The following is a 576716-nucleotide window of genomic DNA, read 5'->3' as shown; positions in this document are numbered from 1 at the left end:
ACGAAGATATAGTCTCTGGAGAATTTTCATCTTAACAGTGCTCAGTCCTGCCTCATTCTCCAGGATACTATATATTGATAGATGTAGATATATCTATAGGCATATATCATGTATGTGTGTAAACATACATGTTTACACATATGTATATATACAGTGAGAGAGAGAGGGAGAGGGAGAGGGAGAGTGGCAGATGCACAGAGAAACAGACAAAGAAAGACAGACAGAGGGACAGGGAAAGGGAGATTTGAGGAAAGATAGAATATTACCAATTCAGAGAATCAAAAGAAGCTTCCTAAGGAAGAAGGCGTCTAAGTTGAGCCTTCAAAGAAGCTTAGGATTCTGGTAGTTAGAGGTGAAAAAAAGAATGGGTTCAGCCATGGGAGACATTCTATGTCAAATTGTAATGATGAAAGATGAAATGCCTAGATCTAGGAACAGTTACAAGGGTAAATCTGGCTCGAATTTAGGGCAATATGAAGTAAATCTAGAAGGGTGGTTTTGGGCCAGATTGTGGAAGATTCTAAATCCTAGAGAGGTTTATATGTTATCTTAGAGGCAGTAATGATCCAGTAAAGATTTCTGAACTGGAGCATGATGTGATCAGACAGATGCCTCGAGGGAATTATTTTGTCAGCTGTGACTCTAGTCTCTGTCTGGTTCCCTTTTTCCTGAACCATGTTGCTTTTGTTGGATGGGTTCATCATGAAAGAGGGAACCCGCTTCAGCTTGGTACTTCGGAGGGGCACTGGAACAGGGAATCTGAAGATCTGGGTCCTTGTCCCACTTCTGTTACTGACTAGCTGTGTAAACCTCAGTGAGTCACTTGTTTCCTATAGATAGCAAATGAAAGTTAGAAGCAATGACTTCTAAGGTCCTCTACATTCTAAGTGAAGCAAAGAAATTGGATCCTAGGTAGGCATGGCAAACAAGAGCTGTTCTCATCAATGCTATTTTAAATGGCTTTTGTATGAGTGAATTTTAGACCTTTCATAATAATAGCTGTTGTCATGTATTTGATGCATCTTTTTTCAAAATATACCCTGCAATATGTTGCCATTGCCGCTTCACCTAATTACCATATTAAAGAGTAGAATGTCATTTGGTTTTCTTTTTCAATTTTGTAATGGAAAACAGGAACATAGGATAACTCTGCTTCTATAGCAGTTAAATTCCATTACATCCCCCCCCAAACCTGTGAGATAAGTAATATTTGCCTTCTTCATTATAAATGGGGAAACAGATTCAGAAAGGTTGAATGATTTATCTGTGAGGTAAAAGCTTGCTTTCAAATCCACATCTTTTGATTCTAAGCTTGTCCCATTACACAACACTGTCTCTTTGTATACAAAAACAAAAGAACAAAGATCATAACTTTGTATGCCTCCCATAGCCCATCATCCTCTTAAAGCTTGTCAAAAATATTATACAATAGTTTTGTCAGACAAATGTGGACAATGGGCACCAGGATTATTGCCAATGTGTTTTAGAAGAATAAATAACAAGGCAGTTGGGTGGCTCAGTAGATTGAGAGCTAGACCTAGAGATGGGAGGTCCTAGGTTCAAATATGATCTCAGATACTTTCTAGCTGTGTGACCCTGGGCAAGTCACTTAACCCCCATTGCCTCGCCCTTACCACTCTTCTCCCTTAGAACCAATATTGATTCTAAGACTGAAGGTAAGGGTTTTTTTTTTTTTAAGAAGAGTAAATAACAATATTGTGCCCATCACAGATTTCTGATCAGCATTCATGCTATTTCCTTCAGAAAGTGACAGACTTCTTGGTAGTTCTCTATCATGGCCAAGGAAATCCTTAGCTTAACCTATCAGAGTAAAGATGAGATCTTTTGCTACAAGATGAGAAGAGAATAGACTTAACCTTTTCCAAAAAAGGTAAGCCAAAGAGAATGTGTTAGGTATTGTAGCTGTTGTTCAGTCATATTTCAGTCACGTCTGACTCTTTGTGACCCCATTTGGGGTTTTCTTAGCAAAGATACTGCACTGATTTGCCATTTCCTTCTCCAGCTCATATATCACAGATTAGGAAACTGAGACAGAGTTAAGTGACTTGCCCAAGATCACCCATATAATAAGCATCTGAGGCCAGATTTGAACTCAAGAAGATGATTCTCCCTGACTCAAGGTCTGGTACTCTATCCACTCTATCACCTAGCTGCCCCAGGTTATTATAGTTAGTCATTCTCAAAGAGGCTTATTCTTCCCCTTCCTTCTTTACCTCCCACTTGTCAGTGACACAGCATCCTCGATGTGCACCCTGACATCTCTCCAGGATGATTCCTGCAAGCATGCTGCCAAGTTAGTCACTGTAAATAGCATTCTGAGGCTGCTCCTGGGAGAACATCTTTCTGGGTTGGGAAGGGCAGCTACCAGACCTACTGCAGGTCTCTACTGTTAGTAGTACCAGGCAGAATAAAGTCTTGTATATAGATAACTATCCCTAGCAATCCTCTTCCCTTTCCATATTTCCTCCCCCATAATGTTTGGCCTCTGCTGCGAGGCACTTCTAAACCTTGACTGTGTCTGAAACCTGTGGTTTCCTAGTCTAATTAGCCTTAGGATGGTTATGGCTGCAATCCAAAGGAAAATATTATGGGAACACGCTCAATAGGACAAATTCTTAGCATAGCCAAGGCTGGCTCCCCTCTGTCACTGATCCTTTCATTTATTTCTCACATAGCCCCCATGCATCTAAAACAGGCACACCATTTTCCCAGCTATTGAATTTACATGTATTCTAATTTCAACAGGAACTAATTTAAAGTGGCTCCCCTCAGGTAAATTATCCTGAGCCCATTGGCTCCACATTGCACATATTCACAAGTAAAACAGATCTCTGAAGAGTATCAAAATTAAAAATTCTAAAATATTTTAAGTCTGGCTATGAAAATAACTATAAAATCAGCATGTAAATAAGATGTTCTAACAAGTTTCTCCAGGTACTATTGCAAATCAGCTTTAATCAGAGGGCTTGGATAACTCATTTGGGACTAAAAATTAGTTGATGTTTAAAACAATTGGCATATGAAGAAATATGCTTTTATGGGAACACAAATGATGACTAGAGCGATTCGCTGGTACTATGTATACTGGAATTTCAATATAACATATTAGATAAAAATAAGAATGCTTTATATTTCCAGAGAGCTATGTTGTTTACAAAGTATTTTCACCTCTACAGACTTCTGAAGTAAGTAGTACAAGGTCAGTTTTTCAATTTCCATTTTATTGAAGAGGAAACTGAGTCAGAGAGTTTAAACAACTTGCCAAGTGCTAAAGCCAAGATTTGAGTTCAGCTCTTCAGACTCTAAGACTATTATCCTTATCAGAATACCATGATGCCTTTCTAGAATAGAATTTGGTATAAGGCAGATTTTCTTTGAAAAGGAGCAAAGGAACAGTAGATTCACCCAGACTATGGTCTCTGTGTTGAATTAAAAATCTAAGGAATAGTCTGTTACCATAATTTGACACATTTCCTTAGCACAGCTTAGCAGGGCAAAACACAACCAAAAAAGTAACTTTTAACCAATTGTGAGATGTCCTATTTTCAACCAAGTTCTCTGTGCCCCCAAAAGGGGAGGAAAACATTAGGATTATTTAACAATTTCCACTGTCGTTTTTAGATCTCTCTTCTGCCCATCTCCCTATTAGACTTGGAGATAAACATGTTATTTCATCTGCGTGGCCAAACCTGTTCTTCCAGAAACTGCTTCCAGAAAAAAAGGAATTCCACTTCAAAGTAATTGTGTAAATAAACTCTTTAGAGCTTTAGCATGGGGTGATTTCAAGTAGAAAAAAAAACACATTTAAATATTCAGTCATTTCAGGTGGTCACTTTTTGTGACTCCATTTGGGGTTTCCTTGGCAGAGATACTGGTATGGTTTTCCATTTCCTTCTCCAGTTCATTTTCTAGATCAGGAAACTGAGGCAAACAGGGTTCAATGGCTTGTCTTGGTTTACAGAGCTAATAAGTGTCTGAGGCCAAATTTGAACTCAGGAAGAAGAGACATTCTGACACCAGACCTGGTGCTCTGTCCACTTTGGCACCTAGCTGCTCCACATTGAAATAGGGGATATATGTTTATAATACCCTTTTTGTTAGATGCTTAAAGAGCATTTTTAAATTTTTACAAAACCCCCTGTTTGGAAGAGTTCTAGGTATATAAGATAAGGCAAATCCTAACGGGAGGGTTCTAGAATCTTTAGTTTATGGATAGATAACAAAGAGGTTTGATTCAGACCTCAGGCCAAGACCATGGCATTACAAAGGCCAAGTATTCATGTGTACCCCCAAGTCTAGGCACCCTGTACTTAGCCAATCATTTCTCAAACCCCTAAGGTATAGATCTTGAAGTTAAAGAATTATTAGCAAGTGTCAGAGACATGTTCAAAGTATATCCTAGAGAGAGAAACCAAAAGCTCCTCTTTTTAGTCTCTTGTCACCTCATGGACTGGTCAATGGACATTGGTATCCATATTGTAACAGTTGGTGTGGGATCGTGTCATTCTGAGCAGGAACATGCTTTGCATCTGGAAGTACCTGAGAAAAATGTAGTGGCTATGTTCATTTTCACTAATCACTCAAGACCTAGCTAGCCTTACTTTTCTCTTTCAATACATTGTTACCATAATGTATGAGTCGGGGACATTGGATTCTCTCTTTTACTTCCCTAGATTTGCTTCTAATTTACCATATAACGCTCTATTTAGAAAGCACTTACTATTAGATGGTGGGGAATAGACAGAGGAGATCTGTCACCACTCCAGCCTCCAAAATTTGGCCCTTCAAATTCAGAACAAATTTCTTAAGGCCAGTCTGATGAAATTCTGGGCGTAAGTCAAATAAATACCTGCTGAAAAAGAATGTGGCCATTCAGGGAAAGCACCCAAAAGTAAGAATGAGCAATGATGTATGTTTTCTAGAATGTAGCCTTTTCCAAACCTTTTCCAGTCAGAAAAATCAGGTTAAAGATTCATTTTCCCTGAACCAAGGGCAAACCCAAAAGAAACACATCCACTTACAATGTAGTATTGAATAGTGCAACTGGTCATTGAAAAGTTCTTTACATATATAACTATATCATATTACCTGTCATCTTGGGGAGGAGGGAGGAAAGAGAAGGAGGAAAAGAACATGAGTTGAAAAGTGTCAGAAAAAATACTAAAAATTGTATCTACATGTAAAAAACAGTTTAAAGGTCTTTAACACAATGGAATCAGTTTAAATTCATTAGCACTCTTATTTATTGTTGTGCAAATCAAGCATCAGCAAAACTGAGAGGCAGTCAGGTCAAAAAAAAATCAATGTGGATAGAAATCACTGTGGCGAATTTTGGAATTTGGGCTCTCAGGATTCATCAAACTATATCTGCGAATTAGAGTTAAAAGGATCAGAAAGAGAAAAAGATTTGCTGGATTAAGGGGATCTAAAGGACCAGAAAGGAGTCTGGGTTAGATTGATTAAAGGAGCACTCAGAAAGTGGTGGGTTTATGATGAGAATGAAATATCTAAAAAAGCAAATAAGTACAAGTAAGCTGGGGTTCAGGGTTATCAGTCAAAATGCCACTCTGAAGTGCTTTGTTTGGCCTCAAACGTATAATTCTTTCAGTGCCACCCTTTATGCTTCTTTAAAGGGCAAAGCTATCAGAATGTGGGCTTAGTAGCATTCTTTCCAAAGCAGTTGCAGCTGCTGCAGGTGGGCAAGTATCCAAAAGCTCTAAGACTTTGAGGTACAAAGTCTCCATAAATTAAACAAATGATCCAGCAATGGCTATGGCTGTTCTGAGTTGCTCCCAGGGACTGAGTTGACTAAGACAATCCTCAATACTCCAAGTATTTCATCAGTTACATCTCTTATCCTTCCTAGAGGCAGTATGGGACAGGCTAGACCTGGAGCTGTGAAGATTTGAGCTCAAATCTGACCTCAGACACTTACTAGTTATATGACTCTAGACAAGAAACTTAACTGCTGTCTGCCTCAATTTCCTCAACTATAAAATGGGGATAATAATAGTATGTAATTCCTAAGATTATTGTGAGAATAAATGAGAAGATATTGGTAAAGCAATTAGGATAGCTCCTGGAACATGGTGCTTAATAAATGTTTGTTTTTTCCTATTCATCCATGAATCCTACCAATCATTTAAAAATTGTTCTTGTGGTATTAATTTAATTACTACTATAAAAACTAGAAATGAAAAAGAGGGGTGAGGTACAAATAAAAGTGTTATGTGAAGTCTGATAGAATAAGTCATTACCAACCAGGTGGATCAAGGCAAGCTTCCTGGAGGTAAAAGCATTATAGTAGGGCTTTAAAAAGATGGACAGGAATTCAAGAAGTGAAAAGATTCAGATAGAATGTTGTAAGTATAGAGGACAGGATAAGCAAAGGTATAAAGAAAGGAGATCCTAGGATTTGGATGAGGGCAGGAGCCATTGCATGGAAGGGACTAATAGAAAATAAGGAAAAGATACTCCTTTCTTGTTTGAACATTTTTATTTATTGAAAGAAGCAGCAGGGGGCATGGGGAAGAGGCAGCTGGGTAGTTCAGTAGATTGAGAACCAGGCCTAAAGATGGAAGTCCCTAGGTTCAATTCTGGCCTCAGACACTTCCTAGCTGTGTGACCCTGGGCAAGTCACTTACCTCCCATTGCCTAGCCCTTACCACTCTCCTGCCTTGGAACCAATACAGAGTATTAATTCTAAGATGGAAGGTAGGGTTTAAAAAAAAAAAGAAAGGAGCAAGGGGAAAGAACTTTTCTATTTTTAAGAAAAGCAGTTGAGAAACAAAGACTCACAGAGAAAAGTACATGGGCGAAATGTAGATAGTTCTGAGAGGATGTGAAATAAAGCCTCTCAGATGAAAAGTACTAACATGACTTAAGAGAAATCAAAACATCAGAGAAAAAGAACTTACTGAAAGCAAAGATGACTGATATATCTTGTTTCTCAGAAGCTCACTTACATATGACTATTTTGTGAACTTTGAGGGGGATAAATGGGAAGCCCTAGCAATTAGACTTTGGGGGCAATTTTATGTGACATTTATAGATTTGCCTATTTGTGGCACATAAGACAGAACCGTGGATCTTGATTTCCCACAATAAAGGATAGAGAGTCCTTTCACATGAGGAGACCTTGCTTTGAAATAAAAGTCAACTAGCACCTGAAATCATCAAGCAAAGAAGCCAAGTCAGTGACCAGAGATAGAATCCAAATGCAGGAAAGAGAAAACAGAGCAAGGAAGAAACAGAAGTGGAGCATCTTTAAACAAAGCAGAGAAAGAAGAAGCAAAGAGCTTTGTTCCAAGCCATCCAAGACCAGTTAAAAAAAGGGAGACAGGTTTTGTTCCTACTGGTGGGAGCTGATCTGAATGGAGGAAAGCTCTGCTTTTTGAAAGAGATGATTGGAGAGAAAAACAGAATATTGTCCTGTTTGGAGAGTTGGCTGGGGAAAGGAAAGTTAAGGCTTCTTTGTTCATTATTTATACTCATGATTTGAAAGAAGGAAATTTCCCACAGCCGACCTGAAGCCAACCTGGAGAACTGTATGGATTCCAGGCTTATGGGAACTATTTTGTTAAGAGAACCAGCACTTGCTTCAGAGCACAGGCAAAGGATCACTGTATTGCATATGTAAGGCTTAAGTTTTCTGTTTTCAACAAGAGCTTAATACTACTTCAATGACTTAAGAGCAACATTCAGAAGAGAAGCTATTTCATCCAGTAGGAGAGCAAAGAGGATGATAAGAGGCATGGCTTCCCCCCACAGGTGATCTGTAGTATAGACTAGTTCCTAAAGAGAGCTAGGACATCAAAGTCTGAAGCTCAGAGTTGTGAGTTGTCCCTGAGTACATGGGTTTGCCTACTAATTTTCCTCTCTGCTGGATTTTATGCACAGGACCTTAGATATCATCCAGTTTAACCCCCTTCATTTTACAGCGGTGGAAATGAAGATTCAGGGAGGGAAAGTAATTTGCCCAAAATCACCCAACTTTTAAGACCCCAAATGTAGCACAGACCTGAATTAAATCTTACCAGGTGGATGTTCTTCAGAACATCTGGAAAACCTTTAATGACGCTGGGTGAGAGATTCTATAGCCTCCCATGACATCTTCCACTGTTTCACAACTCTTGTCTCTAAGGGAGTTGTTTCTTACATCTACACATTCCATCCCTTTTGCTATAACTCAAACCAATTTCATTCTTGTCTTCTCATCAGCAGAGAAGGAAAAAACAGCTGATTATCCTTCTCTGTGTTTTTCCATAGAAATATTTGAAGTAAAAAAATGGGTTTCACATTTATTATTTTTGAACAGGTTAAAGATAATGGAACCAATATATTGGAAAGAGATAGGATTTGGGCTCAGAAGACCAGGTTTGACCTGCCTTGGAATCCCAACTCTATAACTTACAACTCAAGTGATTTTTGGAGAGTCATTTAATTTCTCTGAACTTTACATTCCTCATTAGTAAAAGATTACTGTACTAGATGTCAGTCAACAAACATTTATAAAGTGCTTTGGGTAACTTGCAGATCTAAATCCTGGGTTGATTTAGCTCATAGGACCCTGGAACATTTATTCAGTGAGGATGCATATGCCTCTTTTTTTAAACTGTCTCAGACAGGAAGAGTTGGGCAAGCTCTCACTGTCTCTAAATACTCTACCTTGTGGTCTGGTATTATGGAAATTTTCCCAGTCTGCTCTATGAAGGACATCTCAGCATCTTGGCATTGGAAGGAAACTCAGAGGTATGTAGTCCAACCCAAATCTGAACAAGAATCTGGTCTGTGAGTGGTAAAAAATCAAGCGAACGTACAATAGGAGAAAATCCAGAGAACCTAAGACTCCAGAGAGTATCTACAGAGGAAGAAGGAAGACAAATTAGGGTAACAGGATACATCTCACCAGAGCATCCCCAACTTGCAAAAGTAGCTGGGTAGTGGTAGAGGTTCAGCAGAGCAAACATTAACCCCATTAACTTGATGCTTATTTTCTATTGTTTTTTGTTGCATTCCATTTGGACTTTCAAAGAAAACCAATGCATAACAGTGAATTAGTACAAAAGGTAATTCTTCCAAAGTCAAGATATTTCCCTCCCAATCTCCCATGCCTCCTATAACTCCATATATAAATAAATAGATGACATTTCACCCATCAACAAATAGTAAACAGTGACAGGTATGCTATAGACTCTGAAATTGATACAAAGATATGTAAAATATGTTTTGTGCCTTCAAAAAGCTAATATTTCTCATTAGATAAGATATATACATAAATTTATAGGAGCTAGAGATGGGAAGTATCTTAATGATCATTTAGTCTAACCTCTCATTTTACAAACAAGAAAACTGAAGTCAAGAACAGAGAATGGAAGTGATTCTAACAAAAGACACATAGAATGGGTAGCAGATCCAAGATATGGACACTGGTCTTTCTAGGAGAAGCAGTATGATATAGTATAAAAAACACTAAGAGCAGAACATTCCGGGCACAGGGAACAGTCAGTGGAAAGACATAGGGATAGAATATGAAGTACTGTTTGCAAGTGGACCAGCAAGTATGAATCATAAAGTATATAGAAGGGAGTAAGAGTAGAAAGGGTCCAGGTTATGAAGAGATTTAAGTGCCAGATAGAAGGATTTATAATGATCCTTGGCATACAAAGGAACTACTGGAGTATTTTGAGTAAGAGAGTGACATGATTAATTTTCTATTTTAAGAAAAATCACTTTGGCAGCTTAGTGAATGACAGATTGGAGTGGGGAGACAGAGGTAGACCAATTAGGAAGCTGTTACAATAACTTGGGCAAGGATTGATGAGGGCCAGAACTATGTTGATGGTTATGTGAGTGGAGAGAAGGGGACATAGAGAAAAGATATTATGAAAGCATAAAAAGCAACATTAGCAGCAAATTTGATATTTGGGGTAAGTGAGGTCAGGTTGCTGAATGGGGAGCACATTGAATTTAGGTACCTGGGAAGATGGTGGCACCCTCAACAGTAATAGGAAAGCTTGGAAGAGAAAATTATTAGAGGGGAAAGATTCTTAATTCTGTTTTGGACCTGTTAAGTTGGAGATGTTTTATGATTTTATATAGGTTTAAAGTGATCCTTGCAGAACTAGCTCTTTTCTTTGATACTGAAAAGTCTTATCTTACTCAAGATAAATTTATTTCAGTGTTATTAGAACCTTATTTCTCAGCAACTGCAACTCATTAATATGAAAATTTTGACATATTCTTAGAACATCACTACCATTTCTTGATATAACATTCCCTTTTGATCCTTTCTTGTAATAAGTATTATTCCTGAGATGTTCTACATAGAGCAGAATAGTCACATTAGCAAGCCTTCTCAGCAGGCTGGAGTACTTCCTTTCACATACAGACTCCCAGAAAAGTTCATGATACTTCATAGGTCAGCAGCCATTCAACATCATATCTCATGAGCCATCACTGACATTTATTTAAAAATTTTATTATGTGTTTTGCATGATAATACATGTATAACCCATATCAAATTGCTTACCATCTCTGAGAGGGGGAGGAAAGGGAGGGAGGGAGACAGTTTGGATCTTATAATTTTGGAAAACTTATGTTAAAAATTGTTATTACGTGTAATTGGGAAAATAACATCTTCGAATAAAGAAAAACAAAACAAAACAAAATTTACAACACTCATCTCTTTTTACAACCTTTAATTTTCAAATATTTGTTCTCTCTCACACACTTAGCAAAAACTCCCTAATAATAAATAATAAAAAGAGAGAAAGAGTAGTTCAACAAACTCAACCAATGTAATGGGGTTACTGTTAACAACCATCTAGAGAACACCTTAATTTAAAGAGAAGACATCCAATCAAACAATGTAGCAAATAAAGTGTCAAGCGGAGATTTATCCCATAAGCACATGAACTATGATTTCCCACAAGTAATTGTCCCACTGTGAATGGGTGAGTATAAAAATGTGGAAAATACAATCATGGGTTATTTATAGAAGGCATACATTTTGATCAGGACATATGCATGGCCAGGGTAACTTATACATTTGATGCTGTAGTGCTGCCAATGTCTTCTAGTAGCCATCATTCTGGATATATCCATTGGTTTTGTGGTTGCCACATTTCTCTGTGCTACCAGTTTCATGATTGATTTCTTTGGGACCATCTGCTGGCCATATCAAATTTTGTCTGCTAAGTGATTATGACAAGAAAGCCTCTCTTTTATAAGGACAAGACTTATAGCTCTTTAGTTCATAGACAAAGAAATAAACCACCACAACTGGCTAAAGGCAGCTGAATAAAAGTCAGGCTAAAATTATTTATGTTATTTGGATTGATTGTGCTTGGTGTTGAATTGAAGTCTATTAACTCAGATCCCTATTTGACTTAAGGTTAGAAATTCCTTATTAAATCTTGTTTAGATCTTTGTGAGGTGCCTATGATCCCCAAACTGATGTCAGGGATGTTTCTGCCAAAAATATGTCACTGAAGCTGTATGGAGGATAGCAGTACAAAGCCCATTTCATTTTTTTGGTCAAATAAGTACCTTGTTCTCTTGTTTATTTATTTAAGCATTCATTTGCCTTCTCGTCTACTTCTTCCTAGAGTAAACAATAACAAAAGCAAGAGCAACAAAAATAATGAAAAACAAAACCCTTATAATCAGTACATGTAGTTCAGTGTAAAAATGAAAATTCAATATCAACAATAAAAATTATATATTTTAATGGATTTATTAATGATAATAAAAAATAAAGGAATAAAGAGGATACAAAATAAAGACCACATGCCCATAACTGATTAGTCATTTCAAAATTCCCACTCACTACTATCACACTTGACGACAGGGCCATAAAAAAGCGAGAACAGGACTGCCCATTCACTAATATCCTCTGTCTACAGGAAGTACATATCGACAGGAAGTCATTGGGCTCCCAGAAAATGTAGTCCTTTTTTTAGGGTAACAGATTTTCAATTACACATCCCCCATCCCCGCCAAGATTTGGTGGAAGACTGGTCTTTCCAATGGATCTTCTAAATATAACCAACTTTTAAATTACAATGATTTGGGGGATAAAAGGAAAAAGAACAAACCCATGATTGCTAGGTGCATGACAAAAATTCAGTTGGGGACAGTCCCCTTTGGCATAAGAGTATACATATATAACAAATGCATTCAATCCCACACTGTTCAGATCACCACATCCCAAAGTTCACTCTAGATCTTCTGGTGCAGTGTATGGTCTGTGGAGGCATCTTCATGGTGCCTTCTCCAAACAGTTCACTTTCTGGATTTGGAGAGGTATCATGTTTCTTAACCTAAAATTACTCTCAAAAGAACTTAAACTTTGCATTTTAGAATAATAATACTCCCCCCCCCCCAAAGAGGATGTTGAAAAATACAGGGATCGCTTAGGAATGCATGACTGAGTTATGAGGTATTTAAATGAATTGGCAAGAGAAAATCATAAACATCAAAAATCCAAATAAGAGAAAAGATAACTTCTGGATGAAATATAGACTATCAAAGTTGTATGTATAAAAATTCTAAGCAAAAAAAAAATTAAAACAGGTCCTTGAATCAGGGCCCAATTAAAGTGATTTCTGTCCCACAAGTCTATAGGACAAAATGCAGTAATATTTCACTTACTCATTTGCAGCCAAGACTACAAGAAGTTACCATACTATAAGAGAGAAAAAAGGACTGATAGGGAAGTGTCATTCCCTGGTCTGATTTTACCTTCACTCTCAGGGATAGAGAGAGCCAGGATGATAGCCATACTTTGGTACTTGTCTGTGAATATTTCACGAAGATTGTGGATACAAGGCATCCTGTGACTTAACATATGTCAAGCACCACAACCTTGAGTCTCATATTAGGTAAAAGTTCTTTCTTATGGCTTGGAAGTTCATCAATCCTACCTTGATTGGTTTGGTACTTTTTGACCTTGTGCTCCTTGTCACTATGTAGTTTAGTTTTGTGCTTCTTTGGCACTGTGCAATGTCTCTTTTTTTAAATTCCCTTCTTCTTGAATCAAACAAGTTATTAAGCAAAGTCCCATAATTTTTTAAACAATCATTGGCATCATTTTTATAGTCTAAAGCTTTATGGGTATTTTAACAATTAAAATAGTGTTTGGTATAAACCGTTGCAGATAAAAGAGTGGTTGGCTTAAATTGTGACCATAGAAAATATGGTTTCAAGACAGTGTCTTGTTTTAAATCAAATATAAGGTGGTCGCCAGGGAAAAATTCCCAAATATTAAATATACCCAAGTCAGATGGGTTTTATAGAGATTTTAATTAATACAATTGAGGAATTAATGAAAGGGAGAGAGAGAGAGAAAGGAAATAATGAGAAAAAGGCTAGACCAGCCTAGGCCAGCATGAGCCAGCCTAGGCTGAAAACCCTAAGAGAGAGATCAGTCAGTCTTTTATCAACTCACCACAAGATTTGTCTAAACAAGATTCTAGTGTTTAGAGAGACACCAGTTCAGCTTTGGCCAGCTCAATCTCCAGAGAGAGTTCTCTGAGAGGGAGAACCGAGAGAGTCCTTTGCTCTCAGCTTATCATCTCCTTTTAAAGAGAATTTTCTCCTATGTCACCTCCCCTAAGTTCTCACATCTCCAATCACAGTAGACATTTTCCAAAGGACAGACCATTCTTAATTCACACCTGATTAGACTAAACTTTTGAGTAATTCACACTTGAGTAGACTAAAAGCCTCTGAGTAAGTTCTCACCTCTTTGCCCTTTGCAAGTTCACAAGTTGTCTGACCTTTAAAGGTACTTAGCACCCTTTTGTATTAGATTTAAAAATAGGCACAGCTTAAGGGCTTTTGCCTTACTATAAGTATGGGTTTAAGTACTTTTCATTGTTCAGCAAGGAGTTTACAACTTTATCTTCCCCTAAAATATGCTTAAGTAGGGGTGGAGTAGAGGTCTCACATTCCTGATCTAAGTCCCTTCATTGTTTAAAATGGGGAATGGTCTTAACCAAGTGTTCTGAAGTAGGATCTGAGAATTTTTAAGGTTCACAGTATGCATTGATATTATAGCAAATGTATCTTAAACTTATATTACTGCAAAATCAAAAAAGTTAAAGAAAATCTTCTTAATATTGGTGACGTGCTTCAAATACAAAAAGGAGAGAAAAATAAAACTGAAATAGTATATTTCACATGGAAGCAAAACAATAAAAAATTTAAAAATCAAAAATATATATCTTAAGATCATTGATACACTATGTCAGCTAAGAAAAAGTGGAATACAAAGGTTTCTCATCAAAAATGGGATCCATTTCCTTTTCAAACTTGGCCATGATCCACTGTGTGAGAGCAAATGATTTTCACAAAGTAACAGTTTTTTTATAAAGAACAATAGTACCACAGGTAATGCACATTCAAGAAGTATCAAAATCCCCAAAGTTATAATAGCCCATTTAATGACAATAGCAAACAAACCCACTATCATTAAGATTCACATGAATCTGCTGTATGACATTTAAAGCAAATGGATACTTGTCACAAGTTTTTCAGGTGTAGCAATCTTTCAACCTTGGTTGAGATATTTTTTTCTTAAAAATCCATTACTGCCACCATTATAAATGTGGTAGGGGAGTCTAGGAAAAAAACCAAACCTCTGTACTATTGATGTTGGGTCTAAAAAACATCATCAAGAATCTAGATCATTCTGGTGAAAGGGGATTAGAGTAAGCTGAAGAGTTACAAATGAGAGATGCTCCCTCTTAGGAATCATCCAAGGGTACCATGCTCTAGGAACAACTTACTAGCTCCTCTGGTTTGAGACTGTTATGTCCCATCCATTTGCATTTTTATAAATGCAGAGGTGGGGATATAATTGCTCTTCACTTCAGCTACTAAAATGGACCTTTTACCTCTTGTTACAAATAACTCAGAGGCAGGCAAAATGATCAGTCAGAGTTGTTGAAAAAAATCTAAAAGACATGTCTAAAGACCCTTAAAATCAATTTGAGATATTTAGCTCATTAAATTTTCCAAAGGTTTTTAGCAAGGTTGATGGAGTCCATCCATCATCTATGTGACAATTAACAAAGTCAAAATGGAAGAAAAAGCTGTTTGGGGGCTTTTGCAATATTTTACAATATTTTGTTCAGTGTAGTTATAGGGGAAAGGTAACAGAATATATCTAAAATCTAAAACTTAGTAGATTAAAATGATTCAGTGTAAAAGAATAGTATTGATCAGATTAATATATGAACTTAAAACATCAAAATTAAATTGTAAACAAAACAATCAGCAAAATACAATAAAATACAGAGACGTTCATAAAACAATGAAAAGATCTTTAAAGATCCCAAACTGTACGAATCTTAGAGACTGGGCAGGCCCAAATGGCAAAGGGTTGGAGGGATATTAATTTCTCCACTGAATCTCAGGCAAGATAATTGAAAGGACCAGTACACCCAGGAATGGTAGAAAGAAAAACATCCTAAAACTGGAAGATGTTTGAAATAGGCAAGGTATTGCTCTTTCATAGAGTGAGCCATGCTTGTAATTTTACTTCCTGTTTTGAAGAGTAACCTTCCTTCCCCTTCCTCTCTGGAATAAAATGCTAGGGAGCAGTTTGCTTCCCCTGCTACATGGACAGGGAGTTTGGAGGCTAATTGTTGCCCAAGGAAAACATACTCTGGTTTTTACCAGCTGCCCAGAGAGGGATCCAAGGACTCCCAGTTTGTGAGTTCCAAAGATACAGCAGGATCAGCAATATTAGTCAAGACCAGAGCTATGGCTAGGGCTAGAGCAGGAGGATGAGTGATTGGTATCAAGAAGATCATATGGCTAGGACAACCCAGGTGATTGGTATCAAGAAGATCATATGGCTAGGACAACCCAGGAGCGAGGAACCAGGAACAGAGACTCAAGCAGATGAGTGAGAGAAGTGGCTTATTTCTTCTCTGCCAAGAGTCCCCAGCTAAATCCCTCAAACTAAAGCAGCCAGGCCAGTAGCAAGTTCGGAAAAAAGTGGGGAAATAAAAAACAAACAAACAAACAAACTGGTGCTGCCCAGCAGGTGTGGTAGGAAAAACATGTCTTAAAAAAATTTATCTAGGCTACCTTAAAAAAAGTGAGAAGTCCTTCTCCAACTAGTGGTTGCCATCAATATAAAAATTAAAATTAAATCTCAATAACAAAATGTTATATTTTAGGAAATTTATGAATGGTCATTAGAAATAGAGGAATAAAAGGGATACAAAAATAAAAACCACATGCCCATGGCTAATCAGCCGGTTCAAACCCCCATGCTTACTATCCTTGCCAGGAAGTCAAAGAGTCTGAGGCCAGCCAACCCCCTGGTTAATATCCCCTGTCTGCAGGAAGTACATAATGATAGGAAGTCAGTGGGATCCCAGGAAATGTAGTTCTTTTTTAGGGTAACAGGTTTTTCAAATACACAGTACCTCACTATACTATGTGACTTTGGACAAATCACTTAACATTCTCTGTGTCTTAGTTTATTTGTGAAATGGGGTAATAATACATGTGCTACCCAGGCCACAGAGTTGTTGGGAGAATGAAATTAATTCAAGAAAGAAAATGAATCTAAGAATTATTAAAAATCAAGATTATTCACTTACAAAAATGAACGATATTAAAATATGTTTTGTGTAATAAAACACATGTAACCCAGAATAAATTGCTTGTCAGCTCTGACAAGGGGAAGGGAAAAAGGGAGGGAGACAATTTGGATCATATAACTTCAGAAAATGTATATGTATATTTGTTATTACATGCAATTGGTAAAAATAAAATAATAAATTAAAAAAATAAAATTATTACAAATGTAAATTGTATTAAGTGAATGTCATCTATTGTTATCCCTATCAGACAATCTCCTTTTTCTCACCATATTTACCACCGGTTCTCTAACCTATTTTCCATCAACCTTGTCCAAAAAGAAAGAGGCCTAGAAAAGTGCATTGTGATTTCATTTAGACTGACAAAGGAACCTTAGATGCATAAACTTTCACAGGTATAATTTCTTTGGGAAATGGTAAGATTCAGGTCTCACAACTCTGGAGTTTGTATAATTTTCATAAAATCCAAGATTTAAATTTTTTTCTTAAGAGAAATTTCAGGAAAAGAAGCTCGCTAACTCCCCAAATCAAGAAAGGGAACTGTTTGGAGAAAGTGCCATAAAGAAGCCTGAAGAAACCACACACTGCATCAAAGATCCAGAAAGGACTTTGGATATAATTAATTGAACTAAAGGGTACTAAACATATTTACTTTGAATGTAAACTCTTATGCCAAAGCGGACTGCCCCCAAATGACTTTTTTGTCAATGCATCTACCAATCATTGGTTTTGCTCTCTCTTTTATTTCCCTCTTATCTCCAATTATTGTAATTTTCTCTTTGAAAGTACAATATTGTATGCACTTTTAGCTAGAACGTCTTTGGAGATATAAGCTAGTTATGGGAAATAATTCATTGGGGAGACTAAGCATATAAATCTGGGAGATTTCAACATGCTTGTCTTCCAGTAGAATCACAGGGGGGGTGGTGAAGATAGAATTCGCTCTCCCTTTGTCTATTTTTAGCTAATTAAATCAAGAATTTAAAGTGCTCCTACTTAGCACTGATAGGTCACTAGGTAGGAGAATTCATAAATCACTTACTAGGTCACACCACCAATGGCCACAACCACTACCCTGCCCTGGGCAGTGCTAAGCAAATTGGGAGGCTATGATTGCTTCCTGAGGAGGTGAGACAGAAAGTGACATCAAGAAAACTCTTTTTAAAAGGCCAGACCAGGCATTCAGGCTCTCTCTTCTTCAGGAGAGCAGGGTTGGAGGAACTCTCTTTCCTTCCTTGGTTCCTTGGAAAGATTCATCCTTTGGATTCTGTGTTGGTGAGTGGAGCTGAAGACACTACCAAGACTTCTGGTTGAGGACTACCAGGAAATCCATGTGGAGATTGGGACTTGGGGAAGCCCCTATTGGGGACTGAGTCAGACTTCATTGGAGCAGCACTTAGGCCTAATAGGCTAGACCAGACTTTGTCTCCTTCCTATATTTCCCACTTTCAATATCTCTAACTTGTTATAAATAACAGCTGCTAACAGTCTTTGATTTAGAGGGTAATATTTGATAAACTTCGACCACTTTTATAACTCTCATACTGAGTCAAAACCTAAATTTAATTTTTATAAGCTAACAACAGTCATTTCACTCAAAAGAGTTTCTAGGATGCTAGACTATTGTTACTACCTTCCACTATCATCTGAAAGTCCAAAAAAAACCTGCCCCTGCTGCCTGTTTCCTCTCTGATGAGAGGCAGAAGGAAGTCTGGTGAAGCATCCAGGCATGTGTCAGCAATGGAGGAAGAATTGGAGAACTGTTTGATAGGGACAGGGGAAAGAATGGCTGCTTGGAAGATTTCACCTGGACTTCTGTACTTGTAGAGGCATAATTAATCATCTTTTTTTCAGAAAAGAAGGAACTGAAGGGCTTGGATTTTTTTTTTAATTTTGTTTTTCTGAAACTGGTTGCACCATTCTGTGAGGTGAGATAAAATATGGAGTAAAAGAAGTAAGAAGAATGGGAGAGATTCTCCACTGCAGCAAGTCATTGTGATCATGATGATTCTGATATCTTACCTTCTACATCTGTTTCTTCATTCTACTTGGACATTTCTCAACAAAAAGAGGAACCAAAGGACAGTGCACATGTTCAGTAGGTCATATCCTCCTTGTCTGTAGCCATAAAGGCAAGATTCTTGGGAATTCACACATGCAAATCCCAAAGGGAGAAATATAGTGGAAAAGCAATGTGGTGCAGCAAGTAGATTACTAGCCTTGAAGTCACCAAGAGTGACAATTCTTCCTGGCACTTACCAATGGTGTTGTTGTGGGAGAGCTTTACAGTAAAAACCCAAGGTATGGACTTCCAGGTAAACATGGTGGCAGTCTAGTCACAAGACTTGTCCTCTACTCAGCACCCACCAATATAGACTACCTCAAAAGACCAAAAAAACCCAAATTCATATGAACGAAGGGACTCTACAGGAGGGCTCAGTATTGAAGATATGTGGGATTTGGGCATTTCCACACTATAAGGGGATGAAAAGGTTCCCACCAAAACTGCAAGCTAATCTACCCTCCTCCACCCCACCTACAGAACCAGAGTCAGAGACGGTGCATGCCAGAATCAGCGAGTGAGCAAGGGGCACTTTTAGAGTGAGTAAGGGGCACCTCTAGGTCCTTGGGAGCTAATTAAGACCACCAAAGACCTACCCCAGAGAGCAGATACACCTGAAAGTGCAGGAGGCTGAAGAGCGTAGACCCTGGGCACTCACAGGAAGATATCACAGAGAAGGGCTGCAAACAGCAGAAGCCACGGAGATTTGAGAGCTTGCCTCAGACAAAATCTTTTCTCCTTAACTCCATACACAGAGAACCTGCCCATCTCACTCAGATTTATTACTAAAAGGGGAAGGAAAAACCTCCACAGTGATGGCAAATAATGCCCAGGAGCAACAACCTCCCTCCAAGAAAAACAAAAAGAAGGCATTGACCCTGGAAAATTTTTATAGAGGAAAAATCCAGGCTACCGAGGAAATACAGGAGGAAGTTCAAATAAACTTAAAATCTTCCCCCCCAAAATGGAAAATTTCCAAAAGCTCTTGAGGATTAAAACTGGAGCTTATGAAAAAGATGAAAGCCTTCTGGCAAGAAAAGTGGGAAATAATTCAAAGAAAAAATAAGTCTGAAGGACAAGAACTTCAAATTGGAGAAACAGCTGGTAGCCAAGACAAGCAGGACAGACCAAACCGAAAAGGAAAATCAAAAGATTATAGCTGAAAATCAGTCCTTAAAGGCCAGAATTAGGCAACTGGAAGACAATGATCTTGCAAAACAGCAAGAATTAATAAAGCAAAGTCAAAAGACTGACAAAATAGAAGAAAACATAAAACATCTCACTGACAAGGTGACAGATCAGGAAAACAGGTCATGATGAGACAATTTGGGAATCATTGGTCTACCTGAAAAGCCAGAAATAAACAGAAATCTTGACATCATATTACAAGAAATCATCCAAGAAAACTGCCCTGATGTTCTTGAATAAGGAGGGGAAATAGACATTGAAAGAGTTCACAGAACACTCTCTACACTAAATCCTCAAAGACAACTCCCAGGAATGTAATTGCCAAATTCAAGAGCTTTCAAGCTAAGGAGAAAATTCTACAAGAAGCCAAAAAGAGACAATTAAGATACCAAGGAGCGCCAATCAGGATCACACTAGACCTTGCAGCTTCCACACTAATGGACCACAAGGATTGGAACATGATATTCAGAAAGGCAAGAAAATTGGGTCTTCAACCAAGGATCACCTATCCATAAAAACTGATTAAATACTTCCAGGGGAAAGTATGGGCATTCAACAAAGTAGAAGATTTCCAAGTATTTGTAAAGAAAAGACCAGAACTAAGTGGAAAGTTTGATATCCAAACACAAAGGTCAAGAGAAACAAGGAAAGGTACATAAGACAGGGGAAAGGGGAAAAAGGTTTTTTTTTTTTTTTTAATTCAAACTTTCTTCTTTAAGGGCTACAATTACATCAAATTATATACATTGATATATGGGGAAATTGTTATTTGTAACTCTCAAAAATTATATTCACTATTATAATAATTAGAAGGATCATTCACAGGAAAAGACTGAGGTAATAAGTGCTATAAGATGACATACAAAAAAGGAAAAGAGAGGGGGGAATCAAAGATGGCACCAAGAGATACTTGAAAACATAAAATAAATAGGATAATCTTTATCACACAAAGATACACAAGGGAAGGAGAGGGAAAGAATACTCTTATAAGAAGGGGAGGAAGAGAGTGCTAATAGGTAATACTTAAAACTTACTCTCAGTGAAATCAATTCTGAGAGGGAAGAGCATCTAGACCCATTGGGGTCTTGAATTCTATCTTATCCTACAGGGAAAGTGAGAAGGGAAAAACTAAAGGGGATAGGGGTGAGGGAATACAAAAAGGGAGGGAAAGAGAGGGGGGAGGGAACTTAACAAAACCTAAAAAAACAAGAAGGGAACAAAAAGGGAGGGGCCAGAAAGGGAAGAATATTAAGGGAGGGAATTAGGGGGATTGATTAGAAGTAATCCCCTGGTTTAAAAGAATATAGCAAAAGAAGAAAGGACAGAATTAGGAGAGGATATCAAAATGCTGGTGAATATACAAGTGACAATCATAACTTCGAATGTGAATGGGATGAACCCACCCATAAAATGAAAACAAAGAGGAGAGTGGATTAGAATCCAAAATGCTACCTTATGTTGTCTATAAGCAATACACCTGAGGCAGGTAGATACTCACAAGGTTAGAATCAAAGGTTGGATCAAAACCTATTGGTCCTCAACTGATAGCAAGAAAGAGTTGCAATCATGATATCTGACAAAGCCAAAGTAAAAATAGATATGATTAAAAGGTATAGGGAATGTAAATACAGCCTGATTAAAGGGAGTATAGACAATGAAGAAATATCAATAATCAACATGTATGCACCAAATGGTATAGCATCAAAATTTCTAAAGGGGAAACTAGTGGAATTGAAGGAGGAAATAGATAGTAAAACTATACTAGTGGGAGACCTGAATCTACCACTATCAAATTTAGATAAATCAAATCAAAAAATAAATAAGAAAGGGGTAAAATATGTGAATGAAATCTTAGAAAAAATTAGAATTAATAGATAGATGGAGAAAAATAAATAGGGACAAAAAGGAATACACCTTCTTTTCAGCAGCACACAGTACATTAAAAAAGATTGACCATGTACTAGGTCATAGAAACATGGCAAACAAATGCAGAAAAGCATAAATAATAAATGTAATCTTTTCAGATCATAAAGCAATAAAAATAATGATCAGTAAGGGTACATGGAGAGCCAAATCAAATATTAATTGGAAATTAAATAATGTGATTCTACAAAATCGTTTAGTTAGAGAACAAATCATAGAAACAATTAATAATTTCATTGAAGAAAATGACAATGATGAGACATCCTTTCAAAACCTATGGGATACAGCCAAAGCAGTACACAGGGGAAAATTTATATCTTTAAGTTCATATATTAACAAATTAGGGAGGGCAGAGGTTCTTTGAGTTCATATATTAACAAATTAGGGAGGGCAGAGGTCAATGATTTGGACATGCAAATCAAAAAACTTGAAAGCAAACAAATTAAAAATCACCAGAAGAAAACTAGAGATCCTAAAAATTAATAAAATTGAAAGTGAAAGAACTATTTAACTATTAAATAAGACTAGAAACTGGTATTTTGAAAAACAAACAAAATAGACAAAGAACTGATCGATTTAATTAAAAAAAAAAAGAAAGAAGTAAACCAAATTAACAGTATCATAGATGAAAAGGGAGACCTCACCTCCAATGAAGAGGAAATTAAGGCAATCATTAAAAACTATTTTGCCCAATTATATGGCAATAAATATGCCAATCTAGGTGATATGGATGAATATTTACAAAAAATATAAATTGCCTAGACTAATAGAAGAAGAATTAGAATTCTTAAATAATCCCATATCAGAAAAAGAAATTGAACAAGCCATCAAAGAACTCCCTAAGAAAAAAATCCTCATGGCCTGATGGATTCATGAGTGAATTCTATCAAACATTCAAGGAATAGATAATCCCAATACTATACAAACTATTTGACATAATTAGCAAAGAGGGAGTTCTACCAAATTCCTTTTATGACACAAATATGGTACTGATTCTAAAGCTAGGCAGGTCAAAAACAGAGAAAGAAAACTATAGACCAATCTCCTTAATGAACACAGATGCAAAAAAACAAACAAAAAAAAAAACTCCTATAAGTGATCACTAGGGTTTATTATGATCAAGTAGGATTTATACCAGGAATGCAAGGATGGTTCAATATTAGGAAAACCATCCACATAATAGACCATATCAACAAGCAAACCAACAAAAGTCACATGATTATCTCAATAGACACAGAAAAAGCCTTTGACAAAAGAACACCCATTCCTATTGAAAACACTAGAAATTATAGGAATACAAGGGTCTTCCTTAAAAATAATAACCAGTATTTATCTAAAACCATCAGCCAACATCATCTGCAATGGGGATAAACTAGATGAATTCCCAATAAAATCAGGAATGAAACAAGGATACCCATTATCGCCACTATTATTTAACATTGTACTAGAAACACTAGCAAAAGCAATTAGAGACGAAAAAGAAATTGAAGGCATCAAAATAGGCAAGGAGGAGACCAAGTTATTGCTCTTTGCAGATGACATGATGGTCTACTTAAAGAATCTTAGAGAATCAACCAAAAAGCTAGTGGAAATAATCAACAACTTTAGCAAAGTTGCAGGATACAAAATAAACCCTCATAAGTCATCAGCATTTCTATATACCTCTAACCCATTTCAGCAGCAAGAATTAGAAAGAGAAATTCCATTTAAAATCACCCTAGACAATATAAAATACTAAGGAATCTATCAGCCGAGACAAACACAGGAACTATATGAACACAACTACAAAACACTTTCCACACAATTAAAACTAGATCTAAACAATTGGAAAAACATTATGCTCATGGGTAAAACGAGCAAACATAATAAAAATGACCATCCTACCCACACTTACTTACTTATTTTGTGCCATACCAATCGAACTACCAAAAAACTTTTTTACTGAATTAGAAAAAATCATAACAAAGTTCATTTGGAAGAACAAAAGATCAAGGATATCCAGGGAAATAATAAAGAAAAAAATGCGAAGGAAGGTATCTTGCAGTACCAGATCTCAAACTATACTATAAAGCAGTTGTACTGCTTAAGAGATAGAAAGGAGGATCAGTGGAATTGACTTGGGGTAAGTGACCTCAGCAAGACAGTCTATGACAAGCCCAAAGATCAAAGGGCCAACATTTAAAGCTTGGAAAGGGCTTTTTCCCAGACCCCTCTATAAGGGTGGGGGAGAATGAGGGCTATGAGCCAGAGCAGGAAAAAGTACCTCAGTGTGTATCCAGGCCCCTCCTATCAAGAAGAAGCCTCTGTCCCAAGGGATGTATTTTGGGAGTTTATTAGGGATTTGATTGTCAAGCAGAGGCCTTCTGCATTTAGTGACCAAGCTGAAATAGCACCCCTTGCAAAAACTAAGGCAAGCATGAGCCTAACTAAGGAGCATTCTCCTTTTGTTTATTCTGTGTGTGGAAGATTGAAGAACAGTAGTAACTATTCAATTATTAAAGTGTTGCTACACAAGCCCGCATGTAGATCATCACAAAGCACTGTTTGGTTTGGGGGGAACAACTATGAACTGTGATGAGAGATAGTTAGGTGGTCTTGTGGACAGAATATTAGACTTGTATCACCTAGCTATCCTTGCCTGGTCCATATTAGATACTAAAATAATCACTTACTAAATATTTACTAATTGAATTGACAAACAATTGATACCTGAGATCCACTTTTCAGCACAATGGTACATGCTACGATTTAAATCTTTACCGTTATCACTACCCATGAGCCTTAATCTTGGTGAAATAGCCCCAGTGAACTTTATTAAAGCAAGCATTAATTTTTTATGGGTCCAAGGTGGCCCTGGCTCTAGTTCCATCACTGCATCCTAACTATGACATTGTAGGTTCCAGTTTTTTATTTGCCAGTGACATGTTCTCCTCTCAGGTACATGCATCACATGTATCCATCTTGCCCACAGTTAAACAAAAAGTGGAATCAACTCCTCATGTGTATGAGCTTTTTGTATCATTACTGGAACTTGAAACCTGTACATGAACTTCCTTAATTTTCTAAAAATTAATTTTTTTTAATGATCCTTACCTTCCATCTTAGAATCAATAATGTGTATTGGTTCCAAGTCAGAAGAGCAATAAGAGCTAAGTAATGGGAGTTAAGTGACTTGTCCAGGGTCACACAGCTGGGAAGTGTTTGAGGCCAGATTTGAATCTAGGACCTCCTGACTCTATGTCTGGCTCTCAATCCACTGAGCCATCCAGCTGCCCCCAACTTCCTTAATTTTCAAGGAAAGAGGAAATAGAATTACAATTTAAAAAGCAACTGACTTAAATGACCATCCTATCCAAACTTACTTACTTATTTAGTGCCATACCCATTGAACTACCAACAAACTTTTTTACTGAATTAGAAAAAACCATAACAAAGTTCATTTGGAAGAACAAAATATCAAAGATATCCAGGGAAATAATGAAAAAATGCAAAGGAAGTGGCCTTGCCATACCAGATCTCAAACTATACTATAAAGCAGTGGTACTGGCTAAGAGACAGAAAGGAGGATCAGTGCAATAGACTTGGGGTAAATGACCTCAGCAAGACAGTCTATGACAAGCCCAAACATCCCAGCTTTTGGGACAAAAATCCATTATTTGATAAAAACTGCTGGGAAAATTGGAAGACAGTGTGGGAAAGATTAGGTTTGGATGAACACCTCACACCCTGTACCAAGATAAACTCAGAATGGGTGAATGACTTGAACATAAAGAAGGAAACTATAAGTAAATTAGGTGAACACAGAATATTATACATGTCAGACCTTTGGGAAAGGAAAGATTTTAAAACCAAGCAAGACTTAGAAAAAGTCACAAAATGTAAAATAAATAATTTTGATTAAATCAAATTAAAAAGGTTTTGTACAAACAAAGCCAATATAACCAAAATCAGAAGGGAAGTAACAAATTGGGAAACAATTTTCTTAACAAAAACCTCTGACAAAGGTCTAATACTCAAATTTATAAAGAGGCAAATCAGTTGTACAAAAAATCAAGCCATTCTCCAATTGATAAATGGGTAAGGGACATGAATAGGCAGTTTTCAGGCAAAGAAATCAAAACTATTGATAAGCACATGAAAAAGTGCTCTACATCTCTTATAATCAGAGAGATGCAAATCAAAACAACTCTGAGGTATCACCTCACACCTAGAAGATTGGCTAACATGACAGCAACGGAAAGTAATAAATGCTGGAGGGGACTGGGCAAAGTCGGGACATTACTTCATTGCTGGTGGAGTTGTGAATTGATCCAACCATTCTGGAGGGCAATTTGGAACTATGCCCAAAGGGCAATAAAAGAATGTCTACCCTTTGATCCAGCCATAGCACTGCTGGGTTTGTACCCCAAAGAGATAAGGAAAAATACATGAACAAGAATATTCATAGCTGCGTTCTTTGTTGTAGCAAAAAAATTGGAAAATGAGGGGATGCCCTTCAATTGGGGAATGGCTGAACAAATTGTGGTATATGTTGGTGATGGAATACTATTGTGCTAAAAGGAATAATAAAGTGGAGGATTTCCTTGTGAACTGGAACAACCTACAGGAATTGATGCAGAGCGAAAGGAGCAGAACCAGAACATTGTACACAGAGATTGATACACTGTGGCACAATCAAATGTAATGGACTTCTCCATTACTGGCAATGCAGTGATCATGAACAACCTGAAAGGCTCTATGAGAAAGAACACTATCCACATTCAGAGGGAAAACTGTGGGAGTAGAGACACAGAAGAAAAACAACTGCTTGATTATATGGGTCGAGGGGGATATGATTGGGGATGTAGACTCTAAAGGAACATCCTAGTGCAAACACCAACAACATGGAAATAGGTTTTAATCATGTACACATGTAATACCCAGTGGAAATACACATCGGCTATGGGAAAGGCGGGGGGCAGGAATAGAATATGATTTTTGTAACCAAGGAATAATGTTTGAAATTGACCAAATAAAATTAAAAATTAAAGATAAAAAATTGATTAGCTTTTCCTTTCAAGATTTATACTCTATGCAATTTAGTCTACATGTATTTAATAAAGATATTCCATTCTCTATGCTTCTTTTAAGCAATTAAAAAAAATCCCAAGGTTCACGACAGGTACCCTTTTCAAGAATGCAAGACCCCAAAACTATAAATAAAAAGAGAAATTTATTCATTTGGAATTTATGTTGAAATGGCTGGAAAGATAGCATGGAGGTAGAACATTGCTTTCTATAGGAGATGTGTTCTGGGCTTTATATACCCTTTTGTCAACAGGGCCTGTGTAACTAGAGAAAGGATGATTATGGCACATTACTAGGTCTCTGGAGCCTGAAGTGGGTCATATGGTTATATCTTATGCCTCAAAGTCAAAAGGGGGTGATCTGCCCATTTTAGAGGATAATCAGATAACTGGAATATAAAATAGATGTTTAACAGGAGTAAGCTGAGAGGTGTCTATCTGTGCTCATCAATAAAGAAAGGAGGGGGGGGCAGCTGAATGGCTCAGTGGATTGAGAGCCAAGCCTAAAGATGGGGGGTCCTAGGTGCAAATATAGACTCAGATACTTCCTAGCTGTGTGACCCTGGGCAAGTCACTTGACCCCCATTGTGTAGACCTTACTGCTCTTCTGTCTTGGAACTAATTGGTTCCAAGACAGAAGGTAAGGGTTTAAAAAAAAAAAAGAATGAAGGCCAGAGGGCCTCAAATTCACCTTCCTGAATGCAAGGAAAAATTGAATCTTTTATATACTCTAACAATCTGGAATGTTACGGTGTCTAAGGAAGCCTGTTCCTCTATATCAGTTTGACTTTGGGAAGTTACTTACTCCCTGTTCTAGTCATCCATAAAATGAAAAGGTTAGATGAGGTAGCCTCTGGGGTACTTTTCAGCTCTTAATTTGTGATCCTGAGAAGACAACTGGACACACAAGAGAATAGCAAGAACTGCTAATTACTGCTTGCCTGATACTTCCTGCTTAAACCATTTTCCTTTCCCTAGTGGGCTACAAGCTTCATGGATTATAGGCTCTGACAACATGAGCATTGAAGGGAAGTAGCAGAGTGAAAAAAAAGTCCTGCACTTGGGAGCTAAAGAATTAGGCTGCTCTCCCAACTCTACAACTAACTCAATGAGTAAATGATTTGTCCTAGTTTACAATCTCTGGGACCAAGTTTCTTTGCCTATAAAGGGACTGAACTATCTGGTCTCCAGGATCTCTTCTGGTGCCAACTCTCTAAAGATGTGAGGAATTTAATTGTATGGAACGGAATATAACATTCCTTCTCCAGTGTATCCAGGTGGTCAGATAATGGGCAGTTTATTGAACCAGGCTCCTGGTTCAGAGGGAAAATGGATCTAATATGAGCCCTATGCCACATTGTTTGTGCATGCTTACTCTGAGAAAGCTAAGTCTGATTAGATTTCCTCTTTGCACTGTCAGTAAGAGTTTATAATAGCAGTGTCCTGGTTGTTGTCTAGTAAATTGCTGCTGTGTTTTCCATTGCTGTAAGACTGAGATTTCTCTTATAAAAGAGACTCTGGGAAAACAATGGCTCCTTCCAAGCCAATGCCTCAGAAGTCCTTAAAATTCTTGGCATTGATGAAAAATGGCTCATTTATCCCATTGGTGTTTTCAGGGAATCTGAAGGAGGTGATCATCATTAACGCCCTCTGGGGTTTCCACTGCCAAAATAAATCCAGTTCATTTTATTCAGTGTTTTTTATATTGATAACTACTTTAATATTTATTATTTCAAAAACTACCTTATATTTTTTCCAGGGACTTTGGTTTGTGGACTTGGCTGTGGCTCTTGCTTAGATTCTTGTTCTCCATAGCTGCATTACAGAGACTCTCCTTTGTCAGTTTCTGACCAGAGGGTTCAAGTGTGAGTGGTAGTGGTACAGTGCTATATGGCCCCTAAAAATAAACACACATAAAAAGCATCTATAATTTGTATTAATTTTTTCAGTGTAAGGAGATCTTGGTGTGGGGTAGAGAAGTATTAGGAAGGCCAAGAAGTTAAATGACTTTCCCAGATCATGTAGCTGGTAAAGGGCTGAATTCAGATTTAAACTCAGATCTTCCTAACTCTAAACCCAGCACTCTTCTCCTTCCTTCACAAAGCTTCCAGCAAGAAAATTATGGTCGATTTAAATTCATTTTATATTAAGACTTTCATAACATCCCTTGAGATGATAACATATAATAGGATTGCAAAGCCAGAAGAGGGAATGACTTCTTAACATGAACATTTACCTGACTTATTTGATAATAGTTATCTAATCCTGCCTCGAATGCCTATAAACATATCATTAGCAAATAACTAACTGGATTTTCTGAGTTCTCAAATCTGTTCTATAAACTTTGATTTGAGAAGACAAGAACACATGCAATAAGCCTGGTTTTATTTTATTGTCACAGCTGTCACCCCTGAATCAAAACAAGTCATCTCTAAGCAGGAAATAAACATTTATTTGGTACTTTAAATCCAAATAACTCCATCTAATGATCCCTTTTAAAACGATCCTACTCTTCTCCCATAACTTATATTTTAGGCAGTGCCTTAACAGTTTAACAATGTATTCTCATATGTATTCTGCTATTTACTCCTCAGAGCATCCCTATGAGGTAGGCAGGGAAACCATTACCATATGAGAGGTGACGTGTTTTACTCTCAGGTACAAACTGGTAAGTGGAAATACCATAATGTGCCTGGTGTGGACAGGGTGGGGTTGGGAGTCTTTTGACTTCAGTACCTATTTCCTTATAAGATTTGCAGGGGAATATCTCCTCTCTGAGTCATCTGGTAGATAACCATTACCAAAATATATTTTCCACAATGCAGAAGGTGTAGAGGTAAAAGTCTGTATTTTAATATATTATGCACAAGCATACATTCAAGTCTCAGAGAAAACCTGAATTATCATTAGGACTCTAAAATTCCCTCTTCTAGGCAAAATTGCATTATAGTGGCAGGGAAATAATTCTTTTGTATAATGCAGTCTTGTATATTCCTCTTAGGCCATAAAAGTTAAAAATAAGAAAGATTATTAATCCCATACTTAACAAACTTAGTTAAACATAATCATGCTCTTATAACTAAATATTCTTGGTGGTGGTGGTGGTCCTTCATTTTGGAAGAGGACAAAAGGCATCACTGGATCATTTCTTGACTTATATATGAATTGAACTTAAGTAAGATTGAGTTGTGCAAAGTCATCAGCCTTAGCCTCACTCTCTCTTCCAGAATCATTAAAGTCCAGGGGTAAGACAAAAGTCAAGATTCCTAGTGATGGATGGACATATATCTCAGCAAGCTCTAAGCACTCAACTAAGCCTGCTTCAGCTGCCTTCATGAACACTGGAACAAATTGTTCTTATCTGTCCATTCCACCAGGGACATGCTTGGGGTAGACATTTTCCTAACATGCTTATGGATTTGTAGTCCATTGGTTCCCTTCAGCCTGGTTTAGTTCATCTGCCAAGATTATTTACTGTGGTGTGGTCACTGTGAATGCTACCGCTTCTTGGAGTCACAGGTGAGAGTTGGGTGAAAGGTGAACATCAAAGGTGGATGAGCTGATCATTGTACAATATTGCCATTACTGTGTACAAATGTTGTATGCTAGTTCTTCTTATTTAACTTTGCATCACTTCATTTAAGTCTTCCCAGATTTTTCTGAAAGGATCCTACTCATTATTTTTAAAGTAGTGATTAAAGACCTTTTGAGCTTGATGTGTCAAAATTTGCCAAAAAAAAAAAAAGAGCATAACTCAAGTGGTATGTCACTTTGAGAAAAAAAACCATAATTTTGTGATATTTATAGTTTAAATAACAAAAATGTATAATTGTAATATATAATTGTATTTAATAAACCAAAAACTAATATTTAACTTACCTGCTTAGTGGCTTCTTTGTTCATCTGTCAGTTGGTATCTTTTTTTGGTCTTGATATTATTTATTGTGTGGGGTCCAGTAAACTAAGATAAGTGAGGGGGAGGGGGAAATTATTTAACTAACCTGGCTACTAGTGGCTTTTTTGTTGCTGAATTTCATTGACTAAATCTTCAGTTGAAGGTTGGTATTTTGTACACTTCAAGCCCAAGCAAGCACTACTAACTTCATCTGTCAATCTGTTTTCTTTTGTTGGTTTTGATATTATTTAATGCTGAAAATAAGGTCTCACAAAAGTTTGTAGAGGGGAAAATTGTGAGTAAAGCCATTGCTATATTGTTCAGGGTGCTAAAAGTATCTGGTAATTGGTTCCTGGCACTCCTCTGTTGCACATGGGCCAGAGCCCCACCCAGTCTTCTGCTATTTAAAAAAGCAGTCTTCTGCCCCACCCTACCCCACCCCTCCCCAGATGGCTGGCTTGACCTGCCTGCCCTTATGTGTTCCTTCTCTGCCTATGCGCCTCCTCCCTGCCCCCAGGGGAGTCCCTCATGCCTCAGCTTCCCCCCATGCCCGCCCACTGCTCTCCCCGTCTCTGTGGCCAGTGGGTGGAGCAGCCCTCCCACCTACCCACACCCTGAGCAGGCAGGGGAAACCCAGGGGGGCCCCAAGGCACACTGAGCCCGCATGAGGCCATGTGTCATTGAAAATGGCTATGTGTGTCAGTATTGACACACGTGTCATAGGTTCACCATCATGGTCTTAAAGCATAATAGTATTCTATCACAATCATATACCACAACTTGCTAAGCCATTCCTCAATTGATGGGCAGCCCCTCAATTTTCAATTCTTTGCCACCATAAAAAGAGCTTCCCCTGATCTCACAGTTATGATTCAAAAATTTGTTTTCTTTTCCCTATTCATGAAATGTAAAACATATACATATATATATATATAATGTATATAAAATTCCTTTTCCTTTTTATTTGATCTTTTTGGGGAAAAACCTAGTAGAGATATTGGTGGGTTAAAGGGTCTACACAGTTTTATAGCCCTTTGGGCAGGGTTCTAATTGCTCTCCAGAATGGTTGGATTAATTCACAGCTCTACCAACAGTAATGTTCAGGGATTTCAAAGCACATTTTTAAAAAATGACACAATATACTAGAATCAGAAACACTGACTTTTCAATTTTGTTTCTGCTTTTTTCTTGATGAAGTCCTATTACCTCTGCCTCCTATTACCTACTTCAATGCCTCCATGATTTCATTGGTGTAATTGCACTAATAATGGAGAGTAAAACCTGTTTATACCTCATCCCAGCACCTAGCAGGGTAGGTATTTGATAATAAATGTTTGTTTGTTTACTGATCCATTAGTAGATAGCTTAATCAGTTTTGTTGTGACTAAAGCAATTAAGACCCTGATGACTCACCTTCTGATAGTTTGTGGCTTCAAACCTTATCTAGAATGGTCTTCAGATAACTGGGAGTCCATCACCATGCTTATATTTGAAGTCTTTTCTTTATAGATGAACTTGCAAGAGTTTGTGTTCTTTAGGTTTGGCCTTCAACAACCCAGTATCAAGAATGTTAACTTTATCTCCCAACAAGACATCTGTCTGAGGGTCTGAGCGGCCATTCTGCTTTCGTATTTTCCTCTATAGAGTCAAACACAGGGATCATATAAAGAGTAACCAATTAATGAACTCAGGACATTTTGAAACTAGAATCAATGCAAAGTGCTATTAGTATATTAGGGAAGTGCTTGTGATTTAAATGTCCAGAATCAACTATGGAGAGTGCAATCTTGGCCCATTCCCAAGGCCTAATAAATCCATTTTCAAAAGTTAAACTACTCATAGCAGTGCCTTGTTTGAATTAACTGCTTAAGTGTCAAAGATTTGTCTTCCTAATTTACCTGGTCAGCTTGTTATTTTAAGAAATTTATTGTTTCATGTTTCTCAAAGGAGAATGGCCTTACAGTAACCCTTTTTGTCAAGACAAATCAAGGGCTACTCTAAAGGTAAGGACTTCCCCTGTTCTTATAGAGATGCATTCAAAATAATTATCTAATCCAGTGCTTTCCAAACTCTTAATCTACATAATACTGACAATTATGCTATTACTTTATAATGGTAGGATGAAGTAAATGGCCCATTATTTTCTAAAATATCCCCTGGAAATATTTATATTGTCACCCCACCCCACCAAGCCTTGAAAGAATTGACTTAAGCAAGTGAAGAAGAAGCTAATTTGCTCAAATCCAGGAAAACCCCATTAATCTAAGTCAGGGGTGCTTAACCTTTTCTTGAATCATGCACCCCTTGGCAGTCTGTTAAAGCCTATGGACTTCTCAGAATAATAATGTTGTCTTTAAAAATTCATATTGAAAGGAAATGCTAAATTTCAGTAAAAGGTTAGTGAAAATAAAGATGTCATTTTTTTCCTATCTAAATTCACAGAACCCTCTCACTTTGAAATTTATTCTCAGGCCTTTTTAGAGTCCCAGATAAAGAACCTCTAGTGTAAGTAAAATTTGAAAGACGATTACTTGGTTACAGTAGAACAAACTTTAAAGAAACAACGCATTTTCTTCCTAGGGAAGAATTCTTTAAAGGTCAATATTTTATTTCTTGTTTATTTTTAATATTACAGTACTCCATGAAAAGTAGTATGGATAGAGGACCAGTCTTAGGTTAAGTGACTAGCCTAGGATCTCACTGATAGTAAGTCCCTGAGACTGGATTTGAACTCAAATCTTCCTAGTTCCAGATCTAACATTCTATTTGCTACCTACCTGCCTCTGCTTAATCCCTGACAAATCATTTAAAACTCTCAGTGTCTCCAAGCAAATCTCTAAGAAAGAAAATTGCTGATCTGCATTAACAGAGGACATTTTCACAATTAGAGACTCCTCCACTGACTGGGACAGCTAGATGGCTCAATGGATAGAGTGCTGAGCTTAGAGTCTGGAAGTCCTGAATTCAGATCTGACCTCAGACACTTACTAACTGTGTAATCCTGGGCAAGTCACTTAACCTTTGTTTGCCTTAATTCACTGGAAAAGGATATGGCAAACCACTCTAGGATCTTTGTAAACACACAGACACAAAACATGGACAGTAAGGTCCATGCTTATCAGGAAGAATTGGACAGGACTGAACAGCAATAACACTGATTAAATCCCAGATTAGGAAGACAAAATAAACTAATAGTCAAGAGTGTCTAAGTATGGAGATACAATATTCCTTCCTTGAGCAAAATATAAATGCAATGTGTAAGATGATATGGGTGGTGGTATCCTCAGGGATGCAGGATCCAAGACTCGGCAAACAAAGTGAGGTGGCCCACTTTGTTTGCTCTGTTCCTGATTTAGGTCTACAGCAGTATGACTGAGGCCAAGGAAGTCAGATATCTTCCTCCCTAGTTTTCCCAGGCTATTCAGCTTCACTCCCAATTCCTATCTGGTTTCTGTCACTTTTAGCTCTGATTCTGTGGAGTGATTTTGTTTTTTTATGGGTAGTATTAAGAGGACAAGAAAGTTTCATGTTCTTCTGCTATCTTCCCACCTAATGGGCTTAAAAAAAAATAAAACTGATTGAAGATTTACAGAAGAAAAATAAACAAATCCTAAAGTTATCACATAAATTTATTTCTAATGAGCCCTGAAAAGGGTAAACTTCAGTCTTAACCACACAGATGTTACTGAAATGTTTATAATCTAAATAGCTTATAAATTTTTGCTTCAAAATAAATTGTACAGGAATGAATTTTCCTTATCTTCAACATGGTATTTAATCAATATGGAAAAGTGCTGGAAGGCCTGTCCACAAATGTTTTTCAATTCCTCCTTAAATGTTTAAAGCAGCTTTAGTAGTAGATAAAATGGAATTACAGTTTGAGTGGATCAGGGCTAAGTAGTTTGGGGAATTACATTGTGGAAGAGTGGAAACAGTACTAGATTTAACATCCCCAAATCCAAATTTAAGTCCTTACTCTGATGTTGGTGTTGAGTTTCAGTACATAACATAACAAAATGTTAGAGATGGAAGGAATCATAGGAATTATCTAGTGTGATCCTCTCATTTTCAGTAAGCTGTGTGACAATGGAAAGTCATTTATTTATTCTTCCTAAGCCTCAATTTTCTCATTTGTAATGCAAGAATCATAATATTTAACACCGTCTTCTTTGTTGTAGGTATAGCACTCTGTAAACTATAAAGTATTATGTTAATGTGAGATATTAAAAATCATCTAATCCAGCCCTCCCATTATACAGGTGAGGAAACTGAGGCACCAAGAGAGTAAATGATTTCTCTAGAGTATATAATGACATAGCCATGACTAGGATTTCTGATTCCATATCTGTACTGTGTTAAATTTATTTGAGTCATTTATTGTTCATTAAAATCTCTAGATTAGGATGGGAAAAGACAAGTCAATCAGTAAGAGCCTTTCCTAAAATAGCCAACTCTCAGGTATTCATAACTCTCAGTTTTCAGTAGAAAAATTCTGCTCCTATTTCTTTCACTCCACCCCCCCCCCACACCTATATTTCAGAAAAGGCCACTAAGGAAATCAGATTTAGCTAAAGGGACTATAATTCCTACCACGATCCATGGTATGAAACACAGGGTATCCCCATCTCCACCAAGATTCTGGGCTTGAGTTTTGATCCTGGGAACTAATTGCCCAAGAAGGTCTTTCTCTCTTTCAGGTTCACATCCACCCTCAGAATTTCATTTTGATGAAAATTTCAAAACTAAAGTTTATTTTAAAAAAAGTTTATCTGAGGTCTAGGTATCCCCACGTATGAGGAATGGAGTCTCCAACTCCCATACAGATATACATTGTACAATGTAACAGTAATTGTCTGGATCCCACTAAGTACGGAGGAGATACAATAATCCTTCCTTGAGCAAAATATAAATGCAATATGTAAGATGTTATGGGCAATAGAATCTATCCTCAGGGATGCAGGATCTAAAACTCAGCAAACAAAGTGAGGTGGCCAATACTACCCCCCAGGGCTTACACTGTTGACCATAGATATTACATTTCCTCCCTCACCCAGATTTTTCTGTACTCTTAGGAGATTGGGGGTGTCTCTTGTCTCTACCTGTGGCTCAATTCATCTCCCCCCATTTTATACCCCCAATTCTAGGAATCCAAGCACCCAAATTCCATTTAACTACCTTTGAGTCATAATAATTTTTTACAAAGGAATATTTATTTCAAAGGGATAGGGAGAACAAACATATGGATATTTTCCTACAAATTTCAGAGATATAATTCCCTTTATACAATCTTGGATTCTGGGGAAGGAAGGAGGATTCTGTTCACAGCTGATCTTGATTCCTACATAACATTGGTCCCACCAATTACAAGTCCAAAGTAACTCCCTTCTTTCACTCTGCCCCTTGACTTCATGTCCTAGGACTTTGGCTTCTCAGGGCTCCTTTCCTTGGCCAGTTTCAATGTAGTCTGAAATCTTAGGTCTGACATCCCCGAGGTAGGGAACTTCTCCCTGTGCCTCATGAAATGAAAATGAAAGAAACTGACCAAAACACCAACCCTATTTGTCTTACATTTTCTCCAAGTACATGACCTAGAAGAAGAGGAAAGTGGCTCTCAAGGCCTTCTTCAGTTTATTGCATGCCATCTCTGTAGAAAGTAAATGAGAACTTTATCTCTGGCAAAGCATTTATTAAATCCCTACGATATGACAAACCCCGTACCTGGTGACACAAATACAAAAAGGTCACTACAATCCCTTTCCTCCAGAAAAGACTTCTCAAGAACTTTAATCTCTGACCTGTATTCTGCAAAGAAAACTGAAAAACAGAAGACTGTGGGTAATTTGGGGTCTATTAATTCACCCTGTGTTTCTCCTAGTTACAGTTAATGATCCTAGGGTGGGGGTTAGGAGGAGGGGCAGAAATCACCTCATTTTACAGAGGAGAAATCTAGGACTCTGAGGGGAAGGTCACATAATGAATTTGAGACTAGAACTCAGGTTGACTAATTCTTTGCCCATTGGTTTTTCTACCACAGAAGGCTACCCTGTGGCTTAACTTTTAGCTATTAAAGCACAACAATAAATCAAACCCTAGTACACATTCCTGGTAGAAATGAAAAAGTGTCTCAATATAACTATCTTCCCTTATATCTACATGCAAATAACCATGACAACTTCTGACAAATAACATTTACATTTTGAATCCAGCTGTCAAAAGGAAGCAGCTGCCTTGAGGTGTTCAAAGGCATCTCTAAGGTGAATTCTTTCAGATTTCAAAAAAAAAAATCATGTGATTACAAACTATTTATATTGTATTCCTATGGAAGCTTCAAACTGAAGTCTCTTTGTTTCTAGAGGATGACTCATATGTGCCCTTTAAAAAGAAAAAAAATAGAAATCAACAGATGTGCTTAGATGGGGAGCACACAAAGAATGTGGTGCATTTTTCTAGCTATCAGGAATTCTAATTTAGCTACCACAAGGGTAAAGTAGCAAATAAATAAATAAATAAATAAATAAATAAATAAATAAATAAATAAATAAATAAATAAATAAATAAATAAATAAATAAATGGAAAGGAAAGAAAGAAAGAAAGAAAGGCAGCCTGACCTCATTGAGTGAATGCCTTCTCCTTCACAGGGCATGGGGGCTGGGGAGCATATATCCAAGATCTTTTTTTAAAAGGGTAAAGAGTCGTTGTGGCAAACAAGCTTTTCTAGATTGTATTTTAACTTTAAAGTTTTACTAGAAATGGAATTCCCTAGATAGGTAATAGCTGTGTTTCTGTGGATAGCTCTCTTAACCTCAATGCTCAAGATGTATGATTGCAGAGGATTTAGGGCTCTATAATGGTGGAGGGAGTTTCAATACTAAGAATACTCTCTATTGGTGAAATCATGAGTCTGGTCCCCTCCCTACAAAAAAAATGTTTTAAGAGAAATTGGATTCAAGTCCTTCTCATCCTGAGTTTATGTTCAATTTATCTTTATAAGGAATATTATATGTCTTCCAGAAGTTTTTTCTCATGATCAGAAAATCTCAGGGTTGGAAGTTATATCAAAAGTTATCAACTGTAGCGGGTTTTTTTTGTTTTTGTTTTTTTTTTAACCTAATCAGAATTCCTTCTGTGGTCCTGGAAAGTGGTTATCTAGCCTCTGTTTGATGATTCCAATAATAAGGACATCCATTATATACTGATGACCCCACCACCACTACCATTCTACTTTTGGTTAGTCCTGATTTTCAAAAAGTGTTTCCTTATATAACCATTGTGTCAAAAGTTTCCTCTTTTTAAGATTTATTTTCTAAAATTTTGAATTCCAAATTCCCTTTTTTTTCTCTCTCCTCTTCCTCCTTCTCCCTCCCTCCCTCCATCCTGACCCCACCTCTCTCTCTCCTAACTGAAATAGCAAGCAAATTGATATATATTATACATGTGCAGTCATGCAAAACATTTCCATATTAGTTATGTTGTGAAAGAAAACACAGGCCAAAAAAGGAAAAAAAGTAAAAATAGTATTCTTCAATCTGCATTCAGGTTCTATCAGTTCTTTCTCTGGAGGTGGATAGCATTTTTCCTTAATAAGTCCTTCAGAATCATCTTGGGTCTTTGCATTGCTGAGAATAGCTAAGTCATGAACAGTTGATAATCACATGATATTGCTATTACTGTATGGAACAGAATCACTTTATTTTGGATCAGTTTATATAAGTCTTTCTAAGTTTTTCTAAAAGCATCCTGCTCATCATTTCTTTAAACACAATATTATTACATTATAATCATATACCGCAACTTCTTCACCCATTTCCCAGTTAATGGGTATCCCCTCAATTTCCACTTCTTTGTCATCAAAAAGAACTGCTATGAAAATTTTTACAATATAGGTTCTTTTCTCCTTTTTTATTTTTTTAAAGATTTGTTTAGAATTTAGACCTAGTAGTGGTACTATCAAAGGGTACTGGGCAGAGTTTTATAGCCCTTTGAGCATAATTCCAAATTGCTCTCCAGAATGGTTGGTCCAGTTCCCAACTCCACCAATGGTGTATTCATATCCCCTCCAATGTTTGTCATTTTCCTTTTCTGTCATATTGGTCAATCTGAGAGGTGAGAGGTGGTGCCTCAGAGTCGTTTTAATTTGCACTTCTCTAATCAACAGTGATTCAGAACATTGAGGCTTCCTCTTTAAGGAAATGCACAAGTATATTTTGGGTAACTTCTCCCTCTCTAGAACATAGCCTCTACTCTGATCCCACATTCACAAGCACACTGTGTTTTTAAGGCATAAAACATGAATAGGCTTATTTGGAAGTTAAGAGAAACAAGATTCATATCAGAAATGATAGAAACTAATAGTACTCACCCATAAATAACCCATCCTCCAGAAGATGATAGCTAGTCTCCATCATTTACAGTCTTCTGGTTATGGCACACTTAGAGTATAATGGGGGTTTTTTTTAACTGGTTTGCCATGTTGGCTATCTCCATCAGCTCTTACAGTCACCAGTTACTATTCCATATTGAGGTTCCTTTTGCCATTCTCCTCTACCTGCAGCCTAAGCTTCCTACAATTCTCAGCTCAAAGGAGATGATGGTTGTTATTTCAGAACTTCCCTTCTGCCCTCCTATTTATAAATTCCTTCTAACCAGCTATCCATGGGTTTGAAATAATCAAAGGACTTTATAATGAAAGGAGGATTTTTGATTCTCACAAAAATCTATTAGTTACCACAAACTTTAGAAGTGTCTTCCATTTAAAATATTTTTTTAAGTTGGGTGATACCTTTTATTTCATCCCACAGAAAATTATACAATCACAAAGGATTCAGAGGAACCTATGAACAGATAGCATAAAGTACTCACAAATCAACATCATTTTATTTCCTTGATATAATGGGTCCCACATGCCTACCCCAGGCTCCTAGAGTCCTTCCATTTAGCACCACACACTGGTCTTGGTTTCTCTCAGAAGGAAACTGAATTTGACATTGCCAGTAGAGCAACATTCATAAGAGCCCTGTGAATATTATTAGGTAAACTGGTGCTTCTGTCTCACTCCTTGTTGAGATGTTTTGTGACTCACATATTTGACAGATGCTCAGCAAAACTGACACTTGTCAGGAAACAGCTTCGAGATAGTAGCCTTTAGTCGATCCAACATCATCATGTCTCTCACTTCTCCCTTCCAGAGTCTTCTCTTCAAGCAAAATGAGGCCATCCTCATTGCTTAGGGATTACTTAGAGGTGTCAGTCTATCACCTACTACTTTTCCTGGTAGGTCATTAATAAGTGACAGTTGCCCTCAGAAGTCAATTGTAGCATACACTAATATTGGTAAAATTCTGCTTGGATGAAGGTCATCTCCTCATCTTCCTCTGCCACTGTCATCAGCTAGCATGCAGGTCTAACACAGAACTGCTGATAGCTGAGCAGACAATCAACACAAGGCAATAAGAATTTAAATGCTTACTACGTGCCAGGCACTAAGGTCTAGGGATGCATATACAATCAAAATGAGAGGCTCTACCCTCCAGGAGCTTACAATCTAATAGAGGAAAACAATAGTTACAGGGAAACTAGAAAGGGATTGGGAGGGAGGGAGTAGAAGAAAAGGGGACTGTGAAGGTACCAGCTTGGGGCCATGGTGTTTGAAGTTCCTCAAGTCACAAGAAGAGTCAGAAGGGGAATGAAATTCGATTAGCTCCATCACTCTCTACAATGGAGGCCCCAGGAAAAGTTTACCAGTAGGAGAAAGGGGCTAGTATAGGAAGAAAAGTCCAAAGGAAGTGTTGGATATTCCAGGGTGAGACCCCAGATGAAGTGAAGTGTTAAACAATCTGGGACAAACTGACTTCATAGCATTTTATAAGGACCTACCTTAGTCCTTTCATTTACCTCATAGGCATGTTCTGCATCCCACTCTTGCACTAGAAACACTCCAAATCTAGTGCTTCATTTTTTTCATTCCTTGGGTACCAGGGATTCTCCAAAATCATACCTCTAGGGAAGCATACCTCCTTGAGGCAAAGGAGTCTGAAGCATTGGGTTGTAAAGATTTCCTACGCTTTTTATCAACCTTGCATTCTTTTTCCTATAAAGCTTCCAGATAAGAGATATAGAGGGTCAGGGTTAGTACTGTAAAGAGCCTGGAATCTAATCCCAAAGTGGAAACTTCAGAAATGTTTTTTAGTAGGAACATGCCTAAGCCATGGTATCCATCTCCTCATTAACTTCTATAGTCATGATTGTAGATTTGTTGTCACTGTTGTACTATGAGACATGAATGTCATAGATATACATAGAATAATAATAATACCAATAATCCATTTTGCTAAAGTCACTAAGGCATATTCCTCCTAAAAATCATAAAGATGTACATGTCTCATGTTTTGTCAGCAAATGACAAAATGGTCACTCATTGATTAGTGAATGATTATGGTATAAAAACAAAAGACAACAACAAAACTTGTAAGAAAAATATCAAAATGGCCAAGATAAGGTTGAAGTACAGTAATCAAAAGGGGGGAATTGTTTTGGGTCAGAGTCTTGTCAATAGAGAAGAATTTGTTGCTGGATTGGAAATGATGGAAACCTTTGGAAATGGTGTCCACTCCATTTTAAACTTTGTGATATAGAAGTATGTATTAGATTCTTAACTAGTCTTTCTACTTCTAGTCTCTTCTCTCTTCAACCCATCCTCCACATAGCTACCAAACTGGTTTTCCTAAAAGACAAATTCCTCTCTCCACTCAAAATCTTTAATAGACTTTTATTATTTCCTCACTGAACAAATTTGAATTAAGTCCGTTGCTTTTTAAATTGTAATTCTATTTCCTCTTTCCTTGAAAATTAAGGAAGTTGGGGGCAGATGGATGGCTTAGTGGATTGAGAGCCAGACCTAGAGTTGGGAGGTCCTAGATTCAAATCTGGCCTCAAACACTTCCCAGCTGTGTGACCCTGGGCAAGTCACTTAACCCCCATTATTTAGCTCTTATTGTTCTTCTGACTTGGAACCAATACACAGTATTGATTCAAAGATGGAATGTAAGGATCATTAAAAAAATTTTTTTAAGAAAATTAAGGAAGTTCATGTTCAGGTTTTAAGGTCTAGTAATGATACAAAAAGCTCATACACATGAGGAGCTGATTCCACTTTTTGTTTAACTGTGGGCAAGATGGATACATGTGATGGATGTACCTGAGAGAAGAACATGTCACTGGCATATCAAAAACTGGAATCTACAATGTCATAGTTGGGATGCAGTGATGGAACTAGAGCCAGGGCCACCTTGGACCCATAAAAAATTAATGCTTGCTTTAATAAAGTTCACTGGGGCTATTTCACCAAGATTAAGGCTCATGGGTAGTGGTAATGGTAAAGATTTAAATCATAGCATGTACCATTGTGCTGAAAAGTGGATCCCAGTTATCAATTGTTTGTCTATTCAATTAGTAAATATTTAGTAAGTGATTATTTTAGTATCTAATATGGACCAGGCAAGGATAGCTAGGTGATACAAGTCTAATATTCTGTCCACAAGACCACCTAACTATCTCTCATCACAGTTCATAGTTGTTCCCCCCAAACCAAACAGTGCTTTGTGATGATCTACATGCGGGCTTGTGTAGCAACACTTTAATAATTGAATAGTTACTACTGTTCTTCAATCTTCCACACACAGAATAAACAAAAGGAGAATGCTCCTTAGTTAGTCTCATGCTTGCCTTAGTTTTTGCAAGGGGTGCTATTTCAGCTTGGTCACTAAATGCAGAAGGCCTCTGCTTGACAATCAAATCCCTAATAAACTCCCAAAATACATCCCTTGGGACAGAGGCTTCTTCTTGATAGGAGGGGCCTGGATACACACTGAGGTACTTTTTCCTGCTCTTGCTCATAGCCCTCATTCTCCCCCACCCTTATAGAGGGGTCTGGGAAAAAGCCCTTTCCAAGCTTTAAATGTTGGCCCTGTACCTGCAATAAAGGAACAGAAAGCAGGTAAGAGGGCAATGACCTTGATTCTTGGGCTTGGCTTTTATCTGTAATTTTTTCCCTTACCTACTTGTCTAAATGGGAGAATAGAAAAGACTTAAGTTTAAAAAACTGAGAAATCTCCAACCCCCAGAACAATTTCATAATTATTGAGAAAATAACTACTACTGGGCTATATTAGCCTTCAGAGACAAAACTTATAAAGCTTAGAATATTCACTATAATTGAGGTTTCAGAATAGAGGCCCAAGCCCTGGACTAGGAAAAGCAACAGATAAACAAATAAATGAGCAAACAAATGAATGAATGAATAAATATATGAATAAATAAATAAAGGTAGACCTAAATTTATGAGCTAGTCAGGACTCTCTAGCCCTTTTTTATAAAGCAGTTGGCCCCTAGACTAAGGACAATTTCCCCCTAGGTAAGTGCAAGCCTTCATAAGAAGGGATATTTTTTTCTTCTGGGCCCAAGGCAAGGGTTTTTCTCCCTTTTCTAAAAGAGATGATAGCCGCACCCTGGGTCAAGAATTCAGCTGATTTAGAAACTGGAGGTCATGGAGGTTACAGCCAGTGACTGCCAAGATGATGGCTCAGTGAACTAGCATCTGATGCAATCTGGTGGCCAAATCCTTTCCATGCTGGTGCCTGATGGAGCAAATCTTCTAGAGACCAGAAAAAGCTCCTCTGGCACAAACTATAAGATAATAGTTAGTAGGAGGAACATGATGATGATTTTTTAACCTTATTTTTAAAAAGCATCAGTGATACCAGGGACTTTGCAGCATCAGATGCATAGATTGATGCTATAAATTCCTTCACTTCCCTTGACTATATATATTCTCTATGCATGTCCTATATATGTGTTTCCTACACATATACCTCTCTATGACTATTGTCTATGCATGTTCCCTCTTACCAGTAATGTTATATGTATTTGTGGTAGAGGATATCTCAAGCTTGGGGAGAAAATACTTTGCTGCTTTTTTATTACTATTCCATTTTATTAAATGACTCTGTTATAAACTAATTATGTCCCCTGGCTGATTAATAAAGATAACACAAAAGTGGGGGCTCATGGATTGTGGAGCCATAGAATAGCTTGAATCTGAGGTAGTCTGCTTTGAAGGTTGGTGCATGTCTTCCATTACCTTTCTACTTCTCCATGAATTCAGAGAATACTGTCAAGTTATCCAATATCATATGAAGTCCTAGATAGTGTAATAGATTATATTGAAGGGGGTATATTTGATGAATAAATGATAACTAATGGATCAGGTAGTTATCTTCTTTTGCCTACCCTCCTCCCTCTATATCTCCCTTCCTTCCCTCTTCTTCCCTTCAGTTTCCCCTTCCCCCTTCTTTAGCCTCCTTCTAAGTCACGCAGGGTGAGCTATGATGTTTCAAAGAAAATACTCTTTTCTCTTCTTTATCTCAAGTAAGGGTTTATTGGGGAAAACAGGAATAGATGGAGGATGGAGGTAAGAGGGTTGGAAGTTTCCCTATTATCTACAGTGAATCTTAAGTTGGAGGATATTGAGAGAAATGGCAATTCAGTCACTAGCATGAAACAGAGACAGTCAGAGAGAGATATATATGGACTATTGTCCTTCTTCTGCCTTCAAATCAGCCAGGTCACCTCCTGCTTCTTCGTTCAAAGTCACCACCATCAGCCAAGAAGCCCAGAAATCCAGTCAGCAGTTGGCTCTTGCCTTCAACTGTTTCCCGGTCACATTCCAAATGGAATTTTCCTTTGATTGACAGCTGATCAATCTCCAGCTTCTTGTCTTTCATGTCTAAAGCTTCATGCTTTATAATTTCTCTTTCTCCACAATAGCCATGGCCAGTGGTGGTTTCCTAGAATGGGATAATTTCTAATAGGTTGTCTAATGTATCATAGAACAAAATACATTTTGAACCAATTGATCAAGGGGATGGCAGGGAAATGTTACTGCCCTAAAACATAGCTCTTTCCCATGTAGGAAATTCTGTTAATAAGAAGTTGTCTATAAATGAAGTTCACAGAAAAGAGGTAGGTGTTGTGATCAATCTCAAACCATAGCCTAAAAATTTTCACTGGAATAGCCACTGCCTTGGTGAGTAAAATTGGAAGTGTACATATTTGTAAGTTCAAATCTATTTGGGACATCTGGTTTCTCAAACTCTTCTCTGACATTCAACCATGTTTGTTCTGCCTTCAGATTCTGACTCTACTGCCATTTGGATGCCTCTGGGTATGGGGTCAGTGGTAGAGCAGGTTCCTTTTTGTAATTATTTTTATATTTTAATCTTTATTTTATTCCAGTAACAAATTTACACTTAAGTTTTCCAAGGTTATATGGTTCATGTTGTCTCTCTCTCTTCTTCCCTCCCTCCTCCCAGAGCTGACAAGCAATTCCATTCAATTAAACATGTATTATCACTCAAAACCCATTTCCATATTGTTGATTTTCTCAAACCCTAAAACATATATCCATATAAACAAGTAATAAATCATATGTTTTTCTTCTGCGTTTCTACTCCCATAGTTCTTTTTCTAGAGCTGGATAGCATTCTTTGTCATAAGTCCCTCAGAATTGTCCTGAATCATTGCATTGCTATCAGTAGCAAAGTCTGTCACATTTGATCGTTCCACAATGTTTCAGTTACTGTGTATAATGTTCTCCCGAAAACCTGGTACTTTAGATAAACCCTAAGACAATCTGAGTGGACAGCAGCTGGGATGGGGAGGGAGAGAAGGATGCATGGGGACCATAGGAAAATGAAAATAGAGCAAATCTATGAATGAAGATTAAAACATAGATAGTAACCAAGTCTTAAGAAAATAAACCAAATTAAAAGATAGAGGAGAGGGTAAATGAGCAAAGAGGTAGAATCTTAGTCTTCAAAAACAAAGGTTTTTGGAGGAACTTGCATTTAGCTCAGTTGTCAGCATCTATTTGTACCAGGGGCTCATGACCATTTCCCCTGCTGCTCCAGAGTCTGTTTAATTTGCTACTGATATGGTTTAAGCTAGCTCTGACAGCTGCTTTGCTGACCTCTGATTCCAAATCTTTGCATGCCCCGTGACTCTGGCCCCTGACTGTTGATTATCTTTCCTGGGATAATAGATGCCATTTCCTTGCACAAGCTACGTCTTGATTCTGTTCTAAGTCATAACTAAGGCAGGGTGATGAGGATTTTGCCCAAGTGTATCGAGACTTAGAGGGTACCAAAATTTCAAACATACATGCAGCCTTTAGAAACAACTGAGCTTAGCATATAGTTAACAATACTAATTAATTAAAATAAGATACCAGATTGCGAGCATTGTTAATAAGATCCATCTGTGAACCATCAAAATTATCACTAACGGAATCTGTCTTGATAATTTCTTGTGTTATTTTTATAACAAGAATTATAAAGTTTATTTGAGAGCCCATTTCATCCTGCTTACACTGTGTGCCAAGATCACTAGTGATGGCTCTCTTTCTGACCCTCTACCTCACTAATGTAGCTAGCATTGTGGTAATTGTTGACAGGTTTTTGTCGATGGCATCTCTTGCAGTATAAGAATAGTTCATTAGTCCCAAAAACAGATCAGTTATTCAAAAGTCCACCATAGTCCAGTCAAACTGGATTTATGTGTTCCTCACATACAGTACTCCATCTCTTGTCTCTTTGCCTTTGTCCAGACTGTATCTCATACCTGGTATGTATTCTCTCCTCATCTGTGCTTCTTAAAATCCCTTCCTGCAAGGTTCAGACCAGTGCAACTTTCTACATGAAGCCTTCCCTGATCCCTTCAGGTGCCAGGAATTTCTTCTTCCCAAAAAGGAAGGCAAGCAGAGATCAGTCAATCAACTAAACCTAGCAGTGAGCTCAGTGATGGGATACAAATAGAAAAGTGAAATAGTCCCTACTCTCAAAGAGCTTACATTCTACTAGAGGGATTCACATATAAGTAAATACTGGATATATTAAAAAGTATATATGGTGATGGGGAAACCCTAATGTCGAGGGCAGCCAGGAAAGACTTCCTGAAGGAGACATCATTTAAACTGAACCCAGAACGGAGCCAGGGATTCCAGACACTAAGGTCAGGAGGGATAACATTCAGGCATGGAGAGAGGAAATGGAATGTTGTACCTGAGGAACAGAATTTGACTAGAGAATAGTGTGAATCTTAAAACTGCTCAGACTCTACTTCAGAAGATTTGATTAAGCTATTCCCCATTTTTAACAATGGAGGTACTTGGTCAGGAATGTATTGAGAACTTTTACAATTACTCCACCCTACTCAGACAGTGCCTTAGGGGAAGATAAAGTTGCAATCTCCTGACTGAACAATGAAAAGACTCTAACTCATATCTTATAGTAAAGCTAGAACCTTATTTTTAGATCTATTTTTAGGTCTATTTTTATATCTAATACAAAAAGGTGCTAAATACCTATAAAGGTTAAATTAATCACTAAAAGGTCAAGCAACTTACAAAGGGCAAGCTTAACAAAAGAGGTGTGAAGTACTCAGAGGATTTAATCTAACCAGAGAAGGTGAGAACAAAAGAAGATGTGAACTAAGAATGGACAGTCCTGGGGAAAAGTGTCTACTGTGATTGGTAGATGTGAAAATTTAGGGGAGGTGACACGAGAAAATTTCTTTAAAAGGAAGGGGAGTTCGAAATTGAGTTTAGTTGGAGTGTGTAGTTTGGGGATTGGAAGTTAGTTGGAGTTGGAGTTCGGAGGTTTGGAGCTTGCTTGAAGACAATCTTATGAGTGATAAAGACCGACTCGCTCTCCCGTAGGCTCAGACCTAGGCCATTTGACCTAGGCCCTTTCTACTATTTTCTCTTTCTCTCTCTCTCTCTCTCTCTCTCTCTTTCTCTCTCTCTCTCTCTCTCTCTCTCTCTCTCTCTCTCTCTCTCTCTCTCTCTCTCTCTCTCTCTCTCTCTCTCTTTCTCTCTCTCTCTCGCCTTCCCTTAATTCCTTCATTTGTATTAATTAAAATCTCCATAAAACCCAGCTGACTTGGGTAGTTTCATATTTGGGAATTTTCCCATGGTGAGCACTTAATTTTAGATTTTAAATCAAGACACTAAAAATTATCTTTACAGTTTGGCTGAAACCGTTACAGTTTTGGCAATTCACAGTCTTGGCAAACCACATTTTAGCTCATAGATGGGATACAAATAGAAAAGTGAAATAGTCCCTACTCTCAAAGAGCTTACATTCTACTAGAGGGATTCACATATAAGTAAATACTGGATATATTAAAAAAAATATGGTGACGGGGAAACCCTAATGTCGAGGGCAGCCAGGAAAGACTTCCTGAAGGAGGCATCATTTAAGCTGAACCCAGAACGGAGCCAGGGATTCCAGGCACTAAGGTCAGGAGGGATAACATTCAGGCATGGAGAGAGGAAATGGAATGTTATACCTGAGGAACAGAATTTGACTAGAGAATAGTGACCTAGAAAAATCAGCCCAAGAAGATATGTTGAAATATGATTGTGAAGTCTTTCAATACTAGATAGTTTAGGAGTTTAGATTTTGCCTTAAAGACAGCAGGGAGCCACTGAAGTTTCTTGAGAGGTTTAGTGATATGGTCAGCAATGGTCAGGTTAGGCAGTTGGATAGTATGGATTATAGAGAATGACTGCCAGAAAACCAAATAGGAGACAGTTGTCATAGTCCAGATGAGATGAGGAAACAGTGTATTCTTTGTCATAGAGGGCAGGCTGCATGAAGGCACACAGGTAAGAAAGAGCAATAATGACTTTGGGCAACAGTTAGTTATCTAGTGTAAAATTGAGATTTGAACTCTGGACTCCATTCCCCAGGAGTCCTTGCTAGTTCCCAGAATGCCCTCTAATCTCACTGAATTCTCACCTGGGACGAGAACAAAATTTTATTTAAAGGGTCTTCCCCATAGGCAGGTGTCTTTTGGACTTCCATTTTGGAGCAGACATGGCTCTTTCCATAATGTAGGTGAGGTCTTGTCTAGGCCTCTGGCCTAGGCATGTGTTTCTTATTCTGTATTTTCTTTAATTCTTAATCTTTAATAAACCTCATAAAAATATAATACTCATTGCAGAGAGAAACTAATTTCTACCTGCCTCAGTCTCCCCTAAATTTTAATCTTTACACTAGTTGACTCAGAACACAGAGTATATTAAAGGGAATGATATGAAATAAGACTAAAAAGGGAGATTAGAGTTAGATTGTAGAGAACCTTAAGAGCCAGGCTAAAGAGGCAAAAGAGTGCCATTGAAGGTTTTTTTTAGTAGAAGAGTGGCCTGGACAAATATGTGCATGTAGTAAATTATTTTATAGCTTTGTAAAGAATGGATTGGGGTCAACTAGGTGGTTCAGTGAGTACAGACCCAGGTCTGGAGACAAGAGGTCCTGGGTTCATATCTGGGCTCAAACACTTCCTCCTTTCCCCTTTCCTTAATATTTACCTTTTCAGGTATTCCTTGCTCTTTGTTTTTTGGTATCAAACTTTCCACAGAGCTCTGGTCTTTTCTTTGCAAAAAGTTGGAAGTCTTCTATTTTGTTCAATGCCCATACTTTCCCTTGGAAGTATATAGTCAGTTTTGCTGGGTAGCTGATTCTTGGTTGAAGACCCAGCTCTCTTGCCTTTCTGAAAATCATGTTCCATGCCTTACGATCATTCAGAGTAGAACTTGCAAGGTCTTGTGTGACCCTGATTGGCATTCCTTTATATCTAAATTGTCTTTTTCTGGCTTCCTGTAGCATTTTTTTTTTTGTTTAAGAGCTTTGGAATTTGGCAATTACATTCCTGGGAGTTGTCTTTTGGGGGTTTAGTGTAGAAGGTGTTCTGTGAGCTCTGTCAGTGGCTGTATTACCCCCTTGTTCTAGAATCTCTGGGCAATTTTCTTTGATTATATCTTGTATCACGATGTCGAGTTTGGTGTTTATTTCTGGCTTTTCTGGAAGTCCAATTATTCTTAAATTATCTCTTCTCCCTCTATTTTCCAGATCTGTCACCTTGTTGGTGAGATATTTTATGTTCTCTTCTAATTTCTTGGTATTTTGGCTTTGCTTTATTAATTCTTGCTCTTTTACAGGATCGTTGTCTTCCAGCTGCCTGATTCTGGCCTTTAAAGCCTGGTTTTCCTTTTCAGTTTGGTCATACCGGTTTTGTAGATGCGTGAATTTCTTTTGCATTATTTCCCACTTTTCCTCCCAGAAGGCTTCCATCTTTTTGGCCATTTCTGATTCAAATTCTTCATGTGTTTGTATAGAGTTTCCATTTCCTTTGGAAGGTTTCGGAGCATTTTCTTGTGTATCGTCTTCTATCTCTTCTGTATTTTGTATTTTGGCTCCATAGAATGTGTCCAAAGTCACCCCTTTCTTCTTATTTTTCTTGGAATTTTGGGGCTTCTGTGCTTCTGTGGAGTTTGCCATCTCTGAATGGGGAAGATTAGCTTTTCTTATCTCTGTCTGGTGTTCAGAGGCTTTAGTCCTGGGCAGATTGTCGGTTCTATGAGCTTTCCCTGGGTTAAACTGAGTATGCCTTAAGGCAATGACTTTCACTGGAACTGGAATGGAAGGGTTGGACCAGGGGGCCACACTCTCCCCCAGTTCTCTCTGTTTCCCTGCTGCTAAGGTGCCCCCTCGACTGGAGTGGGCGGGGTTGCTTTCCGGAAGTTGCCTTCAGAATAGCTGGCCGTGAGGCTGTTTTGTCGGCCCTGAGGGTTGCTGTTGTTTCAAAGGACCCTGCTCTCTGCGGGGGAAGGGGCCCGCAGCTTCCCAGAGCTCCGAGGGCAGTGACTTTCACTGAGACTTGGATAGCAGGATCCAGCTGGTGAGGCTGTCTTGCCCGCCCTGAGGGTTGCTGTTGTTTCAGAAGACCCCGCTCTCTGAGGGGGAAGGGGCCGCAGCTTCCCGGAGCCTTGGACTCTGCGCTCCTACCCCTTAGGTCCGAGTGATCTCGGGTTCTGTCTTTTGAGGGGGGCCGTACCTTTTGATCCAGGTCCAGGTCCAGGAGGAGGATTCCCAGGGTCTGTGCTGTTGATTGTTTTGAATTTCAGTGCCTTAGGAGCTTATAGTTTGAGATCAGGCAGGAAGGGTTTTCCAGAGATCTGAACTTTAGCTTTCTCTAAGCCGCCATCTTGACCGGAAGTCGCTCAAACACTTCCAGTGTGCCTTTAGGCAAGAGTCACATTTAATCCCAATTGCCTAGCCCTTACTACTCTTTTGTCTTGGAATCAATACTTAATACTGATTCTAAGACAGAAGGTAAGGTTTGAAAAAATGGATTAGACAAGTTAGGAAACTATTACAATAATTTGAGTGTCAATGTAGACCCAAACTAGAATAATTTTTTAGTCATTTAAGCATTTTTATCTTTTAAAATGCACAGAAGAAAACAGAAGGAAGGCTGGAAAGAATCATAGATGAATAGCATAGCTTTGAAAATGACACATTAGAATTATTTTTATATGATATGGTTTAAAAGAAAAGCAAGCTGCACATAAAAGATTAACAGTCTGATGTAAAACTTTTTCTGTCCTATTATGTATATGGGAATGCCCATTTTATTTGGTGTTTCAAAATTAAATAGGAATTCAAAAATAAATATTTAATTATCAAGACTATTTTGACCTGGACATTTTAAATTTTAGGTATCAATGGGACACCAGGTCAAAATAGTAGAACAGAAAAGCTGTTCTATTCATCTATCAAAAACGAACCAATACAAGATCACTGATAACCTTTTAGAGAACAATTTTAGTAGATTGGTAAAGCAGAAGCCAGTTTGCTAGGGCTGAAAAGGGAGAGGCCAAGAGGTGGAGTCAGAAAACATAAATGACTCATTCCAAGACTTTGACCCTACAAGTGAAGAGAAATATAGCTAGATAATTCAAAAGGATGTCAGAGTCAGAAGAAAGGGATTTTTGTTTTGTTTTTTAAGGCAGGTAAGAACTGACTATATGGGTACAGAAGGAACTAAGAGATAGAATGAGATTAAACATTAAAGAGGAGAAGGAATGATGGATGAAAAGGCTCCCAAAGGATACAGGAGGATTGATATACCTGAGCAGAAATCAATCTTGATAAGTGATCTAGCCTCTACTTGAAGATCTCATGTACCAAATCAACCCATTCCCATTTTAGAGATGACATAGTCCAAACCCTTCTTTGTCCAAGAATTGCAAATTGCCTACCACAATTAATTACATTGTTATCTGGGAAAGTCTATAGGCTTAAGAGAGAATGCAGGGCTAGTGTTGCTCACCTGGTGAGCTACTGCTGTTTCAGGAATGGGCAGGTGAGGATTGGGGAGAAGATGCCAACCTACCTTCTTATTCTCCTGAACAGAACACAGCTCTGTTCATTCTTTTAATGCCCAGGATTGCAAGTGTCTAGGCCTGCACATCTGAACAACTTTAAAAGGCTAGGATCTCTCTTCCTGTAGACTAGCCTATCTTCTGCTTCGATTCTCTGGTACCATACTTGTTCCACTTTCTCCAGTCTAAACATAATTCTCCCTGGTAGGAAAGATAGAAGCAAAAGAGGAGTTAGGTAGCTCTCTGCTGCATCTCTCTGATCTATTAACATTACACCATATGCCCCCAAGCATTTGGCTTCTCCTTTCTTTGTTCTGAACTGAATTTAAAGAGCTCTTTTTATTGTCCTTGGCTTTTTCTGCCAGCTTCAGCTCATTCTAGGCTTTAGCTTCCGGATACTCTTCTCACAGATCTGTATCTCTCTACTGTATTCTTTGATCAGATGCCCCACCTTCCATGTATGTAGAGATTTGAATTCCTGCCAGAGTTCCCTATGGAGTCATGTTTGTTTTTTTTAGCTTCCTCCCCCTTTCCTTCATCAATTGCACTGTCTTCTCTTTTAAAATCATTTCGCGAGAGTGTACTTAGCACATTTATGAGTTTTAAAAATTTTTGATTTCTTAGTTTTAAATGTGTATCTATATTTTTTCTCCTCCTCTTTCTCCTTCTTTGCAGAAGGAAACCTAAAACAGTTGATGGGGAAATGATTTCATTGTGTAGGAAATTCCCTCTATCTATGAGGTTGTGTGGTAAAATGAAAAGAAAAAAAAAACTATTATCTGGAATCAAAAGAGTAGAGTTCAAGTCCCACTTCTGAGCCATATTCTTTATGTGACCTAGGTAGGGCAAGTCACTCAACTTCCTTAGGTCTCAGTTTCTTCAACTAAAAGATGAAAGGGTTGGGCTAGAGGGTTTCTAAGGTCCCTTCTAGCCTTAGGTTCCTCACCTGTAAAATGGAAACAATAATATCATCTATTTTACAGTATTGCTGTGTGGGTCAGATAGCATAATATGTGAAAAACACCTGGCAACCTTAAAGTACTATTTAAATGTTCCTTATCATCATCAACAAACATATATTAAGTTGCCTTTGTGCTGGGTGCTAAGAGATACAAAGACATAAATAGAAAATAGTCCCTAACTACCTCTCTCTCTCTCTCTCTCTCTCTCTCTCTCTCTCTCTCTCTCTCTCTCTCTCTCTCTCCTCTGTGTGTGTGTGTGTGTACACACACATATAAATACATATAAACATAGAGAGACAAAGACAGAGTGACAGAGAGACAGAGAAAAAGAGAGAGAAAAGAGGACAGATACAGAGAGATGGAGACAGAAAGAGAGACAGAGACAGAAAAAGAACATGCATACACAAGTAAAATCCAATGCAGTTCCAACTGAGTCTATGGCTTACAGTATTGGAGAGTTGGCCCAGGGCACTGACATTCTCAGAGTCAAGTCTTTGGGACAGAAGCAGCTCACTAGCCTCTGTGCCTGTCATTGCTTTCCCTTCCTTCTCTCTTAAAAAATTAAAAGACAACTCAGTCATTTTCTCTGAAGGTTTATAAGATTTAGAGCTGGAAGAACCTCAGAGATGACATAGTTGAAAACCCTTGTTTTAAAGAAAAGAGAACTGAGGCCCAGAGGGGTTGGATGCTATCTGAGGTCATACAGATGTCTGCTGACTGACTCCAGAATTCAGTGCCATCTCCCCTTCACTACACTTAACCCATCCTATGAATCCATAGCAGCAGTTCTCTTCATTGCGTCCTCTCACTTCAAAGAGATTATGTTCAGTTTGAAAGAAGAATAACTCTATTAATCGAAAGCAACTAATCTTAGAGCAGGAAGGGACCTCAAGAAACATCGAGAATTATGGCTTCAGGTAGATGCATATCTAAGCCATACAAAATTGATTCTTGAGAATGTCCACAGCTTCCCTCTCTAACTCATTTCAGCATTTTAATAATTTCATATCCAAGAAATTGATATAAAATGGAGTGAGCAGAACCAGGAGAACAATTTACATAATAACCACAATATTTTAAAGATGATAACATTTGAAACTTAGAAACTGATCAGTACAATGACCCATCACAATTACAAGTGATGTTTACTTGATGAAGCATGTTGACTATCTCCATATAGAGAGCTGATGGACTCAGAATAAAGACTAAAGTAAATTTCTTTCCTTCCTTCTATTTATTCTTCCTTCCATTCTTCCTTCCTTCCATTCTTTCTTCCTTCTGTCCTTCCTTCTTTTCTTCCATCCTTCCTTCCTTCTTTCTTTCTTTCAATTCTCCTTTCCTTTTTTCCTTCCTCCCATCCTTTCTTTCTTCATTCCTCCCTTCCTTCATTATTTCTTTCTTCCTTCCTTCCTCTCCTTTTTCTTTATTAGACATAGCTTAAGGGGGAATTTGTTTTGTTTGGCTAGACATATTTGTAATGGGGTTGGTTTTTCTTATCTTCTTGATGGATGAGAGGGGAGGTAAGGAAAGAATTCAGAACTAAAAATAAAATAAAAGATGAATTAAAAAATAAAAGTCTTCACAGTATAATTTTCACATCTCTGTTAACAGACTTATTGAATTTAGTCTCCTCACCTCAAGGCAATTGTCAATGAAGTTCTACCCTGAAACCTCATCAAATTCTGAAAGTGATTGTGGGCTCCTAAGACTGTCAACTCAATCCAAAAAGTATTTATCAAGTGTAATGTGCAAAGTACTGTTTAAATTGATACAAAGACAAATATGAAAAATTGTCCTTGCCCTGAGGGAATGTCAGTCTCTTGTGGTATAAAAATGTAATGTGATATAAGATAGTATATAAGATAAATATGTATAAGATAATATTCAAAATAAATCTGGGCCTGGGAAGGAGATAACAAGAAGAAAGGTTGTGGAATCTGAGTTGAATCCTGAAGGAAATCAGGGATTCTAAGAATCAGAGGTAAGGAAGGAGTACATTCCAGGCTTGAGACACAGCCTGGACAAAGGTACAGCAACAAGAGATGGGTGCTATGTATGAAAACAGTAAGAAGGTTTGTTTAGCTGGGCTATGGTGGACTCTGTATTAACTGATCTATTTCTGATACTGTTGTCCTTTTTTCTCCCTCCAAGGAAGGCTATGGACAAGAGCCTGTCACAGGGTAGTCTTCAATGCTAAGAGACTGTCCTGGTTTAAGCAGTAATGGCCAATACTATCGGTGAGGCAGATACAGAGTCTTAACTAGTGATTTTGGTGCCCACAGCAAGAAGGATGAAATAAATTCAAAATCTCAAATTAACTTTGTATTCATGAAGTGAAAATATTACTAGAAGTAACTAAGACAAATTAAGTTGGGAGTTATGATGGCTCACTCACAGATGGGCGCTTCTGGTCCTAAGCAATTAGTCTTACTAACCAGGTGCTAAACTCAGTAGTTTCTGAAGAAATTCATGTTTTAAATTTTGGTGCCCACTAATCTTCAGAGATGGAATGTTGAGTTAAAAGAAGAGTGAGCATGCCAGTTTGGTTGGAGCATAAAATGCATGAAGGAGGGTATTGCAAAAGAAGCCTGAAAAAGAAGGATTGTGCCAGATTGTGAAGGGAAAGGATTTAAAAACTGTGCTAGGGAGTTTATATTCTAACTTAGAGGCAAGGGAAATCATTGAAAATTCTTGAGCAGAGGAGTCTATCTTAAAGAGCCATGCTCTTTAAGGGCATTTTTTCTTGCAGATCTGTGGAAGATGGATTAGAAAGGGAATGTTAGAAATAAGGAGACCATTTAGGAAGCCAGTGTACTCAAAGTCCCAAAATATATAACAGGGAGAGATATGGACCTCTCACTTTTGTTGTGCTCCCCTATGGGTTAGACTTTCTTCAAAAGACAAATAAACTTGAAACTACTGGAGATTCCACCCCTCACTTCTAAGAAGCTCTGCTTTCTCCTCCAGGAACTGATGCTGACCTCAGCATTATTGTATTTTCCTGAGGGTCTGTACACTCTCCAGAAAGACTTGGGAAACTCCCTTTTCCATAGGACCTACATCTTCCAAATTACTCAAAATAATAGTAGCAGAGGGCAACATCCAGGCTTTGTTCCTCTTCATCACAGGCTTGGTCATTTCCTTCTCTTCTAGCTCTGATGCCATGAGTTTAGTCTTCCATCCAAGAGCTGTTTCTAAGGACTGAGGTTCAAGAAAGCTTTTATTATTGCCTCTCCTTAGCCATCATCTATGGCAGCAGTGCCAAACTCAAATAGAAATAAAGCAACTAATCCATATATAAGGATACCTATGGGCTACATTATTTTTCAAATGTAATTTTTGTTTTATTCTGTTTTTATTAATTTTGTTAAATAGAAACTGGTTCCTGGCTCTCAAGATCACCAGCCACATGACCCTCACCTATATGTTTGACACATCTGATTTATTACATGCATGGGAGATGATGTTTCCTATATGAAACCCATGACCAAAATACTTAACCCAATTTTTACAATAAGGTACTCTAAATACCCCATAACAGAAAAAAGAAAAAGAAAGTTCAGACTTCTTCTCTGATACAAAAAGAGGGCCAAAACATTTTATACAGATTTTTTTTTTTCAAATTGTAGAGGCACCACAATGCAGAAAGGATATCTGAATAGAAAAGAGAGCTAAAGAGTAGAGAAGGTGAGAGGATCAGGAGTAGAGATGAAGGTTCCCTGGAAGGAAGGAATTGTAGAGAAAGTCCAAGAGGTTCAGAAGTATAGCCTGTAAATTAATGAAGCTGTGCAGAACAGGCTTCCTGCTGCTTCCCTGTTGAAAACATCCAGGTCACCTTGATATGATAATGACGCCTTGGATTAAGGGTTTGTGTCATCTGTTTATCTGATAAACCTTTGTCAATAGATTTCATATTCAACTGAGGAAAGGGAGAGAAAGTGCAGTGGATTTGTAGTCAGAAGAATACTTATAGCTCATGTTTATATGGTATTTTAAGGTTTACAAATTACAATAAATGTATTTATCTCATTTGATCCTCACAACAATCTTGTGAGGGTGGTACTATTATTATCTCCAATTTATAGATGTGGAAACTGAGGCTGAAAAGGTTAAAAATGACTTGTTTATAGGGTCACATACCTGAAAAGTGTCTGCCCCAAGATTTAAACCCAGATCTTCCTATCAATACTTTTAGTATGTCAACTGCTAAACTCTCTAGTCAAAATTCTGGCTAAATCACTCTAACACTTACTATTTGGGTGAACTTTGGAGAGTCACTTTATTTCTCAGGATTTGTTTCCCCCACTGTAAAATGAGGGAGTTGGAACTTGACGATGCCTTCATATCCATTCCATTTCTAGAGCCATCCGCAATATCTTGAGGAGCCACAAGCAGCTTGATCTGGGTTGGGGTTTTGGAAGGAAGGAAAGGGAGGATAAGGAATTTTTGGTGGCAAAGAAGACAAAAGTCTTTTACGTTGTTTGTATTTACAAGCGAAGTGGAATTCAGAATTGGTAAGAAATATCAAACCTCGTTAGCACTCTTACTTGCTTGCATCCTACGAAGATATTCTCCAAGGAGAGTCAGCCTATGAAACAGATTCCTTCCTCTAAGGAAGGAGCCATATTCCTCACCCAGAAAGTGTTCTCTTGACTTCATTGCTTGAATGTTGCTTCACTGAGGTGAGGCCTTCTCCCTCTCTTTTAGTCAGTACTTGCCTTCCACTCAGAAATTGCCTCTCAAGAAAATGGAGTACAGAATTAAATAAAAGGAAGTGCCAACTTATGATTAGGTTATGTACAAGGCTGTGCTGGAGCCATTTGGGGCATTTACACCGTTGAAATTCACAAGCTACAAATCAGGGTTTGATTGATTGTTTTGTTGATTGTCTATAGACTTAAGAAAGTGATGGGAAAAATGTTAATACGGCAGATTAAATTTAAAAGTGTGTCATTTTTTTCCCCTAGAGCACTGGTTGTTAAACATTTCCGAGCATGCCCCAGATTGTGTTCCACATGTTCATAGGTAAGACAGTTGTTTGGAACTCATTCTATAAATGTTGGTCTAGTTCCCAGCCTAGGCCCCCAAGGGCCTTAACTTAGAAAGTGTTATGCCAAGAGCATTTGCTTGTGTTCTGGGTCCTGGGAACAGGAGATCAGGAAAGGAAAGAAGAGTTGTTGTTGGTTTTTTTTTCCTCATTTCCTAGACACAGGACCTTTTCTAGGTAAGATATTACAGTAGGTAAACCATCTTTAGTATTGCCTTTACTATAATCCTTCCCCTCCTGCCAGTGCTCCTTTCCCCGGGAGCCACTTAAAAAACTGCATTAAGTTGGATAAGTCAGTTGCCTACTCTGGGTGTCAGTTTCTTCTCTGTAAAATTAAAAAATGTATTTCAAAGATTCTTTGTAATTCTGACATTCAGTCAGTATAAAGCTCTCCCACCCCTCTCTTCCTTTCCCTGTCACCCCACACAGACACTTAAAACTGAAATTCAGATTCACCTTCAGTCAACTATTAGACACCAAAGAAAGTAGAGACTTGAAGCATTTTTCTAAATAATTCAAGAGAGAGATATACTTTTTCTTTAATAATTTAAACAACCAAACCCAGTATCATTTTGCTAAGTAAACATATTGAGCATTTACTATGTTTTAGGCATTATTGTAGGCTACCTCTGGATTACAAAGATAAACAAAAAATGATACCTGATCTAATTGTCTACTGATGCAGGAGTTCACAGAATGGAGGGAACACTTGCTCCTGGTTAGGATCAGGGTGTGATTTTTCTCCATCCATCATTTTTAAAGACTGGCGACATCATAGATTGATGACTTGACTTTTGCATGAATTGTAGCAAGATAGAGTTGTACAAAGTCATCAGCCTCTACCTCATCCTCTCTTCCAAAGTCATCAAAGTCCAGTGGCAAGAAAGAAGTCAGGAGAACTGGTGATGGCCTGGGATGCAGAGGATGACCTCAGCATCACTGATGTCTGACCAAGCTCTAAGCATTCCACAGTGCCTGCTTCAGCCACCTTCATAATCGTTGGGACAAATTGTTCTAATCTGCCCATCCCATCAGAAGAAGCCTACACATGCTTGGGGTAGGCATCCCCCTATGGGTTCAAGGCCTTTTGGTTGCCCTCAATCTAGTTCAGCCCATCTGCCAAGATGGTTTTTCTGAGATGTGACCACTGTGCATGCTACAACTTCTTGAAGCCACAAGTAAGAGTAGGTGACATGGATCCAAATGGATGGACACCAAAAGGGGATAAAGCATCCTGAAAAGGGCTCGGTAAACCCTCACACCAGAGGTTTTGGTCTTCCCTAAATGAAACTTCAGGGAAAAGATGGCATTTAATTAATCTAGTTTACTTAAAAAATTCTAGAAAGCCAACTAAAAAAATGAATTGAAGCAGTAATTTTATTAAAAATAAATGCACATAAATCATATAAAAGGAAAAAAAAGAAAAAGTGGCATTTGAGCTAGGTATATATTGTCACCTAGTTGGAAATATGCTGGACCTCAAAGGGTATATCCTCCTGAGAAAAAAGGGGAAAAAGGGAAAGACATTCCTCAAGAAAGGAATAACATAATTAAAGATGTGAGGGCAGGAGAGTTCAGAGTGTGTTTGAGCAATAGGGAGTAGTTCAGTTTGCTGAGAGTATAGGCTACACCTAGAGGATTAATGGGAGATAAAACGGGAAAGACAGGTTGGGTCAGATTGAGGAGGCCTTTAAATGCCATGTCTTTAAGGAATTTGGACTGCATTCAGTTGGCAATAGGAAATGACTGCAGATTTTTAATAGAGAAGTGACCTAATGAAAATAATGCTTCCCAAATACTAATTTCATCAAGGATTGGAGGGAAAAACCAGAAGTGAGGAAGCCTCTTGGGAAGGGAGATCTGCGTGCTATCGCCATAGTTCAGACCGCATTTGGATTCAGGAGTGTGATGGCAGGCAATCAGCAAAGGTAAGGCAGACCATCCTTTGGCATAAACTTCATCTGGCAAAAAGTAGCAAGGGTTCTGGATCCAGCCATTAGGAAAGAAACGTAAAGAAGGAGCCCCAGTTCCGAGAAGGACAAGCTTTGGGACAAGCACTGGATGTGAAGATTACGCTGATGTTTTAAGGCTCGGTGCCTAGGAGAATGTAGCAACATTAATAAAAAATAAATAAATAAAAATTCGGAGCAGGAACTGGTTTCAGGAAGATCATAAGTTCCCTTTTAGATGTCTTAAGTTTGAAGATTTGGAAAGAGATTTAGATGACGGGTGGAAACATCAACTATTCAATTTTGCCCAGAACCCAAAACTAGGAAAGTTACCAGAGCTTTGCCGCCCAGGAATTTAAAGGCAGCTAGAAACAACTTTTAGTACCTAGTTAAATAAAAATGGTTAGAATTAGATGCTAATACAGGCCTACTTCCTTAGTGCCCCCTCAGTCCATCCCTGCCCCATTGCCCTGTCCAGTCCTTCTCCTCATCTTCCCCTTGTCTCCCAAGCCATGACTTGGTGATGTTCTCTCCAAGAGGCCAGTGTCCTTGGATCTCTGTTTCCCCCCACTGTGGCTGGTGTCTTGGGTATTTCCCAAACAACTAAATTTGTCTTAAAAGGTTAGTCAAAAAGGATGTTTATGCTACTTGCTCTAGGAGGGCTTCGTGAAGCTCATCACCAGGTTCTGAGACTGCTAGATAAGTCTCTGTTCTCAAGCTGTTCGTTCTTCTGGTAAGATTTAATCTTTTAGCAAGCATTTATTAAGTGCCTTCTATATATATATATATCAGGAACTGATTCAAAGATTAAAAAAAGAAAAAAAGAATCCCATCTCTCACGGAGCTCCCTTTGGCTTCATCCACATTACCCAGCCATGACTGAGGCCAAAGTTAAATCTTTTCTTTGCCCAAATTATCTAGATAATTATCACAATTGTCTATTTGACTCCTGCATTGGAGCCAAGGCCCAAGTGCAGAATGGTCCCTCTAAGACACTAAACTACTCTCTAAAGGCAGATCAATTCTCAAATGAAAGGCGCTGGCACTGATGCAGGCTTTTAAAAACTTTATCTGACATAAGGTGTTTAAGTAAATTATCCAGCCACAAAAGGAATTTCTTTGAATGACAGATGGAAGCTTTTAAATGGTCCTTGGCAAAGACTTTGGCTCAGCTATTCTCCTGAAGGAGACTTTAATCAGCATTCCTTTGCAGTACCAGGCACGGCTCACCATCCCCACCAAACTGAATCAGAGATGCCAGTGGTTGCATGAATTCTGATCATTGTTCCAGCCAAGCAGTGCTCTCCGCTTCCCAGTTCATAGCTATTTTCTCCTGTTCAGTATCTTACTCTGGATCCTTGGATTTAGAGTCAGGTAGTTGGATGCAAGTCCACTTTTTAATCCCTCTGACTCTGAGGTTCCTCATCTATAAAATGGGGACAATCACGGCCAGCACTATTTACTTCACAGGCTTATAGGGAGCCTCAAATGAGACACTGAACGTAAAATGTTATGGAAATGGTAAAATATTATCTATCAACACACATATATATTTGTTCTGCTATAATGATAAAAACATATAAATAATTTCTTTCTTGAGAACCATGGCCAAAAATATCATAACCTGATAACCGATCTTCAGGTGAGTTAGTCTCTCTCTATTGAGCTAGGCAGGTTTCAGGGCCTCAAACAATCTTTTGCCAGAATAAGTTACCATTTAAGATGGCCTGACTGCTGAGAGTTCAGCAAGTCCCTGTCTAACCTATAACTATGTAATCATAATAGCAAAGATAAAACAATAAAACTCAGAACTTCAGTTACAAGGAGAAAAAAAGAGGCACCTTAACTCCCTCTCCCTTGCAATGAAAGATATTTTCAGCATGAAGTCCCTGTGCCAATGAATAAGCATTCACATTTAAGTCCTCTGAAAACAGAGATTTTATTTAGGATTCCATGCAGTTCTCTGTGATTTAAGCCCTAGTTAAAATCAGGCACCTTCTAAAACAAGTCAGAAAAACTGCAGTTTGGTTTTTGGAATCAGTACACTTGACCTTAAGCTCTGTGTCAGTATATTTTCTCGTGTATTTTATGGCAAATGGAGCTAAAGGTAGAGCCTCCTCCTCTTCCTCTACTCCCCCCACCCTAGCCCTTTGCTTAGAGAATTAATGTGAAGGTGACACAACCATCATTTCTGGGCTCTTGGGATCATAAATGAATGACAAATTGCACATTAGTCAGTCAGCTCAGTGTAGCTCTTAAATGTGCTTATTCCTTCTTAGTTTGTCCTTAGAAGAAAGGGAACACTATTCACCATCACCTACACAGTATATACCTCTCTCTCTCTCTCTCTCTCTCTCTCTCTCTCTCTCTCTCTCTCTCTCTCTCTCTCTCTCTCTCTCTCTGTGTGTGTGTGTGTGTGTGTGTGTGTGTGTGTGTCTCTATCTGTCTCTCTTTGTCTCTCTCTGACTCTCTGTCTCTCTCTGTCTCTATCTCTCTGTCTCTGTCTCTCTCTCTCTCTCTTTCTCTGTCTCACTTAGCTTCATCTGCAATTTCCTCAATTGCAAAATGAGGTTAGTAGCTTAAAAGACCCCTGAAATTCCTTCTTGAAACAATTTGTGGAATCAATTTTTAATAATGGGATTTGAAGAGTGATTTATTAAATAATACTATAATAGTCTGGAAGAGTCTGACTAGGGGCTCGGCACATAGCACTGACAATGGAACAAATGATTTTAAATATCCTATAAAAGATCCTTTTTTTTAATGAGCCAGAAGTGACTTGAAGATAGTGATAGTATCTTTTTCAACTGGGACACCCAATACATTCTCAGGCATTTCATTCATTCAACAATGTATTGAACCCCGACTACAGTCTATGCATGGTAATATATAAGTATACACAGATAAGGCAAGGAGCACATAGTGTAGAGCATCTCTCTCTGACATGAGGAGCTCCCTATGGGAAGTCTCATAAAAATCTGCCAGCCTTATACCTAGAAACCCTGTGAACTTCAATATCTGGTTTGTTTTATTCCCCAAAGTGTTCTCAGATCCTTTGTAAGTATTCAGATTAATAAAACATTAAATATAGGAGAAAAACTATTTATAGAGCAAAAATCCAGGGAGGACTCATATCCAAACTTGGAGACAATCTATAGGTTGCTATCATTTCCCACAGAGATCTAGAGAGTCCTTATGACTTGCAGTACTACCCTATGTGGCTAGGTTCACTAAAGACCCCCTCCTTCCTTCTCCCTCTGCTGGACCTGCACAGCTCACATGACATAAGTTATTTGTAAAGGATAAAACCCAAATTTGCTTCTCTTTTTTATGACTCCACATGTTTCTCAGTTCTAGATTCCCCTTTCAGTCCTTGGATCCATGCTTCCCCGTACTCTGATCTTTTTTTCCACTGGCGCTCTATCACTGTTGGTTCAGCATTACGAACCATCACTATTTCCCTTGAGGCACCACATGGATATACCACCTTCAGCACAGATCTCTAGCCAATTGTCATTCAGTCATTTTTCAGTCATGTCTAATTCCATTTGGTGTTTTCTTGGCAAAGAGACTAGAGTGGTTTGTTATTTCCTTTTCTAGCTCAATTTACAGATAAATAAACTGAAGCAAACATGTTGAAGTGGTTTGTCCAGGATCACACAGCCAGTAAATGTCTATGGCTAGATTTGAATTCAAGAAGATAAGTAAGTCTTCCTGACTTTCTCCAGGTTCATTCATATATGTCAGTGTCTCCATTAAGCACAAGCTTCTCTAATTTATTTTGATTTAATTCAACTCGACCATTTATTAAGCTTCTATTTCTAGTCACAGAGATAGATAATGCAAATAAAATAAAATAAAATAAAACCAGTCCAAGTGCCTAATCCAAAGGAGCTTCCCTCCAAGGCCATATGGATCAGTGAAGACCCTTCTCCAGAACACACCAACTCCTTGCTGCCGCTCATTGCCTTCAGATTCAGTAATCTTGACTGGTCCTTCTTATTCTCTCTTCTTGCACTATCATCCTAGGAATTCAGAGCACATGATTGGGAATATGATTACTGTCACTCACAGTCAATGTTTACTACATTCTTATTCCCATTTCCTGCACTTTTAGATTTGAAAATTACTTTCTTTACAATGATCTTGTGAAGTAAAGACTTTAATACCATCACTTCCATTTTGTAGATCAGGAGACTTGCCCATAGTGACTTAGCTAGTAAATATTAAAAACATATTAGAATTTGAACCAATGTCTATCTCCAACTTTGTTATTCTACATTTTCTCCTCATCTAGGAGAACACAAAGCATATATAAACAACTATAATATAAGGTAGAATATTATTCTTTCAAAGTCTTGGGAATGATAAAAACTAAAGCTCTAGAACAGCATGTAGGAAGTCTATGGAAATGTCAGCCTTGGCTTTGATGTCTAGCTCCAGAGCTGCCGTGGAAATAAGATTCTCCAGTGCCAATGCTACTGTCTATCCAGGTCATATACTTCTACTTGCCAGCTTGATTTTTCTAGACTATTGCAGTATTGTTTAACAAATCACTGTGTAAATTCTGAGGGAGGAAAAAATTATTTTTTGGATTGCACAGTGTTTAAGGTACTAGGGAATCCAAGACAACAGGCCAGTCAGTAGTTGAAGATAAGTGAGTTTGTCCAATATAACTGAAAAAAAAACGTTCTTTAATTCAACTTGGTTCGTGTTATTTCATTTAGGATGCTATTGACAGGATTTCCTTTTCCATATTCAATAAAGTAAGGCATTTGGGATAAATTGAATGAATGAATGAATGAATGAATAGAAAAATATTTCTCATGTCATTATTATGTGCCAAGCCTTGTGCTAAGGGCTGGCTATACAAACACAAAAGATAAAAAAGCTTTGCCCTCAAGGAGCATATTTTCCACTAGGAGGAAATGGCTCAAAAGAGAAGTGGTGACCTAGACCAGGTGAGGTGATTTAGACAATTATAGGAATGGCGAATGGTGCTGTGGGAGAGATTGATGCACCTTTTTAATAGCAATGGTTCTATTGATTTGATTGTTGTTCCAGAACTAGAAGGGGAGATATTTGTTTTGTTTTAATGCTGCTTTTAGTGTTGGTGGGCAAGATCTTACTAGACTGAACAGAGGGATGTTTAAAAAGATGATCGTGTTTAGACATTGGGCAGCCTCACAGGGGAGGGAGTATTCTTAACTGCTAATACTTTAGAAAATTCTGCTAAAGACAAGATGGAGTTTTATTTCCCTTCCTAGGGAGGGGGTTGGAGTTACATAGCCAGCCCCGAAAAATAGTTGTATTCTTTCTGAAAACAGGAAAAAAAATCTTTTCTCTTAGTCACAGTTTCACCCTCCCCAAGGTAGTTAGGAGGAAACAACAAACTTACAGCTTTTTCAAGCTGTTTGCCTGCAACAGTCTTACTGGGGTATTTCAAAATAAACCAAGTCTCTTCCCTTAGTATCTAGCTGTTTGCCCTGTATCTATGGATACATGCACACTCATGAGGGAGCAGAAGAGAAAATGGATGGGGAATAAAGGGAAGTGAATGATTAAATGAAGTATATACCATATATGGTACTCACCAGTAAGAACAGTGAAGTACTGGGACAATAGTTCTGGACATGATAAAGTTAAGAAGAGACCAATATATGTCTCAATAGCCCCCAGTTTCTTCTTTTAGAAGGAATTGAATTAAATGATATCTGAAGTTTTTTCCACCTTCTGGATTTGGATAATTTTATTTGTGGAAAGAAGCAGAAAAGCAGAAGATTTTGGAAAGGCCTGAGAAAATGCAGTCCCTAGACAAAAGTAATAATGCCTAACATTTATATTGTGCTCATTATGTGCCAGACACTTTACAATAATTATCTCACTTGACATTCATAACAACCCTAGGAGGTAGATGTTATTATTATCTCCATTTTATAGATATGGAAACTGAGGCAATTAGAGGTTAAGTGACTTCCCAGTGTCACACAGCTAGTAAGATACTGAGATCACACTTGAACTCAGATCTTCTGACTCCAGGTCCAGTGCTCTATTCACTACACCACATAATTGCCCACAGAGCACTTAATGAAGGCAAAAAATAGCCAAATTACCCTGTTTCTCAACAGGTAACAACTAAATATTTAACTTGATATAAAACTAAAAAATTGGGGGGTGCCTGAGAAAAATAAATATTGCCAATTCATTCATATGTAACCAGAAAATGTGTCCCCTAAGACAGAATCAAATGGCTTCCCACTAGGAACCTCTGTTTTGTGGCACTAGATTAGGAAGGACAGAGAAAGAAGGCAGAAGCTGAGGAAGGGGAAGACAAAAGCAGAGCAGAGAAGGAATAGAGACTGAATCCTACTGCTTGCAAAGAGCTGAGCTAATCTAAGGTCAGCTGAAGAGAGAGATAGCTCCTTGATCCCTGAAAGGATACAAGCCCAATTGTACTCAGCTGAGTGGATGGCTCCTAGAAAATCAGCCAAACTGAGAAATGAAAGAGCTAAGAGGCATTAGCCCCTTGCTGGGCTGCCTGGAAGAAGAAAGGCTTTGCACCTGCTGCTGGAAGCTGAGCTGATTGGGAGAAAAGAATCACTGCTAGGAGTTTATTGGAGGAAAAAGAATCCTCTCTAGTATAATAGAGCTGGCTGGGGAAAGGAGAAACTTGTCTGCCATGGTACCTACACCTTGATAAAGGGGAAAGTCCCTCTGAAGCTTGCCTACTTTGCCCTTCACTCACTTGATAGCAGGAAAGGGGGAAACCTCTTGGAATCCATCTAAAAAAGCAGACCTAAAGAGCTCTGAAGAACTCAGGATTAGGGGAATTTCTTTGGTAAGAAGTATAACCTTTCCTTAGAGCCTTCCCTAGGAATGGTTCACGTGAAGAGCTGCTTGATGCCATCTAGAAAACAAAACAAGAGAGAACCACCTAGAAGTTTATCTCCTTTCTTTGCTGATGTAGTCCTCCATGTCCCTGCTACTTACTGACCTAACAGGTTTTGCCCTGTTATAATTAAAATGTGACCCAAAGTGCCAAACTGTCATAACTGGAGCAGAAACAAGAACCAAAGTTCCCATATGGTTGACCAAAATAGGGAAGGGCAACTCTGAGCAAATGCAATGAAGTGGTCCTTGTTACACTAGTCAAGTATATTTTAAAATAAATCTCTCATATAAGTTTGTTTATTTGCCATTTATCCATATCTTACAAAATCTGAAGGCAAAAAAGCTAGCCATTTTAGCTTTCCATATGTTTGCAATCTGGATAAGTTTCATACCAAAAACCTGAATAAAAGAATGTACTTGCTGTAAAATGATTTGTTTTCTGTCTTCATCTCTAGAAGGAGCAGGATACTCTTGAAGCCTTTTGAATTCTTCCTATGGTCTTCACTCGAGTGGCAAACAACCAGCAGAGAACATAAAACCAGACAAAAAGCAAATAGTTTATGCCCCTCCATCCATTATTAGTCTTCAGTGACTTCTGATGTAGAGATGCCAGAGATCATAGTGTGGGTTCAGAAGGTATGGTAAATGGCAAAGCTGTCACTGTGACATAGTCTGGGGCTTGTCCAAATTCTGTGCCTAAGAGTTCATTTACTTGACCCAGCAAGACCACTACTAGGTCTATATCCCAAAGAGATCAAACGTGATGGAAAGGATCTTCTTGTATAAACATATTTATAGAAGCTCTTCTTGTGGTGGCAAAGAATGAAACTGAAGGGACAGCCATCAATTGGGGAATGGCTGAACAAGTTGTGGTAGGTGATTGTAATGGAATACAATTGTGCCATAATGTGCTATAATAACATGATCAAAAAAAAAAAACCCAACAACTGGAAAGACTTATAGGAAGTAATGCAAAGTGAAGTGAACAGAATTTGGACAAGTCCCAGAAATCATGTTGAGTCATAAAATCAGTTTGAACTTTGCCCCTTACCATACCTTCTGAATTCACACCATAATCTTTAGCATAGTCATCAAACACTGATATCCTGCTTCTAACTTCTCTATTATTGTAGAGGGCAACACCATCATTGTAGTTTCTCAGGGTCACAAACTAGGTGATGTCTTGGATTCTTCACTTTCTCTCACCCCTTATATCCAATCTGTTGCCATAGCCTATTGATTGTCCCCTTCTCTCCTCTGACACAGCTACCACTCTAAAAGCCATCATCTCATGCCTCGATTATTATAACTGCCTGTAGTGGGTCTACCTATTTCCAGGTCCATCCTCACCCCCACCAAAACCTATCCTTCGTTCAGCCACCAAAGTAATTTTCCTCAAGTGAAGGTCTGACTGTTACTCACTCCCCTACTTAATAAATGCCAGAGACTCCCTATTGCCTCCAGGATCAAATATAAAACCTTCTGTTTAGCATTCAAAATCCTTCATTATCTAATCTCCTAGCCTTTAAATTCACAAAAAAAAAGAGAAATGCTCAGAGGCTTAAGAGTTTTCTACTTTTTAAGAGTATTCTCTCCTTTTTTCCTCTCTCTCTCTCTCTCTCTCTCTCTCTCTCTCTCTCTCTCTCTCTCTCTCTCTCTCTCTCTCTCTCCACATTCAGGATGCTGCCTGCTTAGACCTAAAGAAACTACATAACTCATAACCCTGCCTTGGTTGATATATCAGAGTTAATCTGTATTTACCATCCCTGACACAAATGACTTCTCTAGATTTGTCTCTTGACCTGCCTAAAATTACAATGTCTACCTGATTTTTCTGTCTTTGGCTGATTCCTCTGGAGTTTGACTTTTATCTTCCTGACTGATAATACTTGTCATACCTTTTCTGCCTGGACAAATTCCCAGGACTATTCCCCCTGGCTGTCCTGTCCTGTCGTGTTACTGCCTACATTCAAATGTGACACATTGGCTTGGCTCCATTGTTTCTTCTGCTGGTAAGAGTGATGCTCAATCTTACTCAATGATTTTCTCTTACTCTATATTTCTTGCTCACTAGAATAATAATAATAATAATAATAACCAATTAACACATACATAGCACTTACTATATGCCAGGCACTGTTCTGAAGACTTTATAATTACTATCTATTATTTACAATTTTTTCTGTTATTCTCTATTATTATGTGGGTATCCACAAAGATCACTATTTAACCAGTAAATGGAGCTGATCCCTGGTCATCTAAAACTAAAATGGAATAAACCATCATTGTTTTTCCTCAGAAGCCCTTGATTTCTAGCTATACTTGAATCCCTCAATAAAGACTGCCCCTCCTTCTGTTGCTTCCTGCTTCCCACACATAGAACTATAACTAGGAATGCTGGCACCCAGAGCTAATCCAGCTAGGGATGTGAGCCAATGACTCTAACTCCCCATGCTAAGCTTTGAGGAGAGGCAAAGGAACAGGAAGCGACAGCAGCTAGGCATGATATTGATGTGGGAGATATACAAAGAGAGAAAGGGACACAACGTGTGGTAGGTCTCTAAAAGAGAAAGCCCAGGGTTGGACTTCAGAGACCCATCAGACTTTAGAAAGAGTGGCCAGAGAATCTCTATCCTGAACCTAAGTATCAGTGCCCTAGAGAAAAGTCCCAGACTCCCTGACTAAGTAATCTTTCTGTTTCTAGAGGTAAAAAGGCTAGTGTCTCATCCTCAATCAATCCTTGATCTTTGTATTTCCTAGTCATTACTTTTTTTAAATGAGTTCATTCATTACTCCTGGGTTCATAGATGGAGAGATAAAGTCCAGAGATGCAAAAAAAAAAAACCAAAACAATAACAACTCATATTTCTGTCATCTATTAAAGTTTCCAAAGCACTTCCCTAGAGGTGGCACAATGGAGAGTTTGTTTAGTCTGGAGTAAGGAAGATCTGAGTTCAAATTCAACCTCAGACACTAGCTCTTGGAGCAAGTCATTTAACCTTGTGTAGCCTCAGTTTCCTCATCTGTGAAATGGGGACAATATACTTATCTCCCAAAATTGTTGTAAGGATCAAATGAAATCATAATTGTGCTTAGCACAGTGTCTGGCACACAGAAAGTGCTACAGAAGTATTAGATATTATTATTACTTTCCTCACAATGATCCTATGAGGTAGGATTCTAAGCATTATTCTGTGACATGCCTGTGGTCACAGAGTCATCTATACTCTACAAAGTTACATATGACTTCTTAATTGTTAAATCTAATGTTTTCACAATTCTTATTTTTTGGGGGGCTCTCTGCAGCCTTTGATAAGCTCCTCCTGATAATTCTCTCCATTCTGGATTTTCCTGACACTACTTTTTCCTGAGTCCCCTGTTTATGAACATTCCCTCCTAGTTTTCTTGCCTGGTTCTTCACCTAACTCAAGACTATTAACTGTAGGTGTCTGTCCTGGGTTCTCATCTCTTCTCTCCACATTATCTAACTCAGTGATTTCATCAGCTCCCATGGCTTCAAATACCATCTCCATGCGGTGCCATCAATGGCTTCCCAGCATCTAGGTGGCACAGTGGACAGGGTTCTGGGCCTTGAGCTGAGCTCAAATCTATTTTCTGAGAGTTACTAGTCATATGATCCTGGGCAAGTCACTTACTCTCAATTTGCCTTACTTTCTCCAGCTGTAAAATGTGATGATGATAATAATAATACCTACCTCTCAGGGTTATCATGAGGATCAAATGAGATAATATACATGTAATATATGTAAAACATACACACATATATGTGTAATATACACATACATATATATGTATATATATATATATACATACTCTATGCAGATGATTCCCATATCTATATAGCCAACTCATCTCTCTTCCCTGAACTCTAATCCCACATCACGGGCTACTTTTTGCATATTTCAACTTCATGTCTCATAGGCACCTCAAACCCAACAAGTCTAAAACATAACTCCTACTATTTCCCCAAACACTCTCCTATTCCCAACTTTTCTATCATTGTTGAAGACACAACAATCCAAGTTACTCAGGTTCACAATTTTGGTGTCACCCTTGATTCATTCTCCCACATCATATGTACAATGTGTTGCCAAATATTGCCCTTTTTCTTTTTTTTTAAACAATATTTTATTTGATCATTTCCAAGCATTATTCATTAAAGACAAAGATCATTTTCTTTTCCTCCCCTCCCCCACCCCCCATAGCTGATGCGTGATTCCACTGGGTATCACATGTGTTCTTGATTCGAACTCATTGTCATGTTGTTAGTATTTGCATTAGAGTGTTCGTTTACAGTCTCTCCTCTGTCATATCCCCTCAACCACTGTAGTTGGGCAGTTGCTTTTCCTCGGTGTTTCTACTCCCACAGTTTGTCCTCTGCTTATGAATAGTGTTTTTTCTCCTAGATCCCTGCAGATTGTTCAGGGACTTTACGCCGCTACTAATGGAGAAGTCCATTACGTTCGATTATACCACAGTGTATTAGTCTCTGTGTACAATGTTCTCCTGGTTCTGCTCCTCTCGCTCTGCATCACTTCCTGGAGGTTGTTCCAGTCTCCATGGAATTCCTCCACTTTATTATTCCTTTTTGCACAATAGTATTCCATCACCAACATATACCACAGTTTGCTCAGCCATTCCCCAATTGATGGGCATCCCCTCGTTTTCCAATTTTTGGCCACCACAAAGAGCGCAGATATGAATATTTTTGTACAAGTCTTTTTGTCCATTATCTCTTTGGGGTACAAATCCAGCAGTGCTATGGCTGCATGAAAGGGTAGACATTCTTTTATCACCCTTTGGGCATAGTTCCAAATTGCCATCCAGAATGGTTGGATCAGTTCACAACTCCACCAGAAATGAATTAATGTCCCAACTTTGCCACATCCCCTCCAGCATTCATTACTTTCCTTTGCTATCATGTTAGCCAATCTGCTAGGTGTGAGGTGATACCTCAGAGTTGTTTTGATTTGCATCTCTCTGATTATAAGAGATTTAGAGCACTTCTTCATGTGCTTATTAATAGTTTTGATTTCTTTATCTGAAAACTGCCTATCCATGTCCCTTGCCCATTTATCAATTGGAGAATGGCTTGGATTTTTGTATAATAGATTTAGCTCTTTATAAATTTGAGTAATTAAACCTTTGTCAGAGGTTTTTATGAAGATTTTTTCCCAATTTGTTGTTTCCCTTCTGATTTTAGTTACATTGGTTTTGTTTGTACAAAAGCTTTTTAATTTGATGTAGTCAAAATTATTTATTTTACATTTTGTGACTCTTTCTATGTCTTGCTTGGTTTTAAAGTCTTTCCCCTCCCAAAGGTCTGACATGTATACTATTCTGTGTTTACCCAATTTACTTATGGTTTCCTTCTTTATGTTTAAGTCATTCGCCCATTTTGAATTTATCTTAGTGTAGGGTGTGAGGTGTTGATCTATTCCTAGTCTCTCCCACACTGTCTTCCAATTTTCCCAGCAGTTTTTATCGAATAGTGGATTTTTGTCCCAAAAGCTGGGATCTTTGGGTTTATCGTATACTGTCTTGCTGAGGTCTCTTGCTCCCAGCTTATTCCACTGATCCTCCTTTCTGTCTCTTATCCAGTACCAAATTGTTTTGATGACTGCTGCTTTGTAATATAGTTTAAGGTCTGGGACTTCAAGGCCCCCATCATTTGTGTTTTTTTTCCATTATTTCCCTGGATATCCTTGATCTTTTGTTCTTCCAAATGAACTTTGTTATGGTTTTTTCTAAATCAGTAAAGAAACATTTTGGGAGTTCCATGGGTATGGCACTAAATAGATAAATAAGTTTGGGTAGGATGGTCATTTTTATTATATTGACTCTTCCTATCTATGAGCAGTTAATGTTTTTCCAATTGCTCAAGTCTAGTTTTAGTTGTGTGGAGAGTGTTTTGTAGTTGTGTTCATATAGTTCCTGTGTTTGTCTTGGGAGATAGATTCCTAGGTATTTTATTTTGTCTAAGGTGATTTTGAATGGGATTGCTCTTTCTAGTTCTTGCTGCTGAGCTGTGTTGGAGATATATAGAAAAGCTGATGATTTATGTGGGTTTATTTTGTATCCTGCAACTTTGCTAAAGTTGTTGATTATTTCAATTAGCTTTTTGGTTGAATCTCTAGGATTCTTTAAGTAGACCATCATGTCATCTGCAAAGAGTGATAACTTGGTCTCCACCTTGCCTATTTTGATGCCTTCAATTTCTTTTTCTTCTCTAATTGCTACTGCTAGTGTTTCTAGAACAATGTCAAACAGTAAAGGCAATAATGGGCATCCTTGTTTCACTCCTGATCTTATTGGGAATGCATCTAGTTTATCCCCATTGCAGATGATATTAGCTGATGGTTTTAGATATATACTGTTTATTATTTTTAGGAATGACCCTTCTATTCCTACTATGCTTTCTAGTGTTTTTAATAGGAATGGGTGTTGTATTTTATCAAAGGCTTTTTCTGCGTCTATTGAGATAATCATGTGATTCTTGTCGGTTTGCTTGTTGATGTGGTCGATTATGTGGATGGTTTTCCTAATGTTGAACCAGCCCTGCATCCCTGGTATGAATCCTACTTGATCATGGTGGATGACCCTTCTGATCACTTGCTGGAGTCTTTTTGCTAGTATCCTATTTAAGATTTTTGCATCTATATTAATTAGGGAGATTGGTCTATAGTTTTCTTTCTCTGTTTTTGACCTGCCTGGTTTTGGAATCAGTACCATGTTTGTGTCGTAAAAGGAGTTTGGTAGAACTCCCTCTTTGCTTATTGTGTCAAATAGTTTGTATAGTATTGGGATTAACTGTTCTCTGAATGTTTGATAGAATTCACTGGTGAATCAATCAGGCCCTGGGGATTTTTTTTTAGGAAGTTCTTTGATGGCTTGTTGGATTTCATTTTCTGATATGGGATTATTTAAGAATTCTATTTCTTCTTCTGTTAGTCTAGGCAGTTTGTATTTTTGTATATATTCATCCATATCACCTAAATTGGTGTATTTATTGCCATATAATTGGGCAAAGTAATTTTTAATGATTGCCTTAATTTCTTCTTCATTGAAGGTGATGTCCCCCTTTTTGTCTTTGATGCTGTTAATTTGCTTTTCTTCTTTCCTTTTTTAAATTCGATTGACCAGTACTTTGTCAATTTTGTTTGTTTTTTCAAAGTACCAGCTTCTTGTCTTATTTATTAAATCAATAGTTCTATCACTTTCAATTTTATTAATTTCTCCCTTAATTTTTAGGATTTCTAGTTTGGTTTTCTGCTGGGGGGTTTTAATTTGATCGCTTTTGAGTTTTTTTATTTGCATTTCCAATTGATCAATCTCTGCTCTCCCTAGTTTGTTAATATATGCACTCAGGGATATGAATTTTCCTCTGATTACCGTTTTGGCTGCATCCCAAAAGGTTTGAAAGGATGTCTCGCCATTGTCATTTTCCTTGGTGAAATTAATTGTTTCTATGATTTCTTCTCTAACTAAATGATTTTGGAGTATCATATTGTTTAATTTCCAATTAGTTTTTGATTTGGTTTTCCATGTACCATTACTGATCATTATTTTTATTGCCTTGTGATCTGAAAAGGCTGCATTTATTATTTCTGCTTTTCTGCATTTGTGTGCTATGTTTCTGTGACCTAATGTATGGTCAATTTTTGTGAATGTACCATGTGGTGCTGAGAAGAAGATGTATTCCTTTTTATCCCTATTTATTTTTCTCCATATGTCTATTAATTCTAATTTTTCTAAGATTTCATTCACTTCTTTTACCTCTTTCTTATTTATTTTTTTATTTGATTTATCTAAATTTGATAATTGTTGGTTTAAGTCTCCCACTAATATGGTTTTACTGTCTATTTCTTCCTTCAATTCTCCTAGTTTCTCCATTAGAAATTTGGGTACTATATTATTTGGTGCATACATGTTGTTTAGTGATATTTCCTCATTATCTAAAGTCCCTTTTAACAAAATATAATTACCTTCCCTATCCCTTTTGATCAGGTCTATTTTTTCTTTGGCTTTATCAGATATCATGATTGCCACTCCTGCCTTCTTTCTGTCAGTTGAGGCCCAGAAGGTCTTACTCCATCCTTTAATTCTGACCTTGTGGGTGTCTACCCACCTCATGTGTGTTTCTTGAAGACAACATATGGTAGGGTTTTGGATTCTGATCCATTCTGCTATTTGTATACATTTTATGGGTGAGTTCATCCCATTCACGTTCAAAGTTATGACTGTCACTTGTGGACTCCCTGGCATTTTGATATCCTTCCCTAATTCTAACCTTTCTTCTTCAGCTCTACCTTTTAGTCCAGTGATTTACTTTAAATAAGTCCCCCTTGTCCCCTCCCTTGATATGTTTCCCTTTCTAGTCCCTCCCTTTTTGTTCCCTCCCCCTCCCCCCTCTTCTTCCCTCCCTTTTTTGTGTTCCCTCCCCCTACCCCCTTGGTTTTCCCTTCTCCCTTCCCTTGTTGGGTAAGATAGAATTCAAGATCCCAATGGATCTGGATGTTCTTCCCTCTCAGAGTTGATTTCCCTGAGAGTAAGGTTTAAGTAAAAACTCTCTTCCTCTCCTTCTTATAGGAGTTTTCTTCCCCTCCCCTTCCTGTGTGAATCTTTGTGTGAGAAAGATTATTCTATTTGGTCTTTCTTTTCCCCCTATTTACACATTACATTTTCCCCACATGTTAGTATACATAGATTGATATAAATGTAGTCCTTATAGAAGAGAGTTTGGATAAAAGAAAAAGATAACATTTTTCTCCTTTTCCCTTTCCTTCATATTTACCTTTTCAGGTATTCCATGCTCTTTTTTTTATATCAAACTTTCCACAGAGCTCTGGTCTTTTCTTTGCAAAAACTTGGAAATCTTCTATTTTGTTGAATGCCCATACTTTCCCTTGGAAGTATATGGTCAGTTTTGCTGGATAGCTGATTCTTGGTTGAATACCCAGCTCTCTTGCCTTTCTGAAAATCATGTTCCATGCCTTACGATCATTCAGAGTGGAACTTGCAAGGTCTTATGTGACCCTGATTGGCATTCCTTTATATCTAAATTGTCTTTTTCTGGCTTCCTGTAGGATTTTTGTTTGTTTGTTTGAAAGCTTTGAAATTTGGCAATTACATTCCTGTGAGTTGTCTTTTGGGGATTTAGTGTAGAGGGTGTTCTGTGAGCTCTGTCAGTGTCTGTATTGCCCCCTTGTTCTAGAATCTCTGGGCAATTTTCTTTGATTATATCTTGTATTACGATGTTGAGTTTGCTGTTTATTTCTGGCTTTTCTGGAAGTCCAATTATTCTTAAATTATCTCTTCTCCCTCTATTTTCCAAGTCTGTCACCTTGTCAGTGAGATATTTTATCTTCTCTTCTAATTTCTTGATCTTTTGGCTTTGCTTTATTGATTCTTGCTCTTTTACCTGCTCGTTGTCTTCGAGTTGCCTAATTCTGACCTTTAAAGCCTGGTTTTCCTTTTCAGTTTGGTCAAACTGGTTTTGTAGATGCGTGAATTTCTTTTGCATTATTTCCCACTTTTCCTCCCAGAAGGCTTCCATCTTTTTGATCCTTTCTGATTCAAATTCTTCATGGGTTTGTGGAGAGTTTCCATTTCCTTTGGAAGGTTTCGGAGTATTTGCTTGTGTTTCCTCTTCTATCTCCTTTGTATTTTGTATTTTTGCTCCATAAAATGTGTCCAAAGTCGCCCCCTTCTTCTTGTTTTTCTTGGAATTTGGGGGCTTTTGTGCTTCTGTGGAGTTTGCCATCTCTATCTGAGTGGGGAGGACTAGCTTTTCTTATCTCTGTCTGGTGTTCAGAGGTTTTAGCCCTAGGCAGATTGTCCGTTCTGTGCAGTTGTTGTTCTGTCTTCCTGCGGAAGCCGGGAATTGTTGGTGTTTCCCTGTTTCTGCCCTCCTCAGTTCCCTCCCGATGCTTCTCTGTTGCCTTACTTCCACGCTCTGAGCCTGGCTGGGCCCTTTCCTCGGGTGTTTGTTTCTGTGCCTTAGCTGGCCAGGAGAGCCAGCACTCTGAGGGGGGAGGGGCCGCAGCTTCCCGGAGTTCTGAGGGCTCCTGATAAGATTAACTTTCTCTGGGTTGAACTGAGTATGCTTTGAGGCAGGGACCTTGAGACTCAGATGGAAGGATCCAGCCAGGGGGCTGCAGGCTCCCCCGTCTCTCTCTGTTTCCCTACTGTCTGGGTGCCCCCGAGACTGGGTCAGGTTGTTTTCAGGATGCAGCTTTCAGCTCTGAGGCCCTTTTGCCAGCCCTGAAGGTTACTGTTGTTTCAGAGGACCCTGCTCTCTGAAGGGGGAGGGGCCGTGGCTTCCTGGAGCTCTGAGGGCTGGTGATAGGATTAACCTTGGACTGAGTATGCCCTGAGGCAGGGACCTTCAGTGAGACTCAGATGGAAGGATCTGGTCAGGGGGTTACAGGCTCCCCTGTCTCTCTCTGTTTCCCTGCTGTCTGGGTGCCCCCTCGACTGGGTCAGGTTGTTTTCAGGAAGTGGCCTTCAGGATAGCTGGCCTTGAGGCTCTGAGGTTCCCTCTGCTGCCTCAGACTCAGTGCTCTGGGTTGGGGGGATGGGTCCTAGGACCTTCCTTCTGCCTACCCCTTAGGTCCGAGTGATCTCATGTTCTGGCTTTTGGGGGGGTTGTACCTTTTGATCCAGGTCCAGGTCCAAGAGGAGGATTCCTGGGGTCTCTGCTGTTGTTTGTTTTGAATTTCGGTGTCTTAGAAACATATAATTTGAGTTTGGTAGGGAAGGGTTTCCGGAGATCTGAACTTTAGCTTTCTCTAAGCCGCCATCTTGACCGGAAGTCCTGCCCTTTTTATTTTCACAACTCTTGATACATTCTCTTCTTTTCACTCACACAACCATGACCCTAGTTCAGCCCTCATCACTTCTTGACTAGAATATTACAATGGTCTTTTAATTGGTTTTCTTGCCTGAAGTCTAACTCCATTCCAATTCATCTTTCACTTAGCTACCAAAGTGATTTCCTAAAGTGTAGTCTGCCCATGGCACCTCTGCTAGACTCAGTAAACTCCAGTGACAACCCATTACCTCCAAAATTTAATACTAACACTTTTGTTCAGATTTTAAAGCTCTTTACAATCGGACCCCTTCCTACGAAGAAAGGAAGGAAAGAAGGAAGGAAGGAAGGAAGGAAGGAAGGAAGGAAGGAAGGAAGGAAGGAAGGAAGGAAGGAAGGAAGGAAGGAAGGAAGGAAGGAAGGAAGGAAGGAAGGAAGGAAGGAAGGAAGGAAGGAAAGAAGGAAGGAAGGAAGGAAGGAAGGAAGGAAGGAAGGAAGGAAGGAAGGAAGGAAGGAAGGAAGGAAGGAAGGAAGGAAGGAAGGAAGGAAGGAAGGAAGGAAGGAAGGAAGGAAGGGAAAGAGAAATGGGAAGGGAGAAGAAGGAAATTTTTAGTCAAATCATAAAACTAGACCAAACAGAGATACCAATGAACATACCGCATATACCACAATAATGATACAGGAAAAAGAGACCCAAGGCAAAACATTGTGTCTAAACCTCTCAGCTTTTTCCAGTCTCTACCCTGAAAGCAACCCTCACCATTGAAACAGTATCTATGGCTTCTTACCAAATGCTTTGTCATCATTATACTTTCTGAAAACCAAACTTTGTCCTGTAAAAAAAAAAAAAGTTGATATCTGTCTTCACTATTGCTCTTATTCCAGCTTTCTTCTTATTCTGTAATATACCTCCTCGATACTGAGGAAATACCAGTGCCTTCAATGACTTCTCAGCAACTAGGCAGCATAATGGATAGGACTCTGAGTCTTAAGATGAGTTCACATCTATTTTCTGACACTAGCTGTATGACCCAGGGCAAGTTATTTAACCTCAGTTTGCCTCAGTTTCCTCAACTGTAAAATGGGCTAATAACAATAACACCTACATCCCAGTGCTATCATGAAGATCAAATGAGATAATAACTGTAAGGAGCTTAGCATGATACCTGGCATATATTAGGCAGTTAATAAATGCTTGTTTCCTTCCCTCTTCAATAGTGGCAAAAGCTATGATTGCTATAAGGCAATCACCTCCCATTCTGAAAAGATGACAATCTCTTGGCCTTTTGATTCTTTGAATTTCTACATCTCTTATTTGATGTCTATCATCATCTGTTTTACCCATCTCTGTATTCCTTATATGATTTGACAAAATTGACCATTCAGTCCCATTAAAAAGTCACTTTTAAAGGACCTATTATGCATTAAGCACTGTGCTTGGCTCATTAAGTGTTTAACGTCAAGTGAAAAGGAAATATCTGACAAAATTTAGAAGATAATTTGAACCAGTCTATGACAAAAGATGATAAATTTCAGAAAATTTCGATAATGCAGTTTGTCTTGTTCAAAGACATCAGATCACTAAGAAGGAAAATAGGGTAATATATACTCAGAAATGACTATTAGGTAAAAACAATAGCCATCAATGACAACAAATTTTTTTAAGAGCAAAGAATTACAAATTTCACAAATGTAAAAAAGAAATTCTAGAAAGTTTGTTTAAACTAAAGCGTATCTCTGATGACTTTTTATCTTATCTATTAACCCTTGATTGAATAATTGACTGTAGGGTAATAACATTTTATGAGATCCTGGAAGGCAAGTAATCTTGAAAGCATAATAAATTTGAATTGCAGCTAACTAATCTCATGGAAAGAAACACTGTGGCCCATGCAAAAACAGCCCTCGTGACAATATCACTTCAACATTAGAAGCGTTTCCATAATTGGTTTCATGTAAAACAGATACCTAAAGACACTAATTCATTCCCCAAGAGAGTGCTGGGCTATCCAGCCAGAGATGAGTTCCTTAATTGAATGTATCTTAGCTGGGGTATCACAGCATGAGCCCTAGGTGCTGTGTCACAAACCCTAATGCCATGTCAATGTTTCATTTGACACATGATCCTCTTTGTTTTCTTTCTCACTCCCTTCTTCCCCTTCTCCACCACCTACCCCAAGGGTTAAAGTATTGTGTTTGAACAGCAGTTGCTAACATCCAATAAATATAGTGGAAGAATTAGGAAGAGTGAGGAGACAGAATTTTCAATTTTGACTGAGGAATGAATTTTACTTTTTATTGTCTGTGAAGATATAATCAAACCTTGTTTTCAATGCCAATTGGGGTTCTGTTCATTTGATTCCTTCCTCCTCTGTGCTACTGTGGGCCACTCAGGATGTGAACCCAATTTGTTTCTCTCTAGAGATTATCAGCCACAAGGGATGGGGCTGTAACATTTTATGTGGTGGCCTCATTGCTGAGAAGTGCTAAGGCTGCATTAAGTGTTGGTGTAAACACGGTCAATTAAATCTTCTCTGCCATTCTCTTGGACTGTTCAAGTTTGCAACTTCCTCACTCTGAGGAAAGCTCAAAGGCAGGTTTTAGGATTACAACCATAGAATTAAGGATCTGAAAGGGACCTTAATACAACCCCCGCTTTTTTTTTTCCACTGAGAGAAGAAAATTAGTCCCACAATAGAGAAGTAACTTGCTCAAGATCACATGGATAGTTATGTTTAAAAGGAAATAAGACACATTTCTTCAAACCATGTGGCTTCTACAGTTCCTCACACAGGACATTCCATATCATATCTGATTTGACTTGAGGAAAGTTCTGATAGTGGGAACTGATTGGAATAAGCAGAATCCTCTCCTGTTTGAAGAGTTGACTGCTTTACTTTTTAGCACCATCTAGAACTCTCTTTTTTTTGATGTTGTTCAGTAATTTTTCGATGTGTTCAACTCTTTGTGACATTTTGTGACCAAAGATTTTGGAGTGGTTTGCCATTTCATTTTCTAGCTCATTTTACAGATGAGGAATTGAGACAAATACGGTTAAATGGCTTGCCCAGGGTCATACATCCAGTAAATGTCTGAGTTCCATGACATTAACCCCAATTAACTTTTTTCACTCTATTTCTGACTTCCACTCTAATATCCACATGGCCTTAGGACTTCATTTACTCAATATATCATCAAATAAGATTGAAAACACTAACACACCTTACTAACTTCTGTCCTCCTACAAAGCTATCCACTAATGTCACTTTCTACCTAAGATCTTTCTTGATGCCCCTAGGGGTTAGTGCTTCCCTCAGCACCTCAAGTGACCTTTGTGGACAGATGGAGTATTGGCCAGCTGCTATGGAGCAGAGTGGTTATTTGAACAACAAATATCATTGCTTCTATCTCTTTTCTTCTCTTCTAAACTTGTTGAGCAAGTGATCTACAGATGGTCCCTCTTCCTCTACTTTCACTCTTTTCTAAAACCTCTGCATTCTGGTTTCCCATCTCATCATTCAGCTGAAACTACTTTCTTCAAACTTACCAGTGATCTCTCATTTGCCAGTTTTAGTAGTCTTTTCTCAATCTTTACCCATCTTGGCCTCTCTACAACCTATATGACACTGTCAATCATCTCTTGGATATTCTTCCTTCTCTGGGTTTTCCTGGTACTCCTCCCTCCTGAATCTCCTCTTACCTATCTGACCAGTTTTCAGTCTCTCTTGCTGTATATTCATCTAAGTCATATTAGCTAACACATTAGATGTCTCCCAGTGCTCTGTTCAGAGTCCTGTTTTCTTCTTCCTTGATACTATTTAATTTGATGTTCTCATCTGCTTCCAAAGATTCAGTTGTCATCTGTGCAAATCATTCCCAAATCTGTCTTTCCAGAACTAATCTCTCTTTTGACCTCTAGTCTTGTATCTCCAGCTGTCTATTGGACATCTCATAATGGATGTCATATATGTGTGTATAAAATCTCAAACCTGACATGTCCAAAAACTAAATTCATTATTTCCCCCCTACAACTACTGTCAGGGGTACCATCATTTTCCCAATCACCCAGGCTCCTAATCTGGATATCATCTTCAACTCTTCATTCACACTCAAGGGAAGAAGAAACATATCATTCCATTTCACTTCCTCTACTAGTCCCCTCTCTGGGCCTCAGTATCTCCCTTTTCCTTCCCCTTCCTGCTTTCTAGCTACATGCTTTTGCCTAAAACCCCTACTTGAGAAGTCTTCATCCTGAGGCTAAACCCCTAGGTATATTAATAACTTACCTGAACTCATTGCTCAGGTATTAATAAGTTCCCACTCCATCATAACCTCCCCATCCCAGTGATTATGAACCCCTAGTTGTCTTATCTAAACCCTCTTTTCTGTTCCCCATTGACTAGTTTCTTATTCCCATCCACTTCATCCAAATACCACTCCATCCTAAGCTACCCATCCCTTCCACTGTGCTCTCTGGAATGCCTTCTCCATAGACACCAAACTTGCTTTCATCTTAAATCTTTTGCTTTCCCACTTCTTCAATCTTCTGGGTCTCACTGAGACCTGGCTCCCTTTTGTTGACAGCCTCCCTGGATGATCTCTCCAGTACTGGTTGTACTTTTATACATTTCCTGACTCACTAGTTAGGGTAGTGGAGTAGACATTCCCCATTGCCACTTCCAGGCTTTCTCTTTCCTCCTATCATCATTATTCAGTAACCTCTCCTCTTTTTGAGATTCACTTAAAATGTAGTTATCACCCAATGAAAGATTATGGTAAGTTTTGTCTTCTAACCTCCAGAATACTCCTTTCTTCAATCAGTTCAGTGTTTGGTTCAAGTGTTTTCTCCTCAACTCCTGACCTCATACTATGGGACTTCACTATGTTTTGAAACTACTTTCAATAGCCTGACCTCCCAGTTCCTAAACTTACATGTTTCCCACGACCTCCAGCATACCTTAGCTACACAAAAACAATCACACTTGATCTTACTATTACTCATAAATCCACCACTTCCATGTTCTTGAACTCTGGAGTTTCTTTATCTGATCACAACCTTTTTTTTCCTCTTTTTCCCTCTATGTTGAAACCCCAGAATCTACTCTTCCTCCTTACCATGATATCCAATTCCTCCACTCCTCAATTCTTTCTCAAGTAGTCAACTTGGTACTTGCCTCACTCTCCTCCCTTTCTTATCTGACCCCTTGGTGAACCAGTTCAACTCTTTACTGTCCTCTCAAAACCCTTGCCACCTTATCCTATTATCAATCTTGTCCTGCCATGACTCAGCCTTGGGTTATTCCCATCATCTACTACCTTGGTTTCTGCTCACATGTTGCTGATTGAAGCCAGAGAAAATCACAAAATTATGCTCCCTAGATCCACTGAAAATTTATGTCACATAGCATTAACTGGATCCTCATAGCAGCAAGGCAATTTTATTACACACCCCAAGTCAACTCATTCTCCCATTTACCACAATGCCTTTTCAAAATGCTTTTTATACCTCTTCAATGTCTCTGCCTCCCTAGATTCTCTCAACTGAGAATTTCACTTCACTGACAAAATTGAGGTCATTCATCATTCAAAAACTTTCCTCCACTATTTCTTCTAAACTGTCTTGATGTCCCTCTTCATTGCTAAGGCTAGTTCCTCTATATTCACAAGTGATCACATTAAATCCTGTCTTCTCTAGAAGATTGCTCCCATTATCATCCCTAATTTTCACCAATCTTCAATTTCTTGTCTACTGGCTGTTTCTCTACTTCATGCAAACATGCCCATGCCTCTTCTTCATTTGATCTGTCCATCCCATTTCATCAAATCTCTCCTTCCTTTTATGGATAAATTCCTTGTAAAGTCATCTATTATTAGAGTGCCTCCTCTTCCTTTTCTCTTACTCTGTTCTTAACTGTGTGCTTCTGATCTCATTTTTCAATTGAAACTACTCTCCAAAGTTACAAATGATCTCTTAACTGACAAATCGAATGGCATTTTCTAATTCTCATCTTTCCTTACCTCTCTCTAGCCTTTGAAATGGTTACACTCTTTTCCTTAGTACTCTTCTCTCCAGATTGTGACAGTATTCTCTTCTGGTTCCCCTCTTACTTTTTGTCCACGAATTCTCAGTTTCTTTTGCTGGATCTTCATCTAGGTCATATCTCATATATATATATATATATATATATATATATACATATATATATATACATATATATACACATATATTTATCCCCCAGGGCATTATCATGAGCAATCTTCTCTTATCCTGCTATATTATTTCACTTGGTGATCTTATCAGCTTCTATGGATTCAGTTATTATTTCTATGCTTCATGATTTCTTGATCCATATATCCAGGCCTAGACTCTGTCCTGTATGCCAGTCTCACATTCCTGAACATCTAAAGTGGATGTACTGTAGATATCTTAAATTCAGAATTTCCAAAACTAAACTCATTATCTTTACCACCCAGCAAACTCTCCCTTCTTCCTTATTTTCCTATTGCTATCAAGGGTATGACCATCTTTCCAGTCACCCAGACTCAAAACCTAGGTATACATAATTGTTTGTATGTTGTCTCCCCTCAAATGTTAAGGACTTAATAAATGTTTGTTGGTGGGGAAGATAAATCTCTGAATTCAAAATCAGTCTAGGATGTGGATATTTAGGGATGATTAAATTGCAGAACACACACACACATACATACATACATGCATGTACACACACTGCTCATCAAACCTGAGAAAATCTATCCCTTTTGGGTTAATGTCCCTTTTATATTCCACTATATAATTAAATTCCATTTTATACTGTTATATAATATTCCCTTTTATGTTGTCTTGAAATTAAATCATTGTCAATTATCATATGCTTTAATAGCATATATTATATCACCTTGGCCTGTCCTAATTTTCATTCACATATGTGAGCTATATTCCTAGAAAACAGCTATTACTTCAGGTTCTAGGGTCATTTGTTAGTATAAATTCTTACTATTATGGAGAATAAACCCCAACCAGTGCTCCTTGCATTAATAATCATTCAATAGATGCAATCAGTATTTAAGAAAAGCATTTACTGAAATGTCTCATGGAAAGAATAGTAGCAAATAAACATTCTGCCCATAAACCTGGAATGTTGTCTCCCCTAAATACATACAATCATGAGAAGAAAATGAGGCAAAGAGTACAAAAGCAATGTGACATGTTTAAGAAAGTCTTATGGTTTAAGAAAGACTTAAGAAAGTCAAAGCTATTTATTCCTCTGATACTATTGGGCCCTAAAGTCCTTTCTTTCCTGTATGCTGGTCATAAAGCTCCCTGAACTGTGAGGGCTATTATCAGGGAACCCAGAGTCTGTTCCTGACTGCCAGGACTAGTTTCCTTTTAAATCCATAGCTAGCTTGCTTGCTGCCAGAGGTCTATATCATTCTGTATCTATATCTTTCTGTACCATGTCTCTATTTTCCAACTACACCTTGAACTCTCTAGAATTGATTCACCAAGTGCTGATTGGATTGTCTTCTTCTGGGGGTGTTACTCCTTTGATTGATATCATGAGCAATGACAGGAGGGAAGAGGAAAATTTTTTATCCCCATAATAGGTAAAGAACTGAGCTTTTCTTAAATGCTGACTCCTGCCTCAGCTTCCTTGAAGTAACTGAACTAAAAGTACAGTTAGTCATTGTTTGTCCAATAAAACTTCCCTTCTGATTTTCTAAAAGGAGTTGTTGGCACCTAATAAAGGAATTATCTTGAACCACCTCATTTTTATAGTTAATTTAACTCCATGTTGTTGGCTCCCTTGCTGTGATAAGGTCTGGGGCTTTCATGTTCTTTACACAAAGAAATGCACATAAACATTTATAAGAACATGCTTCAACTTGCAGGCCATATTAGCTATGGTCAGGGAGTTAAACCTCCTCCCAACCCAGATTTCACCAATCACAGAGAAAAAAAGGAAGTGAAATGGTTGGACTGGTAACTTAATCTCCCAAATCCTTTCTACACACCAGAGGAGAAGAGAGAAGAAAACAATTGTGAACTGAATCCCAGCATTCACATGCCTTCCCAATGGCTGGTCTAATATCTGTTGTCTACCCCATCACATCTCTCCCCACTTTCACATATGCTCCACTATTCCACAAAGCCTTGGCTCTTGCTTTTCCTGTTTTCTATCATAGGAGTAGCATCCAATACCCCCATTCCCTATTGACTCAGTGGGAGAAGCATGGGAAACTAGCACGACAGAGCATTTCTTCTCTTCCGTCTCTTCACATAGTTTCTCTGTTTTTTGGCCACTTGATAGAAGAAAATTTCTTCTAAGGTGAAAAGTACTAGAAACTTGAGTAACTCTTGGTGGGTGATAAATATCAGCACAAACATTTCTACTCCACCAAATTACCCTGATAATCTCCCCAGGGGTGACTGTTACATCTTGTGTTTGTCTTCTGTGTTTTATATTTACTTATATGGGCACTCATTGACTCCCCACTAGAATATAAGTTCCTAGAAGTCAAAGATTGTTTCATTTTGGATATTGCATCCCTAGGACCTAGCACAGTGCCCAGCATATAAATAGAGTGTTTAGTTAATGCACACTGATTAACTGATTTCTCCTTAATAGTGAAGTGTGCTCCTAAACAACACCCTGGAGTGTTCATTTCAAACTTAAATCTTAGAAATGCAAAGTGTCAGGAAATATGACACTGTGGGGCTGGGAGGTGAGAGAGGCAGATGCAGACTATTTCCGAGATTACCTCCCAGCTTCTCTCACTGTTGCAGGGGCAGCTGGAAAAGGGAATGATGTAAGAGAGGTTCTACAGATGATGCTCAGAAGTGTCAGAGGACAGGCAGGGGGTGTGTACGTGGCATCTGAAGAGATTTTCTAATCTCTTAGTCAGCTCTGAGTGCTATGAATGTGGGAGCATAGAAGGAAATCAAATCTTACCAACAAGCATCCACTTCACATGTGTGTTTGAGCAGAAAGCTAGGAGAGGAAGAGGCCAGGATGGAGGTTAATATACATTTAGCATAAGTGGTTGCAAGACAGTGTGACAGACATAGCCTGAATCCTCTTCCTCTGTATCATTGTCATCATGTGTGTTACAAAGTTGGCAGGTTCTGGGGAGACTTGTACGTGGGAATAAGGATTGTAGACTAGCTGGTAATTCCTTACACAGCACAGAATGATATAGTACAAAGAATGGTGGCTCTAAATCAGAAGACCTAAATTCAAATCCTGAATTTCTCAGGTCTCTCTGTGTAACCTCAGGCAAGTGACTTAAATTCTCTGGGCCTCAGTTTTCTCATCTGTGAAAAGGGGAGACTTTACTAGATGACTTTTTAAATCCCTTCTAGCTCTAAATTTATGATCCTGCAGTATGATGCTATGATACAACAAATAAAACAGCAATGATAAAATATATTAAATTAAACACTATCTAGTATACATATTTGGATTTTGAGTAGCAAAAGTAGCTTCCAGGTTTCTATATCTGATGTAGAGAATCTGGGGAGGAGGCTATCACTGGACAACTTAACATAAGATCCAAAGACCATTTGAAATTTCGTTGAATTGACCCATTGCAAACCCATGACAGAATGTTTTCTTTATAGCATCCTTGGAAGAGTTAGCATAGTAGCAGACCTTCATACAAGAGGTACCATTTTCAGGGCTTTTCATTCATCTTTAGTGTGCACCTGACACACAGCTTTTACCTGTGACTCCAAGAAGCTACAGCATACACAGGGTCCACATCTTGGTAAACCATCTTGGCAGATGGGCTAAACTAGGATGAGGGTAACCAAAGGTCCTCAAAACTGTAGATGAGTTAGTGAGGTGTCTCCCCAAGGCATATGAAGGCTTCCTCTGGGGGAATGGGTGAGTAAGAACAGTTTGTTCCAATAGCCATAAAGGTGACTGAAGATGGTGCCATGGAGTGCTTAGAGCTAGGTCAGTCATCAAAGATATCAAGGTAAGCCCCTGCATCTTAGGCTATCACCAGCAATTCTGCCTTTTTTTTTTGCCCCTGGACTTCAAAATGACTCTGGAAGGGAAAGAAAGGCTAATGACTCTGTGCAACTCTGCCTCACTTTACCCAATTCCTCTCCTAAAACAAAGGGAAAACAATAATAAAGCAGAGTAGCATAATATTTTGCACATAGTAGAACCTCAGTCAATGTCATTGAATAAATGACAGATGGTCACACAAGTTCCTCTTAACAATTCCAGAAATGCAAAGATCCAAGATAATGCTGAAGGGCTAAGGATGAAAAATGCTCTCCACTTCCAGAGAAAGAACTGATGGATTCTGAATGTAGATTGAAGCATACCATTTAAATTTTTTTTCCTTTTTTTCCCTGTGTTTTCTTTCACATGACTAATATGGAAACGTGTTTTGCATGCTGCACATGTATAAGCTATATTAAATTGCTTGCTCTCTCAGGGATAGTTGGGGGTAAGGAAGGAAAATTTGGAACTTGAAACTTTTAAAAATGAATGTTAAAAATTGTTTTTACATATAATTGAAAAAAAATAATATATTGTTTAATTAATTCCAATAATAGAGAAATCACCTACTTCTAAAGAACCCCATTCTAATGTGAATACCTTTAATGATTAGAAAATTCTTCTTCTCAAGCATCCAAAATCTTCCTTCCTATAGTTTCCAGTTACTGGTCTTGTTCTTGCCTTTGGGAGCTATATAGGCTAAGATGAATCCCTTTTATATATCCTTAAAATATTTTAAGACAGCTATGATGCCTCCCTGATATTATGCTCTAGAATTGACCCATGTCATTAAATAGCTAAGTATTTTAGAGTCATATAAATTGAGATGAGGATGATATTAAGATAAAGTTTTCAGTCACAGAAGACAGTTTCCATCTATGTTTCTGTATATATAGACAAGTATTAACTGCTCTACCAAAGAAACCTTCTCTCTTACCTCAGAATTTGACAAGAATGAAGGTATAGGATATATTTCATGTGTCGAATAATGAAATTGATTAAAAGATTGCTTATGAAAGAGCTAGATCCCATTCAACTCTCTTTCCTTTATTCAACAAATACTGTACTATTCTTTGGGATAGAGAGATAGGACACAGTCCCCACCCACCTGGAGATTACAATGTAGTAAAGGATGACACAAGCACAGATAAAAAGTAATGGATAATATTATGAATTAATATTATATAAGATTTTCAGGCAAGGCTTCATGAAGAAGATGGTATTTGAGTTATTCTTTAAAAGATGGGTAGAAACTTACCAAGCAAAAAAGATAAGAAAAGTATTCTAAATCAAAGGAATGGCATGTGCAAAGGATAAAGAATCCAAGGCATTTTCTATTTTCTTTTTTGTTTATTTGGCCATAGGATTAAAAAATAAATTTGCATTGATATCTTTTGATTTTACACTACTGGTATTTCCCAATATTTCCTTCCCTACTCCCAGAGCCATCCCATGTAACAAAGAATAAAAAAGGGAGGGAAGCTTCAGCAAAACTAACCCATATATTGGGGGGGGAGGGGAGATATAAAGCTATACAGAGCTTTTTATACTTTCCCAAAGCAGTAGGAGAAGGTACCTTCTTATATCTCCTCTTTGGATGGAAACTTGATCATGAAAGGTTCAGAGCAATGAGTTTCCATTGTTTTATTATTTTTCTTTCCATGTAAATCATTGTCATCATTGTAAATGTTTTTTTCCCCAAGACTGTTTACTTAACTTTATATCACTTCATATAAGTCCTCCCGTATTTCTCTGTATATAGCACATTCATCAATTCCTATAATATGAAAGTATTATATTTTTATTCACATTAAGATGACTTTTGGGGGGCCAATCCAACAATTATTATGTGTTAGGCATTGTGTTAAAAGTTAGGAATACAATGAAAGGCAAAAAAAAAAGTCCTTACTCTCAAGGAGCTCATTATCTAACAGTAGAGGAGAAAATATGCAAACAAGTAACTACAAACAAAAACTATACAATATAGATTAAAGATAATCAACAGAGAGAAGGCACTAAAACTAAGGAGTATTGGGAAAGTCTTCTTACAGAAGAACTTGTTAGAGATTTCCTAAATGATGGGTACCTACTTTGTTTCTAGTTCTTTACTATTCCAAAAAGTGATACTAGAGGCAGTCAGATGATTCAGTAAATAGATCAGGAGTCTGGAAGACCTGAGTATAAGTAAAGCCTCAGCCATTTTCTAGCTATGAGATCCTAGGTAAATCATTTAACATCTGTTTGCTTTGGTTTCTTCTTCAACTGTAAAATGTAGATAATAATAGCACTTATGTGCTAGGGTTATTGTGAGGATCAAATGACACAGTGTTTTTAAATGACTTAGAACAGTGCCTGGCACAAATGATTATTCTTTCCCTATATATAGGCAAATATATATATGAGACCTTCCTTTTTGTCAATGACTCTCTAAAAGTGGGATCTCTTGGTCAATGGGTTCAAACATTTTAGCTACTTTCTCTAAATTTTTTTTCAGTTACATGTAGAAACAATTTTTGACAATTGTTTTCTGACATTTTAGGATTCAGATTTTGTCCCTCCTTCATTCCTACCCCTAAACCCCCACTACCCAAAGTAGTCTGATATAGATTATATTAGTACTTTCATGCAATGCATATTTCCACAAAAATTCCACTTCTGCTCATGTTGGAATAGAAAATATATATCATATATACAACAGAAATCTCATGAAGGAAATAAAGTAGAAAGTGGCATATTTTTGATCTGCACTCAGATTGCAAGAATTTCTTCTTTGGCTGTGGATAGTATTTCATCATGATTCCCTTGCGGTTATCTTAGAAACTTACTTTGCTGATAATGGTTTAGTCTTTCATAGTTGATAATTGTACAATATTTCTATTACTGCATATATTGTTCTCCTGGTTCTGCTCACTTCATTTTGCATCAATTCATATGTCTTCCCAGTTTTTTTTAAATCATCCTGTTAGTTACTTTCTTTGTATAATTCCAAATTGCTTTCCATAATTGTTGGACCAATTAAAAACTCCACCAATAGTGTATTAGTAGTATTCTGGTCTTTCCACAATCCTTCCAATACTAAATATATCCATCTTCTGTCAGCTTTGCCAACTGGTTGTGATATGAAACTCCAGAGTTGTTTTGATTTGCATTTCTCTTCTTATTAATGTAAGAATTTTCAGCAGGCATACAATGGTCCATTTTGACTGTAGTTTAGAGTATAGAGAGAGAAATAACAGAATGAGGCTAGAAAAGTAGAGAGGACTTTGAATGTCTGGTAAAAGAGTTTGAAATATAGGTAGGAAGTCCATGAGGAACAACATGAAGGTGTTTAGGCAGAGGAGAAGTGTGACCATATCAACTCATGAAAAAGATCATTTTGGCAATATTATGAAGGATGAATTGGAGAGGAGAGAAAGTAGACATGGAAAAAAACAGTTAGAATAATAGTCTAAGCAGAGTTAATATAGGCCTATATTAGGATGGAGGCAGTGCAAATAGAAAAGAGTATGAATGTGAGAATTATTATGCAGGTAGAATTGAGAAGACTAGGTTGGATGATTGGAAATAAGGGGAGGAGTTAAGAAAATTAAAAGAATCAATGACAATATCCAAGTTTCCAAAATGGGAATATTGAATGAATAGTGTTACCATGTACAGAAATAGTAAGCAGATTTGGGGAAAAGATATTAATATGATTTGGACATATTGACTTTGAGGTGCCAGCAACCATCTTCATGGGGATATCTTATTAGCAGAATCTCAGAATTGGACTGGATCTCAGAGGCATCAAGTCCTACCCTATTCTGAAAAGGTAATCCATTCCACTTGGAACTTCCAGTGATAGGGACCTGCTATCTTCAGAGCCACCCCATACCATTGCACTACAAAATGCTAGAAAGTTTGCAGCACATCACTCCAGGTTGCAAAATATATCACTTAGTGAGTACCTAGCAAAACCTAGGAACTAGAATTATACATCAGAAGCTTCATGAACACATGAGAAGTTCTTATTCTTCAAATAAAGATCTCAAAATATCTGGAGTATTAAACCAATAAACTGTGCTGGAATTAGGGTATTATCACAAGTCAAACTGTTGACTACAAAAACCTGGTGGTTTTTCAAGTTTTCTATAAATCATAAGGACACTATTTTTAATACCAAACCAAATATTCCTAGTCTCCAAGCTATGTAAAACAAAATGCTCTCGAAATTTAGAAATCTAGCAGAAGAAATCCAAACTATGAGGAAAACAGGAATAAGCCTGTAGAATCCCTGTTGTCCAGCCTGCTACAAGAATTGTATAGAAGATAATTTCTCTCTTTATTTTTAAACTCTTGCCTTCTGTCCTGGTATTAATTCAAAGACAAAGGAGAAGCTGAGACTAGGTAAACAAGGTTATTTGACTTGCCAAATAGGAAGTGGCTGAGGTCAGATATGAACCCTGGTTCTCTTGACTCCAGGCCGAGCATTCTATCCACTGTGATACCCAGATGCCCCTAGACAATATTTCAATGAGCTTCCATAGTCCAATACTTTTTTCAACTACCAAAAAAAAGTTATCTTATCAAACTGTATAATAATTTATAGAAATGTGAATATAGAACAATTACAGATAACCACTTGGCCCCAGATCTGTTTTCTCTGAACTCCCTTAAATAAGATAAGAAGAAAGCTTTTTAATTTATTGTTGATAACAATAATCACTGACATTATATATATGTTAAAATTTGCAAAGATTTTTCCTATATTATCTCACTGGATCCTCAGAACTATCTATAAGTGCTTATAGACATTCTTAGCCCCATTTAACAGCCTAGGAAAGATTAAGTGACTTTCTGAAGATTGCAAAACTCATAAGTGTCTAGAATGCTAACCCAGTTGTTCTAGTTTCAGTCCTAATGCTTCTCTATCACAGTTTACAGATGAAAAAATCCAACTGAGAGGTCCAAGTTCTTCTGAAATTACACAAACCTAATAATGGAGTGAGTGGTCTTCCCTGATGCTCATTGCTTCCCTCGCTGAGAATAGATACAACTACATGTGAAATGTTCTGTTATGAACCAATGAAATGAATTTATCCAGGAAGAGGCTGGATTCAGAGAGTCAGTCAGGAGACCTTTAAAATAAATTCAGGCGAGGGTGGGGAGGTCTATGCTAGGATCATGGGGCAATAGATTGTCAAAGAACTGAGGATGACAAGGGACTCATGATAAAAAAAATACCATACACAGCCAAAAAAGAACTATTGGAAACTGATTGTAGATCAAAGCGTGCCATCTTTCACTTTATTTCCTTTGTGAGTTTTTAATTGTATGTATTGTGATATGTCTTCTGTCACAGTATGGGGAAGGTAGAAATGTGTATTGCATGGAATACTGGGATAACCTCTATCAAACTATTTACTGACTGGCTTTAGCGAGAGAGAGAGAAAAAAAGCTGAATCATAAAATGTCAGAAAACAATTGTCAAAAATTGTTTCTATATGTAATTTTTAAAAATCAAATAAAGTTTTAAAAAAGACGTAGTGATGAGAGACATTTCAGAGGCAGAATTACTAGATCATTCTTGTGCTCAGACTCTCTTTCATGGGCCAATACTAAATCAGGAGAATGAGTGGAAGCTCAAGCCCAGAGATGTTATTCTCTGAACTACATGGAATCTCTTACTGGATCCCAAATTAGTCAAAGATCTCATTCTGTGGCACAAACATGAAGAACACACACACAAATAAGACCTAGCCTATGAGGTCACTCTGGGTCTGGAAATGTATGGTCAAAGAAAGAGTGAGGGTGTAAGAGAGGAAAAAATAGCATTTGGACTAGATGTGACATGGGTGTGGTCTTTTCTTTGGAAGAAGAAATGAGGAACTTTCACTGAAAAGAATACCACAGCCTTCCAGATCTGTCTTAGCCTTGCTTATCTGAGCATTGACTGGCCGACTGACCCCAAAGAAGAGTCCAGTCAATAATGGCATTCTTAAGCTCAAAATGAAGATGCTTAGAAAATGATTAGTAAATGCCAATAAAAAAATTAGTAAATGCCAGTAAAAGAGAGTTCAGGATGTTGCTTCAGATGGAATTTGGGAATTCCATAAAACCAAGAACTTTTAGTTCTTTGTCTGAAGGGCTAACTAGTATTCTTATAGGACTAAAGAATTAGTATTTCTGTTCCAGATACTATGGGTGAATAAACTATTCCCAGGGTAAAAGCTAAACAAATACTTCCAGAATGATTATTTGGTGCCCTCACACTCCTAAGGAACCATCTGTTGTTCTCAGACAGTAATTTTCTAAATAGTTCCCTGGAGGCCTGAAAGAGTTAATGTTCTTCTGAAAAGACCTAGCTTTATTTAAGGAATGGAACAGTCATCCCTAAACTTGCCCGCCCCAAGCTAGTCAGTCAGTCAGTCAGCCAGTTAGCAGGCATTTATTAATCACCTACTATGTGTCAGGCACTATGTTAAGAGTTAGAAATACAAAGAGAGGCAAAAAAAATTTTTTTTAAGTCTCTGCTCTCAAGGAGTTCACAGTCTGGTCTTACCCAGATTGGGTTTGTTCCTGGTGATTGACCCACAATAAGTCCATTTTATCTCTTTGACTTATTGTCCCCATCTTTAATCCAGGAAATCTCTAAAACATAGATGACATAGTGTATAGAGTACTGGAGTGGAAACCAAGAAGACCTGAGCTCAAAACCAGCCTCAGATGGTTGTAAGCTATATAACTCTGGGCATTTCATTTAACTTATCTATGCCTCAATTTCTTCATCTGTAAAATAGGGATAATAAAAGTATCCCCCAATCTTGTCTTCTCTGATACTGACATCACCCTTGTAGAGGACCTCATCACTTTATGTCTGGACTATTGCAATAACCTTCTTGTTGGTCTGCTTTCCACAAGCCTCCCCCCATTCCAATCTATCTCTGCTCAGTTGTCGAAGGTGACAGCTGAGAAAAGTACCATTTTACCACCCCCCCATTGTCCTACTCAGTAAACTCTAGTGGCTTCCTATCTATTCCAAAATCAAATTAAAAAAAAAAACACATATATTTGGCATTAGAAGTCCCTCATAAGTTCTCCCCACACAAACTTTTCCAGTTTTCTCATACTTTACATCCTTCCACTTAACACTGGGCTCCTTGCTGCTCCTCTAGACTTCAAGCATTTTTACTCACTGCCCCATACCTGCAATGTTCTCCCTTCTCATCTCCATCTTGAGGTTTCCTTCAAATCCCAGTTAAAATTTCACCTTCTACAGAAAGCTTTTCTAATCCCCCATAATTCTAGTGCCTTCCCTCTGTTGTTTTTTTAATTCATTATTTATATAGATTGTTTACATGTAGTTTTTTGCATGTAGTCTCTTATAAGACTGTGAGCTCCTTGAAAGAAGAGTTTATCTTTTAATTTCTTTATATTCCCAGCATTTGACATAATTCTTGACACATAGTAGGCACTTACAAATATTTATTGGATGACCAGCTGATCTCCCTTTGCTGTTGTGAGGATCAAATGAGGTAGACTATGTAAAGTGCTCTGTGAGCCTTAAAGAGATATATAAATACTAGCTATCTTCATTATCATCATTATAATTATTATTATAAATTATGTTTAGCTAGTGTCTAAATTTCCCTAAATTTGGATAAAAGGGTTCTTGTTTCTATATACGTATGGGTAGGTTAGCCTTTATTTCATCCCATAGGCAATGCAGAAGACACAATGGACTCAAAGGTATGACCCCATTTGGTGTTTTCTTGGCAAAGATACTGGAATGGTTTGTCATTTCCTTCTCCAAGACATTTTATGAATGAAGAAACTGAGGCAAAAAGCTTTAAGTGATATGCCCAGGGGTCACCCAGCTAGTGTCTGAAGCTACATTTGAACTAGGGTCTTCCTGACTCCAGTTCCAATGTTCTAGCACCATGCCACCTAGCTGTCCCTATAACTGTCTAATTACAGACACTCAAAGTTCATCAGGAACAAAGAAGGGGACTAAACTTGGGGTCACCACTGAGACAAACTTTTACATTCATATTTTACATTCACCTTTTCCATAGGGTCCCAAACAATCTTGTTCAGAAGCACAACATCACTCTCTGGTTTGAATTCTCCCCAGAAAACAAACTCACCTTAGGGATGTTAACCAAGACCAAGCACTCTCCATATCGAAGTATCCTTTGAAGGCATTCATAAGCTCACAATCTATAATTTCATCAAATTGCTTAGAGAACCTATCAAACTGATCAGGAACAACTGTGATCAACCTCTCCTCAAGCCAAAAACACACACCCACATGCATACCCAAAGACCCCTAAATCTTTCCTCCAAATAATCAAAAATACCTTAATATAAGATGGTATAGTGTCTAGAATACCTAATATAAGCACCAAAAATATGCTTGCATTGCCATGGCAGGTAGGACTCTATTCTACCAAGTGAATTCAGGATACATCCCAAAATTCCCTTGATGTTTGAGCAAATGCCATGTTATAGAGGAAAAGATGCTGGCTGAGCTGTTCAAAGAAACCTGATAACAAGGCAAGAATATTCTAGGCATGAAAGAGGGAGCAAATTACCCCAGTAGGCCAGAAATAGCTATTTCTGTTTGATTTCTAAACTTGTTCTCAAAGGGAACTCTCTGTCTTCTACAGTCCTGTCTGCTACCTGGGCCTTGAAGGAAGTCAAGATTTCCTAACTAGATGCCCTTGACCAGAATCAATTCTGTCTCTGCAAGATCTCTTAAATCATTGGTTAGAAATCATCCAGTCTAACCTGTCACTTGCAGAAATTCATAATTCTACAATAGTGTTCAACTCTTGAATCTGTCTCTCTCAATGTTACCACTTTGATGCTATCCTCCATTCTCTTAGTTCTGATTATTTATGTATCAGTGAACATTTCAGTGTAAGATTTTATGACTGCTAATTGCTTCCTAGAAGTTGCCCTTATCTCCATGATAGAATCATAGATTTAGAACTGGAAGAGATCTTAAAGACTCCTCATTTTATTGATGAGGACACTGAGGCAAGGGGGAGATTAAGTGACTTATACAGGGTTACACACTTAGTAATTGTCAGAAATGGGATTTGAACCAATTTTTCCTTCCCTCCAAATCTAGTGCCCTCCCCACTTCTCTTGTAGGCTTCATACTACTCCCTTTCACAGACTCTATGACCCCAGGCACTGGGTTACTAGCTGTTCTCAGAACATTTCCCATTGTTTTTCACCTATATCTTTTATCAAGCCAAAAAAAATTATCTAAGCATATAGGATATCCAAGGAATCTTTTGTTCATCTTAAAGTCTTTCCTTTCCCTTCCCTTCCCTTCCCTTCCCTTTTCCCTTCCCTTTTCCCTTCCCTTTTCCCTTCCCTTCCCTTCCCTTCCTTTCCCTTCCCTTCCCTTCCCTTCCCTTCCCTTCCCTTCCCTTCCCTTCCCTTCCCTTCCCTTCCCTTCCCTTCCCTTCCCTTCCCTTCCCTTCCCTTCCCTTCCCTTCCCTTCCCTTCCCTTCCCTTCCCTTCCCTTCCCTTCCCTTCCCTTCCCTTCCCTTCCCTTCCCTTCCCTTCCCTTCCCATCTTAGAATAAATACTCTGCAGGCAGAAGAGTGGTAAAGGCTAGGCAATGGGGTTTAAGTGACTTGCCCAGGGCCACATAGCTAGGAAAGATCTGAGGTCAGATTTGAATCTAGGATCTCCTGTCTCTGTCTCAATCCACTGAGACACTTAGCTGCCCCCTCAAACAGTAATTGCTTGGCAAAAATACTGGAGTGATTTGCCATTTCCTTCTCTAGTGAATTAAAACAAACAGGGATTAAACAACTTGTCAGAGGTCACACAGCTAATGAGTGTCTGAGACCAGATTTGAACTCTGGAGGATGGCTTCCTGACCCCAAGTCCAGTACTTTATCCACTGTACCACCTGTTTGTCCCCCTTAAACCTTTTAGTACAATGAAATGTCAGTTATTACTGCATACTATTTTATAGCATTATAGTTAGTCATGGAAAGCTTGTAAACTCAAGGAGCTAAGGAGATATAAGTTATTACATCATACTTTGTGTTATAATTATTTGTGGACATGCTACATCCCTACAACTAGTCTGTTAGCTCTTTGATGCAAGGAGAGTATCTCATTTCTCTTTAGAGATCTTCCTGACTCTAGTACAAGCATTTTGCGTACAGTAGGTTATCAATAAATTTTAAATGACTCAAATTGTGTAAGAAAGGTAAACACACCACAGAAACCAGCCTGAGAGATGGGGGAGTTTGGCAACTCTCCTGCTCTCTAAAAAAAGACCATCCCCGAATAACATGTGCTAAATAAGTCTAGTGCTCAGAGATCCTGAGTCATGGTGATAGGACTCATTGGGACAGAGATAGTTCAGTGTTTTGGTGACAATGTGAATTGAATTGTGCAGCCTGGCATGTTCAAGGAGGAAGTCTACACATAAGGAACCCTAGAGTGGCACCTTGATCATGAGGTTATTACCATATCAAATAAATCCAAGGCACCTGGAGCTAATGAAAAGAACTCTAGATTTAGAATCAAAAGACACTGGAGTGATAGAGCTGATAATGAACCTTGATCCCTTCTAGTGAGCCCCAAGTGGCACTTCCAGAAGGGGCAAGACCCAGGCTCAGCTCCTTCACCCCTGCTATACTTCAGATCTGCGTATGGTACCTAGAGCATGACCCTTCCTTTCTCTGGGATCAGTTTCCTCATCTGAGAAATGAGGCTAATAGCATCTACAGCATGCATTTCATAGTATGGCTGGGAATGTCAGGTAAACGTAGAGACAGCACTTCATAAAGGACTCAAGCACTTCCTAGCTATGTGACCCTGGGAAAATCACTTAACTCCAATTTCCTAGCCCTTGTCTCTTTTCTACCTTAGAGTTGATACGAAGAGGAAAGATAAGGGGAATGAAAGAAAAAGAAAGAAAGAAAAAAAAAGAAAGAAAGAAAGAAAGAAAGAAAGAAAGAGAGAGAGAGAGAGAGAGAGAGAAAGCAAGAAAGAGAGAGAGAGAGAGAGAGAGAGAAAATGTAGAAAGAGAAAGGAAGGAAGGAAGAGAGGGAGGGAGGGAAGGAGGAAAGAAGGAAGGAAAACTTCATAAACTATAAAGTGTTTGTGAATGCCAATCAGCTGGAAAGAAGGAGGGAGGGGGCAAAATAAGCACTTATATAGTGCCTATTTAGGTGCTAAGCACTAGGAATATTATCACATTTGATCCTCACAATGACCCTGGGAGGTCTGTGCTATTATTATGCCCATTTTAGCTGAGGAAACTGAGGTTAAGTGACTTTCCCTGAAGTATCTGAAATAGTATTTGAACTAAAGTCTCCTTGAATCTGGATTAGCTAGATGGTATAATAGATAGAGCAGCAGGTCTGAAGTTAGGAAGACTTGTCTTCCTGAATTCAAATCTAGCCTCAGGCACTTACTAGCTATATGGACAAGTTATTTAACCCTATTAGCCTCAGTTTCCTCATCTGTAAAATGAGCCAGAGAAGGAAATGGCAAACTATTCCAGCATCTTTGCCAAGAAAAACCCCAAATGGGGTCATGCCTGATGCAACTGAAAAATGACTGAACAGCACTAACTCCTTGATTCCAGGCACAGCACTTTATCCGCTGTACTAACCAACTGCCTCTCTAATTGCCCAAAAGAATCAGTTTCATCAGTTGCAAGAATCATCTTGTATTATCACACACACACACACACACACACACACACACACACAACTCATCTGCGTGGCACTGTGACCAGGGAATATCTTGTTAGACTCTTCTAATATTCTCTATCTCCACCAGAACAAGAAGCTCTCTCTTGATTTTTTTTTTCTTTAAAGCTTCCAGAAACACTTAGATCTGCTGTGGGAATTCCTGTCTATCCAACTTGACTGAGGTCATTTGTTCTCAAGTATCTTTCTTTGCTCCATTCTTCAGAAGCCTGCTGAGATGGAAAGATCACTTCAAATGGTGAGTTCCAGATGCTTCTGACAGGAATTTAATGACCAGAAGCCCCTGAAGCATAAATGGACACCACTCCTCCATTCAAAGCTCAGGCTATTTTTTCTCCGATATCCTTACCCTTTCAGAGTAAGTAGCACTCTGGGTAATCCTCCACAGCATTTTTGCCCTTTTAGATGAAACAGCATTCTGGGGAGTCCCAGAAGGAATCTGGAAGTGAAATGCTGAACTGCATGTGCTTTCTTTAGTTAGCTTCAATTACCAGTTCAGAAAATGAAAGTCAAAGCCAGAAAAAAAGAGTCAGAGGTAAGAAAAGCAAGGCAAATCTAGGCCCCACCTTGCCAAAAATAATGTAAAGGAACATGTTTTTTACTTACATCATGTTTAAGTTCAAGGTATGACGGTGCCTGGAGTTCCCGTGATGTTTTCTGAGAGATGTTAAGAAGCCCTTATTGAATCTGCTACAAGAGGCTAGGTGGTTCAGTGGAGAGAGCTCTGGACCTGGAGAAAGCAAGACCTCTGTTCAAAACCTATCTCCAATATTTATTAGCTGTGTGGCCCTGAGTGATTCATTTAACCTCAGTTTCCTCGTCTGTAAAATGTGGGTAAGCAAAGTTCCTTCCTAAAAATGTTCTATTAATGTTAGTTATTATTATTCTCCTAGAGTCACAATGACTGTAAGGAAGATCTGTAGACTTTTCAATAAAGACTATTCTTTAAAGAGAGCAACCCAGAAAGGATGAGGTGATATTCCTAGTTATAATAAAGAGCAAACATTTCTCTCTATATACCAGGTCTATGCTCAGTACTGTACAGATATTATCTCAATTGATCCTCCTGACAACTCTAAGAGGTAGATGCTATTATGACTTCCATTTTCGGATAGAGAAACTGAGGTTAAATGACTTGCACAGTGTCACATAGCTAGGAAGTATCTGTGGCTGAATTTGAACTCAAGTCTTCCTGACTCCATACCAACCAGTATCCCACCTAGCTCGCAAGGAAGATGAACCTCCTCATCAATTACCAATTATAGATTTTGTATACACTTACCTGTGTTCATTCCCAGGAGAATTTAAGCTCTTTCAGAGGAAAGAACTCTAGTTTATGTTTTTGTATTGTAAACCTTAAAATTTCACAGATTTATGAATGTTAAAAATTTTACTCCACATTGAGGAATCCTCCAATTCCCTACTTGAAATAATTCCCTACCAGATAGTGAGAACTCTACTTGAATGTGAAAACTCCTTGCTATGGGAGGATCTCTACCCCATCCCTACCCTATATCCCTCCCCAAGTAGGGGAGAAAACTCCTTGCTATGGGAGGACCTCTATTCTACCCATACTTAAGAATGCTTTAGGGCAGAAAACTCCTTGCTAAACAATGAAAGTACTTGAAAACCATACTTATAAAGGAAAGGAGTTCTTTGAGCCATGAATTGATACAATGGGATGCTAAGTGCCTATAAAGGTGGGGCAACTTATAAACTACTTAGACCTAAAAGGTGAAAACTTACTCAGAGGTTTTCTCTTAATGAAATTAGTAGACACAGTAGCATTTCTTTTCTGACTTACTGAAGAGATTAATCTACTCAGCTGTGAATTCAAAATGGGCTGTCTTTTGGAAAACATCTACAGTGATTGGTAGATGGAAGAACTTAGGGGAGGTGACATAGGAGATTTTGCCCCTAAAAATGAGAGCTCAGAGAAGAGCTGAGGTCATTCTGAAACATTCAGATTGAGGAAGGACTGATTCTGAAACATTCAGATGGAGGAGGGAGCTGGTGAAAGCAGCTGAGATGATGCTGGCCTGGTGTCACTAGAATCCTTGCTTAGACAGATCTTGTGGTGAGTGAAAAAAAAAACTGACTGATTTCTCTCTTAAGACTCAGGTCTAGGCCATTTTGGCTTAAGGCCCTTCATACTTATTTCCTTTTTCTCTCTTTCTCTCTTTTCTTTAATTCCACATTTGTATTAATTAAAATCTCTATAAAACCCAGTTGACTTGGGTATTTGAATAATTGGGAATATTTCCCTGGCGACCACCTTATATTTGATTTAAAACCAAGACACTGTAGTGAAACATATTTTCTGCGGTCAAATTTACTCACCCTCTCTTATATCTATCACAATTTATATCTTCCACCATTTTAACTCACTACAGTTTATGGGCTTCACTATTTTAAATCTCACAGTATTTCCTGCACAGTGCCTGGGACATTTGTTGTTCAGTCATTTCAGTTGTGTCTGGCTCTCCATGACCCCCTTTGGAGTTTTCTTGGCAAAGATTCTGGAGTGGTTTGCCATTTTCTTCTCTGGTTTATTTTACAGATGAGGAAACTGAGGCAAGCAGTGTTATGTGACTCAGCCAGGGACACAGAGCTAGTGCTTGAGGTCAGATTTGAACTTACAAAGATAAGTCTTCCTGACTCCAGGTCCAGCTCTCTATTCACTGTGCCACCCAGCTGCCCTGCCCAGGACTAAGTAAGTTTTTAATAAATAAATAAATACTTGAATGACTGACTGATATGTTTTATGTTGCTTAGTATAAGATTTTTTCATACACATGTGCATATATGTATATATATTCATTTCTGTGACCCTATCATTATGGCCTTTTTTATAATTGATGGCCATTAGTGTAGCACTCAAATGGCATAGTGGACAGAGCACTGGGTTTGGAGTCAGAAAAACCTGAGTTCAAATCCTGTCTTGGACTCTTACCTCCTTTTGTCATCATACATTTCATGAATGATTTCTCATATCAGCATAGATAGAGAGCTGACCTTGGAATCAGGGAGTTCTGAGTTCAAGTATTGCCTCTGCAAGGCTGTGTGACAACAGACAAGAAAACAACCTCTCAGTGTCCCAGAGAACTCCTTTGCAATAAGTTGTAAAGGGAATTTCTCGCTAAGAACTCCCTAGGCAGATGAAATGAAATAAAAAGGATGAAATGATTAGAAAAATCTTTCATGGCCCTTCTTGGGCTTATCTCATTGTTAGTGATAGGCTGCAGTGACTCACACTCATCATACTTTTCTTCAGTGGCCTTTGGCTCAGCCATAAATTTGATTCTTTGGAGATGGTGCCCCCTGATTTATAGTCACCTAGCATCCACAGAGAATATTGGTGTTAAAATGGCACAGTGGGCTTCTGGGTTGGGAAGAAGCTGGAGGTCACTGGAAATACTGCAGTTTCCCAAATGCAACCCCATCTTGTCTTTTCTTCCTATCCAATGGTGAAGCCAGATCATTATCCATCTGCAAAGTCTCTTCCCTAGAATGTTGTGGGGAGGTTCTATTGAGGACTTCTGAGAAGATGGGGCCAAGAGCTGTACAGAAGAAAAAGGCAAGGATGGGGTGCAATCTGCACTGTTGCAAGTCATGGCTCCACTGACGAGATGTCTGATTCACCATAGACTTGAAGTAATCACTGTGAGTCATGCAGTGCTATGGAGTGGAAAGGCAGGAGGGGATTTGGCTGAGATCAGAAAAACTGAGATCAACCTCTGACATATAACTGTGACAACAGGCAAGTCATTTAGTTGCTCTAAGCCTCAATTTTCTTATCTATACAATGGAAATGATAGTATTTGTACTATCTAACCCATAGGGTGGTGAAGATAATACTTTATAAAACTAAGTATATAGTGTCTCTTACATTAGTACATTATTACTATCTACCTCATATGCTTGGGGCAAAAAGAATGCTTTGGAAATCTTAAGGTATTATAGAAATATGAATTATAATCATTATTGTTAATGACAGCTAGCATTTGTATAGTGCTTTAAAGTTTGCAAAATATTTTACTCATAGCAACTCATTTGACCCTCACAACAACCCTGGAATTTAGATGCTATTTTTATCCCCATTTTACAGATGGGGAAACTGAGATACAGAGAAGATCTGTGTCTGAGTCAGCATTTGAATGCAGGTCTTCCAGACTCCAAGTAGGGTGTTCGATCTACCTCAACACTTAGCTCCTTTGTTATTGTTTTCTACTTCAAAGAATTGAAAATAAAACACATTATAAATTCAAATATCATCACTTTGAATTATTACTGTTATTATTACTAATAATAATGTCACTCAGAAACACAGAGAAGGTCTTTTTTGCTTTTTCATACTAGCATATACATTCAAGCATATACTAGTAATACCACAATTAGTTCACTGACACTGAAGAGCTGAAATTAGTTCTGTATTAACCACTAAAAAAAAAAGACAAAAGTTTTCCTAAGTCAATAGATCAAGAATGAGAAGATATTTAACTTACTGAAGAGGATAAAACATTTTATAAGCCCCCTCTCAAACCTCTTTCTATATTCCAAATAACAATAAGTTTTACAATATAAATGAGTTTTAGCTGTTTATCGAATAGGCCCCATAGAACCTCAAATGGACAACATTAGCTATTAATTCGTGTTGCTAGAATTTCTTAAAAGTAATATAACTAAGGGACAGCTGGGTGGCTCAGTGGATTGAGAGCCAGGCATAGAGACAGGAGGTCCTGAGTTCACGTCTGACCAGCTGTGTGACCCTAGGCAAGTCACTTAACCCCCATTGCTTACCTTGGAACCAATACACAGTATTGATTCTAAGACAGAAGGTAAGGATTAAAAAAAAGTAATATAACTACATTACGATAGTAAATGCACCATAATTTATATTATTTTTCACTAACTTATACTGGCTTGCCTCTCATTATCCAAATAGTGAAAAAATTATATACAAGTTCATTGAAGCACAAATTTTTGGAGCTTTAAGAAATCATTTTGCCTAACCCTGCTGTGTGAAGAACAAATCAATTATTAAGACAATAATTACTTGAATAAGTATCACCATTATTTTTATAGCATTGACAAAGCACTTTTTGTGTACCGTTTTAGTTTTCACTCACTCAACAATCTAGGCAGACAGTATAATGATCATTATCCCTATTTTAGCAAAGAGAAAGCTGAAGCACAGTCTGTGAAATACAGTCTGTGAATGAAAAAGTCTGGATTCGAATTCATACCTGCTGATTCAACACCAATCACTCAGCAACCAGTGCATTCCATGCACCATGTTGCCTCTGTGTATAAAGGCAACACCTTGCTATACTTAGAGGTTATATACTTGGCAACTTCTATACCTCGTGTTCATAACCCCACAATTTTTCCACTCAGTAAGCCCAGCTCTTAACTCTCTCCTTCAAGTTCTAAGTTTCTATCTCCCTGGCTTCACAACTCTTACATCCCCATTATTCTCCAGCAGATTATTCACTCTATCATCCCAATTCTCTCTTATCTTCATTCTCTCTCCATTTACTGGTTCCTTTCTTGCTGCCTACAAACACTTCCATGTCTCCCTCATCTTTAAAAAACTGTCACTTGATCCTACCATCCCTGGTAGCTATAGTCCTATACCTCTTCTCTCTTTTTGGGCTAAGCTTCTTGGGAAAGCCATCTATGATCAATGCTTCTAGTCTCTATCTTTTCACCTAAATCTAAGACTTCTACAGTCTAGATTCTCACTCCATCATTCTGCTGTCTCCAAAGTTATCAATAATCTCTTAATTGCTGAATCTAATGGACTTTTCTAAATCCTTCTTGACTTCTTTGCAGCCTGTGATACTATTAATCATTCTCTTCCCCTTGATATGTTCCTTCTAGGTTTTCATGGCACTACTCTCTCCTGACTTTTACTCTCTCTGATTGTACAACATTTTTGGAAAGTCCTCCTTCCTCATCTCTCCCTAGTTGTTTCCCTGGCTTCCTTTTAAGATTCAACTAAAATCCTCTGCAGTATGCCTTTCCCTATTTTCCTTTTCCCTGTACTTCCTCCCCTTCCTCCATTGCTAATGTCTTCCATCCTGAAATTACCATCCACTTGTTTTGTGTTTATCTAAAATGTACACTTTTCTTTGCAGGGTGTCTCACCTATCCTGAATTTTAAAGCCCATTGGTGTGAGACGCTTTCCTCACTGGTGAAGATCAGTGCCCTGGGTCTGCATGAGCAGTGGAGTAGACTTGGCAAGAGAAGAGAGATTTTCTCTTTCTGTTGTTCAGAAGTTTCTTTGGGCTTTTCAGATCTGGTTTTGAGGTGGAAGATAGAAGATGCCAATATCACTTTAGACTATTAAAGTAAAAGAATCTGGGAAGAAGCCAACATGAGAGGAGTTGTCAATCTGTCATGTCCCCATTCTCATTCTCCTACATTAGAAATGTTAGGGAACTTCCCCTTGGGCAAAATCTAGAAATCTCTCTTGGTTGAGCTGAACTACCTCTCTCCCAATGGGAGAACTCCTTCATTCTGTATTTTCTGGTATACATCCTCATATGCAATGATGGCAAACCTTTTAGAAATTGAGTACTGGGCCCCGCCCCAATGACACACCCCTAGACCCAGTGTTGTGCTGCCCCCCCCCAGACCATGTGCCATGTCCAGCCCCTTACCCCACTCAGGGAGGAAGTACTCCCATTGGGCTGCTGGGCAGAGGGGTGGGTGATATGAAAAAATATCATCAGGCACAGTGGAGAGAGGGAAGGGAGCAACTCTGCCCAAGTCCTTCTGCCTTTCTAGTAATGAATTCTGCATGCCACCTTTGGCACCTGTACCATATGTTCACTATCACTGCTTGCATGTATTCCTTCTCGAATTTCTACTTTGCTCTGATTTGAATAAATAGATTTGTTTCCCATCTGTTTTATGTACTGTATTTGTTGTAGAATTGGTATTTTATGGGGAAAGAGTCAAGCTTGGGATCCTGCTCTCTCCAATTAATGAAACACAGATCAGAAGTTAGATGGAACCTGAAAACCACATTCCCAAGGAAGCAGAGAAATATAATTCTATCTATTACATTATCCTATCTCTCTGAGGAGAGCACTGGCCCAATCTCCTGCCTCCCTTCCTGGGAGGAATTAAAGTCTCCCTTGAAGAAAGGTGAGAGAAGGAGAGGGTAGAGGTGTCTATTCTGCCTCCCTTGGAGCCACACAAACACATCCCCATACTACATGAAGGTGGGAAATGGGGGTAGGGAGTGGCAGTCTTTGCCACACACATACAGGAATGTGAGTCCTAGGAGAATGGAAACAATGTTTTTGCCTCTCCTCATATCCCTGGCACTTAGCACAGTGCTTGGCACATAGTAAATGTCCAATAAATGCTTAGCAATTGACAGACTTATTCTTGTTCTGGATATCTCTTCCCAACTCCCAATGTTCCTGAATGAGAAGTCTGGTGTCTCAGACAGAAGATGAGATGGGGAACAACTCTTTGTGTCGGTTCATCTTCCTGAAGCTCAGCCATTGCTAGTAATACTGTATCAGCACCCTCAGTCCTTAAAGGCTATTTACTTACTATTAAAGAACTACAAAAGAATATAGATTGTATATGTGAGAAGAGAGTTTTGAGAAAACTAAGATTCAGAAAAGTAAAATCATATGCCTAAATCACATAGCTAGTAAATGCCAGAGCAGGGATTTAAACTCATGTATTCAGATTCATTAAAAGGCTCTGTTGTGGGCAGCTGGGTGACTCAGTGGACTGAGAGTCAAGCTTAGAGATGGGAGGTCCAGTTTTATATCTGGCATCAGACACTTTCTAGCTATGTGATCCTGGGCAAGTCACTTAACTTCCATTGCCTAGCCCTTACCACTCTTTTCTGCCTTGGGACTAATACACAGTATTGATTCTAAGATGAAAGATAAGGGTTTTCAAATGTGCTTGGAGAACTGGTCACAAAGCTAGAAATCCCTAAATTCAAGCTCTTCGACTATGACATACTGGTCATGTGATCCTGGACAAGCAACTAAAACTCAGTGCTTTCAGCAGCTAGCTCTCTGAGAGTATAAATTTCAGAGACGATAACAATCTCTATTAATTGATAGTGAGAATTTCCTAATCCAAGGAGTTCCCTATAGCAATGAAACCCCAGTTAGATCCGATCATATTCAGAATCTGAATATTGCACCTTTCACACACATGCACGCACACACACACTCACATACATATGCACATGTCCACACACATATACATATCCATGTAATTATTAGAGAGCTAAAATCTGAATAATTGAAAAACCAGTGATAATTGAGGAGACTAGATGATGGAATGCATCCTTTCTAATAGCAAAGAGATGAGGAACTACAATGAGACTATCGTAGACATTATCAGATGTTTTACTTAATTGTTTTTCTTTGTTATAAAGAAAAGTTTGGCCTAGAGTGGGTGCTGTGATTTGCTTTTTTCCTAAAATGACTGTGATGTAACAATAAAAGCTACTAATAAAACACATATGTGTGTATGTATGGGTAATAATAATAACTATTATTATTACAACAATGACTAACATTTTGGAGGAAGGATATATCAACCTTATGGAAAGAAAAGTGCAGTGAAATTACTCCAAAATTTGGATGACACTTGAGGGAATTTAGACACCTCCCCTCAAGGGTAGGACTAAGTACAGGATTCTTTCTGGAAGTCCGCCACTCTATCCACTGGTATACACAAACACACACATACACACGCATACACACTTACCTATCTTCTAGTTGCTTTCTGGTAAAGAGCAACCACTGCTGATGGGGGGATGCCTTCTTTGTCTTGGATCTTTGCTTTGACATTCACAATGGTTTTACTTCAAGGATGATGGTCTTGCCAGTCCACGTCTTCAGAAAGCTTGCAGCCTACTCATGAGGCAAAGGACCTTGAAGTGCAGGATGGATTCATTCTGGATATTGTGGTCAGATAAAGTTTGCCCATTTTCTAGCTGCTTCCCAGCAAAGATCAATCTCTGTTTGTCTGGGGGAATGCCTTCCTGGTCTTGGATTTCAGAATTGACTTTCTCATTGTATTACTGGCTCCATTCCAAGGGTGATGCTCTTACCAGTTAAATCTTCACAAAGATCTGCATTGTTGGGGGCAGCTGGAGGCAGCAGGTGGCTCAGTGGATTGAGAGTCAGGCCTGGAGATGGGAAGTCCTGGGTTCAAATCTGACCCCAGATGTTTCCTAGCTGTGTGACCCTGGTCAAATCATTTAAACTCCATTGCCTAGCCTTTATCACTTTTCTACCTTGGAACCAGTACACAGTATTGATTCTAAGACGGAAGGTGATGGTTAAAAAAAAAAAGATCTACACTCTCCAGCAGTGGTGACAGCAACATACATACTGAATAACAGAATTAACTCTTGTCCTCAGTGGGACTATAAATTACATTTATATAGCAACTACTATGATCCAGGCACTCTGCTAAGGGTTTTAGAAATATTATCTCATGTGATCCTCACAACAACCCTGGAAGACAGATGCTATTATTATCTCCATTTTACATTTGAGGAAATTGAAGACAAGCAGATTAAATGACTTGAGTTGTCCAAGGTCACATAGGTAGTAGGTATTTGAGGCAGGATTTGAATTCAGGTTTTCCAGACTTTGAGCCTAGCCCTCTATCCACTGAGCCATGTAGGTACACACATACACACATATATACATACATACATATATATACAACTATGTGTGCATAAACAAATATAGATATATGTGTATGTTCATATATTTACATTTTCTATATTTTTTTATTTAAGAGTTGGAAGAATGTATAATAGGAAGAGACTAAGTATAGTGTAGCTATGATACTTCTAGAGTTTAAACCTGGTTCTGTCATGGTATATGAGTATCAATCCAGAGTTGGGTTGGTCTAGATACTCCAAAATCCATAATGACATGCCCCAAGAGGGGATATTTGAGTAATGATAGACGAGTCTAGATTCAGTCCAAAACCACCAACCTAAATGGTATTAGCTGAGTTGGCTCCCTATCTCACATCTAGCAGAGGTGTGAATAAAGAGGGACAGAGTAAAGGAGAGAAAAGTTTTCATTGGCCCTTTCCCTTACAGAAAGGAAAAGAGGCAGAGATCGAGGCATATGGACCATTAGTGAACATTTATGGTTGATGGGGATTGAAAAGAACTACTAGAACAGCTAAGGCCTTAACCCTTCCCCATTTCTGTTACTTTGGACAGATTAGTAGGGACAATGGAACAAGCCTGAAGGAACAATTACAGCTATTGCTAGGAATCATAACTCATCTGCATTACCCTTTGAGGGTTATCCAAATAGCCCTTGCCATGCTTTCCATGATGGCTGTTCCACTGCTGTTATTATAATCTCCACCCATTTCAGGAAACAGTAGGAAGAAATATTAGGTATTCTTAAATGTTTCCACTTAGTCTTTTAGATTCAGTTCCACACTTTTTAATTATATCATTAACAAAAGGTATTTATTATTGGAAAACGTGGAGTACTGAACGTAACTAGACCCACGTCTTGACTGGAAAAGGGCAGTAGTAGGGACCTATCAACAATTTGAGGTAAGTTTCTAAAGCTGGTTTAGGTTCATAAATAAATCAGGAGATGGTTCCATTTTGATGCTATATATTAGGCAGTATTTACAATCTATGCTAAAGTTCACTAATGAAAAAAAATTTTTAAATAATGTGCTAATGAGTTTTGCCCACTTTAACTGAGAGACTTTTATGGACTAGAAGGAGGATCACTAAAGAAATGATTGGTGAACATCAAAAAAGGGAAGCAAAGAACCATGGAATTGCTTCATTAAGAATGGGTCATGCTGAAGAACTAGAAACTAAGAGAATGACAATTGAGTAATGGCTAAACAAATTATAGCATATGAAAATGTTGTAATACTATTGTGCTGCCTGAGATGATATTTATAAAATTTTGCTCCATAAAATAATATTTGGAAAAAGTGCACAGTACCTGGCTAATACTAAGCACCATATAAATGCTTATTCCTTCTTCCTCCCTCTCTCAATTTCCCCTAAGAAATTAAAAACAAGACACAGAGAAATCTGAAAAGAATTATATGATCTGATGCAGAGTAAAATGCCTGGAACCTGGAGAAAAATGTATACCATAACATTAATATCATAAAAAAAGAATCACTTTTAAAGACTTAAGATTTACCATGATCCCAAAGGACTAATGATATCATGTGACAGAAAAATAGTGGATTAATATGCAGAATGAGACATAAATTTTGGGACATAGTCAATATGAGAATTTGTTTCTGCTAGACTATGTTAATTTGTTCCAAGGGTTGGGGTGTTTGTTTTGGCTTTTGTTTTTTTCTTTTTCCATGGGGGAGGAGAAGGTGAGATGCAGAAAAAAATAAGTCATTGATAATTTTTAAAAATAATGAGTCATTAAATCTAACTGTTATTTCCTTTTTTGATATTACCAAATGAGTAGATAAGAGGAAAGCTAGATTTTAATGAAACTTTTGAAGAAGTGTCTCATACTACTTACTCTCAAAGAGAAGATAGAGAAATATGTAGTAGATAAAAATACAATCATAGGCTCAGAAATAGTTGGATAGCTAGATTTGAAGTTATTAAAAATTCCATGTCCCTATGGCAGAAGTACTTCTGGGGGAATACTCCAGGTATATGTGCTTAGCCCTATGCTTTTTAAGATTTTTAGCAGCGATTTAGATATAGACGCAGATGGCAAACTCTTCAAATCTGCAGATGATACAAAGCCAAGGTAGGTTGCTAACATGGTGGGTGACAGTCAGAATTCAAAAGGATCTTGACAGGATAGAGCACTGGGCCAAAACTAATAACAAGATGAGCTTCAAAAGCAATAAATGTAAGGTCTTGCACCTGAGTACAAAAAAATCATCTTCACAAGTATGAGATGGGGAGGAATCGATAGACAGCAGCTATTCTGAAAAAAATATCTGGAGGTTTTGTTGGACTGTAAGTTCCATGTGTCAACAGTGTGATTCAGCAGCCCCCCAAAAAAATCTAATTTAATTCTAGGCTGCATTAAGAGGGGTATAACATCCAGAAAGTGATAGCCACATTGAACTCTGTCCTCACTGGGCCTCCTCTGAGTGTTGTACTCAATTCTGAGTGCAGTAGCTTTAGAAGGAAATTGAAAAGTGGGAGATGGTCAAGAGACAGATAATCATGATAGCAAAGGGTCAGACTCTGAGATCATGACATATGAAGATCATTTGGATAACTGAGCAGATTTAGCCTAAAGAAGAAAAAAGCCAATGAGGAGGGAATATGATAGCAATCTTTGTGTGGCTAAAGGGCTGTCATATAAAGGAGGAGTTGAGACTTATTCTATTTGACCCCAGTAAACAAAAACAAGATTAATGGAAAGAAATTGCAAAGAGACCACCAATTTAGACTGAAGGTCAAGAAAAATTTTCTATCCAATAGAGCTTTACAAAAGTTAGATGACTAATTTGAGAGGTTCTAGGATCTCTTTTCATGAAGAGCTGCAAATGCCTTTGGGTGAGTCTATATATAGCAAGGAATCATTTCATAGAAGGGTTGAACTAGAGGATCAATGACATCACTTCCAACTCTCAAATTCTTCTAAGATCCTCACTTAGAACTTGTGTGTCTTAAAGTATTCTAGTATATTTTATAATTAAAGTGCTGTCCATTATGAATTTTGGAGGTGCTAACTGTTATTCTATTGATTTGTTTCCATTTGTCCTGTTTGATTTGTTTTTGTTTCTTTATTACTTGTTGGTCAGGGGCAGCAGAAAGGAATGGAGTCAATATCTAATTGTCAAACGATTGTAGAGGAAATACCATGAGAGAAGCACTACAATATACCTATGCCATTACAGTGACATTGGCTGAGAATGACCTTGGGAGTAAAAAAATTAATCAACAACTTTGGTCCTGGATCCCAGGCATACAAATTACAAATTTGGGTTAAATAAACCTGAAGGGAAGGTGACTCATCTGGAGCCAGGAAGGGAACAGACATCATAGCAAGGGGGGAAGTATGGTGACCAGACTAGGGCTAGAATAACATTAGAATAGCTTGAGGATTGGTCCTAAATTGTGGACAATTTAGGACCAAATACAGAGAGGTATCCCTTTCACATCATGACTTTCCCCATTGTGATTTCAATGTATCTTGAGTCAGCATAAGAAATTTAATGGGAATTTGGGGGGAAATTTGTGGAAGCCACAGACTACACATGAAGGCCAGCAGATGAAATTTTTAAAAAGTTTAGAAACTCATTTTTATTTAACATTGACTTATATGTAGTCTAAGACCAAATACTCAACCCAGATTTTATAATAAGGTACTATAAACACCCCATAGAAGAAAAAGAAAAAAATTCAAACTTCTTCTCTGTACAGAGGGTCAAAAAATTTTATGTGAATACTGCATCCCTAACCCCAGCAATGTAAAAGGGATACTTGTACTTTGTGATTAGATAGGCTTCTCTTATATAAACACGTCTAAATACCTTGACCTTTTATGTTGTTACTGAATTTGCAAATATTGCTTCCTCTTTTTAAAAAAACCTAAAAATTGTACTCTTGTGGTCTGGAGTGTGTGAAAACAGAGGTTGAAGGGAAAGAAAGGGGTGATGCCAGATCAGGGCCTTAGAAAGATGGTGCTTAGGGAGTAGAAGGAAGGGAAAGAGAAAATCATTCAAATTCTTTTGTAACATATCTGAACTCAGAGAACAGGGTCAGGAAGGCACAGGAGTCTGGTGTTGGGAAGGGCTGATGATAGAGTTCAAGAATATGGAAAGTTAAATAAGAACTGCAAAATAAAATTGCTGGCAGGAACTGGTATCCCAGATGGTTCACCAATCAATCAATTAATAAGTATTTATTAAGCCCCAAATATGTTCTAGTTGTTGGGGATACAAGTACAAAGAATAAAATAATTCCCTTTCATAATATAAAAATATAATAAAACATAAACAAAAATCATCAGAAGTATAAATGCAAGTGAAAATAAAATAAATAAATGCAAATATGTACAAAGCAGTTGAATACAAAATAATTTAAGAAGGGTGGTATTATCAGAGAAATGGGGGGGATCAGGAAAAGCTAGAACAGAAGATTACACTTGAGCTTCATCCTAAAGGAAGAGGAGGCTGAGGTAGAGGCAAGGAGAGAGTACCTTCCAGGCATGGAGAACAGCTAGGGAGAGGTGGTGTGTTCTGTGTGACGAATAGAGAGAAGACCAATTTGGCTGGATCACAGAGTAGAGGAACTGAAAAACTATCCAAGATTAGTAAAATAGTTAGTTTGGATCCAGGATCTGAAAGAGCTTTAGTTGGAGTAGATATTAACTGGCTGGAGAGAGTAATAAGAAATGACCATTTATATAGACTGACCACAAGAGAAGAGACAGAAGAACCATAGAAGTACAACAACCCAGATCATTTAACACAGGGATAAACAACCCTCTGTAACTCAAGAGCCCATTGAAAGTATCTCTGTATTAAAGCAGAGTACTGTCACTGATGTTCATAGACATTTAGAGGCAGGGCAATTTTATCTAACAACTTGTCTAGATTTATAGATGAAGAAACTGAGACAACTAGAGGTTGAATAATTTGCTCCAGGTCACAGAAGCTGTAAAATCATAGTCAAGATTTGAACACTGAGTTAACACCAATCCTTTGATTCAAAAGTTAATGCTTTTCCCATTGCATTAATTTCCTTCTTTTAAAAAAGCAATCCAACTTCCTCATTTCATTGATAAAGAAACTGCAACAAAGAAATGAATTGGCTTTCCCAATGTAATATAACCTTGTGTTGTCTCTTGTGCCCAATTCTTCATGCTTCCAGTTAGGGTTTTCCTGACAAAGATACTGGAGTGGCTTGCCATTTCCTTCTTCAATTCATTTTACAGATGAGGCAACTGAGGCAAGCAGGATTAAATAACTTGCCTAGGGTCACACAAACTAGTAAATGTCTGAGGTCATTGAGACTTTGAGGTAAGAACTCAGGCCCAGTGCTTTATACTGTGCCACCAAGCTGCCTTGTAATACAAATGGTAAGTACTTAAGTTAGCATCCAAACCAAGATCCTCTGACACCAGATCCAATGTGCTTTATTTACATTATACTACTTCACTTGGAGGTATCACAATGAGGAATATTTAGCCAATATTCAGTTGTCTCTGTTTTAGAAAGATTAGAAGGGAAATAACAAACTGGGGGGAAAAAAACTTACAGAAAATTTTTCTGATAAAGGTCTCATTTCTCAGATAAGAGAACTAAGTCCGATTTATAAGAATAAAAATCCTACCCCAATTGACAAATGATCAAGGGATATGAACAAGTGGTTTTCAGATGACATCAAAGCTATCAATAATCATATGGAAAAATGTCCCATATCATTCTTGATTAGAGAAATGTAAATTAAGGTAATTCTAAGGTACCACCTCATACCTATCAGATTGGTCAATATGACAGTAAAGGAAAGTGATAAATGTTAGAGGGAATGTGGCAAAATTAAGACACTAATGCATTGTTGACAAGGTTGTGTACCCATCCAATCATTCTGGAGGACAATTTGGAACTATGCCCAAAGGACTATAAAACAGTGCTTGATCATATAATGCCACTACCAGGTCTATGTCCCAAATAGCTTTTATAAATGGATTGGGGAAATGGGGAGGATCTATGTGTACAAAAATATTTAGAGCAGTTCTTTTTGTGGTAGCAAAGAATTAGAAATTGAGAGGATGCCCAGTAATTGGGGAATGTCTAAATAAATTATGTAATATGATGGTGATGAAATACTATTGGGCTATAAGAAATGATGGACAAGATGACTTCAGAAAAAGCTGGAAAAACCTACATGAACTGATGCAGGGTGAAAAAAGAACCAGAAGAACACAGAACACAGTAAGAGCAATACTATATATTGATAAACTGTGAAAGACTTAGTTACTCTCAGTAATACAATGACCCAGGACAATTCTGAAGGACATAATGCAAAGAATGCTATCCTCCTCCAGAGGAAAAACTGTTGGAGTCAGAATTCAGAACAAAGTTTACTATTTTTCACTTTACTTTATTCGAGTTTCTATTTGAGGGTTTTGGTTTTATATAAGTATTCTCTTATAACAATGAACCATAAGGAAGTAGGTTTTGCATAATAATATATTTATAACCCAGATCAAATTGCATACCACCTGTAGGAGCAGGGTGAGAAGGGAAGAAAAGAGACAATTTGGATCTTACAATTTTGGAAAATGCAAGTTGAAAATTATTATTAATATATAATTTGGAAATTAAAATATCTTTTAAAAAAAAGAACAATCCTGGAAATGTTCCCAGAAGATTCAGAGATGTAAAACATTGGTTCAGGGAGCACAATGATCATTGGCCCATTGTAACTGGACATCACGGACAAGAAGATAAGATCTCACCATTTGCAGGTTTGGGAGTCAACTTGATCCCCAATTCTTATTACTTCTTCATTCTGGTCAGCAAAGAAATCTCAAGATTCTGTAAAGTACTTAAACTATCAAATGAATCCTATAATAAATCCTTTGGAATATACCTTCCAATATTAACAGGATTCTTCAAGTATATGAACGTGAGTCACATGATACCAGTCTCCAAAGAATTACAGTTGAGGGTTGCCATATGGACAACAAAGAGATTCATGATAGGTATGGTTAGGCTGTAGCAGCCAACCAAAAATTTATTCAAGAGAAGTGACATGAAAGACTTCATCAGAAATCTTTGGCCTAAAAAGGTGGGTCATTCATATGACAAGTAACCATATAAAGGAGTTCTTACTGAGTTTTTATCCCCCATTTTACAAGCAAGGAGAATAAAATTCAGAATATTTTAGTAGTTTGTTCAAGGACACATGCCAAGATGATGGCAGAATTTGGGTAGGAGGGAAGATGAGAGCCCAAGTCTCCTTCTTAGCATAGACCTCTCATTAGGCTATGTTGCCTTTCATACTCATATCATACCAATCCATATGAAGCATATTGTCTAGCCCAACACCCTCAATTTTTCTGGGGAGGAAACCTGAGACCCAGAGGATGGAAATGATGTGCTCCAAGATCTCAAAGATAGTAAAACTCAGATTGAACTCTGACTTCAAATACACAGCTTTTTGCATTACCAAATCATCATATACTATGGTAGATGTTGGACATAGTCTGTTTCAATTTACATACATTTAATTTGAGCATAAATTTTCCAGAAAATATATCACTTAAAGTGACCCATGCCTGTATTACTGACAGATAACAAGACCTCCAGTAATATAACTATCCAAGCAGCTCTCTTCAGAGGAACAAGACATGAAACCTGGATACTCACTAAAAGAAATTATAAAACTATGGAATCTTACTGTTAAGAAGAAGCTCAGAAATTATTAGCCCTACACCCTCATTTTATAGATGTGGGAATCAGAATTATACGTGGAAATCTTTGCTCCTGAATCAAGATGGAAATGGTAGAATTAACTTATCTGGGGTACAGATATTGAGCAGAAATATGACCCTAGGACACCAGGAGGTTTCAATGCTGCTAAATAATTGGTTGCCGCTGAAGGACTGGGGGAAGAGGGACCAAAGTTGCAGCTGCTAGGCAAGAAAGCATGTCCTAAGATGGTCTCAGCACCTAAATTTTGGTACCTTGGACAAAACCTAATTGCCACAACCTATCCATGACTCCAGTAAAAATATCATGTAGACAAAATGATGGTAATAATTTGAGGACACCTCAGATAGTAATATATATGTAATATATAACAAATTGATATCTTGCTATCATTCTTTTATATTTAATATGCTTTATTGGCATAACCTTTATCTGACTATTTACTGCCCCGGGGAGGGGGGGGGGGGAGGTAAGAGAAAAAAAATCCCAATCCTAAAATGTCAGAAGACAATTATCAAAAATTGTTTCTACAAGTAACTGAGAAATTGGCTAATTGAAAAATTTTAAATATATTTAATATGCTTTGCACATAGTAAACACTTAGAGAGAAGTAATTTGTCCATGATCTACACACAAAGCCAGGACTCCAGAGCCCCACTTTAGTCATTGTCCTTTCCATTATGACACACTGGAAACTCCAGAATTTTTCCTTTAGCTCTCTGACCTTATCGGCCTGCCCTCCATAGAACAGTAAATTACTGTTATGGCCGCACATTCTTTATAGGTCACGGTTGTTAGTAACACCAGGCCACTTTCTCATAGGTAGCCCCAAAGAACCAGAAGAACAGCAGAACACCAGAGACTCATCTAAAGTAAATGCCTCTGTTAAAATATAAATGAATAGACCTCAATTATCTTTCTGTAGAATCAGCCCTTGGGAAATTAGCTATGAATAAATTAGCTTGTCATCTAAATCTGTCACCTATGAGAAATGGCCACTTTCTTGAAAATGTTATCATCTAAAATGTGTTCATTTGGACTTTTAGGAATAACTTAGTAGTTTTATAGAATCATTATGGTCTTTTCATTAATGGTTTTGTAGACATTTAGGTATTATTATTGTTGTTGATGATAAAAACAAACATAAATAATGACTACAATTTTATATAGCATTTTAAGATCTAGAAAGATGAATGCTCAATGAATTGAATTGAACCATCCTTTGAAGTAGATGGTACAGCCTCACAACTTCAAGTGACTCAGAGCTGTGACTTGAATTGAGGTCTTCTGACAGGTCTAAGTGCTCTCTCCATTATATTCTTTTTTTTAAAACCCTTATCATCTGCCTTAGAATCAATACTGTGTATTGGTTCCAAGGCAGAAGAGTGGTAAGGGCTAGGCAATGGGGGTTAAGTGACTTGCCCAGGGTCACACAGCTGGGAAGTGTTTGAGGCCAAATTTGAACCCAGGACCTCCCATCTCTGGGCCTGGCTCTCAATCCACTGAGCCACCCAGCTGCCCCTCTCCGTTATATTCTGATGCCCAAATCAGACATTTTGGTAACAAGTATTATTTAAAAGACTTATTTTTGCAATTAATCTGAGCATAGAACTTAAAAAGTCATTACTGAAATGGGAGTCAGGATTACCTTTATTATTCACTGACTAAATGACCACATAATCAAAGTAGTTTCCTCTTTTTTAAAATGAGAATAATAAATGCCCATAGTAGCTACCTCTTAAGGTTGTTGTATATAAAATGCATTGTAAGCTTGAAAGTGTTATAGAAATCTTCACTGTTGTTGAAATCCTTTTGTTCTCATTTTTTAAGGTGTTCAGATTATAATTATTTGAGGACAAGTTGATGTCCTGGTACCATTCTTTTATATATACTATGCTTTGCCCATAGTAAGTACTTAATAAAGGTCATATTCATTCATTCATTTAATGTTCTATGAGCTATTATGCAAATGGGTAAAACAAATTGTTTAAATTGCCTTGGGATGGAGGTGGGGAGTCCTGAGTTCAAATTTGACCTCAGACATTTCCTAGCTTTGTGACCCTGGGCAAGTCATTGCCAATTGCTTAGTACTTATCACTCTTCTGCCTTAGAACTGCTATTTAGTATTGATTCAAAGACAGAAATTAAGGTCTTTTTTTTTTTCAATAATCACAGACCCACTGAAGACATATTCAAGATAACTCCAATAGGTTACAGGATGACGGGAAGATGTAGCTCATCCTGTTTCCACATGGATATGATTTCTTCTATTTGGGATCTCTTTTTTAAAACTCTTATCTTCTGTCTTAGAATCATTATTAAGGTTTTCTGTCACAGCATGCGGAATATAGAAATATGTATAGAAAGAAAGCACTGGTATAACCTATAATATACCATTTACCTCCTTAGAGAGGTGGGGGGAAAGGAGGGAGGAAGAGAGAGAATCTGAATTGCAAAATGTAGGAAAATAATTATAAAAATTGTTTCTACATCTAATTTTAAAAAGAAAGTAAAAAAAAACAATAATAAGTATCACTTTCAAGGCAGAACAGTAAGGGCTAGGCAACTGGGGTTAAGTGACTTGCCTAGGGTCACACAGCTAGGAAATATTTGAATCCAAATTTGAACCCAAAACCTTCCATCTCCAGTCATGGCTCTCTATTCACTGAGCCACCTAGATGCCCCTGGTTTCTATATTTTGGAATTTTTTCATTCCATGCAGTTTTGAGATTATAACTATTTGGTGTGATGACTGATGTTAGTTAAGAAGCATTTATGAAACACCTACTTTGTGCTAGGTAGGGTGTTGAGCACTGGAAATACAAATAAAGATAAAGGCAGTCCCTGCTCTCAAGAAGCTTAAGCCTTAAGTATTTATGGATTAATAGCATGTCCAGAAAATTGTGAACAGTAGTTTTTTATAATATGTTCTAGTTTCAGTAGATTTTGTTTATTAAATCTTAATAATATTTTGAAGTTTGTATTTCTAGAATAAAGATTTATTGTCTGTAAATTTGCAAAGGATAGAAGGCTTTTGTTGTGTATAATTCCCGCCAATTGATAGGTAGTACAATGAATTGGATGCTAGGCCTAGAGTCAGAAAGATAAATCAAGCTTTGGACCTTTACTAGCAGTGTAAACCTGGGCAAATTATTTCATTACCATCTGCCTTAGTTTCCTCATCTGTAAAACGGGGATAATTGACTTCTACAGTCAAATTGTCAAACAAGATAATATATGTAAATTATTAGTATGGTGTTTGGCACATAGTAAGTGTTACATAAATGTCTCTTCCCTTTCTAAGATATTTGATAGATGCTGAATTTTTGAAACTTATAATGCTATATGTTGCACAGCTTCTATGTTTTAAGTGCAAAATTGGATTACCAGCTATGTAACCCTAGATAAGTTGTTAATCACTGTCAGCCTCAGTTTCTCAATTTCCTTATGTGTAAAATGGACATTATGATACCCTCTACTTTGTAGGGTTGCTGTAAGGATAAAATTAGATCATATTTATAAAACTCTTTGCATCCTGCAAAAAATCATATAAATACTAGTTGTCATCATCATCATCATTAGGAGATGTGATATTGTGGAAAAAACAAAAACAAAAGATTCAGAATTAGAGGACTTCTTTCCCCCAACTTTGCCACTTATTAGTTGGATGATTTTGAGGTTTCAGGAAGTAGGAGGACTATAGGGAATTCAGCTTCCTCGTCTGTAGAATGAGCTTCATAATAATAATAATAATCGCACCTGCCTAGTAGGTTTGTCAAGAGAATAAAATGAGATCATATTTGTAAAACTTTTTGCAAACCTCAAAATGTCAACTAATCATCATCATCATTCTTCGGAGATGTGATATTGTGGAAAGAAACAAAAGACCTGGAATGAAGAGGGGGGCCTGATTCAAGTTTGCTCCTTACTAGCTGAGTGATCTTGGGACCCCATAAAATGAGATGTGATTGGAGGCTGGGATCCTGAGGAGCCTTGCTCCAAATACCAGTCCAGCCGTGGTAAGTGAAATGCTTTGTTCTTCATTGCAGAGAGGCAGGCTTTGTTTGTGTCCCACTTCCTATGGCCTTTTGGTAGTAGAAATTACATCTTTTAAAGAGAGATGAGAAGACCAAGTCAGAAACCATCCCAGCAGGAGCACATGTAGCCAGGAAAGTCAGGATGGAATGGGGACTGGGAAAAGCCTTCATTGAAGGAATCGGGAATGTTTAGTTTAGACTTTAGGTGAACATGATGGCTCTTTTCTGGTAATTCAGGGGTGGTCACATGAAAAGGGGATTGTTCTAGTCCATCCTTGAGAACAAAACAAAAAACTACGGGGGAAATTTTAGTTCCGTATGAGTGGGACGCTAGGTGTCACTGTGGAGCAAGAGGGTCTGTGCTCTCCTCACTTTCCCATCTCAGCCAGAGAGGGATAGGGTAGACTTTCTCCCAATACCACACTTACTGGGCCAATGGGGAAATAGAACTTTCTCCTGTAGTCCCAAATAGGTCCCCTTCAGTAAAAGGGGTGGAATTTTGTCTGTCCAAAGGACTACGGCTCTAATCAGTTCTGTTAAGGAAACACAAGTGAATCTCAAGATTTAGGGTTCTGCAAATTGGGGTATCTGATGGGGATGGAATACTATTGTGCTATTATAAGGAATGATGAACTGCTTGATTTCTATAAGAGCTGGAAAGACCTACCTGAACTGATGTAGAGTGAAATAAGCAGAATCAGAAGAACGTTGTACACACTAACAGCAATATTGTGGAATGATCAACTAGGATAGACTTAGCTATTATTAGCAATACAATAATTCAGAACAATTCTGAGGGACTTAGGACAAAGAATGCTATCCCCCACACACACACACACACACACATACACACAGAGAAAGAACTGTTGGAGTTGGAATGCAGATACCATCTATCACTTGTTTATATGAGTATATGTTTGGGGGTTTGAGTTTTGTAAGATTATTCACTTATAAAATAAACAATATGAAAATATGTTTTGTATGATAATACATGTATAACCTAGATTGATTTACTTGCCAACTCTGGGAGGGGTGAGGGAAGAAAGGAGGTAGACAATTTAGGTCATAGAACTTTGGGAAACCTAGGTGGAAATTTGTTATTAAAATAAGAATAATAAAAAATAAAGATCTAGGGTTCTACTTAGGAGATTTATAGGCTTAAAGGCCTATAAGCTTGTATACTCATTCATAAAACAAAACTGCGACTTGATAGTCTGTGTGATGTATTTTTATTTTCCAAGGCAGAGTTCTAATCTAGATAATAGGTAAAATACAAAACCCTTATAACAATCTGTTATCAAGTAACAGCATGCCAGCAGGCAATGGGAACAAACTCATTTACAAAAGAGAATAAGCTCATAAACTACAACTAGCCATTCCTGTAGTTAGCTAGGTGGTGCAGTAGATAAAGATTGGGTCTAGAATCAGGAAAATCAGGAGTTCAAATGCTGCCTCAAGCACTTGCTTGCAGTGTGATCCTGAGTGATTTAACATCTGCTTCAGTTTCTTCATCTGTAAAATGGGGATAATAGTAACACCCAACCAGTGTTGTAAGGACAAAATGAGAGTATTTGCAAAGCATTTTGAAAGGGAAAGAACAGAACACATTTCAGCTCTGCCTAAAGTGACTGGAAGAAGAGAGAGGGAGGAGAAAGGAAATGCCCCTCCACAGTTCAGGTTAGCATTTAATGGGTAAGAAGTAGAGAACGCGGTAAATTTACTAGTTTTTACCAAATCTCCAAGGAAGTCACATTCTGGAAAACAGCAAGTTCTGTTCAAGCAATTTACAGAGCCAGCAGACCAGCAAGGCAGAGATCATGCTCCAACTGCCTATGGTTATTGTGGCTTCTGGGCAAGTCATTTAACTGTTTGCCTCAGTTTCTCATCTGTAAAATGAGCTGGAAAAGGAAATGGCAAACAATTCCAACATCTTTGCCAAGAAAACCCCAAATTGGGGCATGGCTGATACAACTGAACAACAGTCAATCTGCAGTAGCAGTGTGCTAATCAGCTCTGACCCTGTCATGTCTATACCCCCACCTACTGCACACCCCTTATCTACTGAAATTCCAAAGTTCTTAGCTCTGGTAATCCTTTAGTCTTTCCTTCCAGCTTGGAAAACTATAGCTCCCAGCAGGTCCCCGCTTCTGAAGTGAGACTATATAAAAAACTTTGTAACAATTGGAGCTGTCCAAAAGTGGCTACCTTAGGAGACAATGAAAGGTCTTAAGGTAATTCTGGATGACTATTTGTCAAGTATATATTCCAGGGGAGATTCATTGCCTGGTAAAGGTTGATCTAAAAGGTTTGGGGGCCCCCCTCTAGCTCTAAGATTCTATAATTTTATAACCGCACAAAAGATCTGGTCATCAGGACCTTTGTGACCCCATTGGGGGTTTTCTGGGCAAAGTTATTAAAGTGGTTTGCCATTTCCTTCTTCAGCTCATTTTTACAGAAGAAGAAACTAAGGCAAACAGGATTAAGTAGCTTGTCCAGGGTCACACAGGGTCATATTTGAACTCAGATCTTCTTGGATCCAAATTCTGCACTCCATCCACTGTGCCATCAGGCTACCTCCTAATGATAAATCATATTTTAAAGTTTTATAAAGTGCTTTCATCACCCCAGACTTACTTAATCATAAAGTCTTAGGTGAGGAATAGAGGGACTTCTAAATTTCTCCTAAGATTATGGGAAATCTTGAAATAAGGAATAGAGGTAGCAGTTGCCCTGAGGCAGTAAGGGAAATAGCAATTGTTTTATCTCTCTCAGACTATTGACTCTTCTATAAAAGGAGGATTTAAGCATTGGCCCTGCCTTCTTTACTCTCTATAAGGTTGGCAATGTTGGCAACCACCTAGAACATAGCATGAACAATGGGAAATTAGGGATGATTGTTAATAAGCTATATTAATAATAAGTTAGCAGTTAATAATTATTAATATGGGTATTAATAATAATGTATAAGTTCATGGATTTTAGCACTAAAGGGACCTTAGAGGCCATCTAAGTCAACTTTCTCATTTTATACATGAGAAAAATGAGTCCCCAAAAGGCTAGTAGATGGCAGTCTACTGACTCTAGGTACCCATTCACCATTTCTAATGCCCCATGTAGACAATCTAAAACAACTTTATGGAATTGTGGGATGAGTGGAAACCACATGATTCAGCAGTCTCTAAAGATCTAAAAATGAGTATCATTCCAGGAACAACTGAGAATAAATATTCTTGAAAGATGTCTTCATAGAAACCTATCATCCACCCTAAGTCAAGAGTAACTAATAGACAACCAATATAGTTCACTAGTATCATTGACTTCTTAAGAGAAATCTTGGGAGGCTCCTATTTGCCACCTGTGGCAAATAAAAGGAAGAGCATAGATAAAGTTCCACAAGATGGGCAAGCATTGATGAGTTGTGACTTATATTCACTGGAGATCCAGGAATTCAGGGGTCCATTAGAGTAGCTGAGTAAATATTTTAGTGTCAGAATATTCTTTCCTTGGAATTTTATTTTATCACATTTATTTTTAATAATATTTCATTTTTCAATTAACAATATTTCCATGCAACAATTCAATCCAACAAATATTTCAATTACGTGTAAAAACAATTTTTAACTTTTTTTTTTAATTTTGAGCTCCAAATTTTCTCCCTCTTGCCCTCTTTTCTCTGGGAGATAGTAAACAATGTGATATAGATTTAATAAGTGCAGTCATACACCTTTATTTTATAAATGACCAGGTGACTGGCCACCATCACCCATAGAAAGGCAAATAAAGCATAGGATTCAGGATCTGGCTTTGACATACACTAGCTATAAATCACTCAACCTCAGTGATTCAGACAGTAGCATAAAGCAGAGGGTATAATTTTCATATCCTACCTAAGGCTAACCTACAAATGCTTTGACTGAATGTGGCAAATTAGATAATTAATTTATTAGTACTGTACTCCTTCCTCAGAGTCATTGAAAAGTATTCTATATAAATGTGAATAATTATTCGTACTTAAGTTGTTTCTTCCACCTCTTTCCCTAATTGCTAATGTGAGATTTTTATAGTAAAATATGTCCTCTCTCAGTTTGGAGATTTTTTAAAAAGATCCTCCAGGGTGGTACTATTCTTCTGTTGGGAATTACCAGGTAGGCAAAATTTCTGTTCATGCCTAAATGCTCTGAGCTGTAGGTGTTTTGTTTCTATTTTATTACAAGGCTTGTTAGAGTCTTCTAAGTGCATAGATTCATTCCAAGAGTAATCATTTACAAGTTAATAACAAAGGAACTGGATAAGCCCAGCCATTACAGCAACTACCCTTCAGGGCAAATTTCTGCATTAAGAACAAGGCATTCCTTTTACATTTTGACCAGAAGAACTCTATCTACCCAACCAACAGAAGCAGAACATTCCAGGCCACTGGGCTTCCTTGCCAATAGTCACATAGTCTCCCTAAGCTAAAAACTTCTAAAAATTAACAGTAAAACAGAGTCACCTTTAAAAGACAAGTGCCTTTCACTAAACACCTATTGTTAAGGAGACAATTTGAAAATATGCTTATTTTATTCATTTCTCATGGCCAGTTCAGCCAATATTTACTACATAAAGCCACTACTTATAAGGTGAAAGAATGCAGCATGATATAAAGGATTATAAAAGGGTTAACTTTCTTATCATGAACACTTGGGTTCAGGTTCTGCCTCTGATTTACACTAGTTTTGACAAGGAATAAATTGTTTAACCTCTCAGAATAGAAAGGAAATGAAGAAGCATTTATTAAGAATCTACTATGTGCCAGGCACTACGCTAAGTACTTTACAAATATAACCTCACTTAATCCTCAAAGCAACCATGGGAAGTGGGTGCTATTCTTATTCCTATTCCAATTTCTGAGTTACCGAAACTGAGTCAGAGAGGTTAATTGACTTGCCCACTTCAGGCCCAGGGTGAAGGTCGTTTTCAGGCCTCCCACCTTAGGTAGTTTTAAGGTTGATTTAGACAATTCTCAACAATTATAATTATAAATGAGTTCTTCAAGAGTTGCATTAATGGAGGGAGTTTCCAGAGTGGGAGTTTATAGTAATAAAATTATGAAGTCCAGACTTTTTAAAAAGGCACAAAATACTACCCTGGAAGTTGGGCATCCTAATAAGAAAAAAGGGATATATGTAGTCTTTGCCCTGAAGAATTTTACCACCTTATTGTTTGGAGAATGACCTATGTTTGCTCACCTCTAGAGAAAGAACTGAAAAATAGAAAGAAGTAAGACATAACTTTTTATATACATATACTTTTCTGTCAAATGATGCCTTCTCTAAGGGGAGAGGGAAGGGAGAAAATTAACTGGGTGTTTTAATAAAATAAATAAATAAATTTCAATAAATAGATACAAACACAAGTCAAGAATAAAAAAGAACCTTACAACCAAACAGGGGAGTAAAAGTGTGAGGGAAGACTTAAGGGAAAGGTGAAAATAAAATGTGTATACAGAGAGCTGGACAAAGAGTCACGGGGTAAACAAAGGAAATCACAAGCCACAGGAAGAAAAAGGGAAGACTTCACAAACAGATGAGGTGGTGCAAAAGCTAGATATTGAAGGAAGAGGTTTTCAACAACCAAGATTTAGAGGGAATGTATCCTAAAATGTGTTAAGAACTGAAAATATCTAGTATTCTAGTTCAGCTGGAATGTTGGGTTTGTTATAGGACAGAGTTTTGTGAAGTTCCAGAAAAGTAGGTTGGAGCCAGTTTTTGGTAGGACAGAAATGCCAATTATTTAATCTTGTAGGCAATTAGAAGACATTGAAGAGTTTCAAGGAAGGGAGTGGCACCACCACAATTGTTCTTTTGGAAGATTCAATAGAAACATGAAAAATGGTTTGGAAATGGTAGAGATTAAAGGCAGGGAATTCACTTAGAAAACCAGAGGTAATAATGGCCTACATTAAAGTGGTAACAGTGTGAGTAAAGAAGAAAGGATGGATTTGAGGAATATTACAAGGGAACACATAGCAGCACTTGGCAACTGGCTAGCTGATAGAGAAGTGTATGAGGGAAAGGGAGGCATTATCCTTGTATTTTAGGTAATTTTGCTGTTTAATCTACTCTTTGTGACCCCATTATGGAGTTCTCCTGGCAAAGATATTGGAGTGGTTTGCCATTTCCTTCTCTAGCAAATTAAAGGAAACAGAGATTAAGTGATTTGCCTAGGATCACACAGTCAGTATCTGAGGTCAAACTTTCTGATTTTAGGCTCAGTACTCTATCCACTGAGTCATCTAGTTGCTTGACATTTGGTCATAGGACCATAAAATATTAAGTTGGGAAAAGATCTTTGAGTTTGTTAGGTAAATCTCCTTCCTGGTACATGAATTTCCTATACAGTATTCCCAAATAGTCCATTAATCTTTGCTGAACACTTCCAGTGCATAATTTAATGAGGCATCCAATTACATTTTAGATTCAACTTAAATCCAACAAACTTTTATTAAATATCTAAATTATGCAGAATACTATGTTTGTTTTAGAGGAGGTGCAAACTTTAAGATCTAATTTACAGTCCAATAGGGATATGGTACACAAAGACAGATAGGTAGACAGGTAGGTAGGTTGGTAGATAGAGTGCTAATCTTGACCTCAGTTCAAATCCTGCCTCAGACACTCACAGGCTCTGTGACCCTGGGCAAGTCACTTGACCCCTCTAAAGTTTGTTCATCTGGAAAATAAGGATAATAACAATATTGCCTTATAGGATTGTTGTGAAGATCAATTGTGGTAACATATGTAAAGTACTTTGCAACCTCAAAGGTGATATATAAATGCTACTTATTGCCATTATAGCTATCTCATGAAAGAACCAAATAGCAGAGGTAGGATTCATTACTCATGGCTCATTCTCTTCTGCCCTTGTCAGATGGACCACCAGTGTCTTTTTCTTTTCCTGTGAGAAGCAGAATAAAACAAACAAGCAAACAAACACAGAAATATTAGTTTCTTAATCTAAGGCCAAGTGTGACTTGGGGATTCTTGGGTAACTACTCACTTTTTACCCTATCTGCCTCAGACAGGTATCAGTTTTCAGTTCAGATACTTATAATTTGCTTGACATTTCCCTCTACCCTATCTTGGCATAATTGATTCCTTCCTATTTTACTCTAGGTTTATCCTGAATCTAGGCTTTGGCACTGATTACAAGGTTACCCAGTAACCTTTTTGCTAATTTATTTTTATTTTTTTACATTTCATTATTTTTATTTTTAATAATACATTTCCACATAAATAATCTGGAATTATGTGACTCAAATTGTCTCCCTCTCTTCTTCCCTCCCCCATCTAAGAGCTGTCAATTAACTAAATTTTTCTTCTTAAAACCTTTACCTTCCATGTTAGAATCAATACTGTGTATTGGTTCTGGCTCTATGGCAGAAGAGTAGTTAGGGATAGGCAATAGGGGTTAAGTGATTTGCCCACAGTCACACAGTCAGGAAACATCTAAGATCAGATTTGAAGGTAGGACCTCCCATCTTTAGGCCTGGTTTTCAATCCATTGAGCCACCTAGCTGTCCCATTTTGCTGATAAGGGATTCTGGAGGAACTCACTCCTAGCTTTCAGTAGGCATCTTCTTTGAACAATATAGTGATGGAAGGAAAAACACCGGAATTGGAAATAAACTGTATTCTGTTGGGATTCAGGAGACAGTTGGGGAAACCACAGAGGTGTGTGTTAACTCTGTTTCCTCCATTATTGTCCTTTAGTTCTCACATCAACCTACTTCTATTGGAAGCAAGGAAATTGTGGTGCAGATCTGAGACAGGTAGGATTAACTCTGCCCCAGGTAGGTTGAATTGGCAGCCAGCTGTGGACTCTTTGGGCAAAAAGAATAAAATGCAGTTTTTAGAATTTTTTTGGTAACTTTGGTAGGGAACTCCTGGGACCCCTTAAGGCCTGGATGGCTATGCCATGGCACTCCCGCACAGCCAGCACTCACTCTCCTTCTTCCCAAAGGCCAAGGACATTTTTTTGCATGCCCCACCCCTCAGTCCAGCTGCCCAAAGCAAGCACTTTCTCCCAGGCTGAGCCGAACAGTCAGCTTGAATTTGCCCTCTGGGCACTCAAACTGGGAAAAGATTTACCAACACTACCTTAAGGGAACATTCTTGAAGATTGCCTTTAACCTTTTTAAAAATTTTATTTTTATTGTCACCCAAAACACACTTTCAGGTTAAGAATATACTCATATGAACCAAACCCCCCAAATAAAACCATAAATACAGTGATATGAAAATGACTAACAGTTCTTTCTCTAGAGATGGATAGCATTCCCTGTCACAAGTCCTTCCGGATGGTCCCAGATCATAGCATTGCTGAGAGTAGCCAAGTTTTCACAAATAATCATCATCCAACATTGCTGTTGTTGTGTACAATGTCCTCCCAGCTTTTAGCCTTCTTGCTGGCAGTTTTTAATCTTCCTGAGCTACTTTGAACCACCATTAAAACTGCTTCAGCCAGAGGTATTGGGAAAAGGTTTTGTTCTTTTTAGCAAGAGGGCTGTTTGGACTCCTGCTGATACATTATATTAGATGTGGAAGCAACACAGGGACAATTCCAATCTTGGTGTCCTATCTGTATGATTTTCTGTAAATTACTTAAATTCCTCTGGCCTCAGTTTCCTCATTTTATAGAAAAGGAAGTTGGAGTACATGGCATAGCTGGAGGAACAATGTACTTGGAGTCAGAGGTTTCAGAGTAGATTAGGGATGCCTCTGCCTCTGGGACTTTGTTTCCCTGGGCCTGTTTCCTCACTATATAATAATGGCATTTGTCTAAATCAACAATGGTGAACCTTTTAGAGGGGTAGGTGATGTGAGAAATGTCCTCAGGTGCCTGTGGAGAGGGTGAGGAGAGCACCTGGTGCCTGTAATCCCTCTGACTTTCTACTAATGAACTCTGATGAACTCTATGCTGGGGAGAAGGTGCTTGTGCCCACATAGAGGGCTTTGGGTGCCCCCTCTGGCACTCATGCCATAGGTTCACCATGATGGGTCTGTATCATCTCTAAGGTCCCTAGCAAATATAATGAGCCTAGTCTAGAGCTCTACCAAGTGAACTTGGAAATGACTTTATTTATATGTATGCATGCACACATATCTGTATATTATACAAATATGTGTATACATATAAGTATTACGGGTATATGTGTGTATATGTGTGTGTGTGTATATATATATATCTCCCCTGTGGGTGTATATTATATCATGTTTGCCTGTTTCCTTACTGACATTGGATTTCAAATCAATAACCATCTTAAAGACATTGCCCCTTTGGGGGTCCAACTTAATTTGCAGCACTAATTGATCTGTAGCTTAGGGATAGTAAATGAAAAACCACTTTGGCCAGTATAACTCAAAGACTGTATACACTCATAGCACATTTAAAAGGAAGAAACACATACAATCCACTTTTAAATGAATCCTTTCTCTTTTAGTGTTTAGCACTAGAGAGTCTTCAGTTTCATCGACTTTTTGCTGAATGCTCAACATATTTATTGTCACTTATATTACTATTTGAAACATTTATGTGAAAGAAGATCAACCACACCACTATATTTTGGCTACTCTCCCTCCTACTATTTTTTGGGAATATCTGTCTCAAGGACTCTGGACTCTGTGATAGGCCCACTTTTGCCTTGTTCAGAACCAGGCAGAGGTTTGCTGGTAAATGTCTAACTGGTTTGGGGGTGGGAAAGTGGAGGGGGGTGATGGGGGAGAGTGTGCTGACAGACAAGTATAAGCTGTATGAATAGCATTTTTTCCATCATTTTCTTTAAGTCTAGATAATTAAGCAAGCACTAAATCAAGTCTTGATTTGTAGCATTTGCTCATTCCCAAGGTCTAAATTCTCACCTTGAAAATTTAACATTTGGGTCTCCCAGCATTTGTTTGAGCTGCCTTCCAACATACTCCTTGAAACTAGGCCTTCATGTCACTTCCTGATCATTTCTAAACTATGCCTCTGCATGAGGCAGTTGATGGAGCTTTAGAGAGAGCCCTAGGTCTAGAATCAGGAAGATTCAAGTTCAGACTCTTGCTAGCTGTATAACTATAGATATATATAGATATAGATAACTATGTATAACTATTAGCCGCTGCCTCAGTTTCCTCAACTGTAAAATGGGAATAATAATACCATCTCCCTCAGAGGGTTGTTGTGAAGAACTAATGAGGTAATATTTGTAAAAGCACTTAGCACAGTGTCTGGTACATGAGTACTCTACAAATGCTTATTCTCTTCTTTCCCCATCAGTAGGGCAACCCCCCTTCAAATATTTGATTCTAGTTCTCTTTTAGGTGTTGGTCTTATTTGCTTGTATTTGTATCTCCAACCTTTATAGTAGTGCCAGGCACTATTTTACATATTGTTACAGAGAATGAATATTCACTGTAACAATAACTGATATTTCTATAGCACTTTAAGGTTCCCAAAGTTGTTCTCAAAACTATGACTAATGCAATGTAAATATTATTTCCATTTTACAGATGACTAAACCTGAGGATCTGAAAGGTTTTGATTTCCCTAGATTGCATAGCTATTATGGGGGCAATAAAGAGCCAGAGTAGATAGAGTGCCATGCCTGGAGTCAGGAAGACCTGAGCTACTTACCAGCTTGGCAAATGATCTAACCCAGTTTGCCTCATTTCTTTCATTTATAAAATGAGCTGGAGTAGCCGCTCTGGTGTCTTTGCCAAGAAAACCCCAAAAGGGGTCCCCAGTGCCTTAGGGGTCACCAACTACTTTGATTCTTTGGAGCTTGTCATGTTATAAGATTGGAAAGTACACAGAATCAGTAAAATACTTCAATACATTAATGGTTGGGAAGAGGGGAAGGAAAAAGGAATATTATATATAATTAAATGGTAACTACCATGTGCCAGGCACTGTGCTAAATGCATTACAATTATTATCTCATTTAATCCTCACAACAGCCCTGTCAGGGAGGGCTTATTATTATTATCATCCCTGTTTTACAACTTAGAAAACTGAGGCATTCAAAGGTTAAGTGACTTGTCTAGAGTCATACAACTAGTAAATGTCTAAGGTCAAATTTTAACTCAGGTATTCCTGATTCTAGGCTTAGCATACCATCTACTATGCCAACTAGTTTATGATATTCATAAGGATATTCCCTCCAACAATGCAGATTAAAAGCTCTCCATATTGGTATATGACCCCTACCCATATTTTCCCATAAATTTTCACAGAGGGCATTCACAACATGCCAGGAGCCTTCCCCAAGTATTATAAGGATATCAGTGAAGCACATGGATTGTCTCCTGGTTATTTCCTGCTCTTGTCAGAAAATAAATTCATTTTTCTGGCCTATATTTCTTTGATGACATTATTTATTCCACTTCCCCTGCATAATTTCTTGTTTGTAATATGTTACAGGCTGCTCACACCCACTACCATGCACTTTCCCATTGCCCTTTGGAGGATATTCAACTTCAATTATTCAGATTGTAGCATTTCATGAAATGCTCCAGAAGGAAATGAATAGTAGCAATCTTGATATTCTTACAGTAAATAAAAGTATAAAACAAGAGGAAGTCACATCTAAACAAAAGGATGGCTCACTATGTCTCCTCAAAGAGGCAAATAAAGGAATTGGCAGCTGTAATAACAACATGTATCATTCATTATTATACATTTAAAGAAACATTTTATGTAAAATTTGTTCATCTTTTATTTTAGTGCTCAGGATAAATATTTACAAAAAGATTCCAAATCTCTCCTGAGTGTTGTGAGTTTGCCATACCCATAACCAGTACAATGTACTCTGGTTGTCTTCATGCTTTACTGATATAAACTTTCTCTTCCCCTCCCTGCCTAACTAGTAATCAAGGTAACACTATCCTTCCTGAAAAGGAGGTATCATTCCATTTCCTTATGACTCACTCCATTCACCATCCCTCCAACTTCCCAGACCAATCTCTGGGTGCCACTTCTCTATATACAGTTCTCTTACTCCCAGTGGTTAGTTAGTCCTTTCTCCTTTCTCAAAGGACTTTGAATTCACTTTGCTACACATAATGCCTCACTTCTCCCCTATTATTAAAGTCAGCTCCACAAAAATAGGGGCTATTTTGTTTACTTTTCTATGCTCAGGAACTTCTATTGGCCTGGTAGGTAGTAGGTACATATATATTCTGGCCAGTACAATTTGTGGAGAGTCATTTTTAAATGCTAATGAGTTTATATTTTATGCTTTAGGATATGAGGAATTCCTAAAGGTTTTAAATTTTCCCCCAGGTTACATGCCAATTATTTACATTATAATTTTTAATATTTGTTTTCTGTCTTTTCACAATTCATGCCCCCCTCTTTTTTAAAAAAGGATTTTTGTTGTTTTTATTTACTTGTTTGTTACATTAAAATTCTCTCCCTCCTTCCCCTTCAAATACTAGAGAAGGCATCTTTTGACAAATATATATATATATATTTATATATATATATGTGTGTGTGTGTGTGTGTGTGTGTGCGTGCGCGTGCGCATATATATAAGTATATGTATATATTTATATATATAACTAAGTCTTACTTGTTTCTATTTATCAGTTCTTTAACTGATTTTTTCTGTTTTTTCTGTTTTTCTGAGTTTTTCAGGAGAGGAATAATGTGGTCATATTTGTGCCTTAGGAAGATTATTTCAGCAGCCCTGTAGAGAAGGGAGAGACTGGAAGCAAAGTAAAAAATTAGATAATTATTAGAAGGGGCGATGATGACCTGGTCAAGGAGATTGACCATGTAACATCTTTGATTACCTCCCATTTATACTTTATAAATATTTTAAAAACTCTTACCTTCTATCTTAAAATTGATACTAAGTATTATTTTAGTATCAAAGCAGAAGAGTTGTAAGGGCTAGGCAATTGGGGTTAATGACTTGTCTAGGGTCACACAGCTAGGAAGTATCTGAAGCCAGATTTTAAACCAGAACCTAATTCTAGCCACACCTTGCCACCTAGCTGCCCATAGATCTTATGGGTACAATGATGTTTCTGCCTAAAGAATGAGTTCCTTGAAGGTAGTCATTATGTTTTTGTCTTTCTTCATATCTCTCTTGCTTAAGAACACAGTAACTTGCACATAGTAAGTGCTTACCATGCTCATTGACTAATGGAGAAGTTGTTGGGGCAGAATTGACAAGATCTGGCAACTAATTGAATGTGGGAAGGAGGACTGAAAGAGAAGAAAGAGGCAAGAATAAATCAAAGGTTGAACTAGGAAGTCACTAGGAAGATAGTAATGCCCTTGACAGAAACAGGTAAATTTGAATGAGGGATGTATTTGGGGAGAAGGAGGAAGATAATGAGTTCTAGCAGGGAAATGATTGGCAATGCCCTGAATTAGGTAGTGCACTGGACTTAAAAATCAAGAATACCTGGTTTTGAATATCACCTTGGAGACTTAATAGCTATATGACCCTAGACAATTCACTTAACTTCCTCTGTTTCCTAGCTTTCCAGACCTATTTTATAGTTCTCCCTTGCATGAACTCTAGATTCTAGTCAAACTGGATCATTAGCTATTTTATTTTAGGCTCTGGATACTTCAACTTCCGCCTACGTCTTTATACCTGTTCAGATAAAATTTGCAACATTGTTCCCTATCTTCCTATAGACATGAATTTAAAAAATAAAACTCTGTAACATAAGGTTTCCATACCTGGTTACAATCTATTAACTTAGCAAGGGGAGAATGAATTATATATAAAGTATTTATTTTGGGCAAAGCAGGGATACAAATAGAAAAGTAAGACAGTTTCTAATGGGGGAGAGGACACACAGATTTCAGCTACAAGTCAGAGGGAAAAGCCACAATATCTTTAAGGTGCCCCAGCAAACCAGATGGTAATGCTTCTTCTTCATTGGCATTTGCATTGATAAAATCATATCCTTTTCTGAAGTTAAACTATTTAATGGTCCCAAGGATTTTGGTAGCAGGAACTTGTTTTTCCTAGCCAGGCTGCATTTTGGGAGGGTGTTGAGGTTCCTGGACTGATAGATCAAGCTATCACTGGGATAGCATTGGTTTGGGAGGTGAAACTACTCCAGGGGTTCTTGGGCATACTTACCAATTGGTGGCAATTAGTAGGTGGTACTGGTGAGGAAAACAATACCCTATTAGCCACTGAATGTATATTTTTCTAGTGGGGCTGCTAGATCGTATATTGGATAGAGCTCTGGGCTTGGAGTCAAGAAGACCAGAGTTAAAAATCTGTCCCCAGAAAATGAATAGCTGTGTGATCTTGGGCAAGTCTTTAAATGTTCTCTGCTTCAGTTTCTTTAACGGGAAAATGGGAAAATAATTGCACTTATTCCCAGGGTTGTTGTTGGGTAGATAAAATGAAATAATATTTATAAAGTACTTACCTCAGAGCCTGGCATACAGAAGGGACTATATCGCTATTATTATTATTATTATTATTATTATAACTGGGGGTAGCAAATCTGGAGTTTAACCAGCATAGATGTAGCCTCTCTTTCCTACCTCTCAAAATTCAGGTATCATCTGCTATATGAAGCCTTTCCTTGTGCTCATGACTGTTAGAACTCTCCTTTCTCAAGTTACTTTGAATTTACTGAACTATAGATATTGTATTCTCCATCACCAAATAGAATGTGAACTCTTCAAGGGCAACTAGTTTGGTTTCATTGGTATCTCTAGGAACTGTTGTTGCTTGTCCTTTGTTTTTGAAGAGGACCAATGAAGCATGGGATGATATTTTGACTTCTCCATGAAATAGATTTAAGTGAGGCAGAGTTACAGAAAGTTGGCAGCCTCACTCTCTCTTCCAGTCATCAAGATCCAGGGGCAAGACAAAAATCAAGATGACTGGCTAACACAAAGCTGCCTTTGATATGATTGTAAGGAAGGAAACCTCTTGACTTTTTAAAAAAGAAATAAAACATTTTCTTTTTTAATTAAAAACAGTACAATGTTTTTGTAAAGATTTGAAATGTGAAATTATATAATTATGTGGTGTTAGCAGAAACCAAAATGAAACATATTTATGTTATCTTAGTTGTTTTATACTTCATATATAAGAAAAGTAAAGTCATTAATGTTTTTGTCCAAATTTAAAAGTTGTTTTCAGCATCAAAATTCCTGTCATCTCTCTACACTTGATGTTTGTATTCTAAACTGGTATCCTTGGCTTGCAAGTCTTTTCTGCTTGGCTAAGAATTCGAGTATCTGCTGGCTGAGGTATTTCTGGACTATTTGGATCTACTTATTATTGCAGCTATTTTTTTTAGCAGTTAAATTTCTGCTGGATATGCTGATGATTGAGGTCTATGTATTTTTCAGTTTCTGTTTGAGAGTATCAATGTCTTTCTTGAATAAGTGCTGGTGAAACTATTGTGGCATCTTATCTATACTGTTCTAACTTGATATTGAGTTTGACCTTTGTTATAGCTAGTATCATCTGACTATATGAAAACATATCTTTCTTTCCTTTTTGAGAGGAAGGCTTTATTTTATTGTTTCACATTCATGAAATCATCATTGGATCATCATAAAGAATCTACTGGCAAGGCAGTGATTCAGTGGATGGGGAGCCAGGCTTGGAGTAGAGAGGTCCTGGGTTTAAATCTGGCCTCAGACACTTCCTACTTATATGATCCTGAGCAAGTCATTTAACCCCAATTGCCTAGCCCTTTATGCTTTTCTGCCTTGATACTGATACTATACTTAGAATTGATTCTAAGACAGAAGGTAAGGATTTATTAATTTTTTTTAAGTCAACAGACTTGCGTTTCCATGAGTGTCCTATTCTTCACATGATCATGCCATGGATAAAATGTCCCTAATACAATGGCAGAACCCCAGGGACTGATATTTTTGGGTGGCTTCTATTCAATAGATGAGCCTGATCACTATTTAAGAATATACTATGGCAAGAAGGTGGAAATTACTATCATTTAAATTAAGAAAAACTCCCTCTAGCCACCTATCTTCACCCCAAATCACAGGAAAACCTTAGCTCCCTCTTCCAGAACATTTGTGTCCCTGACCCTATTCCTGACATGAGGCCCTCCTTATCCCAGACATTGCCAGAAAGCCCTAGTCTTCCCTTTCAATGGTAAGAATTCCATCCATGGAGTTCTAACTATGGTTGAATAGGGAAAGGGCCTCATGTATTCCTCTGTGTTTGTCTCTCCATCTGTCCATTAATGGTCTTCCAAAAGCCTGGAGGGCAGCAGCAATAGCTCAAACCACACTATTAGGATAAAGATTCAGGACCATATCCCTTGTACTCCAGCACCCCAGCCATAGTCACCAGGGACTTGGCCTTGAGAATGCAGGTAGTCATCCTCTCTAATACTCCCTAGCAATGCCAGGTAGTATGGGTGGGAGAGAGAAGGTAGAAACTATATGAAGCAGATATCACAGGGATGGTAGTGATCTGGTGAGGGCAGCAGACAGAAGAAAGTCTGTGAATTTTAGTTTTAAGACCTGCTTAGTCTTTAGAAATTCCAGCAACTAGGAATGTGTACAGCCCTACTTAAGGATTAAGTGTTGAGGAGGATGGCCTATGACTGACATGTGCTAGCACGTGACAAATCAGGAACAACTGACAGACCTCCTGGGTTGTCCTAAGTCAAGCTTAAGCCACCATTGGTACATGTGAGATGCAGAAAGTGATGTAAAGAATGGTCTATATATTTCGTGTCACTTCCTCTCTCTTTGCTCTCTCTTTGAGACGTTGGGCTCTTTCAGCATTGGGAGCTTGTGGCAGCGTTCTTAGTATGCTTGGTGAATGGTTTAGGCTGATTCCTTTTTTCCTTTACCTCCTAAAATGCTATCCTCATAGGAGGCCCCTCATCTCAGAGGAGACCTCGTGGCTGGAAGCCAAGCTAGATTGAGAAGGCCCCTTGGCCTAGGCCTCTGAACTCCTATCTGGTTTACCAGAGCAGTTCAATTCCTTTTCTCTCTTTTCTTCTTAATTTCTTCCTCCTATTGTAATTAAACCACCATAAAAATCTCAAACTGATGAGTTTTTTATTGGGATTGAATTTTAATCCCTGGCAACCACTAGTATAATATATTCAGTCAATAACCCCTCATTTTACCCTTAACAAGTCCTAGGTCATGGTCTCTATTTGGTACTCAACAGGGCTGAGGAGATTGGTTAAATGTGACCCCGTTCTCATCTTCAGAATCCCCAGCAGTCAGTTCCTAGTCCTTAGCCACGAAAGAGGATGTGAAACAAATCAGATACCTTTTACTTTAAAGAAGACATCGTGGAGGTCATAGTGATCAGATTTGTTGTTGATGTTCAGTATTGTCTGACCTTCTGTGATTCTGTGGACTATACTGCCCATGGTGTTTTTTTGAAAAGATACTGGAGGGGTTTATAATTTCCTTCTCCAATAGATTAAGATAAACAGAAATTAAGTGGCTTGCCTAAGGTGTAGCTAGTTAGTGTGTCAGATCAGATTTGAATTTAGGTCTTCCTGACTCCAGGTCCAACACTCTATCTACTGAGCCATTTAGCTGCCTCTAGTGTCTAGGTTGACAATAGTCAATTCTCTAGGGGCCTCCAAGAGTTATTGCAAAAAATCTGCTCACACTGAGGTCTTGGGAGTCTTTTAGATCCAGATTATGATTTCCTTCTCCTTCTACTTCTGCTGCTGCTGGTTATTCCAGAGTTACTGTGTCCTGAAATTGTCCTTCCTCATCCTCCCAGATTGCTGCTGCTTCTAAATAGTCAGGAACACTTTATTTTCTTGGGCATTTACATAAAATCTTCATGAGACATTCATCAAAAGAATTCCACAGGCATCTGCATGCTTCCTTAGCTGTCTCTTATTATAAATAAACTTCCAAACCTGGGGAAGAATCGAACTCTCCACATTTCATAACAGCTTCTCATACTTGGAATAAAGATGGAGAGCCATTTGTCCTTTGGCCAAGGCCAAAGTAAATGGGGAGTTAGGGAGGTGGTGGTGGTCCAGAAACAACCTCCAGGGAAGTAGATATAGTCATAATAAAAGGAGGGATACATCAATAAAAGGAGGGATACATCGTGAGAAGCAGGTAGGGGTAGCTGAAGGGAGGATGGTGGGCCAACCCCAGGTCCCTGGCTCCCTTAGTCAATTAGTGGTCCTTGGTTCTACCAGAGAAGAGAGGGAAAACTAGCCTCAGGGGTTACAATGGGTTTAGCCTACCTCCAGGTTACTGGCTAGGTCAGGGTTCTCTGAGGTTCTAATGGAGACAGTGAAGGAGTGACTGCCCTTCCCTCCCTTTATCTCTGGGAAGTGGGGCAGGGACCAGTCAGCCCTGGGCTGGTCCCCATCCCTGCTCACCAGGCTGAATTCCCTATCTATGACAGAATTGTCACTTTTAAAAAAATGATTGTTATGATTTTCATACCAGGAACCAGTGACTTTTTTTCCTGATGTTCAGTACTGACCATATCTAGTGCCTCCCAAAATGTTTTTATGAAGAAATTATCAGCGATAGATAGCCATGAGGCTTCTGTCCTCTTTGTTTCTTAAACTTCTTTAAACATCTAGCATTTTTTTTCATCTTCCTTCTGGGGAGCTGAATTAATTAAGTAGCTAACATAACATAGATATTGACTTGTTTTGGAGGCCATTGTTAAATTTGTTGTAGTATATCTCTATTTCATCCTGTGAGATAGACATTGGCACATGCATGAAGTCTTTTTGTTTGTTCTCATCCTAGTCAAGATGAGATAATCATTCCATGACATTTTCTTATAGAAGAACCTATAAACTTCTCTTTTATCTACAACTTCCATTTGCCTTTTTGGCTCATTTATCAGTCAGTCAATTAACATTTATTAAGTGTCTGCTCTGTGCCAGGCACTACACTAAACATTGAGGTTACAAAGTAAGAGAAAAAGACCGTCCTTGCCCTGTTAATATTGATTGTGGTTCATTTCTTCCTGTGATGTCATATTGTTCAATGGACAAAGATCTGATATTTAGACTAATTATTAGATGGTCTATATTCTGCTTAAACTTCATAATCCCTTTTTCTGGTATTCTACCTCTATCACCAAGGATGTAGAAGTGTGTTACATGGAATATGAAAAAAAAAATTTGTTTCAAGAGTTGCCATGGACAAAGAATTCCTCTCCATCCTGAAGCATGAAACATGAGCCTCTCTCTATACTTAGCCAGGATGGTACTCAGTAACAGATTTAGTCTGTTGTTCAAGCCTTTCCAAATTAGTAGACCCTACCAGAATATATACTCTGCTAGAATAGCTGTCCAGTTAGGGTCACCTCTGCTCTGTGATGCAGAAGTGAGAGTAGATTTTGATAGAATACTTCTCCCTATCTGGTCCCATCACTGTGACTAAAAAAAGACAAGAGATGGAAAATTGGATAGTCTATTTGGAGTGTCAGGAAATGAATTAGAAGATAATATGTTAGAGGGCTTGAGTTGTAAAAAACTGGAGGAAAACATGCATATATGTATAAAAGGAGAAAACAGGAGTCTGGAACAGGGAGACATTTACTATAGTTTACAGTTTGCTGCCAAATGTAAGGATAAGTCAGCATTAAAACTTTTACACCAAAATTATAGCTAATGAAGAATCCTGATAAACTGTCAGCAAGGATAATGTCATCACTACCAACCAGAGCTCTGCCTCACATAGCACATAGATGGATGGGTACTTAATGAATGCTGCTGGAGTTGTCTGTCCTCTCTGCCTGAGGTTTATAAGTCTGTCAGACTACATTACTAGTCTCTCTCACACATCCTCCTTTTTCAGATGCAAAAAAGTATTTCTGTAAAGATGGTTTTGGTTTTATTGCTAGTAGCAACACAAACCATTCGGCAGGCCTAGTAAAAACTTAAAAGATGTGACTTTGAAGTAAGTTATAAAACAAAACCAGGCATATATTTCTCCAGTATGAAATGTCTTTAGAGCTTTGGGATTTTTTTTGGTAAGGGTGGGAATTTCTGCAAAAGTTATCAAGCACACACACACAAAGTCTCTTTTTCTGGATTTTGTTTTCTTTTGCTAATCTGGTTTTGTTATGAAATTTTCCTGCTGTTGCAAATGAATTCTGGTCCTTTACTTAATGGCCCTGCCATACCTGAAGAGAAAAACCACCTTCTTCAGTCATCCACAACACTCCTCCCCCACTTTCCTCCACTTCCTCCTGGAATACCCACTGCAGTATTTTATTACAGGGTCTTCCGAGTGAGATTTCACATTCAAACTTAAGTAAATATGATATTTCATAAAACAATTTCAAGAGCTCAGACTCTGGAGTTAGAAGACATAGGTTCGAATCTTGACCATGACACTTGAGACCTCATGACCTAGGACAATTTGACCTCTATGCACCTTCTTCTGTAAAATGCCGAGATTAGACTAGATGACCTCAAAAGTCCTTCCTGCTCTAAATCTGTCATCTTACGTAATCGTTCGTCTGTCTTATTACCGAACGGCCATTCATAACTTCAAGACAACTAACTAGCAACAGGCACCATTTTGAGAATAGCTCGGGATTTAGTGCATACTACTGGGACGTGAGGCACCAGAACTAGGATCCCTCTACCTCTAAGGACAAGGTGAATTTTGGACAATGAGGAAGGGTAGGAGGAAAAGAATCGGAGAGACGTTTGGATGCTGTACTGAGTGGGAGTAGCTCATTCTCATTCAGGGGACTCAATCTTCAAACTATTAATCTAAGGCAAAGGGATTTGTCCTCTTTGTGATGGGAGAACACAGGCATAAGCGAGGTTCCTCCAAAGGGGTGGGGTTAGGGTGAAATAGGGGTGGACTCTGGCTTGGACTCTAGGGTTTGTTAACGCATGTGCACGTAAAACAGAAACATACACACCCCTCCCATACTTTAGAGCACCAGGGAAGAGACTTAGAAATGTACTTAGACCTTGGAGAAGGGAGGAGACGGTAACTCACTGGAGAGGGAATCGAAGTTCCCTGGAGATCGCGGCCACCACTTGGGGATGGGGGAAGGAAAGCTTCCCGAACTCTCAGACCCAGCTTAGGGGTGGGAGTAGGGGGCGGGGAAGAGTCCGAAGGGCCGCACGCTCTCGGGGAGGGGGACCCGGGACACTCAAACAACGAGGGGGAGGGGAGGAGCATTGAACGCTTAGGCACAGCTGGCGGGGCAAGGGGCGGAGTACTAACCCTCAGATACAGCCTGAAAGCCCGGCCCCAAACGCTCTGACTGTGCTCTAGGATTTGCACTGCTGGGGTGGGGGTGGGGGAAGGAGTAGAACACCGAAAGTATCCATAGACTATGCTGGGGCTCGGGGATCGAGTCTGGACGCCTCCATCGTGCCCACCCTGAGTTCCCCCTCCCATCCCTATTTTTTTTTTCCAGGTGGATTAGATTTCCAGCGGCTCGGAGAGGTCGGTGATTGGCAGTTCTCTTCGGAGCTGCCGTCCCCGCCCCTCCCCAGCCCTGCCTCCGGCCCTCGAACTCCGGCCCCTCCCACCTCCATCCTCCTCCTCCGCGGTGGAGTAGGTGCTCGAGTCTGGGTGGCGGGTAGTTCCCGCTCTGGCTCTATGCGCCTGCTTCGGGGTCTCATTCAGAAAAAGAAGAAAAAAAAAGACGAGCGGGTAGGAGGGAAGTGCTGCTGGCTAGGGGAGCCAGAGAGGTGGCGGCGGCGACAACCACGGCCCCAAAGCGTACACGAGGGAGGAGGCGAGAGTCGCCGAGGCGCTTCCAGGGCTGCAGCTTCCCGAGGCTCCGGGGCTAAGCTGGAAGTGAGGACGAGTTGCTTTGAGCCCGCTCTCTCGGGCTAGCAGCCCCGGGCCCTCTCCGGGCAGGGCGGGCTCCGCGGCGGCCGGCGCTGGGGTTTCCCTTTGTCCGGGCGTCGCTGGGGCGAGGGAAACCGCAGGCTCGGGCGGCTGCAGGGGGCGGCGGCCGGGTCCCCGAGGTCGCGGTCGGCTGGGCTCTTCCTTTCCATCCTCCTTCAGGGGTCGCCAGTGGAGGCGGCTCACCCCAGCCTGTGCCCCCTGCTCGAGTCCCGGCCGAGGCGATGCCGGACCAGATCTCCGTGTCGGAATTCGTGGCTGAAACCCATGAGGATTACAAAGCTCCCACCGCCTCCAGCTTCACCACCCGCACCACCCAGTGCCGGAACACGGTGGCGGCCATCGAGGAGGTAAGGCGTCTAGCTCCCCCAGAGTGGGCCGGGGTCCACCCTTGGGGATGCCTGCGGCACGACCTCGGGCCGACCTGGGCGGCGGCGGCGGCGGCGGTGCGGAAGCCCCTGGGGAGCCGTCTTCCTCCTCTTCCCCTGTCTCCTTACCTCCCTCCCGCGGGCTCCATTGGCGCGGCTTGGATGCGCTCGGGGGACCACGGCCCGCAGCCCCCTCTCCCTCCCCTGCTTCCCACCATCAGTGAATCTTGCCTCGCCTTACTCGCCCTTGAGCTCGGCTTTCCTCCGTGAATCACCTTCCCGCGCTCTCTTCCAGCGACCGAGAGAGTCCTGGATCTGGAGAACTGTATTCGAATCCTGATTTGCCGCTATTTGGTCTAGGACTCTATCTCCTCATCCCCCCCCCCTTTTTTTTTTTACCTCACCCTTAGTTTCCTCTTCTGTAAGACGATGTAGATTAGATGGTCTTTGAGCCCCCTTCCAGCGCTAAAGATCTTTGGACTCCCAGAGCTATACTAGAACTGCCTCCCCTATACTCCCTTGCCCCCTCTTCATCTGAGGGAAAAGTTTCTTTCTCTTCCTAATCCAGAAGCAGCAGGGTTAATCCTGTAGGAAACAGAGAAGCTCTTTGTTCCCACTGTAGGTTGGTCTTGGGAAATCTGTTATTGATTGTTGGCCTTTTGGTCTTAAAAAAATTTTTTTTTAAAAATCCCACTCCTCACAACCCTTTGCTTTGTTGCCCCTTGGACCAACCCAACTTCCCCTCCCCCTCCCCAATGAAATTGATGTTGGGCTGTAAGGAACCTGTCTTCCTGAGCAGCTGCTTTTCCACCTTCTTGATTTTCGAGACTTGTCTGGAGCTTCTCTGTCCGGAAGCTTTGGTTTTTCCAGTGCCACCTTTTAGAAAAAAGGAACGATTTCCTAACTTCCTTTTATAACCTGCCTTTAGTTTGTCATTTGTTTACGTGGGTACCATCAAGAGTTAACAGCCTTATTCTGGAGGACCCAGTTTGGGTTTGTCATCTACTTTCAGGGCTGTGAATCCCCTCCCCCATGACTCCTGAACTTTCCTTGGCTTTTATAGATCTGGTTAGACAGGGATTGAGTGAGCCTTGATTGTAAACTCAGGAGATTAGTATTAGACCGTGGGCTCCTTAAGATCATGGACTATTGGTTATCTTTTTTTATATTCCCAGCGCTGGCTGGCAGATGGTAGAAGGTGCTTAATAAATGCTAGTTGTCTGACTATCCGTTTTTTAGAGGAGGGCATAAACACTACTTGTCTCAGAAAATGTAGATGCACTATTAGATAATTATTTACCTTTATGTACATTATAAGATTGTGTGTGTATATGTGTATGTGTGTGTACAGGGCAGTACTTTAAGGAAATATATTCTCAGATACAACATTTAGAGTCAGAGACTGAGAGCTGTAAAAAGACTTGAGATCATCAGCTAGATTAACCATCTCATTCTGCAGGTGAGTGAAGTAAACACTTTGAAAGGGGGGGGGGGGTTTGGAAAGGACTTGCCAAGGTCACCCAGGAAGTTAAGTTGAATTAATGGTACTGATCCTTTGATTCTAGAGCCAGTGATCTGTAATAACTTTTTGCATCTTCAGTCACCAGTAAAATGTATTTTACCTACCAAGAATCCCCCAGAGGCTATACTGTCTTTTCACTGAGTAAGTACAAAATGAATGCTGTCAAGTTAGAGATGTGATGTTATGGTTAATTGTCCTTAAAGAGCTTTGAAGAGGGAGATATGAAGTTCCTGACCTAATAACAAAACATAAAAAGTGAAGAAAGTTTTAGACCTGGCTGATGCAAACTGGTCAAGGGTTAGATTGTAACTGGTTAAGATTAGATGATAACTAAGAATAGTAGCTACTTTTGCCTTTTTTGTTTATTTACTCAACCAGCTTACCCTACAAGATGTCCCAAAAATCTTAGTGCAGGAGGGATGCCTGCAAACTCAAACACTAAAGCTAGACCAACATAGCAATAAGTGGAATTTATTTGTTAAAACTACACTAAAACTTTTGAGACCCCCTGTTTAAAAATATTAAATCAGCTTAGAAACTCTATTTCTTGGCATATTGCTATAGCTTTAATGCTTGGGCTTATAGATATTTTAGTAAAATTTAGTTGGGTAATAGTAGTTGTCAAATGGGCCTTAAGTATCCTCATTAATTTCCCTTCCTTCTTGGGTAAACTATCTGTAGCTGGTGACTAAGTGAAGATGCCCAATAATAATTTACTTAAATGGAGTGGGGCATTTTTCTTTGTTTAAACTGAGGCAATTTGGGCCTGTTTAAATAAAAAACAAAAACCACCAAAGGCATTTGGCATTCTTTTAGAAAGCATATTTAGGTGAACTTTTTGTATAGTACTATATATTTGATTTTAAAAGATCATTCAATATTTCTATCCAAGGTGTCCTAGAAGTCTTACTGCAATTTAAAATGATTAAAACGTAAAACTGTACTAAGAGTTTTTTTGAGGGGAACATCCTGGATAGGAATATTGAAGCCATGTCTTGGAAACTCTTTATTGGTATGTTGCTATAACTTTATTATTTAGGTTTGCATGTATTTTAGAAATGTTAGTAGTCCTTAAGTACCCTTATTAATGTTTCCAGTTTTTTGGGCAAATCATCTATAGCTAGTGACTAAGTGAAGAAATCCAGCAATGATTTACCTAAATTGAGTGGAAGGAACATTTTTGTTTTTTCTAAACTGAGGTAATTTTTGCCTATTTAAATAAAAAACAAAATCCATGAAAGATACTATATTCTAAAAGGAAGCATATTTAAATGAACTTTTTGTATAGAACTGCATATTTGACTTTACAAGGTCATCAGAACCTCAAAGTTAGTCTAGTTCAGACCCATTCTTCTCTCTACTCCAATTATTTTATAGATTAGGAAACTGAGGCCCAGATGAATCAAGAAACTTCTTTCAAAATCATATGGTCAACTAGTATCAAAGCCTCCACTAGGGAATGTTCATTTGTCCAAACTTAAAATGTTCATCAACATATGAATTTAGTGTGGTAATTTCCTTTACTTTTATTTAACCCATATCTTCTGTCTTAGAATTATAGGAAGGCCTAGGCAATTGAAATTTAGCAACTTGCCTATAAAAAAGCTAGCAAGTATCTGAGGCCAGATTTGAAACCAGGACCTCCTGTCTCCAGGCCTGGCTCTATCCACTGAGCCACCTAGCTGTCCCTCCTTTTACTTTTAATTTTTACTATTAGAGAGAATTGTGTCATCATTGGGAGGTTAAGTGACTTCCCCAAAGAAGATGGTATGTCAGAAGTAGGCTTTGAACCCAGGTTCTCTGGACTCCAAGACCAGCCTTCAGTCCCCTATACATTGATGCCTCTCCTTCAAAAGATCCTAGGATCTCTGAAGCTATCTACTCAAAACTTTTCTCATTCACCAAATAAGGAAACTGTGCCTCAGAGATGTTGAGTTGTTCAAAGTTAAATAGGTAATAAGTGTTAGCTGAGATTTGAACCAAGGCCCTGTGAAAGATCTGGGGTTCCTTCCATTGTATCAGACTACTACCATCTTTCCCCCTAAACCTTTCTCTCTTTCCTACCTTCCCTATTGCTATAGAGGGCAACACCATCTTCCAGTTGCTTAGACTCCCAGCCTAGGAGTCATCCTGGACTCACCATTTCTCACTTCCTATATCCTATCAGTTGCCAAGGACTGCCCATTTCACCTTTGCAACATAGCATATCTCAAATATGTTCCCTTCTCTCTTCTGACACTGCTACCACTCTATTACAGGCCCTTATTACCTCACACCTGGACTATTGTAATAACCTGCTAGTGCTGATGCCTGCCTTAAGTCTCTCCCCACTGCAATCTATCATCTAGTCAGTTACTAAAGTAATTTTCTTAAAGCACAGGTTCAATCATGTCACCTTCCTGTACAAGAAACAAACTTCAGGGGCTCCCTGTTGCTTCCAGGATCAAATGTAAAATGATCTGTTTGGCATTCAAAGCTCTTCATAACCTAGTCCCCTCTAACTTTTCAGTTTTCTTACACCTTACTCTTTGTCACCTACCCCTCCAGCCAGTGACACTGACCCTTTAGTTGTTCCATTCTCTGGCCACCCCACAGAACTGGAATGCTTTTCCTTCCTCTGGCTCCACCTACTGACCTCCCTGGCTTCCTTTAAGTCCCAACTAAACCTTACTGGAAACCTTCATCAATCCCTCTTAATTTTAGTATCTTTCAAAACACTATATTTTCTTATTTGTATATACAACATAGCTTTTGTTGTATGTATTTGTTTGCTTGTTATCTCCACCTTTAGATTGTAAACACCATAAGGACAGGAACTGTCTTTGGCCTCTTTCTGTAACCCAACTCTTAACACAGTGCTTGGCACATAGTAAGCACCTAATAAATGTTTAGCGATTGATCATTTCCCTTTCCTCAAGCTTTTGTAAAATGTATTTTTAAATCTATAACTCTTCCTTTCTCCTCCCTCCTCCCTCATAACTGGTAGACTTTGGAAAGTCAGTGAAGTAATAATCACTGCCATTAAATTTGGCATGTCTGATTAATTTTGGTTCAGCAGTTAAAACATCTTAAAATCCAGGGCTCTCTTAGAGCCATGGGTAGGAGATTACCTCTAATCTCAGCAATCAGCTGATTACAAAGCTACAGGATTTTAACAAAAAATTATTAAACTAAAGACTTGCTCTAGATTTTTTGCTTTGTGTCAGATAAACATAATAATTGCTTATGCCTATTGGTACAAAGGTGGGGGGAGCCCTCCTTCCAAAACTTAATCAGTCTTAGCTCTTTCATATGTGAAGGTCTGAATTTACAAAACACAATTGCAAAAGGACCCTCATTATAGATTTCCTTAACATGCCTAGTTCCTTTTTTTCTTTTTTTCAAATAATCTTTACTGTCTGAGTTCATATGAATTCTAAGACAGAAGAGTGGCAAGAGCTGGACAATTGGGGTTAAGCAACTTGCCCAAGGTCACAGTAAGTGTCTAAAATTAGATTTAAACCTAGATCCTCCCAACTCCAGGCCCAGAATTCTATTCATTGTGTTACCTAGCTACCCCAAATGGCTAGTTTCTTACTAAACTAAGTTCGAGTCCTTGTTCTTTTACTTACTAATTGTGTGACTATGGGCAAGTCACCTGCCCTCTCTGAAGCTCTATTTCCTCATTGGTAAAACAGGAACGTTGCTTCCAAGGTTGTTGTGAGGATTAAATAGCATATCCAAATCATTTTTTTAAACCATGAAGCATATATAAAGGCAAAGTTATTTAAGAAATGTCATTTGCCTAGAAAATATCTTTCTTGAGTTCATCTAAAATATGGTCACATGTAAAAATCTGATTCACAAACTATGGTGTAGTGATGGGATTGCTAAGTTTGTAGTCATAGGACCTCAGTTCTAATCTGCCACTATGTATATGACATTGTGCAAGTCTTCAATCTTATTAGATGTGAATTTTCTCCTCTGTAAAAAGAGCGGCTTTGTCTAGACCTCAAAAGTTCCTTTTACAATCTATGATTGTATAATTTTCTTTGAGTGCATCTTTTGCAAAAAGAGGCACACCTTTCTGCCTGTTACAAATTGAATAAGTTTTTATGTTGGGAAAAGGGCAAGTGCGTTATCATGTTCAGTTAGTCTTTCAGTAGGAATCAAGTCTTATTTAAATAGTGCCTCTCCGCTCTTGGTTCAATATTTAAAGAAATGACTCACAAAATCAGTAATCTTGTTAAAAACAGATTAATTTTTGTGAGTCATTTATTTCTAGTACAGGTTCTAGAAGCTCAAATCATATTAGAGCTGAAAGTGTGCCATTTCTGTTTTTGAATCTGTACCCTGAAGAACACTGAATTCATTAAGCTCCTGATGCAATTGCTTGGCACTAGAAGGCTATGTGTGCTCCAGGGACTGTAGATCTAAAAAATAAATAAATAAACCCAACCAGATAATATATAATTACTTCACAGTTTGCAAATAAAAAATTTAAAAGAGATCTAGATAGGTATAGTTGATGATTCATACTTGCATATAGCTACTGAAAATTTACTGGCCTGAAGACTGATCTGTTTTAACCATCTCATTACTATTGCTGGAGAGATCTAGGTAGTCAATAAACACACACACACACACACACACACACACACACACACACACACACATACACATTCTTCAGATTTCATTTGGCTTGAAACATCTCTTCCTGGGTGGAACATTCTCTGTATGATTTTAAGGAGCTGAGGAGAGACTGATGAAAAATTAGTTATCAACAACATGCTTTTTTAGAATAGTAGAAATAAGCAGATTGTAGAGTTAAATAGTTAACTTTTTTGGTATATTATGTCATATCATGAGTAATCATTTGTAGAATTCTCATTTCTTCTGTTTCAGTCACTTTTAAATATTAGTGAGAGGTTTTTTTCCTTTTTAAAGTGATAAGGAAATCTTTAACATATAGGTAATTGAAATATTTTGAAAAATTAATGTTTCGCTTAAAATAATTTCTAGTTTACTCTGCCTTAAGGATATTTTATTCCTAGATATGTAGCTTTTTATAAAAATAATGATGACTCTCAAGTATTAAAATTTAATCCACTTCCTTCCAGAGCCATAATTCTCTAATATGTTGCCCTTGGTTGCCCTGGAAATCATGTTGCTCACATAAACAGAGGGTTATAACTGTAGGGAAGGAACCAGCAGCTGCGGTTCCTAAACTCCCAAGGGCTAAATTGTCCTTGGGGTTTGGTTCATCTCCTATATATTTTAGTGGGAACCACATACACATGCTTAGTAGGGCAGAGTGTGACTCTTAAAACTGACCATTTGAACTGCTTAAAAAATGTCACGTACATCCAAAAACACTAAATAGACCCTACTTTGAAACTCTACTCTATTTACCACACCAATTCCTGAGTAATCTTCCTAGTTCACTGCTGTGATCATATCATTCCTCTACTCAGAAACCATCAGTGGCTCCTCTTTGCTTATGAAATAAAATTTGAACTCTTCTGTTCCTTTTATTCAAGGCTCTCTTCAGTCTGGCATCCAATCTGTATAATTTTATCTTAGTACCATTCCTTTTCTATTCTAGGCAAACTTAATTACTTTTTATCTTCCATTGATGTTTGGGTCTATTCCTCCTTTATTATGCCCTCTTTCATAATATCTTCTTTGCTTGAAGTTAAGTTTATGCTAGGCTCTCCTTTCCATCTTTCAGCTGCCAACTGCCATTTTCTCCATGAAGTTTTCCCTGACCCTTTTAAATAAAAGTTCTATTCCTCTGGACATTTTTCATCAATTTTTGCCTGACCTTTATTTCTTTGTATTCTTTGCTCATTCATCATCCATATCCCCATTTCCATGTGTGGGTATATCTCTAGGAGTCTGTCCTGGGATCCGTTCTCTTTATACATATACTCTCTCATGATGACTTCATCAGTTTCCATTGTTCAAGCTGCATTTCTTTTCAGTTGTCTCCCATATCTACAGCCCTCATCACTCTTGAGCTCCAGTCCTATTCTTCTAGCTGCTTGACAGTTCTACCAATAAGTTTTTTCAGCATCTCAAATTCCATGTACCCCTGAACAGAACTCATCTTTATCTTTTAACTCATCCCTTTCCTAATTTACCTATTTTTGTCAAGAACACTACCATTTTTTAACTCACCTAAGTTCATAGCCCAACAGTTACCCTTCTATTTTTTACTCCCATTCCACCCCCTGCCAGGTTGGCAAATCCCCTTGATGCTATGTTCTCAACAATTCTTATAGCTATTGTAACAGGGCAATGATTCTAGTCCCAGTGCTCATCACTTTCCCTCTGAACCAGTGGTGTCCTTATCTGTCTACACAGTGGCTGCAATGATATTCCTAAACCATAGCTAAGATGATGTTACTCTTCTGGTCAAGAAGGTTAATGGCTTCTGTGAGAGTAATAATGAATAAAAACCAAGTATTTTAAATATGTAGGATCTAATAACCAACAAAAAATGAGAGAGAAAGGGCTTAATTCAGCCAAGTGAGCAGAGGACAAGTCTAAAGACCCACACCTGCTGTGCTTTACCAAAGCACAAACTCAAAACATCAGGATGTAACTTAAAAGGATTCTGGGTAAATGTAGTTCAGGTGTATCAGATTTTCTATTTGCACACTTAACCATTTCTTTTTAGTTGAACTCAAATTCCTTCATTTGATAAATTAAAATTAAACTTATAATATAGTTCTTACTTATCTCTCTAGGCTGATGAAATGTTATTATCCTTTCTCACATACACTGTCCTCCTGCAGAACTGACCAACTTGACATTCCATCTTCCACTATCTGTCTTTGTATAGACTTTCTTTGCCTTCCCCCCCCCCAATAAAGTATGTATAACCATCTGCCTCTTTGAACTCCTGCTTCCCATTTGGGTTCAGCTCATCAGCTTGATGTCAACTCCTACAAGATTCCAAAACTTTAGTTTTTTTCCCATCCTATTGAGCATTTTTCTTTGTTTATAGTCTCCTTATTTATCTATGATTATGGCATTTACTTCAGTAGAATACTGGTTCCTTGAGAGAAGAGACTATCAATTTGGTATTTTTTATTTATAGTGCCTGGCACATGGGCATAATCAGTGTGTGTTAGTTATTCCATTGTCTCCCTCACACTATACACTTTTCCATATTGTTCATTTTTGTAAGTAATATTTTAAAACCAAAACACCAAAACATAAACCCAAACAAACACCTAAAAAATCATGTTTTCATCTACATTATGATGCCAACAGTTCTTTTTTCTGGAGGTGAGTATTCTTTGTCATAAGTCCCTCAGAATTGTCCTGGATCATTGTATTGCCAAGAATGTGAAGTCTATCACAATTTATCATTCCAGAATATTGCTGTTACTGTGTACAGTATTTTCCTGGTTCTCCTTATTTAATTCTGCATCAGTTCATGTATGTTTTTCTAGCTCTTCCTGAGTTCATCCTGTTCCTCATTCCTTACTGCACAATAGTATTCTGTCACTGTCATATATCACAATTTGTTCAGCCATTCCCCAATTGAGGGACATCCCTTTAATTTCCAATTCTTTGCCACCACAAAAAGAGCAGCTATAAATATTTTTGTACAAGTAGGTTCTTTCCCCCATTTTTTGATCATGAGAATCTTTTTGGAAGAATCTCCAGCTAGTGATCAAAGGTCTCTCCAAGCTTCCCTTACAGACTTCTGGTGAAGAAAAACATCTTATTCTCAAGGCATCCCATTCTGCTTTTGGGCAAGTCTTATTTCCTTGCATCAAGCTTGCATCTGCCTTTTCAAAGCTTTTACTTATTGACCCTAATTGGGCCCTCTGAGACAAAGTAGATCAAGTGTAATCCCTCTTCACATGACAGTCCTTCAGATAGAGAGGGGAAGAAAGCTTTTGTGTAAAAGTCTTCCCTAAGTAAACATCCTTAGTTCCTTCAACAGATGCTTTCTTTTATGGTATAGTTTTTCATTCTCTTATCATTCTAGTTGCTCAAGACAAACTCTAGTTTGTCAGTGTCTTTCCTAAATTATGTTGCTTAGAGCCGAACATGGTTTCTCAAACGTTTTCATAGGACAGATCACAGGGATGATTACCTTCTTTGTTTAGACATTGCTTCTTATAATGCATCCCATTAGATTTCATTGGATTTTTTAGCTATTTTTGTCACTGTCTGATTTCATTTTGAATTTACAGTTCAGTAGAACCCCAGATTATTTTCATGTGCAATTTCTATCCATGCCTCCCTCATTCTAAATTTATTTTGTAAGTTTCTAATCCAAATGTTTAATTTTATTCTTGTTCCTATTAAAATATCTTATTCTGTTATTCTAACTTCTCAAAATCTTTTTGAGTTATGACATTATCCTTTAGTGATTATATATTCTTTTTAGCTTCATGTGATTGAAAATTTGGCATATTGTCCATGTTAGCCAAATCAGTAATTAAAAAGTTGAACAGCATTAAATTCCAGGAAAGATCCCTGGGACCCTCAGAGAGACATCTTCCAAGTTGATATTGACTTGGTCCAATAACATGTCTTTAGATGGTATATTTCTTGAGGACAGAGCATATGCCATTCTTTTATCTTTAGGATCCTAGGATTTAGAGCTAGAAGAGTTCTTAGAGAATATCTAGTTAATTTTTACCAGATAAAGAAGGGACTCAGATGGGACCATAGGAAAATAGATTCAGAGCTGGAAAAAAGCTCCTTTCTCCATCTGAACAATTGAAGAATCTGAGCCGCAAAGAAGTTTACTGATTTTCTCAATGTCACAAAAGTAGTAAATAATAGTTCAGATTTTAAACAGAAAGCAGACTTTCTGCTATATTGTAGTGCCTTCTGATGAGAGGCTTTGGGGCTTAGTGGCTATAGAGCTGGCCTCAGTATCTGGAAGATATGGTTCAAGTCCCACCTCTGACCCACAAGTCACCACTTTTTTGTGCTTTAGGCTACTCTTTACAAAGACTCTGAATCAGTGGGGGTAGTTTACTCATCTGGGAATTTCTTATACTAGTGAACTCTCTATCCCTATATCACAGAGGTAGCAAATAACAGAGTTAAGATTTTAACATAGGGTATTTGATATCAAAGCCAATGTTCTTTCCACATTTCCTGGTATCCTCAGAACCTAGCAGTGTTACAGACAATATAGGCAGTAAACACTTATGTTGAATTTTCAAATCTTCTCCCCAGCGCATCAGTGTTCTGAGTAAGTCTGAAAACAAAAAAACAAGTAACCTCTTCTGGACAAGGTCACCTCTTGTTTGTTTCATCTGAAAGGCTAGTCTGCCTTCCCTTGTTTAATCCTGATTTTACAGAGAGAAATCTTTAGAATTTTTTACTCTGTGCTTCTCCCTTTGTAAATTTTTATTCTCTTTTTTTGTTATATTCCCATCAGATACCAGAAGTATGAGTCACGTTTGATGCTATATAACAGCATTAAAAAGCACCAGACTATGTTCTTTAACCATCCTTCTCTGGGTCCCAGTGAAGCATCCTGGACAATGTGGAGACGCCCATCATTTAAGGCTTCAGTTGCTTCAGAATTGATTAATGGGACCAGGAGAATGACTCTTCAAAAAACTGAGACCATTTCTGCCTTCTGCCTGTTAATAGAAATGACTATTCTAACTTGATGCTGGACTTTGTCCCATAGTAGTTGGGGGAATTTGACAAGTGTTGTCAAATGCTGAATGGGGCAGCACAAGTGATAGATGTGAGCTTTGTTTGAAACAGCAGTCAGAGTTGGCCTGTACATGCACTACACCTGGTAGTTCTCACTATTTAAGATGTCTAAACCCATTTCATTAAAACATCTGCTAGACTCCCAACTTTTATAAAGTTATGCCTTATTTTTAAAAAAAGGAATCAAATTCATCTATCCACTGTTCCACAACATGGACTTTCTCTCTTTTCTTGTGTATTTTATATGATATATTCCCTTAAAATGAACTACAAGTATCTATTCAGATTATTTTGTGGTATTGGAATTTTACTGTATCAAAACTTATTGGGAATAAATAATCAATAGACCTGAGATTTTACTGAGATGTTTATTACAGTGGTATTTACTACAAAACAAGAGGTTCCAAACCTTTTTTGTGCCATTGAATCCTTTTGAAAATCTGGTGGTGCTATATATATGTTATATATATATATACACACATATATATAACATATGTTATATATAGTTTTGTTTATTTTGTTAGGCATTTATTTATGTTGTTTATATTTATATATAACTTAATTCTGTTAGATATTTCCTAATTCCATTTTAATATAGTTCCAGTTGGTGTTTGACACCTGCGTTAGACTATTGAGTTGACTATTATCTCATTTTATTTCCTTCTCCTATGATGTGTTATTTTTTTGTTTTCTGTTTTCCTATGTTGCTAGCCTCAAATTTGGAGAGTATCCTTTATTGCAAGCATTTCCAAATTTACTTGTACCTTTTCATTCAAAAGTATAATAAAAATATTTATTTAGTATCAGCTGTGGTTGCAGAGCACTGTGCTAGGTGGGGTGTGTATGTGTATATATGTGGATGGGTATAGGGTGGGCATTAAGAGCTGGTTTAAGATATAGCCCTTGTCCTCAAGAAGGTATATAAAGGTGTGATGGATTTTAAAGAATGCTGGATTTGGAATCAGAAGAGACCAGATTTTTTAATTCTGCCTCTGATACTAGCTATATGACCTTGGGAAAGTCATATAACCTCTCATCCTCAATTTCCTCTTCTGTACACTTTGGGTAATACTTCTAGTTACCACTTAACTTCATAGGGTTGAGTTATTATGAGGATAAAATGAGATTGTATGTAGTACTATAAAAATCAACTCTGATGTTGATTATGTTTCTATATTCCATGTATATGTTGGTGAACCTTTATGTTTTGGATGATGCTTTTTAATGTCGATCATATGAGCTGGCAAATATGTGAACACTAGATTCTTTTCATAATTGATAATAAGCTCATATGATTTGCTCTTACTCTTGGAGCCAATATATTGCCTCCTTCTAGAGTCAAAATGACACTGAATTGGAGGTTGTTAACATGCCAGCATGATTTTTCTGCCATATTTGCTTCCTGATAAGCTTATCTATCTTGGGATCTGGTGTTGCAGGCCATACTTGTTTGTACTGTGTTTTCTTTAACCATGGCTATTTGTTTTTGGGGGGGGGATTGTTTTTTTCCCTCTGGGCTATAAAGATGACTTTCCTTAATCTATTTTCACTATTCCCTTTCATGGATGCAGATAGTCATTGAATTTTACTAAAATCTTGGCCAGCTGCCTGATGTCCAACTATATAATAAAGGCGTCTTTCCATTGAGTGTTGAGTATAGCTTTTCTAAAGATGAATTTGTAAATAAAAACTAGATTATGAACATTCATTACTGTTTTTGTAATGGCTCCCATTGTTCTTTATATCCTGGGATGTCTGTACCAAATGCAACTCTGCCAAACTTCTACAGCATCTAAAAAGAAAGGAGAAGCAGCAGAGTGGAATTTAAAAAAAATGCTTGGACTTGGTCAGCTGGACTTGAGTTCAGGAAAACAGGTTACAAGGATCTTTCAATTTTGAGCTGGAAGGGACTTTGAGATCATCTAGAACCAGGGTTCTTGATCTATTTTGTGTCATAGACCCCTCTGGCAGCTTGGTAAGTGAACCCTCTTGTCTCAGAATGATGTTCTTAAAGGCAGAAAATAAAATACTCAGGATTATAAAGGAAATCAATTATATTGAAAAGCTGTTATCAAAATAATTTTTATAAAGTTCATGAACCCCAGGTTAAGAACTCCTGAAACTCTTTGCAGATAAGAAACCCAAGCTCCAGTGTGGAGAAGTGATATTTGCTAAGATCACACAGGTAGGAAATTGCAGAACTGGGATTCAAACCAAAATTTTTTTTTACTCCAAATTCATAAGACTTTATGTTATATCACATGGTTTCTCAGTCTTCTGCAACTTTATACCTTTGTGATCTTTAATCTTGTGAGCCTTAGTTTTCTCACTATTAATTGCTGAGACTCCCTGCCCTGTCTACTTTACAGGGTTGCTGTGAGAATGAAATCAGAAAAAGTATGTTAAGGGCTTTGTGAAATATAAAGTACTACACAGGTGATAAGAGGTTATCATTAAGCCATTTCTTGATATAGTGTTTTCTTTTTTCCAAAATAAGATAATTACATTTATTGGCTTGTTAAATGTTAATCATTTAAAAAAAAAGTCTTTCTTGTTATTGTTTGTCCTTCACCATGAAGGTGGCTGAAATAGGTGCTGTGAAGAGCTTAGAGCTTGATCAGACATAGAACATGCCAAGGTCATCACTCCCTCCTGGGCCATCACTAGTCATCTTGACATCTTTAACATATGTTTAACTCACAATATATCCTACTATTTCTGCAGTCATTTTTAAATACTGTTTATCATGAGTTCACAAGTGTTTGAAAAAGATTATTTCTTTCTCCACCATGAAACCAGTTTTGATACAAGTTTTAGGTGGCTTGTTCTTGGAGTTTCTCTGTTGCTCTGGTTAAATATTGAAGTGTTATGATTGGGTGAGTTTTCTTGGTGTCTATACTTGGCCTTAAGTGCTTCCTGGCTATATACCTTTTAGCATTGTGCTCACCTGGAAAAGTGATAATATGATCTTTTACATGTATTTTAGTGTCAGTTTTTTCAGGCCAAAGTCATCAAACACTCATCCTGGAATAGTCTCTAGCATTTCAGGAGACATTTAGTGTCTTTCTGTCTTTTGGATGGTAAACAGTTTTGTCCTTGCTATCTCAGAATCTTCAGTGAGACAGATGTCATAGGACTTAACATGTAAAAGGCACAAGAGCAACAATACAAGTACAGAAAGTGTTTACACTGTGTCATAGCTCATGGAGCATGAATCACACATATTATGCTTATTACATGTTTATTTAGGTAATTTGGGTATAAGGGAAAATTGATTTGGACAGTTGGTCTCCCCTATCCAAAATCCCTCCCTATTACTTTATGGTATGAAGATAACTTTGGAATTTCAAAGGTTGTGCCAGTGGAGTGTAAGCTTTGAACAATCCTGCCAGGATAGAAAGACTTTGAGAGTGGTTCATCAGCCTGCCTTCATGTCTATTTTCAATTTAATACAGTAATAATGTATTAACAATCTTTTATATGGTAGACACTGTGCTAGGGCTGGGAATTTTTGTTGTTGTCTGACTTGTGATCCCATTGGTGGTTTCCTGGCAAAGATGCTAGAGTAGTTTGTTATTTCTTTCTCCAGCTCATATTATAGATGAGGATACTGAGGCAAACAGGTTGAAATGACTTGCCCAGGGTCATGCAGCTAGTGCTTGAGACCAGATTTGAACCTAGGAAGATGAAACTTCCTGATTCTAGGCCCAGAACCCTTTCCACAGTGCTACCTAGTTGTCCAGGGCTGGGGATACAAAGTTAAAAATGAAACATTCCCAGCATTCCAGGCACTTACATTCCACTGGGGAAATTGTGCTTAAATAAGTAAAGGCAATGTGAGGAAGCAAAAAAAGCAGTACCAGGGGGCAGCTGGGTAGCTCAGTGGATTGAGAGTCAGACCTAGAGACTGGAGGTCCTAGGTTCAAATTTGGCCTCAGACACTTCCCAGCTGTGTGACCCTGGGCAAGTCACTTGACCCCCATTGCCTAGCCCTTACTGCTCTTCTGCCTTGGCTCCAAGACAGAAGGTAAGGGTTTAAAAAAAAAAAGCAGTACCAAATGGGAGGGTTAGAGAAACTTATTGGAATTGGTGGCACCTGAACCTTGAAGGAAGATAACCATTCCAAAGAAAAAGATATGCAATTGAGTTCCCTATGGGGAAATTTTATGCAAATATATGGGGGCTGAAGATGGAATGTGAGGTTTGCCTAGGGCATTGTTTGAAGGGCCCCCAAGTAATGTGAGATAAGCCTGGGAAAGTAGTTTGGAGCTATATTTTAGAAGTCATTAAAAGCCAGGCTTAGAAGTTTATATTTTGTTCTAGAGGTAGTACGCAATGGAAATCCATGAAAATATTGACCAGTAGAATAATGTAGTCAGGTCTGGACTTTAGGAATATTGTTATGGTAGCTCCTTGGAGAATAAATTGGAAAGAGAAGAGATTGGAAGCCGGGAAACCAATTGGGAAACTATAAGATTAGTGGGAGATGAAGAATAATAATCCACATGGGAGATGATGAAGAGTAGCAGTCATATAAACATAAAGAAAAAGATAGTTTTGAGAAATGATGTTATGGTAGAATATACTAGACTAATCAACTAATTGGTTATAGGACCTAAGGGAAGAATAACAAGGGAGGAAGACAAAAAGTTAAGTTTTGCTAGTAATTTGAGATAGTAATGAAACTTCTAGGTAATGTGCAATGTGGGACTATAGTTAAGCAAAATTAAGCAAAAATGTGGGAATATAGGTAAGCAATATTAAAGATATATAGATTTGGGAGGCATCTGCATAGTGGTCATTGAATCTATGAAGACTCATTAAATCACTTAGGAGAGAGGTTGGAATGAGCAGAAAGAGAAGACAGAGGAAGATAGATGAAAATGAGGAAAGTTCAGGCATATTGGAAGGTGACCAGAGAAGAGCATTGTTAACAGAAGTCAAGGGAGGAAAGAGAAGGATTAAAATTTGCAGTGATTAAGGAGAATGAAGTCTGAGGAAAGACAGTTGAATTTAGTAGTAAGAGATCTTTAATAAGTTTGAAGAGAACAATTTAAATTGAATTCTTAGGTCAAAAGCTTGATTCCAAAATGTTGAGAAGTAAGTTGGGGTAGCCTGGGTAGATAGTGTTTTATATATATATATATATATATATATATATATATATATATATATATATATATATATATGCTGTCTTGAGTGGATAGCAGGGTGAAGGCTACTCGTTTTGTAAGGATGGGGAAGACCATAATATTTGTAAAAAGTAGGAAAGGTGCTAGTAGATGAGGAGGGAAAAGAGATATGAAAAGTCAGGAGCAAACGCCTGGAAAACATATGAGTGACTTGGACTTGTCAAAGGGAATTGTGGCCTTTACTCTTCCATAGTGGGAGCAAAAGAGAAGAGAAAGAGTAAATGGAGAGAGGGTTTTTGAGATATATTAGGGAAATTTGAGGTATAAAGATTGAAGATTGGCAGGTTATAAACAGTAATAGGGAAAAGGGTTGAAGAATAGAGAATGGTACATAGTCAATTTTAGGTTGTCAAAGGGAGAACTTGTCAGTTTTATGGTTTTGAAGGGTAAGACTGGAGCAAGGGTGATGTACTTTAGAGAACAGAGAACTAAGGTTACAGTGAAGATTAAAATAGATTTAGGAAGAATGAAACAAAGGGAGAGATGGAAGGACAGGAAATTATCATACAGAGGAACCCTCAATTAACTAGACTCCTACTTTCCTAAGTGCTGTGATGACAGAGGTTATAGTTATTGAGATAGCAGGGACATAGCATGTATTTTTCTAAACACAAATCCTATGGGGAGGAGTAGGGAGAGGTGAAGATAGGGGAATGGGAGATCAGTCAGTCTCTGAGGCCTGGGGTCAAGGATGACTCAGGGCATATACACTCTGAAGATATTTCATATATGTAATATGACCTGGATACTAGCCAGAATGTGGCTCTAGGCTTGTTGACCTTGAGTTGAGCAGAGGAATTCAGTTCATTTATGGTTAGTTATATGGGGATGAGAATGGAGCAACAATTTTTGCTTGTTCATATAAGGCTACATGGCAGATTATAAAGGACCCCAAGTCTCTTACATTTATACTATCAATGATCTCAACTGAGCAACAGATTGAATAATGCCCAAAAATGTAAAAAAAACAGTATTAGTAAATTCTTTAATCCACACTAGAACTCCAGGAAAAGGAATCTAGAAGCTGTGAGATTCAACCCCAGGAAAAAGCCAGCACCAGTGCAGGTTCTTGGCATTGCCCTAATTGGGAAAGTTCGGAGGCTGTCAAACTTCCTGATGAAATAAATCCCACACAGTACAAAAACTATCCAGTCCCCTGATCAAGGTCAGTGGGAAGGGAGATGGAAGTATCAGTGACCTATCTAGGGAAATCCTAGGGGAGAATGAAAGATCACCTAACACCCTAATTTTAGTTTAGCTTCAGTTAGTGAAGAGATCATCTGGCATCCTAATGAAGGAAACCCCAGGGGGTAGGGCCTATCCAGTGCCTTGGTCAAGGAAACATCAGGGAGGGATAGCAAATTATCCAGTGTGCTGAATTAGGGACAACCAATTACAGAATTCTGGCTGGGACACTAAAGTCTATCATTCTCTGAGCACTGGCTTTTTGGAACACCTTGTGTTAAACAAAATGAAAAGACTGAAAAAAAGAAGAAAATAAAAGGTATTTTGTCTACAAAAAAATATTGACAATTGACCTGGAAAATAAACCAAGAATCTTAGAATCATTGAACTACCTCAGAACCATGACCAAAAGAAGAACTTATATATAATATTTCAAGAAACTACAAGTGAAAACTGCCAAAATCTCTAAGAACTAGAAGGCAAAGGGAAAATAGAACCCACCAGTCACTTCCTGAAATAATTCTTCCACTTTAAAACTAATACTAATTTCATAGCCAATGCTTATAGCTTCCTGGTTAAAGGGAAAAAGTATTACAAGTAGGCAGAAAAAGGAATTTTAAGTACCAAAGTGCCACAGTCAGAATCACATACAACACAAAGGAGAAGGAATCAAGGAGTTTAACTTATCAAAAAGGTAAAAGCTTACAACCAAGAACAACTTAGTTTACAAAGCTTTGGGGGAGGGGAAGTGGGGGGGGGGACCTGTAATGAAAGAGGACTTTGAGACAAGGATTCTTCATGAAAAGACCAGAGCTGAGTAGAAACTTTGTAATTCTGATAGAGTCATGAGAAAAATAAAAGGGCAAAAATATTTGATTAACCTGTTGAATTTCTTCAAGGTTCATAGAGGGAGTTATATGAGGCAAATAGAGAATGTGAGGATAACTATTCTTTTTGGTTGTTATAATAGAGGAAAGAAGAATGAGAGGAAAGGAATGAACTAGGGAAGAAGGAGGGGAAATTTACTGTTTCTCGTAATCAGGTACATGCGAAGATGATTATACAAACATGAGAAAGGGGTGAGGGAATAAGCATCATATGAACCTTACCCATATCTGACCTGGGCAAAGGAAGGTTGAATACATATACATGCTTAAACACATACAAAGAATGTGGTATATAATGCATTACACTTAAAAAATAAGAGGTAGAAGCAGCAAGAGGTGAGGATTCAAAAGAAAGGGTAGTGTTGAAGAAGAATAGCCACAAGTAAAGCACATTTCCAACTTTGGAAATTTGGTTTTGAGGGGCCAGAATTAAAAAGTGGAAAATGGGTAAGAAACAAAGAGGCCCAGAGTCTGGTCAAGAGGAACTGAAGAGGAACAGTGATAATGAAGCAAATGGCTCCAATTATAAATTACTAGCATCAGTCATACTCCTCTTTCACCATTGTTCTCTTTATAAAGGGTACATGGGAGGTAGGTGATAAACATGAGTCAAAGAGAAGAAAAAGTACAAGAGGATAAGATCAAAGGAAATACATTTAACAATTATAACTATGAATGTGAGTAGAGAGAACTTTTCCATAAAATGGAGACAAGTAGACTTGTTTGGAAAGTAGAACTCAATGATATTACAAGAAATACACTTGAAACACAGAATTAAAATAAAGGGCTGAAGTAGGATTTATTATATTTCAAATGATCTAAAAAAGTAGAAGGTAACAATCATGATCTTACAAGGTAGCATAAAAATACACATGCTTAAAGAAAATGAACAGGAAAACTACAAAGTGCTTCAAGGCATCATTGACAATGGGCATGATGCCATAATATATAATACATAATGGTATCTGTACTAAATGACATTGTATTCAAGTACTTCTTGGAAACATTAATTGAATTACAGAGACAGATAGCAAAACTGAAATAGTTGGGGATATTTATTATATATCATCCATTGTGTCAGTTGGCTCTGTTCTGGACATTTCTTTCAGACCTAGTCATATTATAAAAAGAAAGAAAGAAAGTTTAAGGACTTCACTAGAATTTTTAAAAAGTTTGATATGCTAGGTCTCTGGAGATTATTAAATAGGAATTGAAAAGAATATACTTCTTAGCCATATGTGGACCCTTTACAAAAAATGACCATGTGTTTGGATATAAAAATCTCAGAAAGGCATGGAAGTAGAAATTTTAACTATTTCCTCTATTGATCACAACCCAATAAAAATTATAATCATTCAAGGATCTTTGAAGAAAAGATTCAAAATGAAATCAAGACTAAGTAATTTAATCCTAAGGATCTAATGGGTCAAAGAATGAATCATAAAAGCAATAGATAATTTCATCACAGAAAATAACAACAGTGAGCCAATATACCAAAACTCTTGGAATACAACCAAAGCAGTCCTTAGGTGAAAATTTATATCACTACATACTTTTACACAAAAGAGAGAAAGACCAGTTCAACAAACTGTTCAAGCAACTAAAAAATGGAAAAACCAAGTCAGAAGACCCCAACTAAGTATAAAAACAGAAACTCTGAAGATCAAGGAAGAGATTGATAACACTGAAAATGGTTAAAGTTTAAATGATAAGAACAACTTTTAAAAAATCTAATAAATAAGCCAGTAGCTATATGTGATTAAGAAAAAATGAGAAGAAAACCAAATTGCCAATATAAAAAATGAAAAACAATAAATGCAGAAAAATTCCTAAAACATATTTTACACATGCCTTCAGAATACATAATAAGTGAAATGTATGTCTTTTCAGAAATACAAATTCCTTAAATTAATAGAACAAGAAATAGATAATTCAAATAACCTAGTCCTAGAAAAAGAAATCAAATAAGGCATACATGAATTCCCAAAGGATAAAAACCTCAGGAACAAATTAATTTACAAATGAATTCTATTAAATATAAAACAATGTTGTTACTATATAAACCATTTACATAAAATAAAAAGAATTCCTACAAAATTCCTTCTTTGACACTGATATGATCATGATCAGGGTGAGAAAAAAACAGAAAAGTATAGATCTATAGTTCCAATCAAGTTATCACAAAAATGTTAGTTAAATATTAGCCAAAGCAATAATATTTAAAAGATTCAACTTATATCTGCTATATTTGCTTGACTTAATATTAAGACAATTATAATAGACCATATCAACAAATAAAAATAAGAAAGATTGCACAGTTATGTCAGTAGATGCAAAAGAAGTTTTGACAAAATTACAACAGATTTTTGTTAAAAATAAAGAGCATGAGAACAAATGAGTTACTTGTTAATATAGAAATAATATCTAACTAAAACCCAGAACCAGCATTATATGTAATGGAAAAAAGCTAGTTTATATTAAGACCCAGGAATAAGGCAAAGGTGTTCATTATCAACACATTATTTGACATGAGAAAGGAATTGTGTAACTAAATATAGGAAAAGAAGAAAACAAAATTAATGCTTTTTTGCAGATGATATGGTGGTCTACTTAATGTAGAAATTAAACTAAAATTAATTGAAGAATAAATTAGGAAAATATAATGAAATTAAACAAATACACATAAATCATTACCTTTGAAGTACATTATTCACAAAACCCAACAAGAAGAAATAGAAGTTCAATTCAAATAGCTACAGAATGTATAAAATGTTTGAGAAAAAAATTTCCCTACCAAGATACTCAAGTGAATCTATTTTCATAGATTCACACATATTTATACAAATCCAACTACAAAATACTCTCAATAGACATTTAGACATACTTTAATAATTTATGAGATATTCTTGTTTATTGTTGCATTGTACCAGTATAATAAAAGTGACAATGCTACTACCTATATTAATTTACTTAATGGAGAGACAAAAAAAAGGCAAAATTCTTTAGTATCTGATCTCAAACTATACTACAAAGCAGTAATCATGAAAATCATTTGATTACTAGCCAGAAAATAGAAAAATTGTTCAGTGGAACAGATTCATTATATAACAATAAGAAGCAAATGAAGTATGTTATAAACCCAGAAATTTCAGTTAACAAGTGCTCACTTTTTAGATAAAACTGCTAGGAAAACTGGAAAGCAGTCTAGGGGAAAGTTGGTTTAGACTTAGTGCTCATTCAACTTACCAAGGTATCATTCAATTGAATACATGACCTAGATATAAAAGATCACATCATAGATAATTGGAGAAGCAGAGAATAATGCTTTTTGCAACTATGTATACAGAAAGAGTTCATGACCAGACAAGAAATAGAGATCATAGAAGGAAAAAAAAAGATAATATTGATTATATTGAAATATTTTTACATTTGAATTCATTTTGACCATTGAAATATTTTTGTACATACAAAATGAATGTAGTCTAAATTAGAAGAGAAAATATTAATTAAGGAAAAAATCTTTGCAGCAAATTTCTATGATAGGGGTCTGATATTCAATCTATTTAAAGGAAGCAATTCACCTTCACTCATTCCTATATATATTGTCAAAGGATATGTATAGATCTCAAAAGACTAAATTTGGGAAGGGGAAATATTTTGGAGAGAGAGGGTTACTAGTGATGGTGTTGTTCCCCCTCCAAAAAAAACACCCCCAAACCCTCACAAACAAAAGGAGAATTGAGGCATTTTTAAGCGCCCAGAAGAGAATAGAAGAAAAGTTCAAAGGGAAACAGAAAATACCTTTGAAAGTTAATGTATTAGGACAGGTAGACAATTCAGTGAATTGAGAGCCAAGCCTGGCACTGGGATGACCTGGGTTCAGATTTGACCTAACGCCAGTTGCTTAGCTCTTATTGCTCTTCTGCCTTGAACCAATACTGACAGAAGATAAGGATTAAAAAAAAAGTTAACATGTTGCTTTTATTATTTAAAGAAACAAGCTGTACAGATAGAGATTTGTGGTTTTACACATAATCCTCTTTCTAGTCTTCCAACTTTAGGGTATGTATTCTTTCCCCTGCAGAAGAAGGATGATAATACCTGTATTATCCACCTCAGAGGGCTATTATGAAGATCAAATTATATATATATATGTGTGTGTGTGTGTGTAGAGAGAGAGAGAGAAGGACTTTTGTTGACTTTAAAGTGCTATAAAAATGCTAGTTATTTTTCTAATTGTTACTCTTACCCTTGAGGATAAATTCATGACCACAGGGTAAAAATGAGATTGAAGAATTCCATTCAAAATAATATCTTCAAATATAGTGACTAGATCTGTTTTATCATCACTGAAAAAAGTCGTACCTTCTTTGGTATCAATTGTGAGACATTAGGAGACACTGGCACTGAGCTACTGAGTATGTTGTGCTCACATCAGAGAAGGAGCCCTGTTCTGTGAGCAAAGCAGAATTGCAGTAGCATAAAGGAAATATCAGGTATGGAAATTTAGAGACACCTCCTTCCCAAATGTTCAAATGGACTATTTGTGCATGACTTTTGGTAGCTCATATTGGACTGATCAGCCATAAACACACTGTACCTTGACCCCAACATAATTATGTCATTGGTTCTCTAAGTACAGAGGATGAACAATAAAGATCTTCTTTGAAACTTCCAGTCTTAAGAGAGTTTCTCAGAGTACTAAGAAGTTAAATGATTTGCTCAACATCACAACCAGTATGTGTCAGAGTGGGGACTTGAACTTAGTTCTTTCTGGCTTTGTCACCAGCACTATCCACTACTACATCAGGCCTGTCCTTAGACAAACTGAAAATATGAGCAAAATGATTAATTCCCCAAGGACCTAAAAACTAAAAATGGATATGTTAAGTGCTTCCTTCATGCAATCCCTACCAAGTTTCCATGACACCCAAAGGTTCTACATTCACATATTTGGAGAAATCTTTGTCCTGCACTTGTATCCATCAGCAATAAGAACCAGACTTTAATGTAATTGCAGATTTGTTGGTTTCCTGATTGGCTAAGAAGTCATCTTTTATTTCAAGTGGAAATGTCTCCTGGTTTAATTTAAACCAATCTCCTCTTCTTAGATTTTCTTCCAGTATTGAGCATTACTTGGATTTGCCTACTCAGTCCTTACTTACAGTATAAGAATGAGAGGAAATGATGGTCACAATGGTAATCAGAATGCTGAGATTTTGCATGGCAAGCTTGCTCTGGCTAAGGCTGTTCAAGATTGTGGTTGTCACATGGGAGACTTTTAGCCAATCAGTCACCATCCCTTTTCTTTTCTCTTTAACAATAGAAATCATAAGAAAACATTGTCTGCTAGTTAAAGCGCCTGTCTTTATGTCTGCTGCGTCTGCGTCTTCTATAACCATCACTCCGATTCTGTTGCTGTAGGAGACCATTCTACTTTTGACAATAGCTAATCCCCATGTCTTAGTGTTAGGTACCTAGTCTTTTCCTTTTATTTCAAATACTCCTGTTTGTTTCTCTTATCCAGATGTTGGTTTGATAGTTATAAAAGTGTACTATGATCCCCCAGATATAGCTTTTATTTGTCTTAAAAGTTTTTCACCATGTGGTGAGCTGAGATTTCTTAAGAATTCTTATTTGATAGCCATCAGCCCATGGGGAAAAAACTGAATTTAGAAGTACTCCTTTATCACCTCCCCTTCTCTGCTTAAACTGTCACTCTTTTGCCTCCCTTTTATGAGGAAGAGGAACCTGTCTTCTGAAATTCTCTCTCCTGATTAATTTTCTCAGTGTTAAGAGCTTAATCTGTCATCATTGATCACACTGAAGTATGAGCCATTGATAGCATCTCCAGGTGTTAACCTTCCCATTGAAATATGCAGTATGCAAGACTGATGAGGGAGGGATGATTTTTACAATTCATTTTTACAAGGTAAGGAGAGGGTCATATACTCATCAAAATTAGAGTTGGATCATAAGCAACCATCTATTCAGCTTCATACAAATAAGTTTGGCATTTTTGTCACCATGTTTCTTCCTTCCTCAGTTGTTTACACAGGAGTTCTGTTTTCCATTGGTCATAGGTTGCCTTTACAAAGTTATTTTAAAAAACAATAAGCTCATTACTGTTTTTAGCAGATTGTTATTTTTATTATCCTTCCCCTAATATCAGTGGTGTCATAGTGCTCCTGTACCATTGGTGACACATCATAGCAAAGGCATACAGGCCAGATGTCTTTTGGGAAGCAGCCAGTTTCAGTTCATTCTGATACTTCTGTGACTACCACAGTATCACAAGGATGAGGTTCCCTCATTCCACAGTGGAGAAGCTGAGATATATGTGTGTGTGCACATGCATGCATGTGTATGTGTGCATGCATGCATGAACTTGGGTGATGTTTAAAGGCAATGAGAAATTTAGATTGGAGATTGAGCACTGGGTAATAATTGACTCACTGAGGAACTTGTGGAGCCAAGGTGTTACTTTACCACCAAAGAAAGAGCCAAGGGCGATTGATAGTGACTAAACCACAGTAGTGACAACTGTATTGCTTACAGAATTCATTGGTTTCCCTAGTCTCTTTTTGCCTCTTTTCAGGTAGAGTAAGGGATCTCAGGTTGCTCTACCTCAGGTGACATTCTTTTGAGTCAAGGTACATTATAGTTTGCCAGTCTGCCAGTGGTTGGCACGTTCCTTACTACCCAGATAACTGCAATCCACAACTGATAGCATGATATCCCACTCAGCAGACTTATATTGTGCAAGAGACCTAATAGGACCCAAGGACCCATGCCTCTGGACAGAGTATACTTGCAGGAGAGGAGGAGGAACATGTCACCTCTGGGGGTCCTATCATATTCAAATGCTATCTAAGCTTAGTGCCAGTATATTTGATAACTACAGAGAGTTGAAGAATTCAGGAACATATAGGAGCTACATGAATGACAATGTGTGGAACCCAAGTACTGAGTCTGATGTATAGCTTTTCCCTTTAAGGTAATAGATAAGCACTGCTCTGCTTCTCTAAGCTGTTAACTTGCTGGACAAGGACAGCAGCCAATATCCTGGGATTACTCTTCCCTGGAAAATAGTGATTACTGTCATAGAGATATATTAGAATTGTAGAACCTCAAGTAGGACCTGAAGTATGAATCCCTATAAAATAGGAATGTCAAATTGAAATTGAAATGGGGAGGGGGGTCACCAATCTACCTGTAAATAATGTAACATTATCTATATTTTATCTTTATTTTGTTAAATATTACCAAATTACACATTTTATATGTAGTGACAATTTTTAACAATCATTTTCTGACATTTTGTAAACCATATTCCTCCCTCCCTCCTCCTCAAGATGGCAAGCAATATAATATAGGCTTTACATGTGGTATCATTTTTTTCCAGTTTACATGTAGATACAACTCTTCCAGATATTTTGCAATCCATGTTCTGTCCCTCACTACCACTGCTCCTCATCCATGAAATGACAAGTAATATGATATAGGTTATACATGTGCTATCATGTAGTACTTTCCATACTTGTCATGTTGTAAAAGAAGACATATCACTTATATTAGAAAAACATTTGTGAGGGAAATGAAGTGAAAAATGGTGTGTTTCATTCTCATTCAGACTCCCCATTAGTTCTTTCTATGGTGGTGGATAAGCTCATTGTGAGTCCCTGGGTGTTTTCTTGGATCCTTGCATTGCTGATAATAGTTAAATCATTCATTGTACATTATTATTGTGACTCTTTACAAGATTCTCCTGGTTCTGCTCATTTCACTTTGTATCACTTCATATAAGTGTGTGTGTGTGTGTGTGTGGGCAAACAGATGGACAGATTGTCCCATTTGTGACAATTACATTTTAATCCAATTTGGTTCTCACTTGGGAGTATTATAGGCTACATGCATATTTCATTCCTTCTATGTGTATATGGATTTTAAGAAGTGCATGAGCTTGGGATGTGGAAAAAATACATATATTTTTACCAACCTCTAACTGAAATTGATCATGTTCTTCAAATATAAACTTTTAAAAAATTATTATTTTGAGAAGGGGTCCATGACCTCTCTAGACTGCCAAAGGTGGTTCTATGACATAAAGAAAGGTTAGTATTTCTGGATTCTGGTCACTGGATTTTGTGTTTGAAGAAATTTAATGATAGGAACTTAACACTTCCTGAGGGAACCTACTCCTAATTGTTAGGAATTAATTCATTTTGTGAAACCCAAATTGATATCTCTGCAGCTCTACTCATTGTGCCAAGTTCTGTTCTCAGGAACCAAGAACAAGTCTAGTCCCTTTTCCTCAAGTGAACTCTGTAGATATTTGAAGACAGCTATGACTCCTTCTCCATAGTTCTCTTCTATTTAGATAGCCCCACATCCCTCAACTGGTCTTTCCATGTATAGTTTCTAGTCCTTTTTCATTCAGATAACCCTTCTCTTTATACACTCTTCTGAATTGTTGGCTTGTGTAAAATGTAGTTTCCAAACTGAACATAATATTCCAAATGTAGTTGGACCACTTCATTAGGAGCCCAAAATGGCAGCTTTGGGCTAAAAATTCTTACTCATGAACACATGTTTCTGGTTTGACTTAATTTCTTCATGACCTTAGAGCTGACTTACAGGTATGGGCTTTTATCCCCCACCCCCACCCCCACCATTCATCTGAGAGGTTCCTAAAATGCTAATGTCTTCAGGAAATTGTCCCTTGTCATTTTAAGAGGCCCTTAATAATCTCCTTATATTCTGAACTTCTTATATAAAATTCTTATCATTTAACAGTGTAGAGCCAAAAAATACTTAAAAACAAACAAGAAATGTTTTTCTCCATGTTCCTTTCCAAATCCTTCTTGAGTCCTACTTTTAGTCTTGTTTTCTTTTGTCATTTGTAGCCACGTGTAGTTGTAATCATTACAGGTACTGTTCTTATTATGCTAATCACATTTTACATCCCTTCACAGAGCCTTTTGGTATTTTCCTACATTCATTTTTCAAAGCTTTGCCATTTTATGGCAAGTATATCATAACTTGTTCAGCTATTCTCTGTATTTTCAGAATATATGTACTGTTTTCAGTTGTTATCAAATAACTACTATAGTTGTTACTACTATATTACATGGGGTCTGCTAGCAGATCAACCCTACCATAATTTCTATTATCTCTTACCTTCAGCCTTTTCCTATCAATTCTAGCTTCTCCGATACCAACAAACAAACATAGTTCTCTTCCATCCTTTAATAAATAACAACAATAAACAACTACTACCCATACTTGATCCTACCATACTCCTTGCTACCATCCTAAATCTTCCTTCCTTTTTTGTAGTTAAGTTTTTGGAGAAAGCTATCAGTATGTGTTGTTCCCATTTTCTTTCCTCTTTATATCTTCAAAATCCTGAATTATTGGCTTCGGATCTCATCATAATAAGTACATTGTAAGTGCTATATAAATGTTAGCTCTATATATCTTTTAATATATCATCCAACTGAAACTGCCTCCTCAGAACTTAACTGCCAGATCTAATGATCTTTTCTAAATCCTCATTCTTCTTGACCCCTTTATAGCATTTGACATCCCTTTTCTTATTATTTTTTCTTTTTGGATTTTCATTATACTGCTTTCTCTTGGTTCTGTCTACATGTCTGATCCCTCCTTAGTCTCTTTTACCTCCTTCTCTTTTACATCATACCCACTAATCAAGGATATCACCCAAAACTATAGTGGTCTAGAATTCTGTTTTAGACATGATTAATTTGAGAAAACAATTGGGAAATGCCCATTAAGGAAATAGTGATATGTGGGACTGGAGATTAGGTGAGAAACTAAAACTGAATATATTAATCTAGAAATGATTTATAGAGATAATGATTGAATCCATGATAGTACCCAAGTGAATAACATAGAAAGGAGGAGGGGAAAGAGGAGGGCTGTAGATAGCCTTGGAGGATATCTACATTTAGTGGGTATGACAAGATTGAAAATCCAACAAAGGAGATTGAAAAATGGTCAAACAGATAGGACCAAGAAAGAGCAGTGTGAAAAACCAGGCAGAAGAGAATGTCCAAGAGATAGTGACAGTGTCAGATACTTCTGGAGAGGTCAAGAAGAACCAATAGATATGAAATTAAGAGCTCATTGGTAAGTTGGAGGAATGTGGTGAGCAAGCATTTATTAAGCACCAGAAAGTACCCTAAAGTATTTTACAAATACTGTCTCTTTTGATCATCATAATAACCCTTGAAGAAGGTACTTTTATTTTTATAGTTGAGGAAACTGAGGCAGACAGAGGTTTAGTAACTTGTCCAGATCACAAAGCTAATAAGTGTCTGAGATTTGGAGATTCGAACTCAGATCTTCCTGACCTAAAAATCTAGTGCTCCATCTACTGTGCCACTTACCTGCCTAGGTGTGAGCACTTTGAATTGAGTAATGAAGTCTGAAGCCAGATGACAAAGTATTATAGGAAGAGAGAAGAAGGGATCACAATGAATAACTGTTTTCTAGAAATAAGTCTGAAAAAGGGAGAAGCAATATAGGATATTAGCTTGAGAGCATGGTAGAGTCTAGTTAAAGGTTTTTTTTTTTTTTTTAAAGGATGGAGAAGACAAGCATATTTGAAGGTAGGGTGAAGGAATGGTAGGTAAAGAAGAAAGATAGGAGGAATGATTAAAAAGATAATTTACTGAAGAAAAGAAGTCAAGGCATGTAGGTTCTTTTGTTGCTGTTATTTAATGCCGTCTTTAGGGTTTAGCCCCAGTAAAGGAATCTTACTGGGTAAAAAAAAATATGAAAAATTTCCCAACTTTTATTTCATCTTGTCATATTTGTTCTCTAGAATGCTGATACCAATCTACTGCTCACTGGCAACATATTAAAATGCCTCCTTCCCACATAGATCTGCCAACATGAAATTTTATCATTTCCTTGTTAATTTTGCTTTTCTAGTGGGTGTATAATTCTTAATTAGCATTTCTTTGATTATTAGGGAATTTGAGCACATTTTCATATGATTATTAACATTTTGTAATTTCTCCTTTAAAAAATTACCTGTTTTGAACTTTACTTTTACCATTGTTTCTTTGAGGTATGTATATTAGTCTTATGGATATATATTTTTTAAATAGGTCTTGTGTGAAAACCTTTATCTGATGTATTTACTGCTAACATTTTCCCTCTATCCTGTTTTATTTTCCTTAATTTTCAGAAGTATTGCTTTTTGTTGGAGAAAATCCTTTCATTTTTATATAAAGAGGTCTATTTTGTTATAAGACCCTAATGTACTTTGATGATATTCTAATATTTGTATGATGTTTTACATTTTTGAAAGTGCTGTGTTTAACACAAATTTATTCTTTTGACCCTCACAGAAGTTGGGCAAGTATTTTCATGACTTTATATGGAAAGTTGTGACTTGCCCACAGTCAGATAACTAGCTAGTGGTAAAGTTAGCTGGCATTTTTATAGTGCTTTAAAGTTTGCAAAGTGCTTTACACATATTTTATTTGATCATCACAACATCTCTGGGAAGTAAGTATTATTATTATTATCCTTTTTTTCACAGAGGAGAAAATAAACAGAGGTTTATTGACTCATCTAAGGCCATAGTGGTAACAATTAATGTCTGAGGTAGGATTTGACCTCAGGTCTTCCTGATTTTAAGTCTAATATATCAATCTGTGCCACCTAGCTGCCTCAGAAAGTAGTGGCTTCAGGGTACCTGGGTAGCTCAGTAGATAGAGAGCCAGGCCTGAAAATGTGAGGTGTTAGGTTCAAATATAGCCTCAGACAACTTCCTAGCAAGTCAATTAACACTAATTGCTTCTCTCTTTTCACTCTTCTGCCTTGAAATGGACACACTTATTGATTCTAAGACACAAGGTAAGAGTTAAAAAAAAGTAGTGACTTGAACTCAGATCTTTTGTACCATTTTTAGAGTAAAACCACAATAAAGTAATCTTTTGCTGGATCAAAAAAGGTATGAAAAATTTCCCGAGTCATTTCTTATTCCTATATTGCTCTCTAGAATATTGGCATGCCCAGTCTGTTAGGATTTATGCTACTCATTATGATACAGTAGTTACTTAAAAATCATGATTGATTTTCGATATTTATACAAATATATATATATATATATATATATATACACACACATGTGCACAAAATCCTCCTGAGTAGAAATGTTTTTAAAATGCAGTCTTTTTAAAAATAGAGACTCTAGAAAAAGCTCATTTTAATTGTAAATATTTTTGTCACTCCAAAGAGTATTGCTGTCTCTGAAAAAGATTGGAGAGTTGCAAACAATTTAGAAATTTTGGCAGGTTATATCACATTTGTTACTATTAATACTAGTGGTATTAACTGTTCCCAGAAAATGTACAGTCTATTCAGAATAGCCAGATTAAAACATCAAGATGATAGTTCAAACCCTAAATATACAGTTATAAGTATTAAGTGAATGAAAGTTTATACAGGGTAAACCTAAGAAAGATCTTTTACTGAATCCTGAAGATTTTAAAGTCATATTTATGCTAGTATTATTAAAGCTATCTCTAGAGCAGTGGTGTCAAACTCAAATAGAAATGGTAGTCACTAAACCATACATAAGAATCCTTGAGGGCTACATATTGACTTAGAAAATGACACGTTTACATATTTCTTTTTTTACTAATACGCCACCACATTAAAATCAGATAGGAGCCACATTTCAGTCTGGTTCAGGTGGCCAGTTGTGGACCACATGTGAGCCCTGCAGGCTGTAGGTTCGACACTTTTGCTGTAGATTATCCACCTTGGGGAGAAGCCATTCATGTTGAACTGTTACTCTTTGGAACCATGTATTCCACTGTTGAGAGACTATCTTCTCTGTATTGGCAATCTTGGCATCATATTTGTATCTCATCTTTAGTACAGAGGTAGCCAAGTACAGAGCAAAGACAATTTAGACTTAAATCCCACTTCTTAAGTCATTGAATCATCCCAGCTCTCATTAACTTTAATGGTAAAATGAGGGGTTCAGCTTAGATGGCCTCTTTGTGATTTTTGATCATGAATGTTTTCTTGGCTCATCACTTTCATTTTTATTTTTTGTTTTTGCATGATATTCATTTCTGAATAAATCCCTCCCATTCAATGAGCTTTTTCTCGTAATAAAGATTGAATATATGTGGGTATACATACACATAATAGAGTTCTTGATTTTTTTAAGTGGAGAGTTCTATAAACCTCTATGTGATGTGAATTTCCCTGAGGAAGTGGGGAAGGAGGAAGGAAAGGGGGCTTCAGCTTATGGGTGGATGGGCACAGCACAGGGTTCAAAGATATGTTGGGGTCCAAGGACACTGGGGACTGGGGTAGGGGTGATGATAGAGTTGAGCAAAAGGCTTCTTTTGGCATGGGAGGTCTCAAACTGAGCTGCTGTTTTGATTTGGAAGGGGTTTTTTGTTTTCTTTTTCTTTCTTTGGTGTGGAAGTAGGAGGCCCCAGAGCACCAAGGGGGAAGGGGCAGGAGCAGGAGGGGTGAGAGAGGGCCCAGTACTGTTCAGTAAAAGTTAACATAAGAGGGTTTTTTTGGAATGAGGATTCCTTTCAGAGTTCTTTACCTAAAGTTGAATTTGCATAATGAAAATTTATTTAAAATGAGAACTATCTATATACATATAGAGTTCAGTAAAACCAATTAATAGACATATCAGCCACATCTGATAGCATCTGCAATATTCCACAACCAAAGCCCTCAGATGTACAATGAAGGGAAGTGGATATATTTTCTCAGTTTCTCATAACTTACTAACAACTCCTTTGGGTCTCCAATTATTTGTGACAGGTTTCAGTTCAAAAATCTTTTTTTTTTTTTAATTGAGAGGATAGTTGGAAAAAATTGGGCCAAAACTTTTGATTTTGGATACTGCTGAGATACATATACTTATACATACATCCTTTGGCTTTAAAAGATAATTTTTCTTTGACCTTTCCATTTGGACATTTTGATCAATGGCATACTTTTTAATGGTAGTTCATCATTTGTCTTTCAGAGCATCTTGCAGTGTTCTGTTTAATCCTAGGTGTGAAAGTATATGTAGACAATCCAAATATAAACTTAGATATTGAGATTTCTATAAACCAGTCCACAAGAATTTCTAAAGTCCTTCATAGTAAATAGTTTTTAAAAATCATTCATTTCATTAAATCAATTCATTATTTTAAGTACCTGGATATAACCTCAAGATAGGGACTCTCTGCTGACCCCAATCATCCTCCCCACCCTGACAATGATTTAGTAGACAGCTTTCTTTAAGAGTTGCTCTGCCTGAAAAATGAATTACTCTGTAGCTGACTAGGTTGTGTTAATCTATGTATTAATCCAGGCTGGTTCTTAGGTAACAAAAGCATAGCCCATAAATCTGGAAGCCTTTCCAACTTGCTAAGACTCACTGGAGTTTGTGTTTCCCTAACATAGCCTCAGTCTTATGCAGTGGGAGGTGGACTTGAGGCTTATCAACAAAATGATAAATTGTCTAAGTCCAGTATATAGCCTTTGTGAAAGTGGAAAATTTGCCACACCTGAGCTACTTTCCCAGCATCCTTTTAAGTTATGTCCTCATTTTATATAAGGGGATTGGGAGATAAATTTGGCTGAGACCCACGCTGTGGGGATCTTTTTTGAGAGCTTGCGCTTTTGGTAAAGTGCTGCAGGTGTGAGTCTCTCACTCTCTTTGCTCACTTGACTGAAAGAACCCTTTTTCTTTTCCTTCTCTTTTGATTTATTATTAAAAGCCTACACTTCACTAATTCTCAAAGGCTACCAACCAGCAATTAGAACATTGAAGCTATCTCCTAGGATCAGAATAACTTAAGGAGTAAACTAGTAGGATGGGGAGGGAGCCTGTCCTGGGGTCAAATTTGACCTCAGAAACTTCCTAGCTGTGTGACCCTGGGCAAGTCACTTAACTCTATTTGCTTAGTCCTTTACACTCTTCTGCCATAGAACCAATAATTTTGATTATAAGACATAAGGTAAGGGTTTAAAAAAAAGAGTAAACCCTAGGCTCTAAACTCCCTTAGTCATTCAGTCAATAAGCATTTATTAAATACCTAGTATGTGACAGGTATTGTGCTGTTCTAGATATTCCAAAAGAATATTGATCTGCCCTTCTTTTGAAAGGAAGTAGTTACTCAAGGGAATGGAGGTAGGAAATATATCAGAGGTTGGCACAGACTTTTTAGAAGTCATTTGGTCTTAAGTTCTATCTGAATCATGAGAGCCTTTCCAAAATTAAATTATTTTCATTTCTCCTTAGCCTGAGGATCTTCAGTGATTCTATGTCACAATAATAGACATAGGTCTGCTCAGAACAAAGGACAATAGGATTATCACCTCACTTGCTCTGGTCTCTGTATGATGCCTCCATGACTATGGCATAAGATCTCATTTGCTTTTTTGTTGTCATATCAGATTCTTATTAAATTTTTAGCCCTATGATGTACTAGAGAGACATTGTAGGAGACAGAAAAGATGTAGTGTGGGCTGTCCACAACAACTCACATTTATGTGGCACTTAAAAGTCTACAAAGTGTCTTACCATAAGCCATTGAAGTAGATATTATAGCTTTTTAATTATCGTCATTTTATAACTGAGGAAATTGAGGCTTAGAAAAGTTATAACTTGCTTGTGGCCACCTAAGTGAGGTTAGTCAGGACTTAACCCTAATTCCCCTTATTAAAAATCCGGTGCTCTTTCCAGTTTTACCATACTGCTCCTTAGGGAACCTATATTGTTGTTGTAGAGACACAACTAATTCAATTCATCAGATAAATCAAAGTCTTGTCCCTGGGCACAGGGGACATGAAGGTTAAAAACAATAGACCCTATATATTTATTGAACTAGAAAAAATAATGACAAAATTTCATTTGGAAAAGCAGAAGGTTAAAAATATCAAAGGGAATAATGAAAAAAAAATGCTAAAAAAAAGAGGTCCATCAGTACCAGATTTCAAACTATATTATAAAGGAGTAGTTATCAAAATTATCTGCTACTGGCTAAGAAATAGAAAAGTAGGTTAGTGGAACAGAATAAAAGCAGTAAAAGATTATAGTACCCTTGTGTTTGACAAAAACAAAGATCTAAGTTTTGGGAATAAGAATTTAGAGTTTGGTAAAAAATCGTTGGAAAAATTGGAAAGCAGTTGGGCAGAAACTATATGTAGAACAATAACTTACACCATTTACCAAGATAGTATCAAAATGAATACATAAGTTAGGTATAAAGGAAGATATAAACAAGTTTAAAAACAGGGAACATATTCCCTATCAGATTTATGGATAGGAGAAGAATTTATCAATAAATAATGTAAAATGAATAACTTTGAATATGTTAAATTGAAAAGTTTTGCACAAATAAAACTATTATAGCCAGGATGAAAAGAAAAGCAATAAATTGGGGAACACTTTTATACACAGGTCTCAGAGATATCATATCTAAAATACAAAAAGAATTTTGTCAAATATATAAGAACATGAGCTATTCCCCAGTTGATAAATGTTCAAAATATATGAACAGACAATTTTGGATGAAGAAATTAAAGCTATACATAACTATAAAAATGTTCTAAATCATTATTAATTTTGTAAAGGTGATATAAACAATTGGCTGGGATTTTACTTGACCTGAGGGCTCCCCCTGCACCTGCTAGTTCTCTGTATTCTGTTCAACTCTACATGTTCACTGTTACTTTCTTTCCTTTCCCAAATTTCCCTTAATAATTAGAGAAATGCTAGTCAAAACAATTTTGAGATATCTCACACCTATTAAATTTGCTAAAATGATAAAAAAGACAAAGTGATAAATATTAGAGGGGATGTGGAAAAATGGGGACAGCAATATATTATTGATGGATCTGTGAACTAATCCAAGCATTTTAGAGAGCAATCTGAAATTATATAAGAAGTATAAAATTGTGTTTACCTTTTGACCCAGTAATGCCACTATTGGGTTTATTTTCTGAGGTGATCAAGGAAAAAGGAAAAGAAACTATATGTCCTAAAAATGTATATACCCTCTTTTTGTGGTGGCAAAGAACTGGAAATGGAAGGGGTGTCCATCATTTGGGGAATGGCTGAACAAGTTGTGGTATATGATTGTAATAGAATACATTGATACCATAAGAAATGACAAACAAGCCGATCACAAAAAGAGCCTGGAAAGACTTGGCTAGAATGATATAAAGTGAAGTGAGAGAATCTGGAGCACACTGAACATAGTAACAGCAATAATGGATGATGATTAAATGACTTAACCATTATCAACAAGGCAATGATCCAGGACAATTCCAAGGGACTCATGATGAAAAAGGCTATCCACTGCCATAAAAGGAACAGAGGGAATCTGAATGCAGATCGAAACATACTTTTCTTCATTTTATTTCCTCCATGAATTTTTCTCTAACCTAAACAATATGTGTCTTGTTTCACAACATGATGAACAGGGATGTTTTATATGATAATATATGTATAACCTATATCATATTATCTGCCTTTTGGGAGGGGGAAGAGGAAAAAGGGGGGAAAGGAATGAAAAATTTTTGGACATAGCTAATGTGAGAATTTATTTCTCTTGGATAGACATATTATAATTTGTTATATATTTAGAACAAATCATATTTTATATGATCATTATCTTACATATGATGTTATAGATAAAAACAAATGACAAAGAGGAAGAAAAATACTATAGCATTATGAAATAAAAATATGAATAGAATTTTAAGATAAAACATTTTAAAAATCATTTTATTTTAAATACAAAACTTTTTCTCATTAGAATTTAAAGAGTTTTGTTAACAATAAAAAAAATAGACCTTGAGCTCAAAGAGTTTTATGTCTAATGAATTGAACCATTTATTAGGTACAGTGCTAGGCACTAGGGGTAGAGGTATGAACGTCAAAGAAAATCTCTGTCCTCAAGGAAATGAGTTTCTATTTGGGGGAGTTATGTCCAGGTGAAGGGCCATTGTGTACTGATGTAAAATAAAACATGGTTTGATTGATTTAGGCCCGCTATCAGACATTGCAGACCATAGGAGTTTGCCAGTCTCCCAGGGAATAGGACCATTTTTTTCTGTCAGGGCAAAATCACACCATCAAATATGACTCAAAGGAAAATGAGATCATTGTTGTTTGTCCTTTGTTTTCAAAGTGGACTAATGACATCATGATTCGGGGGTCAGAGTACAGTATGTTTAATTGTGGTTGATTAGAGCAATAGAATGCGCCAAATAGCAGTTTGGAAGACTCTATTCACAGGTTGGGCACAAATAGACTATAGAGTATTTGGGATGGAAATGTCTCTAGGTCCGCACATTTCACATTTCCTTTGTACTCTTAGGATTCTGCTTTGCTCATAGAGCACAGCACCTTCTTTGATGTGGGCATACCATTCTGGATGGTCCTGTGCCAGCATCTCCCATGTTTCATAATTGAGTTCTTCAGAGAAACTTTGAGAGTGTCCTGGACTAATCAATTATAGCCTCTTGGAAAAGAGAATTAAAGTGGGCTTTGAAGGCTGGATGGTATTTGGCTAAGTAAAGCGGAGGTTCATTATAGATGGTACATAGAGTTGGGGAGAGGGGAAAGAGGCTAAAGTCTAGGCAGCTGGTGCAGTAATTCCTCTTTTTCCTTTGTTTCTTAGACAGTTAAGACTTTCTTGGGTTTCCTGGATATGCTCAGTGGTTTAATATGGATTTTGTCCAACTGCTTGTATCTCAGGGGAATTTGGGATAGATGGATGGAAATTTTTGCAAACTTTTTATTTATCTGAAACAGTGTGGTGTCCTAAAATGGCACTGGACTCAGAGCTCAAGGACCTGGGCTTGATTTCCAGGTAACCTATTTACTATGGTACACAAATCACTTAATCTCTGTGGAGCTTTAATTTCTTTATCTATAAAATGAGAGATTTGGGTTTAAGATCCCTTGCAGATCTAAATCTATGGTTGTCGCATCAGGTGTGGAATGTATTGGTTTTGAGTGTTTTCCCTATTTTTTTTTAGTTGTTCAGACAACAGGAAGAGGTTGGGGTGCTATATTTAAAACTGCTAGTTATTTTGTTTTTTATCAAAGAAGTCATAAAGAATGATATTGGACACCTTATATCTCTTCTTTGGACCTTATTTTACTTATCTATGAAATGAGAACTTGACTAGATCCTGTGTTTCCAGGGTTTCCTTCTAGACTGAGATCCCTGTGGTGGTGCATACATCAGTCTCTGGAACTATCAAAGAAAACTGCTTTGCAGCTTCTTTCCTAGAGGAATTCCTCAGATCCTAGGAATTGCTCACAAAAAAAAAAACAAAAACCCACAAAAGAACAAACAAACAAAAAAAACTTTGTCTTAATAGATCTCAGTGGATACAGAGGACAAATCACCCTCAACACATATGCCCTTGGTTCTGCCAAGAAGGAAAAGCCTAAAACTTGTCAGTTCTGTCCTGAGTGACTTGGTGATTTCTTCTAGGAAGTGCAGAGCGAGACACTAACTGAGCATGAAAGTAGAGGTGGGGAGGGGAAGGAAAATCATTTTCTATTTCCAGCATCTTCATTTTTAAATCATGAAAAAATCCCTTTCAATCAGAAAGGATTTACCAAGGTTCTGATGAGAACAAAGATAGAAGAATAGCAATCTTTTAAGCAGCAGGGCCCATATAGGTAGTGCTTGGTAGGGCTCTGGATAACCTGGGAGTGCTATGTGAATGCTTTGTTGGTAGAGGGAAGGCTCTAATCTTTTTATACCAATAGTCTATCCTCAGTGATTTTCTGGAGGAAAGATCAGTGAAATGTCTTTTATTTGTTGGTGGTAGTTATTAGCCATTCTTTCCTCCTTGGTTTGTCCTTTTTATACCAGTCTAGGCAAGGGGAAAGGGCAGCTAGATGGTGAATAGGATAGAGTGCTGGTCCTGGAGTAAGGAAGACCTACCTTCCTGAGTTCAAATCTGACCTGCAACATTTACTAGCTGTGTGACCCTGGGGAGTCACTTCACTTGGTTTGCCTCAGTTTCCTCATCTGTAAAAGAAAACGGAGAAGGAAATGGCAAACTACTCTAGTTTCTTTGCCGAGAAAAACCTAAGTGGGGTCACAAAAAGTCAGACACAACTGGAAGAGCTAAACAATAAAAAAGCAAGAGAGTCCCATTCTTTCTGCCAGAAAGTGAGAATATCAAAGAAGAAATGGGATTACAATTAGACAGTCTTGTTTATCTGAAGAACTTCCTCTGGGTAAATCCCTCTATCCTAATTATAATAATAACCTCCATTTCAATAATGCTTTTAGATTTACAAAGCACCTTTCCTCAGAGGAAAAGCAAATCTCTTGAGTAACAGGAACCAGATAAGCTAGGAAATCATTAATTATATATTAAACTCCTACTATTTGCCAAGCACTATGCTAGGCCTTGAGGATACAAATACGAAAGTTAAACAAGGCAGTTCCTGCCCTGAAGAACCTTACATTCTACTGGAATAAGTATTATTGACCCTGTTTTTTTACAGATAATGCTTCAATTTTCCTGTCCAACCTTATCTCATATTGCTTTTTTTTTTCTGCTAAACTCAGATCAGTCTCTATCTCCCACCCACCCCTTCATGTGAGAACATTTTACCTTGCATTCTTCTTAATGTGGGATACCTGTCATATACTTCCATTTGTTTATGAGCTCTTAGAGGACAAGGACTATATCTTTTTTATCCTTGTATTCTCAGCACTTAGTATGTATATAGTACTATGCATATTGTAGATTCTAGATAGATGTAATATTGTTGAATGGGGAAGTTGCTATAAAAAGATAGACTTAAAAAATTTAAGACGAGAAATAGATCAATGGAATGGACTACAGAACCTGTAATTAGAACCAAATCATGTAAAAGGTTAGTATTTGATAAGCCTATGCTTAGGTACTAGCAAAAAAAAAAATCACTTATTAATTAAAAGTTCCTGAAAAAAAATCAGATAATTTTATGACAAAAATGAGTTTGGATCCATTCTTTATGACAATAAACTCTTAACTGAATGAATGGCCTTCATGCATTTTTTTTAAACTGGAAAAAGTAATAATATTTATTTCAGTGATAGAGGAGGGACCTTTTTAATTCAAACAAATAGATGTTATTGAAGACAAAATTTGTTCTGTTATATAAAGATAAAAGGGGGAGATTTTTTAGTATAATGAAGCAGTATCAATAAGAAGAAAAGAAAGACTTGGAAAAATATTTATAGTAAGTATATTAGCTAACCACATCATATACCATCTCATAAGAAGCCTTTACTCATTCTCCCCAGCTTTCAGGCTCCCTCACTAACTTTGTATTTATTTTGTCCATACCTACATATGTACATGTTGTATCCCCAAAAAGAATTGTTTTGTTCATTCTTTCAGTCATCTTTCATTTTATTGGATTGTTTGATCCATTCACATATAAAGTTATGAGTACTTAGTTTATGCATTCTTCCATTCATGTTCACCAATAGAATGTCAGTTTCTTGAGGAAAGAAACCATTTCACTGTACTTTTCGTGTCCTCATCACCCAACACTATGACTGTCACACAATAGGTGCTTAATAAATGTTGTTTGCTGGCTTAACTTCTCTTTCTATGTATAATGTTGATTCTCTTAAGTAGATATAAACTCCTTGAAGGCAATATTTGTTTCATTTTTCACTTTTGTGTTCCTATTGCACAGCACAGTGCCTGGCACTTGGGTGCTTAATGAAGCTGATTGATGGATTTTTGAGTCTAATACTCCCCAATGAAATGACAATTAGAGCCCAAGGAGATCCAGAAAAGGGGGGGAGGATCTAATTATATAAAAATATTTACAGTTGCTCTTTTTGTGGTGGCAAAGAATTAGAAATTGAAGGGATGTCCCTCAATTGGGGAATGGCTAAACAAATTTGGTATATGGTGGTGATGGAATACTATTATTGTGTTATAAGTAATATGATGAGCATGATGATTTCAGAAAGAACTGGAAAGACCTACATGAACTGATGCAGAGTGAAATAAGCAGAACCAAGAGAACATTGTACAACACAATAATAGCAGTATCGTGGAATGATTAGCTGTGATAGCTACTCTCAGCAGTACAATGATTCAGGATAATTCTAAGGGATTTATGACAAGGAATGCTATCTACCTCCAGAGAAAGAACTATTGGAGCCAGAATGCAGATCAAAGCATACAGTCTTTCACTTGTTAATTTGGGTTTCTGTTTGAGGGTTTTGGTTTTATATGATTATTCACTTATAAGCATGAATAATATGGGAATATGTTTTGTATGATAATACATGTATAATCCAGATCAAATTGCTTGCCAGCTTGGGGGGGGAGGGATATAGAGGAAGGGAGACAATTTGGATCATTTAACTTCAGAAAACATGTAGAAATTTATTACATATAATTAGCAAAAGAATTAATTAAAAAATAAAGAAATGATGATCAAAGGGTATGAAGGAATAATTTTAGGAAAATAAAATAGAAACTATTAACCACCTAAAAAGGTATTCATATTCCACAATACTAAGATAAATGCAAATCAAGAAAGTCTTAAGAAACTCTTTTACCCTCAAGAATGGCAAAATAATAAAACAATAACTTCAAATATTGTGACCCTAGAAAAATGAGAGATTGTAATACATTGTTAGTGGAATGTACAAACATACTGGAAAGAAATATGACCATCTATAATAAGTCTCAGAACTGATCATACATATATTTTGACCCAACAGTTCCATTGCTAGGAATTTTATCAAAATTTAAGAATGACTTATCTCTTCACAATATTATAGTTGCTTTATTAATAACAGAAAATTGGAAATAGCTTATATATCTATTGGAAAATATATTCTGGAATGAAAATGTAAAAGACTATTGTGATGCCACAAAATGAATAATTTTGAATATAAGAAAAAATAGACCCATATGAAGCTGTGTAGAGTAAGGGTAGCAAAGCCAGGACTGTACACACATCAATCATAATGAAACAAAAAGGGGGTAATATGATCAAAGTATAGGAAGTCACTGGATCCCAGAATAATTAGAGAATGCCTTCCATTTGAAGCTAGCCAGGTAAACTCCCTACAAATATGTAGTCAATTTATGGAGCTCATATTAGTTTGTAAACTCTCTAAAAGGGGGAAATTGTGTCTTAACTTGGAATATTTTGAATAATGCTTAATAGATACTCAAATATTTGTTGAATCAGTTACTTTCAAGAGGTGGTACATGCTGAAAAGTACAAGTTTAAAAAAATTAAACTAAACTAAAGTTTATGAATGATAGATCCATAATGGGGATTTAGGGCTTTTACTTGAACTCCTTGAATTTGATCTGAATACTCTCTCTTCAGTCTGCTCTTGAGAGTCTAGGTAGAGAGAGAACATGGGACTTTCTTAAAATCCTATCTTACTGGAAACCTTCCCCAATTCCTCTTATTTTTAATATCTTCCCTCTGTTAATCATCTCCTATTTATCCTACATATAGTTTGCTTTGTAGATACTTGGTTGCACATTGGTTTCCCCATTAAATTGGAAACTTCTTGAGGTCAGGCTCTTTTCAAATACACTGGCACCCAGTAGATGCGTAATAAATGTTTATTGATTGATTGGTTGGATGGGTCGCTTATGGTCGCTTATGCTCTTAAGCACTATAGAATATGGGAAGAAGTGGAAGGAAACTTATCAGAGAATGTGACTTCAAATCCTGCTGCTTAATACATATGTGACTATGAACAAGATATTTACCTCTTTGGGCCTCAGTTTACTCACTCATTAAATAAGGGGATTGAATTAGATATTCTTTAATGTCCTTTACTGTAATGTCTAGGCAATTACCCCTCACCCACCACTCACAGATGCAAGGAAGAGTTGCCTGCTTGCTTCATTGTATCTGGATGCCCTTTTTGGAAACCTTTATCTAAGTTTGTATTATATAGTGGTGCTTTGCCTGCTCAATATTGTGGTTAGAAATAGTTGTTTCTCCTCAGGGTCTGTGAAGCAGAGATGGAGAAGAGATGGGCTGCTTGGAACCTGAGTATTGTTGCTATCTGTTGGTTAACTAGAGCTTTGTTTCTCTAGTTCTGAAAAAGAGTTAATACTTAGAGGGTGGTTGTTTTAAATGACTAATTAATGGTTGTATAGTATTACAAAAATATGAAGTGCTGTTTAAATGCTTAATAATCATGTTAGCTTGCAGAATTGTAATTTCAAGAGGTATGGTTTAGTTGCTGAGATTATGATGCCCTTTGGAGGGAAGGATAACAAAATTAAAGCTATTTCCAACTACTTTTTTGGCGGTTATTCTGCATTTGTTCCTGCTTGCCTCTGAAAATTACCTTTATTTTTCTAAATTGCTACTTATTAGGGATGACCAGTTCACTAATTTATAACTGCTGGTAGTTTGAGAAGCCCAAGGTCTAAGACCCTGTTGTAACTCAGATATACTGATTTTGAAGCTGTATGATTCAACTAATTATTGCTCAAGTGGGATACAAAGTTAAGTAGGGCAAGTGGCTTTTGATCAATTGATGTCTGTGTGGGTGCAGGTAGGGATTATGTTGGAACTTTGAAGTGTCTATCAGATAGTGACAGGATCAAGGGATGGTTAATCACCTGCCATGTAACTTCTGACTTTAATTTGTTATATATTTTTGTTGGCATTTATTTCTATGTAAATATTAAGGTAATATTAATTAGACAATATATCATATATAATAATGAAATTATGATTTTAGAGACCTAGAAGAAATATAGAAGGAAAAAAGGGTCCTTCCTTTTTGTGAGAAGCCTTTGGATAACAGCAACAACTGACATTAGTATGTATTATAGGTTTTAGACCCTTTTTTATTTATACACTTTACAATTTGAGAATATACTATCACATTTGCATGTCACAACAAATAGCGTGAAGTACGTAGTACAGATGGTATCTATTTACTAGACAAGAAATTTGATGCTTAGAAATGCTAAATGACTTGTTTATGACCATTTAGCAAAAGGTATCAGAGGCATAATTTGAACCCAGGTTTTCTTTACTCCAAGTCCAGTAATCCAGTTGCTATGGAACTACTCAAATGTGGTCAAGACAGTGTTCTTGGTATCACGAGATTTGTATACTAAGGAAACTTTATGGTATAATTGATAGTGCAGGACTTGGAGTCAGAAGAAAGATCTGAGTTCAAATACTGCCTCTGACAATCATTCGCTTAGTTACTCTGGGCTCTCTACTTTAGCTTTCTCTTCTATAAAATTTAGATGATCTTATTGGGAGACTTTAATGATATAATATGCATAAAGTATTTTGCAAACCTTCAGGTGCTCTACCAATGTCCATTTTTATTATGCTTAGCTAATTTTAAATTCTATTCCAATAATTACTTTTGTTCTGTTTCCCCATCCCTTCCCACTTCTTCCTATCAGTGGATTCTTTCCTTTCTCTGTACAATTGTTATACAATGAATAAAAATTTTAACTAGATATTAAGAGCATGGTTTACCCTTAAAAAAATAATACTTACCTTCTGTCATAAAATCAGTACTAAGTATCAGTTCCAAGATGGAAGAGTAAGTACTAGACAATTGGGTTAAGTGACTTGCCTATATAGGGCACATATGGCACTCACATAGCTAGGATATATGAGGCCATATTTGAACCCCAGACCTCACATCTCTAGTTCCGGCTCTCTATTCACTGAACCACTTAAGCTGCCCCCATGGTTTACTCCCATTTCTCAGAAGGGTTTCTATGTGAACCTGTATATTGCTATCTTGATGGCATAAATCAAATTAGCTGTGAACTCTGGTTTTGCGAATTTGATAAAAATTATTTGACTTTTTGAACTAGGCAAGCCAGTATTCTTTTCATCTCTAGTGCTACAATGATGGGGTGTGTGCCCTGACTCTCCTTTGTACACCATCTTATTCAGAAAGTTATTTATAATAACAAGAAAATTTATATGATCATTTCTGAAGGACAAAGTACAACCTGTTGTGTTGAATATTGGCACTTGTACTGGAGGTTTTCAATCAAACATATGCTATCATTTAGATTCTTATTACAGACCGTGCTCAAACACTACTCTGAAAAACGGAGGCAGGATATTTTTAAATTGTGACCCTGTAAGCTGCTTTGTAAAGCTTAAAACCCTTTGGCACACCTGGACCATTGCAATAGTTTGTCTCCCAGCCTCAACTCACCCACTCCAATCTAGCCTTCATTCATACTCAGCTGTCTAATTGGTCTTCCTAAAGTGCAGGGCTGTCTATATCACCCTCTTATTCAGTAAATTCCCTGTTACTTCCAGGATCAAGTATAATATGTTCTCTTTGGCTTTTAAAGCCCTTCATAACCTTGCCCTTTCCTATTTTTGCACTCTTCTTCTTTTAAACCCCTTCCTTTGGTCTTAGAATCAATATTATGTATTGGTCCCAAGGCAGAAGAGCTATAAGGTCTTGGCAATTGGGGTTAAGTGACTTGCCCAGGGTCACTGTGGGAAGCCCAGTCTGAGGTCAGATTTGACTCCAGAACCTCCTGTCTCCAGGTCTGGTCTTCTATTTTGTGAGCCACCTATCTGCCCCTTTTCCACTCACCTTTCACATTACTTTCAAACATATATACGTCAGTGTAGTGACAATAGCCCTGCCCATCCTTGAACACACTACTCAGCTTCTCATCCTAATTGTTTTTATTGAATCTCCATTATGCTTGAAATTCTTTCACTCTTCATCCCTCTTCCTGGATTCCCTCACTTCAGGTCCCTGCTAAAACCTCACCATCTATGAAGGTGTTCCTGATTCTCCATGACATGCTGGTGCCTTCCTCTGAAATTGTCTTGTTTGTATCTAGCAGTTTGCATATTGTCCTCTCCCATTGGAATGTGAGCTTTTTGAGAGCATGGAGGAAAGAGAAAGGAAATGAGCATTTATTAAGCACCTGCTTTGTGCTGGGCACTGGGCCAAGTGCTTTCCAGATAGTCTCTCATTTGAACCTCACAATGCTGTAAAGTAGGTCTATTTTACCGCTGAGGAAACCATAAAAATAAGCAAAAAAATAATAATAATTTGTAAGGGGATAGCTAGGGCTACCCTGAGAGAGAAACAGGAATGTGAGGCCCCGGGTTCAAATTTGGCCTTAGCCACTTCTTAGCTGTTTAATCATAGGCAAGTCACTTAATCCTCATTACCCAGCCCTTTCCACTCCTTTGCCTTAGAACCCAAATGGTAAGGATTTTTTTAAACCAGTAAAACAAAAGTAGAGACTTATTTTGCTTTTCTTTGTAACACCAATGCTCAGCATAGTTCCTTGCTCATGATAGATGCTTGATAAATGCTTGTGGACTTGACTGAAAACTCACAAGTTAGAGTTGTAGACATTGATGAATAAATGGAATGAAAGCAAAATAGATGAAACAGAACTTGTGTCTGTGCAACTGGGGAAAACGGGGTGGCGAGGTGATGCAGTGGATGGCATGCAGAGCTTACAGTCAAGAAGACCTGAGTACAAATCCAGCCTCAGACATTTACTGACTATATGATCCTGAGCATGTCACAACCTTGTTTGCTCAGTTTCTTGATCTATAAAATGAGCTAGAGAAGGAAATGGTAAACCACTTCAGTATCTTTGCCAAGAAAACCCCAAATAGGACTATGAAGGGTCAGACATGACTGAAAACAACTTAATAACAGCAGCCACCACAAAGCTGTTTTTATATCTAGAGAATATAAATGAGAGGTTTGGCGGTTTGAGAGGAGGAAACAAGCCTCTGTAGTAAAAATAGAAATACAATTGACTATTTAGTGTGAATTTGAAATCAAAAGAGTAGCTTCACTGTTCACAGCTAAGGAATTTAATTTAGAAAGATTTTGAAGGTGGAAGACAGCAGTGCTAAGGATATAGAGAGAGAGCGCTAGTACAAATGAGTACTGGATTTGGAGTTGTAAGACATAAGTTCATATCCTACTTCTGCTTTTAGTACCTTGGACAAGTCATTTGATCTCTGGGTCTTTTCTTCATCTCTAACATGAAGGTTTGGTTCTTATATCTGAGCCTGTGAGGGAGGTGATTGTTTTGAAAGGATAGGGAAGTTTATCATCTGACCTCAAATAACAAGCAGATTCTAACTGAATTGCAAGGGCTGGAATGTGATGGAAATAAAGAGAGAGTGAACAATATGAACCAAGGGCAGAACAACATTATTTGGGGATCCCCACTTCCTTTAGCTTGACTTTGGTATAAAGCTAGTAAGGATCTTAGTTGAGAAGAGTACTCTTTGCGTTCATCTCGCACAGTCTATTTTTCTGAGGCTTATTGAATGATTACAATTTAGAAATCTTAACAAACTGAAGCTTCTAAACTATTTAAGTGCTATAAGAAATAAAGATGTTGATCCTTCCAGGGCTCTCTGGTATATATTAAGTCAATTGAGAATTTAGAAACTTTAGATTTAAAGTGCTGATCCTCTTTGAATCATATTTAGTTATATCGTTTGGCTCTACCCTTTAATTTATTGGTCTTAATAGCACATGAACTCCATTTCAAGGGTATGTGATTTTTGATGCCTTATTCTTAGAAGCATTTATGAAAAATGAATAAATTCATTAAAGCATACAGTACCTCTCTTACTAATATAGATCTGAATTTAAATTACCTTTAAAAATTACTTCTGTAATCCTTCTGAGGGAAAAATGGAGATTCAATGAAACTTCTTTCACACATTCCTGATGAAAAGACCAGAGCTGATTGGAAAATTTGACTCTCAAATACAAAACCATAAAATGGTAAACAGGAAAGAGAAATCATAAGACACTAAGGTTATGTACATCCCTACATTGGGAGAGGATTCTTTTAACTCACAGTGGAAGGAAAGTTGGGGGAGTTGGGGAGGAGAGAATGTGAACCGTCTCTTGTCAGAATTGGCTCAATGAGGGAACATACACAGTCTATTGGTATAGAAAGCTATCTTACCCTATATGAAAATAGGAGGGGAAGGGGATATAAGAAAGAAGATAGGGCTGATAGAAAAGAGGGAAAATTGGGGGAGATGGAAGTCAGAAGCTAAACAAGAGGTAAATAGGATGGAAAGTAATACACAATAATCATAATGGCGTAAAATTTTTTTACAAGTCTAATAAAGGTCTCATTTCTCAAATACTTAGAGAAATGAGTTGACTATGTAAGAATACAAGTCATTCCCCAGTTGATAAATGGTCAACAGATAAGAATTGGCAGTTCTTGGACAAAGTAAAGTTCTCTATGGTCATGCAAAGAATGCTATAAATTACCGTTATTTAGGGAAATGCAAATTAAAACAACATCTGACAGTTATCAGATTGGTTATTATGACAGAAAAGGAAAATGAGAAAACTTGGAGGAGATATGGGAAATTTGGGACATGAATGCATTTTTAGGGGAGTTGAAAACTGATTAATCATTCAAGAGAGTAATTCGAAGCTATGCCCAAAGGGATATAAAATAGTACATACCCTTTGACCAAGCAGTACCATTACTGGGTTTGTATCTCAAATAGATAAAAAGCAAAAGCAAAAAGGGGAAGGACTTATACATACAAAAATATTTAAAGCAGTTCTTTTTAGGGGAAGCAAAGATGTGGAAAGTGAGGGACTACTGATCATTTGGAGAATGGCTGAGTGAGTTATAGTATATGATTGTAATGGAATACTATTGTTCTGTAAGAAATGAGCAGGAGGAGCTCAGAAAAACCTGGAAAGACTTACCCAAACTGAAGCAGAGAGAAATAAGCAGAACCAGGAGACCATTGTAGAGTGACCAGAATACTTTATAGTGAACAACTGTGAATAACAGCTATTCTCAGCAATACAATGATCCAAAAGTATCTCAAAGGATTCAAATAAAAAATGACCTCAACTTCCAGGGGGGACGACTGAGTCTGAATCTAAATTAAAAATTTTTCACTGTCTAAATTTTTTTTCTATTTGAGTTTCTTTCCACATATGGGAAAATCTTTTACATGATTGCACATGTAAAATCTGTATGAGATTATTTACTATCTCAAGGGAGCTGGGAGGTTGAGGAGGGAGAGAGGGAGACAGTTTGAAACTCAATATTCTTTGAAAAATGTTGGAAACTGTTTTTACATGTAATTGGAGGAGAAAATTAAAAAAAATTTAAATTACCTAAAAATAATCTTTAGTTAACATTCATCTAAATTTAACAATATTTTCTTTCCATTGGATTACTAACAGGACACTATGCATTCCAGATAAATGGGCATCCCATTTCTGCCTGAGCACTACCAGTGACAGGAATTCACTATCTAATGAAATAGCCCACTTTATTTTCCCACTTCAACTTCTTAGGTCTTAATGTCTTTAGTAAAATGAGTCAGTCACCAACTTGCTTTCCTGGTCTACAAGTCCATGACTAAACTTGAGGGCATTTCTCCTAATTCAGTTTTTTTTTTTGTTTGTTTTAGGATTTGATGACAAAAATGTCTGAGCTTAATCCACATCCTTGATTATCATAGAACCACAATGAAAGGTTCTAATTTTTTTGGGTTTTCTCTTATATGTAAACTGTTCCATCCTCTTGGCTATTTAGATGTTTTCTCCAAGACCATTTCCAGCTTCATTAGAGTTTTTTTAAAAAATCAAACTTAAGCAAAGTATGTCTAGCAGTTTCTTTTTAGGATAAATTCTGTTTATAGCATTCCAAAATACCTTTATATTGTGGATACAGATAAGGACTGGAACTGTAATTTCACTGGCATTGGAGTCTCATTCTACTATGCAAGTTAGTATGTTTGTTGCCATTTATAGGCTTATGGAGTTGCCTAGAGCATTGAAAGATTAAATTGCTTCTCAAGAGTCACCCAGCTAGTATGTAGTAGAGATGAAACTTGAACTCAGGGTTAAGTCCAAGGCCAGCTTTCTCCCTGGTGTACCATAGGTGCCTCTCCCTCTTTTCTTAAATACATATATGTAAATTTATGCAAATATAATATAGAATAATTATATATATTGTATGTGTATATATTTAAAGTATTATTATCAATGCATAATATACATATATTTCTGTATATCCACATATTTTATATACATGTCAATTTTAATAACTTTTAAATTCTATCCTGGTTACAAAGTCAATCTATTATGATTGGATATCTGCCATTATATCTTAATTGAAATGTGTTCATCCAGAACTTCATACTCCAAGGGGTAAATTCTATATCTTGCAATATCTTAGCCACCATTTTTTTTTAGTAAAAATCAAAGCTTTTTATCCTATAGTGTCAGTAATGAAGTTGTGTTCTTCATGCATGATCATCTCTAGATTCATAGGATCATAGATTTAGGTGGAAGAGACTTAGGAGGTTGTCAAGGCCAAAGTCTTCATTTTACAGATGAGAAAACAGCCCAAGAGAGGTAAAATGCCAGGATTATATAACTGGTAAATGTATATGACAGGATTTGAATCCAGGTCTTCCGGAATCTAGTTTAAACACTCTCCATTCTGTTATCTTAACTGAATTCTTTTGAGATTATCAGTTGTAGTTTAAATAAAAATTCTAGAGAGGGAGCCTGGCCAGTGGTTTAATTGTTGAAGGGAGCTACTGGTAGGAAACTACTTCTATCTAGTGCAGATCAATTATTCAATAACTGACAGTTTTAGTTACCTGAGGCATTGAGAGGTTAAGTGACTTGTCCACACTTGATCATATAGCCAATATGTGTCAGAAATGAAATGGAACCTAGCTTTTCCTGACTCAAGAGGCTACAGTTCCATCTTCTAGGCCATGATACATTTCTTTTATAATTTTTTATAATTTATATCTGTGACAAATATGATATTCGATTCTATTGACTGGCCACTCATTTATTCAGCTTAATTTGTGTTTGACATAGTTCTGACTTCAAGGAAGCTCTTGTTCTATGGAAGGAGTTAGCTATTGCCTTCTTAGAATCTCTACAATAACCAGCATAATTATATAGATTTTTTTGATGTTTCTATTTTTCTTTATATGTTTTTTTAAAATCCAAACATTATCTATCTCCCTACTCTAGGAAAGATGAGCATGAAACCCAAGGGTTCAGGCAGAGGGAGATCCCTCTACTGGAGTGGTTTTGGGGAAAGGAATTAAGCTAGAGCAGAAGAATAGGGAAGACTTCCTCATTCCACATGGCTCACATTTTCACAGTGTGACCTCACAGAATTTTCAGAATGTTAGATATACCCACATGTAAGAAAGAGTAAGTAAAAAACAAAACACCCACACCCACACACATTTTAGAGTCTAAATATTATTAGCTTAGCATACTTATATATTTGCTCAACATTCCTTCTCCATCCTATATATATTTTGCTGTTGTACATGTCTTGAATTCTGGAAGATATTTTATTGATATATCAGTGTAGCAGAATTTATGGTTGCCATGGGAACCATTGTGCACATAAAATATTAACTCTTCCCTGGCCTAACGGTTTTTTGACAGATTTTCTTAATGAGAGTTCTAGTGAAGGAAACAGTGAGACTGCTTTGTACTGCACCAACCTAGGCATATGATCAAAGTGATCAAAGTACACATATAAATACTTTTGTCCTCAGAATTGTTATATTGAGGACAAGAGAAGATTCCTCTTGGATGTTTGAGCCCAAAACATTTCCTTAGTGGGAGTAAACTGAGAAGTTTGTGTTCTGGAGCAGGGTTCCTCATGAAGTAAGGAGTTGTTTGGGGTGTTCATGATAGATTTTGCATTTATAATAGACAAATCCAATTATCCTTGGGGCCATGTTTTTTAAAATTCTTGCCTTTCTGGGTGAGCTCTCCTATAGCAAATGGGTTAACAATGACAGTGGGTACAAAGTGCTTGCTTTATCTACATTATCCCATCAGATCTTAATGACCATGTGAAGTAGGTTCTAAAAAAGGAGGCTGATGCTCTATGTTGTGGTAGTTTAGATGCAAGACAGGATTTCAGGTTTGTGATCATCAAGTTTCAACCATAGCATTTTTGAGGGCACTGACTAGTTTGATCATGATCATAACTCTTTGCCAACCAGAGGTAGTCTCTTGATATCTTCAGTTGAACCTGGTGGTTAATGTCTACTCTTGGAAGAGAATTTGGGGATGGTTCTGACAGGTATCCTTCTCTGAGAGCTCTCACTTCTTAGTAGAAACATGATTGAATGGTATCCTCCCATGGGGGGAAAAACTAGATCTGAAAACATAAAGGCTAACTAGATGGTGAACAGCCAGCCAGTATTGAATTCAAATCCTGCCTTAGACACACATTAGCAATGTGACCTCTGGGCAAGTTATTTTAACTCTGGGTGTCAGTTTCCTCATCTGTAAAATGCTTTATATTTGATAGATTCTAAAGTCATTTCCAAATCTAACTTTATAAGTCTATGAAACCATTAGTATGGGGTCCAGCCCATGTCTTCAAAGATGGGGATTGAGGCAGGAGAATTAAATTTTGGCCCATTTTTGTGTTTTTTATCAACCTCTTTCTCCTTTCTGTCTTTTTTTTTTGTAGGCAAGTCTCTCACCACTTAAGGCTTGCAAGGTGAAATGTGTAGAAAGCACATTTGCATTGCATTATCTATTCAAACTATTACTAGTATGGAACAAAAGCAGGAACAATGACTTTAGAACTTAAAGAGGACCCAAGCTTAAATGTCACTCCTGTTTATAGTCTGCCTGACATTAGGCAAATCACTTACCTTTTCTATGAGATCACAGGTTCAATCCAGTTTACTAGCTTAAAACTACAGTAAGCCTTTTGGAACATCCAGTATAAATGTCACCTATTGTTATGATTAAAATTGTTTGAATATTTTTGAGTCTTTCAAATATATTAATAGTGCACTTAAAGATGTAGATCAATTAGATTAACAATGAAAATACTTGGCTTTCTTTTTAAGTTGGAAACATGAGAACTTAAAGACCCAGTTTTGTACTAGTTTTGGTAAGTTAATGATTAAATACTGTTGCAGTGTTCTATGTTCCTAACAAGGGAGCAACATAGAGAAGCTTGGGTAATTTTGTAATTTTTGATCTTCTTAACCTGAGTTTTACTTTTAAATTGCAGTGGTAGTATTTAATTGGTTAAGAATTGCAAATGTGTGTATATGGAGCCCTCTCTTTATTCTTTAATAATATAAATTCCATGTAGGTTTTAATATGTTCACTAAATTGTAAAAACTAATTACCCCCCAAAACTTGGATTAAACGTTTGGTCATTTTGTTTGAGTTTTAACAACCTCACATAATAAATTCTATTGTTTTTGTAAACATTCTATGAAGTTATATCCATATACATAATAATATACAACTTATTTGAGCTGAACTCAACATAAAACTAAAGACTATCAAAACAAATAGGTTTACAGGATTTAAAGCTGAAAGGAACCATGGGGTCATTTAATAGAACCAATATCTTTATTTTATAGTTCAAGACACAGGTGTTAAAATAGCCATCAGGAATGAAGTCTGAACTAGATTAAAATGTAATTGGGAAATACTGAACAAAGTAAATAAAAATACAAGAGAATACAAATAATGTTGATATGTGGTTTTCTAAGTCAATATGCAACCTGCAAAGATTCCAATTTAGTGATTCATTTTCTTTATGAGTTTGATCCTATTGGTTTAGAAAATGAAAACTCAAAGTAAGTTATTTTCCCAGTGTCACAGGTCTTATATATGTGTATATATAAACCCTGGCTCTCTGAATCTAAATCCCATACATTTCCTCACCACTGAGAGGTTGGTTCAAATTCTAAAATATTTTTTCCTTTTAATTTACTAACTGCTCTGTTTGTTTGTGTTTATTCTCTTTCCATTTCTTCTGTATATACATCTGTCTCCCATTATATTAAATTATTATATGATAAAATATAGGTAAAATATATTAAGTAGTGTATAATTATCCTAAAATCTAAGGTTTAAGATCTTTTAAAGTAATTTTAGGAAAAGAAAATTGCCAACACTCCAAATCAAGAAGGCAGATCTTTTAGAGAAGATGCCATAAGGATGCCTACAGAAACATCAAGAGATCCAGAGAGAACTTTGAGATATAAAATGAACTGAATTGAAGGGAGTTGAACATATCATTTATTCTGAATATAAACTTATGCCAAAGAGGGGAGTGCCCTCAACTGGATTTTTGTCAATGCAGCCATAAATCATTTTTGTTTTCTTTTCTTTACCTCTTATCCCCAAATTTTTGTAATTCTCTCTATGTAAAATGCAGTATTTTATGCATCTCTAGTAAGAGAATCTTTAGATGTATAAGCTGGTTATGTGAAATGATTCATTGAGGAGACTAGGCATGTTAATCTCCCAAAGATCCCAAGAGAGATTTTAGCAAGCTTATCTCCCAATAGAATTACAGGGGGGATTGTCAGACCCAAATTTCTCTCTCTGGTATGGCCTTTTTTTACATCATCTTCCAGTGACCTGGAAATAAATTCAGGTATAGATAAGCCTCAGATAAAGGAAGTTAAAGACCCAGTGAACTAATAAAAACTAATAAGATGAGAACTAATAAGAACTAATAAGATGAGAACCAAAAATTCCACAGGCACTGCCACCCTGGGTGGCCCAGGCAAATGAAGAAAGTATTATTGGTTCCTGAGATGTAACATGTGAAAGTTAGTGGGTAGAGAAAAGACCTTATAAGCTAAAACCAACAGAAGGTTGAGGTCTTTGACTGTGCATGAAGGAACAGAGTGGACCCTTACTGGGTTGTAGCTACAAGCCCATTATGGCAGCCAATAGATTAGAAAGCTAAGTATCTCTCTACCTCTCTCCTACTTTTTCCTCTCTTTACTACTACTACTACTACTACTACTACTACTACTACTACTACTACTACTACTACTTTTGATTTAGTAAAGTTATTAAGCCAGAAATAGCTTCATAATTTAAAATATTACAGTATTGTATTAAAATATAAGCACTTGGAGAGTAGCCACTGTTTTTTGTACTCAGCCTACATCTGTGTGCCTGACACATAGTTGATGCTTGCTAAATGTTCACTGAGTCATTAATTTGACCAAAAGAGCCAACCTGGGGATTCTTTAAATATCGAGTCCTTTTCGCATTCATAATAAAATTAATCTACCTAAATTCCATTTGTGCATAACTTTTCAGTGACCACAATCAGTAAATCACAAGCTTTAGAGACTGAAGTAGTCATAAGGAGAAATACATCAATTGCTTTAAAATGATGCAGACCTATGTGTAATTATTCATTGTAAACCTGGAGTAAAAAGTAGGCCTGTAAGAGATCCCACTCAGCAGGTCAGTGAGACAAACTGGAGAGGTTTTCCAAACTGCTTGTCCTTTGAACACAGTAGCATTTCCTTTGTGTCCTTCCTTAGTGCTCTTAGTCCTTATCTACCCATTGTAATGGAGCAACTCATAATGGCTCCTCTGTGTGAAGTAGAGGTGTATCATCAGGAAGTTAATGGATTGTGCACAGTGGGGAAGAAGCCCATGTGTCAGCTGGTGCTAATAAATCATCTAGTAAATTTTGTTCAAGGGTTTTCCTGCCTGATATTAGCCTATTCATGAGTTTCCATGGCACAGAGGACTAACGATGTTGGTAGGCAAGGAGAGGAGCATCTGGAAAGCTTGATGAGAGTGAACTCTTTGCTCTCAATTAAGGAAACTCATTTGCCCTTTGCCAAAGTGGACCTAGGAATGGCTCTGAATTACCAGATGCCTGGTGAGTCTCAGATGGTCAACTTTTTTCATCCATACTTTGTTTATAAAAGTTGAACAATTTGCCTGCTAAATAGGATGTTGTTCTCAGGGAATATATTACCTTGTTCCTTTCTGGCTGCTCTCAATTTCTTTTTGCCTTAGAAAGACACTGAATGGAGTAATTTTCCTTTAGCTTTTGAGTTTGAAGAGTTTCTCCTCTCCTGTCTTGTACATTTTCCCTTTTTTTTTTCCTCTGGGATTCAGCTGATTCATATAATTCTCTTTCCTGAAAACATTACTTCTACACTTATCCCCATGAACTCTTCTTTGATGGAGACATAAAATATGAAGGTAGAAAGGGACCTGAAGAGTCATATAGATATGCAAATGGGACCAGAGAGATTTGAGTGACATAGGTTTCACAGAATCATTGAATCTCAGCATTATCTTATCTCTATGTACAGTCCCCATCTGAACACACTTTCCTTCTTCAGCATTCCTGATAAGTGTTATCAGTGGGAACCCACTACCTCTAGAGGTAGACAGCACATTCCATATTGGGTTACCCCTAATTATGCATTTTTTGTGTCTAGTAAGCCTAAATCCACCTCTTTTTGGTTTCTTCTTTTGGTCATGATTTTGCCTTCTAGAGCTAAGCTAGTTGTTGCTCAGTCATCTCCAATTCTTTTCAGTCCCATGAGCTATGCTGGCTGTAGGGTTGTCTTAGGGAAGATACTGGAGTGGTTTGCCATTTCCTTCTTTAGTGGATTAAGGCAAATAGATTAAGTGATATGCCCAGGGTCACATAGCTAGTAAGTGTATGAGACTGGATTTGAACTTGGGTCTTCCTGACTCCAGGCTCAGTGTTCTGCCTATTGACCCACCTCGCACCTTTCCTTGGGCTAAGAAGTTATCAAATCCCTCATTCTTATGAAAGCCCTTCAAAACATAGAGGCAGAACTCCTGAACTCTTGTATTCTCTTCTGCTGAAAACATCCATAATTCCTTTAATTTCATATGGCATAAACTAGAGGAGTTATATGATGCTCCTGAATGCTCCCTATCTTATCTGTGTTCTTCCTTGGAACACAATAAATATATCAGATAAGACCTAAAGAGACAAAATATATTGGTACTTACTGGACAGCTTGGTGGTATAGTGGACAGATAGAGCACTGGGCTTGGAATCAAGAAAATTCAACTTTCTAATTTCAAATCTGTCCTTAGACACTTTTGATGGTTATGTGATCTTAGGCAAGTCATTTAACTCTGTTTGCCTCAGTTCCTTATGTATAAAGTCAATTAGAGATGGAAATGGAAAATGATTCTAGTATCTTTGCCAAGAAAACCTCAAATAGGGTCACAAAGAACAGGACAACTAAAAGGACCAAACAACAACAATAAATAGTAGTACTATCTTCTCCCTAGTTTAATTCACCGTCTCACTGATAGAACTTACAGTTCACTAAACTACCCCTACCTCTTTTTCAGACAAATTGCTATCTAATTATATTTCCCTATAAGTTAATTTTTTGAACCTTAGTACAAGAATTTGCATTTGCCTCTATTAAATTTTGTCTTATTACATTTGGCTTGGTATCCAAACTAACCAAAATTTGACTTTGTTATCCACAGTCCCTCTTAGCTCTCACTCCAAAATTTGTGTCATGGACTGGTTTGATATGCATGCTTTCTATTCTTTTATCCAAGTCAGTGATAAAATTGTGAAATAACACATGGCCAAGCCAAGGTCCCAGAAAACACAATTGCAGCCTATTCTGGGAAGTTGACACTGAATCATTTTGACTGCTCCCTTGATCCAGTCATTGGGCTAGTTCTGTATCAAAACAAATGGATTATTGTTCACCCTACATTTTCCTCTATTTTTCATGTGAGAGACTATTAGCTGCTTTGCTACATGTAATTCTAGCATAAAACATATACCACATCTAGCATTTCCCTGAACTTCTAGTTGACCTTACTAATAAAAGCATAAAGCTAGTCTGTTTTGCCCTTTTTTTGATAGTCATTCTGGTATTTTTGTAATTACCTTTCCTTAATGTTACAGAATTTCTCTAGAAATTTAAGTCAAGCTTGCTGGATTATAATTTACATATTTTGTTTTCTTTAAAAATTGAATTATTTGCCATTTTCCAGCCTTATACCTTTCATATTATTCTGAAATTTCCACAAACAGTTGCTCAGGAATCACAACTAGTTCTTTCAGGTCCAAGCACTAGCTATCATCTTGGCCTGTTGACTTATTCTCTTTAAGAACAACTTGATCTTGTCTTAAGGTTTCCCTACTTATCTTGGGTATCAACTCTCCATTATTGATTTTTTGTTCTGACCTCTAGTCCAAAGAAAACAGATGCAGAATAAGACCTAAGTAGTTCTGTCCCATTTTTGTTACCTATCATCACTGTCTCGTCTACCCCGACTAGTAGTCTTACCCCTTCTTTGATCCTCTTCCCCCAGGATAGCTTTTAAAAATCTTTTTTATCATACTCAGCTTTCCTTTCTAGCCTCAACTTGTTCTAAACTTTAGCACTCCAAACCTAGTTTTCTATAAGACAGTACAACTCTTTTACCTCTTATAAAAATTAAAATTGGTTGATGAGTTCATAGTGCATCCATACTGGTATCTTCAAACCACTCTCTTCTTTGGTATCATAATTATTTGTGTCTTAAATTTTTTGTTTTCAAGATTTTTCATTTCTATTCCTCTTCATTTGACTTCCCACATACTTTCTCTGAATCTTTTGAAATCTAGGGTGCACAGAAAACTATTCCTGGCCTTCTTTTTCTCTATTACTGATTCTAAAATGGAATAATTATTTCTCTTAAAAGAGAGAATCCATTCCTTCTTGTTTGATTCATAGGTTCCGAATAGATTTTTCCAAAAGTTTTTCTCCCCAACTTCTTGAAAGAGCAGTTGAGAGTAAAACATAGGTGCTTTTGTCTCAAAATTCAAAATTTCTTCCTTTATAACATGCTGCCATAAAATATCATTCCCATTCTTTTATAGTTTCTTCTCAGTATTTATGTAGTGATCTCTTTCTTATAGATACCAGACTTTTAATAAACCTAAACATCCAGAACCCAGCTGTGAATCTGAGCTGTGAATGTAAGTTTAAAAAAGGGGGAGAAGCAGGAACTAATGGTTGTCCTAAACCTATATACTTTAATTCATAGGAAAAAGAGCAGGACTAAGTTTGTGCCACATAAAGCAGAAGATTAGGATCAGAGATGCACTGATGGACAAACCGCTAAGACAAAGGTATAATTGTCTGGGGGCACAAGTAGCCATGTATGCACTTCAATGACCTTTAAGGGTATTTTTGCATGTTTGTCTCAGAATGACCATATCTATCAAACAGAAATGCTAATGCTATCCACATGCTAGTTTGCCCGTCTAGAATGATATACAGAATGGAAACATTTTGAGAGGAATGATTGTTTTCTTTTGCTTCTTAGTATTACAGCGCCTTGCTTATAGTAGACACTTATTAAATACTGATTGATTGATTATGATTCATATTTGAGTGAATGATGGATTTTATCCCCAGCCACATAGAATTACAGTCTCTTCCCTCCTCTGGTCCTTTGGAATACTTTTCTGGTGTCACATTCTGTCAGATTGGAAGAATAAGGTACAGAACTATGCCTAAAAGGTACTTTTGAACAGTAAGTAGAGGAAGTGTTTACCAGAACTCATGGGTAAGAGCCAAGTCAAAAGTTGGATATGAAATTACTTGTGAGGATATTTTAGAAATTGGGATTACGTCTTAGAATCTTTGACATTTTCTTTTCCACATATTTTTTTCTCATTGTTATCAGTTCAGGGAATACCTTGGTCAGATTTCTTCATATCCCACAATATCCTCAAGACTTACTGATACATTGATATTGAAGTTAGACTAGTAGACTAAAGAATATCATCCATCTGGGAAATGTTGTAAGCAGAAGTAGGAGAGAATTGAAGATACCAAAATATATAAAGTTGCTAGAAAGAAATCATTGGAACTGGATGGTCAGAGAGATTGTTTTGTGGAAATGATCATTGTATTTAAAGTTTAAAATTTTGAGACTTGGACCTCTAGGAAAGGGAATTGTAACTAAAGAAGCTAATAAATGAGGTTAATATAAAAGGATAGATGAGAAAATTCTAGATTTTTTAGAGCAAATTTTGAAAAATTGATTTGATCTCCACCCCATTATTAAAAAGTAAACAAATCTGCAATTTAGAATAACTCATCTTTGTGCTCAAGAGACATCTATGTTTTTTGCAACCTTAAACCATCTTAGTATGAAATTGTAGAAATGGATAGTATTTGAAGGGAAAGAGGAAGGAGTTGATAACATGTGAATGTAGGAGCTGAGGAATCATACAGGTTATGATTAAAATCATACAGGGTACGTTAAAAAAACAGTAAATACATAAAGAATCACTTGGAGTTGTGACAGAAAAAAGGAATGAAAATTTTTTTAAAAGATATTGTGATTTACTTGCTCACAGGAGTAAATCAAGAGTAAAGACTCAGGTAGTGAATGCTTTTCATCAGAGGACATTGAAGAGAAATGAAATACAAATAAAAAGGGACTAGGAGATAAGACACTAGAAGTTAGTCTCTTTGAGATCGTAGTGCAGGCATTACTGGGGATAGAATAGATCATCATTGCAGAAAAATTTAAAGAGAATTTGCAGACCTATAAATTTATCCTTTTTTTTAATGTTCTGGCCATAATTTTGATATCACTATTCTTCTGGTGATACAGCTGTGAATCTTAGAACACCATGATTTCAGAAAAAGTCCAATTTCAAATGCCCCAAAAGACAAACTGAGGTATGAGCCTACAGCATATTATTATTAATAGTGCTATGTACAGGAAGTAGCAAAAAAAGAAATAAGGGTCAGGTAGGATAGGGAAAAGAGGAGTTCCAGTTATGAAGTTTGAGCAAGGATTCTTAATCTACTTTGTGTCATATTCCCTGTTGGCAATCTGTTGAAGGCTATGGAACATTTTTTTTTTCAGAATAATGTTTTAAAATTTGTAAAATAAAGTACCTAGAATTGCAAGGGAAACTAATTATATTGAAATAAAAATTAAAATATAAACCTATTTTTAAAAAATCTTGGAGCCTAGGGTTTTAAAAATCCCAGGACCTCTGAGATAGAGCAAGAAATAGAATAGTTGGAAAATCTCAGTACAACTTTGGTTTCAATCCATAAAATATTAAAATAACTATGAGGGCCTCCATCTAATTTGGTAGGTCCTTTATGGTATATTGATATAAAAATCTGGGAAAGAATTGTACAGGATTGGAAAGTGTGACTGGGTTTTTATTTGTATTCATAAAGAATATAGTCTTATAGATGAAATTATAGAGAAGTCAAAATCTCACATTGGCCACCAGTTTTCAACAGGGTTTTTTCAGACTGATCAGTTAGTTTCAAAGAATTGGAACATATACTATGAGTATATATATGGTGCTTTATTCAATTTGTATTCTAGTTTAATTCACATAGCCCTATTCTGATGCCTCATCATTGTATGGTGGTCATATTAGATTTTAAATATTATATCAGCAAGGCATTTCTAAGCTGAAAAGCCTTTGAATACAGGTCTGATGATGGATTATATCTGCCATCCCCAGAGAGACATCGCCAAAGTAGCTGGTAAGGATTTTTTGTCTTTAGTCTTTTGTCTTTTTTTTTAAGCATTGGGAATTCTTGAAATCCCTTAACTTGTAGAGAAGTATTAGGATATTGTTTTTTTTTTTAATTCTGAATTTAACAAAAATAAAAGACAAGAGAGAATATTTTCATCTACAAAGCAGAACAGAAAAAGGATTATAAGTGAAAATATTAATCTACTGCCCATAGCTTATTTTTTAAAGTATATAATGATCACAATTTGATAAAAACTGCTGGGTAAATTGGAAAACAATATGGTAAAAATTAGGCATAGATCAATATCTCACACTCTATAACAACATAAGGTCAAAATGGATATGTGATTTAGATGTAAAGGATGATGTAAGTAAATTAGGGAAACATAGAAGAGTTTACTAGTCAGATCTATGGAGAAGGGAAGAATTTATCACCAAACAAGAGAAAACATTACAAGATACAAAATAAATTATTCTGATTACATTCAATTTAAAAGGTTTTAGTATAAACAAAACCAATGCAACCAAAATTATAAGGAAACAACAAACTGAGGGGGAGGGTAGTTTATGATATATTTCTCTGATAAAGGTCTCATTTCTCAAGGAACTAAATCAAATTTAAAATAATATAAGTCAGTCCCCAATTGAGAAATGGTTAAAGGATAGGAATAAGCAGTTTTCAATTGAAGAAATCAAAGCTATCAATAATCATGAGAAAATCTTCTAAATCCCTCTTGATTATAGAAATGCAAATTAAAACAACTCTGAGGTACCAACTCACACTTATCAGATTGACCAATATGACAGCAAAGGAAAATGATAAATGTTAGAGGGGATTTGGCAGAATTGGGACACTAATACATTGTTGGTGGAGCTGTGAACTGATGTAGCCATGCTGGAGGGTTACATGGAATTATACCCAAAGTGCTATAAAATAATGCATAACTCTTGATCCACTGTCTGTAGGTCTGTATCCAGGAGAAATAAAAAAGGGGGTGGGGAAAAGGACCTACTTATACAAAATATTTATAGCTGCTCTTTTTGTTGTTGCAAAGAATTGGAAACTAAAGGGATGTTCATCAATTGGGAAATGGCTGAACAAGTTGTTCTATATGATGTTGATGGAATACTATTATGCTATAAGAAATGATGAACAAGATGATTTCAGAAAGAGCAGGAAAGAACTACATGGATTGATGCAGAATGAAATAAGTGGAACCAGGAAAATGTGGTAACAGTAACAGCAATATTGTGGAATGAGCAACTGTGATAGACTTAGCTATTCTCTACAATACCATTATCCCGGACAATTCTGAGGGACTTATGACAAAAAATGCTATCTACCTCCGGAGAAAGAACTGTTGGAGTCAGAATGCAGATAAAAGCATACAATTTTTTAATTGCTTATTTGGATTTGTGTTTTGGTGTTTTGGTTTTATAAGATTATTCACTTACAAAAATGAACAATATGAAAAAATATGTTTTGCATGATAATACATGAATAACGCAGATTGAATTGCCTGCCAGCACCAGGAGGGAAAGGAAGGGAGAGGGGAGATATGTTTGGTCATATAACTTGGGAAAACTTATGTGGAAATTTGTTAATACTTGTAATATTGATAAAGAAAAAAGGAAAAAAAAACATATGAGTGGCAGCTAACCGGTATATAATGAATTCAAAGTTCTTCTCTTTGTGTTTTTCTCTGAACTTCCCTCTGTTGTCTTCTTCATTCATGTTGTTGGACAGGGAGTCCATGCTGATGGAAAACAGATTCTTGATGTTTTAAAGATGTTATTGAAGTTGAATTTTTAGTCGAATAATCTGTCTTTGCATGATTGGACTAGTGACCAAATGAATCTTTTGTGCTTAGAAAACATCTAGAGGGTAGTGTGGTCAAGATGATAAATAATAATGTAGAAATACCTTGTCTACCAAGAGTTCACTTGTCTTTTAATTTTGCCTAGAAGGTTTGAGAACCAGGATATAAGCAAAATAGACTTTAAATAACCACGAAGCAACCTATATTAAGCTCTTAGTATGTGCCAGGCATTGTGTTAAGCACTAGAGCATAACCCACCCAAAAAAAAGAACAAAAAAAGAAACCATTTCTGAATTCAAGGAGTTCATTTTTCGAATGGGGGAAGACAACGTGCAAAAAAAATTATACATACAAGATGTCTACAAGGTTAAATTGAAGATAATCTCACAAAGAAGACCTTAAGAGTGGGGAGAGGAATGGGCCAGCAAAGACTTTCTGCAGAATGTGGGATTTGAGCTGAGACTTGTAGGAAGCCAGGGAAGGTGAGAAGGGAGAGTCTTCTAGGGCATGTGGGGAGAGCCAGTGAAAAGGCAAAAGTGGAGAGACAGACCACGTGTGAGAAGAACAGCAAGAAGGCCAGTGTGGCTGGATTGTGGAGAATGTAGGAGAATAAAGAGTAAGAAAACTGGAAAGGTTGTGAAGAACTTTAAAGGCCAGAAGATTTTGTATTTGGTCTTGGAGGAAAATCTGTATCACAAAGTCCATGCTTTATTTGCTCCTAAATGAGCCTATCACACTCTCAAAGTTGATTTATTCTTTCTTTAGATCTAATTTTATCATGACCAAATATCTGATACCCTAATCTTCAGCTGATTCAAAAGATATATTTCAGAAGATGTATCAAGTTGGGTAACACATGGGAGAGGAGATGCTGATAGAGGCATTTATATTGACAGTAACATCAAGGAATATAATAATTTAATGGCAAGGATGGAAATAGGAAAAAAAACAAAAAGAAGACATAAAAACTCAAAGTTGGCCAAGGATCTGTGAATTGCTAAATTAAGTGGCTTTATTTCATTCCTCCTTCTTAACTTCTGTGGAGTTGTTTATCACTCTTTCAGGATATGCTCTTCTTGGATTTCCATAACATCACTCTGTCTTGGTTTCCCTTCCTTCTGACAGACTAGATCTTCTAAATCACTTATAGAACACTTTTATTAAATCAACAAGCAAATATTAAGTGGCTGTCATGTATCAGATGCTGGGGTTACATATATAAAGAATGAAATGAACTCCAGCCAATTCTTTTGGGCAAGAGAACATGTAAGTATAGGCAGTAATTTGTAAATAAGTACAGAATTGAGAACAAGGTAATTAGGGAGGAATGGCACTAGCAGTTTGGGAAAACAAGAAAGACTTTATAGAAAAGGTGGTGCTTGAGCTGTCTTTAAGAAAGAGAGGAATTCTTTGAGGCAAAAGTGAAAAAGGAGTGTAGTCCAGGTGAGGGAGAAAGCTTCTATAAAGAAAGGCTCAGAGATGAGAAAGAGTTGGAGTGCTGTGTGTGAGGAACAGAGAAAAAACCAAGTAGACTAGATTGTAGAATATGGGAAAGGGAGTAATGCATAATGAAACTAAAAAGATTTCTTGGGTCTAGGATACAAAGGCCTCTGAAAATTAAACTGAAGAATTTATCTTTTTTCCTAGAGATAGGGGGAGTTTGAGTAGGGGAAAGACATGGCTAGATGCCTGTTTTAGGAAAATTACTTTAGCAGCTCTGTGATAAATAGATTGCAATGAAAAAGAATTGTGGCTGAGACACCAGTTCAGAGGTTATAGAAGCACTTTAGCCAGAAGTGAGGCCCAGGAGGTAGAAATGACAATATTTATATTATCATCCATATTTTTGCTTTATGTGCATATGCCCCAGGGCTCTGTCCTGGGTCTTGTCCTCTCTCTACTCATACTTTTGTTGATCTTACCTCCTTTTAGAGATTCACCTCTCATCTCTATGTAGATAACTCCCCAAACTATTTATCTATTCCTTTGCTCTCTTGGGAACTCCATTCTCTTATTTCAAATTGCTTGCTAGACATCTCCTTGCATATGTCATATAGACATCTTAAACTTAACATGACCAGAAGAGAATTTATCCTTCTTATATTCACTTCCCTTCTTAACTACCTCTGTCTAGGGCAGCTTTTTTTGTAGAAACTCAGATTCTGGCAGTCGAAGACTTCACTCAACTCTTCACTGTCACTCACCCAACTCATCTCTTATTTCATAAAAATTTCTGTCACTTCTTCCTCCTCAACATCTCTTTAATCCTTCCTCTTTTCTCCATAATTCAGCATCTCATTGCTATTGTAATAGCCTCCTTAATTGGTCTCCCTGAATCTAATCTCTCTCTCTCTAATCCACTCTCCACAAAATGATCAAATTGCTGTTCCACTAGTACCAGTCTTATTGCATCACTCCCCTGTTTGAGAAGCTTTAGTTATTCTCTAATGCTTCCAGAAGACAAAAATTCCTCAGCCTGGGGGCAGCTGGGTAGCTCAGTGAATTGAGAGTCAGACCTAGAGACTGGGGAGGTCCTAGGTTCAAATCTGGCCTCAGACACTTCCCAGCTGTGTGACCCTGGGCAAGTCACTTGACCCCCATTGCCTAGCCCTTACCACTCTTCTGCCTTGGAGCCAATACAAAGTATTGACTCCAAGACGGAAGGTAAGGGTTCTTAAAAAAAAAAAATTCCTCAGCCTAACACTTAATGCCTTTTTACCTGTCTGGCTCTAACCTATCTTTTCAGGATGATTACACACCACTCCCCCTCACATTTGCTATGTTTTGACTTAACTAGGCTATTGTTATTTATACACAGTATTCCATCTGTCACCTATGTTCCTTTGCATAGGTTATCTTTCCCCTTATGTTCCTGGGACCCCTTCCTACCTCTGGTTGGCGATTGGATATTGGAGAGCTCCTTCATTTGATGGATTGTCCACAATTAACTGCATTCTCCCCATTTCCAATGGAAGATTTAAGGACTTGGTTCTGCTGCTAGCTGACATACTCAGTCTAGATTGGTTCATATTTTTCAAGCAACACCAAACTTAAAATCTCACTTTTCTATCTCTTCTTCCATGAGTGAAATTCCTTGGGTGGGACATACCTCAAAGTTCCTGGGAACAAAGGAGGTCCAAGGAACTGATTTAAGCCTCTAATGTAAAACCTAGAAACAAATAATTTAATACGTTAGAAATAAGTCCTCTCAAGTTTATAAAGAAGATATTTTAGGGAAAGAGAACTGACAAACAATTTAGGGGATTCAAGAAAGGCTTATTTTGGCACTGATACCTGAGTTGATTTTGAAGCAAGTGAGAGTTTTAAGAGGTACTACATTCCTGGCATGTGAGACAGCCCATGCAAAGACATAGAGGTAGATGGTAGAGGGATGTCAGGTTCAAGGAACAACCAATAAACAAGTTCAGCTGAAATTTAGATTGGATGAAGGGGAGTAAATGTAGAATAAATTTGGAAATGGAAATGGAGGTTGGAGCTGGGTTATGAAGAATACTTTAAGTACCAAGGAGGTCTCTTATAATTAATTATCTATGGTGGTCTAGCTATTAGGTTTGTAAAGAGGGAATTCAAACCCAAGTCTCTCTCAATTCAAAGTCCCACACATTTTTCTTTTGCTGTGCTCTCTCTCATTACGGAGGAAGGCAATTAGTTTGTTTCCCTCCCCCCCCCCCCCATTGTACATAAATATGTTGTTTGAGTCTTGTCACAAAGGACAAAGGTCTACTAATCTAACTCCTTGCATGTTACTCAAAGGAACTTTCTGTAGAATTGCAAGATGGAGCCTTTCTGTTTCCCAGTGGGAGAATGTGCCTGTATCTTAGCAGCCCAATGTCTAACCATTGTCTGCAGGTAGAGGTGTTTCATTAGTAAATAGCAGAAGCTTTCTCAGGATAGCAAGCATAGGGAATAATCCACCCTAGGCAGTCTTCCAGCATGCGAATGGATTTAGCTGTCTATCTACTCCTTAGTTCTGGTGACCTAATAAACATTTTCCCATCTTACCAGCCCATAACATTTTGCTAAGTTTTTTTTTTCCCTTAATGAAAACAAACAAAATAAGAAAGTAAATTCCTAAGGTCTTCTGAAACTTTTTCCTTTGGGACAGCCAGTCTTGTTCGCAAATGCTGAAAATAAACAACTATTAATGACCCTTGTAGTTCTAAGTTGAATCTGCACTGGGCTTTTCTTTGCCTCTGTCCTTATCACTCCCTGCCTTCTTACAGCTGCTTTTACTCTGTAATATATGCTCTATTCCCTTCTCCTGTCATTTGTTCCCCATTCCTCCCTACTCCCTCCCATCTCAGTCCATGTCCTATTTCTCCCACCTCTCCTTGCTGTCTTATGGAGGCGGCTTCCTGTCTGTTCCCAATATGACTGCATGACGGGACAGGACTTTTCCTGCCAAAGGGAAGGGATTAGGACTAAGCTGGTTATGCCAGCTAGAGATGAGGCTAGGTTTCCACTGTGAGAGGGTGAGTCAGGAGTTGATCTTTTCTGGAACCTTACCTCCAAGCAGTTTTTACATGTTCTCTGCCCTCTGAAAAATGTCATTTCCTCTCCATGTTAATAACTCTTTCTCCCTTCCTGCTCCATAGTAACCTAATCTCCCTCTCTTTTTCTGCTCTTGAAAATTAGCCCATTTACTCTTTCTTGAATGAGTACATATTTACTAAGCGTTAAGTAGTCTTTATCCTCAGTGTTTAGAACAGTGCCTGGTACATTTGTTGTTCCATTGTTTCAGCTGTGTCCCACTCTTTGTGACTGTTTTTGGAGGTTTTCTTGGCAAAGATACTAGAGTGGTTTGCCATTTCCTTCTTCAGCTCATTTTACAGATAAGGAAACTGAGGCAAACAAGGTGAAGTGACTTGCCTAGAGTCACACATCTAGACAGTGTCTGAGACTAGATTTGATTTTAGGTCTTCTCGACTCCAGGATCCATCCACTGTACCAGCTAGCTGCCCTTTTTGTTGTTTAGTTCCAGTATATTGTAATAATTCAATAAATGTTTGTTGACTTTTTTAGCTTTTGTGAGGTGGGTAAGGTCATATTTTTGAAGAACAGATGTCAAACCAACTGCTTTTTAATTTTCCTGTTAATGCCTTTTTAAGGTTTTAAATTCTTAAATTCATTTCAACAAACACATTAAATCAAGCATCTACTCTATTCATTCTGCTAAGCAGTGAATGATAGAAAGATAAAAGGGCATAGTATCTCCAGTCCCAAGAAGCTTAGATTCTTGCTTTTTACTTTCTGACATTTTTTTAGGGTGCAGGGTACAGGTTTGCAAAAGGTTTCTCTAATGACAACACTTGAGATAGATAGGACAAATATCATTGTCCTCATTTAACAGATCAGGAAACTAAAGTTCAGAGTACTTAAATGACTTGTTTGGTCTCACTGAATTAATAAATATTGGAATTGAGATTTTTTACTCATGTCCCTCTTAGTTCCCGCTGCCTGACATTAATAAAATGAGGCTATGAACAAATGAATGAAAAGCATTTATTAAACATTTACTATGCTCCTAACACTGTGCTGTATCTGGAGATACAGATAAAAAATCAAAATAATGCTTGTCCTTAAGGAGATGTCATCTGAGCAGAAAGAGACAACATATATAGGGAAATGGTCTCAAGGGAGTGTTTTGGTCTGGAAATCTTCACTGATTCCTAAGGGAGCTGATGATGGACAGACCTTTTCCAGTAGCAATTGGGAGTATTGATTTAATTACATTTCCCAAGGAAGAGATATAAAGTTGGGCAGGGGAAGAATTCTACTGGAAAATATGAAGTATGATTAGAACCAAGCTTTTTCACTGAGTGAGTTTTGATTCACATTGTCACCAGTCAAGACAGTGTAACCCCCAGCTCAGGAGTTCCAGTCAAATGGGTAGTAATTCCAGGGCATGGTCTCTAGAGGTACTGGATTCAGAGCAGATGTTTGTAAGAATGAATGTATATATGTATAGAAAATGTTGTGTAATTGTGAAATACTACATACACATTAACTAGTATAATGAATAATTGTAATTTCTGCCAGTATTTATGTTCCTTTAGTGCCTAGTAGGTGAGTAATATCTTTCAAAAGTGGGATAGGTACTACTAGATTGCTTAGAAGAATTCTTTAGAGAAATGCAAGAACAGTTCAGAGGACTCAAAAAAGTATTCTTTGCTTTACCCACTACTAAATATGTACCCATATTTATCGCCTTTTGTTCAGTCAATGAGAATTTCCAATGAGTTAATGAGATTCTCTCCTAAAATGCAAAGCCTGTGAGGATTTCCATAATTACTTTTATCAGATTTCCTTCTAAATATAGCTAAGTTTTAGTTTTGGGGACTGAAAAAGGAATAAATTTGGAGCATTTCTAATGAGCAGAGTTGGGCAGAGCAGGTATGATGGCATTTTCAGTGGAGGTTTTACATAGAGGATAGGACAGAGGAAGGATATTGGACTGATTTGCCCTGCTGAAATCTCGCCCTCCCACCATTGAAACTTGTAGCCTACATACATCTTTATGTTGCTGATGCCTACAGTTGAGTAGTGTTCTCTAAATTCACAGGTCTTTTGGAGGATTTTGGAGGCAGAAAAAGGGGCCTGATATTATAACAGGAAGCTGTTTAACACTTTCTCTTTGCTTGAATGTCTCCCTCTTTTCCCATCCTATTTCTGAAGTCAAGGAATGAGGTCAGTTGTGGTGATTATAGAATAAGAATAGAGCCGAGGAAGATCAAGAAATCATAAGACTAAGGATAGCAATGATTTAATTTTTCCCTTGAAGTTTTCTTTGGAATAAATTTGCATAGTCTAAGCATATGTAAGCTTATATATAAATCATTGCAAATATACTTTTGCCCTTCATTTTTCATATACTTGAATATGGCCCTTAGGAAACAAATCCTAAGAAAAAAAGGCAAATTAAATACACAAAAAAGCTGGATTTTCTTTACCTGTTATGAGAATGATGTGCATTTCAGTTTAATTTGCTTGTATCCCTATGCTAGGATACAACTCAGAAAGCTGTTGAAGAGAAAATTTAGAGTAGCTTTCTTAAGTAATATAGATGAATCAAACTTGTAGAATAATCACACCAGAAAGCAGAGATTTTGTAACAGTTCAGGCTAGAGAAAGAGAGCATACCAAGAAAAAAGATTTTTCCCTAAACATCAGAAAAGAGTAGATGAGTTCTGCATTAAGCAAGATCCTTCCCCACCTTGCCCCCAACAACAAAATATATTTTAGTTGAAAAAGGCAATTAAGACCATAACCCACCATGTCTTAGTGTCCAATTTTCATATGTTTCTATTTATGAGACTAGAGTGTGTGTGTGTGTGTGGGGGGTATGTTTGGGTCATATTTGTCATTGATATCAATGGAATTCAAAGATATTAGTGACAATCAAGAGTTAAAATTTAATAAACTTAAAGCCTTCTGATATTCTAAAACTATATTTATTTGGAATCATGGAATTTTTTAGAGCTGTTTGGGTCCTTGGATCTCAGCAAGCCCAACTTCTCTATTTTATAAATGGGGGGAACTGAGACCCAGAGAGGTGAAATGACTTGGCCAGAGTCAGATAACTTAATTAGTGGAAAATCTGGGACTGTGCTCCAGATTTCTTCAGTCTGGTGTACTTTCCTTTATACTAGACTGCCATCACCACTACCATGTTGGCACATCTCTGTTTGTATAACTTCTCTGGGGAATCAGAAAGAGAAACAAAAACCAAAGGCTTGAAGTATGGGTGTTGAAAAAATGTATTAGTAGTAATAAAAGGGATAATATGTAGAAGAAATAATTTCACATCAACAACTTATTTTCTCACCAAGAATCATTGCTATTGTCTACTGCGAATACTCCAAGGAATTATAATTTCCTCAGAAGGCTACTTCCTTCACTGATGCTAATCATGATCAATCAGTTAATCAACAAGCATTTTTTAATAGCTCTTCTTGTTTATATAAAATATAAAAGCCCAAGAATTATTCTAAGTGCTGGGGATAAAAAGAAAAACAAAAATGGGATACCTGTCTTCTAACAAACGACTATGTGCATATTAGATATTTATTTTATAACTGAGAGGGAATCACAGAGGGAAAGTGCTTCTAGTAAGCGTGGGAGTTCTGGATGAGACAGGGAAAGGGGTTCTTGCAGAAAGTGGAATATCAGCCAAGTCTTGAAGGAAATCAGGAAACCTGGAGATGGAGAAGAGGGAAGGAGAGCATTACAGGCATAGATACAGTCATTCAATAGGCAATGGACTAGGGATATGAATGTGTGAGAGGAAATACAAGAAGAACAGTGTTGCTGAATTAGACAGAATGTGAATGAAGAGTAAAGTGTGAGAAAACTGGGGAGATAAGGAAAAAGCCAGATTGTAAAAGACTTGAAATGCCAGTCTTAGGGATGATGGGTGGAGAGAGGGAACATGCAAATAAAAATGTGAGAAATTAAGTTTTGTAAAGATTAAAATTAGGGAATATGGGGAGACTGAGGCAGGTAGAAATTAGTTTCTCTCTGCAAGGAGTATTATATTTTTTAGAAGTTTATTAAGGATTAAAGAAAATACAGAATAAGAAAAAACACGTGCCTAGGCCAGAGGCCCAGGCCAGAAAACCTCACATCACAGAAGAGATGCATCTGCTCCAAAACGGAAGTCCAAAAGACAAAAAAAAAAAGCTTTTGCAATCAGGTTAAATACCTTCTCAATCTCGGCCTAGGTGAGATTACAAAGCATTCTGGGGAAGTGAAGCAAGGAATTGTGGGGATTGAAGTCCAGAGTTCAAGTCCAATTTTACAGTTCTACCCTGTTGAATTGCAGCTGTCTTAAATCTCTTTGTTCAAGCTGAGTTCAGGGAGCATGTTAATACTCTATATTTGTATTTTGCTTTTTTGCAGAGCACTTTCACATCCACTATTTCATTTGATCTATTCCATAATCTAGTGCAGTAAATTAGGACAAATATTATTATTCCCACTTCACAGATAGAATCTGAGACTCAAAAGTGAAGTTATTTATTTAGTCAGTCATATATATGGCTATGAAGAATAAACCCAGAATCTAAACTTAGTCCTTTCTACTATACCTTTAAGAACATTGGAATATAGGAGACCTCTAGGTGGTTCAGTGGATTGAGAGCTAGGTCTAGGGATGGGAAGTCCTGGATTCAAGTTTGACTTTAAATACTTCCTAGCTGGGTGACCCTGGGCAGGTCACTTGACCCTCCATTGCCTCGTCCTTAATACTCTTCTGCCTTGGAAACAATACGTAATATTGATTCTAAGGCAGAAGATAAGTTTTTAAAGATAATTATATAACCATGTAATACCATTCATAGTATTTTCTCTACCCACCCCTTAACCTTTTTTCTTCTTATCCCAATAATATTATAGGAACATTTTATATAAAGATTTTCATGTATTTGCATAATCTACCTAATTATCATTTTTTTTACAACTGCAAATAGTACCATCATCATAGCAATATGCTGTAGTTTTAGCCATTTCCCTGTTATAGTACATCTGAATTGTTTCCAAGTTTTCACTATTACAAATAATGTTGCATTGCCATTGTTAATACAGTTTAGTTCTGATGTTCTCTTAGGGTATTTCCTTGGGATTATGTTTCCAGGAAGGGAATTACTGGATCAAAGGGTATGAACAGCTTGTAATTCTTGTTATTGTCAGATTGTTCTCCAGAAAAAAAAAAAAAACTGGACCAGTTTACAGCATCTTCAGAAACTCTAGTATTCCTTTTTTTGCCTGGTGTCTCAGCCAACATTGGTTTTATTTTGATTTATTTTTACCAATTTAATATAATAAGACTGCCTATTTGCTTCCATTTGAATTCCTTTAATATTTGTGAGGATGTGGTTGGACTTCTCCCCTTGATCTACTCACTAGTATTTTTGTTCCCTGACATTTATATGGGGTAAGGTTTTTTATTTATCTGATCTTCCCAATAACCCTGTTCTTACAGATATTGTTAGGTATTATTATCTGTTTTACAAGTGAAGAGTCTCCCAGCTAAGTTAGAGAAAAGAGGTGAAGTCAGGTCTCTCCTGATGCTAAGTATGTTCTCTTTCCATTACCTCACACCATATTGTTTCACTTAATTGTTAAATCAACAAGGACTTATTAAGTAAGTGCTGTGTGTCAGGCCCTGCACTTACATTCTAGGGATACAAAAAGACCAAATTGTTTCTGCCCTCAAGGAGCCTATAATTCTCATAGAGGAGACATGTAACAACTATGGGCTATATGCAGGATAAATTAGAGGTAATCTCAAAGGAAGGCACTATCCTCATTAAGTGGAACTAGGAAAGACTTCTTGGAGAAAGTGGCATTTAAGTCATTACTTGGAGAAACTCAGGAGGTGGAGAAAAGGAAGGAGAGCTTGGGAGAAAGCCAATGAAAAGGTTCAGAGAGGCATGATGGGAGTTGTTTTGCATGAGGAAAAGCAAGGTTGATAATCTGAATGACAAGAGTATGGAGTGGAGAGTAAGGTATCAAAATACTGGAAATGTGAGAAAAGGTCAGGTGATAAGGGCTTAGAAGCCATACAAAAGTTTTTGCATTTGATCCTTCATTTTTCCTATGACTTATTGCTGTTCTGACCCTCAAGTTTTTTTTTTCTTCTCTTTTACCTTACTTGTCTGCTTCTGTGCATTATTGTGTGTGTATGTGTGCATGTATGTTTATGCGCGCGCACACATGTGCATGCCAGCATGCTCTTACTTTTCCATTAGAATCTATATTCTCAGGGGGCAGCTGGGTAGCTCAGTGGATTGAGAGCCAGGCCTAGAGAAGGGAGGTCCTAGGTTCAAATGTGATCTCAGACACTTCCCAGCTGTGTGACCCAGGGCAAGTCACTTGACCCCCATTGCCTAGCCTTTACTGCTCTTCTGCCTTGGAGCCAATACACAGTATTGATGTATTGGAAGACCAAGACAGAAGGTGAGGGTTTAAAAAAAAAAAGAACCTATATTCTCTACCACTAATTATTTGATTCTTTCAGTACTGAACTACTTTTGTGTGCTTAAAGGTAAAGTTAATCCTAAAAAATAGCTCAGTAAATAAAAATAAGATAGAATAAGGCACATGAATTTTAAAAAGTTTTAGATTTAGTGTCATGCATGAATCTTTGTCTTCTATGCCGCAGATATCATTATTACAATCTCTTTCTAACAATAACTCAATTCTTTATTTGATGTTCTCATCATTCCTTTAAGATGACAATTTCTTTATCTTCCCTCTCATTTGCCAGGGTAGAGTTCCCTTTACTCTTATTGAATTAAGCTGTTTAAAAAAATAAATTCTAGAAGGAGCTATTATGGGCATAGGTTGCTGTAGAAAATAGGTAGAGGGTATTTCCAGCAGGGATATGATACAGCAGGAAATAGCCCATTGCCTGTTTTGTGTTTTTTTGTTTTGTTTTGTTTTTGTCAAATCCTTGAGAGAAAATAAATTGTGTTGTTGTTTGCCTGAGAAATTATAACCTGCTATGAGTCTTCAAGGTTCTTTAGGACTTAACTACATCAGAAATTCATGATGATTCATGCTTGGAAGAAAATAATTTTTGACACTTTGAAACTCATTTTGAGATAGAGCGCTGATAAGGATCAGGAGACAAAGATTCTAGTCTTGGTTCTATCACTAACTAATTTTGTGACTTTGGGTCACCTCAAAGATTCTGATGAGTTCAAAAGTTATTTTCATCATTTTATATTTTTTAGCTGTAATTGCATTAGCTCAGGATGGTAGGTATAAAATCCCTGATCCTAGAGTCATATTTAGAACAGGAAGAGAACTACGAGGTTATTATATCAAATCCCCTTATTTTACAGCACTTAGCCCAGTGCCTGGCACATTTGTTGTTTAGCCATTTCAATCATGTCCAATGCTTCATGACCCCATTTGGGGTTTTCTTGGCAAAGATACTGAAGTGGTTTGCCATTTCCTTTTATAGATGAGAGAAATGAGGCAAATGGGATTAAGTGACTTTCCCAGGATCACATAGCTAATAAGTGTCTGAAGCTGGATTTGAACTAAAGAAGATGACTGACTCCAGGCTCATGCTCTTATCTACTTTGCCTCCTAGTTGCCCCACCTGGCATGTAATTGGCACCTACTAAATATTTATTGAGGTGACTAGTGGTGCAGTGGATAGAGAACTGCATCTGGAATCAGAAAGACCTAAAATCAAATTAGACTTCAGACACTTACTGGCTATATGACTCTGGGGTATGGCAAGGTTATTGTGAGATTCAAGTGAGGTAATATTTGTAAAATGCAAATCCTGGCACATAGTAGGTACTCCATAAATGCTTATATCTCCCCCACTCTTTTTATTTCCTGACAAATAAGTAAATGAAACTCCAGTTAAATAACCTCTCCATAGTCTCTCAGGTATTATATATCAGAGCTAGAATTTAGTTTTAGTTTTGTGATGTGAATATCTGAGAGAGGTTTATATTTAACATATCATCTTAAACCATTTAGTACCCCACCTCTACCTATGAATAATTATTCTATCTACTATGATAGTGAAAACAATTTTTGAGAGTTTCAAATATCATTTTTCCATATAGGAATATAAACAATTTGACCTTATTGAAGACCTTGAATTTTTTTTCCTCTTCTTTCTTATTTACCTTTTCATGTTTCTCTTGAATTTTTCATTTGAACATCAAATTTACCATTTAGTTCTGGTCTTTTCTTTAGGAATACTTGGGGAAAATAAAAATAAATAAAAATAAAAAAGGAATACTTGGAAATTTTCTATTTTGTTAAATGCCCATACTTTCCCCTGGAAGTATATAGTCAATTTTGATGGGTAGGTGATCCTTGGTTGTAGACCCAATTCTCTTGCCTTTCTGAATATCATATTCTAAGTCTTTCGGTCCCTTAGTGTGGAGGCTGCCAGATCCTGTATAATCCTGGCTGGGGCTCTTTGATATCTGAATTTCCTCTTTCTGGCTTCTTCCAATATTTTCTCATTGGCTTGGAAGTGCTTGAATTTGGTAATTACATTCTTGGGGGTTGCCTTTTGAGGATGTACTATAGAGGGTAATTGATGGACTCTTTCAATGTCTATTTTGCTCTCTTGTTCAAGAATATCAGAGCAGTTTTCTTGGATAATTTCTCATAATATGATGTCAAGGCTTCTGTTTTTTTCTAGGTTTTCAGGTAGATCCATGATTCTCAAATTGTCTCTCCTGGACCTGTTTTTCAGGTCAGTTGTTTTTTCAATGAGATATTTCATGTTTCCTTCTAGTTTTTCATTCTTTTGATTTTTCTTTATTAATTCTTGCTGTCTTGTGAGATCATTAGTTTCTACTTGCCAAATACTAGTCTTTAAAGACTGGTTTTTAGCTATGATCTTTTGATTTTCCTTTTCAGTTTGGTCTTTCATGCTTTTTATGCTTTTCATGATTTCCAGCAGGTCAATTCTGGTCTCCAATTTGCTTATTACTTTGTGTGATTTCTGGGCTTATTTTTCCAAGTGGGAGATTCTGTCTTTTAAACTGTTATTTTCTTTTTGAATTACTTGCATTTCTATTTCCCACTTTTCTGCCCATTTTTCTTGTATCTTTCTTACTTGGTTCTCAAACTGCATTTTGATTTCCTTGAGACCTTGTGACCAATTGCCATTTTAGGGGAAAAGTTTGGATGTTTTTGCTTTTTTATCTTTTTCTGCTGTCGCCTCTGAACTCTACTCCATTTCACCATAGAAGTTATCCAGTGCCAGAGGCTTTCTCTGTTGTTTATTTCTTTTGGTACTTGTGGATTGTGCTTCAGTAGTGTTGGTAGCCATTGCTGTGCTCATTTTTTTCTCTATATTACCTTGAGTTCTCAGCTGCAAGTCTGAGTGAGGTGGGAAGGCAGTTCTTTGTGCTGTGACCAGCCCCAATCTGTCCTGTCTCTGTGCTTGCACTCCAAGTTCCACACTCCATGTTTCCTGCCCAATGCTCCCCAGCCTCCGGTCTCAAGTCTCACGGCCAAGGCTCTGTGCTGCCTTTAGGAGTAAGACTGTGGGGCCCTTGCTTGGCTCTGGCATGGTAGGTGGTGTGGGGGAGGGGTGATCAGCTCAGGTTTTGGTAGGACTAATTTTACCCCCTTAAAGCATGAAAATGCCCCCAAACTTCCTACCTTTAAGGCTGCGCCCTTTGGCAGAGCCCTTTCACTCATCTGATTTTGATTGTTGTCCTTTTGTGAGGCTTTATATCCATTGGTTGCGAGGAGAGTCTGGCCCTTCCTTCTACTCTGCTGCCATCTTAGCCTGGAAGTCTCTTTTTTTTTTTGAAGTCGTTTTATTTGTTTTGTTGAAAGGTACTAAGTGTAGTGAATAAAGATCTGCATTTGCTGTCAGGGAGACCTGACTTCATGTCCAGCCTTTTACACATGGTAGTTTTGTGATGATATTAGGCAAGTCACTTCACTTTTTTGATGTCTCTTTAAAATTATAAGATTTGGTAAAGCTAAGTGGCTCAGTAAATAAAGAGTCAGTTCTGGAGATGGAAGGTCCTGGGTTCAAATCTCACCCCAGACACTTCCTAATGTATGATCCTGGGCAAGTCATTTAACTCCAAATGCCTATCCCTTACTGCTCTTCTAGTTTGTAACTGTTGCTTAGTATTGATTCTACTACAGAAGATAGTAGTTTAAAAAAACTATAAGATGCCAAATAGGTACCAGTTAGCAATGATAGAGTTCCATCACCAGGCATTCCTCACACTGGTGAGATGGTAAATCAGTTAAAAACAAATTTTGAATATAATTTATATACATAAATAAAAATATAAATCTATAAAGGCCACAAATAAGTAATATAAATATATAAACATATAAAATAATATATTATCAATTATGTTATATAATAATATAATATGTTTATATGATATGTAATAAATTGTATATAGTCTGTGGCTCAAAACCTATAGCCTTTCATGTCAATTTCATCATAGGTTTACTTAAATCAGTTTTGATGTTGGGTGCTATTCCTCAAAGTACTCACTTCTTTTTGGTTTGTATTATGCCCATCTGGAATTAACTCAGGGAAAATCTCCTGACTAGAGCTTGAATGTTTTACACATTCATATCTTCACAGATGCAGGTAATAGTATCTTCAATATAGTAAAACTTTTATGAGATATCAGATGGTCTTTATTCCACTCCTTTCTCCCCAGAAATATCAAAGAACTCACAATATCCTATAAATAGTTGATACAATTCTTTTCCATCTTCTTCTCCAGAGAGTCCCACTTTCCATGATGGTCCTTAAGTCCTTTATTTGCATAATGCCAAGCTTGAGTTTGTACTTACCTTAGAACGTAAACAAACTTGGTGTTGCTTGATAAGTAGTATTATACCCTCATCCTCCAGATAACTCACGGCAATAATGGGATACAAAGCTCAGATCCCTTCCTTCCCCAACCTTTGGAATCATTTGTCACAATCAGTCCTGAAATTCTCTTCTTATGTTACAAAATTCCAGTCTCTATCTCAGCTGCCTCTCAGATTGAGAGGTTATATGTCTCTCCCAATTTGGAGCTAGAAACTGCTTTTTTCTAGTTCTCAGCCTGTGTCTGCTGCTGTCTCTTGGGTCATTGTTGTGGTACTTGATAATTTAGTTTGCCTTTCTAGTTGCCCATGATTGTGTGTCTTACCATCATGGCCTGGATTAATTTTTTCTTTTAAGTAAGCATGTATTCAATATAAGCCAGTAAACATATATTAAATGACTAATAAATACTAGACACCGTGCTAGGCACTGGGATCCAAAGACAATTTCGAACTCCCTCCTTTCAAAGAGTTTACATTTGGTAACGGGAAATAAAATGTGCTATATAACTATATACAGTATGTAATAGCTGTTTGACAAGTGACTGGCATCCTGGGATTTGTAGTTTAGGGGCAAGTATATCTCTCAATCCCAAGAATTATTTTGGACTATCAGGATATCTGAGCCTGAAGACCAATTTAGGGAAGTTGTTAGAGATATGAATAAGTCTATAGGAAAGCTCACTAGAGGAAGGAATTGAGATTACATGCTGCTTAGCAGTCACTTTGGGAGAGATGATTTATAGAAGAACTAGAAAGAATTGGTAATATAAGGGCAACAGATGAAAAAGAGAAACTGAGAGGATGTCCAAGCTACATTAGAGAAAGGAAAGATCAAGGTAAGCTAGCAGACTTTGACAGCATCTTAGAACAGAACTTGAACAAAAGCTTCTTTCTGTATTATGATTTTGTCTCAAATATAAAGAAATCATAGGTTAACTGGACTTATTAAAAAATTCAGTTTAGGACAGAGAATCAAACCTGTGTGAATGTTGGAGATTTGGGGGGCGTTGAGTTGTTGTGATTATATTAATAACTTTTCTTTATACATATACTCCTTTAAAAAGCACAAGAAGAGACCATATAGATGTGAAGGAACAACATGTTGCCCTTAGGCTAAAAGTGAGCTAATAGTTGTAATTGGATTGTTGTTATTTGGTTATTCTGTAGTGTTCACCTCTTAATGATGCTATGGCTACCAGTGCTACCCATGGGATTTTCTTGAGAAAGATTTTGGAGTGGTCTGCCATTTCCTTTTCTAGTGGATTAAGGCAAACAGAAGTTGTGACTTGCCCCAGTTGACACAACTAATGTCTGAAGCCAAATTTGAATTCTGGTTTTCCTGACTTCAGGTCTAGTGTTCCATCTACTGAGCTAGCTTCCTCTTTGTTTGTTAATTTGATTTGATTTTTTCCCTGGGCCATACATGTATTATCATACAAAGCACACTTTCATATTGTTGCAAGAACACTCTCATACAAAATCAAAGCCCCAGAATAAGACTATAAATACAGTGATGTGAAAGATAGTATGATTTAATCTGCATCCATCTGACTCCAGTAGATTTTTCACTGGAGGTGGATATTATTCTCCATCATAAGCCTTTCAGAATCATCCCAGATCATTGCATTGCTGAGAGTAGCCAAGTTTTTCATGGTTGATCATTCCCCAATATTCCTGTTACTATATACAATGTTCTTCTAGTTCTATTTATTTCATTCTGCATCAGTACATGGAGACCTTTCCAGCTTTTTCTGAAATCATCTTGCTTATCATCTCTTATCGCACAATACCATTCCCATCACCAAAATGAACAATTTGTTCAGCCATTCCCCAATTTATGGACATCCTCTCAGTTTCCAATTCTTGGCCATCACAAAAAGAGCTGCTGTAAATATTTTTGTACAAGTAGGTCCTTTTCCCTTTTTTGTTATCTCTTTGGGATATAGACCCAGTAATGGTATTACAGGAGCAAAGGGTATGCACAATTTTATAGCCCTTTGGGCATAGTTCCAAATTGCCCTCCAGAATGGTTGGGTCAGTTCACAACTTCACCAACAATGTATTAGTGTCCTAATTTTTCCATATCCCCTCCAATATTTATGACTTTCCTTTACTTTCATATTAGCCTATCTGATAGGTGTGAGGCAGTACTTTACCAGCTGCCTCTTTGTAATTGGATACAGCTGCTTAAATCTCCAGCCTCTGATATAAAAAAAAAAGTTTAGCAGTATAAAGACAGACTTCCTGGTGTCATGAAGACAAAAGGTAACCTGGGATAAAAGAACTCTAGCAGCTGAGGAAGCTCATGCCCACCTTCTGCGGGAGCATTTACCTGAATCTTGAAAAGTCATTTTGGAAGAAAGGTAGAAAGGAAACTTGAGATACCCAGTGATTTGTTAATTCCCTTCTATGGACCAGCAGAAAAGAATGACCCCTCCCCATGATAACTGTAGGAGCCAACCAATTAGGCCAATATCAGTGAAATCTCTTTTTCTATAAGAAGACAAATCAAAATTCAGACATGTTCACTACCCTCCTGACTCGTCAAAAATTTTTGGAAACTCCTTTAATCAATAATTTTTATTTAAAATGCCAAAATCCATCTAAATAATCTTTAAATAAAATAAAAACCTTTAAGCTATTGACAATTTGTTAGGAATTCACTTTAGCTAAATAATATTATCTCTTATACATTTGTATTTATAACCAGTGCATATATGGTCCCTTTTTATTTTTTTTTTTTGCAGGATATTTCAAGTCCTCTTATTTTTTTTTGTATCCTTCATATTGACTAGTTATTCTTTCTAGAGTCATTGCTCTAATAACTTCCAAGTTATTCTTAAAGTAGGGAATTATGGCGTTGAGGGCCCTCAGTGCTTAGCATTTATTAACTAAATGTGCTTTCACTACAGCTTTACTTCTACTTTCTGAATGGGAAAAAAGGATTCAAGTTTACTTCCAAAAGTTTTATTCTCAGTTTGTCAGTCAATATCTGTCTTCTTCCTCTCTCGTTTGAACCATTTGTATGTGTAAGTGAGGGTTAAATTGATTGTTTTACTCAATCAAATCTTCTTCATTTAAAGCAAATAATAAAATGTCTTGATTTTTTTCTCAACTCATTCCTTCTATTTTTAAAAATTATATGTAGAAACGATTGTTTTAAACAATTGCTTTCTGACCTGTTGTAGTCCAAATTCTCTCCTGCTTTTCCTTTCCTCCCACCCCAGGCAGTAAACAATCTGATATAGGTTATTTCAGTGTTGTTAAGCAATACAAATTTCCCTATTCCTCATGTTGTAAAAGTGTAACAGAGGCTTATTAGTTTCATTATTATTTATTATTATTATCCTTATTAGTCTGTCCCATCACGTCCCCAGTCTCCATGTCAGTTCCCTTTTCCATGCCTTATTTTCTTTGCATGTAATCCTGACATATCTCAGTTATAATAGGGATCTGATCAAATAATGTCTCTAATCTATTATCAATGTCTAAAGCATGTACAGTTCTCTTTTGGAAGATCAGGTTGGCACCAGCTTTGATGTACTTTAAGATGTTAGTCACTGCCATGAACACAACATAGACTTGGGGTATGATCTGCCAGAGGTAATTCACATCTAGATAATTCATTGGTAACTGTGTCCATCCCATAGTCCTATTGGTTAATGTCCCCAGAACTTTGTCTATCATCCCTGCCACTGTATTATAAATGATACAGTAGACCCAATAAATGGCAATTAGTCCTAGCACAGCAGACCACAGTATTAGTTGTAACATGTTTCCCATTAGATCTTTTCTATGTTCTAACTGCCAGGAATTAACAGTTAGAAAATGGTTGTTGTCCCCACACACTTTGCTTCAGCTAGATATGATCCAAGATGGCTAGATCCTATTGCTAACAGCCCTAGTACAGCCTTTCTTTTATAATAGACTCTCTTCCTCAGTTTCATAACTGTCCAGAGTGGCAGTTGGTAACTGACTTGTACTCTCCACACCAGGAATCAAGATGTTTTTGATCCTGTGTGGAAACTCCTAGGCAGAATCAGTGACAAAGGCTGCTATCCTCAGGAGTTGTAATTGACAACCAATTCACAACTGACAGTTGATGACAGTTGGTGACAGTCACTAAAGCCTTTTTTAAAATAAGTTGGGTTCTTTTAAATCCAGGGTGCCATCTGTATTATAAGGAGAGGTTAATTAGTACCCTGAGGGGTTAAGACTTTTAGTATTGAGAGGGGGAAAGAGTGGAGAACCCTCTCCCCTTCTCAAAGCAGGTTTCAGGGGAGACTACTGATGTTTAGGGTTGGCTCAAAGAGAGGAGAGGGGGTTTGAAGATTTTCCCCTTCTGCCTTCCCTCCTTAGCTAAAGCTGCTCTCCCCAATTCGCTCTTGTCCCTCTTGTCCACCTTCCGCACATGTAAGAAAAAACTCATGAAGAAAATAAGGCAAGAAATGATGCCTTGATACCTTAATCAGTTTAGAATAGGTATCAATCAATCAGACCTTAGTCTAAGTGTGAAAAGTACTTAGAACTGGAGTAATGTTCATTGTACTAAAGAGTGTTTAGGTAGGTTAAGGTAACTTGGTCATACTCTAGGCAGTTATATTATTGTTACTATTCTTTTATTAACATTAATATGTATACACAAATACATATACATTAATCAATTAAATTACAACACATCTATAAATTGATATAATAAATTATATAATTATTTTTATATAATATTGGCAATAAGGAGGAGGAGAAAGAAGAGGAGGGTGGGTCATTCATAAGTCATCAGTCTAGTTGACCGCAAGATGGTACAGTGGATAGAGTACTGAGTCAGGAAGATCTGAATTCAAATCTAGCCTCAGGTATTTAACCATGTGATCCTTCATTTCTCTGCCTGAGTTTCCTAAACCATAACATGTGGATAATTATAGCACCTACTTCCAAGGATTGTAAGGATCAAGTGAAAAAATATCTATAAAGGGCTTAGTACAGTACTTGACATGTAATGAGTTCTTATTTCCTTCCTTCCTTCCTTCCTCCCTAATTTAGAACTGGAGTCTTTCCTGAAGTTGGAGTAAATGTGGGGTTCAATAAAACACCTGAAGAGAAATTGCTAGTGGTAGGTTCTGCCTTAGCCTAGTCTCTTCTTTCCATTCTCCCCCTAAGTTTTGGTCAGAGAAGGATCTTGTGATACTAAAATGAAGCATCTGGACTTCAGTCTTTCCATTAGTGTCCCAGCAGCATCTTCAGATTAACTCACAATGAATCCTTTAGGAGGTAAAATCAGACTGAGCGTAGATTCATGGCTCTATAAGGAACCTAGAAAAGAAACTAAACCATGTTTAAGGTGAACTTGCCAAGCACCCCACAAAGGGAAGAAAAGAACTCCCAGCAGCCAGCTATGAATGGCCTCTTTGTTCCATGTGTTCTCTAGTTTGAGACCACTCTTTGAACCCTGTGGGTTCTGATTGGAGATGAGACAGACTTTTTTTTTTTTTTGGTGAGGAGGAAGGAAGAGGGAGATGTGATTTGTACCAACTATTGACCTTTCTCTTCCCCCATAACAAAATTCTGCTTTCACTCTTCTTCCACACTTCATTTTATTTTTTAAAAAGGGGTTGGGACTTCTTCCTAACTTCAGTTGTAAACACCTCTTATTTTATGTGTAAGGCTCAGTCATATCTTCCTTCTAGAATGCTCTAAATGTAGATCTCACTGGTAGATCTAACTGGATCTCACTGTTGGTTCCAGGACAGAAGAGTAAAAAAAGGATAGTGATTGGAGGTTAAGTAACTTATCTAGGGTCACACAGATAGGAAGGGTCTGAGGTCAGATTTGAACCCAGGAACTCCCATCTCTCAACCTCGCTCTCAATCCACTGAGCCATGTAACTGCTTCCATGCTCAATGACTTTTTAAAGTAACTCTTGTATTGCTGAGCATTGTAGTATCAATGTTTATGCTTATATTTTCAAAATGTTGGTTCATGTGTTTCTCAGTATGTTTCATGGTTTTCAACAAACTACAACATTTTTGGTGAATATTTTGTCCAGTTTCATAGAAATGTCAGAATTAATTTTAGAGGTCCATATTTATTCATAAGCATGTTAGGTTTTACATCTCTTATGTATCAAAGTTGTGGAGTTTATCTTATGTAGAGTAAGAAAAATGAGCTTCCTGAAGATTTTTCTCAGGCCTATTAGCAATTCTCACTACATTTATTTACCTGGCCCATGTCTAGCCTGTCTCTCAGTCCTTTTGACCTTTCCACCAGCCCCCAGTAAAGATTATTGGAAACTTCCTGTATAGTTATTAAGGAAAAGACTAAAAAACTGAATAAAACTAAACCCTATTGGTATGGAAAGATATCATTGGGAATCTCAAAGGACACAGACATACAAATAAAATGGAAGGTATGGAACGAGACTACTTTGGATGAAGAAATGAACCTGATTCTTGTTGTAGTTGGAAAATATGGTGTCAACCAGTCTCATTTGTTATTTGACTTATTGCCATATTAATTACTATGCGGTAATTAATAAAATTGTAACCTTTTCCTCGTTAAACTATTGGCAGTTTTTAGGTATTTTAGTTAGCTAGATAAATCTTTCTCGTAGTCAATTGTTCATCTCTTTTCTCCATATATATATATATATATGTATATATATATATATACATATATATAAATAAATTCCTTCTCTTAGGATTGGCTCAATATTAAGGTTATTGGTTTTATAATTTATTAACAGTATAGTTAGTAATAACACAGAGACAAACAACTGTACAGTATGTTGGCTGTGAGAAAGATTATAGGTAGAGTCACCTCTAATTGCAAATGATTTCTCTTTATTGTGGAAACAGTTCAATTCTTCAGTTCACTAAAGATCAACCAAAGTTTTTTTTTTTTCCAAGAATTATTTTCATCATAAGAATACGACACTTTCCCCAACTGATAACATGGTCAAAAGATATGAAAAGACAGTTACCAGATGAAGAAGCCATTGTCATATAGTTTCATTTGAAAAAATGCTCTGTCATTACTGACTAGAGAAATGCAAATCAAACAGTTCTTGTATATAATTTCACATCTATCAGAATGACTAAGATAGTTAAAGAACAAAATGACAAATGATGGAGAGAGTATGGAAAAATAGGAATTTATCCAACCATTTTGGAAAGTAAGCTGGAATTATGCCCAGAGAATTATAAAACTGTGTATATCTTTAGGTCCAGCAAAACCACTGTTGAATTTATTTCCCAAGGTAATCAGGGAAAAAAAGAAAATAACCTATATATTCTAAAATATTTATAGCAGCTCTCTTTGTGGTGGCAAAGAACTGGAAATTGAAGGAATGCTCATTAATTGGGGAATGACTGAGCAAGTTGCGACATATGATTATGGTGGAATACCACTGCATAAGAAATGATGAGCAGGTTAATTTGAAAAAAAAAAATAGAAAGACCTAGATGAATTATGAAGAAAAAAAAGAATAGAATTAAGAGTACAATATATACAGCTAAAGAAATGTTTGAAGAATAACTTGTAAATATCTACTTCCAGAGAAAGAACTGGTAAATAGAAGCATAAAAGACATTTTTGGAGATCAAATGATGGCTTCTTTAATGCAAAAAGAGAAGGGAGGGAGGGAGATACCTGGGAATTTTAACTAAAAAATCAGTTTTTTTAAAATATCATTTTTATCCTATTTGCAAGATAAAAGTTGACTGCTCCATCTTATCCCATCTTTTTTCTCTCTTCTAGCATCTCTCCTGATATGACTACAAATTTTATTTTCTGCTTTTTTTCAAGCCATCACTCTGAACAGTCTCCAAGTCATTTCCACAGCATTCCATTGGCTCTTAAAGCTATAGCAATTAACTATAACCTTTGTAGGAGTAGCTTTTGAAATTGGTCTTATGCCCTTGATGTAATTTCTATATATGATCCAGGAAATATACCCCCAGCGAGCCTCTAGTATATTTTTATCATCTAGGACAATGCTGATAGACTTAGAAATCACCATGGCAAATAGAATTCTACTTTTTAAATCATGTAGATAATCACTTTCCAGAGAGTATAACTATGGGCACCTGGCTGTAGCCTCCTGGCTTGTGTTTTCCTTTATTTTTGTATTCTCATTGGCAGTTTCTCTTATCCATATGTCTATCTGAAGCTTTGTTTATATGTACTCATTGACAGTAATAGTCATCATTTTTTTAGCTGTTTTATAGTGTGGTTGGGAGTGTAAGCGTAGAAAATCACTAGACTGAAATAAGTAACCATTAATGATGTATCTAAGTAAATTCAGTGGTATGTCACAAAGTTGGAAGAGCTTGATAAACACTGGTTGAATAGACATGCTAGAGTAAAACCAGGAATACCTGTCTTTATACTTAGGTGTAACGTGATGTTGAGGGTGTTGTATTTTTAGTTTTATTAAGCTGTTTTAAAAATGGTTTTCTAATAGAATTGAGATAATTTGTCTCTATCAGTGTAGCATTGTCATTCTTACCTACTTCTAACATTTCAGAGAAATTCCTTGATTGAAAGTCTCCTTGGAATGCATTTTAAAGAATAAATGTTCATTTGGTGATTGGTTTCATACATGTTGATATTGCTTCTTCCAACTTTTTCCAAGGAAATTTGTTCTTAAAAGAAGCTAAGATTTTGTTTTTTTAACAACTGATATTCTTTGATAGGAAAGACATGTCCAACATGCTGGGTTATTGTGAGAATTAAATGAAATAATAAATGTAAAGGACTTAGCATTGTGCCTGAATATAGTAAGTGCTATATAAATATTATCTATTATTACTTTTCATCTAAAGCTTTGAAATAGGGAAAGTTATATTCCTTATGTAGACATTATATCTCCTCTAGTGTCTAACTTAGTACGCAGTACACAGCAGATACTTAATAAATGTTTGAGGTAGGAAGGTAATTAGTTCCTGCTTAGGTTGTCAAGAAGGTGTTAATGAAAAAAATGGGCTGTGATTTTAAATTGCTGAGGAGAAAGTGGGGTGGTGATGGGAAGTGTCCCTTGGTAGGGGATATATAGACAACCATCTGCTTTACTCCTCACTTCTTTTATTGTTCAATCTGGCTTTGTAAGTAAAATCAAACACATAAATTGTGTACCAGCCCCTTCTCTTCAGAAGATACATACATAGGACTAAAATGAATGAAATTTTTCTTATCTGTTTATTGGTTCTCCAGTGTCATTCACCCTGAGTGCAGTGAAAAAAACTAAACTAAACTAAACTAAACACAAGACCAAATTAAATGGTTTACTGATAATAAATAGAAATTACTTGGTATTGTGGATATTTCCCCTTCCATTGAAACTGAGCCTTCTTTTCTTGCCTAACTTGGCAATGTATAGCTACTTGGGAAACATACCTCTTTGTTGATCTTACCAGTTCAGTTTTTCAAGCCTGGACCAGTGTGTCTTTCCTTAGGCCACTTGGTGTCTCTTCTCTGCTCCCAGGAGTTTGCCATATTAGTGACATTTAGTATGAACATTCAATTGCCTTTAGCCTTGTTGAAGCTCAGAGCTCCTGAACTCAAGTTAACTCATCTTCTTTGACCTCCAGTAGCAAGAGATTACAGGTGTCTACCAGCATGCCTGGCTTCTACTAACTTTAAAAATCCTATTTCTTCTGTACATAACCCTCTGTTTTAGTTGAACGTGAATGGAAGATAGATTGTCCAGAGAAAGGGAAGATGAAAAACAAATTGGCTTGAATTGGATTTAACAATGTCTGTTCCAAGCATGAATTCATATCCATCCCTTTCTTTACAGTTTAAAATTTGAGCCCAGTGTATCTAATAAGTGGTCTTACTAAGAGCTGCCTCTTTATCCTGTGAGCTCCCTTATTTTTAGTTGCATTTAAGATTAAGTAACATAGATAGTATAAGAGAGGAAAATAGAGCCAGCATGCAAAAAGAGCAACTCAAGCGGGGGAAGGGCCAAGAGGACAAAAGATTCCAAAAAAGGAACAGAGAAAGGCTGAGGAGAAACTGCCAGATCAACTCACTTCTTTTTGGGAACTCATCTAGAGTGGTTGGTCTAAGAGAAACCTCTGAGACAGAAGACCTTCTGAGCAGTGACCATCTCTCAGTGAACCCAAACCCTTTGGAATACAGATGAAGATAAAAGGAGTGGATGGGACTTTATTATAAAGCCATCCACCCAAAGAAGACTTCTCTCTCTATCCCCTGAAGTTGTCCTGTGAATTTCATGCTATATCTAGGGTAGATAAAAGTCAGGACAGAGATCACAACTGTCCAAGGAGTGTCAGGCAAACAGCTTGAACCCTCAGGATTTGGGGAATTGGTCAGTTGTTAGTCTTAGGGATCTCCCACTTTTCAATTCCCTTGCTTAACAACTCTATTCTCCCTGTCTTATGTTTCCCTTTAGAATAAAAGAATTATTCCTTTTATATTTAGTTGCCTGCTTCATAACATTCAGGAAGAAAACTGAATCTTGGGGAAGAAAGTGATACTTTTCCCTCAAGGAGGAAGAATCAACTTCAGTCATTGACTTTATATTTAACTCAGTCTCTGAAGGGACATATTCTGTCCCTCCAAAAGACAACTTGTGCTGACTTCACTAAGGGAAGAGAGGGAAGGATCAATCTATCCCCCCTCTCCATCTTCTGGCTCCATCCCACCTCTCTCACTCTTTAGTCTCAAAGTAAAGGTAGTGGGTGACTCCATTTTCCCATCAATTACAGAACCAGTATAACTCCCTCATTTTTATATATAAGAAGACTAAGGAGCAGAGAGGGGAAGTGACTTTACTATATGCAATATATTCTCTCACTTCCAAGTCCCACTCTTTCTTCTTTCCACCTTTTCTTGAAGATGCAATCTTTTTCTCTTCAAGCCTCTCCCTTCTATCCCTCTATTTTCATAATCCTCTCAGCAGAGGACCTGGTCTCATAATTTCCTGGGGAAAAAAAAGTCTCTTTGCCATGAGCTTCCTCTTCTCTCCTCCTCTATATCTCTACTTTCTTCATTGGTTCAGTATCTGATGAAGAAGTGGCCCTTCTCTTCACCAATTCTTACGCTTCTACATATATTCTTGGTCATTTCCCTTCCCATATTTTTAGCACATGATCCCCATAACCATCCTCCCTCTTATTGCAGTCTTCAAGATATCCCTATCTTCTAGCTCATTCCTCTGCCTATAAAAATGCACATATACCCATTCTCATTTATTTAAACCCTTTCCTTCTCTCTTAAAATCAATACTGTTTTTTTGGTTCCAAGACAGAAGAGCAATAAGAGCTTGACAATGAGGGTTAAGAGACTGTCCAAGATCACCCAGCTAGGAAGTGTCTTGAGTACACATTTGAATCCAGGACCTCTCATCTCTGGACCTGGCTCTCAATCCACTGAACCATCTAGCTTCCCTCCCTCCAAACCCCATTCTTAAAAAAAAAAAAAAAAACTTCACTTCACTTTACCACCCTTTTCTTTCTCTCTCTTCCATTTCACAGCAAAACTCCCAGAGTTTCTATATTTCCTGTTTTCTTGCTCCCATCCCTTATGGTTCAACTGGGAGGTAATTCTACTGTCACCAAGGGAGGGAGAGAGAGTCAGAGAGACAGCAACTAACTGATTTAACATTTCTTTATCCACTGATTTCTTCTCTGCACCTTTATGCATGCCCAGATCTCTCCAATCTTTCCGTCACCAAAAAAAACAAACTCCCCCGCCCCCAACCTACCCTTTACTTGGCTGTCATCCCCTCAGATATATTCCTATCTTTCGATTTTCTTTCTCTTCTGCAGCCTAACTACTAGGAAAAAAGCTGTCTGTGCTGGATTGCCAACATTTTCCTCCCTCCCCAACCCAATGCAGTATGGTTTCCATTCTCTTTACAGAAACTTTTCTACAAGGTCACCTATGATATTTTTAATACTAAATCCAATTAACTTTCTCAGACAACAATTCTTAACTTTTCTGCAGCCTTTAACACTTTCAGATGTATGGAAACATCAACCTTCTGGTTCTTTGATTTTGATTTATTTAGGTCTAAATTCTGTATGTTGGCAGAATGAAGTTACTACTGTTTTAGCCTTCCATATTGATTAATTATCCTAGTGTCCCCTGTTGAAGTTTGGGCTTAATTAGGCATAAATCTGCAATGTAGAGAAGGAAGATGGTTAGTTGTTGTTGTTTTTTTCCACCTGGCATATTTTAATTAAAAATTTCCTTTGTGAAGTCTCTCATCTTTTTTAGTATTTCTGCTTAACAAATAGATAATAGAAAAGTAACATCTGTTGTTTATTAGCCAGTAAACATTTGAACCTACTTTAGAGGCTAACACTCCCTCACTTTTGAACTTGGTAAAATTAGTTGATGATTTCTCATTCTTATTTTTAAAATAGAACTTTATATATGTGTGTATACAGATACATATATAGTTGTGGAAGCTATTTCCAAGCACAGAAGTATAATGTGGGAGGAATTCTTTTGAGTTAGCATATGTTATACAGAGTATTTTTCTCTCGTCAGGAAAGCATTAACCTTTTCATCAAGGGGTTCCTCCCCCCACCTCAGTTTTGGGTTTTTTTAGCTGAAATTTTGTGAACTAATGCATCTTTCTGGATTTTTGATCCTAGGATCTAGAGAATTAAATTGTGATTCAGACTCATGGAATTTTAGAATTAGAAAGAATCTTTGAGACCCTCTAGGCCAGAGGTTCTTAAACTTATGAACTACTTTGGTAATCTGGTAAAGCCTATGTACCCCTTTTCAGACTAATGTTTTTAAATGCATGAAATAAAATAAACAGGATTACAAAGGAGAGCAATATACACACACACTATTTTGTCTCATTTTTATTATTTTTTTGAGACTGGATCATCCTATTTGACCCATACAAGAAATTCATTCAGTGGCCATTGATGAGCTCATCCCAACTGTTGATAGTTATGGGAGCTTTGATCTGTTTTGTTTCTAACATGGCTGATTCACCGCTCCACAGGCAAGATGATGGTTCCCAGGTTTTGGGGGCCAATCTTAGTTGCCTAATTGGCTTTAGCACTACTGCTGCTTAGAATTCCCAACACCCTCCCCTTATCAATTTATTTATTTATTAGGTACATTGAAATTCCATGATATCTTTCTGCCTCCCTTCCCTCCCCACATTAGAGAAAGAATCATTTGTCAAACGCACACACATACACAAAACTATGTCTTTCATGTTTCTATTTATCAGTGTGTTTTTTTCTTCTGGAGACAAACGTTCACAGGTATTTCAAACATTATTTCTGTTATCTTGGTTCTACTTGTTTTGCTTTTCATAATTTCACGTAGGTCTTTTATGTGTTTTTGTAATTGTTGTTTTTGACAATCTGCTCATCATTTCTTATAGCACACAATCATGTCACAGCTTGTTCAGTCATTCTGCAATTGAAGAGCAACCAGAACTCCCTATTTTAAGTGGTTCTCTAGGCTTGGTTTCCCCACTAGCATAGATGACAGGCATCATCCATCATGCCTAGAAAAAATGTTTTAACAAACAAGTTAATGGACTCAGGTTAAGTCCCCTTAACTAAAGCGAACCACTTAATTTTTCAGAGAAAGCAGTTGGATCTCAAGGAAGGGTGATTACCTGATTGAGACCACAAAACTAGTTGGAAAAGGGTCTATAATCCAGCTCCTGTTTTTAAATTTAGGTTCTTGTTTCCTACAGTGGAAGGGAAGCAGTATTGTATCTATACTCTTAAGGTGTTTTCTAATCCAAGGGGACAGGATTATAAGATGTAAGAGACCCAAATAAAAATTGATAATATAACCATTTAAAATATTTTCTTTATTTCAGGCTTTGGATGTTGACCGTACAGTTCTTTACAAAATGAAGAAATCAGTGAAAGCAATAAACCTCTCTGGGCTGGGTGAGTACCTGATGGGTTAGCCTGTGGGGATCAAATCTCTCTAACTAGCATTAATGATGGCTGAATTGGGTTTTTTCTGTATATGTAAATGACAGGAGAATTTAATGATTCCTTTTCTTGTAGAATCCAGCTTCTACATTTTAATAAAAATAGAAAAATGAATGAATGAATGAATGAAAAATAGAAAGAAACACTAATGATAGTGCTTCAGTCACATTTGTTCTCCTTGTTTCTCAGTCCACTGTTTTATCTTGTCCTTTAATGTGCTTGTACTCCTCAGCTTTTTCTTCCCTAGTAATTCTTCACACAAACTTACCTAGATCACATCATGTTCATCTTTGCCTTTCCAATTTTGGATTCATAGGTCCAAACTGTTAAAAATTAGAAGGAACTATTGAGGTCATCTACAATAACCTCCCACACATTGCAGCAGTCATCTATAATATCCCTGACAATTGTTCTCTAGCATCTACTTGAATACTTCCCCTGATGGAATACTCATTATTCAGCAAAAAAGCCATGCTTATTTTTGGACAGTTCCAGACATACAGAGTTACAATATAGTTAGATCAACAGTAAATGCTATCAGAGTTGGGAGTGGGGGAGAAAAAGGGAAAAGAGAGCATTGATTTTTAATCTGAGGTGATGCTCTGAAAGAAACAGTTTGTGTCGGGTTTTGAAGGACGAGTGGAATTTGGGCAAGTGACAGGAGAAGAGAATATTTATGACATTTGCATACCTACACTTTCTCCAGTTACTATCACTATAACCCCTTTGTCCCTATATATATATATATTCTCATTACAGCTCCTGGAGGCAGACTTAGCTTTGACCCTGTGACTTGAAATCATGAAATTTTACAGCTCAAAGAACCTTAGAGATGATCTTGTTCAGTGCCTCATTTAATACATGAGGCAGCTAAGGTTCAGAGAGGAGACACAGCATTTTTAATGTTATATAATGAGCCTAAACAGAGCAAAATCAAGGTTTCCTGTCATTCTTGGTCCATTGTTTTACTTGTCACACTACTACTGCCTTCATTGGGGTAATTTTTGTTAATCTGATCATCGTTGATAGTTTTTTATAATTATACTTTATAGTACTGTTTGTTTTTATATATGTTGAACATCCTGCTAGATCATAAAGTTCATGGAGCAGGGGTTATGTCTATTACCTTTCTATCTTTCTCTAATGCATAGTACATTCAGTGCAGTTACTTAATAAATGGTTGTTGATTGAATTAATGAATGATGTCTTTTCCAGATGGCCAGAAAAATGTTTCTGATGTCTTCAAGTCAATAAGCATTCATTTTGTTTAGAATGGGAGAATAACTGTTTGACTTTTAAAGATATTTTAAAGAATCAGAATACTAAATTTTACTGACCAACAAAACATCTGAAAAATTGTTTTGATATTTTCATATTTCCATTTGTGCTTTGATGTCTTAGAGCTTTGGAGATGGAGGGGTTTTAAAGGATTATAACTACAAGAGTCATTAGAGATCATCTCCCCATCCCACCCCCCCTTTTTTTTTTCCAGAAAAGAAAGCCATATACCAAATAGATGAAGTAGCTTGCCTGCAGTCATTTGGTAATAAATGGAAGGGAAGGAATTGGAACCCAGATCTTTTGACTCTCTATCTATGACTCTCATATAGGTATTAGAAATGATTTTTGTATTGGCCGTTTCTATGGTTGGTCTCATCACAAATAAAAACAGAAGCATTTTAGCAATTTGGGTAAAATTTGGCTACGTGACTACTTTCCCTTGGAGCTCTTGAGAAAGGCAAATGTGAATCTCTCAAGGCTCTTCCTGGCAGTCTTAACTTACAAATAAACAAATGCTCAGATGTCAGAAATTCTCCATTGAGATTCTAACCCCAAATTTTCAGTCTCTCTTCTCAGGTCCTTTTATTCCCTATGCCATACTTTGGTTAATGTGGACCATGTTTCTACCTTGGCATGACGTAATTCTTTCTGGCTTTGTGATTAGACTTTTTTAAAAATTCATAGCCTTGAGCTCTGCATGATTTTTGTTTTTGTCCCCCAAGCCCATTTCACCCTCAAAGGACAAAGATTTGTCCAAAGATTTTGCTCTAGTATGTGCCACATGCTTAGAAAATTATAAGTGGCCTCCCATGGTGACTGCTTTGAAGAATTTAACACTACTCAGATGCTTAAATTCTGCTATGCTCGTTGTAAAAGCCAAGCAAATGAACATTAAACTTGGTAAATGTTCCACCAATGTAATAGAAGCATGCAACTTTAGGTCAGACCATTTGTTACTTTCTCATAGTTTAATACTTTGATTTTAAGGGTTAAGAAGGTCTAGAGAGGGTCAATGATTTGCCCTAGATCACCCAGCTAGTTGGGATTATTGCTTTTTAAGAAAATCCTTACCTTCCATCTTAGATTCAGTTCCAAGGCAGAAGAGTGCTAAGGCTAGGCCATGGGAGTTAAGTGACTTGCCCAGGGTCATTTACTAGGATATATGAGACCACATTTGAACCCAGGATCTTCCATCTCCAGGTTTGGCTTTCTATCCACTGAACCACCTCCGTACCCCAGGGTGACTGCTTTTTAAGAGATACAAGAAAAAAATTAAGCCTGATTCTAAAGAAATGACAGACTGTTCCCTAAAAGAGAAGTCCCAAATTATTGCCTATCATTTGCCTATAGCCTTCCATGGTGACTGGTGGAAAAAAAGATAGTATTCTTTTGAATATATAAATTCTGATTTTTAAAAAATAAACCATTGATTTATAGCCACAAATTATAATATGCTACCTTCACATTCCTACATTCCTTTTAAAGAATACGTTTATAATTGGCTTTTTTGGGCCCTCTATGTCCTCTCCAGTCTGTTGTTTATTTAGCAAAGAGGAAAGCAAAAACTTCATTGCTTTCCACAAGCTTTTCCCCAGCCTAGTTCTTTGTCCCCTCAAAATAATATGCCAAGCTTTTCCCTCCTATTCCTTTGTTTTTCCAATGCTGTGGGCTAACTCCCTCCCTGGAATTCCCTCTTTGCCACTAGCCTAAATCCTACTCATCTTTTAAAATAAACTAAATATTTATTTAAATTATTAAATTCATTTCAATTATTTAACATCTGTGCTCAAATTCAAAGTTCCCTGATTACTTTAGTTCGTATTGATCTCTCTTTGTCCCTCTTTGAATTACAACACTTAGTTTTTTATCACAGTTTTGTTCTTGACCATATACTTACCTTGTCTTGGTTTCATATACTAGTCTTAGCTTTGAAAGCAAACTTTGAATCTTTGTAGGTGATGCTGTGCTTTTAAATTTGTTTTTTTTAAACTCCTTCTCTTCTGTCTTAGAATCCATACTATTTATTGGTTCAAAGGCAGAAAAGCTATAAGTGATAAGGATTAAGTGATTTGCCCAGGGTCACATAGCTAGGAAGTATCTTTGGTCAAATTTGAACCCAGATCCTCTTGTCTCCTGGTCTGGCTCTCAGTGCACTAAGTCATCTAGATATCCCTATGTTTTTATGCTTATTATGTCCCTAATCATCATAAGAAAAGCATAGAACAGATCTTAAATATAAACTTAACAATTAATTTGCAAAGTATTGTTTTTGTAACATAGAGTTTTGGATCAGCCCTTTTAGGATGGAAAATTTGTTTTGTAATTTTAAAAATTTTAAATATTTAAAAATTTTCTCAGTGGAACCTCTATTTAAAAAGATATGTATATAAATAAATACATACATATATGCACATGTGTGCATCCATGTATGTGTGTGTACCTAGAATATACCTTGTTTTCTTCCATGTGTGTATACCTTGTTTTCTTCCATTTGAGAGATGACTTAAAAAGAGGGATTTTCAGAAGGAGTATTAGAGTAAATTTAAGCAAACCAAAAAATGTCAGTGCGCCTCATAAACACTCATAAAAACAGCCTTCTTGCCTTGCAGACTACAATATATCACATTTCACCTCTTGTTGCTAAAAAGATGATAGACATCCCAACCAGATGTATTTGCTGGAAAATTTTCTTGGTGAGTTCCAGTTTGCAGAAACAGCTATTGTAATTCTTGTTGAGAAACAGTTTCTATAATATTTTTCCCACCCATAATAAGCTGCCATCTGTCCTCCTTTCAAAGAAAATTCCCAGTTGTCCATATTTATTTAAAAATGCATTTAGGCAGAAATTTCCCAAGCTTGGTCTCAGCACAAAGGTGATTTTTTTCCATCCTTCTCTGGGAAGTTTGGACTAAATTTTTTCAGCTGTGTTTGACTTATCAGTGGGTGGAAACATCTTCTTTATTAAAAAGGAAACAAAACCTATTTCATTTTCACTTCTCTAAAGTCTATAACTACTTAGTGAAACTATTTTAACTGAATATAATTTTCCCAAATTACCTCCATTCTTAATATATTTAAAACTTAGCATGCCTCTGAAGCATGCTAAACACACACACACACACACACACACACACACACACACACACACAAGGAAAAGATACATAAGGAAGGGAGTTTTCATTTGCTGTCCATCTTTTATATTGGGGGAAAAAAGATTTTAAAAAAGAAAAAGTTAGATGTATTTGGAGGGATATTTTTATCATTTAGATGTCTATTGTAATTCCCAAAATATGGCTAATAAAGAAAGTTAAAAAGCTTAACACAGGTTAAATATGATCATTTGGGACAGAATTCATAATTGGGATAGGGAAATAGCAGGATCATACATAGTATCATGTATTTTGATTTGGAAAAGATATTAGAGATCATATAGACCCAACCCTCTAATTCTAGACCAACTCCCTTGTTTTATAGATGAAGAAACTGAGACTCACAGAGATTTAGTGGCTTGCCCAAAATCTTACAAATAGTAAGTGATGGTAGTGCTGGGATAGCTATTTGTTTCAGTGGGGAAAAACAAAAAATACTAGAGAAATGTGGGATAAATGTTGATACAAGTAGGTGGATTTGGAACTGTTGACTGCCCAGACAGAGGTAGTTGTACTTAAATGGCTCAGTGGATAGAGAATCAGATCTGAGGACAGATCTGAGGTCCTGGGTTCAAATATGCCCTAAGGCACTTCCTAGTTGTGTGACCCTGGTCTACTCACTTAACCCCCATTGCCTCCCCTTTACTACTTTTCTGCCTTAGAATCAATATATAACCTTTTCTTGGTAAGACAAAAGGTAAGGATTTTAAAAACAAAAAAGAGAAGGAGGAAGAGGAAGCTTCCAGGGTTTTTCCCCAGCGGATATCTTTGTTTGGTGGTTTTTGTTGTTTTTTCCAAAGAGATCAGGTAAAAGAAGAAGAATAGCATTATTGATTCAGAAACTATATGCCTATATAGAAATTCACTCCCCTGTAGATGGAAACACCATACTCAAGGTGAATATATAAAAGGAGATATCCACAGAGTGACTTTTTTATGGAAACCTATAACAGATTTTTATTTGGTAAAGTCAGGAGGAATGAAACATCTAACATGGAGCTACAAAATTGACACAAAGGCAAAATATGGCATCAAGAGTGCGACTTCAGTTCTCTGGAATCCTATCATCTGCCTCATGTTAGTAAAAATAAATAGCATCAAATGAATGTTTTACCTGCCTTTATTCTTCAGAATAAAGAGGAAGCAATGAGGAGAAATGCTCAGATGAGATAATGTAGGTAGGTAGTGCAGTTCATAAACATAAGCTGTTTCTGTTAGTATTATTATTATTAAATGTTACACCACTGAATTCTTACCAACAAAGATGAACTGGTTGCTAATAGGAATATGATTAGGAACTATGGGTTGATTATGTCCTTTTTGGAGCTTGTAATTGCCAAGGAAAAGAAAGTCAGGTGTTGTCAGACAAGTGTACCCTGATATTTAGGAAAGCTAACAGAAAAAAAAAAACTGAGGTAAAAGTAGATGTAGCACCTGACCAAAGACTATAGAAGGTTCAAGGCATTTCTTTAAATTAAAAACTAAGCAAACATCAACAACATGGAAATAGGTTCTGATCAAGGACACATGTAAAACCTCAGCTACAGGAAGGGGTAGGGGAGGGATGGGAAAGAAAATGATTCTTGTAACCAAGGAATAATGTTCTATATTGACTAATTAAATAAAAAATTTCCCAAAAATGAAAAAATAAAATAAAATGAACATTTAAAAAAATAATTAAAAACTAACAAAAATTCTAAACAATTAGAATTTCTTAATCTGGGTTCTATAAACTCATATTTTTAATATTTTGATATATTTCAGTCTAATGGTTTCCTTTGAAATTCTTATATTTTATATATAAAACACAATTCTGAGAAGGGGTCCATCACATAAAAAGGGCAAGAACTCCTGATCTAGAAGAATGTTATCTAGGGAATTCTGACCTGACCTTAGACTTGTGAAGGGCATATACCAAAGGGAGAAAGAGAGATTATCATCTTTCAACAAGCACCTGTTAACACCCACTATGTGAAAAGTTCTTTCTAGGAATTGGTAATGCACATACAAAAGGGAAGACATCATCTAGCCTAGATTATTGCAACAGTCTCTTCATTGGTCTCCCTGGTTTGAGTTCCTCCTCTCTCAAACCACTTCATAGATGATAAATTGAGATTCCCAAAGTGCACAGCAGATTATGCCAACCCTTTGGTTAAGGGTAAAGCCTTTTATATTCTGATTCTAAATTACTTCTCCAAACTCATTACACAGTACTTCTCCTTATGTAGGCTCCAGCCACATTTTCCACATATAAACTGCCTGGGTGTGCATTTCCTTGCACAGACTAGCCTTTGCCTCCAGACTCTTAGAATCTCTAGTTTCCTTCAAAACTCAGTATAGGTACAACCTCCTACAAGAGACTTTCTTCATGCCAACACTTGTACATTCGCTCCTCCTTCATTACTTTGTATTTGTTTTTTTAAAATTTGTAGAAAAGTACTCATGATCATATGGAAATAGTCCTGCTTTTCATTTTGTCTATTTTCTCTGTACATACCATAGTGCTGGGGACATAGTAGGAGCTCAATAAATACTTGCTTAATTGGATTGAACTTCTAACTTATTGAAATAAGTAAGAATGAATGCAAAAAAGTAGCATAATTCAGGAATTTCTAGGCAAAACCCGGAATGACCTGAAGTTTGAAGAGTACTGAAGGCAGTCAAATGGGATTTAAAAAAAAAATATGTTCAAAGCAAAATGAATGAGGAAGGGCTAGGCTGTTAATAGGAAATAGTAGAGACACAGAATCATGCAGTACCCATTCTGTTTGTTTTCTTCATGAAAGGGAATGATTTTCCACTTGGGAAAGGTAGAAAGTACATAGCTACGAAGGGATTTCATCCAAGCTAGGTAGGGAGATGGCAAGAGAGCACTTTAACTGATTTTAATGACTGATACTCTAGCAAATTACATTCTCGGATACTGAAAGAACTTGCATCTGTGATGCTAGAAGTGCTGCTGGTAGTCTTTGAGGAGCTAGGGAGGAAAAGAAGGATTCCAGAATAATAAGGCTGGGCAAACATTGATCTAATATTAAAAAAAATTTAAATAAAGCAGATTCTAGAAGTATATTAAATAAACATGGTATTTATCTCTAAAACTATAACATCATTTATTTATTTGGTTGATGATGTCTTAGAAAAGAAGTTCAGAATTACCAGGGCCATATTAGATATAACAGAAATAATCGTCTATACTACCCCATGTCCACATATTATACTTTTTTTTTTTGCTTTGCTCACAATGATCCTTTATTTTTAATAAAATTTTGTTTTTTCCCAATTTTTTGAGATAGATACTAAGTATTATGTCCCATGCAGAAAAGCAGAAAGGGCTAGTTAATTGGGGTTAAGTGATTTCCCTAGGATTCACCCAACTAGGAAGCGTCTGAGGCTAGATTTGAATCCAGATCCTCCTATCTCTAAGCCTGGCTCTCAATCCACTGAGCTACTTAGGTGCTCCTATAAAGGAAGTTTTTAATAGCTGTTTTTAATTCATTCATAAAACTTCAAACTACTATCTGGGGAAAAAAATAATAAATCTGAGATTTCAGAAAAAAAGCACCATTATGTGAAGGGAAAGTACAGTGTTTCTCTCACGCTAACTAGAAGAGAAGTATGAAACCCTGTCCATAAAAAAAAAGGCCAGAAAATTTTAGACTTGAAGAAATTTATCCAACTCAAATCCAGATACATCTTATGTTAAGATAAAAGATATATGATTCTTAATTTTCCAACAGCCACTATTCTTGATTTCCATCCCATGGAACATCTTGGTTCTCTCAGAAAAAGCTCATGACTGAAATCTCATGAAATATAAATTGACTCAGTTTTTGATATACATTACCTTCTCATACTCTTGGTTGCCTATTCCTTCTGATCAGAGGGGTAGAGGGTAGAGCAATACATTTCCAAAGCCTTACTGGTGAGTTGGAGTTGGTCTAGAAAAATTGTCCAAGCTGTGATCATAGGGGAAGGTAGTGAGGTATCATAATAGGAATAGCCAATTTCTTGAAAAGTTAGGGTATACTTTGTGGGAAGGAAGAGATTGAGTATTGGGAGTTCGGAAGAGACAAGTATTGATATATTTGGATTCATTCCACAAACACTGAGCTTTGGGATTAATTTGAGAAGAATAGCATGGCACAGGAGAAAAAGGACAGAATTTCCTGTAAGGACGACCAGAGTTCAAATCTTGAGTCTGCCATTCATTTCAATGAGCATGGACAAATGACATCTCTTTGAGGACCTCATTTTCCTCATTTATAAAAGAGAGTGTTGAACTCTATAATCTCTAAGGTTTACTCTTAATCTATGATCTCTTGTTCCTGGTATAATGAGAGAGGCCTCGTGCTTTAGCCAAGAACTTGAAGCAGGTTTTTTCATTCCTTGAACATGTTTCCTCAACTCTAAAATGGGGTTAGTAATATTCAGATCATCTATTTCACAAGATGGGTTGTAAAGGCTCAAAAGAAATTATGACTGTGAAAGTATATTTCTTGTAATAATAAGATGCTATGTGAATATAAGCTATTATTTATTATTGAGGACCTATTAAAAAACTAGAAGCTGTCTTTGATTATGGGAAAATACCCCTGGGAGAGAAGGTATTTATATTCTTTCTCTCATCACATCTCACCAAATTGCAGCTAATGTCTCTCCATCAGCCTACCTTTGTAGATGTGTTCCTAAAATCAGAAATGAAAGTAAATAACATGTAAGGCTGCCAACAGGAGATGAACTTGTTTCATTTATTTAGATTTATGCAGAGTGATTCCAATGTTAAAACTGCAGCTCCTGTTTGAATATTAATCATTATGGTATCTAGGGAGGCTTTTCACCAAGTAGTTATTTTACCTGAGGAGCATATGTCACTCCTGAGATGCATTCTTTACAAAGTGTGTTTTGCTGGTTTAAATATGTGAATTCAGCAAATGTTTTTTTTGGTACTCCTTTATTTGGCATAACCTGGCTCCAGTCTTGTGACACATTTCTTGCTTTTTCTGACACTACAGTTCCTCACACAGGACACCACTCCCTTCTCTTCCTTTGGCTGTCCTTGTGCCTGGAATGCACTTTTCCCTCATCTCTGCATCAAAGAAGCTCTAATTTCCTTCAAGAATCAGCTTGATCAGCTTTTATATTAATGCTTTCCTGATATTTACCTCCTCTGAGGCAGCCAGCTCCTTTCCCAAAATATTTTATATGTATTTATGTGTGTGCATGTGAGTCAATGTGCATTCATGAGTCAGCCTGTCAATAAAACATTTAGGGAGCAACTAGGTAACTCAGTGGATTGAGAGCCAGGACCAGAGATAGGGGGGTCCTGGGTTCAAATTTGGCCTCAGAAGCTTCCCAGCTGTGTGACCCTGGGCAAGTCACTTAACCCCCATTGTCTACCACTCTTCTGTCTTGGAACCAAGGTAAGGGTTAAAAAAAGTTTTTTTAAATAATAAAAAAGAACATTTATTTAGCATCCACTGTGCCAAGCACCATATTTAGCACTGGAGATAAAAATTTAAAAAAGGTCATTTTTACCCTCAGGGAGCTTACAATTTGATGAGAGAAAACTACTTACAAAAGGATGCTGAAAAGAGGAGGAAAAGGAAAGTCATCACAACATAAGGGCTATAAGGTAGAGTCCAATCCAAAGGCATGTAGCCCTTTGGTAAAGGAAGAGAAAGAGGCTGGCCTAGGAATCTTCTGGGTTTTTTTTCAGTCAATCAAAAATAATTTATTAATCATTGTGTTCAAGGCACTGGACTAAGCACTGGCGTTACAAAGAAAATAGCTCTTGCCCTCATGGAGCTTATATGCTTATTAATTATTACATTCTACTTCATTAAGTATCTTACTAGCACCCTTTAAAAGGCAAGTACCCATTTACCACTGACATTATCCTTCAGGCAGTCAGAGATAGATTCCTGTCCAGGCTGTGTGTCTATTTGTCAAAAGCAAGCTGCCCAGATGCTAACAAAAGCCATACCTGTCTTTCTAGCTTTTTAGAAGCCAGATTTGGAACTAACTCTAACTCCTAGGACTACTCTTAGAGGTTATTCTTTTACAGCATTTCAGGGACTTTGCTAAGCACTAGGAATATAAATAAACCCAGTCAGACTATCCCTGGCCTGAAGAAGCTTACATTCTGATGGGGAAAGACTCCACATAAAAGATAACTGACCTGAGGGCATGGTAGAGGAAATCCCAAATTTAGTCTGTAGGGGATGAAATATAGATGTCCTGCTCACATTCCTTAAATGAAGGTTCTGGGAAGGGCCATATAATCAGGAAGAAGCCAGAAGGGCTGAAACAAGTTGTTTACTTTGGTTAGACTAGCCTGGAAACAGAATTAGTACTAATTGATTGACTTTAAAGCACTTAGGGGTACTATGGGGTACTTAGAGGTCCTCAAGAGCCCTTAAGAGCACTTAGAGATATTTAAGGGTACTTGGGGCACTTAAAGGTGCTTGGGGTACCTAAAGGTACTTAAGGGTTCTTGGGGGTACATGTTTGACACCGTTGGTCTAGGTCAAAGATCGACAAATTAGGGGCTGTACAAAACAATCAAGCTGATTTTGGCTCATTTGCCATAGTATGTACCTCTGATCTAAATTCAAATAATGGTGATTAAAGGAAGTTTAATCTTCTAGTGAATTTCCAACAGGGACCTCTATCCTTATTTTTTTAAGTGTGTTCGTCAATGATTTGTCTGGCTTTATATTAAATTTGCAGATGTCACAAAGGTAGGAGGGAAAGCTTAATATGTTTGATGGTAAGACCAGCACAAAAAAGGTCTTGATGGTCAAGAACAATAAACTAACTTGAAATGTAATAGGAGTAAATATAAAATCCTGCTTTATATTTATAAATTCAACTTCACAAGTATAAGATAGGGAAGGCAACAATTTTTATGAAAATATGTGTGTATATTGTCCTTTCAGAGAGGGGAGAGGGAGAAAGAGAGAATTTGGCTCAAAAATTTTTAAAAGCTAAAAATTGTTTTTAAAGAAGAAAAATATTTGTGTATTTTAGTGGACTTGATATTTGTCAAAAGTGCTACAAAGCTCTTAAATCAAGTATGATCATAGATCAAATTAATATAATATCCTACTTTCTTCTGCACCTGGAATATTATATTTGATTCTCGGTATCATATTTTAGGAAAAGCTAGCCAATTGTAGCATTTTCAGAGGAAGGTAGCTGGAATATTGAAAAGAATAGATGTAGTCAATAAGCATTTATTAAGAATCTACTATGTGCCAGGCGCTGTGCTGATTACTGGAAATACAAAGAAAGACAGAAGTCCCTAGCCTTAAAGAGAGCTCACAACCTATTGGAGGTGAAACCTGTCAAACAATGTGTATAAAATAGCTATATACAAAGTAAATAGTAAATAATTAATAGAGGAAAGGCAATAGAATTAAAAGGGGTTGGGAAAAGCTTCCTATAGAAGATGAGATTTTAGTTGAGACTCAGAGGAAGCCAAGAAGCAAATATGAGGACAAAGAACATTCTAGGCATGAAGAACAACCAGAGAAAACCTAGAAAACTGTAGATGGAGTGTCTTGTTTGTGGTACAGAAGGAAGGTCAGAGTCCCTGGATCAGTCATTTGAGATTTGATCGAAGGAAGGGACTCATGAAGGGACGACAGATGCTTGGGGGGGAGAAAGAAAGAGAGGAGACATGATAGCTGTCTTCTGGTATTTGAAAGGCTGTCATGTCCAAGAGGATTTAGACTTTTTCTTCTTGGCCTTAGAAGCCAGAACAATGGGTAGCACTTTTAGAGTCGGATTTAGACTTTAGGGAAGAAAAATCTTCCTAACAACCAAAGTGTTACAAAAGTGTAATAAGTAGCCTCTTGAGGTAATGGTTCTTCATTGTTGCAGGTTTTACAGTGAATACTTACTATGTTGTAGAAGGAATTACTATATGGGGGAATGGGTAGAAGGAAAGAAGGGAACAAATGTTTTTTTTGTTGTTTTTTAAGTAAAAGGAAACTGAATGTATACAGCATCTAACAGTAGTACTGTTTCCAAGCGCTATTCTAAATTCTTTAGCTCTGAGATTGGAGGATGCTGTACTGTTTGGGACCCAGAGGATTTAAAAGTATGAGAATTTAGGTGGTTAGTAGCCATAAGATGATGTTGAAAACATGTAACATTGTTTAGAATGTATTGCCAACTAGAAATCTTCTAATCTCTTCTGGTTTAATAGGTCTCCTTAAAGAGCCTGAGAGACACTTAACATTATCATAGAGTGGGGAAAGCACTTGATTTTAGATTCAGACCTGCATGTGAATTCCCATTCTTCCAATTCATTATTGAATATATGTATAAGTGGCTTCAGAAACTGAGGATCAGTTTCTTATCTGGAAAATGGAAGAAGTAATACTTATGCTTCCTGTGAGGAAAGTATTTTGTAAACTTTAAATTGCTATGTAATCATGAACTGTGATTGTTATTATATTGCCCCAGTGTAATTATTTTTCAAGGTCATTCTTTGCTAGACCTTAGACCATAAGGAGTGGGATAGAGGTTTTCCCCTCTTTCAATATGGATCTTTTGACCCAAGGATAACTTCTATCTTCTTAAATTTTTTTTTATTGAACATAAGACAGAATTCTGATGCTTGGATTAATAAAATATTGGCACATCCTTGTTGAATTCATAATACTCTTTAAAAAAATCCTTACTTTCTGTTTTAGGATCAATAATTTGTGTTAGTTCCAAGGCAGAAGACTGGTAAGGGCCGTGGGGGTTAAGTAACTTGTTCAGGGTCATACAGCCAGGAAGTATCTAGCTGCCTCTCATAATAGTCTTTTTTACATAATAATCTATTTGAACCTTTCCATCTAACCATAAGTCACTTTCAAATGTCCTTAAGAGCATTATGCTACATGTTGATAATAATATGATAAAAGGGAAAAAAGCATGATTTATAAGTCAGCAAATATGAGTTCTTGTTTTGGCTCTAGAGTCTAGCTTGGGACTCTGGGAAATCAGCTAAACTTTTGGGGTTTGTCCTTTGTAAAATGAGGGAGGTGAACTCTATTTTCTCCAAGATCCCATCTAATTCTAAGATCTTACATTTCTTACTTGTAGGAAGGTCCTCGGCCAGAGAGTTAGTGGAAACTGAAGTTAGAGGGTAACTGAATTGCATTTGAGAAACCTTACAATGATTTTAAGAATTCTAGGCTATTCTCTAATGCCCACCCCACAAAAAAAAAAAAAAACCCAAATAACTTTTGGTACCAATTTTCTTTTTTCTTTTTTTAAATTATAAAAACCCTTACCTTTCATCTTAGAATCAATACTGTATAGTGGATCAGGGCAAAAGAATGGTATGGGCTAGGCAACAAAGGAAGTGACATGCCCAGGGTCACACAGCTAGGAAGTGTCTGAAGCCCGATTTGAACCCACCATCTCTTGACCTGGCTCTCAAACCACTCAACCACCTACCTTTCCTTCTCCCCCCCCCCCATAACAATTTTCTCCTTATGACGCCATATTGCTGATAATCTTGGAATACCTTATTTCTTTTTTTTTATTTTAATATATTTTATTTGATCATTTCCAAGCATTATTCGTTAAAGACATAGATCATTTTCTTTTCCTCCCCCCCACCCCCCATAGCCGACGCATAAGTCCACTGGGCATTAGATGTTTTCTTGATTTGAACCCATTGCTTTGTTGATAGTATTTGCATTAGAGTGTTCATTTAGAGTCTATCCTCTGTCATGTCCCCTCAACCTCTGTATTCAGGCAGTTGCTTTTTCTCGGTGTTTCCACTCCCATAGTTTATCCTTTGCTTATGAATGGTGTTTTTTTCTCCTGGATCCCTGCAAGTTGTTCAGGGACATTACACCGCCACTAATGGAGAAGTCCATTACGTTCGATTATACCACAGTGTATTAGTCTCTGTGTACAATGTTCTCCTGGTTCTGCTCCTCTCGCTCTGCATCACTTCCTGGAGGTTGTTCCAATCTCCATGGAACTTCTCCACTTTATTATTCCTTTTAGCACAATAGTACTCCATCACCAACATATACCACAGTTTGTTCAGCCATTCCCCAATTGATGGGCATCCCCTCGTTTTCCAGTTTTGGGCCACCACAAAGAGCGCAGCTATGAATATTTTTGTACAAGTCTTTGTGTCCATTATCTCTTTGGGGTACAGACCCAGCAGTGCTATGGCTGGGTCAAAGGGGAATACCTTATTTCTTAAAAATCAAAAGGATGTGAGTGACCTAAAGAGTCACATAGTAGATGTAAAATAAGCTGAAGTATGTTGTCCTTCCTTTCAATCCGCATATAAGGTAGTCTAGTGGTCTATACAATGGAGAAAGTTAGATTTGGAATAAAGACTTGGGTTTGAATACCAGTTCTTCTACTTCATTGTTACTCAAGCCCATTTATTCATAGCCAATTCTTGGTGGTCTCATTTGGGGTTTTCTTGGCAGAGATACTGGAGTGGTTTGCCATTTCCTTCTCCAGCTCAACTGAGCAAGCAGGGTTAAGTGTCCAAGGTTACACAGCTAGTTAAGTTATCTGAGTCAAGATTTGAACTGAAGAAAGTGAGTCTTCCTGACTTCGGACCCAGTCCTTTATCTACTCCATCATCTAGATCTAGTTGTCTTTCTGCTACTTACTAGTTGTATGATATTGTACCAAATTAACTAAGCCTCCATGGACTTTAGTTTCTTCATCTGTAAAATGATAGACTAGACTGGAATACTGCTCACTTTCCAGCCTCAAATCTCATTGTACAATTGCTCAAATGCTGCACTGGTATCCATTAAATATTAATTTAAAAAAAGGAAAGAAAATGACCTAGCCTTTCTATGTATAGTGGACATAGCTCTTTTTGGAGAATTTTGTGACAATTGGGACAAAAATGTTAGAGGATGAGAAGATCAGGATGGGTTTCTATTTGCATAGATAGAATGAATACTTAACACTGAGATCATTAATTCATTGTGATGTTAAAATATAAGGCAAGGCTCTAATTATAAGTATAGTTAAACTCTACAGGGAAATGAATAGATTGAATTCTTTTTAATGGAAACATTTGTAAGTACCATAACCTAAAGGCTGATAGATTCACTTTGGTTACTTTCCAGAAACTTTATTCCCAAGATTTATTTTAGATTCCTATTTTGAGACTGCTTTTGGCAAAAGAAAAATAAAGGTACCCTATTATGTTCTACTTTATGACAGAAAAAATTAAAACCTTAAAGCAACTTGAAGTAATAAATACTTTAATATATATTTTTCTGGAGATATGTTTTGTGCAGGATATTATGGTAGGGTACTAGGAGGGTTATGAGGAAACATAACGCTTGGTCCCTGGTTTGAACAATTAACTTCCTGCCTAATTGGATGGAGAAGATACATGCAAAAATTATTATACAATGTTGTGCTTCTTATAAAGTGTTCCATAACATATATAATATTAGTATATTTACAAATGTTATAGGGGTCTGGAAGAGTAGGGTGATTATGGCATTGAATTGATGTGAAAAGAGTACTGGATTTAGAGTCAGAGGATTTTATGTCAGAAGACTTGGGTTCAAATCTTGCCTCTGCCACTTCTTGTCTGATTTGAGGTAAGTGCCACTTCCCTGTATCTCAGTTTTTTTCAAATCTGAACTAAAGATTTGGACTGAATGATCTCTCAAGCCCCTTCTAGTTCTAAGATCCTGTCATCATATGGCTAGATTTTCCATAATCTTTGGAGCCAGTAACTGAAGGCAACAGAAGATATTCATTTCTATTCCTCAACACTTAGGTATATATATGAAGTAATAACATCTTTTGTGAACTGACAAAACCCTCATTGATGATTCCCTTCACATACCCTCACCAAGTGATATAAGAATGGAAGCTAAGAAAATTGGCTGAATTATGTGGACTTGCTTTGGGGATACCTCATCCCACCACTTGTCTTGACCCAGGATACATAGTACCACCATCAGGTGCTCTATATATTCATCCTTGTCTTAATTTGTACTTCTGCAATCTTTTGCCTTTCAAATCCATCTAAAAAAGAAGCATCATGCCCCATACTATAATAAGCGAAACTGTGGAACATAAATTGTTTGTGAATTTTAAGTCCCAAGTTTTTAAGTATATGAATTTAGATACATGGTATTTTGATGAACTGAACAAACTAAGAATGGCACCATCTCACGGTTTAAGTCTTTGACAAATGATTAGAGATGGCTAGAATAAAGGAATATACTAAAGATAGCTATACATTCAGAATGAAAGGGCAACATCACCAGTTTCCATTGAATGTGTGATCATTCTGCTCCCCATTGGTGGACTTTTCTTTGAATTTTGTCGAGGATGGCTCTATATGTATGAAATCCACACTCTTTGTTTATGAAAACATAGGAATTTGACTTCTTCTTTTTTGTTACTTAAAGAATTTTGAGAATGGAAAATTCTCTGCTCAACTGGCAAATTTACTCAAATACTGGACCAGCAATTTTATAATAATTCATCATTTATCAAATCAGTCTAATTGCCCTGCCTCTCTTTTACCAACTCATAACTACTGGGATTACCCATACCATGAAGAGGAAACCTCATCATGGGAACGCTTAAAGGAAGAACTCATTTGCATTGACATTTAGTGATTACAATCTTCTATCCCCAACAGCATTCATTTCAGGATAGCTATCTTACAAATCACTATCATCATGAACAACTTCCTTTTAAGATGTGCCAAGATTCAGAATTTACATCTTATCCACCCTTTGCATACCCATTCCAATGACAACTTGGCCTTCTCTTTCTCAGTAACTCCATAGTTTTTCTACCCCAACCTTGTCTAGAATTGCCCAAGCATCATGAAGAGCAGTCATCACTTATTGAGAGATCTTAAGGAATTTGTTATAATTCTTCATGGGGCTTTTAAATGATTTTTTACCATGATGTGCTTTTAAATAAAAAAGAACCATGGTGTTCTTTTATGGTTTTCTTTAAAAGTTTCCATGGTTTTCTTTAACTCATATTTTCTGCCTTAGTTTCCAAGGCTGAGAAGTAGTAAGGGCTATGAAACTGGGGTTAAGTGACTTATCCAGGGTCACCCAGCTGGAAATGTCTGAGGCCAAATTTGAGCCCAGGACCTCTTGTCTCCAGGCCTGACTCTATCCATTAAGTCATCTAACTGACCCTCCATTAGGTTTTAAAGATGAAAACTCAATCTGGACAAAACAATGCCACAGTAGGTGGGCAGAACTCTAAAAAATGAATGGTGGTACTTTCTAGAACATCACTGGTAACACATCTAAAGCCTCATGGTGGGTGCTTGACATGTTCAATACTTATTTAATAAAGAACAAATACATGTTTCAGGGTCCTGAGATATCAATGAATACCCTTGATTTGATGTGACCTCATATCTACGGAGGCACAAAGGAGGAATTGATCTTGCCCTTGCCACAGAACCAATATTCTTTTAAAAAGCTAGCACTTATATAGAACTTACAGTATGCCAGGCACCACACTAACCACTTCTATGATGATTTATCTTGTTTGCTCCCCAAAACAACTCTGGGAGGTAGGTGATATTATTGTCCCCACTTTACAGTTGAGAAAACTGAGGCAAATAGGTCTTAAGTGATTTTAGCAGGATCACATAGCCAATAATCATCTGTGTGTCACATTTGATTGCAAGCTTTCCTGACACTAGACCCAGCATTCTATTCCTTGTACCACCTAGCAAATAAAAGAAATTGATGAGGCATAGGATCCTGGATAGCTGGACCAGTAAGGATGACAGAGGCTTTCTGTCATATGTGATTTTGCTCTCTGGGACATCTCCTAATGCCAGGCTAGAATATCTAAGGCCAAACTCAAGAACAGTGACATTGTCCATAAGATTTTGAATATTTCTGAATGCGCTAGTAGATGGAGCTATAGTTAAAACTTGGAAAACTATGATAATCTCATCAGTAATCCTCTTGACCTTGAAATATACTTTGAGTATCTCCCTCAAGTGAGTAAAGACCAAAAGGAGACCATCAAGGATTCTCTTTCTTCTACAAAGGGATAACCAGTTTCTGAAATCATAGCCGATTGCCACCAAATGAAATGGCATAATAAAGGCTATGAAAACAGATCTCCTTAGCATGCCTTACATGACAAACCCTGCCTGGTCCTGAGTAAAAATCTCACTTGATCATGATGTGATTTGGGGCAGCCACCATTTAATGGTGATGAGAATTGCTGCCAAAGACATAGTCTATGCAGCACAAAGGCATTCGCTCTGGGAATGTAAACTAATGGTACTGGATTTTCTCTAGCCTCAAATGAAAACTTAATCTTCATTAGTCAGATATTCTGTAATAAGTCAGACTGGGTGGAAATATTTAAGGACCTTATGCTAGCAATAAGGAAGTCTCTATGGTCTAGAAAAACCACCCATTTAAAATCACACCAATTGAGAACTGGATTTTCTCCATCCTTGAGCCCTCAATAACAACATCTCACAATAGAGTACAAATTTCTCACATTCCCAGAAAGAGGGTGAAGAATGTTGCTAGCCTGGTGGTAGAGAATACCATCCACTATGCCCTGACTTAGAAGCACAGAATACACATTCCTTCCTTCCTAAATATTCCCAATTATAAGTCAAGGATACAACCTTTTCATCTGATTAAGTGACAACAGAACTTAATTATAACAACACAAAAAGTGCTTTAGCATTACTAAGAGGTGGTACAAGCAATCAAAATCTTGGAGTTGGCTCTGCAAGAAGAAAAAAGTATTATGGCAAAGTGAATCCTGACACCAGACAAAAGATGACAGGCCATTGATAAGAATGGGAGGAAAATGAAAATTCTTGCAATCTACTCTTATATAAGTAATTGGGTTGGATTGTGGAAGACTGGCTAAGAGTGATTCTGGAACAAGTGGAAGAATTCCAGATCTAGTTTTACCTCATCCATGACTTCCTCATGGCTGTTTAAATGTGTTAGCTTGGCATAATTGACTCTGTTTTGTTTTAAAACTCCATTTTGTGATCGAAATGTTTTGAGTGAGTTATTTTTCAATAATTGTTATTTTTGTTATTTTTCAATAATCAGATAAACACTCGTATGGTATGATGTAGTAAACAATATGCAGGTGCTTGTAAACAAGTGATAAACATATGTGGACCCTCTGATAGAACAAACCAACAATTTAAAAAATGCTATAAACAATTTTTGCTAAGTTTAATTTTGTATGTTGATGTGTATAAGTCTGATTTCTTGTTTCCATTGTACTGCCCAGCGTACTTAACTGTAATTTGGCTTGGCATTGATTTATATTGTATAGCACACAATGGTGAATACAAAGAACCACAATATTTCAGTGATAGCTGTCATATTTGGTTCTCATTAGATCTTGTGGTATATATAAAAGAGGTATGCTTATTTCCATTTTACAGATGAAACCACTGATTCCAAGAGAGGTTCTGACTGACTCAGGGTTACACAGTAGCAAAAGCAGAATTTGAACCCACATCATCAGAATCATAGGATTCAGAGTACTGAAGAAAGCAAAGACCTTAGAGGAGTTAGGTGTCCAAGGGGGTAGTGTATTGGACATTTAAAAAAATTTAATCCAGCCGCTGACACTTGGGCTGTCTGACTCTGGACATGTCACATAACCTTTGCCTACCTCATTTTCTCCATCTGTAAAATAGGGATAATGATAGTACCAGCCTCTCAGGGTTGTTGTCAGGATAAAATTAGATATTTGTAAAATATTTTGCAAAACTTAAAGTGCTAGAAAGGCTAGTTGCCACTATTACTACTACTTCTACTCCTACTATCACTATCATCATTAATATCTCCTCTTGACCTCTCAATTTGCAGATGAAGAAACAGAGAGTTAAGATAAGAAATGACCAAGGACCAAGTTTTATTAAGATCACAAAACTATGTTATAACATCATGTCCTCCAATTCTAAATTCACGATCATTTTTATTATGCCAGGCTGTTTCCCAATTCCTTTTTCATCTCTTTGGATTCCCTCTTCAGATTTAATTGATGGGATTTTGTCTCTTAACAGTTGCTTAATTTATCCTATTTGTGCATGGATGCCAAAAGCCTAAAAGTAGAGGACATAAGTACCAAGACTAATTTACTCTGTGCTAACCAGATACATTTGAGAATCCCCTCAGGCCTTAGTGTATCACTGAAGGTCAAGGTCAGAGGCTTTTCCTAAGCCTTTTGTACTATATGCAGTCATGAAGGGTCCTGGGAGTCTGGTACTACTGTCCTAAGTGATCTCCAAACACAAATGTGCATTTCAGTGGCCCCATTACCCCCATCCTGGTCTCCATTGTAAGGTCCAGGAAGCTAGGTTTAGAATGGATACTGATTTTTATTTTCCCTGGGAGAGAATTCAGGCCCACTCATAGAGGCTATTTTCTAGACCTTTATAGTCAAGGGAAGACATGGTGTCACGGTCTCAAAGTAGTCAAAAGCTTCTCTGGATAATGTATTTGAATTTTTGTATAGGAGAGAAAGAACATTGCATAAAAAATCAGGAGATCTGGGTTCTAGGCTTCTAGCTATCAGTGCAACTTATGGCAAAAATTATAATAACTAATATTTATAAATTGCTTTATGATCTACAAAATCCTTTCCTCACAAGTGCTCTTTTTGGTAGTATCTCTGAGGATCTGCTGAAAGATTGGGAAGAATCAGAATAGAAAGTTCAAAAATGGAAACTGAACATTTAGCTATTATGCACCCTAAATCATATACAACATAGAAGTGGTGGAAGAAAGTCCTGGTGGTCCACCATCACTCCTTCGCTTCTTATCCATCTTCTTTTTTATCTTCAGAGAGTAATATCAAAACCAGGGTGGGGGATTGGGGCAAGTAGGTGGCTCAGCGTATAGAGAGCCAGGCCTGGAGACAGAAGGTCCAGGGTTCAAATCTGTCCTCAGACACTTCCTAGCTGTATGATCCTGATAAGTCTCCTCATCCCCATTGCATGGTCTTTTCCACTTGGAACCAATACAAAGTATTGATTCTAAGATAGAAGTAAGGGTTAAAAAAACAAAACAAAACAGGACTGGCAAAGAGGGAACACAATAGTATTTGGGAAAGACACTGGATTTAAAGTGAGTTTCAAATCCTGTCTCTGCTTCTTTATACTTATGTAATCTTGAGCATGTCATTTACTTTCTTTGGTCTTAGTTTCCCCATCTGCAAAATGAAAGGGTAGGACTAGATGATTTCTAAAGACCTTTCCATCTTTAAATCTATGATCCTATAAGGGCTTTTAGCATTCTTGGACTGAACCACTGTTTAGTACTGGGTACTCTTTTCCACTCTTTCCAGGTTTCTTACCCCTTACCTCCTCACCCCCAACCCCTCCATGATCTACGATCCAGACACTGGCCACCTTGCTGACTTAAAGTCTCAGCTAAGTCCTTCCTTTCAAATGAAACCTTTCCCAAACCTCCTTAATCCTAGGGCCTTCCTTCCCTTTGAGATCTTCTGAGATGATTACCAATTCATCCTGTATGCATCTTATTTGTATGTAGTTATATGCATGTTATCATCCCCATTTGACTTCAAGCTCTTTGAGGACAGGGACTATTTTTGCTTTCCTTTATATCCTAAGATTTTAGCATAGTGCCTGACATTTGGCAGATACTTATTAAATGTTTGTCGACTAACCAACTGCTTCTGTAGTTTGGGATGGGATTGGACCTTCATGAAACTGTCCAAGTACCATAACATCCTTGGACCTTGAGATGTGTTGAACTCTGGTATAAGGATTCCTATTGTTTAATTCCCAGAGCATCAGTGCCTGCTCTTCCACAGAAGGGAGAAGTGACTATGCTGTTTCCTTGGGCTTGAAATAGCCATGATCTGGGCAGAGAAGAACAGAGTTTTTATTGTTGAGTTTCTAGGAAGAGCTTTGTCATTGCTTGGAACGTGAAAGGTCCTAACCTTTTCCCCTCCCCTTCCTTCCAGTATAATTATTGAAATAGCTACTAGTCAGTTAACTTGACTCTTGAGACTTTTGCCATCACTTGACCAAAGGAGGCTCTTCTAGAATTATGTGGTCATAAAATTTATGCAAGTATTCTGAGTATGGACAATCACATCCTGAAGCAGCAATAGGTTGTTGTAATGAACTTGATGTCTTAGCCTTTTCCTGTCTTGTGTTGTTCTTATCTGTCTGTGTCTCTTGGCTTCCTGGTGGGTTTCTGGCACCTAAGTAGGGGTTAAGAGTTCTTTTTGTTAGGGGCAGCCTGTTTTCATGGAGGGTTTGTTCATTCTTTGTAATGTGTTCATGGCTTTGTTTTCAAAAAACAAATAGAATCTCCACCCCAACACCCCCAAGTGAATCTTTGCTCAAAAGCATTTGTACTGTGTTGCTGCTCCCAGTAATGGTGTGATATCTCCTTGTTTTTAAAGCACACGTGGAAAATGAAGAACAGTATACACAAGCCTTGGAGAAATTTGGTGGCAATTGTGTGTGCAGAGATGATCCAGATTTAGGAAGTGCATTCCTGAAGTTTTCAGTGTTTACAAAGGAATTGACTGCACTTTTCAAGAACCTGGTAAGAGCTTATGAGTGGATTGCCAATCTTTGAGATAAACTGACAATCTTAGAATTATTTTAACTGAAAAGTAAGTTCAGTAAAAGTTATCTTCACATATTAGAAATATGTTGAGTGATTTATACTTATGACATAGAATAATTACATTTTCTAAAAACACTGAATTATCTTAGAATTACTAACAATTAATAGAATACTTAATATCTAAAATACTAGAATATCTTAAAACAATAAAATTTTAACTTTCAATATGTTTGTGATAATGGGTTTAGGTACAGTAGATTCAGCACCGGTCCTGTCATCAGGAACACTTGAATTCATATCTGTTCTCAGACATCTAATAACTCTGTAACCTTGGACAAGTCATGTAACCGCTGCCTGCCTCAGTTTCCTCATCTGAAAAATGAGAGTAATAATAATATCCACCACCTAGGATTATTGGGAGGATACAATAAGAAAAGCATTTGAAAAACTTATAGCAACATGGAGCAGGCAGGTGACCCAGTGGATTGAGAGTTAGGTGTAGCATTGGGAGATCCTGGTTTCAAATATAGCCTCAGACACTTCCTAGCTGTGGGACCTCAGGCAGGTCACTTACCCCCACTGCCTAACCAGTACCTCTCTTCCACTTTGGAACCAAGACATAGCATTGATTCTAAGATGAAAGGTAAGAGTTTTTTTTAAAAGGGGGAGGGAGGACTAAAAGGAATATAGAAATGCCAGCTATTGTTGTTTTCATCAACAACAACAATATTATTATTTATCAACAGACTCTGGAAAATAGATAGCTTTAGGACTCAAAAAGGGGTGTGTGTGTGTGTGTGTGTGTGTGTGTGTGTGTGTGTGTGTGTGTGAGTTTATTCTGTTGAAAGCTCTATAGCATCCTTGGCTTTAATTTTAGTAGCCTATATCTAAATGGTAGAGATTTTTCTCTTGGGAAGGATTGTCAGGTAGTCATTTTCCTATTTATATCAGATTAAAAAAATTTTTTTTGGTCTCAACTTGTGATTTCATCAGTATAGTAAACTCTATCATGAAAACTTCCACTGATACGGATCAGCCATTCATCTGTAATGTATAATCTGAAAAAATTGCTTGAGGCACTGAAAGGTTATGAGATTTTCCATGTGATCATCCAGCTGATATCTTTTAGAGCCAGATATAGAACCCAGATCTTCCTGAATACACAGCTAGGTCACCATGCCATATTGCCTTTCTTTAATAAATGTCACAATCTTTGGAATGTAGGATTACTTTTTATTAAGGCTATGAAAATATAAAAGATCTCTTGTATTCCCAGGTATAGAGATTAGAGAAATGGTGTCCTTCTGGCTCCTTATATTTTAAAGATGTAAAATATGAAAAATGGACTGGACATGATGGCCTACAACTGCATCCTTTGCTACTGGAGAGGGTTAAGACTTATAGGACCACTTGAATGTGGGCATTATGAGCTGTGGAAGTGCCAAAACCAACTGGGCATCTCTGCTTTCTGGAATTATTATGCTGAACCACACAGAAGGTGGGGATTTGAGGTTAAGAGGGAAGAGGAGTCATTAGACTGCCTAAGAAGGGTTGAATTGGCCCAGGTTGAAAGTAGAACAAGTTAGAGCTTTTGTTCCAGGCAGCTTTGGGAATAAGCCTATAAGTGCCTGCTGACTTCCAGCGTGGGTGACAGAGACCCAATTTCCAAAAATAAAATAAAATATGAAAACATACACACACACACACACACACACACACACACACACACATACACACACACACACACATACACACACACACACACACACACACACACACACACTAAATTTTATATTACTTTAAAATTTGTGCAAGACCTTTAACTTTATCTAATAGTTGATACAGTAGGGGGAAAAAAACAATTAGTCTGATATTTTTAGAAGACCTGGGCTCAAATTCCAAAACTCTCTTGATCTCGATTTTTCTTATCTATAAAAGAATGGATGAGATGTGTAAAAAAACTGGATGAAATGGACTTTTCAGATTACTACTGGCTTTGAATCTATGATCCTGAGATCCTAAGATTTTTTTTGAAAGTTTTATTTAATTAGTCAATTTAGAATATTTTTCCTTGGTTACATGAATCATGTTCTTTCCCTCACCTCCCCCCAATCCCTCCCATAGCCAGCACCCAATTCCACTGGGTTTTAGATGTGTCCTTGATCAAAACCTATTTCCATATTATTGACATTTGCACTAGCGTGATCATTTTAGAGTCTATATCCTCAATCATATCCCCATTGCCCCATGTGTCTAGCAGTTGTTTTTCTTTGGTGTTTCTATTCCCACAGTTTTCCCTCTGAATGTGGATAGTGTTCTTTTACATACATCCCTCCAAATTGTTCTGAATCCTTGCATTGCTACTAATACAGAAGTCATTACATTCGATTGTGCCACAGTGTATTAGTCTCTATGTACAATGTTCTCCTGGTTCTGCTCCTTTCACTCTGCATCAGTTCCTGGAGATCATTCCAGTCACATGGAATTCCTCCAGTTCATTATTCCTTTGGACACAATAGTATTCCATCACCAACATATACCACAATTTGTTCAGCCATTCCCCAATCAGAGGGCATCCCTTCATTTTCCAATTTTTTTTTCACCACAAAGAGCGCAGCTATGAATATTCTTGTACAAGTCTTTTTCCTTATTATATCTTTGGGTTATAAACCCAGTAGTGCTATGGCTGGATCAAAGGGCAGGCAGTCTTTTAGCACCCTTTGGGCATAGTTCTAAATTGCCCTCTACAATGGTTGGATCAATTCACAATTCCGCCAGCAATGCATTAATGTCCCAATTTTGCCACACCCCCTCCAACATTCATTACTTTCCTTTGCTGTCATGTTAGTCAATCTGCTGGGTGAGGTGGTAACTCAGAGTTCTTTTGATTTGCATTTCTCTGATTATAAGAGGTTTAGAACACTTTTTCATGTGCTTATTAATAGTTTTGATTTCTTTATCTGAAAATTACCTATTCATGCCCCTTGCCCATTTATCAATTAGGGAATGGCTTGATTTTTTTTGTACAATTGATTTAGCTCTTTATAAATGTGAGTAATTAAACCTTTGTCAGAGGTTTTTGTTATGAAGATTTTTCCCAGTTTGTTGCTTCCCTTCTAATTTTGGTTGCATTGGTTTTCTTTGTATAAAACCTTTTTAATGTAATCAAAATTATTTATTTTACATTTTGTAATTTTTTCTAACTCTTGCTTGGTCTTAATATCTTTCCTTTCCTAAAGATCTGACAAGTATAGTATTCTGTGTTCATCTAATTTACTTGTAGTTTCTTTCTTTATATTAAAGTCATTCATCCATTCTGAGTTTATCTTGGTGTAGGGTGTGAAATGTTCATCCAAACCCAATCTCTCCTATACTGTGTTCCAATTTTCCCAGCAGTTTTTATCAAATAGTGGATTTTTGTCCCCAAAGCTGGGATCTTTGGGTTTATCATAGACTGTCTTGCTAAGGTCAACCCAAGTCGATTCCACTGATTCTCTTTTCTGTCTCTTAGCCAGTACCATATTGTTTTGATGACCACTGCTTTCTAGTACAGTTTGAGATCTGGTACTGCTAGGCCACCTTCTGTCACATTTTTTTTCATTATTTCCCTGGATATTCTTGATCTTTTGTTCTTCCAAATAAACTTTGTTATTTTTTTTCTAATTCAGTAAAAAAAGCTTTTTGGTAGTTCAATGGGTATGGCACTAAATAACTAAATAAATTTGGGTAGGATTGTCATTTTTGTTATGTTAGCTCATCCTAACCATGAACAATTAATGTTTTTCAAATTATTTAGATCTAGTTTTAATTGTGGGGAGAGTGTTTTGTAGTTGTGTTCATATAGTTCCTGTGTTTGTCTTGTCAGATAGATTACTAAGTATTTTATATTGTCTAGGGTGATTTTAAATGGAATTCCTCTTTCTAACTCTTGCTGCTGAGATGTGTTGGAGATATATAGAAATGCTAATGATTTATGTGGGGGTTTTTTGTATCTTGCAACTCTGCTAAAGTTGATTATTTCCACTATTTTTTTAGTCGATTCTCTAGGATTCTTTACATAGACCATCATATCATCTGCAAAGAGTGATAGCTTGGACTCCTCATTACCTATTTTAATACCTTTAATTTCTTTTTCTCCTAAGATATCTTTTGGTATTTCAGTGGAAGTGGGATCTCATTGAGGTACATTGCTCCACAAATTAACATTGCTACCTATTCACATTATTTCTTTCTGTTTTTTTTCCTATATGTATTCTCCCACAAATTCTCCATTAAATATCCTTCCATTGTATGTGGAGGCTTTCATGCCACCCATCTGTTATTCCTCCATCACTATGAGATGTAATTTGATAATAAAATCTATACAAATGTCCTGAGTTTAGCTTGCCTTAGGACAAATAGGCTTTCTCTGAAAACTGTCCTTTTGCTGTTTACCCTTCTTATTGCTCTATTGGAGAGGACTAAAACATTACAGTACTTGTTGTGATCTTGACTGGGTGTTGCATTTCACAAGTGAAGTGTACACTTGTGCATCTTCCCCGCAATTCTTTTTTCTTGTTTGCTCCTGCCAGATTTCTCCTATAAAGGTCAAAAATGACCAGGTCAGCCATTTGTTAATGTGGTCTGTGCCCATCTTTTCATCTGTAGCTGCAAACAAGTGTCTCTTTCTCTTATCCTGTCAGGATGCTTGGACCAAGGGAATGAATAGCTCTTCATTCTTGGAATGATGGTAGTGGCTTACAAGTCTCTCAAAAGGGCACAAGAGAGGGAACATAATGTATTATTAATTAAGAATGAGAAGGGGGAAAAACAAGGCTGCCCAGCTGCTGATTCATTGCAAGAGCTGAAGCAAGGGCCTTGATTTTTTTCTCTGCCCTTGCTTCTCCCATCTTTAAACTGGAAATGATTTTTCTAATTTATGAGAGTGTGGCGATGAATAGCTTAAATTTCTTTTTCCTTTTTACTAAGATTACCAAAAAAATTTCCCTTAAGTTATTTCTGGATAATACTACTAAAATTTATGACATGTGTGTCACCTTAGGTTCTTGAAAACTTCCAGGTTGGTGCTACTTCTCATGTGTCTCTGGTGGCTGAATATATGAATATCGTTTTAGAACTAAATTAACTAAATTTGGGAAGATTTTTATCAATAGAGAGATAAATTTTGGGGACTTTAGCAGTTCATAAAATTCTGATGAAACAAAGAAGGACTGCAGTTTCTTTTAGTGGAAGGAAGTGCCCATCCACCCTATGATCATTTTTTTTTCTGAAATCCTGGTTAGATCATTTTTGGCACATATTAGCAGGTCATTTAACCCCTCTTAAGTCCCAGTGGTGTTATCTGTAAAATGGAAATAGCAGTACTTTCACTATATACATAAAAGGGATACTGAGAGGAAATTGCTTTGTAATCTTTAAGAACAATGGAATGGTGGGTTGTCATTGTTAATGGGATATTGCTTGACCCTTGCTGTTTGCCATTTTTGAATACCCAGGGTGATGATAATATGTCTGGGCAGAGATGATATGTCAGTTGTTGGTACTGCTGAGGACAATGAGTTGGTAATAAACCACAAAAATAAAAATGGTAGGAGGTTTTTTTTTTTTAAAGAAAAAATATCTAGAACCTTAAAGGAACCCACAAAAAAATTAAAGAAGGCTTATAAATTCAAGTTGTTCTATTTTTATTATTCTCACTGTCTGCTCTTTTTAGTACCTCTATTTTGGGTTTTTCAGCTTTTTTGGTAGATACAATAAGTTTGAAGTATTCACACTATCATTTTAGAAAAGATGATTGGAAAATAGAAAAAGAAGTTGACTATTATAAAATTTTTGGATAAAATCACTGTGAAATCTGAGGATTTTTTTTAAATTTTATAATATTTTATTTGATCATTTCCAAGTATTATTCATTAAAGACAAAGATCATTTTCTTTTCCTCCTCCCCACCCCCCATAGCCGTCGCATGATTCCACTGGGTATTACATGTGTTCTTGATTCGAACCCATTGCTATGTTGTTAATGAAATCTGAGGATTTTTAAAAGAGAAATTAAACACTTGCTTTCTGAATTAAACTTGCCTTAGAAATTTGTCAAACATGGTACCATTGTGTTATGGTAGTCTCTTACCTTAGAGACTACTAGACACAGTAGGTTCCTGATGGGATGGTAAATGGCCTTGGAAAGATGTTTCTTCCCAGCAGGTCACTTTGTATGCATTAGCAGTGTCTGAGCTGCAAGTTTGGATAGAATTCTCCTTCATTCCTTCCTTGTGACAATGAAAATGAAAGTAGTTTGCTGGAGATTTAAAGTGAAAAGTTACGGATTTGAATACCACTTCTGCTACTGATATTAACCTGTGTGGCCTGGGGCAAATCTCTTCCATTTTCTGGGTCTTCATCTCCTTACTTGTAAAATGAGCAGATTCAACTAAATGATATTTAAGTTTCCTTCTATTTCTTGTTCTTTGTGGAAATTTCTTTGTGTATTTATTTCTCCTGTAGCAAATGTTTAATTATGAATTCCTTTAAGACCTAAGAAAGAAAGCATTTTGGTAATTTATAGCACCTGGGGATCAACATTTTGAAAACCAGTTATTTTCAGAAACACAGAATTTAGAGTTGGAAGAGACCCCAGTGTACATCTGATCCAACTTTCATTCATTGCACTTAGTTCTAATAGCTATATGGCCTTGAGGAAGTCATTGTTTGGATCTTGGGTTCCTTGGTTTGTAAAATAGGATTAATTATTTACCTACCTGCAAGCAGATCTTTTAAAGTTCTTGATTCTGTTATTTTCTGTAAATGTTTGTTAGAGAATTGCAATTGATAGACTTTTTTTTTCATTTTAATAAACATAACTCTAGCAATGTCTTCTTTAATTTCCTTCAAAGAAGGTAAAACATTAACTGTGATTTGAAAGTAGTAAGTAGTAGAGATAAAACAGAGAACTGGAGTCTGGTGGATTGTGTTCTACCTGTAGCCTTTCTGTTCTCAATAATGAATAGAATATGAATGAATGAATGAATGAATGAATGAGTAAAAAAAAAGCCCATATAATAAGTGCTTGTTATTACATGTCATGAATTGTGCTAAGTATTTGGGATACAAAGAAGAAAGCAGCAGTTCTGTTTTTCAATGGGCTTACACGCTAATATTATTGTTATTATTGTTCAGTCATGTCTGACCCTTCATGACCCAGTATGGGGTGTTCTTGGTAAAAACCTAGAGTGGCTTGCTGTTTCTTTCTCCAATGGATTAAGATAAACAGAGGTTTAATGGCTTGCCCAGAGTCAAGAAGTTAGTGAGTATATGAGTCTGGATTTGGACTCGGGTCTTCCTAACTCTGGGCTCAGCATTCTATCCAGAGAGCCACCAGAGATTAAGTGACTTACCCATAGTCACATAGAGAGCAAGTGTCTGAGGCTGAATTTGAACTCAAGTCTTTTGGACTCCAAGCTTAGCACTCTATACACTGAGCTACCTAGCTATCTCCACATTCTAGTACAGGAAAATAACATATATAAGGGAGCAGGGGTCAGGAAAGAGGTTTAGATTTGTGAGATTGCAAGGATGGAGTGGGGCAGTGGGCTGACCTGTTTTTGCAGGAACCATTAGTAGTGTTGGCTTGATTACAGTCCCAAAAGCAATAGGTTGGGGAAGCTGATAGACATAGAAAACAAGACAAAATAAAATAAGATGAAATGAAATTATTTAAAGCTAGGTGAACAAGAAAACTGATTTTTAAAAATCTGTGTAAAAACCTTTCATAAGATTCTTAGGATTCCTAAGAGGCCATGAAATTGTGTAAAATGGGGTTGAGGGGAACAACAATATGTGCCCTGTGGTAAATTGGAAAAAGATGCAGGTGAAAGAGCATGGTCAGCTAGATATAAAAGGTCCTATCATCAACAAATTGATGAATTTTGGAAGGAGATAACCTTTTACAACTATGGATAGAGGGAGAGTTCTTGACCAAACAAAGCATAGAGAAGGTCACAAAACATAAAATGGAAAATTTTCTACATAGACAAAATCAGTGCATTTCAATTTCAGTGAGAAATAGTTAACTGGGAAAAATTATATACCCCATTTTTCTGACAAAGGTTTGATATCCAAGGTATATGAGAAACTGATACAAAAGAACCAGAGTAGTTCCCCACTAAATAAATGGGGAAAGGATTTAAATGGGCAGTTTTTGAAGGAAGAAATCCAACCTTTCAAAAGTTATATGAAAAATACTCCAAATCACTAAAATAAGATAGATGCTAGCTAAAAACAACTCTGGTGTTCTATCTCATGCAGATCAAATTGGAAAAATGAACCCTACTCCCCCTAGAAGTTGGAGGGACTGTGGGAACACAGGAACACTGGTTTGATATGTGTGGAGCCAACTAATCCAACAATGCTTTGAAAAGTATTTTGGAACTGTATCTAAAGAATCACTGAGTTATACAAACCCCACTCCACCCCTGTAAAAAAAAAAATCCTTACCTTCTGTCTTAGAATCATTACTGTGGTATTACCAGTATATTGGTTTTAAGGCAGAAGAGTGCTAAGGACTAGGCAATGGGGATTAAGTGACTTGTCCAGGGTCACAGAGCTAGAAAATGTCTGAGGCTAGATTTGAATCCAGGACCTCCTGTATCTAGATCTTGCTTTCTATCCACTGAGCCATCTAGTTTCCCCTACACATGCCCTCTGACCCAGTAGAGTACATTTCTAGGCTTCTATCTCAAAGAGAATAAAGAGAGAAAAGACTGATGTGCAAAAATGTTTAGAGCCATTCTTTTTGTTATGGTAAAGAGGCAAAGTGGGTACCCTATCAACTGGGGAATGACTCAAGTTATAGTCTATGAATGTGATTCCATATTGGGCCATAAGGAATGATGAAAGGGATGGATTTTGAGAAACCTACAAGAACTTGCATAAACTGATATTATGTAAATTGAACGTAATCTGAAAAATGAATGAAGTGAAACAACAGTGGAAAAACTTCAGAACTCCAGTTGACCGTTTAGAGCTCAGGAAAACTGATGATGGATTTGTAGAGGTGATAAAATCAAGATTTAGGATGAGGCATACTTTTTCTGACACAAGTATGTTAGCTATGTAATGCTGTGTATAGATCAATTGGTCTGGAGTCAGGAATACCGGAGTTCAAATCTAGCCTTAAACATTTACTAACTATGTTACCTTGTGCAAAGTCACTTAATTTCAATCTGCCTCAACTTTCTTATCTGTGAAATGGGAATAACAAAAATATACCTTTCAGAGTTATTGTGAGAACAAAATGAGTTTTTTTAAGTGCTTTGCAAATGATGATGATTAGATATTTCCAGTGTGTGAAAATGCTTTTCTTACTATTTTCACGATAAGAGAAGGCTTTTCTTGTTCATTTTCTGGGAGGGGATAGAGTAGAAGGATAGTGATAATTATATTAACAAAGCAAGGAAAGGCCATCAATGAATTATCTTTAAAAAATAAACAGAAAAGAATAAAAGGAAGTTCAAAATTAGATTAGAGCACAGCTGGAACTGCAACATTAAATTTGAATTAATTTTTTTTTTAAAACAGTACATGGGGAAAATAAACCAAACCAAAGCAGAAGTTCACAATTTTATGTACAATTCTTTTTATTTGTTTTTTTTCTTTGGGCATTGAAATGTTAATGTTTATTCATACGATTAAGTTCTTAATTTTAAAAAACACAAAAGTTGTATTTACAGGAACAGGAGCAAAAAAAAAGGTCTTATTTAAGTTTGGAGTTAAGATTCAGCTAGTTGTTACCTATCAGGTCAGCTTTTGAGGTACATATTCTCAACCTTGGGGTGCAGAAGAGGATTCAGTGGCAGAGATAGCAAAAATAATCAGGGGAGGCTATCTGCTTTATAAACTGCCTTCCAGAATTAAAATTTGAGTAATGAGAAGGTGTCTTCACCTCATAAATTTTAATGATAGTAGCCCTGGCAAAGTGTTTTCTTATGACTTTGATTTGTTAAAGCAGTTAAGATTATCTCTTCTTGTTTTCCATTGGGTACTCAGAGCCTGAGAAAATAGTCTGATAAGGATGAAATTAAAATTGATGTCACTTACATTTCCATCCTGTTGTCTTCCCTGTGGAATTGCATTGCTTGCCATAGATATGGGAAAGAAAATTAATCAGCAAGCATTTACTGAGTGTCTCTTATGATCTGGGTGGTGAAGCTACAGAGAAAAAAGTAACAGTATCTTCCCTCAAGAAACTTACATTCTACTAGGATGTGTGTATGTGTACACATATGTATATAAATTTGTATAAACATGTTTACTCATGAGTAAATGCAAAATAAACAGAATAAATGGCATTTGGGGAGGGAACGCCAACAACTATATTCCCATCTAGGAATGGAATGTCAGTATAAGTAGATTAATAGTAGGATACTTTCCCCTTTTAGTTAAGCATGTGTTACTCCTATTTTGTGAAATCTAGGTTTTTGTCTGTTCTCAAAACCTTGATTTCTGTTTGTCTTTTATTTTCTTTGTCTTCATTCTTCTTTAGTAGCTAAAAGACATATAACTTTATCTGTGTGAGTTCTCTTTTCACTGATGCAAATAATAATCCTTCTATGCCTCAAAAGATAGTTTATAAATTGTATGCTTAAGACAATATATCACTTAGTAGCAAATGTTCAGGTGATAAAGCTTCCTGAATTTAGTTTTGTCCTTGGATGATTGACACACAACTTATGTTTTTAAAAGTTATGCCATACTCACAGTCCTTCCAATTTAATATAATTTTCCAGAACTGGAGCTCTGCTGGCATAACTTTTAAAAACCCAGTTACCTCCGTGCTACAAGGGATGCATCATAATAGGATTTAAATGGATCATCTATTCTTATAAGAATAAAGGACCTAATATTGTCCCAATCCATAGGTATTCTTTTACTAATGGGTGAAATTCTCATCTTCAGCAGTTTTATGAATGTCATTTAGCATTACGCAGTATATATAGACGGATAATGAATGAAATGGAGTTCACCTTCCTTGAATGACATGTAAAAATTCTGTTGATGGGGGCAGCTGGGTGGCTCAGTGGATTGAGAGCCAGGCCTAGAGATGGGAGATCCTAGGTTCAAATCTGGCCTCAGACACTTCCTAGCTGTGTGACCCTGGGCAAGTCACTTGACCCCCCATTACCACTCTTCTGCCTTTGAGCCAATACACAATATTGACTCCAAGACGGAAGGTAAGGGTTTAAAAAAAAATTCTGTTGACTAGCAAGTGTGCCTGAGATATCACAATACAAGAGTATTCCAGAAATAGAATGCTAATGGAATTATATTTGTGGCATGGTTTTTGGTGAGTAGATTTGATTTCGTTCATGGATATTAAGGCATTTTGTAGATTTTTTTAATTTTATTTTTATTATCATGCAAAACATACTTCCATGTTAGTCACTGTTGTAAAAGCACACTCATACAAACCAAAACCCCAAAATAAAACATTAAATACTCTGATATGAAACATCTATATACTTTGATCTGTATCAATAGTTCTTTCTCTGGAGTGCAGCAGAATATTCAGAGTAAAAGCATTCAACAAATCATCCCTTTTAAAGAGTAAAAATCCTTTAATGGAAATTAAAGGGCTTGTAGAATTTTCCTGTATCATAGAGTTGAGACTGAAAACACATGTCAGATTTGTAGAAAAAACAGACCATAGCCTGGTATGTCTATTTCAAGTTTTAAAAGTGATATCTGCAACAACAACAAAAAACAAAGAGGAACCAAGATGGAGCAATGGCTATGTTGACAGGAGAATTTTGTGTGACATCTTTGGGTACCTCTGTGGCTCCAGAATTGTATTACTTTCATCAAATCACAGAATTGGAGGAAACTTCGGTAGTCCTGTTCTTTGGCATGCTTGAAACAGGAATGTTGCCATACTAATCTTCCTTATTCATACATTTGGTCACAAAAATTCAAAAATCTTCAGAGGTGGCTCCTGAATTAAGTTCATCCTTTCTTTGTGTGGAATTGAGTGCCCCTGCAATCTGGTCCTATCTTTCCTTCATGCTCTGCTGATCTTATAGATGTGCTCCCTTCTCCTATCTTCTCCCTCCCCTTACCATACACTGCCTTGCTATTCCTCTGAACCTTTGCTAACCCTTTCTCTGTACACTTAATTGTCTTCCTTCACTTTGTTCACCTGTTAGATTCCTACCTGTCCTTTAAAATCAATTTAAAAGACCACCTCTTCTGCGAAATATCGCCTGAATCCTCCAGGTTAGTAAAGACTTTGTCCCACAGTCTTCACATAGCACTTTGCAATCTTCTAAGGAACTTAATAGTGTGTTGTTATCTCAGTTTGAGCCTTTAACTCCTGGCTAGACTAAGCTCCCTGCCAGCAGGGACTGGGCTTTATCTAATCTTTGCATTTGGTTTTTGCTTCCCCATGCCTCCCCCATACTTCCTAAATGTTGTTCAATGAAAAGAAAGAAGAATCCATTAGCCTTTACTTAACAACTGATTCTGTCCATGTGGAAGATAAACAGTTTATTCTGTTATTTTCCAAATAGTCATATTTCATAAAAATTTCATTCTTTGATCCTTTAAAACAGCAAGCAAGGTACTTCAGAAAGTGTGTAAGACAATACTGTGGGACATTGAGTGATAGTAAAAATAATTGATATTTAAAGTTTGTAAAACACCTAATATAGACTCTAATTTGAGCCTTGCAGTAACTTGAAGAAGTAGTAACTGAAGAGGCATTATAATCCTCATTTTACAGATGAGGAAATTTAGATTTGAGAGATTTAGTGAATTTGGGTCTTCCTGACTTTAAATCTAGCACTATATCCATTATGCCAGATTTGCCCAAGTTGTTTATAGTTTGCTTGAACATCAAATAGAAATAGAAATAATTTCCCCCTTTTATTTTAGTGTATATAACATATTATCATATGTGAATATAGTATATTTATTAACATATTAATAGAATGTTATTTCTATATTAATATGTTATGTAATAATTTAATATAACATTATAAATACTATTTAATGTAGTATTTATTATAGTATGTTATGGTAACACCATATTGATTTGTCAATATTAGGAAATTATTCCTTATAAGTAAACTTACCAAATAACTGAATAACAAATAACTTAGTCCTTTAAGCATGCACATTTTAAAGCTTTTTGTGGTTTTTTTTTGGGGGGGGGGATGTTTAAAAACTGTCTTGCTCAGGGACTGCTAGGTGGTTTAGTGGATTAAAAGCCAGGCATAGAGACAGGAGTCCTGGTTTAAAATGTGGCGTCAGACACGTCCTAGCTGTGTGACTCTGGGCAAGTCACTTAACCTCCATTGCCTGGCCCTTACCACTCTTCTGCTTTGGAACCAATACACAGTATTGATTTCAAGATGAAAGGTAAGGGTTATTTTTTTTTCAAACTGCCTTTCTCCCTGCCTTCCTTAACAAGATGTCTATCTTAATATTTTTGTATATATAGGTTCTTTTTCTTTTCCTTTTTTAAAATATCTCTTTGGGATACAGATCTAGTAGTGGTGTTGTTAGGTCAAAGGGAATAAACAGTTTTATAGTCCTTTGGACATAGTTCCAAACTGCTTTCCAAAATGCTTGGATCCGCTCACAATTCCACCAACTATGCACTAGTGTCCCACTTTTTACATATCCCCTCCAACAATTGTCAGCCATCTCTCCCTATAGTTTCTTGCCTTTGCTCTCCTCCTTCTGTCAGAATTTGCTCTCAGGAATGCCTCTGATTCCAATCAGCTTATTTGTATTTAAATACTGTAATTACTTCTCCTAGGGTGAATTTGCACTCTAAACTTTACTTTTAACTGGCAAATAAAACATTTTGTTCAATATAAAAGGTTTCAGGCAATGGGGAGTAGGTAGGTAGATATTTATTTGTTGGAAATCACAAGCTGTCTAGTCTGCTTATGCACAAGACCATCCATTTTTGTGGTCATTTGCCTTTTGTCTAGGTTATAATTGGAGAATGATAATTGAAAAGATTTTTTGGAAATACTATAAGTTTTTGGTGAAGTTTGTGTACATTTCAAAAGTGATTGAATCATAGTATTTCCATTTTGATAGAATCTGGTTATTGTTCAACTCATCAAAGACAAAGTATGGCAGATAATGTATGTGTCTTATATAGATTACTATCTTGTATAGTAAAATAATATAGTTTACAAAGTATTTTGACATAAATGATCTTACTTGATCACTCTTAAAATAATGGTTGGCATATAGAGATTTATATGCCACATTATTGATCTGAATGTATACCACACATTTTCTCTTTTGGTCTGGCATTTATAAAACCTAAGAATGACCTACAGTTGATGTTATTTAATTTTCTTATAAAGAAGTTTTATGGAGTGGGGAGGGATTGTTTAATGACCTATATTCAGACCAGTATGATACTTTATCACATTTGAGTGCCCTGACAACTCTGTGAAATGATAGTACAAGTATATTATTATCCCTATTTGACTTCTGAGGAAATTGAAGCTCAAAATAATTAAGAAATTTTCCCAGGGTCAGACAGCAAGTGAGTATCAGGACTAAGACTTAAAATTAGCTTTTCTAACTCTAGGTCTAGTGTTCCTTGAGTGGATAAAATTAGAAAAGTGCTTTTACTTTTTTGGTCAGGGATTTTTGGTGACTTAGCTAAAGATGTCTGTGTTTTGTAGACTTGAGAAGAATAAAGTTGCGATCTAGTGAGTTTCATGTTCTTTTCCTACCTTTATGTCCCTGGCATAGGCTTTATTGACATCTTTAAGTCTTGTGAAATTTCAAGCATAATTCATGGTGAGGAGAAAAGATACCTTTTTTCCACCCCCACAACAGAGTCCAAAAGATCAAAATAGTTGTGACTACTAGAGAAGTGGTGTTAAAAGCAGAAACCAGGTCAATGGTTTCATTTTTTTCTTCCCTTGGTGTGAAAGTTGCCAGTGTTTCTGCCAGCTGGTGCATTCTGATCTTTCAGTTTCTGTTAAACACTGAGGATCTGCGTGGGCTCTACCCCCTCCCCTGTTTAATTAAACTATCAGGCTGCTTCCATTGCCAAAGAGGCAGCTTTGGAAGCATCTGCTTGGTGATGGCTCTTTTTGTAGGAATGAGTGTGGATGGGTGAGTGTAGTTTTGTGTGTTTCAGTAGTCTCCTGAGGAGTGGCTATGTCACACACACACAAAAAAAGGTTTCTTCTCATATATTGCAGAGAAGAATGTACAAACACTGACCTGTTTTCTTTTCATTTTTTAAATTCTCTGAAAATCTGACCAGCCTGCTTTGTTCAAGAAAAGGAGAGAACAGCAACTTGGATAGTAACAAAAGTTTAGGTGGGGGCATTAGTTCAGTGTAAAATCAATTCCTTCTTCAAATGGAAACTATCTTCCATCTTTGATGGCAAAAGGATTTTCCACTCACAAGATAGAATACCTCCAAATCCTTCTCTTCATTCATTACCCTGCTTTGTCAGAACATTCCGCTAGTGAGGGAACAGATTCAGAAAGCAATTTATCATAGACTGTTTAACTTAGAAGGGACATCAGAAATCATGTAATCTACCCTAATTTTATAAAGGAGAACATTGAGATTCAGAGAGAAGTAAGAGTTAGTGAGTAGCAGAGTTGGAAATAAAATTCAAACTGATTTTTTGTCTTTCTCTTTGAATTTGAGTGCATTTTTACTCAAATACTCTTTCCTAAGGTGTTATTATCATAAAACTTAAGTCCCAGTAGGAAGCCTGGTATTTGGGAAGGATCACTAGTAGGCTAGGAATTAGGAGATCTGGGTTCTAGTTTTGACTACCACTGAATTCAATACATGACCTGGGGGGAGTTATTAATCTCTCATAACTTCATATAGGGATAATAATAAAACCTACTTTACTTCACAGAATTATTGTAAGGAAATACTTTAATGCTTCAAAGATTTACAATTTCTTAGCTTCAATACTGGTTGTGCTGAATGAAAATTGCAACCCTTCTGTGACTTAGTAGATGGTTTTTTGAGATGTCATGCTGTGACTGAAAATGACCAAAGTGGTGAGGAACCTCTGAATCAGCTACACTGCTTCTTCAGTTAGAGACATACAATTCTTCATTGGATCTGTCCTTGAAGACTTTTCAGCTTGGGTAGGACCTTTGTGCTTTGTTGGTATAGCCTACTGGAACCTAACATCCCCTCCATAATATGACAGAGGTTAGGACTTAATTGGAGATTGTAAGGGAATGTAGTTTTCAAAAAACAAATAAATGAACCTCTTATTAGAATATGAAAATACTTTATAAGATTTTATCTGAAATGATCTCCTCTTGGGATCTCTTATATTGTTCTTTGTTCTTTTTAAACATTTAAATTTTCTATTCTGTTTTAAATTTGTATTTATATGCATTTATATATGTATATTCATTTGTAATTTATACTCTTGCCATTTTCTCTTAGAGTCATGTATCCATTTGATGGAATGGGCATTGGATTTTCATTGAGAGAAACTAAATTCACATTCTGACACTGATACTGTTACTTGTGGGCCCTTGTATAAATCTCTTACTCTGTCTTATTTACACAAAATTTTAAAAAGTGCTAGACTTCAAGCTACTACATTTATAAAATGAGAGGGCCAATGTGAATGTTCCTTTCATTGATTCCATTCACAGACTATCCCTGTTTGTTTAAGTTGCTTCATGTGATAGAACTTAAGTATCTTGAGGACAAGGACTATTTCATTGTAGTTTTTGCATCCCAGCATCTGTTGCAGTTGCCTATCTAGCACATATTTGGAGTGACATATGAATGGGAGATACTTTGTCATAAAAGAACCTTTAAAGGTAACATTTATTCTAATGAATCAAGAGCTTTTCTTTATAAAGCAATTTTTTTTGGCAGCTCTGATAATTGCTAAGTTTCCATATGGTTTTCCCTAGTCAGGAATCTTTTCCCCCCTCCCCTCTTTCTCTTGTTCTTTCTCTTGATAGAATTTGTGTTTGGAGTCTATCTGACATACTTATTAAGGACTTTTAGACCTGAAAAGAACCTTAGGGATCTAATGCAAGCCCTTCATTTAGAGTTGCAGACAATAAGACAAGTGGGACCTTGTATTCTTTACATTTCAGATACTTGTGTGATGGTAAAAATCTATCCTTTTGTGGAATATTGCTTGTGAAAGCCTTTCTATTCCCATCAAGGATGCTCATAATGCATGCTTATGCAATTCTCATAAAGCTAGTATATAGTTGGAAAGTAGGTGTGTTTATATATATATATGTATATATATATATATATATATATATATATATATATATAAGTTGCTGCCCTTATGTCCTTGCCTCTTTTGGGTATTCCCGTGGTGAGTTTTCCCCTCCTTTTATATATTTTCTCTTTTTAGACACCTTGAGAATCAGTCCCTTCACACTCTCAGCACTATGTTGCTTCCAGCATGGCTCTTGTATTTTATCTAATCTAACTGCTTTTCTTACCTGTGTTCTCTTTAGTGCTAAATCTACCTCATATAAGTATATTTGGGACTGTGAAGTTAGAGTCCAAATGTGGCATCTCCTTTTCATTAAGTAAAAAAATTATAGATCTTTTCCATTTTTCATCTATTTATTACCCTTCCAAATTCATCTTTAAGCATTTTCGGAATGATTCTTCTTAGTTGCCAAATTTTCTTTAAACTAATTTTAACCTTTACTATTGTTCTTTGTTTTATGAAACAGTGCTGTTCATAAGCTTTTGCCATTATTCTCTGTAAGGTGTGTATATATATACAGACATACAGTGTTTCCCTTGAGCGCCATGTTTCTATACTGTAATAGTAATAATAGCTAGCAGATGGGGAAACTGAAGCAAACAGAAGGTTAAGTGAACAGTTCAGGGTCACATAGATAATGAATGTTTGATGACAGATTTGAACTCAAATTTTCTTAACTTCATGTCCAATGCTCTATCCACTGATTCATCTAGCTTCCTCAAGTATTTCCTGACTAAGAAGCTTTTAAAATTTCTTTGGTCTTACTTGTTTGATATTTTGTTATTTTTCAGTTGTGTCCTACTCTTCATGACCCCATTTGGGATTTCCTTGGCAAAAATACTGGTGGTGTTTGCCGTGTCCTTCTCCAGTTCATTTTAGAGATGAGGCAAACAGGTTAATTTACAAGTAGGCAATTAATTAAGAAAAAAAGTTTATAAGAATTTAGAGGAAATTTGAAAAAGGGAATTTAAAGAAAATCAGAATGTTGGCTTTGATAATTGTTAAACTTCCATATGGTCTTCTCTAGTCTTGAATCTTCTTCCCACTCCCCCTCTTTCTCTTGCTCTTTCTTGTGACAGAATTTGTGTTTGGGATCTATCTGACATACTTTTTATGGCTTTTAGATCTGAAAAGAACCTTAGGGATCTAGTTCAAGCCCTTCATTTAGAGATGAGGAAATAGATGTCCATTTACTACATTCTTCTTTGTAGTATGTGCATTGGTCTAAAAATTCCTTGAGGACAAGAACTGGGTATTATTGTTCACAATTCTATCTCAAGGCCCCTTCTAAACCCTGGGTATTTGGCAAATGTTCATTGAATCCACGAGATGGAAAGGGCAATGGGGGAGACAATCTACTATGATATCAACATAATGATTTTATTGTTGGTGTCTAATGACCTCATCTGTCTATACATTTTTGCCTTTTGCCTTTAACCTGACCTGTCTGACTAACTCATTGTATTCTACCCATGGAAATATAAACAGACCCAGATATGAGCAGGTAAATGGGACAATTAGAAATTCTAAGTCCAAAAGCAGAGGTGGTTATTACATTTTTAAAGTTTTGTTTATTCTCTGCTGTTCATTACAAGTCCATAATTCAAAACAGTTATTGCAATTCACATTAATAATAGTAATAATGCTTCTTTACATTGTACCTTCTACTTTCCACTCACTTTAGATTGGAAGCCACAGCTAAAGGAGTAAAGTCCAGTGCTTGCTTGGAGCAATGAAAAAGAGTTTGGTTCTGTTTCCTTGGGACAATTTAATTCTTCTCTCAGATCATAAAAATTTTATTACTTATAAATTGGAGTTAGAGTCTGTTAGAGCACCAGGGATGTGCAGTAATATTTTGGCATTGACTTTTTTCTCTCAGTCAGACCTAGAGGGAGGGGTGCTTTCAAATTGCACACCCAAGGCTGTCTGTACAGTCCTTAACAAATAATCAGAAAGGGCTGCAGCCAGGCTTTCATTTGGGTTGAGCTTTGCCAGGATGGAGCATCTGAATTCCTTTCTATTTGTCCCCTGGCTTTAAGTGGAGGCAAGAGAGTAGTGTTTTTCTGTGCTTGAAGTTTTCTCTCATGTCACATATGAATCAAATTCTTTCTATTAGTGTTAGATACAAATTATTAGTCCAAAATAAGTTAGTATATAGTAACATGAAAGTATAATTAGTAAACTCATATTAAGGGCTCTCTCTCTCCATATATATATATATATACACACATATATATAAACATCTTAAAAATAATAATAATTTGCTTGTATAACACTAAGATTTTCAAGGTTTGGGTATTTTACATTTTTTTAAACCCTTATCTTCCATCTTGGAGTCGATACTGTGTATTGGCTCCAAGGCAGAAGAGTGGTAAGGGCTAGGCAATGGGGGTCAAGTGACTTGCCCAGGGTCACACAGCTAGGAAGTGTCTGAGGCCAGATTTGAACCTAGGACCTCCTGTCTCTAGGCCTGGATCTCAATCCACTGAGCCACCCAGCTGCCCCCTACATTTTTACTCTTTAAAATATTATTACATTTTAAAGTTCTTGAGGGCTAAGAACAATTATATTTTTAATTTGTATCCTCAATGTGCTATACGCTTTGCAAATATGCTCCCTCACAACAACTTGCAATAGGTGTGGTTGTTATCCCCATTTCTCTAGTTGAGGAAAGTGAGGCAGACAAGTGCCAAATTTGGGGAAGGGCTAGTCTATATCATTCAGTGTGTTATCTCTATGATCAACTAGTAAACAGTATGATGCTCACCAGAAAAGCTTAACACTCTTGTAGCTTGCATTAAGGAGAGATATAGTATCCAGAAAGGAAATTGTGATAATTCCTGTTAGGCAGAGACAGCCAGTTACTGAATTGGAAAACATTCTGGAGGAACACTGGATCTTCGTGGATCAGGCAAGATGGGTTTGAATTTAGCCTCTGAAGCTTAGTAATTTTGTGGCAATAGGCAGATTATTGAAACTTTCCAAACCTCAGTTTTTTTCCATAATAAAATGGGGATGATAATAATACTCATTAACTACCTCACAGGATCATATGGACTTATGTCAACTTACCCCATAGATTATAAAATCTTAGATCTGAAGCTAAAAAGGACTTTAGGGGTTATCTAGTTTGACCTTTCTCCCTCTTTCTCCATTTAACAGATGAAAGGTGAAGTGACTTGTCCCTGGTTAGATAAGTAGTAACAGAACCAAGACTTAAATAATTCTCCTTAGAATAATGTGAACCTGTGATTCCAAGTTCAGCTGTCTTTCCACTACCTCTTCATTGGGAGGATCAAATGAGATAATGTAAGTGAAGTGGGTCATGAGCACTATTTAAGTACCAGCTGTTGTTATTACTCAGCTCCTTTCAGACAACATCTGGAATGTTGCATATGGCCATGGATGCCATGTTGGAAGAAGGAAATGGACAAAGTATAGAAACTAAATCTGTGTGGCTAAAACATCACAGAGACTATGCCCCTTGCCAGGATTAAAGGAAGGAACTAGAGCTGTTTGTTTAGCTTAGAGAAGAAAGACTTGGTCTTTAGGACTCTGAAAGGCCCCCATGGAGAAAAGTTATTATCCAGATAGCAGAACTAGGACCAGAGAGGTGGATTTAGGCTCCCCATAATAAGACAATACTTCTTTATCATTAGATCTGGACAATAGTGGAGTAGACTTTTGAAAGGTAGCAGATTTGCCCTATTTAACTAGAAGCTAGATAGATGACAACTTATAGAAGATGTCACACAGTAGATAGAATATTAGGCATGGAGTTGGGAGGACATTTAAATATGGCCCCAGACACTTCCTGGCTTTGTGACCTGGGCAAGTCACTTAATTTCATTTGCTGACTGACCCCCTGTTGCTCTTCTGCCATAGAACCAATATTTGTATCTATTCTAAGAAGGTATGAGTTTGTGTATGTATATGTGTGTGTGGGGGGGTGTGAAGATGTTTTTTGGGGGATTCTTTGTCAGGTACTATTTGGACTATAAGTTGGTCTCTAAGGAACCTTCCTGCCCAGAGACCATGTGATTCACAAATACTCTTCAATCTTTTACAAATACTTAAGTCTAGTGGGATATAACTTGAATAGTCAATAATGGACACTATAGAAATGCCTTACTTGGGTAAATCTAAATTTCTGTCACTACTATTTCTACCAATTTTTCTAAATGAAATCAATATAACTAGCATCTTAGTGTAATTTGCTTTGGGGGCAGGGTTTGACTCCCTGTATTGACAGTGACCTAAATTCCAAAGAATACCTCCCCATAAACCCTTTCACCAGTGGTTAAAGAAGGTAGGTGGAGTTTATGAGCTTAAGATCTCTCTGTTCCGGGATCAAGCCTCTCTCCTCAAGTCTCTATACCCTCAAGTCAGCAGACTTCTAATACATGTCTGCCTTTAGTCTGTTAACCAGTTCTGACCAGTCTGGCAACCTTGCTTTAAACTGAATATCCACATTTAAATGTTTAATATTATTTCTCTTGAGTCATAGTTGATTACAGACCACCCTGCAGGCATTCAAGAGACATGATAAATGTTGAGTTGTTTAAGTCTGGGACAAAGATTGTCAGAAGTATCATTTCTCAAGTGGTACTCATTATTTAATCATTTATTTGGCAGCATTGGCTGTCTGAAGTGAGTATTATTATCACCTGTCCTATATTTTCCAGTGGATTGCCTCCACTTTGAAAGTAATTTGTGGAGGAGTTTATGTGAATCAGTTTTTTAAAGTTCTATTTTCAAGTTTGACCATAAGAAATCAAATGTTAGGGATATTAAATTATCTTGAATATCTCATTCAAAGTAATATGGTTGAAAAATCTTCAGGACATTTTACATTTCTTTAATGTAAAATTTTGTAAATATTGCAAAATTTTCATTTTAACTCTATAGATTAGGGTAAATTGTTGGTGCCTTTTACTTTTAAAGTAGATTACAGTTTTAATTTTCCAGTATATACAAGTATGTTAGTCCTGAGTGGCATAGATATACTGATATAAAAATATATATTTACTGGACTTTTGCACTTCTCTATTCCAACTCCAACCCTCCCATCTTGGTGTCCTTTGTAAAGCCTATCTCCATTGCATCTGAAATATTCTCCCACTTCCTCTTGGCTTCCAGCAAGATTCAGCTCAACTGCTAACTCTTAGAGTACTTTTTCCTGTGTCTCTGCGCTTGTTAGCTAATGCATGAAATAATTACAAAGGAAAACCAACTTAGATAGTTAGTTGGCTCAGCGGTTATAGCTGCTGGACCTAGAGTCTGGAAGATTTGAGTTTAAATCTAACCTCAGACACTTTGAAGTCTTGTGACCCTGGACAAGTGCCTAATGCAGTGATGGGCAACCTTTTGAGCTTGGTGTGTCAAAATTCACCAAAAAAAAAAAAGCATAACTTGGGTGGTGTGTCACTTCAAGAAAAAAATGTCCTCGGCATGCAGCCCCATATTTCTCTATATGTGGCCATGTGTCATTGAAAATGGCTATGCATGTCAGTGCTGACACAAGTGTCATAGGTTCACCATCATGGGCCTAATAGCTGCCTAACTCAGTTTCCTCATCTGAAAATGAGAATAAGAATATCTCATAACTCCCATGGTTTTTGTGAAGATAAAATGAGAGTATTTTTGTGAAGGGCTTTGCAAACCTCCATGTGATATTTATGTACATATGTATATATACTAGCTATTATTAATGCAGGTATTGAAAAAAACATGTAATGCATGGATCCTAGGTTAAGAACTCTTAGCTTATTGGTTAGAAAGCTGGCTTTGGAACCAGGAAAAGTTGGGTTCAAGGCCTGCCTCTAACATATATTGTCTGTGTGACCATTCTCTTAAATCTTCCTGTGTTCTAGTAATTTTAAAACTAAGAACTGGAGAAAGTGCTGAGCTTCTGTATTATGAGAATTTTTCTCACCTACAGAGTTGCCTTTAACTTTGCCTCTCAGGCCCAGTGTCTTGCTCTTAGTAGACTTAGAAAACTCAAATTGAAATGAATCAAATTGGTTTAGTGTTAGAAAATCTGTATAAAAGGATTTCATATACTAATAAAACTGTGAGGAAGCTTAAGAATTAGAGGGAGGACCTTGGGGCAGCTGGTTTGGTAGGTTCTTCCACCCATTATTTACAGTGCAATTTGTAATGCAAAATTTAGCTTCAGAGCCCTAGGGCTCCTGAGCCTTTATAACCATTATGCCAATTCACCCTTGATATCTCCAGACCTTTCCAAAGTTTCTATTTTATTAAGAGATTCATGAACTTTCCCCCCTCTTCTCAGTAGAAGCAATGAACTATATCTATGGAAATGGTGCCCAAAATATCCAGTTTGGTATAGTTTGTTTTGCTTAGTTGATTTCTTAGTTAAAAGGGAGGTTTCTTTTGAGAGGTGAGAAAGAAGAGAATGAGTCTTTGGGAAGTGAAAGAAAAATCTCAACAAAACATTTGTGAAAAATAATATTAAAAATAAAATAGATATTTTGAAGATGAATGGAAATAGAAACAGAGGCTATAAATTAGAAAGGAGAATTGAGCACTCATTCAGAAAGTGTTTATTAAGCAAATACTATGTGCCAAGACTAGAAATAGAAATACAAAGAATGAACTGCATTTTAATGGGAGGATACAGATAACTAGGTCTGAGAGTTTTCTTTGCAATTTTGCAATGTTGAAGTTAGAAGAGTTAGTAGAGCTAACATCTTGGCCAGGTATGAGTGTGTGCTCTGCCAAGATGGTCATAACAAACATGCTTTTACTTCTTTTCTTCTTGACTTACATCAAAAACATTGGCAGTTATCTCCTTTTAGTGAGGAGAATGGGATAGGACCTTCCAGATACATGGTACCTTCTCTATGCCTCCCTTCACTTATCCCACACATATTAATCATAGAATTGTGGGAGAGCTTGATATTATCTGATTTGGGAGGCTATGCTCTTAAAGAATTACTAGGCTCCAACAAATCTTTAAAAATAGAGTAATTTATTGAGTCAATGGCCAGGAGGCAGTACCAGTATCACAGAATATTAGAACTGGAAGGATTCGTGTGTGTGTGTGTGTGTGTGTGTGTGTGTGTGTGTGTGTGTGTGTGTGTGTGTGTGTGAGAGAGAGAGAGAGAGACAGAGAGAGAGACAGAGAGACAGAGAGAGAGAGAGCCCTTTGGCAGTCTAGTGAAAACTATGGACACCTCAAAACAATATCTCCTGAATGAAAATGAAGATGTAATTTTTCCCTCATCTTAATTCACAGACCTCATGAAATATATCAACACACCCTAATTTAAGTGAGTTCCCTCATTTTTTAGATTAGAAAACTTGAGATGCAAAAATAAGGGACCTCTTCAATAGTAACACTACTATTAAGTGACCAAAAGAAGCAAGCCAAGTGTTCTGACTTCTGAGTTCATTGTTTTTTTTTTCCCTTTTCACCTTATGTTAGAACACAAAATAATAAATGATGACTATTCTTTTAAACTTTTTCCCCAACATCGCTTAAGGTGACTCTTCCATAAGTTATTTTTGATATCTCTGTTTTAGAATTCAGCATCTCTCAGCATCTATGATCTCAGAAATGTTTCAGTCATTCAAACTCTTCTGCATCTGAAATCCAGTGGTTGTTCTATTGTATCAGGGTGCTTATTATTAGCAACTGATGCATTATAAAAGTATCACTTCATTTGAAGATTAACAGAATGTAGGATTATTAGCAGGAAGACCCATCAATGTGAAATTTTAAAGTTTATTATGCTTATTATTACTGACGAGCCATCAGATTCTTGATCATTCTGTATTTGAAAATGACATATGAATAACCATTGCTAGGATAACCTTAAAAAAGAGTTAAAAAATTCATGTGGCCATTTTATCATCAATCAGGTTTTGAATAGAAGTTGTTTTTTTATCACATAACAATCTTTAAACCGTAGAAGGTGACATATATACTGTGTGATGCTTATATTCTCTTTTTTCTTCCTTGGAATGGACAGTAAATAAGATTAACTTTTTGTTTATTTGTTTTTTAGATTCAGAATATGAACAACATAATTTCTTTCCCTTTGGACAGTTTGCTGAAAGGAGACCTTAAAGGAGTAAAGGGGGTATGGCAGCTTTATATTTTTAATCATTAAAAAGTATTTTTATGTTATTGAGCAATAAGGATCATATTACCTTATTAAGGCAGGCAATTCATATATATTCATTATGTTTTTAATATGAGGGTGTGGAGAATGAGAGACAAGATGGCCATCTGTTATCCACATTTGCTTTTATTTACTATTTTGTTGGCATAATGAGCTGAAAGAATTGGCACTCATGGCCTTTCTAGTTTCATCCTGACATATATAAACATACAATGGTTACTAGAAATGGAGAGGATAATGTGTTTATAGAAAGTAATAAATAGCTTCAGTAAGGATTTTGAAGTCTTAACCACACTGGGACCTTTGGGATTTGGTAGTGTCTGCTGCTAACCTAGACATTTCCATAACTGTAGCCTGACATCTGAGCCAGCTAGGCAGGACTTCCTTCTTACTTTGAATTGGAGGCAAGAGAGGGAATGGGAAGGATAAGATGAAAAGAGGAGGAGGAAAAAGAGATGGGCCCATCTAGCTTCCTAAGAGATGAGAGGATTCCCTGGCATTAGCTGGCAAAATTGTCATTCAGCTTCAAGTTAGCCAACAAAAAATTAAAACCCGATTTCCTGATCAGCCAGCCAATGGCACTGGGAAAAGAGAATGGCCTCCTGTCCTCACATTTTTATATATTCCATAACCATTTCTGGAATCCCATTATTGTTCTGTTTCTGCATATGGCACTGACTAACGTCCATCAGGGAGAACTGCTTTCAGATAATTTTCCTGATTTGCATGCTACTTATCTTTTTCAAGAAGAACATTAGTTTTCTCACAGTATTGCAGTCTTGAATAACTTGCATTTTTGAGTCATAGACTGGCTTAATTTTTAAATCCTCCAAATTATGTGTCCTTGAGCTGACAATTGTCTGGTTTTGACATATTAATTTTAAACAGCAAGCTCAGTGATTTCCAGAATATGCAGATGGGTATGGACCAAGGTTAAAGCAGGTTGAGAAAGCATGGATAAAGATTGAATTCAACAAAATAGAGACCTAGCAAGAAAGAGAAGATCGTGACTTCAATTTTTTTTTAGAGCTTGCCCTCTCTGTACTAGAATTTGATCTTAATAAAGGTAAAGGCATTGCTCTCTGTCAGAGGAATCTCAATACCAAATGTAGTGATTTGTAATGACCTCATCTCTAGCTGTTTCACAGTGTTCAGTGCATCTTAACTCACTACAGATCTTTGGGGAAATAAAATAGGACCTCTCCACAAAAAGGTTAGGTACCAACTTAGGAGGCACAGACAATAAAATAGTTGGGATTATTTCTTTTTTTCTTCCTAGTCAGTGAAGGATGCAATGAGCAAACAGGAATAATTACTTTTTCCTGTTTGAAGTGAATCATTCTATTCTTAGGGCCACTTCTTAGTTTAGACTCTGCCCATCACATATGTGCTCTTTATGGACTCTACATAAAAAGATAGATTCATAGGTAGGTATGTATAGATAGAATGAATAGATAGAAATAAAAACAAAAATCATAGTGATTTGAACTGAGAATTCATTTAATTAACTTTTTGAAAGTAAAATAGTTCAATAATTTAGAATGATATATAAATATCTGTGTGTATATGTATACAAATATATATATGTATATATATATATATATATATATATATATATGTTCAAAAGAATGCTGGGTCATTTCATTAGTAGAGGTCCCTTTGTTAACAGTATTACCTCTTATCCACTTAAGAACATGTCCCTTAGGTAAATATATTGTAGTTCATGAATTCTCTTACAGCATAATCACAATAATTAATTTTCTCTTAAAGCATATTACAGTGATAAGTAGGATTACTTAGTAGTTAATATTTAGCCACTTCCACATCTAATTTGTGCTCTGTGTTTACAGGATCTGAAAAAGCCTTTTGACAAAGCTTGGAAGGACTATGAAACAAAAGTGTAAGTGTTTTTCATTTTAGAAATAAGTGCAGAGTTTGGTTTCTAGATTAAAGTTGAGCTGTAGTTCTCATTTTAGACAGTGCTTAGTTCAGGGAGGAATGTATCCCTTTTACTGTGGTTATACTTTTGACATCAGATATTGGAGGAGTAATTTGAAGTTAAGACTTGGGTTCAAATTCTGGTTCTGCTTATTCTTGTATGACTGATGGTTTCTTCATATTGGATTAAATAATCAAAGTTTTCTGCCAAATTCCTATAATTCTATGACTTCTACTTTTTAAAAAAAATTAGTATCATAAACACGTGTGTTCCTTGGCAAACCATATCTAAATAGGGTTTTCCTTGGCCCCTTTCTGTCTTTCATTATAAATTATTGAAGAATGTTACTTTCAGAAAGTTAATTAAATTAAGTCAGTTAAAATCACTAATATGATTTTTTTATCCTTTAAATTTCATGTTCATTCTATTAATCATAATGGCACAGTTTTCTATTTTCTCAAGGGTCCTGAGTGGTTTCTGAAAGTTTTAAGCCCTATTTCTGCTTTGTGTTTCTTACATACCATCATTTTCCCTGGAAAGATCAGAAAGGATTTGAGAAACCATCTCATTTAAATAGAAGCAGCAGAAGAGGGAAAGTGTGGGATAACTCAGAAAACCTGGAAGTGGGAGATAGAGGACAGGTTTTTGTTCCATCATTTACTACCTATGTACCCTTGGGCAAAAATGTCTTAACTTCAATGCAGCAGTTTTTTCATTTGTAAATGAGAAGTTGGAGAAAGTCATAAATTGAATATTGATAGGTTTTTTAGATGATGGGAAACTGGGAAGATGATAGCTAACATATTAGTTGAAAAAGTCAAGTCCAAAGCAATCCCAGTATATTAACATGTTAAGCTGACTCTAGTCTGATAGAATTTGCAAAGTATTAAACTTGGATTTAAAAAATCAGCTTTATAAGTAGACGGTGGTAGGGAAAAAATCTGGATGTTTAGTGGACTGCAAGCTCAGTGAAGCAATAGTGTTGCTTGGATGCCAAGAAAACTAATGCATTTTCAGCCTACATTAAAGTGAGGCTAGAGGACTGGGGGGGGGGGGGGGAGGTGGAATAGTCCATCCATACTTTGGGAATACTGGTATGAGATGGCTAGGTGCTGAGTCTGAAGTCAGTAACTCTTCTTGAGTTCAAATCTTACCTCAGACACTTAACTAGCCATGTGTCCCTGGGCAAGTCATTTCACCTTATTTGCCTGCTTTTTCATCATCTGTAAAATGAGCTGGAGAAGGAAATGGAAGCCACTGGTATCTTTGCCAAGAAAGCCCCAAATGGGCTCACAAAAACTGGGATACAATTGGAACAACTAAACAATATACTTTGGGAATACTGTGGTTAGTGCTAGGTGCCATGTTTTAGGAAGGACATTGATAAGATGTAAAATGTTATAAGGGGCCAGGATGGTAGTGAGTCTTGAGATTATGACATGAGAATCAATTGAATAATAATAATAGCATCTCTATAGCACAGTTTACAGAATGCTTTACAATTGTCTTATTTTACTGTCATGTCAGGTCTGGAGGGTAGATGCTATTATTATCTCCATTAATGATCTGCCCAGAGGTGAAATGTTTCCTTAGGGTCATAGAGCTAGTAAATATCTGAAGAACTGGAGATATTGGATCTAGAGAAGAGACTTGGGAAGAAACTGGGGCAAAACAGTTATCTTCAGATATTTCAGATATTTGAGAGGCTGTTATAGATGAGGGACGAGATTTGTTTTGCTTGACCACATCTAGAGACAGTATTTAGGAGGAGCAGAAAGGTATATTTAAGCTTGAGGTAAAGAAAAACTTCTTAACAAGACTATTGAAAAAGAGAATGGACTGATATTAGCAATAATGAGTTCTCTCCCAGTAAATTACTTCCTGGCCACTTATCAAAAGTATTGCTGTGACTTAGGAAAACTTGTGTGGAAACTTGTTATAATATGTAATTGGCAATAAATAAATAAAAGCACATCATAGATAAATTGTAATAATTAAAAATAAAATTGCTGGGATAGGGGGAGGGAAGAGAAAGGGGTTAGATGGCAGCTTAGTAATGGGGAAAGCTGGAACCACTCCAAGAATCCTTCCAAAAGTATCGCTGATTTTTTGGTTCGTGTATGGCTTGGAGTTACAATACTTGTAAATCTGATACCATAAATGTCAATAAAGGTTCTTTCAAGTCCTTTCCAGTTAAATCTTGATGATTTTATTGAACACAAGTACGATTGTCTATGTTTTAATCTGTTAAGTGAATTATTTGATTTGGGAATTTGGGGGCTTTTGCTATCCCTCCCTTTGCTTCCCTTCCCCTACTCCAAGTAAAAATTACTTTTATCAACTTGAAACAATTTACAATTTCCATGCTGCTTTCTCTATTGCAAAATGAGGAGGCTTATTACTATATTAGTTTAATTAATTATAATTTTATATAATTTATGTATTTATTTATGCAATACATATGAAACTTTTATATAATTAAGTTTAAGTAAACAATTAAAAGCTTTTTCTGCATCTAAATTGTCACCAAATACAGACTGAGCTGCTAAAATGATACTTTTTGTGAATTTCAGTTTTATTGGTACTTTGTTTTTACATTAGATAAATCTCTAGATTACTCCCACATTTTGAGAGGTCTTTTGTAACAAAGTTAAACAGTCAAGTAAAACTAATAATAGAATGACCTCATCTGAAAGCACATAGAACATTTCACATCTTTACTACCCCCTCTTCTCTGTTTTTAAAACATTAACCAAACTATTTTCTCTCTATTCATTTCCAATTAAAAGCATATACATTTTTTAAACTTTAGGATCATGTAGGTAGTACAGGGAAAGAGTATGAGGCCTGGAGGAGGGAGAACCTGGGTTCAGGTTTGGCCTCGGATAACTTCCTAGCTGTATGACTCTGGGCAAGTCACTTAATCTCAATTGCCTCTCCTTACTGCTCTTTTGCCTTAAAGGTAAGGATTCCGCACTCCCCCCAAATACTTGTATACCAATATACAGATATGCATTGGAAAAAATAATTTCATAAAATTATTGAAATAGATTTACTGCAAAATTTTAAAAATATTTCTTTCACTTTAAAAATTCTTCAGTCCTTTTTTATCATCATTCTCTATATTTTTATCGTTCTTTAAGAAAAAAAAATTTTTTTAAACCCTTACCTTCTGTCATAGAATCAGGGGGTTAAGTGACTTGCCCAGGGTCACACAGTTAGGAAGTATCAGAGGCCAGATTTGAACCTAGGAACTCCTGTCTCTAGGCCTGGCTCTCAGTCCACTGAGCCACCCAGCTGCTCCCTATTGTTGTTTTTTTAATAAATATTTTTTACTTTAAAAATGTTACATTCCTTTTTATAATCACTACTCTCTTTATACTTTTGTTATCTTGAGGGAAATATTTCTTTCACTTTAAATAAAAATATTTCAGTCATTTTTATAATCCTACTCTCTTTGTACTATCATCTTTCTTGTGGTAATAGTGAGACATAGTTATATATTTTGTTCAAGCTAGATTTAGAGAAAACACAGCCTGTATTCAGACCAATATGGTATTTAGGTAACAGAGCTTTGAAACATAATGGTTCCAATAGTGATTGTCACAAAATTTTTGAGAAATGAAGAGCTTTGCATGATTTTTTTTTTTGCCCAGAGAAGAAAGAGTGGTAAAAATGGGGAGATCTGAGGAGCCAATGGATAAAAGTGGTAGGGTGATGTTAATGGAGTTAAAGCAAACAAAGAATCCACACACACAACTGCCCCTTCCTCAAAACAAGCCAGAAAACCCAATAAAACTCATCCTAATAGATTTTCAGTGTGTTTGACAGTCCTTTTTGATTGACTAAATGACATCATGCTACTTTCCTGCTTTCGGTCTGTCTCCCCCCAGTCTGCCTTCCACACGACTGCTTGAATAATGTTGCTAATACACTCTCATAATCTGGCCCCTTCTCAGAAACCTTTAGGAGCTCATCATTGCCTACCAGACTTGAGAGTCTCAAAGTCTTCTAATAACTGTTTCCAGCCTTACTTGTTCAGCCATACTTTTGATTCATATATTCTTCCTTATAACCAAATTGGACTCTCTTCCACCCCCATTCATATTCTTGTTCTTTTCTATCCCTGTGCTTTGGTCCATAACATTCCCCATGCTTGGAAAAGACTGTCTTTCATCCCTGTTTCTTAATATTTGCCTTTTATTCACTTCCCAACTGGAGTCACCTTTTCTATGAAGCTGTCTCTGGTTTTCTCTCCTCCTACCCCCAGGTAGTAGTATTTTCTTTTCTTTTTCCCCTCTATTTTCACTCTCCCCTTGATTCTCCTTCCCTTCTTCCTTTCTCTATCTTTCCCTTCACTTTCTCATAGCACTTTGACTTTTCCCTGGTCACATTGTCATTTGCTTTTCATTATATTTATTTCTGGCCTTACTGCATCCCTCTTGTGTTAGAACTTAAGCTTTTCCAGGCAAATACTATGTCCTTTTCCATCAATGTTCCTAGCATAGTGCCTTACACATCTTAATGCATGTTTGCTGGATAGAATTGGGTCCCTAAACAATCCCAAAGAGGCAAACAGGGGGGTCTTCCTACCTTTATTTTATCCAGATAAGAGACTTGAGATGGAGAATGCTTAAGTGGTTTGTCCAAAGTTCTCTGATAAGTTAAAGGCAAAACCTGTGCTAGAACCTAGTTTTCCTGACTTCCAGGTCTGTGGTCATTCTACCACATCATTCTATGCCTTCTGTTAGAAAAAAGACTCATTTGTAGAAAACAATCCAGAAGATGGAGTAGCTTCCATTCAGGGGTAAGCTGAAAGGATCTGGTCTCTAGTCTAGAAGGACAAAGATATGGAGACTGATGAGACTGAAGATTCTAAAGTCAGGATGTGAATGGAGGGAATTTTAGGAAAAAGAGAAGTAATTCTGTAGAGAAGGAACTCCTTATTTGAGGAGGCTTTCAAAAGAGAGATTCAGTAAGGGTTCAGGTAAATTCAAGAACATATAGCCATACTGAGAGAAACCATGTCTATGACTTCAATCTGTAGAGCCATAATACATCATGGCCTGATAGAACTTTAGAGATCATCTACACCATTTTATAGATAAAGAAACTGGACCCCAAGGAGAACAAGTGACATGTCTAACGTCTCCCAGGGAATATCTCCCAAATGTCCTGACTTTCAGTTCATTGCTCATTCTGATGTAGCCTTTGCCAGTGACAGAATTTCTGTCCTATTTCATGGGCTTCATTCTCCTACTTTTCTGCTTATGCCCTCGTTGGTTACTATTACTTGAGTGGAAGCAATAGCAGATGGGAGGAGAGAAAGTGGTGGGAAATCTAATGTAGCAACAGCAGAGAGAGTGGTGATATAGCTGACTGGTTAAGTCATGGCTGTGGTAATAGGGAGGCAGACCAGATGGCCTGGCATGCTACCTACTGGCACATGCTGGATGTTGCTGACCTCTGTTATCCTCCTGGCTTCTATCCCATATGGTTAAATTTAGTTCATTATTACTGCAGTTAGGACAAGAGTGGGGAATCTTATGATGAGAGTCATCAGCTTAACGAAAGAGTCCATCAAAGGTCAATTATAAGGTTTTTAAAAAGAAGTAATTTAATTCATGGTAGGGTTTTTTCCCTTAGAGAAAAAGAAAACATTCTACTTAACTGCTTTTTAAATTAAGAACAGGGAACATAAAACTCAATTCCACATGAGCCCCCCCAGGGAGAAATTATTCTCTGGGTGGCAGCAGCAGTGATCAGAGCAGTATTACCCCCATGGGCAGAATGAGATCAATCTGAGGGCCAAATTGGGCCCCTGGGTCGGATATTCTGCTCTCTGACCTAGACAGTTAGACTCCCTAAAGGCAGGTTGGCATTGTTAATATTTTGGGGCAGATCTAAGAAACCTATAGTCTTAAAGTTAGAAAGAACCTTTGTGATCATCACATCCAACTCTGCCATTTGGCATAGGAGAGGACTGAGGCCCCCAAAAGAAAAGTGATTTGTCTAAATTCACATAGAGAATCAGTTGCAGAATCAGGACCAAGACCTAATTCTGATTCACAGTGTAGGGTTCTTTCTCTTTATTCAAGTAAGGAAACATTAAGTGCTTTCTATGCATAGGGTTCATTTTATTCGTAATTAAAGATACTGTAACTTAAGATTAAGAGGGAAACAGTAAACTGGGGAAAAAATTTAATAGCAAGTGACTGATCTCATTTCTCAAATATATAGAGATTTGAGTCAATTTTATAAGAATACAGAGAATTTTCTGATTGACAAATGGTGAAAAGATATGAACAGCCAAAAATTGTCAGACAAAAAAAATTAAGACTATAGTCATGAAAAAGTTATCCAAATCATTATTAATATGAGAAATGAAAATTAAAACAATTGAGGTACCACCTCACACCTATGAGACTAGATAATATGACAAAAAAGAAAAATGATAAATGTCAAAGGGGATATGGGAAAACTGGGACACTAATACAGTGTTGGTGGAAATGTGAACTGATCCAGCCATTCTGGGGAGCAATAGGGAACCATGCCCGAAGGGTGATAAAACTGTGCATACCCTTTAACCCAGTAATACCTACTAGGTCTGTATCTGAAAAAGATCACAAACAGGGGGGAAAGACCTACTTGTACAAAAATATTTATAGCAGTTCTCTTTGAGGTGGCAAAGAACTGGAAACTGAAGGAAAGTCAATCAACTGGGGAACAGCTGAACAAGTTGTGGTATGTGATTATAATGAAATATTATTGTGCCATAATAAATGACAAGATGATCACAAAAAAATCTGGAAATTTTGTCTGATATGAAGCAAGCAGAACCAGGAAAATGTTGTATACAATAATAGTAATAAAGTACAATATTCAAGTGTGATGACAACTGTTTTCAGCAGTGCAAAGATCCAGGACAATCCCGAGGGAATTGAGGAAAAAGGCTATCTACCACTATAGAAGGAACTGATTCTTTACCAATGTTCATCTCAGCTTAAACCACCTCCACAGGAGATCAGACTTGAAAAATGCCACACAAGTTGTTTTGCCTTACTTGGGAAACAGTCCTTATGCTTGCCCTGATTCTTCTGTAGTTTCTTCAGGACTTAGTACCTTTTCTCCCACAGGCCAGGTGACAGGAATGTTGGTCCTATATTAATGTAAGAGAGCTTGGATTACATCTGGGAAAATCTGAATGAAGCTAAATTCATTAAACTTCTTTCTTATGTCTGAAAAAAAAAGATACAATAATGCATAGTTTTCTATTGAGCCTGCCGCCAATTTTTCTTATTGACTTTGGTACATTAATTTTAATAAGGGAACCTAAGTTTTCTATAGCATTGGACTGGAATAATCTAACTCTGGATTGTTCATTGAATTAAAAAAAAAAGCAAGGGAAAAGCTCTCTCTACACACACACACACACACACACACACACACATAAACACTCATAATACCTCAATGCAATTTGAAGTATGCCATTCTGCACTTCACTTCCTACTTGAATTTTTCTCTAGTGTAAGTGATGTGTCCTCTTTTACAACACGATAAACATGGAAATAAATATCTTATGATAATGCATGTACAATCTACAGTCTATTACCTGCCATCTTTGGGAGGGAGAGAACATGAATCATGAAATATCAGAAAACACTATTAAAAATTGTATCAATGTGTAATCTGGAAAAAAATTTTAAAACCACTACTTAGAAAAACAGGAAGAAAAAAGTTATGGATATAAAGGCAAAAATGAAACAGCCGCTGCCCTCAAGGAGTTAAATGTTGCTAGAAGTGAGGCTTAGTGATGACTCTGTGGATTATGTGGTTTCAGACTTTTTAAGACATTTAATCAGGGAAGAGAGAATGAGAGAGAAGGAAGTTAGGACAGTTAGGGAAGGGGGAAGAGAGCACAAAATACTTTAGGAGAAGGCAGGTGATTAATTCAACATGGAGTTTCAAGCAGTTGAGAAACTCTCTTTACCATTTATTTCTGTCTTTGGTTGGCACATAGTACCTTGTGTTATATTTATATTTAGGTTTGTCTCTCCAGCTGACACGATAAGCTTCTTGAGAGTAGGGATTTTGTCTTATTTATCTATGTAGCTTTATATTACCTAGAACAACTTGTACATAGTAGTTGCTCAATAAATACCAGTTGGCAGGTAGGCATTTTAAGACTTCTGGAGGATCATAGGATTTGCGACTAGAAAAAAACTTAAAGATGCCTACATTTTATAGGTAAATGACAAGGAAATCAGAAGACAAGGGAGTGTGTGTGTGTGTGTGTGTGTGTGTGTGTGTATGTGTATATCTGTATCCATGTCCGTGTCCGTGTGTCTGTGTCCTTTGACTACAGATCAGTGCTCTGCAGGCTATACAACAGGATGATATGGTCTCTGCAGACTGTGTAGTGAAGGGAGAGAATGGGGTGCTGCAGGGGGCTGCTCAGAATCCTTAGGTCAATAGGCAACTTGATTTATTGCTGCTGTTTTCCCCATAGGTCAAAAATAGAAAAGGAGAAAAAGGAACATGCCAAGCTTCATGGGATGATTCGCACAGAAATAAGTGGAGCTGAAATTGCTGAAGAGATGGAGAAAGAAAGGAGGTTCTTCCAGCTACAAATGTGTGAGGTAAGATGCTGAACAAGCACAGATGTCCAGTGCTGGTAAAGAGCCTAGGATGCAAATGAAATCTGCTTTTATCCCTCATTAGGTCTCTTTTTTCCAAAGGAGCTTTGTGTTTGTTTTAAAAGAGAACTATTGGGCTCAAAGGCAACATATTTTGATATGGGATCTATTGCCAATTATTCTCAATGACTTTGGCACATTAATTTTAATAAGGCAACCTAAGTCTTCTATGGAACTGGACTGGAATTAATCTAACACTGAATTGTTCTTTGGATGGAAAAAAAAGAACTAAAAATAGGGGAAATCTAGCTATGCATGCAAAAACATATAATATACCCTATCACACCTCCCCTCAATGCTTTAATGTTCAGTGAATTTCACCCAGCTTTTTGTCTTGAGGCTGATGTCATAAGGCATGGACAAAGGAGTAAGAGGGAAGAGCCACTTAATGGGAGAAAGGGAATACTATGATATATAGAGTTCCTATTTAAATCATATGAGGTACTATTTTTTAAAAAGCTAAACTATCATTTGAGAAGTGTTTTCAAATCGATTCTTAGTCACTAGCCATTATTATACTTATTAAGTCAAGAAAGTATAACTATCCTTCCCTAGCTATTCTTTATTATAGTATATTCTGATGGCCCTGTTACCTAACCATTCTGACCAGAGAGGAATAAGGAGGGAGAGGGATACTATAGTTTCCTTCTTTATCTCTTTTTCTTTTTTTAATGAATAAAAAGAATATCTTAGAATAGATCTTCTACAATTTGAATGCCAATGGGCTTTTTAAAAAATGCTTTAATTGTGGGTCTTTTTATAGAAGAAATATGAGAAGAAAAAAGTTAGCACATCTGAGTATAGTATGAGTATCTCGTATTTCGATAAAGTATGTTGCATCTCTAGGAAGAAATTAAACTTGCATTTATGCCAAATAAGTGTTTGTGATATCATAAATCAACTATATACAATTAATTCTTGATTACCTGGAAGGAATTCAAAAGTCATTTAATTTTGTTTTGGGGATGGCTGGCAACTTTAGTTTTGGTAATAGCTTTATATTCAAAAATATGTCTAGCTTGAAGAAATGTTTTGATTAGCTATCTTTCCAAGATCAAACACAAACGAGGCAATGAAGAGGGCTGTAGTTGGAAGCTAACTCAAATTGAAAAATGCAATATAAACAATTATGAATGTGTTTGCAAAAAACATGCTTTTCATTTATATGTAATTTTACAAATAGTTCACATATGTGTCTTTAAATTCATGTGTGTTGCCAGTATTGACATATAGTCAGAATTAGTATTTTAATTGAACTATTGAGAGGCAACAATGAAGTAGTGGCTAGTGAAATGGCCTTAGAATCAATGAAGAAAGACCTGAATTCAAGTTCCATCTCTGGCATACTGTATTGTAATGATGGGCAAATCATCTAACCACTTACATGCCCCCAGACAACTCTCTCAGACTAGAAGTTGCAGAGTTGCTAGTCTGCATTGATAGTCAGTTTCCTCACCAAAGGTTTCCTTTGCCACATGAAATTTAAGGTCTGGACTAGCAATCAAAAATCTATCATTATTGGAGCAGTTAGGTGGCACACAATAGGTGGAGTCAAAAGGGACCTGGGTTCAAGTTTAGCATCAGATACTTCCTAGCTATGTGATGCTGGGCAAATCACTTAATTCCAGTTGCCTAGCCCTTACTGTTCTTCTGTCTTAGAATAGACAGTAACGTGGAAGGTAAAGGGTTTTTTTTTTTGGGGGGGGGGGGTTGTTTTTTTTAAATATTATGAAAGGCATACTGTGTACTGTACTGGGAGTTAGAATACCAAGTTCTTGTCCTGTTCCACAACTTGGTAGATATTTGATTTTTGGTAAGTCAGTGGATATCTTTGAGCCTTACCTTCCTCATCTATAGAATGGGAATAATAACTCCTATCCTGCCCATACCTGGTGACATTGATGCAAATATCAAATTAAATTGGTATGTGTGTGTGCATGTGTTTGTAAGTATTTGTTTCTGTGCTTGTGTAGAGTTTGATAAAGAGACCTTCTTAAGATAAAGTCTGTACATACTACTTGAGAAGCTTTCTAAGTAGTTCAATATAATGTGTAATTGAGCATGTTATTGGGAGAAACTACTTGCCGTGTCAGAAATGAATTATTTTGGCAGTGTCTTTAAACATTGAACTCCAACTGAAAAAATTAAAAAAAAAAACCCTCATGTCTAAAAGATGGCATTCAGACTTATTCAGTCCTGAAATTTGTTTCCTATTTTAATTAAATGCATTTAAAAATTTGTTTGAAAGGTTTTGATAACAAGCAGAGAAATGTGAAAACTGCCATTACCCTCCCTTCTTCAGCCTATGTCAAGACATTTCAGATTTGCTTGTATTTTTAGCTAAAGATGTTCCACGTGACTTCCTTTAGCTTCCAATTGCTTGTTGCTTAATTTGGGAGAGACTTTTTTATTTCTCTCTTCAATGATATATGAAATCTGTTCATAAATCCAGAGCCTGACCAGGACTGAATTTCTAAGTTTGGGAATTCTTTGCATGAATTGATAGATAGTACAGCTTAAGATCACTTTGAGGGATTATGTGTCTTGCTCTTCAATAGTATTCATATTATCGATAATGTTAGCATAATAATATAATTCACAATTGATATAATAACAATTTACATTAGTATAGGAAATGATTATTTTTCATATTTTTGTGACTAAGCATAGGCTTTTCTGCCACGTGCAAATCATTGAACCCCTCTGATACTGTTTCCTCTTCAATGAAATAGCGATAATACCTTTGAAATTTCACACTGTTATGGCTTCTCAAAAATGAGTATGCAAAGTACTCTGCAAACTGTAAAGATTTCCATAGGTTTCAGGTTTTTTTAAACCTTTATATTTTCTTTTAGTATAAATTCTAAGACAGAAGAGTGACAAAGGTTAGGCATGTTGGAGTGAAGTGACTTGCCCAGGTCACACAGCTAGGACATGAGTGTCTGAGGCCAAATTTGAACCCAGGTCTTCCTCACTCCATGCCTGGCACTCTATCCTCTGTGCAACCAACAGCTTCAGTTCTTCTTATTGAAATGATTTATGCCACATAGCAGTGAACATGCATTACTTAAGCAATTTGGGATTCAAGAATTTAATGTCAGAAGGGGCTAGCTGATTCAGTTCCTTCCTTCTACAGAGGAGGAAGGTTAAGTTCAGAGAGATGAGTCATTTGAATGGAGTAGCACAAATATTTAAGCCTAGATTCTCTGATTCCCAATCTGAGGCTCTTTTCAGCCTCTTCCATGTTAAAATAATGAATGAAGAACTCCCTGACCATCAGGATGGTTCAACTCTATTTGGGTAATAAGAGGTTGGTCATGGAGTCTTTTTCTCAGGAGATCTCCAATAAAGGAAACTCATGATTCCATTATGTAGATTTTGCCCTAAGGGTATTACGAAGGAGAGAGATGGCTGTATGTGTATAAAAATAACTGGAGCAGCTTTTATTGATGAAAATCTGGAAATGGGCACAATGATTGCAGAATGACAACAAATTGTAATATAGCAACATACAGAATTATTAGTGCCACCTTCAAAATGACAAAGATGAAGAATATATGGAAATTCAGGGAGATACTTATGAAATAATGCCAAGCAAACAACAGAATTAGAATTCTGGTATGTGCATTGGCTATAGGGTATATGAAAAACATCAGAAAAAAATACAATTACATGGAAAAGGCATTTAAAAAAGGCACATGGAGGGAAGGAGGTATTACACTTATTTAGTAATTACTAAAGTCTTTTTTTTTTAAGTATTAAAGCATTCTGATTACTTCTTTTTAAATGACTAGATAATTTATTGTTCTAGCTGGCTTAGATCACTGATTTTTAGGCCTATTTTTTTTTACAGCCCTGGTGACTAGTTTTTGAAGCAGCATTTGCAATATTCTCCCTATAAAAATTCACCATATATATATATTTATATATATGTACTTCTTTAGCACTAGCATAATGATAGCTGTCATTTATCTATCAAAGCACCTTTAAAATATCATCTCATTGTATCTTCATGACAATCCTGGGAGGTGGTGCTTTTTTAGTATTCTCATTTTACAGATGAGAAAACTTGATAAAAATTAAGTGACTTGCCAAGAGTTATACAACTAGTGCAAAATTTGAACTGGGGTCTTGTTGACTCCAAATCTATCTGATGTGCTCTCTACTATGCAACCTAGCTGACATTATAACATTTTGTCTGCAATAACCCTATGAGATAGGTAGTTTAAATATTATTAGTGTCATTTTCTACTTTATATTTAGAGAAAAGTGGTTAACCCATGGTACACACACCTAGTAAATAGCAAGGCTGGAATTTGAATTCACTTTTCCTGACTTAAAATCTATCCTCATTATTTTGCATTCTTTCATACACCTGTAGCATAATCTCAGTCCTCTTCCCCTCTCCTTTCTTGAGTGTACCTTCAGATTGCTCGTTGTACATTGTATAGAGACTTACTGAATGTTTGAACTGAATTAATTGTTCTGATATAGAAATGATAAATTCATTTAAAATTGCAAAAGAAAATGTTTATTTAGCTCTTATTGCATAATTTGCATTTGGAGAAGACAAAAAAGTGAATAAAGACTGTGATTGTTACTCTCAGAGAGATTAGATGCTAGTTGGTCTTCTATTACTGACATAGTATGCTTTTATTGCCTGGTCGTTCCTGTGAATTGTTCTTTTTTTTTTTTTAACAGTATTTACTAAAGGTTAATGAAATCAAGATTAAAAAGGGAGTTGACTTACTTCAAAACCTGATCAAGTATTTTCATGCACAGTGCAAGTAAGTTTTTCTTTCTCATGATTGTACTTCAAATGTATCTTTTTTCATGACAACTGTGGGTATTTAATACGGAAAAGAAATATACTTAAATATGGACCTCATTCAGAATTACAGTTTTCCTTGTTGTCTTCATAGAGTACTTTTGCCTTTTCTTTATTTGAGGGGGAGAAAGTATTTTGTTCCAGACTTGAATTTCTGTTGCTTTTGTGTTTATCAAATTTTAAATGTTGATAGCACTGATGGTGTGACATTAGACTAAAATGTATTTGAGTCACTGATACAGTTGGTGTGACGCATATTGGATTGCATATAAACAAGAATGAGAGCTCAATATTTACTTTTTCTGTTTCTAAAATGCAGTTAGGGTTAAATAGCACAGAGAGATGTGATATGTGTTTTTATATAGGTGTAGAACTCCAAGCTTGAGAAACAAACTAAATTGTGGATAGAAAACATCACCCTGTAGCACATTTAAAACATAACAATTTAATATTAGCCTATACTTTAGTTTTAGGGTAATTGCCATTATACTTCTTAATTTTTTTTCTCTTATGCCCTTGCATGGGCGAAATTTAGGAAGTAAGTCTCTTCATTGTCAGTACTTTATTTCTCAGTAGTTATTCAAAGGTTTCCTATTTTTTTTATTTGCCTAAACTGACCAGTTGGGTAGCAACAGACCTTTTTTGGGTCTTTTTTTTGTCAATTAAAAGAAAAAGCTGACCTTTATGGGCCCAAATTTACTTCAGTATTTTAAAAAATAAATTATTTTATCAGTGTGGGCATTTGTACCACTGAGGTAGATTGTAGTCCTCTCCATAGCTGCATGAGTTGCTGAAAAAAATTCCTTTTTTTGTGACCAACCTCCAAATGGTGAACTTTCCTCAACTAATTAGCTAGATTTTGCTTCTGATGATAAGCACATGTAGAACTTTGCCAGTCTTGCAAATAATAGCTAACATTTCCATAGTACTTTAAGGTTTGTAAAGCACTTTAAAAATATCTCAATTTATAATTTTGGAAGTGTTAGATATAATTTATGATTAAAAATTGATTATATTAATTATATTTTGGTTGCTAAGGATTTAATTTCTTAAATCCTAAATGAAACACTCAAGTCAGAATGGAGTTTTGTGGTAATTTAATTACAACAGAAGTAAGAAATTATTAGAGGGAGAGAAAGAAAGAGAGAGAGAGGGAGGGAGAGAAGGAAAGAAGTTAACTCAACCTTCTGGCTCAGCCTGAGTCAGAAGGAGTTTAGGCCTTGGAGGGCCAAGGCAGAGAGGGGAGTCAGTCCTTATCACTCAGTGATTGATCTGAAGGAAAGCTGTCTGCAGGCCTCCTCCCAGCTCGAGCTCCAGGATTGAACTGGTGTCTAGCCCCCTCTACAGGAAGTGAGTGAACTCCAGAGGCTGTTCTCTACCTCACTTCCTGCATCTCACAAGTGCCAATGGTGGCTCAAGCTTGGCTTAGGACAGCCCAGGGGAGCAGTTAGTTGTTTCTGATTTGTCATTACCTAGCACATGCCCTGTAGTGTGGGTGTGCACATTCTTGGGTGCTAGGCCAAGCAAGATGGAGGAATTTTAAAAATCACAGAAGTAAGATAATTATTCCCATTTTACAGATGAAGCTGAGGCATAGTCCAAGGTAGCACAATACATTAATTAATACATGTTAATACATGTCTAAGATCAGAGTTCAACTTTTTGATTACCAGTCTATAAGTCCTCCATGCCACTGAATTACTTTGAAGTCCTTCTAGGACCCAACAAAGCTGGCTTGGCTTTTGAGAGTCCACATCCTTCTTTGCCATGATGAGGCATTGCTGAAGTGCTTTAGTACAGGATAAACCCACTGACCTTTCTAAAAGTGGGCTTCACACTGACTGACTGGATATATTTATTATGCCCTTCAAAATCACTAGGGGAATTGAACATTTTTGTTATTTTAGAACACTATAGATGCAGGTGGTAGTAGAAGTAGATATGGGGAGGCTATTCTGTTCTGAGTACAAATAAAGTATTGTCATTTATCATCATTATTTCTTCTTTTTGTCTTTAGAGACAATCCCATCCTAGATTATTTGCTTTCTTAAGAAATCTAGGATTAGGGGTGTTATTTTTTCCCTTTTAACAGAAAGAGTTTAGGTACTTTGGGGCAAAAGAACTTGAGGAAAGTTTGAGAACTAACTCTAAGGGCATTTAAAAAATGGAAGAACTAAGAACATGATTCAAGAAGCCCTGATATGTAGGGTAGAAAAAAAACTAGAGTTTATAATGTTTGTTAAAATCAATATTTCTTTAGACTGAAGGTTAGAATGCTAATAGTTTAGCCTACTAGAATCTTCGACAACATTTCACTTTTGAATGGCAATGGTCAATGGCTATTCAATTCTGCACTGTTTTTGTAAGCACACACCATAAACTGTTGGTCACCTCCATTTTATAGATGATAAAACTGAAGTTCACAAAAGTTATAATGACTTACTCAAGGTCATGTATAAATCAGTAAGCATTTATTTAGTGCCTTCTATGTGTCAGGGATTATCTTGGGCAACAGGAATGCTAAGACAAACAAGAAATAAATCCTTACACTAGGAATTTATTTTCTTTGGGTGGAGAGAATGGATACATTCATATAGATTAAAAAATACAAAGTTAATTCAAGGTAATTTGAAGGAGCAAGTGGGAAGCTACTAGCTGGTGTGGAGGGGTAGGGTTACATAGAAAGTGGCATTTACATACCTTGTAAAAGTCAGAGTGAGATTCAAAATCAAGTCTAGCATTATGTTGACTTTCTCATTAGAGACAGCACAGTGGAACAAGGCTAAAGTCAGGAAGAGTAAATATTCAAATCTAGCTTGACCTGTGATCTTGGTCAAGTCACTTAAACTCCATTTGCCTCAGTTTCATCAAATATAAAATTGGAATAAATAATAACACCTACCTCCCAGGATTGTTGTGAGGATCAAACAAAATAATCATTGTAAAGTGCTTGAGGTAATGCCTACCCTACTATAAACATTATATAAATGTTAGCTGCTTTTAGTATTATTATTATTAATATTATTTTATCAAGCTAGTTCTGATGATTCTGACATCTTTAAGAAAATAAATATGTCTGAGGAAGTTTAGCTTAACTCTACAGATCATCTTGTAAGACTTTCTCAGTATCAAGAGGGTTGCTAGGTTGCAAAGATTCTTAGAGCTTTACTTTCCCATGGGATATTTCTGCACTGGGGTTATTATAGGTTGAAATTTGTCTATTATTGGTTAGTTACTAACTCATACCCATAATTCCCTTAAACTTGGAACTTCTAGTCAAAGGATGAAACACACTTTCCAACTTCTGCACCCTTGACACTGTAGTCCTAAAGATTAAGATGTGAAATCGGTAGTGGCCTGATCCCCATGACTTTGAATGATTGCTTATAACTCACAGCCTATGTTTTCTTTTTTCCTTTTCTCCTTTCTGGGCTTCTTTGTTTTTATAACCTCATATATTTGTGGTGCTTGATTTGGGGAGGGAGGTATCCCAAAAAAAGGATAATGTAGGGTGTAAAGAAATACCTCTTCTGTACAAAAATGCTTATGCCTGAGATGAAAGGCAGTTTGCCCAAGATAAATTAAGAAAAGCAGTTTGTTTAAAATTCTCCTTCACTTGGTCCTCGGTTGATATGCATAGATTTTTTAAAGAACCAATGCTGAGTTATCTTAAGTCTCTTAAAATATTTTTGCTTACCACCACCATCATCTCTCTCATCACCACCCTCTTCTGATCCTCATCTTGTATTCCAGTTCAAACACTGTTTTATTTACACCACCACTTTGTAATTAATAGCAAAGATTTATTATTTCCATTTTACGGATGAGGAAATTGTGGCAAAGACAGATTAGAATGATCTGCTCTGGGTCTTTACAAATGTCACAGTCTAGAATCAAACCCTTGACTTCTGGCTCTGATGGCATCAAGGTTAATTCAGTGGATAGAGCACAATGCCTGGAATCAGGAGGACTCATCTTCCTAAGTTCAAATCTGGTCTCAGACACTTATGAGCTCTATGACCCCGGACAAGTCAATTAACTCTCTTTGCCTCAGGTTCCTTATCTGTAAAATGAACTGGAGAAGAAAATAACAAACGACTCCAATATCTTTGCTGAGGAATCCCCAAAAAAGGGGTCACAAAGAGTCAGACGTGACTGAAACAACAGAATGCCAATTTCTGCCTGAATTCAGCACTTTTACAAAGACTTTGCTATTTCACGGATCTGTGATTTGTTTGGGGTTGAAGACTGCTTCCGTCTCTTCCTCAGTAGAAGGTAGAAGTAGAAAAAGCTGATCTGGGCTAAAATGTTAATATTTAAATTTTTATTCTCTTTCTACACCTTGTGAATTGGTGTAGCCAAAAATTCATCATTCTGGAGCCAGCCTGCTAATGAGCCCGTGTGCACTTAGCTAGGCTATTCACTCTGATGATGCACATACGAGTCCATCCTCAAGATGGTCCTTACTCTTGCTTTGATGCAGAATGTGTCAGAGTTTGTACACCATTTGTACCATCTTTAAGGACTAAAGAGTCAACTCCATGCCAGGATGAAACATTGAAAAGAACATAGCTGCAGAGAAATGCACGTTGTTGCTGATAGTCTACCTTCTTCTAGATGTTTCCATTCTTTTAAACCCTTACTTTCTGTCTTAGTAACAACTTAAAACAGAACAACAAGGACTAGGCAAATGGAGCTAAGTGACTTGCCCACAGTCACACAGCTAAGAAGTGTCTGAGGCCACATTTGATCTCAAGTTCTCCCAACTCCAGATCTAACTCTCTATCACTGTACCACCTATCTCTCCCTCCATTTATCTATCATGAGCTATTCATTTTAAGTACTGCATCTGTGAGTAGCCTTTCTTTTTTTTTTAATGATTTACATACTTGGACATTTGACTGTTTGTGAGCCTAAGTTTCCTATTTCCTTTGGCTCAGTTTATAATCCTTTGGGCTCTGTGGGCGGTTTTTCTCTATTCTTCCCAGTTTTCAGTTTCTTACTCATTTCCTCCCCTTTTTACTTATCAATATAGTTCAATTCTCTAATAAAAATCTCTAGTTTCTATTCCCCCGTTTTCTTCCTCACCCCACTCCCACGCCCTCATTTCCTAGCTCTTCTCTTTTTCCTTCTAGTCATACTTTTGGGGTTTAGGTTTTTTACATCAAAAGATCAATCAGAAGGCTCTGGTTGGTGATTCTTCATAGCCATTTTGTCTGTAGAGTCATTTTTCCCAGTGCATGTTGCAGGCAAAGAAGACATTTTAGGTGACATGAAAAATAATAAAATGCATAGACTATTTTTTTTCTTCAAGTTTAACATAGCTCCTCAGAATCAGGAAAACAGATTTAATTTCCTAACCTAACTTTGCAAGTGCCATTTAATTGTTACTTGCTCAAAAATTTGAGGTGCTTTCCCATCTTTCTTACATAGTTATATGACTCCTTAGTCCTTTCCCTGTTAAAGTAATCTTTTCCCCCTTTCCTTTCTCCCATTAGCAATAGCCCTGAAAATCCATCTAAATTGTGTTTTCCCTCATGACTTAGTCTTTTTTCCAATTTTTGTTTTTTAGTTTCTTCCAGGATGGACTGAAAGCTGTTGAAACCCTCAAACCCTCCATTGAAACACTTTCAACAGACCTTCATATAGTAAGATGTGATTTCCTACATTAGTGTTAAAAGTTTTTATTATTAAAGAAATATTTTTATTTCAAATATTGTCACTATGTGTTCTTGAATTCCTATACTATTCTGTCTGGAAATACCTTAAAAATATTCTGAATTAAACAAAAGCAAAAACTGATCATTCCTATGTCCAATGTAGAATATAAAAAGGTAATAAATGAAATTGCAAATTTCTATTCCACACAGCTTAGTTTTTCTCTTCTTAGAATGTATCATAATTCAGTACATTTTTTTCAAAACTAAGCTATTTGTGTTGAGTAATTTTTCTAACACCACTTAATATTAATTTCTTCACATTCCTACTTATTGCTTCTCCTGGGTTTGACTTTTGAAATATTTTACTAATTAAGAGATATATTTTTCCCACTCTTTTATAAAAAAATTTTACATGTAATTTTTATGTAACAATTACATGTAATAACAAATTTACACTAAGCTTTCCAAAGTTATATGATCCTAATTGTCTTCTCTCCTTCCTCCCAGAGCTGGCAAGCCATTCAATCTGGGTTATAAATGTATTATCACACAAAATATATTTCCATATTGTTCATTTTTATAAATGAATAATCTTATAAAACCAAAACCCCCAAACGTATGCTCAGATAAACAAGTGAAAAATCATGTTTTCATCAGCAAAGAATACATTTTCTTGTGAACAGTAGGCTTCTGGCTTTCTTCATTTTTTACATAGGTTTTGCCTTTTCCATCTAATTTAGATCAAACAGGCCCAAGATGAAGAAAGGAAGCAGTTAATACAACTACGTGATATTTTAAAATCAGCACTTCAGGTTGAACAAAAAGAGGTGAGGAGATTTAATTTTGTAGGATCTCTGGTTCTCTTGGTTTGTTTCTAAGTAATTTTGAAAGACTGGTTGGTAGGGAGGAAAGGTCACTGAATTTGGAGTCATTGACCCTGGCTTTACACCCTAATTCTGTTATTTACTTCTGACATGTTCTTGGGCTCTTTACCCACTTGTTACTTCAGTTTCCTTATCTGTAAATGGAGAAGGTTGGAATAAGGAAGCTTGGTGCTGCCTTCTAGTTCCTTAAGCCTCTGATGCTTAAAACAGGATTATAAAATAGGTGTCATGTTGGTCCTTAAGGACCAAGCCTGTGGCTACACAATCCCAAAATGACTGGTTTAGTTTTTCAATTAAATCCAAGCCTTAGTCCAACGTGAAAAAAAGTCAGCAAGATTTTTTTTGTTTCTCATCTTGTGGACATGGCTTCATGCTACCCTGTACAGTCACTTCTGTGTATCACCTGCATGGGAAATGGGCCCCAGAATTGTTCTTGTTGTCTCCTTCTTTCTATGCCATTATTCTATGTTACACAGGAAAAGATTTTGTTTATGTTGATCTGGACTAAAATGTTAATATTTTAATTTTTATGCTCTTTATATACCTAGGATATATATGGTCATAATGTAAACAGGGTTTTAAAAAAAGACTTGAGGGGCAGCTAGGTGGCTCAGTGGGTAGATGCCAGGTCTAGAGACAGGAGGGTCCTGGGTTCCAAAGTGGCCTAAGATACTTCCTAGCTCTGTGACCCTGGTCAAGTTACTTGCCCCACTTGCCTAGCCTTTACCACTTTTCTACCTTGGAACCGATTTCTAGTATTGCTTCGAAGCCAGAAAGCAAGGATTTACTTATTTATTTTGTTTCAATCTGTTTTCCAAGGTAGAAATTAGATTGACAGAAAACCAAAATAATACATTGAGAGGGGAGGTGTCATAGTATGGTAGAAAGAATATTAAGGTTAGAGTTAGGTATCTTAGTCCAGTCCTTCATTTTGCTGAGCTTATTTTTCTTACCTGTCGCTGAATATTGTTACTTAGGACTTATAGTAGTTGAACTCAATTTTTAAAGGTAGATTCTGTAATAAAGCTCAAAATAGCATCATTAAGCTATTGTCTTTATAAGCATAAGCTTTCTTTAACTTTATATATCTGTTTGCTTTAAATATGTATGTGTGCTTTCCACAATAGGAAATATGTTTTAAGATGTGCTTAATAAATGTTAGAAAACAGGTTCGTATTAATATGCTAGTAATTAATTTAGTAGTAACATAAAGCTCAGCATTAAGAGTTTTTCTTTTATATTCTTGTGCTATAACTGAATATTGTTATTTTTTCTCCTCAAAATGCATTTGCCTTTTGTGACCGAAGTCTAGGAGAGTAAGTAGTTTAGTATTCTATAAATTGAAGTACTTTGCATGTTCCTTTCTTGAACATCAAGAAACTGGATTTTTCTCCCCTTGCTATTGGATTGGCTGAAAGTAGATTAAATTTGTAACCCTTTATTTCCTTTTCTATCCACAAAATCTGTGATAGGGCATAGAGACTCTTAGTTCTCCCAGTTCACCATAAACAGTGAAATTGATGTCCCTTTTGCCACCAGGAACTTCCAGAGCTCATAATTCGTCATTTTGAGTTGCCTACTCAAAATGAAGCCTGGAACACTGCCATTTTCCTTCTGGTGTTGAAAATAAATTAAATCCAGTTCCTTGGTTTAGCTACTTAGTGAAGTTTCCTGGATTTTTTTGTCCATTGTGTATGGAAATGTGTATTTTCCTGGTTTCAGTGCACTGGGGAGCTGTCGTCGTAAACATTCACAGGAAGAACTGTATTTTTGTGAATGAGTTAATGTGTATTTTTGTCCTGGTGATCAGTCTTTCTACAGTGCAAATTCCTCTGTGAATTGTTTTCAGTGACTATTTAAAAAGAGAGGCTGGATTGTGCTTATTAGCCTTGTTTGGTTCAGTGTGTTAGTACTTTGGGGCCCTCTGTGGAGCATCATTCAAGGAGATTAGGCTGCAGGGACACAGCTCTTATGGCTTTGCCTTCTAGTTCTCATGGCCCACATTCTGATATCTTGTGAATGTTTTTAGTGATGACTTCACATTCTCCTCCCATTTATTTGTATTTGCACTGTTTCCCTCCTCACTTTGCTTGTGTGTGTGTGGGGGGGGGGGGGAGATGGGAGGGTGCATGTCTGTCTGTGTGTTTAAGACCCTATTTATGTCCTGAATTATTCCTTTCCACTTCTACTACCACCTTGATCAGGCTCTTACTTCCTTCTGCCTAGATTAGTAGCACAGTCTCCTACATGTCTGTCTGTCTGTCTGTCTGTCTCTTCCCCCCCCCTTCCTTCCTTCTTTAATGCTCCATGATTAACTTCCTTGCTCAAAAAAATTGTTGTTAGTTACTCATTGCCTACCAAATAAAGCCCAAATTCATCAGCTTGGCATTGAACACTCCTGGCAATGTGACCCCAAACTTCTTTTGTAGCATCACCTCACACTATGTGCCCTGGCTCCTGGCTAGAGGTGTCTCTTTTGTATGGGGGGTGGGGGGAGAGACACAGAGAGAGAGAGAGAGAGAGAGAGAGAGAGATAGAGAGAGAGAGAGAGAGAGACTGAACCAAATTGAAAAGTCATTGGGAAATATTTAACAAAATAATTAAAAATACAATAAAATATAAGTAACAATGATGTTTGCAGGGATCTTTAGACATAATTTAGTAGCTCTTATAAGCAGACTGGACAAAATAAACACAGTTCAGCCTTTCCTTCTTTTGCATTTTTGCTCATTACATTCCATATTGCCTATATGTTCTGCCTCTGTCAACGCCTACTGAGTTGCTCACCTTTCAAGACCTAGCTCCAGTCTCAACCTTCTCTGAGACTTCTGGGTAAACATGACGGCAGTCTAGATGCAGGACGCTTCCTCTCCTTACCACCTACTGATATAGACTACCTCAAAAGGTCAACCTTCTCAAATCAAGTGAGATAACACATGTAAAGCACTTTTCATAACTTCAAGGTTTTTTATAAATGTTAGCTGTTATTCTCCATGAAACCTTTCTTTAACCTTGTGGCAGAGATTAATCTCTCTTCTCATTTTTCATTTTTTCAAAATTTTCATTTTACTTGTCTCTGTCCATGTCTCACAACTCCCCCTGGATTTGCATCTTCCTCAGGGCATATTACAGAGCAGTGCATATAGTAGGTACTTAATAAATGGTTGTAGAAATGTGTGTTGTAGTTTTTTTAAACACAATGGTTTTAATCACAACATAGATAATAGTTTATTGTGCTGTGACAATTGCAAACATCATCAGAAAGCATAAAAATGGCAAAAGAATTTGGGTGTGGAGGAAGCTTGGTAGCTCAGTGGATGGAGAACCAGAGGTGGAGACAGGGAGTCCTGGGTTCAGATTTGGCCTCAGACAGAGCCTAGCTATGTAACCCTGGGTAAGTCATTTAATCCCACTTGCCTGGCCTTTGTTCTTCTACCTTGGAACTGATACTGATTATTGATTCTAAGACAGAAGGCAAGGATTTTAAAAGAAAAAAGAATTTGAGTGTGGGAAAAATATACATTGAAAATGGAAATGTGGAAGCCCTGGAAGACACTTCTAGTATCCCAAAGTGGCTGTTCAGTGAGTTATTAGGAATGGGTGAGAGAAGCTTTTGTTTTGGGTTAGAAGACTGAGCACAGCTAAGAAAAGCACCAACTTAAAAAAAAAACAATCAGAGCCAACTCAAAGGTTTATCAGCCCTCTGGGCATAGTGCAAGGTCTGTGTTTGCTTTGCTTGAGTACTGCTAGGAGGTTTGGGAGCATGGGACTGTTTTCACATTGCTTGCTATTTCCAGCTTTGCAGAGAAGCATAAAAAATTTACCAGCACACTCACCCTATCTTCACATTTAAAGGGTTTTTCCCCCTAGTCTGTCTACCCCATGAGCACATAGGTAATCAAATACATATTTCTTACTACAGCTGTCTGTGTTGTTTTCCAACTGGCTAAATGCCAAGATTAAACCTTTAAGTCCCACTGTTGTTAGGGTTGGTGCTTTTATAAATTGTACCTTTAGGTGCTTGTTGATGCACTAACAATCAAAAATAGTCAATAATCCAAGCTGGGGGTGATGTGCAATTGTTTGGGGGAAAAAATGTTGTTCAGTGGTTTTCAGACATATCCATCTTTTTGTGACATCATTGGGGTTTTCTTGGCAAAGATACTGGAGTGGTTTGCCATTCCTGCTCCAGCTCATTTTTCAGATGAGGACCAAAGCAAACAGAGTGAAGTGACTTGTCCAGGGTCATACAACTCATGTGTCTGAGGCCATATTTAAATTCAGATCTTCTTGACTCCAGACCTGGTGCCCTATCCATTGTGACAGCTAGATGCCCAAAGATAAATGTTATAAATTTTAAAATGAGATTCCTGATTAGCAAATTGAATTTTCCCTTCTTTCTACCTCTAAGTATAAAATAAGCTTAGCTCATTATTATTACTTTGTGATTGTCAGTTATCTGATTTCTTTTGCTTTTTCATATCTTCCCCCTCATTTGTGGACTATGTAAAGCAGATCGAACAAGAATATATCTGATATGCAGCCATGATGGATGGCTTTTTTTTCCCTAGGTGGTGTAGAGTGGAGGTGTGTGTAATGGCACTAGAAAAGTAGGATGATGCTAAATCACAAAGAGCTTTAAATGCCCAAAACAGAGGACTTTCTGTTTTATATGAGAGTTAATAGGAAACCAATGAAGTTTATTAGGGAAATCTCAGAGGAAGAAGGGAATGGGGAGAGACTCAAGTAAGGGAACCAGCTAAGAAACCTCTGGTGCAGGTAAGAAGTCATGCAGGCCTAAGTGGTCATAATGGGATAGATAAGAATCCAATTTTGAACATGGTGAATTTGAGATAACCTATAAGACAACAAGATTGCAATGTCCTCCTGATAACTTGAGATGCAGACCTGGAGCTTGGGGAGGAAACTAGGCCTAAGGGCCATCGGCATAAATATAATAATTTAATCCATGAGGGCTGATTGATTGCCAGCCTTTTAAGATTCCAAGTGGTCTATAATTATTGGTTTCACTCCCTTATTACTCATTCTTCAACCCTTTGAAGTGTGATTTCTGTGCCTAATACCACAAAAATCCATGGAATCTATGAATTTGCTTTTTAAAATATATTTTGATAATTGCATTTTTTAAATACTTGGAATCAGTACTATGTGTTGGTTCCAAAGTAGGAGAGTGGTAAGGGCTAGGCAATTGACTTATCCAGGGTTACACAGTTAAGCAGTGTGAGAGCAGATTTGAACCCTGAACCCTCTGTCTCTGTTCCTGGCTTTCAATTCACTAAACCATCTAACTACCCCTGATGACAGTACTTCAAAATAATTGGTTTCCTTTGTAGTTCAGTGCATTTCTTTTCATGCATTTAAAAACATTTAGAAAAGGGATCTGTAGGCATCACAGATGACCAAAGGGTCGTATGGACCCGCACCAAAAAGTGAGCCCTTGGACCAGATAAATAAAAAGTTCTAAATAGAGTGAAAACATTCATCTCTAATTTTATCTTATTTGATTTGTTCTAATAGTCTAACCTCTGTAGACATTTTTAAATTCTCTCATCTATTGTATTTGTTCTCTTTCCCACTGTTGTCATCTGTAAGTTGGATAAGGAAGGCATCCTTTGAAAAAATGATAGGATGGGACTATATGATTCCCAAAGTACTTTTCAATTTCAAAACCTATGATCCTAAAGTGCCATGGCTATGAGATACTTATAGAATATTATCAGATCCTTCTGAAGTGCCATAAAAAAAATCCAAACATCATTAGACAGTAAGATACCCACTTAAGATATAACCTGTAAAAACCCTGGATCAATGACCTTAATTTTAATAGTTACTCTATTTCAATATAATTTATAATCCTTTGTATTTCATTTTATAAATCACTAGACTACTAATGGAGGTCCATGGCACAAAAAAGGTTAAGAACTCTTGCTTTAAGCTTGGATGTTCATCTCATCTTCTGGTGATCAGTTTCTACTTATTTTGAAGATAATCACTGCATCATTCTGATCTGCTTGGAGATAATGAATGAAGACAGTGAAGCATTCAAGACAACCTTGACTAACAGTTTGCTAGACTCCCTAAATAAAGAGTCTGCTACCTTGTTTCATGATCCTATTTCCCAGAATAGTTCATCAGGAAGTGATAACTTGGGTCTTATGGGAGGATGGAATGTCTATATAAAGGAATATGGAAAGGAACACATGTGGCAATTTATCACATGAAAAGGAAGATAATCTTGGTACCTCTCCAGGTTAGATCAGTCTTCTTTCAGCAGGAATAATTAGGAGGAAGGTAGGTTTAAAATTTTGTGTGGTAAATGCTGCTCTACTTACTTAAAACAATTAAAATTTTAAAAGATAGTTTGACCTCATTCAGTGTAATTATTTATGTCATCACCTCCATGGAACTCTTTGAAAGCAGAGACTTTATTTGTACTCCTAGTACTTAGCTCAGTGACTTGACTTTTTAATTGATTCAATAAATGCAGGATTTAAAATAGAAAAAAAAAATTATGTTGGTTTCCTCCTTAGTTCCGGGCTTTAGTGACTCTCTATACTAAGATGAATGAATACCTTTTAGTCCTGTTCAGAAAGTCTTCAAGTCATGCCAGTTAATATCGTTAGAATGTACACACTTAGCAGTACTGAGCCATGTGATGTCACCCCTCATTTTTGTGTGGGTTTTTATTAAATCAATAGTTTCACTTCTTGGATGTTTGATTTATCCTTTTGACAGGTTTATTCTTAGGCATTCTGAGAATTTCATTTAGGTGTTCATTATCTTTCCATACCCCTTCCAGTACACTTATTCCCAGTGGTATTTGATAGGATGTATCCTCATTTTCATTTTAAGACATAGTAGGTACCAGAGAGTCGGGGTCCAAACCCATCTCTTGGAGAAGTAGGTTTGTCCTTTCCATCAGAAAAGGGTGGTGTTTGAACTGAGTTTTGAATGAATCTAAGTAAAGTAAAGAGTTGGAGATGAGGGGAGAGATGATTCCCAGGCATGATGCCAAGAGGTAGAGTTATATGAGTGCAACAGCAAGTAGACTAGATCAGAGTCCCTGGATCATAGAATATATAAAGGAAAGTAAAATATAAGAAGACTGGCAAAATAGGAATGGATTAGGCTATGAAGAGCTTTAATGCAAAACTGAGAGCAGGATGTGACACAAATGAGACCTATGATCTAGGAAAATCACTTTGTTAACTGAGTGAAGAATAGATTAAATTGAAGGGGAAGCTTGTTGCAGAAACACTAAATCAGAAGTTATTGCAACATCTCAGTGTGAGGTAATCAGGACCTGTACCCAAGGTGTGTGATGGAGAGGAAATATGGAAAATGTTGTGAGAAAGATAGGATCAGAGTAGACAAACCTGGGAGGGGATGAGATCAAAGGTGTATGTAAGGACAAGGACCACTTCTTCATCTGACACTGTAGTGAAGGAGAGAATAGTAGTGAGTGATGCCTGAATGTTGTGAGATTTGGTGGAGGGGAGAAGATGTTGTTCCCAGAAATAGCCTCTAATATTCCTGGGGAAATGCAGGGTCTTTGGCTGAGGAAGTAGAGGGTGGAGGGAAGGAGTATTGGGAAAGGCTTGAGGAGACATACAATTTAGAAGAGCTGCTCTGGAGATTGGGACTAGGAATCAGCTTGGGAGGAACACAATATTACCCCTGTTGCAATGAGGGTACAGTTGAGACCAGATGTAGTTGTAGCATCCTTGATCAACAGAATTTAGTGTTTTTTGTTTTTTTTGCAGCTCCACTTATCAGCACGTGGCTAAAGTGCTTAGGAGGTAGAGAATGAGAGAATCATCTGGGGTTTGGTATAGAGTAATCAGCAATAGGATATGGAAAGCAGGGAGGTGATGTGAGAGATGGTACTAATTACCAAATTCTGCCAATTATTTCAACACAACCTTTTGTAGTATCCTTCTGTCTACTTCTCAGACTCATCTCTCCCCACTCCAGTCTGCCCTCTCCAAAGCAACTAGCATATTTTTTAGACGCTTGCCTGCTGCAATGACTCCTAATTGGATTAAATCCAATCTCAGCCTGTCATCCAGGACCCTGTGTCAACTTGCTTATTTATGCCATCCCACCTAATTCCTTGTCACTTCCTACTGTGGCCTCCATCGAGATTCATTTTACTAGCCACAGCTTCTTCCTATTTCTCTGTGCATAACACTTTTAATTCATGTCCCTTGGAATGTCCTCTGCTCTCCCTCCTTCCAATCTGTATTTTCATTTTCAAAATTCACCTCAAGGACTCACCTTCTCTGACTAACACTGTGTGATTCTGATCACTCCCTTACTAGGTTCCCTCAGGTATTTATGCACTCAGTATGTTTTGTGTTCATTTATACTTAAGAAAGTGAAATGGATATTGAATGCTGACCCAGAAAGAACTCTTCAATTTTATTTCAGTTTTGTTTTTTTAGTTTTCTTTTCTAATTGGCTGGTTCACTCTATTCATTCAGACTGGTCTTGCAGTTTGGTAAAATGTGCAGTTTTTTCTCATATGGCCAGTTGTTTAGCTGTGCTTTTGTCCCACATGTATATGGGTGATTTGGGCAACTTAAAGTGTAGAATTTTTACAGTGACTTCCTACTTCATGCTGAATCATCAGCAGTACTGAAGCTAGAAGAAATCGCCAAATTGTGCTGACTGGGGGCACTTGTAAATTTATGTCATTTATTCTCAAATGCATTCTGTTCCTCCTAAACTGATACAGCATCCCATTCCCCACAGCATTTATTCCAAACCTTGTCTGTAGTCAAGTAAATGAAACACTAATCCCTAGTTTGATTTCTAGTTTAAAACCCTCACTTGGATTCTCCCTCTACCCAGTAGACTGAACTTCAATATTATTAAAATCCACTAGTTCAGTGACCTAAAGTAAACTTGGGTTCAGTACTGTTGGTTTTGAGTCATTGTGGAGCTGGGGTGAGAAAAAACTATGAGATAGGAAACCAAATAAACTTTTATCCTCAGGGGCCTCAGTAAGCTATATTCTGTGACGTCTAGGTCAATAATTAGTAGTGAAGTTTTGGGTGTGCTGTTAACATCCCACATTCCCTGTTGTGTTGAGTAGTTCTTATAGGCTCTTCTATGTCTCAGAACGAGCTGCCATTTTCCTTTACTGGCAAAGAACATGAAATAAAATACTCTTGGTATGAGTTGTTAGGGCATGGAGTAAGGGGAAAAGTTATTTACTTTTATAGGAAGGGAATCTATCCAATTAAAAAAAAATTTAATTGGGTTAGGATTAAAATTGATGAAGGGGTTGTAATACATGACTTCTGAAGTCTCTTTTGGTACTAATTAATTATTAATTGGTCATTTCTTCACCATTCCTTAGGATTCACAAATTCGGCAGAGTACAACCTATAGTTTACACCAGCCTCAGGGAAATAAAGAACATGGAACTGAAAGGAATGGTAACCTCTACAAGAAAAGTGATGGGTAAGTCAAGTATTTTCGAAAAATAAAATCTTTGTGATTTTGACACTATTTGTATTAAATTTGAAGTTCTTTTGTGTTCTTTGAAAAAACAGGATCAGAAAAGTATGGCAAAAAAGGAAATGCTCAGTTAAGAATGGTTTTCTGACAATATCCCATGGTACCGTAAGTACTTAAGCCCCCTCCCATTTCATGTTCTCTTTATAAGCATATGTATATGTTTTATAAGACTGAAGTATGTTTGTGTTGGGGTTTTTTTTAATCTTGTTTTGCGTTTTTAGAGTGATAAAATTGAGGGACATCATGGTATCATGGATGGAGAGCTGGCTTCAGAATCTACAATCATGAAAAGTCAGAGTTCAAATCTAGATTCAGACACTTACAAGCTATATGACCCTGAACAAATCACATAATTTATCAGTGTTCCAGATAGCTCACTAAAATGAATTTGTAGAGTAATAATAGCAATAATGATTAATGATTATAATTTACTTAATAATTATATTGTTATTTAATTATGAATAGCCAGCATTTATATAGTGCCTGGTATAGACTAGGCATAGTGCTAAGCATTTCACAAATATCTTATTTGATCTTCACAACAATCCTTTGAGTTAGGTGCTATTATTCCCATTTTACAGATAAAGAAACTGTGACAAATTGAGGGTAACTTATTTCCCCAGTCATACAGCTAGTATCTGTATCCACATTTGAACTCCCATCTTCTTGAATTCCAGCTTCAGCACTCTTTATCTAATGTGATACCTAGATGCCTCAGAGTAGCCTTAGATCTACATTATTGGAATGAGTGTCCCAAAATGGGAAGTTAACAAAGAAAAAAGATGTCAGCGTGGGGAGGGCTCACTGGATTTTTTCCCCCAATTTTTAGTGTGTGTGATTTCCCTTTTTAGTATATTATCACATCCAAACAGCAGCAGTTCCCTTTTCCAGTAAAAAGGAAACATGTTGTCCATTAGATCTGCCATCATGTAGTATTTCCAGGAGACTTGACAGAGGAAGAAATCCAGTTAGGGAAGCCATAATAGGGTCCATCAGACAATAAGCCAGAACTATCTTAGGAGGATGCTTTAAAATGGCTTTCTGGGGAAGCCCATTTATGGAGAGATCACCCATAAGAGGATTCTAGTTAGAAGATGGTATCTCCAAGTTGTGTGTATTTTGTCCCTTTCTGGGGCTTCTTTAGAAATATCACATGGAGCCAAATTATCCTGAAGGATCCTATGTGATCATTCCTTAATTAAGTTGGCAAGTGGCCTTAATGCCACAAACTCTTTGCTTTGAAGTCTGTTGATTTTAGAAACAGCAAGGGAGTTGTCCATAAGTTGTCCCTCTTCCTGACAAGTTTCTGGGCTTGAAGATGTGTGTCTCACTGTCAGAGACCTCTACTTTGTTCCTAGAGTTTGTCCTTTTTGGCTAATTTTTCCTGTATTTGTTTCATAACAAAGTACCCACTTTGGTAGGAGAGGAGAAAAATGTTCTTTTAAGCTATTGGAACTCTGGAAATCTGAAGTTCAGGAGAAGAGGATTATGTTTGCAGTAATATGAACTTAGACCCACTAAATAAATCATATTTTTGCTTTTTCCTTTCTGACTTGCTAGCTGAGGCTCCAACTTTCCCAGATACCTATCACAGACACAGAGGCTATTTTTTCCAACCTATACCTGAGCAAGAATTCTGTCAGTAGCATCCCTGATACATTGTTCTCCAGCCTTTGATTCAAGGACTTAACTGAAGGGGAACCCACTGCCTCCTGTGGCAGCCCATTTCACTTAATGATAGCTCTAGAGATAGAAGGTTATTTGGTTTCTCTAACTAATTCTGCTATTAAATTCTATAGGTAAGCAGTTTTGTAGAAAAAAGTAGGGAACCTTCTATTGCTTTGGCATGATAAACAACAAATACGGATATAAGTATTATTTATGTATATATTAAAGGGTTGAATTAATTAGAGCTATTTTTATATTTCTCTTATATCTCTCTGTAGAAATCAGTAGACTTTAGTTTATTTGAATTAAAGTCTACTGATTTCTACAGAGAGCCTATCAGGGAATAACAACATGCTTTAATTTCAAAGCTATTTGGAGAGCATTGATTCTTGCTCATGCAGCATTTTCATATAATTATGAAGATATATAATCAAGACTCTGGGCCATAGTTTAAGATAATAAATGATTATTCTTTCACAACACAAGTATAAACAAGCACCTGTATTATGAATCCACTGATTGTCCTCTTTTCCTGGGCATGTGAGGTTTGTTGTTTTGGGGTTTTTTTAGAAATCACAGCCTTTTGCTTGAATTTTCCTTCAGAAGATGGTTTGGATTCCTTTAAAATTTGATGTGATGTCCCAGTTTCTAGCTGCTCACATTATTGTAACCAGCATCACTAGGAAGCTGACAACTCAGTTTGTCACACAACTTGCATATTTAATTAGTGCTTTGTCTTTGGAGGGGAAAAACTCTCTAGGGATTCCCTCACTCTGTGAACATGTGGCCCCTCAGTAGGTTTGATGAGGAGCTCTGTCTGTGTCTCCAGCAGCTTCTGGATGGAACAGATTGAACCAGCCATGGCATGCCAAAGATGAGAAAGCAGATTGAGAGTTCTTAGTTATAAGATCTGTTTGATTCCCTCTTTGCCAAGAGAAATGAAGAGGATAATCTGACAATCACTGAGTTCTTTTTTCTCCTTTCCCTAAAAGTACTGTCTCCTTCGATATCCTATGTTTACTAAAAATCAGAAACTCACCTCCCTACTCCATTTGCTATTTCATCTAGTCACACTTTGCAGGTGATGAATCAAGTAAATCAATGCTGGGGAAGAGTCGTTTAAGAGTTTTGGGTTGGGTTGGGTTTTTTTTGGTCATGTATATGTGTTTTATAAATTTAATGTCTTCTTCATGTGTTAATCAGCAATTAGGAAAAGGGATTCTTTTCCAGTGCAACTGTCTAAATGGCATCCAGGAGTAGGATCTGGTGCACAGCTGCAAATCAGTTCTTTAAAAGAAGGAATCAGAAAATATATTTGTGGTGTTGGGGGAAGGAGGAAGACCTTTCTTGGAAGTTGGAAAGTAATTTAGACTTTTATTATTGGTTTCCCTCACCTCTGCACAAACTAGCTGAGAGATAATAATGTCCCCCAGTGTATGTTAAAGCCCAAATTTAGGGTTCCCTATTGGCTAATGCTAATAATTCTGATTTCCTCATACTGGTAAGAAATGATCCTCGTCCTCTTTTATAGTATCATATGACTTTGCTCTAGGGTCAAATAATTTTCATTACTCCCTGTTGTTAATTTTTCAGAATTGGGTTAGTGGCAGATTCAGGAAGGATGTGAAAAGAAAATTGAGATTTACTCCAAGAGTTAGAATTCAGTAAGGAGCCATTCTCTTTTTTTCCTCAGTGGTCAGATAAAAAAAATCTCATCAACCTCCTTTTCTTCTCCTTGCATAACTGGCTTTAATTGTTTTAATATATGATCCTTAGCAGGCTTGTGAACATTTCATTCTTCCTAATGCCAATCCCATAGGCTTTAGTTCTATATGACTAGTTTTATCACTTAGAAATAGGTAAATAGGACTCTTAACTAGGGTAGGGTAGTCACTTAGGACTAAACTTAATCAAGGTTTGTTTTTCTACAGTTTGCCAGAAGTATTTAAAAAATTGTTTCCCCCTTGAATGAAATGCCTAAATTAGTGAGATTTTTCTCTACAGAGGGAAAATTTGTATTGTGAACCAGATGATATTAGAATTTAGTTTGGGTATTAGTTGGAACAAAGGGCTAATTGAAATATTTTGTATTGTGTTAAATTCCTTGTGACTATCAGTATAGTGACCCATCACAGATTTATTCAAAACCTTTTTTCCAGGCAATGAAAGCTTCATTAATTTACCCATATTTAGCAAGATACCACTACCCAGTCCCTCAATCCTATTCCCAATGTATGTACTATTGGATTGTGTTTCATGAGTGACTATAACTGTGACATAAAAGCCCATCCTTTTCACACCAACACTCTCCCAATGCAGGTTACCCAAAGGAATGGAACAGTGCTAGATAGACTTTTATTACCAAATATGATTTGCACTCAAGAATTGACTTAGAATACATCATTCAGGAGAGGCATGATCAGAAGCTGGTTAACTAGTCATGTGGGATGAACAAGGGATAACAAGAGATGGGAAGCCTGAATCTTGTGCTGATGATCCCCAAATATTAGACATTGTAGAAGAAGACTGCTCCCAGCATGTTGGGGTGAGTCATCAGTTCAGGATTTATGGGAGAACATGAATCCAAATCTGAGAGTGTGTAAAGCATATAGATGAGTTGTGCTCTGCATTATTGGAGAGAGAACCCATACGGATGAAATCATAGGTCCCTTGTAGTATATACCTCTTTAGATATAGCAGTTATCAGCAATTAGTGTGTAATCTGATATGTTCAGAGGTCCCTATAAACACATAGTCTTTTGCTATCTAGTAGGGAATAAGAAATTAATTATTTTTAAAAATAAACTTTTGCTATAAAGTAACTTGCTACATGCTAAGAGTAACTTGGTGATGAAAAGTAGGGTTACTTCACTGTAGATAATGTATTCTTCATTCTGGGTGGATGTTCTTAGGCACTGATTTATGAAGGATCTGGTCTAAATTTTATCTGAATTATGAAGATTCAGAAATCTTTATTATGACACTCCAAATAATCATTTCTGAGAGTACAAAGAATGCCTTTAAGCACTTTACAGAACTTTTTTTTTTTATTGGAGTGAGAAAACTTAGAGATGAATAAAGTTAAGGCAAATTATTTCACTTCCATGTGAAGGGAGAATATCAGGTTTTTCATCTGTAAAATGTAGGAGTTGGACTAGGTGTACCCTAAAGCTCTTTTTAAGATGGAAACCCTATTATCTTCTAGTAATCCATCTAAGAGTAGATAAAGTAAATGTTGATATCAGCCAAGACATCTCAGCCCATCAGATCTTCTCCACTCCTCCTGGAGAGTAGAATAGGATCTAGGGAAGATTTTCCTGGGTCATTTTATGGGAAATAATGATGGACTTCTCTATGAGAGGGCAGGACATCATGGGATTCTTAAGACAATCAAATATCTTGCTTATACTGAATGAAAATCACTTGTTCCAGATAAACAAGATTCTACTGAACAGTATTTTCTTTCATGTTGTTGGGTGTGGCCAGAGGTTGTATTCTTTTGGAAGCTGGCAAAATTTGGAAAATACTTTCTTTAGCTGGATGGAGGCCAGAGTAATTTATTTCATAGGAAGACATCTTAGGCCATTTTGCTATTTTGAAACATTTCTTTTTCTATATAAAAGTAAATCCTTCTGCTCTCCTCTATTCTGGTGGGTGAATTATGATGCTTTCTGAAAAGGAAAGAAAATAGCTATTTCTGATGTCTTTCTTTTGGGGGGGTAGTTTTTTTTTTTATTCTTTTGCTAACATGTGCAGGAGTAGATGTGTGAATAAGGGGTGTTTTGTTGTAACTTCAATGACAGAGGTGCTCTGCTTTAAAAGATACCTCTCAGAAGCTTTTTTATTCTTACAGAAGTATGGATCTGTTATCTGTCATCACTTCAAGAAGAAGAGAAAATTACTTCTCTGCCATTTGGGCTCTCTGAAGGCAATAATTATTGTGAGGCATACTCTTCAGATTTCTTTCCCTGCTGAGAGTTAGCAGTGTGTTTACATTTAGAGATGCATTTTTAATTTAGCCAGAAAAGGAAGCTGAAGGTCTCTGTCAGTCAGTGGGCATTCTACTTCATCAGCAGGTATTAGGACTTAATGGTGCTGAAATTGAGATGCAGAGCATTTCAAACCCAACCAGTTATGACTAGATCCCATGAGCTGGAACAGACACATTGATTAGGCTAACTACTCATAGAGATTTAGTGATGCTCACATCTGCTATTAAGTTTTGACACATAGAAAAGAACATTCACCCTTTGCTTTGAGTACAGATCTTAGGTGAAAGGGGCTGTGAACATACTTCGCCTGGTAGACTTAGCAGATTGTCAAAACCCAGGACTTAAGTCTTGCCTAAATTTTATAATCCCCTAATATTCACTTGGTACCCTGCATGCAGTTGGGGCTTGATAAATTTTTTTTCTAATACAAATTATTTTTTAAAAGACTATTGTAGCAAACTAGAAAAAAATATTTTAAGAGCATGTCTGCTGTTAAAGAATGTTATTTTGTGTTTTCCTTTCTTTTGTCTTAGGCTAACCGTCCTCCTGCGAAGCTCAATCTCTTGACCTGCCAAGTGAAAACAAACCCAGAAGAAAAAAAATGTTTTGACCTCATATCACGTAAGTTTTTCTGAGATCTTTGAAGGATGGGGAGAATCAGCTTGGGAGTCAAGAGAGATCTTTTTTGAAGTTAGCTCCAAAGCTTCCCTTTTTTGAATGTTATAACTCCCCCTGTAAATTCTAAATGGTTGTTTCTTAATCAGCATTAAGCTTCAGCTGAGTTCTAGGCCCTAAATTAAAATAGCCACCACCCTCATTGTTTGTATCTACTGTTACAACTCACCAGCCTCTGTTTTTATTAACATGTAAAAATCCTTGAAGGTGGGTAGATTTATTTCAATGATCTGTGATTTCATCATTGTGGATCCTGATCCAATTGTAACCTCTCTGTGATCTCATAAATGAGACTATGAATTGTTTCTGACTGAAGTCATCTACCTTGGAGGATCCACCACACCACAGAGGTGATGATCTGGTCTTCAGACAGCAGGTAGACCTTCCATTACTAGGACCATATTAAATACGTTTTTCCACTCTGATAGGTCACCCCAAAGCTTTTGGTCTGTTGGCATTGCCTTTAAGAAACAAGGATCATCTCTCTTCTAGGATAAAGACTTTAATGGAAAAGATTATAAACAAACATAATTATAGTTCCTTTTTACCATATCAGTATAATTTTAGTTCTCTCCTTGAAAGAAGATTAGAGGCAATTATTTGACAAAAATGACTGGAAAAACTGAAAAACAGATTGGCTGAAATTAGTTTTAAGAGTAAAATCTTAACTTTTATGACAGGAAGAGCTCAAGATAAATATTAAAGTTCGTAATATTAAAAAATTAAAACCCAGTTAGTACCATTCATACAAAACTATGACTGTGGATGATGGTATTTTTAACCAAACAAGGTATAGAGGTAATTATAAGATAAACTAATTCTAGTTCATGAAGTTGAAAAGAATTTTCATCAATAAAATCAGTGCAGAAAACATAAGAAAGGAGGCTATTGAGAGTGGAAAAATATCTTTGCCTCTCATATCTTTGATGTGGCCTGCTAGTTAAAGCACATAAAAGGAACTAACTCAAATATATAATTCAAAGAGTATTTATCAGTACATAAATGGTTACAAGATAGGAATAAATAGTTCTCAGAAGAATTTAAAACTACAAAAATGGCCTTATGAAAAAGTATTATTTTATTTAAAGTCCTTAAGCAGAAGAGTGGTAAGGGCTAGGTAATTAGGGTTAAGTAACTTGGCCAGGGTCAAACAGCTGGGAAGTGAACCCAGGACCTCCTTTTTCCAAGCCTGGCTCTCAATCTACTAAGCCCTAGTTGCCCTGAAAGTATATTCTTAAATCACTACTCATCATAGAGCCTTGAAGGAATCCATAAAACTTGGATTTAAATATCAACTTTAATATTTAATACTTGTATGACCCTAAACAAGACATTTTACCCCCAGTCCTCAATTTCCACTTCTGTCAAATGAGAGTGTTAAAAGAAATCAGTGGTATCAAAATCAGAAAGAGGGACTACAAATTCATCTATAAGGATCGCTGTACACTATATATTGACTTCTTTTAAAATATATTATCTATTTTTTTATTGTAATTTTTATTTAGTTAAATATTTTTCCCAAAACATTTTAATCTGGTTTAGTCATAATCAGGAATGTTGTTAGCAGATGTTTCACATCTCTGATCTGGAAGACCCAGAAGATCCTTCCTGGCTTTAAATCTATGGTTCTATGATCATATGTGTGGACAAGTAATTCCTACTGGTAACTTTTCCCCAAAACGCAAGTATAAATGTCTAAAAATGATGACGACCATCTTGGGAGATATAGAAATATCTACCGGCATAAGATAGCATTGCAAAAGAGGCCTAATGGATTTTGCTTAGTTTCTGCCTCTTTTTCCAGCTTCTTTCTACTGTCCTGATTTCCCATCCAGATTTCCATGCTGTATGCTGTCTTGCCTGGTTCTAATAAGGTCATTGTCATTTGATTCTGTGAGGTTGAGGAGGATGGGTTCATAGAAGATTTTTTTCAATCTTTTTGCAGTCTTCTTTACAAATTTTCATGTCGGGATGTTGTGGTGTAAGAGAAAGATGACAGGAACAACTAAGAAGAAGTCGTGGAAAATAGAGAAAAATCACTTTCCCTTTCAGGAAATCATGGGCCAAATTTAAACTTAGTAATTCTTTGTTACTCTCTCATAATGCTTTTGTAATCCTTTGTCCTGTACCTCTCATCTTTCTACCCTCCAATTTTTTTTCTTGCTCATCAACTAGAGCAGAGGTTCCCAAACTTTTTGTTCTTGGGATCCCTTTATATTCTTGAAACTATTGACAGAGGCAGCTAAGGAGCTCAGTTGATAGAGAGCCAGGTCCGGAGATGGGGGTCCTGGGTTTCAAATCTGGATTCAGACACTTCCTACCTATGTGACTCTGGACAAGTGAGTTAACCCCCATTGACTAGCCCTTAGAGCTCTTCTCTAATAGAATCAATATATTGTCTTGATTCTAAGACAGAAGGAATGATTTTTTTTAACTATTAAGGACATTCTTCTTTTGTTTATGTAGGATATATCTATTAATTTATTGCATTAGACATTAAAATGTCCTAGTATTATTATGAAAATAGTTTAGACCTCTTGGACCCCCTGAAAGAGTCTCTGGACCATACTTTGAGAACTATTCATCAGGAGGTAGAAGAAACTGAATTAAATTAATTCTAAGATTACTTTAATAAGACCATAAGATTTAGTACTAGAAAAAGGGTCCTTAAATGTTTCTAGTCCAGGGGTTCTTGGCTTTTTTTATGTCATGAATTCTCTTGCAGTCTGGTGAAGTCTATGTTCCCTTCTCAGAATCATGCTTTTCAATACATGGGATTACAAAAGAAACCAATTGTACTAAAAAAAACTATTATTCATGCATTGTTAAATAAATCAAATTCACAGATCCAGGTTAAGAACTTCTCATCTAGTCTAATCTTCTTTTATTAATAATCTAGATCTGGTCTGATGAAAGCAAGGTACATTAGAATTATCATTTACCTAGATCTGTACACAACTCTTTTCTCAATGTAGACTGAAATTTCATTAGCTTTTTTGGATGCTGTATAATACTTGTTGCAGCAGCTAGATAGTGCAACAGACAGAGTGCCAAGCCTGAAGCCAGGAAGACTCATCTTCCTGAATTCAAACACTCATTGCATGACCCTAGGCAAATCATTTAACTCTGTTTCCCTTAGTTTCTTCATCTGTAAAATGAGATGGAGAAGGAAATGGGGAAACTCTTCCAATATCTTTGCAAAGAATATCCCCAAATGAGATCATGAAATCCCTGAAATGAATAGCCAACCACCAATAATACTATTAACTTGTACTGAGTTTATAGTCCACAGAAACCTCCCTATCTTTTGTCAAATAAACTATTTTCTAGTCATTTCTTCCTCATCTTGTATTTTTTTAAGCTGATTTTATGAACCCAAGTTTAAGACTTCACGCTGATACCAAGTCATTTTCATCTCATTGGATTTGGCCCAGTGGTATAGCCTGTCAAGATCCATTTGGATCCTCCTGTCAGGTTCCATGTTCCCAGTGGTCTTTCTCCCATACTGCAACTAAAAGAGGGATGAAAACAAACAGATAAGGAGAGAGATACAGAGAGAGAAAAACCATATTTTAGATAGCACGACAGTCAAATGAGCCTTTCCTTCAATTCATAACTCTTATTATTCCTTCATGTAAGGTTATACCTACTTAGCAAAAAATTTTCAGAATTAGGTATTTCAAAGGAATTCTTCATGGTATTTTGCTGTAAATTTCTCTTGTCCTTTCCTTTTGTCTTATATAAGAATTTTCCCATTTTGATCAAGATGTGGTCAATGGGGATAGCCAGAAATATAAAGAGCGCTCTGGAATATGAGGAGGGATATAAAACCCCTGCCTTCTTGAGAGTACTTTTCTATGCCTCAAGCCTTTGAGAGATGATCCAAATTTAAACTTAGAAATCTCTAATTGTCTTGTATCTCTTTATCACTTTATTCTCAGAGGCATTTTTATTGCTTCTTTTTAATATCTGATGCTATAATAATAGAGAACTAGAAAGGACCTTAAAGCTCATCTCAATCAGTCCCTTTATTTTATATCCAAGGAAACCAAGACCAGAAAAGAGAAATGATTTAATCAAGGTCATATAGTTACTTAGTGTAAAAGACTGGGCTGGACGCTGTAGCCCTCTGACTCTACAGCTCTTGGTTGTCTAATTTTTATTATCCTCATTTTCTTGTACCATACAGAAGATTATCCTCATTCATAAGAAAATTGGATCATTAATTGAGCCTTATTTTGAGTTCCTGCCACAAACATGTTTCCTTCACATGACCATTAAGTTATATAGTTTATAGGAGCAGCTAGGAGCCTCACTGGGTAGAGAACCAGGTCTTGGAGACAAGATGTCCTGAGTGCAAATTTAGCCTCAGATATTTACTAGCAGTGTGACCCTGTGCAAGTCACTTAACTCCAGTTTCCTAATCCTTACTGCTATTCTCTTAGAATATCAATTCTAGAACAGAAAGTCAGGGTTCAAAAGAAAAAATTATATAGTTTATGATCTGCTTGGAATTTGAAAAAGAATAAGGCAGCTTTTCTTTATCTATAGGAAATAACTCTATCCCTTTCAAGACCTCTTCATATAATTGGATCTAATTTTTCTAATTTTTGACATCCTTTTATGTTATTTTTGTAGCCATATATCTTATAATTGCCATGACTACTCTGCATAATAATATATCTTGTAAGGGGGGGGGGGGAGAATCCTTTTATTATTCTCCCCACACAGTGAATTTCCCCTTCAAACTAGGGACAAACTTAGTTTGAGAAGAAAATTACTAAGTTCTTGGCAGATATCATCTAACCTGGATTCCCAAGAATTGGTAACAGCATACCAATAAGACTGATTGTACAGAAGTGTTCATGGCCTTATTTTGTCTTGGCACATTGTAGTGCTTTGTAAGCAGACATCAGCCACTGACTCTCTTTCATCCTACCCATAATCCTAGAAAGAACTTCCTTTAAAGGATTTGTGGAAATTAAAAAACTGCCAATTGGCTCAGAAAAATAGGGTTCATCATTGCTGGGTTGAATTGCAAATATTCTGTAATTATTCAGTTTTTCTATCTTTTTGTTGTTTTTTAAAAACTTTTTTTGGCTAAGAACTCTCATTTCAATGGCATAAAGAATAATTGGTGAGGAAAATCCCACTCTGAGTACAGATAAATGGATCAATCAGTAAATATTTGTGAAGTGCCTATATGTGCCAAGTGCTGTGCTAAGTACTAGAAATATAAATAAGAAAAGACAGGCAGTCCTTGTCCTCAAGGAGCTTACAATTTAACAGAAGAACACAATGGGGAGGAGAGAGGGTGAAGACAATGCACAAAAAGAGCTGAACTACCTTATTTAGATGGCTTGGGGGGCACTTCATGTGATTTTACCAAGGGTTGCCCCCAGAATGTGACAGAGGCAAAACTTAAAACCACATTATCCTTGCTCAAAGGTCAGCTCTCTGTGTATTAGGACATAATAGTACTCATTCATAATCTTAGTTATTTAAATTAATAATGGAAGTATAGAGTGAGTGAAAAAAATGTAGTTTGGGGAGTCTCCAGGTCATACCAGTCTAGAAAAAGAGTTGCAGTGGTAGAATTGGAAAACTTTGGAAGTCAAGAGACTAGCTCTAGCTCCAACATAGCATTGTAATGACGGGGTGTGCCACTTCATCTTTGTCATTTCTCCATGACTCAGTGTCCTTATCTATAAAAAGGAAAACACTGCCTACCTTATCTCACCAGGAGCAGATGTAAAAATAAAGTAAGATAATATTTGGGCAAATAATTTGAAACATAAACTAACATGGTAGCATTGATTATACCCAGCAACTTTCCTTGACTGGCAACTGCCACTTCACTCCCCACTCTGTCCCACACCCACAATTTTTAGGAGTTGGCACTGTCTTCTCTTTTCTCCCTTTCTTTCTCTTGCTTCTCTCCATCTCCCCACTCTCTTTCTTTCCCCCTTTTTCTGTCTCTCTGTCTATCTGTCTCTCTCTTCTATATCTCTTTCTGTCTGTCTCTCTCTCTGTCTCTCCCATACTGTCTTACCAAAACGAGATTATTTCTATTTTTTTCTATTTAGAAGTTTTTAACATAATAAACTCTCCACTAAATAAGCACACCCTCCCCATAAAAGTTCATTTGCACACTGGTTTTGAAATATTGTTGGCCTCTGCACTTTCCAAGTATAAGACATTATCATTCAACTTTTATAACTATATGAAAATCAGATGTCAGCTCAGACAATTCTTATTTCCTCTATTGCGCTTTTCTCATGATAACCTTGAAAAAAAACTAGGCCAGAAAATCCTACATGATTACATTTTGCTTTAGAAAATGTTAAGAATTTTAATAAAGGTTTTTGTGCCAACTACATAAATAGAAATTTATAATCAAAGCTTTTTGGTGGATGGTGACATAACAAACTCATTTTCTGTGAAGATGGTCCTCCTTTGTGTATAGCTCGAATCTTTGGAAGCAGTGCCTATAGACTTGAAGAGTAGAACAGGACAGGTTGACTCATTTACATTATAAAAGTACAGTTATTGCTAGGCAAGGGTAGACATTTGAAGGACTGAGGAAACGTGATTTTATACAAATCGTTAATTTTCTAGGAGTGAACTAAAATTATTCTCAAGGTTAATTATCAACTATTTTCTTTTGTAACCATCCTTGGATTTAATGATTGGCTGTTCAATATATGAAATCTCTCTTGCACAGATGACAGAACGTACCATTTTCAAGCAGAAGATGAACAGGAATGTCAAATGTAAGTTATTTGGGATTGTGTTCAAGGTTTGACTGGTGTCATAAATTGTTCTTGTAATGTATGTAATCTTTACTGTTGTCTTTAGATGGATGTCTGTGCTACAGAATAGCAAGGAAGAAGCTTTAAATAATGCATTTAAAGGTGATGACAACACTGGAGAAAATAATATTGTCCAGGAGCTGACAAAAGAGATTATATCAGAAATCCAGAGGATGACTGGAAATGATGTCTGTTGTGACTGTGGAGCACCAGGTGACTGCTTATGCTTTCATTGTCTTATCCTTATATTAAAATTTCATTTAAATTTAGTGGCTCAATTCCTGTATGAACACAAAATTAAATGCAATTCAGAATTAACCTCCATTATACAAAAATACATCATAAGCTTCACATAGACCACATGATTCTGCTAGGACAGCAGGAGAAGATACAGAGCCGAATAGTCCCTTGCAACACAGATTGTCAGAGCTAGATGGGTCTTTAACACATCAAAGGGGATCATAATAGCATCCATCTCCCAGGGTTGTTGTGAGGAACAAATGAAATTTTTGTAAAATGCTTAGCACAGTGCCTGGCTACATAAATGTTAGTTGTTATTATGTCTTAAATAGCAGAGCTAAGATTTAAACCTAGATCATCTGACCTCAGATCAGTGCTCTTCTTGTTATAATATATGATAGTATTTGTTTTTCTTGACTATGCTTATTTGTTAAAAGATTTTTTTAATTAATTGGGAAGTAAGGAATTGGATGGGAAAAGAGGACTAATTGCTATAGTTATTTGTGTCTTCCCCCTTAAAAAAAATGGTGGCCATTGATATACTTCAAAAAATGCACAGAGAAGAAGAAAAGGTTAAGATGCAGAGAAAAGTAGAATAGTTTTGAGAGTAATTCACTGAATATGTGTGTATGTATATATGTATACATATATACAAATAATCTTTTTGTAATAGAGTGTCATGGTTCCATGCATAATCCTTATTTTATGTTCTATTGTGAAAATGCCAAACTTTTTTGCATTAATGACTTCTTTTTATAAAATAAAATCTTCAAATATCTTAAATCTAATAAGACCTATGTTCTAAAATTTTAGAATCTATCTGGCCCAAGGGAGTCATGGAAATAATTTGGGATTTATAGTAAGGAGAGCTGAATGTGAATCCTGGCTCTGCCTTTTACTACCTATTTGTATGACTCTTGGGCAAGAGTCTTGCCTCTCTACACCTCATTATTCTCAAGTTCTTGACTTTACAGTTCTGTGGAATAATTAATAAACTCTAAAATCCTATTCCCTAAAACTTTGTTTTCATAGGATTATAGACTTAGAATTCAAAGGGATCATAGAGGGCAAACCCTTCATTTTAAGGCAACTTAAACTTCTTTAGATGACTTTCTTAAGGTCATGCAAGTAATATAAGGGGTGGATAGTGAATCTAGTTCCTCTGACTTCTAATCCTATGTTTGCCTGGCACCTAGTAAGAGCTTGTTAAGTCTTTCTTTAATGAATTTTTTTTTAGTTTGTTTAGGAGTGTACTCCTTTGTCAGGATACATAAGTGGGGAAAGTACTTAACTGCTTAACAAAACTAGATATCTGGAAGGAGCTATTATTGCTTCTACATACTTTCCTCACTGACCCCACATACAAAGATATATTCCTTTAGAAAGCAGATATGTTCTTGAAAAGTTGCCTGTAAATCATTTCATTGTATACTTTTAAAAAACAATAGCAATTCTTGCCTTTTTTTTACAATTCTAGTAACAGATTCAAACAGATAATCCTTCATGATTACAATGACTCTATGAAGCTCTTTAAATAAATTCAGAGAGTTAAAAAAAAAAACACCTGGAAGTGAATTTTCTCCAGTGACTATGCAATAATGATTTTGATTCTAATGATGATCAGAATTCATGATAACTGATGTTGATAGATGAGTTTAAAGTTTGAAATGTGCTTTGCTTGTATTATCTCATTGGAGTTCCTTTATTTCCTTTTACCTATTTCTGACCAGGATATACTTTCTTATAAGAATGGTGGAAGGGGGCAGCTGGGTAGCTCAGTGGATTGAGAGCCAGTCCTAGAGACGGGAGGTCCCAGGTTCAAATCTGGCCTCAGACACTTCCCACCTGTGTGACCCTGGGCAAGTCACTTGACCCCCATTGCCTAGCCCTTACCACTTTTCTGCCTTGGAGCCAATACATAGTATTGACTCCAAGACAGAAGTTAAGGGTTTAAAATTAAAAAAAAAAAAAGAATGGTGGAAAGAGGAAAGAAAATGTCTTAAGATAAATAGATATAAATAAAGTGTTTACATATCCATCTGTGTAGCATCTTATCAAAGTTTTGAAAATAAATATAGAGTAAATAGACAGATGATTGCTAGATGATGCACCCTTCATTAAATATGAGGAATGGCTTATCAGTGTGGGAAGAACTCCAAGTTTAGAGTAAGAAGTTGGAACCTTGACCCTATGACAAGCTATTTCTGTGATGTTGGGCAATTCAGTCCACCTCCTTAACCCTCTGTTTCTTCATTTGTAAAATAAATATAATGCCAACTACCATAACTTTAGATTTGTTGGAAGAATAACATCAGATTCAAGTGGAATGTTATATGTAAAAATGTTTTAGAAATGATAAAATCCTATAAAATGTATGGTTGCATAATCATTATTATTATTTAATCTCAGTTCAAGAGAATGAAAGCTCATTGAGGGCCACAACTACTTTTGGCTTCATAGTCATAGAATCAAAGACTCATAAATGTAGTGCTAAAAGAGACCTTTGAGGTCATCTGGTCCACTCTCATTTTACAGATGAGGAAACTGAGTCTCAAGGAGGTGAAGTGACTTGTCATCCATCTAATAAATGTGAGAAGCATAGGTGAGAGTCCTCTAAGCTATTTAGATGCACAGGATGCAAATTCTAATGACTTTTCTACATTTTCTTAAATTGGAGTTCCAGGTATGTTGGGGATTGAAACAAGTTGGGGAGCACTATGCTAAAGAATTGCATAGGCCACCTAAAGAGGTGATAGTTAAGTATGATCTTCTTCCACAAAGCATTCATACTCTTTCCTTACTTATATCATGTAGTAAACCTTGTTCTTCTTATCTGGCAGATCCTACTTGGCTTTCCACAAATTTGGGCATTCTGACGTGCATTGAGTGTTCTGGGATCCATCGAGAGCTGGGTGTTCACTACTCCAGGATGCAGTCCCTCACATTGGATGTGTTAGGAACATCTGAGCTTTTGGTAACTAGCAAGTCTTTGATTTCAGAACAAAAAACATGTTGTGCCTGGTTGCAAGTTTTTGGTTTTTGTATTTAAATGTCCTTCCATTCCTTAAAATTCCAGGAGAAGAATACAAATGTGAGAAGCTTTGAAGTCTTTATAAATATTTTTTAAATTCCTTATTTCTTCCCAATCCCCAGTTCCATACTGACACTTATGACAGATTTTGTCATAAAACTTAATCTCTCAAATAAAATGTCTGCTGTGACCCAGCTTCCATTTTTAAAAGAAGGAAATAAAGGTATTGTGGAAAGGGCAGGACATAGTTTTAAAGCAGAATGGGACCTTAAGAGATAATTTGTACCCTCTGCCTACTGATGAAAAAATCTCCACACCTAAGGGGTAAAGTTACTGTGTAATGTCACAAAGCAAGTATGTAGCAATGCCCAGGACTTCTGAGACTCTTGACTCCAAGTCCAGTGCTTTTTCCTCAATGTAAGATTCTGCTGCAGAAGAATGGGACAGAGGGGCAGCTGGGTGCCTCAGACAATAGAGAGCCAGGCCTGGAGACAGGAGGTCCTGGATTCAAATATGGCTTCAGACCTTTCCTAATTATGTGAGTCACTTAACCCCAATTGCCTACCCCTTACTGATCTTCTGCCTTGGAACCAAAATAGTATCCATTCTAAGACAGAAGATAAGAAGAAGAATGCAACAATTAACTAAGTTCCTATAAACTTGACTTTTAATAGGCAAACAGAATGTTAAAATTGAGCATAAATCCCTCCTAGCCACCAGCCATGCCTGTTATTTTGTGGGTGAGGAAACTAAGCCTCAGAGAAGCTAAGATTGCATAGTAATTTATAGACACAAGGCTTAAATCAAAGCCATTTGACTTGAAATCTGGTCTCCTTCCTATCTCCAATGATGCTGCCCTATAATTGCATGTTAGCTATGAGTTGGTTCTTAACACTTGAGTTTTCTGATAATTCTTTTACTCTTGGTTCAGAAATGCATGATGACGATAGTGATGATGATAACAGACAGCTTTTATATAATTTAAGCTATGAAGTTTTCAAAATGCTTTACAAATATTACCTGGTTTCATCCTCACAACAACCCTGTCTAAGAGATATTATTATTACCAATTTATGAATGCTGTTATGATTAAAATTATATTGAGAGATTAATTTGGGTAAGAATGGAAGTTTATTGATTATATCAGGTTTATTGGTTAGGCCAGCATCATAACTGATAGAGTGATATAGATCTTCATGGCTGTCTCTCGAAAACCAGCGACAATCTGACCTGGGTAGTGCAACCTGATAAATAGATTTTTAGGAGCTCATTATTCAGTCCCTCCTTTGACCATCCTAAGATATCTTTAATTGGTGATAGCTAATTAAGAGTGGTCCATCAACCAGTCCAACCCTTCCCATACACACAGGTGGGCAAGTCACAATCTTCACACATCCACAGGAAAAGAATCCTTGTCTTCATTTATTAACCAAATTCTGTTAAAAAGGAAGCATTCTTTGGAATTCCCAAGGACAAAGAAAATGCAAAAAAAAAAGTAGAAGACTAGATGATTTCTCTGACTCACATCCCAGACAGAGGAATTCACAGTAATACTCCTTAATATATGGGAAAAATAAATTCTCACAATGTGGAAACTGAATCTGAGAGAGATTGAATGATTTGCCTGGGGTCACACATCTAGTAAGTGTCTGAATCTAGATTTGAACCCAAGTCTTCCATTTCCAACACTATCCAATACACCACTTAAACTCCCCCATGCACATGTATAACATGTAAAATATAAGTTATTGCCATGGGGGCAGCTAGGTGGCTCAATAGATTGAGAACTAGATTTGGAGTTAGGCGAACCTAGGTTCAGATCTGGCCTACTTCCTAGTTGTGTGTGTGACCTTGGGCAAGTCACAATTGCTTAGCCCTTGTCACTTTTCTGTTTTAGAACTGATACTAAGTCAGAAGGTAAAGGTTTAAAAAAAATGGAAACTTATGGAAACAAGTGGCATAGTGGATATAGTATGGAGCTTGAAGGAGTCTAAAAAACCCGAGTTCAAATTCTGTCTCATACACTTACTATCTGTGTTACCCTTGGGCAAGTTCCTGTATTTCTTTGTTTTTTGGCTTTCTCATCTCTAAAATGGTGATAATGATAATAATAATGTTTCCTGCCTCACAGTGTTGTTAGAAGGATTCACTGAGTTAACATATGTAAAGTATATTGCAAAACAAAGGGCTTGAGAAGTGCTGGCAATCATTATTACATTATTATTATGATTACTTATGCCTGTTCCCTTAGATTGTTGTACTATTGAGATCTAGTGAGATGTTTTCAACAATTATAATGGATGACTTTGTTGAGACTGGTATGCAGGATTTTTTTCTTTGAGACTATAAATATTAAGTGGATATTGATTTTCATTGATCTTAATGTTGAGATCAATTGACTTGAAAGGAAAGCATTTACTGAGGCAAAGCTGAGGTCAATAATACCCTCATGGGACAATAAATCTTGTTTCTGAGATCGTGAAGCCAAAGTGCACATATGTAAACTACATTTTCATCTGCCTTGTTGAACTTTCAATAGGTCTTAGGATTTCCTTCATGACCTGGAAACTGCAAAAAAAGGGGGGGAGGGAGAAGAGTTAGATATTCAGTAAAATTTTAAAGGTCCTCCCAGTGAGCCTATAAATGGTAGCAGAAAAATTTCACTAAATTTGATTCCAGCTAAGCTGAATGCGGTTTCTTTCATTTTATAAAACTTACTAATTTAATCATGCAAAATAATCATAAAAATAGCTAGCATTTGTGCATCATGTTACAGTTTACTTAAGTAAGTGCCTTACAAATATTATCTCATTTTATCCTGTTGAAAACCCTGACAGGTAGGTGATGTTAATATCACTCCCATCTTACAAAAGAGGAAGCTGAAGCAGAGTTTACATGAGACTGGATCAGAACAACTGAAGTCTTTCAGACTATCCATGCTCTATCCAGTGTGTCACCTAGTTGCCTCTGGCAGTAATTTTTTTAAACCCTTACCCTTTGTCTTAGAATCAATATTGTGTATTGGTTCTGAGGCAAAAGAGCAATAAGGGCTAGGTAATTATTTTAGGTGATTTGCCCAAAGTCACATAGCTAGAAAGTGTTGACTCAGGTCAGATTTGAACCCAGGACCTCTAAGACCTTACTCTCAATTAATTCACTGAGCCCTCTAGTTGCTCCCAAACAGTAACTTATATTTTACATGTTGTAGATAAATATGGAGGATTCTTTGTGGTGCATTGGATAGAGTGCTGGACATGGAGTCAGGAAGACTTATCTTCCTCTGTTCAAATCGGCCTCAGGCACTAGTTTTGTGACCCTGGACAAATCACTTCACCCTGCTTGCCTCAGTTTCCCCATCTGTCATGAGCTGGAGAAGAAAATGGTGAGCCATTCCAGTATCTTTGCCAAGAAAATCCCAAATGGGATCATGAAGAGTCAGACATGACTGAAATGGCTGAATAAAAAGATACATATACATATCTGAACATTTATACATAAATAGAATTATAGATTTAGAACTGGAAAGAGCCTGCAGTCATCTCATTTATCCTCAATTTCTCACTGGGGATTGGACTCAGAAAAATTAAATGACTTGCCCAAGGACATGCAGCACAAATAGTAAGTAAATGGCAGGGCTAAGATTTGAACCCATGTCCTCAGACTCCCAAACCATTGGTCTTTCCACTGTATTACCTAGGTTGCCATTAAATATAAATCTATAATGGATGAAAGCCTGTGATTAGAGTCAGTAAGACCTGATTGAGATCTACCTCATATGATGCCACCTATGTGATCACATAATCTCCATGTTCTTGAAATAATTCACAAAGATTTAGAAGCTTAAGTTTTAGATGGTTTTCCATCTGCATTGGGTCAAGAAGTCCCCACATGGACTAAATTGCCATGTATGCACATAGCTGTATAACAACTTAGACTAATAGTAGTAATGTCTTAAAACACGAATTTGCCCACCTGTACCCCCTAACATTTTCTTTACACTTCACATGAGGCAAATAGTGCACATATTATTTATTATAGGCTTATTTCACAAATGAGGAAATCTACAAATAACCCAGAAACCTATTTTCTGTCTAAACTTCTTTCCTTACCAAAGGTCCTACCAGATCAACTAACAGTAGCAGAAAAGTCATTTATCCATGCCCAGATGGCTTTTAAAGTGTAGAGTTGGGACTCAAGCCCATGTTTCATGCTTCCAAGTCCCAGGGTCTTTCCATGATGCCTCAAAGTAGTTGACAAAAGATAAACATATCTGACTTTGTTGTTGTTTAGTAATTTCAGTCATGCCCAACACTTTGTGACCCTATTTGAGGTTTTCTTTGCAAAGATACTGGAGTGGTTTGTTGTTTCTTTCTTCAGCTCATTTCACAGATGGGGAAACTGAGGCAAATGGGGTAAAGTGACTTGTCCAGGTTCACACAACTAGTAAGTATCTGAGGCTGAATTTGAAATAGGGTGTTTCTGACTAGGCTCAGCACTCTAGCCTAGCTGATCCCAGTGCCAGGTACTGTGCTAAGTTCTGGGTATACAAATGCAAATAAAAGCAAAGGCAATCCTTACCCTTTAGGAACTCAAAACCAAATGTGGAAGATAGGCAAAAGGAAGCTGAAAAAGGGAATGTGAAGGTACCCAGCCTGTGGGACTTGATGGTGAACTCCAAAGTAGTGCAAAAGCAATAGAGTAGATTGAACAGAGACATTGGAACCCATGACCCTGCCCTCATCAGAAATTCAGATGGTACTGATGAGATATGAATACCAGATAGCTTCAGTGTTGTGGATAATGAGATTTCTCAGTGATCAGTTTCCTAGAGGAGGAACGGAGAGTACCCAAAAATCCAAAAGTTATGTGACTAGTAAATGGGAAATGCTATTTATACCTTATTCATGAAACCATTAGAAAAATTGAGTGACTTTGAGGTAATTCATTTAAAGAGAGGGAGAATAAAATTCAGCACTTAAGCTAGAGACTGGCATATCTCTTTGACCATTTATTTAACTTCAACAAATCCCCTTCCCCCCTATGGCTCCCCACCTTGATCCTTCCCCTACTCTTCCTACTCTCCGGCTGCCCAATTATGATACAGGATATAACTGGATTCCTATTTCATAGAAAACATAATTAAAACAGTACTTTCAGGTCCACAAAGTCCTTTACTTGTATTATCTCATTAGAGCCCAACAACAACAGCTGAGGTAGCTATGGGTCTTATAATTTCCTTTCTCACAGATGACGAAATTGAGGTTAAAAAGCCACACAGCTAATGAAGTTAATCAAGCTCTTTAGCCAGTTCTTCCTGATTCCAACTCCAGTATTTTATCCATCATACCATGGTGCTTCTCCCAACTGAAAATTTTGGAAGCAACTTTAGAGATCCTATAGTTCAATTTTACTTCACACAAGGGGATGCAGGGTAAATATGATTCTCCTAATTTCACTAAATTCAACTTAGTGGCAGAGCCCCAATTTGAATATAGACTTCCAGACTCCTATGTGAGCCTGTTCATGGTACACTCCAGCTGCCCCAGAAACCTAACCTGATGATCATCATTCTTAAATTTAGATCCTGTTACCTACAATTGGGCAACACACTCCAGAGGGAGAAAAGGGGATGGGCTATTTCTGATTTGAAGGGAAAATGAGATTGCTTGTAAATCCTTCGAATCTCATTTACTTTTTCTCCTCTATGGATCATACAGAAACTCAAGCCATAGTCAACTCAATCATGATTAAGAAGGAAATAAGCTAATTAAAATTTGCAAATTATTCCCAAATCTAATTTCCATCATTGTCTAAGTCTCTTCCCCAATCATATGTCCTGCCTGATCAGCACACAAAGGAGCAAAGTGGATTCAAGTACAGCTAGATATCATAGTACAGTGCTGCTGAACCTTGAATCAGAAAAACCTGAGTTCAAATATACCCTGAGATACTTATTAGCTGTGTGATCATAGGCAAGTCATTTTACCTCTGTTTTTAACTTTGTTTCTTCATTGTAAAAAAATAAAATAATAAAAAAAATATAATAGCCTCTTACTCCCGAGGTTATTGTGAGGATCAAATGAGATAATATCTGCAAAACACCCTTATAAAACATCCTATATAAATACTAGCTGCTGTCAATATGCTCATTGTTATTATTTCTTCATGCTTTCTGATTCTATTCTTACCTGGATCCTGCATGTTTATCTTGGGGCAACCCCATGCCTTGGAAGGTAGAAGAATTAGGTGTCAGGAGGTCAGGATTGAAGCCTGGCAGGATCCACAGCTATCTTTCCTGGAATATCAATATGTGCATAACTGGGTTCAGGAGCAGGGTAACTATATCTAGGATCTCTGCTGGAAACAAAGTCTCAAACCAAAAGGGTGACGCACTAAGGTTTCTGGAATATCACATTGTGTCCTCCATTGTTTCAAATGTACACCACCTCGGTGTCCATGCTTTTTTGTTGTATCAGATCAGCTCAGGACATTTTTATTAAACACAAATGATGTTCAAATTACTGTGCTAAGGCACTAATGGGGATACATGCTATAAAGCATGTTCCCTTGCCTTCACATTTCTGGAAATCCTGTTGTTCTTCATCAGATGGATTGCTTGCTTGCCTCTTTATAGGAGGTCTGATTTCATTCCTATAGTTACTCGTGATGGAAAAGCAGCTTGTGATGCTTCCATGCTTCAATGGGCCACATGATAGGAGTTGGAAGGGACTTTAGAGACTACCCTTCTCACTTTGTAGATGAGGAAATTGAATTTCAGAGAGTTGAAATGATACCTGTAGAGCACAAATTGTTCGTTGTGGCCACACTTCTGGTAATAAATCTCTCTCCAAAATAAGCTAGGCTGGTCCCAAGACTCCAGCAGATGTGCATTATGTTTGGGGGTCCATACTTGAAGTTTTCGCAGTTTCACAGTAATGGCCAGAGCTTGCCCCCTGCTGGTCTACCCTTCCAGGATTCAGACCATGCCGGGGCTTTAGAAGCAAGAGTCAGAGGAAAGGGGGTGAGTGGTTGTATGGCCAAATCTCCTGCCTCATTGGTGTTCGGTGCCTATATACTTAAACTATCTATTTCACAGGGTTGTTATGAGAAAAATACTTTGATAGTCTTTGAACTTTTATGGAAATGATAGCTATGGTTGAAAGATTTGAGTAAATAAATGTTTATCGCATTGATTTAGTCTTTTGTTTATCCCAGTAGATAATATCCCATCTCCTTGCCACTCCACATCAACTATGACCAAAAAACTATAATCTTTATCATATTCCACACCCCTTCCCCCACCCCTGCCCCACCGAAAAAAAAAAAAGCAAATAAGAATGGATATTTACTTGCAGAGAGTCAACATGGCCAGTCTTGGAGTCAAGAAGATCTGGGCTCAGGTCCAGCCCATGACATAATACTTAACTTTGAAATAGTGGCCAAGTCATTTAACTAATAATAATCCCTTGTGCCCCAGGCTAACCCTCTAAGACTATGACTTAGAGTTGAATTGTTGGCATATATCAGTGGTGGTGGTTTCCAAAGCCAGGTAGTTCCCTGCCCTGATAAGATTCCAAGCCTGGACAAATAAATAAATGCTAGTTTCAGATTGTAAGGTTCTTGTTTATTTGTTTAGAGTGGAAGGACTAAAAGGGACTTACCTAAAGTCATCTAGTGCATGGCTCAGATATGTAAGCTATGTCTAGTCAATTCCAAAAGCAATAATAGTATGAGAGGAGATTCCCCAAACATCTAGTTGTGGGTGTTTCTGAAACTGATGTAGGAGGCCCAACAAAACACAACCTGTGAGGAATGATGAGCAGGTTAATTAAAAAAAAAACTTGGAAAGATCTACATGAAATTATGAGGAGTGAAACAAGTAGAACCAAAAGAACATTATATACAGCCTCAGAATTAACATTTGAAGAACAACTTGTGACTGTCCATCTCCAGAGACAGAACTAATAAATAGAAACATGAATCACATAATTTATATATACATATTTTTTGGTGGGTGATACCTTCTATCTATGGTGCAGGAGAGTACGTAAAAGGATTAAAGGGATGAGATATCTGGGCATTTTGATGTATCAACAAACATTAATTTTTAAAAAAGAATAAGCAAATAAGCAAAGCATTAAGTGGAGAACAGAATTAAAAAAAACAAAGTGATGCTTAAGATCACAAAGAAGTGATGGCACTAAGGCCTTCTTTTGGTTTTTCCTTCCACAAAGATTGATGTTTTAATGAAATTATCCTGAATCCCCCAGTGAGCAAAATTGAAGTATGGTCAATAGTCAATGACTTACATACAATACCAGTAACATAGGAAGAAAACAACCCACTGGAATACAGGTTCCATGTTGCCTTCTTCAATCCTTAGAGCACTTAAATTTTTAATGAAACTTACCAGAGCTATTGTAGTCATCATAATTGGAATTAGAAGAGCCATTGAGAGAGCATCAGGCCCACAAACAAGACCTGGTTTGATTGCTTCTTCCATTTCTGCTTGGCAATACATCCCTTAATAAACAGATGCTAAACTCAGAGCATCACTTGTGGTTTCCCATATGTTCTCACTATATTCCTCATTAGTAGCTTTCTTGGCTTTTATCTCATTTTTTTTTCTGGTCTTGGGTTCAAAAATGATTTGGTAGAATGATGTATATTGTAACCATCTTCATTTTATTCAGAAAGATATGAGGTTTTTTTTTGTTGTTGTTGCTAATTGAGTTTATTTCAGGCATCCAACCAGATGGCAATTGTCTTCTGTTCTCTTGCAGTTAGAACTCATAATAATAATAATAATAATAATAATAGTGGATAACATTTATATAGTGCTTAATGTGCACTAATTACTCTGCCAAGTGTTTTTTTAATATCTCATTAATCCTCTCAACAACTCTAGGAGATAAATGCTATTACTATCCCCATTTTATAGATGAGGATAATGAAGCAGAGATTAGATGACGTATGCAGGGTCACACAGCTAGTGAATGGCTGAAGCTGTATTTGAACTCAGGAATTCTTGACCCTTTCCACTGGGCTATCTAGCTTCTCATCTAATTGAATGAGTCATCTGTAGTTCAGGTACTAATGTACCCTGATGTGCTGAGAGGTGGGTGTGTCTGTGTGTTTTATAAATTGGATGCCCTTCTGCTTCCCAACTAAAAAGCAATTCTTGCTCTGCCTTCATTGTTTTCCTCTGCCTCCTCATTGTTGTTTGTAGGATTGTCAGCAGGACATGAGCTCTATCTCATGAGTTTCTAAGTTTAAACTTAGTAGCCCATGAGGACCAATTTAGTGCAATTCAAAGAAATTCATCATGACCAAGTGGACTGCAGTGCTTAGACATCATCTCTTCAGTTATTAGAGAGATTCTAATATGTATTAGGGAGGAGAATCCACCACCAACAAAATTACAGATCCATGAACTTGTGAATTTTAGGGTTTTGAATTTTGCAGGGGAGGGTAGATGGGTGTGTAGATGGGAAACTGGTAATTATGAATGCATTCGGTAATAGCAATTTAAAGTTGGTAGGCATGGGTTATCTGTAGTTTAAGAAAGCCAAATCTTGTTTTTGTAGACATGATTATAAGCATGGGTTTTTCTTCTGAGCTTAGGATCATGGAATTGGCAAGACATTCTAAGGAATCACTTTGCTTATAAAATCAGGGGTGTTGGACTAAATGATAAGTTAATTTCTTTTCAATCCTTTACTTCCTCAGTTTTGTGACTTTGAATATTGGTGCTGAGTAATGACCTCAGAGATCATCCAATTTAAACCCTTTTTTAGTGAAGAAGCAGAATCCCAGAGAGGGGAAATAATTTGCTCAAAATTACTTACAAGTGATTTTATTTAACATAAAAGAATTAGTAAATTCAGAAAACATCTATCACTTTTGCTTACAATTACACATTTCTAAAGTGTCTTGAAATTTTTAATTGCTTTCCTTCCTAAAATTTTCTGAGTCGAGCAGTGCAAATATTATTATTCCCATTTATAAATGAGGAAAATAGGTTTCATAGAGATTAAATGACTTGTTCCTGGTCACACAGAGCTCAACATCAGAGGTGGGATTTGAATCCTCACTCTCCTAACCTAATGGCCAGCATTCTTTTCCATTACAAAAATCCATATTCCCTCTCAGTACCCACTATGTATAGGAAGCCACCAGAAGTGCTTTAGATAAAAGAATAAAATCATAAAATACTTGCCATTGAGAAGATTATACTCTCATAGTAAAGTCAGATCAAGTTAGAAAGCAGCTACTGATGCACTGGAGATATGAAGAAAAGTAAAAATAGCCTCTGCCCTTTTAGGAACTCACACAAAATAGATACAGGAGAATTTAGAGGTCCTCTCCCACAGAAAGCACTAGCATTAAGGGCAATTGGGAAAGGCTTCTTGCAGGTCAGATTTCATCTGAAACTTGAAGGAAGCCTGGAAGTGAAGATGAAGGGAGATGGGCAAAAAGAGGAGCAGCCAGGTGGCTCAATAGATGGAGAGCCAGGTGACCCGGAGTCCAAATCTGGCCTCAGATAACTTTCTAGCTGTGCAGCTGTGTAACCCTGGGAAAATCACTCAACCCCAATTGCTAGCCCTTATCACTCTTCTACCTTGGAAGCAATACTTAACATTGATTCTAAGACAGAAAGGAAGGGTTTTAAGAAAAAAAAAGAAAAAGAAAAGGAGTTGATCTAGGAAATAGAATGTGAAGACTAGCAAGAAGAACCCAGTGTTTCTGAATGATAAAATAATGTGTAATAAAACTGAAATGGTAGCAAAGGTCTAAGTTGTGAAGGGCTTTAAAAGCCAAATAGAAGATTTTTTATTTGATCCTATAGAGAATGGAGAGCCTTGAAATATTTATTGATTAAGGGAGTGTTATAGCCAGTATGCTGCTTTAAGATCAGTTTGATAACTGGGTGACCAGACTGAAATGAAGAGAAACTTGACACAGAGAGACCCACCAGCAGGTTCTTGCGCCTGTCCCATTCTGAAGTGACAGGGCTTGTGTCCCAGGGAGATGTGGCATTTTCAGAGGAGAAAAGGTGGCATATATAAGAGATGCTGAAAAGGTAAAATTAATAGGACTTGGCAACAGTAGTGTAAATAATATCCCCCCCTTATCGTTGTTTACATAACTTCATTCTGAGTTGCAGGCAGCATAGGTATTTTTATTTCCATTTTATTGATGACTGAGACTCAGATAGGTTTAGCAATTGTCCCAAGGATACACAAATAGGAATTTTGAAATTCAGATACAAATATACATCTCTTCTAAGGTCAAAACCAATTTTCATTCCACTATGCTGGCCTGCCTGTCATTATGAAGATTAGTTTTTTTAAACTCTTTATTTTCTGTCTTAACAATTCTTAAGACAGAAGGGCAAGGGCTAAACAATGGGGAACTTGGAGGGGGGAGGGAAGGAACAGCTAGGTGGCACAGTAGATAAAGAGCAAGGCCTGTGGGAGGACCTGAATATGGCTTCAGACACTTTCTAGCTGTAGGACCCTGGACAAGTCACTTAACCCCTTAACATTCTTCTGCCTTGGAATCAATACTTAGTATTCATTCTAAGACAGGAAGTAAGGGTTTTTTAAAAATCTGTGTGAGTCAGGAAGAACTATTCACAGGTAGCTGTGATATAAATTAGACAGTAAATGTAAGGAATTTATTTTGAATCAATATGAAATATTCAGTTTCCATTAGTATTGAAGATCAAATTATCATGAGTGAAATCTACATACTCCAGAAAAAAATCTATTTTTGTCAGTATTTTATAAAATAACCAATTTCAGGATAGGAGAGACCATCAACCCAATCCTCCCTTTTTACAGAACCTAGGTTATAGAAATTCTTTGTCTTTTTCAAGGTCAGTCACATGACAAGCAGTGAAGCTGGGATTTGAACCTAGGTCCTTATTGATACCAAATTTCTTGGGTCATTCTCCCATAGCACCATTCCCTTGCACCATTCCTTCTCCAGGAAAACTTTGTAAATGAATGCTACCACCAATAAGCAATAAGCAATAATCAGGTAGTTGTCTGCCTGGCGGGCTGAAGGCCAAAGAAGAACAAAGAATGTGGAGAACAAATCCCTTGAATATCCATGAGTTGATTTGTTCCTGTTCCAATTATTTTACAAATTGTAGCAGTCATTTCAACCACCACTGAAATGAAGATGCCCTGGGGGTACATTAAAAAGCAGTTGCTTAGCCTTGTACTGAAATCCTAGCCGACACTTCTGAACTAGAAACTAGGGGAGTATCATGCCTAATTAGAATGCAAGGACATTTTAAATAGAGGGACCACAGAGGATAAAGCAGCTCTTGGAACATTTTGGCTCTAGGCCTAGAGATGAGGAAAGGAGAAAGAAGAGGCCTGGAAGCAAGAGAGACCCAGTGTCTTTATTCTGAATGAATTGCTAGTGATTTCCTGGTGATGCTTGATTTTGCTTCTTTAAAAGACATTCTCCTGACTTCAGACCTAGATCATTGGTTAATTTCTGGCTCCGCACAGGGTTCACTGGGTTTTGCCAAACTTCTCTCATTACAAGGGCAGCCAAGAAGCACATCAAAGGTCTATGATTGTGGTGACTCTGTTTAGGCGTGGCCTACCTAGTTCTTCACCTTCCACTCTGCCAACTTGATCAGCCTTACACTTCCATCCAGTAATAAAGTCTCCATCTGTGAATGGATCCCTGTTGTCCCAGCTGGGGAGAGAAAGGGTAGTGTTCTCCGACCTGGAATGTCAGCTAGGAAGGGGTGAGCTGGGAAATAACAGTCTGGTTCTTCCCACCACCCACCATCAGTAGCATGTTTCTCCAACATCAGATGGTTGAGATATGTGGAGTGGCCTGCCTAGGCCAGCTGTCCCTCTTGTCAGTCATTGAAGATGAAGCCAAATAAAGGGAGCTTTTTCATTCTAAGGGATTCTCCCTCCTCCTTTTGCTGCTTCTTTTCTGGCAGTAAAGCCACAGGAGACATCAGGGTGTTCATTTGCTTCAGTAAGGGATGCTGGTATTGAATGTCCTACATTATAAAATTGGTTATCTGCCTTAGTTATGGAGGAATGCTAATGTCCTTTTGAAAGATTGGGGACCTCGATAAAAATCATACATAATATCATTGTCCTTCTGTAATTCAGTGGCTATATGATCTCATCAACATGGATATATATGCCTTCTATAAGAGTCCATTACAACTCAGAGGGATTCTTGAGTTGTTTTATTTTGTTTTCATTGAACCAGCATTTATTTTCTCTCCTTCCTATCTCCCCACTCCCTACACCAAAAAAAGCCCTAAACAAACAAACAAATCCTGTAATGGATATGCACAGTCAAGCAAAACACATTCACATTGGCTCTGTCCAAAAATATATGTCTCATTCTGTATCTCAAAACTATCACCTCTTTATCAAGAGGTAGATTGCTGGCATCAGTATTTGAAACTTTTGACCACCCCTCTCCTGGATGATCTCATCTCTTTCAATTTCTGTCACTGTTTTGTCATGGTTTTCTACTTACCCTTTTTCACAGAGATTTCTCACTCTTCTTTGAAGATCATCCAATATGTCTTGCCTCCTTTCCACTGATAGACACTAGAACAATATCCTTGAACCTTTCCCTCTCTCTCTATCTTCTCCTCTCTCCCTCTCTTTCCCTCTCCCCCCCCCCCCCCAATGTCCTTAGGTCTCATTTTAGTCATTTTTTTTAAAGGGAGTTAAACAAGATAGCCTGAGATTCTCTCCAGCTTGTTTCTGTGATTCATGGCTGTATCTTTTTCTAGTACTTTACATTTTACAAGTTGCTATTACAATTCCTGTTCTAGATATTATTTATCAGTATAATTTATTTATATGACACTTGAAAGTTTGTCAATTACTTTACTCAAAGGAATTTTATGAAGTCAAGAGGTAGTGTGAATAATTTTACACTCATTACCGGATGAAGAAACTGAGTCTTTTAAAGTGAAATGATTTACTTGAGTTCACACAGCTAAAAGATGACAGCTCACACCTGAACCTAGATATTTAGTGTCCAAACCCAAGGCTCTTTCTGCTATACCTCACAGGAAGAAATAAAACACAACTAGAAGGAGTGATTGCTTCTACTTTCAGATCTTTTCCTGTCACTGATGCCTGCCAATTGCAGGTGAAATGGCTCTGTTGTCATAGAATCATTGAATCAATCTCCTGCTTGTTTATTGAGGGGATGCTAAGCTGTCCTATTTTGTGCTTTGTCCTGTTTTAAGAGATGGGCCTAACTTTCCTCAACAATTCATTTCACCTTATCCCAACATTTCTACTCTCAGGAAAGTGACTTACCTATCCTAAACTCCTTTGACACTTACTCCTGTTTCTTCTTATTCCATTCTTCTGAAAGACAGAGAGAATGCTTCCTCATACCCTTCATTTGCCTAAAGATTATGTTAACCCCTTAACTGTGTAATAAAAATGTGTAGGTTGATTTTCTTAGAATTTAAATATTTGACCAAAAAGTGAAGCCATTTGTTCCTACTGAAATATAATTTTCCCTTTGGGAATAATTTGCATTTTCTTTATCTGACAGGTTGCTGAGATTTTTTTGTTTGTTTTCTTTTAGTAAACCATATTTGATAATTGTGGGGGAAATGACCTGTAACTTGTGGGTAAAGTCATCTTCCCGAGTTAAAATCTGGCCTCAGACTCTGGCGGTGTGACCATGGGCAAATCACTTAACCCTGTTTGCCTCAGTTTCTTCATTTGTAAAATAAGCTGGACAATGAAATAGCAAACCATTTCAGTATCTTTGCAAAAAAAAACAAACAAACAACAGAGTCATGAAGATTCAGATATGACTGAAATGACTGAACAACAAACAGATCTTACACACATACACATTTTTAATAGCAAAGCTAAGACCACGGTGTTTTCCAAGCAATTATTATTTATTTAACATCTATTACATGATATAATAGCTATAATATTTTTATTATCAACTTCTATGCTTGTTCTTACATCTGAAAAGTAAAATTAAACAAAATTTTGATAGGCCCTAAGGGTGGGGTTTGGTGTGCTGATTGCTTGAACTAGGCACTTTTGTGGAGTTGGTGAGTAGGTCGGTTTTTGTATGGAGATTAGAGAATTCATGTAGGAGAGTGGCAGGATATGAAGTTTAAAATGTTGGCTAGGACCAGATTGTAAAGAACTTTAAGGGACTCCCAGAACCTCAGGGAATCTGCTTACTTTTGCCAAGGGACATTTTATAAAAGCAACTCATCGGTGATCCACATAATAGACCTCCCTTCTAGTTTATAGGCACCTTTGGATTTTTCTAGATCTTCCTTAAAGACTAACCACTTTATTTGCTATATTTTTAATGGTCATTAAGTAAGTCATCAGATGTAGAAGTAATGTGTGACAATGAGCTGGATCAATTATTAAGTATCCTGAAAGCAGACTTCTGTTTTTCAGCTTGCCAAGAATATTGGAAATGCAGGTTTTAATGAGATTATGGAATTTTGCCTACCAGCTGAGGACTCTGTCAAGCCCAACCCAAGCAGCGACATGTAAGTGCAAAAGAACTATCTTCAATTTAAAACTACCAATTATGTATCAGATCTCAGGCCTTTAGACCCAAGGAGATATCTTTGGGCTGTGTTATCCTGTTAGAAGATATTGCTGATTTCCAGTCCTCTTTCTCAACTCTCCATTCACTGGATCTAGACCATACATAAGAGCCAACCAATAATCAAATACCTGGTATAGAATCATGGAGCAGGTTCTGGTAAAATGGAAGAAGTTTACCCCTACAGCAATAATTATTTTATCAGCAAATCATCTTTCAAGCGCTCCATTTACAATCTTTTATCATCCTAGTTAATTTTTTATAATTCCTACTTTGTGTTGCCTTCAAGAATTGAATTAAGCAATCAGTCTGAGGTTTGGAATTCTATAATTTAGAGGAGATGAAACATGGGTAGTTGGCTCCTCATTCTGTCACCAAATTCAGAGGCCTCTGCTTCCTAAGCTTAACTTTTTTTTTTATCCAGAAATTTGTTTTGTGATAATTTAAACTAAGGTAAGGAAGGAGGCAAAATAGGAACCATTTTAGACCTTCATCTGCATAGATAAAAGTGGCCTTTTCTCTCTTCATCTGGCTGTATCTATATGCACATATGCTCCCTTTTGTCCTTGCTGTTTGCCCCCATCAGTCACTTTCCTTTTGCATTTCTCTCCTCATAAATTCTTGGTCTCTGAGGGTGTTAGTTGTCATAGATGCAAGTCACATATTTGCTTCCTTTGCCACTGTATGCTGGGAAGGGTTTAGTTTAAAAGAAGAAAAAATTAATTTTGTTGTATTCTTTATTCCTTGCTGATAAAAATAAGGAGTTAAAAGCCTAAAATTTGAACTTTAATGCTTCATTAAGCACTTTCTGCCCCCCACCCCCACCCCCCAGTGAGGAGTGACTTAGCCTTGAGGACTGCTGTCATGATTTGCACAACCCCTCTAAGCAGGCCACTATCTTCCTGGAATGCAAGAACCACCAATTGTAAGAAGTGAGCAAGTATTGACCTGACTTTCCCTCTTATTCTTGTGGCAGCTGAAATGTATCTCCTGCCTAGTCCCCAGAGGTCCCTTAGTCATTCATAGTCACAGTCCCTGCAACTGAGGTGACTTCTTCCCACCTGATCCCTTTTCAGTGATAACTCCTAGTATGCTGAGGTAAAGCATGACATAATGTCTGTAGCTATATAGGTATTTGCCGAATAATGACAAGATAAGCAAAACATATGGGAGTTAAGCTACCATCATACATATAAGATTAATGCAGATAAAAATCACAAAACATTCTTTTCAGAAATAATGACCTTAATAATTGGTGAGAAATCCCATGGTCTTTTCTGGATTTTGCCAATAGAACAAAAAAGACATTTTTTTCTTTGTTTAAATTATTTTATACATTTTTTTTTACAATTTTACAATTACAATTACAAATAATTTTATGTCAATGCAATTACCAAGGGAGTACTTAAATTAAAACAAAACAACAACAAAATTCATTAAGAGGAATGAGAGGTCTAGAATCTCATGGGAAAAAAACTTTTTAAAAGTAGTAATGATGGGGACATAATACTTCCAGACTTCATATTATGTAATAAAGTAGAAATCACTGACATTTTTTGGTACTGATAACCAGAAAAGTAGACCAGGAAAAGGCTAGATGAGCAAAATCTGGAGTAAATGATAATAATAGTTCAACATTTGATAAACTTAAGGAGATAGGAAATCTAAGTTATTTAGGGAAAGACTACCTATTTGACCAAACTTGTTAAAAGAAAAATAACCTGGAAAACAATTTTGCAAAAATTGGCTGGAGACCAGCATTTGCATCATTTACTGAAAAAAGCTTCAAATAGATACTTGGCCTGAATATAAAAAAACACATTAAAAAAAAGTAAGAAGAAAAAGAAGGTGCTACCTTTTACAACTATGCCTACCAGGAGAATTCTTAGCCGTTAAGTTAAAGAGGTGATCATAAAAAATAAAAGAAATAATTTCACATATATAAAATGAATTGGTTTTTACATAAAGTTAATCAAAATTAAATAATAAGAGAAACTGTCAAGATGGAAAAAATCTTAGCTCAAATAAAGTGGCAAAGAAGTCAAGGTAATTAGGAATATTGATACAAATAGTGTAGACCAAGAGTCATACCCCTGGTGAAAAGATGTCAAAATATATGTACAGTTTTCAAAAGAATTACAAATCTATAAATAGCCATATGAAAATGAACTAAAAACAACTTAATGATGTTTGTTGATTCTACCTCACATTCTACAGATTGGCAAAGATGGTAACAAATGAGATCCATCAATTTTAGAGACTGTGAGAAGACAGCCTACCACTACAATTAGACCTTTGAATTTATCTTACTGTTCTAATAACAATTTTAAATAACACGAGAAAAGTGATTAAACTGCCTTTGACATAGGGATCTCATCATAGGGCAAAACCTAAAAATGTCAAATACAGAAACAAAGTTCCAATTTTTGCCAAAACATTTATCTCAGAGTCTTTTTGTAGTAGTACAAAGCTAGAAAGAAAAAAAAAAGTAAGCACCCATAGTTTGGGTGGAATAAACTGGTATCTGAATGTAATCATAATGGAATATTTTTCCAGTATAAGAAATGACAGGGGGCAGCTGGGTAGCTCAGTAGATTGAGAGCCAGACCTAGAGATGGGAGGTCCTAGGTTCAAATCTGGCCTCAGACACTTCCCAGCTGTGTGACCCTGGGCTAGTCACTTGACTCCCATTGCCTAGCCCTTACCACTCTTCTGCCTTGGAGCCAATACACAGTATTGACTCCAAGACAGAAGGTAAGGGTTTAAAAAAAAAAAAGAAATGACAAATATCAAGAATTCAGAGAAACATGAGAATATTTGTATCAATTGAAACAGTGTAAAATAAGCATATCAATATCATATGTTAATGTATAGATATACATGTTCATATATTTATTACATGGCATGTATTTACAAATATACATTCGAATACATCATGTTATAATTCCACTATGCTTAAAATATATAGCACATATTCATAAATATATGACATGTAACATGTAATATATTAAATATTTTAAGATAGACAATATATACATACATGCTTTTCATGTACAGGGATATAAAGAAAAGATTAGAATTGAAGTCTAACTAAAAACCCTATAATTTTTCCAGAGAGCACACAATAAAACATACCTCCTTATTCATGGCAGAAAATTGGTAACTACAATAGCAGATTATTGTATATACTGTCAGATATGGTCATTGGTACCTTAGCTTAAGGTTTTTTTTTCTTTGTTACAAAGGAGGTTTTATTGAAGAGGGAGAGTAAAATTAGCCAAAAAATGACAGTGATATGACTATAAAAGGCATCAATAATCATCTGCTGATTTAATAAGATAAGAGGAGAGCAAAACAGACCAATTTGCTAGGAGTTAAGATGAAAGGGAACTGTCTCCTTTCCAAAAAACAGGTCAAATTGGGGTCAGTTAGGCAGCTCAGACGATCAAGAGCCAGAACTAGAGATGGGAGATTTTGAGTTTAAATCTGGCCTCAGACACTTCCTAGGTGTGTGACCCTGGGCAAGTCACTTAACTCTCATTGCCTAACCCTTACCACTCTTCTGCCTTGGAACTAATATACAATATTGATTCTAGGGCAGAAGGTAAGGGTTTCTTTTTTTAAAAGGGACAAATTCACCTAGAGAAATGAAATTTCTTTTCCCTAGTGCTATACTCAAGTAATAATTTTCCCTGTGAACCTTTGTATATGAGACATTTCATAATGATACCTTCAATTCTACTGTTACAAAAGGCAGGAAATGCTGTTTAAATAGGTGATAATGGTATTGATCCAATAAAGGCAGAAGGCATAACAGTAAATTGTAACTCACTGAGTTACGTTAAAAATAATTTGTTCTGATACTGTGCGCACAGTTGACATAACTTATTTCAAGAATATCAGGGAATTAGACTGTTTAGATTCTAAGTGAATGGGTAGTTCACAGATCCAGTTGATTAGCCCCCAAATAATTACTGGTATATAGCTTTGGCAGTTTTTAGGCTGAAAACAATTTATGATTAAGTTGTCTGCCTTGTAGGTTATACCTTTTAAATCCCTTCCTTATCTTTGAATCCTTAATCAAATGCCACTTCCTTCAGAAAACCCTTCCTAATCCCCAAGGTTAGAAATGTGTCTATGTATAGGTGTATGTGTACACACACACACACACACACATACACACACACACACACACACACACACATACACATTTATATTCTAATTATGTTATAATCGTCTGTGTCAGTGACTTCTCACACTATAAATTCTCTGAGGGTCTAAACTTCATCTTTCCTTGAATGATCCCCAGCTTTCAAGAAGTTATTTAATAAATGTTTTATTATATTGATTTTTTAAAAAGAGCCATGTACAGACATGAAGAGAGTCAGTATTATCCTTAGTTGTGGAAACTGAAGGGATAGATTCAGCAAGCAGGAATACCTCTGGGTATCCTGAACTCCGTTGTTTTTACACAAGCTTTGAAAAAGAGAAGTCAGTTCAGGTTTGCAGTGTTCATCCTGGTGAGGTGTCTATACAAGGGGGAAGAGGAGAGGAGAAGAGAGGAGGAAGAGAATAAGTATTTACATTGCATCTATTAAGCACTTTTACAACTGTTACCTTATGTGATCCTCACAACAATACGCTGAGGCAGGCACTATTATTATCTGCTTTTTATATTTGAGGAACCTGAGGCAAACAGAATTTAAGTGACTTGCCTAGACCTATACACTAGTGAGCATCCAAAGCTGGATTTGAATTCAGGTTCCCCTGACTCCAGCACTCTTATCCATGGGGTCACAAAACAATGCCTTATATATTGGGAGTTGGGAATCAGTTACCCCACTCTCTTTCTTGCCTCCTCAACTTAAGGAGGTGAATAAATTCTTTCTGTGGTATCAGGAATTTTTTCTAACTAGGGGGCAGTGGATTGAGAGCCAGTCCTAGAGACGGGAGGTCCTAGGTTCAAATCTGGCCTCAGACACTTCCCAGCTGTATAACCCTGGGCAAGTCACTTGACCCCCATTGCCTACCCTAATCACTCTTCTGCCTTGGAGCCAATACACAGTATTGACTCTAAGACAGAAGGGTTTAAAAAAAAAAAGAATTTTGTCTAAATGAAAAATGTTTTTACCACACCTGGTGGTGAATTCACTGCTGGTCACGTTTTTCATGAAACCTTTTCTAATTTTTCTATCTACTCTTTCCATGCACCCTGCCTCCCCAGTTATCTTGTATTTATTTTGCACATGCCTATATAGGTGGGCTGTCCCAAAAGTCCTATATAGAATTGTGCTGTTAAGCTTAAAACTGTAGTTCCTGAGACTTTGGGGGCACCTTGTGCATGGTTTTCCCCCTGGCTAGACTGAAGGCTCTTTGAGGGCAAGTACTGTTTGACTGTTGTCAAAGGACCTGGCACATACAGTAGACACTTAATAAACTTTGATTAAAAGTAAGACTTGGGCATCCTGCCCAATACTGTTGTGAATATTGCTTAGCTCTTTGTTTTAAAAATGAAAACACCTCTAACGTGGCCATGTGCTGAAAATACAACACCCACCTCCATTCCTTTTTTTTTTTAAATCCTTACCATCCATCTTAGAATCAGTACTGTGTATTGGTTTTAAGACAGAAGAGTGATAAGGGCAGTGGGAGATAAGTGACTTGTCCAGGGTCTCACACCTACACCTAGGAAATGTCTGAAGCCAGCTTTGAACCCAAGATCTCTTTATCTCCAAGCTTGGCTCTCTATCCACTGAGCCTCCTAGCTGCATACCCTTCCACACCTCAGCACTCTCAAAAAACGCATCCATCACTGCCACTAAGGAAATAAATATCCTATTTCCAGCCTTATCTCAGAACAAGTGTGCTGAAGGATGGGCCAGAGATATCTGTAGTGTTTTTGAACGCCCCCCCCCCCCAAATGGAGTGTAGAAGTGCTGAGTCTATGTGGTAAATAATTAGAAACAGGAGGAGTCATATTGTCTGAAACCTCAGGGCCATTGCTACTGTGTAATTAGGAGGTAATTGTTTCTTCATCCCATCCTCCCATTTGTATCCAGAGTTTAACTGAAGTTGGACTAGCAGAATACCTCCAATACTCAGCATAATTCCTGGCACCCAGTAGGCACTTAATAAATGTTTATTGATTTATAAATGCCTATTGACTGTCTTGAATATATCAGATACTTAATAAAGATCTATTTAATTGAAGTTATGGTTTTAAAATTTACTCTGGATAGTAAGTGAACTTTCCAAGGATTCACGATTTTGTTAGTATATGAATTCTCTCCTCCACTGCAGCTCATAGCTTCTTTATGCTTTTGGTTTTTGGAATAGTTGTGACTGAAAAAAACCTCATTACCAATTGGCTAACCCATTGGTGACTGAACTTTTCCACTCTTGAGTAGACAGGTCCTTAGACATTAGCCTTTTTGAAGTCTTTAAATTTGAATGGGACCTGCCAGGAGTCTCCCAGCCTCCGTATTATCCTTCATTCACCTTTCATAAATTCGGTCTGTGGCAAAGTCTTCTCAAGTCAACTTTAACAGCATCTCTTCTACTTGTTCCCTTCTATCTCCTCATTTCTCCAACACAACTTGGTGCAGTCCTTCGTCACCCTCATACCTGGACTGTTTCAGTAACGTAATAGTTGTTCTGTCTGACTTAAGTCTCTCCTCTCTGATTCATCCACCACTCAGCTGCCAAAGTGAGTTTCCTGAAGCTCAGGTCTCACCACATCATACCTCCCTGTTCCCCTCAAACTCCAATGACTCCTTCTGAACTCAGGGATCTAATATAAAATTCTCTCTTTGAAACAAAGCCCTTACTTAACTCCCTGACCCTTTCCTACCTTTCTGTTCTTCTTAATGTTTTTCTCCTCCATGCACTCCATAATCCAGTGACACACCACTCTATCCCTGGACTCTGGCTTTCACTGACAGGATCCTGTACCTGGAATCCTTTGCCCTTTCAATTCTGCCTCCCTGCCTTCCTTAAAGGCTTAGTTCAGATGCCTACTTCTACAGAAGGCGTTTTTGCTCTCCTCCTTTACTCCCAGTGAAATTATCGTCCATTTGCACTGTTTATGTCTTGTATATACCTAATAGTTTGCTTGCTGTCTCCTTCTTTAGAACACAAGGTCCTTACAGGCAAGAACTGTGGTTTGTTTGTTTTTTTTTTACTTTCTTTGTATCCTCAGGACTTAGTACAGTGTCTGGCACATAGTTGGCATTTTGGAGTTTTTTGTTGTTTTTAAACTTTCTATAAGAATTAATACTAAGTATTAGTCAAGACAGAAGAGCAGTAAGTAGGCAACTGGGGTTAAATGACTTGCCCAGGATCACACAGCTAGGAAGTATCTGAGCTCAGATTTGAATCCAGGATCTCTTATCTCTAGGTCTCCCATCTCTATGCACTGAGCCACATAGCTGCCCCATAATAAGTGTTTAGTTCATGGTTGTTGATCAACTGTTGACCAGAGAACTTTGCTACATTGGCATAACCTTCAAAATGCCAATACAATGGAGAGGACTTGGTGGAAGATGTTTAATGGTGTGTATTCTGTATCACCCTATCCATTTGATTGAGAGGACATTCAATCTTTTCTTAGCAAGCCTAAATGTTTCAAGGTTCAGTCAACTTGCTCTAAGAAACCATAGGGCAGAATAAGACCTTCATCCAATTTCCCTTTTAGGATCTACTTTCAAGGAGTTCAATAAATTCTGTATATGCCCAAGTTAACAAATTCAGGGAAATTTTAGAAATTTTCAGTATTTGGTCATGGGGAACATGAGTCATCCTCTGGCCATTATGATATAAAATCAGAAACTTGCTGAACAGCCCTATTTAAATCCAGTTATCTCATGAGTCTCTATCACAGTCAGCACTTAGAATTCTGAATATCAAGACCTCTGCTTGGGTCAGGTAAATAGTACAGAGGATAGAGCACCAGAGCTGGAGTCTGGAGGACCTGGGTTCAAATCTGGTTTCAGACATTTCCTAACTTCATGACTCTGGGCAAGTCACTTAACCCAGACTGCCTAGCCCTCACCCTAATGTCTTATAATTGATACTAGGACAGAAAGTAAGGGTTTCAAAGAAAAAAAAAGAGGTCCACTTCATATAGAACATAGATTAGTCAGTCAACAAATGTTTACTGTATCTCTGCCATGTATTCTTTGCTCGGCAGGATCTGTAAAGGATTAAAAAAAAAAAGAAACCCAAACATATTAATATGGTCCCTACCCTCAAGAATTCAAGAAAATGATGTATACCCATGAAAAATTAAAGAATATTACATGTCTACTTCATGCACTTTGGATGCCAGATTCTGAAGACCTTCATTAGGTGTGAAATTCTGACATTTGAACTTTATACTATCCACAATAGGAAGCTAATTACTGTGATGGTAAGAAAATTACTGTGATAGAAGACTAATTTGTCATCCATGTGAAGGGTGAGTTGGTTGGAGGGGGATGGAGAGAGCAGCAGCTCAGAGGCTTTTTGCATTGATTCAAGTATGAAACAGTAAGAACCTAAAATAAGATGGTGGCCATGAGAATGAAAAGAAAAGACCTTAGGAAGAGGCAGCATGAAGAACAGATTGATAGGTTAGGATACTAGATGAGGAAACAGAGGTAGGAAAAAGGATTTAAAGACATCCAAAGATTTTTGAGACGAGGTGACTGGAAGAATGATGGTATCACTGGCCCAAAGAGGGAAACCATTGGTGGAAGCCTTTTTGAGCTGATACGTTTAGTTTTGGCTATGTTAGACTTAAATTATCTTGTAGCAAATTAAAGATGGATCTGGAGCTCAAAAGAGATGAGAATTAGAGGGTTAGATTTGGGAATCATCCATTTAGAGCATAGGTCCTTAATTTTCTTATGTCTTGGATCCCTCTGGAAGTCTGGTGAACTTTATGGGCCCCTTCTCAAATTAATGTTTCTAAATGCACAAATTGCACAGGATTAAAAAGGAAACCAATTGTATTTAAATCCAGTTATTTTAAAAATACATATTTTTAACTAGCTTTACAGACTCTGTGTTAAGAACTCCTTTTTTGAATAGATATTAATAAATTGTTAAATGTGTTGAGAATGGTTAAGTTGAGAATCCTCTTTTGGTGAAGAAGAGAAAAAAAGATTAAAACTTAAAGGTACACTAAGTAGAAGGGTGAGAGATAAAAAGGACCAATGGCCCTGTATTATGAAATCCTGATATTCAAAAGCCAGGTACATGCTTAAGAGAGAAACTTATGGAGAGGAGCCATCTGTTGGAACACACTGTACTTTCCTTCCCAAAGGTTCTGTTCAGCACTTAGGCACTGAGGTTGCAAACTCATTTTAGCCACGCTATTAAAATAATTTTCTTTTCCAGCTGGGCAAGCTGTTTTTGTAGATAATTTTCTTCTGGGAAACACAGAAGCAAGTACAAGCAATTTTGAAGCCTGGCAAGTGCTTAAAAGAAAATCCAGGGCCATTTGGCATGTCCTTTGACTCCAGGAGGTCCAATTTGCTTTCAGCAATACTGGTTTGGCTCAGGACTTGTCCTAATGCCAGAGTCCTGGGAGATTCAGATTCCCTTTGAGAAGCTCAAAAGATTCCTCCAGGTGGTTACAATCATCATACAGGACTGTACTTTCATCAATGTCCATGGGGCCAATACTAACCTGAAAAGGCTGGTTTCTCTTATTCATTCATTCAGCAAATATTTGTGATGTACCTGGTGTGTGTAAGTCTAATGAAGCTTCAAAGGCTAGATAAGTTCCTACTTTTTTGGATTGTAGGATATGACATATGTATGAATAATGAATATACAATAGTGTGTGATATATGCATAAGGGAATTGCAAATAAAGTTCTCTTAGAGGTCTGAAGATTAAAGAGTTGTCATTTCATTACTGGAACCCCAGTACTCTGTGTGTGTCACAGAATATCAGAGCCACTTATGACAATTGAGTAAGAATGAACAGAGAAGGGAGGCATAGAAATTTCTCCTGAAAGCAGAGATGGTTTGTTCTTGTCACACACACACACCACCTCAACACCCCCCAAAAAAGTCTCACCTAATTGGAAAAGTGTATTATCTATTAATTCAGAAGCAAAAAATGGTCTGATTGAAGTATTATCAAAGGTGCGATGGACCCTTTTATGGAAGGATTGACCCCTTGTTTCATATAGGGTGATTAGATAACTGTGCAGTAGAAAAAAATCTTAACATCAGTGAGTACTAGAAAGAGAGAAATCTTGAAGATGAGTAGTATCCGAGTTTAAAGAGAAGGCAGATCAGATTTCATTTGTTTTTCCAAGACAGGTTTTCACAGGATTTAAACTTGCATGGATTTTAAGCATCACCTAATATAACCTCTTCATTTTAAAGATAAGGATACTAAGGCACAGAGAGAGGAGCTGACTTGTCTAAATACAAATAGTACTTATGGTAGAGTTGAGATTTGAACCCATATCCATGAATGCCATATTCACTGTTTTAGAAGTCTTCTAGTTCAGTGACTGAAGTAACTTAGGTTGAAGCAATCTTCTCTTTGCATTTAAATCCCTTTAAAATCTGGGCTCTTTCCAATCTTATACCTTTCTCCTCTCCATGTATTCTATTGTCCAGACTGCCAGTCTTCCTATATAACATTCCATCTCCTTATTATTAACTTTTCACTAGCTGACCCCATATCTGGAGAATGTTCTCCTTTCCCTTAAGTTTCTCTGGCTTCTTTTAAGACTTAATTAAATCCCTTCTTCTCCTGGAGACTTTTCCCAATCACCCCTCTGCTCCTCCCCCTCAGAAATTGCTTCCTATTTACACTGGATTTTTTATTTACATAATCATTTACACAAGTGCTAACTGCTGTTGTCATGATGATGATGATGGTGGTGGTGGTGAAGAAGTTGTCGTTGTATCCCCAGCACTTAGTGAGGTTGCTAAGCTCTAGAAAGAAAAAATAATGCTTGACTGGCCAATGTAAATAGAAGTTCAATCTTGTGACTTGCTGGTGGTCAATCTCTTGGAGGAATCTTTGAGATCTGCCATATTTGTTTACTATATTAGGCAATTTTGCTGAACTGAAATTTTTCCCTTTTAAAAAAATTATAGAGAATAATGAATGAGAAGGGGAGAGTGAAAGAGAGGGATATATTTGAAAATGAAAGTGACAGAGTAGCTAAATGGCCAAGCCAATTAAGAGCCTGGCCTGGAGATGGGAAGTCATAGGTTCAAATATGACCTCAGGCACTTCCTAACTAGGAGTCCCTGGACAAGTCATTTAACACCAATTGCCTAGCCCTTACCACCTTTCTGCCTTAGAAATGATACTCAGTATCAATTCTGACAGAATATAAGGTGTTTTTTTTTCTTAATGAAGGTGATATATATAAACCAAAGATATTAATAAAATTTGGGGAGAAAACTACTTCACAGTGTTTGTTCAGGAGCCCTTTGTTTTTCTAGTTAACAGAATATTTAAAAGGTGTTTGTCCTCTACTAAATTCCCCCTCCAATAAGTCATCATGGTACAGAGAAGTAACCATGATTTTTCTAAAGGCTATTCCAAGGGACAGTACCTGTAGCAGGTCCTATCAAATTGCAAAGGGTTTGAGGATTTTGGCCAGATAACCAGATAGCTTGTTTGACCAATAAGGAAAAACTAACTAAGTTTGAAGAGTCTTATTATGGGAATGGCAGCAATTGATACATTTTTCAGTCACAATAACTAATAAAATTTATCTAGTAAGTTGTTACTGGCTTTGCAATCTATAGTAGTTTGAGATTGCTAACATGGATAAAACCACATTCAAAATTCTGGAGTGTTTCTTTCCCTCTCCTACATAAATATAATGATGAATGATAATACATATATGTATATAATCACTATATCAGTTGCATAAGGGGTGGAGTGAATAATAATAATAATAAAAATTGATACTTGTATTATAAGTCAATGGCTTTATATCCCATTTATTTCAGGTTAGTAAAGTACCTTTTAACCTCTACACCTCTGAGATAGCTACTAAAGATATCATCTCCATTTTACAGATGAGGAAGCTTAGAAGGCTCAGAGAAGTTACATAACTTGCCTGTGTCCTCACTTTTAAGTGATAGAAGTAGGACTCAGTTTTCCTGATTCCAAGTCCAGCTCTCTCATGAACAGGACCAATAGATATGTCTTCATTTATAGGCACAAAAGCATAAAGGAAACCAGTTATTTACCCAAAGCTAACCTGCAAATGAGTCTTCTGTGCCAGGTCTTATGACCCCAGCCTCTTTTCTCTATTGAAAATGATCACATTTCAGCCTCTTCACCATGGCTTTAATGACTATACTAACATAAGAAATATAAAAGAAGTGCATATTTTGCTTCATTTCTCAAAATTCCTCTGGCCTAGCATCCCTCAGAAAGGAAATTTTGTTCCACACTCTTGGTACTTGAATCTAAATGGGTATGAGGATTTATCTGACTGAGGGGGTCATTAAAAATTTATAAGCCAATTATATTTGATTTCAGGAATGCGAGGAAAGATTACATCACTGCCAAGTACATCGAGAGGAAATACGCAAGGAAAAAACATACGGACAATACAGCTAAACTCCATAGCCTTTGTGAAGCTGTGAAAACAAGAGACATCTTTGGGTTGCTCCAAGTTTATGCGGATGGTGTAGATCTGACAGAAAAAATCCCTCTCGCCAATGGACATGTAAGAATGACAAGGGCTTATTAGTCATCTGCTGCTTATAAAAAGAGAATGAGAGACATGGCAGGGTGGAACAGTCTTAGAAATCCCAAAAAAGAAATGGAAATCCTGTGATGAGAAATAGTGTTTCATATGGATTGTTGCAAGAGGAAGTTGGAATGTTTTCTTAAATGAAAAATAATATAGGTAGGGGCAGCTAGGGAACACAGTGGATAGAAAGCCAGGCCTGGAGATGGGAAATTCTGGGTTCAAACCTTAGTTACTTCCTAGTTGTGTGATTCTGGGGAAGTCACTTTATTGCCTAGCTCTTGCCAATCTTCTGTCTTCTACACTAAGTCAGAGGGTAAGGGTTTAATATGTATTTGGACATTAATATATTATTGGATGTGAAATATATACATGTGCATGTATATATTGCATTAATTTTTAGACTTTTGAAAGCTTGCTAAAAATTATTCATTAGTTGATTTTTTTTTCTTTTTGGCTTTTTGGTGTCTCTTTTCTACCTTTCCAGTGCTATTGTCTTCTCTGAGGTGTCCTATTTATGCTTTGTACATCTATATATCTTATATGTATGTAGTTATTTGCATGTTGTATCCCCCATTAGTCTATGACCTCTTGGGGACAAAGACAGTGTTTTTGCCTTTCTATCTCCATTGAGATAGAAAGTGCATAGCGCATAGTAAATCCTTAATAAATGTTTGTTGATTGGGCTACACATGAGTAGACACTTGGAGCATTTCACATTTAAACCACCTTTGGAAAAACAGTTTCAGATAAGTAGTCTTCAAGTTCCAGAGTGCCACTTTGCTTTTTGGCATGTACTGGGGCACTTTTGCATCCAGGAAACTTTCCATGTATTTTGCCAACTCTGCTTAGAAGAAAAACAGCCATCTCTGGGGAGGTGTTAGCACTACAGGGAAGCATAGCAAACAGCAAAGAAGGTTAGGGCAGGAATCCCAGATTCACAATGTCCCATTGAAATGGCAAAGGAATTTTAGCAGGCCCAACCTAATTCCCAGGTTTGAATCTTAATGGGAAAGCAGTATTGGTTTTTCTCCTATCTTATTGGCTCATCCTATCACAATAAATCCTTTGTGGAGCTTTATCCTGCTAGAACATCCCATGCTGAGAGCATCAGTCTTGACACTTATTTCTAATTTAGGATCTGTCAAATTTTATTTACACTCTCAGCCCTTCTTCCTCTGTACCAAAATGTCCATTTAGGGACTGCCTTGACCTGAGCCATACGTGTGTGTGTGTGTGTATGCATGCATGTGTGTGTTTGATTTTAGCCACTTTCTGCAGTGTGAATAATTGGTACTTCATGGTAACTGGGCTTTGAGAGTACATCTTGTAGTAATGAAATACTTTAAGTTGAAAAGAAAAGGAACTTGCCTATTATAGCTCAATTCATAAGTGGTACCCATTGGTAGCAAAGTCCTAATAAAGATTACTTGTTTTCTGCAGAACGTTAACAAAATGGAATAAAACATGTGTTCTCAGATGTTTTGTTCAAAACAAAATTTGTGTGTTCCCCTCTTGTTCTCTTTTTTTAGAAGGAAATTAAGGCAATAGCTTGTCTAATTTTGATTTTTTTTTTTCCATTGGTGTTAGGAAGATTACCTACCAAAGTTCTGTAAAGGTTCCACATTCTCCAGATGAGTCCCCTAAGGCTTATTTTGCTTATGGGAAGTCCTCTCAGATAGCCAGGTTACCTGTCTTTTCCCTTTCTAAGTTTTGCCAGTGAGCCTTAGAAAGATGAGATTTACCTCCAGGCAGGGCAGGAAGAGGCCCAGTAAGACTCTTCTCTGAATAGCCTTTCAGTGGGTTAGAAGTCTTTACTTTTGAACTAGAAGCTTCCTGCTTATATTTCTACCATTCTCCTCCCCTAACTTTTCAACCCTGGTTGGGTTAAGTGATGCCACTAGAATTGATAGCACAAGTTTTATTTCCTCATCTCCCAGCAGTAAAAAGTACATTCTTGGAAGCCCAAGATGAAGAATGTGGTGGTAGAAAAAGAGCATAGGAATCAGAATTAGATGGTTGATTCATATCCCATTTCTGCACCAATTAGCTGCATGACTTTGATGCTCTCTGGATCTCCTTGTGTTTTTTTTTTAATAATATAGAAAATAAAGATGGTTAGGCTAGCTGTTCAGTCTTTTAAGGTCACTTTCATCTCCAAATCTTACAAAACCAAGGAAATCCCTTTCTTTAGTAAATTTTAGCATGCCATATAGATGCCCACCAGTGTGCTCTCTTGGCATATAACATAAAAACACCTTTTGGTATTATACTCATGGGTCAGAATTGGGACTGAAAAACACCCAGGGAATCTTGTTGTGAAAACATGTTTCTTCAATGATCTGGTTTCCTTTCTGTGCTCTCTGTGGGAATTGGTCAGGGAAGTACCTTATTTGGAACAAAAGGGGCTGCTTAGTCAATCACTAAGAATTTATTAAAGGCCTATTGTGTGCAGATACTCTGCTATTTGCTAGAGATACAAAGAAAGACCTAAAATAGACCCCACTTTCAAGCAGCTCACTCCCTAATGGGAGAGACAACATGCCAACAACAACAAACACACAAGACTCACACAGGATAGTTGGGAAATAGTTTGTACAGGGAAGGTGATGGCTTTGAAGAGGCACAGGAAAGACTTCTGGTAGAAACTGGGATTTAGCTGGGATTTGAAGTCAGGGAATCCTCATGGATAAAGAAATTTTCCTTCCTTCTTCTTACCTAAGCCTCTAACCTGGGAAAATCGGGATGTTGGATACCTAGGATGCTGGTCTTTTGGTCCTTATTCATGCCAGAATGGGTATCTTTGGCAGCAAGCAATGGGAATGAGTAATTTTCCTTTCTTCCTCCCCCAAACTCAAACTTCATTATTGCCAAGTGTCTGTGTGACATTTGATTTGGGGTAATAATTGCTTAAAGGGATATAAAATACAATAAACATTCTACTAAGCTCTTATATACAGGGTCATAGAGCAGCCTCGTCCTTCTAGGCTTATTATTTTATGTTAGTTTTTCCTGTATTTTCAACTCAGTACAATAAACATTTATTAAGCACCTGCCATGTGCCAGACTGTGTGCTAAGCCCTGGTGATTCAAAAACAAAAAAGATAGTCCCTGCCCTCGAGGAGTTTTCACTCTAATGGGGGGAAGATAACAAAAAGAAGGAACGTGGAAGTCAGTCTGCGGAGGAATACCGAGAATATCCGTTGCATGGGCATCTTGTTCCATGGAGTTGATGCCAAGCAGAGCTGTAGTTGGAAAGTGCAATGAGCTGCAAAGTCCAAATTCTGCCTTCTATGGATCAAACCTGCAGGCAAATACATCAGCTAGAAGCAGGAGGACTAGACACTGCTGCAAATGCTGGTCTTGGGCAGCGTGATGTAGTTGAATGACCCAGGTTAACATGCTTACTGAGTCATTTACTGGCTATTTGATCTTGGACAAGCTACTTACCCCCTCTGGGCTCCAATTTCCTCTTTTTAAAAATTGGGGGGTTGAACCAGATGATCATTCAGTCTTTTTTAGCTAGCATTCCCTGTTAAAGGAATTTGAGGTAGGGGGTGAGACAAATAAAGGTGGTGGATTGGTGGTAACAAGAAGGACTCTTCCAAATTCTGGAGAATCTGGCTTTGTAGCCAATTTCTTTGTTTTTCATATATATATATATATATATATATATATATATATATATATATATATATATATAAAGTTTCACATTTCCAGGGACAGGAGAGAACCCTAGGATCAATTAGGTAGTATAGTGGATGGAGTGAGAAGTCTGGAGTCCAGAGAATCTGGGTTCAGATTTGGCCTCAAACACTTTTTAGCTGTGTGACCTTGAGGAAGTGACTTAACCCCATTTGCCTAATCTTTGCCTTTCTGTCTTAGAGTTGTAAATGGAACACAAAGTAAGGATGAGAGAGAGAAGAAGGAGATTTGGGGGGGTGCCGAGAGAGGACCCTACTATTTAGTTGTTCGTAGCATTTAAATATTGAAGGGACTTTAAAGATGAACTAGTCCCACACCTTAATTTTACAGAAGGAACTTTGAGTCTTTTATTTCCACAAGGTAAGAGAGAAAGGCAAGGAATGAGTTTCATCAACCTCTGAGTTTTTTATATAACCAAGGGCCAAGTCAGATTGACAGAGAATTCTGAACATGTTAAGAAAGTGCTTCAAGGGAATTAGCAACAAGGCTTTTGTGAGGGAACTTTGTGATAAATATTAAAGCACTCAAAATATGCCCACATGTGTTACTAGTCTGGAAAGATCTGGCTGTTTTAGTGGGGTATTCTCTGTGATGTTTTGTTGTCTATTTAGCCCACATGGTGGCATTATGTGTGTGCAGTAGTTAGAGCCTCCATATATCTTTGTTTTCTTTTATAGGAGCAAGATGAAACTGCCCTCCATCTTGCAGTCAGATCAGTGGATAGAACTTCCCTTCATATAGTAGACTTCTTAGTTCAGAACAGGTAAGTAACTGAAAATAAGGGGTGGGGGTATTGGCATAGAGGCCCAAAAATATTTTCCATTGAGTACTGGAACAAGCTTTGGATTAGAGGTCAGAAGACCCAGATTAGAACCCTAACTCTGTGACTTGGGGCAAATCACTTAGACCTTCTGGACCTTATTTTCTCAATCATACAAGGATTTCTTATGATTTTGTATACTGGACTATAAATCAGTAAGTCTTGGTTCTGAGCTCTGGAAGTAACTTGCCTTGTGACTTTGAATCAAGTTCTTTAACCTTTAAGACTCTTGGCTCCCCTTCTGTGAAATAGGGGAAAATCCTGTTGTCCCTCCCAACCTTTCCCAACTTTCTGGATTGTGAAGATCATTTGAGTTTATAAAAACACTTTGAAAACTGTCAGATACTCTAGAAACATTAGAAATTATTATTCTCTTTTTTCCAGGGCATTACACAGTGCCTGGCACATCCTCATGCATAATAAATGCATTTTGGATTTAATTGAATTGGTATTCCAAAAAGGGGCTCAGTAAACCTGCATTGTTTTAATTGTGTCACCATTAGGGTTATTAGATTTTCCAAAAATGCTTGCCTTTGAGATGGGAAATGTCCTGCCAAGTGTAGAATGCTTTATATAAGAGAGAATCCTGGACTAAAGTGATGCCAATCCATATAAATGGTTTTAAAGTTTAGTTCTCCTCTCCCAGTTTCTGAGACAAGAAGATTAAGTGGGTATCTTTGTTAATCTAGACAACTTTTCTACATCTGATGCTAACAGAGACAGAAGAAGTAAGAATAATTGAAGTCTAGATTTAAACTATTCATTCCATTTTAACCAGTAATATAAATCTTGGCACCATTTTGTTTTTCTTTTTTAACTGAAACTATAGTTGTTCTAAGAACAATTGCCTGATTTTAAATAAGAAGCACCTTGGCACAAGGGAGAAGTTAAACGACCACAATTTAAGTCCTCATATTACTCTGTAAGCATATGATTTTTTATAAGTCACTCTCAGAGCTTCAGCTTTTTCCTTTGTAAAATGATGACACTGGACCTGATTTTTAGGGGCCTTTCTGTCTGAAGTTATACATTTTGTGATTCAAAATTACTTCCCTTTGAACCTTGGCTTTCTCATCTCTAAAGTGAAAGCTATAATATCTGATCTGTCTACCTCACAGGCTTCCCTATGAGGAAATGGGACTTTCTAATTTGCAAAATCCTTTATCAATGTGGGCTCTTCTCCCCTTTTCCCTGTGGAGATGCCAATGAGCTGTCACCTGGCAAATGAAACCATTCATCTTTAACAAAATAACCTCATGTCCCTAATAGAACTTTGTGCTTCCTGGCAAATTAGCAACTCTAGTCATTTCCCAAATCATAGCAGTTGGAACAGTAGCTCACCTTTGTTAGCTGCTCAATAAGCATTTGTCAAAAGCATGGCTTTTTTAGTTTAATGATACCTAGTGATAAATTCTTAGCAGTAAAGGTAACCCTTCTCCTTTGTCCTCCCTTTTATGATTCTGAAGCAAAAAAAAGTGAGGGGAATGGGGTTGTTTTTCTTCTGGGGTTTTTACTGTTGTTTTACATAAAAACTTAAATTTCAAGTTATTTATAATTTTAGATATATATTTTAATTTGAAGGAAACCACAACAAATGTACTTCCTTGATTTGTGTGTCCTTATTGAATTACTTTTCTTGCATTTTGTTGCTATTCTGATTATTTTTTCATAGCTCTAATGACTATGTATATTGTTCTTAATCAGCTTCCTCATTCTGGATCACTTGACATCATTTTCCCCATTTTTCTTTACATTTTCCACTTTGATGGCACAGAATAAAATGGGTAGCCATCTTCCAGTCTTGATGGTTTTGTTTTTCAAGCAGAACTTAACTTGCTTCCCAAATGAGCTTCAGCTTACCTCTTCAATTATCTTCCATTATTCTCATTCTGCCCTATGTTAAGCTGGAAGCCTGGCTCCACTTTCCCTTATCTAATGAGGGATGTGATCAGTGTCTTAACAATTTGTTTCTTCATTTCTTAAGTCTGAGTCAAATTGGGTGTGCCTTGAATTGCCCTCTATTAAAGAGAGAGCTTTTTAAAAAAATGAACATCCCTATAAATCCAGCTGGTTGGTATGTTATTGAGTGTTGAATTTGGAGTTGGGAAGATCTAAATACAATTTCTGCCTCAGACATTCAATAATTGTGTGACCTAGGCCAGATATTTAACCTCTAAGCCTCAGCTTCCTCATCTGTAAAATGAAGGTGATAACAGCACCTATCTCCCTGGTTTGTTGTGAGGATACCTGAAATCACATTTGTGTTTTGTTAGCCTTGAGGCATTATGTAAATGCTTTCTGTCCTTGGCTCATTCTTAGCAGAATACTTTCTCTTCTTGATTCATTCTTAAGAGAATAGCTTTGTGGGGCAGCTAGGTGACTCAGTGGGTAAAGAGCCAGTCCCACAGAGTGGAGGTCTTATGTTCAAAGATGGCCTCAGATACTGCCTAACTGTGTGACCCTGGGCAAGTCACTTAACCTCCAATGCCTACTGCTCTTCTGCCTTGGAACTTATACACAATATTGATTCTATTATACACAATATTGGTTCTAAGATGGAAGATAAGGGTTTAAGAAAAGAACAACTGTAGCATCCTTGGATTTACAGCTGCAAAAAAGCTCTGACCTGGTCTCACTCTGAGCTCATCATTTTACTGATGAAAAAGTTAGGCCCAGAGAAGGGAGTGAATATCTCAAGATCATTCTGCCAGTAAGTAGGAAAGACAAGATCTAATGTATCTCATTTCAAATCCAGAATTCTTCGCATCAAACCAAATGTTATTTTTGAAGTCACTAGGACTGTGATTATATAGCAGAATCAGATAAATCCAAAAAGTAAATGTGGGAGAAATCAGTGTACTTTTTCTTCCCTTAATAGATCTTCTACAATAATGGCAGTTTTATCAGATAGCTTTTTTTAATCTTATTTTTACAATCATGCAAAAACACACTTCCATATTGTTCATCATTATAAGAGCACACTCAGACAAAACCAAATAAATAAATAAATAAATAAATAAATGAATGAATAAATAAATAAATAAATGAAGCCATAAATACACTGATGTGAAAGATGATATGCTTTGAACTGCGTCCATCTGACTCCAGTAGTTCTTTCCCTGGAGGTGGATACTATTTCCCATCATAAGTCTTTCAGGATTGTCCCAGATCATTGCATTGCTGAGAGTAGCCAAGTTTTCACAGATGACCATCATACCATATTGCTGTTACTGTGCACAATGTTCTCCCAGTTCTGTTTATTTCACTCTGTCAGATAACTTTTTAAAATCCTCCCTCCTTCTTCCTCTTGGACAGGAATGAGTGAATCACAAGGATTTCCGGAGATGATGTCTTTACATGCCTCTTGCCATTGCACTAGAGCTCTAGAGTAAACTTGAGCAATCATTACCTCCATGTTATCCCAATTGGGAAAGAATGGAAGGGGAAGTTGGTCAGAATTCAAGGAATAGAGAGAGGAGGAGTTGTCTGAGAGCCAATCATACAAAATTTTTCCTACAGCACAATGCCATTGCCTTGACATTCAGGGAAATGTGGCAGAAGAGTACTTGAACTTGGAGTCAGAAAACTTAGTCTTGAAACCCACCTTCTCTGTTGACATAATTTCTAAGGTTTCTTCTTGTCTTTATGTCTTTATGCTCTATGACTAGATCATTTTACCTCTCAAGATTTGAGTTTCGTGTTTTGTAAAAATAATGGATTGGACTTGGTGATCTCTAGCAATAGCTGTTTTCCTTTGGTTGCAGTGTACATCTTTTCTGTCATATCATACACATCCCTCCCCAATAGCTCTAGGTTTTATTTATTTTTTAAACATAGTTGCACCACACACACACACACACACACCTTAGTTTTCTTTACTCTAAAATGGAGATAAAACAACCTACCAAGACCACCTCAAAAGGATCAAATGAAATAGAATGTGAAATTGCCTTGAGAGGTTGAAAACCCTATAGAAGAAAGTAAGGGAATAAGGGTAGCTCATTCTCTATCCTGTCAAGTATATCCTTTCTATGGATTTGTTTATTGCTTCCTCATTTAGACTATCTGAACTCCCTTACCTGTTTAGACAAGAAAGTCTCTGAGTGGATTAAAAACCAGAATCCTAGGATATGTTGTTTACAAGAAACACACTTGAGGCAGGTAGACACACACAAAATAAAAGTAAGAGGACTGAGCAAAATTTATGGGACTTCAACTGAGATAAAAATAGCAGGAGTAGCTAGCCATCATGATCTCAGACAAAGCAAAGGCAAAAATAACTCTGATTAAAAGAGATAAGGAAGGTAATTACATCTTTTTTTTTATCCTTACCTTCCATGCAATACTATGTATTGGCTCCAAGGCAGAAGAGTGGTAAGGGCTAGGCAGTGGGGGTTAGGTGACTTGCCCAAGGTCACACAGCTAGGAAGTGTCTGAGGCCAGATTTAAACTCAAGATCTCCCATCTCTAGGCCTGGCTCTTGAATCCTCTGAGCCAGATTTGAACCTAGGACCTCTGGTCTCTAGGCCTGACTCTCAATCCACTGAGCTACTCAGCTGCCCCCAAGTAATTACATCTTGATAAAAGGTAGTATAGATAATGAATCTGTACTATATATATGTATACCAAATGATATAGTCTCTAGATTTTTAAAGGAGAAGCTAAAGAGCTTAAAGAGGAAATTGCTGGTAAAATTATACTAGTGGGGGATTCAATCTTTCCCTATCAGAACCAGATAAATCTAACCAAAATATAAGAAGTAAAAGAAGTGAATGAAATTTTAGAAAATGAACTGACTTAAAAGAAAAAATGTTAAAAAATTGTTTTACTTATAATTGAAGGACAATAAAATATTAAAAAATAAAGAAATGCATTCCTGCCTCAAAAGTCTTTCTGATGGTCATATGTCTGAGTTGTTTATTTTTCGGGGGGACGGTGTTTCCTCCTTGAGTGGCCCTAATTTCAAATACATTCCATTTTAACCATAACACCTATCAACATGTACTAGAAATTATAGTGTTTGGGCAGTATTTGAAACATGTATGGTACAAGTTAGTAAGCATTAAAGTGGGGTCACAAAAAACTAATAACCACAAAATAAGTCATGTATCATCTAGTTCAACTCCTTCATTTTACAAATCAAGAAATCAAGATTGAGAGAGATAAAGTTACTCGTGCAAAGATACACAAGCTAGAGATAAATAAATGGGGAGGTCTTGGGCTCTAATTCCAAACCCCTTTCTCATCCTGATTACTTGAAGACAGATCTTCCAAGACAAGGGAACCAACTACTTCTTAAGAAAGCTTTATTCCTCTCTTGGATAAGTCTTTAGTCAGAAAGTTTTCCCCTAACCTCAAGCCTAAAATTGCTTCTTTATAAGATAGCCCATTCCTCCTGGCTTTACATTCTTGGTTCCAGTCCCTCTTCCTCATGATAGCTAATTTGATACTCAAAGACACATATTACATCCTCCTTGAATCTTCTTTTTCTTCTGCTTTATTTCTTTGTAACAGTAAAAATAAACAAACAAACAAAAAAAAAACCTCATGATTACTCATAAAAATGTATCCATTGTAGCCACTCTGAGCCTCACTTTTTACACAGGGTCAGATGAAAAGATTTTAAAATTCCCAATTCTACAACCTGTGATCCTGTATTAAGCCACAGCTATGTACATACTCAGTAAGTGTATGTTGCAGATTGCTTTGGATATTTAGGTTCTTGGCATGCATAGTTTCTAGTCATGAAACTCTTTGGGCTCATATTTGGTTCCATACCATTGCCCCAATGGGGGAGACACAAAAGCCAAGCTGAAGTTGTTCTTTTTCATGCTATATATTCTCATTTTTGGTTTGGAACATATGGTCCCTGTGCCTCCTTGAGACTATGATAACCATCTTTTCCCCTCTTTTCCTTCCCCCTGCCAGTGGGAACCTGGACAAACAGACAGGGAAAGGCAGCACAGCTCTCCACTACTGTTGCCTGACGGACAATGCCGAGTGCCTAAAACTGCTGCTCAGAGGGAAGGCTTCCATTGAAATAGGTAAACAGCAAATGGGAGTATAGAACTGAGTCTGGTTTGGGGGAAAGAGAGATTATGTGAACTGCCCCAAAGTCACTTAGCGAACAAGCATTAGAGGCAGAACCTAAGCCTAATCTGAGACTAATGTTCTCTCTATGGGACCCTGCAATGCTCTTTAAATTCTGGTTGTATTTGTAGTACTATTAAGATGGTGGGGGGATTAAGCTTTATTATTATTTCCTGTGTTCTCAACTTGGGTAACATTTAGCAAGAAAAATTGACACAAATGTTCCCAAACCATAAACTTCTGTCGGAACTCAATTCAGATCCTCACGTTCAGCTTCTCAAAAAAAAATTGGATATTCATTTTAAATGGGAATCTTGGCCACTGGAACTTCACCCGCTAGGATATTCTGTAGCACACCTACTTATCAATCATTTTAGGGGAATCTGGTGTGAGGAACTGACCAACAGAAAGGTCGAGAAATTGGAGAAATGAATTTGAATGTCAAATTTTAGTCTTCCCTATTTGTAGCTCCCTTAAAATGAATAGCATATCAACATCATAGAACACTGATACCATTTCATTTCTTTATAAATAGAATGGCTACCAAGATCCCACTGTAAAAGAATATAAATTTTTTTTATTCAGATCTCCTTAGTTATAGAGATGGCCAAGTTCCTGTGCTCATCCTGCAACTTATTAACAGTTACTGAATTTGGTGGAAGAAAAGCTAGTTTCAAATCTTGGCTCTGTCCATACAGGTTTTAGATTAAACTACATAACGTTTGAAAGCTCTCTTCTAACTCTGTGAATCTATATTATACCCAGGAGTTGAAATTGGGCTAAGAATGCTGACCTTGAGTTTCTCTAAATCAAACTACTGAGGGGTTAAATAGTTTGATTTTTTAAAGTAAATATTTAATGTCATTTTGTTTTAATCTGAGCCTGCAATTTATTTAGTGTAGAAAACTCCCTCAGCTGGTGCTAATTGGCAATTTCTCTGCAATTTTTATCTTACATAGTTGCCCAAAGCATTGAGAGGTAAAGGGACTTGCCCATACTTGGTCTCAGAATCAGCATGCATCAACCACAGGAATGAATCCTAGGTGTTTCCAACACCAAAGCTGGCTCACCATCCAGTACACCATGCTGACTGTCATCATCATGCTGATGCTTGAAAATAGTTTGTTCTGCTAATTAATTGACACGATCTTTTTTGAAATGTTGCTCAGAAACTCTTTTCTGGGGCAACACAAAAAAATAAATAAATAAACCTCATCTAAGGTTCTGCCCAAATTTCCATAAATGTTATATTTACAATTCAAATTAATGAAGTTTTGCTATAATTAATTTAAAGTAGCTAGTTACATGTTTTCCTGTATTGATTTCTCTTATAAAATGAATAGGTCACCTTTTCATCAGTCTTTGAAACAAACTTTTCTTTCTCTCCCTCTTGAACTTTAGCCAATGAATCAGGAGAGACACCACTTGACATCGCTAAACGTTTAAAACATGAACACTGTGAAGAACTGGTGAGTGATTGTTTGCCTCCCCTTGACATGTCAAGCTACCTACAGGAGAGTCCCATGAGGCAGTCTTTTTCCAAAAAGAGAAACTTATCTGATGTGGCTTCTTGTAGAGAAGTTTTCTCCAAGATCTCCTTTGGAGAACAGCAGAGTTACACTAACAAAAGCAAAAGTAATATTCAAGATGGGTTTCAGTAGTCTTCAGCTTGAGTCTTGGATCTATGACTCCTAGAATATCTTGGACATAGGAGTGGAGCAAGGGTTTCATATAAGAATATCTTTCCACCTGAATCTTACAGCAGAAACAGATTCCTGGAGAATCTTTGTTCCCTCAACTTTGGATGTGGTGGAGAAAAGTGCTTTGGGGGAATTTCCCCAAATTAGAAAGCTAGATGTGGAACAGCAGAATATTTAGATGTGAAGGAAGCTTTCTGCTTTACTCACACTCAGATCAATGCCTAGAGGGAAATGATTTCTAAACATGTACATAGAAGCTGGATATGCCAAGGTGACAGATTGTACCAAATAGCCACCGAGATCCCCTTCCACATATAAAATTCTGTAATTTCAAATATTTAGCAATCACTAATATTCTTTTGTTAAGAGCCCAGACTCTTTTTAGAGAGTTGTCTTTAATCTTTTTCCCTACCCCAGAATATCAATAGTTTTATAAAAAGATAAGGAGCAAAATATAGGATTTTTTTTTTGAGGGGATGAGGATTTTATCCAGGAACTTTCACTCATCTACATTCACTTATTATAAGTGAGGTCCGCCATTTTGTTGAACTTTTAAAATTGACTAATGGCTTTGGCTCAAAACTTAGTGTCCAGAGATCTGGATTGGAAGCTGTGTGATCTTGAGCAAATTAAAATTTCTTAATCTTTCTGTCCTTCGGTGTCCTTATAATCTTAGAATCAGAGATCATTCTGTTTAACTTGTACAGAAACAAGAATTCTTTCTACAACATACATGATAAGAGGCCATCCAGATTTTATTAAAATCTTGTACATCTTTAAGGTCTCTTCTGTTTCTAAATACTGTAAAACATATAGGGGATTGCTCTTTGAGTAGAAGTATAGTTACCTGAGGAGAGGTGTGTGGAGAATGGACCCCTTCTTTGCTTCTGGGGTGGGTGGGTATAAAAACACATTCATTTATAGCTCTTAGAGTGGGACAGGGTGCCTGGTGCTTTCAAAGCTGGATGTGGGAGAATGGTGGTAGAGAGGGCAGTAGCAACCTACTTTCATATAAATAGAAATTATCCTAGTTGCCAACCCTTAATTATATGCAATAGGTTATCCTACCTTTAGTCTATCGTACCTTTTCAACAAAATATGTGCTTCCTATAGATATTATTAAAAAGTGAAATTTTAAGGAAAAAAAAACACAAAAAACCTTCAAGCTACTGAATCCATGCCTTTAAATTTGTGAAGCCCTAGTAACATGAAAATCTAGGACTTAATTGCCACCTGTCCCTGGTCACAGTTTTCTGGAACAAATGCTTTTCTCATTATTTGTATATGCCAGATCTCTAAATCTCCATCCTAATAGACTGATCACCACTGCTTTTTAAAAGAAATTTTTATTATAATGAGCTTTATAAATGTCAATAAACATGAACATTTCCTCATACAAATAACAGAAAAAAATTATATTATGAAACCATGAGTCTCTTTATACAACTTGATTTTTAAAGTATATATTAAACTTATCATGATAGTTCCAACACTGACCTGCTTGTCTATATATTCTTCTGACCTTGCTTTTCTATTCTGTGTATGATGGGTTTTTTGGTGCTCTTTTCTTCTTTTAAGGATATCATATTCCTATATTATTCCTTATACATGGTAGGGGTCTTAATGCCCCTCACCAAAAACAAAAGTCTTCCCTTATATCAAGTATAGTCAAGCAAATCAGATTCCCACATTGGTCATGCTAGAAAATGTATGCCTCATTTTGAATCTTTAGTCCATTCCCTCTGTTCCAAGAATCAGAAGTATGATTCATCCTCTGTTTTCTAACGTCCCAGTTGGTCATTGCGTTGATCAGATTTGTTTTCTTTTAGTGTTGTGATTCCTGATTTAATTGTTCCGTGGGTTCCATTCATTGTACTTTGCATCAATTCATGGAAGTCTTCCCAGGTTTCTATGAGTGTCATATCTTTCATTTCTTATAAAAATACATTATCCTCATTTATCACAGTTTCTTTTTTTTATGGGCACCTTCCTGTTTCCCCAGTTCTGGGCTGTAACAAAAAAAAAATACTATTGTAAATACTTTTATACATATGGTTCTTTTCCTTTTTTCTTTAATCTCCTTAGGACATATGCTTAGTAGTGTCATTGGATCAAAGAGTATTGGCTTTAAGAATACTAAAGGACCTGGGTTAAAATCTAGCTTCTGATAATTATTAGATGTATGACCTTGGGCATGTTGTTTTTACTTCTCTGGACCAAATTTCCTCATCTTTAAAGTGAGAGATTCCTCAGTGATCCCAAGTGCTTTCCAGAATGGTTGAATTAACAATTTCACCACTAGTACATAATAATAACAATAGCTAATATTAAAATAGCATTTACTGTGTGCCAGACACTAAGATAAACACTTTATAGTTATCAGTTGATTCTCCCAACAACCCTGGGAAGTAGGTGCTATTCTTATCTTCATTTTACAGATGAAGAAATTGAGGCAAGCAACTTTTGTGACTTGCTTAGGCTGTGTCCTAAGGCTATATTTGAACTTAGGTCTTCCTTACCTCCACATGTAGCACTCAATCCACTGTGCCACCTAGCTTCACATTAGTATGTCTATCCTCCTCCCTTCTTGCCATCAACTTTTTATTTCATCATTATTATCTTTTTTTTTCTTCTTTGCTAGTCTTTTGAGCATGAGGTGGCATCTCAGACTTGTTTTGTGTATCTCTTTTTATTAGAAATTTGGTACATTTAAAATATGGCTTATAACTTGCCTTTCTTCTGTTGAGAAGTCCCTGTTTATTTATTTTGACCATTTAGATAGATATCAGGGATAACTCTTAAAAGATGGAACTGAAAATTGACACAATCTTCTACAGGGAGAGCTAAGCTTTTGTTTTTGAGGAAGGAGTTGTTTGTTTTTTTAATCTTTGTTTCAAGGAAAATGTATGGGGTAGGGATTGAGAAAGCATTCTTTGGGTGAACATAAATGTTAGTTTATTTCTGATAGCCTTTAAAATGCCTGTTCCATAGTTATGTTTGCAGAAACAATGTGATTAACCCCCATCCTTATTTTTCTTAGCTCACTCAAGCATTATCTGGGAGGTTTAATTCTCACGTTCATGTGGAGTATGAATGGCGATTGCTCCATGAAGATCTAGATGAAAGCGACGATGACATGGATGAAAAATTACAGGTTTGTGTTGGGTGCTAAGTGCCAAATTGTGCAATCCTGAAAAGCTTTTGATCTACTTCATTCAGAGAGATTTGGATCCTACTGTATAATTATGGGAGGCTGATGTTGAATAGTAAGAAAAATATGTAAGTAATGTTTTCTATTTTCTCTGGAGCCAGGAGATTTGGGGCTCTTTTTTTACATACCCTCTCTCTTCCCCATCCCCTATTTAATTTCTAGCTGTAATTCTTTTTTTTTTCTTCTAGCTGTAATTCTTTACTCATATTCAGCTGCTATCCTTACACTATAAGAAAAGATACTTGGGGTGTTTCTTTTTTATCCAGTGGAAATAATGGCTGCCTGATTTGTTTTTAAGGAATGTTTTCACTTTGGTCAATTATGATTATATTGATCTTTAAATTACTTAGAACCATGAAGACATTTAATTCTAGAGCTTAAGGGAATCTTAAAAATCGTCCAGTCTAGCCCACTTGTTTTGCTCATGAGGCAGCTAACCCCCTAGTACTCTGTGGGTCAGCAGTGTGATATCACACATGAAAAAGCTAATGTATTTTGGCTTTGGGTAGATTAAGAAAGGCACCGTGTCCAGGACTTTGGAAGGTGTTAGTCCCACTTTCCTCTTTGAATCAGGCCACATCTGGGGTGTTGTGTGGAATTCTAGGTTCCCCACTTTAGGGGAAACTTTATTAAGTTGGAGACTTTATTAAGTTGTCCCAAAGGAGGACAGATAAAATGGTAGAGGACCTTGAATCCATGACATATGAAGCTTGGTTGAAGTAACTGAGGACGTTTAGCCTGGAAGAGAGAGTAGTCAAGGAGACAAAATAGCTCTATTTAAAAGGCTGTCCTATATAGATAAGGGGTCATACTTGTTCTTCTTGACCCCAGACAACAGAGCCAGAAACTGGATAATATTTTAGGTTTGATATAAAGGACAACTTCCTCACAATTATAGCTATTCTAATACAGAACGAGTTGCTTCAGGAGACAGTGAGTTCCCCCTCACTTTGCTTGAATAGAAAAGACTAGAGATGCTATAGAGAGGGCTCCTGTTGACTAAGGTAGCCTTTGCAATTCCCCCGCAACACTGAGATTCTGTGTGATAAGGGAGATACCAAGTGCTCTCTGGAGACAGGGATCTCACACTTAGATGATCTAGGACTTAAATTTGGTTCTCTTAACCTTGCTCCAGTGTTACCTTCTCTGCATGATCCTGCCTGTCTTCAGGCCTGGCTCTCAATCCACTGAGCACCTTGGCTTCCCCCTCCTCAGAGAGAAGACTTCATGATCTCCTGAGGTGACCCACTCTACTTTTGAATGCTTTGATTGTTGAAAAGCTTAGGTAAAGGAGTTCTAGCTGTTGCAGCCTTAGGGCCAAGATCTCTTTGATTTCTGAATCCCACGCAGGAATAACTCTACTTTAGAGAGGAAGGAAACATTGATCTACCCTTGATCCTGTCATTCACAATAAGATGTGTAATGGATCATCTGAGTATTTAGATCATCAAACTGAGGCTGTAGAGATTTTTAGAAATTATTAGAGGTAATGCCTTCATTTTACCCACAAGGAAAATGAAGCCCAGAGCGAGAAAGTACTTGTTTGTGGTCATTCAAGTTAAATAGTAGTAAGTTTAAATTCAAATCCAGTAGCTATTGCTTAACTAGAGGGGAACAGAATGAGTAAATTACTAGAAAGGGGGAACTGTTAGCCATTGTACTCTGTTTTAATGCAGTTCACAAAGAACACAGTAGGAATTGGACATTCTGATGACGTTTCTGGAGGGGAGGTCTGGGAATAGAGAAGGGATAAATATTAAGATCTCTCTAGCAAACTGTGGGATTGAACTTGTGTCTGTATTCAAGTTGATGTGTTCTAAGTGAATTGCTTCCCCTAAGATAAGAAGTAATTTTAAAAAAGGGAATATTAAATATCACCAACATGGATACCTCTGTTTTGGGGTTCCTTTAGCAGCCCAGCCCCAATCGGCGAGAGGACAGGCCGGTCAGTTTTTACCAACTGGGTTCCAGCCAGCACCAGTCGAATGCTGCGTCTTTGGCTAGAGATGCGGCTAACATCGCTAAAGACAAACAGAGGGGCTTTATGCCTAGCATTCTGCAAAACGAGACCTACGGAGCCATCCTCAGCAGCAGCCCCCCACCTACACAGTCCACCGCACCCCCACTACCTCCCCGGAACATTGGCAAAGGTACTAAGCTGGAAGTAGAAAAATGTATTGGGAGAAGTGGGTACAAAAGGGTTAATGTTTTTGCTTTGGGACATTGATTTATAGTTGATGACAAATACAAGTATCAAAACATTATTTTTCTGGTTTCTTGTTGCTGTCCTATGATAATGACAATCACTAAATTTATGTAGTTTCTTATGATTACAAAATGCTTGGCACATTATCTCATCAGGTCCTTTCTCTGTAAGGTAGGTAGGGGGAAAAAAAGGAACCTATGGTTTTTCAGAAGGAAATGAGATTCCGAGAGAGGTTATGTGACTTGAGTTAGATTATACTGCTTCTAAATTCCAGAGTCCAGAATTTGAAACCAAGTTTTTCTTATGCTAAGTGGGTTCCCCTCCCCCAACACACTCTTCTGTTTAATGATGCCAAACTGTAGTTGAATCTTTAACTCATATTACTTCATTGAACAAAAGAGTTGCACATTTATGATTAGGGTAGAGCAGTGAGAGTAATCTATGGTATCTACAATACCTGAAGTGGGTAGTTGATAACATATTTGTCAACAGAGACAAAAAGAAATGAAATGGGCACACTGCTAGTGTCTCTGTTTTCTTCCTCCCTTTTCCTCTGTTCTTCCTCTTTTCCTTTCAAGGTTCCTTTTTTCTTTCTTCCCTCGTGTCTTTATTTTCTAGTACAGAGGATATCTCTGATATCCTCAAGCTCAAAAAGGTGTTGGTCCTGGAAGTCAAAACAAAGGAGAGAGAACCAACCTCATGGGGAAGTGTATTCTTAGTTAAGTTTTGACAACAGGCTCAGTTGTGCTGCCCATTTCTGGCAAGTGCCACTTGGAGAACCAGCGGCTTGACTGGAAGTGCTCAAGATATTCCATCAAGTACAGAAACTTCTGGTGTTTTTGAAAAGGTCAAGAGGGGTTAGAAAACCCTTATACTATATGAGAACTATGAAAAAAAATCATAAAATTGAGAGCTTGAAGGAGACCTTAGAGATAGTCAAGTTTCAACTGTGTGGTTTTACAGATTGGGAAACTTGAGACCCCAGGTAAGCAAATAAAACTCAGAGCCATGCAGCTTGTACCAAGCAAAGCTATGAACCAGATTTAGGTCCTTTGACTCCAGGGATCATTTCACCAGATCATACTGGTCCTGAGTACAGCTGGGATGTCTCCTAAGCCATCCACTGATTTCAGTAGAATCTTTGAAATCATCATCACCATAACAACAAAACACATTTGCATAGTGCTTCAATTTCCACAACCATTCCAAAACAAAAATTAAATTGTAAGTGTCTTTGTAGATCTTCTTGCTATGGGAAATAAGGTGGTGGGAGAGATTAGGTGGAAGGTGAATATTTCCTGATAGGATGACTATGTCAGTTTGTAATTGCACATGATATATTCCTTAAGGGTTGGAGTATCTACTACCAGATTGCCACTCTTCTTAGTCCTGATAAGAAGGAAATAAATGGCATGTTCTCTATTTGCTTCTTCTACCTCAGGGATAATATTATTTATTTTATTAGGTAGCTAATTGGCATTGGATAGAGGGCTGGACCTTGGAATCAAAGAGATCTGACAGAGAGATCAAATCCAGCTTTAGACATTTACTAGCTGTGTGACTTGCAGTGAGTCATTTAACCTTTGTCTGCTTCAGTTTCCTCATCCATAAAATGGGGATAATAGCACACATTTCTTAGGGTTATTATGAGGATCAATTAAAATATTTGTAAAGCTCTCTGCAAAGCTTAAAGATCTATATAAATGCTAATTATTATTAGTGATATTGTTGTTTTACTATTTTTTATGTCAGAATGCCCTTTAGCAATTTGTTGAAATCTATAGACCCTTTTTCAAAATAAATTTTTAAATGCACAAAATCAAATACGTAGAATTGGGCTATCAGAAAAACCAATCACATTGAAATATGGTTAGTTATAAAAATATCTTCTTTATAAAACAAGTTCATAGACCCCTATTTTAAAATGCTTGAATTAACTTATCCCCTCAATAAAAGAGGAAGATAAAGGACTATGTACTATTTCTGTTTTGAACATGAAAATTTTGGACTTCACAGAATGTTTACCATCAGGAGATGGCATGTCTTTGTCAAAGCAGAAAATATCTTCAAATTTCCTGCAGTCTCAGATGGTTGGTTTTCAAGATACATATAAGAAAATTCTGAGTAATAAAAGACACTGCTAGAAAAAAAAAAAAAGATCAGTGACTATTTCCATGAAGGTGGCACATAGTAACAGGAGAAATGAGAAAGGACTGGCACTGAGGAAAATGAGGGCCTGGTGATGCCCAGGAAATAGAGTAATACAAACCATGGGAAAGTAAGTCCAGGAGAGCTAAGAGCCAGAAAAATGCAAAGACAGTCCTTAAAATTGTCATGTGTTCTGGAAGGGATCTTTAGTTTTAAATGTTAGACTACTGGGTTAATAATACTACATCATTTCTCCCTTAAATTATTCTTGAGAAAAATTGATTGATCACTTGTTCCTGCAAAATAGCTTAGCGTTTGCTCCCTACTGATCTTCAGTCTATCTTCTCCATTGGGGGACTTTGCAAACAAGCTCCGTAATAGGTACAAGACATAGAAACAGGACTCTGGATCTCTCATTCTCATCCCCAAAAGTATCCCATGGGCCCCAGTGAGTGACATAGGCACACTTTAGCATTTAAAGCAATCTTTGAACTCATCTATATGGGTCCTCCTTCTACTGGTTCATATCCAATCCATCCACAACTCATCTCCTACAGTTATTGTGTTAGCTAATTAATTCTCCATATGAAGAAGTTCACCAGTATTCTGGATGAGGCTTTCTCTAGGGCTATAGTTATCATCAGAGGAGTTGCAAATGGGTTTCTTCCCGAGGTCGACCCAAATCCCTTCTCCCAAGAGGTAGTTGTATATGTTATGTCTTTTTCATGGTCACAGAGCTAAAAGGGCTTGTTCGTACCATCTCATTGAAGACTTTTCATGATAGAGGGTATATATTGGTGCTAGGAAAGTCTTCAATAGGAAACATTCTCAAGCTTTTATATTTATTTCTCTTTGGTGAATTGTATGGAAGAATAATGATATCTGGCATTTGTATTGTGTTTTAAGAATTGCAACATATATTTTTTTCATGGGATCTGTGTGTTCTACAATTATTATTATTCTCTGTTTGCAGATGAGGAAACTAAAGTTAAAGGAAGTTAATGACTTGCCTGGGATTACACAGCTAGTTAGAAAAATCTGAAGTCATATTTGACTACAGGGCTCCCTAACACAAAGTCCAACCAACTACTTTTCACATTTTGAAAGATCTTTTTTTTTTTTTGCTTTGCCAGTTCCTTAATCCATGTTTTACCCTTTCTGTCTTTAAAATTAACTAATTTATAATAATAAAAAAACATACATTTTCTTTTTTGTGCAAATTAATGTTTCATATTCACTATACATCCTCATGGTGTTCATCTATTATTAAGCTCATAACCTTTCCTGGATTCTGTCTCTGGCGGATACACTCCCTTTACCTGAAATTGTTCCACCAGCAAACAGAATGTTAAAAGGATAAGGGGAGTTGACATTATATGGCAATAGGTTTCACACATAGAGACCCAGGGAACCTTCTAAAGCTTCCTCCTGATTACCATGGCAGGAGGTAATGCTTCTTTCTAGTGTGAAATCCTAAAGTGCAGTAGCATAGTTACCCATTTCAATTTCTAGAGCCCTAGCTGTGTTTTAAAAACTGTGTTTGTGTCCTCTGAGACCCATGGGCTTAGGGCACAGAGCTAAAAATGCCTAGTTCCATGCTGTGCACACTTAGGTACTTGATTATAAATGTCATTTGAAGAATGAATTGAATGAATCTTTGATCTCTACCCCCATGTAGTTCCCTCCTACTTCCATCTGAGGAAGTCATTTTTTATCTGGAAATAACACAAACTCCAGGTATGAGAAAGACTGTTGGCAATGACTCATTTGGGAAGGAGAAAGCTTTTCATGATATGAACCCTGAACCGTGGACACCTCGGGAAACAAAGTTTGGGGTGTGCCTTTCCCATCCCTAGATCCCTCTGAGTAGTGCATCCATTTAAGGGTTGAAATCACAAGCATTTAAAACTATACTATAAGGCAGAACCAAAAAGAATTAGCTCTGCATTTTCCCTGAGGCATTTTTGGTTTCATATCTGTCCCCATGGGGTGAAGAGAAAAACAGGGCAGATTTGTACTTGTTCCCTTGAACTTTTGTTTCCAAAGAATCATGGTTTCTTACCACTCTACACGGGTACAAGACCTTCTGTAGCCTCCACGAGTGTTGACGACATTTTGGCAAGGAGGATCAATAATCCAGTATTTTTTGTTTTGTTTCTGTGTGTGTCCGTGTGTGGGTTTAGTTCAGCCTCCCATCCTGGGCACTGGTGTTCAGACAACCTCCTCAGCTAACACCTCGTGGAAGACAAATTCTTTAAGTGTGGACAGTGTAAGCAGGCAGCGATCTTCGTCAGATCCGCCAGCTATCCATCCACCGCTGCCCCCTCTTCGAGTGACATCTACGAGTACGTTTTTCATTCTTCCTTCTGTTGCCATTCTTCTCAATAACTATATGGCAGGGGACAGACCTCCTTAAGGAGGGGGAAAAAGGGGGAACCAAACTTGGCAAACAAAAGTGTGATCCAAGTGGAGAGATGGGTTTAATCCATCTTTTGGTGTGTGTTGGTTAATGTGCCTAGAATCATGCCATTCATTCGTTCGTTTATTCAACAAACATGGATTAATCACCTACTGTGTGCAGAGCACTGAAGGAATTACAGGAAGGAGTTATAAAGTTTTTATGAGAAAGATCCCTTCCCTTCCTCAAGGAGATTGTAGTCAAATAGGGAGCAAGATAAAAAGACCTGTAATAGAAAAAAAGTGCCGAAAGAGGTCTGAGGTCTGAGTAGGCAGGTTATTACCAATTTTCCAGTGATCAAGAATATGAAAAATAAGATTTCATTAAGTTGACTGTTTCTCTCTCCCCACTGAAGCACTTAGTTTTTTTACTATTCTGCAACCCGAATTCTTCTCTGGCAATTATTATGAAAATTGTATTCTGACAAACATTTTTACTTTCTTCATTTGTATTTTAAAGTATTTTTAAGCTATTTCCTTCCCCTAATGATACTAAAGATCCTGAAGCTTCCTTTGGCCTATTAATGGTTTCAGTGATCTTTAGAAATGCTGCAGTTTTCAATAAATCCTGCAGCCTTATGATGCAATCATTTGGATGGGGTTGCCTAGATGATAATATATGGTGTATTATATCTCCCCATTCACCATCTTCTCCTTACCCAAGTAGCCACCATGTCATTAGAACTTATCCAATTCTGATTTCTTGCTAAAATGGTGTTCTCCCTGTCATTCTGTATATGGACTAGGGTTGTTTTCATCTCAAGGTTTGGAATGGCCAATTTAGTAAAAAATATGTGAAATTAATACATTGGTGGTTGCTTATCAGATGTAGGAGAAAAAGAATTTCCCAGTAATTCTTGCTTAATTCATTTACAGAATGTAATTTTCTGTTCCTTTGAGTTAGAGCACCTTTGGGCACATGTGTTCTAATAATTAGAATGGAGGAAACGTCATACCTTTGAATGAAGTTCAATTCCAAGTGTCAGCTCCTAGAGCTAAAATGCCACTTTATCCCTGTCCTCAGTGCACTGGCTATGGCAGAGATCTCCCAAGAGTACTTCCATTGGTAGGACAAGCCTTTCTGCTTTTCATCCTTCTTTCTGTAGAAGTACTTTCACAAGTTATTTTCCTCACCTTATGTAACCTGCCTTGTTACACTGGCCACTTTTCTCATAGAAAATTCCCTCTTAGAAGCATATTTAATGATAGAGAAGCCCCAGGATTTTAAATAATAATAACTGACATTTATATAGCCATTTAAGTTTTACAAAGCACTTTCTGTATAACAACTCTGGGAAGCAGGAAATGTGGATGTTATTATCCCCATTTAAAAATGAATTGTGCCTTCCACTTTTCCAGTTTAAAAAAAAAAAGAAATAAAAATGAGAATCTTTTTTATTTAAATAACACATTTTTCTAAAAAGCATCTGTTTCATGTTGGTTGATTCATTTCTTTAAAATGATGTTTCAGGGGCAACTGGATAGCTCAATGGATAGAGAGCCAAGCCTAGAGATGGAAGGTCCAGGGTTCAAATGTGGCCTCAGATGCTTCCTAGTTGTGTGTGACCCTGGGCAAGTCACTTAACCCCCATTACTTAGCCTTTTCCACTCTTCTGCCTTAGAACCAATAGCATTGGTTCTAAGGCAGAAGGTAAAAGTTTTTAAAAATAGAATTTAAAAAATAAAAATAAATAAAATGATACTTCGATCATTGGGCAGTTACATATTCTCTATTTGAAAAATTAAGAAAGTGGGATAAAGAGAGTTGGATTGGTTTCCTGAGGGTCTCCCATTTAGTCAAGGGCAAAGCCAGTACAGACATCCAGATCTCCTCCCTTCCTACCTCCATGCTGTTTCCACTGATCATTGAACTCAAGGCCTAATAATCTATTGATTTAAAGATGGCAAATTTAAATTTAAAGACAACAAACATGCCTCTGATTGATGGAAAGCTTGCTTAATGTGTAAATTCTACAATTGTGTTCTCCTTATTAGATTTAAATGCTTTCTCCTGCCTGCTTCTTCCTCTTTAACATGCTTTTCTGAAATTACAATTAAATAGTACGTGTTTTTCCTCCTTAGGAAATATCTGTTAGGGCAGAAGAAAAAAGAAGGTTCCTCCCTTTCCAGAACACTTTGGAGGTGAGAAGAATCACTAGTGCTGCAGAGACTGAATTCTGACTTCTTGTACTCTTTTTTTGTCTTGTTTTTTTTTTTACCAATAGATCCCCTGACTGCAACACCACCACCTCCTGTGGCAAAAACAGCCAGTGTGATTGAAGCCTTGAACCAGCAGCAGTCTAAGCCACCCCATACGACAGCCCTACAGTCCAAGTCCACCCCCCCACCCCTGCCTCCACAACCACCTAGTCGAATTATGCAGAAAAAACCGACTCCAGGGTAATGAGTGGTTCTCTTTTAAGTCCTAGTTAAAGGTTTCTTAATAATGGGCTATATTTTTTTTCTTTTCTGTCCGTTTTTAAAACCCTTACTTTCCATTTTAGAATAAAATCTGTGTATTGGTTCCAAGATAGAAGAGCGATAAGGACTAGGCAATGTGGTTAAGTGACTTGCCCAGGATCACACAGCTAGCTAGGGAGTATCTGAGGCCAGAATTGGACCCAGGATTCTAGGCATAGTGATGGTGCTCGAAGTTCTAAAGTATTATTATTCAAAGTCAAAATGACTTTTAATGGTTTTTAATTTACAAAAGAGGTGGAAAGAGTGAAAGTAGAGAAATACAAAAGATAGAGGAGATATTTAGCCTATCCAACTAAATATTACTTCCGTGTTCAACTCAGCCAGGACTTGTTGACCTTCAACCAGAATTAAACTCTCTCCAGAAGACAGGAAGGGAAAGCCAGCTATCCACTTACCCATGTTCCCTCCAAGAAGCAGTTCAAGACGATGATTCGAGCTGAAGGTGATTCCTGAAGTGGATTTTCTTCTTGAAGCTGACTTCCTTCTTCAAGTCCAACTCCTTCTTGAAGCCAACTTCCTTCTTCAAGTCAACTCCCCTAGCCCCAGAAATTCAGGGCCTTTTATAGTGGCTTCTTTTCCCTTCCCCTCTTCACAGGGGCCAATTACAGTTTCCAAATTGCCTAGATACTGCCCAGGAGGGCAGTGTCTGTGGGATCTACTTCTCACCTTCTGGAGGGGTAAATTCTCATCAAAAAAATTCATAGATTCCTGGCTGAGTTGGGGATGTGAATTCTCTAAGTGGTTTGTGAGCTCCTCCACCTGGTTCAAGCTTTTGTTGAGTCAATCAAAAGATAGACAAAGGCAAGTTAATCCTGTCTTCTGTGACAATTAAAGTAGTGTTTGGCATAAACTGTTACAGATAAAAGAGTGGTTGCCTTAAATTGTAACCATGGAAATATGGTTTCAAGACATTGTCTTGAGTTAAATTGAATATAAAGTGGTCACCAGCGAAAAATTCCCAAATATGAAATATACCCAGGTCAGCTGGGTTTTTATGGAGATTTTAATTAATACAAATAAAGAAATTAATGAAAGAGAGAGAATAAGAGGAAACAATGAGAAAAGGGGTAGGTCAGCCCAGGCCCAAGCCCTAAGAGAGAGATCAGTCAGTCTTTTATCCACTCACCATAAGATTTGTCCCAAGCAAGATTCTAGTGTTCAGAGAGACCCACCAGTTCAGCTCCTGAGCTCCACTTCAGATTCCAAGGCTGAATTCTCCTGAACCCCCTTGAACTGGTTCAGACAGCTCCTTTTAAAGAGAATTTTCTCCTATGTCACCTCCCCTAAGCTCTCACATCTACCAATCACAGTAGATGTTTTCCAAAGGACTGACCATTCTTAATTCACACCTGAGTAGACTAAACTTTTAAAGAGAATTTTTAAGATTCACACTTCATAGTCTGGTGAGGTACTAAGTAGGAGTACTTAAGTTATTATTAACCAAAGTGTTCACTCAAAATGGACAAAGGGAATAAAGAATTCCCTTTTACAATTTACACTTCTTAAAGTCATCAACCCACCAAAATATTAACATTCCTCACTTCATTATTATGCTTGATTCCATGGAAATATATATATATTCAGGTGAATATGGGAAATTCTAATGATGGGATATGTTTTTTAAGGCAACTTTAAGTAAAATAATTTTACTCCGACTCAGCTATTCATTATCTCCATGATCTTGATGAGGCTACTTAACAATTCATACCTCAATTTCCTCATCTGAAAAATGAGGAAGGTTAGATTTAATCACCTCTAGGGTACTTTCCAGGTCTAAAACTTGATATTATGATTTTGTTAAAAAGTTGCAAAAAAGGGGCAGCTGAGTGGCTCAGTGGATTGAGAGTCAGGCCTAGAGATAGATGAGAGGCCCTAGGTTCAAATCTGGCCTCAGACACTAGTGACCCTAGGCAAGTCACTTGACCCCCATTGCCGAGCCCTTACCACTCTTCTGCCTTGGAGTCATTGACTCCAAGACAGAAGATAAGGGTTTAAAAAAAAGTTGCAAAATATTATATGGTTATGTTAATAATAATTGGACTAGATGTCTTCTTGGAAGTTCATTCCAATTCATATAGAACTTTGTAGTTTGGAAAGAGCTTTATTTTTTTTTAAACCCTTACCTTCTGTCTTAGGATCAATACTGTATAATGGTTCCAAGGCAGAAGAGTGGTAAGGGCTAAGCAATGGGGGTTAAATGGTTGCCCAGAGTCACACAGCTAGGAAGTGCCTGAGATCAGATTTGAACCTAGGACCTCCCATCTCTAGACCTGGCTCTCAATCCACTGAGCCACCCAGCTGCCTCACTGCTATTATTTTTTAAATGTCTTTTGTTATTCATATAATATATTCAGTATTTTCAAATTTGTTTCATTTTTAAAATTTTCATATTTATTTTGCATTTTTAAAATTTCTTTGTCATCCAGTATTTTTACTTAACATGGACCTACATATAGCCTATGACCAAATACTTAACCTAAATTTTACAATAAAGTACTATAAACCTCTATAAAAGAAAAAGAAATGGTACAAAGGGAGAGCCAAAACAATTTACATGGATTTTCCAGATCTCAGGACTGCTGCACCCCATAATCCAAAATGTGGAAAGGATGCCTGTATTACTCTCATGCCTAGCCCTTTTTACTCTTCTCCCTTGGAACCAACACTGTTTTGGTTCTAAGGGGAAGGGAAGAGTTTTAAAACACAGACAGACTTTATGGAACTTTAATTGTACCTTTCCTGGTGATTCTTAATCGTTATTGTGCTATGCTCTACCAGTATGCCATCAGGACTTTTAACAAGTGTAGGGCTCTTTGCCCTTATTCTAAACAATCCCCACAGTTTGTTTGTTTGTTTTTTAATATATTTTTTTCACATCCTTTGCTTTTACATTGCCTAGATTCCTCTCACTCTATCCTTCCAGAGAGCTGTTCTTTATAATAGAATTTTTCTTTCAGATTTTTTCCCCTGGTGGTTAGCTATATCTTCTCATTGAAAAGATTGTACCTGTCTCTAGCATCCTCCATGCAACATTCCCCTAAATGGGCATGAGCACAAACCAACCCCCACACACATGCAACCTTTTTAGTGAGTTGAAAAAAGAAATACTCGTTTGTTGAAGTTCTAAATAAAACAATATTAGCTCTAGCTAATATTTATTTAGCACTTACTCTGTGCCAGACGCTGGATTAAGCACATCAGAATTTTTATTTCATTTGATCCCCTCAACAAACAATCCTGTGAGGAAGATGCTATGATTATTCCCATTTTACAGATGAGGAAACTAAAGCAAACAGTCAAGTGACTTTATCCAGGGTCACACCACTAGTTAATGTCCAAAGTCAAATTTGAGCTCTGATCTTCACTTCAGACCCAGTATTCTATCCACTGTACCACCTCACTGTTTCATGTGTGTGTACATATATATGCACATGTACATATATATATACATATACAATTCAATACATATATTGAATTGCTTTTTTGAAAGCACTATTAGAGCTCACCTTTTAAAAGCAGAGTCCCTTAAACAATACCCATATCCTAGTGCCACAGTTTGTGTGCTGTTCAGTTTTCTTAAACAAGGACCACTTGTGCCATGATCCTTTGTTTTTTAAAGCTAAAACAGCCAATGTTTCCTAATAGTAAACCTTACCTCTCCTTTCTCCTAAACATTTATTCCCTCTCCTATTTAAGCACTACTGAAGGTGCACGTACACACACACACACACACACACCCCCACACACACAGAGACATGGTCTCTCCCCTTGCTCTCCTTATATGTTTTATTAATCCTCTAAGACACTGTGACATAGGGCAGAGATGATGTTATTGTTATCCCCCTTTCACTGAAGGGAAACTCCATTTAGATTTATATACTGTCACATTTGGAAGGTATCATCCCATCCATTCTCTCATTTTATTGAAGAGGAAATTGAATCCAGAAAGGGAAAGAGAGAGCAGACAAGTGGCAGCTTCCAAGGCTTTATTGTGTTAGATTCTGATTCATAAATGTGCAGTAGGCCTAGAGGAAACAACAGCGGACCTTAGCAACTATAGCTATAAAACCAAAGGCTTGTGATCAAAAAATTATAGCCTTTGAGCTGGAAGTGACCATAGAAGCTATTTAATCTACCTCATTTTAAACCCGAAAGAGGAAAAAGGACATACTGGAGGCCAGACAGTTTGCTAATTAGTAATGCTAGTGGGTCTTAGAAACTGTAAATCCAACACCTTCATTTTCTAGACAATGAACCTGAGACTTCATATTGCTTAGTGACATCTATGCTGTAAATGGAAGAGCTGGTTTGCAGTCCAAGTCTCTTGACTCTTCTTTGGGGCTTGGGAAAACTAAATTAATAATTGAGATATCTTTGCATGCTTAACAAAAATACTTAGTTGGCTCTTAAAGTTTACAGACTGGTAAAGTTTGTTTTTTTTTCTTAACAGGGTTGACAGGTCATCTCCATTGATCAACAAAGGCCAACCCAGAGGACCTGGTAACCACTTCATTCAGTATCTGTTTCAAGAAGGGGGTATTTTTTTAGGGCAAAGAAAGCCTGAATAAATGAGTGAAACATCAAGCCATGTGCTGGGAGTCATTGATATTCCACTATTAAAGGAATACAAGTATTAAAGATGGTTGCTCACAGGCTCTCCCATCTCTTGATGGCCATAAACTACCCCATGAGGGAAAGTGCAAAACCCAACAATGAGTCTCAGAATCACAAATTAACTGGGGGAATGTCTTGAGCTTATACCCATGGAATTATTAAATCTATGGATTATTATGAAGGTTGTAAACCTTCAGGTAAGAAAACTCAGGATGAGATTATTTGGAAGTTGAAGAGAACATAAAAACAAAATCAAGAAAATCAGTTTCTGTCAAGACTATTTTCCTTTTCAAATGTAGAACATGACCATTTTGGTTAGTTGGGGTTAATGAAAACAGATGAAACAACATGTTTGAAAAAAGATTCTTTTTCTACTTCTTACAGCTGGGGAGATCTCTGAAGGGACTGGTCTTATATCCAACACATCCTCAGTTTTGCAGCCACCAGCACCTATGCCAAGGAAATCACAGATAGTAAGTAGAAAAGTTTGTGTACACGGCACCAAATGAGGATACAAATTGGACCACAACATTATCCCTGCCCTCAATGAGCTTACATTCTAGGGACAGGAATAAGACACATATGCCAACCAATTACCAAGAACAGTGTGTCATCTGCAAGAAAAGAAAAAAGTCCAGAATCTCAGAGTCTCCAGAGAAAAAGATCACTTCTAGCTAATGGATCAGGGAAGATCATCTTGAAGAAGTAACATCTGAGCAGGGATTTAAATGATATGTTTTCAGAAGCCCTAGGTTGAAGTTTGGGGGGGGGGCAGGGAATGAGGAATGGATGGCATTCCAGGATAAGAAATACACAGAAAAGCCTTTAAATTTGAGGATAATTGATCTATAAGCATTTATTGAGCCCTTGTTATGTGCCAGATGTTGTGTTAAGCACTAAAGGTGCAAAGAAAGTTCAAAAGAATCCCTGCCCATATGGAGCTTATGTTCTAACCATAGAGAGAACATGTGGCTACATGGGTATAAAGAGGAGGGAAAGCTCTAGCATCTGAGGGGATCAGGAAAACCCTTTTGTAGGTGGCATTTGTACGGAGTATTGGAAGCATGTTAAGAGGTGCTGATGATGAGAGAGAATGTTCAGGCATGGCGAAGGAAAGTAGAATTTGTGAGGTTCGGCAAGTAGGCAAGGCTAGCTGTACCATAGGCATCTGGGGGGTGGGAAAAAGACTGGAAAGGTGTGAAGGGGCCAGATTGAGAAGAGCATTGAGGCCAAACAAGAGAATTTCTATTTAATCCTGGAAGTGATATAGAGCCTTTAGAATTCATCAAGACAGGAAGATGACTTGGTCAGACTTGAGCTTTGGGAAAATCACTCTGGCACCTGATCAAAGAATGGATTGGAGTAGACAAGTCAAGAATGATGAAAAGTCCTTTAGATTTCTTAACTTTGGAGGAAGCAGTTTTAGTTGAATTAGGAGATCAGGAACTTTCTGTTGTCTACATGATCAAAAACAAAATGCTCTGTTTGGCATTCAAAGCCCTTCATAACCTAACCACCTTCTACCTTTCTAGGTATTTTACACCTTCCTTTTTTCCAGCAATGTTGGCTTCCCAGCTGTTCCACAAACAAGACACTCCATCTCTCAGCTCCTTTAAGTCCCAACTAAAATCCCACTTTCCACAGGAAGCCTTCTCCAATCTCTCAATTCCAGTGTCTTCCTTCTGTTAATTATTTCTTTTTTATCCTGTATACATGCTTTGTATAGATTTGTTGGCATATTGTCTCCCCCACTAAACTAAGATCCTTGAGAGCAGGGATTGTCTTTTTGCCTCTTTTGGTATCCCCAATCCTTAGAACAATGCCTGACACATGGTGCTTAATAAATATTATAGGAACCGCCAGCAGTTCCTATATAATGAACCTGTGGGTGGTGACCTGAGAAGGAGAATGGAGGCGAGAGGAATATGGATGAATAGATTAAAGATAGAGGGAGAGACACAGAAGTAAAGACTCAGAGACAACAAGTTAAAACACGTGGGGAGTCGCAAGCTCTGTTAACACCTCTCTAGAAGAAGATAACACGTGAAGAAATTATAAGTATGAGAAACAAGAGAACATGTGGGGAGCCAATAACTCCAGGATACCTCCCATGGACCAGATGGCCAAAAGATTAATGAGAGATATGTGGGGCAACTTCGTTGTGTGAATCAATCAGACATGAGGAGCAGTAAAGGCAAGACCAATATCAAGAGTGTAAGAGGCAAGAGGGAGAGCAAGTGCAAGAGAGGCAAGGCAAGAGATGTAAGAGGGAGGCTTGGGCATGTTCCCCAACTTTTATTGGAGATCTTAGGAATGTGAAGTGGGAGGTGATTAATGAATACGTGACATGACATAGGTTTTAACATTGGTTGAATTGACAATCACGAAATCAAAGAGGAGGAGATTAATCCAACATGCGCTTTGGAAAGAAATGTGGTCGGACAAGGTGCGAGCTAGGACACTGTGGCTGGCAATGGATTCGCCTGTCCTTAATGATCATTAAGTGAACTGACCATGAGTTTGGTAAATGAATATATAGGATACAATATCAATACATCAATTATACTTCCAAGATGCTAACATGCCTGGTATGCTACAAATATTGATTGATTGATTGATTGATTGCCAACCCTTAACATTGTAATCCTTCCTTCATTACTATCACTTCACCATTTGTTCCTTAGTCTGGGGTTTTGTTCTCACTGGTCTGTTTGAAGAAACTCTAGGGCTCTCTCTCTTTCCTCAGTGAGCTTAGTACCTCCCTCAACTCCTGCTTTAATACTAAAAGCCTTTAGCATACATAATGATGTTTAATTTAAGATCCTAACTTCCCATTTACCCTGTTTGCATGAAACTAAACCTCCACTCCACTTTGGTTACACCCAACGATGGCAGTACCTTAGATCTTGCCATCACCTGAAATTGTCCCACTTCTACACTTATAAACCTCAAAATGTCTTTTTCTGGTCAAATCACATTGTTCCATCTTTCCCTATGCCTTATCATCACTAATTCTTTTGTCCTTCCTCACGATGACCCCCAATCCTTCCAGCCTTCTTCCAGTACTTTCTCAGGCCCTTCACCCTACAATAATTACAGTCTCTGCAGCTTCAGCCTCTTAGTAAACCAGAGTTCAATTCTACACTGGCTTCCATGCCTGTATGCTTCATGACCACCCCATGTCTTATTGCTAATCAAGGCTTACCAAACCTTAAGCCTAATGAGACTCCTTCCTCCATCCCTACTAATGTGGGGATTCTCCCTCCCTAAGTGGGCAGAAGCATTTGAAACTCTCAGGGTACATTGAGACCCATCCAGGATTTCATGCCCATATGTCCCTACCCCAGACCTAGTGGTTCTGAATGTTCTGGTTCTGTTTAACCCACTGACTAGATCATACTGTGAACCCATCGGCAACAGCCCAGGAATTCTTATAATCCAAAGGAAGTAGCATGTTCCAGGTCAAGAGTGACTGCTTTCAGTTCTGTTCACCCTGACCTCTGCCAATCTTTAAGCCAAGGCCCAGGCAGAAGGAAAAGTGGTTGCTGCCCATCTCAGGTTAACTCTGCTCCCAGAGGCACATCCATCTCTAAAATAAGCTGAAGAGTATCATTGAGAATGAAGGTCGTCTTAAGACGTTACTCAGTGAGCAAAGGGGTCAGTGGGGGTTGAGGAGTAAGACAGTCAAGGGAAAGGGACCCAAAGGTCACCTGATTGACACCAGAGGGGCCAGGCTTGGTCTTGCCCTGCGAATGTCACTTCCATTTAGTTATGGCAGCATCAGAGGCTGACCCAAGTTTTTGAGGAGTATTTTCTTTGTCTCAGGGCATAATTAATGTGAAGGTTGACAGGTGAACTACCATAAGTCAAGGGCTCTGTAATTGCCCAGTAAGCAACAAGCACCTGTATTTTGAGAAAGATTTCCTGCCTCAGTTTTTCCCATCTGAAACTTTCTCTCCTTTATGAGAAGTCCATAAATGCCAGGAAGCATGGGAATGAGAAGCAAATATCTCAACACTAAAGTTTTTTCCAGGAGCATTGCTGTGGCAACTGGCCTCTGGGCTGCTGTTAGAGGCTGCTTCTTGGAAAGGCCCCTGAATATGCCAGGCTTCTTAAAGTAGTGGGGTAGGTAGTGCTAGAACCCAAACATGCCAACAACGTGTTGGGCACCTTTGATATCTCCTGATGCCTTCAAGGCAGGCAGCTTGTTCTGGACCTGAGCTGGAATGTCTCTGCCTTCAGGGGTCCAGATATAGCCTAAAACCTTAATACACTGTACAGAACCCAGAATTGTGTGGGGGTCCTATAGCCCAGCTTCTGGTGGTCAAGCCCTGACCAGGGCATCCACAGCTGCTTTGATAGTCTTGGCCATAATACCACCCATATAGTGCTACCTGCAGAGCCTCTCTGGTACCATAAAAGCCTTCATGCCCTGGTGGCATAGTCTGTGAGCAAAGCCCATGGACAAGTATGTGGATGTGAATTAGGAGTTTTCAAAAGTAAAAGCAAACTGAGGCTGGCTCTCAGAAGAAATGAGAAGAGAATAAAATACATTAGCAAGAGCAGTCCCACCAAAACAGTCATTAAAAGCTTTATTTATACTCATTCAATTCTGTAATGTAAGGCAAAGGAGCCTTAATGAGAGGAACAACCTGGTTAAGATTCCTATAATCTGTGCAATGCCATTCATTCTTCCTGCTTTCTGGACCAGTCAGATTGGTGAATTCAATAGAGATGCTACGGGGAAAATAACACCTTTGTGGCTAATAAAGCTTCATAATGAAGCAAAATTCCTCTGTCCCTTGACTAAGTTTGTTGTGAAGAGTGTTAGCAGCTTCCTTAGGGAGGGAAGTTGGACTGATTCCCAGTGAGCACACCTGACCATTAGTGTTAGAGCTTTGGGTTTATCCCAAGACTGAAATTTCTGCCTCATAATATCCATGACTATAATTGGGAAAGGGAGATGATCTATATAGGTATAGTGACACCTTGTGTCCTGGCAATCACTTCCAAATTTACTGGGGTGAATTGACCTACAATATTGTGGTCAAGTCTCTGCAGTGGTTTGAATGTTCCTTGATCAATGTCACGATTCTCAGGAATAAACTAATTTGTGTTCCTGCTTCCAAACAAGCTATACATTCTTGACTATTAGTAGGTGGCCTGTGACTAATAAGGACCATGAAGGTGTAGTTATCACCAAACTCTGCCTTTTACCAATCCCTTACATCCTTAGGGATATTTTGCCTTCTAGAACTCCCTTGGCTTTGCTATTGCCAGAGTGTGGGGGCAATGCTTCCACTTTATGGGCTGCCTCTGGAACCTCTGCTTTTGTTCCTGTCCCTTTCCTAATCATTAAAGGTTGTCTCCTGGTTCACGCACCAATTTTCCCCAAATCATCCAATTAAGAGCTTCTCTAGCTCTTGGAATTGCTCATTTTTGATAGACCAAGTGTTCTTGTGCCCTTGATCTCAAAGGCTGATATTCTGACTGCCTTACTCTCCTTCCACCTGTAGCCGTTAAAATTAGTTTCTCTGCTAGACGTATTATATTTTTAGAGGTTTATTAAAAATGAAGAAATAAAGAAAATTACAAAAATAAGAAAGCACATGTCTAGGCCCAGAGAGCCTATTCACAATCACTCACTCTACATCCTGCCTGGTAGAGCTGAATGTACCCAGACGCAGAAGCCAAGAGAGCGGCTAGGTGGATACAGTCAGTTTAAATAGCCATTGTGTTCTCGAACTCGTGAGATTCAGGGAGATTCGAGGGCAATCTGGGAACTAGCAAGGACTTCTGGGGATTGAAGTCTGGGGTTCAAATCTCCATTTTTACACACCCCTGAGTCCTCAAATCTGAGTCTTCCCCTAGATCTGTCCTCATTGGAGCATACTTGAGGTTCCGGCTTCTCATGTACAGCCACCATGCTGAGACGGCAGAAAGCATCACAGTGTCAGCAGCAACTATCATAGGACAGGAGGTAGCATGATACTTCTTGAAGGATCAGGAAGCAGAGAGTGAGTTTCTTCATCTAGGGTGGCTTCTTCAGGTCCTTCCCATCACTCTTCTACTCGGACCTCATTAATGCCATGATACTGCTGCATCGTCTTCCTTAACCCTTGCAGCAGGAAACATTCATTGTAAAGAATCTCCCAGGTGATAGGATATACCAGTGGGCAACCAAAGAAGATAGGGTGGATGAGCATCTCCAGGCCAGAAATGACCGTTGAGGGATCAACAGCACAGAAGTTGCCCTTTTCTGGCTCTCAATCCACTGAGCCAGGAGTCAGAAATCTTTTGAACTAGATTCTTTATTATGACAACAAAAATGGCACAAACTTCATTTTTATTTGAACTGTTGAACTTTCTTTCCTTATTTATCCTAATTTATGCATAATGCAAGCTTCTTTCTCACAGAGAAGCACCTTGACCCTGGCCCAAAGGCAACACACTTTCTTCCCGTTTAACTCAGAAGGCCCCCAAGGATTTTTTGCAACTCAAAACAGCCCATGATATAAAGTGAAAGCATTTCTCTAGTTAGGTACCACACCTCTAATGTTTTATCATTAGCTTTTCAACCACTGGCAGGGACATTCCAAATACTGTTTGTTACCCATATGGTCCACCCCAAACCACTAATTCCATTTCCCATTTTCCAGAAATCCCATCCTCCAGTTGCCAATTGCTTTATTGGTCTCATGACTCAGGTTAAAGCAAAGACCTACATTTGGGAATTTACAGGAAATTAGTACTTGGGAAATTAGTACTGATAGAAATGAGCTTTATTACTATATAACGCAGCAAGCTGAGAAACAAACAAAAAGATAGGAGCAGCAAGCTGATAAGGGCAGTGAGGCGACTCTGTGGATTGAGAGCCAGGCCTGAAGATGGGAGGACCTGGGTTCAAATCTGGCCTCAGACACTTCCCAGCTGTGTGACCCTGGGCAAGTCACTTAACCCCCATTGCCTAGCTCTTACCGCTTTTCTGCCTTAGAACCAATACAAAATATTGATTCTAAGATGGGAGGTAGGGATTATTTTTTAAGCATATATTTGTGCATATATATGCATAGTGCTATTATTCTGCCCATTTTACAGAGGAGGAAACTGTGACTAAGAGGTTAAAGGATTTGCCCACTATCACAATTGTCTGAGACTGGATTTGAGGTCAAATCTTCTGAACTCCAAGTCCAGCACTTTATCCTTTATACTACTACCTCCCTCTGATCAATCAATGAGCAAATATTTATTAGCCACCTGCTGTGTACCAGGCTCACAGTAGAAGCTGGGAATATGAAGGTGAAAGAAAATGTGTTAATTTTCTGGTGTAAAGGAGCTTAGGTTTTAGAAGGATGACAGGTGGGGGGCATGTGGCAGACATGGCGAGAAAAGTAAAGACGAGGAAAACACATATAAGTAGACAAGCCAGGATAGAAGAAGGGAGCAATCACTTTTACCTATCGATTCTTGCACTTGCATAAAAAGAAAGGAGTGTGTATATGAGAACATATAATACCGGAAATTATCCAAAGGACAGTCTCTTTTCTTCTTCCCAGGTGGGTGAAAGAATTTTGACTACTAAATGACTGACCCTTTCATACATACTTCTACTAGATGTCACTCACCTGCTAGCTTTAGGCGAGTTTTAATTTTCTCAGCCTCTGATGAAGTGATCTCTACAAGGTCATTTTGGATCTTAGTTTGTGATTGTATGAAGGGTAATGTTTCCTACTGATAATCTGAAATTCCCCAGAATTACTATGCTAAAAGAAATGATGAATATTGGCGAGGAATTGGAAATTAAGGAGATGCCCATCAATTGTGGAATGGCTGAACAAATTGTGGTATAGGATTGTGATGGGTTATTGTTGTGCTATAAGAAATGATGAAAGGAATGGTTGCAGAAAAGCCTGGGAAGACTGCTGCAAATTAAATGAGCAGAATCCGGGGAGTATTGTGCACAGAAACACAATATTGTAACTTTAATCATTTGTGAAAGATCTAGCTACTCTGATCAATACAGTGATCCATAACAATTCCAAAGGACACATGATAAAAAAAAATGCTCTCCTCCTCCAGAGAGAGAACTGATGAAGTCAGTGCAGATTGAAACATAATTTTTGCTTTATTTTTTTTTTTTGCAATATGGCTAATATGGAGATTTGTTTTGCATGACTTCGCATGTATGGGGGTGTCGTATTTATTGCTTTCTTAATGGGAACTAGAGAAATTTTGGAATTCAAACAATGAAACACAAACACTCTCTCTCCCTCCCTCTCTCTCTCCCTCTCTCTCTTCCTCCCTCCCTCTCAGATAAGGAAATGGTTCACTATTGGTTCTGCTTAACTATTTTCCTTTGTTATAAGAGAAGATTCCTTTGGGTAATGGTTGTTAGGAAATGACTATGATGGTGAACTTAGAATTTTTTAAAAAAAGAAATTACCTTGATATGTGGATATGTAAAAGGAGACATCAGAAAACTGGACTGAAAAGATGAATTTTCTCCTTTTTCCATCCTAAATACAGGGCAATCACCATTCACTGATTCCATCAAAATAACTTACTGACTTTTTCATTCTTTTTAAATATTCTAGACGAAGACAAAACCCAAAAGAGTAAAAGCTCTCTACAACTGTGTAGCAGATAACCCTGATGAGCTAACATTTTCAGAGGGGGATATGATCATTGTGGATGGTGAGGAGGACCAAGAGTGGTGGGTAAGTATTGGAGAAGTTATTTGGGGAAAGGTTGAATTGAATACCCTAAAAAAGCCTCTGTGCTTTGGTGTATTGACCCAAAAATTCTTCCTCCTGTCCCTTGCTTTTCCTTTATGAACCAGGAAGGTCTATTAATAAGAACGAATTAATTTGGTATCATTTCTCTCTTCCTATTGTCCACTGTGTAGGACTAATCTGACTAAAGAATGAATGTCCACAACCCTGGCAATTACTGCTTCCTTGAAACACAAAAGCCCTGATGCTTCCCTCCTGGACCTCATTAACTACTTCAAGTGCCTACTCAATTTAAATCCTGTTTTCTTGATTGATCCCCTATGATTCTTCCCCTTGACACCAAATAAAGAGCAGGCCAACCCTGAAGAGTTGCATATGCTAGGGATTACTAAGCACTGGGAGATTTTTTTTCTCCCTCATCTTGAGTTTACCATTGCATACTTGACAAAAACATAAACCAGGGACCCTAAAGTCCTTAAGGCCTTAACCCTTCATTCTTCTCTCCTCTGAGACTCTGTGTGGCCTTTGCTTAGCAACATATGCTTATCTGAAATGTTCCCTTTCCCATCTTGCTGTGTTGGCGTAATGATAATCATAATAAAATGGTGCCCATTGACGTGGTGCTTTAAGGTTCACACAGTGGTTTTTCTTGAAACAACCCTGTGGGCTAAATAATGCAAATAATAATATCCTTATTTTTCAAGTAAGAAAGTCGAATCTCAGAGAGGTCAAAAGCATTGCCCCAGGATCATACAACATACATACATAATAAATACAAGTATCAGACTCCCAGTGTCCTACTTGTCACACTCTTCTTAATAGGGTTATAGGGTAGGAAGTCAGAAAGGACCTCCAAGACCATCCAGGCCAGGACTTCTTAATTAGCATCTTTCAGGGAGCCTGAGATCTTGAATTGGGGGGGCAGGGAGAGAGACATCTTTCTATTTATTAGTTTTTAGCTGAAATTTAGCATTTCCTTCAATTATTTAAAAACATTATTCTGAGGAGTCTATCAACTCCACCAAACTGCCAGAGGTGTCTTTGGAACAAACGAAAAGGGAAATGGGGGCAGCTGGGTGGCTCAGTGGATTGAGAGCCAAGCCCAGAGATGGGAGATCCTAGGTTCAAATCTGGCCTCAGATACTTCCTAGCTGCGTGACTTCCTAACTGTGTGACTAGCAAATCACTTAACCCCCATCGCCTAACCCTTACTGTTCTTCTGCCTTGGAACCAATACATGCCAGTGATTTTAAGACAGAAGGTAAGGATTTTAAAAAAAGAAAAGGGAAGTGACCTGCCAGCCAGATCACATACTCAGATCTGCAAACTCATTGACTAGGAAGGTACCTCCAGTGACACAATTGATAGTCCATTTATGCCTCTGTGAAACCTTTGTCCATATCCACCCAAGGGTGTACCACAGGGAATCCACCTATCATGGTGGCGTCCTGCTTTGGTTTCTCTTGACTAGAGCACTCTGGTCATCCACTGGCCATCCTTCCCCCTCGCTACATGACAGCCCATCTTCTCTTCCTCTTACACATTTCTTTGGTGACATCTTTTACTCTGGATATTCTTCAAAGCCCCTCATTGATTAGATGATTCAATTTGCTCCTACATACCAAGAGTCTCTCCTTTTCCATCTGGTTGATACTCCTCAAAGAGATCTGTAACCACTCCACAGTTGGCCATCCACATAGAAAAGTCTAGGTGGGTGAAGGATGTCTGATGCTTGGGTCAGGTTAGCTTCTTCCCTAAATTTGGAAGGAGAGTTTATAGAGGATGTCCAAGAAGTACATATGTCTGAGATAGAAAGCACAAATGTATGACCTGGGCTTAGAATTGACAGAAGGAATGGTAGACTGGATTCCCTTTTGGAAATCCTTTAATAACCCCCAAATTTTTCTCAGGAAAAAAAAAAAGCATCTTGCTCTTTTACCACCAGCATTCTACCAGGTACTGCATGGCAGCGAGACATGTTCTAAAACAGTCTGAAGGACTGAAAAGAAGTATCCGATGGCAATGGAGAAGGACTAGCTAACTATCAATTGTTTATCTCCTTTTCAATCCCCCCCCCCCCCACCCTCCACCAGTAGTTTGTAGTGTGAGTAGTAGTAACACAGAGAATTTAACTGGTTCAAACATTTAGAGCTAAAAAAGGCCTTAAAGGTAATCTAGTGCTAGTCCTTAACTTTTATAAGGCTATAAAAGTGAGAAATTAAGTGCTTTGCCTAAAGTCTCTTAAGGTGAGGAGGTAAATGGTAAAAGAGCTGAATCTAAATCCTCCAACTGCAGCACCAATTATTCTTGCTGCGGTACCATCATTCCTTTTTTGGGCCTAGGTAATGGTTACTGTTTTTAAGTAAACAAATTGGTAACATGAAATACCTTTAATGTTAGGGACCAGGGTTTTACTCAAATGTATGTCCCAAATGTTATCAGCTGTTTCTCAGCCCATGGTGCCTTCTGAGTCCTACCTACTAATCAAAACTGTTGTAAGGAAAAAGCTGTGCAAGAGAAATGTGAGTGATGTGTAACAGATAGGAATGAGATAAGAAGTTTGGTGAAACTATATGTTTAGTTGTCATCTGTGTGTGATTGATTACCTTTCAAAAAAGCAAAAGCATTCATTGGATATCTAGACGGCCCCTTCTTGGTAAATCCAGGGCTCACCTTTACTTCCATAGAAAGTCACTGAGGTCTTGACCCCAAACCTAAGTTTGAGTTAGTGAAAAATACCAAAAGGGCTGAGATTCATCCATCTCTTTACCTCCCATTTTCCAAGTAGAAAAAAAGTGAGTAAGGTTGTTAACACCATCTCTTCCCTGGCTGCCTCTCAGGGTCCTCAGAAGACCACATTATCCTTTTCTTCAGTTGGAGTGATGGGTTGGTGATCTTTGCCAAGTTCTCATTCCTGGTACCAGATACTAGAACAAATATTTGCCTAGCCATTTTGGTGCCCTCCTAACATAGAATTGTTTTAAATTTTCATTTCAGATTGGCCACATTGATGGAGATCCTAGTCGCAAAGGAGCTTTTCCTGTATCGTTCGTGCACTTTATTGCTGACTAAATTGCTACTGAACAAAAAATAGGAAGAAATTTCTCATTTTCATCTTATACAAGTCAATATTTATGTCTCAGTTTTACTACTGGTTCCAAAACTCTTGCCAGAAAACCAGTTTCTTGAGTTGTATTTGTACTATAGCCAACTGTCCCTAATGCCATTGTTCTGGTTTCAAACCTTGGACAGCTTTTCTATGTAAATGGTTTTTAAGAAAGATTTGTTTTGCTTCATAAAATCATTGATATTCTTTCTCAGAGACACATTTTTTGCATTTTTATTTTTAAAGGTGAACTGAAAAAAATAATTTTAACAAGTATCTTAGAACCCCAACCAGCAGAATTCAATATACCAGGTTAACAGAAAAATATTTTGAAACAAGAGGTTTGGAAAGAAATCCCTCTTGATTTGTCACAGCCTGATTTGGAAGTTGTAATTTGTAACGTGTTTATATTAAGGTCAGTGAATCTCAGAGTAGCTGTCTCAGTTGTCCCAGGGAACCAGTAATAGCACTCTTACCCAGCCCTTCTAAGCTAAGGCCATTCTGCATTGAAGGTCCTGAGTTCACCTTTAAAGGATAGTTAATTCCTTTGAAACAACCCACCATATGCACACATTAAAAAAAAAAAACACCACCACCATGGAAATTTCTGCATTACTTGTTTGTACTTTCTCATTTGTGAGGTTGAGAATCTCTGTATCATTATATGCTGCATGTGTGTATAACCTGTTTTGGAAGTCCCCTATATAACATTGATCCTGAACAATTGTATTAACAAGACTACTGATGGTTAATTCAAATCCATGGTGATATTATCAGTTAATTCAACTCTCAGAGGTTATAAAAACTGCATTTCCTGAATTTGGTTTTAAACTAAGGATGATGGATTGCAAAGCAGTTCTTAAAACCAGCTATATGCTTTAGATGTTTTAGAATTTGCCTTCTAGAACTTATTTAATCACCCAGTAACACCTGTACACACAAATAGAATATTGTGGTGGACCATAATATATTTATCCTGAGTCACAAGGGCATTTATTCAAAAAACTCACTAATACATCTTAATTGCTGTTTCCTGTTAAGTGTACCACTGCCTTTCCTTTCAAACACAACAATGCACTTGTTTCCTAACTCACCTATGAGTGTATGTGTATTTATAGAATATTCCTGTATGAACGGTAGTTAACGTCTTAAAAATGTTTGTGAACAAATATCCAGCAAAAATCCATAGATCCCAGTGGATATAACACTACTTAATATCGCAATTCTAACATCTATTTGAACATCAAGTCTATCATACCTTTCTTGAATTTATGCTACAAAAAATGAATAAAGATTAACATGTTGAGAAAAGCCTAATTCTGTGGTCACATGGATTGCTAGTGGTATATGTGTTTTATAACGCCAATACCCAATATGAGAATTTTGAAGCTTTAAGGTAAAATATTGTAAGACAGTGACCACCACTTGGAGTTTTCATATCTTACACACTCAAGAAGCTCCAAATTAATGCCAGGACAAAGTTGTTCATGATTTTATTTCTTGGAAAATGGTACACTTGATTGTGATAGCCTGTCTCTTATCATGTGAAAAGCTTGTGTGAATAGCTTCTTGATGTATTAACTCATTTCTGAAGCCACTGCAAAAGTGAAAAAGGAAAAAAAAAACTGGAATGTATTACATTTTTGTTGAGTTTTGAAGTTTTCTTTGTAGTTTCCAAAGTTCCCAGTAAAAAGTTTTCATTTGTAATTCTAGACTTAGTTCAGCACTGCAATTATGTTTATTAATTGATAATTTCCATTTCTGGTTTTGGAAACATTTTAATTCCCTGGTGAGATACAAGAAAGTAAACAGCCCTATATGGCATAATTCACTTCTCATGTCTATTTTAACACAGATTCTTCTAGCATATGAAACTTGCAATCAGTCTTTTGAGGATTTGGTGTCAGCTGTAAGTAAAGTCAAATTTACATCAGCTTTTGGATTCTAGTCCCAGACACTACTCAGTTAGGTTCAGTGGTACATATCTGGGGTGCATCTTGGCATTTTTTAAGCTCTAATTTGGTGGTGCTATTGTGCAGGTTATTAATATTATTCTTGCCAGAGCAGAAACACATTTTAAAAACTTTGCCCACTAACATACTTTGAGGTATTTGCAGCAAAAAAAAAAAGGCAGAGATAAATCCGAATGCGTTGTAGATATCTATTTATATTTAAAGTTTACTTTTCATAAATTTCAGCTGCAAGATTCTGGCATTTTGCATATGCTGTTCTTCATCAAAGCGAACTTCAAGGGATGATGATTCTGAAATTTTAGGCACAGTCTATTGGTTGCTGTGTTGTTTCAAAAGGAGTGAATGACACTGAATCTGCAGTGTAGAATGCTATTTGAGATGTATAATATTCAATTCATTCATTTGATTATTTTGGTGTAGTTGCAGAGCAACTGTATATATTGTATAACCTAAATCAACTCTTATTTTCAATGTCCTGAATGCCGTGATTTATAGAGCATGTTTAAGAAGTTTACTCTTGTTAACCAGTCACTTGACTGGAAAAAAATAAAATACTTTTAAACGGACTTATTTTTCCTAAATGTGCTCCTGTGTGTAACCTTTATTATTTGACATGCTACAATAACTCAGTACTTTTGAGGCCTGGGGGTCAACAGTTCCCTGCAGTAAGGAGCCCTTGTTTCCAGAGACTGGCAGTCTGGACAGACACAGCATCCGGCCTTGCTTCCCAAGGGCCGCCACACCAAGGGAGGAGAGCCCTCCTCCAGCCCTTTACCACCTGGCTTCAGCGGCAGATGGTTCTAGAATACACTCAGCTTTCACAAGGTGAACTAGGTTGCAATGTTTATTATACATTAAAATATTTTTACACACAACACTTTCTGGTGCTAAGCTTATTGGTGGGCAAAACCTGGCATGCGAGCTTCTTTGTATAATCACTTCAGCAACAGTCATAACGCTGAACTAGGTTTTAGAAGTGCTTTGGGGAGCTTAGAAAATTTTACCCAGGCCGGGTTAAATGACCACTATTTTTAAATGGCTGTTTCTTTACAAAACTAGAACAACGATTTATTCCTTAGTGGAGAAAAAGTTCATGTCCCGTTTCCTCCAGAATGCTGGGTTCTTGATGGGTAGCAACCGTGACGCTCTGTCACATGAAGGAAGTTCTCTTCCCCGCTAGCAGGAATTCATGATTTCTCAGATGTTAATACAGAGTCAAAAGCCGTTGCTAAGACTTTGCAAATAGCTTGTGCTTGTTCCTGTATTATGTAAAAGAGCAAAGGTGCAAAATGAATGTTATGAAAAGCAACACTTTGGTTTTTAAACTATTTACCGAACATTACAGCCTAGCGTGACCGTTCTGCCGAGGGCCTCAGACAGAGGCGGCTAACCAAACCTCCAGCACTATGCCGGCCCCCGGCCTTGACAATCTGGCCCAGCAGTTTCTCAGTTTGGATTAGCCAGAAATGAGGGTGGCGGGAGTGGGAGAAGCCGGGACCTTACCAGACTGTTACACTGATACACCCACAGACTGCATTCTTCGGAGCTCGCGTCTGTGGTCTTCAAGGCCAGTAAGCTTTTTCCCGCTCCTAGACCGTCATCGTAACACACCATGCGGATGATGAGATACAGAGCGTGTCTGTGTAAAACATCCTGGAGGAAGGAGGGGAGATCCAGGGTGAGGACACAGGCCTCTGGCCCACAGCGGCCCTGCGACAGCAGACATCTCTGCTGCTCCAGCTTCGGGATCTGCTTTAAACAGGACCTGAATACATCATGGCCCTAGCATGGGCTCTGGGGAAGCAAAGCAGCCCCATTTACCTCTACCGTCCCCCACGTCTCTTCATGGGGAGACCCAGGAGCCCCGGGAGAGCAGCTGCTGCTGGGGAGTGCTTATAAGCACAACACCTTTCAGAGAAAAGGATAATGCTTTCCCTGATGCTCTAGGTTAGGTTTTTTTTTTTATTTCATTGGTATTTTTTGTTTTTATGTCACACTTCACAATGTATCTCTCTGCCCGCCTATTCTCACGGAGCTATCTTATTTCTTTTTTAAGTGCTCACCTTCCATCTTGCAATAAGTTCCAAGGCAGAAGAGTAGGAGGGCTGGGCAATTGGAGTAGAGTTACTTGTCTAGGGCCACAAGCTAGGAAGTGTCCAAGGCCAAATTTGAACCCAAGACTTCCCGTCTAGGTTAGTTTTAACAAGCATCTCCCTTAGACCTACCAGAGCACTTTTCCGGCACCTCTTTAATGCACTTTTTTTTTAAACCCTTACCTTCCGTCTTGGAGTCAATACTGTGTATTGGCTCCAAGGCAGAAGAGTGGTAAGGGCTAGGCAATGGGGTTAAGTGACTTGCTCAGGGTCACATAGCTGGGAAGTGTCTGAGGCCAGATTTGAACCTAGGACCTCCTGTCTCTAGGCCTGGCTCTCAATCCACTGAGCTACCCAGCTGCCCCCTAATGTACTTCTAACACAGTAAAGTGACATTTGTTTGTTTTGTTTCTTATTAGACTAAGCTCTAAAAGGGCAGGGACTGAGCATTATCTAAATCAATGAAACCAACATTTTCAAGTAGGAGAGCTTCCTTTGAACCAAAAGTAAATTTCACAGTCTTTGATCACTTAAAATTGTGCCATTTATTAGTTTCTAGCAATTCAGAAAGAACATGACAAAAAGTGACTACGAATCTGACCACACTTTGTATTTTAATGGCACTCTATAATACTATGCACGAACACATGCCTGCTTGAGACCATCCGTCAACAGAAGGTATGGACTAAGGAAGCAATGAGTTCAGAAGGCTCGACAGCATGTGGACTCCGGGATCCCTTCTAATGATTCACAGACTGGGGTAAAACTTCCCTACTGCCAGGCAGAGTAGTAGCCAGTTTACATGTGCAATGTTGGCTGAATGAATGATGGAGCATCTAAACCCAAGGTCTCTGGTAATTTGAGAACATTAAATCACCAATGATCTTTTTTCCTTTCAAATTAGATTTACATGACATGTTAAACTTACATATTGATCTGATGTTGATACTTTAATGCCGTATTTAGAAACTCCCATAATAAACTCCTCCTCCAGAGGAACAAATGGTAACTTTCCATCTTGCTTTGAAGTCCAAAGGAAAAACACAAACAAAAGAAGTCAGCACCAAAGTTCTACATGAAAAGTTCAATCAGAGCCTCTAAGCTTCACTTCCTCTATCCAGTGTTTACATGACTATCACAAAATAGTCTAATATTCAAATCCCAAAGATTTCAGGAATATGGTGGCCTTGGGAGAATTTCCCATGCAGTAAAAGTCTTATTCCTTTCACAATTAAATACCCTTGATATACTTTTTTTCAGAGATTTGTGTGGGAAAAAAAAAAGTCTACCTATTCACATACTTCATATGTGGACTTTATCTGCTTTGTTTTTGTCTTTTTAAACTGCAAGTGATTCATCCCCATGCAACCTTATGAATTTTATGGCTAATTAATTTTTTGATCTGAGGAAATGAAAAAACTTCCTAAAAATAACTGAAAGCCTATGATTACCAAATGAAATAATCAGGAAGTAGGATCAAACTTTGTCACATGTCCATGAGTTATACAAATTCTTTAAAACATATCTGGTGCATCAGATATATTCAGTTAAGCCAAAGCTATCTGGCTCTAAAGCTTTTACCTGAAAAAAATTATTTTTCCCAACTTACTTTTTCAAACAAAAATTCACCAATTCTTTGTTTTAATTTATCAGAAACAGGATAGTAAATTTTCATTTTATTTTCCCCCAAGATTTATTTAATTGGGACAATGCTTAATTGTATTTTCTATAATAATTGGATATAATTCTTATGCAATTTCAACAATAATATTAGCATGTATATATCTTAATGAACTGCTTGGCAATCAATGTTACAGAAAAATTAGCTAAGTTAAATCATATTGACAGACTTCAGAGTTTCACAAAACCTGCAAGTCCCCAGGAAGCTGCTAGGTAGCCAGAAAAGGAAATCTGATAGAAACTCTGACTTCTTAATCACCAAAATTCTTTTATGTTTTTATATAACAAAATAAATTTGAAAAGCTTTTTTGAAGTTCTGTTATTAATGATATTTTAAGACACTATAGGAACAGGAAGGCTAGAAGAAAATTTTACACTGATATGAACAATTTAGAGTATGTGCTTTAATTTTTAGAGTAATGAAAAATCCTTTTATATTATGTAGGTCATACTCAAGCTGGGGCCTTAATTATCTAGTTTGGCAAACTGCTAAACAAACATGAGCCATTTTCTATAGTTATTGCCAATAGAATTATTAGTGTTCTAAACTTAGTTTTGGAAGAATGACTTTTAGGGCAGATTAACCATTTCTACCAGATCCAACTAATTTTAATTTCACAGAATTAACTATCATTGCCACTTAAACTAACATATAAACTACATAATTAAAAAAAAAGAAATTATCACCCCATTACCCATAATTAGAATTATTGGGGAACCTATGTTATATGAAGCAAGTAGGTCAAAATGGAAATGAATGGCTAAAGAAATCATCAGTTACAGCTTTTCCTATTAAAATGAGATTGACTCAATTTCTATAGATTACTAGAAAATATTTACCACTACATAAAGATTTATTTTACCAGCTTAATCTTCTTCCCTATTCACTTCAACTCACTGCCATGTCAATAATATTACAGCTAAGTTTTTAAGAAATGAGAACTATGATCATTTGTCAAGATTAATAATTTTATTTTTAATTACAAGTTTTAAAATGAACAAATGTTTATTTTCTCTTCCTCTACCCACTGAACAAGAGAAAAAAAAACTTATAAAAATATGCATGGTTAAGCAAAAAAAAATCCCCACATTGGCCAAATAATCAGGTCAACAGAATTATTCTAATAGAACTTCTCAGAAGATCTTGGGGGAAAAAAATAAAACAACAAAATGAGGTTTGGTACAATGTTTTTTCTGTATCTTGTATGTTCCTCATCATGTTTTAAACACTGCCAAGCAAAGAACTGGAAACTAAGGGGATGTCCCTCAATTGGGGAATAGCTGAACAAATTATAGATTTGTACATGACAGTGATGGAATATACTATAAGGAAGGATGACTAGGATGATTTCAGAAAGAGCTGAGAAGACCTATGTGAACTGATGCAGAGTGAAATGAGCAGAACCAGGAGAAAATTGTACACAGTAACTGCAATATTGTGAGATAATCAAATGTGACAGACTTTGCTACTAATAGGACAATTCTGAGGGACTTATGAAAAAGAATGCTATCTATCTCCAGAGAAAGAACTGTTAGAATAAAAATGCAGATGAAAGCATATGATTTAGCACTTGTATATTTGGGTACATGATTTGGGGTTTTGGTTTTATAAGATTATTCACTTATAAAAATGAATAATGTTGAAATATGTTTTGCGTAGTAATACATGTATAATCCAGATTAAATTGCTTGTAATCTCCAGGAAAGAGGATAGAAGAAGGAAGATGACATTGATCATATAACTTCAGAAAACTTATGTGGCAATTTATTAAAATTAAAAATCCAAATGAAAAAATTAAAAACAATAAACAAGCACCAAGCAGGTAATGCTCAAAAAATATTATGACAATTTTTTAAAAACTTGCTGCAACCATAGTCAAAAATTAAACCATGGGAACAGTGCCATCTAGCGGCCTGACATGTTCCTGAACTTTCGAGAGTACTCTCCCCATAGCCAAGAATTCATTCTGACATTTCAAGACCATTCACTACAGTTCTGTCTCTTGTACACACAATTTTTTACCTGTGCCACGTCTATGAAGTTTATCAGATCCAGTGGCCCTTCAAGATTTTTCCCATCACTGAGTTTCAGTTTCTCAATGGCACCAACATATTTTATTCGAAATTCTGCACAGGTATCAGAATTACTGTTGCTTTGTCCTATTGATTGAAAATTATAATATCAATTAAGTTTTAGTATATTGCTGCCAAAATAAGCACAATCAGTTAATTTTTTTTAATCCTTATTTAGAATCAATATTGTGTACTGGTTCCCAGGCAGAAGAGCAGTAAGGGCTACGCAATGGGGGGTTAAATGACTTGCCCAGGCTCACACAGCTGGGAAGTGGCTGACGTCAAATTTGAAACCAGAACCTCCCGTCTGTATGCCTGACTCTCAATCCACTGAGCCACCCAGCTGCCCCCAGATCAGTTAATTTTTCAAACGCATTTTAACAATAAGACTTCAGTAGAGACGCTCATTCTAATCTCTCATTTCAGTCCCATCTCCCCAGCTGCTTGCTAGATATTTCCACCTGGTTACCTTGTAAGCATTTCAAATTCAACCCATCCAAAACATAACTGTATCTTTCCCTCGAGCCATCCCCTCCTCCAAACGTCCCTGCTTTTATTGAGGGGACTAACATCCTTTCCAATTACTGACGTTCATACATTGTTATCCTTACTCATCCATCTCGTCAGTTCTATCTTCAAGATATCTCTTTTCTGATCTCTTTCTTCTATCCTGTCGATATATACGATTCTCATCCCCTCTCATCTGGCCTACTGTTATCATAGTAGCTTCTGCCTCTGCTCCCAGTCTGTGTCTAGGCTTCTCCAATTCATCTTCCACAAATCTGAGAAAACAACCACACTTTTTTTTTTTACCAGGTTACTCTCCTGCTCAAAAACCTTCTGTGGCACCTCTTGCCTCAGATAAAATACAAACTCTGCTGCCTGGTATTTAAAGTCCTCTTTAACTGAGCTCTAGTATCTCTTTTGGACCTAATTTGGTGCTCCCCTTAAGGCATACTAGACTAAGCTCTGAGCTTCACAGAGAACAAGTGGTCTTCTAAGTCCTCCTTAGCACCACCTCTCAATCTTTACTTATATTCTAGGTTCTGTATAAATGGAGATTTTGAACCTTTGACTTCATTCCCCAGAAGTCCTTAGCATTTCCCCAAATTCCCTATAATCTTTCCTGTGTCTCTACGTGGGCTAGATCACGTTATTGGTATTTAAGTTGATGTATGCTCCTCCCACTCTCTCTTAGACCTGCGACCAGGCTGAAGTTAGGCAGTTCTTTTCTCTATGCTGAAAAATGGCTATGGCAAGCTAGAAACACACACATGGAGTGTGGAAAGGGTTGGGGTGGAAAGATTTTTATATGTCACCCTCTGTGGAAAAAAAAAAATAACTGGGATTGGCAAGCTCTTGTGGTGGGTCTGGTCTCGGCAGGAGGCTCCAGCCTGGGTGGAGAGTGGTAAGGAATGCTGGCCAAGCAGATGGACAAGAAAAACAGCAGGCAGTGGCAGGAGCACAGGAACCAATGGACCCTCATGGTGGGAAATGACCGGACAAATTTACTCTTTACTCTTTACTGTAAGGCTATCTGCTCAAAATATTTTTTTAAGAATTCATAATCCCTTTGTGGTAAGCCAAACTGTGAGTTTTTAAATTAATATTCAATTACTAAGTATTATATTTTATAAAGTTTTATTAATAATAACTAAAACAAAAGAACTGCCTGACTCCAGCCTGGTCACAGGTCCAAGAGAGAGTGGCAGGAGCATACATCAACTTAAATACCAATAACGTGATCTAGCCTATGTGGTGATGCAGGAGAGAATATAGGGAATTTTGGGAAATACTAAGAACTTCTGGGGAATGAAGTCAAAGGTTCAAAATCTCCATTTATACAGTTCAGTTTATCTTGAGCTTCATATAGGCCCTTCATAAATGTTAAATCCATCTAGAGCAGGGGTCCCCAAACTACGGTTAATGGGCCACATGTGGCCGCCTGAGGCCATGTATCCAGTCCCCACCACACTTCGGGAAGGGGCACCTCTTTCATTGGTGGCCAGTGAGAAGAGCACTCTGTGTGGCAGTGCTGCAAAGCATGACCATTGCTCATGTACAGTACAACTTCCAGTGGCAATATTTTGTGTGGCACCTTAGAATGAGGCGCTACTCAAAGGATTATGTGGCTGCACAATGGAAGACATCAGCATGGTGAGAAGCAATCTGGGGGAGGGGATTCCACACTGTGTATACTGCTGCCCAGTTAGGGTTAGGGTCAGATTTTTATAGTTCGGCCCTCCAACGGTATGAGGGATAGTGAACTGGCCCCCTGTGTAAAAAGGTTGGGGACCCTTGATCTAGTGCCTCACACTTGGTAGGCACTTAATGTTTAATGAATAGAAACAGAAATTCTCAGTTTCATATTGTTCATCCCTTCCCAAACAAAAACGAATTTGTTAACATAACTTCATAGGTTTGAAGAAAAAAGACAAAAGTTCCTTTAAATGTAATAGTAGACTAAAATACCACTAAATCAATCCTTTTTTTTAATTCTTTTGTTATTCTAAATAAAAATCACTATGAGGTAATATATCATCCATTTCAAAATAAAGAAGGGGAAAACTAATGAACTTTTAAAAGAGTGCCATTTGGGAGGCAGGCAGGAGACTCAGTGGATTGAGAGCCAACCAGGCCTAGAGATGGGATAGGTTCAAATCTGACCTCAGACACTTTCTAACTATGTGACTCTGGACAAATCACTTAACCCCCCCATTGCCTAATTCTTACCCCTCTTCTGCCTTAGCACCAAAACATAGTATTGATTCTAAGACAGAAGGTATGGGTTTTTTAAAAAGTGCCAAATGGAAATAACAGTCTTCTTCCCTCACCTTCTTTACTAACTTAATGCAAATTTATTTCCTGTGTTCAGGAACCACAGTGCCAAAATAGATATTTTTCTGATATAGCAGTAAGTGAAATCCCTTAATAAGGTTGGATAGCAAAGGCAGTATAACCTTGAGCAAGCCACTTAATCTTTTTGTGCCTCAGTTTCTTCCTTTGCAAAATAGCCTTCCAGATTTAAATCTAATAGCTATATACAAATAGCTAGTTTCTATTTATCGATTATTTAATTTTAATGGATTCACTGAACATTAAAATCTAATACTTTTGTGTTATACTTGTGTTTTTTAAAAAAAAAGCTATAAAAATTTAAAAAACATTTTAAAGACAACTAGCTGATAGGGAAACATGATAGTACTTAAGCTGGACAATATCCCTTCAAATAGTTTTTCTTCTGGAAGCCAGACCCTTTATAGGTTCCACAGTCAACAACCCTGATGTAAGACGGACTCCATCCCCAGAAGAAATGAATGTACTTTTCTCAAACACTCACTCAGAATTTATTTAGGAGAATGAAGTAGGGGGGAAAAAAAGAGGAAAATCAACCTTTTGACCCAACTTGCTACAGATTCTAAGAGGCTTTAATAATTAATTTTTTTTCTCCTCTGATCTATTTTTGTGAGCCATAGGAAGTAAGTCCTCCATCTTGAGAAACTGATGTAAGTGCTCCTTAAGCCTTTTATAAACTGGACCAAAATGAAGGCTAACTGGGCATGTTCAAACAAGGCAAATAAAAAAAAAAGCCCTTAATAAGAGCAAGGAGGCCAGTGTCAGTCACTGGATTCAAGAATCTAGGAAAGGGAGAAAGGAATAAGAGGCAGCCACACTACCTACATGCCTGGAATGACCCTTCTGCCCTCAGAGAATCCCTTTTTTCCTTTAAGATGCAGCTCAAATACTATCTTCTGCATAAAGCTCTTCCTGATCTTTCAAATGACCAGTGGCCTTTCACCCCTCTTAACTTTTCTTGGTGATTTTTATGGTATTGACCCTACCAGTATTTCCCAACCTTTTTTATCTATGGCACTTAGAGTGGGGTTTTTCTTCATCATTACCTCCAACCCTTTGACAGTCTAGTTATTTGTCAATCAATATTCCATGACATTATATATATACATACACACACACACACACACACACACACAAACACACACATTTAGTTTCTTCCCTCTTATCTCTATCCCCAGTCAAAATCTGTGAGAAAATCTAAAATTTCAATAAAAACTCCATTGAGATCTGCTCTTATATTAATATAATTTTTTTAGTGAATTAAAAAAGATTGAGTAGAATCTGGGTTCTAGAACTGGAAAGGATCTCCCAAGTCATTTAAGTCCAATAAAACCCTAACCCTCAGATTAACCAATGAAGAAAGAGGCCAAGAGTAGTAAATGAATGCACATTTTCTGACATACCTGAGCTTTTGGTAGAGTCTGTATCTAGGCTGGCTACAGTACTTGATCTTGAAAGTCCACCAAGACTAGAGTCTACAGACTGAGGAAATGAGGGAATTTTTGGGGGGTGGGGGAGTAAGTTGAGGAAAACACACAAAAAAAACAATTAATAATAAACATTTTCTTTAAATTATTGCAGCTAAATATATTTAAACTAACCTTTTCACTGGTTCCAGATAAAATTTTTTTAAATCAGGTTAATTAAGATGAACAATGTAACAAAATTCAAAGAATTTAGAAGATTCTAAATACTTACATAAAACTGCACGTGCTTTTTCTGTACATTAGAGAGAAGTGATTTTTTGTCTCTACCAAAGTAATTTAAATGATAGAGACACTGCCAAATTAAGTTATTTTAACCAAAAGGGGGTCAACCACAATCTTCTATTCATTCAAATATTTCAAAACACCCAAACTGACAATTATCAATATATAAATACAAAACCCAAGCAACATATAAAATATTTTACTTTCCATATGGGTCAAATATATAAAAATATTTACCAAGGCTAATATTGCATTTTTTAAAATCTATTTTGTGGAATCCAACTTTCAGCATGCACTTAGGTGGCTATTTCTTTGGACATACTCCAACACTATAAATCCTGAATTCTCAACCTGTCCAGCCTCAAAATATATATTCTTGGGTTATAGCTGGCTATTACAAATGTCAAACTACCTTCTGGGGTGAATTCAATTCCTATAAAGAGAGCTGGCTTCAGGTATGCTTTTCTCTTTTCATTTCCCATTTTACAGGAGGGAAACTGAGTCTTGTTTCTATCTCCATAAAGAAAACAAGAAACAAGGAAACCTTCTCTTCCTCTTTTCTTTAGGAGAAAACACTGAAATGAGGGCCCGGAGACCTGCAGGGCTTCTTTCTTTTCTATTATTTTTGGATTACTGTCAAAGTAAAGCAAAGACTGCACAGCATTCAATTTTCAGTGACATGGAAAAAGCTGGTGCTCCTAAAATGATTTTGGCAGCAGCTCACAAGAAAACTGTGAGAGAACTCCAGAGAAGCAGAGGGTGGAATATGTAAACCTAACTCCCCACTCCTTTTTTATTCCCTACAATAGTTATTTGTAATTATGTTTTATCTTGGAGGGCAAGTATCTACACAACTCTAGCACAGAGTTTTGTACGTGAGAGATGCTCACTACAAAGCTATTGAATAGCTCAATTCTTGAAAACTTAAAAAGCAGTCACCTTAAAATTTGAAGGCATTCGTTTATACCAAATCTGATCAAGCTACTTTTTAGCAGGTAAAAAAAAAAAAAGCAGACATGGCAGTTTTCTCTTGTTGTGTAAAATTCACTATGCACATGACATTAAAAGAAATTTTAGCTATCACAGACCATTTTCCTCAAAACTTTATTTTCTGACTTACCATATAATTTTAAATGAAAACAAAAGGTGTCAACAACAGCAGGAAATTCTATTAAGCTTAACACAGGTAGACATTTATGTTGACTAGCAATTTATTCATGGTCAAAGTAGAAGAGATTTTAAAAATATTTGGCTAAGAATTATGACACCCAGAATGTAGTCTCTGTTACGTATATATTAAATGTGCAACTTTGGACAAATTGGAAAAATACAGAATGTCAGAAAATGAGACCACTCTAATGAAAATCAAGAAATTGTATATAGTTTCAAATGGAAGAGATCTTAGAGGTCATACCAGTACACCCCCACCTCATCTCCCATTTTATAGATGAGGAAACTGTAGCCCACAAGCAATATGACTTTTCCCAAGGTCACAAAGGTGTTCAGTAGCAGAAGCAGGATTTGAGTTTGGCTCATCTGACTCCCAAATCTAGGGCTATTCTCAAATTCCCTTCCTTACTTTCTCTCCCTAAATTTAATTTTTGCTTTGGTAAAACAGGAAAACACAAGATGACCTTTGAGGCTGCTGTCAACAATGACATTCCATAATTCTTTTTACATACACTCTCAGTCTATGATCTGCCTCACAATTCTCCTGACTACTACATTTCTTTAACCTCTCTCTTTTCTATGTTACATAGCATCAATAAGTTACTACAAACTATTTACTTAAAACACTGATGCCATTTCTTGTTGTATCATATTCAATTGGGGGAGGGAGGGAAGGAGGTGAAAGCACTCCCCTCTTTATAAAGAAAAACAACCAAATACTGACACTCCAATTGGTGACATATCCGGCATTCTGGCCCACTAGTCCCTTGCATCTTTGTGATGAGGAATCAGTATGTTTCATCTGATTAGATTATGTGTATTGTTCACTGTTCCATGATTTTTATTCCTAGTTCTACTATTCACTATACTATTTGTGGGAAAAGGCCAAAGGCACCAATTTCTGCATTCCTCAAAGCATTAAGCAGAGTGAAGAGTACTTAATAGATGCCCAATAGTTAACATTGCTTTGCACAGTTCTTGCAATATAGTGACTGGAATATAGGATATATTCTACTCCAGACTTTTCTGTGCTTTCATATAAAGGGTTTTTACATGTAAAACTCCAGAAATCAAATAATTCTGGCTGGAGGAACAGCAGGGCAGAGCAAGAGAGGGAATTAAGAAGGGTTTCATGGAGAAAGTGGAATTTGATTTGAGTTTTGAAGGACAGGTACAGGGTCAGTAGACAAAAATGCTGAGAGGTTTCTGTACTCCTAAATGCACATATCAAAAAATGCCTTCCTAAAACTAAGAATCCCTATAAGAATAATCTACTATCTTCTTCATAATTTGACTTTGGAAACCTGCCAATCAAAAAGACTGATGTTTTATCCTTTTAACAACTGTAAGGTCCATGAGAATAGGGTCCATGTCTTATTCACCTATATGTATCTCTTAAATTCAGTTAAATTGTTAAATTAGGCTCCATAAACAAAGAATAGAAATGAAGTGTTTTGCTCAGGTTTAGATGTTCCCATTGATATAAATTAGATTTTGTAAAACAAAATCATAGGATAGCAGATCTAAATCCAGAAAGGACTGCACAGGCCACCAAATCCAAACATCTCATTTTACAGATGAGGAAAAGGGAGGTTAAAAGAGAAATTAAAGGGTTTGCCCAAGGTCACACATAGCAAGTGACAAAGTCAGACTATCTTTCCTCCACCCCACCCCTTTGCCTATCAAAATTATTCCTTTGCCTTCCAATGTGAGATACTATATGCATATATTTGAACAAGAATACTGACAAACATCACTGTTACTGCTTGGGCTGGTCCTTTAACCTTGCTAGGTTTCAGTTTCCTCAGCTGTAAAATGGAGGGACTGAATTAGCCTTCTAAGGTCCCTTCTAGCTTTAAATCTATGATCCAATGTCATGTATACTGGAATGTTTATGAATCTCACTCCTGAAGAAATAGAATAATCCAAGAGTATCTCTAAAACTCAAGAGTACCTGTTCCTAGAGCCCTGCATATAAAACTCCCCTCATTTTGGGAGGCATCCAAATTTGTAAGTTCAGTGTTGAAGAGAGCTCCCATTGTCATACAGGCAGTATCGGGAAACTCCCATCATAGCTGCAGAATGACAACTCTTCTACAACTTGGAGTCTAAAAAAGTTGCCAAAAAGCCTAAAAAGTCAAGTTACCCTCTAGAGGAAAAAATATGTAAATTTTCAGCACTCATTGTAAAGTACTTGCTTAGACATTATAGTTGACTTATTTTAATGGCTTCAATGACTTGAGAAAATAAAAAATATAACAATCCAAAGTGGAATGAGATCCAATATTTAAAATAATAAAATGAAATGTTAACACCATTTAAAGAATATCATGCAATGAGCCTAGGACAAATATTCTATGTGGATATTTGATTAATACAAACAAATTAACTGGCTGCCTGGCCACTCAATTCTAAACTCCACCCCCCTTACCTTGCTCTTAGTACTGATTTCACTACTTTGGGAACTGCTACTACTGTGTCGCTTTTTGCCTTTTCGAAACATTTTTCACCATAGTTGGATCCAATAACCTCTCCTGAAAGAACAAAAATTGGTTATAACCAAATCAATGAAAAAGTGGCTTTAAACCACTTTTCCAAAATTCCTTATTCATGAACGTAAATCAAACGTGTAGGAAGGGGAAAAAAAAATAAAACAATTACTTCTGGCATCTGCAGTTCTAATTCTTTTTCCTTGAAACTCAAAGGCCTAAAAACATTTACCCTTTACCACAGAACTTGGAAACTATGAATTTTCTAATCCATGGGTCTTATTCTTTCTAAAATAAAGAAATTCAATTTCAGTCAAAGGTATATTACTTTTTCTAGCCAAGAGGAACTCATAGTACTTAAGAAGTTACATTTATATTTGATTTTATAAATAAAGGGGGTAAGTCAATCTTCTTGCCATAGAATCATGGAACAAAATGTAGTTTTAAACACATTTAAGGTTCCCTTGCTTTGTAGTTTTTGTTACCTGAGCATATAACTAGTTATAAGAAACAACTTCCTTGATAAGGAAAAAGGGTAAGGGACTAAATAAGGAGATGGTCAGTAGGAAACCACATTACAGCTAAAAATTTCTTAGCCATAGGACATGTTTACTCAACAGTCAGTTCTAATGTGGTATCAAGAAGACCTTAACTATCACCTCAAAAGTATAAAAGCAGGTCTTTATAGAGTTGGAGGTAAAAGAGTCCCACTGTTCCCATTCAACTAGGACAAAGTCATCTCTTCAACAAAAATCTTTCTTGTAGGGGCCTCAAAGGGGGCTCTCCTATGTAATTAATTCGGTTGAAGATCACAGAGATCTTTACGACTCAAAGGGAGATTCAGAAGTTTCTCTCCAAGAAAAAAAATATTATGTTTATTCATATTCAGCTGAAAAGTAAAACCTGATCATAAAATAAGTCTAAAAAACACATCCTAACATTTTTCTTCTCTTAAAAATCCATAGTCAGTGAACTGAAAGAACCGTAGCAACTTTAAGATCCTTTTTAGTTTACTATATGAACTTTCACAATCAGCTGTCTTTAACTTTCTCCAGATAGAAAATATAGGTTACCAAAAACTATATTGTCCCCCTACCTTAGCAAAATGGCATGAAGATGAAAGAAATAATATTCAGGATATGCTTGTGATCTCCTTATAAAAATGGTACTCAATTAGCAAAGAGTACACAGTAATACCATCCTTCAAAACCCATTCATATACCCTTATAATTAATCAAAATGAAGATTACCTGGGTAAACCTTTTGACTACTCACCTGCAGTAGAGAAATGTTTTTCCTCATGAGAAAATAAGGCTTGAGACATATGAGTTATTTTGTAGCTAGTTGATTTCATTCCATGAAGCACTAACTAGTCAGGATGATCCAGATTCTTACACTCACTGTGGCAGAAACTGTACAAAAATAAAATATTTAATTAAAAGTGTTAGCAATTCTCATTCCAAATGGTTCAAAAAGTATATTATTGTTATGAAGTAAAACATGCTTGCTCCATACGAGGTTTCTCCAAGTAGGCTTCCGAGTCTTGATAATCAAAGGAAAACTGATTTTTTTTAAAAAAAAGGAACAAGGGAGAGGAAGATAAAGGAATATGAAATACTGACTGTTAATTAACATGTTTGTAAAAAAGTTTTTCTCCAGGGAAGGTTGGAATTCAGATAGAGCATTCATTAATGAACACAGGTTATCATACTGGCTCAAAATTATGTTGAGGCGCTGTACACACATTTAAACTTTTGTCAAATAACCACAATACTAATTATTTATTGTGTATCTTACTACCCTACCAGACTACCAACTCAATGAAGTCAGAAACTGTTAATTTACTATTTCTATCTCCCTTCCACTGCATAGCATAGCACTTTTCATATAAGAGGGCAATTTAGACATCTGTTGATGTTAAAGTGAAGGGGCCAGGAGTTACTTAAAGTTTCAACAAGTATTTAAGTACCTATATGTCAGGCACTAAACTAGGACTCTGACCTGCTTGAATAGTTAAAGGCAGATTATGAAGGGCTTTAAATGCCAGAGGAGTTTGTATTTTATCCTAAAGGTAACAGGGAGTCACAGGACTTTTTTAAGTAGAATAACATGGTGTGCTTTAAGGAATATCACTTTGTTAATTCAGTTCAAGATGGACTGGACAGAGGGGAGACTTGAGGCTGGGAGACCAATTAATAAGTGTTTTCACTGGCTCCCCCAGTTCTTGAAACATTCTCCCTCTTCCTCTCTGCCACTTAGCTTTCCTGATTTCTTTCAAATCTAAAATCCCACCTTCTGCAAGAAGAATTTCCCAGTCCTCTGTAATCTTAGTGCTGTACCTTTGCAATTACCCCCAATTTATCTTGTCTTTTGTTTATACATAGCTATGTGTGTGCTGTCTCTTCTATTAAACTATAAGCTATTTGAGGGCAGAGACTGTTTTGGTTTGTGCCTCTTTGTATCCCCAGGCTTACAAAGTGCTTGGCACCCAGCAGGCCCTTAATAAATGCTAGCTGACTACTTACAAAAGTCCAGATGAAAGGAAATGAGAGGCCCACTTCTAAAGCAGTGAGAAGAGAGAAGGGAAGAAATGAGAAAAGTTGTAAGGATGAAAGGATTTGGCAACTGATTGGCCACAGAGGATGGCTCCAAGGTTTCAAACATATGAATCCTATAGGAATGGTTGTACCCTAGGCAGAAGTGGAGACATTAAAAAAGAGGAAAATGAGAGAAAATGAGTTGTTACAAACACACTGGGTATGAGGTGCTTGTGGGACATACAAGTGGAGACAACCAATAGGCTTATGTTGATTTGAGATAATTCAAGAAACAAAGGTTCCACATGTGGATCTAGGAGTCAACTGCCTAGAGATGAGTGGACAAAACCACTAAGACAAGGTGTGTAGAAAGAGTGGATAGCTCAAGCTAGAACCCTGGAGTTCAATCCCACAAAGGGTATTAGGACAAACAAGTAGGGGAAAAGAGGAAGAGTAGCATATGGGAGAAGACAGTTATTATTACATCAGCAATTCTGAATGACCATCTAAATGAACTACAGTTTTTATGATTCTTTATGGTTCAGTGAAAAGGAAATGGCATTTGATCACTGGGGTCAGAAGCTGGCTCTGCTTTTAACTTATCTACATGATTTTGAGAAAGCTTTTTAATTTCTTTAGGCCTCAGTTTCCTCAAATGTAGAATAAGGGGACCAAATGATGAACTAAAAGGTTCCTTCTATCTTGAATTCTAGGATTCTAAAACTCTGAATCTATTCAATTACAATGAAAGGATTTCAAGGCAATTCAACAAATATTTATCAGATGCCTACTAGACCCAAAGAATTACTGGGAATGAAATTTTTTTTTTAAATCTCTACACTCAAGTTTACTTAACTGGGGGAATACACATAGATAAAAAACAAAACAAGGCAGAATAATAGCCTAAATGTGGAAGGATACACAGAAAATCCAAAAGAGGTTGGGAGATACAAAGGCTATGAAGAAAATCCAAGAGATCACAACCAGTTGGGGAAAATCATTAGAGATACCATGATATTTATTAAGCACCTTTATCTGCTAGACATCATACTGAGGACATGAATAGAAAAGAAACTATCTTCAAATTTCAGTTGAAACAAGTTTGTAGGATGTGTATGACTTGAAGGAGGTGAGAGGCACTGAAAATGGAGATAGTGTTATCTATTAGTTAAAACTAAGAGACATGTCAAAGGTCAAAGTGACAGGGACTGAAGGGATAAGTCAAACCAGGAGTTCTTAAACTTTTTCCGCGTCATGAACACCTTTAGCAGTTTGCTGAAGACTATGGACTTCACAGACTAGTACTTTAAAATGCTTCAAGTAAAAAGTATCTGACTACAAATGATGCCAATTATATTAAATGGTAATCAGATTATTTAAAAAACAAGTTCACAGATCCCAAGTTAAGAAGAAACCTTGACTTGTGTCAGGCTAAAAAAGACTGTATATAATTCAACAAGTAATGGGATGCTATTGAAGGTTTTTCAATGGAGAGTCAATTTAACAACTGTTTCGAGCATCTACTATGTGCTAGGTGATCTATGATTAATGAAGCATTATCTGTTCCTAGAGCTTTGCCCATTTATCCACTGTTTAGTAGGAATTGCCATCATAAAATTTTACTAATTAGTTTCATAATTTAACCATATATTTATTTTATATTTTTGTTATACTGAAATCTTTTATCTGAATTTAAAGATACAAGTCTATCTGTTGAATAACTTTTAAAAAGTCATATTTCTTCCACAATTGATAAGATACATACATGAGCATAGACTATCGCCAGAATGCAGTGAAATATAAGATATACTATATTGGTGAGTATAAATTAATTTCACAAAGTTACTAATCCATTTTCTCCAACTACTTGTGCTATGTGATAAATATTTCATTTTTTTACAAGTTTACTAAAAACTAATTTTACATGTATATTGGTTGACAATATATCTTTTATTTCACTAATCTAATCATCTTTTGCTCAGATGATTTTGACCAATTACTATTAGTAAAATGTTCTAGGAAAGCTAGTGCAATAGAGTGCCAGACCCTAATTCAGAAAGACTCAACTTTCTAAATACAAATCTGTCCTTTTACTAGCTGTGTGAACCTAGGTAAGTCCACTAAACCCTGTTTGTCTGAGGTCCTCATTCATAAAAATGAGCTGGAGAAGGAAATGGCAAAACATTCTAGTATCTTTGCCAAGAAAATCCCAAATGGAGTCACGAAGAGTTAGCCATGACTGAAAGGACTATAAACAAGTGCTAGGCACTGGGGATACAAGAGAACAACTTCTCTTGTAAATATGTATATTTACATATACAACTTACATGACAATTTATTATAGTGTCGAGCTTGATGCAAGAATGAAAAAATTTTCATATCTTTTGCCCTCTGAATTTTGGTGTTTTTAAAGAATTAGGCAATGGCCTGAGAGTCTTCGTAATAAATTTATACCAAAAAGTCCTGAAAGGCCTTGATAATTGAACTCTATAGTCCTTCTGGCACCTATATTCCTTTCACTCCTCTTTAGACATGAGATGCTCTTCTTCCTTCCCATTAATCTTCCTCTATTCCAAACATTTCCCAAAGGAGGCTGAAGCCTTCTAAACAAGTCTTGTGGAAAGAGCAATGAAGTGGGCCTGGAACTCAATTCTAACCCTGACAATGCTTGGCTATGTGAATTCTGTGTTGAGAGCATCACCATCCCACTAGTTTCCTGGATTTGTTTAGTCTTCCAGTAAGACTGTCCTTGAGAGATTCTTTTGCCTCTTTGTATATCCTCAGTGCTTTGCACAGTACTTACTGGCACATACTAGCACCTAATAAATGTTTACTGTCTTTGTAACTAACCTTGGCATTATACTGGCCACCTTCCTCTTCTGATTACCGCTAGATGTTATAGTTCTTCCAAAACCTAAAGCAAAGGGTTTAATTTTTGTTTCTATATCTCTAGTGCTTAACACAGTACTCGGCACACAGTAGAAACTTATTGTTCAGAGAATGCTGACTTTTAGGAACTAACACAGAGCAAACCTGAAGAGCACTTTATGCAAGTGTAAAGCTAATTTTGAAAAACCTAAGAACTCTGATCCAAGCAACGACTGACCATAATTCCAGAAGACCCATGATGAAGCATGCTACTTACCTCATAGCACTAAGGTGATGGACTCAAAAGTCCAGAATAAGACATGTTTCTGAACAGAGGCAATATGGGAATTTGTTTTGCTTGCCAATGCATATTTGTTGCTACAAGAGGTTTTTTTTTTCTCTTCTTTTTTTTCCAATGAAAGGGTTAGGAGAGAACAATAAAAGTTTAACTTAAAAGAAAATAAAGCTTTTAGATTTGGTACAAATCACTTTGTTTCTCTGGGCCTGTTTCTACCTCAGGAAGCACTCAGAGGTGTGTTGAAGCCAACTTGGGAAGGAGTTCTCAAGAGCATATGGTTAAATGTTCGTTGTGATGACTTATACCTTGGAAATCTACAAATACTACAAAGCAGGGCTGGATTTACTGTTCTATGGTCTTAAGAAAGCGATGGACAAACTGTGGATGAGGCAAACTAAATTTTTTTTCAAAATGACAAGTTTTTATTAAAATGTTTTATATGAGGCACAGATATTATGCAAAAAGAACTTTTCAGTGAAGCATTTTCCAAAGTAGCCCCATTTGTCACTGACCATCAAAAGAGTAAAATCTGGCCATAAGGTAGGAGATTCAGGCAGCAAGGAGGTGCAATGGATAGAATGCTGGGCCTGGAGTCAGGAGGACTCATCTTCCTGAGTTCAAATCTGTGCTCAAATCTTTACTAGCTGTGACCCTAGTCAAATCACTTCACCCTGTTTATTTCAAGTTCATTGTCCCTAAGTTCCTAAAATGATCTGGGGAAGCAAATGGCAAATCATTCTAGCACCTTTGCCAAGAAAACCCCAAACAATTACAAAGAATTGGAAACAACTCAACAACAGGAAGCTCCTTCACTGAAAAAGCAATTTCTTGGAAAATATGATGGTTTCATCCCTTTTATACATCATTTTTCAAGGCCTCATCTTGACAGCAGTAACTAGGGGCTTGCTTTACCTACTGATATAATAAGCACATGACAAACCAAGGGAAGACCATACACTAGGAGAATACTTGATAACTACAGACAAGAGTATTGGGATTTTACAGTGGAAACTCATTTTAGAAATAGAAAAAAAGAGATACTTTCTGTCTGCCAGTGAAGGACAAGTAGTCTAGAAATGATGTAAAAGTAAATGAAAGAATTTATGTAGGCTATAAGAGAATTGCAGTTAAGATAAAGCAACTGATACAGAGGACTTCCAGAAGATTGCCCCATATCAACCCTTGGCCTAAAAAGAAGCATTTTCATGAAGTCTAGGAGGTTCCACATTTTCCATTTAGAAGCCATCTGAACTTAGAGACAAAATAGACTAGAGGGCAAAAATAAGAGTTCGATAAATTCACACTCACATTTTATTACCCCTCAATAATGTAAACTTCAGTCCTTTCATCTAGTTTTTACCTTTAATCATGTCTCATCATTACCTCAGTCCAATTTTACTATTCATAGTTACTTTAAATTCTATATTGAAAAACAGAGAAAAAAAAAGGCAAACTATGAATATATTCCCTTACCTCTATCTCAGAAGGAACTGGAAGTTCTGATGCTGAAAATTGATTTCTAGTAAGAAAAATCTTTAGGGGCAGCTAGGTGGCTCAGTGGACAAAAAGTAAGGCCTGGGGAAGGGAGATCCTAGGTTCAAATCTGGCCTGATATTTCCTGTGACCCTGGGAAAGTCACTTAGCCCCAATTGCCTAATACTTAACACTCTTCTGCCTTGGAATCAAACCTTAGTATCCCACTTCTAAGATAGAAGGTGGTTAAAAAAAAAACCCCATAGTGAGACTGACCTATAATAAAGTGACCTATGTAAATGCCCATCATAAAAACTTGGAAATCAGAAAAGGGTGAAATCCCTCATTGCTTAAATTGAGGTCTCTCTAAATTTAGGAAGTAGCCACAAACACTAAATATTAGTGACTTCAAAGGGTTGGAAAGAAAGCTAGCCCAAGGCATCTTAATCTTATTGGTTAATCTGTGCTCAACCCTCCATGTACCATCCTTGACATGGCAGATATGTCAACATTTGTTACTGAAAGGAATTTTGTCCTCATCCACAACTTTCAAGGAGTGTATTTCCTGGATTAAAATACCTAGCTTCAGAATAACAGGAAGTTTTCTTTGCTAGATAGTGCCTATATAAACTATGGAATTATGTTAAATTGAGACTCATTATTTTTTAAATATTTTTGTGTTAAAAAAAAAATTACATTCTCTGAAGAGTCAGAAACAGGATCCCATCTTAGCATATGCATCTGAAGATGCTTTCATATGAATGGCTGTGATTTATTCCAGTTTTCACCCCAAATAATGTGCAGAAAAATTCACACTATGGAATAAATCTTAACAGGCAACATTTCAATGAAAGATTTATTTCAGTATCTAAAACCTGAGTACTTATCTACATGAAAGGAAAACAAAACAAAAAAACAAATCTAATGGCCAGAGTAGTTTTTACTCAATTCCACTGTAAAGTGCAGTTTAATTTGTTTGACAAAATTTGCATGTATTCTGGACAATTTTTGCATGTACTGTAACAAAACATTTTTGATGTGAAAGATTCATTTCAGTGTCTAAAACCTGAGTACTAATCTAAATGAAAGGAAAATTTAAAAAACAATTTAAAGGCCTGAGCAGTTTTCACTCATTTTCAGTATAAAGTGCAGTTTAATTTTTGCTTAATAAAGACCTGCATGTGTCCTAAACAATTTTTCCTGTAAAACATTTCTAAATATATTTTAAGTCATTAACGATTCATTTCAGTGTCTAAAGCCTAAACATTCGCCTACACAAAATGAATACAAAAAGCTAATCTACTGTCCTAAGCAATTTTTACTCAGTTCAGTGTAAAATACAGTTTATTTTACTTGAGGAAACTTGCATATGTCCTGGACAATTTTACATGTAATCGAATATTGCAGAATATGTTTTCCTTGTGAAAAAGTGTAATTTGTTGCCTATCAATTCCAGCCATATGACTTTAAAAAAAGTTTTTATTTTGCAATGTGAGATGAGTTTGGTATAATTGACCTCACAAACTACGCTGGTATAAGGAGCATGTCTCCTTTAGTTTAGAATTAGAATTAAGCAGTTTCCTGCATCTTTGCCTATTCATAAATGCACTCTGTTCCCATTTCTTTATTCTACCGATTATCAAAAGGGGATGCTCCCTTCAGTCTTGTTTGCCTTCCCGCCACTGTCTCGAGCCTTCATTCCAGGCAACATAGACGAAGAGAGCAAGTACCAGGTGAACAGCCCCGACAGCAACAATAGCAGCATAGAAATAGCTGTCTGGTTTAGACATTCCCAAAGTACCCTCAAATACATAGGACTTGGAAGAGAAATATAATCCAAGGGGCAAAGTGATCATTAAAGCCGTGAAAACCAGAAGAGTCTTCAGCGTCTTTGTCAACGAGCCGTTATATCTCCGCTCGCTCAGCAGGGTCGACTTCTCTAGCGGTTCCATCTCGGCCTGAGCAGGGGGGAGGGGCAGGCCCACAATGACCATAACCGTGACTGGCCGCTCTCCGGCTCACCGGCTCACGCGCTGGCTCCACGCAGGCTGGGGAGGAAAGCGAAGTGAAGTTCTCGGCGCGGGTGCCCGTTGGTGCAGACTAAAGCGTGCTTTGCACACTGTCCCTCCCCCCCAAGCCGATTATTAAATACTGACCGTCACATCCCTGATGAGACCCTAAGAAAGGAAAATTAGCTTATTTCCTCAGTGTTTTCATACCCTGGCAGCATACAGTTCCTTCCCCTTGGGTACCCCCTCCTTGCCCCGGGCCATGCCGCCCTCGACCCTGCCTAACACCCTACACGCCGAGGGGATGTAGCTACGACGAACGCTCAGGATCGGAGGGGAAAGACACGCGGATGCAGGACTCAAATGCCAGCTCGGCTACTTACATGCCGAGAGGTCGCTTCCTCTCCTAGAGTCACAGTTTCCTTATCTGTAAAAACGAGAGTTGGGCTGTCAGCTATCGGGAGCTCTCTCCGAGCTCCGAGCAGCACGGCCACCGCCCAGATCCACAGAGCCGCAGGGCGGCGCCCATTCTCGGTATCCGCCCCCGAGTCCTCACCTTCCCCCCCCCCCCCCGCACCAAGCCCCTGGTCGCTGTGGCAACCGGAGGCCTACCTCCCCCTCGGCCTCCTACACCTGGAGGCAAGCCGCTGGGTCAAGGCTCTAACTCAGCAGAAGTTGGCACGTGGCTGCGGAGAGGGGCGCGGGAAACCGGAGACTCGCGCTAAGGCGCGAATAGGGAAACTGAGGAAAGAAAAGAGGAGCAGGGTGGGATAGGGGGAAGGGTCCTCACCTCACCGCCACCAGACTAGGTAGGGAAGAGCGGAGGATCTGGGTTGGAACTGTTTTCAATTCCGTAGAAAATCGGCCTTCTCCCGCCCCGACGCCAGAAGGAGCCCCTCCTACTCCGCCACCAGATTTTTTTTCTTTCGCTTTCCTTCCTTCCTCTCTCCTCCCCCGGCAAAATTCCGTCACCCCGCAGGCGCAGAACGCCTCTCTTAACCCCGCCCCGCCCCGCCCTCTAGCCGACTTGAAAGGAAGCCGCGAAGCCTCGTGGGCCTGGCCTTCATCGGAAGTAAGGTCGAAAGCGTCTATGCGCCGGGTCTCGCGACGCCGGAAGTAGTGCTGGTCTTGCTCTGGGAGGAGGAGTAGAGGGGGTTCTCTCCGCTGTTCCTGTTTTGCTGCGGTCCTGGCGGCGCTTTGGGACCCCTCTTTCCTCCGTCCCTTCCCCTGATCCCAGATATGTCGGCGATTCCGGCAGAGGAGAGCGACCAGCTGCTGATCAGACCTCTGTAAGGAGCCTGGGGAGGGAGAAGCTAAGCGCTGCCAAGCCTAGGTGGGGAGGCCGCGAGGAAGGCCGCTGGGGCTCGAGAGGGTTGGGGGTGGGGGCTCCCCAGCCCACTTCTGGCTGTGGGACTTAACCGAGTTCGTGCTGCCTAAGGACTCAGACTTTTCCATGCTTTCTTTGCAATTCCCCACCCTCTATTAGCCAATTGAGCTCTTTCAACTCTGTTAAAAACCTAACTCAAAAGCCACTTGAGGAATCCTTGCCCTGACTCCCTTTTTCCCTCCTTCTGGTAGCAATGACCTTCCCCCTCAAACTTCACTTGGCATTTCATTTTGCATTGTTCTGGTGTGGCGCACTGTACATTATCGTTTTCATCTTTGGGCTCTCAGACCTCTTACTAGATTGACCTCTCAGAAGGCTCAACGAACCTCTACTCCCTTTCAGATAGGAGATATTTCAAATGTATGTGATTAATGAAGAATGAGTGAATGAGAGAAATGTTGGCCAAGGACTCTTTCCCCCTCCCCAAGTTTGCTGAACTTTAGTTTCCTTCTCTGTAAGGTCGACTTTATTATATATGTTATACATTATATATATTATAACCCGTCTTACAGGGTTGATTGGGGCGGGGGGGGGGGTCTTTTGTTTTTGAGAAAGTTTCTTTTAGGCATTAAGGAGTACTTCACATTATGTCAGGAGACTGTAATTTGAACACAGACAAGTAAACACAAGGACATTATTTGTTGTCTGTTATTTGTTAGGCGTAGCGCTAAACTGTCTCCATAGGGAAGGTACAGTATAATTAGGAGAGAGAATATATATATATATATATATTCATGTGTATATATGAACACATAACTTTAATGCACATAAATGTGGTATATGTGAAGGAAATGTCCAGACAGGGTACTGTGAGAAATTGGAGGAGAGTGAGAACTCATCCAGTTGGAAGTAGAAAAGCAGAAAAGAAAGTAAGACAGAGATAGAGTGCTAGAACTTGTCAGGAAGACCCGAGTTCAAATATAGCCTCAGACATGGAATTACTAACTGTGTGACCCAGGGCATTTCCCTTAACCTCTTCTGCCTTTTCCCCTTCTATAAAGTGTGGATAATAATAGCATCATATACCTCACAGTGAGAATAAAATAAGGTAACATTTGTAAAGTGCTTTGCAAACTTTACTGGGCTACCTAAATTTGGCCTTGACTAAAGGGAGACATTTCAGGCAAGTATTGATGGGATCCCATGCCAGATGGGGAAGGAAAACTTAAAGAAGGATGAGGCTAGGGTGAGAACAGGGAATGATGAAGGGAACCAAGAAGCTGGAAAAGTAGGAGCCCAGATTTGATGGGAGGGAGGTATTATACTTTTACCCAGTAGGCTTTGGAGACATAACTTTGAATTTTTTGAGTAGAAAAGCATAATCAGATTTGTCCAGGTAGCATTGTGGAAGATGATTTATACACAGAAATTTTTAAATAGGATGATGATGTTGGAATAGGAGAGACAATTGGTCAGAACTATTGTGGCAGCAGACTTGGTAGGGCTTGGCAATATTAAATGCTCAGACTGAGAGGGAATATTGAAAAATAAATATTTTGAAGTTGGGTAACAGTATAGTGTTGCCACGAAAAAAAATAGGAAAGTTGGTAAAGGTGTCAAAGAATTGAAGATCTTGGAAATGTAAACTTGAAACTCTGGGCAGGGGGTGAAAAAATAGATTCTGCCTGGAGGTAATTATGGAAGCAGTGGAGTTGTAGAGAGTGTAGAGCCTTAATTATGTTTGTGATATGGATCTCATGGGTAGTATACTAAAGCCTTGAAACTCCCTAGGATAATGTTCTTAACTACATAACATTTGTAGAAAATAAAGATTACTAAGAAAACCAATTATATTGAAATAAATTCTTCAAATTATTTTTAAAACCAGCTTCAAAAATGCCCATTGAAGACCCCCTATAGAAACTTGAAAACTAAGAGCACAACTGTAGGAAATACTGAAGTTCTTCCAAGAAATAAGAGTTTAAAGACCTAGAAAAAAGATTAGAAAAGAGTAGTTCATAAGAAGAACCATAAAGTACAGTGTCATGGAAGCCAAGGAAGAAGATCTCATTAATTCTGCAGGCAATTATTAAGAGTTTATCGGTGGAGGGCCACTAGACTTTGAAATGAGATCCCTGGGCAAGTCACTTAACTAAATGTCTATCAGATACTACTTTGTTAACTTAGAAAAAAACACAGAACTATTAAATAGCCAGAAATCTTTAATTAGGAGAGGTTGTTTATAATGGACACAGAAGGAAAGATCCAGCCAAGGTCTGGGTGGTCTGAAAAAGGACTTTGACACCATGGGAGAACTTACTAGAACAAAAAGGGTATTTAACATCTGATTGAGTCTGCTAGCTCCACCTAAGTCACAAAGTAAGAAGTGATGGAGGCCAAGGAGAAAACCAAGAGTACTGTAGGAAGGAGAATACACTTTCATTTGGGTGATGAACTTACTTGAGAAAGTAGAATTTAATAAGTAGAAATGAGAAGCAAAGGTGGGAACTGACATGTTAAATTTGAGGGACAGCTAGTTTAGTTTGACTGGAACATGGAGTGTAAAGGAGAATGATGTGTGATATAAGGCTAGAAAAGGAGATTGGAAGCAATTTGCAGAGGATGTAAACTAACCCAATACAGTTGTATGTAATTAGCCAATGAGAATTCAAATAGGTTGGGGTAGTCAATAAACATTTATTAAGCACTTCCTCTATGTCAGCCACAGTACTAAGCACAGGGGCTGCAAAGAAAGGCAAAAATTCCCTATGCTGAAGGAGCTCACAGTTTAAGGGGTAAAGCAACATGCAAACAACTATGTACAAATAAGATTTTGTAGTTCATCATATCCCACTCGTCCTGACTATATTTGGGGTTTTCATGGCAAAGATACTGGAGTGATTTTCCATTTCCTTCTCCAGCTCATTTCATAGAGAAGGAAATTGAGGCGAACAGGTTAAGTGACTTGCCTTGGGTTACACAGCTAAGAAGTGTCTGGGATTAGATTTGAACTCAGGTCTTCCTGATTCCAAGCCCTGTGCTCTTTATCCATTGTACCCTCTAGCCCCCCAACAAACAAAATATACTGGATACATTGGAAATAAAAGAAGCAAGGCAGTAGAATTAAGAAGAATGGGGAAGGGCTTCTTACAGAAGGTGAGAGATTTTAACTGGTATTTGAAGGAACACAGGAAACAGAGATGAAGAGGGGAGAGTATTTTTTTCCATGCATAAGGGAAGACATATTTTGGATTGAGAATTCATTGGGTTGTTGAAAAAAGTTCTAGAGGAGTTGATTGACAACTAGTGGTTAGCAAGAATATGGCCAGGGTAAAATATGCAGCATGTCTAGGACTAGCTAGATGTCATGGACCAAATAAGTTTGCACTAACCAATCAGGATAGCAAGAATTGTACAGTAGAGGTTCCAAAATGGAATGAGCTAGATAGAACCTGTTAACTTCTGAAAAACACAGAACTACTAATGTCAGAAACTACTAATGCAGAAACACCAAATCTTTAATCAATATTTTTATAATGCCAGAGTTTACTATAAACACAAATAAAATTGATTAAATAACAAAAGTACTATTATACAATAATTGCTGCCTCGGGAAACTATACCTGTCATACAGAGTGTGCTAGAAATGCAAGAGCAATTTTTGTGTTATACACAAATTAAATGCTATAGAAGTTGAGAAAAAAATAAGTCACAATGGAGGCAGAGGGACTTGAGTAGGACTAAATGATGAGTGAAATTTAGTTTCACACAAAGCAACTGAGAGTTTAAAAGTATGACTGATATATTTAACAAAAGTAGATAACTTTTGAGACAGATATTAAAAAAAGGGGAAATTTTAATGTGTCGGGGGAAAGAAAGACATTTTGGTCATCTTTTAAGTTTGTAAATTCTAGTTACTATCTTATAAGCTTATGAATTTTATTTCTAAAATACTGAAATATTCTTAGATTTACATATATTGTTATCTCTTTAGCTTAAAAAAACAATCTGTAATTTGGTGACAAAAATTACTCTGTTAAGATTTTCATTCAGAAGCTTAAACTTAACATTTGCTCAAATTTAACATTTGCTCGTTAGCTCTCTAACTTAACCTCTTCAGAAATTTAAACACATAGATTCAAACTCACATATACTTACTCCCTGAACTGTTTCTCTCTGGAAATTTGGTCCCTTTTCTGGTAATTTTGTAAGTTTTGTTTCCATAAGAATTGTTAAGGAGTACTTCTCAGGGAGAACTCCTAAGAATGTGTATTTTGCTTTTAAAGGGGGTGAAGTGGGGCAGTTAGCACAATGGAGCTCCAGACCTGTAGTCTGGAGGACTTGGTTCAAATTAGACCTCAAATACTTTCTACTTGTGTGGCCCTGGGGAAAAGAAAACATACATTGATTTATTAGTATTGATTTGTGTTATCACTAAAGTGTCTTAATATATTTACATAGATCTTTGTTTGTTTATTTTTACAGTGGAGCTGGACAAGAAGTAGGAAGATCATGTATTATTCTAGAGTTCAAAGGAAGAAAAATAATGGTAATCACTATATATTTATACACATATATAGATAGTATAAATCTGTTACTATATAAAACAATTTTTTTTTTGTAGAGACATGCTCTTTGGAACATGTTACTCATAAATACAAGAAATTGTGTTTATCTAAATCCTCCAACCAGTTGTCTCCTTAGAATAAATTCTAAAAACATTGTTCTGCTCCTTTACATTAGAATTATGTGCAGGACTCTATAGACAATTGGTAGAATCAGGCATTTAAAAACAAATGGTGTGACAATTATTCTTTCCTCTCCAAACAGGAGACTACAAAGATAGTGACTATCCTAAATTCATGAAACAAAGCCTTAGCCTTTGTTTTGCCTCATCTTAAAGAGAAACATGATGGGCTTGCCTATTATTTTTAATACCTTTAATCATATTTTACTAAGGGTAAATCCTCAGTCCCAAAAGAGAAGAAATTCATGATGGATGTCTAATGTCCCATGGAGAAAGTTTTTATCAAATTATTTCCAAACTCTTTGGAAGAGTTAATTTATTGCCTTATTAATGAGGCAGTGGAAAAGAGTAGTTCAGGTTCTACCTTTAACATATCCTCTGTGACTATAGACAAGTCACAACTTCCAGTGCTTACTGAGTATTTATCTTCTCATTCTGTTGTCATAAGTGACTTATAGATAGCTTTATGAAATTAGTGATATTAAATACATAAGTAGAGTTGTTGCTCATGAGAGATTGGTGAGAAATGAGAAAAAGAAAAACTTTAAGAGATGTTTTCAATAGAAATATTTGTACTATAAGTTGTACAAAGATGTTTTTATTACTTTTTTCCCCCATTTTTTTCACAGTTGGATTGTGGTATTCATCCTGGCTTAGAAGGAATGGATGCTCTCCCTTATATTGATTTGATAGATCCTGCTGAAATTGATCTCCTCTTAATTAGTCAGTAAGTTTTATCTTAAATGAAGATAATAATTTTTTTCAAGAATGTTTTTTCTAATGATTATTGTTCAGATTTTTAAAATAATTTTTATTTCACTAGTGTAATGTTATACTAATGTGATATGCACCAAAATGTAAATGGGAACTGGTATATCTTAGTGATTTATTTATACTTTTATTTCTTACTGTCTTACAAAAATGTTCTATTTCATCTTATCTTTCATCAGATCAACTTTTCTGAACTGGCAAAAATAGATCATTGTATTACATCATAATGAGTTACCAGGGAATTCATGTCACCTTTTTGATTAAACATTGAGAGATCAGCAATCTTGCTAGCTTTGGACTTTATCCTTTCCCTGCTCAAAAATCTTCAGTGCATCTTTACTGTCTCTAAAATAAAATATGCACTCCTTAATCTGATACTTCAAGCTCTTGGAAATCTGGCTTCAGCCTACCTTTCTAAATTTTTTTTTAATGTGACTAGTTTATGATATTTTCTTAAATATTTCTTCTGTTTTCCACACTTGATTCTTTGGTTGTCTTAATTTTACCTTAGATCTTTAATTAAAACTCTAAAATATAGTACTACTCTATATTGCTGAGAATTTTTAAAGTAAAAATTAAGGACATGATTGGGTTACTTGTGTAAAGTGGTAGAAGAGACAGAATGATGCTGTGTATGATATAAAAAGAACATATCGTGTTAATTAATATTTATCCTATTTCATGATTTTGTTGTAAATGGCCTGTATGATCCAACTATTCCTTGAGGTGAATGACTTATAATTCTTTGGCACCTTAGAGAAAGAAATAGTGACCTGGCATTTCATTGTTTAAAACCTGGATTCATTTGTAACACTTTAGGTATTATCATAATGGGGGGGGGGGGTTGTATTAATATGGAAATTTTTGTACATATATATCTTCCACTTCATGACTTTCCTTATCATGGTTTCAGTATGTTGCAAGTTGGCCTGAGAAATCAAATGGGAATTTGTGGGGGAGTTTTGTGGAAGCTGCAGTTAACACAGAAGAAATTTAGAATCTTAGAAATACATGAAATATGTATATAGTATTGTATAATAGCAACATCTTTAATACCATAAATATTCCCAATTTTTTAAAAAGTTAAAATAAGTAAAAAGTTAAAGTTCTTTTGAATATGAAATTCAGCAGACACACGAAGACTAGAAATATTGACATTGGCCTTTATATAGCCTATGACCAAATACTTAACCCAGATTTTATAATAAGGTACTGTATACACCCCATAAAAGGAAAAAAAAACATACTTTTCCAGAATGCAAGGGCACTATGCCCCTAGCCCTTGAGATGTGGAAGGGAGACATACTTAGTTTCCTTGAACAAACCAAACACAAGAACAAGGGCTTTAAAACCAAAAATTATCTTACATGGCTTTGAAGTTCTATAAAATTATGTCGACTTCCCTAGTTGTAGATTGCTATAAGTAACATATTTTAGCAAAAGTATGTAATTTAACCAGCTTTCTCTATAGGAACTCAGTTACTTTATGTTACTGTGAAACATTTTAGGATCATCATGCTATTACTACAGACACTATACAGAAGTATTTTTAGTGCTTGGTTTCCAAGAGCTCAGGGCCTGCCTTGCTTGTGGCTTCAGGGGTTCCCAGCCAGGTGTGATGGCAAAGGGGTAAAGGGGTAAATGAGTAAATGAGCAATGGAAGATGACTATGTGTGTCTGCCTGGGGCCGGTCTTTGCATGGAACTGCTTCCACCAGGCCCCCCTTTTTTTTATACTCCAATGGATACAGATTCAACATATATGCTCAAATGCAGTTAATTGCATAAGTGATACATTAACTTTTAACAAATTGTCTGATTAACACTCTGTGAAGATATCAACAAACATTGTAGCCAAATTGACAGATCAGAGGGGTAATAGAAACACAGTACAGTTTTAATATTAACTAATCATTTTTCAGAATTTAATTGGGGAGTTGCCAAGATGAATTTTGGTTGGTAAATCGAGTCACTGAGGCATGATGTACTAAGGCATAGTGTACAAGCCTCTCCCTATGATGATTCATGTATTGGCTTAGGAGAATTTGTTTCTGTGCCTGGGAGTAGGGGATTTCTGAGCACAGGTTTTGTTTGAAGTTATATGCCTAAGCAAAAATTAACCCATGATCATCTTTTAGGTTTGGTTTTGTGAGTATGATCTTTTGGGTGATATTCTAGGGGAATAATGTGCAAGTATTTGCTCTTATATTATTTTTCCTGAAGCTGGGGAGAGAACAATAATCGGAGCTATTCTAGTAATAAGGGATGTTAATGAGAGAAGTCATACAGAGAGAGGCTGAGTGGGTGTCTCCATCCTGCCAAGGGGCCACTTTGTGGCCTCCACGTGTGACCATGTCAAGAAATCATGGTTTAACAGCTCCCAGCACTTAGTTATTGAATTTCTATAACCCTGTTTTGTTTTGTTTTTTAAATTCAGAATGGAAAGGCTTGTTTCGTTTCAAAATTCATTTTCATTTTTCATGTGGATTTTCAGTTTTCAATGCAAATACTTACATATCAATCAGGTATTAAGTGCCTGCAGTATACTAAGCATTATGCTAAACACTGAAGATATAAGACAAAAATGAAATAGTCCCTGATAATCAGCGTGTGTGTTATATGTGTATGTATATATGCATGTGTGTACAGACACGCATATAAAGATACACACAAAATACAAGATAACATGCAAGCCCAAGTAAGAGTTTTAAGTTTGTTTTTAGACATTATAGAGAACCCCCGAAAATTATTAAGTAGGGATGGTTATATGATCGTACCTGCATTTTAAGAAATTCATTTAGTCTTTGTGGTGGCAAAAAAAAATGGAAAATGAGGGGATGCCCTTCAATTGGGGAGTGGCTAAACAAATTGTGGTATATGTTGGTGATGGAATACTATTGTGCTCAAAGGAATAATAAAGTGGAGGAATTCCATGGGAATTGGAGGGGAAAAATTCATTTAGTAAATTTGGCTATGTGGAAAATGGGTTAACATGGGTAGAGACTTGAGGCAGAGAGCCATGGTAAGAGGCAATTGAATTTGTAATCTAAGAGATGATATAATCTAGTTAAAAGATGATAAGCACCTGAACTGGGGTGATGACCATGTGAGTAGAGAGAAGAGGATATAGCTATTAAATGTGATAGAGAACGATTTTACAACTGATTGGATCAATTGGATGCAGGAGAGCTAAGGAATCAGATCTCTGAAGTTGTGTGTGTGGGAGGCAAAAAGGATGGTGGTGTCCTTGGCAGAAAATGAGGACAATTAAGGATTGAGATAATGAATTCTGTATTAGACATGTTGAGTTTGTAGTACCTATGGGATGGCTTGAAATGTCCAATAGGCAATTGGTGGTACAAAGTTTGAGTTCAAGAGAGGGAGATTTGGGATGAATAAATAGCTCTGGTGTAAGTGCTGCCTTCAGTTCCTACACAATTTACTTGTCGGTGGTGACCTGAGAAGGAGAATGGAGACTAAAGGAAAATGGGTGAATAGAAAATAGAGAGGGAGAAACACAGAATAAAGACTCAGAGACAAGTTAAAACACGTGGGGTGCAGTGAGCTCTGGTAATACTTCTCATGAGCAAGAGAGCAATAGGAGTAATGAGAAGTATGAGAGGCAACAGCGTTGAGAGAAACAAGAGGGCATGAGGAGCAAGAGAAGCTAGAGCGACAAGAGGATCAAGAGCAGCAAGAGAGGGAGGCTTACACATGTCCCTGAACTTTTATTGGAGATTTTAGGAATGTGGGGTGGGAGGTGATTAGTGAATACTTAACATGGCATAGGTTTTAACATTGGTTGAATTGACAATGAAATCAAAGAGGAGGAGATTAATCCAACATGGGCCTTGGAAAGAACGTGGTCTGACAAGGCATGAGCTAGGATACTGTGGCCGGTACTGCCCCGCTCAGGAATTCTCTTGCCCTTTGGACTGTAGATTCGTCCATACAATGATCAATAAGTAACACGACCATGAGTCTGGTAAATGAATACATAAGATACAATATCAATACATCAATCATACTTCCAAGATGCTAACATGCCTGGTATGCTGCATCTGTGAATCATCTGTATAGAGATGATAATTGAACCCATTGGAGCTAATGAGATAAGCAAATTAGGTAATTAGTATTTTAAAACTATACAGTCTAAAACTCATTTTTTCTCTACTTGATTCACACTTGCCATTCAGAAGTGTTAAAATAATTCCTACCACCTGCCAAACTAAGATGCATTTTTCCTTCTCTTTGTTCACACACCTCTTCTTTCCTCAAGGATACCAGTAAATCAGTGGTTCTCAAATGATGCACCACAAGTTTCACTAGGCAACCTGTGGCATTTTGGATTTTGTTATTGTACATAAAAGAAAAGCTATGATTAATATTGTTTAACATAAATTTTACCAACCCAGAAAATATATAAGTATAATATTCACCTAGGAAACAAATTTGACTATTATGTACATTTACTACCCTCAAAGACTTAGAAGTCACAAAGAATTAAACAGAAAACTCTGATCTTATTAAAGAGACACTTGGCATGCACACCTCTTCCAACTGTGTTGTCTCTAGCTTAAAATTCTTCATAGCAAAGATAAACCATCCATGAGAAGAAGTTTGAGAATCATTGCAGAGTAGATAAATAGTGCCTGTTTAATATGCCAGATTGTCATATGTTTGGATCCTATTATGGAAATTTTTTTTATCCTAAATATATTTTAAATTAACTACACTGAGTAATATTGCAAGTATATCAATTGTATTTCTTGTATCTTAAGTTTCCATTTAGATCATTGTGGTGCCTTACCTTGGTTTCTTCAGAAGACAAGTTTCAAAGGAAGAACATTTATGACTCATGCAACAAAAGCTATTTACAGATGGCTTCTTTCTGATTATGTCAAAGTTAGGTGAGTTGCTACAAAACTTTATGAAGATAAATTCTTTCATATAATGCCGGAGATTGTTCAAGTTTTCTTGTTATATTCACAATATTGGTTTTACAATATTGGTTCTCATATTGGCCATGTTGCCCACCTAAATGTGGCTTGCACAAGACCAAAGTATAGGTTGTAATCAGGGTAATAGGTCAGTATTTACTGAAGCATTGTTCTTTTAAAGGAACCCTTGCAGCCAGGGGAGGGGGGTCTGTAATCTAGGTAGCTCTGTAGATAGAGAGCCTGGTTCACATAGGGCCTGAAGACACTTCCTAGCTGTGTGGCCTTGGGCAAGTTACTTAACCCTGATGGCCTAGCCCTTGCTGTGGTACTAAGACCAAAGGTAGGTAAGAGGATTGTTTGTTTGTTTATTTTTAAGGACACCTTGCCTAGAAGTGAGAAGAGAATCAAATACTGAAAATTCCAAAAATTACATAGTAGAGAAAATGTTGGGCTTGGAGTCAGGAAAATCTGGGCTCAAATCTCACCTCTAACTTGATCTAACTCTACACAAGTCATTTAACATCTCTGAACTTTAGTTTCCTCATAGAAATAATAGAGGTTAAAATATCTGTAATACCTTCCTGTCAGGGTTGTTTTGTGAGTTATCTGAGATATGCATGTAAAGAACTTCTTATAAATTTTGAAGTGCGATATAAATGTCAGGAATTGTTCATTATAATTGAAGTTTACATTATTCCTCAGAAGGATTTCTTCTTTACCAGGAAGATTACAAATTGTTTTTATGTTACTTGTAGCCTCATTTTATTAAGGAAAAGTTAAAAGTTTAGAATTTTTATGACTGATTCCAGTGTTATCCTGACCAAAAAACAGCATGCTATAGTGGATTGAGGGTTGGCCATTGTATCAGGGAGATCTGAGGTCTGTTCTAACCTTTGATTTGCACTAGCAAATCACTTAACCTCTCGGTTCCTGAGGTAACTCACTGTGACTATAAAATGCAGATAAATTGCTAATGATATATATTGTTGCTTCCTCCTTCTCCACTGCAATCATAGTTATGAACCAACACACATACACATACTCTAACTTTTAGCATTGTGACTTAAAATCTAAATTTAATTTGGTCGCCAGGGAAAATCCCAAATAATAAAATACCCAAATCAGCTGAAAATTTTATGGTGATTTAATTGATATAGTGGAGGAGATTAAGAAGAAGGAAGAAGGAAAGGACTAGTACCAGGTGGAAAGATTAGGAGATCTAGAAAGTAAGGTTTTGAGTGTGAAGGAGGAAGGAATTAGCCTGACCTCCAAAAGAGTTCAGCCAAGATGCCCAAACCTGAATCAGCTCAAGGGCAAACTCACCACCAAACCCAGACAAATAACTGCCACCACTCCAAGATGTCGGAACGCCTAGCACGCTGCCAGCCAGAGTCTCCTCTCCAAGAAAAGAGCAAAGAGAGCCAGTGACATGCCTTATATAGATGGTTTTACATCACTTTCCTGTGTCTCATCTGTATCAGTCATAGCTTAACTTGACTTAGGATAGCCCAGGGGTCTGTCTGCTTTTTCTGCACATGTCTGTTGAAGGCCATACTTAATCCTTGAGTTTGGTGCAGACCTTCCTAATCTTGTTAAACTAAGGAGGATGGAGAAATGTAGAGTTCCCAAGACCTGATTCTGTTAGTCCAAGTATCTCTATTGTTATTGATCAGGAAATAGCTAAATCAGATCTTCTAAACTACGGTTTGATTAGGGTGGAATAGTTTTAAAATTCACAAAAGGATATGTTCTTTGAAATATTGACTTTTTTGTTCATTTATTTGTTTTAGATGACTATCTTTTCCCCCACAACATATGCTAGTCTATAGAAAAGCATGGGTATACTCAAACAAGTGTATGCATAATTTTCAGGCAAAATAGATTTTGAAGTTTTAACAATTAAAAAACCAGTTCTTTTAGTTTTTGCTCTTTACTTGCTGTGTTTATTCTCCAGATACATCTAATTCTGTAGCTATTCTGATTATACCCAGTATTGCTTTAAATTCATAAGAACAATTTTGAAAAATAATTCGATAGACTATACAACATACTTCATGAAATCCTAGTGAGAATTATACCCAGAATGTTATAGAAATCCATGGCGTAATAGAAAAGCACTGGATTTGAAATCAGAAGACCTCAGTTCGAGGCCTGGCAATCAGTACTGCTGTCATTCCTAACTGGTTTTGAACATTGAAAAATGGCCTTGTTTCTCAAATAATAATTACTAAAGTGCATGCCTTGAGTAACTTAACCCTTCATGCCAATATAGTACTTTATGATTACTAAATTAGATGGTTACTCATTATAGGATCTCATTTGACCCCTTAGAAGAATCATGTGATAAAATCTATTTGAATAATATAGTACTTACTTCACCAGGACTCTAAAAATCAGATGCCGTAGTACATTAAATAGAAATTTGTGGCCGTTGGTATTCTGTGGCCATAAGCCATTTTCTTTTTTTTCTCTTCTCACTTTCTCCAACCCCTCCCCCACTTATTGAGAAGGTAAGAATCTAATCCTTTTCATACATAAAAAGTCATCCAAAACATTTCCACATTAGCTATGTCCCAAAACAAATTAAAACAAGGGAAAATATCTGTAGTCTGGGTCCTTCTGAAGGTAGATAGAATTTTATATCATGAAGCCTTTGGAGTTGTGGTACATCATTGAACTGATCAGAATTGCTACATCTTTCACAACTGATTATTGTTACAATATTATTGATCTTCCAAGCTTTTTTTTTTTTTTTAACCCTTCTGTCTTGGAACCAATACATAGTATTGGTTCCAAGGCAGACGAGTGGTAAAGGCTAGGCAATGGAGGTTAAGTGACTTGCCCAGGGTCACACAGCTGGGAAGTATCTGAGGCCAGATTTGAACCTAGGACCTCCCATCTCTAGGCCTGACTCTCAATCTACTGGGCTACCCAAATGCCCCCCTTCCTAGCTTTTTCTGAAAATATCCCCATCATCATTTCTTAGAGCACACTAGTATTCCATCACATTCACATACCATAACTTGTTTAGCCCTTCTCCATTTGATGCCAGTCTCTTCAGTTCCTATTCTTGTCACCACAAAAAAGAGTAGCTGTATATATTTTTGCACATAGAGATAGGCTCTTTTTACTTTTTGTTGATCTCTTTGGAGAATATAATAGAACTACTGGATCAAAAGGTATGTGTAATTTTATAGCACTTTGAGCACAATTCCAAATTGTTCCCCAAAATAGTTGAAATAGTTCATTAACTCTACCAACAGTGAATTTAGTAGACCTAATTTCCCACATCCTCTCCAACATTTGTCATTTTCTTTTCCCATTATCTGAGCCAATATGATGGGTGTGAGATGCTACCTCAGGAGATATTTTTCATTTCTTTAATTTTTAGTGATTAGAACTTTTTTTTTTCATTTGACTATTGATAGTTTTCATTTCTTCCTCTGAAAACTGCCTCTTCATATCATCATTTGAGGTTTATCAATTGGGCAGTGGCTCCTTTTTTATGTATTTAGCTTTATGTTCTCTATATTTTGGAAATGAGACCTTTATTGGAGAAATGTGCTATGTAAATGTTTTTCCTCAGTTTCCTGCTTTTCTAATTTTGGCTACATTGGGATTTTTTTATGCAAAAACTTTTAAATTATCAAAATTTTTAAATACCAATAATATTGATTATCCCTTTTACCTCCAGGGAACTTCTGCCCTATTGATCCATAGATCTGATAAGCTATTTCTTCCACGTTTACTCAATTAACTTATGATGTCACCTTTTATGTACCCATGTTTGTGTGTCCATTTTGATCCTGTCTTAGCATACATGTGAGATGTTACCCTCTGGATAGTTTCTGCCATACTACTACCTTCTAGTTTTCTCAGCATTCTTGCCCTAATACCTGGGGTCTTTGGGTTTATTAAACCGTAGGCTACTGTGCTCATTTGTTACTATTATATGCCAAATCTAGTCCACTGATCAGCTACCACCTCTAATCCATTTTCATAGGCTTCTAGATCTAAACCTGGAAGGAACCTCCAGACTATTTTCATCCATATGGATCTTCCCTCCCTCTGTCAATACATTTTTCAACTGATCATGCCCTAGGAAATTGTTTCATGAATTTCTTAGGCCAACGTTGGACTGTTGCCCAACGTCCTTGTAATAAGTCTCTCCACATTTGGATAAACTGGTTCTTTAAATCCTCAGAGACCATATTTTAATATACTTTAGGAGACATTAAACACCTATCCCATGTAAGGCATTGTACTTGATGCTGGTTATAAAAAAACAACAGTGAAAGACCAAACTCAAGATGCTTATATTCTGCTGTTACTTGAAAACTTTTAAGCTTGGAAGAAATCTGTCTTGCTTTCCATGGTGATATTTTTGGAAAGACCAGCACTCCCACATGAGGATAGGCCATGGAATAAAATTTTAGCATAAGTATTCCAAGTATTCATGGCATAATCTACTTCTTGTATTTTCTATAAATAAATGGATAGCTTATAAATATGTCATTAAAAAACAGACTTCTTTGATTTCTTCAAAATAAATCAGTAAAAATGTTTAATTTTGTTCTTTATGTTCTGTTTTTAAATTTTAGTAATATATCAGCAGATGACATGCTGTACACTGAGACAGATTTAGAAGAGAGCATGGACAAAATTGAAACTATCAACTTTCATGAAGTAAAGGAAGTTGCAGGAATCAAATTTTGGTGTTACCATGCAGGCCATGTTCTGGGAGCAGCCATGTTTATGATTGAGATTGCTGGTGTAAAGGTACTGTGTATTTCTTTTTTTTTCTTTTTTTTAGTAAACCCTTACCTTCCATCTTAGAATCAATACTGTAAGGTTCCAAAGCAGAAGAGTGGGAAGACTGGGCAATGGGGGTTAAGTGACTTTCCCAGGGTCACACATCTAGGAAGTATCTGAAGACAGAACCTCCAGTCTCTAGAATATGTATTTCTAAGAAAGCTAAACTGTGGTATAAAGGAAAAAAATAAAAGCATTGAGAGATAAATGTCTGAATGCTGGGTCAAATCATTAAGCCTCATTTCCTCTGCAAAGTGAAAATGTTTTTTGGGGGTGGGGTTTATTACTAATATCATAAGCTTGTGAAAAAAGCACTTTGTAAATCTAAAATTTCTATGGAATATGACACTGATTTTTCTGAAGAAATCTGTATTTCTAACTATAATAAAATACTTAAGTCTTATTTTTCCTATTATACATAAGTTTTAATTGCTCATCTATCATTTGATAATATATATCAAGTGAAAATATCATGAGGTTTCACACTTGTCCTATACTTATTTATATATATAAACTGGTGTTGATCTGCCTGTTTTTGTTTGAACATTTTTTTTAAATTCAGTTGCTGTTTTGGTCCAGTTTGGTACACCAGTTCTTATAATGAATTTTTGTAGGTCAGAATAGCAAAATAACATTTCAAAGGTTAAAAAATAAGCTGAGATAATATTTGGCAACCATGTCGCCTGACTGCTCCAGAGGAAAGGAAAAAGGGAGAGAAGATAAGCTGCCAAGATTATTTATTGTATTTATATCTCTCTAATAGAATTGGCTAGAAAAAATGTGGAATAAATACTGAAAATTGTAGTTAACAGCTTACCATATTAATTTCAATGTTGGACATACTTTTTCCTAGCAAATCTAACTTATATAAAATCTAAGGCAGCTTGTAGCTTGATTTTTTTTAATTTAATTTTATTTATTTGTTTGTTTTTGCTGATGGATACACATATACACAGTGATACCTAGATTTTACTGGCTTAATTGTAAAATGCCTTTCCAAAATCCTAATTCCTTTTCCAACTAAGTATTGTGTCTTTTATAGCTTTTATACACAGGTGATTTCTCAAGACAAGAAGATAGGCACTTGATGGCAGCTGAAATTCCTAATATTAAACCTGATATTCTTATCATTGTAAGTATTAATGGTTTCTTAAGTTTTAATAATTTTATTATCTTTTGTTTTTGCATCCCCTTAGATTTCCCTCTATATCCTCCTTGCCTCTTACAGAAATATCCCTTATAAAGAATTTATGTCTCATGTTTATTAAACTAATATAAAAGGTAGTGTGAATTATGGGAAAACTGAATTGTATGGTTTGGTTTTTTCCTAGATGTGGGGAAAATATTCTGTTCTCTTTGAGTAAACCTGAATTTTTTAGCTGAAAAACTAAGGTTTTGACATAGGCTAACCATAGCAACCCAACTTCTTCCTTTGACTTTTAAAGTAGTGGCCCATAGGATGGCTTATCCTGGGAGAGAGTAAAGGACTTAAATGGAACAAATAATGTGTTTTCCAAGATTTTAATCAAGGTAAAATTATTTTAAAGTGAACATTTAATAGCAACCCAGTAGAGAAAAAGAAATTATAAAGTGAAACTTGAGAAAATAATCTTTGTTTTTTCTCTTAGCAATTAGCACATGCCACCTCATGTTTTTATTTATCTTTTTGTATACATATGTCTCCTCATCTGGTTCATAAGTTCTTAAGAGCACAGAAGACATTATGCCCTTCTTTGTATCCCAGGCCTCCTCCAATACAGTGTTCTGCTGCTTAGAAAGACTTAATAATACCTGTAAAGTCCTCCTAGCCTCTTACTCTAGTACCTCAAGGCAGGGCAAGTGAAATGTAAGCCATGGCAAGTCCTACCAAACTGGAAAATCTTTTACTATGACCCATTAACCTCCTATTTGTCATTTTAAAACTTAAGATAGCTAAGTAGTAAAAGATTAATGTTTAATTGGCAACAATCATGATTCACATAGTAGGAGAGAATGCCCGTGACAGTGAAATCACAGATCTTTTTGAAACATATACTTGCTAATTATGATAAAACACGAGGGCAAGGAGATACAATAGATAGACTGGTTAAATGTTTTTAAAACCTTTTTAAGCACTAGTTGTCAGTTGCCTTTTCCCTCTAATGTCTGCTGTTATTCTTATTTGGCTTCTAATAACTCTGACTCCCTCCTCCATTATTCTAGGGCCATGACAATCTTCTCAATTTTCATTTACTTGTTAATGATTCTGCTGATAAACAATAAGCATTGAGATTAGTAAAGAAATTCCTGAATACATGGCAAATAAATGACCTCAATTTTTGGAAATTTCAGAAAATCTGCCTCAACTATTTTTATCATTTCTTCTTGAGAGTTATGTGTTCTAGTGGGCAAGAGCACCAAAAGGTTGGAATCTGGATTCAGACTTTTAATTCTGAGTTCAAATTCCACCTCAGACATTTACTAGCTGTGTGACCCTGGGAAAGTCGCTTAACCACCATCTCCCTTAGTTACCTCAGCACTAAAATGGGGATAATAAGAGCACCTATATCCCAGAGTTGTTGTGAAGGTCAAATGTATCTTAAATGTATGCAAAACAAATTATATGATAGTAGAGGGATAGATTTTATTTGAGTTTCATTCTTTTTTTCTGTATTTTCTTTTTTAAATACAGTTGAGGTTTGGAGCAGCTAGTAACATAGTGGAGAGAGCATCAGACGTGGAGGTGGGAAGACTTGGGTTTAAATATGACCTCAGATATTTCCTAGCTAGGTGAACAGAAAGGTTAAAAAGGGGGGGTCACTAGGGAGTTAAAGATTTCTGTTCTTTGTTCTGATATTTGTGAATTACATTATTTAGGAATCTACATATGGGACTCACATTCATGAAAAACGTGAAGAGCGAGAGGCAAGATTCTGTAACACTGTTCATGATATTGTAAATAGAGGTGGCAGAGGTCTTATTCCTGTCTTTGCTCTGGGACGAGCTCAAGAACTTCTTCTAATTTTAGGTATGTTCCCCCCCCCCCCCCACTTACATAACAATCATAAACTTTAAAAGGTATTTATTAAAAACATCATTGAATAAATATGTTGAGGATATATGCTATTTATAGTGTCCTCAGTTTATTCTCTTACACTGTTTTACAGTTTATTCAAAGTATATTAATGTGTATTATCTCTCACACTTCCAATAGATATCATTCTCTTCATTTTAACAGTCAGGAAATTTTTTAAAATATTATTTTCTTTTTTTCTCCTATTACATATAAAAAATAATTTTCTGACATTCTTTTTTCTTTTGAGTTTTGAGTTTCAAAATCTCTCCCTTCTTCATTCCTCACTTGCCCTAAGTCGATAAGCAATCCTGTGTATATTTTACATGCATAATTTTGTGGAAGAAATCTTAAATGAAAAAAGACAAGAAAATTTTAGTCTACATTCAGACTCCATCTGTTCTTTCTCAGAGGACAGTTGGCATTTTTCTTCATGATGCTCTGGGATTGTCTTGGATCACTGCATTGCTGAAAATTGCTAGGTCATTCATAGTTGTTTATCAAAAAATAATGCTTTTACTGTGTACAGTGTTTTGGTTCTGCTCACTTCACTTTGTATCAGTTCATAAGTCTTTCTAGAATTTTCTGAAATCATCTTGCTTGTCATTTCTTATAGCACAATAGTATTTCATAATTATCATATAACAAAGGTGTTCAGCCATACCCTAATTGATGGACAAACCCTCAATTTCCAGTTCTTTGGTTTCATCTCTAGCCCTGCTTCTCAATCCACTGAACCACCCAGCTGCTCTCCTTTTCCCTTCTCTTTATCTCTTTGGGATACAGACATACTAGGAGTAATGCTGGGTCAAGTGGTATGCACAGTTTGATAGCCCTTTCAGTTCACTGCTCCACCAACAATATATTGAATGCCCTAGTTTTTCCACTTCCCTCAGAGTTGTTTTAATTTGCATTTCTCTGATTATTAGGGATTTGGAGTTGCATTTGTTTTTATTTTTTTGGTGTGTGAGTATTCTTTGCATTTACATTTTTCTTGTGGTTACTCTATATATTGTTTTCTTGGATGTGCTTGCTTCATTCTGCATCACTTCTGTATAGAGGGAACTTCATCCCTCAACCTCCTGGATTGCCAACCTGGTTCATCCTATTTTTTATATGCTAGAGCTGTGTCCATGAATGTAAATAAAAGGGTGTGGTCAGACTTAGAGTAAGAGATTTTCAATCTATGCTAATCAACCTTTTCTTTTTTCAAGTGATTATTAATAAACTTTATGAAAAATAAGAACTTGGAAATATTAATTTTAAACTAACAGTTCTTATTCTTTGCCTTTCTGTTCCTGTGTTCTTTCTTAATTTTTTTTATTCTTTTGCTTTCTCAGAAAACATGTGTTTCTAATTTCTCAGGTATTTTGTTTATTTGTCTCTTTCCATTAATATATACAAAACTCAAAGAGCAATATTGGAATTTTCTGTCATTGTGTTGCTTTCTCTATTTTCTTCTAGCTCATTTAATGTTTCCTTTATGAATTTGCAATCTAAGGTATTTGGAACATAAATTTATTCTTGACATGGGTTTGTTTATGATTCCTTTCAACATAATAGTTTTCAATTTCCTTTGAATTTTTAATTCCAGATTTTGTTATAGCTTTAAAAAAAAGTCACCACCATTGCAGATAATACAGCTTCTTATCCCAAATATTTGAAAATGTTAAAACCTTTCTTATTTACCCATTTAAAGGGCAAGATTAGCATTGATTTGACCAACATACAGTATAAAGTATCCACATTAATTTCAACCTCTCTCCTTTTTTAAAACTCTATAAGAACTTTGGGTAAGTAATAGTTTAGAAATTTAAAAAAATTTTTTTTCTTTTTTAATCTTCTGCCATCTAGTGGGAAAACTAACGAATGGCTGAATATGTAGCAAGAAAAAGAAAAACAAATTTAATCAATGCATAGTTAAATTTTTTTTATGTTTTTGAATAGGCATTTTTGTGTCTATATAAAATATATTGAATAGTATTTTCATGTGTATAATCAAAATAAAATCTGTTGATTCTTTGCTATGTGAGATCATAAATAAGAGAAGGCTTAAACTATCTGAAGTATTTGGTGCTATAACTGGTTTTCCCTCTGAGTGCCTAATTAAGAAATTCAATTCAGTGTTTAAGTGAATAACTCTGCTAGATTTTGGAAGATTTATTTTCTAGATTTTGATTTTATATGTTCTTGTATCCAAAGTTACAAACTAGAATATAAGTTCAACACATAAACTGAGGCATTCATCAGATAAGTTCTGTTATAATTGAAAGTCAGCAGTGTAAAGAAGAGGTAATAGTGGCTGATTGTAGAGTTGAAAATCAGAGTTCAAATCCTGCCTCTGATTTACCATAGTTTTATGATCATAGTCAGGTTCTTTACCCTCTTAGTGCCCCCAGGAAGCCCAGTAAGAGTATAAAATGAAAAAATAAAATAAAAGAAGCAGATATTTAGGTGGGAGAGGATTCTCTGCATCAATGAAATTATAGGTTTTTATCTTCCTGTGACAAATCTCTCAGTCTAATAGGGAAAGATAATGCAATATACAAAAGGAAACTAAAAGATTGAGGAGGGAATGGGAAGAAATACCCAATACAGGCTTGGTGAGAAAAGTTAGAGAAGCCTCAGAGTATTGCAGCTAGTTGAGAAATGAGTAATGTGGAAAGGGAAACTGAATCAAGTTCTGGACTTTCTGCCACTCAGGTGGAACAAACAGCAGTTGGAATGAATGTTAGAAAGAAGATTTTGGCAAGAATGACAGTTGGTAGGGGGAGAGTAACTTGGAGTGTGAGTTAGTCTGGGGACTCTCTTCCTGGCCCGCTGACTAGAAGGAGCCTCTCCCTGTCTCGAGATAGAAGTTCCTTTATTCCTGAACTTTTTCCAACTGTGTGCTCTACCTGGATTCCTCCATCGAACAAAAGGATTTAAATGGAGCAGTTTGAACTATAAGACTAGTCTTTAAAGGCGTCAGCCGGAAGAGACAGGCCCAACCAGCTCTGAAAGTCAGAACCTTTCTTCCTCTTGCTGTCTACTGCTAAGACTTTGAACTTAAGAAAACTAGCACAGATTAGCATAGACGGGAATAAAAGAAATTGTTCCACCAGCCTTCAAGGCCTGGCCTCAGCTCAAAAGCTTAGAGAGACTCAAACCCCATCTAGGGAAACCCCAATTCCTTCTTCCCTGATACCTCCCCAGTCCAAACTTGTTATTAAATCAATCTTTATTTAAATAACTGCAGTCAGATAAGAGGACTATCATTTCAGGGGACATAGAAGGAGTTGAACCTCAGGACAGCCATTCAACCATAGATGGTTCTTACCAGACCCCTGCTGGGCAATCTTGGTCTGAGGGGAGACCATGTTTACCTGCCCTGGGGTATCTTCATCAATCAATAGAGGAGACATCCCCTGAGGCTTCCATAAGTGACCCATTTCTTGAGGACCCCATTTTTCAAAGCCAGCCTCTCAGCAGGGGGCATCTCTCTCCTTTTACCTCACCAGCAGCCATATTCCTTCTCTCCCTTCAACCCCTCCATTCCCTGTCCCAAAATCTTCCTTATCCCCTATACCTCTTCAATCACCCTACAATTCCTTTAAATATTACAGTTTAGAGCTGGTCGGCCCTGTCTCTTTAGGCTGACACCCCTAAAGACCAGCCTTACAGTTCAAACCACTCCCCTTAAGTCCTTTTGTTCAATGACACGATCACAGGAATCCAGGTAGAGCACACAGTTGGGAAAAGTCCAGGAATAGAGATACTTTTATCCCGAGACAGGGAGAGAGGCTCCTTCCAGTCCGAGGGCCAGCAAAAGAGTCCCCAAACTAACTGTCACACTCCAAGTTCCCCTCCCCCCACCAACTGTCATTCTTGTCAATATCTTCTCAACATTCCACCTGCTGTTTGTTCCAACCTGAGTGGCAGAAAATCCAGAACTTGATTGTTTTCCTTTCCCAGTAAGATTTTTAATTTTTAAAAAGACTTTTTTCCTGGCCAGTTTTATCTTTCATGACATTTTTAGTAATGGAAATTTCAATGTAACAAATAAATTAATACATTTTATTTAAAATTATCTAGATGGCTCAGTGGATTGAGAGTCAGGCCCAGAGAGAGGTCCTGGGTTCTAATATGGCCTCATAAACTTCCTAGCTATGTGACCCTGAGCAAATCACTTCACCCCCATTTGCCTAGCCGTGACCACTCTTCTCACAGTATTGAAATTCAAGACAGAAGATAAGAATTTCCCCCCAAAAAAGTAATTATCAATTATCATTTAGCCCAGTTACCAATTTTTAAAGAATATTAGATTTTTAACAGTAAGTATGGGCTTCTCTTAGATGTTGGGGGGCTAGGACTCCCTGTACCAATGCATGTCAGTACCTCCTCTGCAATTTGAAATCTTTGGACACTGGCTAGGATAGTGAAAATGTCAATGAGTTACCCTACATTAGTCACTTAATAATGTAGTTTTTGTTTTAAATATATTCAAAATTTAAGTCACTTGCTGGCCAGTGTTCATTATTTGAAGATATGTGGAAAAGTCTTTGTCCTATGTATTTTTGAGCTATGGTTAAATAATTATATCCTGCTATAAGTGGTTTGTTTTTGGTTGGGGTTTTTTTTTTTTAAGGACTAAATTTTAAGTTGTTGGGTTTTGTGCACTTTATTCATGTGTGTTTTTAACCTTGATTTTAAATTTTGATATCTTCATTTTACTAGAGTTGGGACATTTACCTTGTAAAATCTCTTTTTAGATGAATATTGGCAGAATCACCCAGAACTCCATGACATTCCAATATACTATGCATCATCTTTGGCTAAGAAGTGTATGGCAGTATACCAGACCTATGTAAATGCCATGAATGACAAAATACGCAAACAAATCAATATCAACAATCCCTTTGTCTTCAAACACATTAGTAATCTTAAGGTTAGTACATCTGGAATAAAAGAATACTTACAGAGCATAAAAATCATTTCCATTTCACTTTTTCTTTTGTCATTACTACTTGGAAGGTATTTATAGGTCAGTTTTTTACTGAATTCTTCCTGAAGTTCGACTTAAACAGCATAATTTTTAGGTGATATGATCATGATATGTATAGCTAAAAGGACATTAAAATTCATCTGGCACAATGCCATCTTACAGATAAGAAAACTGAGGTCCCAAAAGGTTAACTGACTTGCCCAAGCTCAGAGAAGAAGTAGCACAAGTCTTCTGACTTCACATTTATGTGATATTAAACATTTATTAAACACCTACGTTCCAAATATTATGCTAGATATTTAAAGATGTAAGATATTTTTAAAAGGACAGTCCTTAACCTCAGTGACTTTACAATCTAATGGGAAAATTCAATATCCAAAAGGAAGTTAAAAAGGGCCTGTATTGGGAACTGTGAGACAATGACAGAGTGATGGTAAAGTCAGAATGAAACAGAGCTGCTGGTAACAAATGAAGAGATAACTAGGATTTCAAACTTTATGAGGGGAAGCCAGGTAAGAAGTTTTTACTCAGCGACCCAATTAAGTAAAATTTTTAACTGGCAAAGAAAGGCAGAAGCAATTGAGAATGAGAGTAGGAAAGCTAAATCAGTCCCCTTGGGGATTGAGTTCATCCTGGTTGGGGCATGATGAAAATGATGAAGTGAAGCCAAACAGAGCAACTTGTGGCAAATGAAGGAAACCTTTCACCTATACCACACTTTTAAGAATCTAGAATCATATTTTTAGTAATGACAGTTCAAAAGAATTTGAAATATTCTTGATTTGGATGATATCACAGTTGTTTTGATTTTTCAAGGAAGAAATTTACCACTATGACATTGTTTAACTCTTTCCAGTGGAGGGAGGAGAAATAACAATTTAAGTATAATTCTAGATACTGTTTTGAAATACTGAGGCCAGTGATTATTATTATTTTCTTGTTATCTTTGTGCCTTCTTCATTTCCTTGTTATAATTTCCAAAATTTCCTTTCTGCCCAGGAATGACCAAAGATTAATCTATTAGTCATTGTAACATTGTTATTATCAACCCATAGAAATAAACGGATTTAAATTTTATTGGCCAAATGTTTTAACCTGAGGTCTACAAGTGCAAAAGGGGTTTGTGGAAAGGTTTTAGAGAATCTATAAACTAGAATGATGGAGTGGGGAATACATCTATATTTTTATTAACCTCTTAACAATATTAACTTTTGTTAAATTTGCCATAAATTTGTTTCATGTATTTAAAAACATTTCTGAGAAGGACTCCATAGGCTTTGCTGAATATCAAAGGGGACCATCATGCCCGGGTGGGGGGGGGGGGGTAAAAATCTACTGCTTCTAAATTATTCCAAAGGTTAAAAACATGAGTTTCTTGTTATTTTACTGGCAGTCAAGATAATTAGGTACTTTTTAGTGGTGATTCATTTCACTCAGCTTCCTATTTGATAGGAACTTGCCTTCTTTTAAAAACCACCTCTTTTATCAAACCCTAGTGATTCTCATACGTCTTATATATATCTCTTTTCTCCCAGAGTATGGATCATTTTGATGACATTGGCCCAAGTGTTGTGATGGCTTCACCAGGAATGATGCAGAGTGGCTTATCCAGGGAATTATTTGAAAGCTGGTGTACTGATAAAAGAAATGGTGTGATTATAGCTGGATACTGTGTCGAGGGAACACTTGCCAAGGTCTGTTATCATGCTTGAGCTTTGCATTGTTTTTAATCTTTTTATATATATATATATATATATATATATATATATATATATATATATATGTGTGTGTATATATATATATATATTTGTAATATGCCTATAACTTTTCAACTAGATTAAATTAAACCCTTTGCAATCTTAGTTCATTTAGTTACTTTTCTAATGTTGAGTACTTACCTAATATGCAAATTTTCTTCTCTGTGAAGGTAATCAGCCATGCATTGTGGGGATAGTTATGAAAAATGGGTTTTATCATTCTTATCATGACTGGAAGCATTTTTTTTCTGGCTACTAACCCCAACTAAAAGATATTTAGTTCACATAAATGAAAACTTTTTCTAAATTTCTAACTTTGCCAACAGTCTATAACAAAATCAAGAATTTTAAAATATTTTGAATTTATAATATGTTTAAAATTATTTTATAACATAAAAATAATTTACATTCAGAAGTATCATCATAAAATATGGTAAGATTCCTACTTACACCAAAAACAAAAACAGCTTCTTTATAAAAGAATACACCCAAAGTATAAAAGTGGCTTTAGTTCTGGGTCCCAGAAACTGAGGGTTGATAAGTATAAAAAGAGAAAGGTAATTTGTTTTCCTTTTCCTTGGTGTAGGACACAACCATGGGGGGAAAGGGGGGGAGGCGTCTGTTAAATGGCAAAAATTGTCATTAGCATACTTTCACTCTGATATGTCTCTCTCCCATTCCCCCCTACATGTACCCCTCCCCCTGCATCTCCAGTACCATCAGATTGCTTTACTCCCAACTGTGACCTTAGCTAGGCCTGCTGCAGTCTCCAAATGAATCTATATTTCAAAATTTACCTAATTTATTCACTCCATTAAAATTCCCATTCCATAACTATGATGATGTTAGCTAAAAGAAAAGGAAAATTAATTCCTATCTTTGCACGTATGGCTCATAATCTCTTCTACCATTTGCATTTTGAATTACTTATTATATATACTTGTGAATTACACAAATTACTTTATTTGGTAAGAATTCAGGAAGTATCAGGGAAGTCACTATGTAGCCAGGGTATAGAATCTGTCCAGACCTTCCCTAAAGCATAACTGCTTTTCATGCTTTGTCTCTTCCTCTACTTCAGAACTTTTAATATTTCCTTAGCTCCAGTGACAGCAGAAGTGAAGACCACAAGAGTAGAATAGAAACTAAGTTAGGGGCCAAATGCCGGCCTATTGGAGAAAATTGACTATTTGCCATTTGTTCGGTTAATGGTAGTATAATACTGTGTTTTTTTAAAAAATCCTAATGTTGGCAAAGAAGTATATGAAAAGGGAAATAATGTTACACTATATTTTCTAAAAATAATATTTGACTATCTGTGTCTTTTGTCTTCTTTTGGTTCAATAGCATATCATGTCTGAACCTGAAGAGATCACTACCATGTCTGGACAGAAGCTGCCCCTGAAGATGTCTGTAGATTACATTTCTTTCTCAGCTCATACAGATTACCAGCAAACCAGTGAATTTATTCGAGCTTTAAAGCCTCCACATGTGGTTAGTGACTATTTCACTTGTGCCAGGTTTTTTTTAAGTTTCATCATTCATTAGCAATATAAGCCTGTAGGATGATCTGGTATGCAAAGGCAAATTTAGGATGAGATAAAAATAATTTCCAGAATACTTTAAGATCATTAATATTTAGATACATGCAAAGTAGTATATAAAAGAAGTCCAAGATTTAAATACATGAAAAATAGTATAAGTTCTCAACATATTTAGCGTTATCTAAAAAATAGAAGTGCCTGAGTCAATCAACAAGCATTTATTACCGTGCTACTTTCTGTAATAGGTACCCAGGACACAAAAATAATAAAAGGCAAAATGATTCACTGCTCCTCGGGCTTTTATATTCTCTTTAGAGCAGCGGTTCTCAACCTCTCAATTTGTAGCATTGAGAATACATAATGCATATCAGGTATTTACATTTCTAATCATAACTGTAGCAAAATTACAGTTTTGAAGTAGCCACCAAAATAATTTTTTGGTTTGGGGTCACTGCAACATGGGGAGCTGTATTGCGGTGTCACAGCATTAGAAAGATTGAGAACCACTGCTTTAGAGAGATAGTTTTGTACATATTCAGAGGTCATGAAGAATGAAAACAATAAATACTACATAGTGAAATACAAAGTATTAGTGGGGAGGGAAATGAAGTTTGAAATTTGCAGAATTAGTTCAGACCTTTTTTCAGGTAGAATTGGAAGGAATGCGTTATAGATAGAAGAGAGCATATCCAGAAACAGAGATAGGATTTGAATGCCCTGTTTGAGGAATAGGTAAAAGCATAGTTGGCCTGTGTTGTAGTGAGCAGTAATATATAGTGAGGACTTGAAAGATAGGTTGGGAACAAGTTTTAAAGAATGTTAAAAGCTAAACCAGAGACTTTATATTTTATAAAAGAAGTTACTGTAGTTTATTGAGTAAGCAAATGAAATAGGCAGATCGTAATGGAAAAATCACAAATGGCAATTTGTGAATAGTGGGTTAGAGTGGGGAAGAAATTTGACATTTTACATTTTGTAATATTTTCTAACTCTTGCTTGGTCTTAAAATCTTTCCTTTCCCATAGATCTGACAGGTAAACTATTATATGTTGACCTAATTTACTTATGGAAGTTAAAGCCACCACTGGTACACATAAAAGTGGACTAAAGACACAGGAAATGATGCAAAAAACTGTCAAATTTGAAAATTTGGTGGTAACTTCAAGGGGGGGGGGGGGTCTTTGCCTTTGAACTTGGCCTTGGTGGAGCATGGGCTTGAGACCTCTGACTGCTTCCCTTTGAACTGACATGTGGGTGAGTAAAAAAGACTGACTCCCTTTCCTTGGCTTTTCTGTAAGCACTAGCCTCCAGAGAGGCCCCTTGTGTTGGAGGACGCCTCATATCTGGAAGCCTTGTTTTATTAATCCTCTGTGCCCCCCTTTGCTGGGGTCTCGAAAGCCCTGCCTGGTTTGGATCAGGCTGAGGTAGCTATCTCTCATTTTCCTTACTTTCACTCTCTCTATTTGTAAATAAACTACCACTTGAGTAATTCATTTGGAGTAATTAAATTCAGTCCAACCATAATTTTACCCCTTAAACAAAGTACCAGCTTCTAGTTTTGTTAATTCAATAGTTCTTTTACTTTTGATTGTATTAATTTCTCCTTTAATTTTTAGGATCTTTAATTGAGTTTTCATCTGGGGATTTTTAATTTGTTTACTTTTTTGGTTTTTTAATTTGCATGCCCAATTCATTGACCTCTGCCCTGCCTAATTTGTTAATATATGCACTGAAGGATATAAATTTCCCCCTGAGTACTGCTTTGACTGCATCCCATAGATTTTGAAAGGATGTCTCATCATTGACATTTTCTTCTATGAAATTATTGTTTCTTTAATTTGTTCTTTAACTGATTTGGAGAATCATATTATTTAATTTCTAATCAATTCTTGATTTGCCTCTCCATGTACCCTTACTAATTATTATTATTATTATTGCATTGTGATCTGAAATGGTTGCATTTATTATTTCTGCTCTTTTGCACTTGTTTGCAATATTTCTATGCCCTAGTACAATGGTCTATCTTTGTGGATGTACCATGTGCTACTGAAAAGGTATATTTCTTTTTGTTCCTATTTATTTTTACCCTGTGTGTATACCTGCTTTATATGTTTTTCTTGTAGACAACATATGGGAGTATTTTAGTTTCTAATCCACTCTGCTATTTGCTTCCATTTTATGGGTGAGTTCATCCCATTCATGTTCAGTTATGATTACCACCTGAGTATTCCCCAACATTTTGATTTCCTCTCCTAGTCCTTCCCTTTCTTCTTTCACTATTTCCTTCTACACAAGTGTTTTGTTTTTAATCAGACCCCCTAATTCCCACCCTTATTTTACTTCCCTTTCCCCCTCCCCTTCTTATTCCCCTCTTATTTTACTTTAGGGTCTTTTTAAACTACCACACACACACTCTCCCTCTCTTGTATTGCTTCCCTCTCCACCAGTCCATTTGTTACCCTTCTATTTCTCTATAAGGCACAAATCAATTCTCCGCCCCTATGGATCTGATGGTTCTTCCCTCTTTGAGTCAATTTCAGTGCATGTAAGTATTAAGTATTACCTGTCTCCAACCTCTTTACCCTTCTAGTTTATTGGTCTTCTCCCCCACTCCTGCCATATGCTTCTTGATGAAATATAAATTTACCCCATTTTGTCTCTTTTCCCATTTCTCTTAGTATTTTCCTCTTTACCTCGAGTTTTATTTATTTATATATATTTATAGGTGTGTGGATAGATATATATATATCTTGACATTTTATCCTATACAGTTTGTCCCTGTTCCCTCTAAGTTTACTTCTTCTAGCTACCCTGATGATGATAATTTTAAGAGTTACCAGTATAATCTTTTCTTATAGTAATATAAATCATTTGAACTTATTGGGTCCCTTAAAAAAGGGTTTTTTTTTCTTTTTCTTCTTTCTTAATTAACTTTTGGTGATTCTCTTGAGTTCTGTATTTGGGCATCAACTTTTCTGTTCAAGTCTGGTCTTTATGAATGCTTGGGAGTCTTCTATTTTATTAAATAACTATACTTTCTGCTGCAAAAATAGAGTCAGTTTTGCTAGATAGTTGATTCTTGGTTGTAGACATAGTTCCCTTGCTTTCTGGAATACCATATTCCATGCCTTTCGATCCTTAAGTGTAGATGCAGTCATATCCTGTATTATCCTAACTATGGTTCCATGGTATCAGAATGACTTCTTGGCAGCTTGTAATATTTTTTTCCCCTTGGTTTGGTAGTTTTTTAATTTGACTGTAACATTCCTGGACATTGTCAATTGGGAATTAAGTACAGAAGGTTATCTGTGGATTCTTTCCATATCCACTTTTCCCTCTTGTTCAAGAATGTCAGGACAGTTTTCTTTGATAATTTCCTGTAGAATGATTTCCAGGCCTTTTCTTTTGTCATGATCTTCCGGCAGTTCAATAATTCTTAAAATGTCTCTCCTGGATCTGTTTTCAAAGTCTGTTGTTTTGTCAATGAGAGGTTTCATATTTTCCTCAATTTTTTCATTCTTTTGATTTTGTTTTATAGACTCTTGCTACCTTGTGAAGTCATTTGCTTCTAGTTTTTGGATTCTAATTTTTAAAGATTGAATTTCATCCCTGCCTTTTTGTTAATCCTCCTTCTGATCTGATTTTCTTTGTAGGTCATCTTTCTTTCATGTTCTTTGCCTTGTTTTCAAGCTGGTCTATTCTGGCTTTCAAGACACTATTTTTTGAATCCAGATGATTTATTTAGCTTTTAAGTTCTTTTCCCAATTGTCTTCAGCCTCTTAATTGTTTTTTGAATTGTGTTTTGAGTTCTTCCAAAGCCTGCATCCAATTTGCTAGAGTTTTTATGTTTTTGCTTGGTGTTCCTTGGTCCTCCTCTGTTCCACTTGCTCTTTGTTCATTACCTAGATAGAAGCTGTGGATTGTGATTTTTTTCTTTGTCCGTTGTTTACTCATATTTTTTCTTTCCTCCCTGTCATTGACTGTAATCTTGATCCTCTGATTATTTGCTAGATCTGTGGGTTTGAGCTATTCTGTCCCGAAGGGGTTTCTTTGCTCTGCTGATTTATTAGGTTAGACTGATGGTATTAATGAGCCCTGATATCAGATCTTCCCTAGCTGGCAGCAGAAGCTGACAGGAAACTGGGCTTCCCATCCTGTTGTCAGAGTATTCTCTAGTGGCTACAGCCTTCTCCTTCAAATCTTAGTCAGCAAGTCTCAGTGGAGTCAGTGGATGAGGAGTGTTGGAGATTGAGCTTCCCTGGCTTCTGAAGGCTTCTTATCTGCCCTATTGATAAAATTAATCCAGGGCAGAGTTGATCTGTATGTGCTCTGAGGCCAGAAGGGGGGGTGGGGCAAGATAGAGCAATTTGACTAGGTTTCTCTAGCTGCCTCCCTGCTGTCTGTGTTCAATGCCTTGAAACTGGCACAGCTGTGCTAACAAGGCACCTCCTCCGGACTAGCGCTCTTGCCTACCCAGAAATTCCAGGGACCAGTGGAGATTCAGCATAGTAAGTGAGGGAGGAGTCCTGGGATCTACCTTCCTTTCCCTTGAACCTGAGAGTCCAAGAATTCCATCTTTTTATGTGTGTGTAACTTTTAAGTTGAGACCAGCAGGAGGGTCCCCCTGCTCTGTCCTATTGTTAGATTTGGTTTTCTGTACACTTGAAACACTTTGTTTTTGATTGGTGTGGAAGGATTTTAGAGGTCTGGACTTTTGATGTGTCTAAGCAACCATCTTCCCAGAATTCCCCCTGGAGAAGAGATTTGAGACAGGAAGCTCTTTGCCATAATCCATTCAGAAAGGACTGTAGGTCTCAACTAAGGTAGTGACTGAGTAAAGTAAAAGGGTTGGATGCCCAGGTGTTGTGGAGATAGAAATGGTAAGATGTGAGCATGAAAATTCAACACAAATGTTGATGACTTCAATAGTATTGAAGTGGGTGCCCTCAACAAAAATGGAGAGTTAGAAAGGGAAGCAACAAATTTAATGTTATCTCTAGGATATACAATTTAAAATATCCACTAGGCAGTTGATATACAGGATACTAAGTGGTTTAGTGACTAGAACACAGGGCCTAAATGGCTACTTCGTTCTATGTCTAGGTACTAGATAATTGGAGTACAAATAAAAAAATGGGAGTCTGCTTCTCAGGGAGCCTTCAAACTATTACTGATGTCTTAGTATCTTCTCTTTCAGATATCTTGAATATAGATTGAGCCATTTTTTGGACATGGCCCTGACTAAAACTTACTTTGTTTGAATATAGTATAGTCCCTTAGCACGCTGAAAATTGTATGTGAGCTCCATCATGAATCTTCTTTGTGATTACTGACTGGTTCAGCTGCTTTTCCTATCTTTGTTTTACATTAAGGACATGTATATTTCTACTGTTAATAAAAGAAAAAATAAAACGGTTCTTCACGTCAGAGACATGAGAGGCTTGGAAGACAACGTCTTCATGTAGGAAATGTCACTTGAACAAAGTTTCAAAAAAATGAGATCCTCAGGAGTAGAAATAAGAAAGGAAAACATTTCAGGCAAGAGGAACATAAAGAGATAATAGATAGATAACAATACTGTCTGACTGCTATAGATACCCAATGGATAGAGCACTGAACCTGGCATCATGAAGATCTGAGTTCAAATTCAGCCTTGGATATTTACCACTAGCAATGTGACCCTGGGCAAGTCACTTAACCCTGTTTGCCTCAGTTGCCTCATCTGGAGAATGAATGAGAGAATGGCAAACTATAGCAGTATTTTTGCCAAGAAAATCCAAGTGGAGTCACGAAAAGTCGGTAACAGCTAAAATGACTGAACAACAACAACCCCTCCAAACCTATACTGCATGACTTCTTAACCAAGACAGCTAGGTGGACCAATTAAAAGTGTTGAGTCTGGAGTCAAGAAGACTCATCTTTCTGAGTTCAAATCTGGTTTCAGATACTTGTCACTTAACCCTGATGGCCTCAGTTCCTCATTCAAATGAGCAGGAGAAGGAATGGCAAACCACTCCATTATCTCTACCAAGAAAACCCCAAATGGAATCACAAAGAGTTATACATGACTCAACAATGGGGAAAGGCAGCTTTGTCTGGACAATAGAGTGGGAAGGCAGATAATCTGTAATAAGGTTGTAAAGATTATTTGGTCTGTGGTAGTGAAGAACTTTAAAAGCCAAACAAAGGAACTTCTATTGGATAATTAGAAAACATGAATTGGAGTTTGGAGAGTCTTGAGACAGGACTCTAATAAGGAATTTATTGCAGTAGTCCAGGGAGAAGTGAAGAGTGTCAAACTAGGGTAATGGCTGTGGGCAGAGAGAGAAGGGGACAGATTGGAGAATTACTTTAGAGAGGAAAATGCCAAGATTTGGCCCCTGATTGAACATGTGGGGGAGAGAGTGAAACTTTGAGGATAATGAATGCCATGATAGCAGGCCTGGGTGCTTGTCACAGAAAAGGGAAAGTTTGGAAATGGGTAGGACTGGGAGGAGAACTCAAGGAATACATACTGAGTATGCTATTCCTGTAATACGCATCACAGTATAGTGGTTAAAGCACTAGATCTGGCTTTAGTTTAAATCATGTCTCAGACACTTATTCCTAGCAGAGTGACACTAGGAAAACCACTTAGCCCCCTTTCTGTGCTTTAGTTTTCTCATCTGTAAAAGGAGATTGCGAAGCAGTTAGATATCTCTGTGGATTGAGAGCCAGGCCTAGAGACAGGAGGTCCTGGGTTTAAATTTGGCTTCAGACACTTCCCAGCTGTGTAACCCTGAGCAAGTCACTTAACCCCAACTGCCTCACCCTTTCTGCCTTAAAACCAAAACATAGCATTGATTCTAAGACAGGAAGTGAGGGTTATTACTTTTTTTAATTTTTAAAAGAGATTGAGTTCAGTAGTTTCTAAAGGTCCCTTCCAGATCTAAATCCAAATTTAATGTACTAAGAAATTTTATATAGAGTTTTATAAATCTGACCTTTAAAAAGTTTCACAGAAACAAAAAAAAAGCATACAAATAAATGGAGAAATATTCAATATCCATGGCTAATTCATACCTAAAAATATGCTGAGACTGCTCTCAGATCATCTATAGATTTTAACTGACAGAGTAAGATGCTTTCTAGAACAAAAAAGAATAACAGACTTCATGTAGAAGAACATACGGTTACAAATGTCTAGGAAAATAATGGGGAACAGTAGGAATACAATGGTTATATAACCAGATCTGGTTATCTAATAAATTTTAAAACTATCAAACTGGTCCTGGGCATATAGAAAAGTTTATTAGTGTAATAGATTAGAGAGGTAAGATTCACAAGGAAAATATAAGAATTTCCTCTTTGATAAGTCCAAAACACATTAAAATAATAGGCAAAGACTGCTCAACAGGAATTGTAGAGGAAACTAGAGCAACCAAGCAAAAAAAGTAGTTCTAAACCAGTGTATTATGCCATCTACTATAGCTTATTCAAAATGGAGAAGCTACATATATAAAAAATCCTTCTGTTAAAAAAGTAAAAGAACAACTTAGATGGGTGAATTCCTACCATGCCATGACATAGGGAAAGTGTACAAGACCAAATAGACTACTTCTATATAAAACTATATTACAAGGAAGAATAAGTTTGAAAGACTTAAGAATTCTGATCAGTGCAATGATCAGTTGTGATTCTAGAGGACCATATTATGAAGCATGCTACCTCCCAACTGATAAGCAAAACAAGGCACCTTTTTCTAACATGACCAAGGTGATAATTTTTTTTATTATGCATATTTATTATAAGGAATTTGTTCCCCCATTTCACATAACACCCTCACCCTCCTACTTTGGGATAGGAAGGAGAAAGAACTTTAAAGATAAAAAAGGGGGAAAAAAGAACATTGAAAGATCCTTTTGAAAATTGAACATAAGAAACCATCCCCTTCATCATTTCTTATACCACAATAGTATTCTATTACATTATATACTGTAACATGTTTGTTCATTCTTCATTTGATAGGGACCCTCTCAGTATCTAATTCTTAGCCACCACAAAAAGAAGTGCTTTTTTTTGTACATCCATTGTTAGAAATTGTTTTGCTTGGGACCTCTCCCTCTCTTAATCTATCCTTCTGATTAATTCTTCTTTTTGTCTTTATACTATGCTACTATTTGTCTTTATGCTACTAGAGTGATGAAGGGAATGGTTTCAGAGAAATCTGTGAAGATTATATGAACTGAAGCCAAGTAAAGTAAGCAGACAGAATGAATTATACAATAACAGTATCATAAAGACAACTTTGAAATATTTAAGAACTCTGATCAGTTCAGTGACTAAGCACTTAGTGATACTCTCGAGCATAGATTGAAGACATTTTTTCTGCACATCACCCATACCGAAATTTGTTTTGCTTGACTACATATGTTTATAACTGGGATTTTGTTTTTCTTACTCAATGATGGGAGTGGTAAAAGAGGTAGAAGTGAAGATTCCATAACTTGCAATATTTTTTCCATCTAGATATTAGTGCATGGAGAACAGAATGAAATGGCAAGATTGAAAGCAGCATTGATAAGAGAATACGAAGACAACGATGAGGTTCACATAGAAGTTCACAACCCTCGGAATACCGAAGCAGTGACATTAAACTTCCGAGGAGAAAAACTAGCCAAGGTATGGGGTTAGCATTCATTTTTAGTGAAAATTGAAGATTTTCTTCTTGAGGTTATATATTTCCTCAGAGAAGAAGCCAGCTTTTAATCTATTAGAAATTATTGTTTTATGGCATATGTTGTCTTTGTAAGATAAGCAAAACAGAATATAACCATTCAGCATTTTTTTTTAAACCCTTACCTTACGTCTTGGAATCAATACTGTGTATTGGTTCCAAGGCAGAAGAGTGCTTGTAATGGCTAGGCAATGGGGGTTAAGTGACTTGCTCAGGGTCACACAGCTGGGAAGTGTCTGAGGCCAGATTTGAACCTAGAACCTCCCATCTCTAGGCCTGGCTCTCAATCCACTGAGCTACCCAGCTGCCCCCATTCAGCATTTTTTAAGTGCCTGCAGTGATAGGCACTAAAGAGATACAGAAATATCTGCTCTTAATGATCTTAAATTATATCTGATGTTAGAATTAAATATGCTGCTTTGCTCTCTATGTGGCCTTAGGCAAGTTACTTAACCTTTCTATGCCTCAGTTTCCTCATCTGTAAAATGAAGAGATTTTGACTAGAAGTCCTCTCAGGCTATGTGATCTTTTTAAATTTGGTGCTGATTAGTCATTCTTATTTATACAAGTTCATGTTCTCATTCCTTATGATTAAGTGTGGCAATTAATGGCTCTTAAGACATTCCTATAATGTTCAATTCAGTCCCTGTTTAACTCAGATTATTACATTATTCTTTTTTAAATGATTGTTAGTTAGCGCTTCAAAAGTTGTAACCACTTCCATTTCTCAAAATACAGTGATAAAGGCTTCATATGTGTGGCTATATTCAGTATTGCTTAAAACCAAGTGCTGTGATAGCAAAGCTTTGATAATTGCTTTCTTTTCTTTCTCTTATTTTTGGGGGTTGAAGGATAAGATGTACTAATGAATTTTGAACTTTAAAACAACATTGATTTCTTAGGGATGCTTTTGTGAATGTGGAGTGATTTATGAAGAATTATACATCTGAGATTACAATTTTTAATGAGATAATATAGTGCTTTGAAGATTAAAAAGTGAAATATTCACAAGTGTAAAAGGGAATTCTTAATTTCTTTTCTAATTCAACAATGGACCTAGAGGTCCTCTTACCATAGAGATGTGTTAGGGATTAACCAGTGAAAGGAAGTAGGAACTGGGGAGCCCTCTGCTGGGCCAGCATCAGTTGGTCAGGGCTGTCAGTTGCAGGGAAGTTGGCTGCTGGGCATGAGTTGGTCATTGGGGGTTGGTTGCTGGTGGTGTGGGTTGGTGATTGGGAGATAGATATATATTGATTCTGCCTGGTGAGCTAAGCTGAAGGGTGATCAGCTGGACTTTCTCTAAGGGCAGTTATAGGTAGATATAGTCATTTTTTGGTAGTAAACTAAGTTAATTGTTAAAAGCTGCTAGAAGTTTTCTTTACACTGGCTTAAAGAGGTATTAATTTCCAACTCTACTGTAGTCTCATTAAAACTTAAATTATTAAAAGCTGCTCTTATTTTATCAAAACCCCTGTTTTAACCCTTACAGAAGCCATGACGTTAAGGACCATAGGAAATCTGTGTTCAGTCAGCACCTCTTCTATAAAAAATCTTTTCAAGCTGCATTTGAGGAAAATTTCTTTTAATGATTGTTTGATATTATAAGTGGCAGTTATCTCTATTTGTATTTATTTTAGCTTGACAACATTCTTTTCTTACATGATTAATCAGGCAAGGAGGAACGAGTTCATGAGTACTATTAATAAATGTCCTTTCCTTGTCATTATTGCTTTAGAACATGAGAAAATTGGTTCATAGGTAGACTGTGTATTAAGTGAATATTTCCTTCCAACATGTAGGGTGTACTCTTCTGCAAAATAACTTGTCATTTATATCCTTTGGGGAAATTTTTAATTTTGAAGTTTTACAAGAATTTTGTAGCATTTGTTTGGGTGGCTCAGAGATGGGAGTTCCTGGGTTCACATCTAGCGTCAGGCACTTCTTAGCTGTGTGACCCTGAGCACTTAACCCTCATTGCCTAACCTTTATTATCTTCTACCTTGGAACTCAGTATTGATTCTAAGACAGGTTTAAAAGGTAAGGGTTTAAAAAACTAAACTAAAACAGCTAGGATCCATTTAAAAATATACACAACTAAAATCATTTGTTTCTAGTGGCTTGATAATCAACAGATTATCAAATTTAGTAATGTCCTTTGTGTTTAGCCTTCAAATACTGCAAACTGAATAGTATGAAAGGAATTAAAGGTTTGTCTAAATATGTGAGGATTCTAAAATAATCTTGTGGTTACCGATTTAAAATATCATAGCTCAAGTCAAAATAACTTTTAATAACAAAATTTTTAATTACAAAAAGGGTGGAAAGAGTGAAAGTAGAGAAATACAAAAATAGGGTAGAGAAGATGTCTACCCTATCACACTAAATATTGCTCAACCTACCCGAGGACCTGGAGTTCCACCCACATGGCCTCCCCCAAGAAACTGATCTCTCTCTAGCTCACCCAAGAGACAGTCCAAAGTCACCAGCTGAAGCTCCCTTGAAGACTGCCTGCAGAAGACCTCCCTCCAACCCAAGAAGTTCAGGGCTTTTATAGTGACTTCTTGCGTCTTCACAGAGGCTAATCACAGCTTCCAAATTGCCCAACACTGCCCAGGGGGCAGTGCCTATGATATCCACTTCTCACCTCTGAAGGTGTCAACCTCTTATCATAGAATTCACAAGTTTCTGACTGATTGAGTTATCACCCACTTTAGCAAATGACCTGCTAACACTTTTGCTTAGTGTTAAATAGGGGTGCTTTGAGTTATGGAGTTATCACTCGTTTTAGCAAGTGACATATGAATTCTCTTACTTGATGACTAACAAAGTGTTAATTCAAAATGGACAAAGAATAAAGAATTTCCTTTCACAAGTGCATTATACTAGATTATGAAATATTTCTTGCATATAAATCATTTTTGTGATACAAGAGAATTACTAAAAGTTTAATTTCTTTTTAAATCCCATTGCCTTGACTAGTCTGCTAAATCAATTAAATGGGCCTTTACATTTATTCTAAATAGAAAATTCATTTCTTAACATTTCATTTCCTCAAACCAAAAGAATTAAAAAGGCGGCCAAACTTTTACTTATATAAAGTCTTCGGAATATAAGGTAAAAAAGACCTTGAGGTTCATCTATTTACAAAACCTTTATGTCCTAGCATTCTAAATCCAAAGCTCTTTCCACTAAGGATTTTTTTCTACCTAATGAATAGTTTTGTCCTGTTTTTAGGTTGTGGTTTTAAATGAGTCTTGTGGATTCATTTAACCAATAAGGAATTCATATTGCATATAATTTGTTTTTTAAACATGTATTAAATTTAACATTGAATTACTATTTTTCTGAGTCCCCTTCTGAATTCTGAATATTTTCACATGTTTCAGTGTCATTTTTTTCCCATGTCATTACCTCTTTCTCTAGCTTGCACCTTCACTCAATTGCAGAGACATTAACTCTCCCTTTGTCTATTTTGAGTTAATCAATCAAGAATTTAAAGTACCCTTACTTAACACTTAGTAAGTCAGTGAGTTCACAAATCACTTACTAAAAAAAGTTCACACCTCCAAAGGCCACAAGCATGGCCCCCACCCCCTGCTAGGCAAATTGGGAAACTGATTGGTTCCTGTGGAGTGGGGGAGCAACAGGAAGTGATGTGGGAAAGGATTATAAAAGGCAAGACTGAAAAGAAGATTATTTCATTTCTTGGCACTTTGGCAAGAAGACTCCTTGAGGAGGATTCTGGAGCTTTCTGCACTGGAAAGGCTTACTGGGTGAGTGACTGGAGCCAAAGGAAGAGACTCACGATGGTGGAACCCTTGCTGAAGACACCACCAGGGACTCCTGACTTAAGAGACTACCATGACTCCACGTGGAGATTAGGACTTGAAGGAGCCCTTCCTGGGCAGTGAGCACAGAAAATATAGGGTATCTAGCTAGGCAATACTTTCTACTTCCTTCCTACATTTCTATCTTTTTACTATATCTCTATTAAACTAAATTAAGAATGGCTAACACTCATATGACTTAAGAGTTAAAACAGTGACTGCAATCTTAGTTTTTAACTTTTGTATTTAATCAAGCCAATTTTAATTTCTACGCAATAAAATACTACTTTAAAACAAATTCTTATATTGGTTATATTTAAAAATATATGCCTCAAAAAACATTCTCTTAAGGGAGGAATATGGATGATATGAACAGGTTATTCTCAAAGGACGAAATTATAACCATCAGCAACCATGAAAAGTACACCAATTTACTAATAATTCAAGAAATATAAATTGAATTAATTATTAAGTTATATTTCATAGTCATCAAATTGACAGAAATGATAGTAGTCAGACAAGCACCTAAATGTGATTTTGTGATCTGTGATTTAGTCCAGCCATTCTAGAAAGAAATTTGCAACTGCAGCGAAAAATGTCACTAAACTGTGTGTACCCTTTGGCCCAGTAATACAGTTATTAGGCTTTTCCCTTCCCTAAATATTCTGGATGTATTGTCTTTCTGACGCATTCTTTTACTATCTTGGTTAAGTATGATGCTACTGTTATGTTTTTGTGTTCATGAGATAGTTTATTGTTTTCAGGGTAAAAATGCCTTGAGGTCAAGATTTTCATTCTGAGTATTTGAGGACTATCTGTCCTTTCTATGATTCCCTTCCAATTATTATCTTCTTAAAAATAGGTTATGGGCTTCCTAGCAGATAAGAAACCTGAACAAGGACAGCGTGTCTCAGGAATCCTGGTTAAAAGAAACTTTAATTATCATATTCTTTCTCCTTGTGACCTTTCCAGTAAGTATTTATTAAACAATCTGTTGCATTTTAAGTATAATTTGTCCTTATTATGAAATGAAATGAAATGAAATAAGTTTGAAAAATTAAAAGACTTGTATCATAAGCTTTGGAGCTAAAAAGGATATTGGAGATTATATAATTCAAGTCCATTTATTTTAAAAATGAAGACAGAAACTTGGTGCTCAAGAGTGGTTAAGTGATTGAACTATAGCATCTCCAATAATAAGAACATTTTCCAACTTATATTTTCACAGTTCTCTGATAAAAATATGTTCTGATGGATGATTAACCATACTAGGTGTCTTTTCAGTTCCTTTCTTTGACAGTGGAACTTTCTTGTATCCCCAAAGTCATTTACCCAAGGAAAATTGTTTTATTATCTTTATCAGGGTATAGGCTTGTGTCTGTCCTCCAGTTCTATGAGATTTAAACTATTAACGTAGAAAAAGGAAGATTGACTGGAAGGGGAAGAGACTTAATGGCCATACCATGTGATAACAGAAAAAACATTGTACTAGGGGGAAAGGGTGTGGTGGTTTTAAAAGTCCTGACAGAAATATATTTTCCTTTTACTAGTTTTATGACTTTGGACATGTGTTCAATAAATATTTATTAAGGAAAGCATTTATGCTATAGGTGCTGGAAGTTTGTTCCAAGTTCAAGGGGTTTACAAAGAACAAAAATGGGAGGTGAAATGTCAGGTAGAGGGTATAGCTAATAGACCAATTTGGCTGGAACATAGAGTACATATGGAATGAAATGCAGTGTCAGTCTAGAAAGATGTATATAGATCTATTAAGACTGCCAATTAGGCCGAGTGCCCCTGCACTATGAAAGAGTCAAAGGGAGTTCATTTAATTAAGCATTATAGATAAGAGCAGGTGTTTGGATGGGGTGTACATAAGTTTGAACTGTTCATAAAATGAAATTCATATTTGCTTTTCCTTTTTTCCCTCTCTCTGATTGATATATCTATTTATAAACTATACTCTGTAGGATGCATATTGAGTTTTTTGTTGTTGTTGTTGTTTTCAGATTATACAGATTTAGCAATGAGCACTGTAAAGCAGATTCAAGCCATTCCCTACACTGGTCCTTTTAGCTTGCTGTTTTATCAGCTACAGAAACTGACAGGTAAATATGGAAATTTATTCTAAATACCATATGTGTAAGGTAATTAAAATTATTAAAAAGTATGGTTTATTCTTTATTAGTGTGGATTTCATCATCATGTCAACATTTAATGAGTGTTTAATGAGGTGCCTGGTACACTACTAGACATTGGGGCTATCTAACAAAGGACCGGTTCCATTTTCAAGTAACTTACATTCTATTGGGAGAAACAACATGTACACAAGTATATGCAAAATAAACTAAGGAAATTCTTTTTGGTGGTTGAGGGTTGAAGGAAGGGGAAGTTCCTTTCTTGGTTTGTTTGAATTGTGCTGCTCAAGTTACCAACTGCTTTTCCTTTTTAGTGAATAGTTTGAAAAGACATGGTTACCAGAAAATCCCATGTTACCCCCTTGTCTTTGACTACATTGATTATTTTTTTAAAACCAAATTTTTTCCCCAACGAACAAAAATCTATTGTTTCTCCCTTATTAGGAATATTATAAGATTTACAAAATATCCATAACACCCTCTCATCTCCCTCTGCCCCCATTAAAAAAGAAAGAACTCAAACCCTTATTACAAATATTCATAGTTAAGCAAAATGCAGTTTCCTCATTATGTCCAAAAAATTTGCCCCATTCTGCTTATTGGATTAATCATCTTTTTGTTAGGAGGTGATTAACATGGCATCTTTTTTTTTGTTTGTTTGTTTTGAATGCTTCATGAATTTGTATGTCATCCTTGCATAGGAACCATGCTAATTTTCTCTGTAAGGTTCCAGTTTTAGTATATGTGCTGCCAAGTATGGCATCATTTAATGAAGACCATTTAAAGAACTGTAAATTCCCTTTTGGTTAGCCATTAAAATACAGGCTTAATTGGCTAAAACTGAAAGTTAATATATATTAGTTTTTTTGTTTCATGCAAAATGATATTTTAGTTTCTTTCAAATATAAGTTTGGATAGCTACATACATATGCACATACATACACACATACATACATGCATAGATGCATGCATGCATGCATATTAAAGGCAATGGTCCTTCTTACAATGCTCTTCCAAAAGTCAGTGAGATGATGGTTCAGTGAAAGGAGCACTAGATTTGGAGTCAGCCAAGCTGCCTCTGTTTCCTCATTTGTGAAATAGGTGGATTGGACTAGATGACCTTGGTGTCACTTCTAGCAAAAAAAATAGAAACAAAAGTAGATATACATCAGTTGGGGGGTATCTAAACAAATTGTGATAGATGAACTGTTAAAATATTCTTGAGCTATAAGAAATGATGAATATGAAAAATTTAGTAGAAGAGGACACGTGATTTCTGGATGTCACCCAAGGATCTGCTGTGGATCATATCCCTTTATACTCTCTCACTTAATAATCTCATTAGTTCCTGTGGATTCAGTTGTCATCTTCATGCAGAGGATTCCCAGATCTATTAATGCATTCCTAGGCTTCTAAGCCCTAGTCTTGTGCCACCAACTACTTGTTCAACTTTTTGAACTAGATGTCCCATGAACATCTTCATGTCCAGCCCAGCATTCCATAATTCCTCTTCTCTTCCTTCCTGTTTTCTGAACTCTTCACCATTACCTTTGAGGCTACCACTATCCTTCCATTCATATATGCTCAAAACCTTGGTATCATCTTTGATTCTCTTGTTTCGTCTCTTATTCAGTCAGTTGCCAAATCTTACAATTTCTTTATCTACAACATCCCTCACATATATTTCCTCTCTATTCAAACAGCTGCTACCATCATTCAAATTCCAGGTCTCAAAGCATAACCCCACCCCAATCCATCTTCCACTCAACAGCCAAAATAATTTTTCTGAAGAATAGATCTGATCACATCACCTTTTTATTCACCAAAGCTGGTATAGGGGATAGCCTTTGAAAAGGCTCAGTTGGACGATGGAGTTTTTAATTCTAGACACAGCAAGAAAGCCAGTGTCACTGAATTTAAAGAGAATATGGGAAGAAGAACTAAGGTATAATAAACTGGAAGGTTAGGATGGGGCCATGCTGGAAGGAACTTGTAAAATAATAAATCTTCCTGATACATAATTTTATATGTATTCTTAACCAAACAAGGGATTGAAGTAATTACAAAAGATAAAATATTTAATTACATTAGAGTTCTCAAAAGAATAATTGCAAACTTAATATGTGAAAAACTGCTCCAAATCTCTAATAAGAGAAATATAAACTAAAACATCCCTTAAGTTTCATCTCACATTTAGCAAATTAGCAAAAATGACAAAACATGGGAATAGTCCATGTTGGTTGAGTTGTTGGAAGATAAGGTACACTTAAGGCATTATTGGTGAAACTATGATAGCACAACCATTTGGAAAGTGATTTGGACTTGTGTGTATATATAATGACTAAAATACCCATACCCTTTGACCTACGGATTTCACTGTGAAGTATATGACTCAATGAGTTGAGTTGACAGAAAGATGAACTCCACCAAAATATTTATAATTGTACTTTTCCTAGTAGCAAAGAATAGGAAAAGTAGGTTGCCCATCAATTTATATTGGTAAACAATCTGATACATTAATTTTATGGTATTGTGTTGTAAGAAATGATAAATATGAATAAACTATGGCCCCAAAGAAAAGATAAGATGCTTCCCCCTACTTCTGAAGTGAAAGGTTGATAGATGTCAAAAATTGCATGTGTTTTCAGAATTTTTTTTTTGAGCCACTAAACCTTTTTAATGGGGGTTTTACCCTCTTCTGCTTTTTCTTTCTCTGTCTTTTTAAAAATACTGTGATATAGGATATTTCTGTGAGTTAGAGAAGAAAGGGATATTGTGTCACACAACGACAAATTTAATTGATGTAAAGAAAATAAAAATCGGGAAAAATGGTTAGCAGAAAAATTAATTTATAGTTTAACCAAGTTTTCTCTTTTTCCAGGTGATGTAGAAGAAATTGACATTCAGCAAAAACCGGCTTTGAAAGTGTTCAAAAATATTACTGTAATACAAGAACCAGGCATGGTAGTATTAGAGGTAAGCATGGTTTAAAAAAATATGTTCGCCTGTAAAATTTGGAAGACAATGAGATGGTTCCATGAAATTAGAAAAAATTAAAAATCCTTACTAATATAAACTTTAAGGCCCAACATACTTTAAATCTAAGTTTCTATAATATTAATAGGAATAGGAATGACTATTAAACAAATTTTATTGGAATTCTGGAATCATTCTAGAATTGATGTTTTAAAAATAAATGTATATAATACAGTTCTCTCATGGGATGACATTATAAAATAAAAACAATGCCCAAACTCCAGGAGTACTAAGTCATCTTTGACTTATATGTATATACTTCGTAGTAGTGGAGTTTCAAATTAATATAACAGGATAGTAGGAACCCAAACAGAAGAGGACGGTATATTTACAGAATTAGGTTTGTGCTGAAAGTAAGCCCTTGAACTATATTCTTAGAATGATCATCTAGACCAATGATGACGAACTTATGGCATGGGTGCCAAAGATGGCACAAAGAGCACTGACATACAGCTGCCCTCCCTCACCTACCTCTACCCCCAGAGTTCATCACTAGAAAGGCAGAGGGACTCCCTTCCTCTCCTCCATACCTGACCACATTTTTTTTCACATCACCCACCCCTCTGCCCAGCAGCCCAGTAGAAATGCTTTCTCCCTCCCCAGTGTGGGTGGGGGGCAATAGCAAGCCTGGCACTTGGTCTTGGGGGGAAGCCCCACACTCCATCTCTAAAAGGTTCATCATCACTGATCTAGACATTGCACTCATACTTTCTCAAGTGTATAATTATCAGTTGTAATGAAAGTAGAAGTCAACCGATGAAAGTCTAAATTATTCTTCTTTGGTTGGATAAGTAAAAGGAGCATACAGTTTTTTGCTTTGGTTTGGAGGAGGGTGTATTCTGTCATTTGTTATCTTTTGCGAAAATGACAAATCTACTCTAGTGGACATTTGAAACTTTCCCCCCCTCTAATGGATCCCTTCTGTCTGGTGAAACCAATGGATTCCTAAGAATAACATTTTTAAAGGCATAAATAAAATTCTTAGGATTATAAAGTAAACTCGTTCCCAAAATACAATTATCAACATTAAAAACAAATTCTTGTATTCCCAGCTTTAGATTTCCCCATGCCTAGAACCTAATTGTTTTTTTTTAACTTAATGATTTTTGTATTCTGTATTGTTTGTTTGTTTTTTTCTAGTGAAGAGAAAGTTTCAGAAAGGTCCAAGGCCAACTCATTTATTTAGTGGTAATTCAGTTACTGTACACAAAGAGTTTTAGGTTTTTCAGTGTCCCTATGAAAACAAATTAAAAGTAAAAGTATTAAGTGAGAGCAAGTATGGGGTTATAGAAAGAAAGTAAGCCCCAGAGTTAGGACAACCATACTGGTTTTGTGACCCTGAGAAGTCACTTTACTTTCAGTGTCCCAGACAACTCATTCTTTCAGTTCCCAAGAGAATTGTAATCTGTTGCAATGGAAGGAAATGTTCCCTCCCTGTACACATATAATCACAGGCTTAGTCCTGTCAGTCCCAACATTTAGTAAATGTTTTTGAAAATGAGAAGAATCCAAAGGATTGAGAATTAGTGACCATAAGTAGCACCCAAATATTCTTTTCTATATAAACAGTCAAACCAACTGTATTACTATATTGATTCAGCAATTCAATAAAAACTTTAGAACCAATAGCCAATTTATATGTGTAATGGTGGTTCTAGTCATTGTAACCCTTTGTTAATTCTACTATTTTGTTTTACAGTGGTTAGCAAATCCTTCTAATGATATGTATGCAGATACAGTAACAACAGTGATCCTCGAAGTTCAGTCAAACCCCAAAATACAGAAAGGTACAAAAATATTTTTATGAAGTTTTTATTAAATATTGTAATTGTATCATTTATGCAAAATGTAATATATTTATTATAATATACTAATATGTCAGACACTAGTATTTGTAACTCAAAATACATACTCCAATAAGATGATCATTTATTTAGAATCAGAAGTGTCTTTAGAGGTTGTGGTTCATTGTTTTGCAAATGAGGAAACCCATCATTCTGGGGTGGAGGTGACACTGAATTTTCTAAACTCTGTTATATACAAAATTAAAAAGGCTTAAAGTATAATCTCGTCAATAAATGGCACGTTATCCAAGAATCATCTTAACTATATGTGGAAAGGCATACCACCAGCAAGTTGGCCTTCAGGTGATTAATTATTTGGCAGTAGCAACCAGTGAAACAGTGAAATATAAAATGACCTTCCGTCCTATATACTTCAGAATGATGGTGGCAGATTGTCAAAAAAGGGTTTGAAAAATCAAGGTTTTTAGACTGTTGGATAATTCAAAATAGGAGATCCTTAGCCAACAATCAACAAATTAATATATTTCTGTAGGACTAATCAGCATTAACATCCTTGGTATAAACTTGAAGATTTAAGTAAGTTGTGGTTAGACGTAAAACTGACTTGTGTTCTCCCTACAGAGACACATAATGATAGTTTGTTTTATTCTTTTTAAGCTTTATTTAATTAGTCAATTTAGAACATTATTCTTTGGTTACAAGAATCATATTTCTCTCCCCCTCCAAACAACACACTTCCACTGGACTTTACATTTTCTTTGGTCAAAAACTTTTTTTCATGTTGTTGATGTATACACTAGGGTGATCATCTGGAGTCTACATCCTCAATCATATCCCCATCAACCCATGTAATCAAGCAGTTGTTTTTCTTCTGTGTTTCTGCTCCCACAATTTTTCCTCCGAATGTGGATAGTGTTCTTTCTTGTAAAACCCTCTGAGTTGTTCAGGATCATTGCCACTAATGGAGAAGTCCATTACATTTGATTGTACCATAGTTATATCAGTCTCTGTGTTCTATTCTTCTTATAAGAGCAATGAGATATTTTATGTAAGACTTGGTCATTTTGTCATTCATTATTTAGATACCCCCTTTGGCAGTCTGGGGAAATCTTTGTGCTCCTCTGAATAACTTTTTTAAATGCATAAAAGAAAACATAAGATTATAAAGGAAATTCTGTTTTTGGAATCTAATTTATTTTTTTTTTACACTTGTAGTAGTTTTAACTTTTTTTTTCAATTTGAGCTTAATATTCTCTCTCATTCTTAACTCCTACCCTATCTACTTAGACATAGCTATATTTTGAAAAAAGGAAAACAAAGTGAGAAAATTATATTTGAATTTGCACTCAAGAGTTCATTAGTTCTTCCTCTAGGAGTGGATTGCTTTTTTTCATCATGAATCCTTTAGAATTGTCTTGGATTATTATATTGCTCAGAGTGTTTTATATATTTATAAAGATATATGTCTTTTACCATTTATCATCATTTATAATGTACTTTAGTTGCATATATTACGTTACAAAGTACATGTGATATACTTTGATTACATACTTGAGAAAGAAACACTATGAATATTTTTGCAGTGGACACATCATCCTTTGCAAAGCATTCTTTGAAAATCACTATGAAAAGCTTAATAAAGTTCTTTAAAGTGAATTAATACACAATAGGGCCCATGGAGAAGTTCATAGGGGGTGATAGTGGAAAATCAGCTTGGGATTAATGAAGCCAAAAACTTAAAAGTTTATTCAGAAACTTCTTTTCTCTGTATCTTGACTGTTATCAAAGAAAAAAGTTTGAGGGTAATAGGCAGACTATAAAAACCATAAAGCAATGGATTGATTATTATTTATAAACTGATTTTAGATACTCTGCTGTTCTTATAAAGTATCCTCAGTTTATATAAGCGAATGAAGCTCATAAGTGAACTCTTCAGGACCAGATGCAAGGATGCTAAAGAGACTCTTGTTATAAAAAAATATATATATTTATTGAAAATATAAAGATAAAAAGGATTTTTAACTCTAAGGGATTCTAACTACACCCAAATAAAACCCCCTGGTTCCTCAAGGAACCACTTCTCCTGTTTCCACAGGCTACACTGATCCTTCTTGATCTGACTAATCAAAATTTTTACTATTTTGAATAAACTATCACTATTATCCTTGTAATTCTTAACTTATGTCTCCAAGTTAAAGAAATAACAAAGGCTAGCTGGCTGAATCTCAGTAGGAACCAAGTTAGGAGTCTGAGCCTTAAAAGAAAACACTCAGTTCCTTCAGGTCCTTCCCCCTCAGAGAGTCTAACTCTGCCAACTGCCACAGAAACACCGTTATACTTGAAACTGACACTCTTGTCTCAGCTCTGTTTGAAACTCTAATTCTTTCTCAAGCCAGCTTCTCTACTTCTTATCTCTAACATAACAAGACAATTTCTAATATCTTTATAACTAGTTAGGATAGTAGTAAAAATGAGTACTGTTACAAAGAAGTGTAACTATGAGAAGAGATGGCAGGTGTACAAATGGAGATTTTGAACCTTTGGACTTCATTCCCCAGAAGTCCTAGTAGTTCCCCAAATTCCCTATAATCTCTCCTACATTTCCACATGGGCAAGATCATGTTATTGGTGTTTAACTGGCAATAAAGCCTCCCACTTCCTCTCTTCTTGCATGATATAGCATGAGCAGTGATGGTGGTAAGGTGGGGATAATTTGAAAATGGCTAACCAGCCATGGGCATGTGATTTTTATTTTGTATCCTCTTTATTCCTTGATATCTAGTGATCCTTAATAGACCTCATAAAATATAATATTTTTATTATTAGAGATATAATTTAATTTTTGCATGCAATCTTGACCTATGTAAATAAGCTACTGACAACAAAGAAAGGATGGGGGTTGGGGATGGCTAAAGGAGGAGAAATCAGTCTCCATTTCCTATTGAAAGTTAATCAATTTAAAATGATGAAGGGACTCAAAAACTCCCTTAGCCAGAAAGTATTTAATCCCTTTGCCAAGCTAAATGGAAAAATCTAGCAGGCAAAAGAAACATCAGTTTCTACTATAAATGTAAATTAATTTACAAAACCTTATTGAGAAGGATGGTGAAAGATTGTAAATAACATTTCCTAATAAAACAGTAATGGAAGGAAATACAACCTTGCAAGAGAGCTTGACGTAAGACTCAATTTAACCAGATCATTCTAAAAGCATTAAGAAGTGAAACTAGAAAGACAACAGAGATCAAAAATTAAAGAGTTGATCATTTAGTATTTCTATAATAAACTTATTGCCACCATGACAGAGGAACTACCCCCGATGTATTTGTCATATAAGAAAGTCAATATTATACTAAAGAAGCAAAAAACAGAAAGAACAGGACAAACCATTTATACAAGTATGTATGTATGTATGAAATATGCCAGCAGCTACAGTTTTGAAAACAATAAGAAGTCAAACATAGTATTAGAAATACTAGCAATAACACTGAGAAGAAGGAATCAGAATGGGCAAAGAGGTAGATAATTGCTGGTGACACGATAGAATCATGTAGAAAGTCCCAGAATTTAAACTAAAAAGTTAGTTGAAACTATCAATAATTTTAGCAAAGTAGCAGGATATAAAATAAATCCACATAAATCATCAGCATTTTTATGTATTACTGACAGAGCCTGTAATAGATACCACTACTGGGAGATTTATGGTAATAGGACAGGGACACCAGGAAGCAAGCTGGAGGAAAGACTGGATCTTGCCCTCCTCCCCCCACACCACTTCCTGTTCTCTTCTCAACTGATTTGAATGCTCTTCTCAGAATGGTAAGGTTGAAGGTTTCTTTTAATAACTAATTCTCACCCTCAAATCTTTTAGCTAAGAGGTTTTATTGTTTAAGGTAAAGGAGGTAAGGAGATGGGAGGGGGAGAGAGGAAAATAGATTTCCCTAATTTCCTATGTTTCCCTGTTGATTGGAGATTTCTCCATGTGTTCAACTCAGGAAATAAAGTCGTTTTTCTTTATGGGGAGAGGTTGATAGCAAATGGCTGCCAGAGTTTTTTCTGAACTAAGCTCCAAAAGACCTCTCAGTACTCAGTCAGATAAATAATCATTGACCAAGAGAGGGAGTCTGGCTTCTACCTTCTTCCCAATAGTCAGAAGAGAAGTGAGTTTCAAAACAGCTCAAGCTGCCCAACTGCTTTCTTAAGATTCTATGGAACTGTGACTTCATCTCAGTTTATTGGCAGTTGCAAAGTTCCAAGAATTATGATGGGATTTTGGGTGAGAAAAGAACAAGAGGGAACATATAAATAAATTCAAATTTATTGGTTGAGAAGAGTAGGAAAGAACAAGGGTTTAGGAGTAAGCTATACTTATACTTATCTTAAAATCTAATATCTATAAACTATCTTATTAAGCTAAGTATTAACTTTCAATATCCAAGTCTCACACCAGGAGTACAATCAAATGGGCCAGGATCTTCAGTTAGTTGAAGGTCCAGAGATCTTCTTACTGATGCTGATAGCAGCCAGATCCAAAAACCTCTTTCCTCTGTTGGTCTCAGGAGAAAACCTCTTCTAAGCCTTACACTCAAGTCCTTCCAGGAGAGAAGTCTGTTGGGCATAGAATCTTTCTTCAGATCTCTAGCCTCAGGCTCCCATGTGACCCTTAGTCACATGTTCCTGTCACTCTCTCTGAGGGAGGTTTGTACCTCTCAGTTTTTGCAAACCTTTCATCCTTTATCAAATTCTCCCCTTTTGCACAAATCAAAAATCATGTGTTGGAAACTATTTTTGCATTTGTGCACAATCTAAAATACTTATCAATTACCTAAACTAAGAAATCTACTCAAAATAACAAACAACTTACACTCAGCTATCTTACTCTAACTAATACTAACCTATTCTAGGGAATTTTAACAAGAAAAAGGGAAAAGGAAAATGAATTAAATAATGAGTAAGTACAAATGTCCATGTATACACTTATGTACACTTTATATTTACACATAGTTTATATATAGACATACACTATAATACAATTAATTTACAATACTATTATATACCCTATTTACATATCTATTTACAATTTTGTTTGATATGTGATATCATATGTTGTTTGTGTTCTGTGATGTATGATGTAGTACAAATCAGTATCTTATTTTCTTATCACACAAGCCTCTTGCTTTTTCAGCTGATCCATCTTGTATTTCTCAAAATCCTCATTAACAAGCCCTGCAAGAAAAGATAGAGATGATTATTTAAAATAACCACAGATAGTAAAAAATACATACGAGTGTACTTGCTGAAACAAATGCAGGAACTATGTGAATGTTATATAATTTTTAAGACAGCTTTGAAAGATGGGAAGATACTAAATAATTGGGGTAAAGAAAATCACAGACATCATTACCCATTGATCAAGTGCATGTAACTACTGATTCATGTGTACTTCCTCACATTTACAAAATCCTTGTAAGAATGATCTGTGCATATATCAAGATTAATGTTGATGAAAGTATGAGAAAGGACCAGACTGATTTTTCTCAAGTTATTTCTATAGCTGATCAGATCTTCATAGTTCGTTGTTGTCTAAAAAATTTAAAGAAGTCAAGAGCCCACAGCATTTACTGATTAGAAACAGATATTTAACTTCCTCAAGCAAAAGGCATCCCTTAGGGTCTCTACAGCAGGTTTTATCCCAAATGTATATTGGAATCACCTGGAAAATTCTGATAGCCTACTACAAAAATTACTTTTCTTCAGTGATCCTAGGAATCTTAGCATTAAGCAGGGCATAACATTGAGAAAGCTATACTTATTTCTATTTTTTTGAGGTAAAATCCAGATAGAAATGGGATGGTAGAGTGGGCAGCTGGGTGGCTCAGTAGATTGAGAGCCAGGCCTGGAGACAGGAGGTCCTGGTTTCAAATTTGGCCTCAGATATTTCTTAGCTTTGTGACCCGTAGCAAGTCACTTAGCCCACATTGCCTAGTCCTTACTGCTCTTCTGGGTTGGAACCAATACACACTATTGATACTGAGAGGGAAGGAAAGGGTTTAAATTTTTTTTTTTAATGTTATCATTCTTCAAACTCTTTTGCTACCAGATTGCATTAAGCCCCAGGAGGCTAACATATTAGGTAGATCCTCAACTAAGGATCTCTGGGAGTGCAAAGATAAGAATTATCCATTAAGAACATGGTATGCATTGGAGAAAGTAACAACCTTAATGAGGTCACTGAGCCACTGAAGTACATGTTGCCTTAGACAGAGTACTCTGGTTTAAGTCCTGTGTTAACTGCATGCTAGTTTTGTGACTGCACGTATATCAGTAAATGTGTGTTTATTTGATCTATAAAATGAACAGTATTTAAGAGAAAGGCACCTGAACTAAATGATCTTTCAGGCCCCATCCAGATAAAAATGTTTCCCTTGTTATTTCTGTAATATATTATTCTCTGTGAGCATCATATTCTGACTCATTGTGATTAAGAACCTTGGGTTCTTGAAACTTGTGCCAATAGAGTAAAAGCCCAGGTACTGCAAACTGGAAAAGTTTTAAGTACCAGCCCACGGACATATTTCACTCCTCTTACTATAGCTATAATGAGTTCCTTCCACCATAGCTCCTTCTTGAAAACTTTCCAGTTTTCTTACACCTTATTTCCTTCCATATATCCTTCAGTCCAGTGACATTGGACTCCCTGCTGTTTAGACAGGGAAAAAAAAAAACCTCTGTCTCCTAACTGGGCATTTTCAGTGACTATCCTCCATACTGTCTCTCCTTCCTCTTCCCTGCCTCTGGCTTCCCTGAAATCTCAGTTAAAATCTTAATTTTCTGCAAGAAGTCTTTCCCTCTAGGTTTATTTTCTGTTTTTCTTATATATTACATTTGTACACATCTGTCAGTTGTCTCCCTCATTAGACTTCATGAGCTCATTACCAGAGGACTGGCTGCTAGGTGATAAATAATTTCAAGTACAGCAACTAGTCAAGTTGGTCTTCTAACGGAGAGAGAAAATCATGAGGGAGAACCCATAACAATGAATCTTGGGTTTTTAGAGTATTCTCTTATTTTTACAAGGTTCCAGTGATAATCAGTTATTAGTATATTATTTCTCCTTTTAACATTTAACTTTCTTCCATAGTATCACAAGCTAAACTTGGTGGTGAGTAATAATTTTTTTCTCCTAAAGACCTAAACATTTTCCTTTGTGTTTTTTCTAATCTTGTTTATTGGTTTAAAGCACACCTGCTACATCTAATAATCTTTTTTTTATGTGTACTATGCAAACCCATACTCATTCCTTAGTTTATGCATTGAAAAATATTTGTCGAGTGCTCACTATGCCATGAAAGAATACATGAAATGACATGAGTTTATCATTGGAATGCTTTCATATTTGGTATTCTACTGACTGATATCCCAAAATTATTATCATATACAATGGAAATAGTAAAAATATTAAATTATACTCTTTAACTATTTACATACTATGTAAAAACTATATTATTTATAAATTAATTATACTCAAACCAGTAAAAAAAATTTTTCAACATATTGGCAGCTTAATCCACATAGACAGAACAAGACCAAAATTATATGCAAAACCAGCAATAATTTGGAATCAGCCTGCATACCATACTTAATGTTTCACAGTTCTTTTTTATGGAGCCTAATTAAAACCTGATTTTTTTCCAACTATTTTTACCTGCTTTTCCTTAACAAAACAAAATATTCCTACTTTCATAGTATATCATTGTCATAGGCCCAGTTACTAAATCCACTATGCATGTTAACCTCAAGATTTATTTCTCTTGCTCTTCCATTGAACATAGAATACTTCCATATTTTCTAAATAGTTGCATTAATTTACTCATTTTTTACCAGATTATATTTTGTTTTTAATATGGCATCTGGCTGGCTGTGTCAATGTGCTTTGTATTAATTTTAAAATGTATTGAAAGCATGGACCTGCTTGGTTAATCTATTTAGTATCATATAGATAAAGATATTTTGCTAAACAGGAATTGATGATTTTAGGTTTTCTTAGCATGTTTCAGAACATTCTTCAACATGAATAATCGTTATGTACCATTATCATAGATATCACTCGAAGTTTTTTTCTTGCTTTTTTTAAATTATATGCACAATGTAGAATAACATTTTCATGTCATATCAGTATGTAATATTTTCTTTAAGATAAAAATAAGTGATTGTTATAAAGGTGCAAATATGGTTAGTATAATAATTTGAGTTAAATTATCGATATTAATTTCTTCACTGTGGTATAACTATCCTATCATTTAGTATCTATATACTTCAGGAATTCATGTTTTCATCACTGTTAGTATTCCACCAGCGCCTGTCCTTTTTTATGAATTGCTTCATTCAAAAATTAATGCCTTAGTGGCAAGAAGTCAGCCTCTCTGCAGTTTCTGGTCTGGTACTCAAAGCCTTTCAACTTCATGGTCTTCTAGAACTTGTTCTTATTTAACATAGTTTCTTAGAATCTGGGTCACCTCCATACCACAGTGAGAATATGAGGGGAAACCATCTGGATGCTTATTTATATATAACAGTCTTTTCTCATGATAAGTAACAATGGATTCAATAAAACACATAAGAAGGTGGGGTCAATCAGTGACCAGATATCAGCAGAATTCTGTGTTGGGGGGAGACACAATTTTGAAATAACTGACATTTATAACAACAAGGTTTTCAAAAAGCACACATTATTTAATCCTCCTAACCAGCCCATTGAGAGAAATAATACAGTTGTTATTATTCTCCCCCCTTCCCCCAAATAATGGGGAAATTACCATTTAAAGAATTGGGTGTGGGGAGTAAATAGGTGCCTCAGTGGATTGAAAGCCAGACCCAGAGACCTTAAAATCGATTCTATGTATTATTTCTAAGGCAGAAGAGCAGTAAGCACTAAGCATTTGGGATTAAGTGACTTGACTTCCCCAGGAACACACAGCTAGTTTTGAACAGGACCTCCTATTTCTAATCCTGGCCCTATCCACCTAGCTGTCCCATGGTGCATTGAATTTTAAGACCATTAGTATTTCTATTGTGGTTAGGCTGAATACTCCTGATGAAATGGACCAAGAACTAAATAGAAGGAAGAACAAATTGGTTTATTGGGAAATTTTTTTACACAGTACTTTGTTCCAAGGAAACACATTTGATGCTGTATTACTGCAAATTATAGACTTTAATAATCAGAATTATAAGCTACAAGTGAAATGGGTATGAATAGAATGTAGTGTTATCACTAGTAGAAACTCACACATAAGAAGTGGTAAAAGATAGGGACTGAACCTGTTTTAATAGTACAAGAAGGCCTTGGTTGTGAAAGTCTACTGATATAGGTCAGCACCTTCTCTGTAACCTCGAGCCTTAGAGTTTCTTAGAATATCGAGGGGCTAACTGATTTTTCCAAAGGCTTGGCCAGAATGGGTCAGGTTGAATTTGAACCTAGGGCTTCCTGGATCCAAAGCTAGTTAGTTCTGTATCCACCATGCCATAATGCTGTTTCTTTGTATAATAACATCTTTACTATCAAGGAAATGAGTTATCAGAAAGGGAAGTGAATTTGTCATAACAAAGGCATAGGATAAAAGAGTGACAGCCTCAGTACTCAGACCAACAAAATGTTTAAAGTTCTTAAAAAGAGGTCTCTTTTCGCAGTGGTTCAGTCCTCTGTAGAGGACTTACAGGAGATGAGGAATAAGAAATACATAGAATGTATTAAAATCTGCCCTGGTGGAGGAAATAACGACATTCATGAAATCATGAATCCATTAAATTATCAAAGCATAGATAGATGATATAAGTATTATCCCCTTTGAATAGGAATGGAAGGACTAATTATTAAGCCAGGTCTTGTGCTACAAATATGATCTCATTTGGTCATTTTCAAGGTGAAGAAAGTGGTTAAATTGATAGAGTTTGAGTCCTGTCCATAGTCATATGACTGTTAAGTAATTCAGCTAAGATTTTATGTCATGTAAAAGGTCAATAACAGGAAAAGTGAAGTACATTTTTTCAGAGCAAGACAAGAGTTACTTAATAAATTAGGTTACTTGGGCAACCTCAACAAAGCCAGCCACCCTGATGGTGGGGGGGGGGGGGGAGGGGACATCTTTTATAAAGATACAGGAAAGGAGGAGGTAGGGTAGTTGGGGAACCGTGGGGAAAGTGGATTGGCCTTCAGGTATGGCTGATCACACCCCTCTCTGGCAATTTTCAGTCAAATCCTACTCTTCTTGAATAGGATCCCATCTGAGGTTTTCTTGACAGATACTAGAGAGGTTTGCCATTTCTTTCCCCAACTCATTTTATAGATGAGGAAACTAAGGCAAACAGTGAATTGAGTGACCCTTACCCTGGGTCACTGAGCTAGTAAGTGTCTGAGGCCAGCTTTGAACTCGGGAAGACGAGTCTGACTCTGTGCCACCTGGCTGCCCCACCTTTTGATGGTTATGCAGTGTTAATCACTTTATAGACCTCAACTGCTTCTAGTAATCTTGGCTAGAAAATCAGAACCACCCCAATCAGGATCACACAGTTAGTTGTCCCCTTGGGGAAGATCAAACCATCCCTAATTTTCTGCAAGGTCTATAGAATTGTCTTGGGAGGGTGAGACACCAAGCAGGTAGCTAATGAGTCCTGGGTTAGACTGGCTAGCAAGTAAATGTCCTAAAACCCTACTCCCTTTACACCAGGAAAGCCAGTTCAGCCTAGGACAGATCACATTTTTGAGGGAGGTAAGTTAGTCAGATACTGACAGTGTATAATACAATACAGTGTAAATATTAATTTTTATCTCTCACAACTGAACCTATGTTTCTAGACTTCCAACTCTAACTTCTTTTCCACTATCCCATATTGGAGTGCCCAATCTGAATTGCAAACTGCTTTAAGAAAAATGCAATTTTCTCATTTTCAAATGGGAGACATATTGTATATAATTTTCTGCAAATTGAAATTAATTGCTTATAGAAATAGAAGATACATTGAAAGAATCTTTAATTTGAAAATTTTTTTAGGTTAGATTCCCTTTCTTACAGGTATTAAAAAATTATGAATTGGTTACATTTTACATTTATTTGCCTTTGATTGTAGCTTATTAAGATCAACCCATCTATTTTTTAAGACTTAATGATGAGAATAAATCATGCATAACATTATATATTTGCATATAAATTCTAATAAATATAAGCTGGACTTTTAGAAAATAGCCATCTATTATGAGGCTTTAATATGGTTTTTTCCTCAGTATATGTGAAGAATGCATATAATTTTTCCATTATATATTTGGTATTTACATTTAGGCACTTTAACTTACTAATTGGTCTTATTTATTTATTTGTTTGTTTGTTTGTTTGTTTGTTTGTTTGGAAGAGGAAATAAATCTTTTTCCCCCCCCTAGGTGCAGTACCTAAGGGACCAAAAAAATTGGAACTGAATATTTACAGCAAGAGATTGGAGATTATGCTTCAGTAAGACTTTTACTTTATTTAATTTTGTTGAAAGTGAATGGTTAAAATGCTGGCCTTTATTAGACTTATTTTAGTTCCAATTCTGTCGTCTAGTTTTGTGGCTTTGGTAGGCCATAGTATAGTAAAAAGGGTATTAGATTTGGAGTTAGGACCTGGGTTTCAATTCTAGCTTTGCTGCTTTCTGCCTTTGCAACCTTGGACAAATCACTTCCCTTCAGCCCTAGTTTCCTCATAATGAGGGGGAGTTAAGTGAATTTTTGCAATGAAATCAGTGTATTAATACCACCTTCATCGTAGAATTTTTATGATGAGTGATAATTACGGGCTTTTCCTATGACTCTTGAGGATTCAAATTCAAGAACTAATCAATTTCTGCCTTCAAGTAACTTCAGTTAGTTCCTAATCCATATAATTAAACCATTGCCTCCAGGCCTAGAGAAAGGAGGTTCTGGGTTCAAATGTGGCCACTTCCTAGCTCTATGTCTGTGGGTATATCATTTAACCCCAATTGTTTAACCCTTACTCGAACTGATATTTTGTGTCCTTTTTAAAAAAAAAAGAAGGTTATGGGTTGTTGTTGGGGTTTTTTTAATAGTTCATTCTAGATTTTTGCCAGAACTCAAAATCAGGCTTACTATCTTATATTTTTGCAGTTGACGGTGTCTTCTCTCTTTTTTTTTTTAAACGGACTTTTGCGCTGTAGGAATATCCACCTTCCCCTTACTCCTCCCATTAATGATCTTTCAAGTATTACTGGTGGTTTTGCAGCAGTAACATTTTGCTGGCTTTCATTACCCATCATAGTGGTTTGTCTGCACTAGGTGGTTTGAATTCATCAAGCAGCTATTTTTTTTTTTGTTTGGGGCTTTTTTTTAAATATATAATTTCCTTTTTAAAATATTTTTCCATGGTTACATTATTCTCTTCTCCCTCCCCCTCCTTCCCAGGGCTGACAGGAAATTTCACTTGGTTATACATGTATCACTGTTCAAAACCTATTTCCTTATTATTCATATTTGTAATAGAGGAATCTTTTAAAACCAAAACCCTAAATCATATATCCACATAAACAAGTGATAAATCATGTTTTCTTCTATGTTCCTACTGCAACAGTTCTTTCTCCGGGTGTAGATAGGGTTCTTTCTCATAAGTCTCTCAGGATTGTCCTGGATCATTACATTGCTTTTATTAGTAAAGTCCATTACATTCCATTGTGCCATTAGTCTCTGTGTACAATGTTCTCCTGGCTCTGCTCCTCTCTGCATCAATTCTTGGAGGTCATTTCAGCTCACATGGAATTTCTCCAGTTTATTATTCCTTTAAGCACAATAGTATCCCATCACCAACAGATACTACAGTTTGTTCAGCCATTTCCCAATCAAAGAGCAGCCCCTTATTTTCCAATTTTTTGGCACCACTATAAATATTTTTGTACAAACAGAGCCTTTCTCTCCCTTTCCCCCTCCACCCCCCCCTTTTTTTAAAGCTCTTTGGGATACAAACCTCATAGTGGTATGGGTGGATCAAAGGACATGCATTTTTTTAAAGCTCTTTGGGCATAATTCCAGATTGCCCTTCAAAATGGTTGGGTCAGTTCACAATTCCACCAACCAATGCATTAGTGTCCCAGTTTCACCACGTCCCTTCCAACATTTATTATTTCTCTTTACTGTCATATTGGCCAATCAAGCAGCTATTTGTTCTCCTTTCTCCTTACCAATTCTGGGTTTAAAATACTTATCACATTTATTCTGACCTTTCTAATCCAATCAATCAACCAACATTTTAAAATCATTCTCATATTATACAAAAATTGACAGGATGAGATTTGGAACAGCTATCAATAAATGTCCATCCAACCTGAACCATGGGCCTGACCTTTCTTTGGTCCTCTATAAGCATAGCATCGAAGACCTTTCTGTTGTCCCTAGCATTCCTTACCAGTCTTAACTCACCCAGTCAGCCCGCATTTATTAAGCACTTTCCAGATGCCAGACACAAAGAATACTGTCAAGGAGCTTAAGTTCTAAAGAGGAGGCCACAGATATAAGGGAGCCTTTTTAGGCTCCTATGCCCTAGCTTGAGAGTTCTGCGCTTTTTTGATGTCTACTAACTTTCCCATTTTGATTTTAACCTTTTTGTTCCAAGGGACATATTTGGAGAAGAATGTGTAAGTGTTAAAGAAGGATCCATTCTAAGTGTCACCGTGGATGGAAAGACTGCCAATATATCCTTGGACACACGAGTATGTATATTGTTGAAGGCAGCCAATCCATCTACTGCAAGTGATATTCAGAGTTTCTTAAGCACAGATAAGATCCTTAGCACATGCAGGTTCTCATGCTCTACAAATTAAGAAAAAGGGTTGTATGGGGGTGTGTGTAGGTTTGATGAATTAATTTATTCAAAAGTTTCTTTAAAGTAGGGAGTCTAGTGCTTTTTTTTCTGAGCAGTGAGATTTGAATTACTATGATAACCAACTCCTTGGATGTTAATGATTTGAAATCAGATTTAGTCTATGTGGGCTGACTGATCATCTCCTCCTTTTAACTTATCCTAACTGCAGGATTTAACTTAAGGTATGTATTCATTATCTTTTAGACAGTTGAATGTGAAGAAGGAAGTGAAGATGATGAATCCCTTCGAGAAATGGTAGAACTTGCTGCACAAAGACTCTTTGAGGCTCTCACACCAGTTCATTAAAAACTGTATTCCTTTGTATATTAAAATTTTTTTAATCTTTGATTCTGTTTCCATTACTTTAAAGAAGTAACACTTTCATTTCCCTGGAATAGCCTACATATTTTATGACAGAAAAATGTCTGCTCTTTGAATATCACGAATATGTTGTACTTTAACAGTTTGGTGGTACCAAGAATAGATGTTTCATCCACCAATGGAAATTGCAACCCCTCTCCACCTTATTTGGTCACTAAGCTTCTTTCGCCAAAAAAAGAGCTCCTCACCATGGCCAACCTATTTAGAGGGTGTGCTATTTTAGAAAAATATGTTATTCTTTCAGCAATGTGATTGTAAGTCCTTAGAATCTGCCTAGGTCCAAATGGCTACAAATTTTGTCTTAATGTGTGACCTCTTACAGGGAAGAAGTGAAATGCACCTGTTCCATTTTTATATGTGCATGCAAATCCTAATTTGTTCTAGTAATTACTGTAAATAGTTGTTTATCTTATTCATTCCCTTTCCTCTCCAGTTTACACTCTAGAAATTCTTCAGATAGCTAGGTTGCTGGGCCTAGATTCAGATCACCTCAGATACTTCCCAGCTACCTGTGACCCTGGGCGAGTCACATATCCCTATTTGCCTAGCCCTTGCTCTTCTGTCTTAGAGTTCTTAATAAGACATACCTATATTTCAGGATTAATTAATTTCCTCTGTTGAGTTTATGTATTTACTTTTTTAAACATTTTGAGAAGGGGTCTGTGACAAAAGCAGTCTTAAAATCCCTTGCTGCAGGCAAATCTGGGGCAACTAGATGTTACAGTGAACAGAACACCTGGCAGCCAGCAGGAAATTTAAATCCAGCTTTGTGACCTTGGACAAGTCACTCAACCTACAGTTGCCTCCATTTCCTCAACAGTAACAATGGGGATAACAAAGAGCACCCACCTCCCTGGGTAACCGGAAGAATCAGATGAGACAGCAGTTGTGAAGTGCTTAGCACCGTGCCTGGCAGACAGGATGCACCATAAATGCTATGAATCTTGTGTTCGTCTCATATATAAAATGCATCTAATCGAAGTGATGTATAAACTCAGTGAAACGAGTTATAAAATAAAAAACAGACTTGTATGGAATGGATATGTTTCCCTCCATCATCTCTGGGTCAGTCATCTGTGATGCACAAACCTCAGGAATAAAGAACGGGTTTAGTGCGGCCTTTCTGTTCTGGGGGTGGGGGGTGCTTAGCACAACTCCACTGTGCACTTGGTTTGGGGAGGTGCGCAGAGGGCACTGGGCCCCGAACGGGTGCAAATCCAACTGCTTGGCTGCGTGACCTGGGCAAGTCATTTAACCTGGTTCCGTTTCCTCAACTAGGGAGGGAGGATAATGAGTATTCCCTCACAGGGTGGCTGTCACCGTGCTTATAGAGTGCTTCCTGAGCGCTTGTTCTGCTCCACTCTGGATCCCTAAAGATGCTGCCCCAGAAGTCTCAGAGCAAAGGCCTTGCTCAGGCTTGGGAAGTCACCCCCACAACGGTGTTGCTACCCTCCTCTGGTCTTGGGGAAAAGTTTTTCCTGGTGTGGCACTGGTCCTTTTTGGTTTTCATTTCAGGCGATGGAGGTTAAGGACTTTTGGGGGTCACAGGGCTAGGGAGTGGCAGAGGCCCCCTTCGGACCCAGGAGCGCCTCCCCACCCTCGGCAGACCTTTAAAATGGTTCTCAAGAAGTTTAGCAAAGTTCTGCCCTGTCGTGGGGGAGCCGGAGGGCCTGAGTACGGGCAGGAGCACTGGCCAGCATTTTCGTTTAGGCTTTTCCTGGGTCGTGTCACTTTTGCAGAAAGAAGCTGCCCTTAAAACTATGAAAAAAAGACCTGGCCCGGTCTGCCAAAAGAGGCTTTTGGTGAGGAAGACAGGCTGGGAGGAGGGGGCTGAGCATCCCAGCAACAACTGCCCGAAGCCAAGTCTGCTGGGAATACTGCAGTCAGCGCCTCGGAATGAGTGCTGCCCGCCCTTTCTGTGCATAAAAAGGGTCAGACAGAAGGGAAATGGATCGGAATTCTCATGCGGAGTAATAAATCTGAGTGGTAAGAAGTTGGGGGCTGTGCAAACTGACTTGGAAGAAAACCCTAAAAAGCAGATTGTATATAAGTCAATCATCTGAAGCAAGAAAAATAAATTTGTTTTTAAAACTTTTTAAATCCCTTTTGGGATTTTTGTGGCAAAAATACTGGAGTGGTTTGCCATTTCCTTCTCCAGCCCATTTTTTTAATAACCCTTACCTTCCATCTTGGAATCAATGCCGTGTGTTGGTTCCTAGGCAGAAGAGTGGTATGGAGGTTAAGTGACTTGCCCAGGGTCACACAGCTGGGACGTGTCTGAGGCCAGAGTTGAACCTAGGACCTCCCATCTCTAGGCCTCAATCCACTGAGCCACCTGGCTCCCCCCACCCCCTTTCTCTTGACAGCCCAAAGAAATCAGTCAGTGAACATTTATCAAGCACCAACTACATGCCTGGTACAAAGAGGTCCTGCTCTCAAGGTACTCGCCATCTAAGGAGCGGGATGATGTACTTGTGCGATGTACAAGGAGAAAGGCAGGATGAACTGGTGTTGATCCGTCGAGGGAAGGAAGGCACGAACACGAAGGGCAAAAAAGATTTTTTCTAAAAGGCGAGGTTTTGGCGGGAACTTGAAAGAGGCGGGTGGTGGAGCGGAAGAGAACATCCTAGACGGGGCGGACGGCTGGAGAAAATGCGAGGACCGAGGGGTGGACAAGCGGCGCGGGAAGCCCGTCCTTGGATCCCAGAGTAATACAAGAATTGAATAGACACCCTGAAATAGAATCTTGGAGACTGGCCTGGGGGCGGGGAAGAGGCGCTGAGAGAATCCTGAACCCACCGACTGGGGCTTGGAGCCTGGCAGAAACCTGAGAGGAGTCAGAGGAAAATACCACTCTTGTTCAGTGCCTGCCTCCCGCTAGAAGTCACCCACAATCTCCCTTCCCTGGACTCCTGCTATTTCGAGCCTGCGAGGGGCTTCGGCCGCACTCCGGACAGAGCCCGCCTGCCCTCTGCTATGGTTCTCCCGCTCTAACCTTTCCCGGGCTAAATAGCAGAGATCAGGCTCCCGGGGGAAGGAGCAGGGTACGGGGAAAGGCTGGAGGCCCGTGTTCAGCTTCTGACCTCTGTTTTCCAGGAACCGCTGAATCTAGAGGCCGGGCCTTTCCTTCTCCGCCGTTCCGCCGCCCTAACCCTCCCACCCCTTTTACTCCCCAGTTCCCGGCGCCCATTTCCCTTTAGCTGTTAGACGTCGGCTAGAGGTTCCCGAGAAGAGGGAGGCGGGGCTTATGGGGAACCAGATCCAAGGCGGAGGTCCCGCTTGTCGCTGGGTGTACAGGGAAGGGCCCAGCCCACATTTCGGGGTTCAGAGATGCCGTTTGTGCTGTGTCGCCCTGAATGAGCCACAACTCTGCGGCCAGCTAAACTTGAGGAAGGAGGCGCGGAGCCATTTGCCGCAGACCTTCCGGTTCCCCCAGAGCCCTCTTCCTTCACATCTCCCTTCAGCCTCCCCCTGGAGAAACACCTCCATCCAGTGGGGTTTCCATTAGTAAAAGCGGGGAGTTCTCGATTCCATTTTCCTCCTCTTACAGTAAGGGGGGAGGGGTGGCGGCGGATCATCGAGGGCTTTGAACGCCAAATAAAGGGATTTACGTTGGATTCGTGAGAGTTTATAGTGAAGGGGGTGGGAGGTGGCCTGGTCAGACCAGGTGTGGCGGGAGGCTCCCAGTGTCAGAGGAGAGATGTTCCAAGGGCAGAAACAACAGGCCTTGGCAATGGGATTAGGGGTATGAGAAAGTGAGGAGCTGCGGATTTGGATGACTGGGGAGATAGTAGCACCCTCGGGAAGAATTTGGAAGGAGGGAGGGTTTTCGAGAAAAGAGGGGGTAGTTAGGACGTGTACATCGCTGAGTGAACAGAAAGATGGGAGGTCCTGGACATTTCTGAGATGTGTGATCCTGGGCAAGTCACTTAACCCCCATTGCCTAGCCCTTATTACTCTCCTGAATTTGATACAGTACTGATTCTAGGATAGAAGGTGAGGAAGGAAGGAAGGAAGGAAGGAAGGAAGGAAGGAAGGAAGGAAGGAAGGAAGGAAGGAAGAGAGAGAGAGAGAGAGAGAGAGAGAGAGAGAGAGAGGAAGGAAGGAAGGAAGGAAGGAAGGAAGGAAGGAAGGAAGGAAGGAAGGGAGAGAGAGAGAGAGAGAGAGAGAGGAAGGAAGGAAGGAAGGAAGGAAGGAAGGAAGGAAGGAAGGAAGGGAGAGAGAGAGAGAGAGAGAGAGAGAGAGAGAGAGAGAGAGAGAGAGAGAGAGAGAGAGAGGAAGGAAGGAAGGAAGGAAGGAAGGAAGGAAGGAAGGAAGGAAGGAAGGAAGGAAGGAAGGAAGGAAGGAAGGAAGGAAAGAAAGAAAAAGGGGAAACTTAAGTTTGAACATGCTAGGTTTAAGGGACATTGGGTTCAACATGTCCAGTAGAGAGACTGGAGAAATAGATGTAAGGTTCATCAGCATACGACAATTGAATCCATGGGAGGATTCACCAAGGAAAATAGCGCAAAGAGAAGGCTCAAGACAGAACTTTGAAGGAAACCCACAGTTCACTAGTGTGACCTGGATGAACATCCAGGAAAGGAGCCTGAGGAGACCTTGGACACTGAGGAGGAAAGAAGTCATTAGTATCTTTGGAGAGAGCATTTTTAAATGATAGAAATCAAATTCTAGAGAGTAAAGAAGACAATATGAGAAAAGAAATGGAGATGTTGATTGTTTTGCTATGGGAGGTAGGAAAATTAGCAGGGATAAATGGATCAAATTTGAGGCATGGTTGTAGGTAGGAGGGACACAGGCAATAGGTAAGATAATTGAGATAAGTGGGAGAATGGAGATAATAGAGGGAGAAATCTGCCAGAAAAGAGAGAGGATAGAATAGAACCAGTTGCATATATTTAGAGGGGTTCACCTTGGCTAGGTGAAGGGCTCCCTCAGGATGTAGGGCTAAAGAAGACTGAAGGAAGAGAGTGGAATCTGGGAGTTGTGGATATAAAGAAAGGGAAAAATAGGTAATACAGTAAATGACCTCAATTTTTTTTTTCAATTAAAATATGAGAAAAAATAAGGGCTTGGAGAAGGGAAAATACTTAATATGCAAGCTTTTAAATATGTATGTTTAATATATAAACAAGAAAAAGAGCTTAAGTCATTTTCACCCTCCCTAAACTTGTTTCAAAAATTACTATTCCCTGAATCAATTCAAACTCAGAAGAAAAAGTACATTTAAAATCACTTAAGTGCCCCAGCTATAATCATCAAACTGATCATTTATTTAACATCTGTGGCTATTCAGAACTTAATAGTTTCTAAATCTTTCCTGTGTCAGGAACACCCAGTACAGAAACATGACATTTTGAGTATTCCATTCCATTCTGTACTGTACCCAGAATTAGTGGGGAAGAATCTGCTGAGATGAACAGATAAAGGAGTTGTTTACAAGGTATTTATCCCATTCTTTCCAGTCCACCCCATCTCCTCCAACCAATAATAAACTTCTCCCGGGAGGAGACCTCATCATAGATCTCACCCCCACCAGATCCTGGCTGGATGCCTGGCTCTTGTGGTTGTGTGCAGTCATTCGGTTGTGTCATTCTCTTTGTGACCCCTGTGGATCACCTTGCCAGGCCCTTCTGCCTTCCACTAATTCCCAGAGTCTGCCCAACATTTCATGTTCACTGTTTCCGTGCCTCAGTCCATCTCATCTTCCAATCCTTTTTTCTTTTGCCTTAAATCTGTTCCAACATCAGGATCTTGTGAGTCGTGATGTGCCCAAGGGATTTAAGCTAATCATGCTTTTAGCACTTGACCTTCCCGGGATGGTCTCATTGCCTGGAGCTCGCTCTCCAAGGGACTCAAAAGTCTTCTCCAGCACCCTAAGTCCAACACCGGGAGCTCAGCATGCCAGCCCTCACAGCCATGCATTACTATTGGAAAAACCACCGCCAGGGACCTTTGTGGGCAAGGGCCGCCTCTGCTGTTTAGTACGCTGCCCGGATGGGTCAGCTTTCCTTCCTTGAAGCAGGTAAAGCCCCATGCGAATTCCCGGGTAAGGAATGTCCACTCCCCCGACCCCCAAGGTCAGGATTATTTGAATGGAATGTCGTGATGATGAGGAAGAAACTGAGGCTTAGGAGCCAGAGGTCCAGAGCACCCCCTCTCCACCCCCACCCCCCAAGGCCTCGGGTTTTTGGCTTCTACACCACGTGGTAAAAGCATTTTACAGAAGAGAAAATCAGAGCCAAAAGGACAAGCGCCTTACTTGGCCAAGGTCCCACAACTTCAGAAACTGACGATCTAGTGAGGGAGGGGGTGAAGGCCTAAGCCGGGGGCGGGGATAGGAAAGAAAGGGTGGGGCTAGGAGCTGACGAAGGCGGGGCTCAGAGAGGGCAGTGATTGATCAGGAGGCGGGGCCTACAGGGGGAGGGGCTAAGAGCCGGTAGCTATATATGACGGATTTCCGGGCACACATTCACCGTGGAGAAGGATGTCGGTGACAGGCGCTTTGTGTGAGGCGGTGGGGGGCGCTCTGTCCTGGCCCCGGGTGCTGCTTTTCGGAGACTCCATTACTCAGGTATTACTGCCCGCCCAGGGCAGCGCGGCCTTCTCAGGATTCTGCCTTCCTGAGGCATTTCTGCCTATTATTTATAATTATAACACCTCCACCTGCCTCGGTAACCCTCCCCCCATTCTCTCCCAAGACCGCCCTCCAGTCCCCCTCCCCCTTCCGAGACTTAAACAAAGCTCAGGAAAGCTGGCCGATGGGAAAAGCCTGGTGTTATCCGTAGTGCTCCACAGCCCTGGCCCTCTACCACCATAAAGAACCTGTAGAACCTCTGTAATGGCCCCCCCCACGTGATCTTCATTGCCCTCTCCCTCCCCCAGCGCCTGGGCTCTCTTAACTCTCCTCTTTGGAGAATTAACTCTCACGCTCAGTTTTTATTAACACTTGGTTCTCCTGTTCATCCCAGACCCCATCCTCTTCCTCGCAGCTCCCTGTCTTCTCTAGTGTGACCCCAAAGTCGTCCCTCAGAATTTTAGTTAAGATCAGATTTACAGCTGGAAGGGACTTTGGAAATGGATCAACTTTTAGTAATAATAATGGTTGGCACTTGTGTAGTCCAGGAGGTTTCCAAGGCTCTTCACCTACATCTCGTCCTCACCACTGGGGATGGAACCGAGTAGATCCTACCATCCTTCTTTTACAGAGGAGCAAACAGACTCATTTTGAGCCCTTGCTTTTAGTTATTCAGCTAGTGTCATAAGCATGATTTGAAGCTGGATCTTGCCAGACTCAGAATCTAGCCCACCTCACTCATTTCCAGTAACCCATTCCCATTCTCATCCGTTTTTATAGATCAAGAAACAGGCTCATGAAGTTTAAGTGACTTGGCAAAAGATACAAAAGTGTTAAGTAACAGAGTTGGGACTGGAATTTGCTTCTTCTGGTTCCAAATGTCATTTTTTCCCTACTGTACCAAACTGCCCTGGGACCGCATAAGTGTCCACTGTGTAGGTATCTTTCTATCTCCCACTGGACTCCATAGTTACCTTTTATCTTCATCCACAAGGACCCATAGTCTTATTCTGTAGAACCAAACAATCCCCCCATACTATACCTCTTTGTCAATGCTCACTTTTTTGCACCACCCACCCTCTATTTCTACTTTAACCCTTGTCTACCAGCATCCCCAATTTTCACCTGAACTTCCTGCACAACATCATTGCCTAGAGTAGAATTGTATGCCTGAGCTACTTTTCAGTTGTGTTGTAAAATTCAGAAGGCAAAAATTAAGTTAAGGAGAAATTGATTGTCATATGCAGTAGCCAAAATACATATTTAGGTTGAATACATGTATGCAGGTAATTCAGTAGATTCCCCCCAAATTGCCCCAATTTGTGCATCCTTGATCTGGCTTCTCTTAAACATAACATTGTTCCTCAGTTAGCATAATACTGATCAAAACCCCTTTTCTTATCCTGAAGATATTGTTTTCCAGACTGTCTAGAAGTCTCCTGTACAATCTTACATTCTTGTTTATCAGAACTGTTTTGCAACCTTGTGAGGCAGTCTGAATTGCTTCCCCTTATTAAAGCCTTTTTATAGGCACACATGAAAATTTAACTCTTTACTTCCTATTCACTTTTTCTACTTTATTATCAGGTCACCTCCCTCTTGGAACTTGGACTCATTCATTTTAAGCTCCTGTAGAAGTAGTATAGCTTCTTGAATTTCTTTTCAAAACCATCAGCTCCTGACCTATAAAGACTCCTTCCTCCACTCCCCAGGACATTACATACACCCAGTTTACTGTTACTTCTTGAAGTCCTTGACATACTGGGCTCTCGGCAGCAAGCATCCTAACTTCCTGAAGACTTTATTTTTCATAAAATAGTAAATTTTTACATATATATGTATATATATAAAATAGATAAAATAATATAATATCCCCTTCCAAAGTCATCCGTGGCAAGCTGATTATACATCTTTATCTTTACACACTTTTGGTGTCTTCTTTGTCATGGGTAAAATTTATTTGTCAGAACAGATTTTAGTCACCCACACATAATGCCTCACAAGGCCCTTTTTAAATGCTTCAGAGAGGAGTGAGAATTTGCACAAAGTGATGATCGAAAGCTATCTGAACTTGCAATGTAATTTTGGTACAGCATGTTCCTATCACATTAGGAAAGGTTTTGAACCTGGGATATTAACAAGTGCCAGGCCTGGAGTTAGGAAGACCTGCCTTTAAATCTATATGACCCTGGGCAAGGTATTTAACCCCTGTTTGGTTCAGATTCCACATTCATAAAATGAGGATAATAATAACACCTACCACCCAGGGTTGTTGTGAATATCAAATGAAAATATAATTTTAAGTGCTTAGCTCAGTGCCAAGCACATATATAGTAAGTACTATATAAATATTAGCTGCTATTATATCTAATAGTATACTTAATAATAAGCTATCTGTTATAGTTGATTATACTTCTTACAGAAATACACCTTTTCTAATGAGATTGGGTCAATTCAGTGTATATTAATTTATGAAATTTAAATTTAGGAAGGGTGAAAATAGTAAGGGTTTTTTTTTTCCTTTCTTATATATTAAACATTTACTGGTATCCCCAGATTGGCAAGAGAAAGCAAGTAAGGCCCTGAGCACATTCAAGACCCTCCTCTCCCATTTTGGCAAGCTTATGGGAAGTTGTGGCTACAGTTGATCCCTCTTCATTCTAGTGCCTTCCCTCTCAATTATTTCCTACTTAGCCTATATATATAGCTTGCTTGCATATATGCATTTGCTCATTGTCTCCTCCATTAGACTGGAAGCTTGAGGAGGAACTTTTTGCCTCTTTTTGAATGTCCAACACTTGGCACAGTGCCTGGCACATAGTAAGGCAGTAGCAAGGAGATTACTATAGAACCCACAATCAAGCTTTTGTTCCTCTGTACATCTGCATCCCATGCTTGAGGAAGGTATAGAGATCCTCGATGGGAGGTTCTAGAATGACTTTTTGCTACTAACGCTTTCAATTATCTTGATGCATTAACATACTCTTTGGATTACAGTTGCCTGCTTTCCCACCAAACCTATAGGCAATCTATTATGGATAGAGGACATAGATTTTTAAATTGCTTTTCGTGAAAAGTGACTTTTATTTGCCCTCACAAAATGTAGCCAAGCTGAAATATTAATTATCATAGAAAGGAAAATCATTTCATAGCCAAAATTAATTCTAATGTGTTACTATGACAACCAAAAATCTTTTTAAATGAAGTGTTGAGGGTCAATAGAAGAGATGGCAGTTCAAAGGAGTCTTATGAATTGCCATTAAAAATTCCCCTCACCAAAATTTTTAATTAACTATATAAATAACTGACAAATAGTTAAAGTAATAACTTGTTCTTCAGTTTTCTTTCCAGCATGGTGGATGGGGAGCATCACTGGCTGACAAGCTGGTCAGGTGAGAGTAGTTTCTATATTATCTATTGGTGTTTATTACTCTATTACATTTTAGTGAAATGTGTAAAGGCATACATAGACTTTTCTTTTTTTTCCCCTACCCTTACTTTCTGTCTTAGTCTAAGACAGAAGAGCCAAAGGCTAAGCAAAAAGCAAGGGTTAAGTGACTTGCCCAGGGTCACACAGGTAGGAAATGTCTGAGACCAGATTTAAACCTAGAACCTTCAAACTCCAGGCCTGGCACTGCTGTATCCATTGTGTCCCCTATCTGCCTTCTAAGACATAGCCTTTTCATTAAGGCATAGTGTACTGGTGTAGTGAAAAATGTGTTTGGGTTCTGTATGTAGTCTTGGGTTCAAATCCCGGCTCTTTACTACTAGTGTAAGAGGCAGCAGAGCAAAGACACTCTGGTTCAAGCCCCACCTCTGACACACTACTTTGGGGACCTCCTTCATTTAACCTGGTTAAGCCTCAGGCAAGTCACAGGTACTTTTAAATTGCAGAACAGTTGAGGATAGTGGGAGCTTCCTAACTGGAGAGTGCACCCAACAAAACCCGTCCTAAAACCTGGCAGTCACCCACCCCTGTGGTTCACTTTCTTCATCTGTAAAATGTAGTGTGGGCAAAATGACCTCATGAGACCCTTCTACCACATGCGTGGTGCTGTCTCTTTATTAAAACTGCAAAGAATCGTTTGAGTAAATAGCATAAGGTTTTTCTCTTCACTTTCTGTAAAGGCAAAACCAAAAGTCAGGAAGAATAAGATTGTGTAGGCAACAGAAAATGCCTTTTTAGTTAAAAGGGAAGTTTGAGGATCTTCTACCCAAAGAAGCCAAGGAATGGCCTGAGGACTGACTTCATTTTTTGAATTTCTATTTGTTAGACTTTGATTAGTCAGCTTAGTTTCAATATTCCCATTCTTTATATCAGAAATCCACTATTGGCCCCTTAAAACAACACTAATAAACATTCTCAACAACGCAGATGGTTGTAGTTATCTTTAGTAGTTAACACACTAAAGATATCTATTAATATAGTACTTTAAGGTCTACAAAGTGTTTTCCTCATAACCATTTTGTCAGATGAGTTAGACAACTAAAGTTAAGTAACTTGTCCATGATTGCACAGCTGATAAGTAGAGTCCAATTCTGGTCTCACATATATAAACTGAAACCCATAAAGCTCAAGTGGCGTTCCCAAGATCACATCCAAAGCACATAACAAGGCCAAGATTCAAACACAAGTTAGTGACCTATAAATAAAATGAGTTTTCCACCAAATCACTATTATGTATCTTTACTGTAGGACAACTTGTAAAAAAGTCATTTTTGTACTCTTGGACTTTAGAGTGCGATTCTCCAATACTTAGCCTTGCCTTTAAACTACTTCTTTAAATGCAATTTTTCAATTTTATCTCCACTCTGATCACATTGAACCGTATCTAGCCAGATAATGGGATACAGTAACAGTAAGAGTGTAGGAGTAGGGGCCAGCTGGGTGGCTCAGTGGATCGAGAGCCAAGCCTAGAGCTGTGTGACCCTGGGCAAGTCACTTAACCCCCATTGCCTAGCCCTTACTACTCTTCTGGCTTGGAACCAATACATAGCATTAATTCTAAGATAGAATGTAAGTATTAAAAAAAAAAAAAGAGCCTAGGAGTATCAAAGCTTTGGTAAAGAGATCAGTAGTTTTTTTTTTTCCTTACTCGGATTTTTTCTTGTCTTTTTCATTAATTACAGAAAATGTGATGTTCTAAATCGTGGATTTTCAGGTTATAATACCAGATGGGCTAAAATCATTCTTCCCAGATTAATCAGGAAAAGTAGTGATGCTGAAGCCCTTGTTGCAGTTACGATTTTCTTTGGTGCCAATGATAGTGCTTTAAAAGGTAATGACTTTTTTTCTTTTCCCATTTTTTCCAGCTCTTTTTGAATCCATTTTTATCTCACAGTAAAAGTATCTGTTTGGGTTGGGTTTTTTTGGCAGGGTCAGATGGGAGATATAAGTGGAGAGTTGCTCAGTACCTTAATTAACCATCACATCCTTTTGTATCACTTTATGCTTTTCTTTTGGCTTTAATGTGATTTTTTTCCTGTAGCTGGATCTGGGTTTGTTCCTTTCTCTGGCGTCTAGGGGAGAGCAATTAAATGGGAGTGAGTTAAGGGACAGTCTCGGGCTTGAATCTAGATTCAGTTAAGTGGCCCAAGATAGGGGCATTCCCCAAAGCAGCGATCGGCAGGGCTGAGGGATGGATCTGGCTTGTGGCTTTGTTCTCCTTCTCCAGCTGGAGAGAGCGTCGGCATCGGAGCTGGCACACAGGAGGGCCAAGATCTGACTCTAAGCAGGATTTCTCTACACCTCGCCACCTTTTCCCACTCTGACGCCCCCAGAAAAGGAGGAGGCTGCTTGATAAAAAGAACTCCCCCTCGTTTTGACATTCAGCCCTTCCCCCAGTGAGCTTTCTCTGGGTACTTTTTCCATACGTATCGCTGGCCCGGGGCCAGCCGGAAGCATCTTGCTCTTATGAAGATAAGTAGACACTAGATGGGCTGTCTGCACGCGTTACCACTGTGGCACTGTGGCGCGGGGATTTAGGAGAGGCGAGATGGCAACTTGGACAGGAGTCCCAGTGGTCTGCCTGAGAATGCTGTTAATGTACATAAGAACGTATTTCTAGAATCCCACAAAAGCGTAAGCCCAAATATCTGACATGACTTACTCTTCTTTTATTGACTTTTTCTTGAACGACACATTACATTATACAATGAACTATACTGTGACAATCAGCAAGCATCAATGCCGCAGGTGTGCGAGGCATGGGGCTAGATGCCAAGGATACACAGACAAGCAGACAGTTCCTGTTCCCCAGCTGTTTGGGGGAACACGGAGAACGGATAGAGACGGGCAGCTTCTGCAGTGCCAGAGCATGCGGGCAGGTCCAGCACACGCCTCTGCAAAATCCTCTCTGTGCCTCTTTGCACCCCATTTCTCTCCTTCCCTCATTACATAAGCCAGGAGACAAGAACATAGTAAATATACAAAGCATAAATACTACGTGAATAATCACAAATACATACAAAGTAATTTGGGAAGAAGGGCCCAGGCAGTTGAGAAAACCATTGTGTGTGCATTTTGGAAGAGTGGCCGATGGACCTTTTCTGTGACTGAATAAATTAGAGTTATGTGCATGGAGATAGGAGGGGTTTGACTTTGGTCAATAACGTTTTAATGTTTCTCTTGAACAGATGAGAATCCCAAGCAACACATTCCTTTAGATGAGTACGCTGAGAATTTAAAGAACATGATACAATATCTAAAGTCTGTAGATATTCCTGAAAGTAGAGTTATTCTTATAACACCACCCCCTCTTCATGAATCAGCTTGGGAAAAGGAGTGTATTGCTCAAGGTAAATATAGAGATACATGGATATAGAGTGTGTAATCGTGCACATGCGCAGGTGTCTATGTACACACACTCAAAATGATCTGTATTTGGTAAGCCTTAAGTTACACCAAGACTACGCGGAATGTGTGACAATATGAGTGATATACACAAAATTGTAAAGGGATACATAAATGTAAGCATCACTATGATTTTTAGTCATCTGAAATTTAATGGAACCACTCTTCATATCTTTTTAAAACATATAGATGTATATGTGTGCATACATATACCTATAAGCACACACACACACCCTTACCTTCTGTTTTAGAATCAATACAGAGTATCAATTCTAACTCAGAAGAGTGATATGGGTTAAGCAATTGGGGTTAAATGACTTGCCCAGTTATTTAGCATCTAAGTTCGGATTTGAACCCAGGTCCTCTCAATTCAAAGCCTAGTGGTCTTCCACTGTGCTCCCTAGCTACCCCTCTCCACATCTATTTGTGGGATAACAGAGAGATTCATTTGCCCTTTAAAATTTAGGTCCTTAGTCTGGTACATTTGTTTTATTCCCCTGTCAAGACTCTGGCTGCCTATTTCAATCTGATTTTTGCCTGGAGAATAAGATCCCTCTTCTCCGTTCTAGCCTTTGATGGATCACTTGAGTCATGGGACTACTCTTTTTCCTAAAAAAGCCAAAAACACAAAGCTTCTGCCATGCTCTCCACTGGCATTGGGCATGGACTCCACCTTTAGAAGCTGTCTTACAGTAAAGGACAATGTTTTACAATCTTTTTTGCCTGCTAGCTAGCCTTGTCCTCATATTTCTTCATGACTGTAACTCATTCCCCCAATGCCAGTTCTCACCCTGCCTTCCATCATGGCACTCAATCTTACAAACTCATTGTACTAAGGAGGAAAGTTATTGGACATCCCTAGGGTTTCCCCTTGGTTCCAGTTAATTGTAACAATCTTCTGTGGACAAATAATCATCATTTGAACTTATTATACTGAATTAACTTGTATAAATTAAGTAATAAAAATGTATAAAGCATTTCAGCTAAGGTTGACAAATTATCTGGTAACAATTGAAAAATTCTATACGTCAGTAAATTAAGGAGGTAGTTCCATCATTGTGGGTGTCTTTCACATCCTCACAGGAACAAAGTTAATCCTTGAAAGTTGTCCCTGAAAATTTCATTACCCTGTAGCCAGGATGCCATGGCTTGAGCTTTGCCATGGTTGTTCCTCCTTCAAGAGATGTAATCGGTCCCTGAACCTATTCTGTAATCATTTCTAACTGGTAGCCAGAGCAGGTGGCCAGCTGACATGCCTCTATACCACATAGGGTGTATAATATTGTTAATGCCCCCAAGGAGAGGCAGAACTTTGACCAGGCTTATGCAGGTAAGGAATAAGGAAAATAACAGAGCAATAATAAAGGTGGAAATTACAGAGACCTTGCCTGGGCAAGGGAAAAGAGAAGAGTCAAAATAATAACACAGTTTGGAGTCGGAAGGGTTTTGCCCACTGGTGATGGACAAATACAGTTTATTGCAGGCAACTAAGGGTTTTTAAAGATACTGATCACAAAGAATGAAGTCATACCATTGAGAAGGGTCCTTGGGAAAGGGCTGAGACAGTCCTTGGGAAAGTGCAACAAGGATGGTAGATATGACACCTGGTGCAGGACAAGGATTCCAGGAATTAGGGTGAGAGAATATTTTCAAGAAATGTAGATAGGCAGTTGGGGGGAAATTATGACTCAAACAAGATCCAAGGTTCATGGAACGGATAGCAACAGCATGTCTTTGCCAGCAATAGACATGTATACTATGAGAGGCCTAAAGAAGGGGAGGAGAGGGCACTCAGATCACTATCTTAGACCAGCTCCAAGTTCTCAACCTCTGACATAATGTGGTTCTTCAGAAAGGTCTATACTAAGATTATTATAAAAAATTGAAATATTAATTATTGAAGCCTAGGTTGCCATCCAAGTAAGATCAATGTTCACGTAATTGAGAATTAACTATGATCACGTGACTAAGAAAGTCAATGGGTGTCCTTTGATTCCCACTTGGAATTTCTACAGCACAATAGAAATAGGCTGTGTTAGTCATATACTATCAAAGTAAAAGACTACTAACTATTTTAGACAAATGTAAAGTTATTCTTGGGCATAATTGTCACTTAATGAGCAGTATGAATTTTGAGAACCTGCATTGTTCAACCTCAGGCTACAAATTAAACCGACTGAATATGGTTGTTGGTGAATATGCTAAAGCCTGTTTGGAAGTGGGCCAAAACTGTGGGGCAGATGTTCTTGACCTGTGGACACTAATGCAAAAGGATAACAAGGTAAGATAACTTATTTATACTTACCTGGATTGACAGGCATCATATACATGTAAATTGAAATAGTGTTCTCCATAATCTACTAAGAAACATTTGTGACACAGAAATGAAGTACAACAGGCATTTTCACTAGAAAATCTGGGATATTCAATTATTATATTATTTTTTTAAAAAGACAATACCCCATTTTTTTAGGCACTCTATTTATTGGAAAGAGACTTGGATTTGGAGTTCAGCTAGAAATGAATTTTTGACTCCTCATTACTGACTGACCCTTGCTCTTATAGTTTACTTTCGCCTCTGATAGCTATCTCCTCTCTTCCCCTCTCTCTCTCTCTCTCTCTCTCTCTCTCTCTCTCTCTCTCTCTCTCTCTCTCTCTCTCTCTCTCTCTCTCTCTCTCTCTCTCTCTCTCTCTCTCTCTCTCTCTCTCTCTCTCTCTCTCCTCTCTCTCCCTCTCTCTCCCTCTCTCCCTCTCTCCTCCCATCTCCCCCCCCATCTACGAATGGGAAAGAAGAGTTATATAAGAATTGAATTTTAATGGTTTGACTAAAATATATGAAATTTAGAAATAATAGGTAGTTGGGGACAACTGGGTAGCTCAGTGAATTGAGAGCCAAGCCTAGAGACGGGAGGTCCTAGGTTCAAATCTGGCCTCAGACACCTCCCAGCTGTGTGACCCTGGGCAAGTCACTTAACCCCCCATTGCCTAGCCCTTACCACTCTTCTGCCTTGGAGCCAATACACAGTATTGACTCCAAGACAGAAGGTAAGGGCTTAAAAAAAAATGAATAAATAAATAATAGGTAATTGCTGATTCAACGTATGATTTCTTCAAAGTCGAAATGACTTTAATAGCTTTTATTTTATAAAAGAGGTGGAAAGAGTGAAAGCAGAAAAATACAATTAGTTATCTAACTAAATGTTGCTCCGGTGCTCACTCAGCCAGGACTTGTTGACCTTCAACTGGAATTTAACTCTCTCCAGAAGACAGGAAGGGAAAGCCAGCTATCCACTCACCCAACTTCCCTCCAAGAGGCAGGTCAAGATGATGATGATGACTCCAGCTGAAGGTGACTCCTGAGGCTGACTTTCTTTCTTGAGCCGACCTTCTTCCTTAAGCTGACTTCCTTCTTGAAGTCCAACTCCTTCTTGAAGCTTATTCCTTCTTGGAGTGGACTCCAGAAATTCAGGGCCTTTTATAATGGTTTCTTGTCCCTTCCCCTCTTCACAAGGGCCAATCATAGCTTCCAGATTGCCCAGCACTCCCCAGGGGAAAGTGCTTATGTAGACCACTTCTCACTTTCTGGAGAGGTGAATACTCATCAAAAGAGTTCACAGATTCCTGGCTGACTTGAGATGTGAATTCTTATTTCCTAGCTGAGTTGAAAGGGTGAAGAGCTCCTCCACCTACCATGAAATAGGGTGTTCAAACTTTTGTTGATTCAAAAGTAGACAAAAAAGAGTTAATCCTGTATGCACAATCTAGTGAGGTACTAAGTAGGGATATATAAGTTATTGTTAGTCAGTGTTAACTCAAAATAGACAAAGGGAATAAAGGATTCCCTTTCACAAGTGTAAACTCAAAGAGAACAAAGAATTCTCTTTTACAGGGATCACAATAAAACAAGGGGATCACAAAAACTGGCCCACATAAAATTTAAAACCAATTCTACTAAAATTAGAAGATTAACAGGTAAATAGCAGAAAAATCTTTGTAGTAGGTTTCTCTGAGAAAAGTCTCATTTTTAAGATCTATAAGGAATATTTAAATTTATAAGAATAAGCCATTTGCTGATAAATGATCAAAGGATATTGTTATCATAAAAATTAATCTGGAGACTTATTACTAGATTTTATATTAGGTGGTTGATCTTTAAGGATTATGGTGATGTGGAATCAGATCTGCCACCCTCCTCTCTTCTCCCTCCCCCTTCAGTTGGTGACACTGGAAGTCAGATCTCAGTGAATTTCCTGATATCTAATAGATAATTCACTCATTGAACAGTTAGAACAAGGGGTTTATTTAAGGAGAAGGAGAGGAAAAGGAAATTGGATGGGAGACAGGGTTTAGGGTTTCCGTGATCTTAAAATACTTCTAAATTAAAGAATAATATTGTAGAGTCTTGAATGAGGGATATGGCTAACAGGGTTGAGGATCTTTAAGTCACTTTTTTAATACAGAAAAGAGAATCAGTAAGAAGAGGATCTTCTCAGTCCTTACTCCTTTCTGTCTCAGGAGAAAGACAACTCCAACAGTTTGAATGCTTCCCTTCAACAGTCTCCCTCTGGTCACATTCTTTTCCTGAATGCTCCTTGATTGACAGCTTCTGCAAACCTTACTCCTTTGGCTCTGTTGCAGGTTTTCTCCAATTTACTCATTCACAATTTATAAATATTTATTAGTAAAGAGAGAAAAAGAATATTGGGTTTTAGCTTTATGATTTCAGGTAAAAAACCAATCCTCCATTGCAGCCAGCTTCCAAGCCATGGCTTCTCAGAGATGGCCCAGTGAGATAAAGAGAAGCCAGAGAGCCAATTAGTTCAAGAGCCTGGTCTAGAGAAAAGAGCTCTTTTCTCTCTCTCTCTCTCTCTCTCTCTCTCTCTCTCTGTCTCTGTCCTTGTCTATCTGTCTGTCTCGACTGGGGGCTAGTCATGCCAGGGGACACATGACTATGGCTCCTAGGTCCTGTCTTTGGGGTGGATGAGATCATGATCCCCTAAATATTTTACTTCACACAATATGAAGGAAGATTTTAGAAGAAATCCAAGCCATATGAATAACCATATTAATAAATGCTCCAAGTCATTAATAACTGAGAAATGTTAAAACAAGAGAACCAATGGAAAACAGGTATACTTCTGTACTATAGGTAGAACTATGAACTATTCCAAGCAATTAGTAAATGCTCCAAAAGTTACTAAACTGTGCATACTTTGGCCCAGTGATACCATTTACTAGCTCTATACCTTGAAGAGGTCAATGAGGTAAAAGTTTCATATTTTTAAAAATTTCTACAGTGGATCTTTTTTTTGTGGCAACAAAGAATTGGAAACTGAGAGGGTGTCCATCAATTGAGGAATGGCTAGACAAGTTTTGATATATGTATGAGATAGAATACTATTGTGCTATAAAAAATGATACATAAAGTTTCAAAGAAAAATGGGAAGACACAAGACAATGGCAGAGTAAAGTAAATAGAACCAAGAGAACACTTTATATAATAGTAATGTTGTAAAGATAAAGAGCTTCAAAAGACTTAGGAACCTTAAACACATTGATCAACCATGATTCCAGATATTAAAGGTAAAACATGCTACCCACCTCCTGTTAGAAAAAATGGGCTCAGTATAGATATAGACTTTTGGATTTCACACCACCAATATGGAAATTTGTTTTGCTTAACTATAACAGGGGTTTTTTGATTAATGATGGAGAAGGGGGAAGAGGCAAGAGAGAATGCAGATCTGAAAAGAAAATAATTGGAGGGGGGAAGGAAATGATAATAACAAAAAGCAGTATGGCTTCATCATGCTGTCATGCCAGATCAAAAAGGGTTACTAAACTGGTATGTGAGAATGCTGAAGACCTAGTCTACCTAGGTTTTAGCAAAGTGCTATCTATTTATAACATCTTTGGCTCTTCTTTTGGAAAAAAATGGAGAGATGTGGGCATTGACATTAATATTTAAATGAATAGTTAGGTTTAGGGTAGTCATTAACATTTCAAAATCCACATGGAAGATCCACAGGATTTGGCTGTAGGCAGTTTAATGTATCTATCAATAATGTGGATAAAGGCACCTCTTTGTCAACTTTGCAGTGGACACAAAACTAAAGGGATAGCTAAATTATCGTGGAAGAGAAGATTACAGAACCAAATTTGTGATAAAGCATTTACTTATTAAAGACTTAATATGTACCACATGCTGTAATCACAAGCAAGACAGTCCCTCCCCTTCAAGGTACTTAATTTTAATGCTGGAGAGGGGGGTCAGTACAGCAGCAGTCAAGGTGCAGAAATAACCAGGAAGGTGTATTGGAAGACAGGTTCTGGGCAGCACAAGGCGAAGACTTCCCTATTAGAGCCTGGTGACCCAGAGTCCAAGATTCCACTGCAGGGAAGGGAGGAGACTGAAATGATGTTTGGAAGGTAGGCTGCATTGAGTGGGGACAGCTGGGAAACACCATGAAGCACTTCTTCTAGGAAAGATGAGGTTAAAGTTCACTTAGAGAATCTAAGATTTTAGTGGGGTGGGGAAGATGGGGATGATGGAGTGGAGAAAATATTAAATTTTCATGCCCAAACTGATACAGTCATGAGTCCAGTGACCTATGATTGAGTAGCATTTAGGGAAAGATGGGAGAACAAAGGGACTTACATAATGTCCTGTAGTTAGAAAAACCAGATTCTAGATACTTAAACATTTTGCCCCATCCTCAATAGCTGCCTTTATTCTCTACAATGTAGTGTAAAGGTCATAATAAGAATATATTCTGAAGCTAACTTTTCTTTCTAGAATAAAAAATATCCTTGACTGTCAGATTTTGAGTCTTTGTAGATCAAGGATCATGACATACCCCAACTGTAAAAGTATTATAAGCAACAGCTTTTAAAATGTTAGCAACAGTAAAATAAAATAGCTCAACTTCAGACATCTGTAAACCTTTTATTTTTCCCCTTTATATTTATTACAGGACTTTTCTTCATATTTATCTGATGGGCTGCATTTATCACCAAAGGGAAATGAATTTCTCTCATCACATCTTTGGCCTTTGCTAGAGAAGAAAGTAGCCTCACTTCCTTTGATCCTTCCGTATTGGCGGGATGTCGCTGAAATGAAACCTGAACACAGTCTCCTAGGGGATGGTGACCATTAATTAATTACATGCAATATAAATTGTCACTTGGTTTGGAAAGCATTAAAGTGCCAATGACATTTCTAGAAGTACTGCCTCAAGTTTTAGGCCTTGTTTATTATGGTTGTGGGCAAAATAACACTTATCAAATTACCATCTGCAATTTCTATATTGAAAATTAGAAGGTATTATTAAATTACTAAATTAGGAACATTGTTTTGATGTTATTAAATATTTATTGACAAATCAAGGCAGGTAGTATCAATTCTGTAGCTACAAATTCCATGCTGAGCATCTTGTTAATTGTATACATGAGGAAAAGGCAGACAATTGTTTTTAAAAAAGTCATAAAAATTTATAAAAAATGGTTATGTTACATTTCTCTGGAAATTATATGGATCTCTCACACTTTCGTACACACACCCACACACCCCAGTGTTTCCAAAAGCATAACTAAAAACATAACATGATGACTACTTAACAATAACAATACCATAATAAGGCACAAGTTTCAAGTATTAGTGTAACAAGAATCCATGTAACAAATATATTCTTGAAAAAAACACATTTTGTCACAGGTTTGGTTAATTCCCACCAATTTTATAAATATAAGTTGAATTAAAATTTCTTGGCTGGTGAGCACTGTTACTCAGTACTTAGAAATGCTTTCAACTACAATTCTATGTAAATCAAAATTAACTGTACACAATTATCCTAAACATAGCAATTGGCGATTTTCCAAGATCCTGGGACACTTCCAAAAGCAATGAATAATGCAAACATCTATTTGCTGATCTATCAAAAAAACTTTCCAGTGACAACTGTGGCAGATACTACCCAGCTTAGAGAAAAAGACTGTGCTGTTTACCTGCTTGATAAATTGACTGACCTATGACCATATTTTAAGTTACATTGGATGACTATTTCTCACTTTTTATTCCCAACGTTCGTTAGAAACATCTTGTGTTCTTGTTGATAGGTTTTCATCAATCCAGAGCAATACATGTCAGCGTTCCTGGCCCAATGATATTGATTCCTTTAAATAAATGACTTTTTAAAAAAGTTCTTGGCAATAGGAATTCACAAAGATCCACAGAACAGAGAAGACGAAAATCAGCAGATGAGGTCTGAACAATTGGAAAGCCCCTATCAAAAAGGATGTTTTAAAAATATATATATATATTTAAATGTTCCCTCTCCCTGCACCTGTGAATCTTTATTAATTTGCCCCATTGAAGGGCTATGCCACCAAAATTATTTCCAAAATCAGATTTTATGGCCCCTTATCTGCCAAAGACTCTCAGTAATACCTGAGACTGGAACCCACATTGAGATCACTTACAATGAGATTTTTGGTTCAGCTCAATCTTCATCTGAAAACATGCATCAATGACACTGTTCTAGGTTCCATGACAAATCACTTTTACGACTCTCCCTCTATTCAAAGGACCATTATATAGGCTGTTGAAAAAATCTCACCTCTAATCAGTGCTGTTATGAATAAAAAGTTAAATTACAAAAAGCAAATATACACAGCTAGATTTTCTGCTTTTTGCACCACAGGTTAAAGTACATTTTAAAGATTCAAAAAATCAAATCAAACCAGAAAGTTTCAAAATAAGTTTACCTCCTTGAAAGGAAAAAGGGCTAAGACTAAATACATGAGGACTATTTCAGTAAAGGAAGGTCAAACACATGACCAGCATCTGCTGTTAAGTCACTTCTTTATTTGTCCCATTTTCTACTTAGCCCTTTGAAATATATGATGTCATGATTTTAGAGGAAACTTATAAAAATTATTTTGTACAGGTAGGTAAAAAAAGTAGAGGAGGCAAAACCCTAAACTAGCATTCTGTTTCTTTGCTGTCCACGCGACTCTGGCGTTGTAATTTAAAAGAGGATGCCTTTTCACTCCTTGTGACAGGATGGTCTGTAAGATCCTCAAAAGACTTTGCAGCTGAGCTGCTATTTGGGAAAGGATCCTTCTCAAAGCCATCTTCATCAAGGATTGAATCAGTGCTTGGGTCTTCCTGAATGGTATCCATCCTTTGGTGGTCCAGCTTTGGGGCCACTGAGGGTATCACTGGAGCAGGCTGGAGTGGCTGAAGTCTACCAGGAGGCTGAGGCACAGGAAATGGTTTGATGATGCGAACTGAGGCCGAGTCCATGCTACTCAGCATTTCCACATTCTGAAAAGATAGATAAGTTTCACTGATATGGAATGGTTTTCTTTTTAAAACTTTATATTTTAAAAACTTTTCCTTACTCTCACTTGACCTTAAAAAGAGTGTAGCATCTCTGAAAAATTCTCCTCTTTAAACTTACATTCATTTTAATATTTTGAGGAAAGAAGGAACTGTTAATATAAACCTATTAATGACAACATGGCTTGCCTGCTATGGTAAAAGAATGAAAGCATCTCAGATTAGGAAAAAGGCTCGAGATATTAAGAAGTAATTCATCTCTAAGTACCTGAGCCATTCCACAAAGGAAGAAAGGAGGGGAGATCTAGGGTAGAGAATGGTCTTGTCTTCTATCTCCCTGAAAGAGCTCAGGTCCTCTGAATCTAAATTCAGTGCTTTTCCCAGAGTAATCAGTGCTTCTAGTCTAATGCCACTTTCACTTATTTCATGGAGGAGAAAGCTTTTAAGCAAGACTTTGAAAAGTGAACAGACATCTGAAAGGTAAAGATTTGGGGGAGTTGGGGGGTGGAGGGGGTATTTGATGCATTACAATCCTAAGCAGGACAGTGAGCAAGGGCACAGAGACACACAAACACTGGCTGATTCTAATGTAAATAGTATGAGAGGCCAGAAATATAAGAAGGTACCAAAGATATATTATCTGTCCTTGTACATGGCATACTTACACTGGGATGAAACAGAGACAAAGATTCATACTGTTTATCCAATTTCTTGTCCTAGAAGAAAAATTGAGCTAAGAAAACACTTCTCCAACAAAATTAAGCAACACATGCAGTCTTTCCTCACCCCCAATTCCCAGATGCTGAAAGGAATTCTTAGAATGACTGTAAAACCACTAGCAAACCTAACAGGTGAATGGCTCTACAGAGAAAGCTCCAAATTATTTGCTACCAACAAATGTGATGCATTTCAACAAACAAGCTTTTATACCACTAGTGGCTATCATTATCTTGGTAGGGTCAAGAGTGACCACAGGTAAGACTTCGTGGCAATATTCTGATGCCAAAGACCTCCTCTAAAAGCTTTGCTGATAGTTTGCCTTATTCTCCAGTACAGCAACATGATAATGTAAGGCAGTGTTGGGATGGAAGAGTTAACAGGGATATGCAGAAAAGAGTTGGTCAATTCCTCAAGTATTTTTTCATTAGGATTAGTTATGTGCATTAAGAGTACAACTGACCACAGGATAGTTCAAATGTAAAAGAAAAAAAGTTTTTTGATTTTGTAGGTGTATATACACATTGCCAGAGTCCCCAAAATGTAGCTATGCCCACACACCTCTGTGCACTACCACTGCCTTCCCAGTCCTATCCCAGTACCTTCCTGCTTCTCACTTCCTCCATACCAGCCCTGTGCTAGGGGGACCACATTGGAAGAACTGGGTGGGATAGGATTAGTGCAAATGCCCAAAGTGAGTCCTTCCAAAACAAGTTTCATTGTGGCATCTGATACATGCAAAAGCCTTATCTGAATCATGTTGTATCTTTTTAGAATCAAGAATCAGGAGCCTTTTAACAACAGTTTTCTAAAAATGGGAGTCCTTTAATTAACTACTAGGGACTAGACTAAAAATATAGAAGTGTTTTCAGTGAGGAAAAATAATGATTATTCAATTATTGGATATATAGAAGATGAACTCATTTATTTTAGAGAAGGAAAGAAAAAACAAATAGTGGATGGAAGCAATTCTTAGAGTTGGTAGTTGGCAAAGTTTGTTTGATGACTCTAAAGTTCATCTCCCCACATTTGTCCCACTTAAAAATTGATGATCATACTACTGTTAACTGAAAACGGCTACAAGAAGGGTAAACAAAAGAACAGAGTTTTGAAGTGACTTTTGGGAGATCTAGGTCTTTGTATCATCTCTACAATAGAGAAAACTGCCGCACTACCAGCTATGGAACATAGAAATCAATATGAAAAGCATTTTGGGTTCCTCAAAGTTTAATTTGAAAAAAAAAAAACTGCAAGGGGAATCCAGTGCTCTTATTAGTAGATTGAATTAGTGTGTCCAGAACTAGATAGGTAACAACTTTAAAGTAGTTGCTTGAGGTATCTCTGCTATATTTAAATAGTCCTTAAAAGTGTTTTTCTTAATAAGATATACTCTTTAAAAGAAATTCCTGTTTGACTAATGTAAGGTCATAGGAGTGAGAAGCAATGCCTCAATAACATCAAGTTTCGTGGGGGGGATATTTTTGAACAATATTTTGCCAGGATCAAAATCCACCTATCTACCAGAAAAGTGTGGTAGATTGTTGTGTTCAAAATTAAATTTATAATCCCTTAAAGACTTGTTACTTACCACGCAATGGACAAGAATGCTGAGGGGAATCCACAAAATCAAGGAGAAGACCAGGACTGAACCAACAATATTGTCTGCTAAAAACTTCCCTGTGAATAATTTTGAAAAACTGTAAATGTCCTATGTTAGTATTCGACAAATCCCAAAACAGCAGGAGCTAGTTGTACTTTGTTCCTATCAATAAGTAGTATCAGACCTATAGTTCTTTGTTATAGAACTACTTCAATGAGAAGAGATATGTGAAAAATTAAGCATTTATTAGTAAAGAGAAAGAAAAATCTCATTTCAGCCTTTCTAATTTTAAGTTTAAAATCCAGTTCCCCACTGCAACCAGCACTCTGAGCAACAGTTTGCCAGTGACTCCAAGATGAAATAAATGCTCAGAGTAAGGCACCAGCCCAGAGAGGGTTAGTTCAAATCCTAGAAGCAAAGAACAACCCCCCCCCCCCCCCCAGCACCTGCCCTCCCCTCACCACCCACCCCAGCTTCCCTAGCTGGCTTTTCAAATCTAAGCTCCTCCCAGCCCTGGATCTTTCCTTGGTCAATGGCTTTCAAGCATCATGACATCTGCCTCCATGGTGATATTGTGGTGCTGCCAGGGGACACTGGCATCAATCAGATATGTGACTGATTCCTACTACGATGAGTCATTGAGAGGTGAGGGATGGAGGCCCCCTAAATATTTACTTCACACAATCTCTTAATGCAAGTAAGATTTTTCAGGTCCTTTGAGGTACTAGCTAAAGAGAGTCTATGCAACATTAAAGGGAGGATGCTAATTGTTCAGAATATTATTGGTACCAATTGCTCAAGAAGGCAGGCCTTACAGAAGGGCTCTTCTATACACAGTGCTGTTCATTGAAGGGTGCATGTTAATAAAAGGCTCAGAAGCCAATAAATAAATGCCTTGGTTCTAGAAAATTAATTGACATTTAGTGTCAGTAAAATAATTGGCTTTTGATCAGATCACACACTGTCCTAGAACTAATAGGATTATAGAATGTTTGTAGGGATCTAATCTAGCTTTTAGAAAAGAAAGCACTGTTTTTAATCCTGAAAAACATCTGATTCCACACATGTAGAATGAAATCTACATTACTATAATTTTATTTCAGTGATCAAACTGATTCATGATAAATTTGCCCAAGAAGCTTCCATTTATTCAATCTTATTCTTAGTAGCAAAACTGAAAAAAAAAGGCCACCTTTTCTGAATTATTCTACACAAATACAATAAATTCTTGATTTTCCACAAATGGATTTATCCAGAATAAATCTTACTGTTGGGTTTTCAAATCACACATCAAGCAGAAGCACATCACTATAGTGACCTCTTTTTTTAATTCTTAAAGCACTTAATCCTCTCCCTATAATTAGTCCTCTAAGAATCGTGAAAGTTCTCTAATATTCTACATGGAAATAAAGTATAAGGAATCACTTACCAAAAGTATTGATGCTCAGCTGATCAATAAAAACCCAAAATCGTTCTATCACATCCTGAACCCGTTTCTCACATTTACCCTTTAAAGGAAAGTGTTAAGAGTAATTAATGCCATAAATACTGAATAACAGTCTCAAAGTCCTTTCAAAGGGCCAGTTAGATGATACAGTGGATAAATTGCTGGACCCAGAGTCAGAAAGACCTGAGCTCAAAGTGATCTCAGATAAGTACTAGCTATATGACCCTGGGCTAATCATTAACCTTTTGCCTCAGTTTCCTCATATGTAAAATGGGGATAATAGCATCTACTTCTCAGGGTTGTTGTGATAATCAACTGAGAGAATAAAATTTTTTTTAAATGCTTATCTTCTATCGTAGAATTAATAGTATGTATTGACTCCAAGGTAGAAGAGTGGTACAGGTTAGGCAATGGGGGTTAAGTGATTTGCCCAGGATCACACAGTAATAATGATTCTATGGTCAGATTTGAACCCAGAACTTCCCATCTCTGGGCCTGGATCTCAAACCACTGAGCCACCTGGCTACCCTGAGAGCGTAATTTTAAAATGCTTAGCATAGTACCTGGCATACAATATGCTAAGCAAATATTAACTATTATTACTACCATACAAAAATCTAACTTCATAGACCATCTTTGATACCTAAACTTATCCCTATAAGGAAAAACAAAAACAGAAATATTTTTATTGACAATAATGATTCCTAGTATCAAAAGCTAGAAGGAATCTTTTGTAAGAAAACCTAAGGTAACGTCCAAAGAAAAAGTATCAACTGGGAAATTTAGCTATGGTCACAGGAAGGATCATATAGCTACTACTGAGGAAATACTTCCCAACCCCTCTCTAGGCATTTTAAAATTTACTTTCACTATATGTGTGTGTAGACATATAGTGAAAGTAAACTTTAAGAGTGTGAGTGTGAGTGTGTGTGAGAGAGAGAGAGAGAGAGAGAGAGAGAGAGAGAGAGAGAGGGGGGGAGAGAGAGAGAGAGAGAGAGAGAGAGAGAGAGAGAGAGAGAGAGAGAGAGAGAGAGAGAGAGAGAGAGAGAGAGAGAGTATGTGTGTGTGTGTGTGTGTGTGTGTGTTTGTATACATAAGTATCTTGGGAAAAAATGAAGAGTTTTTTCCCTGGCTTAAGAAGGCAGAACCTTAATTCTAGAGGATCAGTGATGAAGTACTATCCACTTCCTGGCAACAAGGTAACACTTAGCATGCAGAATGAGATGTATTTTGAAAATGAAAAATGCAGGAAATTTCTTTTACTCAACTGTGTAGATATACTATGAGGGTTTTGTCTTTCTTTTTCAATGGGGGCAACAGAGGAGGGAGAGAGAAAATAGATGCCTGTTAAATGAAAAATACTTAAATCTATAAAACTAAAAATGGACACCAAGTTAAAGAAATAGAAAGGTAGGCAGCCAGCCCACTTCTATTTTACTTAAAGTCAAGTCCTTTTATGCTATGCTACATTATACAAACTATATAGCATATAGTTTGCATAAAATACAGCAGAACATTTACAATAGAGCATAGGATACCACAGTATAGTTTAGTATATGTTACATATTACAGAATAATATATGTAGAGCATAAGATAATATCATATACATAGTATAGTATGGAATGATTAAGTATATCATAGCACAGTAGAGCAAAGCACATTAACATGTGTTTTAAGTCAGCATGGTAAGTGACATTCCTCTGCAATGTCATTGTTCCATCATTTTCAGTAACATCTGACTCTGTGACCCCATTTGGGGTTTTCTTGGCTGAGATATTGGAGTGGTTTGCCACTTCCTTCTCCAGTTCATTTTACAGATGAGGAAACTGAGGCAAATGGGGAGAAGTGATTTTCCCAGAGTCACACGCTACTAAGTGTCTGAGGCTAGATCTGAAGTCATGAAGATGAGTCTTCCAACTCCAGGCCCAGTACTCTATCCACTGAATCATCTAGACATTATGCCAGCTTAATATGCCATTTGCCACACTGTTAAATATCATTTAATTTTCTAAAATATCTAAAAATGACACAGTACAATGTATAATAGAGAACAGACAGTAGAAAACAACATCTATCATATAATACCTTATTGTGAATAAACAACTACATTTTTAAGAAATGACAATCTCCAGGTGCTTGGGGCCACCAGATTGTTAAGGGCATGTGCATGACATACATACTTACATTCATGTCACAAAATCCCACAGTACAGGGCTTCCCTTTCCTCAAAAACAAGAAATTATTGTCAGCATCAATGTATGGAACACATCGGCCAGATTCATCCCTACAGCACACCTTGCAGGAGTGGTCAGTTTCTAAAAGAGAAGACATTACACGCCATCAGTTGGAGCTTCCAAATAGCACCAATTTCTTCCTCCTTCCTTTTCCTTTCCTGGTAACACAACCTTTTTAGAAGGGGAGTTACTATGTCTTTAAAAAACAGAAGGAGGACGACTAACTAGGACTAACATCCATTTTTACCTCTCAACTAATAGATTCTCAAAATCTCCTGTTCGTCTCTAAAAGACAATGTATAATATCTATAGTAGAATAACAGCTTTGAAGCATTTGCAGAAAATTATTTTTAAAAAGATTTTAATTGCATATATGTATATCCTCCCATGTATGGTGCAAACCTTATGCTGAAACCAAAATTTCCTTTAGAATACTATACACAGGGAAACAATCTTCATAAAAACCTCTGACAAAGGTTTAATTACTCAAATTTACAAAGAACTTAATCAATTGTACAAAAAAAATCAAGCCATTCTCCAATTGATAAATGGGCAAGGGACATGAATAGGCAGTTCTCAGATAAAGAAATCAAGACTATTAATAAGCACATGAAAAACGGTTCTAAATCTCTTATAATCAGAGAGATGCAAATCAAAACAACTCTGAGGTATCACCTCACACCTAGCAGATTGGATAACATGACAGTAAAGGAAAGTAATGAATGCTGGAGGGGATGTGGCAAAGTAGGGACATTAATTCATTGCTGGGGGAGTTGTGAATTGATCCATCCATTCTGGAGGGCAATTTGGAACTATGCCCAAAGGGCACTAAAAGACTGTCTGCCCTTTGATCCAGCCATAGCACTGCTGGGCTTGTACCCCAAAGAGATAAGGAAAAAGACTTGTACAAAAATATTCATAGCTGCGCTCTTTGTAGTGACCAAAAATTGGAAAATGAGGGGATGCCCTTCAATTGGGGAATTGTGAACAAACTGTGGTATCTGTTGGTGATGGAATACTATTGTGCTAAAAGGAATAATAAAGTGGAGGAATTCCATGGAGACTGGAACAACCTCCAAGAAGTGATGCAGAGCGAGAGGAGCAGAACTAGGAGAACATTGTACACAGAGACTGACACACTGTGGTACAATCGAAGGTAATGGACTTCTCCATTAGGGACAATGCAATGTCCCAAATCTGCAGGGATCTAGGAGAAAAAACACTATCCACAAGCAGAGGACAAACTGTGGGAGTAAAAACAAGGAGGAAAAGCAACTGCTTGACTACAGGGGTTGAGGGGACATGTCTGAGGAGAGACTCTTAATGAACACTCTAATGCAAATACCAACAACATGGAAATGGGTTCGAATCAAGAACACATGTGATACCCAGTGGAATCTGAGCGTCAGCTATGGGAGAGGTGTGGGGGGCAGGAAAAGAAAATGATCTTTGTCTCCAGTGAATAATGTTTGGAAATGCTCAAAAAAAATTAAAAAAAGAAAAGAAAAGAAAAAAGCATTCAATTCATTACGGGAAGAAAAAAAAGAATACTATACACACCATTGTTTTTTCAAAAGGCAAAGTTTTCAAATAAGCATACCATATCTTCTAAATATTGTATACAACTAGAAGTACCAAACCTACTAGTTAAAATCCTTGGATTCTTGATTTAAAGCTAATTCAAAGTATTTATTATTTAAGCTGCCAATGTAATGAAGGTTTTTCAAAACACTGGTAGACAATAAGGTTGGGCTCTGCATCTTCTGGTACCTGTCACTACCTGACAGATGCCACTTAAACAGCACTTCTCCCCAGTGTACAAAGAGTTCTCTTCACAACAATCAAGATAGGGTTGCTGTGTGATGATGAACCAGTTACTTCACCTAAACTGTGGTTTCTCCACTGCCAAAATGGGGATTATCTCTATGGTATCTACCTCACAAGTGCGAAGATTAAATCCTAGGCTTTGGGAAGATGGCTTGTCCCATAGGTAGCGAGTAGAAGAGCTGGGATCTGATGCCAGGCTCTTGCATTTCCAATTCAACATTCCTTGCACTATATTGAGCCACCTCTCAGAACAATTGATCAGGTTAGCTATTTCTTGATTTTTATCTGGCACAGAGCCTTGAAGTGGAACCAGACGATGTTTTGATTCCTAGCTAACACTTAGTAACCATTTACCCTTGGACAAATCGTTCCCCTTATCTAAACCTCAGTGTCTTCATCTGTAAAATGATAGGACTGTATTAGGTGAACTTTCAAGTCCCTTTCAGTTATAAATCTTTTAATGTAGATCATATCTAATTGAAGACCAGAGCAAGAAAGTTTTGGAAAATGCTGCTGAGACTGATTTCATAATTAACAGGCTTTGGCTTTAACAATCTTGCCAATTTTTTTCTATAGTTTCTCTTTCTTCACTGCCTGCACAGAAGGGATCTGTTCAGTCAAGCCCACTTTATTCACAGTAAGAACAATCTGTTGTTTTGCTCACCATTGCATGCACAAGACTGGAGATTCTTCTCCCTTTCACAGAAGGGAATACACTCTCCATCTTTGCACTTTCCTAAATCCAAGCAAACAGTATCATCTGCAGCATTTCCAGGAGGGGGACATTCACTGCTATTACCTAGAAACAAAGAATTATAGAACAGATGACTATTGGAATAAAATACTTCTCTCATCCTCCTAACCATCTCACAAATAGACAAAAAAGTCATATAACGCCATTGTCTCTCATGAAAAATAAAATTCTACAAAAGATATAACTTAGCTTATCAAATACTCTAATATTTACTCGATACCTTTATCTGTACAGAAATAAAAATATTTGCTTCCTGCCTCTCGGAGTTATTATAAGGAAAGTACTTTTGCTTTCTTTTAAAAACCCTTATCTTCTATCTTAGAATCAATAGTGTGCATGGGTTCCAAGGCAGAAGAGTGGTAAGGGCTAGGCAACGGGGGTTAAATGACCTGCCCAGAGTCACACAGGTTGAAAGTGTCTACAACCAATTTGAACCCAGGACCTCAAGTCTCTAGCTTTGCTCTTAATTTATTAAGCTACCCAGTTGCCACAGGGAAAATACTTCTCAAATCTTAAAGTGCCAAAAAATATGAGGGGTTATTATTCCAAAAAGACGATCCACAAATTACGCAGAACAGCAACTAACTACATGAGAAGGAATCAACTGTGCTATTCCTAGGGTTCTGTTGGGCCATGTTTTCAATATAACAGTCAAAACTAGGCAATAATATTTGACAGTGTTCTTTGGAAAGGTAGCACAGACTTTAATGAATCAGACCCTGTTTCAAAGAAATCTGAATGGTGATTTTTCTCACCCTTTCTGAATTATGTATTCCATTTATTTGGCACTTAGCAACACAAGGCTGTAAATGCAATCTTTTCCCACAAGTAATATGTCTCCTCTTCTATACTATGTATGTAATGTTGAGAGTTGAAGCTCTATTACATTTTTTGGTATCCTCACTGTCTAAACATAGGGCCTCATACATGGCAAGTACAAAGTAAATGTTTGTTATTGTTAATAATGAAAAAAATAATACAATAAAACCAAATAAGGCTGAAATCAGAACCAGGTAGACACAAAGGGTCTCAAACTGATGGGAGTAACTTTAGGCTATGCCACGCAGCACAGAGTAACAATAGGGTCTCAACACCCACCCATTTCCCACCCTATACCCCTTGCACAGTATCCTTTATAAAGCCCTTTCTCGAGAGTAGCATGGTGCAATAGCAGTCAGGGCAAATGTTAAATGGATGGGAAAAGCAGGATCCAAAAGTTAGAAGTTTCCTAACTCTAAAATAAATGCTCTTTCTACCATACTATGTGGCTTCCTCATAGACAAGGTGGAAACTAAAGTGCCTGAATTAACTGAACTCATTTATTACAGTTGCTTTGTTTAGGATGCAATATTTTTCATTCACAGATCTGACCCTTTTAAAGAGGAATGTCCTCTCTCTCAGCATTAAGGAGCCTTCATCCCTAGAACAGATGGATATCCTTCAAAATCATAATCACAAACCTCTTCCAGTTCATATGAAAAAGAATACACTCCTTTGTTCACATCTGTGGGTACTGCCAGTGCTTAGCACAGTGCCTTGCATGTAGTAGGCACTTAATAAATGTTTAATGATTGATAACTTTTTCAAAAATTATTTTTTATTAACGAAAGAAAAAATCCATACCCACATAAAATTATGAAATCATACCAGCCTGAAAAACTATTCACAATTTACCAAAAGTGGAAGCTCAATGAAAAGCTGCAGAAGTTCAAAAAGTTGACCAAGTGACAAGTCCCTCCTTCCCAAGTGCACTCTCTGAATCTGATAGAAACATTTATGCAAAGTATATCACTAAAGACAGAACGCAAAAGTGCTATGGCTATAGGAGTCCTGGATCAGCAATTCTATTTCGCTCTAAATGAAGCAGCCATAGCAATATTTTCTTATAGTCCCCCCAAAAAAGAATTTCATATTTATTTTGTTGTAAAGCTGAATTGTATATAGGAAGTTCATTAGAGTACCAAGTGAAACCCTCTTCCCCCTTTTTATTATAATAGTATTAGCCTTTATGATTATTTCCACAACACAATTACTAGTTTTTAAGTTGACAGTCAGATAATATAGTTTGCTTTATATAATAAAAATACAGTTCTGGGTGGTATCAAATCTTGTTTACATCTTGATCTTAAGCCTATAACTCCAGAGTTTCCACTTAGCCTACCACACCCTCTTTGTTATATAACAAGATAATTGGACAAGGGGTGGCAGAATATTCTTTTTTATATAAAAAGATAGTTAGACAGGCACCAAACTGCTGACTCCTAGCATTTCATAATTGTCAGCAGAAAAATAACTAGCCTCCAACCCCTTACTGCAGAGGTCTTGGAAAGGTCAGTTATGATAATAAACATGTTACTACCCATAGTGATTTTTTTTTTTTAGATTTTCTAGCTTAATCAGCCCTTGCATCATTAATTAAGAACTGCCCATTTGTTGACTGTATTTGCTGTCACTGTCATCAAGTTTCTTGGCATAAAAAAGGCTAACTCTTATGGCTTGGATCTCTGGTCTTGATCTTGACCAGGGTCTGGCTTTATTGTGAGTTTTTGGCCGTCTCTCAATAAACCAATTTAGCTTGGAGGGATTTTTTTTGCATTGGTGTGATAAATTATTGTCACACGAGGCAAAAGAATTGCCACATACATTTATACCCTGGAATTCTTTTATCAAACTGAATGGGAATGGGGGAGAAGTATATGGTTTGTAATATAAAATCTCTTCTATATCAAAATGACCCTAAGTAGCTTTTCCCAAAAGATTAAAAAAATTGACTCACATAGTTAGAAAATTATCTTATAAGTAGTTCTAGAAATCTTTGCTAGAATCAATATTCTATGAGCAACTAACTTAAAAAAAAAAAACCTTACTTTCTGCCTTAGTATCAATACAAATATCAGTTCTAAGGCAGAAGAGCAGATAAAGGATGGGCAACTGAAGTTAGGTGACTTGCTCAGGCTCCCACAGCTAGAAAGTGTCTGAAGCCAGATTTGAACACAGGTCCTCTTGACCTCAAGCTTGGCAATCTATTAGCTTGGCAATCTATTCTCTGAGCCACCTACCTGCCCCATGAGCAACTGACTTAAGAATTCTTGGCACACATTTCTTAATAATCAAAAGAAAGAAAACCATTGTGATGAAATACCTGTACAGTAGGATACACCTTTGCAGGTAGCATTAATGGCCTCTTGGCACTTCTTTTCAGCTGTCTCAAATTGACAATTTTTACAGCAAGGACTATTTCTATCACTGGGGGGAAGAGGATTAGATGAAAAAAAATTAAAGTCCATTTTCAATATTAAGTCATTTCTTTATAGCCACAACTGAAGCTTCTATACCCAATGTGCCCTATCCTTTAGACTATTTCCTCTCTCCACCCCACCCCCCAATACCTGCCCTCCATTACTGCACAATATTTCAGTTTACCTACTATAAGTATTAGGAGTTTTGACAAAATAAGAGAGCAGCTTTTAATAATTTAAGTTTTAATGAGAATATAGTAGAGTTGTAAATTAATATTTTATCCCTTTAAGCCAGGGAAAAGAAAACTCCTAGCAGCTTTTAACAATTAGCAATTTAGTTTAATTAAAATAGATAGTAAAAAGAATATAGTAAAGGAAACATAGGAAAGAGGCAGAGAAAGAAAATTTCCTAATATCTATACTAGTTATCCTATAACTACCCATAATTACTACCTAAAACTGCCTATATCTACCTATAACTAACAACCAACCCACAACATTCCAACCCAATCCAGCCCAGACAAAACCAACCCAATCAGTATTTAATCCAAGCCTAATTAGTCTGTCAACAAAGACCAGCCACCTTCTAAAAAGTTCAAGGAAGGGAAAAAAAAACTAACAGCCCAAACCAAAAGCCAAAAAGCCCTCTAAAGGCTAAAGCCAAAAGACCTCTCAGTAAGCTCAGAAGCGCTTTCATATTCCAGCAACTAAACACCAACCACCAACTAATCACCAACCCACACCACCAGCAACCAACTCACACCCAGCAGCCAACTTCCTGTCAACTGCCAGCCATAACAGTCAGAAACCAACAGACCTCAGCTGTCAGCAACTGACAGGCTGACCAACCCATGCTTGGCCCTTTTTACAACCTTCCCCTACCTTACTTCCTGTCTCTATGGTTCCTCCTTCCTGTCTCCATGGTTTCTACTTCCTACAACTGTGTGCTGGTTAATCCCTACACATCTCTATGGTAAGAGGACTTCCAGGTCCCTTGTCAAATTAAAAAAGGAATAAAGAATTCCTTTTTACGCTACACTTAGAGATTTGGCCTAACTGTGACTATATATCTCTCTATAATTCTCTCCTAGAGAAGAATGCAGCAGGGAGGCAATGTGATAGCTATATATAGTAGATAAAGAGCTGAATGTAAGTCAACAAGACCTAGGTTCAAGTACTCCTCACACTTTGGCTGTGTGACCCTAGAAATGTCACTTAAAACTCTCAGTGTTCCTGCAACTCTTTTAAGCTGCTGAGAAGGTACAACTCTGGGTCAATAATAAGTTCCTCACCTGAGAGTCTCCTATACAAAATCACAAATCCATTTGAAAAATATGCAGGAGCATCAAAGACATCATAAAGCAACAATAACATATTGAACACATAATACCTCTTTCATGTAGTTCAGCATTCCTAATTTTTATTGGCTTAAGAAACTGATTAAAAGACCAAGTCCTATGAGATTCCCTTATAGCTGCTAACTACCCAAAGTATAAGGTTGCTGATTTTTCATATGATGGCTTATTTAGAAAGCTCTTTATAGGCTTAGTTTGCAATTATCCTCATTTTTAAAAGGATTTCAGACCCCCCTCCCCATCCCCCTTTATATTTAGCTAGGCATTAATGTACTAGTTGGCTAGACTGGGAAGGTATAAAGGATAGATTTATATCTACATTTCCAAATTGAGTCACCATTTTGGGTTACTTATACTCCTTCACTCTTATGTTAGCAAAGATGATCTAGTAATCTAATGTAAGCCTTAATTTAAAAATCTTAAGGATTTAGTATTACTCCATTGAAAAGAAGTATCATATAATTTAGTCGTTACTATGAAATGCATTTTAAAGATGAGAAATTTGAGGGGAAAAGTGGCTATTAACATTAGAATAAGGTCACTAGCATTTTCAATCTCTTATTCATCTATAATGAGCTTCTAATCCAACTATATGGTTTAACAATGCTCACCTACACTGAACTCCTTTTTTCAAAGTACAGTTTGTATTGCAACAGGTGTCGTTGTTCAGATACATAATGCCAGGATCACATTCTTCTCCTTCATCCACCCTGGAATTCCCACACACGTTGTTGTTCCATTCTTGAAAACATTCACGAGCCTTACTTTCAATAGTCTTGAAGATGGATTGTTTGCTGCAGTTTGAAAACATCTTAAGGAACACACAAAAAAATGCCACATGGGCCAAAATCAAATCATAAAAATTCATTCCCATTTTAAAATACATCTACTTATTTTATCTAGGACAAGAAATAATCTTTATTGTAATAAGAAACTCTCCCAAGAAGCACCACTTCAATTACTTCTAGTACCATCTGTATGGAATTCCACCTCCCTTGCTTCCCCTCAACAAAGATGTTGTAAAGCTAGATTGAATATAGCAAATGATTCTTTAAGACATTCAGAGGATAGCAAACTATCATTATGAAAAGTACGTCCTGTCCATGTAGATCAACTACACCAAATTAGGAAATACATTATTCAGATATGGGTTGAAACTGGCGCTTCATTCTGTGTCCAAGTTTCTTTTTGGTACAGATCCATTTAAAATTTTCCCTTCTTTTTAGAGTCTATAATAAAATGTATCAATAGAAATCTCTTCAGTACAAAGTAGAGCTGTCAAACATAGAACAAGCTATTTGCTATTCACAACATTCCTGAGTGCCCCATTAGGTTAAAAATGGAATTGAGAAATATAACAAAATAAATTAAAATACAATAGAACATTTAAAAAAAAGATACAGGTTGAACTAGATCGGAGTACCTAAAACTGGGATCCATTAATTTGTATTTTTAATATTTTGTATTTCAATATAATTGCTTTCCTTTGTAATCTTATGTATTGTTTTATGCATTTAGAAATACTATTTTGAGAAAAATTCTACAGGCTTTACCAGTTTAAGACATCTGTAACCAAGAAAAATTTAAGAATCTTAGGAATAAATGATCTATAAGGTCCTTATCAAGCTCTAATATTTTGTGATCTTATGTGGACAGGATTATAAGTCTATGGCCTCAGGTTGAGTAAAAAAGCCTTCATCACCATATAATCAATCATAAAGGATCAATCATATGGGGGAGAGACCTAGAGATCATCTTAAATTAAGGAACTGAATTTACAGTTGAGGAAACTAAAATCTAGAGAAGTGACTTAGTGAAAATCACACAGAGAGATAGAGGGTAAGCATGCTAGGATTTCAACCCTGGGTCTTTGACTCCATAGCCATACTACTTTATATAAAAAAAACACCACCTTGAAGAAGTGTTTAAAATATGCTATTGTAGCTAGTTCTTGGCACCAAGCAATACAACTCTAATCAAAGATACTCCAAGATGCTTCAAGGTCTCATTTTCCTACCTTATTCCTTCTCTTTTCACTATTTCCACTACTGCACATGTTGAAACATTAAAGAGCTTTAGCTTGTCAAAGTAAAAGTCATTATGTGTGCATATCTAAAAATGAATCAAATTACTGAATTCTTCAATAGTTCAACAGGATAAGAATTTTCTCCTTTAAGGAAAAAAAGCCAGAATTTTCTTTCTCTTTCTTCCTTCGTTACTTTGAAATTTTTATAAGCATTAATTTTCTATTTTTCCATCCCTCCTGCCCCACAAAGAATAAAAAGAAAAACAAAACTCTCAACAATATGTAAAATCTGATAAAAACAAAATGTTGCACTGATTATTTTTTTTTTTAAGTTTCATTCTATAACCCAAGTAAATCACCCTTCTGTCAGGAGATGGATAGAATGCTTTACTGTAGAACCTTTGGAACAATGGATCAATCACAGTTCCTAAGTCTTTACTTTCAGTTCAAGTATAGATTTTGCTCAGGCTCTTTATTTTAACTGTGTGAGATTTGACTTTTCTAGTTTCTTACAAACACACAATCATATTGTTAGAGTCTGTTTTCTAATACATTCTGCTATCCTTTTCTCTCTTATGGATACAAAAAGTAAAGTGTGTATTTTCCTCTAATAATTTTCCTTCTCTATTTCTTATTCCCCTAACTCTCAACTTTCCCTCACTCAAAGCCCAATTCACAGACCCTTTCCTTTATATAATATATAGGTACACATATATATATATATATATATATATATATATATATATATATATATACACACACACACATATACATACATACATACACACACACATCCTTTTTTTTTCCTTTTAAACCCTCTTTGATATCCAATTTCTTAGTTCTTCTTAGGAGTAATTCCCTCCCTCTTATTTTACTCTCTCATCTTTTCCTCACTTTTCTTTGTTGAGTGAAACATAATTCTGTATCCAGATGTATGAATTCTTCCCTCCTTTGACCAGTTCATATGAGATTCAAGATCAACTTCACTCATTCTCCTGTTTACAATCTTTTGTTAGAGTACTCTCTGATTATGTAAGAATCTTCCCCACCTTTCTCCTATCATTTTCTCCTTATTCTATTCCTTTTCTCCTCTTTCCATTAATAAGTTCATCAAACCATAACAAAACCTTATGTTTTAGTAGACTCCCTTTATGACACATGATGATGATAAACTTCTGAAGTTACAAGTATCATCTTTCAATGTAAGTTTTTCTTTTTTAAGTCCATTAGGACTGCTTATTCATATTAACTTTGTTATGCTTCTCTATACTCCTCTTGTTTCAAAATTTCTACCCAGCTCTAATCTTATCAACAGGAATGCCTACAAGTCTTCTTTCTCAATAAACATCCATTTTTTTCCCATCTGTTTGGTCATATTCAAATTTGGCTAGGAAGTTTTTCTTAGTTATAAATCTTTACTACATTCTGGAATATTACATTTAAAGGTCTCCATTCCTTTATAGTGTGTACATCTGACTGTAACTCCTCAGTATTCAAATTCTTTCTTTCTGATAATTTGTAGTATTTTTTTCTTTGATTTGGAAATGCTAACATTTTGGCTATGATGTTCCTGGAAGGTGTTTCGTTTTTTTCATTTGAGATTTCTTTCAAGGTATGACTTTTATCTTTGATCTCTGGTTCCAAGAGACCTGGGTAGTTTTCTTGCATGATTTTTAAAAATATGATACCTTTGTTTTTTTTGGTTATGGCTTTTAAATAATCCAATGATTATTAAATTATCTTTCCTTAATCTATTTTTGAAGTCAGTTGTTTTTGCTATACAGTAGCTTATATTTTCTTCCAATTGTTCAGGGTTGTTTTTTTTTTACTTTAATATTTCTTGACTCATGAAGTTATTTGCTTCTGTTTGCTCCATTCTAATTTTAGGAAGTGTGCAGTTATGCCAGGAGGTCAGAGAAGAATATTACTTGGAGAATTCCAACTGAATTATTTAAGCTATGTGTGAGAATCTTCCTGGAGAAGATGAAACGAGATCATCTTAGAATGAAGCAGTTAGAGGAAGGTATAAGTTGGAGGGGATAGGCTAACATATTGAATGACAGAATAGAATTAAGACCCAAAACAGATCTCTACAAAGAAATCTGGTAATTATAACAGTAAATTTCTTCACTTGAGTTCACAAAATCAACTTCACAGGTGGTAGAAATGGCTATACAGTTCATGTGAAAAGTATCTGTGGGAATACAAGGTAAATAAGAGTCAAAACTGATATGGAAGCCAAGAAAATCAATTTCTAGCATCATAAACTTAAGAGGTGCAAGGGAATTTAGGCCAACTCTCTCATTTTACAGGTGTGAAAAGTGTTACCTAAAGAAGTCAACTAATAGAGAGATAAGAGAAACACAGAGATGGGGGTGGGGGTGGGGCCCTGGAACAAGGGAAGTAACAGTTTATCAATACTCTACCTAGTAAGAACATGTCATAGAATCCAGCTTAAAAGATATTAGTAAAACCTATGAAGTCATATTTCAGAGTTAAAAGGAACTTTGATCATTTAGAATTGGAAGAGACACTCCTACATTGGCTCAAGAGGCCATCTATATCTAGCCCAATTATTTCATTTGGCAGATAAAGAAACTGAGGTCCAGACATGTTAAATGACTTGCTCAATGTCACAGAGATAGTAAATGATAAAGTGTAAATATGAACAAAGGTTCTCTAATTATAAATCCAACTGTAAGCTCTACTGTGAGCTTAATAGCAAGGCAGTAGAAGAGGTGGAACAGATGTTATCCACCAGGTCTACCAACTTTAAATCTAGTATCCTTTCCATCTTTGTATCTTATGGAACTCAGCAATCATCTAATCCAATTTCTTCCCTCTCCTTACCTTTTATCTTGGTAACAAAAAAGAATTCCTTCTACAAGCTTTCCAATTTCTCTCCTTGATGCAGGATTTTCTGGTTCATCTTACTTGAAGTTACCTATGCTTTTAATAAACATCTGAGGTCATGGAATACTTTCTTTAGTTCTGTCTCTTATAAATTTCTAATCATCTCTACCTGCTTTTTTCTTTCCTAAACACTACATCTACTCTTTCTGATGTCTAGCTCAGTGAATATACTTGAGCAGTTTTCTGTCTTCTTCTATCTTTACAGTTTAAAAGGTCCTTTTATTAGAGTTTCAAGAACAGACAAATACATATCTACCAGTCCCCCCCCAGGTACATTTCATCCTTGTCCAAGAACCTGTTACCTCTATAACTAAAACCATGGTTCAGGCATTATGGAGCACCCAAATCTGTTCCAACACGGTGTCTGCAATTATTCAATACAAAGGAACATGGTAGATGTATGTGGAACAGTGAATAACAATCAAAAGCTATTTATTAAAATTTATATTGTAGATTAATAAAGAAACATTTGGGGTGAATCTATAAGTCAAAGAATTTCAGGGATAGCAGGGACTCTCAGAGACTAGCTAGTCTAAAACTTACAAGAATACTTTCTACATGCCACAATAGAACTGGTCATTTTGCCTTCCATTGGAATTCCTTAAATGCTAAGCTAATAAGTTTATATTTTATTCTAGAGGCAACAGAAGTCCACTGAAAACTTCTGAGAAGGCCAATGACATAATCAGGCCTATTCATTAGTAAAATTATTTTGTAGGGAAGATGAACTGAAGGTCACTTCTACAACTACTTCTCTACAGAGCCAATGAATGAAAACAGAAACCGAAGAAAGAGTTCAAGAAACTTTACTGTAGGCTACTCTTCTGATTCAAATGATACCTTCAACCAGTTAACCACATGTGATCACAACACTATTCTTTCTTTTTAAGGGGAGTGGGGAGGAAGACTGAAAAGCTGAGCCCCACCCTTTCTTCATCCTTAGACAGAGAATACATTTTTTGGATTCTTTACTAATGATAAATCAAATTCTCTTCCCTCCTTAGCAAAATGTAAAAAAAAAAAAGGCTACGTACCTTGTTATTTTCATGGTCTCCACTCACAGCTATGGGATACATAACATATTTTCCTCCTTGATCTTCATTTGGGGCACATTCTGCTAAGCCATCAGGATCATGTTCTGCTCCAAAGTTGTGTCCCAGTTCATGAGTTGTAACTAAATCAGCTTCCTTAAGGATAATGCAAAGAATGTGCTATAACTTCCCAACAATAGATTTTTCAGGTATTTGAAAAATACTTGAATTCAATTATGGGGTCAAGATTCATTCACAAAACCAGATTTATCTTATTAATGCACTGGGATAGAATCATAAAAGGCAACAAATGTTGGCCATCACCAGTTATTCTATTTTATTCTATTATTAGACAACACTGACACTATAATGCCTCTAATTAATACAGCTGACTCACTTAGTGGAATTGTAAGAAGTTAAACAGAAAAGATAAATAAGCCTATGACTGCAACCATGATGGAATATAGAAACTCTGGACGATTACATATTTCAGTTGGGCATCTTAGGGGACTGGGGATTTATCATATATTTATCACATTAGAAGGTGATACTGGTTACTACTAAGGTCTACAGTATGATACAGTTGTGTGAGTCTAAGATTAAGGAACAAATGTAAAAAATAATAATAGTAAAATTTCAGCCTGCTTTTCCATAAGTAACAGAAATACATAAAAAGATTCTATAAAGATTTTAAAATTCAAATTAATATAATATTAAAATAGAAAAAGAAGCAGATTTGGAATTGGAAAACTTAGGTTCAAATCCTAGCTGTGTTACTTAATACTTATATGACCTTGTCCAAGTTATTTCTCCTCCTCTAGAATTCAGGTTTCCTCCTCTATAAAATGAAGATGAGATTACTTCTAAGTTTCCTCTTATCTATATACACTATAATCCTATTATTTTGTCAAGAATTTTAACAAGTAAAAGTTTCTTGTCAAAGAAACTGCTCATACTCTAGAGAGCTGATAGAGTTATATGATTGTCAAAAGGCAAAGAGGGAGGGTGGAAAGAGAACAAGATTTGAGGAAATCTGGGTTTTAATCCTCTACCTTCTCTAAAACTTCCAAGCTATGCAACCAGACAAATTCCTTCAGCTTTCAGAGCCAAAGAAATCTGATCTATAAAATGAGGATAATACCTGTAGCATCTCCCTCACAAAGCCATTCCTAAGGCCATCATTATGAATATTATTAAACATCACACAAATATTTCATAAGGGAAACAAATGCAAATGCCTGAATATCATCATATATGCAAGTTCAAATCAATGGAAAAGGATTTTATATGTGAATATTTCAACTGGTTAAATTAAGGAATTTTAAATTAATTAGTGCCTGTTTCCCTATCTTAGATAAATAAATTGTGTGTTTATGTAACAGAAAAGCTGGCCTTAATTATTGTAATTGCTTCAAAAAACAAAAATAAAAGCAAATAAACTTAAACGCTGAAATGCTTAGAAAATTTCTCCAGATGTCTCATAGTACAAAACCATTGGAAGAAAACAACCAAGAATTACTTGTTCTATACATGTTTTTCTGCCAAACAAGAAGTTATCCTTAACTATTTCTGTAATTACTATATTACTAAAACTAAATGTAGCTTATGACCAATGTCATTTCAGTATAGTGTCCCAAAAGTCTAAGGACAGTTAAGTTATTAAAGTTGTTATACCTTTATATATATACCTTTAGTATACTCAAATACTTCTTTGCTTTCAAAGTGATTTCTATTTTAGAGGCATAATCTATAATAATAGTGTCATTTGATTAATTTGATACATCCATGTCATGGAACAACATTTTGATCTGAGGAATCACTAACAAGACAAATATATGCAATAATTTTATTTCATAGTCATGTCAGAAAAAAAAGAGTTTATAGAGTAGGCCATCATTACTCTAACAGAAATGATATGATCAGAGTATTAATTAAATAACAACATATTCCTTTATGCTATTAAAAAAAACAGAAAAAGTGAGGGTGCTTATGGCTAAAAAGAATTAAAATTCTTCTTAACCTAAATTCTATTGATTAGGAATCTCAATTTTTCAAAGAACATTTTCATAACCTCAAGTTTCCCTAAAGCAAAACCAAAATGTCTAAAGATCTTTAAATAAGTTCACATTCATAAATCACTAAATCAAAAAATTGCCATACTGGCAAGCCTCCTTTTGAAGGTCTTCCTAAGATTTAATTCACTACACATATTATATAATCTTAAATTCTGAGGATCAGCCAAATTTCAAACAGTTCTGCTATGATTCAGCCAGATATATAATTCCCCTTTCAAAAACTAGCAGGGCTGTCAAATCAGAATACTAAAACAGAATCCCAAACTAAATTTACAAAGAACACAAATACAATATGTTTTACTTAAAATATTTTTTACTTACTAATGATAACTAAAAGTATAAATTTCAGGGAAGGTATATTATGAAATTTAGTGAAAATTTGTGTTATTTAAAATTTTTTATAGTGTGGTAGAACTGATGAAGCACTTTACATTATCCTTTTCTCTATTCCCACAAGCATTTGTGAAAACAGCTGAGGAAGAAAATATTTTTACAGATGAGGAACCTGAGGCTGAGAGGTCACTACACTATTTGCCCAGGATCACATGGACAGTATATGGCAGAACTAGGACATGAACTCCAAGTCAGAAAGTATTCTTTATACTTCATGTAGCCCTCATGCACATTCAAAATCAAGATAATCAAAAGTGACAGAATAATATAAGACAACACAGGATTCCTATCAAATTTTATACTAAAGACTACTGGGATGTCAAAATGCATCACCTAGAGCACATCATTTGGAGGCAGAAGTGAATCTGGAACACAGACCAGGCTTGAGCCCTTTGAAAAACATAAACCAATAGGCTGAGCTTATAAATTATCAATATGCATGACTTACAGACTATAGAATTGACTAAAATATTTTCAAAAGAAGAAACATACCTTTGTAAGGATGGTTTTACCATAATTTTTTGTGCTGGTCAAACCACTGTTCAGAAAGATGTTCTTGTTCCAGACTGTGCTATAATAAGCTAGAGGAAAAGAGGGAAGGAGGGAAAGACAAACTGCTTATGAAATATATTTACATGTAATTCTTTCTCTCTCTTTTCCCTTCCACCATCCCACTTCTTCCTTCACTCATGCTCCAGGCACCCTGGTTACCAATACCAAAATCATATTCATTTGAGAACTAAAAAACAATCTTACCTTTTGGACAAACACCTCCATGACTGTTTGTTCTGGGAGATCCAACATATGCTAATCCAAGAGTTCCCATATCAAAATCTTGATACGTGAAAAGATGTGCAAGGCAAACTTTTGATGCATCCTCAGCTATATCAAAGCTGAATTGCTTTAAGAAATTAAGATGCAAAGTTGTATCACTCTAAATGATATTGCTATAAAGTGTTCCCAAATAAAACTCTATTACCATTCTCAGCCCAGAATTACAGCCCACCAATTGCTCCAGAGCTTTTTAGAAAGCCAGGTATCTTATCTACCTATCTGAACTCCAACCAGCTGTCCAATATATAACTGTCCAATATGATGCCTAACAGGAAGAGCTAAATAAGAGTAAAATAGCTCAGCAACTTTTTATAGATATTCAGGGCTAAAGCCACAAGATGTGCTGACAAGGAACCCAAGAAGACATTGTAATTTTAAAGTGGATTTTAAAACTCTCCCAAGGAACTATTTGCAAAAAAAGGTTCCTTGGGGAAAAAAAACAAACAAACTGATAACACTACTTTATCACTTCCAGGCTACCTAAAAGACTACATGTAACACTACTTTGTCAAGAGTGATATTCCAAAGGGAGAAAAACACCAATAAATTTCATGGCATTGTAATATTTTTTAAATATCTGGGGTTTATTCAGGTATTAGGCTGTCAAACACAGTAGTAAATGCCCATGAATGTTATTTACTTGCTTTGTCCCTCACTTTTTGAAAATCCATGAAACAGAAACATTTGACTTTCAGTTCTTTTCCTTTACAAATAGTTTGTGAAATTTAGACTCTGTCTACAAATTCCTTCAAGTGCTCTCAAGAAAATTAAATGTTTTCCTTTAGATATCTGCCATGTCCTGATGGTAGAATCATCTAAAATTATCAGACACAAGGTTTTAAAAGCAAAACATATAGTTCTTCTTTCTCTCTAATTAATTTAATAGCTATAGGACACTTTATTGTTTACAAAGGGCTTTTCTCACAATAACTCTGGGATGAATATGCTGATGGACTCTATCTTTGCTTTACACAACAACCCTATAACAAAGCCTACAGAGGTATTAAAAAATCTCCATTTCAAAAATTAGAGAACTGGGGCTCAAAGAGCTTTTGTGTGTTATTTAGCTAGTAATGGGAAAGCTAGGACTAAGACACAGGCCTTTTGATTCTAGTTTCATTCAAAACTCTTTCACTACAACACGCAAGAAAAAAATGAAAATTGATATCATCAGAGGGCCTTACCCTCCAACTAGATCAATCCATCAACCAATAAGAATTTTTTCAAGTGCCTACTATGTATAAGGCTGTGCTAGAATTAGGAACATAAGTCCCCAGCTCTTGCCCTCAGGGAGTTAGCAGAAAGAGATATGTGCAACTATGTCAGTGTTATAGTTATTTTCCAGAGCTCATAGCAAATATTGAGGCTCCTTCCACTGATGTGTGCAAATACCAAACAACTGGTACAGCAGAAAGAAGGTACTTCCTGAAAGTATTCTGTTCATTAGACTTCTCAGTGAAAGAGCTAAAAGGGTCTGTAAAGTTTCCCAAAGCTGCTTTTCCTGCCATATAATAAAAAAATAAAAGCTAAATGAATTATTCCTGTCCCAATGCTCTCTTTTACAAATGTGTACACCTGAGTTAAATTTCATGTGAATATTCCTTAAATGAGTCACTGCATCTAAAACTCTGACCTACTTCTAGTAACATCTTCACATCCCAAGCATCTTTCTCTCCATCGGGATAACTTTTTGCCATGTTAAAGTGTTTTTCACCAGGTTTTACCACTTGAGGTGTCTTGAGGATACGAATCTATACTTAAAAAGAGGATATAATTAGAGTAAAGCCAAAAATAAGTAAACATCAAACCTGCTAAGTAGTTTATAAAACAAAATGAGAAGCACAGTTAAAAAACTGAACCTACTCCAATAAAAGATGTACAGTTACTAATATACTTAATTTTTTTTATATAGATAGTTCTCTTGTGGAAATTTCAGAAATTAAAACTTGGAAGTTCTGAGATTAGAATAAGATTAATTATAATTTAGAAGATCCAGAAATATAAAAGTAAAGGTAATAATGTTTTTAAAAATAGAGGTTTAAAGTCATTGTGGACCATAAAATGAAGATGTAATATTATATGATATATAGCAATTCTTGTAACTAACAGGAAAAATTATAGGGAATATAAGTGTTCTAAGTCTAGTTCACATAAATATTCTACCCTTTTAATTTTTCACAGAAGATTTAGCAGAAATCAAACTAATGTCTTATATAAGGAGAGAAAAAAAAATCACTCAAACCTGAAACCTCCAAATTTTAGGAACACAGAACTGGTATTCTTATTACCAATTTGTTATTTTTTTTAAACCCTTACCTTCTCTCTTAGAATTGATATAAGTATCATTCCCAAGGCAGAAGTGTAGTAAGGGCTAGACAATGGGGATTAAGTGACTTGCCCAGAGTCACACAGCTAGGCAGTGTCTAAGACCAGATTTGGACCTAGGGCCTCCTGTCTTTAGGCCCAGCTCTCTATACACTGAGCCACCTACCTGCTCCATCCAATTTATTTGAAAAGGCTCTCTCCATTCAAAACAACAATAAAAACAACACCCTACAATGTAGCAGAAGAATATGGAAAGAAATACAAAAGCAACAATTTCTATACTAAAACATGTTAGTATATTGGATGTCTATCAAGTTTGAGTGTTCTTTTCAAATAGTTTTATCAAAATAACATGACACTAGCAATATGCTATGATTAACTTGACAATAGACACATGCTGAAAGGCGATATTATAAAAATTCACATATATTTACTAAAAGTCTTCCCCCATACTTTCCTCTGTTTTTAGAGTTTTCTTCCTCTTCAAATTAACCCTCTATTATATTTGTTTGTATTCTCCCAAGTAGAATGAGCAGAGAGCACATTTCCTAGGTGCTCTATATAGCTTCCTAGTCTTCTTGCCTCAAGTCCCGACTCCAGTTCATTCTCCAAAAACTGCTAAAGTGATTTTCCTAGATTTTAGATTTAACCATTCCCCTTTCCTTCCAGAAACCTTCCCCACAGCATAAACCCTAAGGACTCTCTTGTCTTTGGGATAGAACGTTTATATTCTTCTTTATGAAGTTTAAGGACCTTTATAATATAACCTGAACTGATCCTTTCCTGTCTCATTATATATTCTTTCCCTTCCTGTACTCTACCACTGAGGCAATTGTCCTTCTTAACTTTGCACTGTTGTCCCCTACTCTTAGCAGGTACCTCTCTTCCCCTTCACCTCATAGAATTCTTTATCTTCTTTGAGACTCAGCTTGGGCTCCATCTTCTACATAAACTTTGTCCAGGGATCAATACTCTACTGCTTGGAACATAGTAAGCACTAATAAATTCTTGTTCATTAATTAATACACTCAGTAGCTGGTACCCTCCCTCTTAAAAATATTTTGTATTTCTTTATCATTTATTCTGTAGGTATCAAACATTTATTAAGCACTCGGTATGTGCTAGGCTTATATGAAGAACTGAGAATAAAAAGAAAGGGGGGAAAAAACCCTGCCCTCCAGAAGCTGGTCTTCTACTGAAGAACACAACATTTATCTGAGGAATAAATATAAGATATGTATGTACATATACATGAGAGAGAGATATGCACATGAACAGAGTGTATATGTGTGTGTGCAAGTGTATGCATGTATGTGTGTGTACGTATATAGGACAGATGGAAAAGAAGGGGAAGGATCTAGCAACTGGCAGGGGCTGGGAAAGGCCTCTGTGAAAAATTAATCTTGAATTGGGATATTTTCTTGAAATAATTTTACTTTTATCCTCCCCCAAGAATAGTCTGATTCTAAGATCAGGCTGAAGCATTTTCTTCCTTAGCCTATGAAACTAGATTGAGTCCTCCCTTCTTTTGTTTAGAACTTATAGGATTAAAGGCAGAGTAAACCCTCACCCACTGGAAAGATTAAAGGATGCCAGCAAACTCTAGCAGCCATGTTGGCCTCCATGTGATTGAATGTTGGCATCTTCCAGGATGAAGCAGTCACTCCCCTCTTTTGATGAAGTAATGAGGGAGGAATTGGGGTCTCTAAGACCATCTCTTCAGTGGCTATTTACCAATCACAGAAGTCTTGGGATGCCAAGGGAAAGGACTGACTGGTGAGGACACAGGGAGTAAATAAAAGAGGTGCATGAGGGGAGCTGGGTCTCTTTTGTTTTCCTGGGCACCTGTTTAGATTTTGGAAGGAGTCAACTGGGTAGTTTAAGATATCTGGAGCAGCCAATAAATTATCTTAAAATTAAGAAATACTGCTTCTTGTGAATCTTAGTCATCAAATCTCTAACAGAAAGTGGCACTTAGGTTTTTTTTGTTTGTTTGTTTGTTTTTTAATTTTTAAAACCCTTACCTTCCGTCTTGAAGTTAATACTGTGTATTGGCTCCAAGGCAGAAGAGTGGTAAAGGCTAGGCAATGGGGGTCAAGTGATTTGCCCAAGGTCACACAGCTGGGAAGTGGCTGAGGCCAGATTTGAACCTAGGACCTCCCATCTCTAGGCCTAGCTCTCAATCCACTGAGCTACCCAGCTGCCCCTGGCACTTAGTCTTAAAGGAAATTGGGGTGGGGAGGGTGGGTTAAAAGAGGATGATGAGCACTGAGAGTGTTCCAGGTTTGGGGAACAGCCAGTGCAAAAGTATAGAAATGAGAGTAAAGTGTAATGTCTGAGGAATTCACTTTTGTGCCTGGCACTGGTCCCTATTCTTATAGTTCAAGAAAAAGCATAGAAATTTGTGTTTGGGAAAACTAAATGTCAATGTTTTGACATGTACAAATGTCATTTGTATATTTACAAATTTAATGTCATAAATATCAATAAGCATTTAGTAAACACATACTGATTTTAAAACCCTGAGCTACATCCTATAGAAGACAAAAAGTGAGTATAAAACTTGGTTCCTGGGTATGAGGCTCTTACATTCAAGTAAGAGAACTAGTATAACTACATGGGAAACAATAAGCATTAGAAGCTGAGGGAAAGGAGAAACTACTATAAGTTATAGTGATGTAACAAAAATTCATGAATGAGAATATGCTAATGTAAATATGGAACAGAGAGTTCCATCCACTCCATGAGGAGGTGCAGTGGATGGAAAGAGAATCTTAGAGTAAGGTAGACAGGGGTCAAGTTCTGCCTCAGACACATGCCTGTTGTATAACACTAGGCAAAAAGTCACTTAACAACTCTTAGGACCCTAGAAAACTCTCAGAGACTATAAAATGTAGAACAATTGCTCATCTTCCATCAGTAGAGGGAGTTTTCTTATGGGAGTTCCCCTAGCGCAATGAAATTTCATACCCCTAGCCTAGAAGTATTTTCCGTTTTGCTACAAAAGATTAATAAAAGAAATATCATCTAGTTCAGTCGAAGAATCACTAGTATAATTCACTGATTTCATTGAATATGAAAATAGTGTTTAAAAAATTTTTAATCATAATTCACATTTGAATACAAATTAGCCAGCCATCTCCAAAAAGCACTTTACTAGGACCTATAGGAAATATAAAGATTAAATAAAATAGTCCCTTGCTCTCATGAAAATCACTCTACTAGTTAGGTATGCCTGATAACAAAAGTTCAATTAAAAGTACAATTTTCAGTCAATAAGAAATAAGCTACATCCATTGATGAATACCTGTTCTATTTGTATGCCATAGCCTTTAAAACCTGCATTGTCCCAGGATGTATTCCGATAGATGTCATCAACTCTGTCAATCAGCTCAATCTAAAGATGAAAGGAAAGGAAATCATATAGAGCTATGCAAATTGGTATAATACAATACAAAACTAAAAGACTCCTTCCAGAGAGAACTCCAGTAAAAAGTTTCTACTAATCATTAAATAGGCTGTATCCCTACTATTACCAATGATGACTTGCTCATTGTTGATAGGAAAGGAAGACTAGCCATGTAGCAAAAATAAGGATAAGAGATGAATACCACAAGTTTTATACTTATCCATGAAATGTTACAGACCCAGAGGAATGCCTCCAGAGCAATGTGTACCTCCTATATTGGAAGATTTATGGGAGGATATGGACAACAATGGCACAGAATGAGAAGGAATGAATGGCTATGGTTTGTTTCACTAGTAGGAATACCCACAATGATGACTCCACTGAAATAATGAAATATTAATCTCTTATGAACATTTAAAGTATCAAAATTTATCAGCAAATGAATAATAAGAACAGATTCCCAATTTAAAAAATAATATTTATTTCAAAATTTTACTAGAGACAAGGATTATATTGAATTAGTACTTCCCTTAGTACTTTGCATGGGGATAGAACCATTTCTTATCAAATGCCACAACTTACACAATAAATCTATTCACTGGCCATAGGACGGGTTTGAGGGGTAGGAGGGTAGGAGAAGAAAGCAAAAGGGTTTTGAGAGCAAGGCCATGAGGACTATGTATTTATTGGACCAGGCTAACAATACATGAATAGCTTGCATTGTGGAAGATTCAATATGGTTAATGAGGTCATCCTATGAAAAATGTCAATGAAATATACCACTCTTTTGATTATTCAAATACCCATGAATTAAGAACTAATTTCTATTTTCAATGTTACTTTAATTTTTCCTGTGGCATTCTAACATTCGAAACTCCAAAGTTACAACTCTCTATTCATATATCTATATTTATACCACACACACACACACACACACACACACACACTGCCCATAAAGATACACTTATCTATATATACAGTAGTAACATTGGAAGCATCTAGCAATGCATTCTATTAGGACAATTTTTATAATTTTCAATAGGCAGTCTGGTTTATACAAAGAAGTGAGCTCTCTCACAATTAAATAGTAAGAAAGTGAAATAAAGCTTTAAAAATATTTATAGATTCAGTGTAATATACATTTTCATAAACCTCAAACTAAGTCTGCCTTAAAACAATCTGGAATCTCTTGAGTGAGCCCTCAGAAAATAATACATATAAACAGATTTTTATCTTGTTAGGGCTTCAAATCAGAGCAGACATCTCTCAGATGCTTCCCTCCATGACTTTTTCTCCCAGTCAATTATCTTATCTACTGTCAAATACTTACTAAGTAATTTGTAGTTGTGCTCTCTTCCCCTCTGCCCATGTACTTGTAAAAACGATGGTCTGCTACCACCAGTAACTTGCATGTATTCTTCAATGGATTTGGAGGAGCTCTCTTCTCCCGATGAACATGCACTAATATGAATTTTTTACATACTATTAAATTTATCAAAATATGAACTCTTTGACAGTTAATATATTTTAAATGTATGAGGCTATAAAGGTACTATTATTTGAATATTAAACTTAATTCTTTTAAAGACCAATTGTAGAAAGTAAAAGAAAATTTAAAAATTAACATAAGTCAAGAGAAAATAAAAGGTTTTCTTAACCTTACAAATAAACAATAAAATTCCTAACAGTCTAATCACCATGAACCCATTCTTAGAGTCAAAAAGTTCTTATCTTCTTCTGGCACTGAATAAGAGCTCAACAACTTCCATTTGGATCTTTCCTATGGACTTAAATTATAACTTGCATTACAATTACTTGTATGTATGCCTTAAACCTCACCCTAAGTTTCTTAAGAGTTGTTGCTGTCTTACTATATCTTTGTATCCCCAGTGCCTATTACAATGCATTGCACATAAGCAAACAAATAAACCTGGACAAATAAATGAATAATGTATAATAAAGCCAATGTTTGTGGAATTGAAGTGATCCAAAGAAACACATACAAAAATAATGTCAATCAGTATTTTTAAAATCTTTGATATTTTTCCTTACTAGAACCTTCAAGAGATTTTGAGAAATGCTAAATTTATACACTCGCATTAGTGTCTATTTACATTAGAAATATTTCCTTTGGACTGAGATGAGCAAAGATGAACATGAAATGAAACCCAAAGTAGCCTCAAAACTCCCTAATAGAACTCAAAATCTCTGACTCAGCCTAAGCATTCATGTGTCCAGAATAAGAAACACAACAGTATCACTGTGTTGTTTAGGCCATATCTGGAAAATCGTGTTTTGCTCTGTGTGCCACATCAATTTAAGAGCAACACAAACAAAGCATGTTCTGGAGGCTACTTGCAACTATACTATACAACGATAAATTAAAGAAACCATGAAGAAAAAAAATCCAAGAGGAGAATACAATTTGCTTCAAATGTGAAAGACTGATATATCACAGGGCCTTGAACAAAATATGTACTTAATTAACTGAAAATGGGGAAAAGGGATTAGACTTAGTTCTAGAAGGCAGAACTGGGATCACAGAGAAGTTAGAGACAAAGAAATTTGGGGAGACTAGAAGAACTTTTAAATAATTTTATTTGTTAATGGATTTCCCAAAACTAAACTGCTTTAAAGCAGAAATTAGATCCATTAGGAATCTGTATTGATAATTATAGGATGGAATAAAAGTTTGGACTAGATGATGACTAAGCATTCTTGCAATCTTAAAGTCTATTATTTGGATTTTTCAATGCTTCTAATACTAATTTTAATCAATTGTATCTCATAATCTATAATATTTTACTTTTGGTATTTAGGAATTATTAATAATAATTCTGAAAATCAGATGACTTTTTTTCAATACTGAATTTTACTTGCCACACAGGTGCAACATGGTGGGACCAGAATGCTTAGCACACAGTACATGTATAATAAATGCTTGAGGAACAGTACTAACTGGAATATAGGAAAGAACAATGAACTGGGAGTCAAGAGATCTGGCTTCTAGTTCTGACACTATTATGAGCTAGATAAGTGACTTAATCAAGCAGTTAGTGTACACAGTCTATCAGAGGCCCTTTCCAACACTAATATTCTGTGATTATAATTATATATATATATACATATATATATATAATTATGATTATATATATATGATATATGTAATTTATCTTCGCCTTCACTAGTGCTTTTAACATTGTGCATAAAAGAGACAATGTTAATCCAGTAACACTTGTGTCAGTATTCTCTTTTCTTACCAGTAGGCCTCATATACTAAAGTTATCTGACAATCATATTAGGTATTATTCAATTTCTAATATTAGATGCAAATTTCTAATTCTTAGGTGAAATATGCTTTAATTCCCACCTTTATGTAGTTCTCTGTCTTCTAGTCCTTTAGGGAGCAATTCCTCTTTTTCAATCTTCAAATAACCACACACTTTTGGAGACTGAAAACGTGAAACATTCTTGATATCTTCAGATTTATAAACCAACATTCTTTTGTCCTGGGTATTGTTAATAAATCTCCAGAGTGGCTAAAATATATTATAAAAAATATAAAATATGACTATGAGACACTATAAATATGTACTATTACATATACTATAATATTCAGCAAACACAAAAAAATACCTACTTTGGGGGATATTTCTTTTCTCATGTATCTAGATCTGAAATAGATTTTATATTCTATTTACTCTAAGTATCTATGACAGTCATATATATGATATTTAATTTTATTTAAGGGAGGTTTCTGTGCTGACAAAATCAATTTTTAAAATCAGGAATCTAAGGCTCAAAGAGGTAAAATGACACTAAGGCTACCCAGATAATTGAAGGCAAAGCTAGGACTAGAACTTGGGTTTCCAGATCCCTAGTGTTCCTTACCTTCTTTGCAGGATCAAAAATTTGGGGAGATTTATCAATAATTTATTAATAAGGCTATAAGGTTTTTATTACATTAAAAAAAGTTTCCTTCTCTACATACACAAACAAGTTATGTAATATATATTTAAAAGGGAAAAGCAGTCATTTTAAATGTAATATGTAAATATGCTCCTTTACTAATTAGACATATAGATCTTTCTTGATTTGAACCGAAGAACATCCTCTTCCATACTATTATAGGTTTTTTAAACAGCTAATAACTGATACCAAAATCATTATTAGAGAATATATTATGCTAAAATTCAAAATTTACCATTTTCAGAATAAGAAACAAGATTTTACACTAGGAAGGTTTACAGTTTATATCACTAATTTTACTCAAAAGTGACTAAATATACATGATTTGGACTTTAAAGCAAGCATTTCAAAAGATGTCCTAGTTGTCACACAATGAATGCTGACTACACCCACTTATTCAATTCTACTGCTTTAATTGTTAGCCTAAAAATATCCATTTTAAAGGAAGGGAAAGGAGCTCCTTTAACATGAATCTCATTGTTATAAATTTCAGATTGGATATTAATAAATTTGGATGAATCTCAAAGCATAATTTAGCTATGGAGAGCATTATTTATTAAGCAACACCATACACAAACATAAAATTGTACCTTTTATATAAACAAGCATCATTTACATGTTCTTATCTAATTCAAAGTCAAATTTTAAAAAGGATAAAATTGTTCAGAAATTAAGTCTCTAGGATATAACTATTCAAGATTAGCCTCAGGGTAGCTTTATGTTTCAATTCTATCACCTTTTAAAAAACAATAGAATGATAACAAAACCCAAGCCTGTGAGCTATGAAGGTAGAAAATAAATTATTTCCAAGTAGTACAATAGTCTCAAGTATGAAAAGTTGGTAGCTTAATGATCAGTGAAATCTGTTGCTGACTGGCTGACAAGAGACACTGCTTAACAAGTATTTGTTGATTTAATTTTGATTGGTTTTCATTTCAGTTAGTGTAAGTGGTAAATTTAGGGTTGAGACTGAATGTAAAAATTATTGGTCACCAGGGATTTAATTTCTTAAATCCCAAATGAAGCACTCAAGTCAGAATGGAATTTTATGGTGATTTAATTACAATAGGAGGGAGGGAGAAGGAGAGGGAGAGGGAGAGAGAGGAAAAAAAGAGTTAATTTAAACTGCTCCAGCTCAGCCAAAGGGGTCTTCCCTGAGAGCCAAGGCAAAAGGGAGTCAGTCTTATCACTCACCACGTGACCGTCCCAAGGAAGTTAGCTGTCTGAGGGAGCTCCTCCAGGCTCAAGTTTCAGGATCTAACTAGCCTCCAGCTTTCCCCACAGGAAGTGACAAGAATTCCAAAGTCACTTCCTGCGTCTCAAGGGTGCCAATGGTGGCTCAAGTTTGGCTTAGGACAGCCCAGGGGACAGTCAGTTGTTTCTGATTAGTCACTTGCTAGCACATGCCAGTGTAGTGTGGGTGTGTACATTCCTGGGTGCTAGACTAAGCAAGATGAAGAAATTCTAAAAATCACATTAGACCATGGCCTGATTTTTGGAGATGTGAGCATTACTCATACAGGGTACCTTTTTTATTTCTAGAATAGTACATCAATATGCATATGAGAGAAAACAAATATTTGGAATTCTTGGCTAATAAAAGAGCCATTTCTATCATATATCATACATGCAATCTAAGCAGTTTGGACTTGGCTTTCACTAGCCATTCTTCAATTGCAAAGAAGCTGCCAAAACAATGGGAAGAACACCTTAAAGTTCTTACTTTGGATACTGGTTATCAACTATTACTTAAATTCACAATGTTTTTGAAGGGGTGACTTTGAGGGTTAGATGGGAATTAATCCTTTTTTTTATCTTAAAGAAAATGATATACTCTTTTAATAAGGATAATCAGATTATTATAAGGAAGACAAGGTATAAGACAGAAGAGGGTAAGAAAAGAAGAAGGCTTCCTTTCTCTCTTGCCATGTGCTCTGCATGTGACTTCTTAAAGTACTAAGAAAAACAGGATGCAGCTTTAGTGACATTTTTATGTCTTAAAAAAAAAATTAAAATGCCCTCCAACTTATTCTGCTTCCTAATCTTTCTAAAGAAAAAAAAAATTAATGTTGATTTTGGAGATCTAATTACAAAAAGAAAAAATAACATCAGTAAAAATGACATTTACTTCTATATTAATAAGCAAATAGATGGAAAACACCATTCCTAAAAGGCCATGTATATTTGACATTGAAAATGAGACAAAAAAATTACCTCTATGTTATATTCTGCCCCATCTGTATTGATTCTTACTGTAAAGTCATCGTCACCTATATGGGCCAGAACTCTGGAGTTGTGTTCACCTTAAATCAAGAAAAAGAACAAAACTAATGAAATTGCTATTGGAAAATACCCCAAACCAAATTTTACCTGAGGCATGTATAAATGGAGATTTTGAGCCTTTGGACTTCATCCCCCAGAAGTCCCTTAGTATTTCCCAAAATTCCCTTTTCCTGTGTCCCCACATTTTGCATAATTGTATTTAAGTGGCTGTAACTCCTCTTTCTTGCTCTTTTTGGACCTGCAACTGGGCTGAATTCAGGCAGTTCGCTTTAATTATTAATAATAAAACTTTATAAAATATAATACTTAGTTATTAAATATTAATTTTAAAACTCACAGGCAGAAATTCCATCAAATTTCAGTAAAAAAATTAGTGGCCCAGAGGGTCAAACTGACAACCAAGACTTTATTGGTATTTGTCTGGAAAAAAGTACAAAAAATCTACAACAGGGAGCATAACTCAGTGGATTGAAAACCAGGCCTAGAGACAGGAGGTCCTAGATTTGAATCTGGCCTCAGACACTTCCTAGCTGTGTGATCCTGGGCAAGTCACTTAACCTCCATTGCCTAGCCCTTACCACTCTTCTGCCTTGGAACCAATACAGAGTTTGATTCTAAAATGGAAGGTATGGGTTAAAAAAAATTTTTTTTTAATCTATAGCAAAGACATGCTTTATATATATATATATATATATATATATATATATATATATATATCCAATGGAAAATTTAACATACGGGCACAAATGAAATAGTCATATATCATACCTTATCTATAACTTCACAAAGCAAACATAAAACTACACTAGAGCTGGATGTATGGAAGTGGAATTATCTCTACTTAAAAAGAAGAAATTCACTTTATTTTTGTTGGGTGACAGATAAGCCAATATCCATTTTTTTCCACTACATGTTCTACTGATTTGTTAGTGTATCAATTTCAAAAAAGAATTTATATTTAAAGAAAATACCAAAGGAATTAATGCCATGTCTTCCCTTGAAAGGGAATATATAGATAAAATGAAGCTGTATTTTCTTAACTTGGGCAAAGGCTCAAGGCACGTGCAACAATTCTGCTTACACTTACCCACTACATGCCCTGAGAAGAAATCTTGCCATTTTACAGGATATTCTTGCTCTTCTTTCCCATCCACAACCAATACTTTGAAATTTTGTGAAAAGCGTTCAGCACTTGATGTTAGATATACCTTAAAATGTCTGAAGAATAACAGGATTGTTTAATTCTAACCAAATATCAGAATACAAACCTATGAATTTTCCTAAGTCAGGAAAACAGTTGAGTAGCTTGTCAGAATCATTAAGCATGAAGGGTAATACTCATCTAGTAAGGGGTAGTAGGTAAAAATTATAGAAGAGACACAGCTTGGAAATCAAGCGTTATTGACAATGGTAAAATTCAACAAAAGGTCTTGTATGTTACCTTCCCTGAAGTATTTAAAGAACAAGTAACACCAAAAGTCTTGGAATAGTTTAGGTTCAAGTTCAAAAAGCTATCAGGTTATCAGAAAAATTAAATACACATACCAACTATACCATCTTATGTTTTTTTTTAGCACTGCTATACTTCCCTCTCATACTAGAAATAACCTGTCTCCTGTCTATAAACTTCATCTTGAAACATGGCAGTCTAGAACTACGTAAATATTAAAATAGGCATTTTGATATTTAAGACTTCCAATTGTCCCTTAACAATTCCATTATTCTCATGAAGGGGTGACTCTGTAGGGTTGTAGTTGTCAATTTTTCAAAAATTATCAGCAAAGTACCCTAAAAGTAGCATAAAAACTAGAAATGATGAAAAGTTTCCTCAATTTCTGTCTCAGCAAGTGGCAAGAAAAATTTTTGCTATCTGTCATATTGATAATAGATGTTACTTCCATATTAGATAATTTAAGTCTTTAAATGCCAAAGAAAATAATGGGTGGGGAATGTTGCCACAGCAATAAGTATTTTTAATTTTTGAAGCATAACAAGTTGTTTTGTTGGTTTGTTTTTTTTTAGAAATGATTTTTTGGTCAGAGAGAAAAACAACAGAATATTATTTTATAAAATCTATGAAAATTTCTCTCTGTTCTTCAAAGCTTATCTTTTATACATTCATAATTATACTTTTTCTTTCAACTATTTTGAGGGGTACAATAAAAAAACATTCTTTTTTTTACATTCTTAATGAACTTTGTAAGTGTCTTCATGTCAGTTTTATTCACTATTATTTGAACGATGGCAAAGCAGTCCTTGTTTTCTAGACAAAGACTTGCGTGTTTGGTAATTTAAAATCTTGTCACGTGACAATTAGAAATCAAGCTTTCTGAGTTTCCAAACTTATCAAGTCACATTTTCTGGCTGGATTATGTATAATATTAAAATATAATTTATATTAATTATAGCTAAAATATTTTCTAAAGTATGTTACTTCTACATACAATTGTCCTACCATTCTCCCTGCTTTTTCCTGATGTGAAACTTTAATGATCTATAATAGTTCAGAGGCCTTCTGGCTTAGCCTTATTTTTAATGAGTTTTTTCTCTTTTTGGTTTTTCTTAGTTCTATTTCTTGACTTCCTCTCATATGAATACAATTTGTTTCAAGATTTTGGGGAAGGGGATAATCACTCAGCTCCCTAAAAATTAGGTTTTTGAGAGTCTACATATAATATTAATAACTGATGTTTACAGTATAGATTTATAATTTACAAAGCATCTTACATATATTACTCAATTTGATCTCAAAAATCAAAATCATAGATTTATTAATGCAATGTCTACTCCAAGTGTTACTATTTTAGAAACTATATAATCATAGGCTTTAAAAAAAGTAAAATAATTTGTTAAATAGGCTGAAAAATACATTTAGTTTTTTTGTTGCAAAAATCCTTTTAGTGTATTATATTACTTACATTTATTCCCATTTAACAAAAATTATTCTCGTTATTATAATCATTCTCATATTATAATCATACATTCTTGGGTAAGTATAAGAAAACAATGTTATAAAAAAAGTTTTATAGTTCCACATCTATATTTTCTCTTGGTCTAGATTAATATGCTTTGAATTGTCTTATTTATCTGACATTGATGGTACATTCAAAAGTTTCACATAAGAAAATTACCTACATAACTAAAGCTTGATGTTTCAGGTGCCCAAGCTTTTTAAAATTGTAAACATCTTGGATGATGATACATTGCTATGTTTTCTTTAATAGAAAAAACTAAACATTATATGATTTTTCTCAGTGATTCATTCATTATCATGAATATCAATTATGTAAAGATTTGTGATTTCATCTGAATAGGAAACTTCTGATGTAGGAATAGATCACAACCTGTATCTACCTTAGATACTGAGCACACAGATTTGCCCAGGATCACAAAGGCAGTAAGTACCAGAAATCTGAAGCCATGCCCAGGGCTCTATTTCAATATACCATGTAGCTTATACTAACATCAGTTACTATACTATAACATATAGTATTCATCTCCACTGGGGCTGTGCAATTATGTAAAGCAATTCAGACCTGTAAGTTAAATGGAACCAGAATGATGCACTTCAGTGTTCTCATATCACTTTTTCATAGTTTATCTCCTCCCTTCAAGTCAGAAGGAGAGCTATCACTTCCTCCCATCAGTGCAATGTGCTGGCTTCAAGAAGTCCACACACCAATTACCTCTTTAATTTGCTACTTCTGATATGCTTTGAGGAAGCAAATCAGATTGTCAAACTTCTCAGTCTTACAGCAACAACGTCACAGAGCAGTTATGAAAATTGTAGACTTCTACCAGAAAGAGTATATGGTCTTGGTGACTTGTTTTTCCTAACAGTCCCCTTTTCATGAGCATCCCTAACAGCAGAGATGGTCAAGGAAACAAAATGTTGGTTAACTGTTATTCTGTCTTCAGTCTTTTCCAAGCTGTACATGAGAAAGAACTTCATGGAACATTATGATTCTCGAATATGTATGTCCAGATTCTTACTCTTTAATGATCTTTACAAGGCTTTTGGAATAATTAAAAAATATATCAGAAGTGCACATGCCCACAAATTTACCAGAACACTCAAAAAATAGTAAAGGTAATTCCACATCAGACAAGTTTCTTATGTGCCATAATGTTTTGGTTTCTTATATAAAGCTTTAGCTTCAGGAATTTAAAAAATGAAATCTTCAAAATTCACAAGCTAATACAAGAGTTACAACTTCTCTAAATGCAATACAGTTGATCAGCTGGTACTCTGAAGGAGATCTAATTATCTAAAATTCATAAAGGCTGAAATGGAAAATATATATTAAGAGGATTTTTCTAACTTCCTCTACACATATGACTGAATTTAATTAAGCAAAAACTTATCAGAATAAGTGCCCTATTATAGAAGAGTAATTTGGGACATATTACAATTATCTTTACCATTCTCTTAAAAAAATAACTTTTAAAGATTTCAATACAACTACTTATCTTAACCAAAGCAAAGAAAGAACAAGAACAAAAATCAATTATTTCACTTTGAATAGTTCTAATTACCTATTTAAGGCTGAAAAAGTCAATAATCTTTCTAAATGTGATGCTGTCTGTAGATCCCTTTTCCTCAAGGAATGTTGCTGGATGTTTGACAAAGAAAGGATATCATAATCTGACAGCATGGAATCAAGCTTCTCTGAAATAAATAAGAAAAATTTAATTGATTTTCAAAAGAACATTCTAAAAAATCTGACAAGATAAAGTAAGACTACTCAGATTTTTAATGAGAAACCTATTTTTCCACTGTTTGGATCTTCTCTATTCATTTGACCAAATCACTGAAGGAGTTTTAGATCTCTCCTGCCATCTAGTCCAATACATATACAGAAGGAACCTGCATTCTAATATATCCGGCAGGTGACTGTCCATCAAACTGTCAGATTGTCAAATAAGAGAAACCCATCCCTTCTCTAGGTAGTACATTTCACTTCTGAACAGTTGCTAGTAAGTTTTTCCTGACATAAAGCCTAAATATGCTTCTTTATCTTCTATCCACTGCTCTAGATTAGGCCCTCTGGGGCCAAACATAACAAATTTAATCCTTAATAACCCTTCAAAATAATAAAAGACAGTTATCATGCACCCCCCCCCCAAGTTTTCTTTTCTCTAGGCTAAATATGCCCAGTTCCTATTTTTAGGTCATCATTTCAAAGCCTTTCACCTATCTTCATGCCCTCTCCTGAATCCATTCCAGCTTATCGATGTTTTCTTAATCTGTGGTGCCCAGAAGTGAACATTGTTACAGTTAAAAGAGTGGTTGGCATAAACTGTGACTGCGAAAATATGGTTTCAAATCAAAAATATAGTGGTCGCCATGGGAAAATCCCCAAATATTAAATATACCTGTCAGCTGGGTTTTATAGAGATTTTAATTAATACAAATTAAGGAATTAATGAAAGGGAGAGAGAGAGAGTAAGAAGAAATAATGAGAAAAGGGCTAGGCCAGCCTAGGCTTAAGCCTTAAGAAAGAGATCAGTCAGTCTTTAATCAACTCACCACAAGATTTGTCCCAAGCAAGATTCTAGTGTTCAGAGAGACAAGTTTCTTATGTGCCATAATGTTTATATAAAGCTTTAGCTTCAGGAATTTAAAAAATGAAATCTTCAAAATTCACAAGCTAATACAAGAGTTATAACCTCTCTAAATGCTCCTCAGTTCAGCTCCTCAGCTCAACTAAGTTCAGCCACCGAGCCCTTCAATTCAGCTTTGGCAAGCTGCTCTTTCAGAGGCCTAAACCTCTTCCTTTTAAAGAAAATTTTCTCCTATGTCACCTCCCCTAAGTTTTCACATCTACCAATCACAGTAGACATTTTCACACGACTGACCATTCTTAATTCACATCTTCTTTAGTTCTCAACTTCTCTGGGTAGACTAAAACTTCTGAGTAAATTCACACCTCTTTGCCCCTTGCAAGTCTGCAAGTTGCCTGACCTTTTAGTGATTAATTTGACCTTCATAGGTACTTAGCACCCTTTTGTATTAGATCTAAAAATAGATTTAGCTTAAGGGCTTTTGCCTCACTATAAGTATGGGTTAAGTACTTTTTCACTGTTCAGTAAGGAGTTTACAACTTTATCTTCCCCTAAAGTATGCTTAAGTATGGGTGGAGTAATGTAAAGTTCTCACATTCCTGATCAAGTACCTTGTTTAAAATGGGGAATGGTCTTAACCAAATGTTCTAAGGTAGAGTCTGAGAATTTTTAACATTCACAAGTCTGAGAAATTTTAAGATTCACAAAATAATAATCAAGATGAAGTCTGACCAAGTTAAAGTGCAGTGAGACTATCATCTTCATTTGCCTAGAAGTTGTGTTCTCTTGATGCTGCCCAACATCACATTAGGTTTTTTAGGGGGATGCTAATGCAACACATGCTGATTCATATCATGCCTAAAGGCCACTAAAACTTCAAGATCTTATTCAGAATAACTGCTTTCTATCCATGTGTTACATTTATAAAATTGATTTTTTAAAAATATTCAAATGTAAGCTTTTACATTTAACCCTATTGAGTTTCATCTCATTAGATTTAGCCCATTGCTCTATTCTAATAACAGGGAGATGGCATGCAACCCCCCACCCACCCACCCCCGACAGAGTGCAGTGCCCCCCCCAAGTGCTGAATACACATTTCCCCCCCACCCCTTGCCCTACACAGGGAAGGGTGGAAGCACTCCCATTGGGCTGCTGGGCAGAGAGGCAGATGATGAGAGAAATGTCTTCAGGCATGTATGCAGAGGGGAAGGGGAGTGGCCCAAGCATTCTTCTCCCCTCCAGCTCTGCAGCCTGTGAGCTTCCCTCTTACCCCAGCTGGGGGAGCGAGGAAGTGCTCCCATTGGGCTGCTAGGCAGAGGGGAGGGGAATGTGAAAAAAATGCCATCAGGCATCCTGGAGAAGTAGGAGGGGAGCAGTTCCGCCCAGATCCTTCTGCCTTTCTAGTAACAAACTCTGCAGAGGGGGAGAAGGTGGCTGCATGCTCAAAGAGAACATGCCATCTCTAGCACCTGTGCCATAGGTTCACCATCACTGCTCTATTCTGACTCCACTGTGTTAGCTATCCTGCACAGCTTTGTATCAACTAAAAATAATTATCATGAATAGCTCCCATTACTAATCTACTGAATGGAATACATTCTAAATTAAACATATCCCTCAAGAATGATGAAAAGCAATGTTATAGACAAGTTAGGGACTAATCGCTTGTCCACTGCACAACAACAATTAAAAAATATAATGCAGGCAACAGGTAGGTGGCTCAGTGGATTGAGAGCCAGGCCTAGAGATGAGAGGTCCTGGGTTTGAATATGACCTCAGACACTTCCTAGCTGTGTGACCCTGGACAAGTCACTTAACCATATGATTCTAAGACAGAAGGTAAGGATTAAATATATATATGGGGTATATGTGTATATATACATATAATATATATACACACACATACATAAACTAGAAAAATGAGGAAAAATAATTTGCTACTTTTAAAATCATAATCTGTCCAAGTCATTTTATACCAACACCACTCTCTCAAACCTGCTCCTTCCTTTCAACTTCTCTATTTATATTATTGGCATGTCAATCTTGCACCACAGTTATTTTACACATTTCTCTCTCACTCCCCATAGCCAACTTACCGACTTCTGTCAGTTCTCCCCAGAATCTGTTTGTTCCCTTTTTCCTATTTCTATTGCATTCACCTCTTCATTACAATTCATCTGTACTATTGAATTAACTTATTGGTTTCTCTTCCATTCAATCTGTCCTACATAATACTGAAATATTAATCTTAAAAGTTCATAAATTCATTTTAAAAGGCTTTTTCAGGCTTTTTTTAAACCCTTACCTTCCATCTTACAATCAATACTGTGTATTGGTTCTAAGGCAGAAGAGTAGTAAGGGCTAGGCAATGAGAGTTAAATGACTTGCCCAGGGTCACACAGGTAGGAAGTGTCTGAGGCCAGATTTGAACTTAGGACCTCCTGTCTCTAGGCCTGGCTCTGTGAACTTTAGATTACTCCCTACTTAGTCTAACAAAAAAGGAATGTCTACACCCATACTTAAGGATTAAGTATTTAGGAGGATGGCCTATGACAGACGTGCTAACAAATGACAAATCAGAAACAACTGACAGACCCCAGGGCTATCCTAAGTCAAGCTTAAGCTACCATTGGTACATGTGAGACACAGGAAAGTGATATAAAAACCGTCTATACATTTTGTATCGCTTCCTCTCTCCGGCCTCTTTTGGCGGAGAGGTGGCTCTGGCGGCAGCTTGGCATGGTGGCAGTTATTGTCCAGTTTTGACGATGAGTTTTCCTTGACACTATACTGGGAGAAGCTGAGTAGCAGAGTTCAGGTGAGGCATCTTCACTGAGCTCTCTCCGAGTTTAGGCTGATTCTTTTTTCTCCTTTACCTTCCAAATACTATCCTCTTAGAAAAGCCTCTAATCTTCTTCAAAGACCTTGTGGTAGAGGTCTTTATTTGGTATTTTCTCTGGTGACCAAATTAATTTAGATTAGGTCACAACCCTAAAATTATCCTTACAGTCCTCAATCCACTAAGCCACCCAGCTGCCCCCATTTAAAAAGGTTTTACAAAGTGCTTAATAAATATTTCATTTTATCTTCACAATTCTTGGGAGATAGGCACTATTACTCCCATTTTAGAAATGAGGAAACTGAGGCAAAGAGAGGTTAAGTGATTTGTCTGGGTAAATGTCCAAGACTGGATTTTAATTCAGGACTTTCTGACTTCAGGCCCAGTGCTCTATCTATAGTGCCAGCTAGCTACATCCTCCCCATCCCCCATTATAACATTATATTCTATGTCACTGCCTCTGCCAGAAGTAGTATTTTTGTCTCTCTGTATTCTTGTTTTCCTTGAGCAAAATTGGGAGTAGTCTGATTCTTGATTTTCCATTTTACTTGTGCTATGCTCCCTTAACCCAATAAGAAATATTAATGCCATTATATAACTATTTAAGCAAGTAATTCTAAAAGTATGTACATACATCAGCAAAGTAAAAGCAGAGGGAAAGGTTCCACATGCTTTTTAATAACAATGAAATTTCAAGAAAAATGAGTATTTAAACACTAAAGAATGTCTAAATAAATTATGATGTATGAATTTAAGAGTTTTACTGTATTCTAATAATAAAAATGAAGAATTCAGAAAAACTTTGGAAGACATATGATCTGATAAAGAGTAAAATAAGAAAGCCAAAAGAACAATTTTCATGCTGACTAACTACATACAACAATGTAAAGAAAGACACAATAAAAAACTTCAGAATTATAAAGTTCATAAAGTACTTGAGGATCAATCTATCAAAGCACAAAAATGACTTGTATAAATTCAATCACAAGGTGCTCCTTAAAGAAATAAAGAGCAACATAAACTGCTGGAGGAATATTCAGGGCTCATGGCTGGACTATACCAATAAAATAAAATGACAATACTACCAAAGTTTTAATGCTGTGCAAATCAAATTATCAAAGGGATATCTTATAGAACTTGATGAAATCATAACAAAATTCACTTGGAAAAACAAAAGCTCTAAGATATTAAGAGAAATTATTAAAAGAGGCAGAGTTGTAGGGAGAAAATCACTTCTAGACCTCAAATTAAATTACAAAGCATTAGCCATAACATCTAGAACAGACTAGATAAGAGTGTCAGAAACAAATGGAACTCAAAAAACTAGTACTTGATTATAGACAGTCCTTGATGGTGGTTTTAGATGCCATTTATCACTTTAACAGAGGTTCCATTTATTACAATTTTTTAAATGTTTTTATAAGGAATGGGTGTTATATTTTGTCAAAAAATTTTCTGCACCTATTGAAATAATAATATAGTTTCTGTTCATTTTGTTATTGACATGGCCAATTATGCTGATGGTTTTCCTAATACTGAACAATCTCAGCATTTCTGTTATAAAACTCACCTGATTGTGGTATATGATTCTTGTGATATATTTTATTTAAAAATTTTGCATCAGTGTTCATTAGAGATAGTGGGCTATAATTTTCTTTCTCTGTTTTAGCTCTTCCTGGTTTAGGTTTCAGTATCATATTTGTATCATAAAGAGTTAGGAGGAATCTCTTCCCCTATTTTTCCAAATAGTTTATCTAGTACTGGAAAGAGTAGTTCTTTGAATGTTTGGTAGAATTCACTTGGGACTCTCTCTAGCCCTAGGGCTTTTTAGGAAGTTCTTTGATGGTTTGTTCAATTCCTTTTTCTATGATAGAATAACTCAGTATTTGATAAAACACAAAACATAAAATTCTTTATTACTAATAAGAGAAGTGTTATTATTAGGGGAGTCATTGCAAAGTGACAGAAGAGTAAAAAGTAACATCAATAAATACTAAAAAAACTAAAGCAGTTATAGTAAAGCTATTCTTCAAACCTAAAAACTTATAACCATCAGAAAACATGAAGGATAAAAAAGCTCACAGTATCAGCAGCAAAGTAGGACTACAAATACCAGACACCAGGTTGCTATGGCACCTATTGTTTTCCCCGATTTTCCATTAATTTCACACTAGAGTAGATATAACACAACTTTACTATAATTACTCAGTTACTTTAGTTGCAAGATTTATTTAGGAACCATACACATTAAAGGAAAAAAAAATCTCATGGAAAAAGCACTAGATTCCTAGTTCTATCATTTTCTAGCTATAAAGTCCTGAGGAAATCAGTTTAACTCTCTGAGTCTCAGTTTCCTCATTTGTAAAATGACCTAAATAATCTTTTAAAAATCCCCTCCAGTTCTAAATAATGTCAAACTATAATATGAAAGATCATCTAAACTAATTCAAACTCCTTATTTTAATGAAGTTAACTGAAGCTGAAAGAAGTTAAGTGATTTGTTTGAGGTAAACAGCAGATAGCAAAGCCAGGATTCAAACCCCAGCCATCTAACTCCAAATCCATAGCTCTTTTTTACCACACTCTGCTATTGGTTCTCTTGCTTGCTTCATTCTGCTTCACTTTGCTTGCATATTGCTTGCATACATATACTTTTGGTCACCACTGAAGCACAAGTTACAGGAAGAGTCTCCTAATAAGAGTTTCCTAATCCCATTCACTATCCTCTATATCTTTGACCTATTCTACACAAAGATTTAGTCATGTTCAAATGTCCTTTTCCTAGAAAACCATACCATCTATAAAAGGGATTTTAAGGACAGAAAGGTTCTGAGAAGATTACCATGATAAGATCTTTTAACAGTATAAGAGACAGAAAGAAGGGAATGAAGACAAGGAAATCAGTAGGGAGGCTGTTGTGGTAATCTCAGCAAAAAATAAGAAGGGCCTGTTTTAGGGGGTGCCTCCATCAGGGGTAACTCACTAATAACACACTGACAAGAAATCAGAAGAAATCCTATTCATTTCAGAGGAAGTAGTGAGCAGGATGGAAGTGAGATGATCTTTTAAAAGTAATAGAATAATGGGCAGAAGAAAGAAGCCAGTCTAGTTTTAAATTTCTTACAGATGACATTCCTCTTCTTAACTCTCAAAAGCAGACTGTACCTCTCTTTATGCCACTTATCAATGTCTACTTTATTGTTTTCTCATGCCAACTACAATATAAGCTGCCCAATGGCAAAGATCAAGTTTTATTCCTCATTCTATCACCCTTCTCCCCTGTGAAAATTTAATTTAATTCTTCCCTGATTGTGAAAATGAAATTAACTCTCCCCTGATTGTGAAAATGAAATTAACTCCCCTGCCCATTTTTAGATTTAAGCACCAAAAGTGTAAACACCCTACTTAAAGTTGGATGGGGAGATCTTCCCATTTTTTAGATTTAATCAAGAAAGGTGTAAACACCCCATTCATACTCGAGTTGGGGAGGTCTGTGACCTATGTGTGGGATAGTGGGTGACGAATCAGAATCAAACTGACTACCCCTGGGCAGTCCTAAAGTAAGGCTTCCACAGTAATTGGTAGATGCAAAAATTGGAGGAAGGCACAGGAAGTGACGCAAAGAAGTGTCTTTAAAAGGGAGTTACAATTTCCTGTGGAGAAGAACCGTCTTGAGATTCATGGGAGAATTGTCTGAGATCTTCAGAGAGAACTTCTGACTTCCTCTGGAGATCTGAGTTGGAGTTGGAGGCTGAAGAAGAATTTGCTGACTGGACCTAAGACCCTATTCCTCATGAAACTGTCCCTAAATCTCTTCTTTTGGACTGACACGTGGTTAAGTGAAAAAAAGCTGACTCCTTTCCTGGATTTTCTGAACAGACTAGCCTCAGGAGAGACTTCCCCAGGTCCTCAGCTTTGCTGAGGCCTCTCCAGCTAAGAACCAACTCTCCCTGCCTGGATTGAGTCAGGGGGCCAGGAGTAAATTACTTCGTGTTCAGGCTAGATATCTTACCCTATCCTCTCTTTGATTTTCTTATTTTACTCTTTCTATATTTTGTAAATAAACTTGTAAATAAATCTCTTTGGAATAAAATAAATTCCTGGAGACCCTATTCTTAAATAATCCAGTACAACTTTTATAAAATAACTCTTTTTTTCCCCTCTTATACCCCATAGCACCTAATATAATGTTTTCCATATAGTAGATATAAATGTTGAATAAATGAAGTCCAATTGTATCATCTTAGAAGCTCTGAACTAGAAAGCCAATGATTAGAGAAAAGACTGTTTTAAATAGTTCATTTAAAAGATCATATTTTTCAGTGGAATTTCCTAACAAATAATTTTCTTATATTAATTCCTTCACTAAAGAACTCCTAATCTTATAAAAGATGTATACATTAATTACAAAAAGAATTCAAGTGGACATAATTTATATTTAAAAATCCAACTTTAATAAATTTGACTGAAAATTAAAATGCTACCTATACCAGATATTAGATAGTTTTCTAACAACTTTGTCCTAGAATTCAGAAGAGAGGTAGAATGGATAGAGCGGGTCTCAAAGCCAGAAAACTCAGAGTTCAAATCCTGTCTCTGACTGAGCAACTCTAGCCAGGTGATTTAATTCTCTCAGTGCTCTAGGAAACTTTCTATAATTCTAAGTTGAAGAGACAATACTTAAGCATTTTCTATACCAATTAAATCAAAAGTCGAACCACTATCCTAATCCCTACAATTTAGAAGGGCTTTTTTTAGGGGACTAAGTGTCATACCATAGATTTGCAGTCCAGGGATCTGGGTTCCAATCTCACTTTGAATACTTACTACATTTATTATTTTGGGCAAGTCAGTTAAAAATTCAATGTTTCTGTTCATCTGAAAATATGAAGGTTGAACTTCAAGATCCCTTCCAGCTCTAAATTCTATGAAACCTCTGATCCTACTGATCATTTACATGGCCTAAGATTTTTTTTAACTTCTCAGAGAAATATAAGTTGATATTTTTTCCCCATTCCCGACCACCCCTCCCCCTAAGGTATGAAGAATCACAGATCAATAAATATACCTCTGGCAAGCAAATACATTATAAATCAGTTCACTGAGGTTTTAGCTGCTCCAAAGTACATTCGTGTCTGATATTTATGCTGTTGATAATTATGTTTCTATGCTTAAAGGCTTTTTTCCCCCCTTTGCCTTCATAACTTTTCTGATTGTCCCTTTAAGGGCAGCTAGGTGACACAGTGGATAGAGTCTTGGACCTGAATTCAAATCTAACCTTAGATACTATATGCCCCTGGGCAAGTCACAACCTCTATTTGCCTCAAATGGTGATAATAATAGCACCTACATCACAGGGTTGTAAGGAACATTTTTTTTTGATAGGCTTTCCCTTGTTTCAGGTTTATTGCTTTAGGTGTAATTTCATTAAGTATTGTGTCCGTTCTTTATACATAGTATATTATAATGAAAATAACTGTAAAAATAGGATTCAATATACACAAATTGACCCCAGAGATAACTTTTTAAGGAACAGATCAATTCTATAAAATGAGGTAACAATACACAGGTCCACATTCTAATCTGATCAAAGGCAGATTAACTATTCCATTTCAACTTCTTTTTGATCTTTATAGTTCTTTATACTTGCTTCAAATTTATTAAGCACATGTTGACAAACATCCATGAGCTCATTAAGGCCTTGCCAAAAAGGCTCAACAGCTGGAAGACCCCCTCTTAGTCTGAATGCAAAAATTAATTTTGCTTTCTGAAGTGTGAGTGATACTGTATCCACACAACTCCACTTCTGGGTTCTTCATGATCACGTAACGTAGAGTTTCCTAATCTTATGTTTCTCATCATACAACACAAATGTGACACAGTTTCCATCTGTTCAGCTGCCTGGGATATTCCAGTGCCAGGTACATGAGATCTAAGGACACCATAGGAATTAGTTGTCAGCCATGTCTCTATGCCTGTTCTGTAACATGTATGGCATCCACTTCTGACAGCCCAAAGCCATCTTCTGAAGCTATGGATGGGATCTTGTGGGTAATTTTGCCTGGTTACTTAATACCTCCAAGTTCCATGAATGGCATGAATTAAAAAAAATTGGTTTAGCACTTACTAAGTGCCAGAATTCTTACAAGCACTAAAGATTCAATTCAAAAGGGAAGAAAGCTCCACCCAAAAGGAAATTACATTCTGAGAAGAAGAGACAACACATATAGGGGAGTGGAGCCCTAGAGTTTCCAGGACTTATTTCAGAGTGGGTTTGATTATGGTTCCAGGAAAGGCAAGTGAAAAGGGGAAACAGGAGTAAGCATTTAGAGTATGAGTAGCTGGTTAAGTGAAGGTGGGTGGAGCTCAGGCAACCACCAGTAAGTATAGAGAAAACATAGGGTTGGAGTTCTAGACATGAAAAGGTAAAATCCCCCAAATCTTGAGGGAAGAATGGAAGATGGTAACTGGTGATGAGAGGGTACCTCTTCAGTTCAAGTCTTACAGCACAGAAACTAAGAACAATTTATAGATTTTTAACTTTGGGTCTGGAACTTGACTCTGGAATCATCAAAAAATGGCACAGGACAAAAGGGTTGGCCAATAAATGTGGATAGGGCAGAAGAAAAGATGTTAGTAAATCATGGCACCTAGCCACATCTTAAACTATAAGAATGCTATTCATTCTTCTCACTATTGTGTTCTACTTCGATGATGCCATTCCTTCAGTCCACACACAAATGCACATACCTATTTTCTTTTCAGTAGTCTATTTATATTTATGATTTCAGAGCTGGAAGTCACTTTGGAAGTCATCTCAAAAGTCCACCCCCCCCCCCATTTACAGACAATAATTAAAGTCTTAGGAAGCTAAGTGATTTGTTCAAAACCGATTTTCTCCAACTGTATTTCAAATACTTTCCTCAAATAAGAAGACTGCTTCACTCTGTTGGCAAGGGAATAAAGAATAACTCATATTTATACAGTTCTTAATAAGTTAAAAAGCACTATGCTTATGTTATCTTACTTGGTTCTCATGACTGCCTTGTAAAATACATGCTCTGTGAGAGAAATACCATACATGTTACAACACAATTTTATAAATGATAAAATTTAAGCTCTAGTTAAGGGAGTTGGTATTACTAGCAAGTCACACTGATAAGTGGCATCATTGGTCCAGAACTCAAAGTCAATACTTCTACTACAATACTGTGTTTCCCAAGAGCATGTCTAAGTGAGTTTTCAGTTTTGCATTGCTGCCATGAATCTTTGGCTCCAGAGCTTTCCTGGTACAGGTTAGTACAAGACCTCAGTATCATTCAAGATTACAATCAGTGTTACTGACATAAATTTATTCAGAATCTCATGGCTCTAGTTCCATCAATGAAAATTCACCACACTTAACCAATCAATTGCCACTGCATTTCTCATGTCCCCCTTATTCCAATCATACAACCAGAATTCTAGTCTGGACTCATCAATTCTTGCCTGGACTGTATCAATTGTTTGCCTCAAGTTTCTCCCCATTTCAATCCAGCTGCCACATAACTGCCAAAGTATTTTCCTGAACTGTCAGTCTGTCCCTGCCCAATAGATTCCAATGGCTCCCTATTATTTCTGGGACCAAATATAAACTCCTTTGTTTGGCACTTACAGCTCTTTACAATTCAGTCTTCCTAGCTTTCCTATACTCTACTCTCTTCCTCATACCCTATCATCCATCCATACTGCCATACTGGCCTACTTCCTATTCATTGACTACAACTCCCCATTTCCCTTTTCTGTGTATACTGGCTGTCCCCCAAACCTGAAATGTTCTCCCTCTTCACCACATCTTAAAATTTCTGGCTTCCTTCAAGAATCAGTTCAAGCACCACTTTCTGAAGGAAGTCTTTCCCTGTTCCCTCCACAACTAGTGCCTTCCCTACTAAGGCAATTTTATATCTACTTTTCATCTACACGATTAACACATACATATTATATACATATGCTGCCTTCCTAATTAGAATTTAAGTTCCTTAAGAAAAGAGATTGTTTTTGCTTTTTTTTTTTTAGTACTGGCATTTAGCACAGTGCCTGACACATAATGATTAATAAATATTTTATGATTGATAGAGTATTTGAGCTATCAATAAAAGTATGAAGCCAAAATAGGTGCTATGAATAACTTAAAAGCAAGAATTAATATGTAGACAATTACCAACTGATAATTGAAACCTAGATAAATAAGATTTCAAAATGCACATTTCTAACACACAAATTTTCATCCTTAATTTATGAATTATACTTTTCCTCTTCTCATATCTTTTTTAAAAGCAACACATAAAGAAAAACAATTTTGAAATCAGAGTGATTTTAATACACCCCAGCTGCACCGTATCATATGACTAAGCTTGTATGACTCATAATTTTCCTAAATTATACAATTCATTACAATTCAGTTGAACTAAGCATACATGACTTATGAAATCCTATCCAGCTCTGTGGTTCTATCATGTATTTTTCCCCTATGAAAGCTATTGTCAATTCTATAATGATCAATCAATATTAACTTTGTATGTTAGTATATGCTAACAAATAGAATACTATATGATAAATGAAGTTCTTTAGATACTGAATCTTGTGGGTCCTGAACCACCTTTAAATCACTGCATTTCTCATGTCCCCCTTATTCCAATCACACAACCAGAATTCTAGTCTGGACCCATCAATTCTTGCCTGGACTGTATCAATTGTTTGCCTCAAGTTTCTCCCCATTTCAATCCAGCTGCCACATAACTGCCAAAGTATTTTCCTGAACTGTCAGTCTGTCCCTGCTCAATAGATTCCAATGGCTCCCTGTTATTTCTGGGACCAAATATAAACTCCTTTGTTTGGCACTTAAAGGGAATGGGAGAAGAGAAAGCAAGCTTTAGGAGGGAGCAAACCCAGAATGGCAAAAGTGTAAGCAGGCTCAAATACAGCCTTCCTTAGAACCAGAAATGGGGAACTCCTCAAGACATTTATTTGCCTCACAATCCTCAAGTCAGAAAACAAGGAGGCAATTTTGTTCATATCCAACTATTCATGATCCCATTTGGGGTTTTCTTGGCAAAGATACTGAACTGGTTTGCCATTTCCTTCTCCATTGGCAGATGAGGAAACTAAGCAAATAAGGTTAAATGACATGTCCAAGGTCACAGTTAGTAACTAAGGCCATATTTGAACTAAAAAACATGGTTCTTCCTGGCATTCATATATTATGCCACCTCGTTGCCCCAAGGAGGCAATTAAGTTGCTCAGGCATGAATAGCCTAGTGAGAAAGAGGATGAAATAAATTCTCCACAAAGTTAATTCTATTTGAGAATTTTTGTAGATGTTTGATAAAACTGTACCTATAAAAGCTATATACATATATTTAAGAATATGAATTAAAAAAAGATAAAAGAAAGGAGAAATGGAAGTATATTTTGTGGGCATCAGAAACAGTGTTTTATTCCAATCTAGGAAGATTTGAAGCAGGAAGGGAGTGGAGCATGGAAATTTAAGCTAGTGAAAAATTTACAAAGATTATATTTAAGTAACTATGTTTATTGAGTGTTTTGTGTGTTTAAGTGTATGCATACAGAATGAGATTCAACTAATTCTATCAATCAACAAATATTTATAAAGTGCTTACTATGTGCCAGGCAGTGTGTTAGGCATTCCAGTACAAAGAACAACTATACCCAACGAACTTACATTCTAAGGAGGAGACAATAAGCATACATAAAATATATATAAATTAAATAAATACAAATGTATTCAAAGTGGTCAAATACAAGGTAGACTGATCCTAAAAGGCTTCAAGAGGATGGTACCTGAGCTACATCTTATTTTTTATTTAATTTTATTATTAAAAAAATTTTAATAACAAGTTTCCACATAAGTTTTTTGAAATTATATGATCCAAAATGTCTCCTTCTGTTCTTCCTTCTCCCCTCCCAGAGCAGGTAAGCAACTGAATCAGTGTTATAAATGTAATATCATGCAAAATATATTTCTATATTATTCATTTTTTTAAGTTAATAATCTTGTAAAACCAAAACCCTAAAACATATACCCAAATAAGGAAATGAAAAACCATATGTTTTCATCTCTATTCCTACTCTTAAGTTCTTTCTCTGGAGGTGGACAGCATTCTTTTTTATAAGTCCCTCATAACTGTACTGGAACATTGTATTGCTGGTAGTAGCTAAGTCTATCACATTTGAAAGTTCTACAATACTGCTGTTGCTGTGTACATTTTCCTGGTTCCGATGAGCTACATCTTAAAAGAAGAGAACCTCTATGAATGTGGAGGTAATGAGGGTAATACATTCCAACCTTGGGAACAGTAAGTTCAAAGGAAAACTGAGATGGGACCTGTAGTATTGTTGTGAGAAGAGAAGGCCTATTTGACTGGGTCACAGAATGCAGGAAAGAGAGTAATATCCAAAAGAGCCTAGAAAGATAGATTTGGGTAAATTATGTAGGGCTTTAAAAGTTAAGCAAAGAAACTTACATTTTATCCTAAAAATAAGAGAGAGGCACCAAAGTTGGTCTCATGGCCAGTTCTGAACTTGAAGGAAAATTACTTTGGAGCACTATATAGAATGTACTGGAGTAGGGAGAGACTTAGGACACCAATGAGGTTGTTGAAGTAATCTAGGCTGGAGGTGAATAAGTGACTGAACTAAGGTGGTAGTCTTGGGAGCTAAGAGAAGGAAATAGTATGAGAAAGATGCTCTGAAGTTAAAAATGGCAAGATTTAGCAACTGTCTGGATACTTGGAGGGAGAGATGGAAAATTAAGATTCCAGCATAATGCTGTGGTTACAAACCTGAAAACACTATGTTGGCAGTGTTGATTTCAATAGAAATAGAAGGGTGGAAAAGAGAAATATTGAGGAGGAAAGATGAGTTCAATTTTGGACATTCTGAGTTTAAGATCAAGGTAATATCTAGTTTGAAATGACTTAGAGGAAGAAACATATTGCAGGACTTGAGCTCCAGGAACAAAAAGTGATAGAGATAGATATATCTATGGATCTGGGAGTTTTTTGCATAAAGATGAAAGTTTAAGCCATGACTTTAGTTTCTAGTGTTGTTTATCCTTCATTTAGAAGAAGACCAGTGTCTTAAGTTGCACATGAATTGGATTTAAGTGAGACAGAGTTGTACAAAGTCCTCAGTCTTACTCTCTCTTCCAGAGTCAACAAAGTCTAGTGATAAGACAAGGGTCCAAGTCAACTGGTGATGGCCCAAGATGCAGTAGAAGACCTGGGCATCTTCACAGTCTGACCAGGCTCTAAACACTCCACAGCACCTGCTTCAGCTGACTTCATGACTGCTGGAATGAACTGTTCCCATCTACCCATTTCTTCTGGAGAAGTCTTCACATGCTTAGAGTAGACATTTCCATCACTCACTAACAGGTTTATGGCCTATGGGTTACTCTCAACCTGATTTAGTCTGCTTGCCAAGATGGTTTTACTTTACCTTTAATGTCTACCTGTCACACAATTCTCATCTGTGCCTGGTTTCTAATAAACCAAAGTATTATCTTTATTGATAATATAACCAATGAATTGATGATTGATTCCATTGATGTATTTTCTTTAGATATGTAATAATAACAGCTGCTAAAATTTATATAGTTCTGTAAGGTTTGCAAAGCATTTTACAAATGTCATCTCATTTTATCTTTCCAACAACCCTGGAAGAAATACTATTATTATATAACCCCATTTAACAGATGAGGAAATTGAAGAACAAAGAGATTAAATAACTTGTCCAGTGTTACACACGGTCTGAGGGCAAATTTGAATTCAGGTGTTACTGACACACCAAGTTCAGCATCCTACCTCAGTTTTATTATTGTTGTTATTATCCCTCCCTCAGTACATAAACAGTCTAAGTCCTTATACCATTTTTTATATGTAGTCTGTAGATCATCACTGGAAATAGGTTTAGTCTACCTGTACCTTACATAGAATACAAATGGAAAAAGAATTTCTTATAGACAGAAAGCTACTCCAGATATTCCTTTCTGAATAAGCCCCCAAATATATTTGTCTTCCTTTAAATCTGTTTGAATTTCAGGCTAACAATCCAGACAGCAAAAATTAAATGGAAGAAAAATAAATTTCTAGATTACGGCAGGCACTTGGGCCAATATGCCGAGTTATTCCATCAGTACATATATTGAATTTAATGTCTTGGCCTTCTAGTAACATATACAGCCTTAGTGTACCATAACAAGAAATCAAAGAAATAGGGGGAAACATACAAAAAGAAGAGACACAGAATGAAACAGATTCCAAAGAATAACATGCATTCTAACTGCAATTATGTAATTAAATTTAAAAACAGCAACAAGTCTATAAATACACAGAAAAAAAAATTTAAAAAGCAATATAAAACCAATAGGATAATTTGGTTACTCCATGTTAAAAAAGTCTACACATATCTTACCCTCCCCCCCATGGCTAAGAAAGTTGACTATATATGTGAACTATTTACATGGTTTTTTTATTCTCTTTGCTTTTCCGAAGCTCTTGTTTATATATTTGAATATCTATATTTAAAAGGATTGAAAATAAAATTTACCTGTACTGGGGGGTGGGGGGTGGGGAGATTATACAAAAATACTAAATGCTTCACACAAGTCATCGACTCCTTTTCCCAAATATTCCACAAAACAATAAAAACAACAATAACAAAGTTTCCTCATACTTGAAGCTTTTGAAGACCAAGTGGTTTGGGCTATAGTTTTTGGCACGTTCATGTTCACGAACTCATTGTTCATGTCTAAGAAAGTAATTATCTTACTCTATGCAGAATAAGAAAAAGGAAAAACTAAAACAGAATTTGGAAAATTAAAACTAACATTTAAAAAAGACTTGAATGTGCACCTTAATATACACAAGCTATATAATATAGCCTCATATCATGAATGTAAAGGCATTTAACAACTTTTTGATTTAACTACAGGAGGCAAAGTACTTAAATGTCAGTTCCTGAAAAGTTAAAAAAAAAATTGCCACCCATTTCCCCAGTGAGAGAACAGACCACCTGCTCCATTCTTCAACAGAGAAAGACGCTCCTCCCTTACTTCTTCAAACAGACACAGAAAACACCCAGCCCCTTTCCCTTCTCCTTTTCCCAAAGACAAGGGAAACGCATACTCTGACATACCTCTTCTGAAAGGAATTCCATTCATACATACCCCAAGGGAAAAAGAAATCTCCCCCTCAGTCTAATTTCCAGACACAGTTAAACAAACACCCTGAGGGATGGAATCTCCTGTCACATTACAGACTTACAGAACTTAGTACCTCCCCACAAATCCTGTGCTCCCCACTTATCCTCTAAAAGATCACCCTTGACCCTCCCCCATTACTACTGTTCAGGCCTCCTCTCTCTGTGAGACATCCCCCGAAACAGTTACAGATTCCCATGTTCATATACATCTTGACAAACCTCTTCTTAAACTCACCCTCTTTTACACTCAGGGGCAGAACCCCCTCCATGGGAGGGGATTCTCTTTATCCGCTGACAGAGTCCTCTTATGCAAAAATCCTCCTTACACAGTGAAAGACCTCCTTCCTAGGCCCACCTTATACACACGACACCCCCATATTCAGTGACACACCCTACAGACCTTCATACAATGACAGACCCGCTCTTACATACACCTCAGTCTCCAGTAGCCAGACATTTCCTCCTCCTCCCCGCATCCCCACAGCCCGACTATTATCCTGCCCCGCCAGCTTCCCCGAGACCAGGCTGACAGAGCCAGGAGCTCGGGTCTCACCATTCGGAGGGTGGGAGTCATGACTGGGCCCGTCCGGGGGTCTTCTCGCCAGCAGCAGGGTGAAGCAGCTGGAGAAAACTAGGACACATAACTTCATGTTGGCAGCCCAAAAACTTTTCCTTCTCTGGGGCCTGGGGCTCGGCTCGCACCCGAGACCCGGCCCCAAGCTCCTCTCCTTCCTCACTGCCACCCCCTTTAGCCACTAACTCGCCGGCCCCCGGAAGTCGGAGGTGAAAGACAACTTCCCGCGAGAACCATACGCTCCGTCCCCCCAGCTCAGTCCCGCGGCTCGCGACCGCCCACACCCGGAACTTTGGCCTGGGGCGCGGCATGCCGGGAACAACGAGAGAAATTCCGCCCATCGTACCAGGCACCCAACCACTGCTGCCGTCGCCGCCATCTTGTGTCGCGTTTGAGATGGCCCCGCCTCCTGGGGGGCGGGACTCGGAGATTTTGCCCTGACGCGACCCCGACCCGGCACCGGGGTCAGCTCGGGTCCCAGCTGCTCTGTGTTTGGAGTTGAGAAGAAGGTACATTTGAGGGCTGGTTGAAAGTTATCGAGGATTACACCCCACAGTGACCCATAACAATCCCAACGGGGTCCAGAAGTGCTTTGTTTACAAAGCATAGGATGTTTTTTGTTTGCTTGGACGCTCGTAACCCCAAGAGGGCTGCAGGGTCGTTAGCCCCATTTTATGGAGGAGAAAGCTGAAGCTCCGACAGGTGAAGATATTAGGGGAAGAAAGCTGTACTTGAGGCCAAATCACTCGAGTTCAAATCCCATCCCTGACAAACCAAGTCAGCTAGCATTTATTAAGCGTTTACTGTATTTCGGGCATTGTGCTAAATGTTGGGTATATAAAAAAGGCAACAAATTTCCTTCCCTCAAAAGGGCTCACAATCCGACTGTTGCGGTGCACCTCAGTTTCCTCTTCTGTCAAATGAGACTTGGACCTAAAAGGCCATCTCTATGAATCTTAAGACCACAGTTGTGAGGAAAGTGGTTATTTAAAACTTTAATGTGCTCTGCTATGTGAAAAGAAATTATTTATCCCCTGAGAAACAAGGCTACAGAGTACTTATTAAAGCCTGGACTTCTATAGTATTTTCCTCCCCTGCTTCTGTTATGGGAAAAATATCTCCTTTTTGAGTTCATGTGGTAGGTAGGTAACTGCTGTAGAAATAGATATACCACAGACATCATGGAAGTGAAAACCTAGGTTTTAAGTTTAGGCCTCAGGAAAAAAAATAAACTTGAAAAAAATTATTCCAGAGAGGCTTTTTAGAGACAAAATTATGTCAAAGTGACAGAAAAATAGTTTTATATGTTGCAATATCATACATTCTTTTAGATGTTTAAAGTTATAAAAGATTCATACCCCTTCAGTCATAAAATTTGAACAGAATTAAGCAAAACCTTAACCTTGTACATTCCTTTAGGAAACAAATCAGGTTAGATTATAGGTGAACTGAGTCAGGTTACAGATTAGACAACATTTAGAGGATTCACAATGGGTAGATTTAGGGAGAAGATTTACATGTAAGGCATTGGAAACAATTGGGATTCTTTAAATAATATCACTTAGGCTTCTATCTGAGGAATAATAAAGTCTTAATACTATTATTCCATCACTCAGGTTTTGGTTAAGTGAGGTTAATATTAACAGAAGGTGAGCTTTCAGTTAGCCAAAATTTGCAGAAGGAATGGCCCTGAACTTTAACAATAAAAAGAAATAAAAAATTTCCATAACTGCCAAAATGAAAACTACCTAAAAATAAGGGACCATAAGGGTAGAATAGAAAGAACAGGTTCTTAATCCTGGCTGTAACACCCAGTAGCTGTGTAACCTTAGAAAAGTCATATTAACCTCCCTCTTCCTCTGTAAATTGAAGGGTTTGGAATTAGATGACATCAGTCCTTTTCAGCTCTAGCTCTAATTATCTTCTAATTTACCACTGTCTCCTGTGGAAGTGAATGGGTAAACTTCTGTGAAATAATGCTGGACCTGGAATTGGGAGCCTAGGAATGGAATTTCATCCATCAGAAACTTAATAACTGTGACTATTGGCAAGTCACTTAAAACCCTCAGATATTTAAGGTTCTCTTCTGCAAAGTGGAGATGATAATATAATACTTGCACCTCACAAGATTATTAGGAAAGTGCTCTACAACAAAGGAGGTACTACAGAAATGTGAGTTACTGTCATTAACAATGAAAAGCATCCAACTTTAGTAGTAAAATATTGGTGGGGTTAGTCAAGTAGCAGCTAGCCCCATAACTACCTAGTCTGATGCAAAAATGTCAATAAATTTTCATATGTACTGTAGGGAAGAAAGGAAAGAAATGGATGCAGACAAGCAAGAGAAAGGACTTTGCACAAAGATCAATTTGATGGATTTACCATATGCTGCAGAACTGTTTTGTTCTGGAATTCAGGGAACATAGAAAAGGGGACACAGGGATCAGCCAAGGGCTTTTTTGGTTTCCTGTCTCTGAGAGAACTTGAAGCTAAAACTTCCAGCTGCTTGCATCTATGTGAGCAAAGTAAGAGTTTGCCTTTTTTTTTTCCCCATGGAGCCAAAACTACTTGTCCTGGTGTCCTGGTGTCCTGGTGTAGAGATCCTACCTACTTTGACATCTACTTTGCCATTTAACCCTGTTCCTGTGTCCTGAGAGAGCATCCTGACTACTGTGAAGATTTCTGAAGCAAGCCAGTAAACTGACTGAGGGGACTGACTGAAGAGGACTGACTGAAGCCATCTTGGGCCCAACTTGATGAGGATTTAAACCCTCTCATAAAGGGTTCAACTTAACTACTCTGAAGAACTATAAATACTTAACCAAACATTATTTGGGAGGATTAGTTGGTCAGGTAGTTAGATAGCTGGGGATTTCCAGACAATGTAGTGAATAGGCAGCTGGAATTAAGGGAAGGTGACCCTTTGCAGGGCCCTTAGAAAGAGGGGGAGGATTACTTAGAAATTTCTTAGATTAAGGATTCCTATTTCCTAATCCTCCCATCCTGTTACAGTGAATAACAATAAACCCTGTCTTTGGTTTTTAACCTTAGTCTAAGAGTCAAATAAACATTCTGGGCCCCTGAGAGGCATGTAAGGGCATATCCTCACTGTGGGGTATCAAGTAACCAGCAACCCTTGACATCATACTTCTACATCTTTACCATCTATATTATTCCCTTATTTCAGTACTAGCCCTAGAGATGATAAGATATAGGTCAGTGACTTCAAGGAAATTACATGAACAAGGAAATAGAAGTGTCAAAATACACTCCCAGCTTCTTGTTCTCCATGAAAAATCTCTTGGTTTAAAGCTTTGATGTCTTCTGACACTTGGATACTTCTGCTCAGAGATGTTAAACTTACCTAGCTTTAGACAGCAAGTATCCTTTAAAACTCCTTAAAAATATGCTGAATCAGATTAAAATACAAATGGGGGAAAGGGGCAGCTCTATGACAGTGCATAGAGCAGGCCTGGAACTGACATGGGCATTGTACTCCCAGAAACTCAGGAAAACTATTATCAGGGAAATTCCTTTGCTCCTTTACGTCCTCTTGACTCCTGGCCTAAAACATCCAATGACCCCTATAGGACCCTGAGATGATTGTCTTCCTTTGATCCTCCTTTGGATTCAAGATGGACAGAGAGATGCACCTCCAGGCTTCACCTCAATACTATCAGGCAATATCTCAGACATCTGCCTGTTCCCTAAAACTAAGGAATCTTTTATGAGGGTCATTCCCTATGTCTCCAGGCAGACCCAGGTCAGATAACCAACCCCCTGACCAAATGCCTGAGGATTTACCACTCTAGAGTCACATCTATACAATGACACAGCATCTATTGTAAAGAGTATAAAATCCCCAGAATTTATGTCATCTCGGGGACAGCTTTTCCATCTATGCTGTCCTCCCAGGAAAACAGCTTTTCCATCCATGCTGTCCTCCCAAGGAGCAGCCTTCCATCTTGCTGTTCCACCTGTACTATCCTCCTGGCCATTCTCAACATTACTTTCTAAATTAATAAATTTCTCTTTTTATTTTTAAGCTAAGTTTCAGTCTTGCATTCTTGCAAAAAGGTATCCTTCCCAAATGCAAGGGGTGCACCACTCTTTACCCCTATAACAGAATCAGAAGTTCTTGGGTTCAAATTTGGCCTCAGATAATTCCTAGCTGTGTGACCCTAGGCTAGTCACTTAACCTGCATTGTCTAGCCCTTGCCTCTCTTTAGAATTGATACTAAGAAGGTAAGGGTTTGTTGTCATTTTTTAATGTAATTGGGGAAATGTTTATCAAAATTCAAATGTAGTACAACATAGATAATGTTAATTTGTGATTTTCTATGTCAATATGCAAGAGGGATCCTTTCTATTTGACTTGGACACTGCTGCTCTTAATAAAATCAGTCTTTTAGCATGTGTTTTTGCAGTATTATGGTTTTTCCTTTACTTGTATGGAACTTATGATTTCTAAGGTCCCTTTCCCTTTCAGCTTTAAATCTATGATTTTAAATAGCTGCAAGTGTTTTGTGGAGTAGGATGTGTAAAAGGGAATTTCTTTATTCTCTCTGAGTTTACACTTTCAAAAGGGAATCCTTTATTCCCTTTGTCTATTTTGAGTTAACACTAACTGAAGTACCCCTACTTAGAGTGTGAAGACAGGATTAACTCTCCTTTGTCTACCTCTGAATTGAATCAACAAAAGATTGAACACCCTACTTAGTACTAGATTGAGAAGCTAGCAAGGTATTTAGAGAACTCACAAGTCACTTACTTGGAGAGCTCTACCCTTTTAACTCAGTCCCAAACTTGTGAATCCTATGATCAGAGTTTATACCCTCAAAAACTCAATCAGCCAGGAATCTGTGAACCTTTTGATGAGTATTTACCCTTCCAGAAGGTGAGAACTGGTTCCCACAAGTACTGCCCCTGGGCAGTGCAAGACAATTTGGAAACTGTGATTGGCCCCTGTGAAGAGGGGCAGGGACAAGAAATCACCATAAAAAGCCATAAATCCTTCGACTTGGGTCAGTATTGTGGAGATAGTCTTCTGACTAGAGAGCGTCTTCAAGGGAGTTTAGCTGGAAACTGTGGCTTGGATCATGGGCTTGGAGCTCAACTTCAAGGACCCTGATACCTGTACTACTTTGTGGGGTGAGTAAAAGGTTGATTTCTTTCCTAGTTTATGGAGATACTAGCTTGCAATTTGGAGGAGGCCACATTATTACTCACTACTGGCCTTCCTGGTTGAGAGCTAATTAATCTCTGCCTGGATTAAGATAGGATAGATAACTTTTCTATCCCCTTCACATTTTTCTACTTATTGTTTCCTCTCTATTTTGTAAATAAATTTCTGACTCGAGATATAATAAATATTGGTGACCACATAATTTCATAAAATTATTGTCCAACCATTAATTTTCACATTTACAAATAAAGACAAGCTGGGTTGATAACTATTCAGTCTATTGATTTATGTCACTAAATTAAATATAAAAATAACAGTATAATAGAGAGACTCTTTAGCTTCTGGTCAAGGTGACTTTTTCTCAATTTTAGTGTTATATAATTAATAACACAATAATATGAGAACTAGTGCTTTGAAACTTGCCCAAATAAATTACTCAGGTGTGGTTTAAATTGATGTTCATTTTGGTATGCCTCAGTAAGATCTCAGCAGTTCTTAATTCCTACTAATGATTGAAATCATAATGCTTGAAAACCATTGAAACTCTATTCTAGTATAACTCCCTCATTTTCTAGATGAGGAAACAGTCCCATGAGGTAGCAATTTGTCAAAGATAGAAGAGATGTGTCAGCCAATAAGCATTTACTAAATGCCTTTTCTCTCCCAGGCACTGTATTAGGCACTGTGGATACAAATACAATGTAAATACAAAGAATGAAAAGAGTACTCATTCTTTCATTCATTCAACAAGCCTGTCCTAAAGTGCTAGGGATACAAAGATAAAAACCTAAAGCACTTGTTACCCTCAAGGTGTTCACATCTTTTGGGTGGGGGGTGGGGGGAAGGGACACACACACACACACTGTGCTCAGATAAGTAAATATATAAAACATATAAAATGAGAAAGAAGGCACTAGCCACTTGGAGACCCAGGATAGGCTTCCTGTAGGAGGAGGTATTTAAGTTGATCTCTGGGCATTAAAAGAAACTTGAAATTCTGTGAGGAAAAGGTGGTAATTAAGGAGGGAGACCATTCCAGGCATAGAGAACAGCCTGAGCAAAATCCCAAAGGCAGATTATATGGTATGTAAGGAGAATAATAAGTAGGCCACTTTGACCAGAATTTGTATTTGAAAGTTGGTAATGTGTTAAAAAGCCTCAAAAGGTAAGTCTAGTGACAGATCAGGAAGAGCCTTCAATGCAAAACTGAAGTTTGTATTTTGTCCCAGAGGCATTGGGGATCCAGTGGGATGTCCTATATAAGAGAACAACTCCTGTTGCTGTACTTTAAGAGCATCACTTTAGCATTTGGTGGAGGATGGGTTGGATAGGGGAAAGACTGGAAGCAGGGGGACCATTTATGAAACTCGTGTAATAGTCTAGGCAAGAGATGATGAGGGCCTCAGTTAGGGTGGTGGCCATATGAGTGGGAAGAAGAGAACAGATGAAAGAGATATTGAGGAAGTAGAGACTCAGCAACTGATTAGATCTGAGCAGTAAAGGGAAGGAAGAGTGACTCATAAATTACAACTGGAGGGGACTGGACATATAGGGGTACCCTTAACAGAAATAGGGAAATTTTAAAAAGGGATATGGGCTTAAGAAGAAACATAATGAGTTCTGTTTTGGAATGTTGAGTTTGAGATGACTATGGAACGTTCTGTTGATATTCAATAGATGTGGAACTGGAAGAGAGACTAGCACTAGATGTATATAGATGTGAGAGTTGTCTACTGAGGGAATTGAGGCAATTAAGACAGCGAGTAGTTAATTGTGGGGACAGAGTGAACCATACTGACTCCATATTGTGATTCAATTCTGGAGCTCTTAGTTCTCTTCTTATTCAATTATGTACCTAGTCCAAATTCTGTGTTGTGAGAAAATTCTATTTAATTGTGGGAATTGGGAGAAAACTTTATTGCATTATTTGAACCTACCGGTGTTGCTGGGAAACTGGACCATTTGTTGGAGGCCCCTAACCAAGGACCTAGATTATGCTGAACAGAAACACAGTCAGATCCAAAGATTGATACAATTAATTTTCTCATAATTATATATCTCAAGCAACCCATGAGTATTGTCTAAAAACTGGCCCCTTACTGATCAGTTATTGTTTCTGTGTTCCTTTGATTGTTTACAGAACTTGAGGGTAATAGGACACCTCCTTTTCTGATTTCAGAGACTTGTACTTATTTATTCTCCCTTTCCCAAGTTAGAAAGTCCCTAATCTTTTTTCCAATTAGAAATCAGATTATCTTTATCAAACTATATTATTATTGTTTCTTTTTAATTAATTGGTCTTATTTGATTATTTTTAATGCATAAAAGTCTGTTCCCAACCATATTCAGGGTCTAGCCATAACTTGAGGAAGGGGCCTGGTCCCAATTTGTTGGGCAATTGTCATATATTACTTAATAAATCAATATACCTAGATTGAATCATTGTTTCCTCAGTCATTTCATCTTTTTCCTATTACTCCACCTAGAGATGATATTGAACTCATGGGAACTAATGAGATCACAGAGAAGACAGAGAGTAAGAGAATGTGTGTACAGAGAGATAAGAGAGTTCAGGACAAAGCCCTAAGGTTCACAGACAGGACAGAAGCAACTGAGCAGCAGAAGCCAGACAGAGGCAGAAGAAGAACTAGGAAATAGCACAAAAAAGTAGGAAAGAGAGAGGGTCTAGGAAGTGAGGATGTGTGGTAGCTAATAGTGTGAAATGTGGAGAGGTGGAGAAGAAGGGTGACTAAGAAATGGCCACCAGGCTTGGGAATTAAAAGATCATTGGTAATCTTAGAGCAGTTTCAATTAAAAAACTCTCAGCTGAATTCTATAGATAAATTCAACCAATGAATCTATGAATTCATAAACATAAGCACTTCCTTCAATGGTACAGATCACAACCCCTCTATTTTTTCTCATTCTGAGCTATTCTTATACATATATTCTCATAAGTCATCTGTGGAGGATCTAGATAGTGTACTGGAGGTTTTCCTCTAGGTTTTAATATTTCTCCAGAACCAATGTATTCTCTTATTATATATTATCTTCTCTTATTCTCTTATTCTCCACAACTTGCTTAGTTCCCTTCCTTTTTTCAATTATTCTTTTTTTTAAAATATATTTTATTTGATCATTTCCAAGCATTATTCGTTAAAGACATAGATCATTTTCTTTTCCTCCCCCCCACCCCCCATAGCCGACGCGTAAGTCCACTGGGCATTAGATGTTTTCTTGATTTGAACCCATTGCTTTGTTGATAGTATTTGCATTAGAGTGTTCATTTAGAGTCTATCCTCTGTCATGTCCCCTCAACCTCTGTATTCAGGCAGTTGCTTTTTCTCGGTGTTTCCAATCCCATAGTTTATCCTTTGCTTATGAATGGTGTTTTTTTCTCCTGGATCCCTGCAGATTGTTCAGGGACACTGCATTGCCACTAATGGAGAAGTCCATTACGTTCGATTATACCACAGTGTATTAGTCTCTGTGTACAATGTTTTCCTGGTTCTGCTCCTCTCGCTCTGCATCACTTCCTGGAGGTTGTTCCAGTCTCCATGGAACTCCTCCACTTTATTATTCCTTTTAGCACAATAGTATTCCATCACCAACATATACCACAGTTTGTTCAGCCATTCCCCAATTGATGGGCATCCCCTCGTTTTCCAGTTTTGGGCCACCACAAAGAGCGCAGCTATGAATATTTTTGTACAAGTCTTTGTGTCCATTATCTCTTTGGGGTACAGACCCAGCAGTGCTATGGCTGGGTCAAAGGGTAGATATTCTTTTGTAGCCCTTTGGGCATAGTTTCAGATTGCCCTCCAGAATGGTTGGATCAGTTCACAGCTCCACCAGCAATGAATTAATGTCCCTACTTTGCCACATCCCCTCCA

General features: G+C 37.1%; 6 protein-coding genes, 3 long non-coding RNA genes and 1 other non-coding gene across 27 annotated transcripts; 5 read left to right on the top strand and 5 right to left on the bottom strand.

The window, feature by feature from the left end:
* Positions 1–140486: 140486 nt before the first annotated feature.
* LOC103106401 (uncharacterized) lies at positions 140487–221318 on the bottom strand. Of its 2 annotated transcripts, none has more exons than XR_008915503.1 (5): positions 221218–221318; positions 143943–144035; positions 143559–143744; positions 143401–143482; positions 140487–143049 (listed from the first exon to the last, which is right to left on the bottom strand). It is a non-coding gene; the product is annotated as an uncharacterized LOC103106401 (long non-coding RNA). The 2 variants fall into 2 exon arrangements; XR_008915504.1 differs by having other exon boundaries at positions 143564–143744.
* ASAP2 (ArfGAP with SH3 domain, ankyrin repeat and PH domain 2) lies at positions 143010–403781 on the top strand. 5 transcript variants are annotated; one of them, XM_056813321.1, is made up of 28 exons: positions 143010–143141; positions 235067–235139; positions 258056–258201; positions 283528–283602; positions 285495–285544; positions 294093–294222; positions 298981–299066; positions 304680–304755; positions 305508–305594; positions 315037–315140; positions 315233–315302; positions 321391–321478; positions 328257–328305; positions 328391–328557; positions 331425–331558; positions 347077–347171; positions 359744–359933; positions 364340–364425; positions 370411–370526; positions 371974–372041; positions 375313–375426; positions 377399–377633; positions 382021–382182; positions 384520–384694; positions 389226–389275; positions 389774–389862; positions 397984–398106; positions 401119–403781. In XM_056813321.1, exons 1-28 carry the CDS (start codon positions 143016–143018, stop codon positions 401191–401193), a joined length of 3039 nt encoding a protein of 1012 aa, XP_056669299.1. In that variant the 5' UTR covers positions 143010–143015; the 3' UTR covers positions 401194–403781. The 5 variants fall into 5 exon arrangements, with proteins under 5 accessions (XP_056669299.1, XP_007476216.1, XP_056669300.1 ...); XM_007476154.3 differs by having other exon boundaries at positions 377396–377633; XM_056813322.1 differs by lacking the exon at positions 382021–382182.
* LOC107650590 (uncharacterized) lies at positions 144562–212490 on the top strand. Its single transcript, XR_001626152.2, has 2 exons — positions 144562–144822; positions 154082–212490. It is a non-coding gene; the product is annotated as an uncharacterized LOC107650590 (long non-coding RNA).
* A 250-nt stretch (positions 403782–404031) lies between the features above and the next one.
* Positions 404032–427425, bottom strand: ITGB1BP1 (integrin subunit beta 1 binding protein 1). Of its 4 annotated transcripts, none has more exons than XM_056813325.1 (8): positions 427246–427415; positions 426839–426882; positions 418546–418682; positions 413306–413384; positions 408997–409133; positions 406222–406314; positions 404704–404853; positions 404032–404459 (listed from the first exon to the last, which is right to left on the bottom strand). In XM_056813325.1, exons 3-8 carry the CDS (start codon positions 418570–418572, stop codon positions 404388–404390), a joined length of 558 nt encoding a protein of 185 aa, XP_056669303.1. In that variant the 5' UTR covers positions 418573–418682; positions 426839–426882; positions 427246–427415; the 3' UTR covers positions 404032–404387. The 4 variants fall into 4 exon arrangements, with proteins under 4 accessions (XP_056669303.1, XP_056669304.1, XP_001372017.1 ...); XM_056813326.1 differs by lacking the exon at positions 427246–427415 and adding an exon at positions 427068–427231; XM_001371980.4 differs by lacking the exon at positions 427246–427415 and adding an exon at positions 417213–417315 and having other exon boundaries at positions 426839–427021.
* On the bottom strand, positions 426105–426398 carry LOC103092289 (vacuolar ATPase assembly integral membrane protein VMA21-like). Its single transcript, XM_056817495.1, has one exon. The coding sequence runs from the start codon at positions 426396–426398 to the stop codon at positions 426105–426107; it is 294 nt and encodes a 97-aa protein (XP_056673473.1).
* Positions 427426–427480: 55 nt separating the features above from the next.
* Positions 427481–488159, top strand: CPSF3 (cleavage and polyadenylation specific factor 3). 6 transcript variants are annotated; one of them, XM_007476163.3, is made up of 19 exons: positions 427503–427744; positions 432268–432331; positions 433159–433256; positions 438081–438209; positions 442841–443018; positions 444094–444183; positions 445908–446058; positions 450855–451030; positions 452623–452781; positions 454192–454338; positions 462897–463049; positions 467794–467902; positions 468941–469039; positions 471951–472045; positions 473805–473892; positions 481052–481072; positions 485345–485414; positions 487563–487659; positions 488016–488159. In XM_007476163.3, the coding sequence occupies exons 1-19, from the start codon at positions 427695–427697 to the stop codon at positions 488115–488117; spliced, it is 2076 nt and encodes a 691-aa protein (XP_007476225.1). In that variant the 5' UTR covers positions 427503–427694; the 3' UTR covers positions 488118–488159. The 6 variants fall into 6 exon arrangements, 5 of the variants coding, with proteins under 5 accessions (XP_001371997.1, XP_007476225.1, XP_007476226.1 ...); XM_001371960.4 differs by lacking the exon at positions 481052–481072 and having other exon boundaries at positions 427481–427744; XM_056813324.1 differs by lacking the exon at positions 481052–481072 and having other exon boundaries at positions 427534–427788.
* LOC130456652 (U6 spliceosomal RNA) lies at positions 469726–469832 on the bottom strand. Its single transcript, XR_008915717.1, has one exon. It is a non-coding gene; the product is annotated as a U6 spliceosomal RNA (small nuclear RNA).
* A 6425-nt stretch (positions 488160–494584) lies between the features above and the next one.
* On the top strand, positions 494585–508847 carry IAH1 (isoamyl acetate hydrolyzing esterase 1 (putative)). 3 transcript variants are annotated; one of them, XM_056813319.1, is made up of 7 exons: positions 494616–494766; positions 498109–498161; positions 499900–500048; positions 501406–501567; positions 503782–503903; positions 504844–504971; positions 508597–508729. In XM_056813319.1, the coding sequence occupies exons 1-6, from the start codon at positions 494680–494682 to the stop codon at positions 504967–504969; spliced, it is 699 nt and encodes a 232-aa protein (XP_056669297.1). In that variant the 5' UTR covers positions 494616–494679; the 3' UTR covers positions 504970–504971; positions 508597–508729. The 3 variants fall into 3 exon arrangements, with proteins under 3 accessions (XP_001381175.2, XP_056669297.1, XP_056669298.1); XM_001381138.5 differs by lacking the exon at positions 504844–504971 and having other exon boundaries at positions 494585–494766; positions 508597–508847; XM_056813320.1 differs by lacking the exons at positions 498109–498161; positions 504844–504971 and having other exon boundaries at positions 494745–494766; positions 508597–508847.
* Positions 508848–508974: 127 nt separating this feature from the next.
* ADAM17 (ADAM metallopeptidase domain 17) lies at positions 508975–567937 on the bottom strand. 3 transcript variants are annotated; one of them, XM_007476152.3, is made up of 19 exons: positions 567618–567937; positions 549931–550063; positions 546482–546612; positions 545326–545414; positions 542513–542681; positions 540473–540603; positions 539041–539130; positions 535046–535159; positions 533331–533475; positions 533067–533155; positions 530110–530262; positions 524748–524947; positions 522685–522788; positions 519453–519587; positions 516912–517042; positions 514709–514787; positions 513268–513356; positions 511628–511678; positions 508975–510947 (listed from the first exon to the last, which is right to left on the bottom strand). In XM_007476152.3, exons 1-19 carry the CDS (start codon positions 567712–567714, stop codon positions 510603–510605), a joined length of 2475 nt encoding a protein of 824 aa, XP_007476214.1. In that variant the 5' UTR covers positions 567715–567937; the 3' UTR covers positions 508975–510602. The 3 variants fall into 3 exon arrangements, with proteins under 3 accessions (XP_007476214.1, XP_056669295.1, XP_056669296.1); XM_056813317.1 differs by lacking the exon at positions 535046–535159 and having other exon boundaries at positions 567618–567925; XM_056813318.1 differs by lacking the exons at positions 546482–546612; positions 567618–567937 and having other exon boundaries at positions 549931–550064.
* Positions 567938–567939: 2 nt separating this feature from the next.
* On the top strand, positions 567940–572054 carry LOC107650589 (uncharacterized). Its single transcript, XR_008915501.1, has 2 exons — positions 567940–568147; positions 569947–572054. It is a non-coding gene; the product is annotated as an uncharacterized LOC107650589 (long non-coding RNA).
* Positions 572055–576716: the final 4662 nt, after the last annotated feature.

The sequence above is a fragment of the Monodelphis domestica genome, chromosome 1 (genome assembly GCF_027887165.1).
Source record: "Monodelphis domestica isolate mMonDom1 chromosome 1, mMonDom1.pri, whole genome shotgun sequence".
In the NCBI taxonomy this organism is placed as follows: Eukaryota; Metazoa; Chordata; class Mammalia; order Didelphimorphia; family Didelphidae; genus Monodelphis; species Monodelphis domestica.
The sequence above is the reverse complement of the archived record's forward strand: the minus strand, read 5'-3'. Positions and strand labels throughout refer to the sequence as shown.

Excerpts from the sequence above, each read along its gene's own strand:
- IAH1 (XM_001381138.5), top strand. The coding sequence starts at position 494,680 with ATGTCGGTGACAGGCGCTTTGTGTGAGGCGGTGGGGGGCGCTCTGTCC. Across the intron at positions 500,049-501,405 it reads CAATGATAGTGCTTTAAAAG|ATGAGAATCCCAAGCAACAC; the intron begins GTAATGACTTTT and ends TCTCTTGAACAG. Across the intron at positions 503,904-508,596 it reads TAATGCAAAAGGATAACAAG|GACTTTTCTTCATATTTATC; the intron begins GTAAGATAACTT and ends TATTTATTACAG.
- ADAM17 (XM_007476152.3), bottom strand. The coding sequence starts at position 567,714 with ATGAAGTTATGTGTCCTAGTTTTCTCCAGCTGCTTCACCCTGCTGCTG. Across the intron at positions 533,476-535,045 it reads ATGTGAAGATGTTACTAGAA|CAATTCAGCTTTGATATAGC; the intron begins GTAGGTCAGAGT and ends AATTTCTTAAAG. Across the intron at positions 510,948-511,627 it reads TGTCTCTGTTTCATCCCAGT|AATGTGGAAATGCTGAGTAG; the intron begins GTAAGTATGCCA and ends CTATCTTTTCAG.
- CPSF3 (XM_007476163.3), top strand. The coding sequence starts at position 427,695 with ATGTCGGCGATTCCGGCAGAGGAGAGCGACCAGCTGCTGATCAGACCT. Across the intron at positions 454,339-462,896 it reads CTTTAAAGCCTCCACATGTG|ATATTAGTGCATGGAGAACA; the intron begins GTTAGTGACTAT and ends TTTTCCATCTAG. Across the intron at positions 467,903-468,940 it reads TTCTCCTTGTGACCTTTCCA|ATTATACAGATTTAGCAATG; the intron begins GTAAGTATTTAT and ends TGTTGTTTTCAG.
- LOC103092289 (XM_056817495.1), bottom strand. The coding sequence starts at position 426,398 with ATGGAACCGCTAGAGAAGTCGACCCTGCTGAGCGAGCGGAGATATAAC.
- ASAP2 (XM_007476154.3), top strand. The coding sequence starts at position 143,016 with ATGCCGGACCAGATCTCCGTGTCGGAATTCGTGGCTGAAACCCATGAG. Across the intron at positions 305,595-315,036 it reads TTCAGGTTGAACAAAAAGAG|GATTCACAAATTCGGCAGAG; the intron begins GTGAGGAGATTT and ends ACCATTCCTTAG. Across the intron at positions 328,306-328,390 it reads GATGAACAGGAATGTCAAAT|ATGGATGTCTGTGCTACAGA; the intron begins GTAAGTTATTTG and ends TGTTGTCTTTAG.
- ITGB1BP1 (XM_001371980.4), bottom strand. The coding sequence starts at position 417,284 with ATGTTTCGAAAAGGCAAAAAGCGACACAGTAGTAGCAGTTCCCAAAGT. Across the intron at positions 406,315-408,996 it reads ACTTCATAGACGTGGCACAG|CAAGATGGAAAGTTACCATT; the intron begins GTAAAAAATTGT and ends TGGACTTCAAAG. Across the intron at positions 404,460-404,703 it reads TGTATCAGTGTAACAGTCTG|GAACAAGCACAAGCTATTTG; the intron begins GTAAGGTCCCGG and ends TACATAATACAG.